At 41.2% G+C, this 476,112-nt stretch overlaps 18 protein-coding genes, 3 long non-coding RNA genes and 3 other non-coding genes across 52 annotated transcripts; 8 read left to right on the top strand and 16 right to left on the bottom strand.

Annotated features, from left to right (window-relative positions):
• The first annotated feature begins 16,971 nt into the window (after window positions 1–16,971).
• Window positions 16,972–17,043, top strand: trnaf-gaa. Its single transcript has one exon. It is a non-coding gene; the product is annotated as a tRNA-Phe (tRNA).
• Window positions 17,044–18,766: 1,723 nt separating this feature from the next.
• Window positions 18,767–149,462, top strand: whrna (whirlin a). Of its 3 annotated transcripts, none has more exons than XM_047570741.1 (12): window positions 18,767–20,758; window positions 82,171–82,389; window positions 88,424–88,549; window positions 109,368–109,576; window positions 114,400–114,436; window positions 128,400–128,612; window positions 130,699–130,920; window positions 135,740–135,814; window positions 136,911–137,499; window positions 138,341–138,507; window positions 142,830–142,952; window positions 148,731–149,462. In XM_047570741.1, exons 1-12 carry the CDS (start codon window positions 20,015–20,017, stop codon window positions 148,911–148,913), a joined length of 2,907 nt encoding a protein of 968 aa, XP_047426697.1. In that variant the 5' UTR covers window positions 18,767–20,014; the 3' UTR covers window positions 148,914–149,462. The 3 variants fall into 3 exon arrangements, with proteins under 3 accessions (XP_047426697.1, XP_047426696.1, XP_047426698.1); XM_047570740.1 differs by having other exon boundaries at window positions 136,911–137,508; XM_047570742.1 differs by lacking the exons at window positions 136,911–137,499; window positions 138,341–138,507.
• An 8,558-nt stretch (window positions 149,463–158,020) lies between these two features.
• akna (AT-hook transcription factor) lies at window positions 158,021–178,832 on the top strand. Of its 9 annotated transcripts, none has more exons than XM_047569216.1 (26): window positions 158,021–158,329; window positions 158,680–158,775; window positions 158,906–158,979; window positions 164,745–165,334; window positions 165,774–166,551; window positions 166,657–166,954; window positions 167,979–168,053; window positions 168,584–168,646; window positions 169,541–169,697; window positions 170,088–170,188; window positions 170,299–170,358; window positions 170,444–170,562; window positions 170,669–170,840; window positions 170,987–171,150; window positions 171,304–171,468; window positions 171,665–171,905; window positions 172,166–172,272; window positions 172,479–172,738; window positions 172,849–172,999; window positions 173,664–173,816; window positions 174,606–174,748; window positions 175,021–175,149; window positions 175,704–175,811; window positions 175,895–175,984; window positions 176,246–176,390; window positions 177,043–178,832. In XM_047569216.1, the coding sequence occupies exons 4-26, from the start codon at window positions 164,944–164,946 to the stop codon at window positions 177,293–177,295; spliced, it is 4,323 nt and encodes a 1,440-aa protein (XP_047425172.1). In that variant the 5' UTR covers window positions 158,021–158,329; window positions 158,680–158,775; window positions 158,906–158,979; window positions 164,745–164,943; the 3' UTR covers window positions 177,296–178,832. The 9 variants fall into 9 exon arrangements, with proteins under 9 accessions (XP_047425172.1, XP_047425176.1, XP_047425168.1 ...); XM_047569220.1 differs by having other exon boundaries at window positions 158,906–158,984; window positions 164,748–165,334; window positions 172,479–172,711; XM_047569212.1 differs by having other exon boundaries at window positions 158,906–158,984; window positions 164,748–165,334.
• stxbp1a (syntaxin binding protein 1a) lies at window positions 178,303–209,970 on the bottom strand. 2 transcript variants are annotated; one of them, XM_047569222.1, is made up of 20 exons: window positions 209,814–209,970; window positions 198,469–198,518; window positions 197,355–197,436; window positions 197,173–197,249; window positions 195,709–195,787; window positions 194,947–195,050; window positions 192,720–192,868; window positions 191,923–192,007; window positions 191,578–191,708; window positions 191,354–191,461; window positions 191,188–191,248; window positions 190,093–190,158; window positions 189,929–190,009; window positions 189,504–189,642; window positions 189,177–189,286; window positions 188,521–188,622; window positions 187,683–187,768; window positions 185,667–185,821; window positions 184,094–184,251; window positions 178,303–180,472 (listed from the first exon to the last, which is right to left on the bottom strand). In XM_047569222.1, the coding sequence occupies exons 1-19, from the start codon at window positions 209,848–209,850 to the stop codon at window positions 184,142–184,144; spliced, it is 1,812 nt and encodes a 603-aa protein (XP_047425178.1). In that variant the 5' UTR covers window positions 209,851–209,970; the 3' UTR covers window positions 178,303–180,472; window positions 184,094–184,141. The 2 variants fall into 2 exon arrangements, with proteins under 2 accessions (XP_047425178.1, XP_047425179.1); XM_047569223.1 differs by lacking the exon at window positions 184,094–184,251 and having other exon boundaries at window positions 209,814–209,969.
• A 782-nt stretch (window positions 209,971–210,752) lies between these two features.
• niban2a (niban apoptosis regulator 2a) lies at window positions 210,753–236,303 on the top strand. The gene is made up of 14 exons (XM_047569574.1): window positions 210,753–211,390; window positions 216,089–216,219; window positions 218,019–218,147; window positions 218,222–218,327; window positions 219,002–219,169; window positions 227,516–227,631; window positions 229,349–229,453; window positions 229,562–229,724; window positions 231,598–231,785; window positions 231,973–232,128; window positions 232,409–232,522; window positions 233,161–233,268; window positions 233,641–233,752; window positions 233,858–236,303. The coding sequence occupies exons 1-14, from the start codon at window positions 211,336–211,338 to the stop codon at window positions 234,775–234,777; spliced, it is 2,571 nt and encodes an 856-aa protein (XP_047425530.1). The 5' UTR covers window positions 210,753–211,335; the 3' UTR covers window positions 234,778–236,303.
• On the bottom strand, window positions 235,970–244,356 carry slc31a2 (solute carrier family 31 member 2). 2 transcript variants are annotated; one of them, XM_047569576.1, is made up of 4 exons: window positions 243,898–244,356; window positions 241,545–241,611; window positions 237,682–237,904; window positions 235,970–237,513 (listed from the first exon to the last, which is right to left on the bottom strand). In XM_047569576.1, exons 1-4 carry the CDS (start codon window positions 243,904–243,906, stop codon window positions 237,348–237,350), a joined length of 465 nt encoding a protein of 154 aa, XP_047425532.1. In that variant the 5' UTR covers window positions 243,907–244,356; the 3' UTR covers window positions 235,970–237,347. The 2 variants fall into 2 exon arrangements, with proteins under 2 accessions (XP_047425532.1, XP_047425531.1); XM_047569575.1 differs by lacking the exon at window positions 243,898–244,356 and adding an exon at window positions 241,959–242,127.
• Window positions 244,357–245,960: 1,604 nt separating this feature from the next.
• Window positions 245,961–283,124, bottom strand: arrdc1b (arrestin domain containing 1b). The gene is made up of 8 exons (XM_047570104.1): window positions 282,943–283,124; window positions 264,914–265,024; window positions 258,458–258,508; window positions 252,943–253,097; window positions 252,405–252,587; window positions 251,547–251,723; window positions 249,042–249,504; window positions 245,961–248,634 (listed from the first exon to the last, which is right to left on the bottom strand). Exons 1-8 carry the CDS (start codon window positions 283,058–283,060, stop codon window positions 248,570–248,572), a joined length of 1,323 nt encoding a protein of 440 aa, XP_047426060.1. The 5' UTR covers window positions 283,061–283,124; the 3' UTR covers window positions 245,961–248,569.
• On the top strand, window positions 250,039–250,120 carry trnas-uga. The gene has a single exon. It is a non-coding gene; the product is annotated as a tRNA-Ser (tRNA).
• trnag-ucc lies at window positions 250,396–250,467 on the top strand. Its single transcript has one exon. It is a non-coding gene; the product is annotated as a tRNA-Gly (tRNA).
• Window positions 283,125–285,963: 2,839 nt separating the features above from the next.
• Window positions 285,964–291,355, bottom strand: LOC124996215 (glutamine synthetase-like). 2 transcript variants are annotated; one of them, XM_047569013.1, is made up of 7 exons: window positions 291,267–291,355; window positions 289,628–289,805; window positions 288,633–288,794; window positions 288,380–288,526; window positions 288,127–288,254; window positions 287,838–288,037; window positions 285,964–286,561 (listed from the first exon to the last, which is right to left on the bottom strand). In XM_047569013.1, exons 2-7 carry the CDS (start codon window positions 289,797–289,799, stop codon window positions 286,246–286,248), a joined length of 1,125 nt encoding a protein of 374 aa, XP_047424969.1. In that variant the 5' UTR covers window positions 289,800–289,805; window positions 291,267–291,355; the 3' UTR covers window positions 285,964–286,245. The 2 variants fall into 2 exon arrangements, with proteins under 2 accessions (XP_047424969.1, XP_047424968.1); XM_047569012.1 differs by lacking the exon at window positions 291,267–291,355 and adding an exon at window positions 291,026–291,044.
• A 3,356-nt stretch (window positions 291,356–294,711) lies between these two features.
• On the bottom strand, window positions 294,712–296,548 carry LOC124997062. The gene is made up of 2 exons (XR_007110915.1): window positions 295,661–296,548; window positions 294,712–295,003 (listed from the first exon to the last, which is right to left on the bottom strand). It is a non-coding gene; the product is annotated as an uncharacterized LOC124997062 (long non-coding RNA).
• A 1,314-nt stretch (window positions 296,549–297,862) lies between these two features.
• Window positions 297,863–312,200, bottom strand: mamdc4 (MAM domain containing 4). The gene is made up of 29 exons (XM_047570598.1): window positions 312,037–312,200; window positions 310,235–310,321; window positions 309,817–309,972; window positions 309,022–309,147; window positions 308,630–308,863; window positions 308,353–308,478; window positions 307,352–307,507; window positions 307,138–307,241; window positions 306,452–306,607; window positions 305,897–305,987; window positions 305,641–305,754; window positions 305,264–305,356; window positions 304,968–305,105; window positions 304,731–304,870; window positions 303,882–303,990; window positions 303,691–303,795; window positions 303,195–303,329; window positions 302,961–303,088; window positions 302,494–302,707; window positions 302,267–302,404; window positions 302,053–302,180; window positions 301,783–301,873; window positions 301,067–301,216; window positions 300,833–300,958; window positions 300,611–300,735; window positions 300,338–300,443; window positions 299,375–299,553; window positions 299,183–299,248; window positions 297,863–298,877 (listed from the first exon to the last, which is right to left on the bottom strand). The coding sequence occupies exons 1-29, from the start codon at window positions 312,086–312,088 to the stop codon at window positions 298,845–298,847; spliced, it is 3,606 nt and encodes a 1,201-aa protein (XP_047426554.1). The 5' UTR covers window positions 312,089–312,200; the 3' UTR covers window positions 297,863–298,844.
• Window positions 312,201–314,108: 1,908 nt separating this feature from the next.
• phpt1 (phosphohistidine phosphatase 1) lies at window positions 314,109–316,855 on the bottom strand. The gene is made up of 3 exons (XM_047569794.1): window positions 316,471–316,855; window positions 314,704–314,831; window positions 314,109–314,591 (listed from the first exon to the last, which is right to left on the bottom strand). The coding sequence occupies exons 1-3, from the start codon at window positions 316,634–316,636 to the stop codon at window positions 314,499–314,501; spliced, it is 387 nt and encodes a 128-aa protein (XP_047425750.1). The 5' UTR covers window positions 316,637–316,855; the 3' UTR covers window positions 314,109–314,498.
• Window positions 316,856–317,492: 637 nt separating this feature from the next.
• On the bottom strand, window positions 317,493–330,628 carry entpd2b (ectonucleoside triphosphate diphosphohydrolase 2b). The gene is made up of 9 exons (XM_047570734.1): window positions 330,127–330,628; window positions 325,823–325,940; window positions 323,944–324,094; window positions 321,671–321,830; window positions 321,346–321,573; window positions 320,140–320,409; window positions 319,018–319,137; window positions 318,752–318,886; window positions 317,493–318,650 (listed from the first exon to the last, which is right to left on the bottom strand). Exons 1-9 carry the CDS (start codon window positions 330,241–330,243, stop codon window positions 318,435–318,437), a joined length of 1,515 nt encoding a protein of 504 aa, XP_047426690.1. The 5' UTR covers window positions 330,244–330,628; the 3' UTR covers window positions 317,493–318,434.
• Window positions 330,629–334,645: 4,017 nt separating this feature from the next.
• Window positions 334,646–367,543, bottom strand: grin1a (glutamate receptor, ionotropic, N-methyl D-aspartate 1a). Of its 12 annotated transcripts, none has more exons than XM_047569386.1 (22): window positions 366,284–367,542; window positions 363,791–363,925; window positions 362,716–362,892; window positions 357,079–357,141; window positions 356,202–356,299; window positions 355,126–355,247; window positions 353,967–354,141; window positions 353,388–353,532; window positions 351,940–352,026; window positions 351,386–351,533; window positions 350,957–351,084; window positions 349,117–349,281; window positions 348,218–348,336; window positions 347,715–347,827; window positions 347,304–347,452; window positions 347,046–347,203; window positions 346,341–346,502; window positions 345,917–346,026; window positions 345,403–345,548; window positions 340,954–340,980; window positions 340,034–340,144; window positions 334,646–336,728 (listed from the first exon to the last, which is right to left on the bottom strand). In XM_047569386.1, the coding sequence occupies exons 1-22, from the start codon at window positions 366,530–366,532 to the stop codon at window positions 336,660–336,662; spliced, it is 2,856 nt and encodes a 951-aa protein (XP_047425342.1). In that variant the 5' UTR covers window positions 366,533–367,542; the 3' UTR covers window positions 334,646–336,659. The 12 variants fall into 12 exon arrangements, with proteins under 12 accessions (XP_047425342.1, XP_047425343.1, XP_047425344.1 ...); XM_047569387.1 differs by having other exon boundaries at window positions 351,398–351,533; window positions 366,284–367,540; XM_047569395.1 differs by lacking the exon at window positions 334,646–336,728 and adding an exon at window positions 340,261–340,300 and having other exon boundaries at window positions 340,048–340,144.
• Window positions 367,544–371,808: 4,265 nt separating this feature from the next.
• On the bottom strand, window positions 371,809–388,785 carry zgc:92275 (cholesterol 7-desaturase nvd). 3 transcript variants are annotated; one of them, XM_047569144.1, is made up of 8 exons: window positions 387,906–388,785; window positions 381,527–381,715; window positions 380,947–381,125; window positions 380,560–380,685; window positions 379,399–379,518; window positions 377,172–377,348; window positions 375,993–376,198; window positions 371,809–375,823 (listed from the first exon to the last, which is right to left on the bottom strand). In XM_047569144.1, exons 1-7 carry the CDS (start codon window positions 388,309–388,311, stop codon window positions 376,037–376,039), a joined length of 1,359 nt encoding a protein of 452 aa, XP_047425100.1. In that variant the 5' UTR covers window positions 388,312–388,785; the 3' UTR covers window positions 371,809–375,823; window positions 375,993–376,036. The 3 variants fall into 3 exon arrangements, with proteins under 3 accessions (XP_047425100.1, XP_047425099.1, XP_047425101.1); XM_047569143.1 differs by having other exon boundaries at window positions 371,809–376,198; XM_047569145.1 differs by lacking the exon at window positions 379,399–379,518 and having other exon boundaries at window positions 371,809–376,198.
• A 5,399-nt stretch (window positions 388,786–394,184) lies between these two features.
• Window positions 394,185–397,581, bottom strand: LOC124996884 (bile salt-activated lipase-like). Its single transcript, XM_047570268.1, has 11 exons — window positions 397,468–397,581; window positions 397,102–397,249; window positions 396,784–396,903; window positions 396,513–396,710; window positions 396,305–396,435; window positions 396,099–396,206; window positions 395,884–395,998; window positions 395,527–395,713; window positions 395,209–395,412; window positions 394,553–394,762; window positions 394,185–394,436 (listed from the first exon to the last, which is right to left on the bottom strand). The coding sequence occupies exons 1-11, from the start codon at window positions 397,531–397,533 to the stop codon at window positions 394,253–394,255; spliced, it is 1,671 nt and encodes a 556-aa protein (XP_047426224.1). The 5' UTR covers window positions 397,534–397,581; the 3' UTR covers window positions 394,185–394,252.
• A 2,583-nt stretch (window positions 397,582–400,164) lies between these two features.
• Window positions 400,165–403,797, bottom strand: LOC124996883 (bile salt-activated lipase-like). The gene is made up of 11 exons (XM_047570267.1): window positions 403,650–403,797; window positions 403,284–403,431; window positions 403,057–403,176; window positions 402,786–402,983; window positions 402,578–402,708; window positions 402,376–402,483; window positions 402,162–402,276; window positions 401,582–401,768; window positions 401,269–401,472; window positions 400,550–400,759; window positions 400,165–400,435 (listed from the first exon to the last, which is right to left on the bottom strand). The coding sequence occupies exons 1-11, from the start codon at window positions 403,782–403,784 to the stop codon at window positions 400,252–400,254; spliced, it is 1,740 nt and encodes a 579-aa protein (XP_047426223.1). The 5' UTR covers window positions 403,785–403,797; the 3' UTR covers window positions 400,165–400,251.
• Window positions 403,798–407,611: 3,814 nt separating this feature from the next.
• On the bottom strand, window positions 407,612–411,278 carry LOC124996885 (bile salt-activated lipase-like). The gene is made up of 11 exons (XM_047570269.1): window positions 411,208–411,278; window positions 410,872–411,019; window positions 410,554–410,673; window positions 410,283–410,480; window positions 410,075–410,205; window positions 409,873–409,980; window positions 409,656–409,770; window positions 409,073–409,259; window positions 408,760–408,963; window positions 407,992–408,201; window positions 407,612–407,875 (listed from the first exon to the last, which is right to left on the bottom strand). Exons 1-11 carry the CDS (start codon window positions 411,271–411,273, stop codon window positions 407,692–407,694), a joined length of 1,671 nt encoding a protein of 556 aa, XP_047426225.1. The 5' UTR covers window positions 411,274–411,278; the 3' UTR covers window positions 407,612–407,691.
• An 895-nt stretch (window positions 411,279–412,173) lies between these two features.
• On the bottom strand, window positions 412,174–419,481 carry gtf3c5 (general transcription factor IIIC, polypeptide 5). The gene is made up of 11 exons (XM_047568978.1): window positions 419,068–419,481; window positions 418,374–418,572; window positions 418,013–418,223; window positions 417,735–417,918; window positions 417,354–417,458; window positions 415,007–415,121; window positions 414,776–414,856; window positions 413,720–413,808; window positions 413,325–413,407; window positions 412,896–413,038; window positions 412,174–412,490 (listed from the first exon to the last, which is right to left on the bottom strand). Exons 1-11 carry the CDS (start codon window positions 419,287–419,289, stop codon window positions 412,297–412,299), a joined length of 1,626 nt encoding a protein of 541 aa, XP_047424934.1. The 5' UTR covers window positions 419,290–419,481; the 3' UTR covers window positions 412,174–412,296.
• An 8,799-nt stretch (window positions 419,482–428,280) lies between these two features.
• Window positions 428,281–431,696, bottom strand: gfi1b (growth factor independent 1B transcription repressor). The gene is made up of 7 exons (XM_047570007.1): window positions 431,528–431,696; window positions 431,056–431,156; window positions 430,493–430,678; window positions 430,181–430,398; window positions 429,938–430,075; window positions 429,209–429,374; window positions 428,281–428,761 (listed from the first exon to the last, which is right to left on the bottom strand). The coding sequence occupies exons 2-7, from the start codon at window positions 431,147–431,149 to the stop codon at window positions 428,583–428,585; spliced, it is 981 nt and encodes a 326-aa protein (XP_047425963.1). The 5' UTR covers window positions 431,150–431,156; window positions 431,528–431,696; the 3' UTR covers window positions 428,281–428,582.
• Window positions 431,697–435,296: 3,600 nt separating this feature from the next.
• LOC124997077 lies at window positions 435,297–436,328 on the bottom strand. Its single transcript, XR_007110918.1, has 3 exons — window positions 436,309–436,328; window positions 435,942–436,199; window positions 435,297–435,825 (listed from the first exon to the last, which is right to left on the bottom strand). It is a non-coding gene; the product is annotated as an uncharacterized LOC124997077 (long non-coding RNA).
• A 649-nt stretch (window positions 436,329–436,977) lies between these two features.
• tsc1b (TSC complex subunit 1b) lies at window positions 436,978–463,885 on the top strand. 3 transcript variants are annotated; one of them, XM_047569799.1, is made up of 23 exons: window positions 436,978–437,166; window positions 442,180–442,395; window positions 442,596–442,699; window positions 443,587–443,739; window positions 444,871–445,015; window positions 445,426–445,580; window positions 445,678–445,751; window positions 445,837–446,015; window positions 446,695–446,813; window positions 448,206–448,371; window positions 448,475–448,596; window positions 448,895–448,988; window positions 449,517–449,624; window positions 450,208–450,853; window positions 453,481–453,524; window positions 455,138–455,304; window positions 455,815–455,997; window positions 457,005–457,115; window positions 459,257–459,379; window positions 460,371–460,558; window positions 460,929–461,102; window positions 461,513–461,675; window positions 462,103–463,885. In XM_047569799.1, the coding sequence occupies exons 2-23, from the start codon at window positions 442,287–442,289 to the stop codon at window positions 462,151–462,153; spliced, it is 3,378 nt and encodes a 1,125-aa protein (XP_047425755.1). In that variant the 5' UTR covers window positions 436,978–437,166; window positions 442,180–442,286; the 3' UTR covers window positions 462,154–463,885. The 3 variants fall into 3 exon arrangements, with proteins under 3 accessions (XP_047425755.1, XP_047425754.1, XP_047425753.1); XM_047569798.1 differs by having other exon boundaries at window positions 436,980–437,166; window positions 450,211–450,853; window positions 461,513–463,885; XM_047569797.1 differs by having other exon boundaries at window positions 436,981–437,166; window positions 461,513–463,885.
• Window positions 463,886–464,775: 890 nt separating this feature from the next.
• On the top strand, window positions 464,776–466,059 carry LOC124996280. Its single transcript, XR_007110824.1, has 3 exons — window positions 464,776–464,913; window positions 465,544–465,622; window positions 465,998–466,059. It is a non-coding gene; the product is annotated as an uncharacterized LOC124996280 (long non-coding RNA).
• The last annotated feature ends 10,053 nt before the right edge of the window (window positions 466,060–476,112 follow it).

Here is a 476,112-nt window from a genome sequence, read left to right as displayed (position 1 = left end):
CCAAGAGATGGTTCAGGGCCATGTGAGTCAGCACCAGCTGTAGGCCTCAATATAAAGGACACGTTTTAAAACCTTAGGAGCCGCAGATTGGATAAACCTTGGCCTTTAAGGGCCCTGTTTGTATGGAGGAGGATTTTAAATCCAGCTCTTTGGACGCAGATTCATTCATTATTTACAAGAATGCAGAGAAACTTATCTTTCTGGTAGAAAGCTAAATATTCCACAGCTGTTCTGGGAAAGTTCTATTCTGGTTGATGCTTAGGTATGTGTCAAATTCAGATAATTATGTGTAGTGTCAGTCTAAACAGTTTGAACCTTGAATCGGTGTGATTTCAGTCACAGGAAACATTGTCCAGAAGGAGCAGCTAAAAGGCATGCAACAGGGCCCTCTAAGAAGCCACTGTACTTTTGATGTTGTTCAACTCATGAAATTCCAATTTATTTTTTTTTTTTTTTTTTTTGCAGCTCTTGCGGGAGGATTACTGCCTTTTGGAGTGGCTGTTTTAAGCTTGCAGCCCTCTCCTAATATCTCTGCTTGCTCAGCCTGAGGTTACAGTAGTCACAACTAGCATCGCACACCAGTGTCAAATCAAATGGCTGGTAGGTCAGTGCATTGTGGGTAATATCCAGTAGCTGCCATATTTAGACAACAAAGATAGTGCATGGAATACAAAACAACATGTCTCTCACTGCACTGCATTGACTTTTTACACACTTCTCCAGTTGCTAGTGGAGAAATATCGAATGCTACCAAATTAGCTCTGTGTCCTCAGTGGTTCCAGCCCTCAATTAAAATATTTTAATCAATATAATTGATTTTGCCTTTGTGAGTGTCTTGTCTCGTCACGAGAAGTAGGGAAATACACTGGTGCATTTAAAAGTAACACGAGCCGACGGAGCAACTCAAAGAAAGAAAAAATCACCCTGCACTGATCCTTTCAGAGGTTCACAGCAACCAGGGAGGGGTGTACTGCTACAGACAGGAGACCCCAAGTTTAATCCAACACCTTTTAATTCTTCCGTGCATAATTAGATTTGGGTGTTTCCCAGGTGTTGTTGACTTGAAGGAGACTGGGTGTGAATTGGAAGTAGCCTGTGTTTTGGCTCAGACACTTAGCCCGAGGTTTAAAGCCGCGTCTCCTTCCCAAAAGAAAATGAAGAAGAATTATTTTTTTTAAACTAACTGCTGCCTGAGGAGGAATTTGGAAGGATTTTCATTCCGGCATTAAGCTTTTTGCCAACAAACCAGGTTGAAAAACTCTTATAATTGCTTCACTTTCACCGCAGTCTATTCAAACTGCCGTAGTGAGTGCTTCCTCGAGAATTTGCACATTATCCATGGTGTATACAAACAGAATCAAGCTGCCTTTAGGGCAGTGCTTCTCATTCTGGCAGCCCCTCCCTCTTTAGAATGCAACACACAGAGATCCACAGACACACAATCGTTACAATGCAAGGGGAAAATAATTGAAAAAAAAAAAAGAAAAAAAAGGATCTGGACTGAACTGAACTGAAATGCAGGCCAGACTGATAGCAGCAGCAAAATCTTGTGTGTTTCTTCTTTACCCTTCTGTTTCACTTCATGTCTTTTTCTGGTCGTCTAGGGCCCACCTTGATGTGACTCTTTTTGAGATGTTTTGGTAAGTTTCTGCTGAATTATCGATCCATTTAGTTCGGTCCTTTTTTTCTTTAAACTCCCTTCCCCTTTTATTTTGAAAAGATCTTCTGGTGGTTTGACTTCAACTGTGGTTCTCTCACTCTTCCTTTTGTTTGGCTCCTGCGTCACGATCATCCCCTGCATCATGTCAACGCTCCACCTTGTCTGTTCTCCACTTTTCTTCCCAATTGGTGTCACTTCTCATTACCCTGTGTGTATGTATAGACGTGGATTTTCCCTTGTCCCTTGTTAGTCAGTCACTTCCCTTAGCCTCAATATACCTGCTGTGCTTTCCAAATGTTCCCTGTGTTTCTTTGCTTCTTGTGTTTTATTGTTTTTTGTTTTTTTGACTCCTTATTGTTTTTGGATTACTTCGCCTCTGTTGGATTATCTTTTACGGATTTCACCATTTGTTGGGCTTCCTGCCATGTCACCGTGGCGCTGCACTGTTCTCCATCAGAGTACGTTTCTTTTTCAGGTTCTTTTCTTTCCTCCTTGTGATCTTCACTCGGTCCACCGTTACCTTCATGCTACATTTGATGGAAATATGGGTCATTTCAGGCACGATGAGATTCGCGGAATGTGCGAGGATTACAGCAATCAAAAACTATCATCATTGCCATGCTGTGACTTTACTGCCCTGACCGTATGTGGTCACTTAACTGGTGGATGGGGAGGCATTGTGCTGGCCGTAGTCATCACTCCTCTGTCACATTCTTGGAAATCTGTGTGAAATATAATAAAAGAGGTGTTCTCTGATTATACAGTGTTATGTGCCAAGGGATTAACTGAAAGAAAAAGACCTGCGAGGACTGTAATCCTTATCCTGGGGCAATAAGGGCTGAAATCAAAGAGTCAGGGTCCCTGTTTGAGAGGATGAAGGCACTGTGACTCAGTTGTCACATACGTTACTTTGTATCTCCCCAAAAAAGAGGAACCGGTCACAAACTTGTCAGCTTGGGGCACTGACGTATTAGTTGTGTGTCCAGGGTGGGTCACTCCACCATGACTTCACTGTTACACCGAACTGACTTTGTGTTGAGCACTGACATGGAACACAGACATCGGGTTGTTCATATCACTGTACACATGATAAATACTAGTGTTCCAGTTACTGAATGGAGAGAGTACTGAGGATACACTGGATATGTGGTAACCTTAGCTTAGCTACTTTACTGGATTTGATATGGAGGCTCAACAAAAAGTATTTTTCTATTCGATGTATAGTTGCACGAAGGAAGCTGATGTCAACACCTGTTGCACTGTTTCTGGGTTACTTTTTTCATGATCAGTTCTTCACTGACACAACGGAGAAAATACAACAACAACCACCCACCATTGGTGACAACCACCAGCACCCTCTCTGGAGAGTCTAAGTAACATCCACATGAATGCCAGGTCCAAACATTTCTCATCAAAACATGGAATTGTCACAAGACTCTTGTGGAATTGTCTTTACTTCTCCTCTCAGTGGCCATAATGTTGTGACTAGCTTCCTTTACTGCATTTACACTCCAGTTTCACTCTTCCTTTAACCAGTCTATGAACTACCTCCCATGGCCGGAAAGTTTTAAAGCTGTCTCTTTGCATTCAGGCAATGGAACACTCCATCACAACTGTGGTGTCAGGGATTGTGGTGGTTGCCGCCTCAGAGCCAACACTCTTAGTTGTAGCAAGACCATCCCATAGAAGATGTCACTGTTGCAAAAACAGATCTAGAGGAGAATCATCATTAAGTAAAAGCGATGGGGTAGAGATTGGGACCACAATTCCAAGTATGTCACTTATATAGTAAGACGCTACTATTCGGCCATGTCTGGCCATTCCCAGTACATATGCATGAAGAACCCCAGGTCACCTAATCAACATTACTGCAAATGCCTCAAACAAAGAAGCCTTTAAACTATGAAGTATTGCAAAATTAAGAATATTAAAACTCTTTATGAACATCTTTTGAAGGGGGAACTTTTGATAGATCTAAGAAACACTGTGTTTCATGATAACATTTGTTTTATAATTAGAAAACTCCAGGAGTCCACCTGCAATCTCCGTCAGAACTGTGCAGTATGTTTTCCTCCTGATAAAGTGAGAGTTGGTGTTAGGTTCTCTGCAGGTCTCCCTCCTCTTCCACCTCAGAGTAGGGTGATCCATGGTCGGTGCAGAGCCATACAGCTCTGTGACTCATTATCACTCAGAGCTGAACCCGTCTGATCTGCCAGAGACCTCAGCATCTAGGATGTGCTGTGAGCCGTCATCTATCAGCAAAAATGTCAGCCACAACTCTGTGGTCTCTCACATGAAAAATTAAAGGAAAGGACGACAGGATAAAGGAAGAGGAGAGAAAGAGACGAGAGCAACTCTGGTGACCTGAATAAATTCAGGTTCACAAAGATTGGCGAAGGAACTTGTGAGCTGTGGGAACTAGACCTAGACCAAAGTGCTGCATACACTATGCAGTCTGGTATCATATGTTTTGTGATGATCACAAAATGTTTAATTTTCCCTGTTGGTGGAAAAACTGGCTGCTGCTTTGTTCCAACTTATTCTAGGAATGGTTTTATTGTGAAATGTGGAATCTACAGTGGAGTCTTTTACAAAGGACATATATTTACTTTTACGTCTTTCCAACAGCTCGTCATCTGTATTTCAGTCTCATACAATATTTACATATTCAAAGCTACATTTCACACTCACAGCCCAAGCTGCTGTGGATCCAAATTCGATTCCCAGTCAGCACAAAGGTGTTAAACGAATTTCTCACTCGATAAACCAAGCAGCAGGGATGTCCAAACTACGGCCCGCGGGCCAACTGCGTCCCGCCATCCATTTTTAATTGGCCCGTATCAAAGTCTAAAAATATAATGCATTACAGGCCATATACATTATGTTTAACTGTGTTGTACTTCTTAGTTTAAACACTTGGTGGCGCCACTGTCTTGAACAAGGCAGCATCTCTACAAAGCAATTAAGCATTCGAAGAAAAAAAAATGGCGCAACCTAAGAAACGCATGATTAAGTGCAATGTAGGAAGGCATTTCGAAGCATGCCTGCATGAGCATCAGGCTTCACCTCCTACACTGGCGCCGAGCGAGAAGAGAAGGTGAAGCAAATGACAGCTAGCCTGCGGGAATAGTTTTACCTGGGAACCTCCGGTAATTCCTAATAATCATGGAGGTCGTCTGTGATCTTAATCCCGTGCGAATGTCCATGTCCGTGATTTGTGAAGTAAAAAATATACTACACATTACCTACCATAATTCGCGTTACACAGAGGTTCAGCACGAATCGATCACATTTTCGTGACGTTTTTATTGATTTGCAGCTTTTTCCCGTCTCTTAAATTGTCACTTAAAAATAATGAAAGATGTGCTGTAATTCAGAGTTTGGACAGATGTTGGAGTGCAAAGTGGAGATGTCCTTGATCTATTCGCCCGTTTAGACGAATTAAATCATTGATGTGTTCATCGGCAAAAGTGGAGCCGCGTTAAATACTGAGATAGCTTTGGTAATTTCTTCCCTGGGATAAACAGGATCAAAAATATACCTGTATCATCCATTGAATTTTGCAAAGATGTCAAGAACTGTCTCTGACGCAGTGGGGTGAGGCGGAGAGTAGTAGAGCCATAACAACAGAACGTGAATTTTGAGTAAAACTCAGAGTTTGTTTGTCCCACGTGAAACAGACGTAGGGGGTAATATTTGAATCACAGGACGTCCTCAGGTAGAACTAATCCTGTGCAAATAGGGCTTTAAAGGCTTTGAGAACCAGAATGGCCGACAGCCATCTCCGTGGCATCCTTTGCATCTCAACCACTAAACATCCCCCTGACCTACCAGCTGTCCTTCAGACCAAGGCTCAGCAACATTCTGCCCATCACAGGTGAGTTAATATATACCCACAGTTTGGACACCACTGATCTATAGAATATATATTTATATATAGATGGACTACCAATTCAATATTGGTGGAATGTATAATGAGTCTGATCCAAATCTTACCCAGGCACAGTGGTTATTTTTAGGATGAATTAAGGTATCCCCAGGCTGGCATCTTAAAAATGAATAAGTATCAAAATGAGCATGTCTTGTGAATAGCTGTTTGAAAGGAATGGATCCATAAGATCTCTCTCCCTTCGAAGAGCCATTAATCTCATCTCTACCACCTGCTAACCACTGTGACGTAGGTCATAAAAAGGGTGTTTGCATGATGTGCCTTAGACGCAACTATTTTTCCCTAGCTGCTGCTGGAGCATTTAATCATCAATCTGCCTTGTGTTTTCCATCCCCTGATTATTTTCTCTATTAGTTTCACCCGTTTCCCCCAATCAGACCCTCGTTTCTCCCTTCTTCTTTTGTCTGTTCTTCCCTGGAGGTTTTGCTTGTCTTCTTTCCTCCTCCCCATTTCCTGGCAGTTTCTAATTATGTGCTTGTGTTTCATGGTTCCGTATTTTGACTCCTGGATTACTTTAGTTGGGTTACCTTTTGTTGAACTCTGTTTATATTACCTGCCTTGACTGCAGCTCCTTTCAGTGGATGGGTTATTTCCACTGTGCTAGCTCTAAGGTAGCTGTGGCATCACTTCAACAGACACAGGGTCCAACTACTGCCAATGGTGTGAGCCACATGGGGAAAACTGCCTTTCTGTGTGCTGGACAGTGATTGGAGGAGAACTAATTGGTATCCATTATAAAAATGTCTTTGTGGAGAAGCCAGTCGCTCTCTGTTTTTTTTCCTGTCCATCAAGGCTGCTGACCATCATGTGTTCCTCCATCTTGGTTTTTTGCACAGTCAAGTGCTTTTAAGTTGTTATGCTTGTTCTGGCAAATGTCCGACCGGTGCTTGGTGTGTCGCTGGCCTTGGAGGTGAACAAGTTACTGTTATCTTGCACATGGCATTTACTGTCCATGCACTGTATATAGACACACCTTCGTAATGCATTCCTTGATTTCTTTTCTGCCCAATGTTTATGCACATCTTTTAATATTTGTCCAATCCATGTCCTGATCTGATCTTAAACTAACTGTCCTCTCCCTGAATATTCATCAAGGCTTTAATTATCTTACTTGTATTCTCCTTAATCACATGTCCACCAGGTTATCAGAGCTAATATAGTGAGGAGACGGTAGCTCTCATGTTGACTCCAGAGAACCTGTGTTGAGCCTTATACAGAAATCATTTGTTTTCAACACAGTGTTCATTGTTTACTGTTGTAGTTTTGATGCAGCCGTTGCCTGAGTTTTTTTTCTCTGTTATTTTTAGGTTGGTAATATTGGATGATGGCCTCCTACTACCACCTCACCTCACATTTCATAATTTGCATAATCTGCTCTCTGACAGATTTAATTTTCCAGAGTAGAGTACACAGCAGACATGTTTAGTCATGTGATTTTGGTTCCTCTTCTTCTACTTCTACTGAATAGAGACGCTTTCAAGATCAGGTCCCGATACTGATCGAGACATCCCTAAACATTCATGATAAAAACAGATCTCCTGAGATGCATAATCAAGCTGCTTGTTAAATCCCACAACAAATTGTCCTGTTGTACATGAGTTCAATAGAAAAATGCAGTATGAAGAATTGATTGCAGGAATCTTTGATGCACCGAAACCATTGTTGAAATTAATATACAGAGATGAAATTTAGGTTATTTTGGGTAAAAAACAAAACAAAAAAAACAAAGCAAAAATATTTGTGCAATCCTTTTTCTGGTACAATTAATTACACTACACCTACCTTCACAAGACTCCTTCACAAGACTGCACCACATATTTCTGTGGAATAAGTTTTACTTTTTCTTTATTGTACTCCTCCATTAATAAAGAAAGAACGGTGAATTGTCAAACTTGAACTAGAATCCGTGATCAAAACGGAGACTCCAGCTTTGAAATGCAGACTGCAGGTTATTTCTGGTCATGCGTAGTGGTGCAGAGCTCTCCCTGCCAGGTTTCTGTTTGGAGGGCCAGCTCAGGCAGCAGCAACGTGCAGGGAGACCAAGATTTCGCAGATTTTGCAGCTCGCTCTGACGGATGACCAGTCACTTGCAGTGGGCTAAGTGACAGGCATGCACTCTGCGTCCGCGTGCTTCGGCACGTTTGCGTAAATCGCCCGGAACTGTGTCATCCGTCCATCCGGAGCTGCCTTTTCTGCAGCAGCGGTCCGATGTCACATCAAACAATCAATCTAGAACAAACACAGCGGGGTTATTTTTAGACGGGGATCGATGCGTTTCCGTAGCGTCAGATGGATAAGGAAGGGGTTGCCAAGTAAGGAGGGCACTAGCGCACTCTTGACATTTTAACATCATGACAGAAATGAGTAGCTTTAGACCACCCTTATGTCCGATTTTCATAAACATTGTGTATTGTCCATACCTAACCCTTTTTTAATTCTTACAAAATTAAATAATACAAAGTTATTAGGCATATAGAATGGAAATAGCTTCCTAACACCAAACTGATACCCATATTCTCTTTATTCTTTACAAAAGCCCTAAGCCTTTGTTTTCTCGAGATCTCCTGAAACTATCTAACATTAAAGCACAAAACAAAAGGCTCACCTTACAGTAGACCTATTATATTAAGAGTTATTATTATTGTTATTACTACATATCGAGAAGACAAAACATTGGCCGCTTAGGACTTCCGTAATTCTCCTCTCTGGTTAGCATGTCTAAAAAGTTTTCCTTTGTAGGTGGATTACAGATCAATTTCATGCTGAAACCCACCTTGTTAAAAAAAAAAGATGGAAAGGCCTGAATAAGAGACTGTCTTTGTTCTTTTCACACCTTTTGAAGGTTACTCTTTTAGCGCCATGAATGCTTCCCCACAGGGAGTTACTCACACAGAACACAGGAACTAGAAAGCAAATGAGTCATTTCTTTCCTGATCCTTCAGATCCGTTTGTACAAATTTAAGAACTGAGAAATTGAATCAACACCCGTCAACATGGCTTGTTGTAGATGTATCAGCGAGGGGCCGTTGTATTGATGGCCTTTTTTCGAATGCCGCGGTTAAATTGAGTGGGCACGATAAAAAAGAAGTAACACCTGCACACGCTGACATCCATTTTACAATCGCACTGCAGCAGTCACAGCTTCCTACCGCAGCTTCACAGGCTTCCACTGAGTTGGGTTTCGGTTGAGACGGTCAGGTCACTGAATTCTTTGTTTGGGTAAAGCAGTATTTTGATCTTCTTTGTAACATAATAAGTTCAATTGTCTTATCTTCTCTGGTGATTGATTGGTCCTTTTGAATTAACATGGTTTAGTATTAGTCAAAGAAAGGTATTTTAGAAAAGTATGATTTTTATAGCAGTACTAAAACTCATGAACACTATCTGCATTGAAGGAAATGAGTTTTTAGCCCAGTAGTCGAGTCGTTTAACTACCGATCCGTAATGAAACATCCAACAACTATTCAGTAGATGGCCAGTCCATTTTGTCCAGACATACATTCTCGCTCTGAACTGTAATGATATGGATACCCTGTCATTTTATGGAGTGCCATCATTTTTCTTTATGACCAAATAAATGTAAATCTAATATTGATCAGCCTCAGTTACGCTTTGCCTCTTGCGCTGGGTAGCAATGCAATCAACTGAACATGCTAAGATGGTAAACGCTCTACTGGCTAAACATCAGTATCGTTCTTTGTCACTTTGAGTATGTTATTGTTGTCGCTCATAGAAACCAATGAAGATGGATGGACGCTGACGTCACACAAAGGAAGTCACATGATTGAAATGCCACGTGGCTGGGGCTGGTTTGTGATTGTGCCTGATTCCCGGCCAATTCAGGAGTGGGCGAAGAGGTGGAGATGAGTGGGATATATGAGGGCAGCACACCTCGAAGAGTTGAGTGGAAAAAAGTGCCATGTGGACTAAGGCATTTCTTTTCATCGAGCTGGAAACCTTTAGAGTGAAATAGCGAGACTCAGTTGTTGCCAGAATATGGGTCTTGTAACACACCATTGGGATTTCATTACGGGCATGCAACTTGATAGTCCTACAGACAATTCTTTATTTTAAACAAATTCAGCTCAACAGCTTTCAGACCCTGATGTGTAACTTAGTTTCTTTTGGGTATCTAAACATGGAAGTCTAAGACGATCTTGATGCCAGCCTCAAGTGACCAGCAGTTTTTGGCACTTCCTTACTGAAATCACAGATGCTGCTTGGCCACAGATCGGCTGGTAAGTCTTTAGATTTGGTGTCTTTGTTTGTTAATGGGAACATATCACTATTTCTGCATAACTTCAACTCATCATATTTTAAAATTTAATCTCAAAGGGTCCTTTTAAAATTAAAGGTACTTTAACCTTGTCTGAATCTCCTTTGTGCTTGCAAACTGTCACGTGCTTCACTCATAGAATGCAAATGTATTAGTCAAATATAACAATGCAGCTGTGCGTCTCCGGCGTAAAACCAAATTAAGCCTCCTCTCAGGCGAGCAGTCGCAGCCGTGTTTTAAAGTTAATAGGAGGCAAAGGCTCAATGTGGCACGACTCATTATGGTGCAGCTCTGAAAGTGCTTTCAAACTCCGCTTCCCTGCAGTGTGTCTGCTATGCGTTGCCTTGCACACAGAGACGAACGCTGCCGGTTTCTTATATGTAATTTGAATAATGTAATTAGATTAAAGAAGATGTATAGTGCTGATTGAATTTGTGATAATCTATTTTTTATTTACTGTCAACTGACTTGGCTGCTGCAAGGGTCTGAGTCCCTCTGGGAAACACGTTTACATTTCTGAACAGTTTCTCCTGTTAACTCTTACCCGCAATTTATGTTTCTACATTAAGTGATGCAGAGGCTCCCGCATTAACGCAGGCACCACCTACGCAGGTCTCAGCTCGTAGCTGACGTGAATGGTTATTTTTGTGCCACTATTCCGAGCATTTAATGGCAAGTTTTAGCGGACAAATTAATTGCACAAAATTAATTGCTCAGTATTGTGGCACAAAAACGCCATAGACGTGCACCTAAGGCAACAACGTGCTGCAGAGCGACGCAGGGCTCGAGCTGTGATTGGTCCACATGGGAGCATAGCTTGTTTCCACTTCAGTTTTTCCAGCTGCTTCTCCATCTCCACGATTTCTGAATTGATTGTTTTTAGATCAATAAAGAATCTGTGAGGTTAACTGAGGAGGTTTGGAGATACGGACATTCGTGTGAGTCAGTCGGAATTTTGTCGAAAGTTTCAGTCACCATTGTTGAAAGTGCAGCAGGATGTAGAAACAAAAATGAACCTGACTGGCAAAAAAGACACAGCGCCGACTAGTGTGTGGATGGCGTTACAGAGCAAGCCAGACTGAATCGTGCACGTGTATAAATGTCTCACATTTATACATTGTGTAGGTCAGTGCAGTAGCATAAATTAGGCTAGTTGTTTCCTAGAAACACAAATTGGATGGATGATTCAAACGTCAAGCAGAGATACTGGTAAATATGTAGCTCTGGTTTCAGACAGGTGCGAGGCGCAGCTCTTTAAAACATTTTAATAATGAAAAAGAAAAACTTTAAAAATAGGCCTGCTAGCAGCTGTTATATTTCCAGCTGGCTAATCTGTTGATGATACTCTGAATTAGTTTATTCATTTTCTGATCACTTCTTTTAAGCAGTAGACTTATGCATTGGTTAACTCAACCCCAGCATGTTTTCTCTTCAGATGCCTGTGCTGCTCTGTCCAATTTCCCCAGAGCATCCATTTAGATGTATTAAAATTTGTTATTAACATATATTTTCTCTCCTTTTAGCCGTTTTTTGTCTCCACCATCGTATGAGATTTAGCTGCTAAATGCTAGAATGAGCAGAAAGACGCTAACATTTGTTGATAGATCCTTTTGAAATGTCTCACAATTAAAGATTACTGCTTATTTAAGCATGTCAAACCTTTGTTTAAAATGCTACCATGCATTCATTTTTGGTGAAAACCAGTGACTCTGTTGAGCATTTAATCATGAGCAGATAAGCCTATTAAATATTGAAGCCTTGTTAAGCTTACAAAATGAGTACACTTAACCGTGAAATTTAATTGTGAGTAGGTAGCTGACTTTTATTTTGGGAAATAACTTTCGCAGGCAAAGTGCTCCGATCCTGTGGCTAAGTTAAAGGCAGCAAACAGCTGCATTTCATTCTGTGTGACGTACACACACACTGTCCCGCGCACACATCAGATGCAATGCAGTGGGTCGGTTCACAGCGGTCATCTCTTCATTAGCACAATAATAGTACTGCCACCATGAGAGAATCCGTCTTCGTCTGTGCTTGGGGATTGCAGCGCTGGGCGTTCAGCTTGAAGTGAGCGCAGGAAATTGAAAGTGCAATAAAACCCAAAATTATTAACTCTGTGGGCCTTGGAGCAGAACTGATTGCGTTCATTGACTGTCCTTACGTCTGTTAGTCCGTCTGTCCAGCTCTCTACGTCTTCCCCGTTCTCTTTCTGTCTCACACAGCGAGATCTGTGTATTCTTACACAGTCCTTCTTGTTGTGCAACGGGCGTCTCCGTCCAAGTCTGGCTTAACTTAAATTACCGCCATCAATCAACTTTAACCACACGCGCGTTGACCTCCTGCTTGGCCACACGGGCAAGAATTTATTGAGCTATTGAAACCTCCAATATCTGTACTCTTTTCGCCACTAGGTGGCAGCAGAAACAAGCTCTAAATAGAACATTAACGTGTAACCACCTTTTAATAGAAAATTTATCAAAAGAGGAGCCTATTTACTTATCCAGCAATAACACGGCGACACTCACTCATGGCCTCTCAGATATTAGCTCTCTTTTAGCTGTGTACTAAATCAAGCTGAGGAAAATGTTCTTCCTCAGTGTCGCTAGTCTTGTCTTGAGTCCGTTGTAAATCTATCACTTTGCTTTCAGACGTCTACTGTGCAACACTCCTGAGCCACATCTGCACGTTATCCTGCTCTGCAACAAAGGTCTCCATCAGCCATCTGCTGACAGATCTCCGAGGGCTCCTTTTTCTGTCCTCGATAGCTTTCTTCCTATGGACTCCGCTTCATGATGCCAAAAAATACTTTTTTTGCTGTTCTGGACTGAGCGGATAGTTACAGTTTGGGTTTTATAGCTTTTTAACTGTTGCTTACAGTTGCCAAAAGCTAGACCGTGAGAGTGAAGCAAAACTGAAAATTTAAAGGGAATTGACTGGACAACTCCACAAAAGTTTGCACATCATCATTCCCAGACAACAGATTTATAGCATTTATTCACTGCTGCTCCTAAACATTTGTCAGTGACCTAATTTACAGAGCTAAATAATCAGCTTTCCACATGTGCCGGCTGCTTTTCTGTGTTCACACTAATCCGATGATTAATCTGATTCATCTTTAATGAAGATAACTGTATTATACAGTAAAGTATATCAAACAATGTTACCCTAAACTGAGATGATTGATCACCGTCTTTAATTTGCTGAAGATAATCCATTCATTTAATCACGGCAGTTTAATAATCCATACTAGCTAAAAATAGCCTTTAAAATGACCTCTGTACTTTGCGCTGTTTGCGTTCAATAAATCCAGGTATTTGATTGACACTGCGCTATTGCAGGAAAGCGAGAAAATATTTAACTGGGTCTAGTGACGCTTTATGTACTGAATATACTGCGGTCATCTGGTGTAAAAGTGGTAGGTGGGTTTTAACCACACCAAAGGCTGTAGAAGTCGAACTACATAGACTGTCACTACTGATGCAGTTTTGTTTTTTTTGTCAATCCCTGAAATTGCTGTTTTACAACCTCACACAGTGAACCCCTACACAGTGAAAACCAGCTTCGTACTCTCTCTGCAGTATTTTATTGAGTGCCATCTCAAAAACTGTACATCAAAACATTTTAATTAATGTATTGACCAAAGACATTTTGCATCCACCCGTGTGATTTAGGCCTGACTTGGCTGGCGTTCATAGCCAACTCCTGTCACACTCAAATTATTTAGTTAATTGTTGTTGTTCAGATTTGCTCTTTGGACTCATCTGGACACGAGTTATGGTCAGGATGAGTTATTCAATTAGGCTAATACAAGCACCTGCAGTCATTACACTGAATAGAACACACTCTTTGGTGGTGTTCCTGTAAGTATGAGTCACTCTCAACCAGTCAGATAACAACACTTTGTCCTTTTACATTTTCCAGTCCTGTTTTTCTTCTTTACAAGGAACCTTTCGTAGTTTCAGTGTTAAAACACACATGCCTTCAAACAATGAATCACATCAATCCAGGCCAAGTCCATGCTATTAACGTGTTGCTGTAAAAGCGTTTACTCTTCTGGGACGACTTTTTACATATTTTTTATAAATTTAGAAAAACATTTTCTTATGTACCTGGTGTTTGAGGATGCAAAATGTTACTGTACATCTGATGCCGAAACTTTTGTCAGATGTAACTGTGATATTAAATGTGGGTGTATATATATATATGTGTGTATGTATGATACTAAGTTATTATAAGTAGAATTGCCGGCACTTCTTAAGTGTCAAATGCTTTTATTGTCACTTAAATTTAAATTTATGCAAAGAGTCAGTATTTGCATTGTTGACCCTTCTTTTTGAAGACCTCTGCAGTCTGCCTCGGCATGCTGTTAGTCAAATTCTGGGCCACGTTCTAACTGATGGAAGCCAGTTCTTGCATAATGAAGGCTTGGATTTTGTCAGAATTTGTCCGCCTGCCTGTTGAGAATTGATCAAAAGTTATCAATGGGATTAAGGCCTGGGGAGTATCCTGGCCATGGACCAAACATTTGGATGTTTTGTTCATTGAGTCCGTTTGTTCGCCTTTGTCTTATGGGAAGGTGTTGCCTTGTGTTGGAAAAGGCAACTCGGAGGATGTTTTGGCACCATTTTTTATCATTGGCTGTGTTTTTAGGCAAAATTGTGAGTGAGCCCACTCCCTCGTTTGAAAAGCTAGCCCGCATGTGAATGGTCTCAGGATGCTTAACTGTTGGCATGCACAGGACTCATGGTGGGACTCATCGTTTCTTTCTCCAGACAAGCTTCTTTTCTGGATGCCACCTGGAAAGTGGATTTTTACAGAAGATGACTACCACACTCTTCAGCAGCCCAGTCCCTGTACCTTTTGCAGAATGGTCCCTGATGTTTTTCCTGGAGAGGTCTTTGTCTCACTGCAGATCCCACACGTGAATAAAACGTTAAGAGTCAGTCCTGGCGCTTGCTGGATTTTCTTGGGCACCCCGAAGCTTTCTCACTGAACCTGTTTTCTTGGAAGTTCTTGATGATCCAATAAATGATAGATATAGGGGCAATTGTACTAGTAGCTGCAGCCTTGACTGTGAAGTCAATTTTGTGCAAATGATAACGGTACAAGTAACGCAAAATTAATATTTCAGTTAATCCTCTTGGATAGAAGCGGTAATTAGTGTTTACTTGAGATTCATCACTGTTAGACTCATCTTCAGACAAATCTCAGGAGCATTTATTCATTGGTGCTTCAAAAATATGTTGATGACCTAATTTGCTGAACTAATAATTAGCTTCGCGCATGTGTGGGCTGCTTTTCTATGCTTTCTATCAGTGATTTTATTTTAGATTATTTCTATTAAACAAGCGGCCATGTTTAATCCTTTAATCTGAAAAATAATTTTCTGTTTTATCTGAGATGAGAATAATTGCAGTCCTTTTATTTAGCAATTTCACCCTAAACTGAGATGAGCCATCATCATCGTCCCTAAGAGCTTATTTTAGGAGGGAGAATGACTCAGTGGAGGAAGTCATTAACTGATAACCTCCTCTTCTGAAACCATGCATGAGCTATCAGATGCTCTTGTTTTTTTTATCTCAGTTGCCGCTTGATGACAGTTCTGCTGTGTCACTTTGAGAAAGCAGAGCGCTGACTTCATCTGTGATTTCAGTCAGCTCTGCTATAACCTCATTTGCTCCTCTGCTGTTCAGTGCATTCTCTTCTCTTATCGATTCATTTTCCAAAGCCCATTTTCATTTTCTACATCAGTTTTCATTTTTTTTCCATGTCCGTTGGTCCATTTTCAACCTCGCTAACCGATTTAATGTTGGTGAGTTTCATCACCCGCGCTCTTGTGTCATAATATTCTAAATCAAAATGACACGACAGGGCATTTCCTGGCAACAGACAGTGTTCAGTTCGGCCTGGTCGAACTCGCAACCGCTTCAGCCACCGGTTAAAAAAAGCAGAAAGAATATTTGCGTCAGCTTTGGATTTTAAAGGAGGCTCGCGGGCTCCGAAATGCTGCCAAAACCTGCACAGCTTCATTTGTCAACACAGTGGCCTCACAGCACAGGGCTTCATTTGCAGCGGGTATCGTCACAGTTTTGTGCTTATGATTGAGAGCTCTGGGAGCCGAGTTCAAGTCCATTTGGCTCCTTTTAGCTACAGCTCGAAGATTCATGGATCGGGGATTCCATCAGCTAGTTAAACTCCGCCAAGAGACATGTGGACAAAGATCAGTGTCTGGAAATATTTGGGGAAAAACTCTGTGACACATTGTGTGGTATTGTAATCAAAGGAGGGACTGTGAAAATTGGTTGAAAGGGCCCCTAAACACTGGACTCACTCATCTCATTAGGCTTTTTGTTCCATGTAAACACTAGAACGGCATACACTAAAATGACTGTTAAGCCCAAAACTAATTTAATCTGGTGCTTGGAGAATGTCAGCCCACATCCTTATAATAGTAATAAAGTCATAGTGGTAGTGCTCTGTAGTTATTCAGACCCATTGTTCCATTGTTACTGTCAAACTTTTTAAACCGTTGTTTTAAATGGATCAACTCCTAACGCACAAACACCTCCACTGTTTAGTTTTAGTGTTTTGACCTTTCAATTTCGGTTTTACTTGTACGGCTGCCGGGCAGTTTTGAAGTGCACCCCACATACACCGATCAGGCATAACATTATGACATTCCTAATATTGTGTTGGTTCCCTGCCTGTTAGCAGCAGGTCCTTTAACTCCTGTAAATGACAAGGTGGGGTGACCACAGATCGAACTTGTTTGTCCAGCACATCGACACAGTTGCTCGATGGGATTCAGATCTGGAGAATTTGGAGTCAACACCTCCGACCTCTTAGTTGTGCCCCTTGAACCATTTAGCTGAGCCGTTTTTGCTTTGTGGCAAGGCACATTGTCCTGCTGAAAGAGGCCACAGTCATCGGGGAGTACAGTTTCTGTGAAAGGGAATCAAGTTTGAGGACAAACTGTTCACTTACTGCCTATTATATTTGGCTTACTAACATGTGATGTGCTGTGATGAAGAGATAAGCATTGTTATTCACGACATCTGTTAGATACACGGTTCTCCCTTGAACGAAGCCGAAATAGCTCAGTGGGAGAGCGTTAGACTGAAGATCTAAAGGTCCCTGGTTCGATCCTGGGTTTTGGCAAGGGTACTAGCAGCTACCTTCTCGTTGTACAGTGTATGATGACAATAAAGGGCATTCTATTCTACTCTAGTGGTCATAATGTTATGCCTGACTGGTGTATTGTCGCACTGTAAGTCATAGTATGAAACATACTCAAGAGGATGTTGTTATATTTCTGTTGGAGGCGACTGTGCTTGCATGTGTAAAGTATTAATCATTTAACACAATTTCTGCAGGAAAGAATCTTATGTATTTGAGCATGTATCCACATACAGGCTAAAGGTTATATTTGTCATGCTTAATGTGTAAGAAAAGCAGTATTGAAACGCAATGACAACATCTCCTGACTGCACATACAGCAGGCACTTTAAAGTTAGATCCAGTAAGATAAGAAAGACCTTCTATGGTTGTATAAACCAGACCAAGAGACTGAGACAGGTTTCCTTTACTATAGAGTTGCAATGGTTAAATGAGCGGGAACAGACTGAAAAAACTTTGAATAATTGTGCATATAAAAAACAAGTAAAAACAGTTATACCAGAGCACATCACGAATATCTAAACATTCTCCTTTTTTTCATGTGACACATTTTCCTTTAAGTTAAAAGTAGAGTTCTGTATCTTTTATTGTTCAGTCTGGTTTCCTTTTATTTCCTGCTTTTGGTGGAGCCTGTGTCTTGTTTCTCAATTAACTTTGGTACGTATATATAACCCTGCCTTTCGCTGTTTCTCTCATCATTTTGTCTGTGTTTGTTTGCTATTCCCTTTCTCATCATCTCTAGTTGCAGCTCATGGCTTTTGTGTGCCTTGGCCCTTTTGTTCTTTTTGTATCCTGCCCTCTCTTAATTTCTCCTTTGGGTTACTTTGTTTGTTGGACTCTTTATTTTGATATCCCTCGCTCCTTTTGTTAGACTGTAATTGTTAGTCTTGCCATAGCAACTTTTAGTGGTGTGCATATTTGAACACAGGGATCCAGGAACCAGCGAACCCTTCAGTAATTAGGTTCAGGAAAGGTGAAATGGGAGTAGTATATAAGTAAACTTCTGTATAATGCATTGACTGAAGTTTAGACTTCACTGATACAATGCTTTGTCTGGATCCTATTTAAAGAAACAAATACATAAAAGGCAAGCAGGCAATTGACAAAGGGAACGCGGTCCATTAATCCACAAATGAATTCATTTATTATTCTGCTAACATAGGCCCATCATTTTGCAGAAATTTCCTGGACTGTGTTAAATTATTAAGTTAATACAAAAGCAGTGTTGACACCATCGAGGTGAAATGGTTTAGCCCTGACTCCTGACTGATGGGTAATGCAGTGATTGTTCACTAACATATTAACACCATAGAGAAGAAGAGGTCAAAGCCATCAGGGGCCCAGAGAAAAGATGAGGAAAAACGTGCCAGAGGCAAAGGTATGTTGCTGTTAGCTATTTGTGTATGATGATATTATGTATGTAACAATGGAATATTATTGCTTCTTTACATAGAGGGATATTCACCCATGACACTAAACATGCTGGAACCGCATCTGCTTTAACAAGTTTCATTACAGCTCCTCTGTTTCCCGTCACAAGTCTTTCATTTGAGTCCTTCCCTTCCCTTGCTGCACATTGTAACAAATAAAGGTAAAAGCACATTGGAAGTCGTTGTCTTCTGGCATAGCAAGAAATGCACAGGTAACAAAGTTAGTTTAGTTGCTTCAACATCCGGGTACTTTATTGATACTGCGCTTCTAAGCCGATCTAAGCTAATAGTCACGAGGATGGGGTAGTTTTTAATTTTCTTAGCATTAATATTATATTACAATTTCACGTCTTTTTTGTTTGTATTTTTTTTATTTTTTTATTTATTGCGTCGTCTGTTTACTTCGTAACTTCGGAATGGGCCTTGGAATGGCGAGGAAATTGAAAACAAAGTTGCAGCCCATTATTATCGGAGAGAGCCGGCAGAAGAACGAGACGGGTCACTTGTTGTTGAGCCAGTTTTTTGAATTTTATTGTGTTATGTGTTTTTCCTCCGTGTTTGCGTTGGCAGAACATGGCTCTTGTTTACTCGCTCGCTGGTAGCGGTTTTGGCACGAGCGCGAGTCGTTGATTACAAACAAGGCACCGGCCGCGCGAGGCTGCGTCATTTCCTGCCTGAGGACGGCCAGAGTGGAGAGAGAGACGCCGCTCTTCACCCACTAGTCGCTGTAGGAACGTCAGGAGGGAGGACGCACCGAGCTTCAGGATAATAAGCCCAGCGGATAATAAACCCACGACGTCGCTCTTTGGGTGTCAGGTGGATATATATAAATTTGTATATTTCTGACGTCGCTTGGAGCTAAAAACCAGCACCGAAGCGGAATATTACGAATTCCTCTGGGCAACAGCGCTAAAATAACTTTTTTCTTTCTTTCTTTTTTCGGCTTCTTGGAAATAGTTGCGCTTATTTTTTCCTGAACTGGTTGTGCAAACGCAGCAAATGCGTGCAGCCTAATTTTCCTTTGTGGTGTTGTTTGTTCAACGCTGCTGGCGGACACCAGAGAAGCGGCAGCTCGGTGGCCACCTGACCTCCTGGAAAAAAAAAAAATAAATAAGACGGCAGCTGACGACACGCAGGCTGAGAGCCTTACGTGGCCCGTTACTAAGCCCTGTGACGGAGCGGGACGAGTTTTCCACGAGGCTGCTGCGTGCCCTGACCTGACGCACCGTGGAGTTTGTAGAAAGCCGTTCGTGTAAACTAACTGATAGTAAATGCTAAGAAGTTAATCACACCTGTATTGAATTAGTTGGACTTAATTACCTATAGAACTTCTTTCGTCACTCTATCACCGAAACAAGTGAAACAGGTTCTCCTGTCAGAGCGGGACACCATGCGCAAGTCCGCCGTGCAAGTCTTACAGTTTTCGTGATGCCACGGGCCGGTCCAATCCGTCGCCACATGCCCGTAATGCGCGCTCTTTAACCCGCAGCAGTGTGGCGCCGTGTCCCGGTCACGCCGCCAGCATGAGCAGCACCGACCTGGAGCGCATGTCGCTCAGCTCCTCGGCAAACTCCGTGGCCTCCAGCGCGCGGACCCTCTCCGCCAACGTGAGGAAGCTGCACAACGCGCTCAACCTCCTGCTCAACGACTTCGAGCGGGAGCAGTTCATCCACTGCCTCAACGTGTACCACTCCAAACGCAATGTGTACGACCTGGTCCAGACTCTCAACGTGATCCTCAACGCGCCCAGCAAGCGGCAACTTCTTCCCATGCTGCGCCTGGTTATTCCCCGTTCCGACCAGCTCCTTTTCGAGCAGTACACCTCGGAGGGTCTTTACTTAAAATCGGATTTGGTGGCGAGCAACGGCAACGCCGAACCGGCCCCGGGCGATCTTCCCAGCGCCAGCCCGACTCCCCCGGGGCATTACTCGCCAAACAACCCACCGGAGTTTCAGGTGGCGTTGCGGGGCTCGCCAGACAGCTTCAGCACCAGCAGCGATGGGACAGCTCCTCTGGTGCCTCTGTTGGGGAGGAACTTTATCCACGAGCCTCCGGGAGAGCTGCGGCAGGTCACCATGAAGCGGCACAAGAGCAACGAGGGCCTGGGCTTCAGCATCCGCGGCGGCTCGGAGCACGGCGTCGGCATCTACGTGTCACTGGTGGAGCCGGGGAGCCTGGCGGAGAAAGAAGGTCTCCGGATCGGTGACCAGATCATGAAAGTCAACGACAAAGTCTTCGACAAAGTCACCCATGCTGAAGCAGTGAAGGTAAGTTTTTAATTTTTTTTTTTTTTTTTCTGCAGCTCAAACTTGCACACGCAGCCTTTGCGGACGATACATTTATCCATTAAATTGCAACTACAAATCAGCAGCTCCCAGTAACACTCCAGGACTATTACTCAGGGGAACTATTTGCAGTGGCCTTGTCCTCTAAACCTCATGCTCAGGGCTCGTGTTAATCATGTGTTTGGCCCCAGTGTCTATATTTGACTTCTTGCAACTAAGAAGCATCGATTTATTCCTTTCGTTGACTGGACACAGAATTGGTCATTTGCAGTGTGCATGTGTTACAGCAGTACTGGAGTGTAAACAGCACTATTTTTTGGAAGCTTGTATGTAACTAGACACCTTCACAGCAGCTGGTAACCAGAGCGTGGTGTGTAGTGTTTGTGTGAATGTTGCCGTCTTTGTGAAGCTATAAACTGAGAATAAAAAAAAACAACAACTCACATCTCTTAGCACTACGTTCACAGCCACTGAATATAAAGAAAACCTATTAGTAAATGAGGTGATAAAAGACCATGTCTGATATGTGTACACTAAAGATTGATTTAGGAGGAAACCTTGTGAGGACCTTGGTTTTATGTGCACTGTCCATGGTGCTGGAAATTCATCTCCTCTTCAACCTAACTGCTTTTACCTTCTCTCACATCTCTCCTCCATATCTTAGTTATCGATTGCACTCCTTCACATCCATGTGGCCGTGTTATGTAGCGCATTACCACTGCTTAAGTCAGTTTTAGCAGATCTTTAAAGTAGCACCATCAAGGATTTTTTTTTTAAATGTCAACGTGACTCTGATCTGGGCAAACAAAAGAAAAAGTCAATGCTTTATCTTGCGCTTCAAGTGTAGTATGTTAAAAGCAGCTGTATTGACTGGTCACAGTAGTAATACTCATAAATGTTTAGATTTCTGTAAGCTTCTTATTAAAGTACTTATTTTTTGTTTGTAGTTGAAAGATCACGGCTATGTTCCCTCTTACAACCATGGATTATAGCTCAAATTGAGTCCTTTGTAACCTTCCCTGATCTTGAAAAAAAAATCATCTGCTGTCTGTCTCTTCTCATGTGGATTTTTCTATTTCACTTTATGCAACGCTCAGCCATAAAGCAATCTCCTGTCTGCTTTTAATCCAAAATACTGCACATATAGGCTTTACTCCAGGTATAAGGTTCAAAGGGTCAAAGTCCCTGATGCATTATATACTGCCCACTATCATTTATAAGTTTATAAGTTCTTTGGTTGATTCTGCCTTTTTGGAGTCAGAAAGATAGTAATTCAACAGGATTTGTGTTGCTGTTTACTGAATTAAACACAAAAGTGTTTCTGTTAATTAGCTAAGCCAGCAGACTTAAATTTGTGAAAGTAATAGAGGCATGTGTTGGTACAACACAATACAATTCAATAGTACAGTCTTGAAAATGTAAACACAGTTGAATCAACAGCTCTCTCACACTGACCCTGTTATTCCTATCCATTTTCTACACATTTTAGGTTGTCTCAGCAAATAAAGAAAGTGAAAGATACTTGTGGGTTCTTAGCTTAGTTAATGTATTTGTTTTTTTTTTGACAAAGATGGAGTTAAACGCCAACATGATGTCTATTTGTTTTTCCCAATTGTGATTTGAGCTCTCAGTGTATCTTTATTTTCTTTTTTCTTGCGCACCACTCTGGGCATCTTAGCAAATTTTCTTTTCTGTTTCTCCTTCCATCCATAATGACTATTATGTCTTCAACTCTGACTGCTACTAGTTACACTGCTTCCATTGCTGCTTGGCCTATTACTGTTATTAGCCTGGGAGATCAGGCACCCAGCCAGCAGGCGGGAAGTCTGCCTCAGATAAAATCCCACTGGAGGTCATTAATGCTTGAGTTCGGTTATTTTTATGCCTTCTCAGTTTAGCCTAAATGTTATTACAGGCTTTTAGAATTGTAATCATTTTAACCTTTTAAACTTTGCCAGACCCACATGTGATTCCATAGGTACAAACGCTGCATACTGTGACTGTGTTTATCTGACTGTGGGGATTGTATACCTTCAGTGATTTGTCAGAACAAGCAGAATATGTGGTGCTCCGTCAGCAAAAAAGCTGTGCTAAATTTTAAGTTTGGAGTTGAATAACTGTTCCACTTCTTACATGTTATACAGACTTTTCAGTTAAGGGACTTGTAGTTGAACTACTGAGCTGTTGATTCTAAAAGCTCTTACTCCTTGTTTGAACACACATCGAATCAAAACATAACAAATCATAACATTTTGAATGAACATATACTTGTTTTATGATTAAATTACTGAATACGTACAATTTAATACTGTTCTTAAACTGGTTTCATCATTATGTGTTCTTTGTTCTTAAAATTTACTTCAAAGTCAGATTAAAAATTGTACCAGTCGAGTCTGTGAAGAGCTTGGCCAGCATAAGCTTCATGGCATGTTTGACAGATGAAATGTCATCCCTGAATACGCTGCTGTCCAAATGCTCCTGATGAATCCACTTGTGACAGAAATTCATCTCATCCAGTCTCTTCACCCCAAACTGAACTCTGCTTCTGCAGCGTATCAAACTTCAAAGCACCACAATCACTGTTTTTCTGTTTGAATAGCCAATGCAAATGACTGAAAAAAGTGGTTATAGTGACAAACCCAGTTCAGAGATCACACATTTTTCTTTCTGCTTCTTTTAGCCACTTGGTACATTATAGTTAAATCTGGATCAAATGCACTCATTAACTCTGTTTTTAGTAGCCACTCAAAATAGTTATCAGCGAAATGTAGCATTGACTGACCTCACCCACAGAAATAACGGCAACCCCAAGCAACGGCTGGCTTTACAAATAATTACCCTGTGAAGCACATCATAAGTCATGCTGCCACGTATCAGCCACATAATGCCAAAATAGTTTTTAGGGGGGAACTGGTGGTGGATTGTTGGGAGCACTGACCAGGCTAAAGCTTGAAGTAGAGTTTGGATAGATTTACTCCTAACCAACAGAAGACAGTCAGGTCTGACCCTTACCCAGATTGTCTGGTTTGGTTAGGCATTTACACATCTGCCCTTTAACCTTCCAAATTGCTCATAGATGCATCAGAGCCACTCAGATTAATATGAAACATATTTGATGTTCAGGATTTAAAATCTGGATGTCATTAACAATAACTACTGAGAGAAATGATGTTATGAAGCAGCTGATGTTGGTGTCAAGCTCCCCTAGCTGTACGCCCCCTAGTTCTCGTGGCTAATATTAGCACACTACTGTTGATAAATATTGATACTGACAGTTAACATCTCACCTTCAGTTTTTGCTGATGAATAGACAGCCTGTCGTGACCACATCAGCCATTTTCCACATTACTTTGGCTTTCAGTTTTAGCCTCTTTTGTTTAACTATTTTGATGTCACAGCAGGTTTTGTGTATGTCGGCTTCCCCATGAGAGCACATCAGGTGGTGTATTCAGTGATCTGACCTTGTGATCTAAATAACATCATGCTTGTTCTTTTATTTTCAGATCTTGTAGTGTGTGGATGTTTAATAATGGAGAAGACAATATCTGTGAGTTCTCTAGAAGTGTTCAAGAGTAACCTCCTCCTCTGTTCCCTTCCCAGTAAAATCGGTATATGTACTGATATTAACTTTGCTTGCAGTTTGGAATAACTTGTTTTCGAGTTTTCTCCTGCCCCAACATTCTGAATAAAACGACTTCACATCAGACAAACTGCTTAAAAGAGGTAAAGATGCAACTGCATGTGGTCCTTTCATTAAAGTTTATCATTGCATAATAACATGCAAAAGCAGGTTAAGCAACTGCAAACTGAAGGCCCACATTTGACAACGTCGAGCAAGATGAACCTCTGTCAGAACCATGGAATCATGCAGCTCCAAGCCATGAATCACTTAATAGTGTAATGAGATTTCTATCTGCCTCCCACCACCTAATCAACGCTGACCATTAGCAGTCTGCAGAGCGGCTTCAGGCCACTCAGCTCCCATTACTCTAACGTGTGGCCAAGACTTTGCATGTCAGTGTCCCTGGCAGGTGCCTCAGCTTCATGTTTTATTTTAATGCCCTTACCGTCTGATCTTTTAACAGGTTAGTGATAGAACCAACCTATTTATTATAGACGGGGTATAAACTAATTAAGACCAAAGGAAGATAGGAAAACTTGTAACTTGTTTCTCTAGAATAGAATAGAAAAATGCTTTATTCATCCCCTGGACGAAACTCTAGTAACCTCAATTCCTCACAAAGTAAAAAGTCAGAAAAACAAACATACCTGTCTGTCTTAATGTTGTTGTGGCTCTGAATCCACCATAATACAATTTATGCTCCTTTCTGGTCACATCTCCTGACTGTCCACCATACCACAGGAACGATGATAATGTAAAGGTAGTGCTGGCTAAATGCTGACTTGGTAGATAACCCTGGCAGTGACTCCAGGAACCACGGCCAAGCTGGGCTCTTATAAAGTAGAGAGAGTCAGAGGAAGTCCTTGACACGTCATCTGACTGACACGATAATTCACTGCTTCCGGGGGACTATTCCTCAACTCATCAGGCAACACAAATTTGCTAAAGTGTTGTGGATTAAGCCCGAGAAGCAGCGTACACTGTGGAGATAACTCTGTGAATGAGTAATGTGCTGAAGACAAAATGGAATGCAAAAGCCTATTTAAAGCCAGTCTGCTTTTGTTGTTTGTGTGGGATTATTGGTTCTATTTGTGAGTTTGAGATAAAGGAGAGGACATAACACTCTCTGGCTGAGCAAATGGGCAATAGTATAACCGTTATATAAGCTAAACTTTTTAAAAGGGTTTTGCATGTTTGTTAAGAAAATGTCTGTTTATACAACAAGAGGTGGATCAAGATCATCATTAGCAGCCATGTTCATGTTTGCATGTTCAGTCAATCATTTACCATTATTATTATTATTATTATTATTATTATTATTATTATTATTATTATTATTATTATTGTATGTATTGTGGGACATGTTGGTTTCACATTTGCCACTAGCACGTACACAAGAAAGACCTACTGTCTTTGCATTGACCTCTGTGGGTGTCTTGTGGTGTCTGGCTCTGGCAGCACATCCTTAGGGCCCTGGGGACTCCACAGTGGTGCCTTTGCAGACTTTTCTTGCTCTGACTGTTATCTGGGGATTTTAGAGGCCAGGTTAACACTCCTTGTCTCTGCACTGACAAATTGCTCTGCTAGAAGAACCTGCTACTGCCGCTGTATGTGTATAAGTAACATCCACTAGATGATTGATGTTATTCATGTGATCTGACAAGAGTTTTCATGTTGGGACTGATGGGTGCAATTTACTCTCCATTAAATATTTTTCCAACCATCAGTGTTTGAAAAAAGTAGGAGTAGATTTTACAGTTGGTGTTTCTAACTCTTTCTGTAACTTATTTAAGGAGGAAATACTAGCTGAAAGAGCCTGCAAATGTCTGTACTGCAGAGACGGACTGAATTGTCTGCTGAGCTGCCAAGAGTGACTGCTTTCCCAGAATGTCATGATGATGAGGAAAATAAATACAGAAAAATGATAACAGAGTAAATTGTTTTGACCGCTGCAAGAGCCTGTGGAAAAAGTGGAAGTATATGACACGCAGACTGGAAATGCGGGAAACTTTCTCAGTGGGACCAGTCTGGAAGAGTTTTATATCTTCAGAAAGGCTCAGGCTGATATCGGTTATGAAGCCTGGGATCAATGAGTCTGAGTGAGTGCCTTAAGGCCTGGCCTCTGGCTTTGTGTTTATATGTGTTTCTGTCTCTCTAAACTGAGCAGCAGATTTCATGTCTGAGTCATTGAAGTTTGGAGTGCATCTTGTTGCCTAAAGGCGCCCTCAAGATATTTGTGCTGTTGAATAATGTGAAGCAAAGATGAACATTTCTCCTCCCTCAACAACTACAGCTGACATATCCTGCTTGGAGCAAGACACTTAACCCTTAACAGATCCAGTGGCATACAGCAGAGGATGTACTGCTGTGATCTATGTTAATGAATACAAATGAGGGTGCTGCTAAATCCATGCATGCTCAACAGGCCTTCCAGGATTCACACATTAACACTTTACTGTTTTTTGGCCTCTTTTTGCCATGATTCTATTTATTAGCCTTTGAAGGTCTGTTATTGTATATTCACATGCACTTCACTTATTAGTGTATATGTGCACTCCTACAAATAATTTATGTCTGCAGTATACAGATAATATTGCACTTGCTATGATTTGTATGAAAGGGGACAATGAAGTATGTGGTAGATATCACTTCTGTCTTTTAATGAACTCATTCCATTTTTTGTGTGAGCCACAAAAACAGAATGTGATGGGTCATAGCCATATTGAAGGAACCATTTAATTTGCTGTCAGATGTTTGAAAAGATTTGCGAGGTTATGCAAGTAACCTTTTGTTTTGTTACATGATCATTTTTTAACACCTCAAACTTAACGCCTTTGCCGAGGATAAGTAAATTTTGTTTCTTTCTGCACTGGCAGAATTGGGTGAGAACAGCAAAAAGTCAAGGCTTATTGCTTTCAGGACGAGTTAGTCAAGGGGATTTGACGTCAGAGTCTGGGAACTTTTGCATTTAATTATTCTGTCAAATTGAATTTAATAAGAGTTCATTCAGTTTTATTGCAGCGCATAATCACAGTTTAGTGGTATCTCAAGACCGTCTCTTTCATTTGGATATTAGTTCCTGTATCATGTTTATTTATTTATTTTGGCTAATTGGTTTTTCTAGTTTTCTCCATGAATTTTTCATCAGAATACAGATGTGCTTAGAATAAAACCACCCTGTGAGCTTGAATAAAGTCTGAGCTTACAGTTTTCCTATTTCAAAAACAAGAGTAAATTGTGTTGTCACTGCAAATTCTTTCCTGTTGGATTTGAAAGGCAGTCAACAAAGTCACAGGGACAAATATTGGCACATCGTTTTATAGCTCTCAGCTGTGTTTGAAGCTCTCAGGTGCAGAGCTCCACTTACAGTAAATAATAATGTTTGACTGAAGCTAGTGATTACTTTATTTTACCTGTAACATTTAGGGCAACATTTATTTCAAAGATTAAAGAATACATCCCATCTTTATAGTTTATTGCAGTACTTGTGATCAGAGTTGATTTGCAGATGCTGTAACAAAAATCAAAGACTTTAATATATGGACTGCTTAGGCTTGTTTTCTATTTGTAACAGCTGCCTAAAATGAAGAAGAGCAGGCTGAAATGTTGGGACACGCTTAGTGCTACTTCACAAACTAACCTTGCGGTATCCTTGAGCAAGACTAAGCACCTAAATGCTCCACTAGTCAGCAGTTATTTGGCTACTAGGTTGAACTGGCCACTTTCCAGTTGTGATTGTGTGTGAGCATATGAGTGTGAAGACAAGGCTTACGTTTGGAGAATCAGCGCTTCTCTTTCTTATTATTCTTATATTTGACAGCTTCAACACCCTGCCTCAAGGGCAGAGGTAAATCTCCATCAACTGCACAGATCTAGCCCGGTTCCATCATCTTATGAAGTGACCTAAACTGTGCCTCTTGTTTGCGTTGTGTTTTCTACATTTTAAAATAACATATTGGGCCGTCTCTGAACTATGTCCTTCATGCTGGAAGCCTTTCTCCAATCCTACAAACCACTCAGTCAGAGTGTTGTAAGTATTCCTGACCAACAAATGTTCACTTTGTTAATCAAAAGCTGGACTGTGCCTTTCTTCTCCTTTCTTCCTGTCCACTACAGCACTTCAACATTTGAGAACACTTTTTTCTCACAGACAAGAACAGAGGACGCTTTGTACTGTTTGAGTTAGTAGTGAGCAGTTGGATAAAGAAGTACAACTCTATCAAACTTTTAATCAGGAGGGAGTATAGAAGAGATCGAGTGTTGCTTAGGCTGCAGTGGTTAAGGAGCTGGCAGAGAGAAACAAAAAGGGAGGGGGAGGAAGCAGAAGCAGAATGGATGGATGGCGCAATGAATAATGAAGTTCTGGATACAATGCATAACACTGGAGCACACTTCACTGCCCATAAAACAACTGAGTGATCGCTTCACATGTGCTTTTTGCCTACATTGGCTATAGTGTGATGAATATCAATAATGCAAAAATATTGTTATGATATGTTACGATTGATTTTAAATGTATTGTCCATCCCCTCCAGCAAGTGCCGTACTTCCAGGCCTATTGTAGCTCCTCATATCTATTTGTCTCTGTAATTATAATGTGAAATATTTATAAATTGATTTAATTAAGTGGGCGGAGGCCAATCCTCACTGGCTTTGTGTTGTGGCATGCTGTCCTGATGGATATTGAAATGTTTACTGGCTTTGGAGGCTGGATGGTGAAGACTGAGTGGGAGGTGATGGAAACACGCTGAGAGGAGTTTGTATTGTATTTTATAGATATTTAGAAGAAAACATGGCATCATTTGGAAAACGCTAATTCTTTCGGTTATTTTATACAGCTCGCCTCTATTTGTCTCTATTTATTTGTCACATTTATCTTTAGTTAAAAATGAATAAATCAATCAAAAAGTTAAAACCGTTCAGTGACAGTCCTAAAGTGCCCATGTTCCTTATTAATATGTGTATGGTGATTTTATGTAATAAAAAAACTTTATTGGGAGTTCGACTGTATAGTGACAGAATTTTAGTTCTGGGTTCTGGACAAAGGAATAAAAATGAAAATTTTATTTATATATATATATATATATATATATATATATATATATATATTATATATATAATTATATATATATATATATATATATATATATATACACTATTATATTACATAATTATATACATATAATATATAATATATATATACTATATATATATATATACATATATATACATATATATACATATATATATATATATTACATATATATACTATATATATACATATATATATATATATATATATAATATATACATATATACATTATATATATATATATATATATACTATATATACTTATTATATAATATATATAATATATATACATATATACATATATATACAATATATATATATATATATATACATATATATATGTTATATATATATATATATATATGTATATATATATATATATATATATATATGTATATTATATATATATGTATATATATGATATTATACATATATGTATTTATTATACATATATATATATTACATAGATATATAGATATATATAGATATACACACACACACACACACACTGTACACACACATTACTATTACAAATCACCTAGGCACCTAGACTTCATAATTGAAAACTACATGGTGATCTCACTGTCTACAATGTATGGGACCTTTAAGATATTTTAGTTTTTCATATAAAACTACATGATCATCTTCAGTTGTTTCTGCATATTGCTTCACTTTTAACCATGGCTACCTGCTGAAGTTTTGCAGAAGAGGTTCTGGGGAGGTGCATGTCAGGCCTTTGGGGTCTGTGTAGAGTCTGGGCAGTTACCGTAGGTACAGCCTCAAATTGATGCAGAAGCTTAAACTGCCTACTTAGTCTGAGTTTTGTCTGTAGCACTAAATCTGGGAGATCTCCTTTGTTTCTCCTCCTTTGGGGTCAAATATCTCATCATTTACTCCATTGTAATTTTTTTCCTCTTCTGGTTGGCCCACCTGGGGTCCATTCTGCAGACTCCCTGCCAAAGTGACTCAATAGTAACAGTCTAATTGCTTTACAATGGAGCCACCAAATGCTTCAGTTCACAGCTAAGGTGTCCCCAATCCATCACATAGAATCCACAGTGCTAAATCACCGGAAGCAGCCATTAATATCCGGTCAATGAGCTGAATCTTTCCATTTCTGGTCACTTCTGTCTGCAGGCGGAAAATGACTGCTTCTATTAGTCCACAGGGTTCTCCAAGTTTAAGAGGAACGTGATTGCATTAAGGCCTGAGTGGGGCCAACAGAGTCCAATCTCAAGTGAAAATGAAGTTTGTAGTAGTTGGGACACAGACTCTACATACAAATGCCTGTAGTTATTATTATTATTATAACCTTTATTTAACCAGATAAAAAACACATTGAAATCAAGACCTCTTTCACAAGGGACCTGGCCAAGAAAGGCAGCAGCACCCGTCATAACAATCAAGACAGAAGAACAACGGCAACAAACATTGCTGCAAAAAATCCTACACAAAAACATTAAAATATAAAAATATTAAAGTGTTGGTAAATAGGCAGTATAAAGTGCAGCAGTAATAGATACAGTAACAAATTAAGAACATAGGCACTGTTCAAAAGATTTACCTTGATTTACCTTGTTTCTTAAAATAGAGTGGAATACACTGATCTGCCACAACACGTCACTTCACTGACAGGAGAAGTAAATTGACTCTCTTGATCAGATGGTGGATGTTCCTTAGACATGTACCACCCACCCAGACCAGACCAGGCACTCACACCCCCTTAGCAGTGACTCCTTGATGACAGCAGGCATCCCCAGCAGGATGCAGACACACACACAAAAAGTGTTTAAAAACACCTAAAAGAAAAAGAAAAGCATGAAGAACAGCACAAGGTTTTGACCCGATCTCCAAATGCACTAGATACGAAACTGATCAAGTATGTGTGGGATGATCCACAGAGGCCCCACACCTCAACCCATAGGACCCAAAGACACCCACTAACAAAATGTTGTTACCAGACACCACAGGACACCCTCAGAAGACCCAGGCACAAGGGAGACCTAGACAATGTGGTTTTGGAAGGTGGTCATGATGATGCGTGGTCTCTGTAAGATAATTATAGGTTTATTCAATATTCATTGCTACAAATGAACCTCAAGAGTCCTGTAGTAAATTCTAGCTTTTTGAGAATATAATGCTCAACCTTTGTTAAGATTGTTGTAGAGAGGTATTGATTCAGCTCTACGGTAATTACTCATGTTGACATACTCTATGGGACTGTTGTTTGAGACTGATTCAACCTGCAGCTGCAATCTAGGAAAAAAATCATTGCTGTCCACATTTTTATATATTTTAATGATATTCTGAGCTTTGTTACATTTCAACAGCATCTGTAAGTCTGTATTTGAATACTGACTTCTGGGTTTGTATTTTACAGCAATTACAATGAATAAAATGAATATGAAGATGGAGGAACTGTTCATTCGCATGCAAATGACTGTATAGGCTGCTAACATTGATTGAAAGTTGTATAACTTGTGTGTAGTTGCCTTAACCCCAGGAGGGATATACTGTATGAATTGAGCCTGTTGAGTATTTTTCTCTGAGGCTCAGTGTCAGCCATCATAGGAGTCATGAGATTGCAGGAGGTCTGCTTTGAATATCAATGAGGATTTGCAAGGTTCCATTGTTACTTCGGGTTTGTCTGTTGCTCTTTGACGGGTATAATTATGAGCTGGGGACAAAGAGAGGAGTGTATGGAGCTAACATACACACATTTCCTCAGGTGATGATTATCTTGCTCAGATACTGTTATATTATTGGAGAGATAGTAAGACCTCTCTGAAGTGACAGATACATGATTAAGGGAAGTTTTTATTAATTTCCTTTTAGCTGTCTTAAACAGAGGTACAGTATTTTAAAGTAGTCCAGTTGTCTAAATTGATTCCTCGGTTTTAACCAAGTAGACCATTTAGGGTGGAATGCAATTTATTTAAATGCTTATGTGGGGTGGCATGGTGGTCTAGTGGTTAGCACTGTTGCTAGTGTGGCTTCAAGCATAAACTTTGCAACAGCAAAGACAAGATACAAGACACAATGGACCTCATCAACCTATGTAGCATTTTATATTTAGAATTTAGGCTGATGTATCTAAATAGGCATTTTGGTTACTAATGCTACCGGGAAGACAAAATGTGCAGGTTATTTTTCCCTGTAACTAGTTCAGGTCAACCAAGATTTTCTTTGGATTCTCATTTCTGACTTGGCTGCATCCTGAACATGTGATGAATCAACCTCTGTTCTCTCCTTATGTTCTGATGAGGTGATTCCAACCAATACAACCTTCATACTGTTTCTTTTACAGGCAAGGTTGCAAGAATTAATCATAACATGGTGTAGATGATCCTAAATGATCACGATTCAAACTGTTTTCCCCTTGAATGAATTCAGAAATTCCGACTTTGTATGTAGAGGTATAGTACTGGCAAATGTAACTTATTCATTGCACGGTTGGTGTCATTGAATGTTTTTCCCTTAGTATGATTGATGATCTGTGGTTTCCTGTTTTGCCGCACTATAGTAAAGACATAGTGTACACACACTCACAATCATTCGCTCAGTGGTGAATCTTTCCTTCGCAAGCAGCCATTCAGTGATTGCTCTACTGGAGGAGGAAGAAGAGGAATTTAATAGAGTTATGTAAGTACAAGAGAGGATGATTTAAATAATCTCCTGAGAGAAGGACTTCCTCGGTGGTTGTGAAGTCCTCTGATGTGAGTTATGAGAACAGGGTTGGAGTAAAACTCTGAAAGCCTTCAGATGAGAGTGACTGGGTTGGATATTGACATTGGTGTAGTGAAGATATATTTTTTTATTTTTTTACCTCGTTTTAATCACCAGCATATTGAGACAGAGACCACCAGCGAAAACCTTAATCCTCTTTTGCGTGCCTGTCAGATTACATTATTTCCTTCCCAACACACACAGGGAGGACCAACAGTGATCTGTGAGCTGGTCCAGATGTCTCTTTTATGTTTGGGAAAACCGGAGAGGAGCCCCGCTGGTCATCTGATACCGCAGAGCTCTCTTATCTATCTTTTGCCTACTCACACACACACACACACACACCTCCTGCATCCTCCACACCATCTGTCGTCTGCCACTCGTTCAACACCTTAAAACGAGGAGGAATAAAAAACAGAGGTTGGTGGGAGGGAGGAGGTGTGAAGAAAACGGTGAGAATCGGCTCAAGCTGTGTTGGGTTAGGTTGCACATTTTAAGTGAACCGTGTAATTATTTCATAATGTGTTGAGCCAAAGCAAAAGTGGTGCTCATAGTATTAGGTTTAACTTGTCCTCTTCTCTGCTGGAGGCACGTGACTGGCAGCCGAGCCCGACGAGGGTTCCTGAGTGTGAATAATTTAAGAGGGTGTTGTCTTGTTAGTATAGTTGATTGATGTCTGTTTTATTGGTGTAGTTTTCAGTCTCTGTACTCACATTGTTGCACATCATTAAGTGCAGCACTTCAGAATTTATACTGGAAGAAAACAAATACATCTGACAAAACGCTGTCAAGAGATCTTGAGGAAAATATCCTGCTTATCATTTTTAGAGAGTGGTAAGTGACTGATGGCACACTCCAAGGTTCAAAAGATGAGCAGCTGTGTAAAAAAAAGTCCATCTTTCTTTTCCTAGGGATCAGAGCCTGTGTACATAAAGTGTAGAGAGAAGTTCACTGTAGCTGCATTTCCATTACCAGATTTTCGCAAAATAAAAGTTACATTTCTGAAATTTCAACAAAGTACAATTTCACTTTTTTCAATTCAAAGGTGTTTTGCGAATGAGCTGAAACTCTTGTAAAGTCTCATTTTGCGATATCCCATAATTCTCTTAAGTTCACATTGAGGAAGATGGACTTCAAATGAACTGAACATCTCCAGTGATGTTGGTGATGGGGAATTGCAAAAAAAAGTGTTTCCTTTGCACTTTTGCACTAAACTGTTATATTGATATGTCTGAAAAACCACCTCATGAAAGAATAAAAATGTTTTAGCGATATTTGACAGATTTTTCGAAATGTAGGTTTTTCCATTACCATTTTTTTTTTTTTATTGTGATATTTGGGCTTTGCCCATTTCTAGGGGTAATGGAAATGCAGCATGTGACTGATCTAAGGTAAGAATCACAGCTTAAAATTCAGTTTGTGGCACAAATGTCAAGTTAAAGTTAAATGTTTTGCTTTACAAAAACAAATTGGAAATCGGTTCACTTTTGGATTCTTGGGTGATATGTGTTTTGCTTTCAGGTGAAAGTGCAGCCACACAGGGCTTTATCTTTGCTACACCTCTAATTTGCTTGTGACTGTCTTCCTATAGCTTGTTATAGTAATGTGACTGTCAGTGTGGAGTCTTATGTCCTGAGGGACAAACAACCTCCTCAAACTGTCCATGGAGCAGGACAGAGAGAGCCTGTCACTGAAAAAGCTTCTCTGTCTGATTGTGACATGGTGTAGAGAGTGGTGGACATTCTTCAATTGGACTGGAGTTTGTTCAAGGTCCTGCCTCTACCACAGAGTCCACCTCATGTATCTGTACGTCCAGCTGTCAGGTGTCCTTCTTCATAGTGCTGCCTCCCCAGCACACCACAGAGTAGAACACAGAGATCTGGTAGATCATGTCCAGCAGCTTCAGGCAGATATTAAGCGCCTTTAGCTCCCTGAGGCTCTGACCTTTCTAAATACTGATGCTATGTTAGCTGATCAGTCCAGTATGCGATCCAAATCTAGACCCAGACCCAGACCCACTTAAAGGTCTGAACCACTTCAACACACTCCCTGTTGATGGTACAGGCTGTAGGTGGGGTCTGGACCTTCAGACATCCACTACCATCTCCTTGGTTTTGGCTGTATTGATCAGAAGATGGTTCACTCTGCACCATGAGACGAAGTTGTTCATCAGATTGTTGTACTCCTGTGTTATCTGAGAACCACATGCATGCTGCTGCTACTCCTTGATTCTTGCTACTGCTTACTACTTGGATTCTAGTAGTGTGTGATTGTGTGCGTCTATATGCTTGTCACATGCTGGGACTGTTTCTGTCGGACTAGCTGGCAAATTTAGCTGCTGCTTGAACTACGTCTGCTGCACTCATTATAGACTTTATCTCAAGACGTAAAGGCAAAGGCTGAAATGCTGGTAATCAAAGCAGGCGTATTGTGATATTGGCTATAGAGACAATTGAAAAGAGTGTTGAGAAACTTCATTATACCCTATTATTCAAATCCTTAAAACTTGGAGATCAAACCTTAAAACCATTGTCTTCTCTTATAGGACAGAAATGTGGACGTTGTGTAAAATGTCAATCGAAAATAGGCGACAGAGGAAGCCAAGTCTTTTGTGCAGTGACTGTATTTTTTTTCACCATTTCTCTGTGGCCGATTTCAGCAAATTGCTCTTGCTCTCCCGCTTTGGGTCTTTAGCTCTGCTTGCCGGCTTTCCCTCTCTCTTTCTCTCTGTCACACTCCATTGGTCAGTGCTCATGTGAGCATGAAAACATGCACAGTGACATATGATATACAAGCAGGTGGATGCTACATGTTTGGTCGTCTCACATGCAGAATACACCAGGAGAAGAAGATTGAAACAAGCCACAATGCAATCAGACAGGCTAGGGTGTACACACTTGAAATGTATATGAGATACTGGCCAGCGTCTAGTTTTGGATCCATATAGTGCAGTGTCCTTTACTGTACAGCACAGAGGTCGCTGGGAGGAGATTGTGCTGTATAGTTGATTATGCTGTCACTTAAGAGTTAGATTCGTGTTCTGCATTCATAACTGTAAAGACAGGCACAGATACCACACTGAGTGATACTGGATGTTTTACGAATATACCAATAATAATTTATCAAGTGATATTACAGAATACAGTTCTAGTTGCTTTGGTGACACACTGGTGGTAACACTGGGGGGCAGCGAAACGAGCTATTGTTGATTTAATGAAGACGTCACACACAGCTCATCGTGGCTGTTGTTTCTTTTCCTTTCACTTCCTGGTATATTTCAAGTGCTAAAAATGACTCGTCTTGTTTTAAAAACTCATTTTTGATGAGCAATAGCAGTAACCGCTAAACTCACTGACAAACACACTGCATCTCCTGTGACTGCTTCATAATAAAAGGCAGCTTGTGTTATTCCACTTAAATGCTTGAGATATGAACCTGCAGTCGAGGGAGATGTTCAGTTTGCTTTAGCAGCAGTCTCTGATTTAATCTGCAATTGTTTGATGATTTATCTGTTTGCACAGATGACTTTAGCAGTGACTTAATACAGGATGTCTCCATAGACACACTGTTCACAGCTATGCAAATATATGAATATTACGAGACTTTTATCAGTGGGTCATTGGCTTAGTCACCATTGTGTTACCTACAGTAATTCAGTGAGAAATAGTGACTTAACAGGCACTATTTAAATTAAAATGCTTTATTTAGATGTTTTTTTAAGTGTTGTTAATCGATATCACCTAAATTTGTGGGATGCATGAATTGGTTTGAGTTAAATTGTAATTAAGTATAGAATGTTTTCTGTGGATGAACGATTATGATGAAGACAATCCTATAGTCCAGTAAACCATAGAGAATTATGTGAAAGCCTTGGATCAAGAATGGAGTACCACACACAAGTGAGTGACCTCCGTTCACCTGTGCATAAAAAACGCTAAAACTGTCAACATAATATTTTCCATGCTTGCTTGAAATTAGATTCTTTATACGCTGATAATAATAATAAAAAAAAAAGGGAGATTAACATAAACTGAACTACTAGGTAAATACCCGTGTCCTAACTCCACCTTAACCTGACCTTGACCCAGCCTTACGTTAGTAGATTTCATGCAAATTAAAACATTACATTTCAGGTAGTTATTCATACAAATTCCACATCTTTTTCTCCCTTTAAACTATAATTGCTAGAGGCTGATCTCTTCCTGCTCTGCGATACAGAGACAATTACCCTGAGAGAAGAGGATGACTGCAGGGTTTAGGAAGATTGGAGACTGAAGGACAGTATGGGTGGCTACACATGATACACATTAATTCCATTCCCAGGGTCAAACTAAGCAGCTGTGGTTATGATACATGCTGATTCAGCTCAGATTATGACTGCTGACAAGACTTAAAGCCAGGCGGATAATTGACTTCATGTTGAGGGCAAATGATTTTTTCATCTTTGGATTATTTCTGGCTGACATGCGTTTGTATTAGCGGGTTTTAGTGATGGAGCGAGCAGACAAGTGGAAAAAGTGAAATGAGAAGTGGGGGAGAAAACTGAGGAGAGGGGAGAGACAACGGGAGATTGAATGGGACTTTTTCATCTGTCTACAGCTGGAGTGTTTTGTCAGAATCCAATACACAATTATCACCAGTGTCCTGGTCAGTCCTCTGTGTGTCCTCTGCTGATGAGATCCATGTGATCGCTAAAGAGGAGAGAATTAAGTGCAAGAGAACCGGGGAGAGACGGCAACATGTGTTACTGAGCATGTGACACAGACAGATCAATACACCATTTAAGTCAACATTTAACTGTTTTGTCCTAATTTCCCTAAAGTTTTACTTTAATTTATTTTTGAATTAAGACTTAGTTTGAATCTCCTAATCTAGTAAATTGAAAATCCACAGCCAAGCAAAATAGGACGCTTGGTCCTCTTAAAGATTACTTATGGTATGGTAGTTATCAATCTATTTTTCTTTTATCATTATTTACTTATATGAGTCTTCTAATGAAATACCAAGGGAAACCAATACACTTGCATACAAACATAACAGAAGCTGTGTTAAATTATGCCTGAATCAGCCCAAATAGTGCCTTAAATGTGTTTGGGACAATTGCAAATGTATTGGAGTTAAATTAATATTTTAATGCTTAACTTTCCATTAGTAGAGTAAACAAACTACTTTTAGGACATAGTCTTTTTGCCATTACTGTATCAAATGGGCCAGAAAATAGGAAAAAAAGCCTATGAAATACATGTAAAAGTCACAATGTGGAGTGTGTGAGTAATGCTGTGATAATAGTTCCTTTTAATCTGTAATGCCTCATCTGAAAGTTCGCCAGTTAAATTCACCAGTTCACCAGATTCATAGAACCCGAGTTACTTTAGTAACTAATCTCTGTACTAAAAGCTCCACTGTAGCTGTGGGCTTCATTAACCACTCTTTACTGGTTAAAATGAAATGTTTAGCTACTGGTTCACAGTTCGCTGTAACTGTGCCACATTTAAAACAGTGCACCAGACCCTAATCAGTTTAATTAGCATTGTGTTAATAATGATTATCCAAATATAAATGTTAAAGACCATATCTTAGATAATGTGTATGTATTGTGTTTACAAAATAAGAGTCAAGACCAAAATCTGGAGGTCTTTCTTGCTGGAACCACAAAGTGTCTTACCTCCGTCTTTAGTCATTTCACACAGAATAACAAGGTGTGTGTGTGCCAGGCTAACGTGGCAAGGTGCCAAAGTTGTAATGCAGGCCTTGCCCTCAAATTGTCACCCCATTAACCACGACTGAGTGTGTATGTGTGTCTACTGTCAAGCTTAGTCAGCAAGCTAGAGTGTGACTGTAGTTCTGTGTGTTTGTGCCGATTTTGTATGTTTAAGTGTGTGTCTATGTGGAGGGGAGGAAGTCAAGTCCAGGTTCAGGACAGGTCAAATGTTGGGGAGATGTAACAGCCTCTATGCTGCCTCTGTCCAAGCAGGGTGAGTACTCTTATGCTTTATTACCTTCGCTCCCCAAACCCAAGGCCATATGCGCCCACAGAGCTGTTATTATTACCTTATCTTGGCAAGCTCACACACACATACCATACACTCTCACTTCACAGGCAATACACAGCACTGTTAAACACTGCTCTTCACCGGAAAGTCTTAAAGTCTTAAAATCTTAAATTGTCATTCTTTTTGTAACTTTGTAGGATTTCTTTTCTCATTTGCATCTCATGAATGCAGTGGGGATGTTTTAAAATAGCTGGGTATCTGCTCTACTTCTGGTTTTAATACATAAATACTTGATATTCAGCTTTGACCTCCAGCGTCAGCCATTATGGCTGACTTGTCTGAAGAGCCCATCACACTGTGAGAGGCCAGGCCCTTCTGTCAGCTCTCGTTCTCTGTATGAGCAGAAGAGGAGGTTTCATGGGAGCAATTGCTCTGATGGAGGCTCTGACAATAGCACGGTGGACCTCTGATTATTGGCTCCCTCAGTGGAGCAATTACACCATTCACCACCCATTACACCATTTCTGGCCTGGCCTTGTGTAAACTGTGGTCATACACACATGTGTGCACGCACACACATGTTTGTATGGCCATCTTTGTGAGGACAGTCATTGGCATAATGCATTCCCTAGCCCCTAACCCTAACCATCTCCACTAAATGCCTAACCCTAACATAATTGTAACCTTTACCCTAAAACTGAGTTTTAATCTTTAAAACAGCCAAAAAGTGAGGACCGGCCGAAATGTATATTATATTGTTCAAGAACATGTGTTAACAGCCTTTACAACTGATCCTCCCCACCCAGCAACATGCATGATGAGTTAAACAAAGAAATTTCATTAGCAACATCACTGGTATGGTTCTGCTACTCTGGGTTGTCTTCCATAAAGGAAGAACATCACTGTAAGATATATAATGTTACAGTGTCAGAGGTTTGTGAGTAACATTGCCAACGTGTCATATAATAAAGGGTTCAGACTCTGACGCTTTGGTAAAAGGTGATGAGACCTACAGTCTATTGCCACTGTCTTTTCCTCAAAAACAGGTTACTTGAGTTGTATTATAAACATTTATTGTACTCCAGCATACAAATAATCACCTTTATATCACACTGTATGTAGGTCATGGCCATAATATTTACCAAACAGAGATGTCCTCATGTGGATGTTCATGCTGTCCACATTTCATATACAGGGTTCAGATTGTGTTGAACATGTGTGGATGGTTTTGTGAAGTTGCCGTTTCCAGTAAAGAATGAGAAATCATTAGCAGTCAGTGTAGTCACAGAATCTTTAAAGCAGTGAGTGGGTGAGATAAAATCAAAAGCTTCTGTTAAGCTGCCAATCACAAGTTGGCAGTCAGCATGAGATAAACAATTACATTTTCCTACTGTGAATCCTGTTAACCGGCTTTAATGGTGTCTTAGAATACAAATATTGTGCTAGAAACCAACATAATAGGTGCCCTTTAAGATCTGTTACTTCTTTGGGACGAGTGCCTGTCAGGGTAAAATTTGTACCAATATTTTCAGTATAAATTAAATATGACATTATAATGCAGATTAACACATGAATACAGGTACTCATCACTGACACTGAATTTGACTTGTCAAGTAAGTAATCACGGAATAGTTTTATGTCTCAAATGTTGCAGAAGGTGTGGTTCTTTTCGGCAGGATGCATCTGTCATAGTGAGAGAGCAAAGGCAGCTGTGAAACAGGAGGCAGGAGGACCTGGCGGCTCTGTTTGTATGAGTGCATGTGATGGTTGAGGAAAGGCAGGAGACACACACATATACCGTAGACGCCTGAAACACCTGCCGGGAGGCATTAGTAAACGACACCTCTGAGAGAGAAACATTTTAGTCTGTTTCTCTGTGACTGGGTTCTTAACACATACCTGATGGCTGAATCTGATTAATATCTCTCTCTTGCTCACCATCTCTCTGTCGCTCACACTTACTCATTCAGACCCTCTTTCACACGTACACACACCTCACATTATAAGACCGACAGCAAACTGCTTGATGGATAAATGCTTCAAAGAGGGCGGACGGATCAAGACTGTAGAATAGACGGGAAAACCAAAAGATGAAATGAAAGAGGTAGATAAACAAAAGGAGGAGGCAGTTTGGCTTGTACAACTGACAGCATTTCGTACTCTTCATCATTACTCTGTGTTCAGATCTATCTGTTTTGAAATAGACATTTTGATGTCAGCGAGATTTCCAAGTTGAGGTTGCAGATTTTTGTTTGAGTGTGTGTTTAAAAAGTAACACCATGACTTGTAGTAAACAGAACAACTTCACTAGACTGTCTTTCAGTTTGTGTCTTTGATCAGGGTCATCCCATCTGTTGTAGGACTCTTTGCTCTTCATTTTGCTGGGGGTAGTTCTTTATAACTATATGTTTGGGCTTGTTATCTCAATCGACCTAGTTCTGCACTGTTGCCTCTAGTTGATTCAGCATGTTGAAAAGGCAGAGCGTCTCCATAGCAGAGATCACTTCGATTGCCTGACGAACAGTTTGGCATCTAGTCAAGTCAAGTGGGCAAATGCAGATGATGATTCTTGTTTTTTATCTATATTTCATCAGCATTCAGATACTCAATGATTTTCACGATTTGTCAGCATTCTGGTGGAGGCAGTTGTTGCAGATATACATCCCCCTTTCCACCACTCCACATCTTTTTCCACATAGGTTTATACATACAAGAGTTTGGTTTGCATAAGGTGGAATTTGTCTTGGTCTGTGTACAAGAAGAATATATGAATATATATATATATAAAATAGAAACAATGACTGATACCAGGACACCCCCAAAATGCTTAATGTTCCATAAGATAGAAAACCTGTGTATAATGTGTAGATCTTCTAAGTTGGCTTAAGGAAGTCAGGACCTAATCACCAGCATTAAAAACATACGCAGTGGTGCTATATCATCAGTTAAAAAATAAATCCTGTGCTGGGTTGTAACAGTATTGCCATTATAAAACACCGTGGAATAATATTGTGTTCTGCATCCAGTTTTCCACTAGAATGAATGGATACGTTTCGTGCTTCTTTTACGGTGTTTCATTTCCCCTGCTCTCCCAACTCCAGTGGAGTGACCTAAAATCAAACTGACCTCTGTCCACATCTGCTACTATGTCTGTGACTGAGATTTTCTAGTCATGAAGCAGAAGGCTGACTACTCATTAGAAAGTTGTGCCTACTTCAGCCCAAGAGAAATCACATCAAACTGATGAGACGTGACATGCGATACACATGCGATAGAACGCAGATCACAAAAATGTTACAGTTTTTTTTTCTTTTTCCTGATTGACCGTCCCTGACAACATGCTGCCACAGGCGACTGCCCTCGTTGCCCATACCTAAATTCTAGCTAGCCATCTTGTTAGCTAGGCCCAGCTCATGGGGTTTCCATTTTAAATGACAAATACACAGACTGACTGACAGACATAGACTACGGGAGGCTTCTGGTATGAAGAGTTATTTTCTGTCACACAGGAACAAAATGTACTGTTTGCGGTAGCTGTTTTTCGTCTCTATTATTTCTCTTCTAGGCACAAGTGTGAGACGGCCTTTTTGATGTCTGGGCTTCAAGATTCTTAATATTGTACGTACCTAAGCCTTTTTTCAGTAAGAAGCTGACTAAGAGAACAGGGAAAGTGATGGAGCTGATTTAGGTTATTTGCAAATCAAAAGTATATTTCTACTCATATGGGTTCGGTTTGGACTGGACCCAGTTTAGTTATTTTTTGTCCTACCAGAGCAGTACTTGCAGGAAAGAAGCAAAACCAATTTAGACCTCCATCCTACTTCAGTGGCACACTGACTTGTGAAGAGCTACATTTGAAGCAAGAATGGCCAGAATATTGCAGGAAAAAAATAGTATTATTTGGTTCTTGAAGATCTGTCACATCTTATCTTAGAGGCTTACTCTGCTCAGACTGGCTGATGGAGAATTCCAGGTTTTATTTAGGACCATCTGTGGGTACTATGAAGGCACCAATGGTGCTACCGAACGGTCGATGAGCAGCAGGTGCCATAAGCAACCCCATTTGTTTAGAGAGAAGATCATTAGCCTTCCAATGAAGTGCACTGGATTACCATGACCTGAGAATCTACACATACATACATATACAAATAGATAGAAATACAACATGGAATACTAGAGGTCTTGGCGTTTATTATGGGGGCTGTTGAATCTGTTACTGCAGAGTGCTTGTTATGGCAGCTTGAATTCAGACATTACTGCTAAATCATAAAAAACAACACATCTCTGCCGCACTATGGAGAAACTGTTGCTATCTGAGGGATGTAATGAATGCAAAGTGATGCATTTGTCAGATTCATTATATCATAAAAGCTTCTTGTTGGCACTCAGCGCCGTCATCATCCACTTTCATCGTTTACATCATGGTGTCAGTCTATGTCCCTGCTATCCTGTAGCAGTGTCACCGTTTTAAGCTCTCACTGAGCGCTTTACGTGTGAGTCATAAGACAGGAAGTTGTGGGTGTATTTTTTTTTTTTTTTTTTTTTTTTTCCAGGTAAGAAAGCGTTGAAATTCAAGGTAGAAACATGAAACTGTCGGACTGTCTGAGTATATGTTCGAGTATATGAGGACAATGACTGTATGTAACACAGTCTGAGTGTGCTGTTCAGTGTGTAGAGTATAATTGTGGATGGTGCTTGCGGATGACAGTAAAGCCTGTAGATTATATAATGAGATGATTATGGTTTCAGGATGACAAGGTGTTTCAAGGTATAGCTTTTGAGACCAGTGCAACATAATGCATAATGTCCAGTTCATATTGACTTGAAGATGTTTCACCATCATGCAAGGGGCCATTAATGGGTAATTAGAAAACCTCTAAATAACATGAAAATGTAAATAAGATACCACCCAGGATAATCTGAGGACGTTTCTGTCAGTGCAGGTTAGTACCTGGTCGTGTGAGTTTCAAGTAGACACCACCCACAGATGGTCCTATTAAAACCTCAACTGGACATTTAGAACTGAAAAAAATTAGGATGAGGGATAAAATATCTTCAAGAAACTTGAAAAAAGTGTTTTACCACCCTGACATACAGTTAATCCATAATACAACATGTCAGTATCGACCTAAGACAAAACCTCTTTCAGTACAAAGTACAAGTATTTTACCAGAATAAGTGTGTAATGAAACACGACCTAAGACAAACCTATTTACAGCCTTCTACAAAAACAAAAAACACAAAACGTTTTGTACTCTAGAGCTAATTTCCCCAGTCTTATTGATACAAGTCAACATCCCTGTCAGTTTCTTGTTTATTGTATTATTGACGTACTACACAAAGGACAGATCTGACTACATGCTTGTTGTAGTTAGGTATTGATTGACAGGATGTCATGGAGCAACTGTTGCTGTGGCAAAATGCAATCTAGAAAACATTTCCATACGTCTCAATGAATTTCACTTTGGAACAGGAGTCCTCTGACACTGGAGAAAGTAGACTGAGAGAGATGTCTGAATGACAACAGTGTTGCCCAGACTTTTTATACAGTCCAGCTGAGTAAGGCATACCCAGTCTGATCTCACTATGTGTGTGCTTTTAGGGCTTTTGGTTTAAGGGCCACTCAAAGTTAAGTGGTGCAGCATGAAGGACCTGTGTTGTGACAAAGCCTTCCTTTCTCTGGCTTCCTGTCTTGCTTACTCTTGTTTGTTCATGCAAACATCATGCAGCTGGGCCTCGTTTGGCCAGCTGCATCCGAGAAAGACGTGCAAAGTGAATAGGGATGTGTAGGAGGTTTGTTGGAAGAGGACGAGGGTGGTATTGGAAATAGCAGTCTTCACATCTGTGTGATTTTGCCTCTCCTTAATGCCTGATTTGATAAAGTCCCTGAGGACCAGGGGCTTTATCAAATTATTATTATTATAAAATTGGATTAAAAACAAACCAGGAAACTAGCTACAGTATACATGCTTTATTTCTTTATTAGCTAGCTTTCCCCTTAGTCTCACATCCGTCTGACTTTCCTCGCGTTCTTCTACTAGACTTTATATCTAGCATTGCAATGCTCCTTCTCTGGATTTCTCTTTTTTTTCCCTCTGATTTGTAAGCTGTCATTGTATCACATCATATGAGAGAGTCCTAACATTAATGTTAATAAGGGCTGCATTCCCTGGCCCCTTCCAATCTAAATCGTCTCCATCTGAATTGAAACCCCCACTCTTACCTTAAATATTATCGTACCCTCAAACCAAATCTTAACTCTCTAACAACTCTTTAAAGATCTCTTCCAAAGTGAGGAAACTGTCAAAAATATCCTTGCTCCCAAGGTTTAAGGCTCAGTCCCCATATAGGTAGATATACAAGTCCATCCAGAAACACACATCAGTACCAGCCGGCACCTAATCAGCTTAACTCTTGAAAAACTGGCTGGAAGCAGCTTTGTCTGGAACGGATTTTAATGTTTGTTCATGCAATGATATTCAGTGGTTAAGCAATGCTGTTCCTTTAGGTGATGTCTTTTATGAATCATAAATCCGATATTGATCAATTTACAGGAGTTTTCATTTTCCTTAAGGCTAGTACGATGTTGTCGTCTTCTTGAGTGTGTGAGCATATGGAGAATGGGATTAATGAGATCAGTTTTAAACCCCCAACAAACACATTCATATGTTCATGCATTTAATGACTTCATCGAATGAAGTATTCTCAGAAGACTGTAATTTCTGGGAAAACGGTGAATCTTTAATGCTGACCTCATCCTGAACAAGAAATAAATCTCGGACACCATAAACCCATGGAGTTCTGTTGAGCTATCTGGGCCTTTCGGTGTCTTCAATCTCATCAGACAACCTGACTTTTGTTGGCACTTTGGAATGGCTCCTCACGGTTTTCACAGTGTCAGCAATAAATATTGTATGTCACATTGTAAATTACTATTTCATTGCTTGACCTTACATGTACATTATAAAAATCGTCATAACTTGTATTTGTATTTTACAACAGATGAGATTTGGTCCTATGATAAACATGTATTCGACTCTCTACCCCAACATCATATAAACATATATATAAAGAGGCAAATCATAAGATTGCTAATAAAATATTAGCAAACTTAATGAAGAATATGCAGTGACACTATATCAAAGATCTAGTGGAGGAAAATCTAGTGAAGTATTAAAGTTAGCGTGTTAACTAGCTAGCATCTAATCGGCTTTAGGAAGAGGTAGCACTGCCATTTTTTTTTTTTTTTATATAGTTTATGATTCTCACTGTAGGGCAAGAACTCAATGAATGTAATGTAATTGGTTGGCAATCTTCACAAGTGACCTTTGAAGAGCTTGATGGACAGGAGAGCCTTTAGGCAGCTCCTCCACTATCTTCCTCCTTCACTTTTTTCAGGAAGCCAAGCTTGCATAGCTTATCCAGCTGATGATCATGCAGGCTGATTATTGAGTCATTTCAGTGCTGTAGCTATGCCACCAGTTGCTATGATGTCCATGTGGCACAGAAATAAAGGAAACTTGGGCTACAAAACAAAACTAGCTCCATTTATGATCTGAACGCCTGCTGTCTACTGTTGTAGTGCTGCTAATTTAACATATTTTTGCTCTGCCCCTGCCATTAGTTATTTGCTAAAGTAGCTTTATACATGGTTGTTTCTCCTCTACTAGGATAAAACAACGCTGTGCACATCAGAGCGCTGCACATAATCATGAAAGTGGAAGCAGACATTTTTTTTACAGTCATTTGACAAATCACTCCTTTAAATTTTCCACTGAGCTATTCTGCCAATTTTGTGTTTCCCTCAGTTGTGAATTGTGATGCATTTTGAGACTGTTGGCATATACAGCAGTGTGTCTTGAGGAGTAGAAGTGAGTAGAACAGTGTCCTGACACCCTTCAACAACTGAACAGAGAAAGTTGGCGACTGTACTGTGACTGCAATTATGTTGCATCTGTCCTCTTTGTGTGGCTGCACTTCCCCTATTGACTTTCATCAGGGTCCCACTTTACTCACACAGACTGCAACCTGTGCACTCACAGTCCTGTGCTGTACAATTTCAGTCTCGGTCTGCCAAAAATGGAACATGATATTGTCTAAAAATTGCGTTTCATCAGTCAGTGTGACTGTGTTCAGCTTCACTGACATGGTCTCTGTTCTTGTGAGTAACATCCTGTCAGGGATTGAGGAGGAACATATGGTGTCAGACAGCAGTGGGAGTATTTAGAGCAGCTCAGTCAAAAAAAAAAAAAACACTCCATCACTATAGTTTAATCAAGAGGAAAGGTGCTGTAGCCAAAATATTCAATAAAGATTCTAGGGTTTGTTTCTTCTTCTTTTTTTTTCTTCTATTTCTTGACCTTGGAGTACAAAGAATACAATTTATAAACTGGAGGTGAATACAGCGATAGGGATAAACTGTTCTTTTGATTTTAAAGGGCCTCTTTTCTTCATGAAAGTGGGCAGAAAACTCTTGAATGATATTATAGATGATTGATTTCACAACAAAATCTGTGCACACACGTCCTTGTATGCAAAACCAGGTACACGTGTGGCTATTGATACGTCAAGGGCCTGTTTGTTTGGCAGAGTCAGTCACATGCTCTGTTAGGTTTTTTTATCGACTCGTGCCCCATGCTGTGGGGTGTTTCTCTAAATGCACCCAGGAGAAATAGGTCATGCTCGGAGGCCACTGTTGGTCGATGCAGTCGATATCTGTGCCGGGGCATAACATAGCCTCCTCACCTACCACCCTGTGTCAGGCCATTAGGATCCACCAGCAAGTGAGAAATGGATTAGGCTATGGCAATGTGGGCCATAAAATCATCATCACCTCACCGCAGCGCTCGCCAATTGTCAATACAGAAAAACGTCACAGGCACACAGAGGCTCACACCTCGTGAACAGACACTTCTATTTCTTTAAACACACATGCACAATGCACTCTCACGGCTCATAAATTATTCTGTGTGAAGATTTTTATTTTTTTTTTTTCATTCATGAGGGTAACAAGGTTATATGATAGAATTTTAACATTGGAATTAGCCCGAGGTCAGGGGTGCTAAACATACGACCCGCTCCCATCAGGGTCTAAACTGGCTGTTGGTATGAATTTGCAAATTGTGAATATGACACAGAGGACTTCTAGTATTCTTAGGCAATTGGTGATGTTCAATGTAACCTACTGGATTTCAAGGTTGGTGGAACCGAAATGAGGGAGACAGAGCGAAACGAAAACCACTGCTAACACTCAAGTTACTGTGATTTAGTTACATGCCTGCCAGCACAGTTAAGTGTGTTTGTTAGCTAGAGAGATGGTACAGTCAGAGCAGTCTGTTTACATCGGGGAATTCTACTTAATTGACGCTAAACCGTGACCACCATCTCCCCTGTGCTAGCAGCATGAGAGACCGTGTAGGAAACACTATTTTTTCCAAGCTACTGAGAACCTACTGGATACTTACGGGACAGTGCTGAGGGACGCTTTACCAAACTGTCTAACAGCATTTTGCACCCCAGGAGCTGTGAGTACTCTCAGAAGACTGGGAACTGGATTCAAATAGGTGTTTGAATATGGTCACAAATGCATGTCAGCCTGTAACTGTTAATTTGTGCACTGTTTTAGTAAGAGTAGTGAACCCAACACAACACCGACAACTACTATCTGAAGACATTTTGTGTCTTTTAGTTATTCTTTTTCCCTGCCTCGTCTCTCTTTATGATTTTGATTACCTGACAAAGGTGATCCTAGAATACAGTCTGGTGTCGTTTGTGTTGTTGTTCTGTTGTTATTTTACACATTTTGTTTTGTTTTTACAGTCTCCTCAACTAGTTCTGATGTCCCGTGCTTGATTCCATTCCACTTTTTCCTGCCTTGCAGACAAAAAGCCAGGCTCAAGGGTCAGGGCATATGCCTCCATCTTAACAGAAAAAATCAATGTGTCATCACAAACACTGAGCTCAAATGAAAAATGGTCTCCAAAATCCTTGACTTGGCAAAGTGATTTAACATCTGCTCTGCTGCTATTTCGATCTTTCACTGCAGATGTAGCCATTTAAGTGGCAGCCATGAAGTTAAGTATTATGTTTTTTTTTTTTCAACATGGACAATACAAGAAATGTACATATATGTAAAATAACTTTGACTCATCAGTGTTGTACCTTGTGGAACAGTGGCCTTAGATTACTGCTGGTAATATGAAAAACATGTCCTACTTTCCACTGAACTTCCACACAAACTGAGAGAATAGCTTTGTGTGTTCTGAGTTTGACCTGAGGGTTGTGTAGAGTTCTTACGTCTCTGTTAGACTCACTGAGGACTTTGGATGACACACATCTTGCAACACCCTCTTTAGAAGGCTCAGGGTTATAGACCTTGTCCTCTGGCTTTGGTCGGCTTGGTTTATGTGGGCCATTGAGGATTTATTTAATTGGTGAAAGGGTGCATGGCAAAGTTCCGCACTGATGCACAGTTCAGCGCAACAAATCATTCCCCTCACGCTCAACCTTCATCCCAGTTTCCTGTTTTCTGCACCCAGTGTACAATGACTATTTACAGACATATGTCCCTTTATTGTTAACATGAAATTTCAGGAATGTGTTGATAGAATTTGTTTTAAATGTGTTGAAAATGTTGACTAGAAGGTGAGGCTCTGTTTTGTTTTTGTTTTTTGTACGATAGGCTTTGACTGTATTTAAAGGACATCAGTCATAGGATTCATGTAATTAGTATTAGGTTTAAGAGCTCAGTTTAATGTCTACAAACTTCACAGTCCTAGCAGTGCATGACTCCCAGCTAATTCTAAAATGGTAAAAGAGGTGGAGCATGAGTTGAGGAGACAGTTATTGGCCTGTAACGACATCCATCTGCCACTTCATGAGAACATTCTCACATTTTGGAGCCAGTCTCAAGTGATTATTCAGAGAAATGCTGCTTTTTTTTGGCACTTTCGCTTTGGTTATATTTGTTTCCCTTTGAGGTGGCAGCTTAGCCATAACTCAATAATTCATGAGCAAATTATGATAACATTTCACACACATGTCTAATAGGATAACACACAGAGAAGTGAGGACAGTGTATGAATCTAGACAGGCAGTAATGCAAGCTGCAACTTCACTGATTTGAATCAGCAAGGGTTTTAACATGAGGCGATAATTCTAGTTTCTGTTGTTACATAAATACAACTCATTGTACTTGAAATGAGTTTACATCTGAACAGATTGTTGCAAATAACAGAAATGTGTTGTTGTTGACTGATTTACATTTAAGATCATAGGTCCGACTTCTACTCTTAAATTTCCTCTATAACTTGTTGTCCACCAACACCAGATGGATCGATATAGACCAGATATTCAGCAGCCTTGTGAGGGTAATGATGTGTGTTTTCCCATTAATATTAAACATTATTGATCATTTCAACTTCATTGGTTTTCACACATTGATGAGTTTTCAGTGAAGTTTTGTCTTGACTTTGGCATTCTTCACTAGACCTGCCTCCAGATGAATGTGAAGCCTGACACTGAGCTCCATGCTCCACCTCAGCTTAGAGAGAATCTAGCCACAGGGCAGCATGCTGATGTGACAGTTGTTTTCCTTTGAACACAACAGAATTCCCAAGAGACAGCAGCCATCTTTTTTCACGTCACATACCCCTCACCAAGACCTGTGTGATGAAAAGCCAGTCTGAGTTGGAAGCACATTATTTCCAAATGTTCCAGATGCCGTAAAGAATAATATATATTCTTCAGGACACTCTCTACAGCGTTGTGATTCGTGATAAAACAGAAAGTAGCGTCTTTTGGGCTCAGCACTTGGCACATTGATCATTTACTTATTTCACAGATGACAGCAGTATAAAACCCAAAATAAATGTGCTGGAAAGATCAGAATAAAACATTTCCTCAAGGATGAGACTAAATCATACTTTTATATTGTTCTCCATCCTGTCTACTGGTGGGAGTTTATCTTGCGCTGTCTTCTGCTTTGTTACGATACAAGATTCAACAGCCTGGAAGAGCAAGATATAAAAAGTCTTTGAGGGTGAAGGTCGCTTCTAGTTTGTCTCATATTTCTATTAAAAACATCACCATCAATCATATTCAACATATTCATCGTATTCTTTATCATCAGAATCAAATTATTAAAGCTGAGCTTTATTAATTTAGTGCAACAATCATAAAGCAATCATTTCAGTTTGCAGTGTCGATTACAGTGGAGCTTATATTGGAAACATAAATAAATGTAAAGCTCTGAGGTCAAGGTAGAGATGCTGCAGCCAATAGACTGACAAAATGACTCGTTTTATTTCCTCTTCACACTATCAGTAGGTACTCTTGCTCCCTTGTCAACTTGGAAATGAAACACTGAATGTATTGTTTTATTTATATTTTCTTTTATGTTTAAATACACAGTTAACAGATTACACAGATCAGCACACACCCACAGAATTCACCAACAACAACAGTGTATTTAATGACAGCGTTAAAGGCATCAGTGGAGCTCCGCATCAGTTTCCTGGTGGGACAAATTATCCACAGCATTCATGCTACTTGCCTGAGTGTCAGGGAGTAGAGCAGATAGAGTGTCTTTTGGTCTTTGGGCTGATATCGTCAGATGCACAGGAGCTTTGGCTATGATGAGGTTTTTGGAGTATCACTGTTCGTTTCTGTGTGTTCTTGAAACTTGCATACCTTTAATCTGTTGCAGAAGATTCTGAATATATCATGTAGGCTTGTCATCAGTCACGGATTGATAAAAAAAAATATATGGTGCCAGGTAATAAAGTTGGTTTACATGGAGAACGTCCCTAAAGGTGAAGCAATTTAAGTCTCTTCTGTTTTTTGTCTGACTCCCATGTGGACAAATGAAAGCAGAATTTGTTGGTAAAACTTGGTAAAACCTGACTCTATACTAGGCAGAACCACTTGTTGTTCACATCTTAAGTTATATTCTACTTGATGTTTTTTGGCAATTCAATGCACTTATGCATTGAATTGAGGTTATTTTATTTCTCGTCTGTTTAAATGGGAAGAAATTTTCTCTCTGCATTGAACTCATCCATTTGTCCGCACACAGAGTAGAGTAGCAGACACAGATGTAGCAGTGGGTGGGCAGGGCACTCAGGGTTTTGCCTTGCTCAAGGTCACATTAGCCATGGATGTTGTGGGGATTTGAATGTAGAGAGGATTCAAATGAGTGACCGTACGTTCCCTAGTCCAGCTTGTCTAACCATGCACAGCTCCCTGACCTTTCCAATCCTATAAAGAATCAGAAAAATGGGCCACAGCGTAGAGTAATTTCTCATTCTTCCAGCTATGTTACGAGTCCCCCATTTGCAAAATATCACTAAAACCACTCGACCAATCGGCTACAACAGTAATGAAATTTTGCACGAAGTTGCAGCTTTATTAACAGCCTGGCAATGAGATTAAAGTATCCGCTGCCAGTCTCTGTATACCATTGTGCTTTTAGTTTAGTTTTTAGTTGTGTTACAGCATCATTTTGTGAAGCATTTATTTTAAAAATCTTAGTTAATATTCAGGACAGTGTTATTTTACATGACTATTTTCACAAGGTTTCATTAAATAGGGAACTCCAGATTTTTTATTTTATGTTCTCTGAAGCATGATTTAGTTGGTGCATTTTCACTTGCAGGAAATTTGTTTTATAAATAATATCTCTTCTCTGCATTAAAGCTTACTGTTTGCTAACCTGCAGTAAAAGAGACTCTGATAACAGCGTAACTCATTTGATGTCAACCGATTCACAGGCTACTAAATTTGCTGGTGTTCTCATTGGCCAAGTGGTATGTAAGGCTTGTAAACTGTAAGGGGTCCACTCCAATATACACTCACTGGCACTAAATCCTCCCTCATGACGGTTCTCATGTTCAGCTGAAGTATCATCACGAAGGTTGTAATTCAACTATGTGATCATTGTGGAGTACGTAGTTTGTGATACTGTTAAAATGGATTGAATTAAACATTAAAGTGTTGATGTTATTTAGCACGCTGACTAAATTGTGTTTGTCAGAATAATAGGAACATGTTACAACACATTTCAGTGGGATGACAAACTACAACAGCTGGCTCAGTTGATTTAAACAAATGCTCAAAACCATAATCTTTGATTAAGCAAAGATTTCGTGCTTCACTGTTACATTAGAATGTATTCATTTTCACTAATATGCCTATTGAACTGGCAAGTGAGTGTACATTGGTACACCTGGATACCATAGTATAGGATTTAACCCTGCTGCTCACAGGCATTTAGAAATGATCCACATAAACTTATACCTTTTCATTTGTTCATAAATAGTATGTTCTATGTTGCAGCAGAATCTAAATCTTTCCACAGGCTAGAATATATTCTCTATGGATCCAAAGGCCACTAATGAAATAATAAAACATTAAGACAGTTTTAGGCATTTTAAATAAAAAGGTTTACCTGATTGATTGTAAAGGGAATCTGTACTTCTCTAATTTCCCTTCAAGGGAAAACCTGTACAAGTCTCTTTGGGCCAATTATTTCAAATGTTCACAGTACATGGCCTAATATTCACAGAAATGGAAATCAAACTGTCATGTTCACGCATCAATTCTCCACAACATCACGGTGCTTTTCAGGCGAGGATGCTCATTTTTATCCCTGCAGTGATGTTACGGCGGAATAAACATTTCTTGAGATGTCATGAAATAAATTGAAATGTCTAAAAGCGACATTCAGGGCTTCAGCTGGGCATAAAGAGCAGCTTTATGGTCTGTGTTTCAGCTTCACCTTTATTAGCCTATCATTGGGACATATGGGTTCAAATAAATGTGTTTGTTTAAAGTACAAGCATTATGGTTTACTTAAATGTTCTTTAGTTCTCTCTGAAATAAGTTTTTTAAACATGTCTGTCAGCCTTTTTTTGTTTAGCCTTTATTGTGTCAAACGCAGTGAGCAACATCTTTCTTTATTGTGCTTTGTAGCAGAAACAATTCTTATGAGAATGTCAGTCTGGTAACACTTTCCATTTTGTAACGGGGTGTGTTTTAACCCTGTACTGAAACCCTGAAAAAAAATACCTCTGCCTGCACTTAGATAGTCCTACAACCAGAGAAATGACATACACTGACTGGCCACTTTATTCAATGCATTTAGGCATGTAGAGGTGATCAAGACAACTTGCTGAAGTTCAAACCAAGCATCAGAATGGGGGAAGAAAAGGGATTTAAGTGACTTTGAACGTGGTATGGTTGTTGGTGCCAGACAGGCTGGTCTGAGTATTTGAGAAACTACTGGGATTATCATGTACAACCATCTCTAGGGTTTACAGAGAATGGTCTGAAAAAGAGAAAATATCCAGTGAGTAGCAGTTGTCTGAACGAAAACGCCTTGTTGATGTGAGAAGTCAGAGGGGAATGGATAGACTGGTTGGAGATGATAGAAAGGCAACAGTAACTCAATGACCACTCGTTACAACCAAGGAATGTGGAATACCATCTCTGAACACACAACACGTCCAATCTTGAAAAAGATGGGCTACAGTAGCAGAAGACCACTCATGTCAGCTAAGAACAGGAAACTGAGACTACAGTTCAGAGTCTTGATTTCAGCTGCAACATTCAGATGTAAGGGTCAGAATTTGGCGTAAACAACATGAAAGCATGGATCCATCCTGCCTTGTATCAACGGTTCAGGCTGGTGGTGGTGTGATGGTGTGGGAGATATTTTCTTGCAACACTTTGGGCCCCTAAGTACAAACTGAGCATGGTTTAAATGCCACAGTCTACCTGAGTATTGTTGCTGACCATATCCATCCCTTTATGACCACAGTGTACCATCTTCTGACGGCTACTTCCAGCAGGATAATGCACCATGTCACAAAGCTCATATCATCTCAAACTGGTTTCTGGAACATGTCAATGAGTTCACTGTACTCCACTAGCCTCCACAGTCACCAGATCTCAATCCAACAGAGCACCTTTGGGATGTGGTTTAACGGTAGATTTGACATCATAGATGTGCAGCCGACAAATCTGCAGCAACTGTGTGATGCTATCATGTCAATATGGACCAAAATCTCTCAGGAATGTTTCCAACACCTTGTTGAAAGTATGCCATGAATAATTAAGGCAGTTCTGAAGGCAAAAGGGGGTCCAACCTTTTATTAGCAAGGTGTACCTAATAAAGTGGCTAGTGAGTGTATTTAGCCTTCAGCAATTAAGACATTCACAACAAATATCTTAATCGCTGTTAACAGTTCTTTAAAGTTATTATGCTGTCAACATCTTTTACACCAGATGCAACAGCAGACTCTAAGCAGCTCGCCTCTCAGAACTCCACGGTGCTCAGATGACGCTCCTGACCACACTGTTCTTCTGTCAGTCACTGTATAAAGCCCGTCCAAACATTAGATTGGGCCGACAGAACATAATCAGTTCCAGTACAGCCCACTTTATCAGGATGAGAGCCAAAAATACCTGACCTTATACCAGCAGTAAGGTTGATTTCTTTTAACCGTAGCCACAACAGTAGCCAGGTAATAATCACAATCAGGTCTGGACTGCCCTTTCCAGTATGTAACAGACAGCAGGTAATGTTCAGTGTTGGATGTTTGAGGTGAGAGTTAATGTCTGAGCACAATGGTAGTTGCTGCCACATCTCTGAGAGGGGACTGTTCAACTAGCACCATTACTACTGTCACGAAACCATCCATAACAATTATTATTTATATATTTTTTTTGCATTTATGTCAATCCCTTGTATTTTGACCTATCTTCAATACCAAGCAAAGACTGGAGAGCAATATGGAAGCAAAAAGGAAAGGGCACGAAGCAGCAACACTCTGCACATCGTCAACATCATCACGGTGCCCACTTGCTCGCTGTGAATTCTCCAGACAATTACCTGTTCTACTCAGACAGTCGGACAGACAGACTTTGTGCTAGGGAGCTGGCTCTGCAAAGTCCATTTAATGTCTGGTCTGACTGATTCAGACATTTGCGTTCTCACGTACAGCTCCTTCTTGGTAATGTCTGGAAAATGTCAGGACTGCGGTGCATGTGTGAAGCGTTAATGATTCAGTTGGCAGATCAGAAAATGTTCATGAATCATCCTTGTGTCATACCTGGAAAGAAACGACAAAAGACCTGTGCTGCCATTTAGCTCGTTTGGAGGGGTTTGGAGATTTTTGCGTTGTCTTTTGTTTTCTTTGTTAGAGTGGGGTGTTCTATACTAATGAGAACGTGTGTTAGTGACACAGTGTCTGTTTGGGAGTCCTCAGATTTATATTTAGCACATTACCTCACTGAGTAATCGGGTTTCGCATCAGTAGCTGTGTATTATTTGACTGGCTGTGATTATCCTGTGGTGAGTCACACCAGATGACATGTGTCCTGCTGAGTCACATTGCTGGAATCAGACTCTAACCTTATTTCAAAAGGCCACCACTGACGACTGAACAGTTATGATGATTAAGTCACAGCTTTTACTTTCTTTCTTCTTCTCTTTCTCCAGATATCAGTCATCAAGAAGCGATGTTTTTATACATATCAGACATGAAGTTTCTTATAGTAACACAGAAACTTAAAAATGAACTCATTTAAAACACTGACATATTCCTTTGGTCTTCTTCACGGCTTAATTATCACTCCACAAGGTACGACCCCTTCTCACTTTGCTTTCTTTGCTTTTTCTTTTTTCCTAGCCTCTGTATTCGGTAGTAGGATAAATAAAAGCACACAATTTAAGAGGGCATGTTATACTAATTTCCCGCTCTATATTTGTATCCGGGCACTCCACCAGAGTAGTTTTATGTGATTATCGGTTAAAAAAACAAAAACAAAGCTTATTTATGTTGTACTGCTGTTATGCAGTCCCTCAGGTCAGCCTCTCACACGCAACATGCAAACTGTAATCCTACTAAGTACATAATTTCTGGTCTTGATTGGAAAATAGCCACTTCCACTTGTGCATGTTCTCGTCCAAAGCAGACTGGAATCATGAGAGTGGACAGCACAAACATCCACAGAAACAAAGATCACAGCAGGACATCTCTGTTTGCTAAGTATTATATTTATAATCTGCTCATCACAGTTGTTATTTGTATTCTGGGGTACCTTAATGCCTTCAATACTTATCAAGTACAGTGCTTTTTGAGCACTTTCCAAGAATAACTTTGTAGTCTCACTCAGTCAGGAGCACATTGCTACAGAGAGAACTCTGGGACAACCGGACAAAATCCTACAGTAATCCAACAGGAACTAAATAATTTAACAACATTTTGGCATAGTGCACAGGGTTTAGTGTTATTACCTGGCTTCTACTACGTCTCTAAGAATCTCACACTAAATGTTATTTAGCTGTGGTTTTAATTAGTGTTAACAGAAAGCCTACGGTTAAAGGCCTGACCTGCTTGTCTCAGTAAGCTGTGAAAGTGAACCAGTCGTGTCTGTGCAGTGTCAGGACCTGAATTAGATAACGCTAAATGGAATTCACACATCATCATTTTCTTATTTGCATGTGTAACAAGGTAAAATAACCGCAGCGAAAAAGCCCTGCAAAGAGCTACACCACTGTTTAATGGTTCACAGTATTAGTCTGTAATTAGATTAGTGGAAAGTAAGCTGCTAAGTGGCAATTGGCCTGCATCCAGTTTCTAAACAATCGATACTCTACTTTTTTAATTTTCACTTTTTATCATGTTGAAAATGGTATTAAGGTTTTACTACTTGAAAAAAGATTTTAATATATGTTCTTCAGTTTTGGCACACAGATGTTTAAATGATGAAATGACCTGACATAGAGGAAGACATCGTTTATGACCACTCTCTCATCACTGGCCTCGTCTGATCTCCTTCATCACTGACACACAGATTCAGAAGGAACTGAATTATTCATTCCAAAGTGTCCTACTTATGAGCCACAATCAGAGTTATCATGATCGAACCATAATAATTTGGACAATGCAGTGTTCATATTATCCTTTTTAATCAAAGTAAACCCTGGAGAGAGGCAACTTTTATTGGTTAATGAGAACATTTATCATGACATTGTATCAACTTTCATGTATAATTCCTGTCAGCATTTAGTTTATTATCCAGTTGTTCTCCTGCTTCTTCCTCCCTGTGTCTGTCTGTATGTGTCTCTCAGTCACGCACATTGGAAAATAGCTGTTGGCAAAGCAATCTGAGCAATAATGTGCTTCAGCAGTCCTTTTAATTATGTGTTGGTTAATTAAGTTTCTTCACTGCATTGGATCCTTTCATCTAATGAATCGATTGCAGTTTGTTGGCACGTTACAGCATACCGTATACATGAGAATATTTTCCTTTCTGAATACATTTGGAAAGCCTTTGTCTTTGGAACCTTCACAGGTCTTTAGTTGGTACTTGTTTTGTTTGGCTGATTTATTTGCCATGGAGGATGTGACTGGAAGTCCTACCGATCACGATAATACACTGATTAATAGAAGGTTCTTCTTCATGAGTTTCTTCACGGTGGCTCCATAGGGTTCCTTTAATGAGCCCAGAGAGAGACTACAACAAACAATATTTTTATCTAGAATAGTCACATCTCTCTCTGTCTCACTATCTGTTTCTCTCGCTCATTAACGTCTCATTTCATGCCATTCTTAAGCCTTTGAAATGACTACTGGTTTTAAAGCCCATGAAATAATGCTGAAAGCTTATGTTGTTATTATGTTATGTTAAATTGTTGTGGACATACAGGAGACATTTAGTGTATGACATGTTTTACCACTCTCAGAAAGTTTGTGCAGTCTGGAAGACTTGAAAAACAGAAAATACCCCAAAATACATGTTACAGGCTAAAATTTGTAAAACATAAAACTATGTGCGATTGTGCGTCTGTGTACCTGCATTTAAGGTGGAAGCCTAAACAGGACAACCTCCAGATTTCTGAATGCACACAACTGCATACATGTGAAGTTACACTCGAGGCCATGATGACGCAGCCTTGGGCAGCAACCTGACCATGTTTAGGCGACAGGGCATTTTACTGCCTAAATCCGTTTTTTGCTGCTGGGTGGCGAGGGTAGCAGGCCCAGATGGGGCCGTCCCCTTCCGTCGCTCTTCGGGCCCATTACTGTCACACTCTGGGTTTTCGGCTGGTGCCAGAACCCATCTGTTTCTCCATCCTCTGTCCTCCTACGTCTCTTTAGACCTGCCTCTGCCATGAGTGTGTGTTTGCGTGTGGAGGAGGAGGAGGGGGAGGAGGAGGAGGAAGCTTGCAGAGACAGCTGACAGCTGACAGCTGAATGAAATACCATGTGTGTTTGTGTGTGTTTGTGTGTGTCTGCGTGTGTTTTCCCAGTCTTTCAGTGAAGACAAGCCTGGCATCAGTTAGAGAAAATTTAACATTTTTCATAGCTTAACTACAGTCCATTTCAGAGGTGACAAGACATAAAGGAAATCATTAACATGATAGGCCGTTTAGGCCCAGAGACCACCATCACTCCCTGTGGTTTTTATCATTCTAATGATCACTACTATCTCAGCAGCCAACCCATCATATATATAAGTCATATAAGTCATATAATCTCCTCGTCAAGAGGTTTTTCTTCAGCTTTATATCATGCTATGTTACTGCCTTGTGTTGCATGTGCACAGTGATGCAGCAAAAGAAAAAAGAAAGAATATTATTGTCGCCTTACTGCCTGTCAGGTCTGTCCAGACTATAAATATGTCTATGCAAAACATTCTGATGTCACACTGATTTTGCCAGTGAAACTCACCTTTTGCGTATAATATGTAATCACTCACCCTCATTTCATCCTAATCCACATTTGTGGGAACATTTCTTTTCAGTATGTCAAAATAAGTGATGGCCATGAAAAATGTATCATCAGTGCGTTGCCTTTAAAATCTTTGTAGAGACTTAGACATTAGATCAATTAGCACCTCATGGACTGATAATACAAATACAAATCAATAATGTGTAGGGAGCCGACCACGTGAATATTGAGCTGTCACAGAGTGTGAGAAACTTGATATACGAGGCATGCATGGTACAGAGGTGACTGGCTTCTGCTGATTAGAAAGTGTAGATGGTTGAGGGCGTACAGGAGGCATCATCTTACAGGAGAGACAGAAGGAGGAAAAGAGAAGTAGAGACTGTGTTTAGATTGGCTTGCGTGGATGTGTTGTAGCCGCTGGAGTTAATTTTCTGCATAGCTGAGCACTGAAAGCATGAAAAACAGCTGTGCATTTCAGGGAGATAGCCGCACGTAAGACAGAGCGCCACTGCAGGATGCTGGAGGGCTTGTTTGAAGGGTTGTGGCTGTCCTCTGGAGGTTACTGCAGTGCTGCCTGTCTCACAACCCTCTGAATTCACAGGACAGCGTCATGGACTGTGACAAAGGTACACGTCAAACACTTCAGAGAGGGAATTTCACACATTTTTTATCAGTGGAGATTAATACACTGGAATATATAACACACCCTGATTAAATTTAGTTTAGAGTTGAGTTTGTTGTTACTTTGCACTCAAACAACGGATTAAATTACACTGATGTTTAAAAGCGAATTTAGGTTAAACTGTCAGGATATTGGACAAATAAGACTAGAATTATTGTTTGTGTTTGTTTTAACTTGCTTATCTCATAAGTAGTTTGAGTTTCATTGAAAAGAAAATTCAATTGTGCTTCAACTCCCTGCTGACGACACATAATGATAACTATATAAGCTTTCAGGGTACTGCCGTAGTACGGTTGTAGTCTTTGTAAACAAGTATAAATACTGTGTCAAGGGCATTGCAGGCAGCCAGCAGCTTGTTATGCGAATGCAGAATATGTATGCCGTTGATATTTGGCATCTAGGCTTTGACCTCGTCACCTTCTCGCAAGAACACAACAAGCTCAGCAAAGCAGAGACTGTGCTTTGAGAATAACAACCCTCCAAGAGCGAGTCGATGTGAAAGCCTACAGGTGGATGCTGAAGTGCTAATGAAATGCTAAGTGAACAGCAGTAGAGGCAGCAGCCAGTTCTCTGGAGTGCAGTGCAGTATGTTACAGAGCAACGTAGAGAGCAAAGCACAGACGGCCTCGATTACGATGCCTACGCACCGATTAGAAACTGTCTGTATGGACAGCTGCGTAGTTGAGGTAACTATTTGCTAGTTACCGTAAATGTCAAAATTAGCTTGCACGCTTCACTAATGAATACCCCCGTTCCTTATGGTTTTTGTAATCTAGACTAATTATCAACTTTTGCTCTTTGTCATTTACATCTGCTGCAGATGTCACAGCTTTCTGAAAAGGTTATAGAACACATTTATTTGGGCATATTCTTCTTTGGATTGTGTTCCTGAATATATGACATGTGGGGAGAGAGAAGGAGTGGGGGAATGACATGCAGTAAAGAGTCTGCCACTTGTATCCTGTGACTTCTAAGCCGTGATGCACTGAGCTGACTGTTGACTGGTCTCTGGTGTCCGTCTGTCAGTGAGCGCCTATGGCTCTGGTTTTTCTCAGGTCCCGCACTGTTGGCACTGGTTGGAGCACTATTAGACTTAGACTTACAATTAGACAGATTTTACACAAGTAAAAACAAAGATAACATAAGATTGGATTAAAATAAAATAAAATAAAATAAGTATTATCTAGTAAAGTGAAATGGAAAATAGTATAATCAAAATATGTATATGCATTATGAGCAAATGTAGAAAAGTAGTTGGCAAAACAGCTTTTCTTGTTTTACATTCGACACTCTTTCAGTTTCTGTGGAATATACGATCAGGCCATGTAATGTTGTACCTGATCAGTATGTGCAATGTGGTTGTAGACCATGTTCAAGTGCAACTTTGTGTTTCAGACACAGGTGACATAAGGTAATGTCACAAGTGGCCCATGTTGGTGGTAGTTCTTTGACGTTACTTTGGTGTGTCCCTACCTTAAGGACACATGAGCCCATGTGATAGTCGCATTACACAATTGACCATCAGATTGCACTTAATGTAATTGTTACTGCTTATATTTCTTTTCTTTTTTCTTTTTTTAAATAAAATAATAAATAATAAAATAAATGCTGTGTTGACCTTGTTTTAGTGGTGTATTGCATGAATATGGATTTTAGTAGGGCAATTATACAAAAAATAAGAATCTTTCCAAGATCGACACTGCTTGATTTAGATGGAAATTACTCCTATTCTTCTATAATTACTTGTGCTCCTCACTCCTGACAACATTTCAAACGGACAATCTGCAGGTATTATAATAGTTTTTTTATCCAGTTCAGTTCAGTCCTGGTATTGTGTACACTACATGCTGTCATGGTTTACTGGGCCACTTTGGTAGCCATTGGTAATGTTCTTAGTGAGCCCTGTGACTGTGAAGACATCAGAATATATAGATTGAAAAGGTTCGAACTGTACGCATCCCTAATGGATGGAATGTTTTTTTCCCCCCACATTACATAAATGAGCAAACAAAATGATACACTGGAAGTGTGTTTAAAAACGAGATGATATAAATTAGAATAGGAAAGAGCCAGGAAATGAGACAGAGGTAATAATGTAACTTCTCAGACTTAAGAAGCTGCTCTGGTGACAGAGAGCATCTTTCTCAATGCATTGCCTGATTGGATGAAAGATACAGTCTAGATGGAGCAGTTCAGATGAGTATTTGAAATCACTGAAGGCTTAAACGGCTTCTAATGGGAGGGCAGAGAAGCTAATTACATTGCAGTGACAAATGAGTTTGAAGAACACAAAGAAAAATCTCAAGCACTCTGAAATACATTGAACTGCTTCCTACAAAGATATGTGTGGCACAGACTGAGAGACATTTCCCAGGTAATTACCGCAATATCTTGTTGTTGTTGTTGTTGTTGATGATGTCATCGAAATCATTCCAACTAAATCCTGAACATTGAGGCAACAGAACCTCATCTCATCTTCTACTATCACTTATCCTCACAAGGGTCGCTGGAGCCTATCCCAGCTGTCATCGGGCAAGAGGGCAACAGAGCCTCTACTTGAAAAATATTATTACAAGGAAAAAAAATCAGCATCATTTGACATTGTTACAGAGACACAAAATATATTGCCTATAGAGATGAGGTTGTGGTGGATGGATAGTTCATCAAACATGCGACTTTGCAACCAACACTCAGGGTTTCATTTTTTCACTGAGTAGCAATTACTGTAACAGTAAGGTCTCGGAAACAGCACTTTTATCTCGAACCACAAGGCTTCTCTAACTAGACCCTCGTCAGAAAATGCCTGTGTGTTGTTGTGGAGGGCAATATTACAGAAAATGATTGATTGTAAATCAGATCTCTGATTCACCACACAAAACATCTTTGGTTTGTGCGTTTTTTCTGAGAGAACAGAGCGAGAACATTAACTACTACTATTTTATCAGTATGAGTATTAATAGATTAAGAATGTGGATGTGGCCTTCATGGCTACACCACTAAAGAATGGTAATAAAATAGCAAAAAGAAAGCAAAATAAGTGTTGGTACATTTTACGTCTGCACGTATAACACACATATGCCATGGCTAATAGTGACAAGCTGGTGTTTTTGTGTTGCTGCTATGAATAGAACAACTCCAGTATGTTTATTAATTAGTGTTACATCCCGGCTCTGCCAAGGGTAGAGGGAAGCTACATGAAAGCAGATGGTATCAGTTTAAGCAAGATCAATAATTGCTTAAATGTAGATATTTACCATAAAAGACAAATCTTCAAATTAAACTGGGCTAGTTAGTGCTGCCAAATCAAATAAGCTATAAAACCAAAGGTTCTCTTACAGTTAAACCCTAGTCAACTTCAACTAAAAAATAACAACAGTAAAACCTAATCTCCCTAGCCAAACTGAAATACGATGTCAGATTCCTACAGTGTATCTAACAGAACAAATTCAACTGGTCTTTGTGTGTGGGAATTACACTAATCCTGGCCTAGCTCCAGGCAGCTCAACAGTATCAGATAGTAGAAAGTAAAATGCATCATCCACTTCCCATTTACTCCACTAATAAGTAGAGTACAGAAGTGCCAGAATACATTTCTCACAGAAGTACAACCCGCACAGAAAGGCATAGTGGCGAGCTGCTCTCCTTAAATCACAGCCTCCACAAAAGATGTTAACGCTCCCTGTAAATAGTGCAACAGTAGCACAGCAAGTTTACTAACTATAAAAGCAAGCGGTGTGGTGCTCCAGTTAGAATTAAGCCAGCCAGGAAGCAGAGGAAGCAGTACTAGAGACACAGTGCCAATTATAGATGAGGTACTCCACAGGTTGAGCACATGGTCCGGGGGCTGTAACATTAGACATTTGAACTGCCAGCAATACAGTCTCCTAGCATACATAAACAAAACGGAGCGGAAAATGACATGATAATGGGAAAATGCTGTATATTTTACACTGATTACCATTTACAGTGTATGCTGGCATAGGTGCCCTGTTGTGAGTCTGCCTCTCCATGGAGTCAAGGGTAGGTGAAGTTGCCCAAGTTTACAAGTAGGAACTCTAACGTTGAGTGGGATTTAAGCAGGAAAATCTTCAACTTCTGAGGTGTCTGGAAGCACAAATTCCCCACCAGCAAGAAAAATGTTAAAATGCAATGATCATTGCCTCCATAATGTATATAAACCACAAAATTTAAGGATTGAAATTAGAGTTTGGTTTACTCAGTTGACTCATTGAAGTTATCAGTGTTTCTTCAGAAGACGAGTAGACAAGATGAAGGTCTTGGTTACGGCATGTTGCGTATTTCTCATGCAGTTTATTTTACACTAAAACTGCAGATTTAGGTGTGCAATTAAATGCAGGTGGGAAACCTGTTTAAAGTGCTAAGAAAAGCTGCAGTTTGCGCAGCCTTATTCATGACCACCTGTCTCAGCTGTATATTTTGATTGGCGTCCGTTCTTACTTGGACCTGAGCAGTGCTTATTTATTAGTGCTGACTGCAGTATTCTGACTGCTCACCCAGCTTTTAACTGGCCTCATAAAAGAGCGTCAGTGTGCTCATAAACTCACATTAAATAAATTCACTAAATGACTTTTAACTTTCCAGGTAGCCACGCAGGGAGGGAGCAGGGAGCTCATAAATTTCTATGTTTTTAAAGGTTCTCTTTGAACAGGCACTTGCATGCTCATTCTCAGCTCTGTGATTTGATGTTGCAGATTTCCCTCGTCAAAGCCCTTTGTGTTTTAGAAAGGCTTCCCCGTTGAGATTGCTCAGCAGAAAGTAGAGGCTCAGATGTCATATTTGTCGGGTGGTGATCAGACTTACGTAATACTACCTAAATGCTATGTTTAGCTGCAGCTGCTTGTATTTATGTTGAGTTTTGAGATGAGTCGAGAGCCCCACCGTTATTCCACCGCAGCTACTTCAAAACTGTCTCCACATGTCTTTGCTGTGGCTGTCAGGAGGGGAGACCAGGGGGGAAACGACGAGAGGCAAAACAGCTGGTGCTGAATTTGGGTTTAGCAAAAGCTGTCAGCTTCCTGTCACTCACTCTATGTTGATCCATTTTATGGCATTACATATTCTGGACAAGTGTCTGCCAGACATTGATTTTATTTGTTATTTAACATTAAATCAATGTTGTGATTATATAATTGACTGAAATCACTGAAGAGTTTCTGCGACTCATACTTGCAAGAACACTCTGCTCCTGCACAGTGAACCTCACATTCCCTGCTCACATTTGAATTTCTTGGATTTTCTGCAGGATAATGCTGAAGCCTCGTCATTGTCTCTGTAACCAAAGACATATAAGACTTAAAAGAAGTTCAGAAAAAATTGTTTCCCCTCTTTCTAACTTGTGCTGAATTTCATCCCTTTCCATCTTTTCTGTCTCCTTGCACTTCTGCTGTATGAACATAAATCAAAGATACCAGGAAGCAGAATAGTAAATCAAATAGCGCTGAAGCCACAGAGCTTCATGGGTTATAGTATTCTTTCTGTAGTGGCTTCACACAGCTTTTTCCATGTATCTCATATGTTCTTCTTTCTTCTGTTCTTTCTGTAACCCAAGTCCCCTTTACACAAACTCACAGTTTTCACTATTCAACTCCACTTTATGTATATTGTCATGTCATGTTTTTCTTTTCTATTTAGTTTACTTTGTATTTCCTTTTTAAGATTCAACATTTTACGTTAACATTGTTTGTATAGCTGCTGCACCACAGGCCTTTGAGGAATGTCATTTCAGTCTGGTATATGTGTTGCACATATTTACAGAATTGACAATAAAGTTGCCTTTGACTCTTTGGCTTTAAGTTTTTGTTAGTGTAATTATAATAATGGTATTCTTATTTTGGCAACATGAGCCTGGCTGCTTCAATCTGTCTTTGGTCCTGTTTAAAATGTATTATCCTTCAGGATTCCAATTGGATAAATCAGCTCCCCTAACCTTTCCTCTAGATGCACCACAATGTTGACACGTGTGGTTTGAAATGAAATGTCTATATTGCCATGACATTTGGGGCAGATATTCATGCTGCCCTCAAGGTGAGCAGTAATAACTTGGTTGATCCTCTAACTTTTGATCTAGTGCTTCACATCAAAGTTTTCATTTTGCTTTTTTTTTTTCAAATACAGCCTCAGCTGTGTCTTGTAGCAATCCACCAATACCTTTTTTCTCCAGACTACGTACGAGTACTTACATTTGTGTAGTTGCGCATACAGAGTCCGCAATAATAACTTTACTGTTCTGCTGCTTTAAATTCCAATGAAGTGGTGTTGATTTTTGAGGAAAACTGACTTAACATCTAGACAGAAAATGTATATTTAATGTAGTAATAGAAAATGTAGTCAGAAATAGTCAGAATGTCTTCTGCAGCACTTCTCTGAGCCAGACTGCCAACCTTTTTTTTTTTTTTTTTTGGTGTTATGTATTATAACCCCAGGCTCTAAAAATATAGCCCTGCTATGCTGCTATCAGTTGTTATCAAATGAAGTTGGATCAGATATAATAATAAAATATAAGTCCCCAAATGTTGCATTCTAAACATCCATTGATATCGTGACAACAACATTGTGATGATGCAAATAATATACTCCAAATGCACCTTTGGTTATTTCATCGTTCACTAGCCTTATTGTGTTAGTAATTATTTGCTGTGACTTCAGTTTTTACCGTCACGTGGCAACACAGCTGTGCACATCAAAGGTGACTCAGGACAAAGGCTGCATATGGCACGCTTATGCATATGAGCTGTGTATCTGCTGCATAAAAGAATACTGCAAAGCAGACCTTTTATGTTTGTGTGCGGTTTCGTACCTGAAGTGTGTGCTCACGTGTGTGTGTCTGTGTGTCATTTCACCCAGTGATGTCAGACCCCGGGGACCTCCTGTGGGCTATGCTTGCTCTTTGACAGGCATGTTGATGAGAAGCCTGCAGCTGCTTATTTCCTCTCTGCTCTGTGGGATAAAGGCTGCTGACAGTACTGGTGGCAATTTGCAAAATTAGAAATTACATTTCTTATAGGGAATATGCTGTAAGGTCAGTGGACGTTGCAAAAGCGATGCATTTATGGCCTCAAAAATCATGTAAACTCTTTTAAGTTAAGGCTGTAAAGGGCCCTCTGTGTGGGATTGACAGCTGAGATGGCAGAGGCACAGAGACAATGCAAACACGGTGTCGCCGACTGTAGCCTGGAAGCCAACAACAGTGTGCTGTTACAAGTAGTGCTGAACAACAAGGAGCACAGCATTTAGCAACTTAAGTGCTGACATTTTCAGATACTGTATGTCCCTGACAGGGACTTGGACTGAAAAAAAAAAAAAAAAAGAAATGTATTTTTCTTTTTGGTTTATTTCCTGGTTTATGCAGTGGTGGGTTATTTTGAAGCGTAGATTTATATTCATGGGTAGTAACCAGAAAGGTTTTTTAACTGCCATACTGAGAATACTTTTTCCACATTACCTCATTTTATTACCTTGGGTTACATGGTGTGTCAGTCTCAAAGATTTCAACCCTGGCCAATTAGGCTGCACCTGCAGTTTAATACTCCAGCTCACAGAATTGTGGAAGCAGAACTGTTGTTGTTGTTGTTGTTTTAATAATGATTAATTCTTTCTGTGAGCAACCAAGATCTGATTTTATCTCCACACAGCATGAGTCTGTGAACAGCAGAGCACAGTGAAAGGAGCTGGTTGCCTCCTAAGAAGTTAGAGGTGTCATTGTATCTGCTCCTCCTTCTTGTTCCATTGCTCCTTCCAGTATTTCTGTTCTTTAATAAATCATAGGAATCATAGCAACAGGATGGTGGTTAATAAAATCAAAAATAATAAAAGCTAACTTGGATTTTAGCAGTTAATTCTTTTAGAGTGGTAATGCACAAGTGACTTTCCATTATCTGCAATTTCTGAACTGGCTGTAATCTGATGATGATTAAACATTATACATTCATATCAGGACATCTCTTTTAATAGATTACACTAGCAGCAACTCAGTGCAATATTTTTCCAGGACTGCGGCCATTGATACCCAGTAAACCATGATGCAAATGCAAGTATATAAATATTACATCACTTAATTATTGGGCCATTAGCTCAGTTACCATTGTGTTACTTAAATGAAAGATAGTGACTTAACAGACATTGATTTAAACTAATATCTTTAAGATTAGAGCTTTAAATTCATGTACTGCTTCACTAACTGCTTCAGTATTATCGAGCTAAACCATGCGTGGCGCCATTAGCATCAGCTACTCGTATGCAGTTATGTAGAACACAAAGGTTCTTAATTGAAGCATTTAAATCCTGTTAGGAGACAGAGAACTTGACTTGAGTCTCAAATTTGTGACATACATACTTTGTGTTCTGTATGTTGTACATGAATGGCATCAGCTGTGGCTAAATTCAGGCACACCTTTGATTTCTTGGTCAACCACCTGCATCTGTTTTGTTGTGTGGCTACAAAACGATTGAATGTTTCCCTAGAGAAGATTTATGGTTGTATCTGCCCTCCCTCCATGAGCAACGGAAGAGTCTAGACAGTCATTTTCTTCTTTAGTTGGTAGCCTAGACACAATTACTCCTTCAGATCAAGGGCTAATGCTATATGGTGGGATTGATAGGGTGGTGGTGAGTATTTTATTTATATTCTAAGAATAATACAACTCAATGTCAGTGAGAAAAATGCTCTGCAAAGAGAAATTCAAAAGAAAGTCTGCATATTCTGCGAGTGTGATGCTGATGATATCGTGATGTTGTTAATCATGCGGTTGCTCATCAGGCATGAATAAAGTTTGTGTCCAGGTAACACGGTAGAAACTTTACTTCCTCCACAGTCTTTTGATCTTCCCACACACAAAGTCGATGAAAACAGAGGTAAACCTAAACAAATACACATAGGCACTCCTCAGTCGCACTAGCAGACACTCACAGTTTTAGTGGTGCGTAATGAGCTCTTAGACGCTATTCAGACGTGCATATCCGCTTCCTGGGTGCTGTAGCTGCTGTTTTCCATAATTCATGCCTCTCATCTGCAGAAGTGTATTTTCAGGGAAATAAGAGCAGATGAATAAAACCTGTGGATAGACACATTGTTGGTACAATTGTGGGCAGCAATGTGACCTGCTGGTTAAAAACACCACCCACGGACGGAGATGTCACTTGTTTGGCCTCTTCTGAAGGCAATGATAGAATATGTCATTCAGCAATGCTTTTTCAGCTGTTGTCTGTTGATACACTGATAGCATCAGTTAAATGCTTAAACCCATCAGCTTTGAGTATTTTTCTCTGTATGGTAAATAAAATCATTTACATCATTGCAACAATGTCTATTGTTACGACCTGCTCGTTAAGGCCACAACAAAGAAGGGAGAAAGATCGATTTCAAACAATAATTTTACTTACAAACATAACAAATGATTACAAAGCCAATAAAGAAGTATGAGGTGTGAAGTCAGTAATCAGTGTGAGATTAACATGTTGGATGTGGTGAAAGCCATGTGTGTAGGTGTGTGGTACAAAACAAAGCAACAAAACCAAACAGAACCAGATAGGCTCTTGGCCAACCAGGTGGGGGTGAGCAAATAAACTGAGGAAGTCTGGCTTTTATAGGCTCCTGCACAGTTGTAGCCTATCAAAGGTAGAGGTGGAGCCTCCCAAAAGCAGACGCAGAGCTTCACTGCAACCATGAAGTCAGAAGTGCAGAAAATGAACATGGCCAAAGGGCCTTGCAAAGCAGCTGTGAAATCAGCCAAGCCAAACAGACAGGGAAGCACATGGCCATGGCCATCACACTATGTTCCTGTTTGCCTCTGTTTCTGCTTTAAGCTTCCACAAATAGCTTCCACAAATTAGGGCTGCCCCAACAATTACTACAAGCTTACGTCTTTTTAAACAATAGACGTTTTCAAAGATGTGTACATCACACTGATAATTACAATCATGCTGACTGGTTTCCAGTTAGCACAGAAGTGATACAACACGTGCTATCATGAATTTCAAAGTGTTAATGTTGAGATACTTCATAGTAAAAAGCTACATCTACACTGCCAGTCAAAAGTTTGGACAGGTTTTCTTGTATAAAAAGTGCCAATATAAGTATATTTAAAAGTATGAAAGACCATATCAAAGTGACCCTTTTAAATTGGCTCACACAAACACGTATGAATCAAGTTACCCCTTTGTAGGGTGAGGGACCATATTTGGTAACTTCTAGACACATTTTAAATTGTGCCTCTCAGTGAGGTTTAGAGTCATCTGGTTTTCATCAGGGCAATCACCAGAATCAATGCCACATTCTCAGGTCAAATGTGATCTGCAAGGTCCATCTGTGCATGAACACTAAGCAAAACTGCTTTATTAGGTACCATGAAGAAGTGTTGTTTAATGTGATAATATTAAGTTGACAATGCCTGAATCAGCCTTTATGTTCTAATGGTTCAGATACATGTTCACATGTTTTTACCACTAGGGTAAGGAACCATACATGTTAACTTAATTGATCTTTGTTTTCTATATGAAAATGAAAACGTTTGAAAAATGTCATAAAAGTAAAATAAAGTCTTTTAAGTCAATAACACTCTAAGGTTGAAATTTAGATTGTCCAATCATTTCGTGAGTGTCCTATAAAGGGTTAAGGGAGTAGTGGTTAAGAAATGAGTATTATAATTTTGGACAGTCTTGGCCGCTTTATAAATAGCTCAAAGATAACCGCATTCACATCAAAAACTATTTTCTTCATGGGCCATAGTCTACTTTAACCCAGATTTACAAAAGTCTACAAACATGGAGAACGGAATAAGATAGAGGCAATGATATGAACATTCAGATACTTTGTGTGCTGTCGTTGGAGAGTTTGTTTACTGTTAAAATCAGATTTTTGAGACAAAATCTGAAAACACAATGAGGAATGTAGTCTGGCACCATGCCCCTGGTAATACTTTTCCTCCTATTTACATTTTCACTGAGTATTAGACACTCTCACTTTTTAGCACCTTCTAATTTTACCATTATAACTGCTGTAACTCAGAATGTATTGGCATATCTTTTAGTAAAGGCGCCTAGCCCAAGAAGTGATAATTACTCAAAACTATCCCATTTGATATCTAGGACACTTTTCCGATAGCTTCAGGCAGAGGCCTAGTCTAAACGTGGGTTACATCAATGCGACTGTGAGCGCTTTAATTGATTGAGTGCGAGAGGCGAAAATGCAGTAACCCGCAGGCCCAGTAAAAAGCTCAACAAGAGAAGTTCCATTAACATAACTTAACTAGGTTCAGATAGAGACTACCACTGAGGTATCAAAGCAAAAATAAACACATAGCAAACAGGCTACACTTGGACTCTTAAAATTCTTATAATTTAACTTATAATTTATAATTATAATAATTTTTCTGATCGACTATGTGGAAATGTGAAAATGAATCCATGTCTGCTGCTTCCCAAAGTTCAGTGCAAGTTCATTCTTTTAGTAATGTGAAGCCTGGCTGCACATATTTAGGAATGCAGCTGTTCTTAGTTGTACACTGTGCATATTATAGCCTATGGCCTCAGAGCCGTCTCCACAAATGTGGAGAATGTCAGCAACAGAAAGGTGGCAGTATTGAGAGCCTCCCTCTTCCAGTGCAAACTGTGGATACTTCTTGTCCTGCTGGGGACAACACATGACCGAAAGCATTCCAAAAGCTCTTCACGGTCAACATGTGAAAGGGCTGTAGATCAGCATACGTTTATTCAACTCCCGAGATCGAGAATAGGCCATCCAAGAAAAGTCATGTGTAAACTGCTGGCTTCCTCCGTAGCCAAGAGTACAGAGTGAAAGGAAAGGGCAGATTCACCTTTACACTCCTGTAATGCAATGTCACACCAAGCCTACTCCAGTCTCCCTCTGGGGAGACCTATTGTGTGCAGTGACAACAGTGGAAGAAAGATCGGCCTTTATGTAAAAATTGGAGCACCGCTCAACTCCTCTGATGCTGCCTGAAGCCGATTGATTATACGGTGGAAATCAGGGCCAAGGAGTAACTTAATTTAAGGAGTGCCCACCATTCCTGCTCCTTTAGGGTTGACAGGCCCGGCCAGAGGTGCCTGTGACTCACCTGCACTGCACACATTCATCACCTGCTCTTGATGCCATGGACATACATAGGAAAGCCACAGTGACCTCAACAATCTTCTCCACTGATGGCTTTGTGTGTCAGTGAACTAGGCCTGTGGCGAAGTTGGAGTCTGCGGGGGCTGCAGCCTTGAAGAGACCTGAGAGGTAGAGGATAGGGTGGTGGTGCGTGGAAGGCTTTAAACGGTGTCACCAGGTCATCCTCATTGTACTATTACCTTGTAACTAATGACGTTTCTTCACGATGGCTCAGTGCAAAAGGGAGCGTGCGCCGTAGGTTTTCTAGGACTGCACTGTGTGTTTGCTTCTCCTTGGACAGGTGAGGAGCACATGCCAGTGTGACACTAATTGACTGAGGGGAAGTAGAGCGTGGTTGACTGGGCTGGACACTCATAGGCGTGAGTCCAATGTTACTAACTGTATTTCCCTTGGTGAGAGACAAATAGACTACACTTTTTGTGGTTAAACTTTACTTATACTCTTAAAATATTTTCCTTGCACACAGATATTGACGTTTGTGTGTTACATTTTTAAATACATTTGAAAATATATTGGGTTGTATTTTGTACTTCATTAAAAATAATTTCAGTGATGGTTTTCAAGATAAATTTAATGAGGATTCTAACTTAATCCCAGGGAATAAATTATACAAACTCAGAGCACTATCATATAGTACTAGTTTGGTAGAGGGTAACAGATGCTACACCACACAGTAAAAGGATGGTGACTAAGTTAAACATGGGCTGAGTAATTCTCATTATCTCTCCTCTCTCTTTTCCTGTTCTCTCTCAGTGTGAGTAAATATCACTGAAAGATGTCAGGCATCTGTGTCCTGGAGGAGGCCTCGTAAATAACTGAAAGATATGGCGTTCAATACAGGAGAGATGGGAATGAGGAGAGGAGCTTTGGGAGGTGAATATGATTAATGAGGTGGTGTGAAGCCACGAGTGGGGGTAGATTGATCCAGAGCCAGTTTAGTAGTCTTGACATTTTTTTCTCTATAGGAACAATTTCAAGCACATAAGTTCATCACTGCATAATTAGGACTTATTAGCTGTCTGTTTTACAGCTGTGGGGGTCCAGAACTCTTTTTTTCTTTCATTTCTTTGAGTTTGCATGTGTTTTATGAACTTTACTTACAACCATCGGATAATGAGTGTCTCTTAGACCAACGGGACTTTCTCCCAAGTATAAGAAAAACTCATAATATTCAGAAATAAGTCAAGTGTATTTGGAAAACGAATAATGCACAAAAAGGCTTTATAGACCCATAACTGCATATTCTCCTCCAAAACCCTGAAGAAATGTTACTCAAGAAACCTCTGCAAAGGCTATTTAGGGTGCATTTGTACATTGCTTCTTCAAAAAAAGAAAAGTTAGAAAACAGAAGGTAGGTGGCTAAGGTCACATCATGAGTGGACAGCTTTTATGACTTGTTCCTGATACAATGATGCAACCTCCAAAACAATGCTGTTGCCTGGCTTGGGCTGAACAGCTCAGTACTCTTGTCACATTACTGTTATAAAATGAACAAGATCTCCACCATCAGTCGCCACACAAAGATGGAAGTGTTTACGCAGAGCATGGAGAGATACCGTGCCACAGTTTGTCTTAATCGAACCAAACCTGCTGAGGCTGCACATACCCTCGCAGAGAGAGCTCCCGCCTGTGAAGGTCTGATGTGCGGTTGCTATGCTGAGACCGTGGCTGAGAAAAAATGTTTTGTATATTAAACAAATTTTGCTTTGTGGTCTTCTTTCTAGTGCAGTCATGGTCATAACAGCTATTTCTGTTTCATTCACCCTGTCCTATATATACAGCCACTATCAATCTTTCTCTTAAAAATGATAAGAAATGGGCAGATGCACAACAAGGTAGATATGTAGATATGTTTGAACTCATCTGTCTATCACTTTCTTCCACATTTACTGGCAGACTTGTATACTGTACGTGTATTGCAGAGATAGATGTGTACACGTGTGCTTGAGCAGGTGGCTGAGGCCATTTATTCAAATTAAGGACAGAAAGCGAGAGTACTTGATGGTTTGGTGAGTGGGAGGATTAGCGGAAATGACTTGGGCAGAGCATTGTGGATGTGTTCCGCTGGCTAATGCCTGTGATTGATGACTTGGCTCAATTAAGTCTCTGTGTTTGCGGCCTTGTCTATTACTCATTAATCCTTCTAAGTGTTTTCTTCATTTGGGGCATAAAATGATTCTCTATGTCCAGTAGAGCATGTGTACACACACAAGGAGAAGCAGGGTTTTCAAAGACAAACGAATGTGTACACCAAGTTGAACTAGAATTAAGACATTAAATGATTTAACTAGGGATTTACATACACTCATCATCTTAGTACTGCAGCTCATTTACTGTACTCTGATTTCAAGTTTTGGGAAACAGAGTGTTGCAAGAACAAAACTGAACATTGCAAGGAACAGAAACTCTTTCAAAAAAGGTACAGTTGAGTCTAACTGAAAGTGAACTCGTAAACCAGTCCTTGGAGTTGCTGGTAACTGTTGTAGCAAACCGTTTAGCCCGCGTGCTGCAGAAGAACAGACAAAGAGTGCATGTCTATGTTTTGTGCTAAAATAAAATGACCAGTAACCCATTCTTTCATTGACTGCCACTTGATATATTTTGATAGGGGAAGACTCTCAGTGCAACCCCAGCTGGAACTTAACGTCTTGAATTCAGTGAAATAAAATGATAATAACAGCACAAAGATCACGATTTCATTAAAGATCCAATTCACTGGAGCCCAGTACAATAAAAGCTTTGTAATGTAACGGCTGTAATGGATACTGACTTTACTGTAGGCTGTGAAACTGGCTCATCGTGTGTGTGTGTGACACACGCATGGTTTTTTTCTTTGCTCTGGCCTAGTGTCAGGGAAACAGTTCATCATCAGTTTCACAGGCAGCCTTGCTGCCGGTTCACACACTTCACGTTTCTTCCCAAAGGCACAAACTCATGCAGCCGATAGATGGATCGGATTTTGAAAATTGTGCCAGCGCCGCACAGCTTCTATGGCTATGATCCATTTATACAGCTGACAGATCCGCTTCTCTCCCAGCTGCACTCGGCTTCCCAACAAGCCATCAAACCAAAACATTCAAGTTTTGTGTCAGTTTGCTTGTTCTGAATGTTGTGACTCACTATGAACCCACAATTTTGCAGTGACAGCATAGAACAGCCCATCAATTCAGTCTCATAATCCTTTCTAAGCTAATGTGTGTACATAATTACTTTCCTAATTACGGCATTGTCTTTCTGTTTTTGTACTCTTGTTTTTGAATGGGTAAGATTATGTTTAGTGGCACTTGTCATTACAGGTTCTCCATTAGAACATACTCCTGTGTGACTTGTGGATTTTGACTATAGACGTATATATGGATATGTAAATATGGACGTACTACTCCTCTAAAAGTGAAGCCAAAGCAAGTAGAGCTCCCCCTGGTGTCTGGCTGCAGTATAGGTCATTTTGAGTAGTTAACATAATGTTGATGCATGTTCAGATAAGTTCAGTTTTAGTTACTTATTTTATGCTGGTGACCACCAGTTGCCATGCCAACTGCTCTGTAAAGCGGTCCTGTGTGACCCTGAGAGTTGTAAAAACATTTTTAAAAATAGGTACAGTGTGTTTTTTAAAAATAAGTACAGGAATCCAACAATTCCTTGTAACTGATGGAGGTAGAGCAGAGTGCAGTGTTAATTAATTGAAATGTGAGGCAGTCTAAAGGCAGTGTGGTCAGGTCATCGATATCTGCGTGGCTCCACTCAGCCTGTACTGATCAGACTCCAGCTCCAAAGTATTAAGATAGTGCTGAGCATATCCCTGGGAAAATAGCGAAGTGGGGACACTTGTCCATATTTTTACAGTCTATAAGTGTAGTTTTTAACTAAACATGGCACAGTGTGCACTCACTAGAACTGATTTGATCAGCTTATTTAAGTTTACACTACCTGTTCCATTTTAAGGACAGTAAAATTACCTAATAAATTTACCCAATGGTTCCTGGCCAACAACGCTGTTGTATGGTGCAGCTTTTATCACTCCAAAGGGCAGAGGCTGCAGCTTCAGCTGTCGTCATTTTCACAAATTGGTTGGTAGTCCCTCCCCTTCAAGAAGGCAGCTACTGAGGAGGAAAAGTGTGCCATTTTTCACAGTCACTGTTTTGTACATCTATTGTAGTCATAATGCACAGTATTCCCATACAAGCATCCACACATACATCGGCGTGGATGCTTTTAAAATAGTAATTGTAAGTTTTGAAGAAGGCGGTTTGGTCTTGTGTGATTTTATTCCTTGTTAAAAATCAGATGTAAAAACATGTTTGTGCTCCTGAATAATGCAGTTTTATAGAACAGCTGCCAACTATCATATTGATCAATTAGATTCTGACCACGACGCTGTCTTTTCCTTGAGCTCTTTAATTTCAAGTTGAAAAACATTTTTCTTTCATTTCGCTAAGTTGTCACAACTTTCTGAGACGTCCCCAACTTTGTTTCTTGTGCATTAGAGGACATTCGCAGTGCATCAAAGTGAATCTTTCTCTTGCTGAGCTGCAGGTTACCTCTTCTGAGTCTCTGAGTCGTGCTGCGCGACAAAAGCCTGCCCTCAAGCTAGAATTCACAGTGAATTGCATACTTTGGCCCCTCCAGTGTTTGCGTCTGTATGAAGAGAAAATTGAAGAAGATGCATCATACAACAACTCTGAAGTGTTCAGCCATGACAGATGCTGCAGGGGCTTTCAGTGCGTGCGTTTATTTTGTGTTTGATGACACAGAAATAAATAAAATCAGTAATTGGGTCACATTTTCAGTTTTAAAATGTGCCTCCAAGTTAACTGTTAGTTTGACTGTAATGAGATCATGCTTTATATTTGTGAAATTCCTTCGGGTCCATGCTTAATTGATCCACTGAGTACGACGCTAGAATAGAATTATTATATATTATATCATTTTCACTTTATTTAATTTACGTTTTTATTAATTTTTTCATTCTAAGATTTTAAGTGTTTCCATGTTGAGTCATGCAGAATAAATAAAAAAAAATAATAATCACACATGGGCATATTTTTAAATCTAGAATTTGGGTAATGATTTGTGCATGGAGGTGGATTCATGACAGTGGAGTTTCTTCCAAATAACCTCACCTCACCGCACTGCAGTGCAAATGTGTGTGCGCTTGTGTGAAACATATCTCCTGTGGCTGACAGATCTTTTCTGACAGCAGTAAATAAACAGTGAAAGGCAATTTACCTGTCTGCTGCTTTGGCTTATTGTTCTTGTACTGTCTGTATCACTTTCATACATCTGATCTCTGCTTGTTGTTTTTTTTTTTTTTTTTTTTTTGTTTTTTGTTTTTTGACTTTGTGCTGAGATTGCACACTTTGCTTTGCTTGAGTCCGCTGCTATGTGACATCTAATCAAGTGAGTGAAATTAGCAGAAACAATTAGCACTGAGTGGTTTCAACTCTGTAGCCAAATCATCTGCCAGCGCAAGACGAGGAATGCTTTTAACAGAAGACCAGTGGAGCCTTTTCTTCTGCTCTCATAAATCCACCTGTCCGAAACAACGACCTTATCTCAACCCTCATGGAAGCAGAGTCTTTGTTTTCTTGGAAGGCACTTCGTGAGCAGTGGGAGTTCAATTCGATTAGGAGCTCAAATTTTCCATTTTACCTAAGGGTGTTTTTCACAACTTATGTGTGTATTTATTCAGTGATTTCATCAGTCACATGTTTCTCCCCTCACACAATGATGTTATTGCACTGCCTATTGGTCATTTACACATTTTTCTATCACTATATATTGTAGACGATATATATATGTTACAATCTTCATATCTATATTTACTACATTTCTACAGATGTACACTGTATTCTAATATATTGTATGTCATTGTATATTTTATATATACTTTGTTATACTTTGTATATTATACAAAGTAAATAATACCATATAATATAATACCATACCATACTTCTTTTTTACTCCTGTTACTGACGTTAATTCTTCCCGTCTCTGTGTCACGATGCTACTACAACCTACCACATTTATCATGGTATAAATAAAGTATCTATCCATCTGTTCATCTTACCCACGCGCTGGCTGGTTATGTGAGCAAAAAAAGCAAAGGCAATTGAAATAATGTTCTTAATGTTTCCAACTAGAACACAGAAACAATGCCATCCTTCTGGGTAATGAGAAGCCATGCAAATTGGGCATTGTATCACACTCGAGCTCTTTTAGGACTGTCGGGAGCAACACAAATTCATAGTGGCAGAATGATTAGCTTTCTGTGAGCATCATAGAACAATTTAACTGAATGCAACAACAATCATGGCTTCCTCTCGGCAACCCAGGTTTTGGGTGGTCTGTATCCTCTTCCAAGGCTAATGCAGCTGCAGCTGCTGCCTCTCTCAGCTGAGTTGCTTGTTCCTCTCTCTGCTGTATAAAATAAATAATCCAGTAGACTGTTAAAAGTGTTCTCATCCATACCTTCCTGCACTATATAACAAAAAAACACTGTATTTTGTCAAGTTTTACGAAAACTTTTTCACAAACTTTTAATCTCATCAAACCGCTTCTTGCCTCAAGTTAATTGACTGACTGTACATTTGCAGTTTCATTTTCATCATCTATGGATCGGTGTCATTTCTGGTGTGATGGTGTTATGAGGTTTTGCATAACTGCCATGGATTATTTCTTAAAAACCACACTTTCATATTCAAATAGTTGTGAAGTCATTCCACACAAATGCATACGACCATCTTCATGCTTTAATACCCCATGGCTCATAAGTAATTTCTTACTGTGTAATGTTCTTGACATCAGGTACCTTTAAGAGCCACTGCGTTATGTGACCGTGCATTTCTAAGTGATGGAATTGGATGGGCTGTACAGCCGGGCTTTGTGCATTCAGCTTTTACGTATGAAATGGATTTCCTGGACTCTCATGAGAGTGTGTTTTTTTTTTGTTTTGTTTTTTTCTGCGGCATTGTCTGAAAGCAGTTTACCTGCGTTGCCATTTCCCATTATGCCCTGCTCTATATTCCATTACTTTCTAAGCACTGTTTGTGCTGTTTGCAGAGCAGTGGTGAGCTTCATCAGTGTCAGTGTCACAATTGGCACTTTCCTCCAGAGAGGAGGCATTAGAACCACTGTACCACAGCTGCTTCGTTCATTACTGCTGTTTCTTATTCACAGAACGGGGCGGCCTGTGAAACCACTGCCCTCATTGTTCTGCCTCCATTACCCTCCATCTTTCCAGTTCTCCTTGTGTGTCATGTTGCCCTAACTCCGTACACTCCTGCTTCTCATTTCATCTAGAAACACTGCTCACTTTGCCTTCTTCCTTCATTTCATTTCATTTCTGAAATGCAGTTAAGCTTCTGAGACCGGCACACGCCATGATGGAGCCTGTTTGGAACTATAAATCACAGCGATGCCCTGTGCACGCCAATTGCCCGAGTGTCTAACAGAGACGCCAGTGTGCTTGGACCAAACAATCGCCACATAAAAAGCCATGCCCAGTAATTTGAGATAAATATCTGTTTCAGATTGACGATGCTGTGGTGAATTTAGATCATTTTGAATTTAAAGGCAGTGATTCCATCAACATGGAATAGAAATTTCCATTCTCTTCCAAAAGCAGATTATCTCAACATAATTATAGCTGTGTCCCAGTTCCATAATAATAGTGAACGGTATGTCCTACATATTCCATGTCACACCACTATTTATACCACAACTTAATACTACTCAATTTTAAGTTCCTCTCTGAACTTTGTGACATTTTATTTATATATTCTTTGTTTCCTGTTTTCAACTTGAATATAAAGAACCTGCTGCAAGCTGCGCCATCCTAATTGCTTTTGGGCTCCCGGGGAGTCCTGTTGATGTCTTCTGGCTCAGAGTGATGTGACACATGTCATGCGCTCGTGATGCAATGTTCAAATCAAGGGGATTGTCTTTGTCATCAGCGCAGTCAACATTTTTGACATAGCAATAAATTCAAGGAGACAGACATTTCTTGGTTTTGACGTCACGCTGCTTTGTTTTCGTCCGCTTTTTGTTTATAAGTACTCCTCTGCACATTGATTTTTAGCCTTTTCATCTTTGTTGTGGCAGGGCAGCGGCTCATGTGTTGCTGAACGTATCTGTCGTGCACATTCATCTACAGTTCTGCATTGACGTTGCCCAGAAAGAGGAGGAGGAGGCAGGGAGTGATGACAGGCATTCTGGTGCACTTGGATCTACAGTGCTGACAGGGTTTTGTCGCCTCAGAATTGAAGTTATTATCTCTCAGCACAAATCAAGATTGGGAAATTGATTCAGCTGGATCGTTGTGCTCAATGGGTTGGGCCTCCTTTCTGCAATCCTGAGCTCTCTGAAAAGTAATAATTTGAGTTGTTGCTTGGAGCATATTAACATATGCTCCTCAATAGAAGTAGTTTGCAGCTCCGCATGAACACAGAAGACAGATGAAGGCAGATGAGGAGGTTAGCTTTATTTGTGGCACATTGAATACGGAGGGACACTGTGTGCTTTTTAGAGCAACTTTGTGAAGTCTTCTCACTACATCATTATTTTTTTGGCACTGCGGTTAAAAAAAAAAAAAAATGGTTAAAATTCATGACAGATCAGCATTATTATCAGCATAGCCAGCACTCTCACCATCACCAATCTATTAAACTATGCCCATCTCATCCTGTGAGGGTTGGCTCGGGACATATCCAGACCTCAAATTGAGATTTCTGCTGAGGCTAACCTCGGTTTAATGTGACAGAGCCAGAGATTCTACCTCTGCATCAGGCCAGTAGATGAGCTTCACGCTGTTGCAGTATCGGTTTTAAAATCAGCACCGTTAACGATTGTTGTGTAAAATGAAAGCAGAGAGTCGTGCTGGCGTTGGTGGTGCACAAAGATAGTTTGATCATTAAGAGCTTCGGCGCTATTCAGTTGGATTTCTCCAGACCACCGGGCACACGGGAATACATTGATCTGCAGAGGGATTGTACGTACAGCGAGCTATCAGGAGGCAATGAGGCACAGCCAACAGTAATTTTCAGTAGAAATGTGTTAGAAATGTTGTGGGTGTACATGGCTGTTGGGTCATTTGGGAACAGTTTTTTTTTATGTGGATGTTGGACTTTCTGTAATTTTTAATTTGTCACAAGTATCATTTAAGTATCATGTCTATTTTAATGTTCACTGCAGAAACTTCACATTGTTTTTATGTTGATGAGTGTGTGTGGGAGTGTGGTCTTATCAAATCTAATTAAACTGATGAAGATCGTTTGAAAGAACACTTTGCTCTTTCAACTTGTTCTCATGTATATTCTAAAAAAATATTGTTTTTTTTTTATTTGGTTGTTATAATAAGACCTGAATTCACTTTCATCTCCTCTCCTCTCTTTTCAGGTGCTGAAGGGCAGTAAAAAGCTTTGTCTCTCGGTGCGCTCAGTTGGGCGAATTCCAGGCGGCTACGTCACCAACCATGTTTATACCTGGGTTGACCCGCATGGTCGGAGTGTGTCCCCTCCTCCCGACCTGCCTGAGCATCGGAGTGCCACCATGAGAAGAAATGACAGCCAGCGACGCAGCAACATGCAGCTACTGCAGGAAGGAGATGAAAAAAAGGTATTACCGGACAAGCAAAACTACTCAAGTGCCATGAATCTGTTTAATAAATTAAAGACATCCATACATACATTTAAGTACATACATTTAATAAAACTTTTATTTTTTGGAGAAAGTTAATACCAACACTACTCATATGGATCTAAACTTTCCATAAAACTTTCCTTATAACGGTTTTTGATGTATAAATCATAAACGCAAATATCAAATACTCAAGGTATGTCACATTACAATGATCCCATAATTACATTCAACTCTTCCATCAACCAACTGACCTCGAGTATCCTGTATTGAGAATCAAAAGAGGATATTTTTTTGGTGATGAAGATCAACATGTGTCTTGAGGCTCCACAATCTCCACAGTTTATATACTTGATGTGGCTTTGAATGAAATTAAAACATAACCATTCGATTACATCAGGCACTGGGGTGATCTTCAATCTTTCTCTTTCATCCACGAAAGCTGCTTTCTTTTAAACAACATATTTCAAATATGGCCTCAACATCCACTTTTAATAGGTGTTAAGTTTTTACAAGTTTTTATTGTCAACAATCGATGTTCCCACATAGCACCAGGCTAACTTAACCCAAGGTAGAACTAATGTTTAATAGAAAGACTTCCATAAAGCTCAATTCTGTCATAACTTCATGACCTACAGAGAAGGAGTTGTCAGAGCTGTGTGAAAGATTTATTACACTAGAACTTACAATTTTTCATCAGCTTAGAGCTGCGCATTAATCTTAATGCCGTCACCTTTATTAATACAGGCTGCAGTTAGTTACTATGCGGAAAGCGTGTTCATCATTAGTAGTAGTGGTAATGATTTATGATATTTAAATAAACGTAATAGTGTTTTATTTGGAAACTTTTTCTTTGGTGTGTATCTGTAAGTGAAGCATTTTATGAAGGTGATTTTGAATCTTTTTGATTATTTTAAGTCACCTCTACCACCTCCATCAGCTTGGAATTAAACAACACTTGATGTTCTGATGATGACAGAACAGCTCCCCTTTTGGAATATCTGCTGCATGATTTTTGTTCAACTGTGATTACTGGTGGCAAAGTAAATTTATCCAGTTTGATTATTCAAATTATTCAAATTTGTGCGGTAAGACAAATTTTTACTCAACAAAGAAATGTCAGGGATTTTTTTTAAAAACAGAAACCCTACTTTGTATTCTGCTAAATTTGAAGTGATTTGGAATAAATAGATTTGTGGCTGAGTTTTGACCCAGTCCCATGAAGTGCTAAACATCAGTACCAAAACTATTCAAAGTCACTCAGTAACATTTCAACAATAAATGTGTCCATTCGGTCGTCCAATAACTGAAAGGTTGACGGTTTGATTCCGCCCTATCCCTAGTCTGTCCGTTGTGTCCCTGGGCAAGACACTTAACCCACCTTGCCCCCAGATGTGTGCTCCCTGGTGTATGATTGCGAGTGAGTGATGTTGGTGGTGGTCAGAAAGGCCGTAGGCGCACATGGGCAGCCACGTTTCCGTCAGCCTGCCCCAGGGCAGCTGTGACTACTGAGTTAGTTTACCATCCCCAGGGTGTGAGTGTGTGAGCAAATGAATAATGCATTCAATTGTAAGCGCATTGAGCATCTAAAAATGGAAAAGTGCAATATAAAACCAATGCATTATCATTATTATTATCATTATTGTTATTATAGAACATCAAACCTATTTAAATGTTAGTCAGATACCACAAGTAAACACAAAATGTAGTTTTAAAATGAAGGTTAGCATTATTAAAGAAAAATAAAATCCAAACCTACATGGCCCCTAAACCTAACGACTGGTTGGACCACTGCAAGCGTTTGTGATAACTTGCAGTGAGTCTTTTATAGCATTCATGCTTTACAGTGTTGGGGAGGAATTTTGGCCAACTTATCTTTGCAAAATTATTTTAATTCAGCCACATTGGAGGGGTTTCCAGCATCCACCACCTTTTTAAGGTCATGCCACTGCATCTCAATAGGATTCAGGTCAGGACGTTGACTATGTCACTCCAAAGTCTTCATGTTGTTTTTCTTCAGCCATTCAGATGTGGACCTGCTGATGTGTTTTGGATCATAATTGCTGCAGAACCCAAGTTGGCTTCAGGTTAAGGTCACCAGCAGATGGCTTTCCCTCAGGATTTTTTGGTAGACAGGGAATTCTTGGTTCTATTTTTCACAGAAAGTCTTCCAGGTCCTGAAGCTGCAAAACAGCTCCAGACCATCACACTAACACCACCAAATTTTATTGTTGCTATGATGTTCTTTTTCTGAGATGTGGTTTTACATCAGATGTAAAGGGACATACACCTTCCAAAACGTTCAACTTTTATCTCGTCAGTCCACGTACGTCAGTGTTTTCCCAAAAGTCTTGGGGATCATCAAGATGTTTTCTGGCAAAACTGAGACAAACCTTTATGTTGTTTTTGTTCAGCAGTGGTTTTGATCTTAAACTTTGCCCAGTCTCTTTCTGATTTAGTTTTCCCTTAATAATTTATAACCTTAATTTAAAAACTGCATTTTGTGTTTACTTGTGTTATCTTTGTCTTATATTTAAATTAGATTGATGATTTGAAACATTTAGATGTGACAAACATACAGAAAAATACGAAATCAGGAAGGGGGCCAACACTTTTTCACACCACTGTATAATATATACACCGCAGTTCATATCCCACCTTTGATTATCTGCCCTTGTCTTTCCCAAACAAAGGCTTTGTAAATGCCACCTCCAATTCCTTGGCCTACAAAACAGACGCTAGACCTGTGGGATTCCTTTTAGAGAGAAGGAGCATATTGAATTGATTCCATGATGACAGATGATGGCAGGGAACACAGTGAGCCTTAAAAGCTGCTATGTGGTGCCAATAAAAGTAGGATGAGTCTGGTAATTAATAAATATTTTCTCTGTCCTGCTTAAATGTCACAGAGAACATGAATGCTTCCATTTTCCCAAAGGTGAGCAAAGGTGTCTGGCTCACCTCCAACAAGCAGGCAGCTGTTATTAAAAAGAAGGACCGCAGTGCGATATGCAGTGAGTGAAAGTAAGAGTTGTGTGCCAGATGCCAGCGGGTACATAAGAGGGATGAAACTGACATTGTTTAATAGAGATATTTGCATATGCGCCATCTTGTAGCCGCCAGGGTGCCACTGATTCCCCCTTTCGATATTGGCAAGAGACAGCTGCATTAGGATCAACCCAAGCAATCAAGGGCCTCATTGTGATGGAGGAAAAGTACAATTTAAAGTTTGGCACAGTGAAGCCATACAGAACATCTCCCAGTGGAGAGAGTAAAATTTAATGTTGTTGCTTTGCTTTCCAAATGTGTATATTTTGGAAATGCTGAGCTGGGTTCATCCAAATAGCTAAGACAGTGGAAGAAAAGCATCTTTATGTAGATTGGGTAATACTGTACATGATACTTTTGATACTTCTTAGTAAGAAGCAAAAAAAAAAAACCCATCAGGTTATGGGGAGGGGCGGGGCTTATTTTTTAGTAAAAATGGTCTGAAATCATCAGCATGTGTTGTGTGCCATGAAAAAGATGGCAATGACATTACAAGATTACTTAATTAAGTGAGCTGAAGGCCCAAGGGCCAAACAAATAGCTGTAGAGTTAAGGGACACTCTTGATGAGATGACACAGAGGCACCAAACGGTGAAATCTGATTACACCTCCTGGAATTCCTGCCAGTGGGTTGGAATAAAGCAGATTTATCAGACAAATGAAGCCTTCATTAAACCCTTTAGCCTCTAGCGAAGACAGCAAATAAGACCAACAAAATCTTTCAAAATCTTTATAGGTCAAGGCATAACGTAGCAGCTGCATGGCCAATATCTACTGTACAGATGGAGCAGTTATCCTACCTTATGCGGTAAATTATGCAAATTTAATATGATCTATAAAAGTAAGGACAATATATATTTAGAGAGCCAGAAATTAGCTGCAGGATACACTTACATAGATGCTGAGGCTGAATTTTAGTAATGGTCACAGACGTTTGGAGGAAAGCAGTCTGAGCGTGTGTTGAAGGGTAATGGACAGAGAGGATTCCAGTAGAATTCAAAGGTGATTTATTTATTTTATTTATTTAGCCCAGGTCATTTCCACTTGCATGTCCAGTGCTGCTCCAGTTCCTTGTCGAGTTATTCTGGTTGAATTGTGTCAGGACACCTCTACTGCTTCATATTTCACTTTGTGAAGTTACATCTGATTTCTGCGGGAAGAAGAGTAATAGGATACATAGTGATAGGAGTGGATAATGTCATTAATCTGCTTGAGATGTGTCCACTCCTTAATCTAATAAATGGATTATCCACAAATTACTTCATCTTCATTGCAGAGCTTTTGTGGAGGTGACTAGCATGGCCTCAGATATATTAAAAAATGGTGTAAAAGAGCATTAAGTGCCTCCTGCCATCCTTGGCAGCAAAGCCATTTAACATTCAGCCCAAAGCTGTGTCTGTTGAAAAGGAACCATGCTAGGTGGGCTAGTTAAATACCACAGGGTTCACTCAGGCCCTGCAACTTTTGGAGTGTAGGTTGTTTTAGCTACAGTTACTGGGTGTTTTTACCATTACATTTGAGAGCAATAGATAAGATGTGCAATAATCCTTAATTTATCCCACAGTGTTGTGGCAGCATATAGTTTTATGGACAGTGCACAGAGATAGAGACAGTAAATAAAATACAACAGTAGTTTTACGTATGTGATCTCCTTTAATCAGGCTTGTCATACAGCCAGACAGCAGCAGGGAGGAGGGACCTGGGAAAACGCTCCTTCACGCAGCGCGGGTGAAGCAGTCGGCTGCTGAAGGCGCTGCACACTGCAGTTATAGCGCCATGAAGGGGGTGGGATTGGTTTTCCATCAGGGATGACAACTTTTCTTTCATCCTCCCATCACCCACCACCTCCACAGGCTCAAGAGTGGAGCTCAGATTTCAGCTGCAGAAACAAATGTTAACTTTTTGGATTGGTTCTGACATCATCCTAAAAAATACATACTTAACTATGAAAATTAATACTTGAAATTCCTAAATGAGATTTGCAACCGGATTAGTCACGCATATCCATCACTAGCTCCCGGCAGAATCATGTTTCATTCACAATGATGAGGTACCCGTCTGTGATGTCTCTCCTGAAGAGGGCTTTTGAGTAGTGTAGTGTCTTCAGACATTGTCTTCTATCTATCTTGGCACCTTCTGCTCACAGAAAAAAGTGAGCAAAGAGGTGGCACTGAGGTGGGTAGCAGGCACCTATACTGACTACTAGTGACCTGTTATAACACCTACCTGTCTCTCAAGGTGGCCATACTCTTTATTATGCATACATTTAAGCCTCAATACAATTTAAACAAGTTAGTTATATAGATTTGTAACCCATGCAGTTGTCATGAATTAGGAAATTGGCTATCAAAACTAAAACATGTTTTTCTCTTTCTTTCTATTGTAAAGGTTCTAACTTGGAGGTCTGTGTGTGGACCAACTCACTTTTTGAACCAGTGTCAAGTTCCTTGTGCTTCCACGTTGGCTTCATTTTTGAGCTCTGGTTGCCATTTGGTGTAATTAGTTGCTGTAGCAGAGATATCACGTTGCCAGTACTGCTTGGAGGTTTATTTGAGCTGTGCCAGATATTCCTCATGCTGCTTTTCAGAGAAACGGACACAGATGAACCTTGTGAACAAACTGATGACCAATTCAAACGGTCTCTTTCCTGTAATCAAAACAGATTCTGCCTGCCTATTTACGACCCATGACTCAGCACATCTAAATAGCTCCTGTAAGTCTTTATTTCCTTGCCAGCAAATCCATCCGGACTCAGGATAGAATAGGACTGTCATCTCCTCCATGCGTTGTGTTTCACATCTCCATTTTCTCACCACAGGCAAATCTGGCAGCCTGACAAACAAACCAACCGCAACTAGAAAATGTCATTTAAAATGTTGGTATTTAGAAGTACTACTTCGCACTGTTTCAAATATGTATCCCTGATTCAGCTTCGCTTCCCTGCTTCTCTGTCTGTCTCAAATAGGTCAACTTGGTTTTGGATGACGGCCGTTCTCTGGGTCTCATGATCCGAGGGGGAGCTGAATATGCTTTGGGTATTTACATCACAGGAGTGGACCAAGGATCAGCAGCAGAGTGTGGAGGACTCAAGGTATCACTTTATGTCATATTCGCAATTTCTCAATTTGATTTAGCAGACTGTGTGACTGGGACATCTTCAGTAGTAATTCAGATTGTTGCTAGGTCATCTGCAGCAACATTAGACACCACAAGACTGTAGCCAATGTTTTTCTTCTTATGTGTGATCGTTCCTAACGTTTAACCAAGCAACAAATAAAAATTAAATTAAAAACTTACAGGCTCCTTACTTATGCCTCCATCATCTCTCCAACGTCCCTGTACTGTCTATGTTGGAGTGCTAATGTTGCCACGGGTGGGTTGGTAGCATCAGAATCCGTTGTGGACCAGGTGCATCACAGCACCAGTGCCAAAGGACACCTGGTGCGTCAACCTCAGCATGTGTGTGTTTGATGGACAGTAGCTAGCAGGCAGGGTGCGAGAGTGCCAGGTTTATGCTGTAGGTAATCAAACCTGCAGGGTAACCTGCATGTCATGACCAGAGCCTGTGTTGACAGTGGTATTGAAGTCTAAGGAAAATAGCAGCCTCTAATTAAAGTGACATTTTTAAAGTTGTTTACTGCTTTCCAGCTGAGTAAGTCATCTGAAATCTACCAGAGGGAGCTTCTATGAAACCAGAGATATAGAGTGCTTTGTTTGTTTCCCCATGCAGTTTATTTTTCTCAAAAGATAGCACAGACAATATATGGACAAGTATGTATGGTAACGTCGAAAAAAAAGATTTGGTTGTGTTTAAATCTAAGTGGTAAATTTACAAATCTAATCCGCAACTACCCACTATAGAGAGTCCCTCTCCAACTTGTAATACACTTAAAAGCACTAAAGACCCCTGAACTTTCTAGCAACCAACCCAAACTCATTGCCACCTGTTATTAATATCCTTGTAAGTACTTCCAAATACCCAGTAATAACTCAGAGCCAATCCTAAGTGACCCACACGTACTCAGCCAAGCAGCAAGTAATGACTTTTGCTAATTTAGCAGAAATAGTTTCCTTTCATCCGCTGTCATTAACAAGAGGTCAGGTGCAGAACAGACGGCAGGAATTTAATGCCATATCTTAGAAGTTTCAAGCAGCCGGGGTCAGGACTGAGACTCTCAGCGATTCAATCTCCTAAAATTATGGGTCAGCACATATTCTTGGAAGAGTCCTATTTTCTTCTACTGTTTCTGCCGTTTAAAGGCATCCCTTCAGTTTTTTAATGATTGTGTAACAGTAACATGACAACAGATGGAGAGTTTTTGCAACACACCACTTACTACACAGGCTCATTTACTGCACAGTTCTCACTCCTTTGGTGGCTATTTCTCTTCTTCTTCACCATATGGGCATTCAAAAATGAGGAAGATGTTGTGCTGCTATAAACCAGCCCTAACGTTAAGTTTAAAAGTAAACAGCGCTGCAGAGAAATAAACAAAATAATCAGTAATGTGCTGGATATGAGGTGATTCAGTGCTCTTTATCCTTTCACTAACACGTGCGGCATCTGCCATATAGACACTTATTCATCATTTTTACCTGCCATGAGATATAAACAGGGTGCACAGTGACCTTTTCATTTTCTGAGTCCACGGCTTTGGTTGGTTAGCGTACAGATTTGTGTTTGTCATGGTGACATGGCAACAGAGGGAGAGTGAGCGTGGACACCCTCCCTTGAGCCCTTCCTCTCATGCCTGTCAGTGATCAGCCCGTCAACCATCCAATTACACAGACGCTTATTACAGGGCCCATAAAAAGCGTACATGCTCAGCATAGCATCTTGATGTGGAGTGGCACCCAAAAAAAGACTCTTATAGAAATGAAAATAATAAAAAAGTAGAAAAAAATGTGTGTGTGTGTGTGTGTGTGTGTGTGTGTGTGTGTGTGTGTGTTATATATGCAAGAAGCACCCTAATGTGGCATGAATTCACACAAGGTTTTGTTGGTTTAGAGAGATGCTTCACCGGGTGCATGGCTTTACCTAAAAAAGGCCAGACACAGTCTCGACTTAAGGATAGAGATAACAAAGCCCAAACACATTCAGATGCACAGTTTGGATTGTATGTACACTCAAATTCATACTGCAGAAATAATACACGTATCTCAGGTGACAGGATCTAGCCATTAACATAAATGAGCAAGTTACCTGTAGCATATGCATCATATCTCCAAGGAGCTAATTACTTGATGTGCCATTTCCTGTTGAAATCAGCAGCACACCCACTGGTGCTTCTGACATTGTCATTGTCATTAAAATATGTTCCCTGTAAACAAGGCCTGGCAGGAAATAGGAGATACACTGGAATTAATATTCACTGGATATAAAAGCCAAGAAAATCAACTGTAGAGCTAAATACCCACTCCTGTTATAGGACCTGAACACCTGTGGTAAACTAACTGAATTTCAGAAAACTTCAACTATAAAATCAGACAGTGGAAAATATAAAGTGACCTTGATATTGGTATTCATGCGTTGTTGACAGTCTTTCCATATTTGCCCTTGTAAATAGCAGCACTCGAAGCATTTGGATGACGAGCTTCCTGCTGTATCCTGAGCCTGAGGTTCAGCTCTCAGCAGGGAGGAAGACTGTACTTTTCTAACGCATTATCTCCTGAAAGGACATCAGATTGTGTGGAACTCAACGATTTAAAGTGTGTGCTCATCCCGTACACTTCTGAATGTCCACCTAGTGCTGCCAAGGGACTACTGATGGAAACTAGCCTCTGGCTGCTGTCTGGCATATTAAATGTTTATGTTCATTAATATTTCCTGTTCCAGTAAATAAATAAATAAGACTAAGGGTAGTTTGAAATGTAAATGCAAATATAAGTAGGTACCACAAGGCCTGAATTTGCCAATTAAGACTGCTTGGACTTCCCCAATAAGGTACACTACATGGATGTCTCGCTGTATATGCTACAAAATCCTGTCCTTTAAAAAATCTGACATCAAGTTGCATTCATGTCTCCTCATTTAGAATATCATTCTGTTTTCAGTTTTCTTTTTTTTTTGTTGGAGCGACCATGAAAACAACCGACTGTAAAATGCCACCTGGGACGACTTCTTGTTAACCCTCTTAAAGGGTTAATTGTTTCAAAGGATGGACAAATAAAAAACAATGAAGGTTGGCAACAAATATCTACATCTGATTCTGCAGACAGTGTCTGTATATGGATACACGTTGTCTCCACTTAACGTTGTAGTCCTTGAGCCAGTTTGTAACGGTATAAACAGTTCTAAGTAAGTTACTGAAAGCAAAACATCCTTTAACCTTACCAGAAATAATGTGATTTCGGATGAAGGGCTTTTTGACATCTAACATAAATGTAAAACCCTATGTCAGTCTGTAAAAGAATGACTGAGGTATGAGGTAGCTTTATTGTTGTGTTCCAGTCGTCGTGGTTATATCTTTGGGAGTTTCTTCTTCCCCATTTTTCTTTGTTATCTTGTCTGCAGTGTTTCCTGTTGTCACCATTGCTTTGTGTCCCGTTTGAGACTCAGCCCAACACTTTTGGGGATCATTTATTACTGGATATAAAAGTCTTAGAGGACAATATTAGAGGATAAATAATGATAATAAAAAAAGTTAAGAGGAGCAAAGAGTTCTTGCTCTGTCACACATGGTCAGATACAAATCAGCAAAAAGTCTTTAAACTGGATGTTACTTGTCACTTGGAATCATTTATTGTTTCCATAAATGTAAAGAACAGGATCAAAGGGCGGCTGCATTTTAATATAAAGATGAGAGTCAAACTATTCAGTATAAACCCTTCTTTTTGGAGTTGTGAGTTGATTTTTTTTTCTTGTCGCTAAAAATCTCTAGATGAGTTTAGTGTAACATATCAGACCAATCCATTGGGCATGCTCAGCAGTGTTGCGTCAATCCCCGGGCACAGACTCAAACTAACTAAAGATGCATTTGATACTCAGTCCTCAGCAGGAGAGGATTGTTCCTCATAAGTGTCCAGAATGCTGGCGCTTATGCTTCAGCTCCTTCCCCTGCAGCCAGCTGCTTCACGCTCTTTATGCTGGTTCTTATCTAGCTACTATGACTATGATGGATGAGTTATATCACGCCCAGGCTTATACAATCATCATGCCACAGAGATGTCACTTCCTTGGCCTTCAATCTCAGAGAAAATGAAAGCCAAGAAAGCTTGGCTGAGTAAATGTTACGACTCCTTTGCTCCCTTGCATTTCAGCTGCAAGTCTTTGTTGATACAGTACGTACTGGTCAGTGTGTGGCATTAACGTGGAGATTAAAATGACTGCAAGAGTGGACCAGGGTGGGGTCCACATTTGAGTATATGGTTATACAGTGCATATGTGTGTAGATTAAAATGAATGCATGCATTCTTGTCGAGTAACTATAATCTCCCATGTTGCACCTCTGCCCACTCACTGCTCTCTGAAGGAAAAGAAAGGTCAGTCTTGCCCAGTGCCCTTTTGTTGACATCTGCCTGGATCGGTTTAATTTAATTAAAACCGAGTAGAAAAAGGTCACCCTGCATATTGTGATGTCAACACCTGACATTATCCAGAGAGGCAACTGGACACAAATTCGGAAACTATTTAAACGTTTATTTTTCCTGTTGTTCTTGGTTCATCAAACATTTAATCAACTCATTCTGAATCTTTGAATAAATGCACTCAGCCTTACTCTTTACCTTTACTCGCTTTTACTGAAATCCAAACACAAACATACAGATACGTGCTGTGTGGACAGCTGGATCATGTCTAACTGGATAAAGAGGGTACGAGACACGTAGATGGATTAAAGCCAAGTATTTTCAATTTGCACAGTGCTGATTTTCCATCCTGTCTGATGATAAAGCAGCTCTGCTGAAGGAGCACAAAACAAATCACAACAAAACAGGCACTTGGCGAGGAACAAGGTTCAGGTGTCTGTGTGTGTATGTGTGTTATCACATAACACAAATAATAGATCGAAAGATATCGCCTTTGCCCTCTACACACTGACTAATGATTATTACGGCGTAATGAATTTTAACCGTGTTATTTACCAGCTGACAAAAGGTGCATGCTTGTGTGGCTTAAAGCTCTCACTGATTGCTTGAATATTCACCATGTTGAATTCCTCAGGGTTTAATTTAAGGATCATCTTTTTTTTAAAATATAATTTGTGTTGGAGACATGTTACAAAAATTCAGAAATACAATACTAGTTGATGATTGTTTGGCGTTGTAGCAGACTTAAAAAGAGAAGATGTCAGACACTAAAGAATAATGTTTAAATGTTCCTTTAGTAAGTCTGCCCTTCATGTTAGAGATAGTTCTTCACTTTACTTTTACTTACTCATGTTGTATTTCCAATAACAAGCACTTTAACTTAATGAGTGGGAGCAGTGGGAGCACTGACCTCTTGTCAGGAGCAAATTCAGCTCAATTCACTTTACTTCAGGTTCATACAAGAAGATGAAATGCTATATAACAGAGCCTGAACTAGCAGCTCATACGCCGTCTTGGTGGTTTCCTATATATAATAGGTTTGAAATTGATCCAAATCCTTTTGTTGCTTTGTTACATTTTTTTCTTGCACATCTTTTCCGCCCCTTTTCACTGCGAGTGGTCTAATAAAGCAAAGATGCCATCAATGTAATCTTGGAGAGAACATTTATCTGTAAATGGTATTGAGTGTCTGGGATGTGATCATTTCTGGAGAAGTGGAAACTGTGGCGTCATGCTTCTCTTATTGATGGGAAACTGTACCAGGTCTCTATTCAAGAGTTCCAGACAAAAGTATCCAGAATCTAAAACTGAGTCGCTAAAAAACTAGGATTAAATTCATGTCTCCTAAAGTCTTTTTTCCACCCTGCTCTCTAACTTATTTCTGTATTCATAACAAGAACTACGTTTAGCCTTGATTTGTACTTTATATTCATCTTGTCTCGACCATAACAAGAAGTGCCTCAGGCCTTTACTCTGGAAGGAATACGTTTTTGTTTTTGTATGAATGTTGATCTGTGACCTTTAATTGTAACCATATACTGTAGTACATGGTGTAATTGGTTCGCATGGCACTTTAAGAACGTTTTGCGGCCATGGCAACACATTTTCAGCTTATATTTTAGCTCTGAAGGATGGGGTTGGTCTTAAGTCAGAGATATGTTGGCCACTCTCACCATACTGCTTTAAATTAAAAAAAAAAAAAAAAAAAAAAAATGGCATAGTGATCGCACATGCATTGGCACACATGGAGTGTAACTCCTACACCATGAGATGATACCCGGCTGTCACCTCAGATCAATGAGCATGCTTAGCTGAAGTATGAAATGAGAAACGACAGTGTGTGAAACCAGATTTTATTTCAGCTCAGACAGATATATTAACAGAGCAGATGCTGCTTGTTGTTAAATAGCATAACCCACATGGTCTAAAATGCAAATGTAAATGTTTTTGTTATATGTCAAAGAATCTCCATCTCACCACATTTAACTCAGTAGGTTTTACTTTGTGCAGAGATGCCTGATTACATGAAGAGGCTGAAGATGGTGTATAAAGAGAAGGAAGACACTGTAGTGTGTATCTGACTTGTTTGAAGAAAAAAAAATATGTCACAGAATTGAATAGGGGAATGAGTTCCACTGTATAAATGAATTGTAATGAAATGTAATTTAAGTGTTAATTATTGGTTTAATGCAGTGATGCTGTATTACTCTGAAGGACTGACCTTTACAGATTCAACGTCTTGGTCACAGGGTAGTTGAAACAGGGGTCATTAAAACATTTTTACCGTAAAGTAACAGAATATGAGACCAAAATAAAAATAATTTACAGCCTTAGACTGAAAATCTTCTAACAGGATTTGTTAGAATTTACATAAAAAGGACCTGATGACGAGGACAACTTAGATGAAGACAAGATGAATGTAATGCTTGCACAGAAAGGGAAAACAAAGTTCTGCAGTATTACCTGGGGCTTTTCTTTAAAAAACGAAATAAAATAAAAAAAATAAAAAAAGAGAGAGAGTTGAAATTTGTATGGCTTGAACAACAAACTGTATAAGCTTTTAACATATAATAGCAGCAGAACCTGAACAGCTCCCATGGTTCTTTTAACAGTTCCTTCAAAACAAGTCATTTACTATTTGCTGCTCATAGACATTATCCAGATTGAATGAAAAGTATGGAAATCATTTGCAAAAGAAACCTATTGGTAACTGTGAGTTTTAAACTGTCCACAAATTAACATGTGCTTTATTTGTCAGTTGTGTTATTACTGGAATATCTGAGCTATAGTTTCTAATCATTATATTTCTAATGTAGCTTTCAGAGCAGACAGTATGATGATACAGTATCTGCAAATGTATTGTGGCAATGATTTTTATTTTCACTGTTTACATGTAATAAGATACAGCACACAACTCATGAACTGTGTATGCAAAAGAGCTCATCCAATTAGAGTGTGTTTTGCACTTGGCGTTATCATGCAGCAGCATGAAGCAAAGCACATAAAAGCATATAATATGTTATATGTATTTGTGCATAAACAAGGCACTAACCTGCACCTTGGCAAAGAGGCATTTGAACCCATTGTTATGAGAATAGAATAGTCTGCTGAGTACCTACCTTTTGATTGCACCTGCAAGCTCCAAGGACAGACATTAGCAACCAGCTGACAACAGCTAAAATTATTTAAATTAACAAAACAGGCCTTTGCTTGCACTGCCCTCGCATTTCTGTCCTTCCTTATAATGTAGACTAACCATTAACTAATATTCGTACCATGAAAACACGTTGGTCCCTACAGTGTCTATATAAAATACCAAGGGCTTGTGCTTTCATTGTACAGTCAGGTTTCAGGAACATATATACACTAGAAACTGTGCTTCCTGCTGTGCAAAGTGGAAATAGTGCTCCACATTAGACTATTTCTGGCTGCACAGCTTGAAAGCACTTTAAAGGCAAAGCAAGCCATTTATTTCCACTTATTATAGATATGTGACTCTGTGTGCCTACACCGATAGAACAGACCTGCTGTGCAGAAGGAGAAGAGAAGGCTGTTCCTTGTTTGCCACTTTAATAAACATGAGATCTTTATTAAAATTCACCAACAGCAAACTATACAGACAACAGAAAATTGTCTGTATGACAAATGTGATTGCTACCCAAAGGCCCATTGATCAAAATCTGGCCCATTGACAGGCACCTGGGCCTCCTCATTTTCCCCAACCGCCAGGGACCATTGAAGAGTAAATAACAACTGCTGCTCTTCACATAAAAATGCTGCTTCGCCTACACTCAGCATGGTTGTTCAAACTTCTTTCACTGTTTTGTTTCCACCTATTTCTATGCACCTTTAAGCACAACTTTTTTTTTTGACGTTTAACCTACAGCTTCTTTTGCAGTAGAATTCTCAGTTAACCCAGTGTCACTGCCCTACTACTACTTTCAAGCCTCATCAATAAATGCTGCTTAGTTAAATGTAGCCTTAATAGTCAGTGTCATATAGCGGTGGAAGAATACTCAGACGGTTTTGTTAAGATAGAAATACCAGAAAGTGATAAAAAGAATACTCAGATGCTTTAACAAGCAATTAGCATTTAAAAGTTGGGGCTGACAGTGGTGCACTTGATCTGAGTTATTTCAGCAGTCACGTAGTTTAAGTTATTGCTGTGTTTAACAGTTCAGTGGATTTTATATAATTCATTATGTTATTATAGGTTTTTAAATCCCTAATCTTCTATAAAGTGCTTACTACAGCTTCCACATGAATGCATTTGAATAAAGAAATATAATGAAGTAAAATGTAGCAAAACATAAAAATACTGAAGAGTACTGGAGACAAGAACAATACTTTTTATGAGTTATTGTTTTCTTCCTTTATTTGTTTCTTTATCTCTTCAAATATATATACACACTACATCATCAGGTTGGCTGTCAAACATGCAGCATTCGTAGAGAAATTATTTCTGGCTGGATTATAATCAATGAAAGTTTTAGGCTCAATGCTTTCAACAATGCCTTTCTAATACCCAAAAAGAAGTAATAGGGAAGAGGGTTAGGCACATCTAATGGACAAATGACATAATGGGGCGATTACATTATTGGGCTACTATTATTCAAACTTTAACGCATTTAATTGTGGGCAATTTCACCACTAGAGCAACTGGGTGACAGTCTGACAAAAAGGGGGAAAGAAAGGGACTTTATTTCTATCATAGTCAGCCACAGTGTTTGGCTAGCTGTCAGTGGCAGTTTGTCTCTGAATATAGTCCAGTCTGGGTGAAGCTGTGCTCCGTGAAGCACTGCTGACCCATCCCTTTGGGCAAATTCAAAGTGGCTGAAAAACATAGCTCAGTCTGGTGGTTAGTGTGGTACAAAAAAATAAAAACAATTGTTCAGTGTAATGTGATAATGTCTAGTTAGCCTGATGGTAATTTGCCCACCTTAGACATCATAGAAACAACTGCCCTCACTTATATTGTTAAGAGTTTTCTACCAAAAAAAAAAAAAATGAAATAAAATAAGGAAAACAGGGATTGTTCTTTAAAATTCTCTTCCCACGCACACACCTGCTTTAAAAATCTGAATACACACTCACATGTTCTTTCACATTAAGAGTCTGACTAAGGGAGCAGGCATGAATACAGACCATCTGTTTCTCTGTGATGTGGCTCCTGCAGAGCTCCCTCTAAATTATCAGCCGGCCCACTGAGCCAAATACTGCTAATTGTATCATATCTGTTGGCACGGACTACAAAGTTACAGCAACTGCTCTGTCATCCAAATGGCACAAAGGATAAATGGAAAAGACTCTGCTCTGCATGGCAGCATGCAAACACGTCTCACACTGGAATAATCAATAGCACAGAAGACACTGATGCGCACTGAATTACAGGTCTCATCTCTGTTACAGTTTCCAGTTTCATCTTGGAAGAATCGTAGGTTTAAAACATGTTTATGTGCCACTCAAGTGTGTGTGGTGCATTCGTAGTTCCCAAAATCTATACACACAGTACGTGCTATGAATACATAATCATACAAAATGTTCACTTTTACATTTGCTATAGTGGTTACTATAATATAGAACAAGCTTCTCAGATGCATTAAAGTAAAATCTAATTTGATTTTGATTTTTTTTATGGTGTGTTTTGCAGTATGTCAGTGTCTAGCGCAACATTGACAAAAACTATTGTTTTGTAAGTAATATTAATGTGAGTTAATGGCAGAGTTTGTCATTTACTGGAAAACTATTAAAAAAAAAATCGGTGCTTTTGTTTTTAACAGCAAACACATTAAGTATATGAAAAGGAATAGTACAACGCTAGCCTGAGCTTTAAAAATGCATGACTAAATAGCTAGCCAAAGAAAAGCAGTGAAGTTATAAAGCAATAAGCACTCATTACTAAAACTCAAGGCACATTTCATTTCCATTTCGGCAGGAAACTACAGAAATAGCTTTTTGTTAAAATCACGATGTGAAAGGACTAGTAAACAGTGTAAAGTTATGTAAATTAGCAGTAGTTTATGTCAGAAATTGCAGTTGATGCAACGTCAACATAATTTTATTTTATTACAACTTAATATATTACACTGGTTCTATGTTGTTGATATTTGGTTCCTGTCACAATTGTGCAAATGTTTTCGTTCAATTAACAGTATGAGAACAACCCACAGGAGTTCCTTTGCTACAGTTTTAAATGAACCCCTTAAAATGTTAAACAGGATTACAAGTGAAAGTTGGGGATTAGCGTACTCGTCTGTGAAGTCTAAATAGCTAAACGCCTCATTTAGAGTTTGGTTGAGGGTCTTGTAAGTCTTTAGTCATGCTCGGAAGATCTAAATTCAGCTGAAATTAGAAGTTGCACCTGAAGGCCAAAACCTCTCACTGCCTCTTTCCTCTCTGTCTAACTGTTGGCTGACCTCCCTCTTCTCTGAAATCGTTTGCAGTGTGGAAATTTGGTTTTCTAAGGTTTTGTGCTGATTTATTTCAGAAAACTTTTGATGTAACAGACATGCAGACACTTTGATTTCACTTACTTGCTGTCTGTGAAACTATTATTTGTATGATATATAATCCACAAGAGTCACTTGTTTGTCGAGTATTTTTATAATTGTAGGATTAAAGAGGAGTAAGTTATGAATGGTTAGTCACTGAGCATAAATAAATAATCAGAGACACTAGCTGGACGTGGATGGTTCAGATAAAAAGTCTTTAATAATTATGAGCTTGACTAATACATTATAAGAAGACTGAGTCAGCAGCTTGATGTTTGTAAAGGCATTTTAACCTGATCGTTATTCAAGCTGAAGTGACTTGGGTTCATCCTCTTGGAGAACATAAATACTTTTACAAACTTCTTACTAATCCATCCAAAGATCTGTGAACATAGTTTATATTTTTGAACCCCCAGAAAAAGCCCCTCAGACTGTGGCTCGTGTAATAGTTGAGTTTTGGTGAGGAAGCAGCATGAACTTTTTGTTAAATATCCTTTGGCCATTAGTTTAACCCTGCACTTTGTGATGGAGGGATTCTTCAGTGCTGTTAGGCTGGGAGGATTGTTAGTATTCTCAGATAGGATCAGTCAATCAGGTTTATACACTCCAGTTTCACTCTGAGAGTATCACTGCTCTGCCCTTTACTGCTGTCAGAGTTGCATCATGTTTCTCCTCCTCTGCTGATCATTTTGTTTCGAAAGTGAAGCAGTGGTGCAATGTGTCCAAAAGACTTTTATTTATAAATAAATGTAGGGATGAGCTAAGATAAAATCATGGACTGTATATCGAGATGGACAGTGGAGCATGGTGTTACTGCAGAGCTGCTTTGAAGCTCAGTGTGCTGTATCCAGCCATACCAGTGGACTATACCTTTACTGCCGTTAAGCGTGAGTGGATCTGTGGATGTAGCAAGTTAAAGCCCAGAGTTTCACCTTATGACTGGCACCATCCTTTTCTCTGACCTTCTAAATAAGGAGTGTGGGTTGTCACATTTTGTACACCAAAACTAAAAATACCTTATTGGAAGCAATGGTCAGTCTTTACATGTGCAAATGTTTGCTACCTCAGGTACAGGTAGTGGAACCATATACAGCCCTCAAATCTTATTAATGGAGCAAAATTACCAACTAGTTAAAGTTAAAGAGGCCGTATTTTGGCCGAGGTGATTTCTATTACAAATATTTCTGCATTTTTTTTACAATGCCAGGCATTTTTTTGTTTGTTTGTTTGGTCATCATTAACAGAGGGGTTTGGATTCTGTGTGCAAACATTTGAAATGATGCAAATCAGCGATTATATCAAAATTTAAGTAACAATTGATGTTAAAAATTTGGTTAAAATTATCATAAAATTTATATCTATATATTGTTTGCATAAAACCATATTGTGTGTATCTATGTGTGTGTATATACATATTTAGTTGAACCTGCAGAAAAGAGCTCTTTTAAATACTTAACCTTTAAAACCTTTAATGCTGACACAAATAGACGGTTCCATTAATTAATTCCTACAGATTATACGTCATTAATGGCTCATAAAAATTAAAGCAATGAGGCGCAACTGAACGCAATGACTCCAGAGGGCTAAAGTGGGGGGAAATTATCTGCTTTCCAGATTATGTCTGTCAGTTTGAAAAATGTGTTGACCTTTTTAATAAAGCCTCGTAGCCTGAAGAACATGGCCGTGAATCAACATACCAGTAAACGGACAATACAGACAATACAGTGCGCTTAGCATTAGCAGTGTCTGCTTAGCTCAGATATCATGTAGTACCTTTTTAACCCTCTTGAGTGATTGTTGCCATCAGGAGACTAACATACAATTACTTTTCAAAAAAATCCAACCTCCATAACAGAAATGTCCTGTTAGGAAGGATAATGTATTCTCGTTCTTGGCCATCACAGGCTTTAAGACTTACTTTAAGCAATCAGATCAACAAACCCGTAGGAGATAAATAAATTTGTCCATAAACATGCTAGCTCTACTTAGTACATCTTATGGAGTTTTTATTATACCATATCGTATGTTAAATGTCACAATGTGACAAATGGTGGTGGTTGGGGGCTGTGTCTACTCCCAAAAAGAAGATGCTTTAGGACTACGAGGCTACTAGTCTGTCCATGTCCATGGCTGAGGTACTTAAACCCCCCTATAGTTCTCCCTAGGTGCCTTGCTTGGCTGCCCACTGCTCCAAATGTGCTCACTTAAATGCATGCGAAGAACAAATTCCTTATATACACTAACCGGCCAATGTATTAGGTACACCTTGCTAGTAAAAGGTTGGACCCCCTTTTCAGAGTTGCTGCAGATTTGTTGGCTCCAAATCTATGATGCGAATCTCCCATTCCACCACATCCCAAAGGTGCTCTATTGGATTGAGATGTGGTGACTGTGGAGGCTATTGGAGTACAGTGAACTGATTGTCATGTTCAAGAAACCAGTTTGAGATGATATGAGCTTTGTGACATGGTGCATTATCCTGCTGGAAGTAGCCGTCAGAAGATGGTCCACTGTGGTCATAAAGGGATTGACATGGTCAGCAACAATACTCAGGTAGGCTGTGGCATTTAAACCATGCGTGTGCCAAGAAAATAGCCCTCACACCATTACACCACCACCACCAGCCTGAACCACTGATGCAAGACAGGATGGATCCATGCTTTCATGTTGTTGACACCAAATTCTGACCCTGCTATCCGAATGTCACAGCTGCAATGAAGACTCGTCAGACCAGGCAAAGTTTCTCCAATCTTCTACTGTCCAATTTTTGTGAGCCTGTTTGAACTGTAATCTCAGTTTCCTGTTCTTAGCTGACAGGAGTCAGCCCATCTTCTTCAAGGTTGGACGTATTGTGCATTCAGAGATGGTATTCTGCATTCCTTAGTTGTAACCAGTGGTTATTTGAGTTATTGTTGCCTTTCTATCACCTCCAACCAGTCTGCCCGTTCTCCTCTGACCTCTCACACCAAAGGCATTTTCGTCCACGCAACTGCCGTTCACTGGATATTTTCTCTTTTTCGGACCATTCTCTGTAAACCCTAGAGATGGTTGTGTGTGAAAATCCCAGTAGATCGCTTAAGCTTTCCCCTGGGAAGACAAACATGGCTCCTCCACATGTTTTACATCTCCCTTTAACAATATATCATCAAAATATAGTACAACATTAATAATTTCAATTGATGCCCTGATGCTGAAAACCACTCTACTCACTTAGCAACAAGCCATCAGGCTTTAAGTAACTGTTAAGTGTTTCATAAATGCATTTTTTTAACTCTGCGGATCACTTTAATGCTTCTGTAGTTTAACTGATCTCTGGGGTCAGAATGACTGATCTTTGGATTATTGATCTATTCCTTTGCAGAGGCCATAATGGCGCTCTGAAAGCACGTTTGACACACAGTGGACGTAAAATATTTAATGGTTTTAGGGACCTCATTGGTCCCCTGCAGCCAGAGCTTTATTTATTTTAGCTTCATCAAACACAAAATGCAACAGGATCTCTGTTGAGCTGTAGATGTTGATAGCTGAGAGGAATCCTTCATGATGGATGACTGCGATGGATGTTGGCAGTACAGCAAAAAAGAGAACAAAGGAGACAACATATAATCAAGGGGAAGAACAAAGAGTGTGATGTGAAGAAGGTTATTATTAGGGAAGGACAAAGGAAGGAAAAGGTTGAAAAGAAAAAAGAAAATATGAAGATATGGTAGCAGGAGCACAGAAGCAGAAAGTGCTGGGGGAAAGGTATAATAAAAGTTATAACAAGTCAAGAAGTGACTTGTTAAAAGCTGCACAGATAATAATGAGCAATTCAAAGAAAGTTATGGAATCCAGGGGGTCTAATTAAGTGGACGTCTCAGACATAACATAAATGTGATGTCTAAGTTTTGATGCACTCTCTCCCCACTTTAATTTTTGAAGAAGTCAATATCAAAACTCTCCACTGTTCTCCTTCATCTACTGAGCTAACGGAAGCAAAGAGAACTGGCTGGAGAGTTGAAATATGACAGGCAGGGACCATCACTTCACTTCCTCTACAGCAAGCGCTCAACTCAGCTGTGATTGAGATATGTTCTCTGATTCAGTGATCACAGAGCACAAATGATGTGACATGATGTGAAGGAGGTTTCAGCTCTGAAATATTGACTATGTTGTGTTTTAGGTAGGCTACATGGATGTGATTTACCTTGACAGTTGTGTGTATGTAGCTTTAATCCCCTGCGTCAACAGAAACGATGCTGACTTTAACTTGAGCAACGCTCATATCCAAGCGCATCATCACAAGTTACACATGATGATACACTCAGCTATTTAATGATATTTCACTGTAAACACATACTAAACCGTGAGAAGTTGAATTTATATCAACATGATCTAGAGATGATCTCTAAATACCTCAAAAAGATTTTAGAGCTGAGCTACAGAAAAGGAAGCATTTCAGTGGAAAAAAGCACCAAAAGACCAGATAAAACGGCATCAATGTTCTTAAAGTAGCTTTAGGGATCAGTGGTCTGGTGTCGTCACTTTATCACTACATCTCCTGTGTGTGTCCGGCACCATTCATCCCTGAGCCGTCTGATCCAGACTCTTCATCACAGAACTCTGATAACGTCAGACAAATCTTTGACAATTGTCCTGATCGAACGTCTCAAGTAGGACAATTCAGAGAGACAGTAAAAACCTGTCTATGTGCGCTGTCTTCTGCCACTGCTCTACAGCAGGTCTACATTTGAAACTACTCAGGAAACAGTTGAGTTAGTTAAATACTGTCGCCAATTCTATACAAAGGTTTGGGCAAATACTAGAAACCATCAGCCAACAGTACCTATTGGCGAGTCTAAAACATGCTTGATTTGGTAAAGCATGGTATCACAGAATCTCCTTAGAAAAGCAGGGTGAATAGAGCACAGAGGAGCCAGTATAGATTTTTTTTTTCGCGAGCAATTAGTGTGTGCAGAAAAAGACCGGGGATATGATTCATCATGTAGCAAGTAATTACTTTAATTTGCATTTAAATATGTCTACAAATGGAGAGAATGCTCTTCTGTGAAGGACCATTTGTAAGACTTCACAGTGGAGATTTAAGCTTTCTTCAGTTTTTTGAGGTTCTGGATATTTTTTTCTCACTGCCCATTTGTTTGTCACTTCAAGTATATCTACTTATTTTACATGTGTTCATTTATTTTTTATTGTATTTTATTTTATTTTACTTTGTAGAACTAGCCAAGTCTGCCAGCTGATGAATGTGTTGCACTCTTGCTGACATTGGCATAGTACAAAATGTCATGATGCATTCTCACCGTCTTCATTAGGTTGATGGCTGAATTGATTTTGGTCTGCAGTCAGGGAATGGAAGTAATGTGTGTGTTCATGGTAATAAAAGAACACATAAGCCAGAGTAACGCCGTGGTTCACTGATACCTCTTTAAAAAGCATTCGGCTAATGAAGCTTTGTGGAACAGTGAAATGAGATATGAATCTTGGCACAGATAGTATGTTTTGTTGGTCTTTTGCGTGTGCTTTTTTGCTGTATTACAACATGCATCATAGTTGAGACATATTTGTGCTCTAAAAATTAAAAAGCTGTTGAAATCATTTCATATACGCCGATCAGCCACAACATTAAAACCACCAACAAGAGAAGTAAATGTCATTGTACATCTTGTGACTTATGGACCTGGAATTCATGTGGAAGTGGATACGTAGACATGTACTACCCACCTACACCAGACCAGGCACCCCCACCCCACACAATGACACTCCTTGACGGCAACAGCCACCCCCAGCAGGATACACACAAAATTGGTTTAGAAAACACGTCAAGGTGTTGACCTGGCCTCCAGATTCTTTTGTGTCAAGTATCTGTGGGATGATACACAGAGGCCCCTCCCCTCAACCTATAGGACCCAAAGAGCCCAACTAACAACATCCTATTACCAGACACCACAGGACCCCCTCAGAAGACCCATGTCCATTGTCTGATGAGTCACAACTGTTTTAGAGGCACAAGGGAGATGTAGATAATATAAGCAGGTCCACTGACAGATTGTTGACTTTCACTTACCTCCATTGATTAGTCTATAGGGCTACGATAATACTCATTCCTTCTGCCTGTTACTTAGTCACGTACAGCTGTGTTCACGCACAGGGAGAATCAAATTGGAAATCACACAGAGGTTTCATAATTGGGAATGTTTAAGTGTGTGGGGGTTCACCATGTTCAACAGTGGTCGCTCTGCCACCTGAGTTGTTTAACTCTGAACGTGTTATTATTACACAGCTGCCCTGATCAGAACTTCAATCCTAAACATCATTGCCACTGCTTGAAGCTTAATTGACCAGAATGCAACGTCGCGACAGCTCCTCTGGTGTGACGGTGAGATTGATCACAAAAAAATGAAGTGTAACTCAGGACAGGGCCCATCTACTCTCAAATAGAAGTATAATGAGGGAGAGGAGGAGAGCATGGGGTGGCAGAATAATGAGAAGAGAGAGTGTGTGTGTGTGTTTATGTGTGTGTGAGGAAGGGAAAAATGTCAGCAGCAACTTTAATGACGACAGCAGCTTCAACTTTAACTGACGCTGTGTGTGTGTGGAGGTCATTTCCTTGTTGGTCTCTAAAATGACCAAAGAGAGAGTATTCATGTTCTGAAATATTGATTGATTCGTCCTGAACCATTACAATAAAAGACAAGAGAGGAAGATTAATGACTGTGTATTTGCGTTCTCTTATTCATTGCTCCGTGATTAACAGTGCTGTTTGGGATGAAACCTTCAGTGCTGTTAACTTAATCAGTGCGTAATCAGAGTCATAATCAAAGTTGTGTTCATTTGTCAGATAGATCAGATGCAATAATCCCACTGGATTAATTAACGCATCCCCATGCTGTAAATACAGGATAGCTGTAGACTAGCTATGTTTCATTCCATTCATTCATTTTCCCACACCAGGACATGTTTGGGAAATGTAAACGCAAAACTTTTTCAAATTTTTTCAAATGCACTTTGATGAGCAGTTCCTGCTTCTTCCAAAGTCACACCTCCACTGTACATCCAAGTTTGAAAAAAAAAAATAAATAAATAAAAATCTGTGTCTGTGAAGGTTCCCAGTCATCCTGGTCATGGTAGTCAAAAAGGTGATTAACTTCCTTCTTTAATCACCTTTTGGACTGTAGGACTAAAACCTGCAGAACCACAGCAAGTCATAGGCCTTTTCCACCACAGACATCTTGACTTGTCACAGTAGCACAAGCTCAGGAGCTACTCATAACATCCAGTACATTTAAATGCACACAATTATTCCGAATATGTCCCTGCCAAATCTAAATCCATTAGCTGATTAGACACGTGGGATATACTGATGTCAGTTTTTAGGAGTGCTCTTTGGTCATGTTTACTCTGCTATCAGAATGCATAATGGGTTTTCACTCACCATCAATTTTCAACGCTGGTGTAGAGGTAAACCTTTCTCATCATAAAGAGTAACAACCCAACCTCACAAAAGATATTATGAAAAGCTTGGGTATCAACCATAGACTGTATATAAATATGGACAGTGCATCCCCACTTTCTTGTATTGGCCCAACTGAGGCAATTCTACCAGAGATAAGCCATCTTGTGATTTGAGAGACAGAATCTGCTCAGTATGGTCTGAGTGGAGCCACGTGGAGCTGAGATTGATGACCCAGCCACACTTCTCTAGACTCATTTGCATTTTTGTTGAATTAGTACTGCGCTTTGCTCCACCTCCTCCAGTTACAAGGAAATGTTGGTTTATACATATTTATTTTTTCCTACTCTCACAGTCCTATGGGGTGGTTTTATGAAGTGGTTAGCAGGCCAACCTTTGTGATCACGATGTCACATCCTGTGTCTATATTTGACAAAGGGTGGAGTTTAAAACCTATTCTCCAGCCAGTCAATATCACTTTTGAGGAGCTGTTCGTTATACAGACTATAGTATCAACAGAATTAAGATATATTGTCTGTATGCACAGACAAACTGCTTACAGCTTGCAAATGCAGTGGAAAGCAGCCATACTAGCCAGAAGCATCTGCTCCATGAGCATTTGCGAGAATTTGTGTCTTAAATCAGGGGTCGTCAACATTTTTCAGGCCAAGGACCTCCAAACTGATGGAGAGATTAAGTAGGGACCCCCTACCTACTATATGTGTTCTATTATATTGAGACTGAGGTTTTTTTATGAACTCAGCATGGTGATAGAAGTGTCAACAAAGGGAAAAACAGATTTGTGCCTGCTCCTTTTGTGTGGTCCAAAACCATGTCAAATCCCAGAGAAATTTAAGTGAACCAAACTGAGTGCTCAGTAAACTGAGCTCTAAGGTCGTCAGATACCATGAGGAGTCGCATGGTGATGCCATTTAGTGCTGTTTTGTAATTCAAACATCTGGAATAAACAGCTTGTAATCTGTGTTAAAATCTGTCTCTGGGGCTTCAGAAAGCCTAAAAGCTTTAATGTGTGTTTGCTGTGGTAGCAGTGTGTGTTTGTTGGTATTGTTGATTGATTGCTTTTGTAAATACAATTTGGATTATGGCCTTTGCATTTGCAGTCAGTGGACCCACTAAAAATCAGTTCAAAAGGCAACATAGTAGGTGATGAAGGAGGACGTTTCTGTGGGAAATGTCCTCAGCTGCCTCAGCTGTGCTGTAGAAATGCTTCTGCACATTAGTAGTCACTGTGTTCGGTGACCTCAGATTTTTGGAAAATACCCAAGAAAGCTGAAATGTATGAGATTCTGAATGTCTTTAATCTCTTGTTTGCGCTTGTAGCTGCTCCTAGAGAACATTGAAATTATCATGAGGGTTGACTGGCCACACTAGAATGGAAATAAAACAAGGAGACAGAAAGTGATAAGGGACATTTTTTGAAATGCTAAACACTAAATCAAGTCTAAATGCCAGATAAGAGAATTTACTAGCACCTCTGTGTCGTTTTGTAAAGGAGAAGTGATACAACCGTCCTCTGTGACTAATTTATTACAGACTTACTGGCAGGCAAAGTTAACGGAGGCAGTTTAAGGCTCAGAGATGGCACAGACCACCTGACAGTCCTTTCTTTACTATGAGTTAAATTTAGTGGAAAATGGTGCCTCAGTGCCTGCCCCACTCTGCTGATCACCTGTGACATAAAAGTTGGAAATGATCACTTCTCCTGTGTGCAGCCAGTGTGGTCTGTTTATGTTAGGATTCATATTATGAGGGATGATAAGCTCTTTTTAAATTCTCCATGATTCCCTGTATGCATGAAGATGGGCACTGCTCTCCTCTAACAGACAGTCAACAGTATGTACACAGTTGTCAGAGTTATGATACCATCGAGATGATGCTCATCAAAGCAGTGGTGATCAGTGAGAAGATGGTGCTCCAGCTCTGTTCGGTGCAGATAAAGGTCCTTGCCACATATTTAGAGTGTTGAAGCTACAATACATAAGTTCATTATAGGAGACAGAAGAAACAGTCCAAGGTGGTGTTTAATGTGGACATCATTATTCTCCTTCTGCCGCTGCCTCCGGGCAGATCCCCTTGATAGAAAGTGAAATCACTTATGAAAGCCTTTCCAATTACATATTAAGCAGTTCTGATCTTGAACCTGTCCGTAAGCAGAGAGCACTTTAATCTTTGTGTAATTACTTCTGTTCACAGCCCAACCTGAGAGAGACATAACTTTTAACATGAAACCTACAACCTAATTATCTAACTCTGATCCATTTAACATTGTATATACACCTCTACCACCTCTATCCATTACATTACCTGTCTCTGACCTTTGACCTCTGTACTTGTGATTGTGACAGCCTCCGTTTGATCCAACCTCACCGCCTTGCTCAGTCCCTCCGACCACACCTCTCTGTTCCCTTCCTTCCACACAGGTGGGCGATCAGATCTTGGAGGTGAACGGCCGCAGCTTTCTGAGCATCCCGCACGACGAAGCCGTCAGAGTCCTGAAGTCCTCTCGGCACCTGATGATGACGGTGAAAGACGTAGGCCGTCTGCCGCACGCCAGGACGGTGGTGGGGGAGACCAAGTGGATTGCCAGCTCACAGATTGCAGAGAGCTCAGCCAACAGTAGCATGGCAAGGTGAGTTTGTCTTATATCACAGGGCTTGCTTATGGAAACTAGAGTCGGGATTTCTGAGGCAACTTCACCATGGAGGTAAGAAAGAAGCATGATAGGTGAAAAGCATTATTTTTATATACAAATATAGTGTTTCAGCTTGTGGTCTTGGTTGGATGACTCAGAAGGGCATAAATAGACACACTGGTACAATAAAATGACACTTTTCACAAGTTACTGGCTGTGGGACTATTAATTCCAACTTCCAAAAGTCTTTGCTGGTTATCTGGCAGCAACCCTCCCTCTATTCCTTTAATGGTAATGGTTCAGGGTGGACCAGTTGATATTTCAGAACATGAACACCTTCAAGCTTTTTTTGCCATTTTCTTTGGTCATTTTATGGACCAGCGAAACAATCTTCACTTACACACAGCTTCAGTGAAAATGGAGCTATTGCTATCATTAAGTTGCTGCTGACGCTTTTCCTTTCCTCCCGCTCCTCTTCATATTATTCTGCTCCCTCATGCCCCCTATTTGGGAGTAGATGGACCCTGTCCCGGGCTGCACTTTATTTTTGTGATCAATCTCCCTGTCACACCAGAGAAGACATCCAAATGTTACATTCTGCTTCTCTTTGTGGTAGGCTTAGTAATGTGTCAAGATTGATGTATGCCCCCACAATGAATCTAGGCAGAGCCTGCACCACTGGGGGCTACGCCAGTGAAAGCATTGTTGGCACTGTTATGTAATTACACTGCTAAAATGCTCGTATGCATGTGGTTAGCTGTGTTGAGTTTCACACAGTCGCTGAAATCCCTGCAACGTTTGTAGTTGTAGTCTGTTAGCGTGATGTATAGTTACATTTATTGAAGGGTCCACATCAAGCTACAAGGCTACTAGGCTAAAGTGTAGGTTAGGGCATGTTGATTTTATTAAACATTCAGATATGAGAGTGATATGAATATTTTCTTCTCATAAAATACATATACCGATCAGGCATAACATTATGACATTATTGTGTAGGTCTCCCTTCTGCCTCCAAACAGTTGTGACTCATCAGAGAATGGACATGGAACTTTCTGAGAGGTCCTATGAGTTTAGACGAGGGGCCTATGTGGATCATCCCACAGATACTTGATCAGTTTGGGATCTAGTGAATTTGGAGGCCAGATCAACACCTTGTGCTGTTGTTCATGTTATTTGAGTTGTTCCTAAAGCGTTTTTGTGTGTGACTGTGTCAGGCTGCATCCTGCTGGAGATGGCTGTTGCTATGCTGTGGGGTGGGGGTGTCTGGTCTTACATTCATCACTATGAATGCCAAGTCCAAAAGCAGAACATTGAATTGTGACAAGATGGTGAATGTCATTTACCTTTCCTGTCAGTGGTTCCCGTGCTGAAGTCTGAGACACCTACACTTAATCACATATGAAGTGATTTATCACTTTGTAGCTGACTGTTGGTTACTAGGATGTTCAAGCACAGGTTGTCAGGTTGTATAGATTGTCTCCTTGATATATTCCAAAACCAAATGTTTCTGAGCGAACCAAGAAAAACACAAGAATGTGTCTAAGTATGTACAGAATTAACTTTCTGTGACATTAGTATTCTCCATTTGAAAAGTAGGAAAAGTTATAAATGGTGTTTCCTTGCTATGAATGTTTGGTCTTATGTCAGCCAACTGTATCAATCGTCCCCTCAATTGTGTTGCCTTAAAGTTGAGATTAGGTCAACATAGAACCTGCCCACTTTACATGACTTAGACTTAGACAGACTTTAATGATCCACAAGGGAAATGACTTTGTCACTGTAGCTTTGTTGCATATAAAAGTCAACTCATAAAAACCACAAAAAAGATAAAATAAAATGAGATTAAAGTAAAATAAAAACAAGTATTATCTAGTAAAATAAAATAAACCGTGTAGACTAATAAAAAAAAAAATTACAATGAGCATTATGAACAAATACAAAAAGTCTTTGCCAAAACAGTGTCCAAGGTGATGTGGTTATTTGGGCAGTTGCATAGCAACAGCGGCATGGATGGTATCGCATGGTGTTTCCTTGTCACTGAGGGCAGGATGTAAACGCCAACAGAGCCAACAGAGCGTGTCAATACCAACGGAGCATGTCAACTCATAGAGTCCCGAAGCAGGGACTAGAACTTACTGTATTTTATTAACGTAATATTTCTACCAGTCCCTTGTAGTGTGTATGCCCCCTCTAGTGAAGTTACTACTGTGAGTAGTACTAAGAAACATTTCTGTGACCGAGAATAGTATAACCAATGTAGTATACATCAGGCACATTTACAGTAGATACTTGATTCATTTAAGTCACAGTAAGATTAGGATATGACACTCACTTAATATAAGATTCACTAAATCTTCTTAGGTGCAGGTAACACAGAGAGATTCAAATGCAATTACCAATTTCAAAATGCATATATTTGTGCTACAATAATATTTGCTTTACCCTTAAAATCACATCTGATTCCCCTTTAAACCATAAAATTAAACCAATTGTGCTAGTTTCATTGATGGAAACTGACATAAACATTGGGCTAATTCTTGAGGACATTCAAAGTTAATGAAGAGAACTAAGAAAAGCACCTTGTTCTTCTTTGATAGACACTAATAATTTGCTGTGATCAGCCGGCTGTCCTTCAAAAAGATGTCTTGTAGGGGCGGTGTTTAGCTCACTGAGTAGAGACCTGCCCCACCCTTTCCTGCGTGGCCCCTATCTTAGCTGTGCTGTCCATTGAAGGCTAAAAGCCCAAAAATATGTTTGAAAAAAAAAGTAATTTGGCAGGTGCTTTAAAGCTGGAACAGCTCATTTGCCACTAGCAGCCTGGAGTAACTGTTCTCTACAGCAGCCAAAATGAAGCTTGATGTAAATGCCAAACTAATTAACCTTGCTCAACTTAATAGCACACAACACATCAACTAAACAACTGAGAAGTTGCAACTCCTTTGTGAGTCCTCAAAACAAACGGTATTTAATATTTACATCTGTACTGAGTTTCTGGTTGACTCCCTCTGAGAAGGCTTGTCATGATTATTACAGTGTTTCTTGCAGAAGCAACTCAGCTGAGAGATAAAGACAAATTGCTGTTTTTCATGTCTTTATTTGTTTCCCTCCGGTACCCACTTGTAAGAGGAGTTACACTCCTACACCTAATTTTACATGACTCTAATCATTAAAAAAAGAACATGCTAGCTTCTTCAGAGTTTCCCTCCTCTTTAACTTGCTGGATACACTGTTTATGAAAATGTAATAGGCTCTACAAGGCAGCTTAAGAGTTTAATCTTCCACTGCACTAAAAATGTAGTCAATTTCTACATTAATACATAATTCATTTATAAACATGCCTAACTGCCTGTTTCATTTTTCCCCCCCTAATAAAAATAATTAGGAGCAGGGATTTAAGTTAACATTTGTTATGCCGGGTTGAAGTTTTACCTAAAGTGTCACTCCATATTTTGCATATTTGCAGTCAATGCACATTCATGCATTTCATTTAAAATCTCACCAATAGAGCCTGACAATTAATTTGTACTACAAAAAGAGAAACAAGGGAGTAGACATTAAAAGAAAAGGAAAAAAGGAGAATAAAGGTCTGAGATTTTCTCAAAAGTGAGAGTTAATTTAATTCTGAAACAAAAAACGGTTACTACACGCTGGGTTTTATATGTCTTTGCATGTGGGAGTGCTGAATGTTTCTGGCTAGGGTTTAATCCTTCTTCCTTTGTTATTTCTGGCCACAAAGGAGTCACATTGAGATTTAGATCCTTTAACTGAGCACTATAGAGGATGTGAAGACATTTACTTGAGTCATTTCATTCAAACGGGAATATGGGGCTACCATGTGTAAGGGATACAAAAGACAGGAAAAAACAGTGTGCATTCATCAGGCTGTGATTAATAAGAAATGGTATATATTAAAAATATGAAAAGCTGTCCAAGATGTTTCAAATCCTGTTTTAATCCAAGCTCCAAACTATACGTGTGTCAGAAAGAAGGATATACCAACGGGAAGTGAGACATGGGTGAAAAATATATTAACTATTCAGTCACTCCCATTCATATACATAAGCTCATTACATGTGTGCAGTCACTCATCATGCATATCAACTAGACATGTTACTATGGTTTTAACATTGTATGAGTGCCTGTAAGTCTAAAGGTCAGAAAGAAAAAGAAAAGCTGTTCGCAGCATTGCATTCTGTCTGTCTGTCTGTCTGTCTGTCTGTCTGTCTGTCTGTCTGTCTGTCTGTCTGTCTATCTATCTATCTATCTATCTATCTATCTATCTATCTATCTATCTATCTATCTATCTATCTATCTATCTATCTATCTATCTATCTATCTATCTGTCTGTCTGTCTGTCTGTCTGTCTGTCTGTCTGTCTGTCTGTCTGTCTGTCTGTCTGTCTGTCTGTCTGTCTGTCTGTCTGTCTGTCTGTCTGTCTGTCTGTCTGTCTGTCTGTCTGTCTGTCTGTCTGTCTATCTATCTATCTTTGACGTTACTATTTTAATGGTATTTAATGGAAAATTCTGAGGGCACACAAAAACATTCGTACATTTTGATGCCAGGTGTAAACAGGGCTTTTAATGGAGGGACTGTGGTTTTCTACTATCTGGCCTCCTATAATGGTGTTACATGGTAATCAACACACCTACACACGATATTAGATTAAAGATAAGCAGTCCATAAATGTAATCCATGTGAATGCACATGTGTGTGTGTGCATATGAGAGCTAGGGAGCTTGTCTATGTGTGTCCAGAGCAGTGTGTGACAATTCAAATGTCCTTCAGTGATTCATTTTTCCTCTCTGTGTGTTTCTCTGCAGCTTCTCTGTGGACCAAGGAGCGTCTGCAGCAGGAAAGGTAGGATTGGTTGCGGATTCACAAGTAACTTCCTCTTGCGTGTGTGTGTGTGTGGACTAAAGATGAGGCTGCACACTGTATGTTTTCAATAAGGGGCTTATGATACTGGATAATGGTCTGAAAGGGAAGAGATGTTGATATCACTGGTCACTCATATCCCTTTATCACATGAATGATGTGATGACATACACGTGATGAGGTATTTTAATGTGCGTTTATTAGTCCAAAATGCTTAAATAGTGTTATTACGGTGGTTAAACTAGCAAAACGGTCCATTGTACCATTGAACAAGATGAAAATAACTGCAAGACAGAGTCAGAGAATGCCCCCTGATATTCAATCATATTGGAGGACTTCAGATTGTATTGCATGCGGGTTCTCATGATAAGTGCCTAAGGAGACTTGACAATTTTTTTCAGTTTTTGTATCATCTGTACTAACCAGGAGCTACCAGTTCTTCACTGGTATACTAAAATAATATTTTATAATATGGCTGCTGACTGGGGGTGAGGCAATTGGGAGAAATGCTGAATCCTCTCTATCATTAAATGTGAAACTTAGAAGTGAACAGTACATCCCCAACCATGTCCAGACCCCTGTGAAAACTGAACCTCTGCACAACATGTTCTGACTGTGGGAATGTTGAAAAATGTATAATCAACATTATCAGTGGCTCACCTCCCACTGTGAATTTGTGGAATCACGCTTTGAAAAAACCTTTACAGCCACAGTCTTGTCACGTTCCTCTTTGACACATTTGAGCATTGTCCCTGTCTCCAGGATTCTCACAAACTTGTGGTCCTATGGGATCAGGAAGCAGTACGTGTTGAATGCTCTCCCTTGAGGGAACGTCTTGGTGAAGGACTGGAGTGGCACAGTTTTCTTTTCTCAGACAACTTGACCTGAGACAGATTGTGAACAAATTGAAGAAATTTAAGTCGACCATTGTCCTCCATACTGATGCATACACTCCTTAAAGATAATGTCAGGACTCTGTAGGATAATAACCAATCCATGAGCTGAATCTCAAGAGAATCTGGATCATGCTGTGATGCAAGTTATCGACTCCAGAGACACAAGTTGTTCCATCAAAGAAGTTCTATGAAGAACAAAATGATTGTTTAGGAACAGCCAAGTCATAGCTAAGACCTTAATCCAATAGAAATGTTGGATTAGAAGGACCTGAAGCAAACAGTTCATGTGAGGAACCCCGCAACATCTTAGAAATGAAGTGGCTCTGTACTGAGGAATGGATTAAAGTTTCTCTAAGCTGCTGTAGACGACTTAATCAAAAGTTACTTGCCTCACAGGTCACACTGAATTGCGGAAACAAGGGTTCACTTTCTTATGTAGCTCACAGATAAGAACAGATAATTACTTTTAAGCAGCACCATATAGGCCTATAGGCTTAACTTATACAGGGAGCCTGTGTCAGAGTACACTTTGTATGAATTATCAACTGAGTCAAAGCTTTAACTGTCGTAAACTCAGTGAAATCAGTGAAGTCAAGGCTGAAAGGTTTACTCAGAATTTTGTATTTAAACATCATGACATTCATACTGATCCTACAGATTAAAGTACAAAAGCTAAAGGTGTTTGTTTTGCACATTCAAGCTACAACAGTTTTTGTAAAGCCCTTGCATGGTGCCTCCAGTAAACAGCGCTGTGCTACAGGAGCATTGGTTGTTGGTTAAAGTTATAGAGCCAGGATCAAACTTGGGCACCGTAATAACCTTCTACATGGTTGTCAGTTTCCAAAAATATACAGTATGTAACCTTCACTTTAACAAATTATGAGAGACACCAAGACAGCAGCAAAAGTTATAGGGCAATACACATTGTGTCAGAATGATTTTTACCCTCTAAATTCATAAATTCTATCCCCTCTTTTCAGTCTCTGTCCCACTGTCAAGTGTAGTTTTGTTGTACTTCTGTGAATGTCTAATAACTATGAACATTATGGAGGATCTTCTTCAATCAATACGCATTAAAGAGGTTGAATATTTTATCATTTATGAATATAGTCCTTTGGTTTTTGGCACGCTTAGCATTGCAAATTATATGTTTAATGAATAAAGATGGTATTTTCCACACCAGCCTACACTACAAAACATTGATGACAAAATGAAAATGTGTTTTTAGGCACTTTTGCAAATTTATTAAAAATCAAGAAAGGAATTTAAGAAGGGCAGTGGAATGCATCAACATTCAAAACATGAGTTAAAAAAAAAAGTAGTTTAACATGTTTAACAGAACTCACTGGGTAGGAGGGATAAAAGAGGGAAAAGAATAGAATTGACATATTTGATTTAAAATAACAATTGAAATGACAAAATAAGACACATGTCATTTTTTTGTTTTTTTCTAAAATACAACCCTTTATTTAAAGATGCACACTTCTTAAAGGCTCTCTGTCAGACATGTTTAAATAGCAGCTCACTGTGACAACTGACGCTAAATATTCTTGAAGTGATATCGAGCTGCACCTTCCATGTTGATTTGACTCAGTTTTTTACTGCATATAAGTGGTTATACAACTACACTCTCTCATTAACCTGATTCTTATCTACACTTTTCCTTACATGGACCTCTGAATTTTATTTTAATACAACTGGCCTGTACCACATATAGCCATCGTTAACTGACCATAAAGTGTGTAGTTCTGCTGCCTGGTGACTTTGAATGTGACTTTGCAAAGCAAGAGAGCGTGTGCTGGAGGAAAGTTGGAAGAGACAGTAGCTGATGACAGGGATAGAGGGAGGGGAGGCAGACGAGATGGAGAGCTCTCTTTTCATTACGCAAGCTCTGATGGACAGTCTTCTCCTGACACAAAAATGCAGCGACTCTGTAGAAGGGAACACGGTGAGGTTAGGTGAGATGTACTTTAAGAAGCAGAGGTTCACATTTCCAGAGCTAGGCCCAAAGAGAGTTAAAAAACTATTTAGTTGAGTTTGTATTGAGCCTTATAACTACACACCACTGGTGTGCACAGCAGTGGCTGTGATTATTTCCTTTTTGCAAGCTGGTGCAACCTGGCCATGAACTTTGAGATGAAAATTCTGAAAAAATATTTATCCATTAATAAGCTTTACTAAATATAATATATCCACTGTTTCAAATTAACAGAACCTACATAAATACTTACAGTGAACTTCTCCATTACTTTACTACTATCGAGTTTGTATAGTTTTTTATTTATTTATGAATAAATTTTTATTCTAATACAAATCCGCTGACATCCACCTGCACCTTTCCATTGAAAGTGTCACGACACCACGGAAGTTATTATTTTTTAGAGCATTTAAACCTTAATTAAGAATTTCTGCCCGCATGAATCACTCTATTAACACTCATACACTGGCACGTCATTCATTACACCTGTCAAATCATTGCAGCTCCAGCTCCATGTACAAGTCATCTGTGGATTTCATGCCTGCAGAGATTATAGTTCTGTGCCTTTTTCATGTGAGTAAAAACATCTCCGCTCTTCAGCAGCCTCCACCCTGGAAGATTTATGATCACTTAGTTTATTTCATCTTCTCCAAGAATTTACTGGACACTTGGCATCCTGTCCAGTCTCTCCTCCAGTGTGTGCAGAGAAATAACACCGCAAATGAAAAACTGCTATAACCGGAGCCATAGGTGTCACAGTGGAACTGTTAGGGTGGGACTGTGAATGGACTTCATGACACTGTTAAAATGACTAAACACTGTATCGTAGGGCCAGTAGTGCTGGTTACCGTATTTTCCTCTTTTCAAAGGTTTTCCAATAATAATTTCTATGAATTCTGAAAAGGCTCATGTGTCGGACCTCTACCATTGCTGAGGAAATGTATCTTGGATAGTTTTTTTGGCAGATTTATTCCACAGCTCAGTGAAATTGAAGTGACATGACATATGTAGCAGGTGGTATTTGAGGCTTTGATGTGTGCAGTTGCATGGCTGGTGTCTTTGCATATTCAACTTGCAGATAACATGCTTTCACAAGTTTCCACATCTCCTCTCCTCCTTCACTGCCAAGCAAAAATAACACGAGCATTTCCCTTTAGCATCTTCAAAATTTCCCCACATTTCTGTTTTGTGATAAAGCAGCAGGTGCTATCCACCATTATCATGAGGTTCAAAGCTTGGTGATACCTTCTCTGTTTTCAATTGTTTCTTTTAAAGAAGCATCCATTAGTGGTTTTTATCTATCTAATTAATTTCACTTGACAATCTAGCACATGTTTTCTATGTGCAGCAGTAGCGGGGCGGTAGGCACGGGTAATGAAGGTGGTGTTCACAAGGGTGTTAAATGGACGCACAGTAGGGTTCAAACAGCAAAATACAACACTTGTAATATCATACTGTTAGTTCAGCAGGGTGGTGTTCATCCTGCTGAACTATGACCAGTAGCTGCTGTGCCCCTGGACTTGTGACAATTCAACATTTTTCCGTTTAAGGAAATAATGATACCCAGATGCCCCACAGCAGATATTCACTATAGTGTTTTCAGGACAGCTCTGTTTACATTAGCTGGTTTCCTGTTAGCTGAATGCTAACATCCCCATGTGGACGTGGATGAGGTGACAGTGCTATTGTATGGATTCTACACAGACTTTATCATGCTCATCGTCTTAGTTCAGAATTTTAACCAACAGCACATGTGAAATAATTTACTGTAGACACTAAAAATAACAGAAAACAGAGATAAAACATGATGACAACAGGCTTAACAACAAATATGTGAGAAAATACGACAGAGCAGAATAACCAGGTTTTAGTGGATGCAGTGTGTCTCTCATGTTGGTGCTTGATATGTGGGTTTTAGGTTAGTCTATAAACGTGCAGCTTTTACCTTCTCCAGGGTCATGGTCATTGAAGCAGTTTCACCAGCACTGTCATTGAACGGTCAACAGTATGATATTATCAGTGCTGTATTGTGCTGTTTGAACCCCACTGTGTGTCCATTTAACACCCTTGTTCTGTTGACTGACCTTGATGAAATACATGCTGTTTGATGAAAGTGGTGCTTTGGATCTTAGAGATCAAAGAATCTTACAGAGAGGAAATCATTATGTGCATGAATCTCCATTGGTTTGCAGCTGAGTTTCAGCTGAGTTTCTTTTGTCTGGTTGTATTGCTAGGAAGGCTCAACTGTTCAATGAGTTATATAATTCGCATTTTGTGACAATGATTCATTTGTGTTTTTAACAGCAGCTTTAGAAATCCTTAAGAAGATTGTAAGAAAACCAAATGCTCTGTGTAGGCACATAGGGGTAGGAAATAAAGATAGCCACCACTCTGATGAGCAGACTCAAACGGTCAAATCAAACTCATCTGCACTTACACTTGCTGTGACTGCATTAGTACACCCAGACTGACTAGTGTGGAAACACGCAGTGCACTATGAGTATCCAGATGGTATGCACATAATGGCCAGTAAGTAAAGTGTAAAAGGCTTCACTCTTCTCACTTTCAGTGGTCAATATAAACTTGTGAAAACGATAAACAGAGAAAGCTACAGCTGTTGCAGTTGGAATGCAAATATTAGATGTAAACATGTAATGTACATCAATATTGTTATTAGCTTCATTTTATAGGCTATAATGATTCTGTACTGCAAAATGCTGCATCTAATGTTGGCTCAGTCAGATGTTGCTGTTGTCATTTCCAGTAAGGAGTTGTTGTCTGCTATAGCTGCTATGTTGTATGCACATAGTGTACACCATGTACAACATACAACTGCACTTCCAGAAGTATCTAGCATTAGACTTTTAATTCTGACATTCTCAAAGTGTACTAAGTCTCCATAAGCCAAAACAGCTTAAGCACATGCAGATAAAGTGACTCCAGATACAAGCCTGGGAGTGTCGGGGCTGGGGGCTGGTGTATTAAGAGGGTAAAGATATATAGCAGCAGGGCTTTGGGGCTCAGCAGAAAAGAGGAAGGTAATAATTCACAGCTCTGAAGCTCTTCGGTGTGAGCCAGGCAGCCTCTGTTAGAGTCAGCCCCCGCTGCTAACCTCACAGTGTGTCAACATATCCTCAGTATAAATATTTATCTCTCTCACAATGATCTGTGCTGGTGACTGTGCCGCCTAAACAAGCAAGGAGGCTTGTGATTAGCTCATAATTTTCTGTGTCCTCTTGTCATCTCTTCTCCAGGCTGGTGCCTGTAGAGTCAGTTTATCCCAGCGGTCACATCATCTGTCCTTCCAAGCTCCCCTCTTCTCTCCCTCCATCTTGTAATTGCAGCCCAAAGGCCAAACCAGACCGATAAGCTAATTAATTACGGGTAGGTCACACAGCAATTCACAATCATTTATTCTGCTCTGACCCAATTTGGGTGCTATCTAGAGCAAATAAATGTTGTTTTGTAAACAACAAAATATAAAACAACACTTAACAAGAGTAAATGTTGCTTATGTCAGTCAGACACAGTTTACTAGTTGAAGTTTGAGATATTTTCAGTTTACATGATGCAACAGTTTAAGAGTCAAAATCAGTATGAATTGATAAACACATGACGACAACTTAAAAGCTTGAGACAGTCACAGTGGAACTAGAACACATTTAGTGAAGGACACTGCTGGTCATCAAAACTGAAAGCTATTAAGACTTTTCCCTAACCACAAATCTAATATTTGACCTTTTAGGTTCTGTCTCCAAACGCCCACTCTAAATAAGGGGACTTTCACATTGCAGCAACTGGTACGTCAAAATTGTAGTGCCAAAAATTGAAGTGCCCAATATTGTAGTCCCAGAAGTACAATTTCAACTCAGAGTTCATAGTGCCTTTGACTTTTTGGTGTGGTATGTTGGGGCAGGTGTGAACACAAAACAGTAATCAGAACACATAGACTTGATCTGGCCTTGATCCAGCCCAACTTTCCTTTATTCTGCTCAGTCAGAAGGGGCACATTTTTTGTGAAGTCTTAAGCAGTACAATATTTTCAAGACGTTTCCTTGACTTTGATTCAGTTTTCAGTATAGGTTTGCTTGATGATGAATTCCACCGTTATAAGCAAATGCCCACTCAGCCCACTCCCAATTTAAATTGCACAGAACACTAAATGTTCCTCCTGTATTTACTTTCTGGCTGCTACCCCAGACACATCTGATTAATAAGCATCAGTCACATCGCATCTGTGATGCATTTTAGTATGCTTGGATTTTTCTCTGTGTGAGAAAACACCAAACCAAGGGGAGATGTCAAAGTTTACAGAGTCCATTTATTTGGACGAGAAAGCAAACTATAGAACTGAAAATGCCCTGAAATCCACCAAGCCTCCCAAATTTACTAAGCGGAGTCTTTGCATTAGGGGCTGGTGGGACGGCCCCACCAGATGGCGCTGCTGTGCAGATGAGGATTATCAGCTTTTATACGTTTTCCTTTTTCAAAATTGTTGTTGCGCATAAGTTAAAAAGTAATAAACTTTGTCCCCAATGACGTGTCTGCATTTGATAAATGCAATTTCCTCCGTAGACAGTCCTTGTAGTGTGGTTGTGTGTGAATAGTCAGTTTTGCCTGCTGCTGCATCTTTTGTTTCCACTCAGTGGATCACAGTTGAGATGGCCCTGGTCTGCAGTGTTGTGAACTGGTGAACTGCTGTGCATGCACGTGTCCAGCGCACACTTCAGTGTGAGCAGTGGGGCTTGACCTTCAGGGCTCCAGAGCGTTTCTCATCAGCTGATTTGAAGCAAGGGGCAGGGACTGCAGAAGCCTCAGTAGCTCGACTAACGTAGTAAAGGAACATACCAGTAGCTAATTCAGGTTTCATTCATTCATTGCATGATGAATCAAGTTGACTACCTGGCTAGTGTGCAATTTAGGACTAGGTTGATTAAAGATTAAGTAGATTAAAGGTTTGGGACCACATCATCCGAAAGATTTAATCATTTTTCAAGAGGGAAAAGACAAAAGTAGGTCATTCAACCAGGAGTGGTTTAAGAGGAAACTTGGTTAACTGGAAACTCGTAAAAAGACACTGGATGAGTCTAATTTATTTTTAATCTAAATGGAATTGATGATGTAGTTTTACATATTGTTTGAATTATAGTGGAATTTGTGTAATGCGTAACTGGCGATATGTATGTAGGTGTGTGTGGGGGATGTGAAATGTCTGTTTGGCTGTGGTATATTATGTGTGGTGACTGTGTATATTGATTGCTGTGTATTGGTTGTACTCATTCATGCCATGAGTGGAGATTTGTGTTTTTATTGTTCTCACATTATTGTTTTTATCTTGAGTATTTGATATAGTGAGATCTTGAACATTGCCATTTGGTGGCACTATTGACATAATAATATCAGAGTGGCTTTGGATAATATATGTCGTCAGATTGGTATTGTTTGTGTGATGGCGTTATTCAGCTGCAATTTTGTCGTCATCTGTTTGTTGTCAGGTGCTGTGGTCCCCTCTCTCACTTGCTACTGTGTTTTTTTTTTGTTGTTGTTGTTGTTTTTTTGTGAGGGTATTGATTATGTTATTTCTGGATGACCTGTCAGAATTTCCAAACCAAAATCACCTGCAAGAAAAGATCACATGACTGATAGAAATGACTACAGATTTGCACCATTTTTTAGTCACCCGGAAGACACACACTGTGAAACGCTAGTCATCGAACACACAACCCACAAAAACTACGTTTTCACATCAGTTCTTATGTTATTAATAAAAATAATAAGTAATCTATTGTGTGTAGTTTTCTGTCTCACTGTATTTTAGAGTAGGATTAATGACGAATCAGTTTACTTTTTCAGTCAGATAAGGTAGAAACAATGATTGCAAAGAAGAACACCAAAATAGATATCATAATAAAAGTCCCTCCAAGGGTGGATATGGTAAAATAAGCATCATAGCAACACAACATTGATACATTCAACCTTTTAATGCAGGTTTGAATGACTAAAAGAAACGGTCTCATAAGGTACAGTAACTGTACTTGCTCAGAAAAGATCAGCTAGTTAGGATGCATTTCATTACATTAGAAAGTCAATCATTAGTCGGTACAACGATAAAGTCAGGATAGACACAGAAACGAAACACAAAGGCCTCATATCTCACTCCCTTGAGCTGGAAAGAAACCATGACTGGTGGTTGACTGGTGAGGCAACTGTCCCAATATTTATTGCACACTTTTGATGTTTATTGTTTTACATAAATAATATCAGTACATGCAATCTAGTTTTCAACAGTACCAGCCAATAGCTAGCACTATCATAGTGATTGTGGGGTCACGGTACTTGAAAGAGTAATTTCAGAAGCAATAGATCATGCCTGTCAGCCAATTTCTCCTCTGCACTGATTGACTCAAGACAACTGCAGCAACAATCTAAAGATTGAAGCTGCAATCTGTCTGCACAAACCTATCATGGTCTCAACCAAAGAGAAATGGCAAGCACATCAACTGTAGGATAGATCTTAGGAATACTTTGACAGAGAGTCTGATGAAAATTTATAGTTTGAAAAAGTAAAGAGAGGTCCACTGAGTCAATGTCTCCAAGCAGTAGGTTTGTGACTATAACAAGACACTGTCTTGTCTTTTTCAGAGAAATATGTCTGACTGAAGATATGACACAGATGCCATTATTTCATTTCAGCTCTTGGAACACTGTTTGTTCCTACAATGCTGTCACACACAAAAATGCATTTTTCCCTTTCTGTGTATTGCTGTGTGTTTAATTGCCCCAGTGGGATTACAATGTTCAGTGTAACTATAGCAGTCCTGTACAAATACTTGACACATCCATGTTTATTGCCTGTAAAATATCATGTTATGAATACAATCCAATTTTCTCATGCTAGTGGTATGACCCTAGGGATAGCACTGTCAGTTTGATGGCTGGTTGGGTCATTACTTTAGTTCAAACTGAAATCAATTTTAACTATAAAATGGACTGGAGTAAAAGATCTCACAGAAATTTATGACTCTCAGATGGTGACATGCCATAGTGTATCCTTGCTTACTTTGTGCTGTCTTTTTGGTTTTATATATTTGCTCAGCATTTCCGGGCCTCATAAGTTTAAAACTTCATTAAATGTCATCAAGCACTAGCAGCAGAGTGATTGTGATTCAAAGAGATGAAAATGTTGTGCATTTTCTTGCCACATTCTGTAAATGATCCGGTCTTCTGAGACTGTCAAACTGTTCTGATCCAGTCACAGATATTGATTCGGTACCTAATATTTTATTTTCTGATGCATAGAAGAATTTAGCTGATGTGGCAGCTCTCTGAGAACTGCAACACACACACACACACACACACAATGAGCAACCACTTTCTATCCCATTAATGAAGTTGATTAGCAGCCCTAAAGTGAGATCAGAGAACAGTCAATTTCACTCTCGACAATGTTTTCAGAATGTAAAAGAGGCTGCTTTGAGCCTTGACTTCAGACAGTGGACCCAACTCAGACGTACTTCTTTTATGGCCAGGATTTAGTTTTTGTCATCATGGAAATGTACTGTATGTTGTTATCTGTCAGCGTCACTATAGTGTCAACTTTTGTAGTAAGTGTGAACTACCTGACTTAGCTCATAAAGTTCACATTTAGACCACAAAGTTCTGTCACCAGCGATAGCCTTGAGGATTTGATATGTTGGGTGATTTTGTAATATTTCAGCCTTGCTGCAGCACCCATCCAGGCCAAAGGTTTTAACACTGACAATCTATCCTGCGACATCAGGCCAAGTCTGTGCCAGCAACATGTGCAATCGATTTTTAGAGCTTTGACAGATTTCATTTCTTTCCATCTCATTCAATTTAACCTTAACTCCATGTGAGTAATGTTATAACTGTGTTCACGAGCACAGACAGAGTACAGGGATGTGAAAAATCAGGAAAACCTTTACTTAAGCAAGAATCCAGTTGTCTGTCTCTATTCATGTTGAAACTTGAAAACTCACACAAACTACACAGCATACACTATTTGACACGTCACTGGTGTAGTCATTAACAATTAGTTTTATTAAAGTAGCTAAAACGTTTCTGTTAACATGACTGAAGACTGATGAATACCAAAAGTTTTTGCTGTTCTTGGTAATACTCTCAAAATATGACACTGTAGTAATTGGCCTGATATTGTTGATTATTAATGTTTTAACCAATGGATTTGATTTAGAAAAACATTTCAACTTCAACTGAAAGTATATCTGCGTCCCATTGGATGGACTGAATTAAATTTCCCTAGCCACTCATTTCAGCTGAAACTAACTTGTCAACCTCATTTTGCACGGCCACTGTATGGCAGCACAGTTTAGTGCTGCTGTGCAAACCATGTCTTGGGATGAATAACTGATATACAAGCAGTCCACTCGCACAACTCTGTTATAACTTGATTGTAGCTTGAAGCCTCACAATATGTATTGTGATCCTGTGTCTCATAAATCTTACTGGAATCCAGTGTGACAGCCTCACAGTGTAACATTATCTTAGTACGAAAATTAAGAATAGTTGGAATCTTAATGGTGGCTATGGCCACGCGGCCTCATAACAGCAAATTAACACTCAAGTCATATGTGTCTTGTTACACTATCCAGTTACTAAAAGATAATCAACACCTTCTAACCAATCAGAATCAATCATTTTCTCATCTTCTGAGAAACGGTGGTGAAACACAGCTAATCTGAAATGTGAGATTTTCACTTGTGGAAATATATTGCCGGATGGATTACACTTCCTATTAACATTGTAAGGAATGTTGTTTAATTGATCACTGTAAACACTGTACATTTGGAACAGTATAGCACATCTTAATTTCCAAAAGACAGGTTCTGATAAAAAAAACAACATTCATTTTCATGTTTCATTCATCTGTTTGTGTCTCTGAATTGTTACAGCTCCTTTTATCCATCCAGCAGGTGCATGCCTACCACCATGTGGGCCTGGTAACCTCTCAGCTCATATTGTTTTTCACTTGCATACAAGTCACTAGATGAGCTATTCTGAGTTATGTCTGCAGAAGAGTAGCGTGCTGTACAGTACACCACTGAGACCCTGGTGCAGACTGAGAGATATTTATAGTTACAGACATTCATTGAGCCTACAGTGTGATTCAACAAAACCTATAGGAGAATAGTCCCATATCTTAAATAGAATTTTTTTTTTACCTTATCTCCAGTATTTTCTGCTCTGTATTGTTAAATAGAGTCGAGCTATAGCAAAGATGAGGCTTGTGACATTTAACTGGGCTGGTTTTTGACTTTATCTGATTTGCTCTTTATCGATTGAATGTCAGTGTTGGTCATCAGCATTGTTGTCTGTCTCTGCGATATAAAGGACCAATCAGCTTATCTGGCATTTAACATAGCCAGCCAATGAATGACCTCATAGATGGACCGGGTCCAGAAAACGGGCCTGCGTTACCGGATGTGCATTAACTGTAAACCCACAGTCTGACAGTGAACACCTCTTCTGTAGGTCCTCGTTCCACACCCCCAGCAGCAGCCCTAATTAGCAGGAGACCGCAGGTGTTCCACTCCAGTTGAGTGAGGACCGATTTCATCAGCTTTCTCGAGTGCCGATCTGCCCTCTAATACGATAGTGAGAGACAAACTGACTGCTCACATGTCTTGAGTGGTCACGTCGCTTCACTCCCCATCCGCCCTTGAGTTAAGTAACCGGGACACAGACGCTTTAGAGACATTTTAGTGCTAAGCATAGTCGTGATTAAGATTCGGGCAGGGTAGCGCCGCAGTTCACCTTGAACATTAAACAGTTGTTGGCTCGGTTCGTACTGGGACACATGTACAGCTACAGCTGATAATACAGACGCTGTAGCTTGAGGAAGAGTTGAGAAGGAGGGAAAGACAAAGATGAGTAGATGAAGAGGGGAGACAGCATCGGGCCCGTTTGTTTCTCCCGTTTCCGTCTGCGTCGACACAGACCCTGAAGGTGTGACTTTGAAGTGGTGTCTTTGATTAAGGAGTTAATTAAAGGATAGCTGCATGGAGGCGGGCAGATAACTGCGAGAAGAAAGGGAACAAGCAGTGAGGAAATAAAGGTGTAGATATACAGTAGAGAAGTGATATTGGCAGCTCATAAGTTCTGAAGTGGCAGAGAACTGTCTTTCTGATTGGCAGAGAAGTCAACGGACAGAACAAACAGATTTGAAAGCTGTAAAAGAAAAAAAAAATCAGAAAAACCAGCCACCTACATGTGTGAACAGCACAGGTTCCTTGCTGCTGCAAGCTGTGGTGTTAGTGCCACAAAGCATTAATGATAATGGATGATGGTAGTGCAGCAGGAAGAAGGAAGTCAGATGATAATTTATACATCTGGGATAGGAGAGACTGATGGTTAGCTCGCTGTATGTGGGTGTAATTTATGTTCTTGTGCGATTTCTGTCCGCCCCAATCTGTTTCCTGCCTTTGTTTCCACTGCTGCCTGCTCCTCTGTCACCTCTAGATCTTCACATCTATCTCCCTTTAACCCCCCTTTCCCTGTCTCTCCATTACTTCTTTCTTATTCTTTTCCTCCTCCTCCATCAACCACCACCTTCTTTACAGCATTTACCACATGTCATGCCAAACATCTACCTCTCCTCTTCCTCCATCTTCCCTCTCCATCTCTTCCATCCAGATAATTTCCATCTTCCTGCTTCCTCTCTTCCAATGCCTCTCTATTCTCAACAATCACCTCTTCTCCCCTTCTACTCCAAAAATCCATTTTCTTTCTTTCCTTTTCTTTTACCCAACTCATTTTATTTTCATTTTCATTCTTCCTCTCAACCCTGATTGTCTTTTTGTTTCATCCTTTCCTCAAACCTGTCTAAAACATCCTTAAATCCCACTTTACTGCCTCCACCTTCGCTCTCCTCCTTGACCTGTTCTTTATCCCTTCGGCTCAACTTTCTACCTCACTCTATAAGTCCAATAAAAAAATGGAAATGAAGGTCTGTTTTATACATGAAATGAATTAAATTATAAGTATCCTGTCCTTTTTGTCTTTGTTCCTTTCTTTCTTCCATGTACTCCAGCCTGGGTTTTATAAAGGTGTGGCAGGCTCCCAGGTGACCCTGTCCAGTCTGGTAAACCAGTCCCGGGCCATGCTGGAGGAGCAGGCACGCCACCTGTTGACAGAGACGGAGCGTCAGACCATGGGCTACTACGTAGAGGAGTATCGGGACGGGCACATCGGGGTGGAGCAGCTGGTCATGGCGCTGTTCGAGCTGCTAAACACACATGCTAAGGTGAGGTATTAGGAGGCTTGTTTCAGTCGGAGAAAGCAAAGAACAAGTTCAAAGGAGAATCAGTTTCCCTTCGGTAGGGATCTGTCCTCCTGTACAGTCTCTGTGTGTGATTGTAGTTCTGAATAACGTGTCTCTCGCCTCATCTGAGATTTATGCCAAGACTTTTTACAGATGCTCACAGTTCTGGTTTGTTTTTCTTTCCTCCACAGCTCTTGAAATTCTCTTGGTTTTCTCATAGTCGGCAGTAGTTCACCTTAAGAGATGCCATAAATCAAATATGCTTTATTTCCAGTTTTTCAAGTAGACTGTACTTGAAAAACTGCCAAGAGCCCTCCTGTATACAATCCAGCTGCCTTGTCTTTAGATATGCTTACAACTTATTGGTTGTAGGTTGCTTTTGGTTCTGTTCTTTATTTTTATTCTTATAAAAGTGTGACAGCAGATCTTCTAAGTTAGTTTAAGACTGACAAAGTAGAAGTTAGAATAAGTGTCCTTCTCTTTAGTGACAAAGGTGACAACTAGGATAATCACTGGTGAATGACTCAACATAAAAAACATGTTTTTGCGTTCAGTTCAGTTGTATTGAAATTATTTAGTACCAAATCATACCTTATGTAATCCCAGGGAACTTTTTTTAGTAAAAAAAAAAAAAAGAATGATCTTCAACTAAGTATGGTTCTCCTGAGAAAACATACTTTGCATCACCTAACAAAAATCAACACATTTGTTGGAAAAATACCTCGGTAGAAAAGTTTCTGTCCAGCCTATGAAATCGGTATAGAGGGGAATGGTGAGGGGAGGGGTGTGTTACTGAAGCCAACAGATGAAGAGTAAATGGCCCCACCTCCAAGACTGAGGTAGTGCTGGCTGATTCAGATTTTCAAACCAGAACAATGCTCAAAAATTGCATATTTGAGTGCAAATATACAACCTTCAGATGTTACTCACCCTCTTTTCAAGTTTTTTGGACAAATTTGCAAATATATGAGCAGCAGGTTTTTAGATCATCTCTGACAAACTTGAAAAAAAAAACACAAATACTGCCTAAAGGTGGGTATTTAATGCAGATGAGTCACATCGAACTCAATGTGAAAGGGTTTATGACCTGGCAATCGACCCAGGATTTTATCGGCTCTGCTTCGATGTGAACAGGAATGCCGCTGATTCCCCGCTACCTGCAAATTTACACCATGACACTGATGTGCCTGTCACATTCTGATTTTGTCACTGGACAGCCTATCACACTGTGTCATTGTAGAAGCTCCAGGGCTGCGAGCAGCTCAAAAACAGAGCAAAGTTTTGATCTACTCTCATAAGAGACCAATCTCTGAAGGGCAGAAATTTTTTTTCTTTTTGTCAGTCACACAAATCAAACGTGTTGTTACAAGATCATTAATGGAAGTACATAGGTGGATTAAAACGGCCTACGTCATGTTCAGGAAATCACACCGGGGTATCTTGATGTGAATTGTGCATGCATGGTTGTGTTTATATACAGCTTGTATAGTGATATGGCACACTTTGTTATTGATCATCGTCACAATGACAGTGAGGAAAAAACAAGCACGCAGTTCTCACAGCAGGAGGTCAGACTTGGGACTGCTGGTAATGTGAAAGCACACCGAAGGCGGGTGGACCCGCGTCTGAAAATACAGTGTCAACCCAGTATTTTCGATGTGAAAAGGGTACAACACTGGAGTGAAGAATCAATGGAGCTGGTAAATTTGGATCCATCAGACAGAAAAGCATTTTCACTGTTTCATGCTGCAGTATTCATCTATCCCAGATTGCAAAGGCAAATAATTTGAAAAGATAAAAGATAACCTTTTTCTTCCTGGTTGAGAGGTATGGTAGAGAGGTGGTCTGCTAATACACTTGTAACTCCTATATTACCAACAGTAAAAGGCTCCAACTAGCAGCCTAGGACTGGTGCAAAGACCTTTCTTGACGTGAATATAAACATGATTAAATCAAAGTTCAAAGTCTCTGTGTTTGCATCCCTCCCACGTCTGTTAATATCATACCTTCTTCGTCTCTCCCCTTGTTTCTCTCCCTCTGTATCTGCTACCCTGTCTTGTATCTACAGTTCTCTCTGCTGTCAGAGGTACGAGGACTGGTCACCCCACAGGACCTGGAACGTTTTGACGGGCTGGTGCTCCGACGTGAAATTCAGGCTCTTAAAGCTCGACAGGGGACGGCTGGAGCCACAGCCATGCAGCCAGATTCCATGTCCATGGTGTCATATCCAGACACTCTGACCTCCTCCTCAGCTAGCTTCATGACCAACACCACCCTCAGCTCTGCACGGGTAGGCTGGGCTCACCAGTGGGATAGTTGTCTGGCTCTTCTTGAGTTAGTGTGTGCCCTTGAAGTAGTTCAGATAAGCTGTGAAAACTGCATGTTCAAATCAGTTTGAACAAAATTTCATATGATTGAAAGCAAATCAGCAGTTCATTGAATTCAAACAGTGTAATGGATGGAAGCCAGTGTTGCCTTTTAATTTCTGTGGTCTCATTCCTCCTTCCTTTTCTGTTTCTGTCTGCTCTGTCTTCTCCTTTTGTTGGCTGTGTGTGAGAGAGACAGTAGAGTGATATATTCATATATTTCCATGAATTACAACTCCATCTGTAGAAAATATCCTGTTCTGTTGTGGACTTTTTTCTGAGCTGAACAATGACACGTTTCACTGCCTTCCTGTTGAGATTGAAACGTTTTTTTTGGCTGATATTTGAAAGGCTGTGTTTTTCTTCCACCCCAATAAACGCTCACTTCACCTCACCCTGAAAAAAAACCCTTGTCCCCCTCTGTAGGAGAGGCTGCTCTGGCTGATAGATATGATGGAGGTAGGAATTACTGCTGTAAGTGATGAATGCTTTCCATCACAAAGCCACACATGCAGAATACACACTAGAGCAGAGAGATGCAGTGGTCCCTGTAGGTAGATGTGTACCAAGCGCACACACACAGTACATACATTCTAACTCTCATCTTGGCTTGGGGTTTTGCGGTGATTTTGTTTGCAGTGTTTTTCCTCTTTCTTGGCTTGCTTGCCTTTATTTGGGGGAGAAAAAAACCCTCTAATGCTTTTCAAGAAAGTAATGTGTCCACAATAGTAACCAGTACTAAAACAGTTGATTGTTGCACTATGTCGTCACTTACAGCAAGAGTCACCTCTGTCTGGACCAAAAAGTTGCACTTTTTTTTTTTACACAGCAAGGGCTACAGCCAGTGGCCAGCTGGCACATACATTCTGCGGTTTCTTGAAAGGACATAGCTCTTCATTTCAGCAGGTGCCAGTAGTCTTATTTGACATTCAAAAGGGAAACCAGAAGAGTTACGACAGGGGTGTAGTGGTTAGTACTGGCACCTCAAAGCAAAGAGGTTCTCCATATGTCGTTAGTAATAAGGACATATTTTGTACCAGGTTGTAGACATTATTACATTACATTATTTCTAGTCTAAAGCTGATAATATTAATAGTACAATAGTGCACAGTAAATATATTTTCACATGGTGAAATATCTCTAGGTGGAATGACTTTTTTTTAGCTAGCCCCAAGTGGCCATTTGAGAAACTGCAGTTTTTATTCTCCTCTGTAGTACAGTAGATTAATTTTTCACTCATGTGTTGGTTATGAGGAGGAGTGTTCTGGCTCTCGTCCTTATCCTACTTTAAGGATTTAGCTTTTGTTCCACTGAGTAAATTATTGTTGTTTGTCATATTTTTCTTTTCATAATCCTCCAAATGGGTCACATGTCGGGACTGCAACTGGGAAACAGAGCTCTTTACGACAGTGCACAGAATAAATTCTTGGCATTGAATTGCTAAAAATAGCAAGACCTTCCCTTAAAAGGGATTTCATCTGGATGGCAGCATATGTTGCTCCAAAATCTAAATACAGTATATTGTTCTCCATTCATGTTGCTTCCAGAGATATGGAAGCTACTCATACTGACATACTGTCACTGATACTGTATTTGAGCTGTGCACTAGCAGTAATTATTGGCCAGTTTTTCTCTTTTTTTCAGTCCATCTTAAATGAGCTTGGCCCTAGAGAAAGCAACTGTGTTTCTGTTTCATCTTGTTAAGATGCGATTCTTCTTAATATGTGTTTCTGAGCCCATGCAGTGATTTCTACTACAGAATAATTTAATTTTTTATGTTGCAATGCTGCCTGAGGGCTCAGCAATCATGACCTTCAATAATGCTCTTCTGCCTTATATCCGTCAGAGAGATTTCTCTGAATCGTTTTTATTAAATCATATTTTGTAGTTCGAGGCCAATCTCAAAATAAAGTGACTGCAGTAGTTAGCATTATCGATGCTGAGTTCAGTCCTGCTTGTGTGTGGACTCTGCATGCTCTCACTGTGGTTGTGTGGCTTTTCCTTGGGTGCTTCTTCCACGGACCAAAGACATGTATGCCAGCTTACGTGATGATTCTAAAATGGCTGCAGGTGTGCATGTGAGTGTGAATGATTGTTTGTCTCTCTGTGTTAGCCCTAGGATGGACCGGCGACTTGTCCAGCCACTCTTACAGGGCCCTGGGACAACCTCCAGGTCCTCTGTGACCCTCTACAGCAGGGTCCCCCAATTAATTATACCCAAGAGCTCAATATTGTGAAGCATGCCGAGCCAAGGGTCAAAACACTGTTTCCCCCCCATTGCTTCACTAACAGTTGTTATTCTGTGGAGATGCTGTTTTTCCTGCTACTGCAGTCATTATTATTAGTCATACACAGTAGTTATAACAATTAAGGCCTGCCCCACAGAGCCTACTTTGAGCATCAAACCAGGAGAAAAAAATGCACTTTTGAAACAAAGTAAGTTCAAAACCAGTGTCTCATCATTTAAATGGTGATTGGTGCAGTGTATCCATCCATCAGCAGAATGTCCTAAGAGACAGCTTTTGGCAGCATCTGTGCAAACACATTCCCCTCTAGAAGAGCCAAGTAACTGCAAAGTCAGAGACAGGAAGACAAACAGAGATGGATAGAAAGAGGGAGTTTGTCACTTTTTGAAATAACACAGCAACACGTTATTAGACATTTATGCGGCAAACAGTATCATTTGCTTTTATTTTTCGGTTGTTTTAATGTATTTGTTTATTGTTTTAAGTATAGTGCTTTCTGTTCCTCTGATTCTCTTCTGACTTTGTGTCTGTTTGTTCTTTTAAATTAAGCTCTATAGCATTTGATGTATTAAATGTGGAAGATCCAAATTAAGTTATCGGTAGTGCTGTTGTTGTAATTATCATTATACTACAATAACGCTTCAGACAAATGCTCCAAAATGATTAGACTTTCACTCAAGTGACAAGGATGGCCTGAGGCAGTCCTTCTGAAGTAGCTGGTGTTAACACTGGTAGCATCATAGTGTTGAAATGCCACTTTCAACACACTGTTATAGTCTGCAGCATATCCAACAAGTCTGGTAATATAAAACTAAACTAATCAGTCCAGTCAGATTTGTGTTCTTTCATGTAGGCTATGGTGGCAACCTATGGATCTTGATCAGTTAAGGACCATGTACAGCTGCAGCACATCATGTTTTATAACAAGGCCAGTATTTATATCGAGGCCATACCACAGCAAAGCAATGCACTATTTACTATACACGTTGCCCATAATCATTTCACACACTATGATAATACATGGACTACATATTTGGGCCAGTGCAAGCTGTAATATTTTCAATATTTGACATTCAGTCTTTCTACTACTATTTCCATTTAAATATGAGGTTTAGATGAGTTGCAACTTATTGCATTCTGCTTTTATTCACATTTTTAAATGAATGTCAGCGTTTTTGGAAGCAAGGTTGTAGTTTATGTTGTTGGTTCTCCTTTTAATCTCCGCTGTAGTTTGCTGTGAAGCTTTATTTATTTAGTTTCATTTTAGTCTACCTTCGTGCCAGCAACTTAAACGCGAACACGCTAGCACACAAACACAAAGTCTATAAGCTGACACCAGAGATAAGCTCCAGATTTACCCACCAAACAGTCCTTCTTATTCACATAACTCAGATGGGTTGCCTGCCTTTCTAATTTCCCCTCTGAGAAGCGACATTTACATGTGGGAGAGACTGTGTGTGTGTTTGTGCGTGCGTGTGTTTGTTTGTGCTATTTTGGACCCACGGGTGACTGCTACCGCTGCTGCGAAAAGCAGATTAGAGAGCTGGGTGGGTTTGGGAGGATAAAAACACTGGATTTCTGATACACACTCATACCCAGGTATAGTGTAGTGCACACCCATGTTTGCATGACTAGTTTTCAAGGACATTCGTTGATTTTCTAGCCCCTTCCCTTAACTTAACCACTCCAAATTTAACTTGTTCTGGTCTTAACTGTCTAACACGCTGGTGTTATACAACAAACCACCACATAAACATTCCAGTAATTCCTCTATATGCACAGATCGTTTGCGTTATGGATTATAGCTGTGGAGGGACAAAATCACACATACTGTGCATGCAAACACATCGAATTCTGACAGTTTAAAGTGCAGAACAGCATCTCTGCTTGTAGAAAATCGATTGGCTCTTGTGATAAATAAGTTGACTGTAAGTGCTCCACATGCAGCAATGAGGGGTAATTAAGCTGAATTGACGGGCCTGTTGTTTTTGTTTAGTGGTGGAGTTAAATGAAGGGCAATGTTTCCCTGAACCCAGGTCCTCTGTTCTGAATTTGCTCACAGATCTGCCACAAATTGCATCCTCTCCACCGTGCCGGTGGGAGTGAGCTCGCAAATCCTGCCTTGTACCAAGCTGATGGTTCCTTATCGATTTCACAGCATGTGTGTTTTGCTTGCGAAAGAAGACATACATAGCTGCGAGTGAGCGTGTATGTGTGGATGTCTTATTTCGCTGCCATGAGAGTCTCTCATTGTGGCAAGCAAGCAAATGCAGGACTGACGTCCTTTCCTTCTTTTTCCAGGCATCGTGAAAATCCAATTTGGCATTTGTTTAGGGATAAGCACACATCTGTGTTTAACATCTGCTCACAAGCTTTCTCTCTTTCACTTTGATCCCCCGCCCCCTTCTTCTCCTTTTGTCTCATCATCCTCTTGTTTCCGTCTTTTACGTCTCTACCTTGTGTCCCTCTTCCTCCACCTCTTTCCTGCATCTCTCAGAATGACAGCGTGGTGGAGAGTAATGAGGAAGGTCCTCCGGAGAGTCTGAACACACTGCTGACCGACATCTCTCTGGTGAGTGTGACAGATAGCAGGCACAGCCTTGCTACTGATAAAGAGTGAGGGCTGATAAAGATGGATACGGTACAAGGGAGCAGTGAGGTGGGGTGGGAGGAAAATACAGAGAAAAAGGTGAAGGGTGTTGATAGAGGTGCTTGAGACGTGCTGATCTACAGGCTTTGTATTGTATACTAAGGTGGAGTGGAACAAGTGCACAAACAGAAAGAGCTTTATAAAAGAGGCCGTCAGTGTAGCTTTTCTCCATCTCTTATTTGTTATGAGAATAACAAATAAGAGATGTTGCATCAATTCTTTTCTTATGTCTGAAACTTACAAACACAGGGTTAAGAGGAAAAGATTTCTTCCAAAATCAAGTTTCTAAAGCAAGACACATCCAGGGGTCTGTTTTTGTGTATTGTGAACAGCAGGAGAGGAAAGGGAGGTCAAGGAGAAGGCTTTTAGTCTCCTGTCATCCAAGCGTATTTGCCATTTTCCCTTTTTATTTTATTTTTTTTGTTTTGTTTTTTTAAAAAAACTTCTTTTACGCTCATTTTATGTCTCACTTCATAAAATGGCAACACGCTCATGTCTCAGTGTTGTCCATTCCACTGTTCAGTTTGAACCAGCGGGATACCAGCAGCATCAAACCAGCAAGCAGCGACGTTTCAACCTGGTTTGGATGCATTAAACATCCTCAAGACGACTATTATTGGTACTGAAGCCCATGTACCATCTCCAATACATGTTACATATTAGGGGTGTAACAATACATCTAGAATTAATTAAATTAAATTAAATTAAATTAAATTATCACAGCATTGAAAATGGCGTAAAAACAAAACAGTTCTATGTACTGGGATGGATCTTTTAAACCGTGACTGAATTCGATCTGACACCAGATCTCTATTGGTGTAGTTTTAATGCTTCAACATCCTCTCTCAACACCATCAAGTGAATAACTTTGATGGTGTTGCCTAAAGAAAAACCTTTCCAGAGACAAAGCTGATCAGATGTCCAACATGATACATGGAGTTTCGTATTGCAGTATATTACGCTACAGTATTTTGTTACACCCCTAATCAGTGATGATGACTATATCCTCTCACTTCAGGATGATGTTCAGTCCAGCACAGCTGAGTCTCCCCCCTCCTTCAAGCCTCCGCCCCCACCAGGGGTGCAGAGTCGCCCAAGTAGACGAGATCTGCTCAACAAGTGCCCCTCATCCGAATCCTCCCACTCAGGCTTGTACTTCACGGCCCCATCCTCTCACAGTCACAGCAGCAAAGAGCCCGGACACGCCCCTGCCTCACCCTCATTGCACCACAAACGAGAACGCTCGAGGGATCCGTCTCGGGAATACGCAGTCGTCAGAAAAAGAGAACCCTCTGCACCGACCAAGAAAGAGAAACTAGCATCCGCTCAGTTGTCCTCAGTCACCCAGCACAATATTGGCCCTTTCCCCAGGGTGCAGTCCCCCAACAGAGTCACCAAACCTGCTGCCCCATCCCCTTCACCCCCACCTCCACCGCCACTTCCTGCTCCTCCTCCGCCTCCTTCTTTTCCCCTTAAGCCAGTGTCCATGTCCAAAGTCTCCCCCGCGTCCTCTCCTGGCTCTAAACAGCAGTTTGTTACAGTGGAGGTTCACAGGCCGAACGCGGAACCTGATGTCAATGAGGTGCGGCCGCTGCCCCAAGCTCGAGGTAAGAAAGGTAGGGCTCTGGACCTAAAGCACACACAACCAGAAATATATCAAGAATATACGTTTCTGTGACAGCTACTTTATTTTTATTTACATATTAAACCATAAATGATTCAATTAAATTAATAGGTAGAAAATTAAAACATATTTCCAATGGAATAAAACAATAAAAGCTATTCATAATTGTTACTTAAAACATCAGTTATCAAAATAGATACGTTCAACACACTAATGAAACACAAATTAGAAAGCCACATCCCACACTTGGGTGAAGAAGTTATTTACAGATCTTTAATGAATGTTTTTTCACTTGATTAAGTTTGGGGTTTTTTCGTAATGCTGGCAATATTGATAACACAGGAATGAGAGCTAAGAGAGGAGTTAAAAGTAAAACATTAAATGAAACATTCACACAGCACAGGATTCATCCAGTGGTGCTTGGGACATTTTGAAGCTTGCTAACTGTCATTTATTACGCAGTGCCAGTTATGAAGAAGGGTATGGATACTGTGTGTTTAATCTCTCCAAATGTGGATTTACTTGAACTTAATATGCTGAGATGAGCAATTACCCAGAACACTGTATGATATGCTACACTAAGCAACAAAATCACTAATCTTAATAAGCTTATCATTTTGGATGAAATCACACCTTTTTCAGAACAAATCTTAAAAATCTGGATAGTGGCTTTGATTTCCATTCAAGGAAATCCTTTCATTTCAACTACATTAAGCTGGTAAAGCTGATATAAAATATGAGGATGATAAGATTCTCCTGCAAAGGCCAAACACTGTATGGTATGTTCACATTCACTGACATTATGTCCTCCTGCTTCCCTTCAGGTGGCGCCCTGTCTCAGCTGTCAGACAGTGGCCAAACCCTCAGTGAGGACAGCGGGGTGGACATAGCTGAGTCAGGACACGTCAGCAAAGACAGTAGCCCCCATTCCTCACGCACACGCCTCCCCCGAGACACCCAGGGAGGCGGGGCAGACAACCCCTCCAAACCGGTGAGGGGGTGACTCAGGGCAGCTGGGAGCTAAACATGCGTGAATGAGTGAATTTAGTCAGAAACTGCGAAGGATTTAATTAATGGATGCAGAAGTGAGTGTGAGTTCTATCTTTGTGAGGACCACTTTAAAATGTTATGTATATAGAGAGTGACAACCTTTCAAGACAAAACACGTTTAGAAAGTGAGTCAAAGTTTTTCAAGATGTAGACATTTTGCAAAATGAAACAGTTTGAATTGTATGGTTTTATTTATTTTTTTGAAATATAAGAGATCTTCAAATTGAGGGCCTTTTAGAAAGTTACAGCTTTTCAATAAGGTAGGTGTGTTTTCAGAAATTGAAAAACTTTTTTGAGGGTTAGGACACTCTTAGAAACTGAATACAATTTCTAATATGAAAAGTGTGGAAAATGAGAGGACACAGAGAGAAAAAGGAACCGAAGGAATAAATATATAAACTAGTTTGCAGTGAGAGACAAATAATGTTTTGATCCTAGGATTGTTCCAGTAATAACACGATGCCTCTGAACTTAGAAGAAGAAATTGGCAATTTAAAGTTAGTAACGTACTATACGCGAAACTACGGTTACATCTCTTCTCTCAGACATTTCTTTGAGGACAAGGTGAAATAAAGCACAGAAAGAAAGGAAGATCCCTCCTATCTATTCACATATCTATCTATCTAGGGCACCGATATTCGCAAGCTTGATCCATGATTTACCAGGGATGTTCACAAATTATCCATTTCTTTGTATTTCTTGAGTCACCTTCGCTAGCTTGGATAAGAATGGCCCAAAATTCATATCTGCTAATCTGCACTTGCCTTCACCAAATTTATAGATGGTCTGTTTACAGATACTTATTGGTTAACATGAAGGCATTTGATATTCTTCTGAAAATTGAGCAGGTTGTGGAGGTCACAGGTAACAAAGTTTTACTGTTTTTGTTGTCCCCCACTCCCCCGTGTCTTAGTGACGGGGGAAACAAGATATCGTGCTGTCTACCAGAATTAACAAATTTGCTTCTTCAAAAGCTACTCTGGGGTTCAAGATGTGGTTTTAGACCTGCTGTCTGAATTAGATTTAGGTTCAATATAATATCATTGTAGGTCCTCACAAATATAGAAGAGAAATCGTGTGTGTGGGTCGGCTAAAGAAACAAGCCTAGAGATTTATAAATCACTGTGCTTTATTGCTAATCCTCCTCCAGAGCCTGTTCTTAATCCTAACCATGATCTCTTCTCTCCTCCCTCTGTTTGCTCACACAGTCTGTTGTCTTTGTTTCACTTTGTTTACTTCTCACTCATGTCATTCATTCAGTCACATTCTCCATCATTTATTTAATCATTCACTGCACTGTGGCGTAATGAAACTCTCTGGCTCGTATTGATTGATGGAAGGAATAACAAGTAAGGATGGGAGTTGTCTGATTGTTTATGATCAGGGGGCTGTTACATTCAGTGTCTTTTATCAATAAGAATTAGTATGCAGGAGAATTGAAGGTGGAACGACTGTTATAAAAAGTTGCTTGTGATCATGGTAAACACAACCAAAATTGAAGAGTGCAGCAGAGGAACATCAGTAACACCACTGGGAAGTAAACTTTTAGCAACGCCATGTCTGTAACCTTCAAAAGCTACTGTCCACATGGCTTTAGCAGAATGTCACATCAGTTGAATTTGTCCAGAATGACACTTCACTTAACGTGAATGTAATGTTACAATAATTATATGGCTCTGTGACATGAAAAGGTTCACTCATAGTGATATATAAGCAAAGGATTTATTGTAAGAGACTATAGCTCATCAATTTGTGTTTTTTAGCAGTAGCAGAGAGCTGCAAATGTACTGATAAAAACCCTGTTCTCTGCTTCTCAACGCCAAACCACAGACAGATAGAAGTGAGAACTCTATGTACCTGGCAAAGAGACACATATACTGTATTGCCAAAAAGTATTCAAATAACAGAATTCAGGTGTTCCAATCACTTCCCTGGCCACAGGTGTATAAAATCAAGCACATAGACATGCAGACTGGTTCTACAAACATTTGTGAAAGAATGGGTCACTCTCAGGAGCTCAGTGAACTCCAGCGTGGTACTGTGACAGGATGCTACTTGTGCAACAAGTCCAGTCATGAAATTTCCTTGCTACTAAATATTCCACAGTCAACTGTTGTTGTATTTTATTGTAAGTGGTATTATAACAAAGTGCAATCGATTGGGAACGACAGCAATGACAGTGCAGGGTCAGCAGATGCAGAGGTGCTGTAGGTCACCAACTTCCTGCAGAGTCAATGGCTACAAACCTCCAAACTTCTGTTTAGCTCAAGAAAGAACAGTGCTTAGAGAGTGTCATTGAATGTGTTTCCATGGCCAAGCAGCTCCATCCGAGTCATACATCGCCAAGTGCAACGCAATGTGTCGAGTGCAGTGATGTAAAGCACGCTTCCACTGGACTCTAGAGCAGTGGAGACGTTCACTGGTGTGATGAAACACTCTTCACACTCACTGGTAACTTTATTAGGTACACCTAGCTAATAAAAAGTTGGACCCTCTTTTGCCTTCAGAACTGCCTTAATTCTTCGTGGCATACTTTCAATAAGGTGTTGGAAACATTCCTCAGAGATTTTGGTTCATATTGACATGACAGTATCACACAGTTGCTGCAGATTTGTCGGCTGCACATCTATGATGAGAATCTACTGTTCCACCACATCCCAAAGGTGCTCTATTGGATTGAGACCTGGTGACTGTGGAGGCCAATGACTTCATTGACATGTTCAAGAAACCAGTTTGAGATGATATGAGCTTTGTGACATGAGTCATTATCCTGCTTGGAAGAAGATGGTGCACTGTGGTCATAAAGGGATGGACATGGTCAGCCACAATACTCAGGTAGGCTGTGGCATTTAAACCATGCTCAGTTTGTACTAAGGGGCCCAAAGTGTGCCAAGAAAATATCCCCCACGTCATTACAACACCACCACCACCATTTGTTTATGCCAATTTCTGACCCTGCCATCCGACTGTCACAGCTGAAGTCTTATCAGACCAGGCAACATTTTTCCAATTTTCTATTGTCCAATTTTGGTGAGCCTGTGTTAACTGTAGTCTCAGTTTCCTGTTCTTAGCTGACAGGAGTGACACCCGGTGTCTTCTGCTGCTGTAGCCCATCTTCTTCAGGGTTTGACGTGTTGTGCGTTCAGAGATGGTATTATGCTATTCTTGGTTGTAACGAGTGGCTGATTAGCTATTTGTGTTAACAAGTAATTGAACAGGTGTACCTAATGAAGTGGCATGTGAGTATATATCTGGCCATCTGATAGACCAATCTAGGTTTGGAGGCTCCTAGGAGAATGGTACTTGTCTGACTGCATTCTGCCAAGTGTGAAGTTTGGTGGAGGGATCATGGTGTGGGGTTGTTTTTCAGGAGCCTTTCGTTCCAGTGATAGGAACTCTGAATGATTCAGCATACCAAGAGATTTTCCTTCTAATTTTGTGGGAACAGTTTGGGGATGGTCCTTCCTATTCAAACATTACTGTGCACCACTGCAAATTCCTGGGAACATACTCCTAAACCTTGTCTTCCCAGAACGGTTGAAGGGTTTACAGCTGCAAAGGGTGGGTCGACATCATATTAAACCGTATGGATTAAGAATGGGATGTCACTTCATGTGCATGCAAAGGCAGATGAGCGAATACGTTTGGCAATGCAGTGTATTTTTCTCTGGAACTCACTGAGCCCTATCTTTGTGACCATGGAAGGGAGCAAATATATAAATCGGCACATTGCAAATTAATGTTAACATTACTCTGTCTTGTGTGATGTGTAAATAGGCAACTTTACTTTGCATCTTAGAACCCTGACATAAAACTTCTGGAACATCTTTCCAATTAATTTGTGCAGTAAAGAAAATCATTGAGGCTTTATAAATGCTGAAATAAAGACAACTAAATAATGGAAATGGAGTGGAAATAAACAATTGGTGATTTTTTTTCTTTCTTTTTTTGTCCTTTGACTTGTGCTGCTAGCTTGATTGCTTGTTCATGAATATATCAACAGGATTGAATGTGTAAATGTAACTCATTCATGAAGTCGTGGCCTTCATGAATGTGTAAATTAACTGAGGAGGCTTTGAGGATTTATACTTAAGAGAAAATAAACAAATGCTGAAGAATATATGGATACAAAGTGCCACAAAACACGAGGCAGATAAATATGAGAGGCTGTGTACCGCTGTGAATATAATTAGGTCAATAAATATGCATGAATAATGTTCTCCTTATAGTATAATTTGTGCTCGTCTTTGTCCCTTATGTCAGCCCGGGCTGCTGGAGCCCACCTCTACATTAGTGAGGGTGGCAAAGAGTGCCAGCACCCTGGGTATTGCCATTGAAGGCGGAGCCAACACTCGCCAGCCGCTGCCACGAATCGTCACAATACAGGTGAGTCAGAAGAAATACTAAATCATACTTAAATGAACCCATTGCAAGCCTCATCCTTACTTACCCAATGTGTGGGATTTAAATGCACCTCATTCTTCAAGCACATGGGGCAGCACCACAGGATGATCTGTCTGCAAGTATTAGTATTCTGGTAAAGGAGAACAAGTGCTACAGGCTGTTTCTTTTGACCAGTCACAAATGTTGAAAGATGAGGGTACACTGACATTGTCTCTTCAAAATAGTGTACGGATGAACATTTGAACATGTGTCTGCAGGTTTCACCATGTAGGTTCGGATGTTGAACACAGTTTTCTTCTAAATGCATGTTCATATTTAAAAAAAAAAATCAACTAACTAACTATCCAGGTGGGAACTGATGTTCATTTAAGGCATTATATGGATCTGCACTGCACTGCAGCTGAACTCACACTGAAATTCATGCTTTGTCCTCATTGGGGCTCTATAATAGCTTATATGAATAAGCCTTGAATGCCTGGAGATTTGGGCATTTACTTGTTCAGAATGAGGTAGTGGGTGTGATGTTTAAAGGCAAAAGGCAGAAACAGCATATTATGTTAATGTTCAGTTTGATTATGAGGCTAAATAGAGTTGATGTTCCATTCCAAGCAGATGTTTTGTGCAGCATGTAATGAAGAATACGGAATATTGGAATTGATACTGCCTAGCTATGCAGAGTGAAATCCAACTACCGAAATCTTAGCTGGAAAGAACAGGTTATTCACCTCTGGAAAGTCATTACTGTAATCGGGTGTGCATATATCTCTCTGCCATGGTAATTTGCAAGTCAACAAAGGCTGCATTAGCTCAGGACTATCTGCAGCTCTAATAATTTTCTAAACAGAGAGACGCACGGCGTTACAAATTTGAGATCAGAGCAGCGGCCCGCTACAGACTACAGACTAGAGTCCATGCCCCATTCAAAGCAGTCTCTCAGCCTCCCACTCCACAGAGGTGGTGATTGAAATAAAAAAGGTTGGCTGATTGCGAGGGGAGGGGAAAAAAGCATTGGAAATCAGCACATTCAAAATCAAATAGCACACTGGAAGGAAGGACAGCAAGTGAGAGTAAAGGATGTGTAAAAAAAAAAAGTGAGAGCAGGGATGAGGTGCAGATGAGATGTGGTTGTTGTGGGTGGATGTCGTGTCTGAGTATTCGGTGGCTGTGTAGGTGGTGGGAAGGTCATTGTAGGAAGGGCTGCAAAACTTTTGTTCCCCTCAGTGCTTTGTGATATAAATCCCCCAATGAATTCAGAGAAAGATGGGGTGTTCTCTTTCTTTGAAATTGTTTTATCTGATGTTTTTTATTTTTTTCTTCTCAACAGAGAATGCTGCTGGGCTCCCTTTTAAGTCAAACTGTGTTTTTGACAAATAACAATCAGAAATTTAAATATACAATGTAAAGCTTTCAGTGAATGTGTCTGTGGGTTTTATCAGATAGCGGTTGTTTTGCTTTAGTGGATTGTTTTCCATCATGTGGTGCACAGTGTTTTCTGATAAAGACAAAAGAGTAGCATCTTTCCATCAGAGCATGTTGAAAACTTTCAGGAGAACACATGGATTAAAGAGATAACCATAAGATAAATGACAAACAGTGTCTCATCTCTTGTCTAGAATGCCAATGTTGTCACTGTGCACATTCATTCAGTGTCTGTTTTCTTATTTTTTTCCATGTTTGTCACACTTAAATGTTTTGGATCATCAAACAAATTTAAATATCAGATAAAGATAAAACAAGTAAACACAAAATGCAGTTTTTAAATTAAAGTTTTTCTTGTTAAGGGAAAAATCCAAACCTAGATTTCCCCGTGTGAAAAAAAATGATTACCCCTTTACCAGCAATAACTGCAATCAAGCGTTTGTGATGACTTGCAGTGACTCTTGTAGAAAGTTGTGGAGGAATTTTGGCCCACTCATCTTCAGCCACATTGGAGGGTTTTCCAGCATGAACCCCTTTTTTGAGGTCACGTCACAGCTTCTCAATAGGGTTAAGGCCAGGACTTTGACTTTCTGGTGTGTTTTGGATCATAGTTACTGCAGAAATGGCTTCAGCTTGAGGTCACGAACAGATGGCCGGACATTCTCCTTCAGGATTTTGTTTGTAGACAAGAGAATTCATGGTTCCATTTATCACAGAAAGTCTTCCCGGTCCTGAAGCTGCAAAACGGCCCCAGACCATCACACTACCATCACCAGATTTTACTGTTGCTATGTTGCTTTTTCTGAGATGTGGTGTTACTTTTACACCAGACGTAATGAGACACACACCTTCCAAAAAGTTCATGTTTTGTCTCATTAGTCTCAGAGTGTTTTCCTAGAAGTCTTGGGGATCATCAAGAAGATTTCTGGCCAAACTGAGATGAGCCTTTATGTTTTTTTAGCTCAGCAGTGATTAACTGAGCGACCTTAACTGAGACAAGCAAGGCCTGCAGTTCTTCGGATGTTGTTGTGGGGTCTTTTGTGACCTCTTGGATGAGTCGTTGCTGCACTCTTGAGGTAATCTTGGTCAGCCGGCCACTCCTGGGAAGGTTCACCACTGTTTCATGTTTTCACCATTTGAGATGATGACTCTCACTGTGGTTCACTGGAGTTCCAAAGCTTTAGACTTTTTCTCACCACTGTACAAGAACATCACTTCAGGCTATGGCAGGAATGGCTTTGATATTTAAGGTTTCATGAACACAGAGAGCAAGGACATTACACTTAAGAAATGAAGAAGCTTCTGATCCTTGATCAGTCCCTCTCACCCTCACAGACTCTTCATTAAGAGACTAATAAAAATAAAAATGTGCACCGGTCCAATGGATGATAGTGGAGGAAGCGGGTGCTTTACTCACTGTAGCATGGCTTTAATGGACAAGGACACAAAGCAAATACTTGAGACAAGGTTAAAGCTCACTTTTCACATTTCCCCATTGCATAGTCTTCACCAAAACCTTGCTTTACTGAGGTGCAAACTCTGTTGAATACAGGCAATACACAGCCACAAAGTATGTGACACTACTGTTCCATCCCTGAACAATAAAACTGTACGACTGCTGCTATTTACAGATATTAATAACATGGCAACCTTGAGGTCACTTGTTACAGAAAAGGAAGGACACTTTCTACACATCCATGTTTTGAGGTAGAAAAGAAAGATGGTGGAAAAGAATCTCTGAAAAGTTTCCTGTGTCATCTGGGCACGCAGCATCAGTACTTCTTCCAGTCAGAGGCTGAGCATCAGAATGGCAAACTTCCTTTGGGGAGAAAAAAAGGAGAAACGGTCAGTTTTGCTTTTGGCTTTCTGCTGGTCATTGTTTCCATGTGTGGGACAGATGATGGCATCACATTAGAGCATGTACCCGATACAATACTGTCTCTCTGCAGGTTTAGTAAGCACAGTAAAGACAAGTGGACAAGAACTATTCTGGTCAGCCCTCCAAACGCAACAGCTCTCTGTCCCCTCCGTTTACCTTTTAGGACATCCCCCTGCCCCTCTTTCTTTGTAATAATGATGTTGGATGTAGTGTAATGAGGACATCTGTCATGAGGATTTTTCTTTTTTGTTCTGTGTGTTACTACTACGATTTTTAGCAAATATCAATGACATTTAATGACATGAAACGTGCCCTCACAGCTAGCTCATAGTTGTTTTTCTGGGCAGCACAATGGTGTGGTGGTTAGCAGTGATGTCTCACTGCGAGAAGGTACTGTATTTCAATCCATCAGCTGACTGGGACCTTTCTGTGTGGAGATTGCATGTTCTCCCCTCCTGCCTGCTCTCCGGGTAGTCCGGTTTCCTCCCAACATCCAAAGATGATTTGAGTGTCTTTCTGCGTTAGCCCTGTGATAGACTGGCAACCTGTCCAGGCTGTACTCGCCTCTCACACAACGTCAGCTTGGACAGGAAAATATCTTGGTAGATGGTGTGTCTGAACAAAGAAGAAATTTCTGTGTTCGCCCAGCCGCTGATTTACGTGAATACGGAAGTGCATTTCAGACCAATATCAGTGGTTACAGTCTGAATTACCGCAACACATCATTATGTTTCTGGTAAGGTGAATGTCAGGCCACACTGTAGACTTCCAGCGACGTCTTAGCAACGGCATCAAATTATGTGGTACTATTAAATGCGCATTAGGCTGACAGAAAGGGGTAGCAGGTGGTAGCAAAGCAAAATATTCACAAGTAGCAGATTTAAATTTTCAACCATGTCAAATCTCAAAAGCCCTGTTCACACCTGGTTCTCAAATGTGTCTTCTGGGTGAAATCTGATTTCAAGTCATTTGAGACATGTGGAGATACATACTGATGTCATGTATGAAGAGACATACTTAGAGCTGTCCACTTGTAAACAGGTCACTTAAGAGGCATGATACTGCGAGGTCTGAACATGTTCTTTAATGGCATCCTGAGGACATGACATTTTCTTCTCACAAGTAAAACTTGCACGGTATGTTTGCAGTTGACATGAATTGTGGATTGAAGGGATATCTAACAGACTATACGATGATGGTGTAGCAGCTGCAGGTGGAGAACTCCATGACTTGACCATCGGTGATTTGTGCAGATATAACATGGAACCATTTTATTCAGGTTTCTTGAAGAGGAAAAATAATTATAGATGCTGAGCCTCCAGAACAGTGGCCCTGATAGTACATACAGTAATTACCAGCCTCTTTTCAGCTGTTCAGACTCTAAGTAAGGATGCTGAAATTAATGTTGCCTCTACTTCCATCCAGTCTCATGTATCCCTCAGGCAGTCAGCAACAAGCAACATGTTTCTAATCACAGATAAAATATGTGAAGAGGAGTGTTGCTGGCGTGGAGAAAGCACTTCAATTTGTTGACTGTGCATTTTCTAAAGCCATGATGCTGCATACATTGCCTGCAGAGCCAAACTGCAGTGTGTGTGTGTGTGTGTGTGTGTGTGTGTGTGTGTGTGTGTGTGTGTGTGTGTGTGTGTGTGTGTGTGTGTGTGTGTGTGTGTGTGTGTGTGTGTGTGTGTGTGTGTGTGTAGGTCAGTACTGAATGCTGTTGATTTGTCAGGCATACCAGCGATTTCACACACATTTTACAAAAAGCATTTTAAAAAATACAACTGCAATACAATTTTGTTATATTGTTTCATTTTTTTTATGTATATATATATATGTATATATATATCTTTGCTGGCCTTTAGGCTGTGGCTGTGGTGAACACACAGAACAAAAATCTGAAGAGCATGTACTCCCTTTTGAACATTCCTGGTATATCCCAGGTTCTATGAGTTTTTCTATGTTAGGGCATGTATACTTTTCTGTATGATAATGAATTACATATTAACTTTTAGCTTGGGGAATTCTTCTCACCAGACTATCCTTGTGTGTTCCAGGTCTTGAGTGATCCATACAGACCAAACCTTGCTGTTTTTTGATGAAGATACAACCTCTTGCTAGATTCAAATCAAATTCTTAAATTAACGTTTTTATGAGTCAGTTCTGCTCTGTGTGTTGGCAGGCTTCATTCTCAAAAATATCTCTCAAGAATAAAAACAAAATGGAGCACAATTCTGCTTCAAGTCCTGCTGTCCAAAATCAGTAGAGCAAAACACAACTATAAACATAATTACACTTGTGTCTGAGAGAAGCGTTTTTGATGGACCAGATTTGCAGACAATGAATGTCTGTGTGGGTGTTTTCTTTTTTTTTTTCCCAAGGGCACTGTTCCTTGTGAAATTTCCCTCTGCTTGTTTTCAAGGATTTTTTACCTGGTTTCTTCTGTTTCCGTTCTCTTTCAGAGGGGTGGTTCAGCTCATAATTGCGGCCAGCTGAAGGTGGGTCAGATCATCCTGGAGGTGAACGGGGTTTCGCTGAGAGGCCGCGAGCACAGGGACGCCGCGCGCCTCATCGCTGAGGCCTTCAAGACCAAAGAGAGAGACCACGTGGATTTCCTGGTGACTGACTTCAATGTGGCACTATAGCCGGCAGGACAAGGAGAAAGTACAATGATGATGAAGGTATCGCCAACAAATCAGGAGTTTAAGGAGATGATGAGGGAAAGATATTCGAGCGTCTTTTGATTTAAATGGCACAACTCTTCAAACAAACCATCACCTGATCTCTGAGCCCTTCATCCTACTAAGATTTACAAGGCATTACTTTTCTCTGTGGACGTCCTCCTGGATTCTCCTCAACGTGTTACCTCCCCACTGTGACACCTTATGCACTGCAGCAGAAAATTGTGAAACCTATTCCTTTTGTTTGTCCTCTCAGTGTTAAAACTTGTGCATTTACAACTGTGGGATAATCACTAGAACTTCTCAGAGCACTCCCGTGTCCCAAGCTCAGTTTATTTTACTGATTTTCTCCCACCTGAGAGGCAACTGCACATCTAAGACTGAATGACGCTTGACTTTACAAGTTTGGATTTGTATTATGTAAAAATGGACAAATGTAGATACAGATGCATATATATATACTGTACACATAAAGATGCTCCTATATGAATTAAAAAATAATCTGTAACCTTGGTTGCATCGTCAGCATATAGTAATATATTTGAAAGTCAATTATAATTCATACATTCTTGTGAAATTTACATAAACATTACATGCCCTTATTTGTTTGACTCGACGTTAAAAAAAGATTCGACCACATTATTACTTACTTCCTTTTCACTTATTCCGTTCCCACTAAACCAGCTAAATTGGAAAATGGTCTTCATGTGTGAAAACATCCACATTATAAATCATTATTTCCTCTAGCATAACACATTTTTGTAGTGTGTGCTATCTGGTTACTCTGCTCTCTCGCCTATTTTAATTTCTGTCCGCTTTTTCTTTTTTCTTTTTTTTTTTAACTTATTCCATGTTTATGTGTCTGCTAGCAGATAACTGAATGAACATAGCAATTTGAGTGCAGGTTATTAATGCTGCCTGTTAAATAGAAGAATGGTGTTTACTGCTCAGGCATCAATGGGATTGATTCAAGAAAGTGGCCTGTGTGTTTACAGTGAAACCCGTATTACACTCGTGATACACTGCATTGTTGCGGGAGTCGCAAACAGATCTTTAGTTAACAGCTCACTGTGACTGAGTGCTTGATTATTTCCAACATTTAAAGATCCGCTTTCAAAGAAATGCCAAGAATGACAGTTTTATTTTTGTTTGACCTCACGTTTGATTAGACTAACCACTGTGACAATTGCATTGTTTTTCTCATTCATCATGTTTCACCTTTAAGTTTGAAGCGTCTGCAGAGGGATGTTCACTTTGCACTAGCAGTAATTCACAGCTCTGACGTGACTGGAAACAATGAAGCTGACATCAGTGACTTAAAAATACAAACAGTAACGCTGGGTTACCTGTGCACCATGTAAAGTCCTTGTAAACCTGAGGCTAAGTAGCTCATTTCACTTTTACGTGAAATTGACTGACTCTGAAAAATGGGAAGTACCATAAGAATACCATAAAGCCATGATACAAATATGAAAACATGATATCAAAAATGCAGTACATTAGTTTGAAGGATTCAGATTTTCTATCATCCATTAAACTACTACACTCAGACAGCATACCATCCAGTTCCAGTTCATTCTGTAGAGCACTTGTGAGTTTTTGTCACAGATATATTTTTATATTTGGCCTGCTTCTAGTTGCGGTACTCTTATAAGGAGATAAAATCCCTCAGTTCAGCTGAAGCCATGCTCGGTGCAACAGCTACGCCAAGGAGGAGGAGTGACGAGACATTCAGAGGACGACGCAGGCAGAGATTTTTTTAAACGCTCCCGTACACGTGAAATGTGTGTGCATGTGTCCGGTCACATTTCATCCCTTTATAGAAAAGCAATCAGCAGATAAGCAACGAGGTAGAGTGAGAGATGGCGCAAAGGAGAGAAAAAGGAAGAGAGGGAATGATGATGATGAGAGTGTGATTAAAGCAACAAATGAGACGTGATGGTTGTTGTGGAGATGCTCTGCTTCCTCTCAGGAAGAGTGCGCTCGTGGAGAGGACATGCAGCAAACACCCATGTGTCACTCCGGAGACTGGCATCAGCAGGCTGCAGGTGGAAATGCGGAGTAATTAGAGAGATTAATCTACAGTGCGAGTGTGCTTGTGTGTGGCGGGGGGAAGGTGTGTATGTGTGTGTGCGGGTGGAAGGTGGGGAGGGTGCCAAGATGCGTTCTGTCTTATCTTTTATTTATCTTTTATGCAAGTGGTGTTTGTCTGTCCTCAGTAAATGGATGAGAAGGGGAAAGATATGATCAAAACAGAGACGGAGAATAAAGACAAATGTAAATGTCACCAAGGGAGCTGTCCTATGAGACACAAACAAGGAAGCGGTAGTCTGCTAGCCTGGGCTTTTTGAAGAATGCCAGCGGTGCGGCTTGGTGAGAAATTACTATCAGACACTCCTGAATCATCCTGGTGACATCTGAGGGAAGAGAGCCCCACATTCATGCTTTGTTTTTACAACATCTCCCCGCTGCTGTCAGTTACCAAAATGTCAGCCTTTAACGAATTGAAGACAAATGTTAGGGATGCAGTGGTAGATTTTTTTTGTAAAGGTCATATCCTTATCCGGTGAGTTTGAACCTGTAATTCCTAACTATGAGTTTTGCTATAATCCACCCACGTTGCTCACGCTACATGTATCCAAACACTAGAGCAAAGACGAACTTCACAGAAAGCCAACACATTATTGCCTGGCGGAGCTGCTCGTCTTTTCTTTGTTTCTTATTGAGTCACATTTCTGTCCATCTGATTTTCCAATTTACTCTCCTCGTAGCATCACCTGCTCTTTCTTTCCTTACGTCTGCTTGTGTAGCTGCTATAATTTCACTTCATTTAATCAGCTAATTGCTAACAGTCCCTGTCTGGTCTTTGGTGCTGAACAGGTAGGGCACACCAGCTTTATCTGAGGGCTTTTACTGGAAACGGCCCTCGCTCATCCCAGAAATGGGGCTGAGTCATCGTTGCTGGATGTAAAACTGTGATACATTTGCACTGATAATTCTAAAAAAAAAAAAAAAAAAAAAAAAGTGAGCTACTTGTCATTTTGTTTTATGTTTTTTCCACATGCAGGTTTGAACCAGCCTGATTAGACTTCATATTCTAACCACACCACTAATGTATTCTGGAAGACTGACCTTGGATCTTTGATCTCTAATGATGAAAACATTTCCCAGATAAGATGAAACGGGGGCGAGACTGGGGGGGAATCACAAAGATAACTAGAGTTTTTATTGAGTTGTTAGATCAGTCAGAGGCTGAACTCGACACAAACACAGGGCCACAATGCCACTGTGCATTGATCAATTCACTGAGCCACTGTTATCTAGCTTACACCTAATGCACATTTGATACCTTGGATGTTTGGGCTGAATAAACCCAACGATCCAGTAAGTGCCGCTCACAAACTGGCTGGCTTCACTGTCTGCCTGAACTCATCTGAACCTTTCAGCAAATGTGCTGTGAAACTAAAACAATGCACCGACAGAAGGTCCAAAGTTAGCACAATTCTCAGTGGGTTTAATTTGACCTGCCCTGTCCTTTCTAATAAACCTAATGGTTTTCCTGTTTAGGTTCATAATCTGATCTGAAGCTTGATTGTTCCGGTATGTACACCAAAGCAGTTTATTAACTGCACTGGAATTCATGGTTGGTGATTAGTGTGTGGAAGTTGAGCAGGATGTAGGGCGTGCAAAGCGCTGAGGTCTCACACAAGAGACCAGTGTTCAAATCAGACTTTAAATCCGAGTCTTCAACGTTTTTCAGGCCAAGGACCCTCAAACTGATGGAGAGATGAAGTAGGGACCCTCTACCTATATGTTCTATATTAAACTCAGCATAGTGCTTATAAATATATATCATCATCATTTTGAATTGAATATTAAGCTATTCAGATAATACACAGGTTCAAATATTCTTTTTTTGTTCATTTCAAACATGTGCAACAGTAGGATGGCCATGCAACTGCCGTAAACATAAACTGAAGCGACATAAACATACCTATATAGACCACGTACTGTTATATGAGTGCAAATGTGGCCTCGCTATTGAGACAGCTCTTGTATCGCTGAATGAGTGAAGTGCCGACTGAAAGATAACATCTTCTGCCTCAATTCGTCCCCTTACTGAAATATGTTGGTTTCATGGTAATGTGTATTTGAAGACATTTAAAATTGAAAAGGAAAATGTCTAACCAATCAAAGATTTTGCGACCCCCATGCAGTACCTCCACAGACCTCCTAGGGGTCGCGGACCCCCTGTTGAAGACCTATTGTTTAAAGCATAGATCTTCCAAAAGAAAATCCCCACAAATTAAAATTTCTTTAAATGCACATTAACAGGGATCCATCATATTTTAGTAAAGGGATACATGGAGTAAGAAGACCTTACCGCCACACTACTGAATATTTGAACCTGTGTATTATTTGAATCACTTAATATTGTATGCAAGATGATAATAATACTGTATATTTATAAATAGCACTGGACTGAGTTTAACATAGAACACATATAGTAGGTAGTTGGTCCCTATTGTAGTTACATCTCCTGTAACATACACTTGCTGCAGCAATTTAATTTTATAGGACCATAATTTCTAGAAGACAAGGTTTTCTCTATGCACAGTGATTTGACTCAGTGCTAAAATGAAAATACTGCGGATGAAATCGAAGGGCATGCCAGCAGTCAGTTTAAGTGCAACTCTAACAAATATCCAAAGCATTAATCCCATTGTGTGAGTTTATTAATATCCATTTATCTAAATTTGGTTCCACTACCGGAACTTTCCACAGGGTCTAGTACATTTTGGAGGTGCTCGGAGCATTTCCACCCCCAAGTACCTCGATTGAGTTCCGTGAAATTGTTCATCCAGCTCAAAAAGTCCTTGCTTAAGGGGTTGTAGCTTTCAAAAATACAGGAACTTTGCTGCACTGAACATTTGTTGGATTGGCTGAGCACTCGCACCGTTTTGTGTGAACAGTCCGTCTCAGTCAATAGTGTAGTCTCCACGACAGCTTGTTTCATTTGCTTGTTCACTTTAAGCAGTGCAGGCGTTTAGAATCTGCCTACTCACAGACTGTTGTTTCCAGTGTCACCGCTTTACATGGGCGCATCATTGTTGTGTGGTGTTGTGCATTACTGCCACTTACTGACCAGCTGTTCCAACATTTCTATGGCAAATCATACAAATGAGAGAGAGACACACACACTTTATCTCTAAATTTGATCCAGATTACCTTCATAAGGTCTTTTAAATAAAGTTCAGGATGAAGTTTCTCTCCATGGATTGAGGAAATTCTCCTGTTTCTAAGCTTAATGTAGTAGAAAATATTGCTGATACTCCAATAATTAATGAATATATAATATTTTTGTATAAATACCAAAAGGATACATTGGAGAGATGTTGGAGTTTTGTCCACAGCAACCCTTTATTCCCATTTAGAAGGTACTGATGATGTTACTCTGTCCTCCTTACTGTCAGCAAATCCAATAAAAAGACCAGTCAACTATTTCTCTTAGTCCATCTCTCAGTTGTTGTGGCACTTACCCACAAGCTTTATTGTTCCTACTGCAGACATAACTCTTTAAAAAAAATAGTTACTAAGATTGATTGGTCATTTCACCATACTACTGGCCGTTATACTTTGTTCCAAATGTTACCTAAAACCCAGGAGTGAATAGTTCATCTGCTGGAACTATTTATATTTGATTTTGTTTTAATATTTACAAATGAATTGATCATAGTTGGATCATTTCATCATTTGGTTTTGGTCTTTTCATTCGATGGCATAATGTTAATGAAATCCAATATCCCAGTTATAAACATGTATCTGCATGCAATACGTCTATAGATGCCACCAAATGTCACTCAGCTCCATGTAAAGTGTCTGCGATCAGCAAATTAAAGTTTTCTATATAGATCACATGGTTGACTAGGCCCCCCAGGAACTGAGGCTACAGTCCTTTTGGACAGGGGTCTTCAACATTTTTCAGGTCAAGGACCCCCAAACTGATGGAGAGATTAAGTAGGAAACCCCTACCTACTAAATGTGTTCAATATTAAACTTGACCTAATGCTATTCATAAATATACATTATTATTGTTACCATTTTGCATTCAATATTAAGCTATTTAAATAAAATAAATTAAAATAATATCAAACAGCATGGTAGCCATGCTGGAAAATTGTGGGGGAAAATTAAAAAAAATAAAAATAAAAATGTATAAAAAAAAAACTAAAATCAAATCAAATCAACTAAAGATTTTGCAACCCCCACCTGCAGTACCTCCACGGACCCATAGGGGTCGCGGAGATTTGCTGCTGGACTGCAGCAACATTTTCTCATTTAATAATTTTACCGAAACCGTTTCAGTGACCTGACAGTTACTAGTTTAGTGAGAGCTCCCCCTCAACAACCCTTCACTGCTGCTGGCCGTAACCTGCTCAGGCGAAACGACAAGTGCAAAAAATAAAAGTCAAACCTGATGAATGAAACAGACAATGTTATGTTAACCGACATTCATTCGTCCGGACGTATATAAACTGCGTTTTAATGTCAGAATAATTCCTCCTATTCGCGCAAACCTCTCATGTCTAAACTCCATAATGACCCCATCTGGCAGACACGTGTCGATAGCGGCTCGGCCTTCTCTTTGACCTGATATTAAAAGGCCATCCAGGGGAGAGGGATGATGGAGAGAAACGATGGCGGCAGCTGACACTCTCATTAATCAGCCTCCAAGACAGAGAGGTGCTGGCCTTGGCTCCGACATGAGGCGCCGCCGCTCACACCTTCGCTTGTTGCTTGTTCTGTTGCAACGCGTGTGCCCCTCCGCATTGAACCACTGCCTCCCAGACGAGCACCACCTGTTGTCCTCGCTCATAAAGTTCGCTTGTTTCACTGAGTGTGCCTCCCGCTTTAACTGATTTCAGTCGGTGTACGTATTCCCTCCCCGAGTGGCTCTTCATCTGCATCCTTTTTATTTTCCCGTCACTCGGCCCATCTGTCTTTCCTTCGCCTGCTCATGTCCATGAGGAGAGGTGACATGTTATTTATACAGAAAGTGTGTTTAATTTTTCAATAAAGATAACCGCACAAAAGCTAGCAGTCTGTGTTTATTTTAAATCAGGAAGGGTTTTTTTTTCCAAAATCCACTCTGTGGCAATGCAACCCGTGCACAAAGTCATTCCCCCTAAGACATACGGCTGAGTTTAATGTAACGGACCTTGTCTGGCCTGCAACTAAACCCCGACCTCCACCCGATCAAGCACCTGCGGGATGAGCGTGGACTGTGAGCCAGGCATGATCTGTCAACATCAGCTCTGGACCTCACTGTTGCTCTTGTGGCTGAATGGGAGCAAATCCCTGCAGGCGTGATCCAAGCCCTGACGGTAAGTCCTGTCTGAGTGCAGCCTGTTATTGCTGCGTGCTCTCAAAAAATACTACATGGTGGTAGGGAGAACACAATGATGTAATGTTCAAGTGTCTCCATGCTTTTTTGGGGATAGTGCATTTGTACACATCTGTAATTGCTGGTAGTATTTCGTTTCACGTATGGACGTTTCATTTTCATTTCAAAGGCTGGCTTTAGTTAAGATGGTTAAAGAAAGGTTAAAGGGAAAAATAGCGCTCATGGCTGCTTTTGTCCTCACAAAGATAGTCATAGCAGCGTGTGTGTGGTGTTCTAAGCCACCAGCGATGGGAAAGATAAAAATTATTTTTATTTTCGCAGCCTTCCTTCCTTCTTTCTATTGATTTGCAAATGTGTCACCTGTTCGTTTAGTTCAAAATCCTCTTTTAGCCTACAACAGGAAACACAACAGAACAAACTGTCTGTTGCCAGCTATACATTATTCAGCTGAGAAGCTCACTCTGTTATTTGAAATCAATTGTACTTGTAAACTGCTTATCTAGTCGAGGGTTGCATGGAGCTGAGGGAGCCCATTTTAACATGCTATGAGTAAAGGACAGGGTGCATCTTGTAGAAGCCACAAATCCAATCCTGTCCTGTTGAGACTCATGAGCCTTGACAACTCTGTGCATAACAGGCAATAAAAAAAAAAAAAAGGCCATGGACAACAAGATTGAACAAGGTGTGTCCTCCGTAAGTTGAGGACTGGTCCTAAAAGAAATCTGATGATTGAATGTTGCTGTCTCACCAGCGTATATCTAGATACATTATTAAAGGTTACTGACATTCTGTAGTTTGTCATAAGATTCAGTTTTATCGGCTCAGAAAGAGACTCTGACCTCCCTGAACGCAGAACATAATCCCTCCTGGCAAAAAGCTGGTTTGGTGCCCACGACCATATGTAACCATATGTGTACTCTACAGTAGATTGTGTTGCTGGTAATTACCAGAATGGAAAGTTGTTTTTCATTTGTGAAAGTTTCCCCCTGATTGTTGTGGTATTGCCCTGAGATATGAGGTGACATATGGATGCCAACTTCATGCTCCCATGTCCGTCTGCTTGTTTTTCTCAGTTCGGTCTCTAGCCCCGAGGGCACTGTGTAAACATGGTAAACAAAAGCATCATGGCCTCAGACACGAACCCATTAACATTGCGCTCATGTTGCTGCTTTAGATCTTATCAGTCTGCTGCACTGAGCCACTCCAAGCCTGTGCACGGCAGTAAGCATGAGATTTGATTTGACCACGTAGTCGAAGTTTAAGATATTGCATTGCAATGTAGCAATACTGTGAGAACGGATTTGCCTACAGGGGTAGACCTCACTAGAAGTAAAGAAGATCATTTTATAATAATAAAAACGAAACTCCATGAAACATTGCACCATAATCCCTCATCACAAGGGCTTTAAAATTGTATTTTTTTATTATTTTCTATATAGCGTCATATGTAACTCTTTTTTTTGGATCAAATTAAATTAAATGGTATTTTCCTCTGTAAATGCAGGAATGAGAAGATGAAAATGTGCCGTCCAGAAACGTTGTGAAAGGGTGCCCTCTTGTGGCTCCATCTCTCAACCGCATCGCCAAGGTTTGTATTATAATATCAGTCGAAGTTAAGCTCCGCCCCTGTCGAGTAAAACCGTAATCCTCAGTTTTGTCTGCCAGGTATCGTTACCCGTAGCAAGCTCTAAATTCAACTTCTGCTTTTAAGTGAACGTTAGAAAAGAAACAGTTAGTCTTAATTGCACTCTTTAAAACAACAATAAAGACGTGTGTGCGTCGGTCAGAAGGTAAACAAAAGCCTGAAATTCTAAACTCAGGACCACAGTTTCCCTGCAGAGTCTTATGCTTCGGTGGGGTAACTGGACTTGCAGCTAAATCAGTGCCACGCTCCACAAGAGCGAGAATTAGCCTCATAAATATCACAAACACCAACTTTTTCTTTGGCGAAGTCACCCGCGAAGCACCTTAAAAAGTAAGCTACCGATGTTGTGTGTCAGAACGGCGTCTGAATGTGACCTGTCGGTTTTTTAATGTTAGGATGAGTTGGTGATGGTAACTAACTTTTGAAACTGGCACTGGCTGCGGGGGAGCTAGCCCTTCAGTTACTAACCGTTTACTCCTAACGTTACTCCGCAGTTATTAAAAGACAGAAAAAAAGGCGATAAGTTGCATAATTGTGGTGTTTTTTTTTTTTCCCCCACTAACAACTTTAAAAGCCCGACGGTGCTTTGTGAGCCCCCGGGAACCCGTTTGCCGTCAGCGGTTTGTTGTGGTGTGTGTGCCATGGTGACACAGGGGTGGGTCTTTCTTTTCTCGCTTTAGTTTTGCGGTTTTCAAGGCAACCGGCCCGTGTTTGAAGTCTCATCCCCGCAGCCCTGTGGCCTCCGTGTCTGCGCTATCATGAGTGTTCCTCTTTAGGTAAGCAGTAACGTTATACTGTACGCTTTTTCACCTCCACAGCTTTGATTTCTCTGTAGCATTCTCCAAAGAAAAGCAAAAGTTTTGCTATGTTTCTGTTTCTTTTCCCCCTTTGCTCTGTGCTCCTCAGCCCACCCAGCCTGACTGGTAGGACTGGATGTGATTGCTGTTGTCGAGCGAGTTTTTACAAGAGCTCATAGTTGGGTAAGGTAAGGGAGTTGTTTGGATTTTGAAGATTTAAAAGTGTATCGTTGGTCTAGTCCACGCATTGCTTCAAACTGTAGATCAGTGCAGCCTAAAAGTATTTATACCCCTCAGAAGTTCTTATAATCTGCGTAAAAAAGACTTGAAATTAGTCCCGAAAGCAGACAAAGAGAACCCAGTCAGACAAGAAACAGGAATATTACACTTGTGCATTTGTGTATCATCGAATGTGCCATTGTTACATATCTGCGGGGTGCAAAACTAAGTGCACTTCTATTACAAGTTAATTTCAAAGTTAAATTAGAGCCAGTTTGTTCAGAAGTGTTTCCAATCAATGCAGTGAGACGTAGGTGTTGTTCAGTACGTGTTTTGTTTAAAAGTTAAGGATTTTTTACTGTCTGACCCTCTGATCAACACGTTTGTGGAAGTGTGTGATGGTGCAGACAAGACCAGTGTTAAGACGAGCTCAGATGAATGTTTTTTTGGCAGACGAGGCCGCCAACATTTACATGATGCTTTATGTTTTTATCAGATATACATGTTAGATTAGCTGATGATTCTAACTTGGCCATAGGTTTGCATGTGGGTGTGAATGTCTTCTCTGTGTTAGTCCCGTTATAGACTGGCAACTTTTCCAGGGTTTGTCCCGCCTCTTAAGCAGGATGCAACGTTTTGTTAGTTGCCAAAATGTAACTGCATTAAGTGAGAAATCTGGCTGGCGTTCCCCTCATGCCTGAGTAATCCATCTGTGATCATGTTTGGTTCCTAAAAGAATGGAAATGTAAGAATTTTTTAGATTTTTGATCGTTTAATCTGTGATATATTAGACACAGTGAAAACCAACTCTCCCAACTAGAGTGATTAAATTAACAGTGCAGGTAAAAGCTAGAGAATATTTGTTATTTTTGCTCAGTAAATGTTATCGTCATTTGTTCATTTTGCCACTGTTGACTTGTTGTTGGCTGTCTTTTCTGCTGATTAAGGATTGATTACTAATCATTTTCAAAATATAACCATAAAGCTTAATTTAATCAGTCCCTGGCCTCTCCCTAATGCATCCCATGTCCTCAGCTCTCCTTGTGCGTCTTAAGGAGATTAGCTGCCATATCTTAGTGACTAGGCCACCCTAAACGGATCGTTGTAGCTCTCTGGGGCAGGTCCCTCTACCGATCGTTCAGTCTGCTCAAAATTCAGCCTGTGCCACCCTGTGAAAATTCATGTGGCGTCCCTGTTGACCCGGCTCGCTCGTGTTTTGACAGCTTTGGTGGGACGTGGGAAAGTAGAGCCTTTCAAAATATTCCGCTTCTTCTCCTCTGTCTCTCCTGCTCTTTTCATGCTGCCATTCATTTTTCCTCTCCTGCCTTCTCTCTCCATATTGTTGCCAGTCCCCCATCCACCTGTTTCATCCTAAATGCAGTCTTATCTTGCCTGTCAGGTTATTAGAGTCCTCCTCTCTGTCTGTGTGTCTGTCTGTCTGTCTATCCGTTGTCTGTCTGCCTGTCTGGCTTCCTGTCTCTGAGGGAGCTCAGCTCACCTCTTGTTCTAGACGTAGCCTGATGATATTTGTGTGTTTGCAACTGGTGAAGCCCCCTGTAAGGGATTGGAAGTGCCTTAATTCCCCCCATCTGGTATCTGAGATAAATCCTTAGTTGTCCAGGGAATGAACAGGCAGCATGTGACGAGCAACAGGTGAGTTGTTTCTTTGCTTCATTCCTGCTAAGAGAAGAAGAAGGTTCCAGCTTTACATACATTTAGTAAGTTGTTGAATTTAGACTTGGTTTTTATTTCAAGAGGCGTTTGCTCTTCACCTAGTTTCTGTTGGCCATATATACTGAATCCCCAAAATGTCTATGTGTGAGGTAACGGGGCAGCTACAATCATCTTAGCAGCGTTACTGGTAAAGCTATAAATATCCTAATAATTTAAGCAGTCAGGTCAGGAAAGTATTGGTTTCAATAACGAAATCATTTAACAGTTTTTCCATCACTGTAAGAGCAGCCATGATCTGATTTAATGCAGCACATCTCATTATTCCGCGTACAGCAGGGCACAGGGAAAGTTGCTGGTAATTTCTTTGCTTGGAGTTCCTTCTCGTTCCATTACAATATTTAAAATGGCCTCGCTCCGCAAATGATTGCATTTCCTGTGAACACTTCACAGCTGAAGTCAGTGTGTGTTTTGATAAGTAAATGCTTTTAATGTGAAGCTGCCGCAGCAGGGAAAAATGCTTTAGCGGCAATCTCTGAGCCTATCACCTGTCACCTGATGATGATTCATCATTCCCCATTCCTGTCCAGATATGGATTTATAGAGGTTACCTTACAGTAAATTCACGCGGCATTCTTTATGTGGATGTCACCGCAGACACTCGATTAATAAAAGTATAGAAATATTACAGGTCTTTCATCAGCGGGGCTTTGGCTCAGTTACCTGGTGTTACCTCATTCAGCCGTAGTCACTCAGCAGACATTTATTGAAATGAAAGTCTTGAGGCTTGCTGCTTTAAAGTGTCAGTAAGTGTTCCATTTATGTGCCTCAGTGTAACGGCCCTTAAACTGAATGAGATAGCACTCCATCTTTCTCTGCCGTGGCTTACTGGGACATTTGGATGGAACAGTTATTAATGTTAAAAGTAACAACTGTACTTAGTCTTGACACAATGCTCAACGGTAGAGTACCGCAAACACTCTTAAACGACTTATTTGTAATCCTTTATCTTACGGTTTCCCAGGAGTGGATATGGCATGAGTAAAGAACCTTAGTAAACAAGAGTACAAATCCATCCAGGCATCTATTCACACTTTTTATGTGCTTGATAGTTTTGGTGCACATTTTAAATAGCTCCTAAAAGAAACCGCAGGAGAAAAGAACACAGATATGACACTGTTCTTTATGCCTCAAAGCCACATATCTTCACCTCCATGCTAAATGGTTAACAATGTGATCTTTTCATCAAATGCTCTTCCTTTTTCCTCCAAAACTCACTATAGTGATTGCTTTCAAAAAATTCACAGCTTACACTACATCTGTCCAGAGCACGTTTTTCATCTAACATACTTACGAACATACAAACCATCTTGTACGTATTTAAGCTGCTGACGTTTATGATTAGGGGGCAGGTGAACCATTTAGACCCAGCTTCTTTTTGTTTTTTTCCCTAATCAGTGCTGTACGGTAGAATCGATCATGACCGCTCCTGTGCCAGCTTAACCTTCCAGCAGCTCTTTAGCAGTAATTTATGGATTCTGCTCCGTCGTGCAGCTTTATCTGAAGGTTTTCCCCAATAGTTCTTGACCTACCATGCTGGTCCTAAGTACTCCTCTAAAGCCTCACCAGCTAATGAAGCTCTGACACTCCCCTGTTTGCTGCAAGGCTCTTATTTACTTCTGTTCACTTTAAATGAAAGTGCTTAAGTATTTTATACAATTGTCCTGGTCAGTAATTGAAACGTTAGGGCTTAATATGTTTTTCACTAATGTCATAGTGTGCATGTAAACTGTGAGCAAAGTAACTCACACTAAATGCAGCAAAATAAAAATAACAACAATCCCATTAAATACGTGGTGGCTGAAACATTTTAGAATTGTACTTTTTACTAGTGGTTTTACTCTAGCAGGATATTTTCATTCCTCCTGGCAGGGGGTTTAGCTTTTGTGTGTCAGTGGAGGAAGAAGAAAATACAGAAATAGTGTCATAATTACACTGTAGCCTCTACATCTCCTATTTTTCTTTTTCTTTTTTTCTGAAACTTACTGACACAATAGATGAACATGAGCGTGTCTGCGTTTCTGAGAAAAAAAAGAAAAAAAGGTCGAAGGTTTGTGTGTTACATAGGACGAGTAGAAAGCAGCCGGCGAACAATCTCCTTGCTGTAATCTGGGATGCTGATGAAAGAAGAGCCATGGTGACCACTTTTCTTAATGAGAATCTAAGTGCTGCTTTACAGGCTCAGATCACTTTCTGCTCTATTTAAAATGCTAATTTCATTGCACTGAGCCTCTGACGCTGACGCTTGTTTTAGGATCTGTGACTTGGTACAGTATGTGGTAAATTTATGACCTTCAATAAACTAATGCAGTCTATTATACTGAATGCATGCTTTGTTAAATAAATGTCCTCACATGATGTAACACTAGTGCTGCAATATAAGTCCTCAACCGAGGTTTAATACAGAAAGTCTTTTGATGCTGTTTGAGAATTTGCTTTTAGGATAAATTCATAAATGATGGTCTTCTTTGTAGCATTGTAAGAGATTTTTGGGGTGAATCAATGACACAGTGTAGCTGTAACACAATACGTTAGGTCTTGTCACGTGTTTTATTGCAGGCACAGAAAGCACAGCTTGAGTTCATGTTGTGGAGTTGCCATAGTGAGCATTGCAGCTCCGGGCAAATGTGTAGAGGACACTGTAAACCAACAGTCTGATCCAAGCTCTGTAGAAGTACATACTGTGCTTGTTTTTAATAACCAATCATTCTGGATGTGTGACTTAAAAGTGGGAAATGAATTACATTTGGATTAGTAAATGCAGAAAGGTGTGATGTTTGAGAACCAGATCTGAGCATGGGCCAGTGGAATTGGTGCTTATCGGCGGTGTAGACCAACGCGTTCATGTCACCTTGGAAACGAGTCCTCAAGTGCTGTAACTTAACACAAAACATGGCAACGGCAGCTCCATGGCCATGTGCACGGTGAATAAAAGAACCCAAAGAAGCATGCGCCTCTCAAAACAGATGAATTCAGATGAATGCTGACAAGTTTAAATGTCCTGAGGATGTTTTGTGCTGATTTCTCCACGAGGTAACTATGGTTACCCATAGTCTGTCGGATCTGACTGTGCTCTGTCAAATTATGTACTTGTTTTATTAATTTGTGAAAATGCCATGGGGATTTTTTTTTAAGACATCCCAGTAGTTACGGTTGAAGTGCGCTGCTGGAAATATTACACGTCTGTCAGAGACGTCAGTTCGTTGAGAGCTCTTTGTGCCCGGGTTCTTGTAATGGAAGCGAAGCAAATGGCAAAAGGGTGCAACTGACGCAAGAGCTTCTAAAATTAAAATGACCTGTATTTTTTTTAATAGGACAGGCCGTTTTGGAAAAAAAAGTATTTCTGGTTATTATAGCTGCATTAGGACGAAGCTGACATTTTGGGCTTTGATTGCTTTGCAAAGTAGTTTTTGTTTGAAATGACTGCCTTTGCTTAAAACCGCATTTAATCTTGTTTATTTCCCCCATCGGACTTCGCGCGGCAGCTGTTCCTCCCCAGCAAATGATATTTACGAGGAGTTCGGTGTGTGCAGTGGGACACATCTAGTTAAGAACTGATATATGAACTAAAGATGTTTGTTTACAAAGGAGGGCAGGTGCTGACAGATGGCCGAGGGGGGCCCTTAAATCTTACTGCTTTTGTAGATGTGACGATCAGTCTTAAAGTCTTTGACATATCTTATGTCTTTTCAAAATATATGGTGAGAAAGTAACCAGTGTATTCAGTGCAGTTCTAATGCGGCGCTCCAGCTAAGATTTATTTTAATTATTTAATGGCCAGAGCCCAAGGTGACTTTTTCAAATTACTTTTTAACACACACAAACATTAAGCTGGCTGATTGCTTTCGCTTTGTCATGTGTTTAATTGTGTTATTGTCTAATCGTGCTAGCTTTAATCTGTTTTTCTGCTTTAACTTGTGAGGTTAGAGGCAGTGCTACCTCTAAACATTCAGTTCATTATGCTGTTTTCTTCTTACATATTTGTTTTTCTTGTTCAGCAGAAGAGTGGCAGATGGATGTGTAGCTGTACGCCCGGACTGTCACCAGTTTAATGACGTGCCCTGCAGTCTGTGAACTTCCTCTGCCATGGATTTAAAAGCGGGCCTTACGGCAGAGCCAGAGAAGCTAGAGAAGATGCAAAAGATTCTTGTGCCCGGTTAAGACTTGAAGTAGGAAGGCTTGGGCCAAAAAACGGAAATGGAAACAAGAAGGAACACCACAGCAGGGGTTGTGTTCTGGACCCCTGCCCCAGTCCGCACCCCGTCCGCCAGCGCTGTGGCATCAGAGGACGACTGGGAGGATGAGGATGCAGAACAGGCTGAGGGAGTGGATGACTTTGACAGCCTGATGGATGAGAATGGCATTATCGGACTGTCAGAGCCTCTGGATGATGTGGAATTAAGGGAAGCTCGTGGCGATATAGCAGCAGAATGGAATCCAGGCGGGCGTCCCGGAGCGCTTACCCCCGAGGAGGTCGGGCCTAGTGGGTGTGAGAGGGATACGCCCCCTGAGGAGCTGAGCTACAACCTGAGTGAACAAATGTCCCACAATGAATCATCAGGAGAGGATGTACAAATCCAGTCATCCTGTGAGTTTTAATCATTTTTTCTTAACAACTTTTAGTCTTGTAGTTCAACTTCTAATGTGCCAGATTCCTGAAACCCACTTTTAATCATCTGATCCAGGGTTGCTATTTGTAACCTTTGTTTATCAGGTGTTCCACCCAGTATTTTCTCAGGTAATTGTGGTCAAGCAGATCTTGACCACTTTGAATCTTAATCAGTTTTGTGTTTTGGGATTATCAAAATACAATCAACGAAGAAAAGAAAAGCATAGTTGCTTCTTTGGTTTTAATTTACAGACTAATTGGCATTTAAATGTCATGCTTGACTTGATCATGCCAAAGTACTGCAACAGAATTTTTCCCGTTTTCAAGAAATTTGAAATAGGGCTAAAACACTCTCTGTACAGTTTTGTTTTATTGTTACTTGTCTTCCCAGGCTTTTACACCTTCTTGTCTTTGCCAGGTTATGACATGACTGGTAACCTAGAAGCATGGACACAACATGAGGAGCAGAAAGAGCAGGAGGCAGAGCCCCCTCCTGAGTGGGATGAATACCTGGGCATGACAGAGGAGGAGAGGGATGGAGAGGAGGAGGGACAGGGACATGGCAGGAATGGAAAGATACATGATCACTTTAGCCAATCAGGACCTCTGCATTCTTTGTGTGAGGGCTCTATTAGCGAAAGAGAAAATCTGCAAACTGGCCTGACACGGTCTTATAGTGTCCCCCTGCCAAGTGACGACCTGGCTGAGGTTTCCGCCCATTACTGCCCAGAATCCCACGCTTTCCCTCACCTGCTGCATTTCACTGCTGAGGAATTAGCTTCTGCCCCAGGAATCGAAGCGGAGACCTTTCCAGAAATGGGCTTCACAGAAAGCCTTCCAGAGTCTCACTGCAGCCACATGAGTCTCAAGTCCAGCCCTAGATCCCCAGACACGAAACTCAGCGCTTCTCCTCAGCCAGCAGCAGCGTTTCCTGAACGAGTCATGACAAATAATTTCAGCAGAGTAAATAATGGCCCCGTTGAAGGATCGGGGAAATTAGATGAGCGTCACAAGCAGCCTATTCCCGCACCAAGAAAGACAAGGCAGCACTCTTCTGAAGTATCGTGTTCAGGAGCTGGCAGCAGAGTCAGGACAGACTCAGTAAAATCCAAACAGTACAACACAAAGCTTATCAGAGACAAAGGACAAATGATGTCCAGATCCAGGAATACTGCTGTTGAAGAGGACGAATCCAGGTGATCCACATTCTGTTTACCCTTTAATTTAACTCTCCACATTTTGTCATTCCTGTCCAGCCTGGCTTGTTTCTGCTTTTATACATCATAATTTTCCATTTTCAGAAAAGGGCCTCTGAGTTACCAAACACCAGACTTCTCCAAGGTGGAACCCAGGGTGTGTTTCCCCAAAGGTGGTTACAAGCCCCCAAGAAGCAGGCGCTCCTTCATGAGGGATTCCTTGTCGCCTGCGCCGCCTTTAGTGTTTAAATCTCCAGCTGAAATCGTTGAAGAAGTCCTGCTGAACACCACAGACGGATCTCATGCCCCGTCAGACTTTAACAGACCACCAGCTGCCAACTCTATAGTGCCTCAGGAGTTCCGATGCCCGGAGCAGGCCACCACGCTGCTCGTTCAGTTTCAGGTACCAGTACAGGCTAAATGAATGAGGCCTTCACGAGAATGAGCTGAAAGCACTAGTGTGGATGTATTTTGTTTCACACGAAAACCTTCTTGGTGTTGATCTGTTCTGAAAAAAAAAATCTTCCTGGGTTTTAATTTCCAAAGCTGACAGTGTCTCTCAGGAGCAAGCTCCCAGAATTTAATGATGCTGTCCGTGCATTTGAAAAACACACTCGTAATACACTGCGAGGGTATTATTATGAGCATCATGAGACATTTTTCATGTGTCACCAAAAGCATATTATAATAGTTATTAGGGTGCAGTCTGTGTAATTTAGCATGCATCCTAAAACCCCTCCTTCTTGTCGTTTTCAAAGAACATGTCACGTCACTTGCAGCTTGCAACCACTTCACCGCCGTCCTCTTTCATTCCCAGAAGCTACATTTACACTAGCTGCCCCAGTTCAAACAACAAAAACATCACATGCTGAGCATCGACGTGCACACTATTTAATTTGAAAGTTAAGTTTGCTCGATATTAAATTGACTGAATATGTTGGAATTGTCATGCGATGCAACAAGGAAGAAAGAGGCTTTTATTTTGGTGCATATTTTTATTCAGTTTTACCATGAACAGTAATTTTTCTGAATCTTTTTTTTTCCTTTTCAGTAATACAAAACCTTACCGTGGCAAGGGTTCATTACAATCCTGCCAATATACAGTTTATTTTAGCCCAAGTATTTATTTCATCCTTCGTGATTTATTAATTCATCTTCTGCACTAAAGCAAATCTTGTGGACTTGCTTTAATACTTGAGGGTTTTTGCAATACTGAAGGCAGTGTACACATAAAAACAGTAATGGCAACATCAGTCAACAATTCATGTGTAGAGTCTGAATCACAGAAACATTCTATGCAGCTTTCTTTATTTGTTGCTGCTTTTACCCGCAGCGTTATAGAAATATTCACAGGTTGCAACGACTCGTCACATTTTTGTTTCGCTTCTCTTTACTCGCTCTTACTTTCTTATTTCGTTCCGCTGCAGGAAGACTACAAGAGACTGCTGACTAAGTACGCAGAGGCAGAAAACACCATTGATCGTCTGCGCCTGGAAGCCAAGGTAGTCAATCTAGAGATCTGCCCATAATTTATCACATTTTAATGACGTGCACTGGTGCAGGGTTTTAAAAAAAAAAAAAACAGTACATATTAGTTCCATACAGATTTATTATTGGTCTCCCTTTTAAAATCACTATAATATATCCGAGTTAATAGAAAGCTTCAAAATGATGGACAGTTTATTTTCTTCAAATGTGAGCATTTCGGTTGAATTATTATTTGTTTAAACTGAGGTGCCTGAGTTATCTCAATAATCATGTGGCTTTCATTACATAAGTAAGCAGCTGTGAAAGCACTTAAAATATCGAGCTTAATATAGAGTCATGTGAACCACACATAGAACTCTACCCTTGTATGTGTTTTTATGTGTAAGATTAAAGTCATTCATCATTAGAATAATTAAATGATTTTTGCAGTTTGTTAAAGAAAAATAAATTTTTCGAGGCAGACTGGTTAAACATAAGTACATGTATTGTATATATTACATATGCTAGCTCACTGTGTTTTTAATCCTAGACTTTGTTTTCACAGAACAGAGATATAGAGAACCAGCAGCCCAGGTCCAGACAGTGTCAGCGCTACACAGTCAGAGCAGTATGTCAGAACAAATGATTAGAAGTCTTAGCAAGGTGGGATAAGAAATAAGTGGAGGAGTGCTGGAGTGTTGTGTAGTAGCTCCTTTAAAGAATTGCCGCCCGTTTCCGATCAAGCAGCAGTGCTCCACAATCAGCACCAATTAAAATCAGCTTACTGCGCTCCCCCCCTCTCCTCTGTCTCCTTCACCACGAGCACTGACCCGCCATCTGTCACCCCCGCCTGCACAGTTAACATCGCACACACGGGGTGGGAGGAGTGGCTTCACTCTGACATTTACTGACAGAAATTTATTACTCAAGATAATTAAAATATATAAAAGTAGATTTTTTTTTTGGTCTTTTTTGTAGCTCAGCTTACATGTAGTTTATTCAGATACTTAATGAGTTCCTAATGACCTTTTCTGTAGAATCTACTGTTTGTGTGTGTGTGTGTGTGTGTTTATGTAAGATGCCTGTTGAGGTCAGTTAAAGGTCATTATGATTTTCCTGCTTAGTGGCTTGTCAGATGGGGCCATTTATTCATTCTCATTTTCATTCAGACGGTCTGTGTGTTAACAGAAAGGGTGGGGGTGGGTGTGACTCTGTGTATGTGTTTGACCTTTTTCAGACCGTCCATTGCAGATTCCTCACTGAAATGACCTCAATAGTTTCCTCTAGAGTTACTCAGATCAGCTTCATAAGGACAAACAATGAACACACACACAGCTTTAGGACGTTAAATTGCCATGTCAGCCTGGTTTGTGCCTCTAGAACAGGAAATGGGAGAAAATCCATGACCCCAAGATATGAGTTACTGATATCACAATAGTATATTAGACATTAGGGTTACGCTAATGATCATTGATGTCATACAGTAGACCCCGCCTGTTCTTACTTTCCATGTTTCCACCAGGTAAACCTGTACTCTGACCCTCCGAAGGCCGGCCACTCTGTGCAGTCAGGACTGAGACTCGATGCTTCCAAGTTCATAACGCTAGATTTTCCTCAAGCTCAGAGAGCACAAGTCAATTCAGCTTCTCTTTGTCCGGATGAGCACAGTGCTCCTCAGGGTATATTCATTTTATTCATTCTTTACTTATACTAAATGTATCTTTTTTTACCATTCATTCAAGTCAGTAGCTTGGCTTCCCTTGAGCCATCTGAGTCACATTGATTTAGTAACTGGAAAATCTAATCAGTTTTATTTGCCATGTATAAATGTACACACGTACAAGGAATATGTTCTCTGCATTTAAATCATCCAAGTGAGCACATTTGGAGCAGTAATGTGGGTAGCTCCAGAGAGTAAACCTCACATTCCCAAAACACCTTTCCTACTCACTAGTTTACAGCCCACAAATGCAAAGAAAATCCAACTACTCTCAGCTGCTCCCTAAGTTGCAACAGTTTGCATCATATAAATCTTTTTTTCCCCCCAAACCTGTCTGTCCGTTGAACAGGAAATTTAGTTTCCTCTCCTTCTACCAGAAGTCCAGACCCTCAGCTGGGACAGCAGCTAGCCGATATTCTCTTCAGTCAGACTGACAAGTTCTTCCAGCAGGTAACTGACCCGCTGCAGTTCAGCGAGAGAAAAAGCTTCATAGATCGACTTTTTTCATCACGTCGATTCGAGAAAGCTGTCCAACGTAACGCTTTTGATCTTTCACACAGCTGCAGACTTTTGAAGATCTCCTCAAGAGTAAAAAGCTCCAACCCTCAGAACAAATAAAGGTATGAATAACGAACAGCTTGATTCTGAGAATTGCGTCCAAAGGCTGAATCACATTCAACATAATGAACCAATGCTCTTTTTCAGGGTCTCACTCAACTTGCTGAGGGGCTTGATTCTTTAGAAAGAGGTTACCTGTTAGCAAGAGATGAGCACAAACTCCTTCAGCAGCGAGGAGTGGATGTCAGCCACTTTGACCCTGACAGGTAATAGTGATGTGTGTTAATCATATACCGCTGCAGATCTTAATGTTAATCCAGTCACTTATATTCGGTTTATCTTATATTCGGACATTTGTGAATTATTTATCAGGGAGCTGGAGGGATTGATCTTTCAGTGTGGGCTGGCTATGGAGGAGCTGAAGGAGCAGGTGGAACAGATGAGACAGGAGCAGCCTACCTGTGAGGCTCCTCCTTCTCCACCTCCTCAACCCACCCCTTCACCTCCGCCCTCTGAGGAAGAAGAAACCTTAACTCTTACACAGGTACCAACACAACCCAGCTTTGTCCCTGAACTAAACACAAAGTCTATATGTGGACAAGTCAAAGGCAGTCATGCAGCCTTTATTTATTGTATTTTTTCAAAAAATAGTCTAATTCACTTCATTAATTGAACTTCATTTCCTTCCAGAGCCCGCCCGTGCCTTTACTGGTTGGTCCTGGTGACGTAGCAGAGGTGGAGGTGAGCTCAGTCAGTAAAGAGAGTGAGGAAGAAGCTGCGGACGAAGAAGCCTTCTACCTCAAACATCTGAATGACAATGGTGTCGAACAAGACTTCACCGTGCCTGTGGTTCAGTGAGTGGTGATGTTTGTGTTGAACATGACAAGTGTGAAAAAGCGTTGTTACTGTGGATCTTTATTCTTTTTAGGAGATTATTTTAGAAACAGAGTAATTCAGCCTAGACTTTAAATCAGTTCAAACAGAATGTTTATCCTTCTTCTCTTTAGCCATGAAAGCTTCAAGGGGCTTCCCATTCTTCTAGACTGTAAACTGATGGGAACGCTGCCCAGTTCTGCTGCTTTAAAAATGGATATGCAGCCTGTGGACAAGGAGGAAGAGAGACGGGGTCAAAGAACAGGAAACAGTGAAGTCCGGAAACCTCTCCCACAGAGGTTAGTCTAATCGTCTTAGTAGTAGAGGAGACGGGATTCAGTTCCAGCAGCAGCACGGCGATGTTTGCTCCTCCTCTCAGCAGCTCTGAGGTGCTGGAAGAACTATCTAAAAACTATCTGAATGGTAAAGTGTTAGTGAAAGAAAGCTGATTTGGCTGACCTCTGGACTAAATCTTTTTTTCTTCTCTGTTGACAGGAAAGGCGACGCAGACTTCCAGGACTTTCCTAGCACCAGCAAACAGCACAGCAGCAGGTCTAGTCCTCCTTCACACAGGGCCTCCAGTCAGAGCACTAAGCCTGTCCTCCCTTCCTCCAGCCGAAAGAGTTTATCTGTAGTTAGGTCCCACAGCAGCAGCCTGAGCAGCCTTGGAGATATCACTGCATCGGAAATGAAGAGCTCCAAGCTTCAAACTGGGTGCAGGAGAGTTCCTTCTCAGGTCAGTTACTTCGCAAACTGCCACAGTCTGCTATCGATCCTCAATCCATTCTGAAAATATTACGTAGTTGTGTCATGCAGAGTCTGGGAGTGAGAGTAATATACTTTGGGTGTTCAACAGTGTTTAATTGAACCTTTTGTTTCAATACAAAGATGTTATATCTCAGTTACACAGAGACCGCTTTGGAGTATGACAAATGTTAAATCTGTATATGGCACATGTACAAATAAATGTTGCACAATCTGTTTTCTGTTGCCCAGGATGGGGTCATCTCCCCAGAGACAGACAGTGGGTTTGTTGGTTCTGAGAGCAGCCGCCTGACTCCTGCTGCAGCTCCAAGACCTCTCCACCAGAGGCCGCCAGAGAGGTGAGAAACCCAACACCAACATACACCTCCACACATATTTACAGCTCCATAAATTCTACCTCCTGTGCCACTGCCCACTCCTGTCACACACACACACGTGATTTTCCTTTTTATTACTGTTTTCAGTCAAGCAAACAGTGTCTGTATTAAAGCGTAGCTGTGTTGTCTGTCTCTGTGTGTTTGTATATTCTTCTGCGGTGAAATAGTGTTTCAGTGGATCAGGAAGTAAACACAGGGAGGCAGACAGGCCCAGTCTCTGCCTCATCTCCTTCTTCCTCACGGTCACACTGTCGCACAGCCAAGGAGCCCAGAGTGGGCTTAAAGCTCAATCCCGACCTGTCAAGGAGAACCAGGCAGGGGCAGAGGAGACGCACCTTCTCCTGCTCCCCACAGCGCCGTGTCAGTCAGAGTGAACAAACCAGGCTCGACGGTGGAACCAGTGAGTTTGGGCAGCAGAGCGACAGCAGTGGGTGTCCAATTTGTGTTCATCAACTAAGAATGTTGATTTTTCTAAAGACATTTGAAATACTTAGTGTCATCTTTATTTAAGCTTCTGTTTTCCTCTTGCCTCTACAGCTCGCCCCGGGTCTGAAGGTGAACAGAGTGACCAGTACACCGAGTCCTTCAGTTCCATCCACAGCTCTCATTTAAGCTCCTCCTCACCTGCACGTTATCACCATGGCGATCCTCTGAGGGCACTGAGCTCCAGCGAGAGGGCGAACTGCAAGTGAGTGCATGTAGCAGCAGCTGCCATGGCAATAACTGTGCAAACAAGGCCAAGTTTACGTCTCCCTGCAGAGAGTGCGGGATGGGACTTGAAATGAACAAGCCGTATTACCCCTTCGTACAAGCCCAGAATCCTGCAGAGAATCCACAGTCAGAGTTACAACAGTGTTGCTATATAAAGATCGGACGCGGAATCATTTCTCATGGATCACTTATTAAAATGAGTTGGCCTGGTAACTAGAAGTTTACTGTCATAGATGATAATTTGTGCAACCATGCTGAACGTTTCTATTATTCTATGTCATGTTATCATGTATTCTATTACAGAATCGACTGCTATTGAATGCGGTTGCTTATTAGGAGGTACCCTCGATTGTTTCCTGCATGGTGTGGTGTTGCATGAATCTTTTCAGAGAGTGTGTGTGTATATTCATTTCAACTGACACCTTTAAGACTTAAGATCACCTGGGAAGTCATTCAGTTGCATATTTCCACACCGCAGCCCTGCAGTCACATCCCCTGAACTTTACTAGTGTCAGACTTGGAATTTGGTGTGGTATGAAATAAACTGAAGTTTCTGTGCTAATGCAAACACGGTCTACAGTTCGATTGCTTTTTGCAATTTTGCTCAGCTGTTTTGTGTGCTTTTTGTATTTTTTTTTCAGAGAGGCAATCCAGACACTGCAGACTGAGGTGACCCGACTGAAAGACAAACTAGACAGTTGTCTGAAAAATAAGAAGTCTCTCAGCTCCGTGAGAACAACTCTTTCAGCTCAGAGGAACGGCTCCCACACCAGGACCTCTACACCTCTCATCAGGTTGGTTTATATCTTCTAGCAACCACGCAGTCCTACTGCTGTTCCAGGCTTGTCTTTGTCCGTTTGGAAATCACACATCAGAAGGACTTGTCTGAGTGAAGCAAGAGGACAAACCATATAGCTTTACCAAGAAAGCTGAACATAAACACAGTGTTATATAAAAGCTGTCTTTAACCTTAAAATGTGGTTTAGTGATGTAAAAAGATCAGAGATAAATCATAGCAGACCTTTTGTACCTTCATTTTTTAAAAGGTAGCACATGCAATGTAAGTGAAAACCAGTGTGACTAAGTATTGAGAATTAATCATAATTGAACATGTTCAAAATCCAGTTTTCATCAAGCTCATGTGGCGTAGTACACACCGGATGAAAAACACATTCAAGCACAGCACAGCTATATTACAAATAATGAAAAATAAAATACACACAAAATATACAGTCTCCCAAAACCATGTGGACAAATATGTATTGTGTAATAGACCGTTTTCCCCCAAAAAAATTTTCAAGATTGTTTGTTTCAAAAACAATATAAGAGATTACATCCTATCATAAAACACAATACCCATGGTGAAGGATGGTGCTCACAGCATCATGGTTTGGGACAGTGGTTTGGTCCATCTTCAGTTTTAGTGATGGGAATCTTGAATAGCTCCAAGTACTCTCTGCTTGACAGCTTTACCTGCTATTTTAACAGAGATGTATAATATTTTCCTATCCACTGTGTATACTTTATTAGTCAGCATTTTTTCTGTGGCCTTGTTCTTATTTTGCTCTTCTCCCTCTGCTCAGGTCTGGGGAGCAACAGAGGGATTTCAGTGTGGGAAGAAGAGAAACACAGACAGTTGATGAGGTAGAGGAGGAGTCTACACTGAGACCAACAACCAGGAAGACGTCTGCTTCTGCACACAGACAGAGACCACAACTACACACATGTAAGATTATCTGAACTGACAATTGTCTAATTGAATAAACTCAGACCTTGACAGATTTCATATAATCCAAATGTTTTTATGTCTGTTTCTAACATACACACATGAGATCAACAGGTTTTTTAGATGTAGGATCTGGTCCAAAGAGAAAACCACGTAAAGTCAAAACTTTATTGAACACAGTTTAATGTACAGTAACAAAGCTGCATATCAAACACACTGTCTATCCGCTATGACTTGATGTCAGTTAATATGTCTGATGATTTTGTTTTCAGTGACAAGATCCGAGCTGATCGGATCATCCACACCATCGCCTCAGGTGTCCAGACACACTCAGACACCTGCAGCACCAGATAGCCACTGTTCACACACAACTACTGTTGGCAGCAGAAGAATTCAGCCTCGTAAGAACCTCTGTCACTGCACTGTTAAACATTATAAAGAATGAAGAATTTAGACAGGAAGCTTTCTGACTTCTCTAACTTCCCATACTTCCCTTGTTGTGTGAATGTGCAGGTATGTGTGTTTTCTTTCTCAAAAACAACTTAGAGCCATTGTGAGATAAACTCTACTGTCCAGATGTTACATCTCAACTCATTATTAAATCCCAAGTTCCCATTCTGACTGAATAATGACCTCTCTCTGAAGCCAGTGTTTGCTTTGCCTGTTCTTGCCCACCATAAACACGTGGCACCGCAACATTTTGTATTAATAGTAACAATACGTACTTGTGAATGCTGCATTCTGTTCTATTCTCCTAAATCCTACACACTGAAGCAGAGAACACTCGTAACTTTTCCTGAACTTACAACACGCTGTATGAACAGTTTCTGATCGCTTCCTCCAGTCCTCTCTTAACTGATCTGTATTAAAATCATATAAAGGTGTGTCTACCCTACTGTTATTTTCCCCAAGTGTTTTTATCGTCTGTGTGCATGTGTGTGCATGTGTGTTGCAGGGCAGCATCCTGTTGTGTCTGTACACGTGTCTGAACCATCAGATGAACCTGACAGCAGAAGAAGTGGAGCTCCTGTTTGTCTGTTGTGTCACGGAGGACGATCTGAGCGTAAGAGCAGTGAATTCAGCTGTGAACTACTAAGATCCGCTGATCAGCCTCCGTTAACTCTCCTTTTGTGTCTGTACTGTCAGGGCCGGTTGGTGGCAACAAAGAGCCGCTCCGTTCCTCCGCTCATTGTCCTCACTGTGGACGCCTGCACCCATCCAGATGCACTGAGCCAGGTCAGAGCCCATGTGATGCTGTTCAGATGCACCGTTACAGAGCACTGGGTTTCGGGAGACGTACTGTTCTCTCTTTATAACTTCGGGCTTTTGCTCTTTGTGTGGTGGATGATGTAATCCATCACTTCACAAAACCTGAGTTTGTTCTTAATTGTCGGCAGGACGGATTTCTGTACCTTCCCTGTGAACGGCACAAAAATGGGTTCAGTCTGCAGTAAATGAAATGAGTTTAATTATCCTGACCTGCTCTGTGATTCACAGACTGCTGCAGACACTCGCGCTCCCCATCACACATAAGCTGGCAGCCAGCAGAGTCCCCTGACAGAACAGCCAGCGGCAGATACTTTGCAGCTGCAGCTTCACCTGCGCTGCTGCACTACATGCCTGTGTGCCCGCCACAGCTCCTGTAAGTAACCAGCACACACACGCTTCCAAGACATGAAGATGAAGAGCCATTTAATGACATTCTCACTTTATCTGACTGACTGACATCCCGTAGCATACTGTGCATGTATGTTTAATTGTTGTTAATACAAACAGAAGAATTCATTTCTATGTTGTACATGTAAACATAGTGTGTAAAGGATGTGGTTGTAACCTCTGGGTCAGAAAAAGTGCCATCAACTTGCATTCTGTCTAATGGCCTGCAGGGGGCCACTCCACTGTGCTAGGATCATGTGCAATACTGTTCATCTTCTGTCACATAAACGATTTGATTGGCCCTGAAGATTTCTGCTGGAGTATAATTAGTCTCCCAGCCACCTTTCCTCTGCAAAAAAAAGTTAGTTTAGGCGTTTAGATTTTTTACCTCACTAACTTATGTAAGTTTCAGGTCGTTTTTTATGTCAGCATGGTTGTTTTGTAATTTTTGTTCACAATTAGAGCAAAATGTATTGTTACTGTGGCTACTTTGTGGTTGGGAAGTCGCTGTCATATACTCACACAGACTGATCTTCTCAGGTTGAGAAGGTGACATCACAGTGGCTAAATCCACTTCTTATACAGGCAAAAAGTGTTGAATAATATTCTGTCATACTTATCGTGTTTTGTTTCTTTAGGCTGTACTCCTCCCCCCTCTACGTGCCTCCTACCAACGGCGCCGGCCCATCCTCAGGCGTCAGGAGTTCCAAGGAGGTGAGGGGACGGACTAGACGCTCCCAGTCCGTTGACAAGCAGCGCTCCGTGGACAGCTCTCTGGACAGAGCCATCAGCGCTGCCCGACACATGAAACACACCTCCAGACACATGGCTCGCTCCTTGGCTACTGGACTGCAGTACCAGGAGCTGCTGACTCAGTCTTGCAGCTACTGAAGTGTGAACTCTTTTCGCAGAACCACCAACTCGACAGAGCCGCCGGTTCAGCTGTGGGACGAGGCCCCGGACATCGGCGGGAGACAACAGAACAGAGCGCAGGGGCAAAGAGAATAAACAGATAAAAGTCTCCTCTTTGTAAATGTTACTCACGGTTGTCGATGTTTTTAAAGGTACATTCAAATTTCTATTGAATATCTCAGGTGACCAAATATGAATTTATTTTAGTAGGCATCATATTTATATCCAACGACATGCTGGCATAAACGAAAATGACTCCCCTGTAAACAGTGAAGTGCTATGGATCATATTGATTTTTAAACCTACAGTTATTTACTTCACCTGACATGAGAACTTACTCTTCTGTGTCTTGATATTGTCATGTGATAGTGCTCTATTTTGAGCTATTTATTGATCATGTGACTTGTTTCTAGTTTGTAGAAATAGGATTCAGTGTTACGTTAGCTGCTGCATGAACGTTTTTCTTGTTGATCCTCTAAAATGTGATTCTGTAAATTTGCTTTTATAAAAACACAATGCATAGAGTCACGTGGCCACGAGGAACCTGAGATGCTGGATACTTCTAACATTAGTTCCCCTTATGCTGTTGATAGATAATTCCTTTATTGTAGGACTATGAATTTTCTAATTCTCATAATCTTGTGCATGAGTCGAGTCCTGCTGTAACTCGCCGTCTTTAGAGGACGCAAACGTGACTATGTTCATTTTCTCGGATAAAACGATCATATTTGTTGAAACGTCCCACAGATCAGGTAGATCAGGTGGGTAGTTGAAAAGAATCCCATTTTTGTTCATTTCTAATCGTTTTTTTTTTTTTTTTTTTACTTTTGTATCTTTTTATATTTCGCAGGGAACCTTCATTTTGTTGTCAGTGAGACAAATAAATGTGAAAAAGAACATTTGTCTGTGTACAATTCATGTTTCTTGGAAGACCTTACAGCTGCCATTACAAAAAATAATAAGTAAAAATGGAGATGAGTCGTTGATATAATGGAAGCCAATTTATTAGACAGCCTTAGTACATACTAGGTACACATGGAAGTATTGTTTGTGCTTCAACACTCGCAAACATACAATCCCAATAAGTTAAAGAGTTTCAGGACAGACTAATGTTTCAATATTATTTTTCTCTGATAAATAAATTTGATATAAATCAATTGATTTGACAGAGTAAAACCTATGCAACAGCAAATAATGATTTAAAAAAAAACACACACACACAAAGTCAAGCGTTTGCATCACAGAAAACGCATTATAGTGCAATATGCAACGTCGTTTGGCCAGGAAAGAGGGAAGAGAGGGAGGAAATAAAAGTGGCTTGGGTTTAAGTTCGTTTTTTTTTTCTTGCAAAGCCATTCACCATTGGAGGGTTTTACATTGCACCAGAGGAGGAAACAGACAAAGAAAATATAGATATTAGTTCTTTTTCCCAGTTGACCACTAACAGCTACAGCTAAAACTTCACAAACACAGAGGCTTCACATTGGCATTTTTTTTTTTTTTAAAGGAAAAGTTTCACTACTTCACAGTCAGAAATATCACCAGTCAACAGTGAGACGCTAAAAACAGCAACGTATGGCATATACACAACACTACTCAGTGCATGGCCCAATTGAACATCATTACTAACCAATGATAAGACTTAATCTGACAGGATACAATACTGAAATACAACTGGCCCTTTTAAAGATTATTCATTAAATATCAGCAAGCAACGGCCTTTTTCGACATTAAACGTGAAGTCTTTCCGGGAGGGAAAGGAAAAATGTTGTGGCAAGTAAATACTTTACAGTCTCGGCGGCCGGAGGAGGGATGATTCTGGCGTCTTAGCAGAGCTCTGTCTTCTTCACGCCTGCTCAACCAAGCGCTTTGAGGGAATACTTAAACCGAAAACTTGTTTTGAGTATCAACTGCTCGCCAGCTGTGAAGGCATTTCGAGGTGAGGAGGTTGGATCCACCGTTCCGCCAAAAGAACGGTGAAAACATCTTCTAATATCCACTTCTGTTGTGTCCAACATGACTCAGCATTTCCCAGACGCTAACATTTCCTTAGCCGTTTGGTCAAAATAGAACTTTTATTTGTCTTCTGTGTTTTTACGCCTCTGCATCCGTGGGTACAAAGGAATGGGAATGCTTCAAATTTGGCACAAATGTTCACTCTGATTCAGTTTTGGTGGTTGATGTGGTCACACGTGTGTCCTATTCTTGAAAAAAAAAAAAAAAAAAAGCCACATCTCAGGAACGCCTTGATGGAATTTCCTTTAATTTGGCACAAAGACTCTGGCAGTCACAGGTCACTGCGACCTAACGGAACTTGTTTTTGGCCCTCATAGAATATGCTAATTACGTCTAGGAACAGTTCAGTTTTTAGTAAGCCACGGTGCTTTCAATTAAGCTGGAGGTTTCGGGTCACATTATCGTGCAATTTGATACTCAAAAAAAAAAAAAAAAAAAGGTTTTCGGGTGAGTATTCGACCACAACGTCTCAGAAAAGAGCTAAATGCTAACTCTGCGGCTCTCGGGATACGAACACAGTAACAGTCCACACAAGTCCAAGCATGCTACTGAATACAAACATTTCAAATGGGGGGGGGGGTCAGGGCAGGGTCTACACATATATTGCATGGTGACAGATATATTTTACAGCATGAACCTCTCCGACTGCACATCCCTCCTCCACCCGCTTCCAATAAAACTCACAGCAAGAAGGGCAGCCCAAAGGAAAAAAACGAGAGAAATGTCTACCTTCACACATTCTAGCAGGTTCCAGAGCATACATTATTACATTTTGGTACTTTCCGTTTTAAATGGCCTTCAGTTCTGATATTTAAACCGTGTGAAATCAGTTTATTTAGTTGCATCCATTGTAAAACAAGAGAATACTTGCAACAATTTTCTTCTTCAATATAACATATATATATATTTTTATCATCATCTAAGATGTCTTTTTTTTTCTTCTCAAGCAAGATGCATACACAATTAATGGATAGGGTTTGGCGGGGGGAAGGGGGGTAAGATGTGTGGGGGTTGGAGGGGGGCGGGGTTAGAAGGAGACGGACGTGACTGGAGGATTTTAGCTCGTCACTTCCTCGTCTGGTTTGTTCATGGCCTTGAGCTGCTCCAGGAGGCTGGTGGGAGTGAAGATGTGGGTCGATCCTGGGGGACAGACGAATGACACACAAACACACACACACACACACAACGCACACAGAGCGTTAGATCCGCACGTTTGGAGAGGCACAGGCAAAAAAAAAATGTGTTTTCAGCTCTTGCTATGGATGCCTACAGCAGATGAGGACGGCTTGGCGTGATGTTCAACGTAAAGTTGTAGATACAGTGAGCAACCCAAAGACGTGAAATCATAACGAGTTAGTCGGCAGGTTAAAATGGATCATGAAGTATCTGAAAAAACTAGAGGTGAGAATGTTTTTGTTGTTGTTGTTGTTGTTGTTTTTTTAATAAATTGTGCTTTAGTGGAGGTTTAAGCTTTCAATTCTTTGCCCTCACCATAGATAACTATGTTAGAGCAGTTTTATCATAAACCACAACAACAATTAAATCATATTATCCACTGCTATAGCCATTAGTTATGTTACATATTTTCAATGGAATTTTTAATTATTAATGTAGTTTTAGACATTCATTTGGAGGTATAACAGTGGAAAATCACGTATTTCCAAATGTGGAGATATTTATTCTGTCTCAAATCTCCAGTTATCTGTCTTCGTTTTCATATTTTTTTTTAAAAAACAACTGTCTTCATGGTGGTATACATGTGTGAAGTACCATTCCTCTACCTCAGATTAATACTCCTTCAATCCACACACATACAGCCTCGTACCGCTAAGCTACGTCGGGCCACATGCAGCTGAACACCACAAAAGCGCAAAGATCGAACCAGGCTGTTAAGATGTGAGACGTTGCGCCAAGTGGAGCCGAAAGCGGTAAGGTGGGCACACCTGCGACACCAAACCTGTACACACAGCGCAGCCAATCAAACCTTTTTTCTTTTATCTAAAACAGGCATGCAGGTGAAAAATGCTGCTCAGAAGGCTAATAACACTACAAAATAAAATACAAAAAAATAACGACAAAGCAGATCATCTCTACATGTCATGAAGTCTAGATCCAGACTCTATTGTCTACTGTCTAAGTATGAATGAAAATGTGAACGTCAGTCAACCTAATGGCGCAGGGATGAGCTCTACTGACAGCTGAAGACACATTTCAGACATGGTAAAACTTGAAAGGTGCTGGATTGGAGTAAAGCAAACACTTCGGCCGTATTAGTATGTCTGAACCAGACCGACCAATGGAGCACTTCCATCTTAATTCCCGATCACAAAGGAGGCACGTTTTGATTTACTCCTCACACCTGTTCAACATTCAGTATTTGACCTACATTGGTTTCTGTGGCAAAGCTGCATGTTTCTTCCAGTTTGGCTTCATGGGATTAGACTGAAAATCGATGCTAAACCTGAACGTACGACGTAGCCATGACAGGAAGTGGAATTAGTTCAGAACAGAAGAGAAAGAGGCAAGCCCAAGTCGAGCTGGGTCGTTACGGTGATGGGGGGGGGGGGGGTGGGGGGGTGGAGGGGGTCTTGGTGTCGGGGATTGTGAGTAAGGGGTCTTAGTGCGGGTCGCTGTGTTTAACGGTGGACTGGCCTCGCCTGCTTCTCTGCTGTTCCCCAAACACACAGCTTCGTGGGCATGTTCAGCCCCAGAAACACAACAGCATGATGTACGATCTCCAACACCACAGACTCATTGTGTGTGACTAGGTTTAGACCAAAATAGCATAGCAAAAACAAAAGACTTGTTTTAGTAAGTGATGGCCATTTTGCTCGGGAAGTGTTGGATGTGGCAGTATGTAGGGGAGCAGCTTATGGTGAGAGCTGCTTACTGAGGAAAACCATAAAAAAGAGGTTGATATCGCTTTAGCAGATTAGTCATGAATGACATGGATGCCCAGGACCACAGGATTCTGTCTTTAGAGGGGAGGGGGGTTCCAACTTTGAATGGTAGTTAATAATACACTTCACCTGCTAATATATTACAGAGATGATCAGGAAGCAATAAACACATATGATATGAGTCTATTTGCGAGCCGGATTTTTCAAAAACTGATCAAATCCAATATAATGCAGCTGAAATCTGAGTCAGCTGAAGAAGCACGGTTCCCTTTTCGTTCAAAACGAATCTTTCTTCGTCATTCTTGACCTACAAACAGACATTTTGGGTCGTCTTCCAGCAGTTTACAGTGATACATTTTACTAAATCAAATCATTTTCCTAATATATTTGGATAGCAAAATAAAAAAACACGTACTTGCAGGTGGCCTTTTAACCTTAGCATGCACAATTTAGTCGGTTGCCCACACATTTAGATAACACACATGCACATGATGTTTGAGCAATCATGCACATTTTGACGGCATCTCACCATTAAGTGGCACAACAGCAAATACTTTCACTAACCTAAACTAGACTTAACAGTTTGAGTCACCGGTTAATTACGGTATTTTGAAGCAGAATTAACTATTAAGCTCTGGCGCTCAAGTCCAACACATGATATTTAGAAAGAATCAAATATACATAATATATAATTCTTTTAGTGCATCAATTCACTGTAAACGTATAGTTTGACCTGGATAAAGGAATTAATTAGGGGAGGGGAGATACAGTGTGGCATCATCATTTTTTGTTAGGTTGCTAAAGCATATCAGGTGGACCAATGCTACAGTCTCAGACTGTGTCAGCAAAGAGGCGTCATACAGTATATATATAAATATACATAGGCAGTGATACAGAGGGCACATTTTTGGGAGTTTGAACTGAATGCTTGTGAATTTTCTCATTAAAAAACTGCCCTGTGTGTCAGCACCCTGACAGCAGTATCATCGCGGGGATATCTGATTAAAATCCAGCACCCTCTGCAGACGAGCCATGAGGCATGTGAGCATGTGATGGTGGGCTGAGTGGATAAGGTCAAAGGGCCAGGAGTCAAACGAAAAAAAAAAAAGAAAAAAAAAACAAGGAGAAAGTGAGAAAATGCTTCTTTGAGATCCAGCATTAACTCAAGGAGACCTGTCCTGAAAGAAACCGCTAACAAATCAAGGTGACTGTCTTAGCAAAGGGCAAACTAGTAAAAAAAAATAAATAAATAACCAAAGGGCAAAAAGTGATAAAGATGTTGGGGTAGATTAAATCTGGAGAGTTAAACCGGCTCAAAGGGCCTTTTGGGTGGCCATCGAAGGGGCGATTTAATCCACCCAGCTGGGATGATGGGAGGAGGCAGCAGGGATGGGGACACGACCTCCTCAAGCATGGCCGCAGGTCAGCACTTCAGACCACGATGGGAACTAAGACCAGACCTGCACTTGATGTTTCTTAACAGTACATTATATACATTTTAAATAGTATATTGTTAAAGAATGTTTCTATAGGTGAATAATAACTAAAAAAACAGCACTGCAGTGAATTGTGGTCTTTCCAGGAACATTTCTGTTCAGTCTGCAAGTTTGCTTCCAGCCTGGATACACCTGAGAGAATAAAAGGGTCCCTGTTCTGATCGGGTAACTGTCACTTAGGAAGTGCAGCCTGATGGAGCGGTCCATGCAGTGAGGGAAGGTCGGGGGTGTCCATCCCTGAGGGACACGAGGTAGAGGAGGGTGGAGTTACATAAAACTGAGTGTTCAAAGAAGAAGAAGGAACAAGGAGGAAGCCCTTGTGCTGTGGAGGTTCAGAAAGGGCTTCTTTGTGTGGCTGCCTTTACTTTTTTCTGTGTGATTTCTCTCTCCCTCCCTCCCAATCTGTCTCTGCCTCACTCGGCTGTGGGCTCAGCGTCCTCAAAGGACACCCTAGTGGACTCTCGGAAGTCGGGGTGCTGCAGGTCCGATAAGAATTTGGTGGGGGTGAGCATGTGGGTGGAACCTGTGGAGGAACAGAAGTGGCTTCACCACTCGTCTCACAGCACATGCCACACCCCCCTCCTCCCCCACGCTCTCCAAAAAACAAAAAGGGTCAGAGACAAGCAACCGGTCGCACGCTCACACACAGACGCACACCCGTCCACTGACGGTTCGCACCACATACGTACACACACACGCTCGCACATATGCACACTTGCCATGTTGCACAGACAACAGAACAGAACAGAGACGCAGAGACACAGAAAAAGACATGGCGTGGCTGCAATTTAAAGACAACAGTTGTTTTTAAAGACAACAGCTGAAGCAGAGCACAACAAAAACTAACAAGACATTTTTTTTTTTTTTTCTCCATTTAGAACACAGACTGACTGGCCAAGCTTTAAGACATCAAATAAACAGTACAGAGGAGCATAACATAAAGGGTTATTGTTAACGGAACACATTACACACAGTAGGCAGGCTGGAACAACTGTCTGCAGTTAGACTTCCTACGAGACTGCGGGATAGTTGTGAAACTGCTGTGGCTGTGATGTGTAATGTGGGATTTAAAAAGTCCTAAATGAGTTGTGGTATTCGCAAAACCTGCACCAAAATTTCTGAGCTGCCGTTAAGGCTTCAGAGTTTTTAGTTTTAGTTGCATTCAGTGTCAAAATAATGAAAAACTGAGTTATCAAACCGTTTTAATTTAATTGTGTGTTGTTTCTTAGAGCAGTTTAATATTTTTCCGGTTTTCTGTTGGTGACATGTCAGTTTGAGACGGTGTTGTCAATATCTGTGCACTGCTGGACATAAGCAAAAATAACAAACTCTTTTACACAGTCAGAACATATTTTTTACGCACTGACTTAGTACTTCTGCCTCAGGGTTCGACCATCCTTTACACCAACGCCCCAGTCTTGACTCCTCCCTTCTTTCTCTTTCCCTCCTTCTCTTTGATTTTAGCTGTGTCCTGGTTCAGAAGCGGTGTCCTTCTGTGACCCCCAGAGGACCTTAAAGGTAGACGGAACCTGCTGGTCCAGAGTCACACAGACCTCACCTCTGAATTAGGACGCAGCTTTCCCACTTTTCCAAACCATGTCCACTCAGAGACACACCCATCTTTAAGTTTGCTGTGGCTTTGTCTTTGAGTATCCATATCCAAAAAAAAAGCATTTTAAAAAGGCAACTGGACTTGTAGAGTCTTAAGAAGATGTTTCCCCACTCATTCTGAAGTTAGGCTTAGTTACGTGGATGAGCAGCAAAATGTCTCCTCAAAACTCTACAAGTTTTAAAAGACTTTTTTTGGATATGCCATGACCTGGATGACTGAGAACCTTCACAGACTTTTTAAGCATCCATATCAACGTCATTCAAACCATCACCTTGTCTTCTCCTTGTAGCCTGCGCTCTGCAGCGCCCCCCTGTGGCTCTACTCACCAATGATGGCTTCCCACTTCCCATTGGCCTGTGTGACTTCATAGGCGCAGCGCATCTCGCTGAAGGACACGCCGCCGATGATGAAGACCATAACGCGTGGTCCAGTGCGGTACTCTCCGGGTGTCTTATTCTTGTGCCAGTGTCCGTACCGAGCACTACCGGAAGGAAAACAGACTCACGCTCAAGTTTTACACTTTTTCACTATTTTGTCCCATTAGCTTGAACAATATTTGGTGGACATAAAAAAGAATTTTCCAAAAGATGGAGAATGATGATCTGGCATTCCTTCTTCCCACTTCCCAGTTGATGTTTAACCTCTAGACCATAGGTCTTCAACAGGGGGTTCGCAACCCCTAGGAGAGCCATAGAGATACTGCAGGGGGGTCGCAAAATCTTTGGCTGATTACACATTTTTATATATTTTTTAATGTTTCCATACAACTTTTAATTTCTTTAAATACTCATTAACATGAATTGAACATATTTTAGTAAATGGAGGCAGATGATGTTATCTTTCAGTCAGCACTTAACTCATTCAGTAATACAGGAACTGTCTCAACAGACACCATTTCACTGTTTCAGCGCCACACTACTCGAGACCTGTCAATCTCAGCCTCCTGTACACAGTAGGCCCTGCCCCTAGCGCTGTTGAGCCCAGACGCACGCTGCAGTATTAGCAGAAGAGAAGCTAACAGCGCAGCTTGCTCCATCAGCCAAAATGGGTTTTATTTATTTTTTAATTTCTTTAATTTCATAAACAGGTGAATGTTTTTCATCAGTACAGAGCTCTTGATAAAAGCCAACTAATCAAAGTTGGTGAAGAAGAGCCAATTAACAGATTTTATATTCATGTATAAGTTACAGCTACAGCTAGCTAGATGTTAACTGACATTAGTGTAATACAAATAACGTGTGGCCACCAAGATGAAGATGTTGAAGCAAAGTTTGATAATTAATAAGTTAAACTGACAAAAATGTGCAACAGAAGAATGCACTCAATTCAGATTTTTTTATTTTGCTGGATGCATATCACTTGATTAGTGTGTTGTGTTTATCTATGATAAAAGGATAATAAAATGATTACTAGACAGGTCCGGTGTAACATTTTTTTTTTAACAATCAATTAACAATCAACTTTATTAACAATTTTTAACACATCAGAGATTCAGGTTAACTGCCCAGCTATTTAATGACACATCCAGCAGACTAAGAGCCACATTAGCCACATTTACTACATAAGTACATTATTACATTACTATTCATTCTTCTTTGGTCTCCACCTCTCTACTCTATACTCAGCTTAGGTTGCTACTTTAATATCATAATATTGTGTTTTGGTACCTTTCGTTATCCAGTTGGTTTCCTTGACTTTTCGTTTTATTTTGTAATTTGTTTACGTTACATCTTCCTCCCATCTCTTTGACTCCACTCACTCGTCTTTGTGTTTTCAGTCAGACTCCTCCCCTCCACATTATCCCATCAGCCCATGTGTTTATACAGTCCTGCCCATCCCTTTGTTTTTCTTCACCGTTCATCTGTTCAGTTATCCTGGACGCCCATGTTGTGTTTACTTGCTGTTCTCGGTTTGCTCCTTGTGTTTCTGAACAAATAAGCAGAGCTGAAGCCAAAGTCAGACTTCAGGCTCCACTTACACACTTGGATCCTAACGAGATACTGGGTGTATCCATATCTGGGGGGGTGGGGTTGTTTGTAGCTGGAGAGGGTGTGGTGCTAAATCGATAAGCATCAGCAGCCTTCACACACACTGGAGGGAAGGCCTAGTAGTGTTTACATATAGACATACATAGTACATATTCAGACCAGTCATTCACGTCCCCAATCCTTGCAGCACAAACCTGCCAGTCATCAGAATCTCCTCCCTACTCCTGCTTCCTGACTATTGATCCACCAGACTCATCCCCTTTCCCAAATTACTATTGATCCAATACCCCTCCACTTCTGTCTTTGCGAAAATAAAATGCACAGCTCTGTGCTGAAATGTATTTGTGTGCGTACCTGACTGCAGTGGTGCTGAAGGAGGCAGAGGAGCGGGTGGAGATGTAGGGGTAGTGTTTGGTGTCCAGCTTATCATCAATTGCATCCTGCAGGAGAACAAACGCCCCAAACAGATGTTTGTCAGCAGCATTGTCTGGCTTGAATACTGGCTTCACGGTCGTGTCACATCTCTTAACGACCATGTGTGACTCCGTCATGGTTCATTGGAGAATTAGCGTTGCACAAATAAGAGGCTAAATATAGCTGCTGACGACCAGGCTGGGAAAAAAAAGCTGATGTTTGACGAAGGCTGTGGGTTTACTGCGTGTCAGGGCAAAAAGTAAATAACAGCTCAGATACATTTGTTGTTAGAACTGTAGTGAATTGCTAGACAGGAAAATACACTGATCAGGCATAATATTATGACCACCTTCCAGACTTGTCCTGCAGTGTCTGGTAACGGGACGTTGTTAGAGGGGGTTTGATCAAGCATCCCACAGATAGTTGATCAATTTGCGATCTAGTAAATTTGGAGGCCAGGTCAACACTTTGTGCTGTTCTTCGTGTTTTTTCAGATGTGGTGGGTGGGAGTACCTGGTCTGGTCTAGGTGGGTGTTACATGTCTAAGTAACATCCAAGTGAAGGCCAGGTCCAAAACTTTCCCAGGTAAACACTGAATTTTCACAAGGCGGTCAGTGGTACTCACTTCTCCTATCAGCGGTCATAATGTAATTCCTGATCAGTGTATAATCACATCTGTAGTGATGTGAAATCAAAAAGCAAAATATGGTTGAGAAGCCGCAGGTTGAACAAAGGCTGTTTAGAAACAGCACTTTAACAGATGCTCCTGCTAACATACCTCCATGATGTCCTTGACCAGTGGTGTCCAGCGGGACAGCTGGTAGGTCTGCTCACTCACACGCTCCTTCCTATCCAGCTTCTTCCCTCTGCGCAGGGTGGACTGATAAAGGAAACAAGAGAAAATGTAGAAATGGATAATCTGTGTGTTTCCCAATAATCACGATCGCAGTCTCTATCATGTTAATATTGGGTCAGGTAATAAAAAAGATCTGAGTGATTTGTTTTCATTAAAGGCAGCTGCTGTGTCATGTTAACAAAGAATAAAATACTTTAAAGATTAAATCATCAAGGATTAAATTAATTTGTTCACTCCATGGAGTGTAAACAATCCATCTGAAAACTTCAGACTTCTTTAGCCTCAGAGTCTGGATTTCTGCACCAGTGCATAAACCCACCATTGTCACAGAGTCTGCTTTCAACTAATTTCTAGGTTTTACTCTTATGGGAAGTGATTCCCATAAGAGGAAATTTTCCTAAAGTGCCTTTAAAGGTAAGAAAAACGCACTCGTTTATGAGAAAGTATTAAATACATCTGAAAATGGACTGTCACATATGCGCAATTTGAGGGAACATGGAGCAGGAAGGAGGTGAGATGTAGGGGAGCAAAGAGCGAAAGAGCAGCAGGAGGCGAACAAAAAGAGGAGAGGATTTTACATCTGTGACGATGGGGACGCCCAGGTGAGCCATGTTGGTGATGATCTCACTGTCCTCGGGAGGAATCTGAGCGTGCTGGATCAGCTTGTTCAGGTTCTCCTCCGTAATACCTGAACACACACAGACAGTCACATCTTATATCTGTGAACATTTCCAGCCAGGTTCAGGGATGAACAGAAAACCACATTCAGTTATTTGAGTGCAAAAGCGTAATCAGTTCAACTCAACACTTGTTTGATTTTCGCACTTCCCGTATACTACATAAACAGCTGTGGAAAGTTGACGGTTGAGATGTTTGCGTAGCATAACCTGCACTCTCCTCCTTACCGTTCTTGAGGAAAATGTAAAGCAGGATAATGCGGATCTTGTCGTATGTGCTGACGTTGGCGTCCAGCAGGATGGGAACGATAGCCCTCATGGGGTCTTTGATCTTTTCTCCCTCTGCGTCCGTGCCCATAGCCAGATCCTGAAACACATAACAACAAAATAATATTTGCACGGGATCATGATTCTTCATTAACGTCCTGAAATGCATTTTGCAGTGATGATAAAAATAAAGGTTTTCAGAAATGCATTCTGTAACATATCTGTGTGTATTAGATTTTTATGTGCATTTATATTAGATTGTCATTAAGCTTTTCCTCTTAAATTGTTGTCTTTCCTGTTGCCTCCTTGCATCCTAACTTTCTTCACTATTCCCTATTTCTTCCCTGTTCTCTGTCCTCTCCTTCTTTCCTCTCCTGCCTCCTCACCTGTTCAACGCGACACAGCTTGTCCACTGTTCCCTGGTAGTGCTTCATACAGTCCTCAGCCAGCTGCAGGTGAGTGGAGTACTGAGAACGACAAAACGCACGAGGTCAGCGAGCGCACTAACACTGACGCACACGGAAAGACACACCCTCACACAGACACACACCTTGCTGAGCTCCTTCTGGTACTGAGGCATCTTCTTCAGCATCTGGGACAGATCCCTCATTGTGGTCTGTGGACAGAAAAGCACATAAAGAATGGCGCAACAGCATCAGTATCAGTGAACACAACAACAAGCTAGCCTTGGCATCTTTGGTGTTACCTTCAACTCTGCACAATCTACACACACATATTAACTTTTAGATTCATTTAGGTTGATTTCCACCACTGGCGTCGTTAGGCCTGTTATAGGGGTGCTGGAGCCTCCCTGAAATTGTGAGTGATAGTCATGACATTAGCTGCATTAGCTAATCAATTATTGTTACTGTTGGAACCTGTGTTGCAATGTGAAACAATTTTAATAATAATATTAAATCCCTAGTCTTTCTTGGCTGTTTGTGAAATTTTGTGCTCATGTGCTACGCTCACTTACATCCTGTGCATCTCCTGGGGGCTAAGCCTCCCCCACCCTTAAAACCTAGTGACGCCCCTGATTTCCACAAAAGAAAGTGACAATGGTTAGTAGCACTGGGAAGCTGTTTCCTGTTGATATTGTAACCAACGTTAATAACCTTCATATTCAACTGACATGATAATCTTATCTAAAGCTTCATTTATACTTGTAATATAATATACTGTAATATAATTTACATAGTGTTTACATTACAGCTTTTTCAAGTGGCCTGTGGTGTTATTGTTTATACTTATACTTTGGCACTGGTGTGTCGTCAGCAATGTGATTTCCACACCATTGTGTTGAGTTTGTTGTGTAGATCAGACAACATCAACTGGAACTAATAAGCTTATAATGTTGGAGCTAATACATGTTGAACTTGAAATCACTGCAATTTAACAAGTTGGAGGGATGAGGACAAGGAAATGCGTTTCAAATATCTTTGGATGTCAAGTTTTTGTCTCTGCATCACATCGACATTTACCACTGACCCAAGAAGACTGAAAACATACTGTAGCTCCTGCTGCATGGTTTGAGACTGGCTGACCTTTTATGACTTTATGACTCTAATTTACCATGTGCAAGAAATGTTGCTAAACGTTTTGCTAAAAGTCCACATATCAACTCTTTTCTCAGCTCCATCTTTACCTTCTCTCCTGTGTTCATCCTCTTGCTGGCAGAAAAGTCCTTCAGCTGGCGCGTCACTTCCCTGATGCCAAGAAACAAGTAGAACATGAGCAGTAGCAACACACGGAAGAAAATATATGATATTGTTTATGTGGGTATCACAAGAATGATGAAGAAAGGTACTCACTGGGACACCTCAGCTATGTGTTTGTGTCTCAGGCTCACCCACAGGTCATCGTCTTCATGCAGAAGAACTTCTTTCTCACGGGAGTCACCAATGCCGCTTGTCTCGTACCTGGACAAGAATAAACCAAGTAGAAATACCACCTTCAGAGAGGAGATTCATTTTGACTCGTGAAGCTTAAGTTTCCTTAAAATTCTGCTTTTTGAGCTTTTTGTGACGTTTCGTACTTGTAGACGTCGTTTTCGATGGGCAGCAGGTCATAGCCCATGGCCTGGAAGGTGAGCTCGTGGAGGACAGGTGACACGGGGTCAAACGCCCTGTCCAGGATGATCAGCTGTGAGCGAGCCTTATCTGGACCCTGCAGAGAGAAAAAAATAGGATATTATTTGTATCGGTAATGAATATTTTTTAATTTTTTTTGAAAACTAAAAATAAATCCTTAAGAAATGTCGACACAGACATAAATATTTCCTCAACAAATAGGCAAAATAGCATGATAGGAATATCAAGTGATGAATAAAACAAAATAAAGAAGGAATACATGAGTACAACGAATGTATTCCGAGGCTCACCTCTCCCATGGTGGGGTCATCAGCCTTGTAGGCATCCAGCTTGTCCTGAACCAGCTGGGCCAGGGTGGCATTGTCCTTGTACTCCCTGACAGACAGACACATGGATGATCATCATGACAAATGATCACGTATGGAGACAGACGTGGAGATAAAGAAAGGCAGATAAGACGAGAAGGGAAGCAAGACGAATATAAAGACGGACATTCAAGGAGATGGATGTCACAAAATTGAAAAAATGTCTTGAAGCATAAACCAAATGTGCCTTAGTGTACCTTCGATTTGATAAAATATTTAAATTATTTTATCACTTTGTCATTGTCAACTGCTTAGGTGCTGATGTCTAAAGAAATCACCTGACTAGAATGACCTGAGCATTCTTCACGTCAGATACAGACACTGGTCACACTAGATACATGTAGTTGTTCAGTGTGTAACATAAAACATAAGTTGTATTATTTTTAATCATTAACATAACTCAATGATATGTTGCGCACATCTCTTTATATGTAAAAGATGTTAAAAGATACTAAGGTTATATATATTTCTGTTTGGGCAGGCTTTAGAAAGCACAACTTTAACCATGGAAACAAACATTTTGAGGTGAAATGCCAAATAAACTGTCAACTGCTGATGATACTTATAAAAAGCAGAAAAGGAGCTAACAGTTGGTAATATGATTAGAAAAGATACAGTCATTACCACCTTGGAGATAAACTGGCCTGCTGAGATATGTCTTTCTTTTTTTTCGTTCTGTTTGCTGTAACAGCTGCCTCTAAGCAGCGCCTCCTGTTGCTCACCCTCGGTATCTGACAGCAGGGTACTCTTTCAGGGTTGCGCAGAGCGTGGCCAGCTGCTCAGCGAGCCTCTCCATCACTGGGTTCTTCAGCTGGGTCTTATGAGGGCTGTAGAAACTGTGGAAGGCATCTGGGTTGTCCAGAGAGTACACCTGCACACACACAGACATTTGAACTGATTTTAACTTTTATTCCTTCCTGCTAGGGCTGCACGATTCTGGAAAAAATGTGAATCACAATTTTTTTGCTTAGAATTGAGATCACGATTCTTTGGCACGATTTCTTCTTACAAAATGACTATTGCACTGATGAACTTTATTAAAACAAAACAAAACTAAAAAACATTCAAATGGTCATTCAAGTAGAGTATCAAGCATTGAGGTTTCCTTAGAATGTAGAGCATACGTTTTTGGGCACGAGTTCGGTTCAGGTCTGTGGATGACTCTCGGAACTACCACCTGGGGTTTCTTCACCATCCATTTAACTCTCTTTACCGCTGACTTCTCTCTGCTTCTCTCCCTCACTGTTTCCACACACTCAACTGCAGGCGGGCTTCACGGAATCACGTGTTATAAAGACATTTTACCATAGGTCAAGGGAGGAGACAGCGGCAGTGCTGCCTTTAGGGACGCTTGTAAAAATCCAGGAAGAAATGGGAGCATTTCTTTGTGATGTCACTCGTGAAATAAAATGCTTAGGAATCGTTGTGTTTCGAAATGAGATCACGTGTTTGTGTGAATCGCGATCGCGATTCTTTAACCATTTATCGTGCAGCCCTACTTCCTTTTCTTTCTTTTCCATTGTCCGTCTCTTTTCCTCACAGATATAGTCTGACAGAGCCTTAAACATCTGCATCATGTATCAGGTGAACTAACTGAAGATCATCGAGTCACAAAATGATCTTTTTCATCTCCTTTTTTGTTTTCCTGTCTTCTTTCTTGTCTCCTTTCTCATTCCCGTTTCCTTTTTCTTGTTATTTTCTTTATTCCTACTTCCTCCCTCCCCTCTTCTCTCCTTTTACTTGACTCCTTTCCTCTGTTCTTGTTATTCCATCCTTCATTATCTCATTTCCTCATCTGTTTTCCATCCTCGTCCTGTTCCATCCTCTAGTTTCCTCTCCTCGGTTTACTTTATTCACCCTCTTTCTGCCCTTTCTTATTTCCTCCTCTCCTCCTCTCCTCTCCTCTCTTGCATCACTACCACTACCTCCTCCTCCTCCCACCCCATCTGTCCACAGTCACGTGCCCACATTATGCAGAAGGGTCCCTGGCTAAGCCCAGCTACCATTGGCTATAACCTGCTCTGTGGATCCCGGCTCATCCAATGGGGCGAGAGCACTGGCATGTGGGCGGGCCTATGAGGGAGCATTTTGCCTGGAGCAGACAACCACTGACTCCGAATTAACCATAGTAGACAGGAGGCCAGCAAAGCATTGTGAGCCAAGCAGCATCTTTAGATGGTGAGAGAGCAAACGATGGACAGAAGGAGAGATGTGAGAAACAGGGGAATAAGGCACGTCGAAAATATTAAGAAAACACATAAAAAGCTTCATAGAGCAGTGAGGAGGAGAAGTGAAAGCGATGAGTAAGGGCAGGGATGAAAAATATAGAAAACAGAAAGGACATTTAGCAAGGTGTGAGGAGACAGATGGGTGGGGGAGAAGTCAATGTGACAAATGTCTTTCTGGAGCAGTCTGGCAGTAAACAGTGAGTGACTGGTGAGTCAGCAGCATTGTGCCAAGCCACCACCTGAGCGCATTTGTGTTTCTCTCTCCTCGCTGCCTCTTTTTATCCAGCCCTGCCTCTAACAACCTCCATCTTACTATTCCTGTCCGTGTCCTTTGCAGCATCTCTCTCCTCCCATCGGCCCTAATCGATCTGAGGATGCTCTTATTCAAGCTTTCTATCTCTGGATCTTCCTGTCTGCCTCTGGCTCTTACTCACAGCCACTAACACAGAATGACACTGTTTTCTGAAACAGGGAGAATGGCTTCAAGGGGGCAGCTCGGGCATCAGATTCACAGCATGTTTGTGCGGATTAAAAGAGGCCAAAATTTCCATATGCGCCGCCCTTTGTGCGCGTGGATCTCAATCGCTGTGGAACTTGGTGGATGTAGACACGACCTGAATCACAGGTTTGCATCAGCACTCCACCCTGACGACATGTGCTGTACGTTCTAGCTAACAGCTTCCGTCGGTATGCAAACGACTGCACATATGTCCATGTTTACCTGAGACTCATAGGGCAAGAAGGCGATGTTGATCTCCGTCAGAGTCTTGGTGGATTTGGAAGCGCGACTCTTCACCAGCTCATTGAAGAGAGGATCAGGGCAGGCTGAGGAGGACAGAAGAAGAAAATAATACCAGCCGTTGATGATGATCAAGTTCCATCCATTTTGTTCTTTTTTTGAACTTGTAAATGCAATTATACCTACATAAACGCTTACGCATGCCAACCAACTGCACTGGTACAGTTTATTAAGCACAAATGTTAGCCTCACTTGTGCAGCGATGAAGAAAAACTGTTTTGTCTCTTGATAAGGAAAGACTTTAATATACTTTGAGGCTAAAATAGGAAAAGGAATCGCAATATTCTGGCGTCAGGCTACAGGATGCCGGTTTCCGAACACGCACAGTGGTGAAAGTCAAGCGGGAAAACAAACATAACAACGTGACATCAAAGCTCTGAGCAAGTACAAAAAGAGTTCAGTGATGTTGACATTGGCTTCCCTTGAGCCGTGGATGCAGAACTTCAACAGGGAGACGCATCAAATCTAGCTAAGTTCTAATGTTGGCACATGTACAGTAAGCCGCATTTTTCAATAAGTTGTTACCGGTTTGTGTTGTAAAAACCACAGGCACATACACAAACAGTGGGATACTAGTATTTACGAATCAATAAGTATCGAACACAGCGCATTAAAAAGAAAATAACATTTTTTATGAACAGAAAGGGGAAGTAGGAAGACAAACAGGTCTCTGTGTGTACTCACAGTCAGTGAAGAAAACGTGGGCTGCCTTGTATTTGGCTGAATGAGGGTCTTTGAAGTCTCCGATGAGGGTGTGGACAGACTGAAGTGACACAAAGAGAGGAAATCAGGATGTCACATTGTAGTCTTCAGGTTAGTGGGTTTAAGTTTATCTGTGGATGCACCCTATTAAAATACATTCAATGAAGCTTTATAGACCTTATATTTAAAACACAGTAACAGTTTAGGTTAAATTATTAAATGGCTGCATAACAGTTGAACCACTGTTAAACACACCTGTCCTGAACACATCATTTGTTTGAAAGTTCTGTTGTACCTGCGTCTCTTCCTAAATTCTACAGTCCCTTCTCTTCTCTCAGCGCTGTCCAACAAGGACAAGTCACATCAATGGTTTGTCCTTGCTGTTGATCACCTGTCTAGACTCTCTCACTCTCTCTCTCTCTCTCAACCAAACAATCAAGAGAGATTAGTAAAGCACTTTTCATACAAAAACTGCTGTATACAATAATCTCACCTGGACCCTCCAACCTCCTCCCACCCCCCTTCTTCAACAGACACACGACTTGAAAATTCATTATGTTGGACAAATAAAACAGTATACATCACAACAGGAGCACCAACTGCGGAGATGCTATCGTAGGCGAGGAAACACCAGAGGCTGGATAAAAACGACACCCTAAAAGGTGGTATATAGACCTCAGAGCATAAAATGAGGTAAATAAATAAAACTCAAACTACAAAGCAGTATAAAATGCTAACTACCGAGACAGCAACAGACATAAAAAATAATTATATAGTAAGTGAGTAAATAAACAGATAGTTAAGATTCAATCAAAAGCCAAACTAAACAGGTATGTCTTGAGCTTTCCTTTAAAAATATCACCACTCTCTGCAGCCCTCAGGTCTTCAGACTGTTCCATAGACTTGGACCGTGATGGTAAAGGCTGCCTCTGTGTATAATTAAAAGGACCTGAGGTTCAAGCAAACCTGATAAATAGTTTGGACTAAAACCATTAAGAGTCTTATAAACCAATAAAAGGATCTTAAAATCAATTCTGAAGCAAACTGCCAAAGACACACTTTTTGTTTCCAGAGCATCAGAAACTATTCTCAGACACGCTATGTCCCTCTTCCTGAGGCTACTCCATCCATCTCCGTCCCTACTGCATGAACATCTGCACAGACAAAGACTGCGAACTACAACCAAGCCAAATGCAACATTTTCCTGATTTACCTGATTGCTTGATAAGCTTTATCAGCACTGACTGAACCTCTTTGAGCACGAGAGCTCAGAAGTGAGGTCTGAGTCATCAGCTCTGTGTTTGGACACAGCAACTTCTCCGTGCCGTCTGTGACACCTGCTGTCACAGACACACCCCTATAACAACATACACTACGAGACAGAGAAAGGGAGTGATAGAAAGAGAGAGGGAGTGTGTGAGAGACAGAGACAGAGAGCATGCTGACCTTCTCTGTGGGTGTAATCAGGTAAATAGCCTCCAGGCTGGGCAGAGGCTCTCGCCGTTTGTTGATGTCCTCCACAACTAGAGAAGAAGAAACATAGACATATAAATGGATACAGTCACGTACGCATGCAAGCAAACACAGTGTCACTGTAAACAGACACGGTAGATGTGATTGTCTCTTACTGGTGATGCCCTCTGTCATGATGTCTGTCATCTTGCAGCAGGAGGAGAGCATCCTCATGCTCAGCTGGTCCACAATCAGCGCCTAGCAACAGAGGAGAGGACGGTGAGTATCATACAAGCACTCACAATGCTAAACTTTATACAAACAAATAGAAGGACATGGACAAGGCAAGGGCAGGGGAAAGAGAACACAGAGAACATCTGAATGCTAAAGACAGGGGGTTGTAGGTGGTGCTGGGTCATGGGTGCGGGGTCTGCAGGTAAGTGTATGTACACAACTGTGAAATTAATGAATGATTAAGAGAGACGAAGTAAGAAAAAAGAAAAGACGGTGATCCAAGTAATGGATGAGGTTGTGACGGTATAATATTCATGTGTAATGTATAAGACTTGGATTTTACCTGTTCAGTATGAAAGTGGTTAGTATTATAGTTCCAGTGCAATATTTCAAAGATGGATCACTAGATTGCGATCAAATATGCATATGTCACAATACACTTACACCGATGTGTTTATTCATCTTTTAGAAAGACGTAAATTTTGCGATAAATTTTGATTTTAGAAACCAGTGCTCCACCGCTCGTCCCACGCGTCACCATTCAAGACTGATTCCAGAGCTAATTGATTACTTGGCTGCGCGTTCTTCCATCTCAACTCATGCACTCATAATCACTTAGAGAAACGAGGAGTGTTTGAAGTGGTTAGGTTTCTGTCCAACTGCGTTTCATTGCTTAATGTCTTAATATAAACCTTTCCCAACTTAAAGAACGTCCCTTAAAGAAAAATAAGCCAGTGTCTCAAACAATCTGCACAAATGAAAAAATGTGAAGTTGCAGGGGAAAAACATGCATTTTAGATCATTCATTTGTATCATTAGTTCATATTTTAGCAGATTGTCTTACTTCTGATATTAATATATGTTAAATGTAGCAAACCAACACGGCAAACCTCAAATGTCTACTGTAAACAAACAAGAGAAAACCAAAAACCCCTATAACACGTCACTTCATTGATCAGTCTGTATAAACAAAGAGATGTGAATGAAACGACAAATGAGACATCATCATGTTTGTGGTTGGACTGAGTTGTTTTTCCATAATGATGAACGTCTCACCTTCCATTCTCCCTTCTTCTTCACCTTCTTGATTACATCATTCATAATCTCTGCAAAAGAAAAAAAGTAAATGTCATCAGCAATGTGAGGCAATCGAGATTAAGGCATTTTGCAAACGGGGAATTAAAAGGAAGGACACACACGCAGGTGCTACATCTCTTCACAGCTTCCACCTTCAGAACTGAAAGCAGCTGCCTCATAGTCTCTCAGGTAAATTCATAAACAGGTGACTGTATGTAAGAATGATTGTTGCTCAGTTGTTCTCCCACGTGTGAACGCTGTACATCTGAATCTGTTCTTTTTGACAGAATGATTTTGTGTCAAGTCTGTATGTCATATACTGTAATGTGCCTCCATTTATTTATCCTGGTTGCCATAGTAACAGATGTTGTGCCAAAAAAACTATTTTATATTTTTCCACTTCAATGACCAGCAGTACTGTGCGTATTATTGTTTTCCTATAAATTTAACCTCCTGAGACGCTGCGTCCTCGTATGGGGACATTAAGTTTTAGGTTTAATTAAAGCATATTCAGCTTCATTGAAACCTGTTGTCCTCATTAGTGGACGCTTTAGTCTGCCATCTAGTGGTAGCAAAGGGTCAATACACTAGTCAGTCAGTCATTCTACAGTCGATCACAGGACAAAAGTGGCCAAGGAACAAAACACCATCACATTCTACAGTTAAAACGTATTTATTTATACTTATTAACGTTTCTTGTTTGCAGTGAGCTACAACCTCGCTAATTAGCAAGTACTCCTTTGAGGACGTCGGGACTTCATTGTTCGCAATTCTGCCTTTGCACAGCCATGTTCAGGTATTAAAATAAACAGTTTTATATATTGTCACAGATTGGTGACTTATAATGATTATAATATGAATAACGAAATAATCCCGGTGTGCACATATGAGGACATTGCTTGTTTGTTTTTTTACTACTTCCTGTTAAAAGATGATGCGTAGTTTATATACTTCTTAGGCCCTACTGAATCCCAAATACCCTGGAAAAATTAAAAAAGCAGACCAAACAAAAGCTCGGGTCTCAGGAATATACTAACATACAGTACATGATTAATCGAATCCATAAAATAGTACCTGTACCACATCAATTTAAATACTAAGACACTTCATTAGTTGACTTTATGTCAATTCAATCCCATCATGCAAAAGAGGATAATAACGTGCAAAAGGCAGATATGGACTGCAACAAGGTCACTGACCAACGATCCACACCAGCAGAATGAATCCTTCAGTGTCTACAAACAGAGGCTTTGCTTCTGTGTCTCTCTGTGATCTCAAATACCAACAAAGGAAAAATCATCCTCCCCACTGTGAGGTTACGACACGATGGCCATGTTTACGCCACAACACTGATATTGGCCTGATCGCCAATCCAACCATCTGCCAGCCGTATTAGGATAAATCCATTTAGGATGAATTACTGTTTAACATCACACTGGATCACTGTGAATATAAATCGCTAAGCCCTTCGGACACGGCTAAAAACCTGAGACCACATAGATGCTGGTGGATTACAAGAGATTAAAAAGGGCTTGTACAAAAAAAAAAAAAAAAAAAAAGATTACAAAACATACTGAAATGAAAATCAGGGATGTGTTCATGCTTGCTTCAATAAATTCTACATTCTTACATTTGACTGTCTTTTTTCGCAATGAAATTGAGAAAAAAGACTAAATTTCGCAACATGTCCAAAACTAGATGTTGCAAAATTTAGGAGAGCAAAACGATGTCTGAGCGCAAATGAATACAGGAAGAAAAGATAGAAGAGATTCCTAGGTTCTACCCCTATCAAGAAGGAAGAGAGGCCAGATGTACAACCTTCTGAAGACTCGACAAAGTGACTATGAAACCATTTGAGGGGGTGGCAAGCAAATTCAATTATCATAGCCTAAGTAACTCAGTTCAATTTCATTTACATATTATCAATAACAATTGATGACATTTGACGTTTAAGCACAAGATTGAGGTTGCCACCTCGTAAATATTTATCTGGATCCCACCAAGCGGATATATAGATAGATACAATCATCAACATGATCACGACAGATCGAAAAAAAAAAATGTAAAAACTAAGAAGTGAATATAGGTTGAATTTATATTGAGCCTCTAGAGCAGCACAGAGTGAATCCATGCAGAAGCGCAGACAGACCTCAGCCTGCACCCCTTGCAAGTCAGACAAACTGTATCTGACCTCCTGTGGGACAGATGATCTTAGAATAGTGTGAATATTATTCTCACTAAATGGCAGAGAGATTCGCCGACTCAGCTTCACTCTATTTCCAGCATCCTCTTTGTCGTGTCCTGTTAGAGCCAACAGGCCAAGAAAACTACTAAAACTAAAAGTGACTGATTTTAACAGTCAAGTACAGTCACCGCTGAGCTGCAGACAATGCTCAGCAGTTTCAGAATTAAAGCGGGCTCCCTTTCATTCCTGAAAAGCGTTTCATCCAGGAGAGGCTCCCGGCCACAGGATGAGGCTCTTACAGGCAGGAGTAAGGATATCCGCCGCTCGTTTTCGCATTTCCTCTGGCTCTGGTTTCCTCTGGCTTTGTGCAGCGACCTCAGATAAACGAGGCTCATGACACTGAACATCATTTAAGTATTTCGTAGGCCTGAAGTCTTGGAGTTGACACAAAAGCTCTTAAAACGTAATCGAACCGATCAAAAATAAACCCACTGTACATGACCTATGAGCTCTAAAGCAGACAGACATTTAGTAGCTAAGGAGACGGACACTGTCCTCATGAGTTGAATACTGAACATCCCCCACAGTGACACTCCAAATAAATGATAATGAGGCACGCACAGGTGTTTCCATCTAACTAATCCTCTCTTATGGTGCAGTTAGACTCCGTCCACAGATATGTTAATTGAACTGCATATTATCAATCACTTGACCCTCATTAACCCCTGCTGTCATCCCTGCAGCCAGACTGCATCCCTTGTAGTCAAAGTGAAGATGAGTCCTCAGCCTTTTCCCCCTTTTGCAAGTGTATTTATAATCCATTATGTTTGGAAACCTGTGGCAAGGATGAACCTAATTCCTGTTCAGTAAAAAAATAAAAACAGATTTGCTCTGGTTGATTGTGTTGTGTGATACAGTGCTGTCTACTCTCATACATGTAGTCAGCTACTATGCTTCATCTCCCTGAATTATTAATACTATAAAGAGTGACACAAAAGAAAACGCTTTTTGGGTCAAATAAAAATGATGCCACAATATCCCAAAGCTAGAGTTTAGCCTCACAAAATCAAGTGAAATTGAGGTGATAAAATAGAGAAGCAGACGCTGCTCACTCTCCTGACTGCCGCCTGAGAATGAAAATCTAAACAACGTCAGGAGGCAGCGCTGTAGATTTTTCCTTTCTGACCTCATGACAGAGGTACAACAATACAAGAACGCGCCAGCCACACAGAAGGGAAGGGACCTGAACAAACACGACGCAACAGCTGTGTCAACCAAACACACACAGACACACACGCACCATAAGCCCTCACTTCCAGTTTAACAGGATACAATATCCTCATGGTAGAGCAGTAAGGACAGTTAAGATGGATTCTGTAATTAAACCTTGAGCTCACTTTACACCATACAAGGCTCTACGGCATTTAATTATATTTGAAAATATATATATGTTTTTCTCTCTGTGTCACTACTGGACGTCATACAACCCTCCACACTCATCCACTCCACACAGCATCCAGATTTGTTGCATCCTGCTGTTTGACGACGTCCTCCATGCGCCTTTGAGTAAGCACCGACGTCATTTCAGAGGACAGAGGACGTTCAGGGTCGGACTACACCTCCGCTAAAAATAATCATGTGATGTAAATGAATTGCTAATGTAGGCAAATTAGTATAACAACTTAAAAACATGTAGACTATAGAGATATATAAAAAAGCTTTTTTGTTTTTGACGAAACAAACAAACAAAAAACATCAATATAAACTGACCACACTCGGTTGACCCTTTCTCTGACATGACAGCAGTGTACATGATATTGCTGATGAGGTTACACACTGCAGTCGTGAGGAGACGACAGTTCCTCCCTTTGCCTCGTGGTTCTCCCCCCTTCAGGGACTTTCACCTATGAGTACATGACCCATTTTTTTTCTCGGATCTCAAGCTTCACAGCAGCATCACTCCCGAGAGAATCGGACACTCCTGATCTTAAAGAGGCAGGCAGACATGACAGGAGCGAAATGAAAGGGAGGCCTTCACCACCCTTCAGTTTGAGGGTGGAATAAAGCTCCCGGAGTTTCACCTTAAAAGTCGCTACTGTGGTAAATAAAAATCACACATAATAATTCAAAATAATAATTCAACTCTAAATTAAATCAACAAATCACTAATTTGGAAATATAACTGTTGAACCAGCTTTTAGCTATCAATTCAGTTTTGGAAACTTTTCTTTTGGCATTTCCAAAGCAGATTTCTACTTCTTTCTTTAAAAGATATAGTTTAATTTGTAGTCTCATAATGATATTAATGTCACCACTGATAGTTAAATGGTAACACAGCGTGGTAAGGTCCCTCCCAGCGGTTACTATGGTTACCTGATGTTCAGTATGCTTTGGGGGCTGATTTTAACCTCATTCAAAAATACAAGCGAAACGTTAACGACCGCACAATTGGTCGTATGAAACCCAGTAAAGTCTAAGGAGAAAGGCTCATGAGTTTGTTGCTTCTCTGCCCTCCCACGTATATCCAGTCACACAGCAGAGATTAAAAGTCGTGCAGGCCTGTAAGGGGCGTAGGTCGCCCATTTAAAACAGAAGATCGGTGCTGTGGATGACCTTTTTCCATGACCTGCACTGATGGGTTATGAGAGGCGATCTACGGGAGCAGAGCAAACCCTGAGTCATGAGACCTGAGTGCAGAGAGGCTCTAATAGAAAGAGCTCCAATAGAAAGAGCTTCTCTGCACTGATAAATCTTCCTGCTGCAAATGCAGTGCCGGTGGAGTGATCTCTGGTGACTGTGAGGGTCGTATGTTGATTCACTCTGATGAAGTCTACAAGATCCTCATGGAGCCGTGTGTCACCTCTGTGATGCTCAGCAAGGAGCCTCTCTAAAAGCTTGGCGTTCCAAAATCAAAAGACACAAATGCGGCAACAAGAACGTTACTAATAAATTATCAAGTAAAATGCAACTAAAAATACATTGTGTTTAAAACTAGTACGGAATACCTCTTTGTATTTCATAGCTTCGTTGAAACCCGTTGACTAAGTAACTAGAAAAAACTCACGTTTAGAGGAATTTTCGCCAAGTACAGCATGAAGCAAATGTAAAATGAATGATTTCTGACAGAAATCCAGACAAAAAGTATTCAAAGTGTGTATTCACAATAGTATAAGAGTAAAATAAGTGAAGATACTGTATATAAAGCGAGTCAAATTAACAGACGTCTGTTGATGTGCACTGTGCATTTAAATAAATCTTGGTGCAACTAATCCAGCCCAGTAAACCACTTTATTTAGACACCGATTCTAGTCAACAATGTGTGCTTGAATTTTCTTTTTCCATATCTCTGTGGTTATTCATTTAAAAACACAGTGAAAAAGGTGTGAGTGGTGCAGTGACTCCCCAGAATTTTTGCGCTCACAAAGTCTCCCTTTATGAGTGCCAAGTAAAATGCCTGAATGATTCTAACCAATCCCGTTGTTATTACAACGCGGTTATTTCATTTTTCATTGCTAACATTTAGAAGATAAATATGCTCTACCTGTTCCAACAGTGTCTCACTTGTCACTGATTTCATTTTTTTACCTCAATGTTGCCAAACATTAAAATGTGATTTGTTGGGTTCTCTTCCATACTGAGAGGAGTAAATGTAATGATATCTAAATAAAACTAAATTGAAATGTGTCTATTTTCTAAGTGACTAAGCAACAAAGTGCAGTGTTTTTCAAGAAAACAGGAGAAAACAGGAAGCTTATACTACTGTGCCTCACTTATTAGAAACTAGAAGGTTTAAAATGAATGACAGAATCCCAAAGCACTGAAAATGACAGTACAGAATATAACAGAAACAAGAAAGCAAGTGATCCATCATGATGTATACGTGATCTGCAAAGATCTGTGTGGAACTCCATCTGAAGCTCTGCAGTTGCTCTCAGGTGAGTGCTGGTTACTGCACAGCATCAAAGCCTAACCAACAGCGTGTATGACAGTTAATATAACAACATGACACATGTCCATTATGTCATCCTTTTTTTCCCTTCCCATTCCTTAACATTTAACGTTTCTTCTCCGTGTTTATGACAGTGGAGAATGAAAGCATGTCGGCCCACGCACCTTGGCTCTGCAGTGATATACTATAAGAAGATATTTCTGTAATGCCGTGTTAAATATGTCTCCGTGTGTACGTGTGTGTGTGCATGCGAGCGGAGGATGGCGCGAGCGGTCACGTGGCACTGAGAAGAGTGGGAGGAAGAGGATGCCTGCCAGCTCTGACACAGCACTCTCCCTCAGTCGGAGAGAAGGAGAATTCGTTACGATTATGAGCCACTGTAGCCTCGAATTAGGGAGCTCTATTTCAACTAGCCCTTCATGCTCTGTAACCACGGCGACGTGACATTTCAGCATGGATTTTAGTTGCGAGTCAGTGTGTGTGTGTTGCGTGCGCGTTCGCGGAGGCCCCGGGGGCTGCAGGCACTGCGTCAGACGCTGAACCCAGACTAGTGTTGATGCTCCGGTTCAGTGATGCTTCCAAGGTCAGTGGAAGACTAAATGGATGCATGTCCTTATCTGTTTCACCTTCCTCCTCCCTTCTCAAATCACAATGCACACCAAGCAGCAAATACACACTGCCGCTTCCAGAAACTTCCAAAGAATGAGAACTAACTCAGTTCAATATTTTGGGAAGTACTTTTATTTACTTTGACCGGAAAGATGACAATCTCTCACGTCTGTGGCGTTGAGCTGGAGACAGTGCATTGTTTGCCTAGCTAGCTTTGCATGAAGACTGTATAAAGGGGGGAAAACTGTGCAACTGCATCCAGTTAACTCCAGCTAACATAACGCAGGTTAAAGCCATTAATATAATTGCCTAATTTGTTCATATGTTCTGACAAATTACTGTTTTAGAGACACTATTTTCTTCCTCTGTAGGATTTAAGTTACACTGACGGAACAATCAGTCATACCACACAGACTAATGTTAGCAGAATAAAGTAAATTCAAGTACTCCAGCTTATTTCCATAGCCCTCAAACATGCTGAAGGCTGCTTAATGCTTTCAGCTTTTCTTTTTCAGAGCACTGTGGATTTCAGAGAATATTTTAGCACACAAGACACTATCATAATGCATGTTAGTACGACTTGTAGTGGTATTTTATGAAAATGGCAAGCTAGCGTCTTTGCCACAAGTGAAGAATGTCTTAGTCATTGATCCACCACTTTGTTAAAGTACTCATGAAACAGCACCAATTTAGCATCATGCTACGTCTATACACATAGATTCTTGTTTTATAATGTGTAACCAGTGTTGGCTGCAGAGGTAGGCATAGGCAATAGCTGGTGATGATGCCAATAAACAAAACAAAAGAAGGCGGTGGCAAAGCGGGCTAGCTCGATGTTAACAGTGATCTTTGGGTTCAAAGGATTGCTGCAGTTGAAAACAGTTTGACATTTTTAACATTCATCTCAGCCTACAGCTGCAGCACAAACCGCCTAGAAAGAGACGTGCAGCAGGACGTGCCAGCCTCTTGGAACAGACAGTCTCAAAACATACAGCATGACGATATAGTCTGTCATCTAGCAAAAGTGGACTCTGGGATTATTTGTGTGTGACTATGAGCCATCCACTGCTCACCAGCGGACTCTTCTGGAAAAGATGATGTCTTTGTGTGCGTAATTTGTGTGGGGACTTATGTGATCCAAAAAAAACAGACAAGGAACAATGGAAAGACGTTGCTTTAGGTGTGGAAAGACGCTTCACTGGTGGTTCCCTGGCATGAAAGAAGAAGAAACATGCAACTTCACTGCAGCTGTTCTTGAGCCCAGGTAAAGCTAATTCACAGAGTAGGACTCTGACATAAGGTAAAGGACACCCCATACTCCTGAAAGCTAAAACATGAACATGCAAAATCCCTTCAACAACTCAACTACCACTTTTCAGCATCAGTTCAGTTGTTGTCAAAGCCCTTCAGAGTAACCTAACTTTTACAACATATTACACTATGAAGATTAGCCTGCAGTATACTGCATATTAACAGCACATATTATGCAATAAGGACAACTTCCAAGTTCATCCCACAACTACTGACAGACATCCAGATGGCCAATAAATCTGTGACCATGAGACTGCAAAGTCAACCTGCTGTTATATGTAACACCTCCACTATCCACCTTCCCTAAAAGCAAGCGCTGTATTGCGCACATAAATGCAGAAATTCACACCACCTATATAACACCAACAAAAAGCTAAGAATTACAGCAGTGAAATGTAATTTGAACAGCAAGGACTTGCTGTGTACAACTTGTACCTGTACCTGCAGTGATTAATACGTGCAATGAATGCTGGGTGTTGATTTAACAAGGCTGTGCACAGAGTATGAACCTCATGACCCTGAGCTGGAATAGTCAGGTAAGGGCAACAAATGACAAATCAAGTAAAAATACTTCATGATGTTACTGAATTTACATTATTGCGACAGAAGTGTAATCTTGATTTCTGCAGTGTTTATTTTGATTGTTTTTTTCAAGTATATCAATATAATTTGATAAAAACATTTAAGATAACCTGATTATAAATGAATGAAAGAACCAAAGTGCGCATTATTTCTTGTCTATGTCAGCTAATAGTAAGCCACAACTGACATTTGTCTCTTGAGAAATACAAGGAGCGCAGAGAATAACCTGGAAAACATGATGATATCCACCAAAACTGATGTGTATGCAACACACAGCAACGGGTCCACCTCCTGAATGTCAAATAAAGAGTACTGTTTCTTTTTAATCGCTATGCTCCCTCGGTGTGCGCACCACATCTATCGGTGAATATCCAGCAGCTCAGGTTCCGGCCTTATTTTCCTTCTGATGCTCTTTGGGATTGATACTCACACACGGGCATGAAAGGGAGAGGGTGATGCTCGGCTCGCTGCCCATCCCCCCTCATTCATCCCGGCTGCTACATCCACTGCTGCATAGAGAGCCCACGATGGTGTCACCCTCCCTCTCTTTGCCTCCACAACCTCCACCAATCCCATCCTAGCTTCACCTCAGCCCAACGGAGTGCAGGTGCTGCCTGCAGCATCTCGGTCTTTTCCTACTGGGAAACGTGCGCACGTAGTGTTTACATTGCTCTGGAAAAGGCGACTCAGTCAGGGCCGAGAGGCCGCAAGCCCTCCTTTAGTTTTACAAACTGGGTTATGTAATCGCCAGACAGGAGGCCTAAATGATTATATCAGAGGATAATTGGCATGTGAAGCTGCATTGTGTAATGTAGTAGATGTGCAGATGATATTATTGCTATTAAAACTCATCCTTTTGACTGTAAATTAAAGAATGACCGCCGGTGATGCAAGTCGCACACAAATGCAAATCTGACAGATCTATGGCCACAATAATACTGATTCACACATTAACCAATCAGCTCCACAGCACTGTACTATTTTACAAATCTGAAATGTTCAATCAATGATCATGAGCCAATTCAATTGAACGTAATTAAAATTGTGGGGAGACGTACACACTGGTACCTAATATTTGACTACCACTGGTCGATGTGTAAATGTGTCTAAATTTTAAATATTGTGATGTATTTTTTTTGCAGGCTTTGGAAAAATCTTTAATCTATATCCTTCAGTCCTGCTAAACTATTTTGTGGGTAGCAAGTAGTGTTTCATATATACATCATAATATTAGACACATATTTGGCTTGTAATCACTGGTGCTGGAGTGGAGGGTCAAGTGTGTGTGTGTAGAGTATAGCTCTCTTTGTGAGATGTAAAAGGGTGGGGGCAAATTTTGCAGCAGAACCTTCCAAACAAGAGACTGGTGCAATTTAAGACATGTACGGATTTTACTGAGGAGGCAGCCTACTACAGAGGGAGCATGCTTAATTGTGTCAGTGAAATCTGAAACCAAATCAATAACTCGGACAGCAGCCACCAGATGAAGCAAATCCTGCACCACTGACCGGGCAAATGACACGGGATTATTTAGGTGCTTGGTTTATGAAATCACTTCCACAGATATATATATATATATATATATATATATATATATATATATATATATATATATATATAATATATAATATATATATACAGGCCTGACTGGCGTTATCACGACCACCAACACTTGCACCCAGTTGACCCTGCTGGGGAGGATGGAGCTTCGCCTCCATGTTCGGGCCTGTTTCCGCCTCACACACCGAATGAGAAATAAACCGAAGTAAAAGACTAATCTGAGAGTGACAGCCGAGACATCAGTGCCCTAATGATGCGGGATCACATGGAAAGGGTTTGATCCGTCCCGCACCGCCACTAAAGGGCAAGGTGAGGATGGAAAGGCCACTGACTACTCCTTGTCCGTGGACAGATAATGCGGAATTTATTTTAAGGCAATTTCCTGGACTTGGATACAACCCGCCATTAACGTGAAACACGGCAAGCGGCAGATTGCCTCGGCTCTGAAGCGCTCCGGTTTAGAAGGGGTGTTTTACGCAACCGATTTCTGCTCCATCAGAGGGGTGAGGCACTGCTGAAACCAGGGAATCCCACGGATGAGTGTTAATCTCTAGTCATTTAATAATCAATAGCTCTATGGTACACTGCTGGCTGTTTTTTTTTTTTTTTTTTTTTTTTATCTCGCCAAGGCGTGACGGCAAACTGTGCACCTTGTATCACAATATTCAGGCAGAAGCAGCTCGTGGTGCAGCTCCGATGCAGCGCAGATTATTCCTGAAATAAACACTGACTGAGGCTAAAAGGGCGGATATGGACTGCATCTGCCTGCAGGCTTTCCTCGTCCTTCTGGAGGAGGATGCCTACCTACCTACATTTTCTATTAGTGGGCTAATCAGTGTTTGTTAAAGCCATTTTCGGGCTTTCCCTGTCTTTTTAAATGAGCCCAGTGAGACAAGCCAGCCTCTGCAGGACATCCAGAGCTGCCTCACCGCACAGTTTACAACAGGATACAATGGAACACCACCACCTTCACCATCATCACCCACACGCACTAGCAGCCATCCGCATCCTAGGGAGAGGGGAAAAAACTCTCCCTGCCACACGCACGCACGTACAGGGGCTGATTTGGGCGCACAGCGCAGCGCGCACCTCACTAATTCTAAGCAAAACAAATAAAGACGCTCTTACTTTCTCCGACCACCGCCTTTAATCCGATAGGTGCCATGATGCTGCTGAATGTTGGACCGAGTGATCACCCTCTGCTTCCTACCTCCTCTCTGTTCATCTCACAGCGCTGCGGAGGAGCCTCAAGTTGAAAACGTCACTGCGTATCCTTCCGCATCATCCTCGCTGGTGCTGTAAGAGCTTTGGAGACTGCGTCTTATTAGCTCAAACTAGCCCATTTCTCACCACGGCCCCTGTGCTTATTAAGTCCTCAATTAACCCGCATTTATCCAAATATAAATGTGTTGTTTGTAGTCTTAACACTGAACATAATAAGAGGCAACAGGGTCGTCTTAACCGTCATTTGCTCGGTTATTATGTATTTTATTCTCTCAGTGAGGCACAGGACTGCACGTAAAGACTGCTGCAATGACTCTTCTTAATATACACTTTAAAAGTAAAAGTTTCACAAGCCCACGTAGATATTTTTGTCAGAACAACATCCAAACACGTTAATTTCATTTACAAACACCCAATGACAGCAAATATGAACAAATATGAAGCTGAGATCAGTCATATTATGCTTCTTTTTCTCTCTCCTTCTTTCTTTCTTTTTTTTGATCGACTGGCAAATTCATCATTTAGATCACTGCTGTTACATCTACCACAGTGAGTGTCAAATGCAGCATTTTCATACACACTGGCTGTTGCAGAGGGAGACCAAATGGAGGTTACACTTTTTACAGTGTTGCGTGAATGAGTCAAAATGTTATATTATTATTGCTATTTTCCAGTGCTTGATGTCCAGATTCCGGAATGGGTTTTCTATTTCTGTATTTATATTTATATCCCTGTTATTTATGTTCCCTATGATGGAGGCGTGTCTGCAGTGGATGCGGCTTTCTTCTCTCTTACAGTCTACAAACACAAGGGGGCGGCATTTCTCTTTGGGTAGGAACATGCCATATGCGTAAAAGGAGAACGGTTTCTCTTTTCAGTGCCAAACTTCCCCCAGATTTCAGCGGGTGTGATCGCCAACAGCAAAATTGAATGACCGTTTCAGAACGTGTTGTTTTCTAAACACGTGGGGGCTTACTTAAACGCGTCTTATTCATAAGATATTGAATAAGACAATAATGAAGAGCAACGCTCACGCGTGCAGTAATTGTTAAATAATGTCGGTCTATTAAGCTCCTGGCTCTGGCCACACCCTTGGCATGGCCGACTGAACACGTTGGACCAGTAATGACTCTCAGAGGGTGTGTCCTGCCTGTGTGAAACAGAGCAGTGTTCACCTCCTCCAGGGAGTTGTTCCCAGCTCGCCTCAGTTCTCCTCCTCCTCCTCCTCCTCCTCCTGCGGGCTTCAGAGAAAGCGGGAGAGAAGACACGCAGCCTTTCCAGAGCCGTGCGCCTCTCTGGAGGGCAGTGAAGTATATTCTCAGCGGGTTTGTCAAGAGGCTGCTGGAAATATCACCAAAACCAGCTTTCACCTGGACTACACCTGGAGCTAGGATACTTGCAGGATCTCTAAGGCTCTCCTGTAACCATGGGGGACGTGGTTTCCTCTCACCTGGATGAGGGCAAGCGGGAGATGATTACAGGTAAGAGGGGAGTGCCGTGGCAAACTGAAACTACTTTACAGTATTTTATTCACAGCCAAAGCAGAAGTAGAACTTTCGGAAAAGTTTGTTGCAACTTTATCAGTTGTTTTATTTCCTCCAGCGTCTGTGCTGTTACACGACTATTACAGGTCGTGATCCTATAAAGTGTGTTTCCTCTTATTCATAATTCTGAAACTGAAATAAAAATCATCTCATCCGTATCACTGTATGTTGCTTTGCTGGAAGTGATCCTCCGATTCCTTAACCCGCTGCAGGTCTATTTCTCAGAGATAATAAGTAGGTTTCCCCAAGGGGAGCATGTTTGTATGAGTTTGGCACCGACTGCTATTTAAGGCTCAGATTGCTCCAGCATCACTCCGTGAGCTGTGCCGGCAGGTCTGTTATTTCTACAAAATATGGGAGCAAAAGGAGGACTCAGCCGTGGATGTCCAGATGATTCCTGTTTTTTTTGCTTGAAGTGGTTTCGTGATGCCTTCAAGGATGAAACTATTCAGGAAACAGGAGAGGACATGTTCCTGTGTTTGAATTTGTGGTTAGATCCTTCAGACAGTTTTTTTTGTTTCTGAGTCATTTTATCCTTTAAGTTGGCATGTTCCTTCAGGATTGTTATTGTGTTTGTAGCGTGCGTGCTGGCATGGGAAAACCAAAGATCGCGTTCTTACAGCCAGGACACTCATTATGTTTTTGTTTTTTTTGTTGCTGCTTTTTTTGTGAATCAGACGGGACAGAGAAATTCTCTCATAAGTAGTTCAAAGTGAAAAGATCGGGCCTATTAGAAGATGTCATTCACTATGTCGAAACAATTGTACATTGAACTCTTTTGAAAAGCACAAACATGAAACCTGTATTCTACGCTGCGAAGATTTCTAGTTTCTGGCTTTTGGACTGCTGCTCGGACAAAACTAGCAATTTGAAGACATCAAGGGAGTTTTGACTAAGTGTAATGGTAATTCTCACAACTTTTATCTACATGGTACAGACTAAACATGCTGAAATATATGGGGCATCTCAATTCTTTCATTATGACAATATGCAGGACAGTGGTATCCCCAGAAAAAGATAATCAACAAAAACAAGAGTAACATTTATTCTTCACCTTGGGAACAAATTTGTGAGAAAATAATGGTTTTTTGGAGCGACTTCTCAGGATCTCTATTCCTGAATGCTGTTGTATAGTGTCCTGTCAGAAAACTTGGACCAAATTGGTCTTAAAACCATTTTGGGTGTTTTTTCCACATTTGATACACTGCAAGGTGGATATTATTAGTGCTGAAAGCTATTGTTTGATTAAAAACATGCAGCAAATATGCGTTCAAAGACCTATAGTAGTTCAATATTTGCAGCATATAAGTCTACTCAGAAAAAGATTTGCATGGAGAGAAGAGCCAGGAGGAGAGAGGGAGAAAACGGGTGTCGCTGTTGTAGTAAAGCAGGTAGGAACATGTCACGGTTAATTGCTGAAACTGCTGTCTGGTCTCACACACACCCTCCCTCTGTGTAAAGATCCACAGCTGCAGATAGAGCAGCTTTAGGTGGCGCATTGTGTAAGAACAAACTTACATCTTAACAAATCTTAATAAAGTCGTTCTTTAAAGCACAAGCGGAAAATTGATTCATAAAATGAGGCTTATTTGTCAATACCGGCTTAGTGGGGAGTGTGCACTTTGCACGTGTGTGGGTGTGTGAAAGGGAGTGAGGACTAGTCAGCGTTTCTACATGAGGAGTCTTTCATTGGCGTGAGTAACTCCCAACAAAGTGATTTCTACATCCACGCTGCCTAAGCACATTCTGGTAAAACGGTATCCTCCCTCATGAGCCACACCAGCAGGGATGCAACGTGCAGCACAGTCTCCGATGTTGATGTGAATGAAATTCATATTCAGAACTGTGCCCTTTCCTTCCAGCTTTGTGTTTTCAAGAGGGATGAGGTAGAGATTAGATGACTTAAATAAAATATGCCTGAATGTTTGCTCCAGTCTTCCTGAAACATAGTCCTAATGTTTTCTTAATACATTCTAGGTAGGTAAATAGATAAATTTCCACCTAAATAATGAATGGATTGATCCTGCCATCAGCTTTGATATTTCCTCTTGTGCCACAGCTTCACATCTTCGGGTTGGCTAAACATCAGCATGCTAGCATTTAGCTCAAAGCACCACTGTGCCAAGCTGCAGCCTTGACTCTTGTCTTGTTCAAACACAACAGTATTTGAGTTTCAGATCATCCTGTCACAGAGGCCTATAGCAGGCAAATGTGACACTTCAGCGAAGTAATGGGACACTTATTACAGTACCTAGCTGACCGCCGCTTCATCAGCTGGACAAGGACATAACGTCAGCACCCAGTCAGTGATTAAACCAGACGTGTCAGTGTGCAACAGTGCAGGACTATTTCAAAAATGGCCTCATGTCGACCGATTCACTGTATCCTGTAAATACACATCTTGACTAGTAATGAGTACATTTAGATTCAAGGTGTCCGTTATTCTAAACTGCCGTTGCGATATTTAAGCCATACCCCTGCCCAAATACTTCTTTAAGTCTAGACATGACAATATTTCATCATACAAACAAGGAGAAAAACTAAGATAACAGTCTTGCGGATGTTTGCCGAGTTTCAGCTTACATTCAGGTTTATCCAGACTTTTTGCAGAATACTTTGATGTCAAGTGAAGTAGACCTTAGGCCTTCTGGATACAAAATGACATCCCTCCATCAGTTTGTCCTATGATATGCTTGTGTTAAATGTTGATTACGGTCAAAATGTGTCATTGAGGTCAGTTTATGTCCAAATGATGGATAGTAATACATGATGCCTGATAAAGTGCACAGGTTTTACTTATATCCACAGTGATCTATCATGATACTGAATGAAGCGGAATAATGAGTTGACAATGGAGGCATAAATCACGAGTAATAGCAGCGTTACAGGCTTATAATTTCAGGTATTTGTGAGCCTAAGTTGCACCATCTCATTGACTGAGTGCCTTGATGTCTTGTGCGACAAGAAAGCAAAAGAAAATATCAAAACCAGTGATGGTGTAGATGGAGGGACATGACAGAAGGATTTGGCATGCCTATACAGGTTGAAAAAGGACTGAGTGTGTGTTTTATGGTGTGGTCTTCGTTTCCATATTCCAGTTTCCAGTGGCCCAAAAGTCTACATCCATTTACGTTTCCCTGTCTGCTGACTTTGGCACGGCACGGCGACTAGTGGAAAGAACCAGCTGTCTGAATATTTTGGAGAGGAGATGAGGCCACATTAACCGCCGTTTATCTCGTGGAAATTTACACAGAATGGAGAGTTTCTATCCAAAGTCATGCTGTATATCCGCATTGTTTTTAAACTGATATGAAGTCAGAAAGCCGACAAAGGATTTCCACACTGTTGTGGATGTTTTGATCTCAACACTGCACCAACAGATCAGTATCATTAGAGGTCAGCTTTCTCAGTGAGTGAATAAATTACTGATCTGAAAAGACACAGTGAAAAGGCAACGTGTGACACTGACAGTTTACAGTACTTGGTGTCTCCGCTGCCACACAATCTTGCAGACCTCTAACCTGTCCTCCCATCCCGTCCTGGAATGACATGGGTGTTTTCAGTAAGTATGTGTGCGCCCCCGTCCTCTACCTCCTCCACATTCCCTCCGTGTCTATCCTGTCCTGTCGGCCCTTTCCTTCCTGGTCCCCTCCACTGCAGGCCGTCTCCCTCCTTCCTGTGTTGTTCCCTCCACAAACAGATCATAGTCAACACTGTCTGCTGCTGATTGAGCCAAACTCGGTGATCGGTCCGCACAATGACTCGTTCCAAGAACTAGAACGTGGGAAAAGCTTGAGTCGCTTCCAGCAAGTTGTTGGACTATTTATTAGGATGCTGATTGCAGACGGAAAAGAAATACAAAGGATCAGTGGAACACACAGGAATACAATGATTCGACAGAACTCTGTTAGCAGGGATTTTCATCATTAACCGTTTTGTTTTGAGTGTAAAGTGTCTGAACATTGTAAGCAAAGAACCGAAGAGGACGTCTTCATTTGGCGCTGGAAACCTTCATGTAAATCAAGTCTTGCACCAACGTTTAATCATAGTCTTTTCCAAGCGTAACATTCAAGTGTGTTTTGGCTGCAGTTACACTTCAACTACTTACATGTCAGAGCTGTAACAGAGTCATGATATAGCGAGGCTTGCACTGATAACACATGAGAGGAACCTTTTTTGTTGAGTTGTGCAGGAGGACGCCTATCTTAAATGTCCATTTTAAATTTTATTATATGCTAGTTTCCATACAGAGCTGATAGCGACAGTGAAAGGTCGTGGCCCTCGATTTAGCATGTGGAAGAGACAGTATGTCTACGTACGAGAACTGCAGCTCTCCATATCAATTCAGTTAATATTTGACAGAGGGATTTAAATATTAATGCTGATGGGTTCTAAGAAGCGAGAAATAACTAAACAGGTCAATCCAGCTGGGGAATTAATAAAATTGTTTGTTTCTCCTCTTTTTGTGTTTTTGGAACTGAAATGACATATTCAACTTTTAAATTAAAACTTTAATTGCCTCATTTCCACAAAGGTACTCCCCTAATAAAGATATTACACACAAAAATGATAAAATGGGACAGAAACAAACGTTTGTGTGAATGGTGTAAGAACTCGATCTTGTGTGTCTTGCAGCTCGGACCAGAGATGTGATAAAAGAGTTCAGCGATGTCTACGAGCAGCAGTACGCCGTCGCTCTCTTCAACAGCGTCCGCTTTGAGATCGAGGGTGGAGGAGGTACGCAGTCGCAGCTGCTTCACAGACAGGCAAGTGTCATTCTAGAGAAAGACTTCGACAAACTATGCGGACAAAGTATGTGGGCACCTCCTAAGAATGGATTTCAGTTTCTCTCTCTTTTTTTTGGAATTTGTACACAGTGTGATGTTTTCAAATGACGAGTGCAATCGAATGTTAAGTGGAGTTAATCACAACTAGGCTACTATTTTTGCATTATTATGTTCTGTTGACGTGATTATTAAAAACGTAATTGCTGAGAGTTAGTGACATTGTTTCAGCAAATTTAAATTGTCAAATTATCAGATAGGCCCTTAAAGGACCAGTGTCTCAGAATTAGTGTCATCTAGTGGTGAGGGTGCAGAATGCAACCAGCTGAAGATTTCTCTCACCCATGTCCCTTTTCAGTTAGGTAGGAAAACATACGCTGGTGGCTAAAAATGTACATCCAGTGTTTGGTTTGTTCATTCTCACCTAAAGTAAAACACATATATATGCAACATGGCCCACTCTGTTCTAAGGTAGCACAGACTTGAAGATTCTCGTTTTCATATGATCATCCTCTAATGAAAATATGAATACCGTTGTATTTGTTCGAGTTTTTCCTAAGACATTTATCTTTGTTCTAGTTTTGTTTTTTGTTTTTTTTGATAAACTGGTCTAATTATCGTACTTCTGAAGATTTTATCACTGGTAAAGGTGGGAGTGAAAGTGTGAAAACAAAACTCAGGATGTAATACACAGAAATTATCTTCAAAATAGTAATTTTGCTGTTATCAGTAACGCTGCTTGAATTGCATTTTTCCTCTTCCAGTATATAAATTACAAATCTAAGATGCATAAATTCATGGCTATGCGATGGTTGAAAACACACAAACGTGCATCAATGTGGGTTTTGTTAGGCCACCAGAGCTTGATGTTACATTCACAATGCATGAATGAGGTCACCCCTGGACTCTGTGTACATCATTACCTAATTAGCAGCCCCTTTACCTTACCTCTCTGTGTTGTTGTTGTTTTTTTGTCCCTCTCATTTATTTGGTCACCGAATGCACTGCAGGCTCACTTTTGTCCATGTTTTCAATCACTGGAGGGAAAGTGGAACACATTTCACACATGAACAGAGATGCCGCCTCTGTTATAGCGGTTCATCTGCTCTGGTCATCACGTGGACGACAACTGCTTGTGACACGAATTAAAAATTGCTCATATGTGACACACACATGAAATTCTCTGTTTCCAATTTGCTTATTTACTGTTGGGCTAAATGTCACATCAGAAAACCAAACTTCCAGATGTATTTAATCCAAGTGATAAACCAAATACATCCCTGTAAACAATGTACGTGATTTAGGGAGACTCTGCAAAACCGGATAAAAAAAAATGACCTCACATCACACTGGGAAGGATAAGGATTTTGTTTCTGATCCACTGTGAGCTTCCACTGACCCCCTTCACTCATTAGCCTACAGCAGCAAGTCCATTTTATAACATCAACTCCCATTTCTACTCCCGTCTGCTGCACTTGCTTTTTCTTCCTCTCTGGCAGTGATTATTTGATCCAAGACAGGAAATCTGAAAACAAAGTGGGTGGTGTGTATCCTTCTGTAAACACTTTGGGGTAAAAACCTCCACCCTTGAATCTTTGGAAAGACCAGTTAAGTCTCTTGCATAGTTGAGACAGATCTCACAGTGAAAATGTTTAGATTGCGAGAGGAATACTAATTTCTTTTTAATACCAAAATGTACTCACCGATTATCCCATGTATTACATCAAATCCAACAAAGAAGCTTTAGTTCTGAGCATGTGTGTGTGTGTGATTGTTTGCAGGACCCTCTGGCAGGCAGGTCCATCTTCTCGGGGAGTCTGTTTCAGTACCTGGAAGAGAATCGGAAGTGGAGGAATCGCTTTGTGGCCGTGCCGAACAGCTACAACATCAGCCTCTACGAGAACAAAACAGTGAGTAGACCGGACTAAACCGCTGTCTGATGTGATATATTTGGGAGCTTGTGCTGAAACTTTCTCTCATACAGGCACACGAACGTGGACTACACCCAAAGGTAACCATCAACTGTGCCGGGTACAAGGCCCTGACCTCGATGGAGGAGTACATGGAGCTGATTAACAACAGCCTGCCAGGTGAGAAAACCATACATTTATACAGTAAAAATAACAATATATGACACCTTTTTTTTGTTTGTTTTTGTCTTAATTCAACTCAATTCAGCCATTTACGGACTAAATTTTCAAAATATTTTTTTCTGAAAGAGGATTAAATCGTTTATTCTTTTATCCATGTGTCATCTAAGTAAATGCATATCAATGGAGCACATTCATACACTTTAAATGTCAGTTCACTAACATAGACCACATCTTAATAGATGGAAGGAAGTTACTTGCTAGATAAGACCTGAACGAAATAGGGGGAGGGATGATAGGGGTGGAGCGGATGTTGAAGGGATCAGAGAGATGAGACCATCATCATTCATGTCTACATGGACGAGAAGTTACACAGGGAGTGAGAGTCAGGATGGGGGCACATCTCCTCTTTGGTCCTCTAATGTGAGAGGGAAGAAAAGAGTGGGACAGAGATGGTGGGGTTGGGGACTGAGACCAACAGAGAGAAAAAGGTTAAAACACATATTTTTAGGTAAGTGCAGGAAAAAGAATGACCCGGGGCGTGTTCTTATTCCAGAATTTAAATTATAATAACCTTAATTCCACATAAAAAAAAGTATTTTTCCATAGTTTTATTTTTTTTTGTGTGTAATATCTTCCACTTTTTCATTGTGCATTCTGGTTCTGTCTTGTAGGCATCAAGGCCAAAGTGGCCAGTAGTCCGTTTATCAAGTGTGCGTCGGAGTTCCCCCTCATCCTGTGGCACCCATACGCCCGCCACCATTACTTCTGTGTGATGACCGAGAAGGAGCAGAAGAAGTGGCACGCCGTGCTGCAGGACTGCGTCCGCCACAGTAACAATGGTAACAGTAAACACACACAGTGAAGTACACACAAACCCTCTAGCAGTGGCGGGGCTGAGTTGTCACATCTCTGTCTCGCTGCTCCACCCTGGACAATTATTTTTGACAATTTTTTTTTTTTGTACCTTCATTTAGACGAGGGCGTGTGTGTCACAGTGTGAGGTCTTTACATGCCATCTGAGTGAGGTGGTTGATCTGTGAATATGAGAGGCTACAGGAAAGAGGAGAATTTTGCTGTTGAGGTTGGGTGAGGGCTATACATGTTTTACAGTTCAGATATCACTCAGATATTATACTCCGCCTAACTCCCGGATGACCTGGAAGTGGCCAGAGAGGTGGCGCGTTAGGCTGGCAATTTGTGCGGCCATGTCCTTAATTGTACATAATTTAATTTTACAAGTATTAAAGAACACCTTTCCTCAAATATTTTGTGTGGTGGGGGAAAATAAAGCTGGATTCAAGGGTAAAATGTTTTCCTATTACCAGGCTGCAAACATGTTTCTGCTGTAAAGTACGGCATCGTTACATTCAGCTGATACACTTTTGGAGCCAGCATCTAGTGGCCATTCGAGGAACTGCAGCTTCCACGTCGGCTTCATTTTTAGGACTTGACAGAGATTACCGCTTGTTGTTTCTGGTGTTTGTAGTGTTCAGTGTCATATTGTGTGGTCCTCACTGGCACCTAAACTATGAAGTGTTTGCAAAAACAATAGAGTTTGCAGGGTGAACATCAACGTTTGGACAGTAGGATTGATAAAACAAGGATTTTAAACGCCCAAATCACTTTGGTTTCTAATCAAACCCTCGGACTGATCAGTGTTGACATCACTCATTTATGAGAGCACAAGGCCCCTCCCACCAGCTGCTGTTTTTCATTTTTTAGACGATCTTTTCACAGCTTTTGTTTGTTTAGAGTTTATATTCCACTATTGTTGGTATTTTGTAAGATTCTTTGTAAGATTTTAATTTGGCCCCACATAAGAGACATTTGTTTAATCAGGGTGGAGAGCTGCTCTTGTTCGGCTCTTTGTGTTTCCTCATGTGTTTGCGTGACTCATGTTTTATTTTGAGACACAGGAGGCAGAGACATTGATGAGGATGTGCATACACAAATCTAATCCATTTTTTTTGATGTGTTGTCACACTGCACCTCTTGGCGTGGCAAGGCAGCTTTGAGCAACATCTTTGGGCTGTAGAAAAATTACAATAGTGCAAATGACTGAGCAGCTTCAAGTCGTTGTTGGCGCACTGAATGGAAATAATAATAATAATAAAATAATTATTTAATTGCCACGTATGCCATTGTGTGGCCAGAGTCAGGTGGCATGTTTGTAGTGAGACAGCACTGTTAGCGTGCTTTATTTAAACTCGGGGGCGAGAGGGAGCGAGAACCGTTGGGAAGTTGATGTAAAAATACAAGACTTCAAAGATTCAGAGATTAAAAAATAAGATAGTTGCTGGTGTGAATATGATAGGGCTTGTTTGGATTCTGCAGCCTTGCAAGGGAGATTGTAGATTAGATCATAGATTACACACTTTGTGACAGTAAGCAAGATATTTTCATTTTTATGCAGTTCACGACTGTACGTCCTCTGAGAAAAACAGGACTCAGATTGGTAGTGGCCCTTCAGAGTGGCTCTACAAGTGCGATGGGTTGAAATGTTTAATGAAATAACACTGGTGTTACGCTATGAAAATTTGATATTTATACATTGGCAAGCAAGTCAGGTCACTTAGTCACACAGCTGTTTATCAGCCTGTTTATTCTTTGCAAGCTGCTCCTTGTTCCTTGCTCTCAATTATATTAGTGATCTTGTTTGCTGAGAAATTCGTGGAATGTTACAACATGACGATAACATATATATACGACCTTACATTTCACATTACTGCTGGCTATCATTGCTGATTATCGCTGCAGTATGCCCAACCAAGTTCCGACAGAGCGAGTCGTGCTCTTCGGTTGTCATCTCACATCTCAGCTATTCAGCGTGGTCCTGCTCGTAGGAATTTCTACCCTCCACTGATATCAGATGAGATGGGAAGTGAATTCAGAAATGGTGCTGGTTAGTTATTTATTTACAGAAAATGGGAATAACTGCGCTGTTAACCACAAATCATTGTTTAAACTCATTTACCACCATTTATGGGTTAATCCCCCTGCACCTGTAGTCATGCCAGTTTGCAAGACATTCTGGAGATTTCCTTGTACTACTCTGTCTGGAGTCTGCATCTAAAAACGCTTTGTTTGGAGGGCCATTTAGGGGGCAGGATGACCTTCCATCTGCAAAAGATTTGGGAGACCCTAAGTGCCTGCATGCATAACCGACAGTTGGAGCCAATTGGGATTGAGCCTTTGAATCTAATATACTTATATTACATTTATTTTAAATGGATCGTTGCAGTATTCTAACCACCTGCCAGCATCCTGACATTACGGCACCTACACATATTGTGCACGTGAATGAATTTATTCACTAAAACAGCAAATAAGCCCATATTAAAACTAAAACATTCTTTGGTACGTGGAAGATTTCAACAGCAGTGATAAGGCTTCACCTCGGCTGAACCTTATTTTCGTGCCCGCGGACGTGTACGCGCACATAATTATAACGCTCTTTGTGGTCTTTTGAACTTTTCGGCTGTTGTCACATGGGATCTAATGTGTAGCTAAGTGATTCATGTTTATGTGTTAAGATGGATCATCGTGCACAAGGAGTCACTGTAATCATCCCGTCAGCCGCATCACGTCACTCAGCACATACGGAAAGCTGCAAATCATGCGTGCACTACACTTTGCAAAAGATGCTTTCAGTCCAAGTTAAAACCTAAAGTGTGTGATGAACAGCACAACTGTACGTAGAAATTGAAATACTCTTGACTGTATAAGGTCATTACCAGTCTAATAAAGTTGCTCAACCTGATTCAGCCTTGCTTTGAACAGAGCCTGCTGTTGTGCCCGCCCTAAGTGTTGCATGAATTTGAGCGTTTGACCAAAACATGATAATCCCAGCAGCTGTCTGTTATCAGGATTTGTCTGAAAACGTCGAGTGCGTTCTCATTTTGGCCACATTTGGTTCAAAAAAACTAGCAGAGGTTAAAATGAGAAGTAACACAAAACTGGCCTCTCTCTGTATATAGCTTGCTGATTACTCCCAAACACTACGAGTTTGGGCATGCTCAGTAGAGGCCAGAGTCGCTGTTGTACATTCCAGCTGTGAGGTTGGGCTCCAAGAATAAGTTGTAAGGAACGGAGGCTATGCTGCTGTTTTAATGTCACAGTGGCTGATGGAAGTAACCTGTGTTGCTCTCTTTGTGGACTGGCATTCGTGCTTTTGGCCAGTGCGCACACGCCCTTGTCTCACCTCAGTCACGTCAGTGTTCTGAGGAAAACCAGAACCAGCAAAAGACTTTTTCCTTGGGGTGATAAACGTTTTTTTTTTTTTTATGACCTGACCCCTGCCCTCTCTACTGTTCTCTGTAAGCTCAAACACATGTACATTCACACATACATACAATACAAAGAACTTTACAAGAACTGAGGAAGTAGCTGAGCCTCGTGTGCTCGTGTGCATTCATTACGATGGAATTCTGCACTTCTGAATTACACAGAGTGCATTAGTCATGGTGCAGAATGTGATGTGGTGCCCATTAAGGGTGAGGTGGCGACCAGCAGAGGAGCTACATGCAAAGCAGCGTTTCAGCGGACATACAGAAACCATTCAGCTGGCTTTGATAAGTAAAAACCACAAGTTAAATGTCCACACCGACACATGGAAGGCTGATTTGAATCCGCTAGAGCTTTTGCTGTTTGATTGGTGAAAACTCCGATAAAACAATTGACTGCTGCTTTGCATCACCTTAGCAGGATGATATGCAAAGTGCCCTGTTAATCATCTCGGTGACGTGGTAACACATCTGCCCTGTCAGTCCTAAAGTTCCCAAAAATGAGTCCAAATCTGTACAGTATGCTCCTAAAATACAGACCTAACATGTTACGTCGGCACTTTAAACGACCAAATCCCAATCTCTGTGGCTTCACCGTCCAATTGAAAAATACTGCAGGGGACAACTGAGCGTGTACCATTTTACACACCTGTGACAAATTCACAGTAGAGCAGGAGAGATAATTGGTCATAATGAGACATGTTTTGCCTGGATGCAGTAATCGTTTGGTCATGCGCTGGACGTAAACGTTTCTCACATGGTCACAGAGTTAAGACGTTAGGTGATGGGTTCACTTGCCTCGTTTTGTCCGACCACATGCATTCAATTTATTTTCCCTTTCAGTGAAATGCCACGTTGTTGCGCTCTGTACAAGGGAGTATGCATATACTGACTGTACTGATGTAATTAACCTGATGAGTAAACGAGATGTTGAAATGAGCTTAAACTGAGAATGAAAACCCGAAGCAATGAACAGCGTGGAAAAAAATGTGACACAATGACCTAGGGTTGCCTTGCTCATATTGTTTTGGATATTTTAGCCATCCATCACTTAATTGTCAGCACATATCAAGAGATCAGCTGTTAATTCAAATTAGTTGCAGCCATGATCTGCTCAGTTTTTTGTTTTTTTTTGCTGTTTGACCTGCAGCAGCCAGTCTGATGCAGTTTGCAGGGTATCACAGCTGTGTAGTCAAAGACCGCTATAAGCTGTCGCTGGCCGACTAGAGACCCATCAATCATCTCCACGCCCACAGCCTCTAAAACCAGTCACCAACCCTCTGCTCTGATCCACGAGACCTTGGCCTAATTTCACACAGCAAGAAGAGACCTGCGATGGGTAAAGTCAAAGGACAATAACTCAGGTTTATAGCTCCAGCAGAGCGATGATTCAGAATTTATACAGAATTCATTTGCATGTAATATGCACTGATAATATACAATAAGACAGAGGCTCTCCTGCATTTGCCCATTCTCCTGGACACTAAAATTACATGTTAGGGCTCATTCAGTCGTGTTTGTGATCTCTGCAGCAGATGGTACGTTTCAGTGAGTGCTTTTTGTACTGTGGGTTGGGCTGCGTCCATAGGGCTGCACCGTATAGAGAGATCCTACTCATGCATGTCGGTGGTAGCAGCAAGAGCGGCGGTGTGAGTTTGAACGAGGTTCAAGAAGTGTCTGAAGCCTGCCTCAGTGTGAATGCAGGTGACCTGAAGCTGAGGTCTCCACGGGTCAGATGACATTTGACATGTCAAAATGGGAAAAGTCAGAGAATGGTTTGTCGATGTGAAGGCCTGGGAACTCATCCCTGGCTGCTGCTAAAATCCCATCAACCAGAACGTGGGGAGAAAGGCAGGGAGGGAAATGCCTTAAATAAAAAGGCCGTGGTAAGTGCTGCCACATGTGCTATTTATACACAGCACACATACACACACACACACACACAGCGCAGAGAAACTGTAATCTGCTCCTTGATCTATCTGGGTTCAGACGCATGGAGAATGTGGAGTCACTTAAAGGCCAGACAGATTGTCAAAATATGCTGTCCCTCTTGTGTTGGAACCAAGATATACACCGATCAGCCACAACATTAAAACCACTGACAGGGGAGTAAATAATGTTGACAATTCATCTTGTGACAATTCAATGTTCTCCCGTGAAACTTCTGTACCTTGCAATCATGTGGATGTTACTTAGACATGTACCACCGATCTAGACTAGACCACTCTTTGATGGCAGAAGCCATAACCAGAAGGATGCACACAAAAACAGTGTTGACCGAGCCTCCAAATTCACTAGATCCCAGAGGCCCCTCCCCTCAACCCATAAGACCCAAAGGCCCCCATTAACAACATCCTGTTACCAGACACCACAGGACACCCTCAGAAGACCCATGTCCATTCTCTGATGAGTCGCAACTGTTATGGAGGTCATGATGCTTTTGGGTGTCTACAGGTTATTCTGATTATATCAGTTCAAACAGTCTAACTTTGTTTCAGCTTCCCAAAACAGGAAGCTTAAACTAAACCAAGTCAGCAGTCCATTATCACCCATTTAGCTACTCAATTCCCATGTGCTGTGTTCCTATTATTGTTGCAAATAGTCATCTTAACATGAGTAACAGACAAAAATATCAAGCTGTAATATTTCTTCAGAGCAGATAAAAATATGTGTAGCGTTAAACTGAAGTGTCCAGTTGTCCATGGTGCAGTTAAAGGTGTGGACTGAGCCCAAAAGTGCGTTAAGACGGAGCTCCTCCTGTGGCCATTGGAGGTCCCAAAATGAGAGTCTTTCCCTGAAAGGGATTGGATTTTGCCTTTTCCAACACCTGATTTTGTCATTCAGTGTGCTTACGGCAAGCAGTTTTTGTTCATTGCATATTTAGAAATCACAGATACTTGTAGCTAGCTTTTGCATAACTATGTTATTTGTGCGCATTCTGATGTGCTGTCATCGATTACACAATGGAAGTGCGTTGCGTGTTTCTGCATGTAGTAGGAGGGGCGGGAAGCTTGCTTAGAACTACATAATGTGACAGGAATGATGTCAACTAATTATCAAGCAACGGCGTTTGCTTTATGACTGATGCTTCTGTTGTTGTTGGATGTGTTATTCAAAGGTGAACTATGAAAAAGCACAGCAAATACCACATACAGCCTAATACACATCTGTGCCTGGTTACTGAACCATCATCCAAGCCAAAATGTTGTTTTATCTTTGGACGGCATGCTAGTTTTGGCAAAGAAAGCGCACACTTTCAAAAGTGTTGACATTGTTAAATGTGGGTCTTGAAATGTCTGGCGCAAAGATAGCAAATCACAAACCAGACTCGGTCCGCATCACTCTTTCACTCTTGCTGCATGGCTGGTCACCTGTCAACATGACAGGTGTCTGTGTCATCGTTTTTAGATGGCGCTTCTTCTAATTCTCATCAAAACTGTGCCAAAACAAACTTGCGCCCAGACCCTCCTCCGCCTTTCAGCGGAGTCAGAGAGCTGGGGGCTGAGACGGCTTCCTGTCTGGCTCTGCCTCCAACCCCCTCCTCACTCCTTGGTAGCTTCCTGTCTTTGTCAGCCTCTTCTGAGTCACGGACTTAACAGTCACAGACAAAACAACCAGACAGACACTAGCATGCACACTGCAGACTCCACATACAACAAACAAATCACCGCTCAGGCATGCTGTGGGTTACCAACCATTCATCCATTTGCAGGGCAGGAAACCTCTCCATTTATGTCAGCTCATTTTTTTGGCAGACTCACAAAAGAGCAAGAATGGACATTGCAAAGTCCAGAACGGCCTCGCCAATTCTGGTTTTGTTAGGCCTACGGGCTAAGATACAAAGACATGTTGACAATGTAGAAAAAGAGCAAAATTACAGGAGTAAAATAAACAGAAAAGGGATTTCCTCTCACTGTTTTGACACTTGTGACGCTATGTTTTGTTGTTTTCCAAAATGTGTTTCCTGTTATTACTGTAATGTTTTGTTAGAAAGCCTATCTTATTTTATTTGTCTGATTTTATCAATACCACAGCTGTAAGGTTTGTATATTTCTTCCACCACTCATTGATAGACTCCAGTAGGAATCAGAAGTACAGTTATTTATTGCTTTGACGCAGTGAAAAGCTGTGTTTATCATAATACAATATGGTAAGCAACATTCTAACAAGGGATGAATTACAAAACTACAAACCCATCCTTTAATTACAGATGTGCAGGCTACATCAGAAGGCCTGAATCCTTCTTTTTACCACAGCATAAAACACAACTGTAACATCAGTCACTTTTATTTAAAGGAAGAACCTCTGTGAAGGACAAACTGCTAATTATAGAGAGGTTTTGTTCCATGCACCTGTTTATACTCTTTTGTGAGGCTTATCCATCAGTGCTATGGCCTTGGTAAAAGGAGACAGGCGGCTCCTGACTCCAGCTACTGATGTATTTTCATCGCTTGAACGCGACCACATCATAAGAACAAACTTCCTAAAAAGGCACGCATGACGCCAAACGCTCTCTGAGGCCGTTTGTATTGTCCCGTCGAGTGGGAGGGGCAGCGACAGCAGCACCAGCGTGCAATCTATCCGCCATCTTCCTGTTTTGAGGGATGACACAGCTGTGTGTGATTGGGGCCCGGTGTGCATGTGTTGTCGCACACTGCAGGAACTCCGACTGAACGTACCGCTGGCCAAAATTATACTCTCACGCTGTCCCACAGAACTGACTCAGATGTTATGGAAACTGTTGGTAGTGCGGGATTCTGCATTAGAGAGTGCAACGAAAAGACCACACACTTTGATCATTAAGTTGTTCCTGTGTATAGAATTCTGAAAACTTAAATTGTGCGTCGATCAAAGTTAAATGCATGTTTGCTTGTGTGTTTTTTTTTCCCCCGTCCTCAACAGGTCTGTCGGAGGACTGCACTGTCGAGACTCCAGCCTTCACCGACTCTGTGAGACTTCACAGGCAAGCCAAAGGACATTACGGGACCTGGGACCTAATGTGCGGAAAGCCATCGCAGGTTAGGATTAATCACAGTAACAGTGAAATTTAAAGGTTGGATGCCCAAACTTTTCCACACACACCTTAACACACTTAACTTACTGTATGTAAACTTATAATATTCAAAACTGGATGAGTTGGACATCATCCGTTGATTAGCACCACTATTTTTTACTGCCTGGTTCATGCCCAGGTTCTGTCTTCAGGATATCGTATTCTGTAGGCGGCGTGTTTGCTGCAGGTTAGCAGTTAAAAGAGATTTTCAGGAACAATTTCCTAACTGTCTTTGCGAGTACCTCAAAGTTCAGGTCAGAGTTCAGCCTCTCGAGAGGACACAATGATGAATGACGTGCATTGGTATAGGCGTTTTTGGAGGCAGTGCTGCTTGTTCACGGCGGACATATAGCTCAGGAAAACACTCCAAGCCCATCGTGAGCACACACCCTCTCCTTCACACTAGAGAACAAGAATGTACCTATACACAACCTTCAAAGAGACCATCAGCAACAAGAACCCAACCCACATACCACCATTAACAAGGATACTGTTGACTGGCATATCCCCTCTGAATAAGCTCTATGTGTATATGTCAGATGCATTTTCATCATTAAACTCAGTGTTTACTTTCTGTGTGCCGGGATCTTTCTGTTTCCTGAGCATTACAGTATTTACTCAGCCACATGGACAATGATCAGTATGTTTGTACTGTTACGTTGCAACGCATTCAGACTGTTGCCAGGTTGGCTTGACGATGAAATGATACATTAGCAATGTATTTTACTAAAGGCCCTGCACTTGAAGGTTATGTGTGTCTGAGCCATAGACTGTATATAAATATGGAGAACGTGTCGCCACTTCTTTGCACTGGCCAACCTGACAGTTTTTCTTATATACACATATATGTATACATACATATATATATATATATATATATATATATATAATCATAATGTGAAAATTAGACTAAATTATGATAATGTGAAACATCAGCAAACACGCTACAGACAATTCGGATGTTACAGAAAGTTACAAGGTTGTGAATACCACAAGAGGACAATTGATTGCAAAAATATAAACTAAATGTTGAATAATTAACAACTCTGTCAAGTGCAAAGCTATTTTTTTCTCTACGTACAGTATATACATGCAATATTTGCACATTCTGTATTAAAATAATAAACATTTGAGGGTTGGACAACTTTTTATGGCCTTATAATTTTATGTGACACAAAATACAGCAATTTCTCCTCAAGCTAACAGAAGTCACAAAAACGCTATCTCAAATCATCTTTTAAATTAAACAATGGATCTGTTGTTCATCGGGTCCTCATTGTGTAAAAACTGGTTTGTATTTGTGGTAACCATTCATTACCCGGCAACACGTTTCACCAAATATTTAGTTTAGACCAGTTGAAACCTTGTGGAGGTGCAGCGCTTTTTTGTGTTTGTCAGATGTGTGGGCTGCGCCGCCAAAGAGGCTGTGCCTCTCTGTATCCAGCTGTGCGTCAGCTACATTGCCCCACTGTGTCCATGCAACCACACAGGAAAGAGGAGCACTTCATAAAATTTATTTCAGGTTTAAGTTGGAAAATAAGGTGGTTATTTTTAAGTATAATAAAAAATGTTGGTATGCTGCTGTAGTAAATATAACATGCAGTAATCCTACAGTATGAAGAAAAAAAAACATATGTTAGTATATGTAACACTAATACATTTTGCATGTTGTGTGAGAACAGATTTTGGCTAATCTGGTGATGGAGACCCTCCACCCTGAGCTAAGGAAAGTGATTGGCCCTCGCCTGAAGGGGAAGATGCAGCAGAGACAGAGGAACTGGATGTTGGTGAGTTCCCATCAGTCTGTACAGTGCACCCCAGACTTGCTGCGCCAACACAGGAGACAGTGAAACAACTTCAGACCGTTCATGTTCCCGCGCAACTTTGTCTTTCAGATCTCTGATGCAGTGTACAAGCAGGTGTTGTGTCAGACGACCAGTCAGTATGATGCACTGGTGGAAGCCTGCAAGGCCCAGAGAGCGCCGCTAGACGCCAGACTTCGGACTGACATGGACCAGATCATCACGTCTAAGGAACATGTCAGCAGCAAGATAAGAGGTGGGATTTCCTTCAGGACTTTCGTAGTGAAACGTACTGAAAAGGCATGCTTGCTAGAGCAAAACTTTTATTAGACATGCTGAACTAATGACATAAAAAATTAGGTCAGGGGAATTGAAGGAGCTGTAGTAGTGAATGTAATAGTCTACTTAATATTCTACTCAATGGGAGACTTTGATTCTCACATTTTCATCATCACTTAACTTGAGTGAGAGCTCCAAAATGGTAGGAGTGGTCTTAAATAAACTGTGAATTGTGTAAATTGAATGATTACAGCAGATGAATACTATATGAAGACTTCAGACAGACAGAAAATGAAAGGGTAAATATAGTATTCCTAAAATGACCTGTCAGGTCTCAGATAATTAAAAGTAGATAGGGGTAGGACCCAGGACCAGAAGATAACATCAGCAGGTGGCTGAAGGAGTGACATCAAAACACAGGGACGAGGGAATGATTGGCTGGGAAAAAGCAGGAAAATAGCTCATGGTGGAGAAGTGGTGACATAGCAATTGAGGGCGGACTGATTTTGCCAGCATGAGACAATGGAAGAGATAAGGAAATAGAGCAACAGCCCCAGGGCCCTACGGAGGAGACGGATCTCCCTTATTCATCTTTCACATAAGCCTTATATGATGAATGTAGCGTTTCATTCTGAATTAAACAGAATGAGGTCGACGGTGAGTCAAGGATGGAATGAGTAATGAAAGAAAAATGAATGCTTCCAAAAGCAATGGCATGCCTGGTTTCAGTCTATTAACTTAATGCAAATTGCAGGAAGATCAATACATTTTTACCTTATTTATTACCTCCACACACACACACACAGCATGCTATGTCAAATGACCTGGTTGACTTGGCGCTCACTGTGCCATGTAACATAATCTTCTTGTGCTTAAATGCACTCCCAATTGTTGGTCTACTGTTTGACTGAGTGCGATGTGGCTGTGGTTGCTCTGGTTCAGGGATTATTGGCACAGCAAGGCGATCAGTCTAGTCAGTGAATAACACCACAGCGATCAGGTTTCTCATGACTTTGTTTGGAGATTTGGCTCTAGCGGGGCCTTTCCTCTGTAACTAAACCTCCCTCCATATCTGACATTTTCCATTTGCCTCCTAACTTTGGCTTTATAATTAAATCTGGCATTTTCTGCAGTGATTCATTTCATTGTGATATTCCGTTTGATTCCCCGTGTTCGGTAGCGCTGTGAGCGGTGACCCCGTCTGCCTTCTAGCCAAAAGTCAACTTGGCACAGGCTGCTCACTTCTTTTGATGTGTATAGTTTCCCATTGAGCTAAAGTGGAGGAACTGCATTCCATCACCAGCTCTGTATGGGCCAATTCTGGCTTTCTCACACAGATACGGCTGAAAAGCACAAGGCTTCTGTACACAACTATGTTTATTGGTGTGTCAGAAGGAGCGAAAATGAAAGCTGCAGGGCTTCCACGGAAACAACACAAATGTGTTTACTTCAAAGTTACATACAGATCATCACAACATGGTATTAAACAATATGCTGGACGTTATGATGACTTACCTGGAACAGTTCATTAGGAGGTGTGCTTTACCAGTCGGGGTAATGAGATTAGAAATGTATTATTTATGTGAGGTGTTTACGTCTGGCATAAACAATAATGCCACAAAATGCACTGTCTACAGTTGTGTTGTTGAGATCAAATAAAGGGCTGGGTACAGGATGGGTGTGGTCCTGCTCACCGAGTAACGTGAGCATGGTGACAGGTGTGATCCCAAAGCAAGATGGGTCTTTGTTTTTCTCTAATTATTTCTGGAGTGTGACGTTTTGCTGCGGCAACTAACCACAAATGCTTTTTTTTACTCCTCCATTCCTATTGTTTCGCTGCTGCCGTGCAGCCCTGGTGTTGCCCAAGGCGGAGAAGCTCCTACGGACCAGCATCCAGCCCTACATCAGCTCCATCCTGGAGGCCCTGATGGACCCCACCAGCCGAGGTTTCTCCGAAGTCAGAGAGGTTTTCTTCAGGGAGCTGGTGGAGATCAGCAAGAACTCGCTTAACGGAGGCACCAAGGAAAAATTAGGAGACGTGAGTCATGTTCCGCATATGGAGAAACTTTTGGTCTTAATGACATTATTAGAGTGCTTTGAATGGCATGCGTTGGCCACGTTAGTTTTGGTAAACTCAAGGATTCTTCACTGCATTCAGTTACCTTTTCAGAAAAAAACACGCTTGGGTCAGATTTCGTCATAGTTTCTGTCTGTTTTTCTGTCAGCACATGGAAAGGCTGTCCATGCTCGCCTTCCACCCGGTGAAGATGCAGAGCTGTTACGAGAAGGTGGAGCAGCTGAACCTGGAGGGGCTGCAGCAGAGGTTCGACCTCTCCAGCCCATCTGTGTTCATCAGCAGGGCTCAGATCCTCATGAGAGAGGTAAGGCGCTACAGCCCTCCTGTCAGATGTGATAGAATTAGTCACAGCTGTGTCAGGATGCATGACACTCCCTAGTTCCTAGTGCGACAAGACACGCCAGCAGCCTGCCCTGCCTGCGGTGGCAGAGGTATAGAAGTCTTTATTTCCACCTGCTGGACAAAAAGAGCATGAGCACATGTAAATAAACCGGGAGCTGGAACTGATCTTGTGTACTGTCACGCACAGCATTCATCCGTCTCTTGTGCTGTTGTTAACTTTTTTGTTTTTTCTTTTTTGGCAGCAAATGGACAATGCAGTGTACACATTTGAACAGCTGCTTCACCAGTCTTTAGAGACCCAGGGGGAAGATGACATGTGTAAGACCATCCAGAAATGCCAGGACAGGGTTCTTAAGGTAAATCGTGAGCCGAGAAGTGATACAAAAACATGAAATCCATGAAATTTGCTTTTTAGCCACACAAAAGAAAAATCTTCTAACTTCTAAAATTGACTTCTCATGTGAATCTGTTGCCTTCACCCTAATAGAGCATAGGTTACAGGGATGTTGTGTTTACAGAATTGTCTGCCGGTGGGATACTATGTTGCCTATTTGGCTGCTGTCCTATAAATGAAACCCACAAAATACTGTGATATGCATTTGAGTTTATGAGTCCCTATAACATCCAACAACATATATTTGTGTAATCTGTGAAAAGCAAACAACTTTGACATGTGTGCAGGATTTGCATGTAAACTGTTGATTAAAAAGTTTGGTGTATATCAATTCAATATCACAATTTAGAAGATTACACTACTCCACAGTATCTTACCATCTCTGTAGGTTAATTAAAATTAAATGATGAACCAGTTCTTGACATGGAGACATTTGGCTCCATGTCAAGAACCTGTTAATGGGCTGATTCAAACTGTGAACGCGGCTACAGCGGTATTAGGCATTAAATGCGAAAAGATATTTGGTGTCTTTGATTTATCCACGGAGTGGAAACTCAGGAGTCATTGAGCTCTATGTATGTTTCTGGTCTGCCCCGTCAGAAATACGATTACGACAGCAGCACCGTGCGCAAGAAGTTCTTCAGAGAGGCCCTGCTGCAGATCATCATTCCCTACATGCTGCAGCAGCTCTCAACATCCTTTTCACCCGTGAGTAACACACACACACACACACCGTGACAGAATTTACAGCGCATCGTATATGTCACAGCATACCAAAGGAAATATGCTATATATAGAAAAATACTCATGAATGATGTACAAATGTGAAACAACACAGCAGTTTCAACAGATTCGCAATCAGTGGTTAGTAGAAATTGTTGTTGTCCATTTGAAACAATACCTCTCCTAACATCAAGTGGGTATTACAATCCTATCATCAAGTGTGTATTTCACCCTCATCTACTGGTCAGGGGATTACGTCAGATATAAGGAAATGGTTGAACTAGGGAATTCCCGTGGCCCTGACGCTTTAAGACATTGATGACATAGCTGGACTTACTTCCTTTCCTCATTCCGCAGGAGCTGCCTCGCTTCAAAGAGCTCATCTTCGAGGACTTCTCCCGCTTTCTGCTCGTGGAAAACATGTTCGAGGAGGTGGTGCTGCAGTCCGTCTCCAAAGACATAATGATGGGTGAGGACCAGACAATACCAGTATTTAGAAACGGTAGCGGAGGATGTGCATTATCTAAGCTACTTGCTGACATCTCTCTCTTTTTTTTGTTTTTTTTTTGTCCAGCTGTGAAGGAGGCAGCTGTACAGAGGAGACACAATCTGTACAGGGACAGCATCGTTCTGACCAACAGCGACCCCAACCTGCACCTGCTTGGGGAAAACCCCCAGGTGGACTGGGCTGCCAAGTTCGGGGTCGATGAGCCAGAGGGCTCAGTTGGTGGAGAAGAGGAAAGGTTGGGGGGAAGTGGAAGAAGACGCAGACAGGTGGTGTCCATGATTCAGTTGGAGGGGGTGCCTCTGCCCTACGAGTCATGCCTGGAGGTCCCCGGGGTGGAGCTCATCCCAGAAGAGGATGCCGAGGGGCTCGAGTGCAAAGATGAGGACAATGATGAGGAAGAGGAGGACCAAGGCCTGCCTTTGGGGCCCAAGTCTCCTGACAGCGTAAATGAAATCAGGGACTTGATTAATCCGATGGTGGAGGTGGAGGTGGAGGTGTCAGACGAGAAACAGAGCGACCTGACAAACGGGACAGAGTCGGTCAGCGGAAAGATCATCGCGGAGGACGGGATGCAGGAGGACGTGACGCACGTCACCACCGTCGTGGACGACGTCCCCAGGAAATCTCCGCGGGAAAAGACGTCACCGCAGACAATCCTGCGGGAGCTGATGGGAAACAAGAACCAGGAAGCCGACAAGGAGCGTCAGGAGGAGGCGGCCATCAAGGACGCCATCGAGGAAATCGAGATAGCGGTACAGGAAGTTGACAGTGATCAAATCGCTGAGGCCTCCGCAGCAGATTCAGATTACGAGTCGTCGCCACTGCCGCCGATGGCGCTGCTGGCTACAGACTCACGCAACGACAGCGGCTTCCAGTCACCCACCGGTGAGGCGCTGGAAGAGGGAGGGCCTCACCAAATCACAAACGGCATGAATGGAGAGGACAAAATCATCGACCCCATCGAAGTAGAAGTGATTTTAGCGTAGGAAGATAGTGCTCCATACACTCACTGGAATTGGAGAAAAACGCTGTGCGTGCACCGCATTTGATGAGAATGAATATGGATTATATTTAAGAGTGTAACCATGCTTGTTACTATTGCACAGTTCCAAAACAGACTCGCATACACCCCTAGAATTTTCTTTTTTTTTTTTTTCTTTTTACGACACATCTTCGGTGTTTAGTTTGCTCTATGCAACTTATTGGATCTCAGTTCAAATTTTCTGCAGATTTTGCATTTGGCCATGAATTCAACGTATCTAGGATCCATCCCGGTGATATAATATTGTAAATAATAAACATCAGGAGAGAAACTAAACAACTGAATCCTAGTTGTAACCGTTATGTTTACAACAGTTGTGTAACAGTTTATCTCCCATATATACATTCAAGTAACGTGCGTATTGCCTTCATTTGTACTGCAGGAGGCGTCCCAGTGATCACAGCCTCCATTTGGGCAGCAGGGGGTGCTGTAGTAAAACTTTAGTTGCTTTTGCTTCTCCATGTATGTTTACCTACTACATTTTCAAACCACCATTTTACTTTTGTAAAATGCAGTTTTAATAGGTTTAATTTGTGAGACTTTCCGTGTGTTTGCAAGTGGCCTTTCAACACATGTCACTTCAAACAGTCAGGGAAAGATTCATACGTCTGCAATGATGTCTTTATTATTTATACCTCTTGGGGTAAATAACCAAACGTTATCATTTCTTGCGACTTTGCCTTTGGGTTTAGAGATGACCAAGATACAGTAATGGCTTGTCAGTGTGGATGATTTAGATGAAGAGCTCTTTATAATGACGAGGATGGTTTTAAATGTTGGCTTCTGGCGTCATTGTATACTGCATTTCTTTCCCTTTTTAATGTTTGATTCATTCAAAACTCAAACCTAGTTTTAGTGGAATCAAGTTTTAAAGGTAGCCCCAGCTTTATACGACATTCATCGATACAACATTTGTTCATGTTAGAGAAGGAAACCTTCAAATATTAGGCTGTAAATGTTTCTTTTTGGGCTTTGAATGCATTTGTAAAGTCTCCACATAAGAAATATTTAATTTTCTACCAAGTATTGCAAAATACTAGACACTCTTTATGATACAGACCAGCAATACAAATTACAAGAGAATTACTAGCATTGATACCAAGATGCAATGTTTAGGGAAATAAAGTACATACATATGGTTTTACATATCAGTTTTTATTAGATTTCCAAAATACAGTGTTTTGTTGTCAGCACTACACAATTTTGTACCAACTGTAGTAAATAGACCAAGCTGCAGTTCAAGAGAGTTGCACATCTTTGTTGCTGCCACTGTATACAAGGCACATTAGTCAGATATATACGTCCGAGAGCCTTTATTTCCAGCGGAGGACCACCTTCTCCATTTTATTTATTATAAAGCCTGTGTGGTTTATAACATCCAGGTGTGAAAAGCTTTCTTTTGTTGTGTAAAACTTTCTGTCTTCTTGAAATACATGTATAAAAATGGATGAATAAAAATGTCTCACCGGATTCTTTGTTCATTTTTGTTAAAGAGGCCTACTAGATTTTCTTTAAATGAGGAAAAAAGTTGGTGCCTACAGAAATAACTAAAAACACACTCTCAAACAAGGTGGGAATATTTCAAAAGCACATCTGAAATTCAGAACTATATAAGCGAGTGCCCTCTGAATTACATTAGTGTCACAGCTTATCAGATATCAAGCCGAGATGACATATCAGGCGTTTACAAGCTAAAATCACATGAGCCACTTCCTCAAAGTGACTCAGTTTTGTCCCATGACTTCTGACCAAACTGCTCTCCCCTAGCGCAGGTAAGCTTTTGCAAATCACAACCAACACAAGAAAAAGATTAATCCATCCGTCAACTATTGAGTTATATATGCGCCATTAGTTCCACTTGCAAAACAATTACTTTTCACGCAGGCAAAAACATAAGCCTTCAAGGAGAGCTTCAAAGTTACAGTAGCAGAGCTTTCAGAACCACTATTCGAACAGGTGGAAAACATCACTGATTCCTCTGTAGTGTCAGAAAACCGTGGATTATTTAGTAACAACAGGCCTCAAACTTCATCAGAAAAACATAAAATTAAAGAAACAATCACACAATGCTACAAGCTTTGACTTTCCATCTCTCTTAAACCTTCTTTTTGAATCTATTGCATATTCTTTTGAGATAATTAAAAGAAAGGAGACGTTTATAGAAGCGCTGCCCTGGACATGAAAGATGTTCGCTTGCTTTTAGACATAAATTAAGAGCATGCCTCAGATTTAAATGTTAGTTTCATTCAAGACAAATCAACTACCCCATTTATCATTGAATCATACACACGGGTATGAAAATGTCCAGTTAGCGTTTTGCGGCACATTCTTCAGCATTTCATTAATTCCCCTTTTCTGACATTCCAACAGAACAACACACGAATTAGTCATTGAAGTGGTTTCCCCATTTCGCACCCGGACCACGTGACCCTTTCAATCACGCGGATTCACAAAATATAATTTTTCAAAAAGCTGTCCTTTGTCTTTATTTCAGTGTCTGACTTGTCCGTACCGTCACATCTGCCCCAGGAGAGGAAATGAGATGAAATAACCAAGGACGGAGCCCATGACGACCCCGAGAAAGATCCAGGTGTTGTAGGACATGACGCACAGCATCAGCATGTAGCCCAGAGACACCTGCAGGATGTGGAGGAGCGTCTGGATGACATGCAGCAACCAGCTGGGGACGAGGGAGGAGGTCAAACCTTTAAAACTCGCACTGATTGTTTATTTGACAAGGATCAACCTCGTAAACTGTTTTGTCTCATTCAGTTTGTCTTACAATCCCTAATTAGGCATATATGAGAAAGAATTAATTGGACCTAATTGAGGTGACAAGGACCCTGACCTGTGCCTGGTACTTGGAGATGGAGGGTGTGGCTCGATGGGGGCCAGCGAGGATTCAGAGGAGCTGCTTTCCAGAATGGAGCTGCTGTAGCCGGGCGAAGGACCGGCGGACGTAGGCCGAGGCCTGGCAAGCTGGGAGCCTTTCCCCAGCCACACTCTCCAAACTTTGAGCAGCTCGTAAAAGACTGTCAGGAGCAAGACCACAAAGACTGACAGAGCCATCCCTGGAGACACAAAAAACACTTCATCAGCTTACGCAGCCAAATCTCTCACTTACTACCTTCCCATAAAAGTTAGACATTTAAAGAAACATATACTTTACTGGCAGTATTTACAAGTTATATGATGGTACTTTGATATCTGTGAGGCTACAGTCCAAATTATGTTGACGAAATGACGGAGAGCAGGTTTAATCATTTCCTCATTCTCAGAGCTGCTGGATTTTAGACTCATTTTTAGGCTCTTTATTTAGACTCATGACAAAGGCAACACTTCAACATTTACTGCAGAGCTGTAAAGAATCTGACGTTGTCACAAGGAGTAAATGAGGACTGAACACAGGAACATTACCTGTACTAAGGCTGCTGCTGGTAAAATGAACCTGAGATGTTTTAACAGGTTTTAGCAGAGTACTATTGACGTACGTTCCCCATATGAGCTATTTTGCCTCATTTGGGGACTGTCTATATGTGCAGCTGCTCCAGGTAACCATGTACTGGGGAAAGTTTTTGGTCTGGTTAAGCAAGATCTTTGACTCTTGTTTCCAGTAGTGAAGTGGCCGTCACTTCACTCTCTAAGATATATTGGAAGCATCAATGTTTCCATCAAACTACTCTGATACTATCCTGTTGTTTTGACTATTGAATAACATTTCTATTGACATGCTGAATATCAAACACACATCTCATCCCCTCAAAGGAGAGCAGGTACAGTCAGCTGGGATTCACAACCGTGACAATGGAGCACTGTCAATTTTAGCTTCTCACCGATATAATTTTGCAGCATTTACCAACTGAAAGTTGCCAGGCAAGTTGGAGTAGAACTGGATATCAGGTATGGTATTGTATCTTGCATCAGTGGTATGAAAAAGTGTACGGCCCCTTCGTGGTTTCTTATTTTTGCATTTTTGTCACACCTAAATGTTTCTGATCATCAATCTAATTTAAATACAAGACAAAGATAACACAAGTAAACACAAAATGCAGTTTTTAATGATGGTTTTGAATATTATATAAATATGCAAATATAAAATCCAAACTCACATGACCTTTTGAGAAAAAGTGTTTGCCCTGAGTTTGACTTCTCTAGCCACACCCAGGCCTGATTACTGCCACACCTGTCCTCAATGAAGAAATCACTTCAATAGCACCTGGCTCACAAAGTGAAGCAGACCAATAGATCAACAAAAGCTAGACATCATGCCCAGATCCAAAGAACTTCAGGAACAAATGAGACAGAAAGTCATTGACATCTATCAGTCTGGAAAAGGTTATAAAGCCATTTCTAAAGCTTTGGGACTCCAGTGAACCACAGTAAGAGACATTATCCACAAATGGAGAAAACACGGAACAGTGGTGAACCTTCCCAGGAGTGGCCTGGTCGACCAAAATTACCTCAAGAGCATAGACACAACTACTCATTCAAGAGGTCACAAAAGACCCCACAACAATATCCAAAGAACTGCAGACCTCAGTTAAGGTCAGTGTTCATGACTCCACCATAAGAAAGAGACTGGGCAAAAATGGCCTCACATAAAGGCTCATCTCAGTTTTGCCAGAAAACATCTTGATGATCCCCAAGACTTTTGGGAAAATACTCTGAACTGAAGAGACAAAAGTTGAACTTTTTCAGAAGGTGTGTGTCCCAATCCCATTACATCTGGTGTAAAAGTAACACCACATTTCAGAAAAAGAACATAATAGCAACAATAAAATCTGGTGGCGGTAGTGTGATGGTCTGGAGCTGTTTTGCTGCTTCAGGACCTGGAAGACTTTCTGTGATAAATGGAACCAAGAATTCTGTGTCCAAAAAAACCCAAAGGAGAATGTCCAGCCATTTGTTTGTGACAGATGTTTATCTGTTCGTTTAACAACCTGTCACTAAGGGATAAAAACTTAACAGTGTCGAAGTCTTAACAGTGTTGTGAACATTTGCTTCAAGACTATTGGACTTAAAAGAGCATTAAGTTCTCTATGGGAAAACAGTTTGTGAGGAAATCACAGTATTTTGAACACGTCTGGGCACATTTTAGCAAATGAAATCTCATTGTTGCCTTCAGGCCGTCGCTATGCCCAGCCTGCTTCTAAGTGCAACCATTTGTTGCACATCTTTAATCCACTCTGCTGTCAAACTGCTGAGCCAAACAGGTAAATTAATATGAATCTGTATAGTAATTATACTGTGTACTGGGTACTTTGTATGCATTTTATCCTCTAGAGATAAAGAGACGCACAAATTTGTACATGTATACTATTATTACAGATAGCAGATTTAATACAGCTGGCAACATTTTCTTTTTCTTCTCTTTTTTGTTATGTGCTTTGTGTTATGAGCATGGGGTGGTGTGTAAGTAGCCAAATGGAATTTAAGGGATTAATAAAGTTAATGAATTGTGACCTCAAGCTGAAACCAACTTAGGTTCTGCAGGACAATGATCCTAAACACACCAGCAAGTCCACATCTGAATGGCTGGAGAAAAACTAAATGAAGATTTTGGAGTGGTGTAGTCAAAGTCCTGACCTGAATCCTATTGAGAAGCTGTGTCATGACCTTAAAAAGGTGGTTAAAGCTGGAAAACCCTCCAATGTGGCTGAATTTCAATAATTCTGCAAAGATGAGTGGGCCAAAATTCCTCCACAGTGCTCATTGCAAGTTATGACAGAAGCCTGACTGCAGTCGTTGCTGCTAAAGGTGGCCAAACATTTATTAGTTTAAGCAGCATTCACTTTTTCACACAGGACCATGTAAGTTTGGATTTAGTTTCCCCTTAATAATAAAAACTGCATCTTGTGTTTACTTATCTTTGACTAATATTTAAATTTGTTGATCTGAAATATTTAAGTGTGAAAAATATACAAAACAAATGTACCAGGAAGCCGGACCAGCACTTTTTCACACCACTGTAGGTGATTTATAAACTCCAAAGTCAAATATTACACAAGAAATGTAAACATTAAGCCTTGTGCGTTATCTCGGTTAATACTGGCTCCTGAGAAATGTCAAGAATAGCTTCTCTCAGTGCAATGTAAAAAACTAATGCACTAAACAGTCGGGTATATTTAATCAAAGAAAATGAGTTTACTAGGATACCATGAGAGACAGCTAAAGTGAAGATAACAACTCATTACCAAAATGCCAAAATATCTGTCTTATCTTATGTGGAAAAGAGGGAAAAAACACTTTCATGTCTAAGGCAGAGGAGGAAAAACCATTAGGCTACTATTAACAAACAATGCAAATTAATATGCATCTGTACAGAACAAAATGGAAGTTGAGAGAAGAGCATATCTGCCCCTAATGTGAACCTAAGGGAAAACAGTGAAATACAATTTCAATACTGGTCAGAGTCATAAAGGGGACAGTGACAAGTGGATGCTGCATGCTTTGAATCCATTCTGCTGTCCTCAAAAGGAACGTGTTCAAATCCACCTCTCCAAAAGCCTACAGTCATGTAATAACACTGCAGGTTCATAAATACACTAGCTTAAGTTTGTACAGTAATGTGAGTAAAATTATACAATTATACAAACTTCTCTATTGACACTACATAATTTTACAACTAGAAGAACGGGTTCTAATAATTGGAACCAGTCAAGCCAATAATTATAGCCAAACTACAGTTTGGCTATAGGTGCTGTTGCTTACCTGCAGGCCCATGCACATCCCAAAAGTCAAACAACAGCGTAATGCTGTTTGACACTCCAAAAGTCATCTAAAAAAATGAGAAAAACAGAAAGGTTCTCGGGTTAATTTGCTGACACTGTCTCCTCACTTTCATTATCTGGTGCAGCAATACTCAGAAGTTTGATTGGAGGTCTTGGCAACCGTTACTCTCATTTCATACACGCCACATGGCCTCAGAGTCAAAACCACTTCTATTCAGTAATTTAAAGTCCGATATAAGAATATTTGACTCCTGTTTCAATTCTTCATGCTGCGTGGAAACACAATTACCTCTATACTCTTACGTCTTGCTTAAAATGTCATTTTCAATCCCTTAAAAACAAAGAATATTACATTTATGCTGTTTCGGGCAAATATCTGTCAAGCTGATCTTACCCCACAATTATTGGACAGACTGTTCCACACAGGAACACTCTGTCCTGCCCTGCTGCTGTGGATGTTCGACTGACAGAGGAATGCTCTGTTTGTGTGCATACATATGTGTGTGTCTGCTACTCCTTCAGGAGCACAACTCCCTCTCTTTGTCTGTCTTCCCTGCGAACTCCTGCAACCTGTCCTGGCATGAAAGTTTCCCAGCTGCACGCTGGTGACCTTCTAAATGAGACCTGCCAGGTAAAAGAGTAACAGCTCTTGTGACTGATATACAACACTGCATGAATTATGTATATTATACTTTCTATTCAAATCAGACACAAAGTATGGAGTCCTTTTGAATCTGGCTATGGCTCTTTTTTGCAAAGCATCCAAAGGCAGATATGTACATTCATGAAGATGTTACTCTAAAGCTTCGGTCAGCTGTACCATGTTAGTTGCTGGTCTAGGAATGCAGAAACCTAACAAGAATAAAGGGCAAGGGCATGAAACAGCAAGAAGAGGGCCAGACAGACAGTACCACCGTAAGTTAACAGATCAGCCAAATGATCTAAAGTACGTAATGTGACGATATAATCGTAAGGGTACAATTATGGCAAGGACATAATTTTGATGTGTGTTTTTTTTCTTTCAAAACACATAATCAGCCATATGGCAGCACAAACTGTGTGTTGCGTCTTTTCGATGATGTCGCCGTGTTAACAAATCTCAGCAATTTTCTTACTGGGGGAATTGCTATTTATAGAAATGACAAAGCAAAAATAATGATTTTAATAAACAGGGCTGCTTTTTAAAAGCGACCGCTAGAAAGAGGAAGAACTAGTTCAGCGGCGCAGTGAGTTATGAACTCTGTGTCACGTTTGATCATATCAGTTCCACTAATATGAAGCTCAATCTAACCGTTTCTTAAGGTCACAGAGTTCATTCTGCAACAATTAAATATAGTTTAACAAAGTTAGTTAACTGACAGAGGAAACTTAAGGGAATAATGATAAAGATGAAGATGCATAAAATAAAGGAAAGTCAAATACAGACACTCGAATCAACGGTCCAACGCAAGGTCAGGCAGAGTGGCCATTGTGAGCTTATCCTTCTCACCGCTTGAGAAAACCAGGTATTTGTTTGCTAGGTGAATGTTGAGACTGCAAACTTGGTGGTGCTTCCACTACCCACACTCATGCTTCAACCCACATATATTAACCTTCCACACCACTTTCTTCTCACTTGAGTGGAGACATAAGTTGACAAATTTGTATTTAAATCGTTGTAGATTCTTCTTTCAAACATAAAATAATACAGCTTCACATTTAAGCAAATGTGGTGGCTTTTGGCTAAATATGTTCTTTTAATAATCTAAGAACAGGTTCTGCAGGTTTGGCTCTGATAGTGAAGGTTTAGCTGCCATATATGACAAAGATTAACTGCTGATCAGTAAATACAGAAACATTACAAGAATGTTGCAGCAAGAGCATTCAAGCAAAGCAGGAGTGGACACGTAGTGCACAAGTAAACTCAATATGTCAAAAATTACTGCAAACGGGTCATTTACAATTTGAAATGTGTAATACATGTGCTGAAGCTCCAATACATGATATATATTCAATCTTTATTTTGCCATGTATGGCATAATGTATGCCATCGTTCCCTGTCAAAAAACAAAAAACAAAAAATCTATTATCTTGATACTACTCCGTCCTAATTTCAGTAAAAGGAATGACTAATGCAAACCAAGGCACTTTAAAAAGGCACTGACAGGTAACCTGACTGAAAGGGAAGGAGCGTCTGTGTAGGTCAGAAACTACATGTTGTAAGTGCATTATCGTGCGTTTTCCACACACGGAAACTCGGCGATGCAGGTTATACTGCAAAACAACTGATCCAAGTAAAGTAGTCGAAGTAGAAACTATATGATAGAATGACAAACTAAAAACACGCAACTTACGGACATCATGGTGAATTTGCTAGATTCACGCCAGTGGAAATTTCAGTGGTCACTAAACGCAGGTTCCATCGTGGATAGAGAGATAGACGACTCTTTGTCTGAGCTACAGCTGCTGTTGTTCGAGTGTCGTCAAGTACAAGGCACAAGTCAAATGCAGGAGCAGCCACCGACCCGCATCCATTCAGCCAGTGCAGCGGAATGAGCGAGGCGGCTAGCAGAGTTACGTAGTGACTTATCAAAACAGCTGAGTCCGGCGGTTAATGTAGTTTTCCTAAACTCAAAACAAAGCGTCGGCAACTCAATAGACGTGAAAGTTAATCAAGTGGCACTCCAGTCGTCAACAACGAAAACAAACACTGTTCGAAGAAATGTTTAACGCGAATATAACCAGTAAGCAGCAAGCTAGACTTTAAAATTGTGTACGTTTGTTAGCTTCCCGAAGACACTACGCACGCGCCAACTCGTCGACTGTTTACGGAAAGCGTTGGGTCACGTGAGTGACGGAGGTTGCCGAGTGCATTGGCATGACTTCTTACATGAACATCCAGCTGAGTCAGCTGAGAAACTGGCATCTGTTCTTGTCCTGAGGCTGATTATTTAGGCAACATATCGGGCGCTAGAATGCGGATAGTGGCAGTGCTAAAGAGTTCAAATTGCCACAGATGAAGATGAGCCATTTTGGCATATGTGCTGTGTTGTCGGTAATACCCCCCTTTGTATTTCCCCGCGTTTGAAAAGGGGTTGTAGGACTTGCAGAACCCCTCTGTACGGTGTTTCATTGTTGTTACCGATAAGGCCAAACAGTTCTGTCATCAGCGAACAATGGAGCTGGCCCGCTTAGCACCACAAGTTTATGACAGAGTGACCCCTCCCTCCATTCAGACTAGATAATTTGGGACAGTTCGAATACTGAACCATATATTACTGACCTTAAGGCATCCACCTAACCCAGGGGTGCAGATTCCGGGGGGAACAGGGGGAAAACATGAATTTGTGAAAATTCCCCCCCAATAAGACAACTGTCTTTTGTTGATGCTAGTTTTACTCTGTATTGTTCCCAAAATGTGGTGATTTCCTCAAACGTGTTGGTGAGTGAGGTAAATAATGTATCACAGAGAAACAGGCATATCTCTGCCATCATGCAAATATAACATGTCACAGTGTCAGTCAAAGAAAGAGCTCTTTGTCCACACATTTAATGAAAGCAGTGATCGGTGTAAGTCTTACATTGGATCTGGACCCCTGACCTAGCTGATGTGCAGCACATTTAAAGATCAAACCCCACAAGCATGCTGGACCATGTATAGCTACTCCTGCAGGTTGGGTGCTGTAGGTGGTGCACCCCTGAAACAGTTTCAGTCAACAGTGTTGAAGAAGTCCTTTAGAGCTGAGGTGATGACTTGATCTGGTGAAGATCTGCTTTGGAACTGGTTTGACCATCCTCACCCTGGTAGGTGGGAATTACTTTAGCATGAGAGAGACGTGGTCCGAGAGGCAGAAGAGGGTTTGGGTGGTGGCCTTGTATGCTAATTTTTTGGTTTGTGTACACCATGTCCAGTGTGTTGTTTCTCTGGTTGCAAAGTCCCCAGCCACAATAAAAAATAAATAAAAATTAAAAAAATCCCATGGGGTGGGCAGTCTGTCGTTCACTGGTGGTGATGCTAAGTTCATGCAGTTTAGCCTCAGTGCTCGGGGGGATGAACACAGCAACAATCACAAATGTGGTATATTCCCTAGGGAAAGGGAACTCCAGCAGCGAACACTGTACTGAGACATGACACCATGTACTATTATATTACTACTGGTACTATACTATTGATTAAAGCCTGCACATTATTTTACAGGCCTACTTATTTCATGTTTATATAGAAGTTAGTGGTGTGCTTTAGCACTGCTGTATATCATTCTGCTTCATCTTCTTTTTTCTTTATTGCTATTTCTTTATTGATTTTGTAAGCAGCAGCTTTTAGAAGAATTGGGAACTTATTTCACAGGGATTTCTGAAGCAGCAGATCAATCACTCTAAATAGCTCATGTTTTGAAGAAAAAGGAGAAAACAAACATTTATAACATCATATAATTTTATTGTTATACTGTACAGTAGACTGTTGATTCTTTGCTGTAAGTTGAAATATTACATGTACTGGATGAGGTGCTACTATTAGTATATGCATACTGCACCTGTAAACAGTTTACAAGTAGAAAAATACAAAACCAGACACCACTCATCAATTATGTGATGGGGAACGAATGAAATAAAAACAGAACAAGTGGGGCTTCATAAAGCTATAGTACCTTTTGGTGAAGAAGAATTCAACACAAGGAGGACTGATAAAGGCAGCATGAAATGACTTCAGGGAGCTGCTGCTGCTGCAGCTTTCTTGAAGATAATAGGAATTGCACATACTTTCTAAAACAAGAATAAAATAGAAAAAAAAAACTAACAGAAAAAAAAAAAAGTTTGACATATCTAAGGTCCAGTTCTCACTGTTTTTAAAAGCTACATCTGTGTACATCAAGTGCACTTTGCAGTCTGGAGGAGCACTTCCTGAAGTCCTCCCAGAGAAGAAGCAAGTCTGTCACTGGCTCATCTTAGTAGTGGCAGGAATCCAGATAAGGCATGCATTCACAACAATGTGGAACCGCAACACTGTTGTCTGACAGTTAACCAGTCTGCCGGTGGACAGCTCACAATAGAAAATCGATTATTGTTTCCTTTTAAATTTTTGTCAATTTGAAATGGACTTTGATTTGGCGCATGTAGGGAAATAAGACAAACCCATGAATAGAGACACAAATGCTTAACAAAGTAGTTGTGCTTAAGATTTTCAGTGGCCTTAGTTTCCCACAGAAAAGAGACAATGAATATGAACTGATGCTTTTTTCTCAACACAGCAGACTTGATGCGATTGGAATCATTAATAGCATATAAAACAAGGATAGTATCTGTCCTCACTAGATGAAAAAATATGACAAACGTTTGCAAAGTAAGATGGAAATAACTGAATTGTATTACTTAATTGTGTTCCACTGTTATGTTTACTGTTACATGAGATTAAAAAAAATGCAACAGTACATAGTGGTATGTGCAAAACAAAAAAAGTCGATAACCAGGTTTCTTCATGAATTACTGCAACCGAAATTTACTACAAGCTAAAATCATATCGTGATACTGATCATCCAGTCATTGTGCACTGGCAATGACAGAAAAACATCATGAAAGTTGTCTCACACAGACAACTTAACACACATATTAAGTCGGGAATTGTTTTGAAATTGAGACTTTGGGTGGACTTTTTCTAGTCTAAATAAGCTACATTTTACACGCACACACAGACACAGTCAGTCATACACAAACACGCAGACACATACACACATTCAGTAGATTTGCACACTCAGAAACCCATGCGCTCATATTGTCAAAAAGTGCTGTGTTGTGCACATGTACGTATACTACCATCTGCACTGACCGAAATGGGATTCTCACCTCACTAAGGTAACACTACAAGAACGTTAAGGCCGCAGAGAGGACAAAAGCAATCACATCCAGACCGAGACTTTTGAAAAGAAGATGCAGATCGCTCGCATCGTCTATTATAACAACACGTATCTCAAACCTCAGTGAGTCCCTTCTGCTCAAAGGAATGCCGCAAGAACATAAGAACCACAAAAGCAGAATCTAGTTTCAAGACCAAGCCGAGATAAAGCTTGTACCAGTATTGACCACAAGAGGGCAGAGGAAGCGTGTCAATCCTGTAGTCTTCATATCCAGCTGCAGGGGGGGAAAAATCAGCTCATCTGCAGATAGACTGTCCTCTGAATACAAAAGTGGTGTCAGCCAAAAACCTCAGTCATACGAGCAAGCAACACAAATATTCTCAAACAGTAATCTATTTTTAACAGTCAATGTAGCAACTGGTTGACTCATGCCAATAAAACTAAGAAATAAAAAAAACTGTTGTTTTAATTCTGACTGCATTCGTAGGTATTTTAGTGGTGATGCAACTGAGAGGTTTTCCCTTAAATCCTTTTTCTCTTTATAGCTCATATACAATCACAGTAGCGTCCTGCAGGCAGAGCTTTTACCCGGTTTTACAAATAAACCAGCAGCTGGACGTTTCCCTCTTGACATCCAGCATAGAGACGGCTCTGCCGGGCTGATAAGGAAGAAAGCTGTGACACAGAGAGACAGCAGTGGATCACACTAACAAGCACATATTCTGAACAATATACAGAGAAAAAAGGCCAGGCTGAAAGGTATTTTCAAGCCAAAATTACCTTCAAGGCATCACAGATGCAACAAGTCATTTAAAATAAAATAAAAACTGATTTTACCCTACTCCAAGAATCACAGATGTCCAATCATTGAATATTCTAAATGCAGTATGACGATCCAAAATATTTCTTAGGCACAGTGATGTTCACCCGTTCTGTCTGACATTATCTGGCACGACATGAGGTGGATTTACTGTTCTTTCTTATAGTCATTATAAGATACAATCCCCCCCCCCTTTTTTTCTTTTTTACTCAGAGTACAAAGACATAATCTTTGGGCCATTTGAAGGGTGGAATTATAGCCCCTCCTCTTTGACCCAGCATGTGTCCATTCAGATGTGCTGACAGGCAGACAGGTGTGGGTGGGCGTGGCCACAATGCTTCACCACCTCCGTCTCTATTGTCTACTGTTGAAACTGGAGCTGGCGCTGCTGCAGCTTTCCTCATAAGTGGGCGGGGGCTCTGTAACACAGAAAAAGCAATACGCATGATTACAGAGAGCTGCAGTCTGTGAGGGTTAAAATTTAGAGTATAAATTCATACATATTAATGAGCCAATGGAATCATTTTGAAAATTAAATTACCGACGTACAACTTGATGGTTTAGTAGAAGCAGTTGCAGCGTCAGGTCATCAATCACTAGCTTTTATTTGAAATCTAACAACGGGCCAAGACAGCATTCAAGACTGTTCACCATACCCAGTTGTTTAAAGCATTACAAAGCATAACATAATAGTACCCTAAGACTCTAAGACTAATGGAAATACTGGGTTAGCCATGACATCCAACTGATGTTGTCTATGTCCATGCATATGTCTGTGTACGTGTTTGTTGGACAGTCAGTGTGTGAGGTGTTTTGGAGGACTAACCGTGAGGGTAGTCGCAACTGCTGTACTCTGGAGGGAGAATGAGAGAACAGGACGTGGGAATTGGATTCACGTTTCCCTCTGTGAAGAAAGGTATGGTGGCTCCTGTGGAGACACAGAACAACGGAGCGGACGCGTCGGCTCGTCTGTGGCCAGGGGGGAGCGCTGCACCCGGCGCATGGCTGAAGGCGCTGGGGGACATGGTGACTGGTTGACATGAGGGATCTTGCTGAGAGTGACTTTTGGTGGGAATCTCCTCGCTGGCGATGCCGCCTGCACACAGCACGTCCTCAAGGTCCTCCTCCACCGGGGGGGCGCTAGGTGTGACCCCCGCTGCACTGGCTGCCATGGTCATGGCACCGTGGTCTGGACTGGAGGGCAGGAGCCTCGATGGAGACAAGTTCACAGCAATGTTGCCGATGTATATGGGCAGAGTGACAACTGCCTCGGGAGACTTTAGTGACACCTGTAACACAAACAGACACAATTCATAACGTGTGCATAGGCCCTAAACCGCAGTATAGATCAGTCTCATTTCATTTACTTTGATTCTCATATTAGTTGAAACCACAAGTGGCCTGGTTGTGAGCCAAGGTTCCTTTCTTTGAAACACCCTTCAGCAGAGAACCGATTGGCTTTTACAGAGAATTTCAATTTCAATCCAACAATGGGCAGGTTTAATTTTGGACCGTTGTCAAGGCATTCATGGGATGGCCTTTATTAATAGTGTTATTTGTTTCATTAGCTGCTGAATGAGTAAGCAAGCACTACTAATACCCGAGGAGGTTGTTACTCTTTGCTTGAAACACTGTTTGGTTAATCTAATCTCTGATCCTAGAGACACTCACGACGCTGCACAAATAACTTTCGAACACTTTGTTTTAATTTTTGCACTGCAAAGCCCTGCATGAGGAAAATATCTACAATTAGAAAAGAATACAATTACTGCCTTGCAGTTGATGATGTCAGTGTTCAATGTTTATCAGGATGCATTTAATATGTTGTTGTGGCCGAGTGGTTAAGGCGATGGACTTGAAATCCATTGGGGTGTCCCCGCGTAGGTTCAAATCCTGCCAACAACGAAGCTTTAAGAGCTTTTCTTGCAATTTCCTACAGACTATAAAGGTCTTTTCAGGACAACGGTGTACACTTTGGCTTGACAGACTGGTGAAAGAAGCCATGACTAGACAGAGGGGACCGTTTGAGACACAATGCAGTTTTAAGATGGCTCCTCAGATAGGTGAAAACACATTCACACATCAGCCCCGGTGAAACTAACCACTCAAGAGATCGTCGAAGGTTAACAACCCAGTTGCTGGAAGGTTGCTGATGTCCTGCAGCCACTGCACAAGATAAGGCGATGGTGGTATAGTGGTGAGCATAGCTGCCTTCCAAGCAGTTGACCCGGGTTCGATTCCTGGCCATCGCATTAGGTTTACTTTCTGTTATATCTGAGAATGGTTTCTCAGTTGTTTATGATAACATACATCAATTACTTTAAAACCATTAACTAAATAACACTGACAATCTAATGTTCTGCTGGCAAACTTTTGGAACTGGCATTCATGTGGATGTTACTTTGACATGTACCACTCACTCAGTCATCCCCAAAAGGATGCAGCCTGACAAAGACACACACACAAATGGTTTAGGTTTAGGAACAACTCAAAAAATCATGGAAAACACCACAAGGTGTTGACCTGGCCTCCAGATTCACTAGATCTCAGACTGATGATGTGAGATGATCCACAGAGGAACCTTCTCTCAGCCCATAGGGACCTCACTAACACCATTCAGTTTCCAGACACCACAGGACACCTTCAGAAGGCCCATGTCCATCATCTGATGAGTCACAACAGTGAGATCTATAAAATATTAGGGGGCTGTCATAATGTTCAGTGTATCTTTCCCTTACAAACAGAGCACAAAACCACTGAAGGATTTTCAGAGTCAACTGCATCTATGTTCACCACTTTACTACCTTTGCCAGTGAAAGGTTAAATCCACAAATTATGAAAGATTGACGCGAGCAAGCAGTATTAAAAACTCAACCTTTATCCATTAGAAAAATGTCAATGCCATTATGGAGTTTAATTTACAGCGTTTGTTCCTCTTTCTCCAACTTGAGTTGCATTTAGAACAGAGGAGAAAAATACCAGTTGTCTGCAGCAGATGGAGCTGGTTTCAATGACTTCTCTTAAAAATCCTATAATCACTTCATTCTTGTGGCCAAGCAAAAGTTGATGAGATTCCCTCAAGCGTTCCAGAGATATTGTGTTCATAAGAATGGGACAGACATAGAGCATGTCTGTAATGCCTCTGCCCAAAGCTGCTGCCAATGTGGAGGCATAAAAATGTAAGTAGGAAGTTACTACTACTAATAGGGTTTGAATTATAGGCTTTTATAGGCTCCATTACTAAAATATACACCAAAAGCTAGAGCTTCCACTATTACATACAGTCTGCAGTAGAGACCGACAAAGCTGTCATAATGACACACACACTGACCTGAATGAAATACTCGATGTCTATGAGGCTGCATCCATCCAAGGCTGACTGAGGAAGAGGAGGGACGATGATCTGCTCCCTCCACTCTGCATGTTTTCCTGCCTTCACTCCAGCTCCCTCCACCTCTGCGATGGTCCGTAGGTCAAACACAGGCCGCTTGGTCTTATAGGTCACTTTCTGGTGTGACGAGCACGCACAGACATAAAAAGAAGAGACAGCAACTTCAGACCACATCACACAACTCTAATATGAATCGACTTCAGCGACCCCCGAGGGGAAATTGTTAAAGTAACAGTGCGAGAATAGTTAGATAAAAAAATACAATACGGTAAAAGAATAAATTACTACACATGAGTAAATATATTTAGACTATAAAATATTTACAGACTGTATCGCAAAATCTTTGATTGATTAAACATTTTTTATATATACACACTGTATATATTTTTTACTTCCCCCCACAAATTTAATTTCTTTACCTTCACATTAACATGAATCCAGCATATTTTATTAAAGGGATAAGGGATAACTTAACATTGAATGGAAAATTATGATAATAGTGTATACTTATAAATAGCACTAGGCTGCATAAAACATAAATAATAGGTAGGGGGTCCCTATTTAATCTCCCCATCAGTTTGGGGTCCTTGAGAAACGTTGAAGACCTCTGATTTAAAGCAACAATTACAAGGTCTTTGCTGTGTTTTATTTTCTTAATGTCTACTCTATTTTCCTGAGCACCACCCAACATCTGGAAATAAAGACAAAAAGAACAAATTCATATTTCCCTAGATGACCCACTTAAGTCCCCTTATTGAGAGAAAACATAATTACTGCCCAACATATTCAATAACGCACCTGTATGAGACTGGCCAGGACGTATCCTGTGTCTTTCCCAGACTTGTTGTGGATCTCAGTGGCTAACTTGATGACTTGACCGGGGATGTAACCCCTCATGTCACTGCGAGTTTTCAGCATCAAAGTCCCCGTCTTCACCAAGTGGTAGCTGAACTTCTTAGTGATCACAGCGTGACTCTGATGCTGCAGACACAAAGAGTCACGGGACAAATGTTGGTTTGCGTGGCAGGTTTCAATAGCAGATGCTGTGCTGATTATTCATTGCTGCCAAGTTCCAGAATATCAGGAAACTGACAGGCAGCATGGGAAGAGAGTGAATTATAACAATTATGAAAAGGAAGGGGTGAAAATGGATGAGATCCTGCTGAGTCATGAAATTAAATAAGCCTTGAGTGAAACGGAAGTTAATCAAATGTAGAGATGCATTACAGTGTTTCACATCCTCCCACTCTTTCAATCTGGTCCCAGATTTACTCCCAAAGAATGAAGGAGGAATAAAAATGAGCATCAAGTGAAGATTTGTAAATCAAACACTTACTTCAATGCCGGGCACCTCATTGAGGTTGAGCAGGTTGAGTATGTAGAAGGGCTTCTGGGCTTTGTAGTCCTTGGAGAAGCGTGGCGTGTCAATGGCTGCTTTCAGACGGTAGATAACTTTTCCAAAAAGTCCCTCAAAGGACGTTGGGACAGCGGCTGAAGAGAAGATTGGCAAAAAGATGGAATAAATTAGAGTAGCTGACATCTGATGTGTGGCCGATGCAATACATAGATGCTTGTGTGAAGTGAGAAAAAATGAAATCCTGGAAATACACGGCTAAACATAAAAAAAAAAGAAGAGATTAAAAAAGACGATAAGAATGTAAAATGTGATTTCAATGGCTTTGCGCCAAAATCCTGGTCAATTAAGCCCAAATTTCCACAAAACAAATGATGCAATTTTAAAATAGATGGTTAATTGCGGCTGCAGTTCATCGGGATTTGTTCTATTAGGGGAGGAAGCAGACTAGAGCAGAAAACTGTCCTTGTCCAAACCATGTCAGAGCTGTCAGTAGATGTAAGAAGCTTTTCACACTGACTCTTCCACATCTTGCCCTGAATTGAATAGGACGGTGTTTTTTGTGTCTCAAAGAAAGGACAAAGAGGAGAAAACAGTGAGGGAAAAGGCTGGGGGGTAGGAAATTTAAGAACAGAGGGATAAAAATAACTATCTGGAGGAGAAAGCGGGGACAGAGAGACAGGAGGAGGGAGACGTTCAGAGCCAGTGGAGAGGAAAGAAAGGTTCAACGCGAGGTTCAAAGCCTCCTCGGAGACTGTCATCCATACAAATAATGTGCATTTAAATGTCCAAGCAGAGTATGCGATAAGGTGATTAATGTGTTGTCAAAAATAAAATCAGAGCCACTGTGTCACCCTCACTATTCTAATGTGTGCCTGGTTTATTTCACCCTCATTCAGATGTTAATGTCAGCGAGGGTGGCGGCTGCTGCAGGGACAATTTGTTGCTCCTGTCAATAAGAATTAACCAGGAGAGACGAGAGGTTGTTGTCTGGCTATAGACAGCTTGGAAACTAAAACAGAGCCGCAGATGGACTGACAGAGAACAGACTATAACACCTCGTTGGATTTTTCAGGAGACACTGGTCTGTTTGTGTCAGCTGAATGTGAGAATCAAAGTTCTCCCAGATCTGTTCTCCTTATATAGTGCTTTATCATTAGATGCTCAAAGGACTTGCATTGAATATATTATTCATTCGCTCTCACAGTCACACCCTGGTGGTGGTAAACTACCTCAGTAGTCACAGCTGCCCTGGGGCGGACTGACAGAAACATGGCTGCCAACCACCACCAAACATCACTCACTCACAAACACCAGTGGGGTTCATACTGGGAGCAGACTCAGTATAGGATCGGTATAGTAGTGATTGAACCGCCAACCTTTCGGTTATTGGACAAGCCTTTTGGTTTCGGATAAAAGTACAGATTCTCGATCCTGGCTTTATGTCATATAAACGTCTAAGCAGCACTCATGATATGCAACTTCCATGTTAGTGCTGTCAAAGGATTTTTAATCAGATTAATCACAGGGTTTCTGTCGATTAACTTCAATTAATCACGATTAAATATCATTTGTTTTTAATCGATATTGATCGTATTTGATTTTGCATGAACCCAGTTACTCCTCTTACAGCAACTACTAAGACAAACTAACTTGCTGACATTGTCCAAGAGGAAAGCTGACCGCAGTCTCTCACATGGGACAGTGGTTGCAGGTGTGGCCAGATATTTGCAAGCCAGCACTGCCAGCTTGTCTTTGTCTTGGTTTGTCTCAAGCTGGGTGACGTGTTAGCCAAAGTGCTAACAGAATCCCAGACTAACATATGCTTTTAAAATGGCATTTTAAGTCAGAAGTGCTTCAGTGAAAAGAAAACTCTTTCCTGCAGAGTGTGCATAATACTTAATGGCGGTCCGCGTGCTGTTTAGTGTCTTCCATCTTTATCATTTGGTTCTGCTGCCTCTCACTATCGAATCAACTGCACATCTGCACATGCTGTACTGGGACAAACTCCCTGAAATGCGTTGCCAGAGACGTTCAGAGTCATTCTGCGCTGCAGATGGATTAATTGCATTTTTAATTAGATTAAATTAATCATGATGATGGATTAATTCGCATTAACATGTTAATTTTACCAGGCCTAGTATATTTCATTACAAATCAGTTGCTAATTACTAGTTAAGGTGCCAGTCTCAAAGGTTTTCATATGTAAGGTCTGTTCTGGGTATTGGAGCATGAGGTAACACGTTGGTGACTGAGGCCCATATTTAGGCATCATCATTAACTGTGTGTCTGTGGTGACTTTCTCAGAAAAACTGCTGTATTATATTACTATTAAGGTAATGTCATAAAAAGATATCATGATATGAATGAAGAATGCTCCATTATTGTTAAAAGGTTCAGTGATTGCAAAATAATGCAAAGTGAATATTTCCTGCAGCTAAAGCTCCACATTAAATGCAGCAAAACTTAGTTATCATGAAGCATTTCCAGAAAAGGCAGTACATTTTGACTCAGTACATCATCTACATCTAACATGAAGTTTTGTAGTGATTTTTTAAGCATTTTTTTTTTTTTTTTTACAGTCAATGAGTTTAAATTATTTCACAGAGTGAAGGAACAAGAAGGAGCAGCTACAGTGAGCTGTTACATGAAGAGCTGCAGGTGACCAACTGCACAATTCCAACTTCTCAGTGATCAGAGAAAGATTAAAATTATATACTGTACTTCTTAATCCCCAGAATTCTGTGACCTGACTTTGCGCTTACCACCAGTAACTACATGAGTCAGCAAATCAATCAATCTCAGAATATATATTATACAAATCACAAGTAACTTCAAACGCTTTTGGGACATTTTTTTTTTTACAATCACCGCAGAGGATTCTTCCTTCATTTCCAAATTGTGCATAAGCTAAAACAACAAGCAAATCTAGATTGTCTAGATTGTTCGAATCAAGTGAAGGAGGTTTTACCTGCTAAACTGGGAGTACATTTGTACTAATTTTTGTGTCCATGTATTGTGTTCTTCTAAATCTATACCTGTTCCTTTTCAGCTTGAATTTCTTTGTTCCCTGTGTGAGACACGATAAGGCCGGAACAACACCTGATGCCTGGACAGATAACTGGGCAGGGCTTGTCGGAAGAAATTCCGTTCCTGTCATCTACAGCTTTGTTAAAAAAAAAAAACATGTGACTGCATACTCGTGAGCTTGAGAAACGTTACCAGGAAGAGCTGCTCCACAAAACCACCACATCACCAAGATTACTCAAACTATTTCAACTGACCGACATTCTCCTCACTACTTTTGGCAGCAAGACACCAAATCTCAAAGTTCATATTAATAAACATTTTTAATAACAGTTTTAATACTTGTACTCTCTGATGCCTGTTTATTAAGGACAGTCACATTGCATCTACATGAAGGAACGCTATGAAACCTTTTTACAAACTAGAGGCGGCAGGGCTAAAATGTTAGTGCTGACAGGCACATCAGGGGCATCCTAGAGTCTAGCTCAAGTACTTTGAATTTGAAGTTAAACACCGCAATATTTCAGGTGCTATGGACTGTTTGATCAAATCACCAATCACAAGTGATCAGATTTAGGTAGTTGTGATCCGACCTGGCATTAACATGCATCTCCATACGTGTCTCCAGATCCAAATGTTTCATGGTTGGCATGAAAATAAACTCTGCCATCAGTTATTGAGACCTGTACAAAAACTTATAACTGCAATCCAGGGAGCTTTTCTACGCACGGTAATTGCCGATAATAAAGGTAACAAAGATAAATGAAGACATCGCTGATTGAGGAAATAAGTAATTTAACCAAACAAGACTCTGCATTCATAATTAAGTGCATGCTGATAAGTTAGGTAATGAATGAATCACACTCGTCTACTCATATTAAATACTTTCATCTGTTCATTTTTGCTTAGATTTATTTAGTATTTAGTAATATTTAGTAACATTTACGAGGACAGGTGATTTTATAAGGCTCTCATTACTAATGTTTTTTTCCTTTTCAGTGAACCCTTTATAATAGGGAGGGTGTTTTTTTAAGAATGAATGAGGCAAAACTCCTATTACACAGGAGGAGGTGCAGTTCAACCACAAAAAACAACTCTTCTAAAACAGAATGTACTATACTGGGAACAACATACATACACACACAGGAAGAAAATGAGCTCATTTGATTCTTTACCGTCAAATGTGGTTCTTACTGTGACTGTGCCAAACAAACAGATGAGCAGCACAGCACCGAAACTTTAAAGGTGATCTCAGCTGCAGCTTTTTTTTTTTTTTAAAAAAAGGTATTTCAAGGTATTTCACTGGGAATGCGAAAACCCACTCTGCTGCAGTGCGACTGAACTTGACCCCGGTGAAGTATACGCAGTATAGTGTGGGCGTCTGTACTTGACTGTATAAACGCATTTGTGTCCATCAGTGTGTGTTTGTTGAGCATGTGAACGGTGAAAACAAAACGTCATCATTATATCCAGACCAGCCCAATGCTATGTACATGCAACAAGAAACAAGATTTCAACGACTGAAAATGGCTTAAACATCCTTTCAAACTACTCCCTCGTCTGTTAGCAGCTTACTTGTTTTTCCGACTCTTAAACCAAAGTTCTGTCCTGTCATTCCAAGACAGCGTAGGGTTTACAAAAAGGAAAAAAATCCTATTTTGCCCTCATTTAATGAGCTACATCTCCAATTAAACAAAAAAAAAGTACATCTATTCCAGATCTATATAACCTTATGTCATACAAATATGTCTTATAAGTTAGGGTTAATCTGCTTCATTTCTATTTTATACATCACCTGCATTCACATAGGAGTGTGTCAGTGTGTTCATTACACCAGCAGGGGGCAGTAAGAGACACTTGTTTCTCCAAAGAGCCACTTATCACTACATGATAGTTGACATGCCCCGTGCTGATGTTCTCAAGTCTAGGGACCTGAGAGGCGGGGAGGACGAAGCATGGAGGCATGAAGACCAATTAAACAGTGACTGCACAACAGGAGAGGGAACTAAAAATAACCCAACCCCCCTGCGCTTCAGCTCATGCCCGAGTGAGTGTAAGATACCACACAGACACTGAACAGTGTGTGCCTTCGCAGGTGGCAAGTATGTTCCGGTGGATCTTTGTGTCGTTTTAGTGGTTTCAGTCATTTATCATCAGCTTACAGGGAAGCCAGCAATAAAAATGTGATTGAGTGGCATGTGGAAATACAGACACATTAACGCAATCAATAGGCTCCACCCAAATCTTTTAAACATTAACCAATGCAACGTTCACACATCTGCAGTATCACCTGTCTGAGTTACGAGAGTTAAAGGTCTTCGAGCTCAAACATTTCCAAGCTGTCACGCATGCATGTGCTTCCTGCTGACGTCATCTGGATCTCTGATAAAACAGGTGCATGAGAAAACATTTACGGGAACAGAGGGCGTGCTCTGAACACGGAGGACTTAGGTTAAATGGTTACACTCACCTGGAATGGGAAACTGAAAAGGGAAGCTGTGTTCACCCGGCGCCAGGACTCCTGTAAAACAAAAGGTTTTATCAGCTATACGGCAGAGCGGACTCACTGAAAACGAGATCCACGGCAAACGTGTTCATATTTTTTTCTACGTCACATGTACACCTTTAGTACACGTTAGAGGTCCCACTGAGGCTCCGTGCCTATGGGGCTCACCTACTTTCCCAGTAGGATGGAGTTTCTCAGACCAACAGGCTTTGTTGTTCAAAGAAAACTGAGCCAATAACTTTTTCTTTTTTCTTTTTTTTTTTGCAACTGAAACCAATCAGCTAGCGTCACAAGAAGTGACAGGTCGTTAGGAGTGTGAAAACAAATTAGAGTTGCTGGCAAACTTGAAGGTTTCCTCAGAAAGGTTAAAAAATGATTTACAAACGCAGTGAGCAAGCTAAGCCTGTTAGCCCACCTCTCTGCTCTCTCACAACATCTACAGTCCAAGTATTGCTGTGCCAAGTTTAGCCTCAGTGTGACATCATCATCTATAAAACAACAACTCTTTATCTCTGTGCTGCCAGTGTCATTCAGGTCAAACCCATTTGTTCCAACTGAAGATGCACTTATCAAAAATATTAAAGGTTTTCTTAAACTCTTAAAAAACTCACTCTCAAACATATGGCCCAGTGTAGTTTAAAGCAAAATCTGTCCAAACAAGCACATCGGAATTTTGTCTGGCACTATTTTCGTCTGCAGATTAATACACATTCAGTACCATCATCATGATCATCATCATCAGCAGCAGCAGGGCAGTGTTCAGTGAGACTGACTCAAGATAAACTGCAGCGAATAATGAAGGCAAATGTCACCCGGTGCAAATGTGTGGCTCACAGATGACTTCTTAATAGTTCTTGGACAACAGCGCGAGTCTATGGCAGAGAAGAAAAAGTGATAAAGAACTTCTTTGCTTCATTGTTGGCTTTGGTCTTTTCATGAGACCTGTTGAGTGTAGAAAAACAGAATATATCTTATCCACTCTTTCAGGGATTCAGAAAAGGCAGACAGATACTGATGTTAAAAAATGGAAAGGAGTGCAGGAAATTACCTCTGATGTAGCATAGCCATACTCGATATTTATTGTAATATGTGTCTGGTATCACGCCATTGGGATTCCATTAAGGGGCAAGACTCAACTGATACAATGAATAAGAAACTATGCACATGAACTGGACAGTCCTACAACCAATCAGAGATATTATCCTGTGAACTGATTCCTCTTTTACTCTTCTTCCCATCAACATATAAAGCCTGGCAGATCTCTGCTGGAGCATGATCAGTCTGAAGCGTAATCGGTTCCCAACCAAGTGATTCCAGATCAATTTTCCCACAAAGGCAGGCTGCTTTTTCAGGCTACCTCTGATGTGCTACAGTATCAGTCTGTTATCAGACAACACAAGGTGAGGTGGAGCAGACCTCGTCCTGCAAAACTCAACAGGAAGCGCTCTGAATTCTGAAGCCATATAAGGACATGTTCTGACTAACCTAATTTACCCACGAAACAAAAAAAAACTTTCATTTCAGTTGTTTGGCTATTACAGTGTTTGCAGTTTTCAGAAAGGACATCAGTCGGCTGCAGTGATTCTCTAGAAAGTGATGCCGAGTTTGGACAATTATGCGAATGTTTACAATTATGTGACGGTTTGCCACGGAGAAAACCAGGAAACTGGATCCCAGTGGCAAACCTTTGTAAACACCAATTTCTGATTTCTCTCTCTGAAGTCCTAAGATATCGCTCAGCCCTAAATGTCTTATCTAACAGTAAAATGGAAATCCTCACATGGCCTGAGAAATCCTCCCACACTAAACTTTTACAATCACAAGACTAAGGATTGAAAGCCAATCCCTCGTTTGATCCCATTTATTCCCTGCAATTAGCAATCATCAACTCATTTTCCAATTGTGCCTTCTCCTGCATCAATTACATACATTGCTTACTCCATAAGCTCAGTCAAATGAATAACAAATTGATAACCAGAGCCTGTGGAGCAATAAAGCCCCCCCCTGTTATACTAAGAGCACCTTTGGCTGACCAGCTTAATCATTTTCTAAAGGAGCTGATGGTCCAATTAAATTCTTCCAGACACCAACACGACTGAGCTCATCAGGGATGGGTGCAACTTTTTCCATTAGCCTGAGCTTCTTGGGGGCAGGGCTCAGGCTGTATGCGTGTTCATTTGCATCATGTTTACTGCTAACGGAAGCAGTCAAGCTCCAGACAAGCGCTGTGCAAACACTGCGTGCCCTCAGCTGACATGGAAACAAGCTACCACACCTACAGAGAGACTCATATTGTACGTTGTAAAAATGTCATCAAGGGAACACATTAGAAGAGATGTAGATATTGTAACAATGAAGCTACTATGACCAATTCATTTCCCTTGTGGATCATTAAAGTTTGTCTAGGTCTAAAAACAGCGTACGCGAAAATTACTTCCATGCAGATGCTCTTCCACAAGGGTGAATCCAAATGTCACAAACTGCTGTGCAGGGAAAACCCCAAGCAGGAGGAAACCCAATGAATTTTTACATAGCAATTTGAACTCTCTATTAGGACGCCAACACATGAATGGTTATAAAGAGACAAACTAGGCCCAGGTCGTGAACTGTAAGTAAGAAAACCTCATACAGATTCATAGCGGCATTCAAAATAACTGAAAATACCACAAAAAATTGTCCATAGGCTAGCTAGTTCAGGAAAGGCCAGCACTTTTTTTACATTTCACAAACGCTGTTCGTCATAAGATCAACTGTCTAAGAACTTCATTTAGATTCCTATTCAAATCTGCAACAACAGATACACAGCTCAACCTTTAAAGAAAAGTGCCTCATAGGTCGTAAAGATGACATCCATTCCAATCACTGAATGTTCATGCTCATATATTTAACTAAAAGACAGCAATACTGCAAGTGTGCAAATTAAATTCATATTCGCTCAGATATACTGTCTGCGCAGAGATTGGAGTATTATCAACAGCAGAAAATGGAAATGTATATGCACGGTAATCTAAACATAAAGCCGCCAGATTGTAAAAACCCATCTCCGGTGGAAAAACAGCAGAGGGAGGGGGCTCCTTATTTCCTGAAGGTCATTAACTGAGAACAGTGACAGGATGGAGAGCGGCCACTGACATCCCTGGGCTGCCCTCCTCTAACCGTCAAACATCTGTGGCATGCCACATTATCAGCCAGCCGCAGCGAGCGTCGGCTGCTTTGTGTAAGAGCGTGTGTCGGTCTCTGTGTGGTGGTCTTCTGTCACCCTTTGCCGTCTCGTTTTTTCCCAGCGCCGCTCGGCCCTTGGGGGCAAAGAAGCCCATTTTTCGGAAGAGAATGGACTGTGGAAAAAAGTGGCAGAGATAAAGGGGAGCAGGGTAGGGGAGGGCAGGTCATGAATTATTTATGTGCTCGGTTTGGTGTGTGCCTGCTGTTTTACGCTACACTATGTAGGCAGTGAGGTGTTCGAGTTTTACTGTTGCCTCATGGATCTTGATATGAACTATTTTTCATTGACTAAAAGGCTAAATACACAGTCTAAAATTAACTATTTAAGATTTAAATCTGCCCGGCCCAACTGTTTCAGTTCATCATATAATTTGAATATTTTAGAATGTTTTTCTGGTGTAAGTTTACACACGTTTCTAATCTTCTTTCTTAATTAGTTACAATGCCTGTATTAATGCACCATTTACGCAGGGCTTCATAAACTAGTGTGCCAACAGGCCTGCAGGTTTCCGGGTGAACTGACTGTGCTCATGTTTGTGTCTGTTGACCCATTTTAAGTGCTCTTCGCCTGCTCCGTGGTCTAATTCTCACTTCTGTGAGAAACCCCGTCTGACAGCGGTTTAAAAAAAAAAAAAAAAGTCCTGATTTCACTCCCACAAGCTGTGTGGAAACCAGCTTGAAAGATAAGGACAAAGCAGACAGGAAGAGCAGATACTTACAAAGCACAGATCAGAGCTTTTAATAAGCGGAATTAACCAATTCTTTGAATGTTTATTCTCCCATCAAATGTGACGGGTTAGTTCATCCAAAACTACCACATCTTCCCACTTCTATCATTTTGTTTCTATGTAAATTTAGCTTGAAGAAATGGAAGGTTTGAGAAAACTGTCGCTATGAGAGGAACGTACCAAACTCATAGGGAACTGGTTCCTACCACCAAATTTAGACTCCTATGTTTGTAGTGTATATTCACCTCTGTCTCAATTTGAACATATGCAAAAATTATACATTTGCATATGCCCCACATTTTATTCGAGATATACACATAAACACAAACTCAACAAACACAGAGGAGATGAACGAAATCTATGTTCCTTTGTACCAGTGGCTTTCTATAGTGTTTTTTATGTGCAACTCAGCTACAGTGACGAAGCAGTTTCCCTTGTGGATGTCTAGGTCTGTGTCTGAGTGTATGCTGATAGTGGTATGGGAGTGAGGTGAAGCCAGATGGAGCGATGGCGTCTTTGACGGTATTCATTTTACTATTAGCAAATATACAAGAGGGTTACCTAAGCAACCAGAGCCTGCAAGGTCCACTAATAAGCAACTGCGCAGAGCGAATCTTTTTATATGTGGACGAGGCTTAACAGGTTCCACTCCTTTGCTTGAGTTTGAGAAAGTATAGAACAGAGTAAAATCTGAATCTACATAAGTAAAAGTTCCACATTCAAAATTGTACTTCAAGTTTCATTTTTAGAATCTACCTCTATAGCTTTTAGCCCATTGACTATATCCCAGTCTCCAAGATCATTATATTATTGTGATATGACGCATCAGCAGTCACTATTTAAATGTTGCAACAGGTCGCACTATTGCAAGCTACTTTACATACATAACAACGCTATATGTGAGTCTGAATCTGAGTTGTAGTGAAACAGAAGTATAAAGTAATCAGCTTATTTGTGTCTGTAATCCACCATCCGTTGTTAAACAAGAAGAAAAAGATAAAGTAGCATATAAATAGAAACAAGTGCAAGCAGTCAGTACACTAACAGTGCTTTCCAACCACACACTGTTAGGATAATGTTTATGCCACACGTTGAAGGATGCAGTCCTGCGAGTTAAACATTGAAACTTTTTATGACGTTTTAACCAGCGAGGATTACACGCTCTAATAACTGTCATTAACTTCCACAGAGCGATTTGCATTTACAACAGATTTCATGCGTGCATGGCACATTTCACATCCCGGCCCTAGGCGGTATTATCAAGACATACAAAAGATGGGAGATCAAAACTCACAACAGATCCTCCGGTGAGCTCTCATTTCCACAGGGGAGAGAACCTCAGTGCAGCTGAGGACGGTGGTACACAGAGACCAGGAGCAAAAAAAAAAAAAAAATGTCCAACCTCCCGGACACTGACGACTATGCCTCGCGTCGGAGAGGAAGCATGCAGAGAGGGAGGTCTGCTGGAGGTGACAGGCTTTAACTCTTCACTACAGGGTGGCATTAAGCCTGCTCCAGCAGATTTCCCATACACCAAATGAGGTGAAAAGCAGGGAGTCTTCAGTCAGATCATACAGTCTCGTTGTGACAGGGATATGGAGGTTCTGCCAATTACATTATCATAAAAGGGAAATAAATCTGTTTGCTTCACATACAGGATGTCATCAGCAAATCTGCCCAGTTACAGGCATGTGAAGGTGATGTGCTGTGATCTTAAAGGACAGTGTTTCCGCATGTGTACATCTTTAAAGTTCACATTAAGAGTGCTATTTATTTACACATATTCAGGTGTTTTGCAGGGGGACTGGAATAAAAATTCAAAAAAGTGTTTATCTGAATGCGAAATTTGTTTGGGCAAACTATAAATGTCTGATGATTCTAGTCATCCAGATCATGGTATATTCAAAAAGGTTTTCTTGAAGACGTTTCACCACTCACGCAAGAGGCCTCTTCAGTTCTTAACGGCTGGTAGAGTTTAGCTTTTTATCAGAAGCTTCTGTGAGTGGTGTACACTTTACACTCATGTGGGGTGTGCTGCAGGTGAGTACCTAGCCGTTAAGAGACTCTAGTAGTGTGAGTTTCAAGTGCGAACCACCCACAGATGTCCTTGATAAAAACCTAAACTCCCTACCAGACATTTAAAGCGTAACTTGAATGAGTCACGAAACGTCTTCAAGAAAACTCAAGCCTTAAAAACGGTTGGTTTTGTTTTAACTTGTTTTGAAGACAAAATCTAAAATACCACTAAGAGTACTACAGAAATCCAACCTTTTTATGTTGGGACAGATAATGATGTATGACTAAGACATATTTACTTAAACACCACACTTAATCTGCTTTAAGATCCTTTCAGCGTAACAGGAGTCACTAGTAACTATTGACCTGACATCAGGTCATGGAAAAGTGAATCCTCTTAATGTTTTTCAAGTGTGATTATGCAAATATTTTGAAACTTTAAGCCGCCCATCACCTTTGTCAGCAACAGACAACATGCTGTTGAAGTACTGCTCCTCCATAGTCCATGAGGGGTCGTTCATTTTGTTGGAGATCCCACATGAGCCCTGGCAGTTCACCTTGATGGCTGTGGACAGAGGAGAGAAAGAAAAATAGAGAGTAAAATAAATATTTTCAGTGGGTCTAATGCATAATTTGTTTTCTGTATTAACTGATTAATCGTTCAGTTACATGAATCTTAAAGCATAAATGGCCATCGCCATTTTTCAAAATCCTGAAAGTCGTTTTGTTTTGTTCAACCAACAATCCAAAACTTTCTAAAAAACCCTTTTCACGTTGCAGAATACATACAGAAACCTGGTTTCTGCAAGTGCTCTGTGTTTACTAAGCTGGTTGTCTTAAGTGGTGTAAAAGGTACAATCAGCATTCAATCCCAGATTAAATGACTCTCTGCAGTAGTCACCAGTACTGTATTTCTAGGGTTAGGGTGAACATGGCAGCCAGGCACATATGCTAATTTGTGATGTCATGATACAAATTGTGGAACATATGAAAGCACACACCTTAAGGTATTTATGGATTCATTTATTTATCTCCACGCTAATGTTAGTTAATAAGGGACCCCCACAAAGCTCAGAATATAAGTAATAGAGAATGAGTCATTGTTGGGGAAACAGTGACTTACGTTCACATGGCTAATTTGCATACATCAGCATAAATCACATGCACATGCTTATACGACAGAACGAAACGTTCTCATATATAATCATTTCACTTGTAAAGTTTTCCCCTGTTCAGATTAAACTCCTTGTTTAGTTTGTAACCAGCTACAAGCATGTTTTAAAAGGTTCTCATTACCGCTGAACTGACATCACTTCCACTTGTTTTGCGAGCTGAGCAGACGACCTGTCGGCGTGACCAGAACTCATCTGTGTTCACACGGGTGCAGGAACGTCGTCACAAACCAACTCCAAATGTGGTTTTAGTGATCAGATCTCGAGATCTCAGTGCGTCACTGGATGTGTGAGCATCTGTACTCTGAGTTCGCCACTTGCGATCTGATCACTCAGTCAGGACGCAGAAGACAGAAAGTAGTTTGAAGCTGAGTCTAAAACTGCATTGATCCTTTTACTCAACTAATAGTTCACAAAGATGCTGAATAAGGAATAAAATATTTTATGTAAAGAACTTTGACAAACTTCCTATGTAAATTGTTAGCCTTCAACCAGACAATGTACAATGAAAAAAATTAAAGTTTGGGCACCACAGCATGCAAAATACAGGCTATCAGCACAATACACACTGATTAGCATGAAAATGACTCACAAACAGGGACACCCCGGTAAATCATTACTGGCCTCAGCCGTTTGTTTATGTGCATTCTGTAGCAGCGATGAATAATCTATCAGACAGGCTGCGAATAAGTGTTTGTGTCAACAGATGGAAAAGAGGAGGAATAACCTTATTGTGGAGATGCTGTGAAACTGAAGAGGTGATTGCAAATAAAAGCCTGGACGCTTCAGGTCTGACTGGTTTAGAGCAGCACTGATTACGCTTCACCAGTAGTGTTGATTTAGATCCACATTCTGCTGCAGGGGCTAGTGACGCTAGTGGCAGGTTTGACAAAACTGAGGTCATATCAAGATGACTGACGTGCCAACACGACGCATGAATGCAACTGAACAAAAAGCATGTACTTTTTATTCTTTTTTAACTGAATCCAGTATCTATCTATGTATCTTTGTACCTTCGTGTGGCAGCTCAGAGAACAGGAAACGGTCTTACTTTCAGCTCAGACTTTGATGGTGTATTATCTTCAATCTGCACAAAAGTCTTCACACTTAGGTTGACGTCAAATATCCACTACCAATGAGAAAAAATGTTCATGAGAGTAGCTGCCTTGCACGTCTGTGGTGTGAACACAACAAGCCTCTCCCTCTCCGGGCCGACCCCTCCCTCTAGCCCCCTCGTCTCTCTGTCGATCTGTCTGCAAGGAAATGAAAACCTCCTGACACGCACACACGCACACGCGCACACACACACACACACACGCACACACACACACACCAAAACTGTGACACAAGCCAGAGGATTAAACAGAGAGAAGTTGCAGCCACGGCCTTATTTCTCGATAAGCAGACAGACAGACAGACAATTCAGGCTAATATTGTTGAAAATATTTTGCTGCCACCTGTCTTTCTATTATTCTTTCCTTTATATACACACTGTATATACACACAGTATATACATACTACAAGTCCAATTGATTTGCATGGAACACGTTGTAATATGTCTTATGAAAAAATATCTGAATAAAAATGATTGAAAAATTGGTGATTTATTGGTAAATCAATCAATGTATTAATCGATCTATCAACAAGATAGAACTGATTGATCAGGGATGTGAGTTACAGCTGTATTCGAGTTCCGGTGTATTCCTTGGTGCCCTAATGTGAAAGCATTCTTTCTGCAGACAAAATGTCTCCCGGTTGCCATCATATTGCCCAAACCAACCTAAACCAGCCCAAACCATTTGGGCACTACACTCAACAAGAATCCCAGTTTGATGAAAACTGTGTCCATAAGAGACATTACCACAGACTAATCTAAAAACTATCACGCCACCAGCTGTGTGTCACCAACTGCAGGCTCACAAACTGCACAGAATTCTGTACTGGCACTAAAAAAAAAAAACACACACACACACACTCATTCACTCTCAAAGTGGCAGATGGCTGAGCTCTCCACACCGGCAGGGCTGCTGGCACAGTTTGGGTAAGTGGAGGGACCTTAGCTGCCGGTACAAAAAAAAAAAAAAATTCTGAAGCTCAGAAAACGAGGCGGCGCCCTTCAGCCATGCAGACAAACGCCCATTTATTTGGCCATTAATTAAACTCTGCAATCTGCTTCTCCAGCCATCTGCCCCATTCGTTGAAAAGAACAATACCTTTATAGTCCACATTATTAACATAAAGTGTGAGTCATCACACTTCACAGGAGACCACAGAGGACAGATAAAGCACAAACGTATGACAGGAAAGAGTGCCATTAATGCAGTGAAATATTATTTACAGCTGTGTGTTGTGGAAAAATGAAGAGTTCAATCCATGAAAGGTCAGCGCAGGGGTAATCTGTAAAAATCCCCAGCAGCAGCAGCAGCAGCAACAGGAAGAGCAGGAAGAGCAGCTGCACCAAAGCTGAATGATTAGTTCTGTCATGAGAGAAGAGCTGCTTGGGTCTGCCTGCAGCCAGGCCTCTCCACAGACACACGGATCCAGATGGATCAAGACGGGTAATGATGAACTTGATGAGACGCACATTCAGATGAAGATGACGTGTCACCACGTTCCACTACACACCAAGTCCAGAAAATTAACTCCAGACTTTTTGCGTGGCTCCAGTATATTCAGGATTATTTCATTTCAAGGTGGACTATAGTGAGAATTACTACTGATTATATTAATTTATGCCGATCCATATCTAATTTCATTATCTACTCTAACTCTTGAGTGAATATTAAAAGAATAAAAAGGATGATTTTCAAAAAATGTGTCTCTAATAACCTAAAGCCTAAACTTAGAAATGGATTTTTTTTTAAAAAACAGCATTTGAGCAAATTTTGGATGCAATACCAAGGAAAGATCTAGCCACTCAAACACCTAGCGAACAGAAAGTGAAAATCAGGCTAACTGAATGTGTATAACCATATAACATTTGCTATCCTTGAAGAATATCCTCCCTAATGTCCAGAGTTGTTCAACAAAATGTTTCATCACATTTTGGTATAAAGTGTATAGACTGTAGTCTTAAAAGTATATAGTATATCGTGTGTTCAATAAGACATCAAATCAAATCAAAATTTAAATCATCTTATTTGTGTGTTTGCCGGTGTTATAAGCACCTAAACCTTTTCTCAATTTGCTTGTGTTCTGTCTATTCGCGTGTGCTTTCTCAAGCTGCAGTGTGCTAGGCTCTCTCAGCCAGGAACCACAGATGCAGAATTTATTCAAAGACAAATTTGCTAACACCACTAGCCAATACTAAATTAATGCCATGTCCTATCACTCGTGACATTTTAGGAAGTCATAAGACCGAGGAACCCAAAGAAAACCTGAACATATCACATTTGTAGTCCGAAGCTTTAGATGAGTTGCAAATACTTGCTCACACCTTCCTCTCTGGACATCACTGCCTGTCACAGTACACCAATCTCTTCATTCACATTTGCAAATAAATTCTTTGTGTCTTTTGCCACTTTCAAATGGCGTTGTGCTTCCTGTGAGGAAAGTCCATTCAAATGGTATTTACGACTTTTAAGTCATGTTTGCTGAGGTTTTCAGGAATGGTAGATGGACATTTTGTTTGTATACTGATATTCCCAATAGCCTCAATCATTCATTATGCTTTTCCAATTCTTCCATTGGTTTACTCAGCCATTAGCTTTCTTAACTGTTAGCCTAGGTGGTTTCTAGATCTCACCAGTCGCCTTGCAGCAGTTGAGTGGGTACATCATAAACGGTGCAGTCCTCACTGGAGTGGTGCAGGTTTCATTCTGGCCTCCACCCTTGACTGCATGTCACATCCTGTCTTACGCTATGACTTCCTGTTTCTCTTCACTGGCAAAATCAAATGAAGGAAGCAACAGGCCAAAACAATCAGCTTAACGGTGTCCTCATGACATTATGACTTGAATGCCAAGCATTTTGTGTACGGACTTCCCATGTCATAACCACAAGCTCAATTTGAAGGCCGCATTTGAGTCAACATGGTTGAACAGTTTGATAGACCTAAACACAACAATAAAACACAAAGATTTGTTCATATAAAAACCAACACTTTTATTGCTTTCCAAAACTATCCAAAAATGGGCTCAACACAACAGTGGCTCACTGATGGATTACAACAACAAAACAAGTCTGGGCAATGTCAGCCGTTAGGACTGTTTTTAAAGAACACCTGTAATCGAAATATTAAGTAACAGGTAAGCTCTTTTGTTATCATAGATGACTGGTAGAATCCAGACAAAGAGAATGAGTTGGTGGAGATAACATCCTAAGCATGACGATCTCGTCCACCCATCTGGAGTGACTGCTTCCATTACGTCAGCTCCACTGTATGCCGGCAAGGAACCCTTTTTCTTCTTAGCGCACTTGAGGATACGTCTATTTGATTCAGACTCAGGCTCCAACATGTGCTCTGCATTCCCCCATGCTTGTTGGGCATGCGGACACACACAGATGGCCACTTAACTGAGTCAAACCACTGACTATGATGCAGACACACCATCACGCAATATACTATACTATACTACATCACGGACTGGAACTTAACATAGCCTTACAGTATGCTTCTTATAAACTTACACACAAGAGGGGCCCACACAGACACAAATGAGATTTCAGTTATTGTGGCGTGGCAGGATTCAAGAGACATTTCCTGGGTCAGGCGTCAATCCAAGTAGGATGTTACCCTAATGATTCAAGACCTGACCACCTAGGTCTGTATAGTCCTACACTGCCAACTCTGCTCCCAAGATGTAGTATGGTTTTGTCACGCTGACAACTACCTTCAAACTGCCATTACAGGAACCCACGCCCCGAGGCCATTTCTCTCCATAGTAAACCACAGCCTGGAGCTGAGGGAAGCTCAGTAAGAGGCAGCGGTAAAAGACAGCGGCAGAGCTTGCTCTGACTCAGCAGCTGTCTGGATTTGTTGCCATAACTGGAGTCTGTCCAGGTCTTCGCCACGGTTCAATGAGAGTGCCCGTAGGCGGAGATGATCTCGGTGCTACTACTCATTAGACTGCACAAATCTAGACACTGAGACAGAGAACGTGGTGTAACAGATAGCCTCGCTAGACTAGCTCCCTAAACATGACGGCTGTGTTTAACTGAATCAAAGTGTTCTCTGATGTAGGTTATAAGAGAATATCTGTGGGTCCTGAAGGGTGTGGGAAGGTGTGGTACAGATGAAAGTAGATAAAGTTTGGAAGGTAAGAACAGATTACTGCTTTATGCCACCGTACATTAGGCAGAAAAAGCCTGAGATAAGGGCTGCAGATTCCACCACGGCAGGAGTGGGAAAAAGATGTAGAGGCCTACATGAGGTGCCAATGAAAAACATATCTTGAGCTGTGTGTTTGCAGATTCCTTACACCTGCACAAATCAGATTTACATTTATCTGTGTGCAAATTTACAACTTTGAGATTGAATTTGACGAGTCACCGTACATTATCTTACTTGTCTGTCAGCTAATCAGAAATGTCAACAACATTAATTTCCTGTGGCTCCTGTCTACACGTTGTTTGTTGATTCCCTGTGACCTCCTTCCTATTCCCATAGGACAGCCTTTTCCTCATAAACGTTTTGCCACTTCTCTTCAATTCCTTCAGGGCACACATTCCCAGGAAAATACCGTACCCACCAGTTACTGTACATGATGTTGTTGTTTCCTCTGCCATATTATTTACATTTAAAACAGAGAGTGAGAGAAAAGATTTTGGCGACAAGCTGTCCACTCCATGGGATAAAACCGTTAACTCAGACCTTGCTGTCTATTGCGTCAGTACGTGGGAAAATGAGTGTGCTTGGCGGTCAGCGAGGAAGCATGAGGGGAAGTTGGCCTGATAATACCAGTTCACTATTTACACTGATTACACCGAGTCCAGTTTCTGCTGACAGCCTGAAACACAAAGAAGCCTCTGTGAGTTTGTTTAAGGTTCGGACTTTACAAGATCAAAGCAGGCCCGGGGAAACCCTTGAGCTCTCAGACAAAATAGACCGACTCCTCACAGCGAGTTGGGTTTCACGTTGAAGTGGGTCAGGAGAGTGAATAATGGCATTAGAAACGTCTGTCTGAATTGATCAACATTCCGCACATGCGCTAAAAGGCTCACCGAACGTCACTTACAAATTCCAGCATAACAAGATATGGAAACTCCCAAAGCAGTGTCTGGGCGATAAGACTGGACAACTACATATTTCTCTAACCTGACTGAAATCATTCTGATTAGAGATCCCATCTCAACTTAGTATGTTCAGAATGATCTGATATCAGCTATGTGAGCTTAAATGGACGAAAACATCACAATGTTGAGGTTTAGTGGTTGCGTCGACTGCAAATTCATTTACTGAAAATACAACAAAAGAAGAAGTTTGTTCTTCCCCAAAGTCTACTGACAAGATGACAAAGATGGACCCACATAGATTCTGGCTTTGTTCACTTCGTCAAACAGTTGTTTGAACAAGTCATTGTTTGGAGCCTTTCAGCAATCATTAACCCTTTTAAGGTCTCCAATGGAAAAGTTGTGTCAGTCACCATTCTTTTTGCCCCAAGTTTCTGTCCCTCCTTGAAAGTCATCAAAAAATGTGACGAAAGAGTGCATTCATACCAAAGAGAATGATCAGGTCTATAATTGACATGGTTATTAAGGTTATTTTGAACCTGACAACTCCACCACTTTCCGTTCTTTGTTTAGGTGGTTTCATATTTATTCTGAGTTTGGTATTGTTCCGATTCTTCAGAAAAAGTGCAAGTGGTGCAATACCAGCAGGGTACGAATACTGTCAGCAAGTCATGGGCTGTTGATGAGGTTGGAATCACATATATGAAAACCAAGAACATATGTGTCATGTGGTTCATTTTGTCAAAGCCCCAACCTGACCGAGTGTGTTTATCGTCAATTAATTAAACTAGCAGAAATCAAAAGAAAACAACACTAGACAACAACTAACCACAGAGACACGTTTTAAGTCTAAAAATAAAAAATTTCAGTAATCTGACCACATGCACATGAAACCTCATACCACTAATGTAACTTCTCTGGTGCTGCAATTTCTTGCGTGCTTGGTTTATGAGTCCAAGGTTAGGTCAAACACGGCACTGACAAAAGTCTGGACGCACCTTCCCACTGAACTGAATGACAAGGTGTGTCCAAACTTTTGACTGGTAGTGTACATTGACAATGCAAATATGAAGTGAACAAACCATCCTGTGTCGGCACTATTAGCAGAAACACATTTATGTACAAAATGGCAACGCACAGGTTTATTTATCAGCGAGCTCAGAGCTCAAACTGACAAGAGTTTTCAGTTTTCTGAGTATTACAACTGTATTTTATAGTAACTTTGACAATAGCTACAAATCCACAATAACAAAACACCCTCACAACATGTCCCCTGTATATTTCTAAAACCTTTTGTTATGTCTAGTTTCTTTAACAAACCACATAGGTCACAACCTCTTACCACAGGAGAGCCCAGTAATCCGACGCCACATTTACTACCTTCATTAAATCTTTAAGCGCTCCAAACAATTAGCCCCTCTCACTTTTCCAACATCTCTCCATCTCTCCTCCCTAATGCCTCTCGGTGAAACATGTCAAACACAGCCACCTGATCTTTTGATCTATTACTGCCAACCGGTATGGGAATCCCCCCCGCAGCAGAACAGGTCCTGGGCTTTCTGTTCAAACACGTCCTAAATTATCTCTGTGTAACACAGAAACATTGTATTGTAAGCTGCTTCAGGGAAACAAAGATAAAAATGAATGCCAAGTTTCACGCCTGTCAGGGCATTTGATAACACTTCACTAAAGCACTTACTGCTTTGTTAATTAAGCCCACCTCTGTAGCTCAAGTGGTGCGATGCTGACTATGTAAAATTTCGTCTCACACAGTTTCCCGCTCCAACTTCACTGTAATCAGGATCAGCCCGAGCTCCGTGCACCTCTAAGCCACTGGCCAGTTTATGTCGTTTGTGTTTGCATGTGTTTGAGCGTAGCTGCATGTAGTACACACGGATCCCTGCGTGTGTTTGCATGCATATGTAAGAGGCTTATCCCTGCAGAAATTACATCATGAATCCAGGAGTGTGTGTATTATGTACTCACATTACCCATTGTGCCATGAAATTTCCACATTACCCTGCATTAGGCTCAAATCCAAACGGCCATTACGACCTGAGAAGGCCGGGATACAAATGCCTCTGTATTCTGCCTTTCAGAACAGGATCCTCACACATTTGGCAGCTAGTTCACGCACATGCGTAGCAAAAAGTGAATTATTACTTCTCTCTTCTGGTATTTGGATGCTTAGAGTCACACTGATGCTATCTGTGTCACTAAAAGACCCACATTTCAGATTGGTTACACCCTTAAGGCAAACAGTATTAGTCTCTGTGCAAAGTGAAATTAGTGAAATTAAAAGTGAAAAAGTAAAAGTGAAATTAAATTATTTTTAACTTTAATTAAAGGTCAAGAAATGGCACCAACTATCCATACATCTGTATTTATATTATTATTTGCTAAAACATCTTGTCTCAAATGAACCAGTAAAAATCTTGTATGCAGAATATTACACTTTGCTGTATTGTATCATTTCAGTGCATATTTCAGAGCAGCGCACATCTGCAAATCTGTTGGTGGGACGGTTTTCAAGAAGCCATCTAGACGGGCTGCTCGTGTTTGAATTTGCACCTCCTTTAATTTGCAGATCAAATCAAACTCAGAGATTTCAGTGTGCCAAGCCTGCAACCAGTCAACAACGCCAAGGCAGACTGCTATGATGTCAGAGAAGAGAGCCTATCTGTGCTGGGAATTAAACAATATCTTACTCTTGAAATCAGAGACGGGAGCTAACGTTACTGCACAGTGTCAAGCTTGTTTACTGTCAAAATCCTCCATGTCCTAAAGAAGCGTCTGCAGGTAAATTAATATGAGCCTAATCAGTGCAATGAAACGCAATGCCTCCTTCCACTCTATGTTCTTTATATGTGTTTTTAGTCATAGGCAACATATTTATCTTTAATCTCCTTTTAATCTTAGTTCAAACGATATTAAAGAAACCTTTAATAATAGTTTGATAGCGCTGAGTGGTGTTGGGAGGTTTATGCTGGTTTAAATGGATGTTTTTGGAATAAACTCTTGCTGGACTTACAGAGGACCATGACTGATCTGGATTATAGAAATGTTGGACAAACACATATATACATTCTGGCAGTGCTTACTGGGTGCTGTGTACCATGGAGCACTGAGGTTTTGCAATTTTTAAAGCTCTTTCTCATCTTATTTTTTATTTTTTACGATACTGTTTTCAGTCTCAGGACCTATTACTGCTACCTGTTCCTTATATTTATACTAGATTGAGTAAAAGGGGCATTTAAGGACTGTTGCTCTGTTTGGTATCGACTGCAAAATGAACTACACCTTAGGGAGCTGGTCTTAGTAAATTAATTTAACCCTTTTACTGGCATTGTAACCACACAGTTGATCTATCTATATCTATATCTATCTATCTATATCTACGGGATTATACCATCTAGTCCTACAAGCTCAACTTTTATGTAGTAGTATTAGTAGACATTTTTTATTAGACAATTTGTAAGATACAAAAAATTGCCTTTGTGTGAACACATCATACATATGCAAATATCTAAGCTGTGGCTTTTCTACTTTTTGAGATATAGCGCTTTTGATCAGATGACCATAGCACGAACATATACATCATCCAGCTTCAGTATTTATGTTGTATGAATCTGTACAATTGTGTGAACATTTTAATAATGATGTGTCAAAATACTCAGTCTGCAGCACACTCTAATAATGTAGATAAAAAATGAATGATATTTAATCGTGATTAATCGTATTCCCTAGTGTGGAAGTCCAAGGGTTACGGTAGATTGAAATCACTTGGAGACACACCTGGCAGTAGATGTTGGCCCGTAAGAAACCACTGATGACTTGGGATGACGTTTCATGGGTGTTTTTCTGATCCTACAACTCATCACATTATAAAGAAAACCCTATCTGCAACACATTTGGTGAGGAGATTAAGTAAGAGAGTAACTATCCTGTAACTTATTAGTGTCCAAACACTGGTTCTGATTGTGTCATTACTGATACTGGATCAGCAGACGGCCAACACTGAACTTCAGACTCTGCTATAACAATTAAATAATCACAGCTGACACTCGTGGGTGCGCTTCAGCTGCTTTGCTACTGTATTTTCAGATGCAACACAGTCCTCTAATGAGTGATCATATCTAAATCATCAGTCCCTTTCTGCCGTTAGTTACAATCTGAAGAAGCAACCCCCTGCCACTGATGTTAGTTACCAAATACGCTCCACGTCATAGATACATGCCTTTTTGCGGGTTTCACAACTGTCATAACTGCCCTTTCCTTTCTAGGTGAAGCAGTTGCTGAAGGCTTCCAGAAAACCACGTCTGGACAGCAGAGCTCTCTAAGACCGGCTGCAGCGAAGTGACAAGAGAGAAGGAAAGTAAAGGAAAGGAAAGGAAACGTGTTTAACCCATTGCAGCTTCCAGCCTACACACAATGTCCCACACGCCAAGAACCCTGTCATTTGAATAGAGGTCAACCAGCAATAACTTGTTTACAACTACGACATACAAAAATGGAAGCGATAACAGAGATGGAAAGCAGGAAATTGAGTCTGTGGAGTCTCAAAGTGAACAAGGCAATGAGTATTTCTTGTATCACTGTCACTGTTAAATGGATAGCTTCTCAGTCTATACAGCGCTCAAGTGGCCAGAGCAGCATGAGTCCAAAGATATTGAAGTTACAATAATCTAAAAAGCAGGGAAAGTGCTTTCACCTTTTCAAGTTCACTGCTAAACCTTCCTCACACAGTACAACAATAAAAGAGGACATATCCAAGCGGGATGATCAAAACAACCCACAATTAGCAAAACAGCACACTTGGAATAGAAATAATCTGGTGCTTTAACAACTATGTATTTTACTTTCTCCTCTTGCTCTTTGTTCCATCTTTATTTATTTATTTTTTATTTTAGCTGGTCGTAGACAAACCAAGACGATGACAAATACAGTAGGGGAAAGCCAGCAATGAAGGCTTCAATTATCTGGGTTTGTCTGCTTTTTCCTTTGGATTGTGATGACTCACACAGACCTCCATGACCACATCCCATTACATTACACTGAATATACACAGCCAAAACCAAATTCTTATCTACCAGCTGACACGTTTTCTATCTGTAGTTTCTCTCTTATCGTGCACTAATCAATATTATATTCCACTTCACAAAAGAGTGACATTGTTTTCTGCAAACCGCCTTTGCTCTTTTCCTCTTTTGCCACACAGGAAGTGGGGCAGCTTTTCAGAGAGAGGAAGAGGGGGAGTGATCATGGGTGGGTCCGGGCTTATCAGGAGGAATGAGAATCCTCTTACAGCAGACCTAAAAACACAGCTGTGACGTTAGACAGTGCGTTGGTTATCAAGGTCAAAGGATACTTATAATTAACATGAGTAAGTCCAAAAGGAGACGGAGCAGCTGGTGCAAAGATGCCCAGCTGACAGCGTCACTTCTAGGGGCACAGTGAACTGACTGATGAAGTACATGTGGATCGATGCCACCCACCCTCAGTGAAGGGCCGCAGAGAGAATGGAGTCGCTCTGAGTCATTGCTATTCTCTCTGAATAATCATGTGTCACATTCTTCCTCCCAAGACAAAAGACGGCAAAGTCAGGAGGTTTTCTTCTTTGTTTCAAGTTCGTGCATGGAGTCCATTGTGACGATGATATTAAGGAGACAAAAAAACTGAAAGTATGCAGAAAAGCCTGAACTGCTCCTCAAGAACCCCTGCGGATTATAACTTTTTTTATATAATACTATTATATATCATATATACTATGGCACCAGTATTAGGAGTAACAGCATTAGCAGTCATAGTACTAGCTGCTGTAGTAACAGCTGCAGTATTAGCACAAGTAATAGCGATTCCATAAGGGGTCGAAATTTTTGCATTAGGGTGAGCAAAAGCAGTAGCAGGAGAATTCCCTAATGGATTTTGAGTAGTAGTGAAATACCAGCCGTGACTGGATTTAAAGGAACAGACTTTTGTTATATTGTTAATTCCGTGTTCTAAAGGTCATGTGAGGTGATGTGGTCATGATGACTGAGCCCGTTGGTTTTCAGACACACCTTTCATCAGACACCCTCGGGGCAAGCTTTAGTCAAACTCCTGAGCGTAGACCAGCTACAAGCCCTGTAACGTCGAGTCATCAAGACAAGGTTCAGATGGTGAGAAGTGCATATAGATTAGAGAGCACGGTGTGGGCAAGTGAAACTGGGTTAGATCCTTTAAGGCGATCAAGAATCTAGAGAAAGGCTGATCTGTGGTCTGAGCAGATGACAGGAAGTGGCATCAGCTGAATAATCGCTGAAATGCAAAATGCCCAGTTGCTTGGATTAAAAATGTTACCTGGCTTTCACTGCAGGCAGGCGTAAACCTGGGCCTTTAAGAGGCATGGGAGGTTTGGTAAAGATATGGTTGAGTGCCATTATGGGGATTATAGGCTCCAGTATATTTGCATTTTGATCCACACCATGAGAGATGTAAGACATGGCTTAGGCTTATCTTAAGTTGTTGTTAATAAATGGTCTTTGACTAAACTGATTGTTGCTGGGTGGACAAGTGAGGACTCGTTCAGGATTGAATAAACGTGGCTGAAACAAGTGAACAGCTGCGGACAGAATCCCAGAATTATGAATCTAAGCGGCGCAGGACAGGTTTGTGATTTTGCTGGCTGTGCACAAAAGCAGCAGAAGTCAAAAGGATTCATCATTAACAAGAACTCACTTATTTTTAACCCTAACCCTTAAATAAACTCTCAGAATGGAGCTAAGCCCCACGTAGGATAACCTGTCCATACAAGCAGAGATACCGTGTCAATACAGCAACATCTCTTGTATCAGGTGACGACACAATACATGCTGCCAGACAAAGAACAGACAAAGACACATGAGGAGTCTAACCCTAACCCTAGTGTAAACCAAACAGACACGCTGAGTCTGCCCATTGCTTCAAACCTATAATACTACACCATGAGGGATCATCTTATCCTCGTTGTCGTTGTGTATTTCAATGCCTAGAATTGACATCAACAAGAAAAAGCCCTGAGTGCTAAAATTAAGGTACCGTGCCACACCAAACTGACATGGAAGAACTACCAGCAATGATGTCAAAATATTTGTGTATTTCGACATTCAGATTCAAGGAAGGTGAAAAATGAGAAGAAGCTGCTATGTGACCTTTGAAATTCGTCATTTTCTTTATTTTCACTTCTCTTTCTTTTCTCATGAATGGTTTGCTAAGTTGAACATCAAACCAGAGAGATCTCTCTATCCGACATTCAACATCCAAAATGTTGAAGTGTCCAGCAGGAACTAGAGAGGTGTCTTGACACTGTAAGAACTAGGCCGCTCACAGAAAGCAAGACATCGACAAAGAGTCGACCTTCGTCTCAGTGTGATATAACTTTTACAGACAATAATAAATGCTTACACTTAGATTATGTCATAATTGCAGCAAATGAAAGGGTGTGGTTTATGCAAAAATGATTAAAGGACAAGTTCAATGTTTTTCCTGAAAAAGTGAAATGTCCACATTCATCAAGAATCCAGGCTCTACTACAATCTACTTTCTGCTTTGTCTTTGAAACAAAGAGCGGCCTGGTGACTGAAGGACATCGCTCTTTTGTGCAACGATTGTTAGATTACAAATTTACACAATACCTAGTCTATTTTTAGGACCAAACTTACTTTCCAGCAGTGACAGACTATCTGAATTTTTCTACCCTGCTAGTGGCTAACCCTAATGTCACTTTTATAGACAAAATACAAAACAAAATGTCCATTAGATGCAATACAGGTGCTGCTTACACTATTTCCAGTGACTCATGAGTCAGTCAGGTTTCAACTCCAGTCCATGTCCACTTTTATGTGTAAATAATGTGTACACTTTCATTCACACGTTCATGACTTTGCTCGGATGACTGTCTTTGTGAGGAGGCTGATCAATAGTGAACGCTGTCTAATGGTCTCCATCATCAATAATAGAGAGGCTGAGAATTTGGCCTCTGCTATGTTCAGCGCCTCAGAAAGCCTGTATTAGTTTATTTATACCCCTTTGTATTTATTTCATCATACTTCTTGGTAACTGTACACACCAGACACGCAGTTTAAATAAAAGACTAAAACAAGGATCCATGCAGATCACATGGTGCCACAGTCTATGTAATGGATAGCACGTGTGGTTTATCGTCCCAGACGCACCACAGAACATATGAATAAAACTCAACTCTCACATCAAAATGTGTACATGACAATAATCCACATGTAACGGAAGCAAGTGCTTCAGTTAGTCAGAATTAACTCAATGAAACAATGAGGAACTCGTGCTGCTGTTAAAAAGCAGGCTGCTCACTGCATGAGCTCAGGTCCACTGCTTTAGTAAAACTCTAAACTGTAGACCAGGGAGAAAGTTTTCAACAATCTGTCTCATTACTGAAAGTCTGTGTACTGGAAGTGCAAATGGTCAGATTGTTAACCACACAACTCATTACCTGATACAATCAGACGCCCTTGATTTAATAAGAAGATCGGATGGATTGAACAAGGAATCTCCTCTGACTGTACAAAAGAAACATTTCCAGATAATAAGCAAGCACCTCTCTTCTCAAGAAAAAGAAAGAAGAAAGAACAGGAAATCATCACGGTCTAACTAAACAGACTTGTACAGGGTTCCCTTCTGCAGAATGATTCAATACTCCCTGACTGATGGAAACATCTCCAGTTCAGGATGAGAGGGGTGATGTCACTGGACACATAATGCAACCTCTGCATTTGCAGTACATTAAGAGAGCAGCTGAAAGCCCCTCAGCTGGAGTACCTTTGCTTTTGCACTGACTAAGGGAATATTTTAAAAGATATTTTTGTAGGCAAGCCTCAGTTTGGAAAGACAAAGGAGGACCACAGATCCTCCAGTGTGATGTGCCAGCAAATACATAGTGATGAATTCAAATGGGCAAAAGCAATATTGTTCGGAGATCATTATCCAACTAGAAATACGGATAGTTGTGATAAGATTTAAGAATGCCCAGTTGATGTTGTTCACACAAACCAGTTGTTATATAACTGCAACCACACAACTAGATAGTATTAAGTACGCCTAGGGTCCCAATACATAATCAACATCAGCTCACAGCTTGGATGCAGCGGCAGCACGGCATCTTATCCACCAGTGAACCCAAAGGAGAAGGTGGGCAGCTGAATGTCTTCCAGCCTGGAAGACATTCAGTTGCAGCTCAACCAGCCCATCACCAGAGTGAAGTACATGCTAGAAACATGTAGCATGATAACACAGTCTCCCACCTCTCATCAGCTGTGTTGGCTGTATGAATATGAGCTCCTGACTGCTCACCAGATGATTCTTCTGGAAACTAAGCTGTTCTGGCTCAAGTTTGAGATGCTGATCAGAAAATTTAGCTCCTGCAATCCAGACAACGATGAAAAACCTCAAGTGCAGATGTGAAAAGACATTTAACTGGAAAAAAACAGCAACAGCACTCGACCCCTGCACCTAGTACTATATTAAGTACTTGTCAAGGTACTCAGTACTGGTATTAGCCAGATGTAAAAGCTTGTACTTCACTGGACAAAAAGTGGTATTTAAACATCACTAAATATATTGAAGCCACTTTTCCCTCAGTGTGGGTGTGGTAAGTTTTAAGAGTACTGGAAAAATAACACCCGGCAGATTGTTATTACTTGTCAAAGAAACCCAACAGTGTTTCTTTTAGCTGTGTTAAATGTCAGTTTGCCAGAATCCTTGCCAGGACTTTGTATTGGCATTGTCAAGCAACTGTGCGATGAGAACAAATAACCGAAAGCACACTGCAGTCTCACATGTTGCTGGAAAATCAAAAGAAAAAAAAATCAAAAAAGCTGCAGAGAAGTGAAACTTGATGGTAAGACCAGATCAGTAAATAATTAGATACTGTATAGGCAGGGCAGACTATTGAACCAAAGCAGTTCTATTTCAGTCTGTGTGCTCAGAGGAGACTCCAACGCACAGTGGCCGCCGGAGAAGGGCTTCACTTGGGGATATCATCTGGTGTCAGGTACAGGTGGGCCACGGCCCTGACACCTTACATTGTAACAGAGCTCAGCGGGGGCTTTGACCTCGGCTGCAATGCAATCTGCTGCAGGTCAGCCGGTACATTATGACAAATTAATTTCACTATGGCAGCCTGAAAGCGCCACGGAAATCTCAATTTAAGTAAGAAATGTGACTTTTGGGTAAAAGCTTGTTTTACATGTAATCTTTATAAAAAACAGAATTTATATATATATATATTTGCAAAATCAGTGAAACTAAATATTTTTCCGTTGTCACATCAGTAATGCTGTACATTCACTGCTTTACAGTGAAGACTCTTTCCAAGTAAAACACCTTGCCATCACAGAGGGGCTCTTTATTTACTGCCTTTGTCAATTAACATACCTAACATACACTGTGCCAGGCTCCCTTCCCTGAAAAAGGTGCTTCAGCTAAAGATGATAGCAGCCCTTTTATTATCAGGGAAGAGTCCCCACAAGGATCACTTACACACAATGGATTCTTTGTGTACTCCCATGGCAACTCCAAGAGCTGCCCTCCACCTTGCTGAACTACTTTACCCCCCATTATAAACCGTTACAACGAGCCGCATTCAGCGTTTACACGGTTTTCTTAACCGATGTCACCTGTTGTTCTGCTTCTCATCGTCCCTAAAACAACGATTTGTAGGTTTCGTGAAAAACAAAACAAGGAAGCAACATGTCACAACAAGCAGCGTGCGCTCCAGGATGTGGGCTACGAGCAGCGCTGTCTGCCAGCAGTAGCCTAACAACTCGCTGAAACGGCACACCAAAAAAATGATGAACACCCGTGGTTCGCGTCATGTGGAGGGTGGAAACGCTGCGTCCACTCCCAGCGCGGCCGGCACAACAAATATCCCTGACCGCACCGTTTTTGTTTTCTGTTACTGCATCCTTTTTATTATTATCAAATGGCAAACAAACACGAAGCATTCACGCTGTCCTCTGGCCTACATCATCGACAAGGAGGAAAAGTTTATTTACATGGTGCCTCTGTGCGCGCTTGGCTGAACCGAGAGACACGCTGGCATGTTTCCCCCCTTCCTCTCCCTCGGTGAAAACCTTGTTGAAGGGAGGCTTACCTTTGTACTGCAGAGAGTTGCCGGTTCGTATCTTCACGGTGCCGCTAATCGACTCCCCCGGCCCGTAAACCACCTTGTTGTTAGTAAAAGTGATATCAAATTCCTGAAGCTTCCCCATTGCTCCGCTCTGCTCCGCTCCGCTCCGCGTCTCCACCGCTCTGCGCCTCCGATGCTGCGCTCTCACCTGCTGCCGCGTACCTCCCCTCCCCTCCCCTCCCCTCCTCCTCCCCCAATTGACCAGTGACGTCACTTCGACCACTGAAAGTGAGATAACAGATGGTCGGCGAGGTTAACAGGTTGAAGGTGAAGACCCTTTACATAATTCAAATGCCACTGTGGGGATGGCGATGAGGGGTTACTCTGGTGCTATTACAGGACTCGGAAATAAATAAAATATTGATTGATTTGAATAATAGAAATAAAAAAATGCAAGAACACTACATCTAGCAGTAAATTAAAAGCTAAAAATTGTTGGACAAGGGTGTTCCAAGAGGTGTGTTTACCATTCATGTTTAGGTTTTTATCTTTTTAAGCAGTTTTGCAGGGATCTCAGGAAATTTATCAACTCACACATTAAAACCACAGACAGGAGATATAAACAACACCGACCATCGTGTGACCCTGCAATGTCTGGGAAACAACTTCAGAACAACTCAGAAAATGTGAAAATGGAGAACTACACAATATTAGGAAGGTAGTCATAACATTTTGCCTGATCGGCGTATATATCACAGCTTTGTCCAGCTGAAATATATACTTAAAGAGAAGTGTCATTTAGACTATAACATTCATTACACCATTAAGTCTTTTATGTTATCCAACACTATGGGGCCCTCATTTAAATGATTTAAATGATTAACCTCGCAGATTATTTCTGATATACACAATTTCACAGTACTTTACAGAAATAGTGTTACTGAAATTTCAGAGAAGTTTTTTTAAGCAGTTCATTCCTTGCCATTGCTTGTCTAAGAGTGCACCATCAGTGAAGCTCTCCGAGGTTAATTAAAACCACAGGCGGTTATTTCGGTACCTATAATCAGATTCATCAGTTGTATAATGCCATTGTGCTGTTGTCATCTGAGAATCAAATTAGTAATATGCAACACACGCTTTATGTAAAACTGATGGTCATGCCTAACCTTTGACACGCCTCAGGTTAGTATGATGGCAGATATAGGTTTTGTGGTAACCTAAGCCCTTGAAATAGAGTTGTTCTCCACTATTCTGTGGAAGATGATAGTTTAAAACTTCACAAACTAAAAGTATAAGGTGTCATTTTCATTTTGCACTGTCCCCGTCAACGCCACACTCTACACTCATTAATACACAGGATAAGATGTTACAATCTCTTATGCAGTGATCCGATGCAAAACTCAATCTAAGCCTAGTCCAGCTGAAAAAAAAAGAGCAGCAGACTAGCAGCCAGCTACCAACTAGCAACGAATAAGAAGATACCAGCTAACTAGCCTAGCCAACAGCAGCAGGTAAGAAGTGATTGGACATGCAACTACACTTCAACCAACACTTCTCCCCTCTGCCAAGATCAGAAGTAAAACACTGGAAGACACCAGCTAACTAGCCTAGTCAACAGCAGTAGGCAGTATGCAGCACATGAGCCACATACTGCCTAACATAGTTTGCACGCTGACGAAAACTTCCTCAGAACAGTTTAAGCACAGAAAACCCCAACACCGATCAGCATGAAAATCACCTTGAAGTCCCTCACATTACTCATGCACTTCCCATTTTCTGCATGCACTTCCTGTCTCTGGCTGTATTTCCTGTCTGAATGTGCAGCTTTGGCGGTTTGAGCTGTACAAGTCACAATTGTTGCGGTGGCTCATGGAATAAGTGATCTGATTGTGCTTTCTCCATATTCACTTCATTTAATGTAGTGTTAATGGCTATATTATTATCAAACAAGGACTACATCAGAGGCAGACTTGAATGCTCTCTCTCCTCTTTCTCTCTGTCCTCATTTCACCAGCTAATATTCCTGGTAAGAAACAGATGTTTCCATGACGACAGACAAACACCGCGGTTGCCAAGTTACAGCCCGTATCCATGGAAATGGGGTATGTGGTGGCATCTGATGTAGTCTAAAGAGTCCTTCTGTTTCTTCTCTTCTTTTTTTTCTTGTTTATTTACTAATGTTAGGAAACGCCTCCCTCACAAAGCTTGAATAATGAGTCATTTTGATTCTGCGAGGCAGCAAGTGGGAAGATGATGCGTGGGAGAGTAACGGGATAAGATGTTAACACCATATGTCAGGTCAGCCGTGCATCAGACTGAGGTGGATCCATGCCAGTGCCATGGGTTGAATGAGAAGACAAGCTCATTCGTTCATTCATTCATTTTCTACCTGTAGACATTGTTCATGTTTACCTTCTCATGGTTTAATGCATCATTATTTCAAACCACATCTCGCACATTCCTGTATAAGGAGGGGTGAAGTCTACTGTGACACTTTGACCTCTATCTTCTGGTGAAATCCATTTCATGTTCTCTGTGTTTTCATGCGACGTTACGTTACAGACGAGAACTAATCCAGCGGCTCCCCCTAGTGGTAAATTTAAAAATTGCAACATTCACAGCACAGAGAAGTTTTAATTGTCTGCACACTTCTTTTATTCCCTACTCTGTCCAGCTCTACAATAGCTCCCCTTTTCATAACAATTAAGCTACTATGGCCAAGCAATTGCTCTTGTGGATCATTAAAGTCTGCCAAGAACAACTAACAAAAAAAAAAAAAAAAAAAAAAAAAAGGCTCAATATTCAAATGTGGATCACAATATGGAGCTTGGTTTCGGTGCTTTCGGGAATCATTTCAAAATAAAATCCTATCCGAACACTGCCTAAGACTTCTGACAAGACAAATTATGGTTTAAAACATAAAATGTAACTATTGACAATGATTTAAATTATTCCAAAATGTCACAAATTACTTTTATTATGCATTTTATTTAGTTTTCTATTTTAAAGACATGTTGTAAACACAGGAACAAAATTAGACATGACCACAGCTCTGTTGTCTCTTTATTTCACTTTTCCCACTAACACTGGACATATGAAATTACTATTATTGCTTTCATGATGAATAATGAATAACATGTGCCCTGAAAAAGAATCTAGTGATCTGATAAATATGCACAAATAGCGTTTCTTGGATAGTCACACAAACAAACATCCAGACTACATGTCCTTTTTACAGACAGTGTTGTCCGGGTCAGGTAAACACAGACAGATGATAGCTCATACATTTGTTAATATATCTAAGCAACAGAAGTCTACACTTCCCTCCTACTTGCTTTTATCTTCATCTTCCTCTTCTGAGTGCAGCAGGCAGGTCCTTGCGATGGCCCCTGTCACTGTATAGGGGTCACAGTTTGCTGCAGGCCGCCGGTCCTCAAAGTAACCTCTCTTGTCGTGGCCCACCTGCCGTGGGATGCGGATGCTGGCGCCACGGTTTGCCACTCCAGCGGAGAAGTCGTTGATGTTGGAGGTTTCGTACTGGCCTGTGAGACGCCTTATGTTGTCTTTGCCTCCATGCGCGTCGTACATGGCGATGTGCTCGGCGTGTTTTTTGCTCAGCTTCTCGATGGCCTCCTCGATGTACCTGTCGTCAGATCAGAGGTGGGTGAGTTCGTGATGCGGAGGTCTTCTGTTTTAACTTTGCACGAACAAAGTCTCTTTAAAAGTCATGAATGTTATAGTCTTCACAAGATTGATTAAATGTGATGGCAGGCTATGACTGAAGATTTATGACCTCATACAGAATGCTTACAGTCAGACGAACAGACCGAAAGCTTCCCTATGTTTACCTGTTATTTGAAGCTAGGAAAGATGGTGGGCCTCATAAAAGTAGTGAGTCAAAATAGTAACGCAATCCTCTGGAACTTTGTTACTACACAGACCTGCCTGTAGCATGCACAATTATTGAGCTTGACTTGTGGTTCTTATCAAAAACATCTATTACATTTAAATAGATAATAGTGATAATCACAATTCAAACCTAATCACTCTTTAGAGAGATTTCTTTCGAGCATACATTTTTCCATTTTCAGCATAATTTATCAACAAAGACACTTCAGTGCCACTTAAAGGTTTGTGCGTCCTTCAGAATTTTCTCCATTTCTGCATAAAAATGACTCAAAACATTAGCGGATTTCCACACAAGCCCTGAGTGTAGACAAAGAGAACCCAGTCAAACACCGCTGCATGCATTTATTCAAGAAAATATGTGATTTGTGCAAAACTATGAGCTGCAAAAGTAAGTGAACATTTGTTTTTAGCATCCGGTGTGACTCAGCAGCGGTAATAGCAACTAAACGTTGCAGTAACTTCTAGTCAGTGGCCTGGAGGATTTCATCTTATTACTCTGCTATCTACTTTCAGGATTTGTGTGAAAACACAGTGATATAAACATTTTTATGTAGAATGTGGAAAATTCTGAAGGGTGCAAAAACAGCACTGTAGGTAAGTATGGTTACTAAAACCTGAGATCAGCAAAATGGAAACATTTATACACAAGAAAATCAAATGGAAACATAGTTAATTAATCAGTCGAAAAATGTGTTTTCAGGAAGTGGAGGAAGATGTGAGTGTAAGGGTTAGCTCAGAAAAAAGACAGAAAAAAAGGAGGTGGACAAAAGAGTGGAGTTGGGCTTGTTAATTGATTTTTCATTAAGCAATTACAGCCCGCTGATTACAAGAAATTAATTTAGCTAATCACACCATCCTGATTTGTGGAAAAAATATTTGTTTAATATTTCATGAGAGCACCGGCACCTAGTGTCCATTAGCGGTATTGTCACTACCTTTAGGCTCTTTGGGAATGCTGTTGTTTAAAAGCATTCATTCTGAAATGAGGTTCACTGGAGAAGTTTACTTACTGCAGGCCTCCTTCTTCCCTCATCACCTTGGTGCTGACATTTGTGTGGCAACCAGCTCCGTTCCAGTTGCCCTTAATCGGTTTGGGATCCAGTGTCGCCACAACCCCAAAATCTTCACACACGCGATGCAACAGGAAGCGCGCGACCCACAGATGGTCACCCATCTCGATGCCCTCGCAGGGACCGACCTGGAACTCCCACTGAAGTCAGAAGTAACGGAAAGAAAGAAACGAGTGTAAAACACGAATCCCGGTTCGATGCCTAATCACCCTCAAGCGCCGACATTTACCTGAGACGGCATGACTTCAGCGTTGGTGCCACAGATTTTAACCCCGGCATAGAGGCAGGCCTTGTAGTGGCACTCCACGATGTCTCTTCCATAAGCATTATCAGCCCCCACTCCACAGTAGTAAGGGCCTTAAAGTGGGACACAGTAATCATTAGTGATCAGTAATCACATCATCTTTGGTTTTACAGTGATACATCAGTGGTACCATTCATTTCAGTACCTCTCACGAGAGAAGAGAGAGGAATGAATTTACCTTGTGGTCCTGGGTATCCGTTTGGGGGCCAGCAAAAAGGATGTCCATCCACTCCTAAAAGTGTGTACTCCTGCTCCATTCCGAACCAAATGCAGTGCTCTTTGACCTTCTCCATCACTTTATTGCAGCTTGTCCGGTGGTTAGTTTCTAATGAGCAAAAACAAAAGCCAGCACGGCCCGTTTGTCCTAACCTGACAGGCTGACGTGAGCTCAGCAGCAAAAAAAACCCAGAGCAGACATGTGAGATGTGTACCTGCAGGTAAGCGGTTGTATTTGAGAACCTCGCAGAGGACCAGCTTGTTGGGGTCGAGGGTGAACGGATCCCTGAACATGCGGACGGGGATGAGGTACATGTCGCTGTTGGAGCCTTCGGCCTGGTAGGTGCTCGAGCCATCAAAGTTCCACTCGGGAACATCTGAGGAGATAAAGATTTCCTGTCTCAGCATCTCTTCCCATCGTAGGAATGTTGCAAACTGGATTTGTGACATTCTGTTTGCTGCGTAACCTGACAAACGCTGTACGTTTACAACTTAACTGAATCACGTACCAAAAGTAAAAATAGTCCAACAATAGTCCAGTGAAATGAACCAAGTTGTACTGTAACAACTGTGGATAATGTAATGTTTTTTGGGTGAAAAACATGTATTGTGTAATGTTAGTTGAGTTCTCAGGCTTTCTGGCCAGTTAAATAGAGAAAGGAAGAAAAAAGGAGGACAGGAAGAAAAAAAACAGAAGCAGGAAACAAATGAAAGAAAGCAACCTGCTTGTAAATTCCTTCATTTCTTCCTCTGTGTGGGTTGTGTGAGGGGCAATGTGTAAGCGGATCTTGTCATTTAACTCTAAGCTCAGTAAGGACTATCTGCTTTGTTTGCAACGTGTGAAGCAGAATTTTACAGAGTGACTCTAAACTGGACCTGTGTTTTGCACAAATATTTGTTCTCCTGTTTTCAAGGCTGAACGCTGTGTTGTGTACAGTGTGTTGTGTACACAGGTTTTCTGTTTATTAGTAATCATGCAAAATTTTTGATGACATTTTCCTCACACGGGACACTGTAAGGAACTGAGTCTTGAACGACCCATAAATTAAGTCCTATACAGTATGTACTGATTGTTCACATGGGAGCAGTCTGAAGAAAACAAAAGGACCATTTTTTCCTCCCGTTAAACAAACACATTCCATACAAAAATGTCCATAGACTCCATTTAACTTAACACATAATAACTCAGAAAAAGAAAAAGGCAATTTACCTTCTATACTGGCTGGCTCTGTGTCCAGAGTCTTTGTCTTATTGCGGAGTCCCTCTCCGGTGCCATCGACCCAAATGTAGGTGACCTGGCACTTCCCTCCCTGAGGCAGGCTCATGTACTGCTGCCGCACGGCCTTGTTTAGGCGAGAGCTGAGCGACATGTGGCACGCCATGGTCACCTACGGTCAGAGAGGCAGAGCATCACCATCTGATGTGCAGTTGTAGTGTCATGCATGCTATTGTGTTCTACACTTTATGCCTTTCTTCATTCCTTCCCTTGCTCGACCTGTATCCTGGGGTGCAGCGTCAGAATGGGAAAACCAAGCAACTGTTTCTTCCCCACGAAAAGAGCAAAATGAGAAAAGGGGGCCCCAAGATGCCTGCTCTTTTTTCACCAAAGAAAGAACTTGTACTCTCAATAAGTCCACACATTCTTTAGCTCTTTAGCTGCAGTTTACCACCTGGGCAGACAGCTGTTGAGTCGTAATGAGTCTCACAACAGCCATGTCCACATATACAAAATTGTGTGGATGCATTCACACACATTTAGACATTCAGCAGCGGGGGTTAAATATCATGCCTTGTAGTAAACGGAGAGTAAATTTAGACTCGGCCTATTAAACAGATTTTAAACACATTAGCATTCATGAAAAGTGAACTGTCAGAAATACAGAGAATTGTTGAGAATTCAGAATATTTAGTCGAGGTTGTCAAATTTTAATGAATTCATTCAGTATTCAACCTGCTGGTCCTGTGAAATGACAAAGAAGGTCTCAGTCAGCCGCCACTTGTGTCCAGAGAGAGTGTATACGTGAACACAAAATACCGCTGTACATTCTTAAGGCAATATTTGTTTCAGATTGCATCAGACAATACTGCCACGCATAAGATCACAACGTAGCATCAGCTGTTACTTTCTGCTGCTGGAGTTGTAGTCTCTCCTGTCTTTGTGTCAGGATTATGAGAAAATTACACGCGCCACAGAGAAGGAGTGCTTCACATTTAAAAGGATGAACTGAAGCAGCCTGAGACACGGCAATGACATTGCACCAGTTAATGCGTGTATTACCAAAGTGATGTTTTGCTCATGATCATTTCGTTTTGTTCAGAGCACCTGTCAAATATAACAAACAGCTGATGTCCCCGGGGAGCTTTTTAAAGACCAAATGCGTGTTTCTGCTTGTTATTGGCATTCCAGTCCTTTTACCAGTTACTCTTGTGTTGGTAAACCAAGATTAATTAGGTCAAGCACATTTTAAACTATTGACATAACTTACTTCTCACAATTACGTTGTTTTACCATTATGATGAAATAAATTCCAGCCCCATCTACTTATTTCATTTTACTTTAGTTTTCTTTCCATACAGGTCATTTTGTCAACACCTGAAATATTCTTACCTTCAGCACCTTGTAAAAATGGCCTTGTAAAAAAATCTCTTTTAGTATCACAGTGATGATAGTGATCTATAAAGGTGCGTCAGTTTCCCCCGAAGCAATATCATCAGATCTTAATGCAGTATTTTATCTATTTCCTGGTTACTTCAGACAGCTTTGGCTATATTTGTGTAATTAAAGTGGCATCTCAACAACTGCACAAAAGCAAATGAAATCTATAATACAGATAAATACATAGACTTACTCTGCTACAGGCGACTTCAGGTGTAGTTGAACGAACAACTCAACAAGTGACGCGGTGAAACCTGTTTGTACTATTTAACAACAATGGGCCGTCCTCTCTGATAACGCAGGCACACGTGTGCCTGACCTAATATGGTGCTTCAAAGGCGGTCTTCAAGAGTAGGTGTCGTTGTTCACCTTTTGTTTGTGATTCCATACCGTGGTGCTGTCATCAGACCAAACCAAGTCCTGCGTCACATTAACCAAGGTCATTTTTATCTGGAAAGATGTTTCAGGTTTTGCTCGACGCTCAATGTGTGTGATTTTTATTTCACTGAACACAGACAACACAGGCACTTACAGGACGGGGACAAAACAACTGAAACGTCTACAAAACATAGGAAGTTATGTATGGTATGTGCGAGGGCATGCTGTGTTGTTTTCACCAATACTGAATCTAAATTGAAAGTACATGTATATAAAAGAGGAAAATATAGATATAAATGGTTAAAAAATGCATGAAAGACAGACAAAAAACATTGCTAATTTGACGTTTTGAGACAAATATATTGGTGGTTATAGTAGTGACAGTATAATTATATGTAACATATATGGCATATAATGAAAGTGGTCAATAAATACAGTATTATTAGAGTAAATTAAACAGTTTGACCAACTCTGCTCCCTCAGCACACACACATCTTTAACCCACCTGGCAAAAAAACTACTCATTATTTTCCCTCTGTATTAAAACAGACGGACAAACAAGAACAATAAGTTGGTCAAATCACTGCACAGGTACAGCTGAGGCAACCACCAAAGCCCCCACGAGAACTAGGAGCGAACACCTGTGCAAGGGAGGCCATCTGCTGATGGAGGCTGGCTGTTGTGTGCTGAGCCGAGAGTCTTGCCGCTCACTGAACGCAATTAGAGACCAGAAGGTGCTGCTGGTGGGATGTTCAGTTTCCGTCAGATTAGCTGCCCCGAGATCAGGCGGGAGGGCGAGAAAATCCAGCAACTCCAGCAGGGAGAGAGGCGGCCACACGGGACACCGTAAGGATGGGTTTAAGTGTGTGATGTGGGCGCAGAAGCAGATGCATAACTAAGATAAATAAGAGGCCTCAGTGTCATCATTTTCAAGTCTGTCTAGTGTGTCCGTCAGTCGACCCTGTAATTGTCTAAACAGCCCAGTTCAACCTGATTCTGACCAGTTAAACGTTTCGTGTCACCTGCAAAACGATGATGTGTCAGCCAGGTATTTTTGCTCTGCTTTATTTTTTGGCTACAGTACACAAGTTCGCCCCAGGGCAATATTTTATCTATTTCCTGGTTACTTCAGACAGCTCAGTGCTATCACTCAAACTCAATTTAAAGAAGACTTTGAACTCAAAGTGCTATTGTTGTAAATTCATATAAACTAATAATTCCTTGGAAATACTTGTGGCACAAACTTGGCAGAAAGTACTGGAATTAACAGGAAGTACAGGTGTGTCCTGTGGAGAACCTCAACCATCCAGGTCATGGTATTTCTAAAAACAAAACACTTTTGTTTTAGCTTCTTTAGAAGAAGTTCGGGATGGCTAAATATAGCACACACACTACAGCGCAGTCAACACCCCGTTTTCCCTCCCTTCAACAGCATTGCGCTATTAAGCTTGTGCTGATGTGGATACTAAACCAAATGACTCACTCGGTGAACAACTCGATCACAACATTCTTTGGAGTGATATACTTTCGTTGCTTTAATTCAGTTGATTCATGACTACGACAACGCACAAAGGAATGTGTCCAGTTTTTCCAAACTCTTACGTTTTAGTGTCATGTGCACACGTTTTCATGTGTCCACCACTCATTCATTACATTCACACTTTTTTCCAGAAGCATTTGATAGTGCAGCCAAATCTGTTTCTGTTTATCTTATTGTATTAAACGTGTGGACTACTCTTGCTGTTAGCTTGGGTCAGTTAGCCGCCTTTTATCATTTACCACACGTTCAAGCTGGCTTTATGTGCGGCATTAACACTTAACAATGGGGATATCTGTGAATATTAACGTCAGTTTGTAGCAACATGGATCATCAACTTGATGTTCCACGTGTGGCGCTGCTCAACGATAATAACAATCACCAGTGACGATCCGACCAGGAACCCCCTTTAATGGCCGCTATCGATTAAAAGTGAATGTTCTCATACAGTTATTTTTTTTGTCACATCTCATTTAAATTTGTCCAGAGATCACAGGACTTTAACATGCAAACACAATGATGTTAACGTTAACAATCTACCATGCACGTTTGGCTCACAGAGCTGCTCCCTGTGCGACTCACAGCACTGTCTCTTAACGGTGGCTGTTTTGAAGGACTCATTAGGTGATATCCTAGACAATAGTAAGAGTGAAATGTCCCGTCCACCACATCACAAGGACACGACATCGAGACATCATAGAGTTTATCTTTTCCAGTTTCCAGTACATAAATTGTGCTATTGTGTTAGCTGTCATTCATCATTATTCACGCTAGAAAAATCTGAAAGTGAATATTTGCATCAATCCCAGATGTGGACTGGATGTTCCATTTAATGACAACCGAGTGACTTTTGAAACAGCCCTGTCATCAGAGCAGTGCTTCAAACTATCCAGTGATTAAACAATGGCAGCATGATAACATGCCAACATATACAGTGAATGTTTGTCCTCACGGAGTGGCGTGTGTGATTGTAGACTGCTGTGTGTTTTAGCATCTGATTGTTCTGAAGGACTCACTGGCTAATATTCTAGTCGAGGTTTGTCGTAAACGGTAGACTCATTGTGTGTATACTGTGGGAATGGCAGCAGGTCCATAATAGGACCCAGTGGACTATGCAGTATGCTCACAATGGGCCATTAATACAGTGCAGGTTAAAGGTAGGAACAAAATGAATTAACTGTTAAAGACTCAAACAGCCACCTGAGGCAGAATGTTTAAAACTACTACACGGTGGGTAGACAATGAGGAAGTAGATTCCAAGATCAAATATTTCTGGCACAGGAGGAAGATACCTTATTGTTGATCCTATTCACAACTCTCTTGTCCCTTCAGAGGGGGAAACAGCCTTTATCGTAATCCATACATTCAGTAACTAAATGGTAAAACTACATTTAACTGAACCAAGTGGCTTTACTTCTGTGCAACTCACCTCATCCAATCTCTGTATTAGTTCAAGTCGTCTTAGCCTTTATTTGGCATTCAACATTACAGAGACACAGAGAATGATAGCACACACAGGCAAGAGTTCCCTGACCTTAAACAAACAGGTAGCTATATTTGCATGGTACATCTTAGACAAATAAAGGGAATGGCTCATCATCCTGGTTTTAAAAGGATGTCCACAAAATGTAACCACAACAATAAAAAGTTATGGTGTCTTGATGCAACTGTAAATGGGTGAAAATATGTACTGTAGATCACAAGAAGGACTTTTAATGCTTTCTGTTATGGACTTTTTTAATCTTATCCTCCCAGCAATTTTCCCATCTGCATATTGATGTCAGACAGTTTCAATGAAAATGCCAAATAACTACAGTCATAAATGGTTGGAATGTGAACTGAATCTTCCAGGCTGCTTCACACTCAGGAGTCGTTCATAAACAAGGCATTTGTCAGGCTTCTTTCTTCATCAGGCTTTCCTCACGATGCGTCCACTCTTCCTTAGGTCCCTCCCTCCTCTGCTGTTCCTGTCTGTCGCACTGCTCGCCCTCCACGCTCCCTGACACACCCGGGCACTGAGGAGGAAGAACAGGCTACTTAAGGGAAACGACCACATGAGGTAGACTCCTCAGAAGAATGATTAATCTTCCATTCACCACTTAACCTCATGCCTCTACATTAGCAAGTCCTATGAACTTCATGCTGTCTGATTCCATAACAGATTTGGATACAGATTATGTTTTAAAATATATCACTGATGAGAAGCTGACAGTGAGAAAATGACTCATGAAAATGTCTCAGAATTTTGAGCCAACTAAGGAAAGGTGTGGTTGTTTTTTGTAATTTGGAGCCCTCGATTCCAGTTGAGAGAAAGCATAACTGATTAACTGACATAACACAGATGCAGCCAAGTGCAGGATGCGGATGTAATGAAGCTTGATCAAAGGTCCTTACACTCAAGTGGGCCTTATCAGCAGGAGAATGTCACACTACTCCACAGTGTATCATGGCTTTTTTTAAAAAAAATAATGATAATAACAAAACGAGTTATTATGATGATTTTTCTTTTCCTTTTTTGTACAAGTTGCGTATAAGGTCACAAAACTGTGTCATTACTATTATTATTCATTGGTAGAGATATTTATTTTATCTTATTTTTTGTTTTAAATCAAGACTTTATTAGACTATTTTGGAGAGTCGTTCGTCCAGAAACGGTCTCACAGACAACACACCTTGAGCGCAGCAGAGGTCCAGCGGCTCGCTTGCGGGGCTTGGCGCTCTGTCTCCGGTATTGCATCCAGCCGCACACCAGGTCGTGCGCGATCATCACATACAGCAGGAAAATGAGCACGGCGGGATCCATTCAGCCGTACGCGCGCACCGCTGGATGAAACCCGGCAGTCACAAAACGGTCCAGATGCGGACGGAGGGCACGGTCGTGTGCAGATGTTAGGTTGACTGATGATGACGAGGATGAAGATGACTGAAGAGCTTCGTGTCCAAGCTGCCCTTTGTCCACTCCAACTTTAACACTTACTGTGCGGAATGACACTACCGGCTGCCGCTGCCGCTGTGGTGGTGGTCGCTCCGGCTTTCGCCCGTGGCAACACACCATCCTCCAAAATCCTCACATCATCCGAGTGGGGTTTTCGATCTCACCGACAGCAGATGGGAGCCACGGTGACAACAGAACAGAGGGGACATCGGAGAGGATGTTGCCGTAGAGACGCGACCGTTGCTAAGGGCATGACGTCGTCCTCCCCTCTTCCTAAGAATTGAAGCAAATCGGAGTCATGCAGGGAGCTCAAGATCAAGACCACCCACGAATGGCTCCTCAACCACAGCCACTGGTCCTCGCATATCATGGATATGCACATTCATTCCCGCACGCCCCCTGTGGCGCCGCACACATTTGTGCAATTTTAGTAGTTTATTGAGTATTTAAGTTATATAGGGAATACGGGTGTGAAGTGAAGAATCTCAGTTTTAATTTGAGGGTATTCATAAGTGAAATGGGGGAAAGGTGTAAGACTTACAGGTCTTCAGGTAGGCCCCTCTATTCAAGGGACCAAGAGCTAAGTATTCAATGACAGTAGGCTTACCTGACACAGCTAACTTTAAACGACAGCATCAGAAGCAGTAAATCAGTTCTGTTAAATGTGGAGTGCATGGCCCTTTAAAATGGTTGAGAAAGGCGGCACCAAATAAAAAACGAGAGGTTATTTCTGAAGAAGTGGAATAAGGAAGAGGAGAAAAGAAAGCAGGACAATGGTAATAAAGCAGATAATGAAAATTTATGATGATACCAAATAAACAACTGAATGCTACTAGTATGAAGACATACTTTATGTGTCTTTTAGTGTCTTTATGTGTTTGCTGTCAGTGCAGCATGTTGGAGAGCAGGCAGGTGGAGTAGTAAAGTGAAATGGAACAAGTCTCTTAAATACTGTAACACTAAACTTGGAGGTTCTCCTAATGCTGCACTGAAGAGACACAGCAATGCAGGATGGGAAAAATCAATCCCAAGAGCACATCAGCATGTTGTGATACACTTTAAATTGTCACCTCTACATTGGCCATATGACACTGAACATGAAAAAAAAGATTCACAGTTGTAAAAGGAAATGAAATGTGAATATGAAAACACAATATCCGCAACTGAAGAAGATGAAAACCCAGATGAAAAAGGAAAACAAAGTCATTTATTCAAAAGAATTCCAGAAATGAATCAAAATGATCTTTAAACTCAAATAAACCTTCCTTACATTTATTGCAGTGCAGTGCTGTATTTTTCAAAGGTCAAGATCTGAATTTGAGCTTTCAATTTCAAATCTGTTTGTCAAGTTAATGAAACTTTTTGGTAATTAAGCAGGTAAAAGGTAAATCTAACTGTGACATTTACATGCAGAAGCTGTTGCTTTGAACTCATTTCTGTGAGAAAAAGAAGAGAAAATGCAGTAGTGAGCTCAGCATCATAAAAACACTTGAAAGAAAACATTGGTGGGTTATTCACAGGACGCTTTCCATAGAGAAAACTCCTTCACAGCATTCAGCTGAGTGGAGAACACTCTCCAAGAGGTAGACGTGTCATTAACCATTGATCATCGAGTCTACGTGAAGAGAAGACTTCCCAATGACAGATACCAATGCACTCCACAAGGTGCAAACCATTTAGACGTGAGGAATACAAAAAGATTAGACTATGCACAGAATCATTTATTATGTTTTATTTCAAGTTTTATTAGGTTCATTTGTTGAATGACTTATGTTCCCCAGAAACCAGGGGTCTGTGTCGTCCATTTTGGACATAAATACCCATGTATCAACCCATGCCAGTCCCACTAAAACTAAAAAAGCATTAGAGAAAGTGTGAATTGTGAAATCAAGTCAATCTGTTTCCCTTTCAGACTAAAATAAAACTACTGACACCAGAGTTCCAGAGCTCAGCTTTATTTCGTTTAATCACCAGAGATCAAATACAGCTGGTATGAAAGCAGAGTAAAGTTAACCTTTCACCATCCAGCAGTATATATCTATTTATCTATCATCTCCTCCTGCCTGTTTACAACCATTCTTCTCTTTCCCTCCTCGTCTTTCAGTGCGGTGTGAGTGCCATTATTCAACTTGATAGTAGACGCTGCCTGAGGACCTACTGGCCTCACATCAGCCTGTGTAATCTGCAGCCTGATGTATGAAAATGAGGTGTAGCACCCTTTTAAGCCATAAAAAAGGAGTCTGAATCGATTTCAGATTTTCATCAGGCACTCCCTCGATGACGTCCTGGAGGGGCAGAGAAGAGGCAACAGTGGGAGGCTTCTCTCACTACGCTGCAGGGCTGCAGGTTCAGGAGGTCCTTCCAGACATACATGTTAATGCAGTCTTATATATATTACAAGTATTCTATTTACTGTTGCTATTAATTATGTTTACTTACGTATGTATGCTACTGGACACTCAAAATTTCCCCCAGGAGATAAATTAAGTATTTTTTTAAGAGAGGGAATAGAATAGAAAAATACTTAATTTACCTGCACTTAAACAGTTGGAACTCCCTTATCGACCTAAAACGTCCTAACGGTCCTAAACCCACCTGCGACTGTTTCTGCCATTGATAGGTTGATTTAAAGACAGTTAATCTAATTTCCAGCCACAACACTTTAGACATTGTCCCTCTGTATTCTGTCCATCCACGCGCAGAGCAGCGACCATCAATGGCTCTCCCAGATCTCACCACAGTCAGCGGCACCAGTCAGACCTTCATCGGTGTGTCGGTATGTGAGTTGTGTGTTGTGTATTTTGTGTGTGTGTATGTGTGTCTGTCTGTCATGTAGGGGTGACACAAGCAGTTCTTCCGCTGTGATATCACCTTAACTTCACAAAGCCACCTTTAGGTGACAGGGCATCTGTCGTTTTGTCTCACACCTCCCTGTCCCTGACGTCAGAAGACACCTGCACACACAGAAAAGATATTAATGACAACGTTTAACTGGTTTGGGAACTGTTTTTCACTAGAGGTCCTTTTAAATATACTTCAAAATCATTCTAGAGATAGAAACATACGGTGATGATGGTTTGAATGAATCATGAATGAATGCTTCAGCTCATGATAAAAATGAAACTGTATAAGTCATGTTATATTTTAGATACTTTCTGCCCTCTTGTGGTCATAGGTGCATTTTCCACTTATCTTTAAACAGAATGAGGAAACATTTATTCATACATTTATTCTACTAAGATCCGAACAGCATACTCACAGAGACCTCATTGAATCCGGCTGCCATTGGATGGTTCTGAATCTGTGGAATCTTCACATGGTCCTCCTGAAATGAGTAAACTCATTAGACACAGTAAAAGCACAATGATTTTATTTAATTTTTTTGTTTTCTTTTTGTATGCCTATATGGCCTCTTATCATCTGCGATCTGCATGTGGTGAAATTAACTCACTGAGACGCCTCCTTCATATACTTCGTTGGTGAAACCACCAGCAGCTGAAGTAGGCGAAGAGACAGTCCCCTGCTTTGTCCGCAGGTAGTAAATCAGCAGGGCGATCAGCGTGGCCATCAGCAGCAGGGCCACAATCACAGATGCTGCGATCCCTCCGACATTGTCTACCGACGATGAGGCTACAGAGCAGATGTAACACATTTAATGTCCACTTCTGACAAAAAAACAGTGCTGGAGACATCGGCAACACCTTGCATTACAGTTACCAGAAATTTAGTCAAAGGGCTGGATTTATGCTGTGTGTCATTCTGTATTTACGCCACTAAAACACTAGTTAGACAGCTGTGTTGACTATCTGTGTGCACTTCAAGCAATGGCGACTGAGTTATTTTTTACTAAAGCCACTGCAACAGAAAAGAGAGACCACTGTGTGGACTGAGGTGGAAGGAAGGTGAGTTTTCTGAGCTTGCTTGGCCACTGAGAGATGTGGACAAGGAAACACCTTTCAAAGCAATCGCAGACATTGCAGTCCGCATCAGCGTGTAGCATGCCATTACATTTCCAAGGAGGTACACATCAGAATACTGTGCAGAACTGTGTTCTCAGTCCTACACAAAAGCACTGCTTTAGCTTTAATCTTTCGCTGGTCAATCCTGACAGCTAGTGTTTTAGATGTATGTATTTAAAAGTCCTTATTAAACTTACTTAACACTACACAGAGAAGTGTCGTTGCTATTGGGTGGGGGTGTCTGGTCTGGTCCAGGTGGGTGCTACATGAATACCAGATCCAAAGGTTTCCCAGCAGAACATTGTAGTTTCACAAGATGGTTAATGTTATTTACTTCTCCTGTAGTGGTTTTAATGTTGTGGCTGATCGGTGTATGTCAAGAATTTTAAAATGTAACAATAGATGCAAAAAACAAAACAAAACATAACCTGTAATATTTAGAATAAATCTCTTACTTGTTAGTGAGTCGGTGTGTTTGTTAGAACAATCGAACCCGATGGTGTACTCGATGTCATCCAGAGCGACAACACCTGAGGTACCTTTGATTCCTTCAAACACGATCTGTGAACAGCCAGCACAAGATAAGAGCAGAGATATAATTCAGTCTTATTTGAGATTCAGGTAAGTTTTTACCTTACCGCACATATACTGTAGCTATACAAATTATGCCTTCATTCGTTGCACAGATTAAACAGTGTATTTAGTGTTCTGTGGTAAATGAGAATGACCTGGTATTCCTCAGCAGATTCGATGTTAACATCAAAGCGTAGCCATGGCCCCCTGATTTTATCCACCACCAGCAGCTGATGGAGATGACCTTCAGACAGCCTCCACACGTTCAGCAGGCAGTCCGCTGAACACGTTCAAATAAAGTGATAAAAGGGAACGCATCACACACAAGCACGCACACAACGAATCAAGCACAAAGGTTCATCAACATTTGTTCTTACATGAGGAGGGGATGTAGGCCCAGAATTTCAGACAGGTGCCCTTAGTTGGAGGGAGGTGAGGGCTAAACAGCTGCGCGTTTTGATTGGCTGCCGTCCGATTGCTGCTTGAAAAGAACAGGAAGTGACCTAGCAGAAAGGGAAGGGAAAGTCACCATCTTAATGTGTTATAAGTAGCTTTAGCCACAATGTTCCCAGTCAAGCGGGTTTGTCCATGTTTGTGTTTCCCTGGTTTACCCCTTTCATTGCCCAGAGTGTGGTCTTCAGGCGGGGTGGAGTAGTGCTGCTCAGCCTCCTGACTCGTCAGCTCCCAGTCCAGTTTATCCACTTTGCTGTTTTGAGTGTTGCTCCAGCTGCACATGCCTGTCTCCAGAGTGCACTTGGAACCTGAGACGTTCAAGAGAACGAAAGTGGACATCAACTACAGCAGGAATATCTGCTGCTCAGTTCTCTACATCCCTTTCCCTTGCTGTCAGAATCATTCCGTCCTCAGTTTCAACGTCACTTCTCTTGCCCCACGATCATTTTGCCTGCGATCTCAAATCTAATCAGTATCAAGGCTCTGTAATTCATTCCAATTCTGTTGCTCTTTTGGCCTGCAGCCCTGCTCCTCTGTATTCTGGATACCCAGTGTCCATCAGAGCATCTGCCAGTGTTTAGACTCTGGTGAGGCCTGTCCCTATATATCTCTCCTCATTAAAATATTTTAAAAAAACTCACAATATATGTTTAGGATACTCAAATATAGCGTAAGTAAAACTCTTAAATGCACAAAATACCAATATATACAATCAAAATGTCCGTCTCATAATAAGCTCAGGATATTCAGACTCAAATAGAGGTCAAGATCACGCAAAACACAAGGAAAACTCTGTATGTTTCTGCATCTGCATCCTAGTCAAAAAAATCTCCTGCGTTCCTGCTGAATTTTGATGTGGCAGAACAACACAAACCTCGATCTTCACATGGGTGAGGTGAAATGAAGATGTCATCGACTGCAACGTGAGTGCTTTCTCCCCCGGCTCCGATCACCTCAAACTCCAGCTGCAGACAGTATTAGCGCAACAACAGTTTGGTTTAAATGATAAACACGAGATCCTTCGTTTTTAAGTTCATCAATGACAGTTCTCTACAGATTTTTTTTTCAAATTATGCCGGAGAGATTTTAATGATATGTTTATTCAGTAACACTAGTTGACAAATGTTTCAGCATCACGCTGTACCTGCCAGTCCAGGAGGCCACTCGAGATGTTGCCGTTACCATGGCGCCAGACGTCTCCTTGATTCAGACTGTCAGAGAAGATCTTCACCCTGTCTCCCTTTGCTGGCTTCATATACACCGTCAGGAAACCTTCAAGGTACAAACAGTTAAATAGAGAAGTGGCTTTAAAGCCCAGTGCTTTTTTTTTTGTTGTGTGTTTTCTTTGTGTGCCTCACCAGGGTTCACTCCTCCCATGTGGTACCAGAAATGGACACACTCGGTCTTGGTGGTTCCGTAGCGAACAGGGGAGGAGAGGACCGTGGTGCCACCAGAGGGGAGGATGGCTGCTGCGGTGTTAACCATCATGTAGAAACCTGGACACAGATCAGATCAGAGCAGAACACAATTCACAGCTGCTCCCTCTCAGCAAGTATTTCTGTTGTTCAGTGGGACTGTCTCTCACCTAGTTCGGTCCCCAGAGTGTGATCTGCTTTGGGTCCGGTCGTGGTCGTGTGTCCGTTGCGGTGGAGCCAGCGAATATCACCTGAGCTGCTGTATCCACACTGCTGGGCTTCAAAGGAACACATCCTTTGTATAGGACATGGGCCGTCCAAGAATACTACATCGTCAATGGCCACCCGCCCATCGAAGCCATAGCGAACTGCTTCAAACATTAGCTGTTGATGGGTCAAAGTTTGGAGAGAGTGAGTCAGCACATGATGTTAAAACCTCTGTTTTCCTGTTGTGTTGCTATCTATCTGTTTTTGCTAACAAGCAACCAAAAAATCCATCCAAAACCTTTGGCTTCAAGTTGCAGTAATGTTTTACTTTACCATCAGGTGGCAGAGTTTCACCAAAACCCTCAAAGCACCAAAATAAGACCTTTTTTGTTCAGTAATGTCATTGATGCTCACTACAGTAATTTAATACCTGAAAGTCAGTCAGCTGGTGTGGTACTGGGCAATGGGCTTCATGCCACATGTTGCCATGAGCTCCACTGCGGGTCCAGAGGACAGTCTCATAACTCGTCTTGTCAAAGAGCTTCACATTCAGAGCACCTGAATCGGATCAGTGAGCGACAGAGGATCAGCCAAACACAAATTTAAAGTGTATCTTGTAAAGGGGCAAAATTTAACCAGTTTAGTTGTGTTCAAATATGATCACCTGTGTTGGGCCCATAGAGCTTGTAGAAAAAGGACAGGCAGTATTCTGTAGGACCAGGTGACTGTGGAAATGAAATTAAGCGCCCAAATGCACCACGGAGAGAAGGACTCCACATGTCCACAACAAGGCTTCTACCTGGACATCAACAGACAAATGGGAAACAGCACTTGAATAACGGTTTATACAGCAGTCTAGTATTTATTCACATGGACAGAATAATCGTACAGTCATGGAAGTGAAAAGCAGTTATCATGAAATAGTTTTGTGTTATTTTTTTTAAATTGTATTAGTATTGTAATTATAGTCAATAACGTCATAAGAAATTACTTAAATCAAATGCAGACACTGCTAAGGCAGCCTAACATTATTATTGCACCAATTCCTTACACATTACATCATATAATGTATCAAAAAATTTTATGTTTTATTGTAGAGAGGTTAAGTAAAGACTGAAAGCACACGAGAGGCTGTTTCTGTGGTTTTGAAATGAACTCACCAATTCCAATGGTGTGGTCCATCCCATCCTGTACTGTCCAGTCAAAGTTGTCACTGTTGTCCTGATACCATCCACACAGTCCATCTTCAAAGTTACATGACAGCGCTGGCCAAGAAATTAGCATCGAGACAATGAAGTATGCATTTCACTGTATAGTAGTTATGTAACTATGAAAAAGTCCTGAAAGTTACCTGTTGGAAGAGATGGAATGGAATCAGCGTGACAGCTGGTGAAGCGAACGTTTTTCACTTTAATCTTGGCGCATGGACAGAGTTTCGCAGCACGGGCTTCAAATACCAGCTGGTGAAGACAAAGCAGGAATATATTTGGTACCAACAGTTTAGATGCCTTAGTCTCTGGATATTTATCAATCAAACATTCAAACTTGAGCCCTCTTCTCTAGCTCAGTGAGTAGAGAGCTCAAGTGACCTAGAGAATGAATGAAGAGAGGGAGCGGCGTTAGCAGAAATAAAACAGTGAATCGGAGAATTGTAATTTCTCTTGTTTTCATTTATTTCAAACTGCAGTGTATTTGAATGGCTGTCGGCTGGGCTTCCTCTCAGGCATAGGTCCCTAGGGCGTCCTTGGCCTGAAAAACGATGAAGCCCCTGCACCAAGATGCCAAATTCAATGGGTAAAAAACACCTAAATGCTTTAGTCATATTTGCTATGGAGACAAAGCTAGCCAGGAACATGAATCTGAATCAGTTTAAAACTGTTGTCCAAGATTGTCATTCCTGAGAGATTTGTTAAGAGCTGGCGGCAGTCAGCTGGGCGATAAACACCCACTGCTCAAATGCTGCAACTAGGAAGCACCCAGAGAACGGCAAAATGAGAAGAAAATGAGAAGGTACAGAAAGAGGACAGGATCTCTGCAGGTTAATGCACTGCTGCAAACGACTACTGGGACACACATGATGACTGAGAGGAAATTCGTGTCCTGTGCCTATATCCTATGCCACTTGTTATAAATTGAAGTAGGAAACACACAGTGAAATCTCATAGATCATATGAAGAGCAACCCTAGAAAATAAGTTGACCTGGAAGCGATATTTCCTGACTCCAATGAATACACTAGCTGATTGCCAAGAATCCTCTTCTTTTCCCGTCTTCCCGCTGAACTCCCACAGTTTAGGCCTCATGCCCAGCAAGCTGTCAATCACCCTGACAGACAGCTCACCTGCAGCAGAAAGACGTGAACAGAGTTACTGTACATGAAAAGAACCGAGCTGTGCGTCCTGGATAAAAGGCAACAGATAAATGAGATAATAAGTTACCAATATGGTTAGGATTTCCAGTAAGTGCAAAGTCAAAGCTAAGGTTACAGGCTGGACCGGTGGGGCCCAGAAGAGGGGTCTGTGTCTGGGCTTCAGTCAGCTGTTGGCCTGGGGTCTTCACCACATACAGGTACTCCTCTAAGAAACATGAAAAGGGACAAATATTAAAACACAAACCCAAAATCTGTAAAATGTGTGAGACATCATACGTTAAATCCTTCCAGTAAAATGTTTTTAAACTGTTTTTCATCTTCTGCCTTCAGAAGTTACTACGCCTGTTCAGACTGCTTTCATACCTTTGGCTGTGGAATTCTTATGTAGCACCCAGCCTTGACTCCCAGTGCTGATGTCAGTCCAGCCTGAGCTGCCCTCGGGGTAAGAGAAATCCCCTACGGAAAGGATTAATGGAGACATCACAGTTTAAATGCAATGTTATTGTATTCTACGTGTTCGGTACATGAGACATGGGTCACAAAAATGAGAGAAGGCCCAAGAATATGTCGAACACAAAACAAAATTTAGATCAAAATCTGTTTATACATACCATTAATATAATACTATATAAAAAAATGGTTGCCTTTGTGATTAAAGTTTCCATGAGTCCATAACACTAGTTTGAAACTTTAAACGGCTGTCACTAAACTAAGTAAGTAAACAGGAAGAACAGACTCACCACATTTGGCCTCATCCGCTGCTCCTTCACAGTCCTCATGAAAATCACACATCTTATCTGGTTCAGTGCATGGATCATTTGGGGGGTTGGGGAATTTTTCCAGAGTATTATTCTCTATTAAAGAGGAGAGACTGAGATGGATATATCGTACCGCAAAACATGTGTAGTCTGCAAAATCTTGCTGCTCACATGCAGTCACATTTTCTGTCCACAAAATGTTCTCTGTTAAAATGGTGGGTTTTAAAATGTCAGTTACCAGATGACAAGCGGCATTCAGGAGACAAACTGATGCTGTCAACACCGATACCTCCATAGCTGAAGTTTCTGATTGCGGCCATTATCAAGATCTGTAGGAGGAGATAATTATTTTATTCATTTTATTTATTTTTTTTTACACCAAGCAGTCATCACTATGAATGGCATTTTAATCTAAATGAATTGTTCATTTCTGAAGAAGATTTGGTATAAAACATGAATTTTGCAATGCATTATACTAAAAATACAGTATGTGAAGGCTCTAAAATGTAAGACCATCATGATGTGAAGACAAAATGCTCCCAACTTTCCGCCTCGACAAAGGGAATATTTTACTCCTATTTTATCTTACATAATCACGGAACAGATTTATAATCCGTTTACACTTTTATTTATATTCTGCACTGTTATCGTTAAATTTTCATCAGCTAAATTTTAAAGGACTATTCAAGCTGTTTTAAAACAAGTTTTGCCACATTCATTTATAAATGTATTAACCTTTAGCATTAATATGTTCACAATGTGTTCAGTCACCTGTGAGACGTGGGCTACTCACCTGGAAAGTCTCGTCGGCTACAATCTCCACCTCCGCCTTCACCCAGAGATCCCCTAGGGATCCACCCCTCTTCCACACGGGGTTTACGGTACGATCTGATACCAGCACCGTCAAACCGCCAGACCTCGGACCAAACTGGTGAGTGTACATCACCATCTACGGCATGCGACAACAGGAAACAAACTCTGCTTAAAAACTGTACAGCTTGTGCCAAGTGTTAACCTCCTGAGACCCTACTTCATCATGAGGAGACGCATGGACGCAAGTTTTAGGTTTTACTGCAGCTTATTCTGCTTCGCAAATGTTAGAACTTTATTTGTAGAAATTTTTAATTACCAAGTACCAAGTTGAGGACGTTGGGACTGAAATGTTTGCAACTCTGTCATTGTACAGTCATGCTCAGGTATTAAAATAAACAGTTTTATATTTAGTCACACGTTGGTGACTTATTTATAATGTACATAATGAAACAATCCCAGTGTCCATGTAATACTTCCTGTCCAAAGATGACTTTTAGTTTTCATACATCTTAGGTTCTACTAATCCGAAATACTTTGGAGAAATTAAAAGTGCATACCAAGTAAAAGCTCGAGTCTCAGGAGGTTAACGTGGACTGTAAGTTATGTGGAATGGCATCGTAAGAGTAAACAAAGACTGACTGAATTAGGATTCAGCTTGAGACTCACCTTGCACGGATGTGAACTGTTGGTGGGTTGAAGAGATGGGCTTTGGAAAGCGGCCCAGTCATTAGTGAGACCAGTCTCAGGGACAGTGACATATAGGAAGTAACCTGCAAAGACAGTTAAAATATTTTCAGGAAAAAACGCAGAAGACAATAAATCACAGCAGCTGCATGATTTCAATTGCGGACATACAAATAATTGAAGAAATAAAAGATACCTGATGCACTGTTGTTGGAGTGATCCCTGCCAGGTCCTTTCAGAGGATCCGTAGTAGAGATGCTCTTCTGATTGGTTCTGACCCATTTCAGTTTGGAAAGTGACCTCAGGTCCCAGTCACACAGGCCATCCTCAAAGTTACAGCGTCGATACCCATCTGGAGACACAACAAGCACACGCAACTCGCTTTAAATGATGAGCTCATACATACAGTAAACGATAGTTCAGACTAGAACTCAGGCCACATGACTGACCATAGGTTTTAAGAGTGTGAAAAAGAGTCCAGTTCAGGAGGAAACTGTTACACTCACATGCTGTTATTTTTGTAATGTCATGAACAGAATATTTATTAATGGTGTAGGCATCCTGGTTTTATGTTTGTGGTTTTCAGAATATCCACTTTAAAACTTCCACTTACATCAAAAACCATAGGAGGTCACTGGAAGAAAAACCTCAAAATATATATGTTAAAAATTAAATGTGCTTTTTCAGCTTTCCTTGATAATTAATGAGTCTACATATTCATTAAAAACCACTTCACTTGACATTTGTAGAGATGTCTTGGATACCGCAAAGAGCGAATAAGATTTGGAGCTTGCGAAGAGTTTTTCAGAAATGGTTCCAAAGTTTGTAGTATATCAACCTCTTATCTCTGGTTTCTAAAGAAATCTTAGTATATGTGTAGAAAAATTAGCACTGTGATTAGATTGTCACCGTGCAATCAGATTCAAGTGTGAGGTTTGTACTGGTAAGTTCAGAGTCACACACAGTGTGGGAACTTTGAGCTTTGAGTTCTAGCCACCTTTGTATCTGTACACTGATGAAAAGCACTCGTTTTGCTTAACAAACCTTTCTCTTACCCAGTCTTTTCTACACACGCACTTGCAAGGTAATTTATAAGTTCTTATAACTGTGAACTGAGTCAGACATCTCTGAACGTATTCATATGTGTCTACATGTGCTGTGGTGTAGGAGGGATTCGAAGCATGTCTGGTTTCTCACCGCAGTTCTCCTCGTCAGTCCCATCGCCGCAGTCATCTGTGCCGTCACAGACCTGGCTCTGTGCCACACAGGCCTCACTTTTACACTCCACCATCCCTGCTGGACACTCTTTCCCAGGAAGTGGTACTGGTCGTGTAACGGAAACAATCATTCTGATTATCATCTGGCATTTAAGTCTTCATTGCAGAATCCCTTTTCAGTTTCATCATGCAATGAAAAAGTAGCTTGTTCGAGCCTCAGCTCTGAAAGAATGCAGGGGATATTTTAAGGTACTCACAGGGAAGAGCACAGTTTAGAAACTCCAGCTGATCTATGGCCACGTCTCCCCTTTGTCCCTTCGAGCGCTGCGAGTGAAGGCGGACTTGAAAGGCCGAGGGAATGCGGCCCAGAAAAATGGAAGCCTCCCTCCAGCCACGGACACTGGAGGCCTCGGGACGCCACACTATGGCCTCTTGAGAACCCTGGTGGATGACGGACGCCCACAAGGGTGAAGAGCCCAGACCAGTTTGATCTGTCATTAATGTAACACATATTTGATCAGCAGGACGGCTGCAGGGGACAATCTAAGCTCACTGTACGATTAACAAAACCATTAACACCGTGTGAGAACATATGAGAGAAGCTGACCAGTGTTTACATGTGTGACCTGCAGTGATTAATGTTCATTACCTGAGTCCCACAGGAAATATCTGAGGCGCAGGCGACACGTTGGTGATGACTGTTTCATCTCTGGAGATATTAAAACAGCTGTATGGAGAAAGTCTTCGTTCACCGCCTTTACTCCCATGAACCAACCTGTGTGAAGTTATTGCAGTATAACTTATTATAGCAAATATATGATTAGAAAATATCATTGAGTCCAATTAAACAAAAGAATTGCAATTATACTCTTATAAATACATAATTCACCGTTCCCCTGTTCTCTTTTTGATATAATTTAATGTGAAGTGTGATAAAAAATTGAACCTGTGTTGAGCACTCTGGCTCTAATGTGAATTTAACTGCAGCTCGGGGATCGCTGTGCTAACAATTGGACTCACAGCTGCAGAGAAATTACCGGCTGCCGAAGCTCGCTGTGCAAATCACTCCCTGGTCTGTTAATTATACACTTCATCGCTGCATCTCATGTTTTCATGGTGATTCCATTAGGAAAACTCTGCAAAAACCTTAGTCACCATCTACCATTTTGTTGCTTGTAGTAAATGTTTGACGGACCAATAGCAACTTTTTTACATTACATGACACGAATATCTATAATGCTTTTCTCATTTTTTTAGTTGTTTCACTCATTCTAAAAACCAGGTTGCAAGTAACATGACACGTGGACCTGTGCAGATTAAAATGCATTTCTGAATCTGCCAACCAATGAAACATGTTTCTTGTTGCAGTGATGTACAACAAAAAAGGTGCCTGTTTGTACCCCATGGAAAAATACAATACGAGGACAAATCGTGTGTTGTGTACCCATAGCGGTGCCGGTGGTGTAGTCAGAGTTGGGCCCGCTGTCAGCCAGCGCGTCCCCCTGAAGTCTCTCCCAGCTGTACGGTGAACTGGACGACTGAGGAGTCCATCCACACATTCCTGCGTCCTCGAAGTCACACTCAAAACCTTTTCCGTACCCTTGACAAGAGTAAAACAAATAAGCACATTTCTTACTGAAACACTACACAAGGAAAACAGGAATTTTACAAAGCAGTTATTTAACATATTCCTTGTTGTCCCGTGTCGTGTGCTGTTGATGGCGAGAAAAAAAGCTATTTGCAAAATAATTTGCCAAGAGATTTTTGTAGCAGTCCCCTAAGAAATCACAGCCAGTGAGTGCTATAGAATAAACTGTCTAGAACTGTGTCTTTGCTATTAAAAATACATTTTTTCCACTTACCACAGTCCAACTCATCGCTGCAGTCAGTGCAGTCGCACACAAAGTCGCACCTCCCCTCTGGAGTCAGACATGCCCAAGAACCAGCAGCTGGGTGATAAGACAATACACCAAGGCAGCACTTTAATGACTTTCTGGATAGATTGTCTCAATGTAAGGTTGAAACATCTTCATTTTAAGGACGACTGTGACTGTGTGATGATCATGTTGTGTAGTCAAAAAGTGCGTTTTCAACTGCAAGGCTAAAAAAGATAATTTACCAAATGTTTTTTGAATTAATTACCCTAATATGTGAGAGGGAATCTGAGCCATCTAATAACTGCAGTAGCACAGTTCAGCTGTATAAATGTATTGCGTGTTTCTTTTGAAGCTTCTGGCTGTCTAAAATCCAACAGATGACTCAGCCTCTCTTATCACCACTCATTAGTGTCAAAGATTTACAAGCCAACTAATGCCAACAGGTTCAAAGGCCAGTAGGGAAGTAATCAGGTTAACGCCAGCAAAATGCCATCCGGCCAAGCAAAGGTCTTTGATTAAGAAACCACGTTTTAATGATGTAACAGCTGGAAATTAGAGATAACAGCCCTAGAGTGCATCATCCTCCAAATTCTCTAAACCAGAACAGACTTGTGTTTTCATCATGCTTTACGTCTTAAGAAAAGTCTACTGCAGATGTAGTCAAATTCACATTTATGTTCTGACTGGTGACTGCGATACGATAACTGATAAATCCTGGGTGGATCTGTAATTGCCGAATGGAAACAGTTCCCAAGCTCAGATTCAAAGAAAGGGTAGAGAGGACATGAACTCAATGACAGCAGTTGCCATGTGTCTGGGTGGAAACAGACCGATAGAAAACTCCTTCAGCTTCCAATGGGGCTTGAACTAGAAAAGGTTTTAGTACACTCTAAATGATTCATGGGGTTAATAAGTTATTAAGTTTTTTTCTGCATAAAAAAAAACTCATCATGATGAGTTTACGACTTTATTTATGTTTACGAATTTAACACGTTGGTCTAAATCAAAATAAAAAAGGTCGCCCCAACTCAATAATACATGAATTTTCAACAGATATTTCCACCTTTATTCAACATAGAGGTGCATTACGTTAGTGCAACTTAAAATTGATTCTCACTCAGATAAATATGTAATTGTAAAAAGAAATAAGGTAATAATTTGCATGAACAATTTTGAGTAGAATTAAAAGCAAACAAATAATAATTTGTTGCTTTCTCTGATAAAGTAGCCTGGCAGTAGCTCAGGAGGTAGATCAGTCGACCAATAACTGAAATAAATACTAGCAGTTTGATTTCGCCCTGTCCCCGGTCTGTCTGTTGTGTCTGGTGGTTGGTGGATTGGTGGCCACATTTCGGGTCAGTCTGCCCCAGAGCAGCTGTGATTACTGACATAGTTTATCTATGATAAAGCGCAATATATTATTATTATTATTGTTAACACAGTTAAAATTGTGTTTCTTTTACTAAAATAATTGGCATAACTAGAAAAGTCTTGTGGCATGTAGTCAATACTAGCTAAGCTGAAATAACTAATAAAAATATCCATGGAAATTGTTACATCAAATGGAGTGCAATAGGTTTAGAAAAAGCAGAAAGCTTTGGAAAACGAATGCAACACATACACTATCCAACGTGGCTCATGTGCAACTATTCACAATATCACCTATTACTATTACTCTCCCTGTGCATGCATTACACCACAAGCTAAGTTTAGAGTTCCCCACACGGTTATTCCTACATAAATGTGCTAAATAGATTAGCTTAGAGTCTGGCTCAAAGGGCTCTTACCCCACTGCAGAGCCAGCAGGAGAACGACAGCTGAGCTCTTCACTAGAACCATCTTCTTCCTCTTTCACCCTTCCACTCGGTCTGAAGTTCTGAACACACACTGGAGAGGCTTTACTGGCTGACTCTGACCTCTTCTCTGTTTCAAACAGATAACAGTCGGACTTTATGATCATGTACGCCACTGCAACGGAGTCTCATAAAACAATTTCCTCCGAAAAAACTGCATTCCACGGCACACATCCGTCCATTACTCAATATTCATTGCGTAGATGCAGTGGTAAAAAATATGCAGAGCAAGTTAAAAAAACTGCAGTACTGTCTACACAAGCAATCCACAAGGGGAGTTTAACACAAGATATTGACAGTTTGTAACAGTAATGTTTGTATGTTTAAAATACTGAGAATGTATTGGTGATAAAAGAAGATGATCAGATATGCTTCATTTAGGTTACTGTACTATATTCTTGACTTCAATACTAGTACCACACTGTAAAAGAGGTGTGCACAAATTCAGTGCGGAAAGAAATGTCCACCGCCACACCTATCAGATAATTATTCATCTTTCTAGTTCTTTTGAACACATGAACTGCAGCTAATGAATATGTTCATTATGGATTCTCCATTAAGAGGAGACTGTTTGTTTTAGAAAAATAATAAGAAAAGCTTTTCTTAAATGATCGACTGAACAATTACCTAAAAACTATTTTAAAAAAAGTAGATTCATTTATAGCAAAACCTCACATACATTTTTTTTTGATGTTTTGACTGATTTAATAGCTACTGGTAATAACAACTGTCAGATAAATGTCGTTACAAGCAGTTAAACATAGTAGAACTGACATGAAAAGATACAAGTACACAAACATCTGTACCGCAATGCATGTGTAAAGGTACTGAGTCAAACTCCACTACTGTGTTACTGTTGCCTCTATAACCAAATTAAATTTGTTGAATTACACTTTTAACAGGCTGGTCTGATGATAAGAAGAGAGTGAACAGTATCGTCTATAAACCTTTTAGCGTAGCTTGGCATATTAACTACCACAGGGAAACTCTGTGCTTAACTGCCAAGTACAAGTACACAAGTACACTCACCAGGTATCTTAATTCACAACTGTGACATTGTGAGATTAGGAGCTTGGAGAAATTGCAGAAAATATCAAAAATGTTGTTTCCTGCTTGGTACATATAATATGGAGACAATATGTTGTATTTTTGAATATATCTACCACTAGCCTAAACAATACATATGTGTACATTTTGAAGTTGCTGAATGTTTAGCTAGGCTAACGGGCTTTGTGCAACACCAAGCGAAAATGTCTTTTTATAGTCAGTAAGTAAGTCAGTATTTTATATAGTTTTTTTTTTTTTTTTTTTTTTTCAATGAGGAGTTTGTGGCTTTACTGTTTTAATTCAGTTAATAATGTTCAGTTGTGTCCTTTCCTGTAACCGTAGGCAACTCTTACTATAAAACATGTCATTTTATGTACGTAGCAAGAAATGGCAACAAGATAGCGATTAGCTGGTGAACTGGAACATTTAGCGACAGGTGTCATGTACTGATCAAAAGACTACAAGGAGTGGGAGTTAGATCTGGTTAAATCTCACCCAGTTATGGCAAATACATAACATAAATGGATTCACTTATATCCAGCAGTCTAATATCATCAATCCAGACAAATGGATAGTTCTACAACCAATCAGAGCAATTCTGTTGTAAACTGAATCAACTCCATGGCACAGAGTGATTTGATTGGCCTGAATGATCCATCATCAGTGCCCAACTCAACTTTCCACCATAAAAGCTGTGTTGGTTCAAGGTGTCTTCCAGGCTACAAGTACATTCTCCCAAGTGTATCACATATACTGTATAACACTTCAGCACACTGGTTGTCTATAAGGTCACCATGTTCATTTGCTTTTATCAACCCACATTTAACAAATGCCACCTTATCTGAGGTTCACAGTTTAGTGGTTTATTGTAACACAGATACTATAAACTATGATAAGAAATGGCATGGGGTGTTTTCATCTTTCTGCTCTGCAACAAGGGAACACACACAACGTAAAAACAGATTTCAAGAAGCATTTATGAAATATAGATCGCGACAAAGCAAGTACAGCTCACTTTCCAACATACAGCGCGCTCTTAATACAAAATTTGCCATCATTTGTTTGATTGGTCTCTGTCGATCTCCACGTGCCACTACCCATTGATGTTTTGAGTCATTTTTACGCACACATGCAGTGTGAAGGAACTTTTAAGTTGCATATTGGTGATTTTCAGGTCAAAATGTATGAGGCTGTGTGACTTTAAAACAAGTCAGCGAAAACTTCTGCAAAACTGACAATATGTATAAATGATTTAAATTCCAAAATACACAATAGGCTTGATTTGTGTTTTAATGGCAGTAAAAATAATAAAGAAAAAGGCTTCCAGCAGAGGATGGTCTTGTTTAATTTCAGTATCCTTCATTGTCCCAGGTCACCTCGTAGTCTGGGTACCGAGCCTTCAGTTTCTCAGTCGTCACTGCATGGTTTGCTCTTCCAAATCCCTGTAGTAAAAGATGAAGCATCACTGTTAGAGGATTTGGCGAACACCACAAGAATAAGTATTTTTCACACATTCTGTTTGACCTCAGACTTTAATCATCAGGATCCTCTTACCATGGAGTATCCGTAGACGTGAATCTTCTTAGCCTGGGCATCATGTCTGATTCTTCCTCCTCCGACACACTCACAGTCCAGGTGGCCGCCCTTTTCCAGCTCCTCAGAAACTTTATCATAGATATCAGCTACAAATACAGACATGTAACATGTTAATTAGGCATTAAACATTGTTGATTTGTGGTTTGGATGTCATGAAAAATTTGAGAGGTCGAAACCAGGGCCAAACAACCCCGATCTATTTGTGTTTGTTTTATGTTTGTCATAAAGCAACGACACACAATAAAAAATGACAATTATAAAAAACATATCTACTGATTCCTGTTGTATAGTTTTATAATGCTGGTCTAAGCATAACTGTGCTTTAGTATTTATTGTGTCAGTGTGAATGTTCAACTTAAGCTATGCACTGCCTGCATTACAAAGATACTGAAAGCTGATATTTATCTTGTTAGAACCATTTATCTTGCACACATAGAAGACGCTACTGTTTCTACTGTGAAAACGTTTCAGAAATTGCTTGGACATTGATATACGTTTGAACGTTTGCACAGTACTGTATGAAAATGAAAAAGTGCTAAACTAATATAAACTAATAATGGTCAGCCAAGGAAACTTTGTGCAGCAGATAAGAAGCACATCAAGTTTATTTTCCTTCGAAATCAAGAAGATGTGCAGCAGTGCCATCAGCTCAGAATTGGCAGAAACCAATGAGACCTAGGTACACCCATCTGGAGAACCTGGCCACCAGGGGTCTTCATGGAAGCCAAAAATCCATTCCTCTGACATGGAAACAAGGCTAAGAGATTCTGCTATGCATGAAAACATAGGAACTGTTGGTGCAGAAAAATGGCAGCAGGTGCTCTGGACCGAGTCACAATTTGAAACATTTGTCTGTAGCAGAAGGCAGTTTGTTCACCGAAGGGCTGGAGAGAGCTACAATAATGAGTGTCTGCAGGCAACAGTGAAGCATGGAGGAGGTCCCTTGCAAGTTTGAGGCTGCATTTCTGCAAATGGAGTTGGGGATTTGGGGATTAATGGTGTCCTCAATGCTGAGAAATACAGGTAGATACTTATCCATCATGCATTGTCTTCAAAGTTATTCTGCAGCGTGACAAAGACCCCAAACATACAGCCAAGTTCATGACTTGCATGGCCTGATCTCAACATCACTGAGTGTGCAGTGAAGGGGCAAAAGAATCTGAGGAAGCCTACATCCACAGAAGATCTGTGGTTTGTTCTCCAAGATGTTTGGAAACTTTAGGTCTTATGGGTTTAGGGGAGGGGCCTCTGTGGATGATCCCACAGATACTTGATCCGTTTGGGATTTAGTGAATTTGGAGGCCAGGTCAACACCTTGTGCTGTTTTTCCATGTTTATTGAGTTGTTCCTAAACCGCTTTTGCGTGCGTGTCTGTGTCAGGCTGCATCCTACTAAGGATGGCTGCTGCCATCAAGGAGTGTCATAGCTATGGCACACAAATGTCAAGTCCAAAAGTTTCCCAGCAGAACATTGAATCCTCATAAGATGGTCAATATTATTTACGTCTCCTGTCAGTGGTTTTAATGTTGTGGCTGATCCGTGTATAATAACACACTGCACAGACTTGAACAAGAAAACGTCAAAATAAGCCGAAGTGCAGGATCTATTTCTTAAAGCGGAGCTTCTGTTGTGAGTAATCACACAGTACGTACAGTATGAGCTGGTGCAGGGGTTTTGTATTGAACTGTATTAGTTGTAGCTAGCTACAGCTAGCTCCAAACTCACCGTGGTACTCAGCCCAGCCGTATCCTCGGACTATATCCACCTCCGAGTCGTCTCCCTCCTCTCGGCTGTGGACTCTGATCAGGACGTACTTGAACACGCCGGACGGGTCGATGTCAGCCTGCGGTATGTTGGCCATGAGAGCCGCAGCCTTCGTCTGTGTGCACATCTCCAAGCCCCTCTTCAGCCACACTAGCACAGCAACCAACAAAGCAAACGCTCGGATTTTCTCCACAAGCTCCGTGTCTGTCAACGTAGGAACCCCAGGACGTCGGTGGGGCGTTTGAAATGTAATGCGGAGGAAAATGAAAGAGTTTTAAGTCATTCCAACTGAAAGATGCAGCCCTACTTCACGCCTGTACCGCCATGATGGCACCAGCGACAACAAAATCACTTCCAGGACGAACCTTCAAAATAAATTACGATTAAAGATATTATCGCCATACTACAACAGCTTTAGTTGGGAAATGTGTAGAAATCCAAAGACGATAACAGCAATAATAAAAATAATCACTATAATAATGTGATGTATGTTTAGTGTATTTTCATAGTTTACTTATCCCACTTTATTTAAATAAAGAAACCTATGTATGTTTATACTGAAGGCCAAGATATTATACCGGATGTTATCGGAGAAAAGCCTTCTGGTTGTTGTAGTCCTACTGAGAGGCTTCAGAAAGAAGCATAATTAGCTGAAAAAAGAAGAAAGGAAAGCCACTATATACACTAGGTTCCCTGTAAAAATATTTATTCAGTTATCAGGGGTATATATATACGAAGACGAACTCCCAACCAGCATGGAAATGATGGTGATGGGAAGGAGAAATGCCAATCAAATAACTTTTTTTCTGATAGATGCTACTTAATGACCCAAAACGTAAGTATGTGTAGATCTTGGTAATATTTCACACGTTTTCACACGTTTAACATTAATAAATGAATGCACATTAAACCCTGTGAAAAGAGAGAGGTAAGTATTTTGACAAACCTGATGTAAGTTTTGTTAGGAACTCAATGCACAAGTCTTTAAGTAATCATTGTGTATTTTTATTTATTTATTTTTTTTGTTATTGTTGTTGCTCCTAAGAACAGTTGTGTGGCACTTTTGAAAAGTGTAATCCAAGCTACTTCAATATACCCAGAGACCAGACACAAATATTAACAAAAAAAAAAAAAAAAAAACACAAAAAAAAACACACAAAAAAAATCACATCTGTACATCTCTATCTGTTAAAGTTAGTCAGTCCACACTAAAATACAAATACAAATAAAAACATTAATTCTTTACATGTAAAAAGGCTGGTTACGCCCTGGTAGACAGGTTTACAGTCTATCACAGGACAGAGAGAGACAACCATTCACACTCACATCTCTGGACAATTTAGAATCACCAGTGAACCTAACAACCTTTGGACGGTGGGAGGAAACTGGAGTACGGGGAGAGAACCCACACAGACACAGGGAGAACAAGGCCCCAGTCAGTCTGGACTCGGGCCCTGGAATCTTCTTGCTGTAAGACATCAGTGCTAACCACCACAACACTGTGCTGCCCCCATTTTACATTCTGTTCTTCCAAAACTTGGTTTGAATTTCTAAGAAAAGAAAACTTACATTCAGACTTTCCCTGCACTGCCAGTTCTACATCTGGACAGCATTCGTCATAATCACATTGTTTATATTGTTGGCTCTGTTGGCCAGCACTTTGGATTCAACATTTTAAAAAAAGAAAACCATGTTTAAATTATCCATTTTAATTTTATGTCATTTTATGTATTGATTGAAAGGTGGAAGAGGTACAGCCATTTTTGTACACGTGTAAACTCTTTGCAGTCAGTGGACATATAGTGCAGTTTCTATGTTAAGGATGGCTGGTCTGCTGCATTGCCCTAACACTGAGGAAATATATATATGAAAAACATCCTCAGTGTGAGGCTGATTCCTCCCTGCGCTGTGCATTGTTGCTGCATCTAGATGGGGCTTTCACCGCCTTCTTTCCTCTTCCTATGACGAGCTCGAAGTAAGATGAAGATCAGGACGCAAGCGAGGAGCAGGACAAAGAGAAAGATGAGTGTCCCCCAGGCCCCCGTGGTCAGGGCCTTCCTGAGCGACACGTCCTCTGCAGGCAGCAAGTTGCTCAAACTCAGCATGTAGCCCAGAGCCCAACCCACTGACGTGTCCCCAGCCTGCAGTACGAGCAACAAACATATTTATGTAACAATAAATATTTGTGCAAATTTTGAATATTTATGGATTTTTAAAATTTTATTAAGTAAAGACAAATTACCTTCTTCTGGAAAGACACTTGAGGGAAAGTTGTGTCATCAAACCCGTACCCTCTCAACATGAGGATCTTGACAAACACAGAAGAGGCGCAGTAGTCCTGCAAACGAGACACTTGCTCTGGAGCGAGAAGCTTCATCTGGAACAGAAATACGACGAAGTGACTCGAATTCAGACGATACCCGCTCACCCAGATGTACAGTATTTCTAATTCAGACTGCGCCACTGGATGTCATGGACAAATAAAGCACAAAAATGTAACCGCGTTACCTCATCGAAGCTCTTGCCGCACACCGTTATGGCCGCCGACTCCAACTGCGACGGGGAGCTCACAGAGATCCCAGTGATCTGCTGCAGGAAGGAGTGAATGTAGAAGAATGCAGAGAAGGCCTGGAGACATGGAAACACAAAATTTAGTCAAGGGCAATTCATAGCATACAGAGGAGAGTGACCTGGCCGAGAGAGCAGCAAACTTTGCTGATGCAATAACAAAAACGATGCCGACAGCCAAATGTGTGGTGGTGCAGGGGTGTAACACTGCCACCGCACAGCAAGAAGGTTGTGGACTTGAATCCACCAGCCTACGTGGGCTTATCTGTGTGCCCGGTATAGTTTAAGAAGCAGCCTTATCTGCACATCTCGCCTTGATTTTCATTGTTGAGTGGCGCTTTCCTTTCCTTTCCTTTATTTGTTATACTTGTGTTCACAGTATATAATGGACTTCACAACTTTTCACCAGTTGCCTGGCAACTGATCCCAGTCAAGAAATTGGACTGATAATCCTCTTAAAACAATACTGCGTTTTAAGAGGATGCAATTTTAGATTAAATAGATGAATTTGAATCTAAGCACCTCTTGTAACAGTGAGCCAGAATCTTTTGTGTAGAGACTGACCTTTAATGTAACAGGGACGTCAAACATATGCTCTGGAGAGGGTTAAATCTGGTCCACAAGATGAATATAAAAAGTGTGAAAATTACGTAGGTGACTTTCACTGCAATTTTTCAATAAAAGTATAATTGCTATTTTCCCAATTTGTCCACTAAGACCTGCACTATTTTAGTAAGAGTTGTGAACGTAACACAACACTGAGACCTAAAAGTAAACAGCAGATGGCAGTAATGTGCTGAAATTTCATGTTGTTCGCAAAATGTTTTATAAAAAGTGAATTTAATGTACACATGTTAACATTTTCATAATGTATTTCTTTACACAAAGGGAAAACGTTGAGTTGTCGTTTTTATTGGATCATTATGCTGCTGGTGCTATGTTACTGATCCAGCCCACTTGAGATCAAATTGGGCTGTGTGTAGCGCCTGAACTTAAATGACTTTTACATCACAGATCTAAAATGTCACTGATGTCAGGTGCATTTCATCCAGCCTTTCTTACCATGTAGCTACCGGTGACATTTGGTTGGTAGACGCTGTCAAAGGAGCACTTCGAGAAGGGACAGCTGTCGAAAGAGAAGATCTTGGACACGTTACCCACACAGTGCTCATAATGTCCGGTGCCTTGAACTGTCAAAGAAGCCTGAGGGTTGTAGGAGTCGGGTTTGTTCTTTGATGTACATGGCGAGTTGAATATGCTGTTCAGCTTTAAAGTCCTATTGTAGTCTGCAGGATAGCAGGGGTGCGAGACTGAACCCGAGTAGCCCTGAGTCTGAGAGACAGAGAGACACAGTTGATAATAATTACAATTATAACTTTGCCTTACATAATACAATAATTAGTACTCCACTAATATCCAATGTCTTATCAGTTTTAGTTATTTTGGATGATTGAATATTTTGTAAAATGCCATAAATATTAAAATTGCAATTACATGCTGTGTCCACCAGAGGACAGTGTCATACTGATGCTTTACTTGTAATATATATATATATGTATACATATACATATGTATAGCTTGCTTTGTACTCACTTCAATACTTAAAATAGAAAACTGAAGTCCTTTCTAAAAAAATATATATATATATTCCTAAATATTGATTTTTAATACATGCATCATTCATGCATTAATACAAATTCTCAACATTAGAGTAAGTTTCAATTCTGTAGTGTAACATACTTAATATGCAACATGCAAATGACAATGCGATAATGCAATAATAATGCAAATAACTTCTGCATAACTTGGGAACATTGTGTTGTTGTTATACCACCATGATATTGTAAAAGAGTTCAAACAGAAGACTTAAATTTCGAAATTGAAAACTACTGCTTGGTTTATTATATTCTTTATTACTTTATTAGTTATTTCGGAATATGTTAAAACTTTTACTTTCACATGAAATGTAATTACAACATTTATATTTGTACTATATTTATATTGTTTTCAACATATTGTTTTCCTTGTGAAGATCATTAAAATCTATCTTAACTAGTTAGTCTGGTTTTGTTAAACTGGATCATGTTGGAGGTGTCTACATTTGTGCCTGACAGTTAATGTGCCGCATGGGGAAAACTGATCAGAGAAAACTGATCACTTTGTACTAAATGCAGCATATACACAACAGTTAAGTCCACTTTGGCAAAATATTGTTAGGAAGAGGATGTTTCATTTTGCTTTCAGTTGTAAGACTGCATGTCACTCTACCTTCACGATATGAGCCAGCAGTCTCTTGAGGAACTGGTCCCGGCCGTAGCACAGAAAGCTGTGTGTGTACAGAGAATACTCCTGGCCATAGAGACGCAGCTTCATCAGGTTTCGTTTGTCCTCCACTTTCTCCTGAGTGACAAATGTTATCTGCGTGGACGCCCCACCAAAATCAAGGGCTCCCACTGTCGGCCTACCAGGGCGTAACCATCGTCCCACAAAACCATACTGCAAACAAACAAGTTGAGAAAACAAAGTGAGAAAATTTCCCTCACTATTTGTCTCAGGGGTTATGCAGCTTTTTTAGTCTCCTCCTACTGGGTACCTTAATGAAGTTCTCCAGGAGATAGTTGACAGTGACCCAACCGTACGCTCCCTCCTCTTGACCGCTCAGTATGGCTGCTCCGCGGTAGTCGAAAGGGTAGGACTGGATTTTATGGCCCACTTCCTCCAGAATCTGATTTGACTGCTCCTGGCTGGAAATACTGCAACAAGAATGTAATTTCACCAAAATGTTTTAATTTACAAGTCTCACCAGGAGGTATTCTGCACAAATATTTGATTGCCCCAAGCTTCATGTTTTATCCCTGGCTTGTTAAGCTATAAAATTCAACAAACCAAAGTTTTCCTGTAGACATGATCTTGAAATGTGTTTCACATGTTTGCCCGCAGGACCTGAGGCCACAAGCTCATCATTTAAAGTAGCCCAGAAGACTCCACGAGAGTCGTAAATTTGACTCGTCCCAGACAGACAGCTTAAAACAGAATCCTTCACTTACTTCTTTATATTTCAATCAGAGTTGCTGTTCTTAGCTCTCTACACCCGCACCACTTGGGGGATTCTAGCAGCTGTTAGTATCAGCTAAATCATCCATGTTAAACTTGCCCAAATCCCACCAATATGTTCTAAAGATGAATCAGCAAACGATTCTCTGGCCAGTAGTGCTGCCGGTGCTGAGGAATAGAGTGAGGGTGTTATCGGTGTTCAGTTTGTTCAGTTTTTAGCAGATCATCGGATTTATCCTGTCATCAAACATTCATGTTCGTATTTATTAACGGTGAAGAACACGAATTGGAAAACTACATAAAGCTTAAAATAAGATAAATTTCTGTACATTGTATGGAGTCACATTTGTGCCAACATTTTACGGACACCAAGAGACTGACGAAATTACTTACAAATGCTCCTAAGACGGAGTCTGCGTGAGACTGGGCAGCTAAGCTAAGCCACAAATACTTACATTTGCATAAATTTAAACCATTCTCAACTGTCACTGATTGGGGCCTGTCCCTGTTTTGCAGTTTTGCATTTCCAACACCAGTGCCACCTTGTAATTTTAGCCACACGCCTGAACGCAGTGTCACACTTCCTCCTTTGTGCTGTCAGGACATTCTTAGTTTTTCGTAGAATTGCGTGGCTTGTTAGAAACAAAAGGATGGTGAATTAACAGTGGAGTGGTGATGAGTCATCAGCATGTTGGCACAATTGCTGTGAATCCAGGTGTCTGCACATACAGTTTCTTTTACGGTAACATGACAAACAAAATCTTGACCTAAAAAAAACGGATGTATTGCCTTAGCTAATTTAACAATTTTTCGTAAGGAACATTAGCTGTCTTTAGCTGTGGCTCAAACATAAAGTAACAAAAGAACTTTGAGTAGGTTTCCAGGTGAATGCTGAGCATCTGTTGAGAGATTTTTATTCACTCTGTTGTCCAACTCATCCCAAATCATCTCAGCCGGCTTTAGATAGTTGATTGTAGAGGCCAGGTCGTCTGACGCATAAGTTCCTCTAGCTCGCTGAACCTGTGAATGTGTATTTTGGATCACTGTCGTGCTAAACATATTGCACAATGTTGGTCCGTCTTTGAGTAAATGAGATGTTGCTCCAGACTGTCGTTTACGGCTTAACTGTGCCTTGAATTTGAGCCCGACGCCATCAAGCATTCTCCTCCGCATCTCATATAGTCCGAAATTCACTAATCTAATAGCCATTATATATCCATTAGATAGTTTTATTATAGTAGTGGTTTCTTGGCAGCGATGTGACGATAAAGGCCCGATCCAAACCCAACCATTGACGTTGAGACTCAGGGTAAAACTGATCTGGGTTCTAATCCAATGAGTCTTTAGAGACCTTTTTTGACATTTGATATTTTGAACTTCCTTTAAGTTTTCCAGACTCACTGTACTTCATGTCTTCAAGTAATGGTGAACTTTCATGTTCTTCACTCACGTTGTGCTATAATATGGATAGAATGAGGCCACAATGAGGCTGTATGCCAACACTATCTGTCATTTATTATTTGAAATCCTGTCCAGGGAACAGCCTCATAAAGCTGATTAACATACTGCCACTAGTGTGCAAAGCTGTCACCAAGGCAAAACTGGACTAATATAAGGTGTGTGTGATTTAATCACTGCATAATCCCATATGTTGCATGAACTGCAATGAAAGAGCTTGTGTGTGGAAGCTTTGAATGAGCGGCAAGAGTGTGAGTGTGCCAAAATGTATGACGCTACATTCTCACAGACACAACGCAAAATAAACACAGACAGGCTTGTCACACAGGCAGACAGATACACGCACTGACTCACTGCAGAAGCCTCATGCCAGCTGTGGCTCCCAGGTACACAGGTGTGAGCTGGTGCCTGTCTTTGGGGATGTCCTTCACGGCCTGGTCCAGACAAGCCTCCAAACTCTGCCCCGCTGCTCCCTGTTGGTCCACGTAGCTAGAGATCCCTCCGCCTGAGTGAGTGATGAACAACAAAAATCTAAAATAACACATAGGACTGCATAATCAGCTTGTAGAATCATGTTGTCGGTTAGTTGCCATGGGCAGCATGCGTATCATGATGCCAATCAGGCACACTCTCACACGCATGAGAACATCTTGAGCTGGCGGTAAACTCAGGCCTTGGCGTGGCAATAAATAAGAATAAATACGAATTAAGTCACTACTTTTCTTGATCAGACTGTAAAATAGTATTCCTTACTGTTACCAGCATCCATACTTCATGTTACTTATGAGGACAACAAAACCATGGGTGGACTCATCTAGTTCAAAACATCATGTTCAGGAAAATTGGGAAAGAAGTGTCCTGAGACAAAGATAAGATAAGTCTTTGTTCATCCCACAATGGGGAAATTCAGAAATCGCACACAGTGCGTTTACATGCACAGATTAATTGAACTATGGATAACAATTCAGCTTTTTTAATCTTGCACGTAATGTGCGCACTGACTGTGGTGCAGATAAGACTACCTATGTTTTTGTCCTGGGCTGCGTCATACGCCAGCGTCATGGAAAATCGATTTGCAATCACATTATCTGGGTGTCTTAGTCGGATAATTATGATTTTAGTCACAATAATGTGTTTACATGCGCTTAAGTTGTCCAGTTAAAGTCGGATTGAGGCAATAATTTTATTTTTTTTCATGTGCATGGAAACGTACTGACTGACATTGCACGTGATTGCTGAATGTCTCTGCTGCTGTTAACAATGAGAGATGTGATGACGTTTACAGGAAACAGCTTTCACAGACTGCGTTTGATAAAGCACAGTATGTTTTTAATTGCTCACTTACAAAATAACCAATCCATAGTGGTGGTGAGGTTATACTGTGAGTGAACTAAAGGCATACTCTTCTGAAAACCTCTGCAACATAAATATAAATACGCTACATACACACTATATACATTAGTTCAGTCAAGAAATGTCCTCGCTACTAAATATTCAACAGACAATTCTGACTGGGGGCAGCATGGTTATTAACTGGTCAGCACTGTGGCCTCACAGCAAAGGAGGTTTTGGTTTCCAACTCTTGTTGGCCGGGGCCTTTCTGTGCTGAGTTTGGATGTTGTCCTTATGACTGTGTGCCTTTTATCTTGCTATTCCAGCTTCCTCCCACAGATTTGAGTCTGAAGTACAAGCTCTGGAGGATGGGAGGATGGGAGGACCGCAGCACAGGAGGATAGCCATTTGTCATCCATAGAAACAGAATTAGCAGGTAGAGCATGTTGTCCATGAACCAGAGGGTTAGCGGTGCGACCCACGCGATGAAGTGTGCATGAGCAAGACACTGAACCACCAGTTGCTCGATGGGCATGGCGCCAGTGTGTGGTTATACACACGACATGTCCGTGTAACAGCCACACGAATGCCGTTTCCTAGCACAAAACTGAATTGTCACAAGATGGTCAATGTGATTGACTTCTCCTTTCAGTGGTTTTAAAGTTGTGTCTGATCAGCGTATGTTTCTCTGTATTGTTGGTTCACAAGTTCCTCATTTTACTAAATTTCAATTTCAGCTATGTCGACGTCAAACGCAAAACTAGCAAAATATGCGTGGAACATACGGGCAAAAGAAAAAAGGAAATATTTTACCAAGAATCTTGGCTGCAGTTGGTATTGTCTAGTATAGTATTTAAAATGCAAAACATTTTATTGTGGTAGAGACGAGGCTGACACTTACCTTTAACGTGGCATTCACTGTGCTGGGTGACCACACCTGTGCCATTTTGCTTGTCTGCTGGCCACTTGTATATATACAAAGCTGTGTGTGAAGATCCAGCGTCCAGGACAATCCCATACTGCATTGAGTTAAAAAATGCAAAGAAAAAACAAAGAGCAGTAAATACAGTGAAATGAGATTGAGTGCGCAGCAAAGCTTACACAAAGTATAATTTCAGCAAGAGCTTTGGAAACATGAATGCGGTTAATGACAAAAAGGAACATGACGGAGGTTTACAATCCTGGTAGAGGACATCTGTATTGCAGCAAACTGGACGACGTCAGTCTTCAAACTCAGTCTTTTGGGTTTCATATTACACAAGTGTCCAAGCACATTTTGGACAATTTTTAAGGGAGTTTACTGGCTAACTTTCTAACTTACAATTCATATTAATCTTTCTGGTGTCAGTGCTGGAACAAGGTCTTCCCCCATGACACTTTTGAAAGCCGTTTATCTATTGACTAGGTTTCCACTTTCACTGAATGTCGACCAGATGACTGGCTCGCCAAACTATGTGACTGCTGGGAGAAAGAGTTTTCAAACTCCTTCCTTTAAATGACTAAAGTTATGTGAGAGAGGTCTCAAAGGAATTCCTTAAATGCCCCTGAGATGAGACGTTCAGCGCAATTGAGATGCAGATCTCTGAAGATTTTTTTTATCAGCTACAAGGCCACAAACACAAGTAAGGGAGTCTTCATTTCTAGAATTACTTCAATATTTTATTTATTTTTTTACTTATATAGTTTAGTTTAGTTTTGGATCCTTTTTTTTTTTAGCAAATGCCGTGTGAGTCTGTAGTTCTTCCGTTTTCAGAGCCTGTGATTGAAGACACGTTGCCATGGCGGCGTTTCCACCTTCCCCACAATGCAGAGTCACAAACCACTGCAGCTCTAAATGAAAGTGTCGAAATGCTGAAATCCAGCCATGCAAAAAGGCTTTTGACCGGCCACCCAAAGGAAAGAAACACACACACGCACACAAATCCACTTGCAGAGATAAATAAATATGCACATTCATCCACAGGCAATTTCAAAGTCGCAGCCACTCAAATCAGTTCAAGAGCTGAACATCATGTGGACACGCTACCCGTTATTACTCATAACACTGTACTTCCTCATTACTGCTGTGCAGCCAGTTGTAAAGACTTGTTCCAACACTTGCCAAAATCATGAGGAGCTCTAATGGTCTGCTTTGTCCTGGTTTCATCCACTACTGGGACTGTTGGGACTTTATCTCTGCAAAATAAGTCAGAAAGCAATTTTGTGCCTTTCTGTGTCTGGTCTCACAGGTCGTTAGTGAGCGGCAGGGAGGCTACAGTATGTTATACTTAGGAGAGGAAACATGAGATATTAATCTGGTAACACAAAAATGAGGAAACGGGTAACAAAGGCTGACACTGTCCTGTGCAGCAATAAACAATGCCGCAGTAGGCTTTCTAGGCTTTTATGTTTTTCAGTTGAGTTTTTGTTGTGGTTCTTTTTGCAATTATTAGACACAAAGTGAATGAATCACCGTAATACAAAGTTTCACATCTTATAATATAGCTATGTTTTGGGTTGTATAAATATTTTTCAATGTGAATATATGTCAATGCTTTAAATCCAGCGGCATCTCCATGCATGGTTAATTCTTGAATAATATTGGTCTTCTAAATAAAAAAAGTCTGTTGGCCCTTCAGCCACCAGTCACATGAGTGGAAAAGTGTCTATATTTCAAAAAGTTACGGCTTAAATGGCGCCATATGTTACGAATTCAATTTGAATGATGGTTTGTATACAAAAAGGCCATTTTGCATCTCATTTTCCTACATGCACCATTTCTATTGAGTACACACTTCTTTTTAAGTTTGCATTTCAGTTTTCATTTTGGCACCCCTGTAATAATAATTAGGTGATTTGAATATACAAATGTATATTCTCTTAGGCAGACCAGAATTTGCACATACCGTTGCTTCAAGTCATTATTTAATAAAAAAAAAGAAAAAAATGATACGATGAAACAAATGATGTTGTAACGGCAGCATATCTAATGGTGTGTATCCACAAACAGAACAACTTTAACATCTTTACAAAACAAAGCAGGTGGTTAAATATACCACATAATTCATGTATGTTGCCTACTTGTTGAGTAGAGAAATAAACCACGTTGTGAACCATTAAGTTGGGAAATTTCCTCGCTACTAAATATTCCACAGACAATTCTCAGAGGTATTATAACTGAGGGAAAGTGACTGGGAACAACAGCAACACAGCCACAAAGTGTCAGGCCACGTAAAATGACAGAGGATGCTGAGGTGCATAGTGCACAGAGGTCTCCAACTTTCTGCAGAGTTAGTGGCTACAGGCCTCCAAACGTCATGTGGCCTTCAGATTAAGCTGCAGCTGAATCCTAGCCAAACATCAGCAGATGCACTGCAAAGTCAGATGCAGAGGTGTAAAGGTCGCTGCATCTGGAGACGCATTCTCTGGAGTGACAAATCAAGCTTCTCCATCTGGCAATCTGATGGACCAATCTGGGTTTGGCGGTTGCCAGGAACTGTGAATGCTTCAGCAGCGGGAACAGTTTGGGGATGGCCCCTTCCTGTTCCAACATGACTGTGCACCAGTGCACAAAGCAAGGTCCTTAAAGGCATAGATGAGCCAGTTTGGCATGGAAGAACGTGACTGGCCTCATAAATGTGCTTGCAAATGGTCAAAAATTCCCATAAATAAAAGTCCTCCCAGAAGAATTGAAACTGTTACAGCTGCACCGGATGTGCCGACATCATATTAAACTCTATGAATCAAGAATGGGATGTCACTTCAAATACATGTGCAAAGTGAATGCTTCTGACAATATGGTAGCTTTAACCCTGTGATGCCATTTGTATTATATTTGATGCATGAGGTTTTGAGACCTCTACATTTTTATGTTATTATTTCCTCCGGTGTAATCTGATGAATACAATCAGATACATGCAGTGCACGGATAATCCACCAGATTCATTAACTCACGCACCAGAGGGCCTCCACTCGAGTCATCCAACATGGCAGCTATATTTTTGGCAATTTTGAAGAAGTTAAAGTAAGAAAAACTTTCAAATTGTTACCGAAACTTCAATAGGAATAGTTACTGCATTGATACTATGTCTTGTTGAATGTTGGACCAGCATTATATAAATATAAAGATACAATATGTATTTTAAAGGGTTTGTGACTGATGAAATGCTACAGGAAATTGCGGAACAAACATACCAATACAGTGTGCAGAAGGAAGGAGAGTCAGTGAACACAACTGCTAAAGAAATTGGGCAAATTTTGGGTATGTTCTTGCACATGGGGTTGTACAAGCATATTGGGACATGTACAATAGCACACTGTCGCAGTGGCAGTCATCAACGCATAGAACCTCTACAGAAGAGACCAGAAAATACTGATGACCAGGCAGAAACTCATGCCCCTGCAAAGGTTTCAAGCTGCTGTTGGCACCGCTCTCACAAGTGCATCAAAGGGCAAAATCAAGTGTGGCAGACCACCATCCTCTCCAGAAACAGGAAAAACTCCTCCCTGCAAAAGGCAAACCTCATGTGCCCCTTGATGTGAGAAAGGATCGCATTGATCATCTCCCAACATGGGAAACCCGACAGAGATGCAAGCACTTCTCCCATGTGTACTGTGACAAATGTAAGGCCCACCTGTGCCTGAACAAGCAAAGGCCATGCCTACCACAACACTAAATAAAAAATGAAGCAAACAACTAAAAAGTAACTCTTCAACCCCACCAGTTCCATCTGTGAGTTTTTCATTGCTGCGTGATAAAAAGAAGTTATTTTGTATGTTTCTTTTTTATGTTACTAAGTTTAGAGGGTTACAAAATGCTGGTTATATATGTTTTTGTTTATTGAAACAAGAAAAAATGGAGCAATAAATTGCACAAAACGTCCAGATGCATCAAAAGTGATACAAATTATAAGTCATGTGTGAAAATTGATCTTTTTTTATTATTATTATTTATCAGAAGGTCCAATAAAGACTACTTTCAAAGAATTAGAATTTTCTGTCAACTCACGCTTTACATGGTTAAGCATTTAAGGTTTGTTTAGCGACTGAGCCGAGTAAAAAGGTGTGTGAAGGTAATTATGTCAAAAGATTCTCTAGAGCCGGCATGTTCTGACACCTTCTCGTTCGCTGCATGTCGCCCGCGTTTAAGACACTTGGCTAAAGGCCATCCCCACAATTTACGACGCAGGCGAACTCTGATCCAAAAATACCCAGCACCGACCTTACCCTGAACCCCGGCGCCTCCCGGACGTCTTCGGTGCGGATGGTGAGGAGCAGGATTGCAACAAGTCCGAGCAGCAGCAGCGCGATGGGGACGCCGGGATGAGCGGAGCGCTGAGCCATGGAGTGAAAGTGAGACGCTCGGCTCGTCTCTGCGCCCCGTGGAAACTTGAAGCGTCAACCTCACAGCGGCCAAGTGGCTGATGGATTCCCACCGGCCGGGTGTTATCACGGCGCCCGCTTTCGGTTCACGCTTCAACTGCTGCCAGCCTCCTGTTTTACATTTCACTTGAGATAGCACGGTCTGACCTGAACTTTGGTTTAGAGAGGGACAGAGAGGGAGAGAACGGGAGCTCCCAGGCTACTCCTTTCATGGAGGGAAAAATGTTTTTATCGAGGCTCTGAGTTAGTGACAGGAGGAACCTGCTGCTTGTTGACATTCAAGTAGTAGCAAGGGTGGAGCCACGATCACAACCTTTGTTCCCTTAAGGGTGAGGGATAACCACATGATTCCTGATTATTCAATCATGGGCCTGAACTGAACTGGCGCAGGTCTGCGTTTCTGGACTGCAGAGCTACAGAGCTGCTCGTTGTTTCCCTCCGGGATTTGCATGTGAATAGATGCAGCTTAAAATCCGACTTGCAAATTGTCCTCATTTGAATTGACAGGATAAAGCATGGGAATAAAGTTTTCACTAGAGGCCTCACTTCTTTGTGCAAATGATTGTTTAGAGTCTATTTTTAACGAAATCCTATTTTAACAGTGTCTAAATTTAGCAGAATATAATGAGTTATTTTAAAGGATTCTGAAATTCCTCTCGAGCACATGGGCCGACTGTTCTGATCCGAGTGTCCACGAGAAGTAAATGACGTGAAGAATTTATATAACAGGGTGTTTTGGTACATGTAAGGGACAAATGATAAATGTTTTTCTGTTGCTGACTTTCCTAGCAATGCCAAATAGAGTGAACAAGCAGCTGGCGAGAATGATAATAAACAGGAGAGATAGCGTGTTATAGCTGCATCAAACGGATTTCAGCTATCCAACACGTACATCTGACTAAAGCAAACACATAGAATCAAAAGGCAATGATAATACGGTAGCATGGGACTGGATAGATGTTGCACAATAGAAGAGCTGGGGAGGAGGTGGGTTCCTGAAAGGCTAGCAGAGGACGCAGAAATAGAGGCCGGGGTAGGGTGTATTTAAACAGGGCCTACTGAAAGCAATTGTCCAATAGGAGGCTGTGAGGAGGTCAGCTGATTGATGCAGCTTGCTTGCTGTTAACCATTAATTTAGGCTTGAGCATGTGACCTGCCAGAACTGAGGCTATGCTCAATTTTAACACATATATCTCGGTAAAGACACTGCACATGGGTGTTTTGCATTTGGGTGTCTCTGTGGTCTACTGGTCGAGAGTTTGACAACAGCAGGAAGGAAGGACCTCCTGCATTATCTCTCCCTCAGACATGGACGTTGACGCAGTCTGTCAGTGTTGCCGTGCATTGAGTGTGAAGTGTTCTCTATCAGGGATAATAGCTTCGCCGTCGTCCCTTTGTCCTCGACCCCCACCACCTCAATGACTCAAGGGTCACTCCAGTGCAGAAAGGGCCTTCATGACCAGTTTGTTGGGTCGCATCCTTGCTCCAGCGATGACTGATGCCACTACTGGACTCAATGCCTCCAGGCTGAGTTTTTGAAGCAATGTCAGTGTGCAAGAGCGTATAGTTTTGGAGCGAGCGCTGTGGCAGCCAAGGGGCGTTGATGGCCATGTTTAAAAGGGTATATACAGGGTGTGTCATTGTAGTGCAGCAACACAGTGTCGCCAGCAAGCCTGAACTGGCCTCGCGACCTTATAAAATACTAAGTGAGCTGAAAGGCCTTGTTGCCTTTTGCTGAAGCTCATAATACCAGGTTCCAGAGGGAGAACGTCTTCAGAGCAGACTTTTAACAGTTTATGGTACAAAAAGGTGTCATTGAAGACATTACTGTGTGGTTTTCTCTATACAAAACGGCAGTAACATGGTGTCTGGCAGGAGTAGATACTGTTGGGCAATAAAGCAGCTGAACTGGAGAGCAGAGTCCAAACACACTAAACCTCATTCTTTAAGTGCATTTATTTAGGATCACATCAGTGCTAACTTAAAGAGGGAGCCTTAGCGTGCAAACGTTCTTCTTTTTTGCCACCCAGGCGCTGGCGATGCAGGAACATGAAGTGAAACAGATGTTGTGAACCCAGGAAGTCCACTGATGGAATACCTGGAATACCTCAAGGCCTGTGTTCATGAACTTCGTACTGTTTCTGCTCACATCTTCAACCTGTCATTTGAACATGCCAGCCTCCCATCATGCTTTAAATCCACCATCAGTCCCCAAGAAGTGTGCTGTGATCAGTTTAATGTCTCCAGCACGCTACAGTACTGTTGTAGAAGACATTTTGAAATAGAAACAGCTCCAAATGGGCCTCACCCCTCATCGATAGGAAAATAGTGAATATTAAATATAAAATCTAAATTTATAAGGAGAGACGGCAAAATTGGTACAGAAAATGTAATAATTAAAAAACAGCTTGCTCTGCTATAAATCACAATGTTTCATTAGAGTGGGGGGTTCAGACCAGGACTAAATATCTGGCTGTCATCCGCAGGACCAATAACCAGTTAAAACCACATTAATCTTTCTGACATACTGTCTGCTGGGATCAGAACAGGGGGTCAGAAGACCAGAACAAATGTCTCACCTGACAGTACCCTGCTCCTGCGAGGTATGTCGCTAATTAACAGCGACAGCCATGATTTAATTAACAATGACTCTTGTGATTTAATCAAAGATTTCCCGTGACAGTGTGGTGGTGCTTTGGCTTGCTCAGGGTAACGCTGTTCACTATAGCTAGTGAAAAGTCACGTTGTTAGCTCTGACAACAGAGTTTTAATGGAACAATCTATTTTTTCACTTTATTTGAGTGACATTAAGAAAATTATACAGTATATACGAAAAGTCAACAATGGTTCTAGCTAAATGCTAATATCCGGATGCTAACATGGCCATGTATTATTATTCTTATCAGATCATGTTTTCCATGGCTGTTATCAGGCTAAGCACACATTCAGGTGTAGTATACCTGAAGGTATTTTCTCATACAAAATCATACTAAATTCAAAATGGTGAAATGAATTTGTCCTCTTGATATCATCAATATTTAATTTCAACAACATAATTTCGTGGCAATTTTTATGTCAGTTCTCAATGTTTCAGTCAGATATAAAACCGATGCTCTGGTCTATACGTCTGCAATGGATCCAACAGATTTGTAATCTGTGCGGTTGCGGTTAGCCTGTGCCTTTTTAAGTATTTACACTCATGTGCACTCATGGGTCAGTCTCATTTATGTCACTAAAAACCACTCAGATATATAATTTGGCCACTGTGCTGAGTTCATTCATATACTGTATGTTTTTATGCATAAGTTCTGAAATCACTGCAACACTGGAAAAGGGAAAAGGCAAATGGGTAGATAACCACTGAGCTGATCAACACAGACCAATTAATCAATCATTTAGGACCAGTCACAGTTGTTGAAGTCCGGGACGTCACAGCCTGTAGTTACATTTCAGGGGAGGTACACAACAGGCAGCACAGAGTACTTATGGCATATTATACATCTGACACAGGCATAAATGTAGCTTAAGTCATTCCAAAAGACCACAAACAGATGTAAGAATATATTCCTCTGGTGCTCCTCGGTTTTAGGGATCTCATAGTTGAAGTCATTTTGTAACTTGCCCTGAGGACAGCCATCTTGGTTCAAACATGCCGGCCACGTTTAAATAAAGGCCTTTTAATTGCACTAGTCCCCTTGAGCGCCTAAGCTGCTGGTTTACACAATTACAAAGGTTACTGAATTCTACTGTGATAAGAGAGGGTGAACGACCTTTCTATTTTATTAAAATAATAATAAAATAAAAAAATAGGGCACTGGGTTTGATGCACTTTGGTTTCTCTTAGTACCACAGGGAATGTACCGACTGCTGCATGTTCCCACAGGCTCCCTGCTTTGGCTATGCTTCACCTGTCTTGCTTTTTCTTGTTTGGGTATTTCTGCTTACACTTTTATGAGAAGAGCAGGGCTGAAGGGTACACGCAACAGAAACCTGGACCAGAGAACCGAAACTTTAAACCAGTGTGTAGGATTTAGTGATCTTTCGACGTAAAGTTGCGGTCTCTTTGTATCTTTTTAAAAAATCTTCATGTTCCTTTAGCAAAGGTACTGAATCCCCCTTCCTTATTCTTAGCCCTTTTCCTCTTGAGTCATATACCTATGCAAATGTATTAATTAATTTTTTTATAATATCTGTTGTTACTTTTCTTTAATACGCGCTTTGCTTTTCTCACATGTTTGAATCTAAACATTTGGACTTTCTGCAGAGTTTTAGCATTCAGTACCTGACATTTTATAGACATGATCATTTATTAATTCAAATGTAATGTAACCCTAAAATAATTAAAGCACAAGGACTGGTTAGATGTGGCAATGTAAGTATATTTTATTTACAGTTGTATAAACAAGATGATTCAATGCAAGGTCTTTACTGGAAAAGGTAAGAAAAACAAGTGAATTCTCCCTTAATGGGTTTTGTGTACACGTGTGTTGATGTGTTTGTGTTTGTGTGTGTGTGTGTGTGTGTGTGTGTGTGTGTGTGTGTGTGTGTGTGTGTGTGTGTGTGATGCATGCCTGTTGTGTTTGTAACTATAGGTTAAAACATTCTCAGCTGCAGTCCAAATGCACGCAGTACAACCTCCTCAGCCACATCTACATGTAACCAGACTCTATTTACATTTCATTCAATTTAAATGCTTCTTGCAGCCTAACTTACTGTATACAGGAACAACACTCATCAAAACAAACAAACAAACAAAAACAAAAAAACTAAAGCATTAATAATAACACATACGCATGCACAGGATGCCTGAATGAGAACAAGATCAGAAGTTGCCTCTTGATTTAAAATAAGAAATTTAGACTTTGTAGATGTCTCGCCAACAGAGAAAAGTAAAACAAAAAGGGGAATTGCGAAACTGAAGCAGCTTACAGTGAAGAAGTTAATTTGTTTGACAGTTGTTTCTTGGCAAATCAGGATTCTTCTTTACGGTTTGGGAGACCCCTCAGCATAAAGTGCTGTATGCAGTGCCGAAAGGACATGATGGTCTTCTTAGCAGCAGTGGTTTCTTATCTCCAGAAACCGGGAAACGGCCTGTTTTTGCACCTAACCAAGACCTGCACACAAGCTCGCAAGTGGAGCGAAGCTTTCAATTCACTCGGGTTCCTTCGCGCAAAAGTTCTCCGGCGCTGGCGCGGGGAGGCGGGTTTTGCGCGAAAGACTGAGTGCTGGTTGGGTGAAGAACTTGGCCCCTTGATGCAACCCCTTTGAGACTGGAAATGAGAAAGACTGCTGCGGCAGGAGAGAGGATGGAGAGGGGGCTTCCCAAAACGGCTAAAAGCCGAGTGTTTGCAACATTTAAGAGAAGAAAACAAAAAGAGAGCGAGAAAAACCCCAATGATTCTTAACTGACTCATCAAACTGCTAATTAGTCTGTAATCTCTTATATCGCCTGCTTATATCTAGCTATAAATAGTAAAGCTAAGTAACAATTCAAACTTCTTATTAAAAATACATACACGTGCATTAGTGCAGAATTAAAGGGGAGAAAGACACAAGTTGAACATCTACAAAATCTGATCCATAGCCTTCGGAGAAACAATAATCATCATCACCATTCAGATACATAAAGCTCTTAATTCATATACAAACACACACATGCTTTCGTCATCGTCACTGGTAGACAAGATTATGCTCGTCTTTTAGTGTCATTATTAATGCTTCCCAATGAAAGAAATGTCGTCTAAAAACCTTAAAAGTGTAGATAAAAACACATAGTTTCTATTAAAAATACTTGATCTCCACTGAAGCTTACAGTACGTCATGTATTGCAGTATGTGGTTTTAAGAAATACTAGATATCACTGTGATAACTAGGCCCTAAACGGTAGTGATATGTCGAATAGATGCACCAGATCTGGTTTATTCGTAAACTTAACCAAACTAAACCTGGCTCGCTAAAAGTTACACAGCTGCTCAGGGTATTGGAACACATCAAACATTAAGTAAATGTATGTGCGTAAAAGGACAAAACAAGGTTAAATAAGTTAGCTGATAATATAGAGAAGGAAAAGATTGTATATGTGAGTCAGATGGGTTCTTGTGTGCATGCTCAGGGACCCTACAAACATCTAAGAGCAGGTAATCCTGTCTTTAAAAAAAGGTGCAAGTTCAGTGTCTTTTCAGGACACTTCGTCAGCAAGCGGGTTTCTCAAAAGCTCCGTCGTCGGCAGGCGGTGAAATGAAAGCTTCGGCTTTGGCGAGGAAGGGAACGAGGAGCCTTTCCCCGGCCGCTTCCTCTCCTCCTCCCTCGTCACGTTTCCTCTCTCCTCTGGGCGAGCGAACCTCGACGTCGCCCCCTCTCTCTTTCTCTGTCTCTTCCTACACCACGGTGCTGACAGACGGGTCAGACAAGTTGAGTTGGCCCGTGATGTCAGTGGGTGGGTACTGCTGCAGGGGCGAGGAAAAGTTGGGGGGGCACAGGAGGAACAGAAACACATAGCAGGGTGTCATTGCTCGGCAAAAGCACGAATGTGAAGACTTCTGTTGTTGTCACGACTGACGCTTCGCTGAACATTCAGTTTAATTAACGGACAATTGTGCTTCATGTCTGCAGAAGCAGGAGGATGCTCTAACCCCTCTCAGGCAGAATTCGATTTTTTCTTATTTCCTGTCCATTTTTGTGAAGTAGCTGGTTGTGCCTGAGGTGGGCTAAGATCCTGAGAGCCTCAACAACAGCACGTTTGAATCAGGCGTCATTTCATTTTTGGCCTCAACAACATGACTGGGTGATAATTTCCTGCTGTGGACAAAACAGACAGACAGCTCGTTTATCTCCCCACGGTCATTTTGTATGCATGCAGGCAGGCACTAATTTTAGCAGCTCGGGAGCAGGACATGAATGCCGGGCTGATTTCAAAGTGCTGTTGTGTGGAACTCTTACATCCAGCCCCTGCTTCACTGTGCTTCTTAAAGAGAAGGGTGCATTGAATCATAGGCGTCTAGGGTGCTGAGAGGGGGAAACAGGATCCCTATTCCGTGCATGTGCTCAGTTTCTATGGCAACGCTGATTTTGCTTCTCAGCGTTTGTCTGGCAGCCGTGCCTTCTTTACAGTGACGAGGCTGCCGTTTCTGCGCATGAGAGAAGATGCAGAAACCTGGTTGGAAACATCACCCGTGAAAAACATTCCCGTGCTGCTTTTGTGGCGTTGCGTCATGTCTGAGAGAGACGCGGGTGGAGTAACTCTCGTTATGCTTTTTTTTTTTTTTTTTCGGAATCTGATTTCCAACGTGCCAATCGTAATCTTGACTCACAACGCTGTGTCGGGACAACCTGCTTCATATCATCGAGCGTGCAGGACGCCGTATTCAGTCTGCACAGTAAATACATCACATGTTGGTACTGTGCACTGATGAACTGCAGATCCAAAACAGGGACGGTGTACCCATCTCATTTGTCACTTTTCTCAACTACGCAAGTCTAATTGCCTCTCGTTTGAAGCTGATAGAGCCAATACATTCAAGCATACAAGCTTCAGAAGCTGTTATGATGCAACAGACATGCTGGCAGATGGGGCAACATCCAGACTGAAGAGATAAATGCGTGTTGTTGTTGTTTTTTTTTTTTTAAATTAGGGGTCAGGGTGGATGTGCCTCATCCCCTTGACCCGCAAGTTGCATCATCAGATAGCTTACAGCCCCCATTTGGGTCTCCTCATGTCTTGTACCTTGAGGGCCTGCTAACAGCGCACCCTACTGGGGTCAAGTGGACCAGCAAAAGAGAGACACTTCACTGACATCACAACCACACTTAATGCTTACAAAGCTACTTATTCGACACAGCTACGGTGATTGTCTTCATACGGCACAGTTTACAAAGAGTACTTCTTCTACTGTTGCTACATCTACGACAGTTAAAGTAGTTGGCATGCTTGCAGAGGGAGAGAGGAGCAGTGTGGCATGTGGGTGAGGGACACTGACACTCAAGTCCATTGATATCCATTAATATAAAAGAAGAACATTTATATAAAATAAAAATAATGGTCAAAGACTGGAGATGGTAGGTCTTTCAATCGGAGCATGTTTTTTTCCTTCCCTCAATCGGACATTTTTTTTTCCTTCCCTCTACTAGGACTCCCAAACCAGCATCCGAACCCTCATACAAACACATTAACGGTGGCGATCCCACTCTCTTCTTCTCTCCAAAACGAAACCAATTCTATTGAGAAAATCGCCAGGGGCGGGGGGAGCAAAGGTGGTTTGCTTCGGCGCAGAGACATCCATAAAAAAAATATAAGAGGACAGTTAACACAAGAAAAATTGTAAAAGACAGGAAATCAAATAGAAACATGTGGCTTGTCTTTGTGCCGCCATAGGCCGCACCCGTGTTAGAGCAAAAGCCAGCCCGCGAAAGCTTCTGTGTCCTAGAGCTTATTGTCGTTTCTACTGCTTCTACAGAGAGGTCAGATACGGTCAACGACCACCTATGTCTGGTGGAACAGCTGGGTACAAATGTGTGCAGATCACTGGTTTGTCAGAGCAGTCCGAGGTTGTGTGGAACTCGGGACTCCGCACGAGCCAAACCGTAACAAGCTTTTCAACTGAACTGTGAAGGAACAGAGAAAACCTGACACTCTCATTGTGCTGCAACAATAAAAAATAAAAAAAAACAAGCAGAGATATAGAGATAGCATAAAACAGCATTTAGAAATGCATGCCTTCCTTGTAACACAGTGAGAGTCTAAGGCTTCACAAAGTTTAGAGCCCCGAGAAAAACAGTGGTTCAAACGTAAAAGAGGAGCCTCTTCATCACCTGAAAACATACCCTGGAAGAGGCATGCACAGTTCAGACCACATGGACACTGGAAATTAAACAAGAATTATGACAAACAAAGTATGACAAAGCAAATAAAAAAACAACAAAATAAAAACCCAAATCAAATTGGTTAATTGAAATCCATGAGTGTAATCCTGAAATAGACATGTTATAAATAAATAAGACAGAAGATTAGTGTTCTTCTCTGGAGGACCGGCCGTCACCACTACCTTGAAAATGGATTTTGGAAAAAAAATAATGACAGAACACAGGCGCATGCTTTTCAAAACAGAGGCAAACCGATACCGACTGGAGACCAAAACGGAGGAGGTGCAGGATCGGTGCAATGAAAAAACGATGGATATACGAAGGTTCAAGCAGTCACAACGACAGGACACGAGTATAATAAACAAACGCTCACGTACAGCGCACACATACACCACAAGGTCACCACCAAAAAGGATCACAATTGCCAGAATCCACGTCCAAACCAGAGGCAGGGAGGAACAGCAGCCCAAGACAAAACACTACTGGCAGACTGCTTGCTTTGGTCGCCCCACCCACCCACTCATCCAGGATCCACTAATCCCATCAGCCCCCCCCCATCCAAAGAAAAAAAAAAAAAACAGGGACGCCCCCTTGCCAAATGCAGAGCCCAGCTCCTGGCCTGGCCTGACCTGAGATCCTGCACTGATGCCCTCCACGCTGCAAAGGAACTATAAACGCTAAATGGTGATGGCTGATCGATGGTGAGCGGACAGACACGTGGCGGAGGCCGCGGAGCCGTGTGGAAATGAGTGAGTGGAAAAATGGGACTCTTTCGTGGTCGGATATGGGGATGTCGGCAGAGAGGACAGCGAGAGAAAAAAGGAGAGAGATGAAAGAAGAGACAGAGGAAGAGAGGGGAGAGAGGGAAGATGTTGCTTCTTCGTCTCCTTACCGTGTCTTTGGAGGACCTACGTCTCTTGATGCTGGAGGCCAGGGTGGTACTGATGGACCTAAAAGAGGCTTTCTTTTTGGGGTCGGGCTCTGCTCTACCACTTTTCCTATCCTAAAATAAATATATGTAGAAGCATTATTCATGGTCTCTGGCTGGGGTGACAACGTTGGCTTCACTTTCACCCGTCCTCTCTACCCACCACCCACCACCCCGATAAATGACCTTACTTTTTAGTGTCTAAATACTGGGAGGGTTGTTTAGAAAAGACTATATTATTTGGAAAATGTAAAATGCAAAAAGAGGGAGAAAGAAAAGGGAATAAAGCCTGTTAGATGCGAGAGTGGAAATAGACTGTCCAGTCTGATATGAGGGCATTTGCTCAGACTTTATGCGACCTTATCACACTTATCACTGCACAAGATGACACAGTAGTCCTCTAGAAATGTGCTGACGCATTCACTCGGTCCCTAGAAATGCACTGGAATGAGTGATGACTAATAAAGATGTCAGTGGGTGTGATACCTACGTTATACCACTTCAAGCGTCTAGAATATTCTGCCTGCTTATGCCTGAACACACACACTTTACAGCTGCAGCTTAGTCATCTCAAAACACAAGCAATCTGAGTTTTAAATGCATGGATCAACTACACATGCTGAATATGGCTTTACAGAGTAAATAAGATCTACTCGGACCTGACACGTGTCAGAGCTCTGGAAATCATTTTCAATGCAATCCTGTCAAAATTGAAAAGTAAAGGAGAAGAAGAAGTTTTAACCATACTCTTACAAGACGGTGAGCCAATTTGGTGCCCTCCCTCCCTCATACCATCAGAGTGCCCCACAGCTACTCTCAGCACAATAACTGGGTGTTTGTGTGCAAACAAACAAAAGGTAAAACTCATATTAAGGTATTCTTACATCCTGAGTCTCTAGAGAGGAAGAGGGCTGCATAGGGGGAGAAAAGAAAAATAAAATAAATTTCCATCCACTGGGTTATAGTTGTTACTTTAAAGAATATCCTTATGCAAAAGCCAAGGGAACCAAAAAGGGCATATAGATATATATATATAGGTATATAAATGAAAGAAAAAAGTAGCAAAACAAACATCCACATCCAAAGCCAGGCAGATATAAAAAAGTTTAGAAGCTGCAATATTGGATGCCACTAAAATGCATATCAAAGAGGGAAAACAACAGCGACAAAAGTCAGTAATTAAAGCCCATTTAGAGTCATTATACCTTAAATTGGTATAATGGAAATTCACCCCACACACAAGGGAATGGGATGGAGTATGAGACGGAGTGCATAAGAAAAAAAAACAAAGATCTGAGAAGGAATCTATTGTAGCAACAAAACAAAATTCTAAAATAAAAATGCAAATAAAAAAAAGTGCTGATTTCATGATCATCTAGCAAATAAAGCCTAAAAGGTGCTACTTCTACAAGAAGGGTGAGTAAATCAGAAGTGAAGGATGGCTGAGTAGTAGCAGGAGGGGAGGCCCCTGGGGGGGGCGGGGCAGTGTGGTGTGAATTTCAACATGCCAAAAACACCTTATGGATGGAAGGAAGGAGTAAAAAGGGAAAACATAGAATAAGTAAACACAAAACAAATAGCATGACAAATCAATCCTGGCCAGCACTGGCCCCACAGTACATCTCTTTTCATCAGGTCACATGACTAGGCTCTTTTCAGGACACATTCGTGCCACCATCACCCCACCAGCCAACACTTTTTCTCTCAACCACCCGACGGCGTGATATTAGGTGTCGAGCAGGTACTGGTGAGAGCCGGCAGAAGAGTGATTGACGGGCGGCAATGCGTGTTTTTCTAAATAAATAAAATCTTTTTTCCTGTTGGAAGATGATATCTCATGTTAGTAACTCAAACTGTGCATTTGTCTCAAGGGGGGGAAAAAAAATCAATGCCCAAGTGACTTCAGCTCCCTTCTTTTCTTCTTTACTTCCCCCCGTTTCTTACACGTCTGAGACTGCGGGAGTCGCAGCCCCGGCCACTCTGAGCCCTGATGAGGCGCTGCGTGTGCACAGTCCTGGCCATGCAGGGCATGCTGGACCGTCAGATGAAGCGTGGGCGAGGGAGTGCACAGTGTTTCACGCTGGTAACGGAAGCCATCGTCCAGCGTCTTTAAACACCATCATTGCTGTGGCCGTCCAGCAGAGTTTCTGACTCTTTGTTTTCGTCCCAAACTGAAACTATCACTTCTGGACTTGTTCAGACAGTGCACTTCTGAGTAACTTCTGTTTGAAAAGGGAAAGCTAAAAGCCAGATGTGTAGCCTCTCAGTGATGTAGTGCACAGCAAACCTACTATAATAGCATGATAGCATCGGGGACGTTAACAAATCAGGCATGTTGAACATGTAGTGATGTAAATCTCTATAATTTGAATTTGCACATTGCAGCTGTATAGTGACGAAGCTCGAAGCGTAGTTATTGAAGTGTGTCATTTAATCAGACAGGGCACAACGATTAAAGCTAAAAGGCTCCTGCAGCGTTTTTAATCACAGTCCTGGAAAGTTGTTTTGGTTTCTGGTCCCTCAGCACAGAGAGATCGCAGCAGTTCTCTCATTTCATTTTTTAGACCGATTTCCACACGTTAATTAAAGGTGATATGAAACTGAAAAGGTTGTTTGTTTTGTCTGTAATAAAATGCGCAGCTTTTTAATGCAGTCAATTACTCCATTAAATTCCGACCACGTTGGATTTGCCGAAGAAATACTTGTCAGCCCACGACAGCTGCAGCGGCATTAAAATGACATCTGTAACAGCTGTTTTTTGGAAACCTGAAGAGACGAGCTGTGAACACAAGATTGACACATGATCACTATTTAAATTCACAGGCTGAAGTCGTAACAGTTAACAACAGCAGATATAAGGATTTGTGCTTATTCTGTCTTCTTTTAGCTCAGGTTTGGTCTCCACCAGCTCCTAAAGAAAAATGCCTGGCTTTTTAATGTCTACACGTATCCACTATTTTCACTTGTTTCTTCTTGCTTCTAACTTTGTCTGTGTAAAGCAGGCGGTTACTCTGTCTCTCCATTAAGCACTAAACTTGAATGAATACAAATTATAATAATTTTAGATTATAAAGACTTAAATCACTTCAGTAAAGAGACAAATCTTCTTACTCAAATGGAGGTATCTATGTGCTACCTGAGATCAAGTAGCTTTACCGCGACTACATCTCTGTGGCTACAGCTTCTTAAAGCTTAACTATCTTAGGCATGCAATTCAAACAAAGCGTGCATGTTTAACTATTTGTCAAAGTTTGTAAAGACGATGTCAGATGGTGTGACAGTTAATAAGCGTGTGATATAAAGGCTTTTGAGCATTAACAGCATGTAGACATATAGTATGCCATCCCTCACAGAGTGAAGGGTGTGCCTCGCGAACAGACTTAGTCAGATGTGCACATTCTCTGAAGCTGCATCTCTGTTTGAAGGTATGTGGGAGCACAGTGCTTTGCGTAATACACCATCCCGAGGCAGTGTAAGCACATAATAACATAAAACACAGGTACAAGCCAACAATGGGACTCCAGGTTTTAGTGCTTGCTGCACTAAGGAAGGAGGAGGCCACATAAACTGTGATCTTCTAATCTCCACTGTCGTGACCCTGCGTCCTACATAGCCAAGTTGTCATTTAAAGTTTGATCAGGGTGAGCAATCAGATCAGTGCACCCAAACAGTGCAAATTAGATCCGGAATAATATTCACGTGGAACAGATTGGATTAGCGTGGCTTCATGGGCACTCTGTCTGGATTATGAAGATTGTGTCCATCGTTTTTAGCTCCAGGGTCCGCAGTGACGATCACTGAGCAAGAAGAGCATGCACAAGCCATCTTTGTTCAGCGGGGCAGAGAGATCAGTGTGATCATCGCTGCCATGAATCTACATTACGTTGGTCTAAGGGCAGTTTATCGTTTCCCTCTCCTTTCTCAGTGAAGCTCCCCTGCATGCATTCGCCTGCTGCGTGAGCCTAGAGAATGTACATCCATATGAGGACACTGGTGACAGATACATACAGTTGTCAGTTCGATGGTAGACACTCTCAGGAGGACATTGATTTGCTGACAGGCACTTGGTGATTTTCATACTGTACCTTCCACCAGCCCTGCTGTCTCAGTGCAGCAGGGCCAGACTCTTTCAAGGTTCAAGGTTTACAGAGACAGAGCGGTTAGATTGCCAGGGTCACATCATGGACTCACAGGCTGATTGGCCATCAATGTGAACCACCAAGATATCCAATCAGGGAGTGAGTAAAGGTGCTTGGGAACAGAAAAGGGGAGCTCCAGTGCTTTAAAGCTGTGTTGATTGCACTGGGGTACAGGGGCAAATCATGTTCTCCACTGGGCAAAGGAACTTGTTGCTTGATTTTAGTTCAAATGGTCAGTTCATTTAAACAAATCAAACGGTTAAAAAAAAAAAAAAAAAAGACTGAACCACAAGCGAGATTTCTTCGATTCTGATGTTCATGAAGAGAGCATAAACCAAACTATCTGCAAGGTCTGATGCCGCAAGAGGAGGAAATTACCTCTGTCTTTAACTTTCATGAACTGACCCTTTACATTGATGCCTTGTTAGGCGGGCGGTGTCGCTCGAAGCTTTTGGCATGCACGTTTTACACTCTGTCTGCATTATGCACACTGCAGTGGATAAGGAGACATACTGTGCACAGTAGCTTTGCACCTTAAAGTTACTCTGACGTTACCGGGAGGGTCACTACTGTGTGATTGTGCCAGGGCATTGATTTTACTCTTCATGCTCTATTTGTAGTTAACGCTTCTGGCTACTGTTAGTATGACTGACAGAATGAAGGAAATCAATGTTTCAGTAATGTTTCCTGCATTTCTTTTTTTTTTTTTTGTTAGTTTTCCATGTATCATATGACCTTATGAACCATATAGCACCACAGCAGTAGCTTAGAGCTAATAATTCATGCCATGGACATGGTTTGGTGAAGTTTTAACTTGGAAATCCATCATGTTAGAGGGTCACAAGGCTAATTATCTTATTGTTGCTCTAACAGCCAGTGGTGACATGGGGTGGAAATTGATGCTACATACTAATGAGGGAGTCCCAGCCACTGCTTGACTTCCAGAGGCCTCCTTACTCTCCTGCAGGCACACACAAGAGACATGGGTGCAGTTGGCCTCTTTTAAGATCTACACGGTGGCCACTCAGGATGCCCTACATTACTGTACGTGTAGGCATCGGAGATCACACTTTCTTGTGCAGTGATCTGGTGGTCTAACCACTATTGGAAATAAATTGTTCCTTGAGAGACAGAAATCAACCCAACGTCAAGACGGCTTTGTCGGTGTGAGCAGGCGCAAGAAATCATTCCTACCTGCAAGTTCTTCCTCCAAACATTGACGGCCGCAAAGGCGAGCTGCATCTGCTTCCTGCGGGCGTCTTTATGGCGCTTATAGGCAATTTCAATGAATATGAGGAAGATCCCTGCTGCTATGCCTCCAGCCACCAGCATGAAGACACCTGTTGGAGAGCGACGGACGAACACAGACAAAGCAGAGACAAATACGTAAGCTGCCGGTCCACAATCCCGTCGCTCCCACTGAGCATGAATGCATGGTCTGGCCGTCATGCTCAGTGGTCGCCCAGCGTTTCATAACCAGCTCTCCTACTGAAGGCGACGGCTGCAAACCACTCAAAATGAATAAAAGACCACAACCGCACAAGTTCACAGCACAAGATACTTTACGGAACACTTCCACAGAGCACCCACGCTGACACTAAAACAACCATTTGGCAAAGGTATTGGACAAAAAAGGGCTACAGTACCTTACCACTGCAGTTTTTGTCCAATCACTTTTAACGCTTTCTCTACGCCATAAGGACCATACCTGCCATATTTTCAAAGGTGAGTGTGGCTGGGGCATTGCTCCTTGAGTCACACTCCTGGTATCTCACCCAGGTTTTATCTAGGTCTTCCATGAAGCCGTTCTCATGAGAACTGCAGGGGGTTGGGGGTAGTGGGGAGAGAAGTAACAAAGTTAATAAATGCCACAAAAAAACGACGGAATATTCGAGCCGCGCACTCCCAGAAACCAACATGAATGAAACAAAGACAACTGGACAGATGCACTGACAGACATAAACTAGACAGAGACAAACTGACAAAAAGGGCAGGAAAGGGAAGATACAAAAAGATGCAACATAAGGCAATGTTTTGGATGGCTGTAAGTGGTCAATACGAGACCTTGAAATCATACTGATAAGAAACTAAAAGAAAGTCATACGAGTAATGCAGCTTCGGCTGGGACAGACCTGAGAATGGCCAGGGACACATTCTGTTTCCAGGGGCTGTCCTTGCGCATGCCTATGCCAAAGCCCGAACGGAAAAACAGCTCTCCCGTGGTCACCAGGTCGCACTTCTGCGAGGCTTCAAACTCCAGCACCGCAGAGTCCCAGATGAATGCATGCAGCTTGCTGTGGGGGGAGGGGGAGGGAGGAGGAGGAGGAGGGAGGAGGAGGAGGAGGGGAAGGAGGGGGTTACGGTGCAACAATACAATGATTTACATACACATTTACGGCTCCCACCCCTCTCTCTCTCTCGCACACCAAATCGTGTGTGTCATTCAGCGTTTACCAGCAATCTCTACCGCTGCTTATGGCCCAAATGAAATCCAATGCCCGATGGGTGAGGGCGCGTCCCCCATTGGATTCCCCCAATCTCAAAGTCGTCTGGGTACAACCTGAAAAAGGGTGCTCCTGGACTCATTGTTAGCTCAACCTCACACTGGTGTCAGTGCTGTTGACACGTCCTCACCTGCAGCTGGCCCTGGACAACTGTCTCATCTGGGCGATGGGCCTGGATCAGATGAATCGTCGCTGTAAGTCCTGCCACTTTCATCTGGTCCGGAGGTCCATGTCCCTCCCCCTGAGCTAACTGGACTAGCCCTGATCTATGTGCCTGGTAGGTTGAGCTGCCGGCCGACGTGCTCTGGTCGGCCCGGCCTGGCCGAGACTCACTTGTCACGCACTGCTTGGATAGCTTCGGCGGCACTCTCATAGTTGTGCTTCTCCATGTGGCGGTACATGGTGCTAAGCTCCACCTGCCGCCGGAAGTAGATGTCCACAGAGCTTTGTTTCACCGTGGCGTAGATGAACTTGTCCGATGGGTTTCTCAGCTGCACAAGACACAAGGACAAGGCACCGGGCATTAAGCAACACAGCTACTATACGAATATAGCAGCTCTCATGTAGCGATATGATTCAAGGATCACCAACCCTTGGGTCATTGATGCCGGTGATGCGCTCCTCAGGCCGGTCCAACACCAGGAAGGCAGCCAGGTTGGCAGTATAAGAAGCCACAATGATCATAGCAAAACCAGCCCACACCATGCCCAGGATTCTCGCTGAGAAGCTACGCGGCGCGCCTGTGTGATGAGACGTCAGTTCAGTTACAACAACCACTAACAATGCCACTTCTTTCGTTACTAAGACTGCATTCTGCTACAATCAGATGTGAAAAGGAAATACTTAAAGTCACAGCCAAGTAGATGGCTAAAAGAAAACAAATCCTCCAGAGCCTGTCGTGTCATCAGTATCTCAGTCCTTGATATATTTTCTTTCACGACAAATAGAACACAGTGTCCCTGTGTTGTGTTGTCGAGACAACGTTCACTGGCTCTGACTGACCTTCTCCTATTCCAGAATTCAGCAACACTCCCCAGGAGAACCACATGGCAGATGATAAGGTGAGGGCATCTTCTTCTTCTTCTTCACTGTTTACTTTAAATCTTCCAAACGGGCTACAGGGAAGAAATTGGGAGATTTGCAGAAAATTAAACGAGAGAATACCAAGAACCTGACGAAGGTGGAAACCCTGAGCACCCCAAGCAGAGAGGGGCAACTGAATATGAGTGAGCAAAGCAAGACAGAGACAAAGTCTGCAGAAAGGAAACGGGCTAAAGACGGCGGCAAAGGGACAGAGCGGTGGGATGACTGGAGCCAATCTTCACCTCTGTCTGCCTTGCTGTCCACACCGAGGGAAGATCTGCTGTGCTAAGGAGTGCATAGACACACACACACACACCAACACATATAGAGTATATACGCACACCAGTTCAGTTGTGAATATATACACACACATGGACACACGCATACACACACACACACACACACACAGGTCCCCCTTGTACCTGAACCGGTCTAGTAGGTAAAGCATCACCGCCACCACATGCACCGAAAGACCCACCAACAGCCACAGTGTGCTTTGGAACGGCTGCATAAACGAGTCCAGTGTACTGCGAGGGATTTCCTAAAAACACAAACACCACAATGAGTTATCGACTGATAATTAACAGAAACTTTTTCACTAATATAAAGAAATGAAAACACCAGTCTGTGTCCAGGTCATTGTCTGTATTTTACGACAAATTTTTGGAGTTGTACATATCTGTACCTGTCTCGCATCTCTATTCGCAGCTCTTTTAATAAATACATTGCAATTAATAAAAACTAATGGATACCTTATTCGCTATTCGCTAAAATGGTCGTTGTAAAGCAGGGGTAAGCTGCATTAAAAGGGGAAAATATGGAAACATTGTTATGATCCTTTGAAGAAAGGTTGTGATACAGCACAAACTAATGTTAACAGCATAAAAATATCAGGCCATTCTATGACCATAATATGCTGAGATGAATGTTTAACCAAATGTGTTTATTTATTATCTCTTCTTGAGGTCCAGTGAAAGCTTACAAGATCGAAAAGCTTTGAGCGAGGCAAAGGATTTTCACTTGATTGTAATCTGTAACCTCACATCTAGGTGTCACTAACTCCTATATTCAGGACCTTTAACCCTGGAAATCTGTCTTGTCCACATAAGTTAAAATGATACATATTTTTATTGTCATGTATTTTTGTAATATTGATATCTCTGAATTTCTCATTGCGTATAACATTGTGTTCTTTGTGCTGTAGTAATCACAGCACAAAATGGCTCAATTTGGAAATTAGTTGATGCACAAATAAATAGCCATAGAAGTTACAGGATAATGTGCGACTCTCCTGTGAATGTTTGGCAAATACACTACTTACTTTTTTAACCAGAATAGTGAGGCCTTGATATTTAAAGGGCTTGGAGAACTCTATATACTGGGCTCGTTCATTGTTTATAGTCAGCGGGGCCACAATCATGTCAGCCAGGCCTCCCAGGAGCTCTCCCATCATCCCATTCCACTCTTTCTTGTTACTGTTGTTCACCTGAAAGTCCCAAAAGGGAGATGTTAAACAGGACCCTGCTGTTGTCTAGACCGCAGAATGTCTGAATGCTTTAAGGATATGGGTTAGGCCAAGCGGGGATGCAAGTGTGAGGCATGCTCTACCAACAGTGTCTATGTTAGTCTATATATGTACATATATATAGCTATTTTCTGTAGTTTATGAGCTCATGCACTGTTTAACACCCAAAGGTGTAGAATGTGCTGTTGCGTATACAGAGCAGGGTTATGTTCTGTTCCATCCATGCAGGTTTCCAGGCCATCTTGTCCTGTTCCTCTTTTTCGCTCGTCTTACTTTGGTTAATGATGGTTCTGTACTGGCTTGTGTGACACAGTCATGCTGTCGTTTTGTGAAGAGCTCAGGAGAAATCAACCTGCTTTAATACACATCGAAATAATATCCTACATTTAAAAAAAGGGCACATGTCACTGACATTGCACATGATGGATAATGGTATTAAAGGATGGTTTGGAATACTGGTATGTCCATGTTGATGATTTGTGTAAATGGATTTCAGCACGGAGCTGTTATACTGGGACTTACAGCAATGATTCATCTGATCTAGTTAACAAGTATATATAAAACATAAAATTAGCGCCAATGTTAGCTAAGCAAGTGTTAGCTTAAAAAAACACGCGCTAAGTAAATGTTTGCTAGAAGTTAAATTGTGAGGGATAAGCTTGTGAAAGTGAAAAGTAAAAACCTGAATTTACAGCAGAGACCATGTATGTGTGTATAAGAGGGACACTCTAGTTTCTAAAAATCCATAAAGGTGTCCCACTTGAGCAATAAGGTTAAGTTATATATAGCACCTCGGTTCTAATAGGGCATGTGTCCTATTTATCTGCACAAGGACAACTCTTTTCCCAGGGGCCTGTGTTTACGCAAGAAATCTTCAGTATGTAAAAAATGATTCTCCAGTTTTCATGCATCACAGAACAGATGGGGCAGTGATGCAGTGAACATATAATCTGGGAATGGGACAGTTAATTTGTGTCAGACAATAAAACCCGAAGTTAAATCAGGAAGCACTGTACAGCGCTTTCTGCGGTATTTCATTTCTGACAGCAGCAGTACACCAAAAGTATAGTTTATTAACTTCCAGTGGTGACTATGCAGCAATCGGTTCCTGTCCAGTCCTGTAGATGGCGGTAATGCAGAGGACTGCACAACATTACAAAAAGCAGTGACTGCAACAACAGTAAGCATGGACATTATCCAAAGTTGTTGCAGTTGATTGTGAATTACTGCATTGCAACAGGGGGCATTGAGGCAACGCTGGAAACGAGATGAGCGATAACAAAGCCAAAATGCACACAATTCTGAACTTATAGTAAGCAAACTGACTTTTTCTTAACTACTACAGGGATTGTTAAGTGAGAACAGGCATGAATCACTACATCCCCAAGGTTCTTGTACTTTTTTAAAGTTCTACCCCATCAGCAGGGACTTTACTTCCGCAGAACATTCTCAGTTTTCTCAGTTTTCACCTACTGACTGACTCAGCTGTGAATACTTTGTGAAATCAGCAGCGTTAGTGGGACTACAAGGGAAGCTAAAACACAAAAGTTACATGTTTAAAGGCATTCATTGTGAGATATTACATGCAACGTGTGCCTCATGCAATGGCAAACACAGCTTTTAAAGTAAAACTAACCCGCTCCTGAGTTCCAAATTTCCCATCAGCCACCAGATGCACTTCATAGGTAAAGTTCATGGTCATAGCCAATTTGATCAGGAGATCAATACAGAATCCGTAACAACATTGCGGTACAATTGGGCGTCCTGTAACAAAACCAGAAATGATTGCAAGTTACAAACAGTCCGTAGGAAATATGCTAGATTTTTTTGTTAAATCCAAAGGCGGCGCACGCGGACTGGACAGAATGCGTCATGCAGCGGCGCACTGCAGACAGCCACACACAACCACACTGCGCACAGACGAAGCAGCTCCCAGCATCCCAACAATCACTCATTCTGAATGGCTGCATGCATACATATATAGATACCTACTGCATATATATGTATGCATCTCCGGTGGGTGTTTGGTGCGTGCACTAAAAGCACATTGATAATATAAACGTCCCTGATGTGTTACCTGGGATGGTCTCATTGGGCCCAGTGCAGATAACCTTTTTAATTAAGACTCCATTTAATGTCATTTCCTCCTTGCATGTTCCGTCCGGCATCGTGGGTTTCACATACACAAATGGCTCCTGGTGTATCGTCACTATCTACAACAGATGGGACAGAAAACTGTTTATCACGTAGTCAGCTCCGGATCTGTTTCGATCCCGAGAGACTTCGGAGTGGTGGAACAAGGGGAATAAAAGGCTTGAAAAAATTCCAGCAATACCCATGTACAGACTGTCAGATACACATGGACAGAGAAAGAAAGACAGACAGATGAATGTAAAAAAAAAAAAAATAACTGACAAGGATCCAGAGGAGAGGTTCTTTGCAGACAAATGTGAAGAGATTAAAGTCATAGGAAGTATTTCAGAGCTGCCTTTATGAGCACACATCAGCCTCACTCCCCTCTGTGTGCACACTGGCCAATGTGAGCACATCAACCTGGGTCCGTGCTCTATCTGTGTGGACATGAATGTCACATTGCGGCGGCGACGTGAACCGCCCTACCTTTAATCGAGTGGACATCTGGAAGCCCTGTGGTTTTTCAGTCTCTCCTCCGGGCCAGATGATCTTCCGCTGATTGTTCATTACCACCTGCAGGAGTGCCACACACATATTAGGATTACAGGTGAGTGCTGACAGAAGGCATGCTGCTGATGAGGCTCCAACACTGCGGGTGAGCTTCATTAATGAGTCAGCTTTACATAACCACAGCTCAGCGGTTCCTTCATTTATTGCATCCACCTCTGACTTACGAGCCGTACCTGGGGGTTTCTGGAACTTATTATTATTACACCTATCACCGGGGAAACAGAAGTGCTGATGCTTGCAGTCCTCACTATCTGCCTGACCCATTTAGACAGCCACAATTAACCGCAATAGAGTGAAATGGAATAACAAAATGAAATGACTGTAGCGCAGTGTCAAGTAATGAGGATCATCTGGAGCTCTGCAGAGCTCATGGAGCTGTCTTTGTTGTAATGGAGAGCAAGTAATGTAATTAAAGGCATTCCATTTGCTGAGGAAGGCTGAGGAATTTTCAAACCAAACACACTTTAGAATATGCATATATAATTTCCAAAGCATGCACTAAGGCCAAATGAACGAATGCCCATGACAGGACTGTAGTTGTTTAGGCATTCAGTCACTGCTGTTTAAAAAGAGGCACTTAGCTCTTCATTGTGTGGTCAAGTAATCGGCAGCTACAGTTACAAAAAAATAAAAAACAAAATCCATCCGAAAGCTTATTTTGTGTTTTATAAAATGGGAAATGTTGAGTAAATCAATTTTGGGGTTCACGAGGAAGGCAGTTTGGTTTCATTTTGGTTTCATTTTATCCAACTCTAGTTTGCCATCTAGAGCCATTAACAGTGAGCTAATATGTAATCATTTGGTAGAGAAAGGAAAGTGCACTGTATAGGGCAAAGATTAGTTGATGCTATATGGCAATCTGCTGTGGAAAAATCTGTCATTTTTTGAATTACTAAATTTAACACCCATTGCAAAACATGGCATTGCAGATCTGTAATGTTCAAACATCTCATCAGACATGCTGGACGCAGAGAAACAGACTTGAAACTTTCAACCGGAGAAATTTTATGAAATACTGCCTGTCAGCCTAAATTACACTTTAGTTATCCACTTTCTATTCTTGCTGCATGTTCCCATTAATAGCAATTTAAACTCATCAATATGTATTTGAAATCCTCTCTAATTGACTGCGACAGGCAGCTGTTGCGTCATGTTAGCTTTGAACTGTGCAGTTTTTTTTTTTTTTTTAATCGCATGGACACAAGGATGTGGCCTACATTAACTGCACAGTACTATAGATAGAAAATTGGGTCTGCATGCTCACGACGAATAAAAAATACATGACTCTGTATGTGGACTAGATAGAACCTGCCTATCCCAATATTAAACACAGAGAATGGACTAATCCCACACAGGCTGCTCACCTGCGTTCCGTTGTATATGCCGACTTGAACGAGCCGACTCTTCTGATAGTTGAATATACTGTAGTGGGCGTACTTCCTGTCTCCATCGTCGTTGAACTCCACGCGTCCTGTGAGGCCTTCTGGGTACTTAGATGACATGAGCACCCTGCGGCAAACGACACGAAAACCTTCATCTGTGTGAACGGGTGCACACGGGTTCAGGCGTGGTCATCTGTGAGGTGTGTAATCGCATGTTCTGTTGTGAAACGTTCGCTTCAAGGCTCTCAATTCAGCGCATGTGCCGAAATGAATGATTCACTGCAAATATCAGGCAGAGCTGCGGTTGCTGAGCCGAGCTGATGTTGCATCTCTTTTGTTGTGCGGCTGAGAATCCAACCTAAGTGGGTCAGCTGGAACTCAGCGGCTTCATTTGCAAGTGACAAATAAAATGATTTATTATTTTCAGGTAGATTTCCATTTTGTTTAAAAAAAAAAAGTCTGACTGCAAATGCAGAGTTAGGTTATGTGAATTACTGACGTCAATATGCAAAGAGGTAGAACTTTTTTTTTTCTGAAGTTCATGAGTTTTAAGAGGTTTACCGTTTAAAAAGAGGCCCTGTTTTCCAGATGTTGGTGTTGCCTACGCATCCTCTCGGGGGTTCTGTGATGTTCTCCTTCTCAAACAGTTCCTGGATGGACTGAGCGACCACGGCCACCGCGTCATTGATGTGTGCCGACTCGTTCTTCCCATTGATGAGCTGGAGGCCGATCAGACCTGAGGACCACGCCGACAATAAATCACAACCCGAGTCGACTAGAGGTTACCAGGATCCTTTTGCAATGCGTAACATGGAAAAAAAAAACTTATAGGGCCTCCAGTTTACACATCCTGAATAAAGGTCAGACATCAGTCTTTGTTGCCTGTTAATCTCTTGGAGAATAACTTCAGTAACATAAATCGCCATTTAAGAGACAAGGCAGCAGAAAATAAATGGATTGTTTTCTGATGTTGCCACTCGTGACCTTTTCACCGCATGTGTAAGGAGCCCCTTGAAGTTGGATTTGTGTTTTTCTTCCAGTCCTGACAGCAAAGGTTTGAGGAATGAGCACAGGCAGAGTACTTATCAGTGTTCTTATTAAACAAAACACCACTGGGACTAAATTCAATCCAAGCAACAATCCAACTTCAGCTAAGTTTTCTGATTGCAACCAGGTCCATAAGTGTTGCAGACTCCTGGTAGAAGCTGCAGTGCAGGTGGAAGAGACCGGACAAAGACAGGACAACAAACGCTCTGCAGGGGTTGTTTGTGTTAGAGTGCCTGGGGGAAAGACGGTCGACATTTGTGACGACAAAGTGATAAAATACTGTGAGAGACATGTGTGGAAATCCATGAACAGAGACAAGAAAGGCCGTTGTAGCTTACCATTCTATCAGTTATCTGTTGCAAAACTCTCCCTTTATGATTCATTAGAAATCAGGGTATTAAAACGGCAGATTAGGACAATGATTTTAGCTTGGGTTAATCCAGGACATTCAACCAAAAGCTGAGTGTACGTACACGGCACATTTAAACCTTTAAACACTGAGTGCTTAAACATTTAAACGCTCAACACACAACAAGCAGTCATACAGTTGATCATGTAACGACACCTTCGGTAACTGGTCGACCTCTCTAAACATGTGCGCGCTGTGATCGGCCTCGGAGCAAGACTGGGGTTAACTTGTGTATTCCGGCTGATCTCTGCCGGATGGACGTACCGTCTGGCGCCTCATTCAGGGCTTTACCCGACATCTCCCGCTCTCCAACCAGCCACACGTAGCCTGAGCCCGTCATGTTGAGGTAGCGGGCGGCCTTGTACACCGCGGCAGCGTCTTCCTCACTGGGAGACGTTGAGAAAAGACAAATCACATGAGACTTCTTCAGAAAGGGAGTGCAAGGATGAAACTTGGGGATCATTTTTATTTTTTTCCCCCATTCATTTTAGTCGTATTCTGTTACAAGTAAGTAACTATATCCTCTGTGAGCAATACAGTGTCATTGGGTTTGGCAAGGTTTACAATCCAACATTTCAAGCTTTTTCTTTGTCTCTTGAATTTTTGGGATAACTTAGCCTTAAATATATTTATTTAATGGATGAGAAAGCTATATGAAGCTTATATTAAGAAAAATATTCAGTCGACACAACATCAAACTGAACTAAACAGAACTAAAGCTGATAATAGCAGAACACCACGTCCCCGAAACGGACTTGGGTTTTCACTTTCATTTAAATAAGTATCTGTATCTCCAAATTGGGTGTAGCCGCGTTGATTGCGACCCAGTGATGATTGCTTCCACAGCATCACAAACTGGGTGTCTGCAGTGGCATTTCTGCTAAGAATTGCAAGGCGTACAAGCGTGACCCACATGCTCATCTACGTTGTTTTGTCATGGTCGGCGTAATAAAACAAGAATCTGAAACACATATGACTGGCTGACACTTCACCGTGTCATTGTCAGGCTGAAAAACGTGCTGAGCATCAAACTGTACTCTTGCATCGTTTGCTTCCACTGGAATGATGCGTTAACCTGCTGTCTTTCTGTAGTGTGAATACAGCACTGAGAAGAAGGTCCAGATACCTACTTGGGATCTCTAGGATGGAATGTTTTTAAAAAAACACACCTGCAGTTACCTGTTACTGACATTTTTTGCACTAAAAGTTACCATTTTTGATTTTTTGATCACAATTTTGTGAAGAAATTCTTCCCGAACAATGCAACTGGAACCTTTCAGAGAGCTTTTCAGCAGCCCATTTTAAATAAACGCGAGTGTTATTTGGGGTACAAATCTCACCTGGCGGACAGGATGATGACTCGGGCCTCCAGCTCTTTCGCCTCCAGCAGCAGGGCAGTTAAGTTAGTCTCCTGGCTGAACTGGAGGACTTTCTCTGCCTGTGATTGGGGCATAAGAAAGGTCAAGCCAGCTACTTTTCCCTACCTCAGACACCATGATTCCTCTTTACCTGCTTCGCTCGAGCTTGGTCGATTTTGTTTGAAACGAGAGACAGAGATAAAAAAGGAAAGCGATCCAGGGGAACCGGCTGAACTAAAAAAAAAAAAAAAAAAAAAAAAAAAGCTTGAAGGGAAAAAAACTTTTGCATTTGTCGCATGCAAACTGAGGGTTATCAAGGCTCCAAAGAAGGACGTGCATGTGTTAGGTAAGGGGGGAAGAAGAAGGTCAATGCAACCAGTAACTAAAAACAGGTGAAGGGGGGTGAGGGAGACGTTTTCCCCCAACAAAAAAACTGCTGAAAACTGGGGAAGTGCTACAGGACAGGAGGAAGTAGCATCTGGGAAACGGATTTGTCCCACACTACCGGTTCTCCACAAAGGAATGGACTTGCATACTCTTTTTTTTGTGTGTGTGTGTGAGTGTGTGTTCTGAGTACATGCATTCCTTTATTGAAGGAGAAAATGAAAATGATAAAAGCCGGGCGCTGTTCACTGTTCACTCTTTTTTTTTTTTCCGTGATGACCAAAAATTATAGATCTTTCATAACAAAACCATTCTTCATTAAAATCATAGGGAAATGTCTCAAAGTAAAAATTAAAGAAAACACGTGCTACCAAGAGAGGGACATTTCTGGGTCGGCTGGTGACTGGTTTGGACTGGTTCTAGTTGCTACGTTTGGAAAGTTGGTGGGCGGCGTGCATTGACCATGCAAATATACCTTAGGTCCTCGCTTGTTGTCATAGGACAGTTGGTCGAGGTTTTCATAGTTCCTTTTTTTATTCTGATGAGTAATGTGCACAGAGAAAATATGCAGACACAGAAAAATATTATAAACAGTTGAAAATGGAGGGCAGTAAAGCATTCCAACAAATCTCCACTTTTCTGCTTCAAATTGGGAGCTTTAACAGTGGGGCTTGCAAAGAACATCAACGATGACAGCTTAGAAATCACACTAAAATGATGCATACTTATTGCAGGTATTAAGCACTATACAGGGGGTTTAATAATTGTGTTCAATGAGTCGGTTATCAGTGATAATTCAGCACCTCAGCATGGCTGCCAATGAACCGTCGGATTTTCAGACCCAAAACATGACAACTTCAAGTCCAACAGCATGAAGAGCTCATGCACATAAACCATCTGTTCATGAAACATCATTTTCATTGGCTCCGAAGTGCCAATAGCCTCAGAGGCTGGAGCGAGTTACACATAACATCATTAACTTGTCTGACCAATTCACATCATACAAAACCTGGCAAATATCGCAGCTTGTTAGTGAGCGGCAAAGTCCAACAGAAATGAAACTAAAGGCAGGAAGCAGGGGCGAATGTGCTGCGACAGCCTATCGTACAAAAACCAACAAATCCTCCAAAGTGTGTGTGAGAATTTCATGCTGTTTCTGAAGGCTGGGTGTCTACATTGGAAATATTACATTAAATATACCATAGCTTCTGTGCTATTTGGTGCACAGATCAAAAAAGAAACAATGAAGGCCCACGCACAGCTGCTAGAAAGTCAATGAACAAATTATGACTGCTAGAGAGACAAGTCCAGAAGTTCTTATCAGATTAAATTAGGTAGCACATCCTTCATTGTGGCATTCCAGGTATTCAGTCTGATTCATGTAAAAAGCTGTAGCGAATAAAACATCTAGTACATACATACACAATGGTACTGTATCCAGTATCCAGTATCCAGCATGCAAGTAGGACACAGCACTAGCTAGCGGTACTCAACATCCATTTTTATGACGGGACAGCTGAGATGTCACCATTTTGGATTCCAGTCCGACTTTGTGCGCGGTGACTCTCATGAGTCCAGAGACAGGGAGCCATTTTGCAGGAGAATACTTTATCTTTCTGCTTCAAAGGGTTTTGTTGCACAGCTGCCTGCATTTCACAGCTCACAGCTCAGTGCACTCGTGGTCTGACTCGCTCAGTTCGCAATGTCGCGGCTGACCACGCATCCATACAACATTCAGATGACACGCTTTATTCACGAAAAAAGAAGAAAAAAAAAACGCTGTCCAGCAGCTGACTGTTCTGTCACATCAATAGCTTTTAAAATCTGCTATGCATACAGATGCTACCACATCCGTATGTTGTGTATCGATCAGTAAATCCAACATCATAATCACCTTTACACACAGTAAACAGAATGGTACCCATTAACATTTGGTAATGATCACATCTATAATTACACTTACTGCAGAAGAGGTAATGGAAACACATTTTCATTATGCTCTGATTACATTTTTTGATGACGAAAGACCCTCAAAACCTCTTTAAGAGCAATGCCACTCAGGCGAAACATATACTTAAGGCATCTGTAGTTCAGCTCCAACACCACCGAACATAATTCTGTCTGCGTCCCATCAACTACGGATAGAAATCTCAAATAACTGAGAATCTGACAAAAAAATAAGAGTAAATTAAAATTAAATCATGGACAATGTTTTAATGGATTATTTAATCTGTGAATGCTGATTAAATAGTCAGTGTCACCATATAGTGAGCAGTCTTAGTCTCTAAATCAGGTAAAAATCTCTATAAGTGTCGCAAAGCAAAGCTGACAACAGAAAATTTGTCTTTGTCTTTCTCCACCAGGAGTTTAGAGAGAGCGTTCTATTTATACACTGATCTGCAGTCGAGCATTAATATTTCACGTTGTGTTGGTCACGTTTGCTCTTTGACAAAGTCCACTGCCCCAAGCCGTTCTCCTGGTGTTGGCAGATATCCCCCCGTGAGTGTGTGACCTCGCTAAACCTTTGCCGGTGAGCAAAAAATACCTCGTGCATTTATGAGTCTACGCAGCGCAACATGGTGATTAGCAACGACACCCCTCCTTCTTAACCGGAGCGTAACACGCCTGTGAAAAGCAAACTCACATCCTCGGAAATTGCCTGCAACTATTAAAGCTGTTACTGCATACGCAGTTTAGGTGCTTAGATGACAGCATCACCCTGGCAAACCCACAATGAAAGCTGTGTTTATTATTGAGATGAGTTTTTAGTTTTCTGCTGGTGTTGAGATGGGAGGAAGTGAGCTTAGCAGCTGCTCCGTGACGCCAGGAGACAGTTTCCTCTGCTCGTTTTCTTTTTATCTCTCATCATTCAAGATGTTCCATGCGAATAAATTACCTGTTAAGTCTCTATAGATGAATGAGGGAACACAGTGGGGACTGAGCCCATGACTCTGATAAAATAATTAAAATGTTTATATATTTGATTTATTACAGACTGTCTGTTGAGACATCGCTGTGTGAAACGCAGTATTATTTGAATGAGTAAAGCGGCCACAGCCACAGTGAGCTGTTAGATGAGGAGCTGCATCCCTCCAATTGGCTTCACTGTGTCCTGCTGTTTGCAGGATTACCCCTTAAAGGTACGAGCTCTGTGCCAAAAACAAATCAACAAATGTCCTATCAGCAGACTTGTTGGTGATGTTAGATGTTTGGTGCTGTGTAATCAGAATTAGGTGGCGCAGTAAAAGAATAGGGCAGGCAGTCATCAGTTTCTTCTCACTGTGGACTAATGACTTAATGAAACATTAACAAATTAACACTCCGTGTCTGAAATGAACTACAACTACAAACTGAAACTGAGGTTAATTCACTTTTCCAAATGAGGGGGTATCCTAGTACAAAGTCAATGGAGGTGTGTTGTACAAAGTTACGAAAAGTCATAGTTTAGTACAGGGTTCTTCAACGTTTTTCAGGCCAAGGACCCCCAAACTGATGTGGAGATTAAGTAGGAACCCCCTACCTACTATTATGCATCATGTTCTATGTTAAACTCAGCCCACTGCTATTTATAAATATACATTGTTATTAACATTTTGCATTCAGTTTTAAGTTAAGAACATGTGCAACAGTAGGGTGGCAGAAATGCCTTCTGACTCATCAGTTCACTAAAATATGTTGGATTTAGGTTAATGTGTACTTTAAGACATTTAAAGTAAGAAAATAAAAAAAAATATATGTTGTTAAAATTAGGTCCATAGAGAAATTGTGGAAATACAAATGCAAATCATTATCATATTTTATGGGACTGCCATGTTATTAAAACTTATTGGAAGGCAATTCATGAAGACATTTTGGAGGTCAGCTGCCTCTGGAAAGTAAAGTTTTATTTTTTGGACTTACGCCAGAAGGATGGACAAATAAAGATAAATATTTGCTTAGTATTTTGTTGGTGGCAAGCAAAAAGGCCCTCACCAAACAATGGCTTTCATGTGAGAGCCCGTGTTTGAACATGTGGATAGAAGTCACAATGGACATTTAAAGGATGGAGAAATTGACAGCGGATGTGAATTATAAGAGGGACCTGTTTGTCTCACGTTGGAAGAAATGGATGGACTATATAATACCACGCAGACCAGACTTTGATTCAGTTAACCCCAGCTACATCAGGTGTATTACCAGTGACTAAATCTCACTCTCTAAGTGTTCGTGTTCTTGTTAAGTTTGTTTGTTTTTCTTCTATATTTATTTTCTTTCTGTCTTAAAAGAAAAAGGAAATGGCATTCGAGATGATACCCTGTAATTAATAGCTGAAGTTGATGCTCATAATACATTGATTGCTGAATGTCAATAAAAAGTAAATTTAAAAAAAAAAAAAAAATAGGTCCATATAATTATCAGAATAACTGATTGCTTGCCACATGTCAATGTTTGTGGACCTTTTGTTATTTGGTATTTCGTATAAATCATTGTCGAGTCTAATTGTCTTTAATCCACATTTCATCAGGAGTTGTGGCCCCGGGTAAAATAGCTGTGAATCGAAGTGCTGAAGAGATATGATCAAGATTGTGAATCTGTTGTGTGTTGAGGCCAGTTTTCGGCAAGAGATTAATAAGCTTTAGCACATTAATACACGCTAGTGTTCAGTGTTGACATAAGCAGGACATCGCATGTGGCATTGATCGAAACATTGATCAAAATACATTATGGTGGAAAGAGTGCGGCTCATTGATTTAATAGTTTTAATTAACTTCAATGTCAGCTTTGCACACACAGACAACATTTTAGGCAGGATCGATTTACCGATGGGTTTCTTGTGGGATATGATGGCAGTTAGAATAATACAGAACACTGGCAGGCATTTTGAGTTGCTCTGGGTCATCAGCGTAATTATCACTCCAGGCATTTGGACAGATTCCCATATGAACCGCTTTCAGGGCCCAAAAATTGCTCAAGTGGCAGTGCAGTCGTGACTAAATATATTCATAATTAGGACCCCGCAGCACAGAGAGATGCAGAAACTTCTCTGAGTATTATGGAACCGAGCGGGATACACAGATGGGTTCATCTTGGGATTTGAACTCAAATGATGCAAACATAAAAGGAACTTCCTGGAGTCTCATCAAAGGCTTTTTATATACAAATTTCCCATTTCTATTGCAGGATGTGAGTCACAAGTAGATTATGTGAGTGCCGCTGTTTGAAATGAGAGATGAAATTGCACAATCCACAGAGATCTTCCTTTCAGATGATTGTTTCTTATTGGTGGCTGATACTGATCCCCGTCACTCATTTTAAGCAGCTTTCGCTTTAACTGGAGCCGCTTTCTGCAAATTACCTCGGGTGTGTGTGTCACACTCTGTGTCTCTTCAGCTTCTGATTTAATTAAATCTCCGAATCAGGACTCATTTCACTCTGCCACACAATTACCGCAAAGAGCCCCAGAGAAGGACAAGCATCACGGGGCAGAAAGAAAAGAACATATCCCAGGGTGCTTTCATTAAACAGATGAAATAGATGGTAGCTGTTGTTTCCTGCCTCAGATTCTTAGTTTACCTAAAGGGCACACATCATCGCGGTCTCAATTCTGTTTTGGCTCAAGGATCAGCTTTTTCACTGACCCACATACACAGCGCTACACTTAAAACGGATGCATCAGCGGTTTGCGTAGAACATGTTCCATGTCGTATGAACATGAAGTGGCAGCTTGCAGTAAAAACAAGGCCTCTGTGCACAGTAATGAAGGCTGGGAATAACACCTGACTACCACCACGGCCCGAATAAAACACTTGAGTCTGTGATGGTTTGCAAGGCCCCATGTTAAAGTCCACTATTTGGCTCCCAATGTGGATAGACACAGGATAATTTGGACTATGGCGAAAAGCAACGTGAAGATGAGCAAATAAACATACAAACTTTTGTCATATTAGACCACATTAGACGCTGTTGATGTCTCTAGGAATGTTAGCCAGTGTTTACACAATGGAAAGATGTGTCCACACAACAGAAAGGAAAACAGTTACATACATAGAAGACCTCTGAGGTTTAAAAGCCTTAAGCACTCGCACGCTCATGCTCACGCACGGAGGGGTGACTGGGAGCCAAAGCGTCTCACCTTGGTTTCCCTCTCCTCCAAGAGGGTCTCAAGTCTCTTTTGGGCGGCCCGGCCCTCGTGGTCGTCGCTCACGATCAGGATTATGTGGTTCCAGTTGAACTCGCGCATCAGGTCAAACCACACGTGTGCCTGGTGGGAGTAGGGAGGGACTGTCCGCAGAAAGGACAGGTGGATACTCTGTGGAGCGCGAAGCAGGAAGTGAAGTGACTAACACTGACATTTTCTCAATAACTTCATTTCTATTAATCTGATGTCACTATTTGGGTCTTTTAGAAACTCTACCGAAATATATATACTTTTGTGCAAAAGTATGCAGACACCGTGGGTTGCAAAGTAACGGTATGTAGAATTTAGTGACATCTAGCAGTGAGGTTGAGAACTGCAGTCAAAATACCTCTCCCCACTTTGCTAGAACATAGGAGAACTTAAGGTCACTATCAGGCTACGATAGCTAAGCTGCCTCGATGTGCCTTGATGCTGGTTTTACTCTTCAGATCTGGAGATTGTCGCTTGTCGTTTAAATATCCAAATATGTTTGGCACTGTAGTGTACTGTCTGTGTCCATGCGTTCTGCTTAATTTGTTCCCGAGAAAAGTTACAGCTAGTATTAAAGCAACAAACTATTTTTGACAGTGACAAAATGCCAAACCCGGTGCATAAAAATATTAATGCAGGCGTAAAATGCATCATTCCTTGATCTACACACAGACAGCTCTCAGACTTCCCTAAATGTCTGAATTGAAGTTTATGGGCTGTCACTTTGATAACTCATTGTAACATTTGTTTAAGATTTGTATTTATGCAATCGCTTTACTTGAAGTTTCATTTCAGTGGCTTGCGCTTCACAGAAACATAATTCAGGTGAGCCGCATTATTAATGATGTTCTTTCAAGTTTCCGGTGGAAACCCATTTAATCACAGCTGCCCTAATGGACAGTGATGGGACGTTTAATCTCAGAAGCTTTTGAAGGCGCCCCGGGGGAGCGCTTACTTATCTGTGCTGCATTCACTCTCTTCCTGTTTTCCTCTCTCTTTCTCTCTATCTGTTCTTACATCTCCCTCCTCCATCACTCACCTTGTCTGAGTAGATGGACATGCGGGTGGTGAGCCCCACAACGGGAATGCGGTAGAAGCCTGCAGTGTAGGAGACGGGCGTTGGAGTGAGGTGGTCATTGGACTGAGGAGGGTGACTCACCAGGATTGCATAGACCTGCAGAGAACACAGAAGAAGAACACTTTGTCATTCTGACACTGGCACTGAGTCAAAACGGCAGCACCCTGCTGACTAGGATATTTGCAGATTTTATTTCTTTCCTTCATATTAACATATAAACAGAAATTTGCATCACACATTTACTGCAGCTTACATCTATTGCTGATGTCTATAGATGACATTTACATAAATTATTTGTATTTCTTGAGCAGAAATAAGTAGAGGGATGTACAGCAATCGGGCCTTATTAGTACTGCATAGGTCTCATTGGCCATTTATCCAATCAGCATAAATGGTGGTAAATATCTTCAGGCTGTCTTTGGAAATTAGTCTACAAAACCCAGTGGACAGAATGTACAGTAATACGGTCACAAGACCAGTCTTGATATTTAATTTGTAAAAGGTTTTTTTCTGGAAAAAAAGGAGAAAAAAAAGTAATTGGTTGTTTTTTTTTGGGTTTGTGGCCCCCTAAATTAGACCCTCAACATTAGCTTCAAATGCAGGAGTTACTTTAAAGCCTTTTCATTTCCACATACAGTACATTTGCAATTAATAAAGGGATCACAAACAGATTGCTCTACAGAATCTAGGGCATGGGATGCCTTTGAGCATATGTGACCATGGGGCAGCTGCCCACTTTACCCAGTCAGTAATTCAGTCTGGTCTGAAACATCTGTTTTTCTTCTTCAAGACTCATATGTGCATTAAATGCTGTAAAATGCCATTCCATATTGTTGTGTAATAGGTGTAAACATAACATCCATGAAACCCAAATGACTACAGTCAGGGTCATTTGTTAAAAAGAAAGAAAAGCAAACACATCTTCTCCTTTATCCAGCTGAGGCTAGCTGGGTGGGCCAGTGCCATCCATGCATTAAGTGAGCAAAAGCTGACGAAATACTTTTTAATTAAAAAAATAATTTCTGTGAGCCCGGACTTGAGAATTGCCTGGGAGATTTGGAGAGAGGGGAGTTTCATTGGCAAGGCTGAGCGGGGATGGATTATTGGATAGGAGCAGTCCGTATGGTTGGGTCAGAAATGAGGTCTGTCTTCCAAGGGGGCTCGCGGGCATCTACTCCTCCATCTGCCACAGACTTTCCTCCTCAGTGACTGTTATCACCTACAGACTAATCTCATCTCATCTCTTTAAACCTTCCATAGACTCTCTCCCTAATTCAGGTGTGACTTGGTTTCATTTTCAGTGTGTGTGTGTGTAGCTCTGAGCCACTGCTTGAATTGTATGTGCAATCTGCAGGGTGGATTGCATGCTTGTGCCTTGGATGATCATGGATGAAGGGACATGTGACAGTATTATTCTACAAGCCTGTATTAATTAGAGTCATTACAGCAAGAAGAGGACCAGGGAGATGAAAGCAGCTCTGAAGCTCTGGGTGTATTTTTTTCTCTCGGAGCTTAATTATGTGTGTAGGAGAAACAGTAGTGAGAGCGATAGGGACACCCTGCTGGTGCCTTTTAAAAGCCATGTTGAACATCATGTGAGAAGATGGTTGGTGCATTTTATTGTGCCTCAACTCTCAAGGCCACACACTCACGCATCATACATTACTTATGAAATGTGTTTTGTTTGTTAGAGCTGCAGCACATTCTGCGTGAATATTTAAGATCGATGCAGCCAAAACAAATGTAGTGGGAAAATCTAGTTTAGGCCAATATACTTTGCAAAAGCAGCATCAGAACAAGGACCCTGCAACCCGGTGAGCAATCTACACCTGCTTCCACAAACTGTCCACAACCAAATCGGGCTCTGCGTGCCAAATTGTCAAGACTAATCGACGCACATTTTCACCCCTGACTAGTTATTTTGCAGTTCAGTAGGCTTGCAGCTGTGTGTCCTGAAATGTACAGTTGCCCTCTCATCCGAGATATGCCCCAAACCAAGGGCTATTTTTGGATGTGTGTAAAAAAGATGTATATTTGGGGAGTTCACATTTCAGACCCAAATAATCTGGTGTAATATGTGGAGAGGTGTGGGGAGGATGTAAAATGGGACAAATGCTGGGGCTGTAATGTGTGGACTGACTGGGACATGGACGTGTTTGTGGACAATTTGAAGTTGACGCTCTGGAAAAATAGTGTGTTTGCACTGGATTCGGGACTTATCCAATCACAGAAACAGATCGCACCCACTTCAATGAACACACTTGAGCACAAAACACATCTGAATATGACATTAAGGATTTTTTTCTGAAAGCACCAAATGTTCTTTGGCGCAGAACAGGGATTTGTTGGTTGCTATTTCTCCAAACCTCCCTGATGCAAACTCATTACACTGTTTTCACAATTAGACATATGAATGAGGCAGTTGTGTGATGTGTCGTTCATGCAGAGAACTACCTGACTGGAGATGAGGTCCTCGCAGACGGAGAGAGCCATCTGGATGGCGTTGGGCTTGTGCGTTACCGAGATGGCTGTCAGCTTGAATTTGTCCCTGCCGTGGACCTGGTTGGCCTGGGTCACGGCATCTTTGAAGACCTGCTCGTATCTCTTGTGGCTGAGGACGGCTCCGATGTTCACAATCTTCGGCTCACAGCCGGCCCGCGCGCAGGAGCACGAGAAGAGCACCGCCAGCAGAAACAGACGCATCGTGTGGACCACCAAACAGCACAGTGCGGACCGGTCGCTTTTCTCTCCGGTGGCGGGTCGGCTCGACCAGCTTCTTCTGGACAGCAGCGCGACTCAGCCTCGGTTGAACGCAAGACTGCAGACGCGATCCAGGTGGGCGGCGTGAGCGAGGGAGGGTGGCCAGAAAAGGAAGAGGGAGACTGAAGAAAAAAATGGGTGGTTATATACAATGCGGAGGAATGTGCATGTTCATAGTCTATTAGAAACAGACCAGGAACATCCAACCCGCATTCTATACACCTTCTGTGTTTTTTTCCCCTCTCCTCAAACCTCCTTGCGGTTTTGAAGAGTTAAATCATCGCCTAAGCTTAGAGTCGGCTTCCTCTCCAGGGCGTGTATCGCTCTCTCCAGCCGCCGCTCCGTGCGCTCTGTCCGGACTGATCGCGTCGCTGGCTGGTCGCTCGGGGGGCTGAGCGGCTGCTGTCCTTGGTGCTGACAGCTGTGCATGCGCGCCGCGGCGTTACTGCGCGCTCACGTCGTATCGGCTCCCTACTCTGGGTTTTTGCGCGTTGGCGTGCTGTGCTGCTTCTCCCGCTGATGCTGATGTTGATGAAGCTGAAGAAGAAGCTGATCGCATGAAAAATAAATGTAGAGTACCTGTAAAACTACACTCTATCATCGTATTATTCATAAGGGGACACGAAAGGCCGGATCATAATGCAGGCTGATGTTGAGCTGCATAGCTGCAGGGTAGCAATAGGTCTGTGACCACACTGAAAAACGATTAGGAGCTTTGATAGTGTGTGTGATCTGAAATGAGTAACCTGCTAAAAAAACAAACTGAGCGGAGGCGTTTTTCTCAATCTAACTGGCTTCGGGTCAGAGTTAAGACATGGACACGGGACTGGATGTGAGTTATCTCCCCCTAAAATGGAAGGGGAGACTTATTTGTGACGCCGCTCTTCGTGTAAAGTGGACCGACCTTCGTGGGCAGCTCATTAATCACTCAGGGCCATCCGTCTTCCCGTTTAGCCGTCACACTTGAGCCGGAGCGGACCAGCTTGTGTCCTGTGTCGTTAATCTTGCGTGTGTTGCGGACACGGAGCGAAGGAAGACAGAGCGCAGATATTGTGGGTGTTGTATAATACCTGACCCCTCTGGTTGGGAAAGTGTTGGGAGCATCCCTGCAGCGGAGCAGAGTCAACCTCCCAGTTGCCAAGGAAACAAGGTTCTTTTTTATCATTATTTTATTCTTTTACAACGCACACACACACAAAGGATCGTTGCAGGGAGGAAACATTCTCAGGCAAGCTGACAGTGAGTTTATTCATCACAGCAGGGAAGCTGGAAATAACGTGCACATAAATTTGAAAAGATAAAAAGTGGGAGAGACTCAACTAGTCAAACAGTCGTTTATCATTTTTGATTTCATTATTAATAGTCACTTAAATATTATTAAATATAATAACATCTGGGTCTGGATTTTCCGCATAGACTGATAAATAAACAAGTTCCATGATTGAAAAGGGTTCTTTGAAACGAGGCCAGTGTTTGAACAGTGTTCTGAATTCTTAATCACACAACACCGTGGTGTCTCTCTGAGTTGCAGTGAGCTGATAAATTAATCAGGAGGCAAAAGAAATCAACATTCATCAGCCCCCGACTGTGCTTTCAAAAATGAACCTGTCTCAAATAGGATTTAAAGGACAAGGCAAAATCCTCAGAGAACCTGTGCCTTGTGTGTAGTGAAGACATAAAAAGGGTATTAAGAACTTGTATTTCTGTCTTTCACACAAGGCATTATCATAGAGTTATTTCAGCTATATGACACAATATTTTCACTCGCAGATCAGCTCACCGTTCATGAAAAGATTCAAGGAAATGAACCATGTGAATACGTATCACAAGGATGTGGTATATATTTGTATTTTATACATCAGTACTGAAATCTATACATCTTCACATATGGAATCAATTCTGTCTCTGAGATTTTCAAAAAGAGGAATATTTTCAAAAACCAAATAAAAAAAACTGGAAGTTAAAGAAACAAGCAATCCAAGAGCAAATAAAAAGAGTTTTAGTACTGTCTGTGATATTTACCATTTCAAGAATAGGGCATAACAGTTGGTAGCATGAATTACTGAGGCTCTGAGGCTGTTTTGCGGGGTGTGGTTGAGTCCATTGTTTGGTGTCCCTCTACAGCAATTTCAAGAGGAGATTTAGTAGAAAAGGAGAAAACGAAAAAGCTGGGAGCTTCCAAACACACTACTTCCAAAATGTCAGCCACATAGACATCAGTCACCATCAACTGAACATAACAATTGAAAATAACAGAAAAAAAAAAATGAAAAGATTGGACAGAGCTCCTCGTGATTGCCCTCCCAGCCTGGGTATTACTGCCAAAACACGGCTGTATTAAACTCATCACTTACTGGATGGCCCTCTCCTGTGCCTCTTCTCCGTCCCACTCATCCACCACTCACACATCAATAAAGCTGGACCAATCGACTCCATTATGTAATAAGTTCACTTGTTTGCTGCTGGAGCAACTCAACACAGAGACTTTTAAAGGCTCTCCAGCTCACTGAGACAAACGCACAATAATAAACACAGGCAGCTGAGCACACAAAGATCATTGTGGGCTTTTGAGCGTAAGTATACACAGATATACGCCAAGCCACACCGAGAGACACACAGACGCACTCTTGAGCAGTTGAACACTTCGAGCAGTCCACCCACACAGCAATAATACAGACTCTTACACCACCCACACAAGCCTCTGCAAGGCTGGGAGAGCGTGGTTTGCGTGCGTGTTCTGCTGTGATTTAAAACCGGGGCTGTTAAGATTAATACCAAACCACTTGTCATTGCAGGGATATTGCATGTCATGTTGTTAATGTTACTTTTAAGTCAGTGAATGGAGCGAAATTGGTTAAAACTGCACAAATATAGCAAGTTCTTTACAAGCATGCTTCAAAAATAAATATATACTAAATACAGGAATAAAGGAAAATATGAACATGCATCTTCAATTGTATCACACAGCTGAACACACAAATAGCTTTACTGGATAAATAACTAAAATTTAATTTAAAATGGAAGGAACTCCTTTAATCTTATCATGTAAAAGCCAGCCTATAGCTAGCTTAGCTTAGCTTAGCTAACGTTATATCTTGCAAACAATCATAGGTCATAACCCTCAAATGGAATTTGTGAACTTACAGCTACCTTCAAATGAGGTTCACAACCTTGTAATATAAATATTAAAATATTTCCAACAGCCTCATTCTTTCATTCAGCCTTTGCATTTCCTGCATTAAGTTACGCAGGCATCAGTTGCTAACTGTTAGCTTCTAGATGCCACTAGTTGTCTAGTAACGGAGGTCTCGCGACGTACGGTCGATTGTTAGCGTTTGAATGCCGAGCATCCAACCCGCATCATGACAGCAAGTTCACAAGTTCCATTTGAAGGCAGCATAGCTTACTCTAGATTTAAACACTGCCTCCACCATTTCTCATTTGGAAAAATGTCTACTTTGAGGTCATAAATACCACAATGGAAGACTCTACTCCACTGGAATTACAAGATAGTGGCGGTGGGGTTTGCTCACTAGCAAGGTTAGCTATTTTTAGCTAAACTTGTTTGCTATTTTTAGAAAAACCAGTTGGTAACAACACATTAAGTGGTGGTATTTTGCATATATAAACATGTTGCAACATGTCCCCAGATAGAAGACCGTACATTATTGTATAATGCCTGTTTTAAAGGCAGAAGTGCTAATAAATAGTAGCCTTACCGATTAGCAATGTGCACAGCAGCCATCTTGGATTTTAAAGTTGAGGCAAATGATTTGTCCAATTTTCAGATTTGAAAATCCGAGTTATCTCACTTGAAACGATGTACACGGTTTGATGCGTTCCATTTTGAATTTCTTAGTTCCCATATAGAGGTTATACATGAGAAACTGTCTCAAGGCAAAACTAACAGCAACACAAAAAGTAAAACAAACTATAACCACAAAATAAACTCCAAAGTAAAGCGGTGACAAACGACATTAGTTCATAACAAGTCCAGAACCACAGGAGAACCACTGAATGTATGAGTGCTACTTGAATGTTTTTTTTTTCATCTAATTTAAAATTCAAATTGATTCGTTTTTGTTTTTTTTATTTATGTTAAGTGCTGCCATTTGGTTTTGGCAAGACATCTTACTTTATGTCTTTACAATTTAAAACGTTCAAAAGTATCTTTTAATGAATTAATGACATATAAAGTGGGAGCAAAAAGGACAGACAGCGCGTGTTCCACATGATTTATTACATGCCTCAGCATTTAGCACTACAGCCTTCAATGTCTTTAGCTCCTTGTGTTACTCTGTGTGCCAGATGAGAGCATTCTTCAGAACACATCTGCTCTGGTTCCTGGAATGGTGTGGTGGTATGAAGTGTACTATAAATGATACTGTACGTGAAGGTCACTTTAATGGATGGCGCAGCATTTTGCAGGGAGGAGTTGTCCATATTTGTTGGACGGCTGTGACATGCAACCTACATTATCCAAAAGAAGACCAAAGTAAAAGAGGTCGTCCTCTCTCAGTGCTCTGATGTAAACGGAGCAGATGAGGCCCTGGAAATGGACTGCCTCCATGAGTCATCTGCAGATGGATGTCTGCCTATCTGATGTGTTTCTCATGTAGTGTGAAGTCCTTGCATAAATTATAGATGCGTGAGCCCCCACAGTACTTGCTTGCCCCGAAGCCGAGCTGAAGTATTCATGCTGCAGAGAACACAAGGACTCCTTAGATTTTAGATTCCGGCTTTACTCCTATGACACTGTGCTTGATCAATGCAGATCAATTTGTTTTCATCCATTAGAGGGACCTCCAGGCTCCTAATTTATGATTCTGTGACTGAGACCACCAAGTCAGGAGAGAATTAGAACTGGATCTCAGGAAGACAAGGGGACATAATAACACAGAAGATTTAAACACACCACAATGAACAAAAGTTTTTTTTTTCAGAGATAAAATAATTTAATTATTGTGGAATACACATGAAACTACACTACAATCTAGCATTTTCACTTGATTGCATGATGCCAATTATAGTATAGCAACGTACATAAAATAAAATAAATAAAATAATTATATCTAATATTCCAATGTTAACCACGAGACCCAAGCTTTTATTTCTTATGCATTTTTGATTTCTCCAAGGTACTTGGGCTCAGTAGGACCTAAGAAGTATAAAAACTTCAAGTAGTAGTTTTTTATTATTATTATTATTTTTTTTTAAAAAAATCAATAATAATAAAAAAAACAATGTCCTCATATGTGGACACTGGGGATATTTCATTGCTTATGTCACCAAAGTGTGACAAAATATAAAATTATTTATTTTAACACCCCTACATGGCTGAGTCAGAATTACCAATGAAGATCCCAGGGTCCTCAAATGAGTACTTGCTAATTAGCGTGGTTGTAGCTCATTGCTATTGATAAAACATGTTAAATTAGCGTGTCATATCATACTAGAAACGTTAATAACCATGAATAAATAAGGTTTAACCGTAGATGGAGTTTTGTTCCTCCTCCACCTTTTGTCGTCACGTTTTTACTCTATTATGTTCTTTAGTGTATTGACCCTTTGCTATCACTAGATGGCAGACTAAAGCGACCACTAAAGAGGACAACGGGTTTAAATAAAGCAGAATAAGTCGCAATAAAACCTAAAACCTAAAACTTAATGTCCTCATATTAGGATGCAGGGTCTCAGGATCGTTATTTTAATTAATTTATTTATTTTAGGTTAGGTTCCTTTATAAGTTCTTTCTGTACACACTACCCAAATGAGAAATGTGGTCTATCGCGTTGCATGCAGTAGTCCCATCAGCACTTATTAGGTTTGAAATTAATGGTTAAGGCTCATAAAGCGGCCTCTTCAGATTGCATCAACCTCTGACTCGTCTTGGCTACCGACCAAGCGTCTGAAAATAGAGTTAATGATGCCTACATAGCAGGAGAAGTCTATGAAAAGACTGTCTTCAATGTAATTAAGACGACTATAAGAGTGGCAATAAGATGAAGAAAACCATCATATAGAAGAGCAAAGCAAATACTTGCGTTGTGGGGTGCCCGAACTTTTGTACTGCGAAAGAAGATAAAACTGGGCTGTGATGCTGCTAAGAATATTCAGCAGCATCAAAGCGTGTGACTTGTTCTGATGAGAAATGGGTCAAAATAAGGCAGGGAAAGATATGAGGAGTTCTGACCCAAATGCAGCGCTCCATTATCCTAAAAGCTGACTCACACTTCAAAGACGACAAAAGTCAGAGGTTGCACTGAACTCACAGAATTGAAAACATTGTTCATATTCAAGCCGTCCTGTTTGGGAGTTCATTTGAATGTTGCTAAGTCAAAAGTGGCCTATTCCTGCATTCCTGCAGCCTGTAGTCAGAGTCCAAGGGTGAGTTATGAATAACCAGGTTAAATAAACAACAGTCAAGGACATTTGACATTGTTATTGGAGAAAAACATGACTCATATTCTTCTGTATGTGTGTTGACTCCGAAATGTTCCAAAATGAAGGAGCTGACTGACAGTTCGTCCACAGCAATAGCTTCCTCATAAGATCCCTCTGATAAGATAAGCTAGCCATTACTGAAGAGTACGGAACGTATTATAAGAGGAAACACGAAGAAGAGCAGCAGGAGGGCGAAGATGTAGAAACAGAGGGAGTTTAGTCGTAGTATTACCCTCAGTCCTCCAACTAGGCAGAAAGGGTGCATGCAGCATCCAGGAATGTTTCCGTGTGTGTGAGCCTCCAGCTGCCTCTCCAGAGTGAAGCAACACAACGGTGGTGTCTCGACTTCAGGGCCTGGACTGATGACAAGGGCCGGTCTGGGCTCATAGAGAGTGTCAGGGTATGACTCCCCCTGAAGCCTGCAGATCTCCCACTGCGGGAACGGGGTGGTCTGTCGACACAGGGGGCACTCGAGTCGGCTGGTGTTCTTGGCCCGACTCATGATGCCAGCTGTGCAGCGATGGCACAGCGCATGGTCGCAGTTGAGCAAGGTAACGCGGTGATCGCCCTGTGACTGGAAGGGCTCGCTGCAGATGGGGCACTCGTGCCGACTGCTGTCACTGCACAAACTCCTGACACTTCCACTGCAGCCAGGCTGATCCCTGCCAGGCAATTCCAGCTCTTGTGGAACAGATGTCTTCTGGTCAGGCCCATCTGTTGCTATTTGTCTGCCTGCTTTGTGACTCTCACCGCTGCTGTCCTGATGTTTGTGCTGAATCAGAGACTGTATGACAGAGTCGCTCTCCTCTTCCAGGGTTTCTGCTCCCTCTGTTTTGTACACCACCGTAAGGTAAACCTCCTGTGTAGCAGGAAGGTGATTTTCACCCAGTGCAGTGACGCCTTTCTCCTCAGCCTCAAAAACGTTTGCTTCAGCCATCTTTCAAAAATTTGTTCTCTTTGATACATGCGACAAAGCTCTTACCCGGAGTTAGTACGCCTCCTTATTACTGCAAGCCCACTTCTTCCTGGACAAAACACAAGCAGGCTAATTGTTGATGTAACACGTCAGATTAAAAAGGCAGCACAGGTCTCCCACACCACAAACTAAGATAAGAAAAGTACATTCACAGATAAGGAGTGTCAAGCAATAATGTGAGTCTTAGAAAAGTGCCACTGGCAAAGTATAACGTTGAACACTTCACTGTGACGCTCAATTTAACACGCTAACATATTCAGAGCAACGGAACGCATTTCCCAGTTCACAAACGCATGAGCAAGCACATTAGAGCCGAGTAGACAAATTTATTCTGCGTATTTAAATAAACATTCCATGCACATTAGCCAGTAGGAAAGACACACGTTAATATTGCGAAGGAATATGGGAGTTAATTTGATATTCATCATTAGTTCTGTGCTCTTCATCGAGGCTGGTGGTTTGTTTTGAAATGTATCTCCTGTCTTCTAAGGCCAGCTGACTGAAGCGGAAATTAAAATGTGACCAACCTCATCAGCTCAGACAGCTGAACACTGTCACCTTTATACATTTGACATATTTCCAGACAGGCACGGTAGCATTTAATAAAGCCTCACAGCATCACGGTCACCAGGGACACGTAGACTCTCTGTACCCAGACAAAACGGAACATACATTTATGAGCATATGAGAAGCAAGACTAAACAAGAGTGAAAATAATCCTACAGATACACAATGTGCACTGATTTTCACATACAAAAAATGCTATCTTTATTTCAGCCTCAGTGGATTATGAGGTTAAAATTAAATAAATGTTTTCTTTATCCGATCCACTGATCCACTTAAGATCAGCACATTATAATTTCAGGATCAGGATCTAACCACATTCATACTGTCATTTTTTGCAACATTATTTAACATATGACATATGCTCGGTAATTGTTTTTAAAACATTATCATTTCCCTTAGAGCCTTAAATGTATGCAAGGCACTGCAGCTTTTTCTCCAGCCTAGCATGCCAAAAGTGATGTCAGCCAGTCAGATTTTGATTCAGAGAGATAAGGCTAAAAAAGTCGGAGTATTCTTTTAAGTTTCCATGAAACACTTCGGTAACTACAGATTGCAGCCGCGTAATCTGATATGAATCAAAACACAAACGCACTTGCTGTAACACCTGCAGCCTAGTCGGTGCCCGATGTGATAACTCATTAAAGATTTACACTTACTGGTCGGAAGGACAGATTAATGTTTTCTAACACATGAGAAATTGCATGTTGAGGCATGTTACACAGGAGGAAGGTGTTCCACACGGTGTCAGACACTCACACACTGCCTAAAAGAATCATGTCTCAATTTAAAGACCTAGACAAGGTAAGTCTGGTATTCTTAGAACTACTTATTTTATTCACAAAATTCTTAATTCATGGGTTATATTCACTCTGTTACACTTTAGGCACTTGTCTCATGAGAACGTTGTCAACCTTTTTACAATGAACAGACCGAATGCTGGCTTAATCTTACATGTGCCATCTATAAGTACCATATGCTTGCATCATGTTTATGTGCTGCACGTATTCTTCTTCCAGAGACATGCTCGAGTTTATTTGCTTCCTTCCAATTCCCTCTTCCCTTCTCCTCTGACCCCCCCTCACTCTTCTTTTCTTTCTCTTACCCAGCCAACCTCAAGCAGATGGGAGCCCCCATATGAGCTGGGCTCTGTTCAAGGTTTCTTCCTCACCTCCGTCTCCTTAGTGCTTGCACTGTGGGTTTCTCTCAAGCATCTTTTTGTGGTTTGGTGCTACATAAATTAACCGGAACTGAGGTGAATATAAGAAAAACATATAGGTTTCAGGCTTTTTTTCAAAAAAAAGACAAAAATGCATAGTTCTATCACACCAACAAGTCAGTGCCTCCTTTCCTCTTATAATTTTTAATATGGGACAGATAAGAATTGATCGCGGACGTCTGATCAATGTCAACCCTGACCTGACATATTTGCTGTTGAGCTCTCCTCCTGTAGTTCAGGGAGGTCAGAAGTCTAAAGTGTCACGCCGGGACTGGAGCCGCGGGCTGTTCCCGCTGTAGAATTGACTGAACCAGCGCCTGTGCTTCTGGATGGCTGAGTCCTCCTTCACGAGGAGAGGCTTGGAGACATACTTCTTATTGTTCCAGATCATCACGTCTCGCTCAAACTGAAGAAAAACAATAAGAGGAGGACGTCACGGGACGGGACTGGAGATGATTTCTAAAAGTATTGATTTTATATCAACACATCATGTGTTTGTTTCACCGTTAAGAGTATACTGGGGACATATGATCATGCACAGCTCAAAACAAATTCAACACATTTTCACATAACTGAGAATTAAATAATAAACTGTGCTGCCATCTCATCGCATTAAATTATTATGATTTACCAGCGGGGGTTTTTCTGTGAAGCTAGTTAGAAGCTAGAAGTTAATAAATGTCACTCTGTGGTGACTCCATAAACTGCTGAGATTTGGCATTTCAATAAAAACGCCCACTCTATCTTCTAAAATGAGCCGTCGCCTTTGCCAATGCTGCATGGAGAAACAAAATTATTAAATTATTTAATAAAATATAATCCTTTAGGGTTAAAAGCAGCCACCACCTTCATCTGTTATTATGTGTTTATCTTTATAATTCCATCCACCAAACCTATTATGACAGAATTTGGAAAGGTGGGTTCAGTGGGAAACCCCACTGTGAGCACCAATCTGCTGTCCATCAATCAGACGGCAACTTTTTGTCTTTTGTGCTAACTGATAGGTTTTTCCTTTCTGTTAAATTGACTGTGACAGTGTGTCTTCACCACACAACTAATTATCAAGTTTAATGAGGGCTATTCACACCTTTTCTGTGACTGTGTGGTGTTAGTGGTAGCAATGTGGAGGCAGAGTGGGAATTCACACAATGACCTCTCTAAATTCAAACGTCGTCAACATACTCTCAAAAGAAAATTATCATAAAGCAGCCTGCACTTACAGCCACCAGGAGTCAGTTTGATTGCATTTCAATTAAAAGAGGCAAATATATAGCCTATTATAGCCTATTTAGATAGCATGTGATACAGAGCAGTGGCAGCTCAAACAATATGAGAACAGGTATGTCAGCGTGATCGAAGGCAACGAGCGTGCACGTCACCTGAATGCACTCTGCTTTGAGGATGAATTTGGGCACCAGAGGTAGGATGTTAGACTGATAGAAGATGGTGTGAGAGACACACTGCAGCAGAGGCTCCACCGGAGTCACACAATGCATGATCACACCCCGGCCCAAGAAACTGTGGTCAAACAGCAGAAACACCAGTCCTGGTCCCACCTGAAACATATGTGAAAACAAGATAACTGTAACCTGCTTGCTGAAATACTGAAGGCAAATGTACACCCATTTGCCAGTTCATTAGGTACACGAGTGAAAACAAATCTGTTCTAATATGACAGTACTGCACCAAACCCCAATGAATGACTATTCTAATGTTGAGTTTATGTTTAAACTGCACAAGAAAGGTGGTTATTCAACTGTAAGATCATTATGAAGGATGTAGTTTATGGAGGTGTTAAATTCTATTGAATTAGAGACAATGGAGGTTCCGTTATTTAGCCTCTCCCACTCCCGCAAAATAATAGTAACGTATCCGTATGTAACTGGTAGGGGTGTAACGATTCATACACTACATCGATGAATCGATTTATTTTCCTACGATCCAACTACATCGATCTGTGCTCGGCAAGTTCGGACGACATACATCGATCTAATATCGATTTAAAAGGTAATCAATCGATTGTATCGATACAAGTAAATAACGCATTGGATTAAGCACATTACAGGATCCGCTTACAGTAATTACTTGAGAAACACTGTAAAACTGCATAAACAAAATGTACAACTTAGTTGTACAAATATGCGTTAGCTTCCGGCTACTATCAATGGCAAAATTAATGTATATGCTAATGCTAACATTCGCCTTAACTCCTTGTCTCTCCGCCTCGTCCCACCAGTGAGACACAGTGACCTGAGCAAAAAGAAAACAACTCGATGAAACGTCGGATAATTTAACGTGCAGCCTCGGTCACCACCATCGTGTGATATTGTCAACAGACCAGGATGTAGTGAGCGTTAGCACTCAAAAGAGGAGATAATAAACAGAAACGGGCATGTGGTGTTAAACTTCTGGGCCAAAATAACCTCGTTCTTTGATAAACCGAGCGCCGTCCAGCGGATCGAGACACTTGAGGAAGTTCAAAAAGTGACTGTAACCGGTAGATTAAGAACCCCAAAGAGTAGATACTGAGCAACATAGATATTTTTTGGCGGCCACTCCTAAATGAATGTAGAGGAAACACTGAGTAGGTATTTATTTCAGTCACAGTGGTTTAATTTTTGGCTAAAACGTTACTGAATCGATTTCAAGGCACTGAATAGTTTCGGATCGTATCGTTCTAAATAAACTACAATCTTGCTTGACTCTGACGAAGCACGAATCGTGAATCGAATCTAAAACAAATCGTCACACCCATAGTAGCCAATTTGTTATGTACTATATATATATATATATATATATATATATATATATATATATATATATATATATATATATATATATTATGTCACTATGTGTTCATTTCCCCTGTGTGTACAGTTCCCAGGTAGTTATGAGTACAGGGGACTTTAATTAGTGAAACTAGAACATACATGTGCTGTAAATTAGCTGCAAATTAGGCATTGATTCGTTTATATATTTATCATCTTATATTTGCCTAAAAAACAAACGAGTGTTGATCAGAAGTGAATCACACTTCTTGACAATTTACAACAACATATGCAGACCGTACCCTTTAGGATCAAAACTGTTTTTGTAGACTATTGTTGCACTATAAGAAATCTTTTGTGTCCTCAAAATGGACAGAAGCCATTGGTCACAGCCACTTACTTTTGAGCCTTCTTAAAGTGGCTGGAAACCCCTTTAATAGATTAAATCAATCATCGGAAATCATTATGTGCAGCCTGCCTCGCTCCTTTGACATTTTGTAGGTTGTGTAGGACCCAAGTGCAGGACTTCAGGAGATGAGGCAGGGTTTGAAACAAAAGGTATTTAATGACATGGCAGGTAAATCAAAAACACAAAGCGAAAAACCACAATGCATGAACAGAGAAGGATGACAAAATGGCAGGATTACAAACAACACGGCAGAGAACAAAGGGAAAGGCACGGCTATAAACAAGAGGGCAGAGGGGTGACGAGACACAGATGAAACTAAGCACACCAGGAGAAACCAATAAGCAATCAAGAGGAACAACACTGGGCGTAACATAAAACAGGAAACCAAAAAGAACTACACTAAATACAGAACCATGGAGTTTTCTTTACCTGTCTAGCCACAACATGAACATCCAACAAAGGCCAGCGATAGCCAAACACAGTCAGTGCATGTTTCACCAACATCTGGGAGCAATGCTCATTGGGCTCTGCCTCTGGTTCCCACTGAACCTTAAATAAAAACACATACAGATACAGTGTTTTGCTGTTTTGGTTTGTTTTGAGTTTTTTTTTTATTTGTTAATTGTTTTCACTGAACATTTGACCTCGAGCCTTGTGAATATTGTAGAGTCAGCTTGAAGGCAGCCCGGGGATGATTTCAGTCTGAGGGAAAATTACCTAAATCGATCTCATTAATTTTAAACTGTTTAGACTACTACAACTACTACTACAGACACTACTTACGCATTCTGCACGGGTTCCCTCTGGCTTGCACAAATGTAACCAATATTATTCTAGTTTGCAGCTGCAACCACATTCACCATGAATAAGTGCAACTCAGAACAACTCAATTGTGATATTAGGAGAAATACCATTCAATCTGTGTAGTAACCAGGATAAATAAGCAACTAAAGAATTAGGACCACCAAGACCAAAAGTAAACATCAAGCAAGTATCCACAAAGGCTGGGAGGTTGTATAATTGGGGGGTTTCACAGAACTGGTATGATTAGAAAAAGGGGCTAGCGGGCTACCCAGTAGCTAATGCTCTATTTTGCTACGCCTGTATTCTGATTCATTCTGGGGCACCATGGAGATGCCGTGGACATACAGTGGTGTCACAGACATGCGCCGTCTCTCTGAGAAAGTGAAGAAGCATTAAACGTCAAAGGTGCACAGGGAGTGTTGCCTCAAACTTTCAACTTTTGGCCAGTCAAACATTTCATCGCAGTTTGATGAGAGCTACAGGATGTCTGTGAGCCATCATAATGACGACCTGAGCTGGGCTATTTCCATGCTAGTCGTTTATGCACATTTCATCACTGTATTTTACACATTTTTATGAGGTTTAGGAATGGCACCTCTGTTTTTTCCCTTGTCAGGTTTGTTTTCAATGAGAGTGTGATGATCATTTTACAGCTATGAAAGAGACAAGTGAGATGACCAACGTAAAGGGTGACTTATGTGATGTACTGGATGAGGTATCCTTAAAACTTTTTTTGCGAAATGAGTATGATATTTGGTATTCTTCTTTAGATCAGAAAAACGTTACCTTCCAGTCATGTCGTAGAAATTTCCACATTTTGGCGTTGGTGTGACGCAGATCCACTCCGCTGACAATGCCTGGGTTGTGTAGGTGAGCCAGGTGAGCTATGTCTCCTGCATTTTCTGGAATCTCCTAATATGGCAGAGAAAACATTATGGCAGTCCACTGCTGGCTATGACACAACTATTCCAACCGAACAAACCACTTAAATCATAAGATGAAATGAGTAAATTTTTAATAACCTGTTATATTAAGACTATTAAACTCATGCAGGGAGAAACGTGGATGTGTCTCTGTCTGTTTTAATCATCGTTTTCTACAATACTTGGACTAAATCCTTTCTGTTAGATTTTCACCGTCAAACTACGCACCTCCACACTCATATGCACCCACCTGTATGTGAGCATTGATAAAATGCTCAGTTCTCCCCCGATAGGCCCACTCGCCCTTTGTGATCTCCTGCTGCTCTGGGACAGTCCACTGAGGTTCCTCTCCATCGCAGTGAAACCAAACCAGAATTTGTCTGTTGATCTCACAGCTGGGCCAGGAGCGCACCTTGGCAAACTCTGGCACTGAAGGACAAATGAGACCCAAATACGAATCATCACTTCTTTACTCTAGATTTTACTATGTACAAGGAAATGAGAAACATTTGTTTTTAATAGTTCAATGTTCACTCTCTACTGTCTTATTATCTACAAAGAAACCCTATTACCGATTTGCCATAATTTATCAGTGATACTAAGAAAATGTATGCTTCACAGACAATGAAAAAGCTTTCTCTTTAGTGCCACCTTCTGGTCAAACCTAAAACCAGAAGATATCCCAACCAAACTGAAATTTGCCGTAAATATTTATCTACGTACCACCTAGGTCCCACTCAAAGTTCTGCAGCTCTAGGGCATAGTAAGAATAAGTGATAAGTCTATCACATCCATGTAATAATAAAACTACCATTCACTTTCAGGTATACCTTTTTCAGCATAGGGGATCCTCACACACTTGCCATCCGTCCCTTGAAACTGCCATCCATGAAACGGACACTCGATGCAACTTTCCAACACCCGTCCTCCCACCGCCAGGTTGGCTCCCAGGTGAGGGCAGTAGGCATCCAGCACGTAGGCAGCCCCGTCCTGGCCACGGAACACCGCCACCTGCTCACCTAGCACCATCAATTACAGCAGTCCTGGTATTAAATGAAACATTCTTGGATAACGGTACTGAACATTAAGACTAGAGGACTGAAATAGAGAATTGTATAAACAGGCCCACAGACAGTAGATATTAATACACTTTGAACGACTGTCTACTGACTGTACATTTACTCTACAGTGCAAAATCTTCTTTGGGGCACACAGAGTGCACTTGCTATTTGTAACTACACTGTGTCCATCTTGAAAATGTACAAACACATTCTCATACAAATAAACCAAATAAACAATTCCATATTCATCATCAGCCACAATATTAAAGCAGACGTAAATAACATTGACCATCTTGTGTGACAATACAATGTTCTACTGAGAACATTTTGGACCGGGCATTGTGGCTGTTACTTCAACCTGTACCACCCACCTATACCAGACCAGGCACCCCCACACCCCATAGCAATGACACTCCTTGGTGGCAGCAGCCATCCCCAGCAGGATGCAGCCTGACACAGAAACACACACAAAAACAGTTTAGGAACAACTCAAAAAAACATGAGGAACCTGACCTGACCAAATCCACTAGATCCCACACAGTGGGACGATCCACAGAGGACCCTCCCCACAACCTATAGGTCCCAAAGGCCCCCCACTAATAACATTCTGTTTCCAGACACCACAGCACACCCTCAGAAGACCCATGTCCATTCTCTGATGAGTCACAACTGTTTTAGAGGCACAAGGGAAACCTACACAAAATTCGGAACGTGGTCATAATGTTATGCCTGATCAGTTTATCAGTGTTAATGCAGTACCAAATTTTGCTCCTTCTCAAGCATGTCTTGGTGACTGTGTTTTACTGATTTAAACATCTTTAGATACATTCTGATGAACAACAGTTTGTTTGCGGAAAATGTGCGTAGGACAGGGAGCTCGATTTGCATTGCTGCCCATCTTTTACTGTGCCGTGAGGGTTGTGGACGTGTTTGTGTGCTGTTTTCTGTTCACTCCTGTGTTTCTACACTTATGGCCCTCATGCTCTCTGAAGAGTGTGGTTGAGCACACCTGCCTCCACTTGCTCATCACATTTGGCAGTACAAAGGCTGGGGGGGGCACGAGCTGCAGAGTGGGTCGGTTTGCGGGCACAGTGTGTTTGCTTGGTCTTCCTTTTAAGCTTCTAATGACCTTGTATTCTAGTCACTCTGTAATCACTTTCTTCTATTATCCACTCATAAATTCTATAGCTTTCCTTCTCTCCTGTATAGACTTACTCAATGATGATAAACACTACCGTAATGTTTGTGTAATAGGTTTTGGCTTTAATTAGCATTTTACATGCTCATCTTGCCTTTGTTATTTTTATCCCAATGCTTCTCTTTCGTGCTAGAAGGGCAGACTATACATACAGATTGCTATAGATAGTCCTTTTGGAAAGCACTGTGTGGTTCACCTACACCTGCTTTACCTACTGTACAATGGTGTGAAAAAGTGTTTTTAAGGTCAATAGGATTCAGGTCAGGACTGTGACTAGGCCACTCCAAAGTCTTTATTTAATTTTACCTCAGCCATTTAGAGGTGGACTTGTTGGTGTATTTTGTATCATTGTCCTGCTGCAGAACCCAAGTTTGCTTCAGTTTGAGGTCATGAGCAGATGGCTGGACATTCTCCTTCAAATGCTGTGTTAATTTCACACCAGATGTAATGGGACATACACCTTCCAAAAAGTTCAACTTTTGTCTTGTCAGTTCACAGTGTTTTCCTCAAAGTCTTGATGATCATCAAGATGTTTCCTGGCAAAACTGAGACAAGGCTTTATGTTCTTTTTGCTCAGCAGTGGTTTTGGTCTTGAACTCTTACGGTGGAATCCGACCTTAACTGAGACAAGTGAGGCCTGCAGTTCTTTGGATGTTGTTGTGGGGTCTTTTGTGACCTCTTGGATGAGTCATCTCTGAGCTGTTGGGGTAATCCTGATCAGCCGGCCATCCTGGGAACGATCATCACTGTTCCATATTTTTACCATTTGGATAATAGCTATCATTATCTTTTGATCCTACTGAAGGTCCTATTGAAGTGATTTCTTGATTGAGAACAGGTGTGGCAGTAATCAGGCCTGAGTGTGGCTAGAGAAATTGAACTCATAAACCACAGTTTATGTTTTAACAAGGAGGGGCTAACACTTTTTCACCCAGGGCCACGTAGGTTTGTTTTTTCCTTAATAAAAAAAAAGCATTTTGTGTTCACTTGTGTTATCTTTGTTTTATATTTAAATATGTTTGATGATTTGAAACATTTAGGTGTGCCTGGATTGGCAAGGGTGCAAACACTTTTTCACACTACTGTATCTGGCTGACCTTTGGACTTTTACCAGTGCTCAGATTGCGCTCAGATTAGCGACTCTGGTTTAGAGTAACCGCTGAGCCAGCTCTACCGATGCTCAGCCAGGATACTCTAAAATTCTGAGAAATCCAAACTCAGGCTCCTCCAAATGAGGGGTGACACAGCACTGGACCACTGCCTTGACAGGCTGTTGTAGGGCAGAATTCAACCACAGCAGAATGTGTGAGAAAAGGACGCTCCAAGCAGAATTTAATACATGATGCAAATGGATGACAGAGGAAAGATAGGGGGTTTCACTGCAGTATTTTTCAGCAGGTTGCAGATGCTGCGCAGGAAGCAAGTTTTGATTTGGGTCAACAACCTTTGGGGCAGCAAAATGTTAGGGGGCTGCAGGGTGAACCTGGCCTGAAAGGGATTATGTGGGAGGGGGGGAAGGAAACCAGAGAAATGTGTATCAGAAATGAAAAAAAAGTATGCTTGGACATAATGCCAGGACACCCTGCTGGTTTCTTGGCAATCCGTCTTCCCCAGATTGGCAGCCACTCCTCTGCTATAAACTTACAGTGTATAAGAGCTCTAATAACCTGCCACAAAGCTGCTCATGGTAGGTGTAGAAAATATACAGAGGAACAGCCAAACATGAACTACAGCTAACTCCAAAAGAATAATTTAAAAGGTTCCTCATTTCGAAATGTATCTAGAATTCTTGACTTCCAATAATAGTTAGAAATTACTACACAGGCTTCATTAGCAGAATGACTATCCAGGTCATGGTGTATATAGAAACTAAAACAGTGGCAAATTGTTTAAATTTTCTTGAAGACTTTTCACCATTTATCCAAGTGGCTTCTTCAGTTCCAAATAAGCAGTAGCAGTTTTGATTTTTATTTGGAACTTGCATGGATGGTGCAATGACTAGGGTCTGTTAATGACGGCGACACCTGAAGTTACAGGATATTGTTCAGATTAACCCCTTTTTTTCATGTTCGGTGCTTCTCTGGCTTCCCAGTTATGACCAGAAGCTCGTCTGAAGGTGCAAATGTGGGGGAAACCTTTTGGGAAAAAGACGTTAAGATCGTGCTGTAAGAGGCTAAAAAGTGGTGTCTCACCTCAGGTTTCCAATCCTCCTCTTCCAAACCATCAATCTGATTTCTCTGGCTAAAATGTGAACATTGTCTAAACAAATACCTGAAGTCCCCAGCACTTGCTTAGAACTTAGAAGACCAACTTGGATGAGTAGTGATGCACCTTCAAAGAAACTCAAACAAGTCCAATTGCCTTTGTTTTAGTTATGCTGAGTTTGATTCGTTTGTCATGGAGATTGTTGACATGTGAGCTCACTAGTGGCTGACGTATCACTCTAAGTGACTTCTACCATTTAACTCCCAACAACAGATTAATTTCCATGACGATTGCACAAACGCACACCCAACTGAAAAGTTAGGAAATGGATCATTAGTTGGAACCTGACCTAGTCTTGTTTGTGTTCCATCCATAAAGAAAACAGGTGTTTAACCTCCCACCTAATTTCACATCCTATATTCCTCCTGGCATGAGTGACTTGTCACAATGGTTCTGGCTCTGAATGCCATTTCTCCTGATCAGTAAACCAAATTTTGAATGAAATAGTTAACAGAAAAATAACCATGGTTATGATTGTTAATCATTTGTATGAAAATCTACAGTATAATGTTTATTTCTTGGGTTTCTTTTTTCATCTCCAAGAAGAAGTAAGTAGTCAGGTGATCTGTGATAAAGCATAACCATCAGATACAGCTACATACTGGATCACTCTCCAAGAGCTGGTGTCCCTTTTTACTGGTGGATGTCTTTTCAGGGAGCACGTCTTTCATATACCGTTTGTAACAGAAACATCAAAGGCTCTTCTTTGAAACCTTTTTCAGCTCAAACTCTCTGAAGAGATCAAACAGCCCTGCCGCACATCTACACAAGAATAACGGATTTGAAATGTGAAACATACAGTCAGGCCCAGAAATGTTTGGACAGTGACACAATCTTCATGGTTTGGGCTCTACATGCCACCACGTTGGATTCGAAGTGACTGGATGAGATCCACTGGAAAAGCAGACGTTCAGGTTTAATTCAAGTGGTTAAAAAACAATATCCTATGAAACGTAGTATAAGTATTGTTGAGAATCCTTCGCAGGCAATGACTCCCTGATTCTGGACCCCATGGACATCACCAGACTCAGGGTTTCCTCCTTTGTGATGCTTAGCCAGGCCTTTACTGCAGCAGTGGGTCTTTCTGCCTTAGGTTTTGTCTTAAGTAAGTGAAATGCTTGTTTGATTGACTTGAGATCTGGTGATTGACTAAGACACTGCAGAATATTTCACTTCTTAGCCTTAAAAAACAAAAACTGAGTTGCTTTTGCAGTATGTTTTGGGTCATTGTCCATCTGTATTGTGTTTGTCTATCACAAACAGCAACAGTGACACATGCATTCGACTTAACGAACGCTTTTGAGCTAATTGCGAGCCTCTCAGGTTACTGATCAGAGACCAACCCAGTGCAGGATAGATGTCAGATCGACATCAACACAAAATCAAGGAGGACATCTAGTGCTGACACATCAAAAGTGATCACATGAAACGCATCTACGTAGTGTTCCACCTGAACAAGTGATGAACAAAGGAAGGTTAAATGTTTTGTTTTTAGCTGAGGATTTCTCTGCACAGAAGAATGCACTGTTAATAGTACAATACTATAAAACAACAAGAAGTCAACTCTAGGTATTGATGTGCTTTTCAACATCTTGTTTTTTTCCTTTTATCACCAAACCCAACAACTGTGTCATGGATTACTGAAAAAATAATAGAAATATTGCCGTCTTAACTGTCAAAGCAAACACGCTCATTTTCAGCTATGCTGCCAGCCTGACAATTCTATGACTATTAGTAACTACAACATCTGCTTCCACGACAACTGCTGAAGCCTTTGCTTCAAAGGATGTTACTAGGCACCATAGCCTACAACTTACCCTAACAAAGTCTTAACCATTGTGTTTGAAATGTACAAACGTATTTTAAAAACAAAACTCTGTAATATGAGCTCGTCCTTCTTATCCTGGCAACAGTCGCACCTGTGAGAGAGCAGCAAAGACTGGATGAGCTGGAAGACGTCAAGGTTCCGGAAAGGTCACAAACATTAAACTGTGTTAACTGAGTTAGGTGTTAAAAAAAATCTCCACCAAACTCTGTTATGTTTCTTTACTGAACCTATGGCTCACTGATGAAAGTTTTGCAGTATTTATGAATTTATATTACTTTGGACTGAGTCTCTGTATTAAGTCACTGCTAATAGAATCTCTGTGAACAGATATCTGGATATCACAGATACAGTTATACATAAACATGTAGCCAAGGACTCAGACTCAGACCCTATTACTACCCATCTCCAGGACCACATTTTGCCATTCTGAAATAAACAAGGTGAGGACAAAACCAGTTTATTATTCATATGGGGAGTAACAAATATGAGAATATGGGGTGAGTGTTTACAGTGGGGAGCTATGAGTGAATAGGACCTTCAGTCTACAGTACAGTTCTGTCAACTGTACTGTTCACTGGTCCCCTAACCTCACCTGTCTTCATCACACATATAGTTTTAAAAGATTTTATACTGATGCCTACTAGAGCTTTGGTTCACTTGTTGAGCTCATCTATTTGTCCGAAAATATATTTTTTTTTCTTCAGAAAAAGCAACTCCAGAAATCCCCTTTTTATGGTGGTTATTATATTCCATCTGTTCATTTATACGTAAAACATTGTAATCATAACAAATAAAGAAGACATTTATATTCAAAGTAGTGAAAGTCTAATCCAGCCACTATATGTTATTTATCATACCTAGAACTGTGACATTTTTGACCTCGCCTCTCTGCAGCATGTGTGAGTCCAACACTCGGTACCAGCCGTTGGGGTAGACTGGAGGCAGCTCTCCGATTTTCCTCCTGCGCCTGACCTCGTTCGCCGCCTGCGCTCTGGTGCGACCATCCTCCACGACGTACCCCACGTCATCGGGCGACCTGAAGATCTCCAAAGGACAGAAAAGGAGCCGGTACAGCCGGGCCAAAGCGAGGATGGAAACGCCGGCGATGATGCAGAGGACGGCCCGCGCTGGTGCGCCGTGCCTCTCCGTTTCGCTCCATATCGGGTTGCCGCTGCTTGCTGAGTCCAGCAGGTCTCCGACTTGTATCATAAGTATTGCCCCTATTCCTAGCCCAGTGACTGCAGCCGCCTTCACGCTTGGCATGTTTTGACCGTCCGTCACCTGCAGCTCTCTGGTGTCTCTGTTTCTGCGCACCGCAATGACTCGTAGTGTCAGGGTTATTAATGACAATCAGGCAGAGTTGCGCGCATTGGTGCTTTGGAGAGCAGGCACCTTCACACCCGAGGCACACCCGCACACACACCCGCCTCCCATTCATCCACTTAGCCTAAGAGACTAATCTAGGGATTTAACTCCTAGATGGCAACATTTCCTCAGGCCTAATTATACCATTCTACTATTTTATTTGAAACAGAACCAAGTCTGCATCGTATAACTTGTTAAATTTCATTTCAAGACCGTATTAATTACTTTTAAGCCTCTCTTCTAAAAAGACTTATGACCTCATGGCAACACGCAGGCCTATCCGTTCCAGTCTGATATGACAGACTTAGACTCAGACTCTGTGATGGGGTTTTCATACTCAGTCTGTTAGAAACCTGTTGCACTTAATCCAATCAGCAGTCAGATGTCCATCAAGTGGAACTGAGCAATAAAGAACTATAAAGTACACAAGACTGTTCTATTACTTTGTGGTAAAAGCCCTAAGATCTACATGTGCCTTATATTAGCTATATATTTATTTATTTATTCATTTATTTCCATCAACTCAATTCAATATGATGTGGTCTAAGTCCAAGAATGAGGCCATATTAACAAGCCTGTACTGCAGTCAGGCTAAAATGATGTGCTCCAAACGCCCTCTTGTGGCCTGTTGTCGACCATGCCCTTGAAGAGTGACGAATATAATCAAGCTACCGAACTAAAAGCTGTGCTAAATTTGTCACTAAAGGTTGAGCTTTTCATTTTGAAATGGATAGAAAGTATTTTTCTCTATTTTCACAAAATTTATTAAAAATAATCTTGGTCTGCCTCTTCCAGACTGATTTCTCATTTGTTCCTGAATTTCTTTGGATCTTGGCATGATGTCTAGCTTTTGACGATCTTTTGGCCTACTTCACTTTGTCAGGTGGCAGGTCCTATTTAAGCTCTCGATTGAGAGCTCTTGATTGTGGCAGTAATCAGGCCTGGGTGTGGCTAGAGAATTTAACTCAGGTGTTATAAATCACAGTTATGTTTTAACAGGAGGAGCAAACAATTTTTCACACGGGGCCGTGTAGGTTTGGATTTTTTTCCCTTAATAATAAAAACCTTAATTTAAAAACTGCATTTTGTGTTTACTTGTGTTATCTTTGTCCTATATTTATATTTATTTGATGATCTGAAACATTTACGTGTGACAAACATGCAAAAAATATAAGAAATCAATAAGGAGCCACACACTTTTTAACACCACTGTATATGTAATCTATAATTTTCGGTTTTCTGATTCTTTCTTCAAACATCTTGTAGGTGGTTACATTCAATCCCACAGGTTGTATAAATATGGACAACGTGTCCCCACTTCCTTGCATTGGCCGAAGTGACGCTTTTCCAGGCACTTACACCACTCGCATTTCCGTTTAATTTATACTCTGCTCTACCTCCACTAATTACAAGGAAATGATGTATTACACACTGTACTTATTTTTAAAAATAGTTTTAACAGTTTTCACCAAAGCTTTAGGCAACTTATTGGTACGGCAACTGGTGGTCTCCAGTATGTCACATCCTGTTTCTATAGCTTCACATGACTAAAACCAAACTGTGTATTTTACTGTTGTAGTTGCAGTCACCAGAGGGAGCTCTACTTACTTTGGCTTCACTTTTGAGGAGCAGTTACACCATCATCTTTATATAGTCAATGGTGTTTTTTTGTATGCACGCTTTTATTTGAATATCTGGGTCTTCAACACGTCACTGAGAATTTGTTAAACGATACAATGGGAGGCTAGGAAGGATACTCCTCCAAAAGTGAACAAAACGTAGCCTCAGTCCCTGTCCAATGGAGCTTTCATTCATTTTAGCATTTATATCCAGGAACAGGTGTCCATCACTGGTAAATTCAGGCCAGTTCACAGGAACTTTGAAGTGTCCATTGTTGGGGTCTCTGTGGAAATAAAAGGAAGAACAAGCTCTTTGGAATCTACCCATTTGTTTTGTACTATTATCTGGTGAAATCAAGTTATTTTACCCAGTTCTTGCAAAGTTGGTCCAGTAGGCAATCATATATCCAGACAGATCTCTGTGTCTATCCCCATAAGCCTTTGGTGTGGTGAGGGGTTTCCTGAACAAATACTGAAGGTCATCAGCATGGTCTGCTCCAACCCAGTCGTAGTAGGTTTCTCTGGTCTGGCCAATAAACTGGGCTCAGACAGCAGGGTAGGAGTAAGTGTGGCCAGATCTGTTAACAACCATCACACAGAGTTTAGTCTGCCCTGCATTACGGTCAGGCAGATTACACTAAAGAAAAGAAGTTACACTAAGTATGAAGTAGAAATATAGCATACCTTTGCGTCTAATGTGGCACTTTGACAATGGCTGCCTGGAACTACTATTACACAATGTTTTTAGGGATGGGAGAGTGAAGGCATAAGTCTCACCCGGCATTGGCAGCATGCAGTCTGTGTGGTAATCAGGAAAATATAGTCCATCCCAACATCTACAGCAGTTCTCTTGATGGTCTCCTGGCTAGGTGTTGATATATATAAGCACCAAGCAGCCTCTTTACATCTTCTCTGTAATAATAATAAGGCAGAGAGCATTTTTCACAAATCCAAATACCTTCCCTTCAAAATGAGCCTTACATTGGAGTATTATCTTATCTTATCTTATCTTACCTGGAACATGTTGCTAGGGTGATCGGAGAGGAAATCTCCATCAATAACAGGAGTTAGAAGGATGTTGTTCACACCAGGATAGGCATATCATGAGCATGTTCATTTTGTTGTTAGAAGTTCACAGGAAATTATACTCACTGTCTGGGGAGCCCTGTACGGCACCTGGAGAAGCCATGGTGAGAGTCTCAGCATCCGTTGATTTCAGACTGGTCGCCATGCGGTTATCAGTGGGGCAGCCAACCTTACGGGAGGCAACCAAATCTATTCAATACAGTGCTCTTTAAGTGGAGAACTAAACAAGAAAATGGTGAGACTGAGGTGTTTCTTAAGCCAGACGGTTTTGTCACTTTGTACATGAACATTCTTGAAGACTTTCTTTCATGCTGGTCTGTTTAAAACAACAACAAAAAATGCTTGTGTATCTTCAAAACCCTAGATTTTTTTCTCAGGTGAGTCATGTAGAGCCAAGGGGCCCACATACACAAATAGAATCTGGGGTTGCAGTGCGTAACCCACATTTCACACACCACAGGCCAGAGGGTGAACAAGCGAAATGCAAGGTGATGCATCCCATAAATAAGCTCTGACATTTGTGCCAATAGGCAGTTTGGTACCATAGACAGATTAACCTAGAGCAGGGGTCGGCAACCCGCGTCTCCGGAGCCGCATGCGACTCATTCGTTCCTCTGCTGCGGCTCTCTGTGGCGAGCGGTGCGGAGCAAGGGTGCTGATCAAAGCCGTTCACTTTTTCACGCTAACTAACTGCCTCAGAATAGCGACAACTAGTCACTCATCAATGCACGAGCGAGAGCTACACAACAACTGAATGACACTGAATGCCACACCACACTCATGGTTGTTACAACCAAAAAAACACTGAACTCCCACAGTGCATTGCAGCTCATTTACTACGTGCTGTCGAGTATTTAATTCAAATGTATTTTTACTTAAGTGCGTTAGTTTTTTTAATATAATTCTAAATTTGAATTGATGATGATCTTGTAACATTAAAATAAAATGTATTTAATTTTTTGTCGCTCAAAATATACGTCACAACTGCCGACGTGCAACACCCGCCGGCAGGTCCAGTCCGCTATTTATTGAACTTTTCAAACTCAGGTAAGACAACCGTGGATAAATCCCTGTTGTGTATGCATAATGCAATTTCGTTTTCTCTGTAGCAGTTATTTCATTTCATAAATGCAACACACTATAGGCCTAGCATAGAGGTGAAAACGATATATGCAGCGTGATCTTCATTTTAGATGTCAAAGGGGTCTTTTGCTTCTCAGTGTTTTCTTTTCTGTGGGAAACGGGTCCAATTGGCTCTTTGATTGTTGAGGGTTGCCGACCCCTGACCTAGAGGCCACCCGCTGGTTAAAACTGGCAATATTAAAAAAACGCACAAAAGTGGTCAGACACAGCCAGATCCACGACAGAGGAAACACCCACATGGACAGGTCATAGGATATGACCAGGTCCAGGGTGAGACCCCTGCCATGGCTCAGGTGCAGGACGTGTTGGGTAAAATCAAGGCAAGGTAAAAAGTTTAAAAAATCTCTGGACATAGAGTCTGAGGAGACATCAACATGCAACAGGGGAATGATTAAAAAAGACTTCAGTAACTCCATGGCTGCCCAGAGACCAGTGTGGTCCTATAAGGGCACTCTGCAAGAGAATACCTTTACATAAGTTTACACCCTTGCTGGGTTGTGGCTGTGGTCTGTCCATGATGTGACTTCTAAACCTCTGACCTCTGCTGGGAAGCAGCCTGGTGTGACTATACCAGTAAACTATTTCTGTGTTTGTCTTTCTACATAAATGAACATTTTGTTTCCACGACGGTCCACAATCTTTATGTTGCGAAACCTGACTTGGGGTGATTTATTCGAGCAGTGGAACAACACCCAAATATCAAATGTTGCAGCGCAGCACATACAAAGTCAGTAAACATTTGGCCACACTAATGCAATAAGATTTTTTTTTTTTTCATTGTATAGAACATGTGGAAGAGAGGTGTAGTGCCGACTCAAAGAAACAGGTGGACTAATTCTCAGCTTAGCAAATAAGTTGAACAAGTTCAAAAAGATAAAAATCCTCTAAAATGTGGCCACACCTCTCTTTGTTGAAAGAGATAATTTATGTGTTGTTTCCGAAATGCGGGATATGCCACTCCTATTGTTGTATTGTTTTTGGTATTTAGGGACTTGTACACTGCATTCACCAATATTGAAAAAAATTAACAACGCTATAACGAATGTTAGCTGTAAAGATCTTTTATCTCAAATTAAAATATATATGACAATACAAATGTTGGTCATCAAAACTATAAAAGTTAGAGTGTATTAGTATACTGTTTCTGTAGCTTCATATGGGTTTCTTATGTGGTTATTTGAATATAGAGGCCAGAAGCTGAAAAGAAAAAATGCATTTCTTGCGCTGAATTGGCTTTTGCAGATTATTGTTTAGTGAATCAAAATTAGCCTAGTTCTCTCAAACTGCCAAGTGCAGCTGCTATCACTGTCAGTGTAGGAGGTTATTGTCTGTTTAAAAATTAACCAGTGAACAAATGCATATTGTTGAATGATGCGTCAGTTGATTGCTTGAGCACTGATAAAACTTAGGCCTGATCAACATGTGACAAATCATAGCCATCACATGGCAACAAATGTCAAACGTCAGTTTGTTGCTGTAAATCGTTGGCTTTTATTGAAAAAGATCTGCAGTTTCTTTTTTTTTTGATGTCACAATGCAGCATAATTCTGTAAAGCTAATGGAGAGGATGGTGGTCACTAATAGTTGCACATTTCTATCCATTTTAAACTAAATACCCCAGGACAGTATAAGTATTGTAGTTACTGTTGTTAGCAAACTGGTTGAATAGCTTTACCCATAAATTCAAACATAAAACTGCCATTACGGTAAAGATGACGTAACACTGCTGTTGGCTGCAGGTTGGGGAGCGACGCAAGACCAGGGAGACCCAGGAAGAGAGAGTTGTGTGGTGGAATTTGTTGGTAAAAACAAACTTGGGTCAATTTAACACAACACTTACTTCTTACTATATTACTATTATTATTACTATTACTCAACAGCTCATTTAAAAGTACGGTTAAATAAAACCAACAAGACTGCATGTTTGTATGCACCATCCATTTATTTATTACTTTAGACATATCCACAAAGCAGGTCATTGCTTAAGGTCTTTATTCTGAGTAGAGTGTAGGGAGGCTGGGCAGGATGCTGGTCCAGAAATGCACGTAACGCATCCTCATCTTCTGATGCACATAGTTCTTGTTCATATCAGAATGGATCTCTAGGAACTGATGACCAGTGCTGGTGAATTTGGGCCAGGTAGTAGGCACTCTCAGGTCTCCTTTGTTGGGGTCTCTGTGGACAGAACCAGAGAAAAAGGGAAATGAAATGAAGCAGTTTTGGTTGTGTGCTTCATTGCCTGACTCAAGTGTGTTTCTGTGATTCTCCTGTTTTGTGTCTCAGAATCATACCCAGTTTTGGCAAAGTTGGTCCAGTAGGCAATCATGTAACGGGAGACGTCACGGTGGCGAGGCCAGTATCCCAGGGGAGTGGTGAATGGCTTTCCGAACACATACTGTAGATCATCTGCATGGTCAGCTCCCATCCAGCTGGGGTAGGGCCTGGCAATTCCACCCATACGGTTTGGCTCAGAGAAGAGGTAGGAGTAGGTTCGTCCAGTTCTTTGTTGGAAAGGGAGTAAAGATGTGAAATCTTTGAAAAATCAGCCCCTATTAAAGTTCTCAGAGTCTGATAAAAACTTAAACTGTAGCCAGTTTATCACATTACTCTGTAGGTTGGCAAAGAATTTAAAGTTATTCATGAATCCTATTGTGCAACTGTCACATTTGTCTGCCTTTCTATTAATTGCATACTCAATATACATTTAAAGATAAGTAAATCTGTACCCTGCAGCCCTAAAGGTTAAATTAGTCAAAACAAAGACAAAAAGAGGAACTTCTCTCTTTGTAAATACAATACCTCTGCAAAAAGGTTTTCCTTGCATACTATGATGGCAACTATACAGCTAAAGTAAAGTTCTGCCTTCATTCCTCGCCTTCTAAAGAAACATGTAACATAAATAATTTCAAATAAATGTGGCATCTGTATGTCAAGGTCTTCTACTCACGTGGCATTGCCAGCATGAAGGTAAAGGGCCACCTGTGTAGGAACCAGGAAGATGTAGTCTGTTCCAATTGCCACAATTGTCTTCTTGATGGTTTCCCAGCTGGGACTTGACCCCCAGGAGGAGGTGTATGTTTGGTAGGCGTTGTCTGCACCAGCCTTGCCTTTCTCTCTTGTGTAGGCGGCCAGGAGCCTCCTCACATCCTCGCTGCAATCAGGGAGAATGGTTCACAATGAAGTCTGAAAACATCTTCCAACCACCAGTACTACTAATGGTTACATAGTTCTGACTCATCGGTCTGATCAAATGTTTTGGACTCACACAGGGGTGTTCACCATTGGAGAGTTAATTGTTGGAACATCTACAGCAGTGAAGATATGTCCATCCATGTCGTTGACTCCAGCTATGTAGTCAATGTCTGCCGCATTGTGGAACAAATTCTGAGGCTCATCTGGGAGGAAGTCTCCATCAACCACAGCAGACAGGAGCAGGTTGAAAACAACGGGGTCTGACAAATGCAGGAGCTTAGTCAGAAAATGTACTATGAAATTCAGTTTCAATTTTGCAATGATGAATGAGTCAAATGCAAGAACTGACAGATGTAATACACTGCCAGTAGAATGATCACTTCACTGAAATGAAAATGTAATCTATGGTTTTGTGGAGGACAGTCCTTACGATCAGGAGAGCTGGAAAGACTGAGAGAGCCTGCCATTGTTAGAAGTACAGGATCAGTCATCTTCAAACAGGCAGCCATTCTTTCATCAGTGGGACAGTTGACCTTTATAGCAACCTGGGGAGTGTGAGATAATCTTAAGTTATTTCTCTCCATTAAGTTTTACATACATAGTTGAGTTCTTGTTAATTATTAAAAAAAAGGGTCTTGCATGTACCTCCTCAGCAAACCTGCGAGGGTTTTTGTTGACAGCCCACGGACAAAGGGAAACTCCACTCTGGGAAATGGCTCTTCTGATCATCCCTTTGTTGTGGGGGGTAATAGTCTATAGGCAGGATAACAGATGTTAAACTGAACTACAGTCATATTTACACACAAAATACAAAATACATAATCTACATTCACACAAAGGCATCTTCTCACCTGGAAGCTAACACTGGCTCCACCAGCAGATTCACCAAAGATAGTGATGTTGTTAGGGTCACCACCAAATGAGCGAATGTTTCTATACACCCATGCGATGGCAGCCTGCTGATCCCAGAGACCATAGTTTCCTGACAAATTTAATGGAATTACAGAGTTAAAGTTAGCAGAATAACACCTTATGAAGCTTTGCATTTATGTCACATACCAGGCAAACTGGAGTCTCCAGTGCTCAGGAATCCCAGAGCACCCACACGGTAGCCCAGTGTCACTACAATAACATTTCCTCTGTCTGCGATCTCTTGCCCATCGTATAGGTAATTATCCAGGAAGTTTGCACCCATTGAGCCTCCAACCAAGAATCCACCACCATAGATCCAGACCATAACAGGTAGGTCCCTGGACACTAGAGTACAAAGAAAGAGTTGAAGCACTGATATTATTTTGATGGCACTATCTGGGATTCTGTGAGTCTTTACCTGAGCTGCCATGAGGAACCCAGACGTTGAGGTAAAGACAGTCCTCACTGCCCATAGTGTCAGTCATGAGAATGTTCAGCTGAAGACATCTCTTTCTGTACTCAGTGGTCTTCAAAATACCTGACAAGAGACACATATAGTGTAAGGTTGGGAATGTGTTTTCATAGCATGTAACATTATATAGTTTAGTCCTGTAGATCAGGGTAGAAGATTAAACCTTCTTATTTGATTATGTTAAATGTTGTTACAGAATTATTGTTGAGAGGTATAACTATCATTGCTAAAGGAGTAGGCAAGAAGTTCACTCAGTCCACCAACCATCCCATCCAGGGTGACGCTTTGGTTTCTCAAACCTTCCTGGGAGGTCAGCAAAGGGAATCCCCCTGAAAATGTCCATGTGACGGCGGAATCCAAGCCGAATGTTTTTACCCTGCACCATCCCTCCCTCTGTGTACACAGCCCCAAGCTATGAAAATTAAGCACAAAAAATGCAAGGCATGAAATTCACATATTTTCCACCTAATATTATGTATTGATGTCATTTTTCTAACCATGCAATGAATACAGTTTTGCATGCTGAATTTGAACTCTCTTTTCCAACTTGCCACTTTTTTGATTAATGGCATGGAAATGAACAAATAATCAGACCTAATTCAGAGTCACAGATGAGTTGTAGGCACTTACAGAGGTCGCAGAGACCGTCTCCAGAAAGACAGCAATGGCAATCAAAATCCCCAGCTTCGCCATCATGACTAAAGTGTGAGCACCAGCTTGCTTGTCAGTAAGTTTTATAAAGGAGCCCCCTCCCCTGAACAACATCTAACCAATCTTCAGTCTGTGGGACTGTTACGTAATACATATTTAACCAACTCATGTCTGCAACACTGTCCTCAATACTCATCCATGGATGGCTTCCAACACTTAGATTAAGGTATTTGTGTAACTTCTGAACATGAAGAATGGGCACTTTTATACAAGTGACAGGCTGCGTATTTATGTCTTTAATTTTGAGTCAAATTCAACCAAGAATATCACGTCATGCTCATTTGAGTTTGAAGAAGGAAAGGCAGTTGTGATTAATTGCTATTTTCATTATGTTGTACCTTTAAATATGTACCTTTTTGTGGAAAAAAGCAGCCAAAATCTAAACAATGTCGACAAATTAAAAGCAAGAAATGGTTCAATCTGCATCTCTTTGGCTGTAGGATACTCTTGTAATAGTGTAATTGAAAAATTTCTAAGTGAAAGCCAGACATGATACCGCATAGATTAACCATGTTTATCATAAAGACAACCTTTGCTGAGTTTACACAGCTGTTCAGCTGGACTCCAAGTCACACTGCTGTAACATGTCTCAAAAGATTAATCCTAAAGTTGAACTGAAAACAACTTGATCTTGTCCTACAGCTCATTATCTGTTTGGTTAATTAAAGAAATCCCCTAACTTGCTATCAACACTGACTATATATCTACCCAATAACCTGCACAATATAGCTGATATGTTAGATTAAGTACACTGCCTGGCCAAAATAAAAGTCACTACCAAAAAAAAAAAAAAAAAATGGTCACACACTCTAATAATTCATTGGACCATACTTTGATTACAGCACCATTCTCCATGGCATTGTTTCAATAAGAAGTTTCTGCTATGCCACAAGGTTTATTTCCATCTAGTGTTGCATTGATTTTTCACCAAGATCTTGTATTGATGATGGGAGAGTCTGACCCCTGCACAAAGCCTCCCAGAGATTCTCAGTGGGGTTCAGGTCTGGACTTTGTGGTGGCCAGTCCATGTGTGAAAATGATGTCTCATGCTCCCTGAACCACTCTTCCACAACTTGAGCCCAATGATTCCTGGCATCATCATCTTGGAATATGCCCGTGCCATCAGTGAATAAAAAATCCATTGATGGAATAACTTGGTCATTCAGTATGTTCAGGTTGTCAGCTGACCTCATTCTTTGGGCATAATGTTGCTGAACCTAGACTTGAGCAACTGCAACAGCCCAAGGTCATAGCACTGACCCCACAGGCTTGTACAGTAGGCACTAGACATGATGGGTGTATCACTTCATCTGCCTCTCTTCTCACCCTGATGCCCCTTCATTCTGGAACACGGTAAATCTGGACTTATCAAACCACATGACCCCGTCCCCACCTTCTTCCATTGCTCCAGAGTCCAATCTTTATGCTCCTTAGCAAATTGAAGCCTTTTTTCCCAGTTAGCCTCACTATTTAGTGGTTTTCTTTAGACTACATAGTTGTTCAGGCTCAATCCCTTGTGTTTGCTTTGTATTGTACGTGTAGAAACATACTTACTGGGGTGGTGTTTAACTCACTGAGTAGAGCACCTGCCCCACGCGTTGAGGCTGCAGTCCTCGCTGCAGGTGGCCCTGGTTTGAGTCCTGCACTCTTCTGCATGTCGTTCCCCCCTCTCTGCCTCCTGTTTCTTGTCCGTCTTTACTGTTCTTTCCATTAAAGGCGAAAAGCCCCAGAAATATATTTTTAAAAAGAAATGCCCTTTCAGTATTACACATAGCCCCGAGTTCTACTGTTGTTTTTCTTTGATTTTATTTCACCAAGGATTTTTTTCTGACCATATTTCTTCCCCACTACCCTTCCAGTTTTTAATAATGCGTTGGACAGTTCTTAACCCAATTTTAGTAGTTTCTCCTTCAATCTCCTTAGATGTTTTCTTGGCTTAGTGCATGCCCTTCTTCTGACCCTTCTCAAACAGACTGACATCTTTTCCACGAGCATGGGATGTATCTTTCCACTAGGTTGTTTAAGAAATGAGAAGCTACTCATTTCATCAATTGGGGTTAAATTACGTATTGCCCGCTGAAAGAAAATCGCCCATGCAGTAATCCAATAGAAGGCTCCTACATATTTGTTTAGTTAAATCCAAGTGGTGACATTTTTTTTTTTTGGTCAGGCAGTGTATTAGTGAGTGTCAATTTAAGAAAATAAATTTTCCTTTTCTCATGCATGTTTTTATGTTAAGTACAGCATACATAATATGTATGTTATATAAATACAACCCATCGTTTATTTTCTGGATTGATTGGTATTAAAATAACAGCAGAGTTTGAATAGGAAATAAAAATAAAAACATTAATACACATCTTTTATTGTCTGCACTATTTTTATATTGGATTCAAAAGTTAACACACGTACTTCTGCAGTGTCAGAAATATATTGTACATTAAATTAACAAAATAGGACTGTAGCAAAAGTTTAGACCAGTGTTACTACAGCACTGTATGACTGCTAAGCCTAAGAGCTCAGTAACTCCGACAGTCAAGTTGCATTTTTTATTGCACTATATGGATTTATTGTAAATATAAACACATGGGTAAATAAAACCAACAAGACTTCATGTTTGTATGCGCCATCCATTTATTTTTCATGAACCAATGCTTCAGACAGGTCCACAAAGCAGGTGCGCAAAGTGACTGCATAAAGTCTTTATTCTGAGTAGAGTGTAGGGAGGCTGGGCAGGATGCTGGTCCAGAAATGCACGTAACGCATCCTCATCTTCTGATGCACATAGTTCTTGTTCATATCAGAATGGATCTCTAGGAACTGATGACCAGTGCTGGTGAATTTGGGCCAGGTAGCAGGCACACTCAGGTCTCCTTTGTTGGGGTCTCTGTGGACAGAACCAGAGAAAAGGGGAAATGAAATGAAGGAATTTTGGTTGTGTGCTTCATTGCCTGACTCAAGTGTGTTTCTAGGATTCTCCTGTTTTGTCTCAGAATCATACCCAGTTTTGGCAAAGTTGGTCCAGTAGGCAATCATGTAACCAGAGACGTCACGGTGGCGAGGCCAGTATCCCAGGGGAGTGGTGAATGGCTTTCCGAACACATACTGTAGATCATCAGCATGGTCAGCTCCCATCCAGCTGGGGTAGGGCTTGGCAATGCCACCCATACGGTTTGGCTCAGAGAAGAGGTAGGAGTAGGTTCGTCCAGTTCTTTGTTGGAAAAGGGAATGAGGATATGATTGTGACTACACCAATCAGTGAAATTAATAAAAAAAGAAAAAAATTTAATCTTAAATCAGTCCCCATTACAGTTCTCAGAGTCTGATTAACAGTTAACAACAGACAACTTAATTTGTAGTCAATTTATCACATAACTCTGTTGGTTAACCAACTGTCACATTTATGGCGTTGTTTAATTTGTCTGCCCTGTTGTTAATTTCATCCAGAATCAGTATACATTTAAAGATAAGTAAGCCCTTGCCTTAAAGATTAAATTATCTACAAAGAAATAAACAGGAACTTCTCTCTAAATACAGTAAATAAAGGCTTCCATTTAATGGATTATAGACACGCAAGTCTAATGCCTATGTAAAAAGGTTTTCCTTGTGAACTACTATGGCAACTGCACAGCTGGTGGAAATGTATGTCTCCATTTCTACCTAGAAATATGCAGAACATGAATAATTTTAAATAAATGCATGTCAAGGTCTTATACTCACGCGCTGTTGCCAGCATGAAGGTAAAGGGCCGCCTGTGTAGGAACCAGGAAGATGTAATCCGTTCCGATGTCCACAATCGTCTTCTTGATGGTCTCTCTGCTGGGACTTGACCCCCAGGTTGACGTGTATGTTTGGTAGGCATTGTCTGCACCAGCCTTGCCTTTCTCTCTTGTGTAGGCAGCCAGGAGCCTCTTCACATCCCCACTGCAATCAGGGAGAATGGTTCACAATGAAGTCTGAAAACATCTTCTGGTCACCAGTACTACTAATGGCTACACAGTTCTGACTCATCGGTCAAACACTTTGGACTCACATAGGGGTGTCCTCCAATGGAGAGTTAATTGATGGAACATCTACAGCAGTGAAGATATGTCCATCCATGTCGTTGACTCCAGCTATGTAGTCAATGTCTGCCGCATTGTGGAACAAATTCTGAGGCTCATCTGGGAGGAAGTCTCCATCAACCACAGCAGACAGGAGCAGGTTGAAAACAACAGGGTCTGACAAATGCAGGAGCTTAGTCAGAAAATGTGTCATGTCCAAAAAGCTAAAGAAAGGCGACTGGACTTGTAGATTTTCTTGAAGATGTTTTAACCCTCAGCCAAGATGCCTCTTCAGTTGTAAAGTTCTGGTAGGGAGTTGAGGTTTAAATAGGCACATCTTTGGGTCTATACAATGTCAGCTAAGATGTACTGCTCTTGAAAAGAATGTGCTATGACAAATCCGTCAATAGTGGCAATTCATCACTGCAAGTGTCATTTTTGACCTGGCTCCCAATCAAGAAACAAACGCTTACTTCACTGCCCTGATCACTAATTGCCCTGATGGGAGGTGGAAATGTCATGAAAATGAAATGAAATGTCATTTATGGTTTTATGAAGCACAGTCCTTACGATCAGCAGAGCTGGACAGACTGAGAGTGCCTGCCATTGTTAGAAGTACAGGATCAGTCATCTTCAAACAGGCAGCCATTCTTTCATCAGTGGGACAGTTGACCTTCAGAGCAACCTGGGGAGTTTGAGATAATCTTAAGTTATTTCTCTCCATTAAGTTTTACATTCATATTTGAGTTCTTGTTAATTATTAAAAAAAGGGTCTTGCATGTACCTCCTCAGCAAACCTGCGAGGGTTTTTGTTGACAGCCCAAGGACAAAGGGAAACTCCACTTTGGGAAATGGCTCTTCTGATCATCCCTTTGTTGTGGGGGGTAATGGTCTATAGGCAGGAAAATAGATGTTAAACTGAACTACAGTCATATTTACACACATAATCACACATAATCTATGTGCCCACAAAGACGCCTTCTCACCTGGAAGCTAACACTGGCTCCACCAGCAGATTCACCAAAGATAGTGATGTTGTTAGGGTCACCACCAAATGAGCGAATGTTTCTATACACCCATGCGATGGCAGCCTGCTGATCCCAGAGACCATAGTTTCCTGACAAATTTAATGGAATTACAGAGTTAAAGTTGGCAGAATAACACCTTATGAAGCTTTGCATTTATGTCACATACCAGGCAAACTGGAGTCTCCAGTGCTCAGGAATCCCAGAGTGCCCACACGGTAGCCCAGTGTCACTACAATAACATTTCCTCTGTCTGCGATCTCTTGCCCATCGTATAGATAATTATCCAGGAAGTTCGCACCCATTGAGCCTCCAACCAAGAATCCACCACCATACATCCAGACCATGACAGGTAGATCCCTGGACACTAAAGTACAAAGAAACAGTTGAAGCACTGATATTATTTTGATGGCACTATCTGGGATTCTGTGAGTCTTTACCTGAGCTGCCATGAGGAACCCAGACGTTGAGATAAAGACAGTCCTCACTGCCTCTGGTGTCAGTCATGAGAATGTTAACCTGAAGGCATCTCTTTCTGTACTCAGTGGTCTCCAAAATACCTGACAAGAGACACACATAGTGTAACGTTGGGAATATGTTTTCATGGCATTAGGAGTTATATCATTGCTAATGGGGCAAAATGGATTAGGCAACTCAGTCCACCAACCATCCCATCCAGGGTGACGCTTTGGTTTCTCAAACCTTCCTGGCATATCAGCAAAGGGAATCCCCTTGAAAATGTCCATGTGACGGCGGAATCCAAGCCGAATGTTTTTACCCTGCACCATCCCTCCCTCTGTGTACACAGCCCCAAGCTATGAAAATTAAGCACAAAAAATGCAAGGCATGAAATTCACATATTTTCCACCTAATATTATGTATTGATGTCATTTTTCTAACCATGCAATGAATACAGTTTTGCATGCTGAATTTGAACTCTCTTTTCCAACTTGCCACTTTTTTGATTAATGGCATGGAAATGAACAAATAATCAGACCTAATTCAGAGTCACAGATGAGTTGTAGGCACTTACAGAGGTCGCAGAGACCGTCTCCAGAAAGACAGCAATGGCAATCAAAATCCCCAGCTTCGCCATCATGACCAAAGTGTGAGCACCAGCTTGCTTGTCAGTAAGTTTTATAAAGGAGCCCCCTCCCCTGAACAACATCTAACCAATCTTCAGTCTGTGGGAGTGTTACGTAATGCATATTTAACCAACTCATGTCTGCAACACTGTCCTCAGTACTCATCCATGGATTTCTTCCAACACAGATCAAGGTACTTTTGTAACTTCTCAGCATGAAGAATGGGCTGATGATGTAAGATGCAGTCAGAAGTGACTGAACACCACTTTTATACAAGTGGCAGGCTGCAGTATTTACTAGTTTAATTTTGAATCACATTCAGCCAAGAATGTCACATTATGTAACATGCTCATTTGAGTTTGAAGAAAGAAAGACAGTTGTGATTAACTGCTATTTTCATTATATTGTACCTTTTAAATCTTTTTTGTGGAAACAAGCAGCCAAAATCTAAACAATGTCGACAAGTTAAAAGCAAGAAATGGTTCAATCTGCATCTCTTTGGCTCTAGGATACTCTCGTGATAGTGAGTTAGTGTAATTGAAACATTTCTAAGTTAAAGGCAGATATGATACCTCACAGATTAACCATGTTTATCATAAAGACGACCTCTACTGAGTTTACACAGCTGTTCAGCTGGACTCAAAGTCACACTGCTGCAACCTATCTGAAAAAATAATCCTAAAGTTGAACTGAAAACAACTTGATCTTGTCCTACAGCTTGTCATCTATTTGGTTAATTAAGAAATCATCTAAAGCCTTATTGGTACCGAAGTAGTCTACTTTTTCAAGAGTTTTGTTTGATTCGCAGCAGAAGACTATTGTCACTTGAGAATTATTAATTTATTATTTAGGATGTGCTATAAATCAAAGTTTGGACAGATGTTATGGTGCAAAGTCAAGGTGCTGCAAATGTTTTCACCCATTCACCAACTTAAATGGATGAAATCATTAACTCAAATGAATGTGTTCATTGGCAAAGGTGGGACTGATTTAGCGTAGTGAAGCGGAAAGTTGCAGAGGCATAACTATGGATAGTAAAGTTGAGTAAAACACAGAGTTTGCTTCTCCCAATGCGCTACATGAAACACAGGCTTAAGGAGATCATTTCTGAATCCGATGACATCCCCAGGTAAAACTTATCTCGTGCAAATAGGGCTTAACTTGCCATCACCATCTACCCAATAACAAGTGTTGGGAATAATGGCAATGTTTCCTCTCTTTTATGGTCTCTGTAATCGTCATAAAATAAAAACACTGCTTATAACAGTTTTGGCAGTTCTTCTCTGTTGTGTCACTGCCATGTCTTCCTTATTGAGCATTTAACAATGTGTATAACAGCTCAAAACCAAGCAGAGCAGCGCCCCACAGCGCTTGTACTAGTAACAATAAAGATTCATTCATTCATTCATTCATCAAGAATGATGAACCAATCAGAGGAGGCTGCTGTCATGACACTGCTGATTAGCCAGGACTGTGTCAAGGGAAGCCAGCCACTCTTTGGCTTCATGCTAATCAAAACATCGTATCTTCATCATGAAGCCAGTGAATGAAATAATGCGAGACTAGCAAATTTGAGTTAACATGTTTTCTGACTTTTAATCTGTAGAATTACGTGTGCACTGAGTAGTTGGCTGGTGGCTCTAAACTTCTGCTGGCCAATGGCTGCTGAAGTTACATGAAATAGCAACATACAAGGTGCAACATACTCTTTTCTGTCCCCCAACTCCTAAAAAAATAACTATCTATGCGTGTCTCTAGTCAGGTATAAAAAGTCTCATTTGGCTTCCTCCAACAACAACAACAAAAACTCCCCAAGCCACTTAAAGTGTGAAGTGAAGCAACTTATTGAAGCTGTCATCCAACTTGGCTCAAAGACAGGAGTTGCAAAGGAGGTTTTTTTTTTTTTTTTAATTTAAATTTATAACCATAAAACTTCCAGCTACCATCCAGTCACATTGACAGCTGTCAAAACTGACAGGATGATCACGTATGGTGGCCTGAAAGTCAAAACACAACATCATTTCAGAAAACCCAACAACATTTCAGAAAACACAACAACATTTTATAGAAACAAGTATTTATGTCAAGTGAATTCAAGAAAGATCTTTTTATTTTATTTTATTATAAAAACTTGCATTTTTCAGGAAATAGTTTTTAAGTTAAAACTGTTAAAATGCACTTGTAATCTAACTTAGTTACTTATAAAATTAAGTAATCAGTAAGGATATTCCTCTATTAATGCCACATCGTCCTCCATTCTTTCCAATGCAGAAATGATTTCCTTGACTGGCAGCGAAACGACCAGTCACATTAGCTTATATTTTAGCATAGGTTCTGTCCAATCAGAAACAAAAGTATTGTCCCTTCTTTTTTCCGTAATGTGAAATGTTGTTGTATTTTGTGAAATGTCTTTGTATTTTCTGTAATGGCGTTGTATTTTCTGCAATTTGTGTTTTGTGTAATGTCATTGTGTTTTGTGAAATGTGTTCTGTGAAATGTTGTGTTTTCTGTAATGTCGTTGTGTTTTCTGTAATGTTGTTGTGTTTTCTGAAATGCCGTTGTGTTTTCTGTAATGCTGTTGTATTTTCTGAAATGCCGTTGTGTTTTGACCTCCAGGACCACCGCAGTCACATCTTGTAATATCAGCTGATAAGACCACGTTACCTTACCATCAGTGACACTTCTGAGGAAGGTGGAAGTTTCCTGCTGAAACAGGCCAAGTTAGAACTAATATCTTCCTGTTATCTATGAAATCTGTGTCTGAAAAAAGGAAAATGGCAACCTGTTAATGAAATCTACAGCATATTCTTGACCTGAATGCATGTTGTAATGTTTCACACAAAAGAAGCTAAGGAAGCTTTTCTGCATTGGCTGCTGTCAGCCGTAGCCGACATCAGTGGCATGAACTCCATCAGTCTCAAACTTTGTTATATGTGGTTCTTGCATAAATAAATAAATATATGCTCTACAACCACAGCAACATTGTCAACCAATAGAATACAACAGAGCTGGACATAATCACATGCGTCAATACTGCAGATATGTATAACCTATATTTAAGAGTACTTCACAGCATGTTAGGAGAAGATAGGATGTAGTTAATAGTATGTCGTTATGTATGTAACTATGTATTATGTAGTTAGGTAGCTAGCTGACATTAGCCTATGATTAGGATACATAGCTGTCACTTTGCTCAGCTTTCTAAAGACTGAATTCTGGAGCCATGGAAGAAGGTCATGTGGTCTGATGAGTCCAGATTGACCCTGTACATTGTTTCTTCCCTGAAGGCACAGGCATATTCCAAGATGACAATTCCAGGATCCATAGGGCTCAAACTGTGAGAGTGGTTCAGGGAGCATGAGACATAATTTTCACACATGGATTTCCCACCACAGAGTTCAGACCTTAACCCCACTGAGAATCCTTGGGATGTGCTGTAGAAGGCTTTGTGCAGTGGCCAGACTCCCATTATCAATGCAAGATCTAAGTGAAAATTAGCAAAAATGGATGGAACTAAATCTTCTGTCATTGCAGAAGCCTATTGAAACAATGCCATAGTGGATGCTGCTGTAGTCAAAGCTAAAAGTGGTCCAATGAAATATTAGAGTGTGTGACCTTTCTTTTGGTGGCAACTTTTTTGGCCAGGCAGTGTGTATCTTTTTTTGCCTGCACTAATTTTATTTTTCATTACAAAGTTAACACACACATTTCTGCAATGTGGTAACTATTTTGTACATTAAATTAACAAAATATGACTGCAGCAGAAGATCAGACCAGTACTACTACAGGACTGTAATTAGTGCTAAGCCTAAAAACACAGTAACTCTAACAGTCGGGTAGCATTTGTATTGCACTATATGGGTTTATTGTAAATTTAAATGCGTGATTAAATAAGACCAATAAGACTGTGTGTTTGTATGCGCCATCCATTTATTTTTCATGAACCAATGCTTCAGACAGGTCCACAAAGCAGGTGATTGCTTAAGGTCTTCATTCTGCGTAGAGTGTAGGGAGGCTGGGGAGGATGCTGGTCCAGAAATGCACGTAACGCATCCTCATCTTCTGATGCACATAGTTCGTGTTCATATTGGAATGAATCTCCAGGAACTGATGACCAGTGCTGGTGAATTTGGGCCAGGTAGCAGGCACACTCAGGCCTCCACTATTGGGGTCTCTGTGGACAGAACCAGAGAAAAGGGGAAATGAAATGAAGCAGTTTTGGTTGTGTGCTTCATTGCCTGACTCAAGTGTGTTTCTGTGATTCTCCTGTTTTGTGTCTCAGAATCATACCCAGTTTTGGCAAAGTTGGTCCAGTAGGCAATCATGTAACCAGAGACGTCACGGTGGCGAGGCCAGTATCCCAGGGGAGTGGCATACGGCTTTCCGAACACGTACTGCAGATCGTCAGCATGGTCAGCTCCCATCCAGCTGGGGTAGGGCCTGGCAATTCCACCCATACGGTTGGGCTCAGAGAAGAGATAAGAGTAGGTTCGTCCAGTTCTTTGTTGGGAAAAGGAATAAGAATGTGATCCTGACTACACCAATCAGTGAAATTATTAAAAAAATGAAATCTTTGAAAATCCAAAATCAGTCCCCATTAAAGTTCTCGGGGGTCTGATTAAAAACAACAGAAGACTTTGTTAACCAATAATTTAAAATATTGAACAAATACTTCTCTGTAACTGTCACATTTGTGGCACTGTTTAAATTGTCTGCCCTGTTGTCAATTTCATCCAAAATCAATATAATATTTTGGATGATTTTGGATATAAGATAAGTAAACCCTTATCCTAAAGAATAAATTAGCCACAAAGACATAAAGAGGAACTTCTCTTCTAAAAGAAGTAGAAGTTTTCATTTAGTGGATCATGCACACACAAGTCTAAAGCTTATGAAATAGGTTTTATTGCAGACTTCTATGGCAACTGTACAGGTAAAGGAAATAAATGTCTTCATTCCTACCTTAGGTATAACTAATACCTACATACCTAAGAAATATGTAGGACAAAATTTTTTTTAAATAAATGTTGCACCTGTATGTCAAGGTCTTACACTCACCCGCCCGCTAAAGCGTGAAGGTAAAGGGCCGCCTGTGTAGGAACCAGGAAGATGTAGTCTGTTCCAATTGCCACAATTGTCTTCTTGATGGTTTCCCAGCTGGGACTTGACCCCCAGGAGGAGGTGTATGTTTGGTAGGCGTTGTCTGCACCAGCCTTGCCTTTCTCTCTTGTGTAGGCTGTCAGGAGCCTGCTCACATCCTCGCTGCAATCAGGGAGAACGGCTCACAATGAAGTCTGAAAACATCTTCCGGTCACCAGTGCTACTAATGGTTACACAGTTCTGACTCATCAGTCAAGCGTTTTGGACTCACATAGGGGTGTCCACCATTGGAGAGTTAACTGTTGGAACATCTACAGCAGTGAAGATATGTCCATCCATGTCGTTGACTCCAGCTATGTAGTCAATGTCTGCCGCATTGTGGAACAAATTCTGAGGCTCATCTGGGAGGAAGTCTCCGTCAAGCGTAGCAGCCAGGAGCAGGTTGAAAACAACAGGGTCTGACAAATGCAGGAGCTTAGTCAGAAAATGTACTATCTGCAGAGTCATATCCAAAAAGCTATAGAAAGGCGACTGGACTTGTAGAGTTTCTTGAAGATATTTCAACCCTCAGCCAAATTGTCTCTTCGGTTATAAAGTACTGGCGGGGAATTGGGGTTTAAATAGACACATCTTTAAGTCTATACAATGTCAGCTAAAATGTACTGCTCTTGAAAAGAATGTGCTATGACGAATCCATCAATAGTGGCAATTCATCACATCACCAGTATCATTTTTGACCTGTCCCCAATCAGGAAACAAACGCTTACTTCACTGGTAATTGCCCTGATGGAAAGTGGCAACATAATGTCTAAATTAAAAATGTGATTTATGTTTTTGTGGAGGACAGTCCTTACGATCAGGAGAGCTGGACAGACTGATGGTGCCTGCCATTGTTAGAAGTACAGGATCAGTCATCTTCAAACAGGCAGCCATTCTTTCATCAGTGGGACAGTTGACCTTCAGAGCAACCTGGGGAGTGTGTTCAGATTATCTTTAGTTATTTCTCTCCATTAAGTTTTACATACATATTTGAGTTCTTGTTAATTATTAAAAAAAGGGTCTTGCATGTACCTCCTCAGCAAACCTGCGAGGGTTTCTGTTGACAGCCCACGGACAAAGGGAAACTCCACTCTGGGAAATGGCTCTTCTGATCATCCCTTTGTTGTGGGGGGTAATGGTCTATAGGCAGGAAAATAGATGTTAAACTAAGCTACAGTCATATTTACACACATAATCAAATATAATCTACATTCCCACAAAGACATCTTTTCACCTGGAAGCTAACACTGGCTCCACCAGCAGATTCACCAAAGACAGTGATGTTGTTAGGGTCACCACCAAATGAGCGAATGTTTCTATACACCCATGCGATGGCAGCCTGCTGATCCCAGAGACCATAGTTTCCTGACAAATTTAATGGAATTACAGAGTTAAAGTTGGCAGAATAACACCTTATGAAGCTTTGCATTTATGTCACATACCAGGCAAACTGGGGTCTCCAGCGCTCAGGAATCCCAGAGTGCCCACACGGTAGCCCAGTGTCACTACAATAACATTTCCTCTGTCTGCGATCTCTTGCCCATCATATAGATAGTTATCCAGGAAGTTTGCACCCGTTGCGCTCCCAACCAAGAATCCACCACCATAGATCCAGACCATGACAGGTAGATCCCTGGACACTAGAGTACAAAGAAACGGTTGAAGCACTGATATTATTTTGATGGCACTAGCTGGGATTCTGTGAGTCTTTACCTGAGCTGCCATGAGGAACCCAGACGTTGAGGTAAAGACAGTCCTCACTGCCCATAGTGTCAGTCATGAGAATGTTAACCTGAAGACATCTCGGTTTGTACTCAGTGGCCAGCAGAGTACCTGACAAGAGACACACATAGTCTAAAGTTGGGGATATGTTTTCATAGCACATTACATCATAAAGTCTCATCCTGTAGATCGGGGTAGAAGACTAAACCTTCTCATTTGATTATGTTAAATGTTGTTACAGAATTATTGTTGAGAGGTATGACTATCATTGCTAAAGGAGTAGGCAAGAAGTTCACTCAGTCCACCAACCATCCCATCCAGGGTGACGCTTTGGTTTCTCAAACCTTCCTGGGAGGTCAGCAAAGGGAATCCCCTTGAAAACGTCCATGTGACGATAAAACCCAAGCCGAATGTTTTTACCCTGCACCAGCCCTCCCTCTGTGCTCACGAGTCCAAGCTACAAAAATTAGGCACAAAAAAATGCAAGAGATGAACACACACGATGAATACAGTTTTGTTTGTTGCATCTGAGCTCTCTTTTTCAACTTGCCACTTTTCAGAAGAAACATGTCAGTGATTAATGGCATGAAAATGAACAAATAATCAGACTTAATTCAGAGTCACAGATGAGTTGTAGGCACTTACAGAGGTCGCAGAGACCGTCTCCAGAAACACAGCAATGGCAATCAAAATCCCCAGCTTCGCCATCATGACCGAAGTGCGAGCACCAGCTTGCTTGTCAGTAAGTTTTATAAAGGAGCCCCCTCCCCTGAACAACATCTAACCAATCTTGAATCTGTGGGACTGTTACGTAATGCATATTTAACCAACTTGTGTGGGTAGCGCTGTCCTCAGTATTGATTCATGGATTGCTTCCAACCCTTCAAAACATCAAGGGGTAAACCAAAAAGACCTGCTGTGTGTTGTAGTCATCAATACATTAAAGTATTTTTGTAGCAGCCAGTGGTGTCATGTCAAATGACATGCTTATGCCAAATGATGTAGTTTCTCTGGGAAAGGTAATTGTGATTAACTGCTGTTTTCATCATGTTGTGCCTAAATCTTTCGTCATGGAGCCAAACAGCCAAATTCTAAACAAATTAAAAATAAGAAATGTGTTGCGGGTTTAATCTGCACCTGTTTGGCTATAGGATACTCTTTGTGATGGTGAGTTAGTGTAATTGAAACACTTTTAAGTGAAAGCCAGAAATGATACCGCACAGATTATCATACTGTTGATCTCTGCTGAGTTTACACAGCTATTCAGCTGGACTCAAAGTCACACTGCTGTAACATGTCTGAAAAAATAATCCTAAAGTTGAACTTGAAACAACTTGGTCTTACCCTACAGCTCGTCATCTAAAGAAATCATCTAACTTGCCATCACTGCTGACTGTGTATCTACCTGCACAATATAGCTGATAGGTTAGATCAGTTTAAGCAAATATTTTGCCTTTTTCTCATGCATGTTTTCATGTTTAGTACAACAGACACAATATGAACTCAAAAACTGGCTTGCTGGCAATTTTGAGGAATGCTTTTGAATATTTTGATGAACGATAGTAATAATGTATGAACCAAAAACACAAAGTTAGCACAGCTCTTACACTGGTCTTTGGAAATACGTCATTTCTTTATTTACTTTTTACAAAATAGGACACTTAACTCACTTTACAGAAATAGATCATGCAAAAATATTAAACAATGTCATCAAAGTGGCTGCTTTTTTTATTTTTACATATAATCTAGAATTTCTGTCTCCATCTCATTTTCACTTCCTTCAGATGGCTGAAATTCATCTTCCTCGTCCTCCTCTTCATCCTCCTTGTCATCGTACTCCTCCTCTTCCACCTCTGCATTCACATCCCTCCCTGGAGAGGTTAAACTTAGGGCCTTGCGTCTTCGTCTTTGGGGCACTTCTGGCAACACTGCAAACAGAGGAATGAGACACACCGTCATTCTTTTCTCGATACAGCATCATGCCCTGAATGGCGTAACACACTTGTGAAGGCTAAAACACGGCCTCTGTGTAGGTTAATTGTGGAGCACTCATAGTGGGAGTGTGGCTAATATTCTTGGTTGTGCTGTTCAAAAAAAATTAAGCATGGTAAAGTGTCAAAGGTTGGGTCATAAGGAAAACGCTTTGTAGCTAATAAAAAAATCAAAAGAGCTGCTTGAGGGGACACAAAGGGGACGCAAAGTTTCTTTGTGAGTTACACTCACAAAGAAACTTTATTAACTTACACCCTGAGTGTAACTCACAAAGAGGATGCAGTAGCAGCAAATTGACCCTGAATGAGAGTGTGCTCGCCAGTTCCCTGTGACTTCCTTACCTGGCTTCTGCGCCCGGACAACCTTTTTGATCATGGCCGAGATTATGTCCCTTAACTTGTCCGTGGTGCCGACAACGCACCAGCCGTCACGCTCGTCACATTGCTGCTCGTTCCCGGTGTTCTGCTCAATCACCTGCTTGATACTGGAGACGCAACACAACAACAAACAGGAAATATCACTTCTGTGATATTTTCTTTATTTTGCCATTGATACTTCCCTATAACTTGCTAAAATGTTACACTGGTTGTTTTTTACATCTTATGGAAATCGAGAAACTATGACGTGGACATAGAATTTGCTTCAAAACCAGTTCAATATCTTCTTTTTTCATAAGGGACCTGGTTGAATCAAGTCAAAGATACATTTTAAGATGCCAAGAGTTAATTCTAAGGCTTTTGGGTGCCCGTTATGACATCACTGGTTTGTACCTCTCCACATCCAAGTCACAGAGCTGGTAAAACATTTGTCTGTGTGGAGGCAGCATCCCATCCTTGAAGATGTAGGATGACTCCTGTGGAGTGGAAACAGAGGAGAACATTTAACACAGCGGGTATCATTCTTTTATCGTTCATTCCGTGCAGTAACTCCATGATTACTCCATAAGGTGATGTGACGACCAGTGATACCAACTTCAATGTCAGAAGAGATGAGACAACCTCTATCCCTTATAAAATGGTTTAATTCTGTCTTAATGCCAGCCTTTCTTCTGTTATATAGCACACTTTTCTAAAAGTCCCAATATGTACCATGAATTAAGGAGCACTTGAAACTATTTAATGCGTTAACTCCAATAATGCTGCCACACGGCTTGTCCTTCTCTGACCTTCAGCTGGTATGTGACTGGAACTGGATCGCGACAGCTGCTCGTTCCCTCCTGGGCGGGAAGATCCAACACACTGGCTGGCTGGGGACCTGGAAAAAATAACAAATGTTGTTAGTTTACCTTGGCATAGCAGGCGTGGCAGCAAACAGAGTTGGACTTGGCTGAAGTATTTATTATGTATTATGATTACATGAAACCAAGCTAGCCAGGGACAGTCGGTAACATAATCATAAAAAATGTGCAACTATTTTCGTTTTTCATCATGGCAGCATGATTTCCTGTCAGTCACATCTCCACCTGGTGACAAAAAAACTGCATTTTGACTTCTGTAGGAAATGTGGATGCTTTGCTATGCAATAATATTTGTTTCACCTAACTGCTCTGCAGTCACGCCTAATTCTTCTCTGTCTGAAGTCGTGCACGTACGCAGGCACGTAAGTTAAAATGCACTTGGAACCCTGGTGGTTTGTATAGGTCTCCAGGAAAAATCTTCCATTAAAAACTGTGGGTGGAAATTAACATTTTTATCAGTCATGTTGATTTAGTTTAATCTGTGATCTGGTTGGCTATGGGCCTCATGTCAGAGCTTCCTTAAATCTTTATTTTCTATTCATTATATGCAAAGAAAAAAACTTTGGCGGATACCAAGCTAAACGTATCTCCACTTTAAGTCGACGACCTATGGTAGCAACTGACAACAGTATATTGACCAAAACATAGTGCTGCAAATGTTTACCACAAGCAAACACCATCTGTAACTGGTCCCTAACTCCAAAATTCATCATGCTAATAGCATATTGGAGCATCGAGTGAACCCAGATGGAGAGGCAACATTGTTGACAGTATTTCCTTCTAAAATGGAGAGCAGTCCATACCTCAGTCTATACAATAACCACATTTTTAAGAAACATCTGGGGTGCGAAATACACACTGGCCAAATGTAGCTCCTTACGTTTCAGGATCCTGGTGTTGTGCATGCTTTCTGTTCATTCTCTTCTAAAACAAGTCAAAACATCTACACTGTAAAAGACTGCATTCATCTAAATAAATACTTGCCTGCTTTGTTGAATGTGATCGGCAGACTGTAGTTAAGGGAGCTCCTCTTTGCTTTCACTGGCATGTCGGACAGGGAGAAGCCTTGAAGCGGGGAAAGAAAAAAAGAGCAAAAATAGGCTGATTATCTCTGTGCTGAAGAAGATTTTATGTAAAATGTCACATTTTCAACACAACGTTTTGTCAGAAATGGACACCATATGGTGAACAAACCCTTGTGCAGTTAGCTCTTACCGTGCTTGGTGCTACAGCGGATCCTGAAATCCAGCATCTGGTATTTCTTGGAGTCCGAGTTCTTTCGGGGGTCATAGCCCAGCCTCACCCACAGGCTTCTCCATGGTCCTGTCACCTGCAGAAATAAAATAAATGTTACCTTACATTTAGGATACTGTTCTAAAAGTAAAACAATAAATCTACAGGAATAAGCCGAATTAAGATGCAAAAAGCCCTTCATCTGGAGACTATGGGCGTGTTCCTTCAGCTTTAAACTAACTGTTCTAAGATGCTGTGCGGTCACAGAAACCAGGGATTTTTTGATACACCTCAAGCCTCTGTCCTCTCGTTCTTCTTCTTGAATCCTGATTTCAGCTGTAAATGTGATGTTGACTACATACGAAAAAGCTGCAAGCACACACAAAATGATAAAACATTGTATTTCTTTCCCTTAAAAACAGAGTGACAAGCTAAGTTGAGTCATAGCACAAAATCACTAAAGTATTTGCGATGCCCTCAGTCTGTGCTTTCACTGCCACCACAGAAAGGTCAAATTGTGATAAATGCGAGAAACAGAACCACCTCAACTGACCCCCTTTGACATGAAGAGGAAGCAGCTGCCTGGGCTCATTATTCTCTAATGAATAATGAGTCACTTGTCCAAAAGAACAGATCTGAACTGTGTTCTTTTAATAAATAATAAGGTTACTGATACTTTAAGCAATGTTATTTCATTTCTTTTTCTTCATTGTCATGTACCCCCACTTCTACTCTGCTCTGTTTTACGATAGACGGAGCTCCGCACCAATGTACACACACACACACACACACACACACACACAAACGCATTGACACACACCTACAGCCAGAATAAAGGGAGGCTATTGGGGCTAACGTGGTGGTTACTATACTGTGGAGAGAGGAGCTAACCTTAGTAGTCAATGAGCTGACCACGGGGCTAAGTTAGCATGCTGAGGCCGTGTTAAACATGCTGCTGTTATTTGGCTGACTCTTTCATTCATTGCGTTTACATGCAGAGCTTAATCGAGCTATGCTCAAAATTCGACTTTCTCACTACAGTCCTTGTCCCAGTTTACATGCAGCGCAAGAAAATGGAATAACTGTTCTCCTCTTCTTCTTCCATCTTTTCAGTGGGAAAATACCTCGTTAATACGGCCCGATTTCCGGGTGATCTATCACGTGATATAATAAACAAGAGTCGTTCATGCGGCAGACTGGCATTTCAAACAACAACCAGACAGATGATAGTACGTTTTTTAATCTTGTACGTAATGTTCGCGCTACTTCTGATGCAGGTAAGATCCGCGCTATCCCTCAGACAGCTCCGTTTCTCTTCTTCTTCTGCGATCGGCTTTGTTCCGGGGTCACACGCCAGCGCAGTGGTGGTGGAGCATGCGCAGACGCATTATCCATGAAAACTCGGATTCCAATCACATTATCTGGGCGTCTCAATCGGATAATGAGAACTCTGATTTTAATTGGAGTAACGTTAAGTTCTCCTGTTATAGTCCGATTAAGGCAATAATTCATTTTTTCCACGTGCATGTAAACGCACTGATTGTGTCTGCATGTTATGTGTTAACCAACTGGTGTTTAGCTGTAATGGTGCTGTCATTTAAATTTAAGTTTAGTTTTCTGTTTGCCATGTGTGCTACCGTGGAACAGCAGGTTAACTGATTAGCCTGTTGTCTGCTAACTGGTATAAAGCTAACTGTTGTAAGAATCTCCGTTAACATAGTTCCATATTTAGTGCTCTAATGCTCGTTGCTTGAGCTTTAATCAGTAATGTTTTATGTTTTTATTTGTGCAAAGTAATTTGGGTTGCATTTTTTGTATGAAAAGTGCTATATAAGTTTTTTTTGATTTCATTTAACTTTATGCACTGATGGAGCTTCAAAAGCTGCTCTTCTCTACCGATTTGATGAATACCATACCATTAGACTGATATAGTAATAAAGTTGGCTGATGTACCTGCGTCATGCTTGTTTAGCTACTGCAAAAAAAAAACTACTCACACAGCCCATCTCCCTTTCCCATCATTCTCCCATTTGCCATCATTAGAGCAGCTAATGAAACTACAGCTGTCACTAGCTATTTTATATTCATTATCAACGAATATATGTATCTATCCATTAATGTATCTATGACAGATGGATGCATATTGTAACCACTCTTATCTCTAGGGCTACTCAGGAACCTCATTTCAACTAGTCCCCCCGGCAAAGTACGTGACCACAGGTGAGGGCTGAACTCATCTGAAGCTTGACCACATTCATAATTAGCTTAGCATTTTACAAACATGACAAATAGAACTTATTTTTCCCTAAAATGCAACCTCTTATCTCACCATGTAATAGGCATAAACGGGCAGCAGCAGTTTCAGTTTATCAGGATGGAGGTTGATGTTGGCCTTGACTGCGTTCCGTGACCAGATGGGCCGGCTCTCAAACATCTAGGCACAAAACATTTGGTTTGAGATAAGATACAGGCGCGGACAAACATGGCAAGTTATACCTGGTTAACTTTATATAACACATATATAACACAATGGCACTTTGCCATTTCTAAAGGTAAAACACAGTGGTTTGTGGTGATGTCATGTTGAACAGAATGATGGTGGAAAATGGAACTAAAGTCCCAGTGTGAATACAGAGTTTCCAGAGTGTGAGGAGGGATTCGGTTACAGGCATCGAGCCAGCGACCATTATTGCAGCAGCAGCACACATACCGTTTTCAATTGTTCTTCAGCCTGCCTTTCATACTCCTTCACGCAGACTCGTACCCAGTTAACCTTGGCTGCCTCAAGGCACTCAGTGGGCACAGTGGGATCAGTGAAGCTGACAAAAATAGCATTGTGGGGCCGGCGAGCACGATTCAAACCAATGAAGTTCTTCTTGTTGACAGGCATCTGGCTACAAACAGAATGGAAGAGAGATATTAGCGATATAACACTGAAATGAATCACACATAGAGTGTAACTAGCAAAATGCGGTAAGGTTGACTCACGCAGCATTTTCTATCTTTTGACAGACGTCAGGCCGGTAGAAATAATCCACAGGACTGTCCAGGCGTGAGAAGATGGCAGGTGGGAGAAAGTAAGGCATGGGCTTCTCGAAAAACTCCTGATTCTCAGACTTACGGAGGATGATTTTGTCATACAAAGACACGTCTTTTCCAGCTTCTGAATGAACAGCGAGGTACTGAAAATCCGCCAGCCCTGCAGATGACAAGCCATCAGAACAGAAAACATCCATATATGTATATATATATATATATATATATATAAGTATTTATGACAAAGACAAACAATATCACTACCAATAATACTATAACAAAATACAACTACTTCATACACTGGGAGACTAACCTTGGAATCTGTATGTCGTTCCTATGACTCCGAGCATATCCATGTGGATCTCAGCATCCTTGGGGTCTTTTTTTCGCACCCGCCGTCGCACTCTGAGGAGGAAGTTGCTCGAAGGGAAGCGGTTTCCACACACGGAGTGACAGAAGGGGTCTTGGGGTCGGAAACGCAGCTCAAGGCGCCTGTTTGGGTGAGCGAAGGTCTGCGGGGTTAACAGGAAATACAGAGTTATCAGGTCAGTGCAGGTTAACCGCAGCAGTAAGGAAGAAAAGTGTCATAAAACACACATAGAAAAATTATCATATAGAAACTATAGAGAAAATATAACATTGGCATCCATTTCCAAAGTGGCTAGTGTTATGGACTTTCTAATTTTATGCAGGGTCATCTTGCAGTTTAAATTTTAAAAGGTTACGGTAAAATATATTTTTTTATTTTTACTGATCTTCACCCCTAGTTACGACATACTCTATGTGTTATGTATGAGTAATTATTAAAAGATTATGCATTAACGCATTCATATTAGCAGCACTGTAGGATATTTATGTGTTTTTATGCAAACTTTTTTTTGGAGGGGAGGGGTTCTCTATTGTATCATATGTGCAGCTGCATAGTATGCATGTAAAACTACATATTAAAGACATTAAAACCCCGGCCTGCTCGCTGCAACTGTCTGTCCCAGCTGTGGTCTGCTTACTTTAGACACTGTTTGTTCACCCCCCAGAGTCTCCAGCATCTTGTCCACGCTGCTGACCACCGCCGGATACTCCACACACACCAGTTTGTTGTCCCGCAGCTCCACGGTGGACGAGCTGCCGGGGACATCTTCAGCCTGACAGCAGATACTCAGCTCTTTCAGAGTAAAATCTAGATTCGCCTCCTTGGAATCCGCCATATTGCTTTCTTTACTTGCAGCCATTTAACAGAACTATTCATAATGAAATCATGAAGCGCATGTAAACGGCCATGTTCCAAAACGGTCCTGACTCCCGTAGTAACCGCGGAACGAGCCGAGTGAGTGCGCGTTCAAGTGCAAAATACCACCGGGCGGAAACACATGCGCACACATATAGTTCCGCGGGTATTAATTAACCAATCGTCCCCTCTTTGATATCAAACCAGGCGAATTAAAAAGATATAACACACTGTTAATTTTTCCCACGTATGTAGAATACAAAAAACAGTATCAAACTTGAAAGAAGAAAGAATATACAAAAATATCAGCACTCTGAATGGTAACTGGATTTCAAATTGTTAAAAAATGGCTAATATAATGTCATTGCTATGATTATAAAATGTAGACGGTGAGGTAGTAGTTTGCAGTAACCTTCATCATGCCATGTAGTGTGTTTATTTGTACTTGCTTTAATGCTTTACATTATTTTTAGATTATGGAAATAACATCTGAGCATTTGCACTTGTCAGACGTCTCCCACATCGATTGTTGTAGTGCACTTTTTGACCACACGATGGCAGTGTATAACCAAACAAAGCCAAAGTTAATACAAGCGACAAGCACTGTAAATGTTCCTGGATGTCCTGACTCTCTGTCAACAACTGATAATTGAGCTAACTTATATTAAACAATCACAAATAAGTGGCTGCAATTATTTTAATTGTCTAAGAGTTGTTTTCTTTTTGACTTTCTTCCCTCCCAGAAACTGTCAACAGACTTGTGCCCTCAGGGAGGAAAGAAGGAAACTGTTGTCTGCGTGTTTACCAAGTTAAACGAAGACGAAAATTGTCTGATGTGGCTCCGTGTTTACTTTGATTCTAGTTTGTCTTCTTTTCACATGCCTGTAAGGGAGTACAATGATCCACACAAGATTTTAACTGTGATGTACCCAACTTTTTCATTTTCTTTCTTTAACAATTTGACATTTTAGGCAAATATATATTTAGCTTTAAGGAACGCAGCAGAAGTCAGTGTTTGTAATGAGTAAAGGAGAGGTTATTACGTGTGTGAGATGTTTTGCACCTGATTCTCAGGGGCTCGACGCTGTGCTGTAACATGTGACTGATCAACCTGTTGGATACGCTGTGTTCTTCCGGTGCAACTTAGTTTATCAAGGCTTACTCCCGGTTCCAGCCTGCTCGTCTTCCTGTTTCAGTTTCAGATTTTGTCTTTTGACTCTGTGTAATACAATAGATCCCTTCCACAGCAGACATGTTCCTTGTCAAATCCCATGAAGCTGTAAATAATAGTCTTAGTAATAACTCATATATACTGGGACTCAGAAATGGAGTAGACTCTCAATCGTTTTTATTAATAACACCTATGCATTTCCTGCTGTGAAATTTAATTTTAACCGTGTGCTGTGAAAAACAACAAATGCTATGAAGTCGTTTTGTGGGAGTGATATAGGAGGAGGGGAAAGAAGACAACCGAGGCCGTGACTAACACTCTGTTGTGTGCTTTGCTGAAGTGAAGATTTTCAGTCGGTCTCGTCTTTTTCTCTCGTTGTCATTACACACTGGTCCAACTCTCTACTATCTCAGACGAGGGCCTGTCCACTCCTCCCTGTCTCACTGCTGGCCTGTTCCAGCCGTTACAGTGTGGGGCGGCCATGATAACGTTATCAGGCTGCCTCCAGCGCTCAGCTCACTCTAGAAGAGGCTGTTGCCCACAGATTTCACCCCTCCTCACCCCTGCACATTCTGACCTCTCACTCAGCGTATCCCCTCTCCTGTCAACCCTTCGTGGCAGCTGGCTGTTTATCAGCAGGAAAGGAAATCTGTATGCGTGGTCATATTTGGATGCGTGATGTGGATGTCAGGCCACACCTACAGAGTGTAGTCATATTCTGTAGGCAAAACGCAAGATTGCGATCAGTGATTTCTCTCGCTGCTCTCTAGGAGCGGTTCAACAGCTGTCTTTAGATGTGAGCATTTGCCATGCTTAACACACAACGTATGCTAAAAAAAAGAAATTTCAAGATACTATTAAGTGCATGCCATTAGCATGCTAACATGCTAACAGTGATAACGCTAATATTTTAAGCAGGTGCAATGTTGTAGTGTCAGTGTAGCATCTTTGTTTGTCTGCTAACATCAGGTAGCCACAATAGGCTCCTAGTTGTAAACCAATATGACCAGTTGTGTTCACCCAAGCAGCAAAAAAGCAACAAGCTAAGTTTGAAGTGACAAACTGAAGCCAAACACCTGTCGCTACATGACAATCATAACGCAGATTAAAATTGAGCTAGCTTTTTTCAATGCTGCAATTGACGTGTCAACCAATTACTTGTGCTTGTTTGACCAGTTAATGTCATAGACTGTATATTAAAGATGGACAATGGGACACCACCTGTAAAGTGAATCCAAAGAAAGTACAGCTCCCCCTGGTGAATAGCTGCACTATAGGTCATAAGCTCCACCTCCTCCTCCCTGTTCATGAATGGGACTTGAGCCAAAACTATAGACTATAGTCAAATTGCAATTTGACTACAGTCAAATAGTTTTTTGTGGTAAGTTTCATTTTAGACATTTAACAATATAGAAAGAGTATATAGCATCATGATTACTACCAGCTGCCATGCCAGGCACTCTGTTAAGTGCCAAACCAATAAAGAGCCGTTCAACAGCTGTCTTTGGATGTGAGCATTTGCCATGCATAACACACAACGTATGCTAAAAAAAAGGGAATTACAAATTTCAAGATACTATTAAGTGCATTCCATTAGCATGCTAACATGCTAACAGTGATAATGCTAACATTTTAAGCAGGTGCAATGTTGTAGTGTCAGTGTAGCATCTTTGTTTGTCTGCTAACATCAGGTAGCCACAATAGGCTCCTAGTTGTAAACCAATATGATCAGTTGTGTTCACCCAAGCAGCAAAAAAGCAACAAGCTAAGTTTGAAGTGACAAACTGAAGCCAAACACCTGTCGCTACATGACAATCATAACGCAGATTAAAATTGAGCTAGCTTTTTTCAATGCTGCAATTGACGTGTCAACCAATTACTTGTGCTTGTTTGACCAGTTAATGTCATAGACTGTATATTAAAGATGGACAATGGGACACCACCTGTAAAGTGAATCCAAAGAAAGTACAGCTCCCCCTGGTGAATAGCTGCACTATAGGTCATAAGCTCCACCTCCTCCTCCCTGTTCATGAATGGGACTTGAGCCAAAACTATAGACTATAGTCAAATTGCAATTTGACTACAGTCAAATAGTTTTTTGTGGTAAGTTTCATTTTAGACATTTAACAATATAGAAAGAGTATATAGCATCATGATTACTACCAGCTGCCATGCCAGGCACTCTGTTAAGTGCCAAACCAATAAAGAGCCGTTCAACAGCTGTCTTTGGATGTGAGCATTTGCCATGCATAACACACAACGTATGCTAAAAAAAAGGGAATTACAAATTTCAAGATACTATTAAGTGCATTCTATTAGCATGCTAACATGCTAACAGTGATAATGCTAACATTTTAAGCAGGTGCAATGTTGTAGTGTCAGTGTAGCATCTTTGTTTGTCTGCTAACATCAGGTAGCCACAATAGGCTCCTAGTTGTAAACCAATATGATCAGTTGTGTTCACCCAAGCAGCAAAAAAGCAACAAGCTAAGCTTGAAGTGACAAACTGAAGCCAAACACCTGTCGCTACATGACAATCATAACGCAGATTAAAGTTGAGCTAGCTGTTTTCAATGCTGCAATGACGTGTCAACCAATTACTTGTGCTTGTTTGACCAGTTAATGTCATAGACTGTATATTAAAGATGGACAATGGGACACCACCTGTAAAGTGAAGCCAAAGAAAGTACAGCTCCCCCTGGTGAATAGCTGCACTATAGGTCATAAGCTCCACCTCCTCCTCCCTGTTCATGAATGGGACTTGAGCCAAAACTATAGACTATAGTCAAATTGCAATTTGACTGCAGTTAAATAGTTTTTTGTGGTAAGTTTAATTTTAGACATTTAACAATATAGAAAGAGTATGTAGCATCATGATGACTACCAGCTGCCATGCCAGTCACTCTGTTAAGTGCCAAACCAATAAAACGTGCGGCTCCACTCTCGGACAGTAGGCCTACTGTGCGGACTCTGGCCACAAACTTGCACATCGCCCATATGCCAGGAGTGACCAATACAAGGAAGTGTAGGAGGCATTGTCCATATTTTATACAGTCTATAGTTAATAATAAAAGAAAAGAAAAGAAATAAACTAGAGAGTGGCTGTACAATACTTCAGTGGCATCTCACAGGCAGTATAGCTGGCAACATTGTTTTGTCTGACCTCCCTTTTGTCATTCTTAGTGTGGACACAGCAAATCCACCTGGTTTACTGAACTGCATGCAATTTTACACTATCTTAGTTTTGGCATGCTAACATTAGCTTAATGACACCAGGATTGTGGCTGAGGCATTATTAGGCGTTATTAGCTTTGAATGTGTTGGGGATCACTACAGTTTTTTGAATTTATTCCTTATGTATTATATCTATTTTATTTGATCACCTAGTTCAACACAGCAGGGGCCATTCTCTGGAGAACAATCAATGTATTTAAATGTCTGATATTTGACTTTGCCACCACAGGCAGTGCTAATAGCAAAACACTGGACATACTCAAATCTTATTTTGTGCAAGTGAACTGTTAGGAAATGATGCTGCCCTCCTAGAAAATTTTGAAACTACTGTATTTCCTTTTGGATGTTGTTAAGCCACCAGAATAAGTAAATGCTCTCAACTACTATTACTTCTGAAATAGTGTAGTTGTAGGGTTGTGTGTTTGCTGACGTCGCTGTTTTGTGCACTATTATAGTCTACATTTTTTATGGGATGACAAACATAAAAGTGATGTACAGGGCAGTTAAAACAGGGACAGGGAAAACACCAGAGACTCTTCAGCAACTAGCTACCAGCTCTGACACAAGCTATTGACATTTTTAGACAGATCTTTTGAAATAGAATATAAACATTTTTTTGTGAGCAGCGTTTTATAGGTAGCGGCACTTAATGTCTGCCATATTTACATATATTCAACTCTCTTTAGAATTATGACTAATGCAAAAGCAGCATGTTGTAAATGTAAATCAGCTTCACTGGCCGCATATACTGTGTTCATATTCCTATAAGGAATTTGTTCTGTTTGTTCCATATAACACATCCGTTTGCACACATAGGCGGTGGTTTACTAAGTTAGGTGCCTCACTCAAGGGCAATTTAGGATGTATAGAGGAAAGGGCCCTCAAGTCTAACCAACTGTCCACAACTCCCCAAAATAGATGAGCAGAAAATGCAGCCACAGAAGATTTCCGTTTTTTTTTTTTTCATCAACACTCTTCTGGGTTTTGCAGGCGTGACCATTTGAGCACGTCATCACCGCACTTATCTACACGACGGCAGTACTGGCAATCAAATAGTACCCCCCCCCACCCCTCACACGCACACATATGTACACTGTGTGACAGCCATGCATTTGATCATACAGCTTCTTCCTGTGTCCAGTCATACAGAGGAAATCTGCTGACAGTTTATTTCTCTATTTGGACGGCCAGTGACAGATTGTTGGGATGTCATTCAACACTCTACGAAGACACTGTAGTTTTATGGCACTGTTTTAACCTTGGAAATAAAACTGAATGTTAAGCTTGAGTCTACCTGACAACTGAAACTTCCAACATTTTGTCTGTTGATGCCTTCTTAACCTTGAACCCTTTGGATTCTTCCCTCAATGATCCCATGGGAATTAGGGAATTAAAAGATATATTATTTCATTGTGTTTTCATATCTTTGAATATTTCGGAAAGGAAAGGAAAGTTGTACTAAAAACTATTAATGCTTAATTATTTCAGTCCTGAATCTCTAAATCAGATGAGCTGGGAGCATATCAACTGTAGAAACAGGAAGAATAGAGAAATAATCTGGCTCCCCCAACTGAAAACTACATTCTCTTTCATCCATGTCCAACGTAGAGCCCGTTAGAGATGCGACTTGTGACAAGTGTCTGTTTGGTGACAGGTATTTTACAACTGTAAATAGAGACCCAGATTATCACGCCATTTCTTTGATCTTAGAGGGAGAGAGCTGCCATTCTCGGGGATTTCCCACTCTATCTTCCATGAATGTGTCATTGATTTGATGCCTCGGGCATGTTCAGCCCTACTTCCACCCTGCAGTGTTTCCAAAGTACTGGCCAGCACTCATTTGCATAGAGCCAATTTGCAAGACAAATTCAACTCTGTGCTCCATCTCTTTTCCTGATATGTGCGTCTGTGAGCTCTAGAGATGCATAGTTGCAGTGGGAATGGTGTGTGTTGCTGCCGACACAAAGGGCTGACGTTTTAGTCTTTATTTTATTTTATTTTATTTTATTTTATTTGCTGTTAATTTGAATTGAGCAAATTCGGCACATAGTATAGTGAGACTCCTGGATGAAACTGCTGTTCAGGCTGAAACTTACAGCAACGTTACAACAACACTGTAAAATGTGTTTTAAATGTTTCATGGCATTTTCAGAGTGCTGAGTCTAATGGGATACGGGGGTTAATAAGGGGGCTTCTTCACACATTTACGTGCAGTTTCTTACATGTAAAAAACAACTTTGTTAACAGTATGTCTGCCAGTCACTTGGTGAAGCTCAGAAAGAGAGGAGTATTTAAATATAAAATCCAGTAAAACTGCAACTTATAGGATGCCATAACACTTCAGGCAACAGAGATATTCAAATGAAGCAGGGCTGGATAACCACATAAACACAGCCACCTGTGTCACAAAATCAAAATGTTTCCACTGAGTGACGCTTTTCATGGCCGTACATCCGCGAAGGCATGATTCGGGTGCATGCAAACCTTTCTCCCGTTTGTCCCCGGGCCACCCCCCACAGCAGCACCCCTCCTCTTCCAGGACCCATGTCCTGTTTGCTCAGTCCCACCCAACATGATCCTCTCTTTCCGTCAGTTACCTGTGCAGGATTTTGATTTGCTCTGTCACCTCTCACCAGGGTGCAGCAGCAGGTGTAACTGTTGTGGAGGATCACAACAGACCCTTTTTGCCTCGCTAATAGCAACACATTTTGCATAAAGCCCTCAGATTTGTTTACCTGACAGTAAGCCCTCATGTCTCCTCTCTTCCCTTTACATACACTGATTTCTGCAGCAGTGACATAACATGGGCAACAGCACTTCTGCACTTGACATGATGATTATTTTTTTCACTTTTTACGCAGTTTAAGTTGGTGTGCATCAAACAGAAGGTCGGCCCAATGCAAAAGTATGCACAGTGACAAAAATATGAATTGTAAAAATAGGCTGCTGTGCACTTCACGACCCAATAAATGGCCGAACTAATCTCAACACTAATATTCTGGTGTACATTTAGGTAACTGATGGATGCAGTTTTGATGCATTTAGGTTGCTAACTTGGCCTCAAAAGTGTGAGTAAAATCCAGTGTACATTATATTTCAGCAGTCTGACCTCATTTCTATTATTTTAGATGTTTACCAGAAGATAGTGAAGCTACAGTTATATCATAAATGTGGCCTTAAAGTTCGGATTACTTAATTTGAAGGCATTCATATCCAAACGCATGGAGGCACATTTTTTGCGCATTTTCCCTGTTGGAGAAATTCTGGAATGGAAATAAGTCTCTTAATTATCCAACATTGTTCATTTCTATGGACACCAGGTCATTTAATGTCACTGAGCTTATCAGTGCCTTATTTATTTATTTATTTATTTTTGCTCTCAGAATGCACCAAACTGTTGACTCACACTATCTCTGTGATAGATTTGTTTTCTTTTTAACCCTAGGAATGGCTCCATTTTATTTGCATTGACGTCCTTGAACACATGTCATGGGTTTTCACATGCAAATGCCATACTTGGAATCCACTTCAAACCTGCTTAACTGTTCATGTGAATAATAAATGATTATCCCACATCTGTCCTTCAAACAGGTTTTGAGTAAACCGCCCAATCACATTCGAGTGCGAATAAAAACCGTTTCCCGTTCAAAGCTGAGAATTTGTACTTTAAGCCCCTATTCATCATGTGACTGTTACATGAATATGTTTTAAACAACTAAAATGACTGAACAAATGGGGACCTAACTGTTGTCAGTCGTGGTCTGAAGATGTGTTTGTTGGGGATACTTAAGTAGCTTAAGGGCAGAAACAAAGACTATCACCATGTTGAATCAGCAGTTGGCTTTCTAAATTCTGAGCTTCTTCTAGCGCCTGTCAGATTTAAAACGTGGAGGTGATGATCTGATTTGCCTTGAGCAGCTTAATTGACCCAACAGGTTTGGTGTTTGAGAAAGGTGGTGAGCCTTCGTTAAAGTCGCCAGTTGTTTGCTGAAGTAAATCCAACACGCAGGCTGGGTGTGGTGACAGTTGACTATCAATCCACAGCCTCGTTTTAATCCCTGTATCCCATTAGACTCAGTGCTCCGCAAATGCCAAGCGGCTACATGGGGCGTACGCAGAGGGAGTGTGGCCAAAATTCAGCAAGGTCGAGGCCTCAGTTTGTGCTATACTGATTTTTTACTGAGATTATGCCGCTGTTTTTTTTGCCGCCCCTCTAGCAGAGGACGAGCGGCATCTCACGGCGAACTTTTTCCTTTTGGACGACTTCCAGTAGCGAGCAGCTCTCCGGCTTCGGATTTGCATGGTGCTCCAGGTGTGTCATTTGAATGCCGGATTAATACATTACGCGCTATCTCTGCTCCCGCAAGAGATTTCCACCTTAGGCCACAGTCGCAGAATTATTCTACGTCCTGCTCGTACAGGAAAGTGACTCAGGAAAACACACGGAAAGAGTCGAACGGGGAGAAAAAGTGTGTTTACAGTGCTCATCTTAGGCAAACACACGTGCGTGTGTTTTGCCTTGTAGCTACAGGAGGACCACATATCAAATTTCACTGTGCTCCAAAAAGAACAACCAACAATTTCCCCCCACTTAGTTCACTCCTTTATTTCAGCATTTAAATTCACACACAGACCAATTTACACCTCTCCAGAACACTTTAAATATATTATACAACACTAAAAGCGATGTTCTCACCATTTATGAGACACAAGAGCGACATGACAGCACTCCTCATGTAAACACGTCTTTGAAAGATTTCTTCCAATATATTAGCGGATACTTTTCAATCGGCTACCTTGAAATGGTCTTCCACCTGAGAAGGTTTTTCACAGCTTCCTTATTCCTGTCTCTTATTTGCACCGAGCGTCCTGAACGCGCCAGGCGTCGGCCCTCACTTCATGCCGTGCTGGCTCTCGTGGTGCCTGCGGAGATCCACCTTGCGCTGGAAGCCCTTGGAGCAAATGTCGCACCCGAATGGCTTGAAGCCTGTGTGCTTCCGGCTGTGGGTGATCAGGTTGGAGCTCTGGCTGAACGCCTTGCCACACACCTGGCACTTGTGAGGCTTTTCGCCTGGGAAACAAAACACACACGCAACACAAGCCCGTGAAACCAAATTTCTCTTCTGCCATTTTCAAGTGATTTGTATACAAGAGTCACGCCCTTTCGCTGCTTCTGCGAAAATCAAGCTTTCCGAAAATAGTTGCAAGTTGTTGTTTTGACACGAAGCTAAAGTTTGCATTAAAAGCCCCAAAGCAAAGAAACGTGGCATTGTTCAGATTTGTCACACATGTGTTGGCAGCAAATATTAACTGGTTAGAGTTCCTTTTTACAGAGCTCTGCGCAAAGCAGGAAAACCAGATATGCAAATCAACTGGATATTTGTTTAAGCTTCTTTTTTTCTGATTTATCAGCAGTTATATTACTCCTGGAAACAATTCCTGCATGCTGCACCTGGAAAGTAGAGGAAGAGCAGCTACAGACAAGCATTTGTTACTCTGAAATAGTCGAGATGCTCACCGGTGTGAATGTATGTGTGCTTCTTCATGTCAGACTTCTGGTGGAACCTCTTCCCGCAGTACTGGCAGGGGTACGGCCTCGTGTCGGAGTGGATGAGCAGGTGCGTGGAGAGGGTGGAGGAGCGCTTGAAGGATTTCCCGCACATCTTGCACTCGAAGCTTTTTTCCTGTTCGAGTACAAAAGTGTCGCACGGTCGTCAGTGAATGCGTAGGATGGCAGAAAGCTTGAGCTACAAAGTTAAGTTCAGGTCCCAAATAATGCTTAGTTTGACTGTCCTGTTACTGCACATGTGCCGCGCCACTTAGCAGCTTCTGATCTAGAACTTGTCCTCGGCAGATCTTTCCCTTTCCCGCTTTCTGTAACCTCTTTTTTAAATGATCCTAATTTTAAACTGCTGCGTGAACCGAGCTGCTTCTTCTGATCAGTTAAGTAAATTCAGCAACTGCTGAAGACACTTTTATCCAAACACAGAACCAGGAAGTCGTTTTAAGGATCCGTTTAGTCACCGTGAGAGGTATAGCTCAGGGCTGCGTTACAAAACCACAAGATAGAAAGCTGCACACCAGCCAGGGAAAAATGTAAAATGAAGTGAGGTGCACCGTGGGAAAAGCAGGATTGAGCCACACCACTAGGATCTAAATTACACTACATTTATATGTTGTTTCAAATCATTGAAATGCCCTTCTACAGTGTAAGAACGTTTGCTCTCCTTTAGAGTGAGGGCCATACCTGAGAGTGGACATTCATGTGCTGCTCCAGACTGACGGCGTGGCCGAAGGTTTTTCTGCATATGCTGCAGCCGAAAGGCCTCATGCCGCTGTGCGACCTCCTGACGTGAACCTCCAGCCCGTGGGGCGTTGAGAACACCTGAAACGCAGCGGAGGCCTCTGATGAGGAGACACTCACTCATTTTTGCCATTTTGAAGAGGCACGTTCCCCTCACCCACATGCTGGACGTGAAGATGCGCCTACCTTGTCGCAGGTGATGCAGTGGTAGGTGTTAGAGGTGGGGGAGTAGTGAGTGCTGCAGTCCAGAGGCTGCTGGGGTGGGGGGCTGTGGCTGATGTGGGTGCCGTACAGGCTGCTGGTGTGCTGCAGCACAGTGGGGCTGAAACTCATCTGCCGGAGAGACAACGGCTCCCAGGCGTACGTCGACTTGTAATAAGGAGGGAATTCAGCCATGTGAGGCTCTAAAGAGTGCACACATACAAATTACTTCTGTTATAACATTTATTCAACTTTGAAAGGAGACTTTCAACGTGCTGCCATGCTTTAAGAGCTCACCGGCGGGTAAATAGTACGGCTGTGCAGGGGCCAAAGGAGCTCTGGTCGGCTCCGGGTGGACAGGTAAGGGGCATTCGGGCTCTGCCTCCTCCTTTTTAAGCGAGCAGAGGTCAACGGGGGATGAAGGCCCCTCCGACTGAGGCCTGTCTGAGGAGTCTGTGCTCTGCACCTCAGCCACCGGGACTTCTGCAAATCCACAAGACACATTGTGCTGTGTGATTGGAGAGCAAGTAAACACCCTACAACAACAAACCGCTGCTGTCACTGCACTGTTTAAATACCAAACTGTATGTTCAACTGTAACAGCTTAAAAGCAGTAGAGCATATTCGTTAGGCGACTTAAAAATAAAATAATAATAATAATAATAATCGAATAAAACTGGAGAAATACATTAAAAAAAACAACAAGCAGCTTTAAAATCCCGACATAAAGCATTTAAAGCAGGACTTTGTCTTTACCTCACCTCCCTCTGTAACGCACTGAGAATTAAAACACAACTTAAAGCCTGTATATGAGCATATAGCCTATATCGTGAAATAAATTAAATTTATAGAAGTCTTACCAGTGCATATGGGTTCCTTCGGCTCGTCTTCATATGATCGGTGGACGTTATAGGACGCGCACTTTTTATGTTTCACCAAAAAAGACCGGGGCATGTTGATCCTAGACCAAAAAAAAAAAAAATATAGCGACAAAGTAAATATCTTACAGTATCTGTTAACTATTGCATTTATCGTTCCAGTGAGGCGCGATTAAAGCCACCTTAAAAGTTTCTACTGAATTAATTTGAGATGCTCTCGCTGAATAACTTTAATGTACTGTATATCAACACTTTCCATCTTCTCTCTCTCAAGTGCGTCACTTTATAATTTAATTTACAATCGAAACATGCTTCAGCGTAAATGATTATACGAGTCAACTTGTTAAATATTACTGATTAAGATATTGCTACAAAATAAAACGGAATAAGAGGCGCACTTCGTTTGACATTAAAAAAATCATCGGTAAAAGTTCCGCTGTCGGCTGTTACTCACCGTTAACTGAACAAGCTCCCGTCCGGAAATCGAAATAAAGATGATGATAATAATATTAATTATTATAAGTTACTTGTTCGGTTGGGCGGCGGCGGAGGGACGTGAAATCCTTTCCTAAAACTAAAAGCAAAGCAGTGTAAAACCATGACACTTGTTGCTCTTTCTCGCTCTCCCCTCCCTGATTTTCAATCAGATAATTTCGCAGGGGAATCTGACTGTGGTTTCAGCCAATGAAAAGGCCAACCTGCAGGTGGAAATTTGCTTAGAAAAACACCGGGCCCTCGAAACAGTTATACAAAACACCCAGTGCTCAGAGAAGAAGAAAAGTAAGTTAGGATACGGACACAAATGTGTCTAATGGAAATACTTTCGAAGACCATCGTAACAGAGCCTACGAGGATTAGTTGATTTCTAGGGGGGGGAAAGAAATTTAAAAAAATATGAATAAATAAATAAATGACAATCGCATATCAGTTGAAATCAAAATATCACAAGAGCACATATAAAATTGATCATTTCAAAATAAAAACCCGTCTAAATTATTCCATCTTTCGGTGTTTGATCTACAGGATTTACTTGAAGTTGTGTTGTATGACTGCGTGTTGTGTGCAGGATTTAAATGGCCGAAAGATCATAAAAGACTGTAGCACCTCCAAAGATACACACACCAAACCAGTCCGGGAGATTAAGTGTGTTTGCTCCTTCGGTGTGCTTTTATCAAAGCGTATCGATATTCGAGCCCGACAGATTTCTGCACACACTGCACCGCAGTGTCACACACGTAGGAGGACAAACATGGCGTGATGTAGTCGGTCATCAAAGTTAAACTTTAAATGTATATACAAACAAAAACAAACAAAAAAAAACAAAGAACGAAAAAAAAAAGGAAAGCACTACTTGTATGTAACAGGCCGAGCATCATTTAAAACCTCGAGCGAAAAGGGAAAAGGTGAGAAACACTTGAAGGAGATTTCAATAAGGGAAGAGTGCAAGTACGCCACCTTGTGGACAGTGTGCGCATTACAACTCATAACTTTAGTCGTGGGGGGCATTAAAATGTACTTAATTACTTAATTATCATTAATAAACCGTAGTACTTTAACTATAATGTTCACTTCAACTTCTTACTTTAACTTATCTCTACCTTTTCTCCTCAAATTTAACATGATTAATAATCTTTTCAAAACATGTATGTTACAGAATGCATGTTTATGTTGTTAATAGAAACCAGTTAAGACTAAGTGTTGTTTAAATTTCTCAAACATGAAAGAGTTGTTCATAGGACAACTTTTGTGCTGCTTGAAGTGTACGGGTCTGAAAGTGCTTTGACTCTTACTGCCCATAGGTGGAGCATGGGACCACTGCAGGACAGAAGCTCCAGGTCTGGATGTGAAGTACGTACAAGTGTGCCTGTGCCCTCAGAATTTGACCATCTGAGTAATGAGGTTGGTGTGGTCGAAGGTGTTTAAGGAAGTCTATGAGCTCTGAAAATTTAACCAGACTGATGTTGCATAAATAAACCTCTTACATAAATATGATAATAAAAACCACGTTCCAATTTCTTGTAGTTGACTTTTATGAGATTGTGTCAGGACATTGAAATCAACTGGAAATCATTCCTACCACAACCACAGCCACAACATTGCAAACCACTGACAGGAGAAGTACATAGCATTAACCATGTGGACCTGCAGTGTTGTTGTCGCTTAGGCATGTACCTCCCACCTAGACCAGACCAGCTACCCCCGCCCCATAGCGATGACATTCCTTGATGGCAGCAGCCATCCCCAGTAGGATGCAGCCTGACACACACACACACACAACTCAAGAAAACATGAAGACACAGCACAAGGTGTTGACCTGGCCTCCAAATTTACTCGATCCTGACTGATCAAATATCTGTGGGATGATCCACAGAGGCCCCTCCCTTCAACCCACAGGACCCAAAGACCCCCACTAACAACACCTTGTTTCCAGACACCCTCAGAAGACCCATGTCCATTCTCTGATGAGTCACAACTGAATTGGAGGCACAAGGGAGAGCTACGCAACATTAGGAAGGTGTTTTTTTTTTTTTTTTCGATGCATGCACAAAGAAATGTAATGCATATGAGGGTGCTGTGCATTCTGGCTGAACTTTTAAATGTAAATACCAAAGCATTAGTTTTGCCTGATGATTTTGAATTACTAAGGGCCAAATACCTCAAAAGTGTAATAGCTGCACAGAAAATGTTTATAAAGGTTTATGTGAAGAAACTTACTATATGTGTAATATACTTGCTAGAAGTTGTTCTATGGTACTTGAGTCATCAGTCATATCCGATACCTTCGTCTTGGCTTTGTGAGTTTATTATGCAACTTGTTTTATTCTCAGATTCCTGATTATTTCCTGGTTGAAGATTTTCACATTGGTGTTCAATTTGTGGATATGCAGTTAGACCTCAGAGTTCTTTTGAGACTTTTAAGTCAACCTTCACGGCAGATAAATTTGTTCTTTAGGTGTCACTACGTCACAAAAAGACTACTTGGCTCCACATACTTGCCAGTATGCATACGCTGAATACAAGTTCTGTTTGCTGTTACTTGTAGGTCACAAATTTGCTGAGGAATGGAGCTGGCTGGCTGTGTACAAGGAAGAAGGGTAACACATACTTGTGCACATACACGTATGTGACAATGCCTATCTACTCAGACATGTAATTCATGTCTTTTCACTTGGCTATAGATAATTAGTCTTTTTTTTTAATTCTCTCCTATTCATGGTTTCATAATGACTGAGTCACCATTAATACAAATGAATTCCAGCTCTAATGCTGCTACTTTCTGTAACATGTTTCTATTTAGATCAGGATATTTTGTCATTATTGTCGCTGTCCTTAACCCCATGTCTCTTTGTCTCTCTTGCTCCCTCTCACCCCTCCACCCAGCCGGTATAGATAGCGCCCATCCGGTTTTACCTAAGGGTTCTTTCCGTTAGTGTCATCCCACCCCTAGTCATCAATGACTACCTTAGTCATCTGTTATGATTTGATGCTATAATGAATAAAGATTGCTTGACTGATTGCTGTAGCTGTCAGTTTAAGTCATCAGTTCATAGCTACATGCTTTATTTGTTAACCGCTACCAGGAAATATGACTCTCCTTTGTAGTATGCATGAAAGAAGATGCTGAGAGATTTCTGGACTACTACGTGGTGTCCATTCATAATGTAGTGAGCTGCTCTAGACAGAAAATGCCAGAGCTGAATTTTTGTCCCAGTCCACCCCTGATCGTTAGCCTGATAGCATAATAGCCCAAATAATTTTTTGACTAACTGTTACAGTATCAATAAATAGAGATACCAATGTGCCTGCTTAAAATTGTGTTCTTGTTTTCTGAAAACGTTCGAATATGAGCGATAGTCATTCAAGCTGGTAGGATGTGACTTATTAGGGATAGGAATGATGATGGCCTATCTGAAGCAGATTAAAAATCACTGCAAAGACATGTTTTAACATCTCCACGGTTCTTTATTACACGGGTTCAGTTCAATCAAAATGACAAATAATGCAGCAGAAACATTTTTCTCATGATCTTTTACTGATTGGGGCTGTTCCTAATCACAATCACATGGCAATTCAGAATCATCAGCATGAAACAATTTATTGAAACAAAAACAAGAAAACAATAACAATGAAATAAAACCAAGAAATGAAAATGGTGGAGTGAAAGTTGAGCTGAGGCTACAGCAGAGGCTCAGTTCAGACCCACCAGATCTGGTCTGGTTCTGGAGAACCTGAAGTCAGCATTCACAACAACATACAGTGCACAAAAACATCAAACTAAACAACAAAAAATGAAAATGAAATGAATAATGAAAACAAAAATGTAAGTGAAATGGTAAACAATGAAAATGAAATAATATGGAATAAAACCTAATTGAAACTAAAATAAACAAAAAAATAAATAAATTAACATAAACAAAGATGCCATGCATGGAAATGATGTAACATGCAGCAGAGAAAAGGAACTACGTAAATGAACCATGAAATAAAAATGAAAACAAATCAAACTGAAATAAAGCAATGAAAATGTAAATGGAACCTGAACATTAGCTGGAGCTTCATCTATAGCGTTAACAGGTGAGGGTGGATGAGCCACAGAAGACCCGGCCTCTGGGCTGGATGTAGTCAGCAGTTGAGGTCTAGTCTGGGTTTGGTGGACTGTAGGGATGGAAGGACATCCATTAGTAGAGGGTGCGGGAGCTGCATCCAGGATACTGTACAACAGTGGTGGTTCAGCAGTGGTGACAAGAAAACCTGGAGGAAACAATGAACAGGTCTCTTTCATTGCAACATCAACAATGGTGTTCAGCAACTCTGCTGCAAAACAGTTGAGACTCATCTTCAAGACGTCTTGAGGTAGGCCTGTCTACCTTTCTCCTGGATAGACCGGATCATATCGCATGGCACGAGTGTACGTGAACCGCATGAATATGGAGGACAGAGCAGCTTAGACCTGGTCCCTTTGTGACTCCAACAGCGGAGGATAGTCCCAGAAGCCCTGCAGGACTTTGTGGACCACCTCCGCCACCACCTCCCATGGTTCAGGCTGTTTGGAGCTGGGGGCCTCAAACTGATGCTCTGTCAGCCTCCTGGCATACTCCTTGGCCTGGCTGATGATCATGGGATGTCTATGGAATACAGATATTCAGAATTAGTTTTAAAATGCTTCAGGGAATACCACAAACATCACATTCAGAGAACTTAACTGTGAAGAAATGAATGGCAGGTATAACTTACTGAAAGTTAGGAGGCATGGGCTCTGAGGAGTGGAGGAGTCTTCTGGCTGCAAACTCCACATCCCTATTCTTCATGCTGTTGCTCATCTCCCATACCTGAAACAAGAAAGGAAAAGAGGTGCTAAGCAGATTGAACACATCTACTGCTTATATTTATTTTATATTTATGGCATTAATATTTAGGTATAAAGTGATTTATTTAAGACATATTTAGATAATGAGTGATTTATTTATTCATTTATTTATTTATGGTATATATCTGTAGGTATTTTTTTTTTATTTATTCAGTTATTTTTAATTATGGCAGAGTTGTTCCCCCATACATATTAGCCTTGTGCCTCATACTTTTTATTTAATTGTTTCCATTAATTCTGAGAGCAAAAGTGTGCTGGTGTATGACGTTTTGCATTGCTATATCATTGTTGACATCACCATATAATAATTTTTACTTATGTAATTCATAACTTTTTACGAATATACAGTACTTCCACGTTGATATCCTCACTACATGGTGAAAGAAGGGAATCTCATTTGCGCGTGCGCCGTGCGCATGTGGGTCACGCGAAACCGCATTACAACCCTCCACCAATAGCAAGATGGGAAAAACAGTATTAGCTTTGCAACAACGCTAAGAATCTCCGAGGACATGCATGAAAATGTATTTTTCGCTGGTTAAGGTTGCATAAACTTTCATCTGACTCTTGCGTGAACGAGTTGTAAAAGTTCCGCCTTAGACGTGCAGGGTTCTAACTTGCGGGATTAGTTTGTATGCAGCCTGACAGCGGAGGCTGACTGCGGTGGGATGGGCTGTGAGGTGTTCAAGATGGCGGCGCCCTGTGGAGTGCAGCTACTCTAACAGGTAAACAGGTCCAATTATTTCAGTCGAATGTGTTTTTCTTACTCTTAATCTGAACGCATGTGACATGTTTCGGTGAACTCAGACTGTTTCGCTTGCTTCTCCGCCGATTTAATCCGGCTGACAGGCAGAATGAATTCCTCGCCGAGTGTGGGTCGCTGCTCCCAGCTAACGTTAGCTCTCGGCGGTGGGACTGACTTGTTTTTGGGAAGACCCGGCGATGGGTTTAGTTGGCGTTGATGATTTAAACATTTCGTCGTGGTGCTATCTGGTTAACGGGGAATTTGGAGCGGTGTTTGCGCTGCCACTGAAAATATGGTTGCATATTTTTATAATCGGATAGATTAAACCCAACCCTGCCCATTGTTCTCTGCGAGTTGTTTACGACAGGCAGCTGCCAGTGGTCACTCCACATACAGCAGCAGCTCTGCTGCTTTTCAGCCTCAGACCTCAGCCTGTCACGGCTCGTCAGTCCTCTCGTTGTGCATGCCACATTGATAGATTATCGTTAAGGCCGTGGTGCATTTTATTTGCTTATTTGATGCAGTATTCTGCCTCTCAGTTAAAGGGCTCCTGTAGCTTTCTGCAGCGTTCTTGCATTTGCCTCAAAGCTTCAAATAACTCTAATTTAGTCCAACAGCCTTTTGTCACATTAATATAATCATGTCGTGTTGCTAGCACGCGCCTGACATCCAATACTTTCTGCTGCCATCATGTAGATGGAATAAGCCACCGGTTTCACACTAGTTCGACCTCATCTACCTCTGTCACATTGTCACCGTGTCTCATGGCTGTTTGTCACATTGCCTTCTCTGTGAAAGTGCCCGTGTCCAGGAGCAGAGGTGGGGTGGAGGGGAGGACCCTAATGCCTTGTCTTACCAGACACCAAAAAACTAAAAATAAAGCGTGATGCATTTAATTTAATGTATTCCTATATGAAGATGAGATGCACCTTTATTTGTTAGAGAAATTCAAAGACTCACAGTAAACATAATGGAGACAGTAAGAATGTACATGAATCGTGTATATTTACACATGACAAGAGTATGCCTGTCTTCCCACATTGTATAGTTGTACTATAAGTGTACAGCTGGTGTCATTTATGCATACACTCACGAGCTAGTTTGCGAGGCGCACTAGTGAAAACAGATGTATTCTAATATAGCAGCCCTGCACTAAATCCCTCTTCATTATTTGTCCACACACTTTGGAATGATAATAGAAAACGTTTGTTCCACTGTGAAGTTTATGTTGAAACACCAACAGAAAGGGGATGATTAAACCAAATCATGTAGTTTATGGTGCCGTTAAAGTGAATTTATCTTAGCCGACTGACTACAACGAGGCTGTCTGAATATTAAAAAATGTGTCTTTACAGCACAGTATGGCTCAGTCGTACTACAAACCACGGCCCCTAAAATGAAAACACAGTTGAATCAACAGCTCTCTCAGTTATTTTAAACAAATGCTGGATTCTGGGTAGGAATGGACGTTAGTTGTTGTTGTTAGTGGTTATTTTTATTCCATTCCTCTTGCATATTTCTGTCAGTTGTATTGGCCTAGCATAGCAAGACTCAGTTCTCATCCGAGTGTGATTCTGTTAACGGACCATTTGAATTTAATTATAGGGCATGTTTCAACTGATACAGAAAAAAAAAGCTCTGCACACAACTGGTTAGTTTACAACCAATCAGTCATTTTGTGGGAAACAAATTCAACCTTGCAGCGCTCAGATGATGTGTGTGACTCTTGTATCATAAAGCCCAGAATGATTTGATATTCCGTACAGAGTTTTGCCAGAGCATGATCAGTTGCCGTCGGAGCAGCTCCGCGCTAACTTTCCCTCACAAAAATGATCATATTGTCGAGCTGCCTTCTAGGCACCAGTTACGCAGTTCTAATGAAAACAGAACAGACAAATAATTGGCCGCATTTAAGTTGTATTGCTTGTTCTGAACTTGCTGTTAGTCTAACAAAAGAAATATTATGAGATTGTGACTGAGCTCTGGGAAAACAATTTTCTTTTTTCGTCATTTAGAGTAATCGATAATGGAAATCATGTTAGTTGCAGCCCTGCGTACTCCAGTAAACCTCTGCAACAAGCATCTGGGCAGTTAGCCTGACTAAAATCTATTTATTGACATGGACTAAACGGGCTGTTTGTCTTCTTTCATGACGGTGCGTTTAAATATTCACGCAGGCGAATAGAAGGTTGCTGGTTACCGCTCACACACACAATCAAATGTAATTTCCAGTGGGTACATTGATGCTCTCAGGCTGCATAAAGGTTCTTTGTGTGCTCCCAAAGCAGCCTGAGATCTCACTGAGGCTAGCTGCTGTTTGTGCCGCTGACCTGTCCCTGCAAGACGTTGTGTTTGTATCCACCTCCGTAGCCCAGCTCCCAATCTCGTGACTCAGCAGGGAGCTGAACAGGAAGACGATTTTGCTGTGACTTCTTCCGAGGCTCAACAAACAGGAATGTGTGCGAAGATTTATCATCTTGTTTTGATTAGCTATGAAGGGCTTAAAGAGGCTAATATTCATGTTTCTTCCCAGAGGCCAGTGTTTTATGTAACATATGACTGGAAATGCTCTAGATGATAATTCATTTCCTCTTCTCACTCCCGATAAGATCTTGCTATCTTGGTTTTTGTAGCTTGTGAGTACACATTGAGAGGTTCGGTATTCTGTGCTGACGTAGCTTACACCCTATAAACTAATTTAAAAAAAAACAACAACTAATTTTACTGACATTCTCGTCATCTTGGAGTGTGTTAGATGTTGCTGTTTAAGTGTTGAAATTAGATCTTAAGAGCTGATGAGATCCCTGGTGCTGATTCATTACTCCTGTTAGGGGATAAGCTGCTGGGTGCAGGCGCTCTGACGATAATGACCTGCCCATCAGGATTATTTATGCCTCTTTTTCAGATGGAGATTTGCAAGGCTCCCCTGGCCTTTTTTTGCTTTGAGTGACTGACTCAGCATCTTGCCTAAATGGATCATAAACAGGCTTATTACCTGAAATGGTAAACTCATTTGGCTCGGTTGTGTTTCTAAGGCACATTTTGTTAATGTATGTTAAATCTACTTTTGGAATCAAACCTTTCATCCAAAGCCCCGATACGAAAATTGATTCTTGTTGGCAAGGTCAGATAGGGTGCATGTATTTGGATCTATTGCACAATCTCCTTGTCTTGATTTGTCCCACGTGTGTAACGAGTGCAGTAGTGTTCATTCAGTGCGTTTACATGCATGTGAAAAAAACGAATTATTGCCTTAATCGGACTTTAACAGGAGAACTTAAGTGCATGTAAACACGTTACTCCGATTAAAATCAGAGTTCTCATTGTCCGATTGAGACGCCCAGATAATGTGATTGGAATCCGAGTTTTCATCAGATAATGCGTGTGCGCATGCTTCACCACCGCTGCGCTGGCGTGTGACCCCAGAACAAAAACGTCCAAGAAAGCCGGTCGCAGAAGAAGAAGAGAAATGGAGCTGTCTGAGGGATAGCGCGGATATTACCTGCATCAGAAGTAGCGCCAACATTACGTACAAGATTAAAAAATTTACTATTATCCGTCTGGTTGTTGTTTGAATGCCGGTCTGCCGCATGAACAACTCTTGTTTATTATATCACATAATAGATCACCCAGAAATCGGGCCATATTAAGGTGGTATTAACCCCCTGAAAAGGCACATATCGCCACCTAGTGTGGAAGAGGAGAACAGTTATTCGATTTTCTTGTGCTGCATGTAAACTGGGACAAGGACTGTAGTGAGAAAGTCGAATTTTGAGCATAGCTTTATTAAGCTCTGCATGTAAACGCACTGACTGTGCACAACTCTTTATATTATCCTGAGCTCGTGCGAACTGAGGTCGAGGATTGTAAAGTGGCTATGCCCATCATCCTAGCCTGGCATCTACATTGTTATTGTGTTTTCAGAGGGGAAAGTGGAGCCTGCCGAGTTTGTGTTTTTTTGACAGGTCAAAAACGGAAAAGCGCAGGTGTAAGTAATGAGATGAATCAGCTCAATGTCAGTCTGTCATGGCTTCACTGAACACTTGATTTATGGCATTAGTAACACCTGCAGTTTCCTGCTATTACAAGTCGTAATGCATGCTGTGGAAAATGAGGCCTGTTCTCATTAAAGATTGAATTCATTCATCAAGTTTTAACTTCACCGTAGCACACAATTTGACATTGACATTATAAACCCTAAAATAACCGGCGCTCGGTGCAGGCTTCTTCTGCTATACCGGGTATTCTAGCAGATATGTAGGAAATGGACATAAGAACAAGGCTATCAAGTGAGGCATATCAACTTGACATGCCAATAATTAAACCTACGTTAATATACTTTCAGCAGAATGATTTGGAGATCTTTTATAAGTCTCTTGCCAGAAACTTCCACTATAAGACAAGAGCAACAGAGTCTAAATGTCAGAGGATTAAACGAGACAGATTATCACCAACGTTGAGTGTGTCCTTTAGGGCCAATTTATGCTGTTCAATTCCGCAAGGGTCCGTAATCTTCGGTACAAGTTTCCAAAGATCTGCCCACCTAGACACCCCAGCAGATTTGGGTATATGTTGATATACTGTATACAGCTATGTGAAGTCGAAAATTTGTGACCATGCACGGTATAAAAGCGCCGATGTGTGCATGCATCTGGCTGACAACTTGTATTAAAGATAGGCTGTGTGAGGGAAGTAGCAGTTACTCGTGGCTTTTGTACAATCATTTGTCATTGGACGAGTACAATGACACAGATGTCATTAAACTCAATTCTCCACAAACATTTTACCTGCAGCTTAGTCCTTAGCTGTAGGTGCACCACATCATTGGCACACTTTATTTCAACATTTCCATTTATTCTATTTGGAGGAAAGGCCTTAAGCGCAAACTCTCCTTCACGTTACAGTGTTGCTGATGTCACGTGAACACTAATCCTAGATTGGAGCTCCAACTAATTCTGGCAAATGTTTTTGAATTGGTCTCGGTGCGATGTAGAGGTGCCTGGAGACTGTTTTGGTGGGTGGGCCCCAGGAGTCCTCCAGGCAAGCAGGGGCGGACACTGCTAGAAAGACGCTGCCTCCACCTCCAGCACTGCCACCACCATGGCCAGGGAGCAGCCCAACGTGGGGGATCTTCTCCCGCTCCTGGAGACCTCCGACCTCCACCAGCTAGAAGAGATCAGAGGCCTTATCAACGAGCAGCTCAGCACTGGTAAGGCCGCTTGTTTACCGTCAGTGTAGTGGTTTATCTACCTGTGCTCGGCTTTTTCTTTCTTTCTTTGCCACATTGAGTAGGTTTGCTGATAAGTGCGGTCAGTGCGTCGATTGTTTTATTTTAGTCAGTTATCTGGGTGAACCTTCCTGACCCCACTTAAAAGCTAATTCAAAATCTACTTCCTGTTTTCCTTGAAGAGCGAGGGTCCATGCTGCTCAACGCCCTGGTGGACTACTTTTTGGAAACCAACTCCGCCCAGGCCATGCATATCCTCTCGTCTGTCAGAGAGCCACATGATAAGGTAAAAAATGTTTGCGGTCAGGAAAAAAACGACCAAAGCCAATGACACACCAAGACAATGTGTAGTGTATTATTATCGTCCCTCTCCTCTTGGGTTCAAAAAGGAAGTTTAACACACTCTTCCACTCATGTATTAAATTAAAAGACAAAACTATGCATACAAAACATCCATGCTGCTTGCAGACTCTCCTCATTTACTTGCAGTCTGTTGATTCAGGTTAATTGGGTTAATTTTTATCAGATTTTTAGACTTCTAACATCGACATTCGTCCACCTTTGGTTTTAGATGAGTTAACACTCCTTGGGATGCTCAGTGTTACCAGTTTTGGTCAACTTGACGAACGTTATCTTCCCCTGTATCTCCTTTGTTCCCGCTGACCAATCTCTTGAAGACAACAGTTGGGGAAAACAAGGAGTGCTATTTGCATAATTGCCCATCAGCCTCTGGCATTGTCTTGCTGAGCTGTGCCACCACTCTGCCAATCCACTCAGTTGTAAGATGTTTTTAGGTTATTCTTATATGCACACTTTGACGTGGGTTTTGAGATATTCCTTCGTGGATTTGTTAACCTGCTTGAATCAGTGGAAGCGACATTTCCACCACCATGCTTTGTGCTTCGGTCCGTAGCATATTGTACATGTCTACAAATCTATCTTTGCTTCATCTGTACAGAGCACAGTATTCAGGAAGGCCAGGCCATGTTCTTTGTGGTCAGCAAATGTTCCAAATATTTGAGTGTACGATATTTATTAATAGAACCAGTTTCAAAGAATGTCAGATGTCTGCTTGTCATGTGAATTATTTGTTCACATGAAAAACTGAGCTGCCTTTCCCTCGCCACTGATTGTACTTGATACCAACCTAACCATGATGTCTCTCCCTCCCAGCACCTTCTAGACAAGATGAACGACTGTATGACCAAACAGGCCTGCCGGCTGCCCACCCTTACTCTTCTTGGCCATGTAATCCGCAAGCAGCCGTCCTGGATCCACAAGATCGCTCGGTACCCCCTGCTGCTCTCGCTGCTCAAATGCCTAAAGGTGACGACCCAGATATGACTCAGTGAACAAAGAAATGTGGTTGAGAGGAGACTGAGAGGCGTGCGGATGGTTGAGGTTTAGAGATTTGTCATCCAGCTTCTCTTAGATTTTTTGTGATAGTCAGTGACTCTTCACAAAAGAATCTCTATCAGTTATAATATATTGCAAGGTTTTATTGGCACATCAAGGAGTGGGTGAGTCAGTTTTGTTCATTGATGTGCTGTGAAGCGTTTTAGTGAAACTAGATTTGTTCTCTCAGTCTTTACCAGTCCATGAATTCAAGCACTAACTGAGTCGGTTAGTGCTCAGTTTGTCTACTCAGACTGGCCAGAGGTGAGGTTTACAATGTTGTTCCTCAAACGTGATGATTAAATCAAGCTTTTCAGCCAGCCCACTCCTCTGCTCTTGGCTGAAATATCCCAACATCTGTTTAACAGATTTCTATCTTCTTGAGATAAATTGTCATGGTTATTTTATTTCTCACCATCATCAGTTCAGATTTTGACCAAATATACACAGTCTCACATACCTCTGGTGTGACTAATCTGATGTTCACAAATCACAGAGTTGCAAACGAAAGACATTCTTCCATCAGGAGATGACACGCACAGAGAAAGAGAAAACGACAAACAGTGATACGTTTACCATAATGTTTAATCTTATGCTGATGTAGTTTATATAATATGAGTCTGGTAATATGCCCACAGGGTTTGATTAAGATGTTTCAGATGTTTTTTAAAAGCAAATTCAACCCCATGGCACTAAGAAGAGGTCCTATGTCACTGTTACTCAGTCCATCACGCCATAACTGCTATTTGATCGGCCTGGCAAATCTTTACGGGGGCATAATCAGTTCCCAACGGATTGGTTCCAGACTAAATTGCGCCACAAAAAATGTTTGTGTGGAAGTTCGTCTGGCTTCCAGGTAGTTTTATCTTGGTGCTCTTGCTCACATTCCAATAGAAGCTCTAAAATGTGATTACCACTACATTGCGAATTAGATTAAATATTGTATTACATGAAAAATAGCTATGGTACAAAGTTCTTCACCATCTGCCTAAGTCCAGTCATGACTTAAAGGGTCTTAATTACAACTTTCTAATTAACTCTTTTGTCTTGGTTTCCTGGCAGACGGATACAGACGTAGTGGTGCTCATAACTGGAGTCCTGGTTCTGATCACTCTGCTGCCCATGATCCCCCAAGCCGGGAAACAACACCTGTGGGAGTACTTTGACATCTTTGGCCGCCTGGCGTCCTGGAACCTTAAGAATCCAGGTAGGAACTTCTCTGTCGTGTCTCAAAAGTACGTAAGTGCAACATGTGTGTGCTTCTTGACGATTTCAAGCTTTTGAATTCTTTCTGAATGGTTAACCCCGGCAGCTTGCTTACATAATGCTCAAGACTTAACGCCAGCCACAGACTGCACCGGAACATGGGCATGGGTAGTGAGTGGATGGATGTTTTTGGCAACTTACCCCTGTATATTGCTAAGATATAATCCTCTATCAAAGGTTCAAATCGTCCGCCATAATATTATAACTTGGGCTTGGTGAATAACTGGTCTGTGAAAATTTGTTTTAATGATTTCTGCAATTTGTTCTTTGTTTTTTTGTGTGCGTGGGTTTGCTTTGTAAGCCTGGCATTCATGTTGGTGTGTTTTATCTTTCACATTTTTTTAAACTCAGGGCATGTTTCAGAGGTTTACCTTATCCACCTACATGCCAGCGTCTATTCACTCTTCCACCGCCTCTACGGCATGTACCCGTGCAACTTCGTGTCCTACCTGCGCTCCCATTACAGCATGAAGGAGAACATGGAAACCTTTGAAGAAGTAGTGAAGGTTAGGATGTGTTTGTTGCTCCAGTGCTTTCCTGCCGTTTGAGTAGAGTTTTGCACCCTCAGTTGTTGCTAATATTCACTTTGCGTCCAACCTCCAGCCAATGCTTGAACACGTTCGTATACACCCAGAATTGGTGACCGGAACCAAGGACCACGAGCTTGACCCCACCAGGTGAGCCTCACGCTTTGACCTGAGAAACAGACATCCCTATGCTACTATAGCTCTTTTAACCAATTGGTGTCTTTTTTTTCTGTAGGTGGAAAAAGTATGAAATACACGATATCGTTATTGAATGCGCCAAAGTGTCCCTAGACCCCAAGGAGGCCTCCTGTGAGGAGGGCTACGCCACCATGCCAGAGAACTTTTACCCCCAAATCCATCTGCGAGCACAAGACTGCACTTCCAGCCCCTACACAGACCTCCACAGCAGCTACGGTCAGAAAACACATCATGTAGATGAAAGTCCTTAGAGCGCCAACGATTCTAGATACTGATATTTGAGAGAAAACCGCGATCACATACCTTTTCTGCCAAGGTGCACCCATCAGTGCGCATGCAATGTTCATAAGCCACAATTCACCCCAAATATTGAGCACAGCTATGTACGAGCCAAAATTCACTCTGTGTTACAACCCAGGCACAAGAGGACAAGGCTATCTGTATGTTATTTTCATTTTGTCTGCTCTTTCTTTACCACGACGCATGACGCACAACAGGAAAACAACAACTTTTATTGCACATGCAGCAGGAGCAGGAAGTTGCGATCTGCAAAAATATCAGTTTGCAATCATGATCACTAGATAGGATGGGCTTGGGCTTCTCGTGTTTGTTGTGACATGCTGTCAAGCACAAATGTATGCTTTTAATTTTTAATCAACGCCAGGCGTCAAGTCTTCTGGGCTGTGAATAAGGCCTCAGTGAACTATTAAGCATTTAAAGAATAATAATGACACAAGCTACATGGATATTGTCAATTTTTTCATTGAATATTCAATATCAAACACTGAGCTTCTGCCTGCTTTTGAAGGACAAATACCAAACAGTGTTGTCCAAAAGAGCAGACAAAGACCCCAACACTGTAGACTGATCAGGCTGTTTGTCTTCTTGACAACAGGAAGCTCTTCTTCGACCCCGTTCTCGACTCCACGGCAGCCGCTTCCCCCTCCCCTGTCCTTGCCCCCCTTCTCAGGGACACAGTCCTCATACCGCAGCCCACAGACCTCCAGACGGCAGGTAAGATCAGCCATAATACGATGAAACGCTGTCAGAGTTGTGGTTGAGTCGAGATTGGTCGGTAATTGATGATCGGAGGTAATGCCTGAACACAATGTCGTTAAACTTCTATTTGCTGCCGCTGTCACTGAGGCTCATGTTATACTCCATATGTCATATGTCAGACATAGCAAGTTGATTAGTTGTCTCCAAGAACCCCACAAATAGCATTTAATATCAGTAATACAGTTACTAACAGGTTAGGGTTAGGGTTAGTGAAAGCCGCACAAAGAAAGGTGTTTCTTTACAACTCATGCTCTTTGTCATCATCTGGCCACATTACCATTGGTTGCCTTGGCGATGCTTGGTGGTCCAGCCACACCAGGGAGTGGGTTAGTGTATTATTCTGCCTGCTGGGTTCCATCAGAGGATCCATATTTGCCCCAACATTTTAGGAGGCGCTGTATTTTACTTCGACTGATGGTTGAATGAATACACAATTTCACATTTTACTGAATTCAATTTAGATACATTCTGAACCTCAGTACAAAGAATACGCAATAACATTCACTTGATAAATCGTAATTTTTGATACTAAAGGCATCATCTTTTGGCCTCCGTTAAGAGAGATTGGAGATTAGGTCAGACAATCTGCCAAAGAGGGAAATATCTTCATGTATGGTTAAAAGAAAACAATGTTTCTGCATAAAACTGTTTGGCTAATCTAGCAATTTCCTTCTCATTTATATTTATTTCCAAATATAGCACCTTATAGTCATTTATTTTAGACACTGTACCTCTGAGAGCTTTGTCTATCAGCAGCATTTGTGGATTTGGGATCATCATGAAAGACCAGGGAGTGTGTCCTCAACTTGCAATATTTGCAGTATACCACATTTTCAGACCATTCTCTGTCTTCAAGGACCAGTCCACCATAATCGATCAATAGAGTAAAGGTACTAGTATAGTAGATAGTAGTGTTGTTCTATGCAGCATTAACCTTTAATTCCCCAGCATTGTGTTGGAATAAAGAGTCCAATTATCTCAATATATTGCATAAATCCCAAACCATTTATGTGGCAGACGTCACTTGGAGGGATAAAATATCGATATAATAGGAGGTGCACAAATGAATAAGTGTAGCTACATAACTAAATAGTATAACATTTTCAGAAATGTGTCCTCTCACTATGAAATTATAACCAGCAGCCAGGTAGCATAACTTAGCTGAAAATAAAGACTGGAAGCAGTGGGAAACAACCTTGCTGTGCTGGTTGCTGATATACTATATAACACACATAGAGAAGAGATCTCGTTTTAAAAAAAAAAAAATCCCTAGAAGAATATAAACAATTAGGTTTCCTTTCAGTACAGTGGTAATGTAGCTATCTCTGAAATTGATCCTTTTCACAGAACTCCACCTGTGAACTCAACTCTTCCTGTGGGGGGAAGGACCCTCTGTGGAGCCCCTCCTCGTTGTGTGGCATGGCCACGCCCCCTTCCTCAAGGGGCATGTCGCCCAACCTGGAGCTCTCCCACAGTGCCTCGCACCTTCCTAGCCGCTTCCAATGCACATCAGGTATAAGTCACGACATTGCAAAATGTGTTGAGGTCCTATACTGTTTTTTTTTTTTATGTTGCACTTAACTGAAAAACTTTTGGTCTCCCTTTGATCTGAGCAGGAGGGAAAGGAACGCCGGCTTCTAGCACTCCAGCCACTTCTTCCCCGCCTCCCACCCTATCAGATGACTTCCCCATAATCTCCTTACCAGCCAACACAGTCCAATCCAGTCCACCGAGAAAAGTATGCTCTCTCTCCATACCCATGTGAAAATGTGTCCTTCAAACACAAACATAAAATGTTCAGTGTCAGTGATTTTTCTCTAGGATTTATCATCATTTTTGATGCTTTTAATCACAAACTGATTTTTAGACAGGGTTTAACATTGAAATAGTGGAAAAAGTGGACAATAAGAGCTGCATGTGTTTATATTGCACAAGGAATTCCACAGGAAACAGAGAGAGCTGGAGCAAACCGCTCGTTTGTTTCCTGAAATTGATTCATAGCCCATGTCACGACCGTGAACTGTGTGACTTTTCAGGATCGTCGTCAAGGAGAAAGCAGTAAGCCCACACTGGTGAGACAGGAACCAGTAAAAGATACAGAGAAGAATGCAGAAGTAGCCACAAACAGAGGTAAGACATGATGAAACTCATTTTTTTGAAAGCTGGAATCTTCAAAAGTCCTTAACCTCTAAATATCTCTAAAAGGCGTCTTTGATAATTGAACCCCAAACTGAAATAAATTTGTTTTCATCTATCTTCATCAGTTTAAATCAACTTCCAGTCAGGTTGGCACTGATACTTGAAGTTGGATCTGAAATGTGGTCACCCATGCAATTCCAGACAGAGCCCTGATGACTCAATTAAGTCACAGTGGTTAAAAATAAGTGTCATTTTCCCTTTCAGTTTTAATTATGACAGATTAAGTAATCAGTGTTGGTCGAGACTCCGCTTTGAACCACTCAGGCATACATGAACTCCACTTGGACTCAAGTCGACTGAATAGAATTTTGATTCACCTTTTCTATTTGGGATGTTGAATAAAATAAGTTTTAATAGAAATCTTGTGCATATCTTGACTATCGTCAAGGTGTGATTGTAGTAGACTTCGTTATTCTGACACCTTATGCACAGTCGTAACATTTAATTTGTCCTCGTCAGATGCAGCAGCTGCAGAGAACATCTCCATGACTCTGAATGAGCTGTCGGTTTTCATGAAGAGACAGGAGCTGGAGCTTCAGCTGAGACCTGAAAAAGAGAGAGAAGAAGGTGAGTGTGTACTGTAGTCACATTGTCAGTATTTACTGCAAGGAAATAATCCACCCAATCCAAATCAGTCCTGCACGTTGTGGCTTGTGTATTCTGTTGAATCAGTCCCTCAGTGAACATATCAGAGAGACCTAGAATAATAGAAACCACATTAATATCAAAAGAAGAAATAAGGGAAAGAAATTTGTACTTGGTAACCCCTCTAATTTATTCTAGACCTGACTTTTGATGCAAATGGTTTTGATGAAATTTAATTTGTTGTTCCACTACAAAAAGCATGCTATTTTACTAAACATCCAGGATTTTAACACATCCCCATTTATGCGCCAGTCTGTTCAGCTTGCTCTGCACAGTTATTGGTTTAAATCCCACTTGAGCCACTTAAACTAAAAATGAATGCACCAACAGTGTTGTGCACCACTTACAATAAAAGCATTCTCCAAATGACAGAAGCCCTGAATCCTCGGCTTAGCAGTTATTTGGCACCCGTTTGTGATTCTGAAAATATTTAAGCAGACACCGACATTCAGAATATGCATGTAGGTTTAACTCCATCCCAATCCTCCATGTGTTGTCTCTGCAGCAGCTGCCATCACCGAGGAGCTGCTGAAGATCACTGAAGATAAGCAAGAGCGGTTGGGCCTGAGGGGCTTTGACTCGCCCTTCTACCACACCACTGAGACTCTAACTGGCTGTCAGACACAAGACAAGACCCCTTCCAACACCCAGCCTGGAGGCCACATCCGGGACACACATCACACTGTGTCAACACCAGACAAAGCTGAGAACACTGCAAGTAGCAGCGGTGTGGGCAGTGAAAGAGGGGGTGGAGCGGGGGGAGACAGCAGGAGCTCAGCCCTCGGCCTCGAGCAGTCCTGGTCCTTCCAGTCAGGCTTCACCCCCATCGATCACCACCTGCACCGAAGCCCCTCCGCCCCAGATGACGAGGTGGGAAAGTTCGGGATGTTCTCGCCAAGCCCGTGCAGCAAGACCCCAGCACCAGTACCCTACGAGCCGTTCTTCGACCTTGCCCTGCCGAGGGCGGCCTCGCTCTTTGTTGGACAAAAAACCTCAGAGGCGGTGTACAAGGCAACGATGGACAGGCTGATGCAGCGGGAGGAAGGGTTGGAGGATGGGGAAGAAGAAGGGGTTGTGTCCGCTTCACCACTGGAAGTGCTGGATCGCCTTGTTCAGCAGGGGAGTGATACCCACGATAAAGTTCTCAAGAGGTGAGGTTTGACTTTTAAGGTTGTTCTCTGGCGTGCATAAGCACAACCCAAGCACACTTTTACACTTCATAACCTCAGTGATTTAACTGTTAGAACTGCCAAAAAGCGGGTGACCTACACTCCATACTGTGCCTGAACACATGCTGAGAGACACACATGGAAGAGTGAAACTGCTCTGCTGCTCGCACTACGCCTCGAAAGCTTTGTGCACAAATACTTTAAGGTGTATTTATCAACTCTGAGTGATCCTGCAAAATTTGCCGGGATTTGATCTATAGGCTTTGCCACTGAAACTTAATGAAATGTAAAATATCTAACACTCTGGTTATGAGGTGACTCACTCATAATGCTGGAAGTGTGTCAGGAATTTGGATGGAGGTGAACAACTTCAACTGTTGTGTGTGCATGTAAAGTAACACATGTGGAGGGCTGTGTTCCTGTGACAGAAGCATTTGCTCTCCCAGTGCTTTGTTGTCAACATGAAGCTCATGTCGAACACACTGAAGAGTGTGTTTTGTTCACTGTGCTGAGCCTGTCTGGGTTGTTTCCAGTATATTACTGCAGTCCAAAGGAAACACCCATTTCAGAACAAGTATGACATTGTTCACAAAGCCACCACCCCTTTCTTTTCTCACACAAACACACACACACCAGGCCTCTGAGTCAGTAATACAACAGCAGAGATGGTCTCAGCAAAGTCATTACCCAGCACACAACAGTGTGGTGTCACTCATTTCACTCGCTCACCTCCTCCTCCTCCTTAATGTGACAGTATCTAGAAGAGTTCAAAACTAAATTTGAATTATTTAAAGGTTTGATGAAATGAATTGGGAAGTTTAGGGAAAATTAATCTGCCTAATTTAAGCTCTCATCAGAAGAGTTTAAATGAGGCTCGGACATTCTTGTACCCTCCAATTCCATATGACCGTGTGGTCGCTGTACTACATTGACAGCAAATGCCCATGGGTTCTGTTAAAACAAGTACAACTATGTGTATGGTTACCACTGTCTGAGTGTCTTCAGAAGTGTTAACATTATTTGCCAGCTTAAAGCAGTGTGAAAATATTAGCCTGCCTTTGCCCTTGTCTAAAAAAAGCTTTCGGGTGTATCCACTGGTTTCCTGTCAAATATCTGTAACAAGTCTCCAGGACGTTACTAACTTGCTTCAGGCAATATTACACTGGAGAAAGAAAGCTAACAACCATATTTTCTAAAATGTCCAAATTGGTGATTTAAGGTCTAATTCTGTGACAGGTTCTATGAAATACAACTCAGCATTCATTTAGACATGAATAAAAACATATATATTCATCTTCTGATGGTGGTCAGAATACTAGTCATGCTAGTTTTCATACTAGTTGACTTTACTGCTGTGCCATGTTGCTTTAATCAGGAAGTCGATTAGTCACCAATATTGAGAAGCTCACGTGTTTATGTTCAGTTCTGTTGTGTTCTATAAGATGACATTGCTGTGGTTGTAGAGTATGTTTTTTTTGTCCTTGATGTCAGTGAATGCACCATGGGAGACATGTAAGTTAGGGTACAGCTAAGACTTTGTCGAGCAAGAGTTGCGTATTGGAAGTGTCAGACTGACGGTGTTTACAGTAGCTGGGTTTACATAGAGCCAAATATTCCGATTTCAACCAGTGTAGAAGCCCAAACCGAAAATCATGTAAAAGTGCATCGAAATGAAGTCAGGCTCCGTTCTGTCTGCGCATGCTCTGTCTTGACGTATATGCGCACATTCGAGTGACGTTTCCTCAACTTGTCTAGGGCACTGAGGAGAGCTTGTTTTTAATAACTCTGAAAGAACTAGACATTATCGCACACTTGGACAGCAGAATATAATAGAAATATTGAACTGTTTAAAAAGGTCCATCTAAAATTAATTGCAGCCGAGATTAGATTGTGGAACAAATTCAGAACCGCTGGAAAACCTTGAAGACCGGCAACTATAAGGCTAACACACAAGGCAACGCAAAAGTGGATATGAACCCACAAACTTTTCAAATCAAGCTGTTGATTTAAGAATAAAAGATTTAAGAATAAAACAATAACAACTACTGCTGATTAGACGAGAGATCAGTCACGGGATTATTTTATAGGATTTAGATTATCCAGATCCACACTCCATTGCTGAAAGTTTTTGCCAACCGCCATTCAAAAGAAGAAGAGCGGGATGTTTTTATCAGTCTGCGTTCGTCACACGTCTGTAAAACGACCGTTCCAATTAAAAGGTAGTGGTGCATGTAAACATCAGACCGGAATAGATCGTCTCACATGTAAACAGCTGCTCAACGTTCAATCAGAATGAGAAAAAAGTCTCCATGTAAACCCAGCTTGTGTTGACGTGGGCTGTGGCCGACGGCAGCTCATGTTCAAGCTTCAATTACCTTGCAGAAAAGCTTCCATAGATTCCTTTGTGTGAGAGGCTACAGTATGTGTGTGGGTGAAGAATATAGATTTCATTCTTGTTAGTTAAGCAACTTACCTGGATTTGCTGTGTCACCCTGTGGTAGGTCAGCGTCCATTGTGCAAGGGAAGCCGATGTAAACACTGTCTTCTCCAGTGGTTGAAAAATCTGCCATGGAAATAATTGTAATTTTTTCCATTCTCTCCTTTTACAGATTACCTTTGCCAAGTAAGTCAGCTGATTGGACTCACTTTGGAGGTAAAGCACTCACACCACAACACTGTTGTTCCTCTATAAAAAGGAGCTATTATAAAGACTGCAGATGGAACGTTATTTAGGCATGACTAGTGATTTGTCACGAGTGTCTGAGACATGAGCAGGAATTTATTCTGACGAGGTTTATCAAAACACAGAGTTCACCCGGAGCCCGTTCAACTCAGAAACTGAAAAGTTGGCCATGTGGAGATTTCTCGTCTCCTTTTACTCGTGGATCAAGCCTCAAGAATCTAATTTTCTTCAAATGATGTTGACAGCAACATAGAAAAATAGAATCAAACGTTCTGCCAGTATGTAATTACAACCCCAGAATTTAATAATATCCACCATTGACTGATAGAAGTCATGTCATTTCAATTGCAACTCCCACTTTTCTCTTAAGAGAATTATCTCTAAATGTTTCTTTTCAAACATTTAACGAGTGACGCCTGGTATCCAGAGTTATGCTCGACAGTTGTGGAATTTCAGTTTCATATTTTACCTCATTGTTTACATGTTAAATAGCTGCATAATATGACTTACAGGTCAAATAGCACCCACTGAGTTCAGGGATTTGGAGGCTCCGGCTCACTCCCTTCAAATTAAATAGACTAGCAGATTAAATCTTGTCAGGTTAATGTGGATCATTAATATTCTCCACTGAGATATGGAGCAAGCTGGCAGCAGGCAGTACTTCCTGCTATTGTCCAAGAGGCTTTATGTTCCATCTGATTTACCTGTTGAATTACCACAATATCTATAAGGCAAAGCGGATTTAAAATGGATTAGTTGGAGGTTTAAGACACATGACACCATTACAGTTGATTACCATTACATTTAAACACACTGAAACTCAATTGCGCCCAAATTCTTTCTTTCTTTTCTTTTCTTTTTTACTTTTTTACTACAAAAAAAAATCCAACACTAATGTTTGTTTTTTATTTTGTCATATTGTAGTAAATTAGATTCTGATAACACACATTCTTATTAAAAAACACAGAGTTTTATTCTCTATGCTCTGTATTGTCCATAGTTTCTGTCAGTGTGATTAAAAGCCACTTTTAATATACTTGTGAGATGTTTGTCTTACCAACTGATTATGATATATATATTTTTTAATATAAATTTATGTTACCTATGCTGTTGTGGTGTTACACTATTTTTTTTTAAAAAGGTTTTTATTTAAACATTTTACAAAACATTTCCTGAGATTTGACTTTATATAATAAATGAATGGTAGTGGAATATAATTAATAAAAAAAGAAATAAATAAAAAGAGAGAAAAATAGGTTTTATTAAAATTATGAATTTATTACAAAGAGTAAAAATAAATGTATAAAACTAAAGTTAAATAAAATGAGTAAAGAAAAAAAGAAAAGTAGGTAATAAAACCCACACACATCCATACAGAAACATACACCTTCATACATGTCTACACACATACATGCATATAAATTAAGGCATAAAGATAAAGTATAAAAACACAACAGGTAAATATACAGCAAACTAGAGATAAATAGGTAAAAGGTAATGGTGTTCCGCTCTTAAATAACAAATCATCCAATTTCTCTTTTGTGACTGTGTTAATTACATTATTATTACCACGGCCTCCCCAGGTTCGGCTCCACTGGACGAGCTTCACACGCTGCGCAGCCAGCTGCTCCTGCTGCACAACCAGCTGCTGTACGAGCGCTACAAGAGGGAGCAACACGCCGTCCGCAACCGACGCCTCCTCCGACGCATCATCAACGCCACTGCGCTGGAGGAGCAGAACAATGCTATGGCAAGTTTACGCGTGGTCTTTGGCGGAGCCTGAAGATTCTTGAGTGCGATGGTTGCATTTATGGAAGCACAAAAAACACATATTTAAAGAGTCGCTTATTGTTCGTTTACACCACATGCTCATCGGTAAAAGTGTGTTTTCAATTTGAGGATCAGCAAGACGAGAAACGACGTCTAAATTCTTCAGCGATGCCCAGTAATCACCGTTATGTGCTGTATTACTACTTAATCATCTATGGCACATAACAGTAAAAATGTAATCGAGGTTTCTTTATCTGCAGCTGACAACAACACAAAGTATTAGTTTTCATCAATGTATTCCTGGATCAGACGGCCTACATTACTTCTTTGTTTCCAAGTAATAATTAAACAAAGCAGAGCCCCTTCCGTGCAGCAGTCGGCTGAAGTAAATGATCTTCTGCTGGTTTTTAAAGGACGCTGCACTTCTTGGTGTCGACGTCTTCCGTACGTTTTGTACTCACCTCGTGCATCTGTGGGTGTGTCTGTGCAGAAGGACCAGCTGAACCTGCAGAGCGTGGACATCACGTCTCTGAGGGAGAGTCTGCAGGTGGAGCAGCAGCGGTATAGGCAGCTGTGGGACGACCGGGAGACGGTGGTGACCAGGCTGCACAGTCAGATCAGACAACTGCAGCAGGGCAGAGACGACTACTACACCAAGAACCAGGAGCTCCAGGTACGCACACACACACACTTACAACAATGTAAGGACGCTCAAGGAGACATCTTCAGTCGCACACACAGGTACACCGATCGTGCGTAACATTATGACCATCCACCAGACCCCTGAAGGTGTACTGTGGTATCTGACACCAAGGTGTTAGCAGCAGATCCTTAATTTGGCTTTTTTGTCCAGCACATCAACACAGATGCTTGATGGGACTGAGATCTGGGAAATTTGGAAACCAGTTGACACCCCAGAGTCGTTTTGCTCCTAGAACAATTCCCGAACCATTTTTGCTTTGTGGCAAGGCACCAGGGAATGGTGGCAGGACCCAAGGTTTCCTAGCAGAACATTACCCAAAGCATCACACTGCCAGCTTCTTCCCAGTGCATCCTGCTACCATGTGTTCCCCACATAAGTGACGCACACACCACTGTCTTCCCAGGACAGGGGTCAGCAGTGACACCCTGACTGGTCTGTGGTCATGCAGCCCCGTACGCACAAACTGTGATGAACTGTGTATCCTGACACCTTTTGTATTAGAACCAGCGGTATGAGTTACAGTGGCTCGTCTGTTGGATAGGACCCCACGGCCAGCCTTCAGTCCCCACGTGCTTCACTGAGCCTTGGGAACATGACCCTGTGGGCCTTCCTGTTCCTTCTGTTCCTTCATTGACCCACTTTAGATAAATACTGACCACTGCAGACTGGGAACACGCCACAAGAGCTGCAGTTTTAGAGATGCTCTGACTCAGTCGTCTGGCCGTCACAATTTGTCCCTTGTCATGCTTGCTCAAGCCCTTACGCTTAGTCAGTTTGCTTCCAACCCATCAACTTTGAGGACAGAATGTTCTTTCACTTATTATGTTCAGACCACTAACGGGTGCCGTGATACAGGAATAATCAGTGTTATTCACTTCACCTGTCGGTGGTCATAATGTTATGCCTATTCTGTGTGTATTTCCTTGTCTTATATTTCAATGTTTTTGTTTTAATCTGAGTCTGTTTTGTGTTTCCAGAGCAAGCTGCAGGAGTGTCAGAAAAGGATGGATGAGCTGGAGGCAGAGCTTCAGAGGGCCAACAACAAAGTGTGCCACACCGGTCACCTCCTCAATCAGATGACCATCAAGGTGGGGTCATTTGCACCAGGTGGTTGGTTTCACTGTCGAACCTATATATATACAGATATAAATATAAGGAGGGCACAACGTAGAAAGAAACAACAAGAGAGCTTTGGATTTTAATGAAATTCAGCAAGCTAAAGGCAGAACACTTTGCCATGAAGTTGGTGGAATGGAATTAATGAATCTCAATACCCGAGAGGTGACGACCAATTACAATTCGCTGACACGTGACGCAAAGTTCCCCAACGTTCCCCAACATCTACCACAATGAGCTAGAAGAACGGTCCATACACAAGCAACACCCGCTCGTTACTGGCATTCAAAGTCGACTAAATGATCTATTTTTAGGTTCTGCTTGTTTCACTCAGAAACGTTTGGGGTGGAAAATATACAAGAGGGATACTTAGGCAACCAGAGCATGAAATGTCCACTAGGGACCAACTGTCAGCTGCAGGATGATGAGTGACAAGCAAATCACTTCATACGTGGATGCGTCTTATATCTTACTTTTCATCATCTGCGCAGGTGTTAGATTTCAGACAGTCTCCCTGCTAACTAACCCATGTGCCATCATCAGCATTTAGACACTAATTTTAACTGAAAGGTTCTATTTTTAATCCTAATTTTTTTTTTTTATCACAAATTCCTTTGTGCCTACTTGGCACTAAGACAGCCTGGTCAGACTTAGGGAGTTCCAACAAAGTATAAACCCCGTCCCCTTCATCTCGCTACTTCTGTAGACTGCAGACTGTCCCAGGGCTTGGTTGCCTTGGAGATGTTGTTTCACCCTCTTTATTTTTGGGTCAGCCACACAGGGGGTCTGGGTGTTTTTCTGCCTCCTGGGGTCTGTCTAAAGTCCCTTTCCCTTCTCTTACCCAGACTGAATCCAAATACTGACAAACAAGGAGCCGTTGTGCTGGAAGCAGGCCTTTCATATCGATCCTTATTCATGATTTTCAAACCGAATGAATGGCCTGTGCGGTACAGAATTTCAGAGGTGTTGGAGAACTGTGACGTCACAGGTTCACTAATTCCTTATGTATTTTAACATATTAAAATTATTTTTACACTATGTCAACTAGGCAACATTAGTATTTATTTTACCAGAACAAGCTGTTATATGGTTGTAAAGCTCTAATAATTTTCTAGTTAATTTTTGTTTTCATTGGGCAAATTCTTTGTGTAGCACTGGGATCCAGGTAAACGTAGCCAATGTCAAACAGGCAGGAGTGAGACTGAAAACCACACCCGCAGCTACCCCTTATTGCCATGACGTGCCACAAAAGTAGCACATTTCCACTTTAGCACACTGTTAGGTCAGTTAAACGCTATTCAATTTCACGCCCCTGAAAGAGTGCAGGCGTTTTAATATGGCCCGAGCTGGCTGAGCGCCCAGTGTCATCACTCATGCTCTCTGACCTCCTCCCTCCTGCTTTCCAACTGTGAAGAGACTCGCTGCTGGTGGACAGCAGGAGGAGCCGCTTGATTTTAACCTTAAAATCTACTTTTAAACTAATGTCCACATAGCTAATTAGACCAAACCATTTAGTGTAATTATCTGTAGCTCATTTGCTATTAATCCTGTCCGTGTTGCTGTGTGAAGTGTTTAACGTGGTGGTTTTGCGGGTGGAGAGGGGACAGTGAGTTGACTATAGAGAGAGTAATTCAAGATTTCATGCACTGTTTGTTCAACCGCATTCCTCGCACCAACTCCATTACCGGCAGATTTTTCTTGCATGTCTGCTTAACAACCGTAGTTGTCTACAACTTGAATGCCGTCCTCTGTGTCCTCTGCCCTTTGACGAGCTCAGCAACCTCTACAAACATGTGGAGACACAGAGGATGGTTTAACACCTGGAAATTTCTTACGGTAATTTGATGTAAAGCTGCAAGAATGCCTGTGAAGTTGGACATATTTTCTTTCAGCAAACGCATCATTTGTTTCAAAGTGCTGTAGCTCCCTAAAGTGGTTTATATTCTGAAAACGTTGCACCTAGTTGAATGTTTGATGAGTGAACCGCTCATTAATGACTATTTCTGCCATGCTTAATGCTGATGTATTCCCAAATCCTTTTGGACAGGCTTTATTTGTAGCATAATTGCTCCTTTGCCCTCCTCCATCATTGTTTGTCTCGTTCGTCCTTCAGCTGAGCAACAGCGAGAGCACCCAGCAGCAGATGAGCTTCCTGAACAAGCAGCTGCTGCTCCTCGGGGAGGCACATAAGCTGTCCATGCAGGAATTACAGCACGCAGGCGCCGATACCACAAAGGTACGCTGGAAGGAAGTGTGTGTCTGTTTGAGCGTGTGCGCCTGATGTGGAAGCACTGCAGAGATGACGTACTGAGGTGAAAAAAGGGACACTAATTGGGTTTGTTGGGTGTCATGTCCAACTCTCCCAGTAAAAGCTGCCTCCGCTAGGATGTACCGTATATGATCAGTGATCTGTGGATGTAGATGTTGTGTGAAATTAAATCCAAAGAGCCTCAAGAAAAGATGGTAGGTACGAGGTTGGATCATCTTAAACATCTCCTTTTACAAATCCTTAGTTTTGATCATGCTTCTATTTTCTGTGACACATGCTCACTGTGTGACTTTTACCAGTCGTCGAGGCACAGTGGCGTTGTACAGACGATTAATTATTGTTCATTTTTTATATTTTTTTGTACTTTTTGGATATTTTATATCCAAACTGTAACGTAACTTTTAAATCTTTTGAGGGAAAATGCATCTTCTCAGCTGACACTAGTTGGGCTGTGCTGTGGCCAAGTGTTCTTGTAACAATCAAATCTCAAAACCAAAGATTTTTTAACATATACTGCTCAAATCTAGGACTAACTTTGACAGTCCGATAATGAACCATCCCTGTAAGTGAAAATTTTCTATAAATTCCGAGTTGACGAGTTGCGGCGTGTTGTTTCAGAAATTAAGTGAATATATTCCAGTTTAATCATGTCAAAGTTTCTTTGTACTTTTATTGTATTTATGAGTAAATACCGATCTCCCAGATCACCTTAACTTCTCATAATCACTTTACATTCACTGCTTTTACTACATCAAGTTAGCCAGTCATTCCTCATTTCATTTGAATGCCAGGCATTTTGTTTACACAACTTCCCTTGTGGCTCCATTTAGAGACAGCCAAAGGCACTACAGTGTTGTCACTGTATTGGTTTAATTCGAGGTCAGCTTAAATTCTGTTCTCTCATTCTGTCCTGCTCTTTTTTTTCTTTTTCTTTTTTCTGCTGTGGACCGCCACCCAGGAGGCCCACATGCTCCAGACGTCCTCCGCGAAGGAGGTGGAGGCGCTGAAGCAGAGTCTGCTGGTTCAGGGTCAGAAACTGGAGGCAGCGCAGCAGAGAGTCGCCGAGCTGGAGACACACCTGTCCAAGAAGGAACACCTCATCGCAGAGCAAAAGAAGTTTCTCGAAGATGTAAAGTGTCAAGCAAAGTAAGGACAGTTTGTCAGTTCACACTCTGAAGCCAAAAGGAGACACGATCTCTCAACAGGTCTCTAAATAGACCTGACCTCTTCCTTCCGTGTCACTTTTTACAAATGTCGACCTCAGGACAGCTTTGACATGTGTGAGATGTGTATTTGGCATCTCTGCATCAGTGCAACAGACTCCGAATCAGGAGGACGTAAACTAGTTGTCTAAGCAGATCAGACTATTGATAGAGGGCGGTGTAAAGTTCCAGCTCCTGCGCCTGTGTGTGCAATTAGAGTATGTCCCTATTTATGTCTGTCACATCACATGTATCTGTGTCTGTTCTCAAGTTCTCTTTCCCTCTTTGTCTTCCTCTCATCCCTTTGTTCGCAGGGCTGAGCTGCAGGCCTCGGACAGCAGGTATCAGGCTCAGAGGAGAATCACTCAGTTGCTGCAGACCGAACTGCTGCAGCTGTACAGCAGGGTGGAGATGGAGGCTCCAACCAGCACCGCTGCCAGCTCACCATCAGGGGGCAGAGCTGACCAACACACTCCTGCTGACTCCAGGTCAGACTATGTAGTCATATATATATATATAACATGATATGTTACATATAATATGAATATATATTAGACTGAACACTAAAGGTGAAAAATGTAATCTACCCATAATTCTTTGCTCTTTTGGTTTTAAATGTTAAATTTATTAGCTGTTTTTTGTCAGCAATCAGCAACTGAGAAATCTCTTGATGTACAGTACACAATGTCCTGTTAAGTACATACATTGTAATAAACATTATTTTTCATTTATTTAGTACAACTTAATTACTCTTAAATGAGCAAATATCTGCACACTGGATGATGTTAAGTAGTAATTAGTAAATGTTAAGTTTTTGTTTTTAATTGTCATATATGTGCACCACCATCACTCTTAGATGAATATTTGTCTTAACCTGTTAATATTTGGGCCTCCACAGCATCATAGTGCCCGATGGACCAAGTAAAGTTCACACCACCGAGGAGACGGACAACAGACCAACACACGACTCCCCTCGCGGCAACGGCAGCACTTTATCGCCAGGTCAACAAAAGGCGACCAATTCTTCCAAGTTAACAGGCAACTCCATCAACGGCAGCCAGGACTTGGCCCCGCCCCTGCTGGTGGAGCCCTCCCTGTCCTGCCCCCACAGCAACCCACTCGGGCTCCTCCCCTCCTCTGATGCGCCGCTCACCGTGGGCTCCTACCCCAGCGCCAAAAGCTTCCTGGGCATGAGGGCGCGGGAGCTGTTCCGCAACAAGAGTGAGAGCCAGTGCGATGAGGAGCCGCCGCCGCCCCGCCTGGCCGGCCTAGCCCACGGCCTGAAGACTGAGCTTTGCGTGGAGCCGCCCTGCCCGGGTTACATCGCACCCGTCGGCCCTCCACCCTCCCCTATTCCGACACCGCCGCCCCCAGCAGCCCCCGTCCCCGCGACTCCCCTCACTGTGCCCACCAAGGAGCACCCCCCTGAGCCCAAGCAGCGGGTCTCCAGCCAGGAAAGTCCCCGCAGAAAAGCAGGGGCGGGGCCAGGTGGGGGCAGGGCTCAGGGGGGCCCTGGTCGCCCCCGGCAGCAGCAGCTAAAGATCATGGACTATAATGAAACACATCACGAGCACAGTTAGGGACACGGAACTGAGTGGAGACGGAGGGCAGACGAGAAGGAGACGAGAAGAAGGAATCGATGGAGAAGAGCTACAAATCAGCAAAAGAGTAACATGTCAGCAACTCTTTGGAATTCAGTGTTATTTGTTCCATTCCCCTTATGTCCTCTAAGTGGACAACAGGATTCGCCACAATGTTTTTGTTTGTTTGTTTTTTTACTTATTTTTTCTTCATTGCCCTGAAGAATAAATGACAGTCTGTCAAATGCAAATATGAAGTCTTACCAGTGAACATGCTAGACTTATGAATTTAAGGAAGAACAATACGCAGACGGGATGCCATCATGTTATCAATAAAATATGTTTGGGTCCCATGTTTAAAGGGTCAATTTGCCCATAAGTGCACATTTCCTTACTTAGGTCCAACCCTGGTTGTATCAGTGCAACTTTGAGACACATCTCTGACACAATTGAGGTGAATAGAAGCGCATTTGTGGTGTCTGTATTTTCGGATAATCTCATTTTCACCGGCACTACTTTCTACTGTAAATCAGTAAAGATTGGGGATTATCCAGGAGTATTAATACATGAATGATGACTGTTGGCTGTTTAAGGTTTTAGATCATGTGAGCACCACATGCTCCCTTTCACTCCCATTGTTGTTGTTAGTTGGATGTCTAATAAGGGCACGAGTGACAACGATTTGCAATTTGGGTGAACTCTCCTGACTAATCGTTTTCCACTTTAAAAGCCTAATATTATTAAATGAGATGCAAGTCTCCAGTTGAACATGATATGTTACATTTTTCAAGATTACCTGATCAACTGACTTTGTTATTGACTTGGGTTCAGAGTGTTAGAGGAGATACTTTGGAGTGTTTTGTCGCCAGCCTGAAATGGAAGATTTCCAAAGACGCCTTCATTGAGTTTTTGTCCAGAATAAGGGAGAGAGGATGTGTTTGGGTCGTGAATGTGGAAGGACGTACGTGATGAGGTCATGTTGATTTGAACGAAGATGCAGTTAAGAAAGTAAATTAATTCAGAAACTGATAAAATTTCAGTCTTTTCTTTTTTCTTTTCTTTCTTTCTTTTTTTAAGATTTGACATTCCCTTTATATTTATTTGAATTTCTTTGTTTCTTCTGTCCTAATTGGCATTTGCTGACACATGATGAATTTGAACCAGACCTGGCACAAGCTGAAGGAATGCTTATTTTCTGCTCAAGATAACCAGCTGATTATTTTGTGCCATACAAACATTTGTGTTCTCACTGAATTCTGTCATCTCTAAACAGCATTGTTGTTTCTGTACATTCGGCTGTTTTGTACAGTGCGGGAAACCAAACACATCTCGTCCAGCGGGTTTTCCTTTCGGCAGGTCTGACAAACACGGAGTTACCACATTTTCTTCCAAGTATTAGAAACAAACTCTGCTCCCGAAAGTCCTCTAAATCCTGTTGTCCACTGGGAACTCCTGCTGTCATTTTCTTCTGCCTCGCTTATCTAAAGCATGTTCAACAATCCACTTTAAATGCCAACCGTAGTAACTACAGCAAACCAAGACAGGAGGTACAATCAGCACAAACTGAAGAAACCAGGACTCTGACCGGAGCTGGAGAATCTGGGACAATATGGCAAAAAAGGAAGTTCTTAAAGCAGTGGCTTGTGTTTAACTGTGAACAATAAAGATCGTCTTCAATGTTTTGCACTACAGCCCATTCTCCCATTTTGTTTAATTTTGAAACATGGCTTGTGATTAACACCTGTCTGGCTTTTTGATTGTTAGTTGGACCAAAGGAGATGCTTGAATAGGTTACTTTCATCTATATTAGTTACTGTTACGCAGAATGATGAAAGAAAGTCTCCCTGTCCTCTTCAGTTAAGTCCTGTAGAGCTATATAAAATAAAGACCTGTTCAAAGTAATATTATCTGGAGCAATAAGCCCTTCAATAACCATATTATGTCAAAGACTAGTAATTGAACCAGGGCATGGAGCAGTGTATGTTGAGTGTTGGCATCTGCTTTACTTTATTTGGACAGCTTTTTACTTAACGCTGTCTCCAAGATTGGCATAGTTTATAAAATTAAATAAAAAAAAACCCAACTAATTCCTCTTGACTGTGGCCGGCCTGAGTAGAACGTGGACAGCTCGGCTCTCAATCTATCACAGGCTTAACGTAAACCTGTGGCTTAACGTAAACCTGTGATGGATTGAGAGCCAAACTGTCTGCAAACCGCTTACGGTAAATGTCCATCCCTAGTTTTTACACAAAAGCAATGTAGCCTCTCATGCTAGTTATAGTGTTAATTTTATTAATAAATTCTAGTAACTCTTATGTTTCAAAATATGATACATATAGAGGTTGAAGAACCTACTGCAAATTCAAAATAGAGGACTGTATTTTGATTAAATATTCCAGTAAAGCCAGAATTACATTTTGTGAAACAAGCTCATACACAGACAGATTTTGCCGAGTCGTGACTGAACGTTAAAGGGGGGCTAGCAATTAGCTTGGCTAAGACGAACTAGGGGAGCAGTAAATAACATACAAAAAATATATATTTAGAAACATGACTGTTTTTTTTTTGTTTTGTTTTTTGTTTTTAGTGTTAATGTGTCACCATTTTATTTTATATTGCCAGGAGGTGGTGGTTATCTGCCCATGTATGCTATGCTAAGATATGCTAAACTAAATATCTCCTGGATTTAGCTTTAGCTAAAACTGGAAGCAAGAGAAAGGTAAGTCTACCAGCACTCCTAAGGCTCAGTTAAGAACATGTTATGCATTAAATACATAAATTGCATATCTGCTGAGTATGTAAAAATGTCCGCTTGTTATTTGTTATGTATCTTTTTATTATTTATTTTACACGGAGGCGGGTACCTGCTTCCTGTATGCTATGCTAACTCTCCGGGCCATTGCTTTGTATTTAATGGACAGATACAAGCAACAAATCTAAAAAAGAAATAATTAAATAAAAGTTGCTAAGTAAAATATTATTAATGGATTGAGATTGAGGCGGAATTTAAATATTTTCATATCCAGTTCTATAGTTTAGGTAAATAAAAGCATTTATGTTTCTTTATTCATTTTCCACATGCATTAAAACCCTTTCATTTTGGGTTTTTGTATCGCAATGACAGTGATTTTCTATATTTTTGCATTTTTGGGGATTCACATAGTGCATGGGGTGCATGGCTTGAAGGACATGGTAAAATAAAATTGTGCCATTTAATAGCTTGGTGAAACAATCCTGTATCTTACGCCAAAAAACATTTTTCAGTTTTCTGCAGCACCAACACCAACAATGCGAAACGGTTTTTCAGACTCACTCTGTCGTTTTTAATTCAATTGTATTCTTCTTTCAGCTGTCCACTTTCCACCAGAGGACACTGTTGCTCCAGAAAATAGTCTGCAGCACAGTCTGCAGCCATGTTGGATCAACAGGTAAAGCAGCCTTGACAAATATAGTGTTAACACTGTAGATGATTGAAGATGATTCAGATACTTATGCTGTTAACGTTGCTGTTGAGGTCACATCAATATTGATGATGTTGACGAGGAGTGCTGTTAATGTAGTCTTTTTTTAACTATAGTTTTTCTTTAATATGACAGTTTATAAACAGCGGCTGAATTATCAGAAACACCTTTTACAAAGACACTAAAGCAGAACAAAAGTTCAACCGCATCTATTTGTAGAATTTTTCATTCATAAAGAAAAATACTAATATGAGGAAAAAGCATTTTGCAGTAATTTGTTATTTTTTTTTGTTTTTCTTAATTTTGTTTTTCTGTGTTATATGTTCTTGTGTGTTTTATCAGCTTCCAATTCCCTGGATCTCGCTGCTTACTCTCATCCTGCTTCCGGGACTGAATCATTTTTTGTAAGTATACCCGACCAAGTATGATTAGTTTATCAAACGCGTGCATATGTATTGCACGAGAGAGAGTCCAAAAAAAAAAAAAAGAAAGGAAGGAGAAAAAAAAAGTGGTATGATTAATTTACCAGCATTCCGCAGGGTCAAGGAAATTGATGCAGGATAATTGGGCACATAGGGAATCCTTGGCAATTTGTGCTTTCAGACTCTACTTGAGAAATTAGATGTCAGTGCAAATGTGAAATTGCTCCTCAATGTTCTCAAAGATTCCATGAAAATTTAAATATAAATCTTAAGTATTTCCAGCAAAGGGATTCTTCCCTTTTTTTTGGTGCCAACTTGAAATGAAGCCCTGTGAAAATGATCTGAATCAAGTGAAAGTGTATGAAGGGGGAAAAAGACATATGAGCTTGTGTAAAGTTCGGGGCTGCACTCTGAGGAGGATGTCGGTGCTGTTGCTCTCAGTAAAATATCCTCATGCAAGAATTCATTAGATTCTTTTTGACAGGAAGTCAAGTTTGAATTCGTCTGAAGACGTGTAATTATAATATTCAAGATATGTACACCTATAATGTAAAATATAAGTCAGACGGTGCGGTATAGCCTACTTTATTCCTTCCCTCGTCAGAGTAGAAGTTAGAACATACCAACGAATGTGTGTTCGTATGAATGAGAATAAATTACATCGGAGTGAATAATTAATGAAAAGGAGCGTACATTTGTCAAGTTCAGGAAATCGGTGATTGATAAAGTTACTATGTGTCTCTTGCTTCGAAAGCATATAGAAAATTGTCACCCTGGAAAACACCCCGATGATCCACCATGTTTGTGCAGTGGTCATCAATTGCACTTCAGCAGTTTAGCTTCAATTACAGGAATTACTGAAAATAAATAAATCATAATCATCGTCATCACAGACTCTGATCAAAACATGAGGGAAATTTGATATTTATGCAAGATCAAGATAAACTGGTTTGCTTAAAAGTCTCGCTCAAACTCCTAGTTATATTTAAATGTTAGTGTTTATTCCTTACGGACACACAGTGCATAAGAAAATGCTAAACAAGAATATTTTTGGTAAGCATACTACATACTGACACTCTGAAAAACGGCTTCATTTGTCCTCATTAAAAGCTTAAAAGTCCATGAATAAATAATCATTAAAGAGGATACTTCTTCTTTTCCCCTCTTTTTTTTTTTTTTTTTTTTTTTTTTTTTTATCTTTGGCCTTATGCAAAATACACTCACTGACTAAATAAATATTCTCCATAAAGGCTGTTTAGAAATGTGCCCTGCCCCCTCCACTTCCACATTTAGATGGCTGACATGCACCTAAAGATCGGATCCTACATTGGCTGTTGGTTTTGGAGGGAAAAATTGGACCTCCGAGAGTCAACTTAATGCAATTAAGCGAGGATGATGAGTCTTTCTCTCTCTGTGCTCCTTGAATCAGTAAGCAAGGCAGAATCAAAACTTAAAGGCGAGAAGAAAAGAAAAGAGCTGGAGATGAGCGTGCACAGACCGGTCCCAGCGGTTTAATTATTTTAATTATCTCTCCTCTTTCAGCTTTCCTAAAAAAGAGGCCATTAAAGGATGCCCGTTTGGGTTAATCTGATTAAAAAAACAAGATGGAGGGAGAGATGAAAGGCTGCAGATGTCAGTGCTAATCAGGGGAGTTAAAACTGCTATTTGTGAACTGGGACGGTTGTTAAAGTGGGTAGAAAGTGCATGCAGTGTGAGTGTTTTTTTAAATGCGTTTTTCCTCACTTCAAAACACCTCCTTCCTGCAGCCTCTGTTGATAAACTCCCTCTCATGCATCTGCTCAAACTAACGCCATGTTTGATTCTGCGCCGCGTTCTGTTAACTGTGCTGGCAGCAGGTCAGGCGGGCACGACGGAAGCGGGAGAGAGATAATAAAAGTTTAAGTTTGGTCCCCTGCGATACGGTTCCGTTTTCATAAAGGGAGACGGTATTTGAGGAAGCGATGAAAGCCGCGTTAGCAATTAGCAACAATGAGGGGTTTTTTTTAGACTTTGCAGAAAGTCGGCCAATAAGGCACAAGATTATCCACCTACTTTTTTTTTTTTTTTTAACATTGAGACCAATTATAATCATAAAATGCTTCTCATTAAGGGACTTTTGCAAATGACATACTTACCAATGGAGTCTTATTTCTTTCTAAAACAAGTAAAGAATGTGGCTCATATTCCGACGCGTATGAACTTGGCTCATGCATCAGATTTCAGTTTCTGTCGTCTTTTTATTTCCGAGCCGCGCGAAGGCAGAGAGAATAAAGAGAGGGCCTTCATGTTGCAGCAATTATAAAATGTTTGTGCACTCACAATTAGTCATAGTGGCCTTTTAATTCTACACTTTCCTTCTAGTTTCTTTGCTGAGCACACGGGAATCTACAGACGCTTTCTTTATGTACGTGTGATCTAGATAAATCATTTTGAGAAAATTCATATCGCGTTGCTTTTAATGGAAACATGTTTAATTATTTTCGTTGCCCCTTTGTCATATCGAATATATTTAAAAAAAAAACAAAAAATCAGATATGATAATTCTATTTGAAATTGGTTTCAGATAGAGCAGATGGAAAAGATTTTTTGACACCATAATAATTTACCACATATACAATGCCAGAAGCCTCGACTCGACATCACTCAGCAGGCCAAATGTAACACTGTCAACTTTCATAATGCAGGGAGTTGTTAAAGTTCCTCTGACTGCAGAGCTTGACATTTGTTCAGGCAGGAATGAGCACAAAACCGGCACAGGTGTTGAGCCACAGCATGGCAAGAGAGGAGGGGAAAAAAAAAAAAAAAAGAAAAACAAAGATCTACTTTCAAACTAAATCAAGCAGAAGGAATGTCCTGAGTGTGTACAGAGATGGACGGGAGCCCATGCAATATTAAAGCGCCATGTCTGGCAATGCCAACCGTGCCACTCCTCTCTTCGGCTCCCGCCCTCCCGGCTTCCCGGCCATCGGCTCTTCCCTCAAGGTGACACTTCAAAGCGGGCACGCAGACGTGGCAGGCCTGGCTGTCGGCATGAAGCCAGCCTCCCCCCCCCCCCACCCCCCACACCCCCACTCCTTTCCTCCTCTTTCTCTCCCGCCCACCACCCATTCTAGCCCACCACCACCACCACCACCACCACCTCAAAGACACAGCTCCTACCCATGCTGGGCCAGGTCAGCGCCAAGATCCACACCGCTCGCCGCCTCGGGAGCCGCTGTCAAAAAACTCCTCTCCACAAGCTTAATTAATAACGGGCCATTCCTAATGCAAACCCTCTGAATCTGCAGCCTGTTTCCCTCCGATCCTATTGGTGTGTTCTGAGGCCTTGACAGAAGGCAGACAAGGAGAGGAGGGCTGGTTGGGGATGCATCCAAATCATTTGAATTTCGATGATTGGGATTCACATGCATTATTCTCCGTGCTTTATAACCTATTTTCTGTGTTGTACAGTGTGCCTGCCCGCCTGCCTGTCTGGGTGTTGTTTTTTTTATTTATTTATTTATTTTTATTTAAACATGTCTTTCTTCTTCAGATGATTGGAGACACCCGAACCAAAGAATATGGGGCCGCTCTGTCTGAGAAGGTGGGGTAGGAACAACCTAAATGTGCGCACGTACACACACCCAGTCTGCATCAGCTTGGTGCAGGGGCCTGTAATCACCTCTCAAACCTGGAGGGAGAATTTTACAGAGCGTGCCGTGATCGATATTTGCCGATCCGTCTGCCCGTATCAACCTCAAATAAAAGCAGAGAACAGGAGACAAGGTAGCGCAGGCAGGTCGCGGGGAGGTCTGCCGCACTCCCGTTTGATGTCTGTGAAAGCGCTCATCAGTGTGTGGAAGCGGCCTCATCTTGGTACGCTGGGTCACCGCCACCTCACCCCGAGCAACACACGGCTGATTGTCTCGCTGTCGGGGCGAGTGGGGTTGTTGTTTTCCGAGGTGAGAGGATGGATCTTTTCCAGCAAGCTGGGCTTCGTTTTTTTTTTTTTTTTTTTTTTTTTTTTTTTAATGGGACCCCAGCCCTGGCACCTCGCAGACCTGCTCAGGCCGACACGCTGATGATGAGGAGGGGAACTCGTCCGCGCTCACTCCTCCTTCCCCTCCTCCTGCCAGTCCTGGGCTCACGTTGTTACTGTATTTTTATTCGCCGCGTGTGCTCTCCTGCCTCGTCCGTTGCATTCTTGAGTGGGAGAGAAAAAAAAAAAAAAGAAAAAAAAAAGTGCAGGCTAAACAACCCTGTGTGCCTTGAGAAGCCGTGGTTAAATGGTACACGGCTCAGAAACATAAGGTCTGCAAGTACGAGCTCAGCCACGAGAGCATTGCGGCATTTAGGGCACGGAGCCGGTTGCGTTAGCTGACACACTGATATAATTAGGTCGTAATAAATAAGAAAGGCAACGGGGAGTGAGGGCGTGTCTCAACAGTGGCCATTAGAGAAACCACATAGGTTGCTTTTTGAGGGAAAAAAAAAAGTCACCTGTCTACCTGGAAATACACACTCTCTTTCCTGCTCCCCCTTACGCACATTTACTCAGTGTCCTACTTGCAGTCCTTATCGGTGTTGTTCTAAACCCCAGAAGCCCTGGCCCTTTAAGTGGGCTAACTGGGATGGTTGCAGGCTCAAACCAACCTTAATTAGTACACTTACTGCACAGCGAGGGCAGGTACCAACTCAAGCCTCGGCACTGCAGTTTCCCTCAGATTAAGCCTATTTTAGACGATGCTCTAACCTCCCACAATGACTCGGTAATTAACTTGATTAGCTTTCGTTTCTCTTTTAGTTTTGGCAAATCGGATGAGGCTTAGTACCGGCCTCTGTTGAGATAATAGTCTTAGAAATCGGTTAATCTTGTCTGTCTGTGTTTTATCTCAGCGTTGCTGCATTTCATGAGTGTTACCTGCTGTTCATCTTGGCGACATACATGTGCATGAGTGGGTTGTAATGAGTCAGACATCGGGTTTTAATAAGCAGAGCTTTACCCGTAGATCCTTCTGTGATTTGCATCCATGTCGGACACAAAGCGTAAAGCGGGGTGATTGATTCGTGGCCGCCCCATACTGGAGCATGAGAGAGAAGAGAGAGATAGAGGAAGGCTGTAGATTTATTATCAAGCTCAGCGACAAAGGGAGGAAGAGAGTGTGCATATGTTAATCCGCTGGCTGAACGATGATCAAAGACTGGAACAAGCTGAGCCCTGCTGATCGCCTCGGGGCAAACGATGCTCTCCAAGCAGCTGGGAAAGTGTGTAGACGAGGAGTAAACAGATAGTTAGAAAAATCAATAGCTGAGGTTTCGGGCCATGGCTCGGTGTGAAGGTCGAAGAAGGCTGGCGTCCGCTGCGTGTGGAGGGATGTCTGGAATCCAGGGGCGCTTTTAGGCCAATTTAAGAGAAGTGATGTGTTTATAGCTGAGTTGTGTCCAGGAATGGAAGAGTTTGAAGTTGAGGTTACAGCCACTCTGGTCTGCTCAGAGTGAGATGCAGTGTACGTACATACACTACCAGTCAAAAGTTTGGACACAGCTTCTCATTCAATTCTCAAAGTGAGAAACTTTTGACTGGTAGTGTATATAATGTATAGGCTATACTGTAATTGTGTTCACAGTATATGTACTATTTAAAACACCATGAGGAGGCATCAGCTTCTGGTTCCTACTCAAACATCCAGGGATTCAGTTCATGAGCAGTGGCATGGGTGTGCGTTTGCAATGAGGACCTTGCGACAGCTCATTTGGGTTTCAAAGGAAGCAGGATTTTCTTTTTAGTGTCAAAACACCCGGCGTGGGTCTCGTTTGTTCGTTATCTCTTATCGCACCTTCTTCTTTAGACTGACCCAAAGTATTCCCCCGAGGCCTTCGCCTCAGATACCCACACCGCCTGGCTGCTTTGGGAATTTGTGCCACCGCTGTGACCCGTCCTCAAAGCTTGGTTTTGGTTTGAATTTAAAAAATTCACAGTAAAAACACCCAGTTCTCATGTTTGCCCGTACACACGTCTGCCGTGTAGAAAATGTCCATAAGGAAGCACTTTCTCCTTCGTCAAAATGGCCGTAAAAGAATAAAAACATTATCTGTCATCAGCTCGTCATGTCTTTGTTTGCCTAGAGCTGAATAATTCAGAAGACTTAGCTTCTACCCCCAAACTTTGCCGTCTTTGACTTCCTTTTCTTCAGAGGAGGATTGTTTTTGTGATTAATCACTTTGTTTTAATCTGTTAATGATGGCATCCCCTCAGGCTAAATGCCTGATTTGTGCTTACCACTTCATTTATTCATTTGTACTTTTGACGTGTTAATCTGCATAAACGGCGCAGAGCTCCACAAGGACCCCCTAATGTCTCTCTGCACCTGTCAATTACAACAAATCTGAGACGCCAGGAAGCAGCCACCCTGGTCTCTGCACCTTGATCAGGTTAGACGTCTGGCTGTCAGTCAGCTCTTATCTACTCTTTCCTGTCAGGGAGATGTTGATATTCAGACCTTCATCTCTACCTCGGGTCCATGGCATTAATCAAGCAGAACTGCTGCTAATTAGGATTGATAAGAGAAAGCGTTGGCACAGAAGAGACAATACTACAGAGTGCATTGGGTTTTTTTTTTTTTTTTTAGGTCACGGCACAAGATCTTCAGGCTTGTGACCATGGGTTGCATGTATTACACGCTGCGCATATACAGTTTTAGGGACAGATGTTTAAACCCACCCTTCATAGATCCACTCATCCATCACATCCAACGCCATGAGGGAGACATCTGATTCACAGAGAACTATTTTCAGCAACAGGAAGAACAAGAAGTCTGCCACTGTATTGTGTCAACGTCACAAATAGGCTACACTGCATTTGGAGAACTCAAACATCTGCATAAGTTTGGAAAATCCCCTAAATGTGACATTTTTATTCAGGGTCTGGATCTGGACTGGGATATGAAAGCAATAACAGGCTGAAAGCTGCAGGAAATTATACAGCATATTTGGATTTTGTCTGGAAATATTAAGACTTTTACCATTTTTTAAGTATTCTTTCAGTAATGAAGGCCGCTGCCTAATGTATTTTATAACTACTGTGCAAATCTTGCTGGGCTGTTTTGAGCGGATGTGTTCATCTGCCGTGCATTAAGTAGCAATTTGTTGCACAATTTTTTTAGGAGTGATGGCAGATTATGTCAGATTAAAAACTCTTTTCTGTACTCTTCAACTTATTTTATGTGGCAAAAGCGATGAAATATAGATAAATTGGTTTTAAGCTGAAGGCAATTTCATATTTTTCATAGTAGATTAATTACAAGGATGGTCAAATGATACTTGAGCAATGCTCTCCACCCGTGTTGCTGAGTGATCTGCCATTATTGATGTGTGACTGAGAATCACATATTAAAGTATTTTGACATAAAATATCAAATCAGAAGTTTCACCTACAACCAAATAATTCTGTTTAAAATGTTTCTTTTTTTTCTAATCTAATCTGTCAATCATTGACCTTAATTTTCACAAACTTTCAAACACCACTAATGTTGAATCTAAAAAACAAGCATACATAAAGTATAGCACCAGTTCAAATTAAGAGAAACTCTGCCACGAGAGTTGGCAACACCGCACGCGTCAAATGGAAGCAGATGACCTCTTGTGCTGCAGCTCAGCCATTAGCAAATCCTCCTGCATGTTTTCGGACAGTCTGAGACCAATAATTTACAGCAGCACAGCTCGGTTAGCCCTAAAGCAGGCCTCTGGTTGTCTGATGCAAATGTTCCCAAATGAAACGAATCGGAAATATCAACAAGCTCTGAGTAATTGCACCTGATAAAAAATGCATGGGGGTTGTGGTGCCGGACTCGCTTCCCGCAGACGCAGGGAAGTTATCTCTCATTACCCGGATCGTGATATAGTGCACCGTCTTCGCCGTCAAGCTAAAGCCATGCATTCAGCTCCGTCTAATAAAGGCTGCTGCCTACCACGCGCTTCCTTGTGAAATCCATTTGCAAGAGTTTGTTATGGAGGAGAATATTGTTAGTGGCTGCAACAATTAATTTTGTCTCTCTCTGCTTTGACGCTCGCCTCCGTAGTTAAAAATTCTTGCACATGAAGTTTGGATGTTTTATTCATTGTGAAACTTAATTTATATACAGCCATAGATGTACACTATGCAGATTTCACACTAACAACCCTGCTCTTAACCCTCAGAAAAGGCAGTCTGTCACTTTTTTTTTTTTATTGGTGTATTGAGAATTACAATATCAGTTAACAGCAACTTGTCTCTTTCTGTGTTTGTGCCATCATTTCAGACCTCAACCCTTCTATCTGTCACCTCAGTGTCAGGAGTCATGACAAGCTGTGATTCAATCTGCCATGCAAAACAGCTGTTTGGCTCCGAGAAACCTGAATAATAAAGAGGATGACACGACGGCTGTCGTTGCTAACACAGCGGGGGATCCAAAGTCCTCAAAACCAAAAACACAAAGCTACATTATGAGGAATGGATGAGGGAGGTTTCATGTCGAAGATGAGCAGGTTTTTTTTTTTTTTCTGTGCTCCCGGGAAAATTCACACCCTTTGGAGATTTGAAAAATATTCCGAGATGAAAAGTAAATGTGCTTTCAAAATGTAGGAATGTTTCTCCAAGGGTTATCCTCATTCCCTTCCTATTAAATGAACCGCTGTTCTCATTGCTCTGCCCAGCCATTCCAGCTAGCACCACCGTCGCCTCAGTTAGCCAATTACTTCGGTTGAGACTTGCAAAGCTAGCCACAACTTCAGCCATACTTTGCATTTGTTGCTAATTACAAAACTAAAGTTCCTTGAAAGGCCCCAGAATGTGTATTTCAAGTTTTAGTGCAAATTAAGTGCAGGTGATTCTTCCAAAAATAGATCCTTTAGAGCAGACAAAATATTAGAGTAGCTTCATTAGGCATTCGATTCATTTAGCTGTGTTAAAATACTGTATATGGTATGTGCGGACTGACAATAGGAGAGAACCAAACAGATGTGAACAGCTCACAAAAAGTCCTGTAGATTTAGATTGCACTGAAACACAAAAGGCAACTTAAAACACAGCAACACACACCCTGTTCTAATGATTTTAAAGTGGGCAGTTCATTCATATATGTGGCTTTCTTCATAATCAGAAGAGATTTAAAAATGTTACTCTCTATAATGTGGGACCTTTAGACAGTAAATGTAACAGGAGTCAAATCCACGTGAAGATTAAAGTCCTTGCGTGTGTGACTACTGCTCTGTGTGAGAGCATGAACTAGTTTGAAAACTATTTTTTGCCACAGAATGAAAACGTGAATTTCTAAAATTAGACACATACAGTAAGTCTTTTTCCATCCAATGTGTATGTGTGTGTGTGTATGTGTGTATGTTTTTACGGAACGTGAAGATACTTGTACCAAATGCCAGAAACATACAGAGACCATGTTACTGGTATTAATATTTATGGATATCTCAACCACTCAAAGTTTTTTTAAAGAAATACTGTCAAGAGGTGATCTCAGGTTGACATATAAAATGTCTGTGAACTTGATGCCCATGCAGATGAAAAAAAAAAAAAAAAAAAAACCCAACTCACATCTCAACAAGGGTTAACGCTTGTGGCAGCGCGCTGACGTCAACAGCTGTTCTCCAACAAGCCCTTTGATGAGTCATTGACAGCGGAAGCTCCGGATTGCCACTTTCACTAACTGGGGAAATGTCAGCGTCTACGCTCAACGGAGGCTGATCACAGTCTCTTACAGCTCCCGCCTGCCAGAACTAGGCGGTGATGAAATAGCTCTGGTGTTAATGGATGTGAGAGCAATCTTGACCCTCTCCAAAGAGCAGGCTCTCTGTCTCCATTAAAAAAGGGCCTTTTCTTTGGTCGGGATCAGAGCCTTGACTCTCTCTGTGCCATGGGGAGTAGCCAGACAAAGGTAATTGTACGCCTCCTTTGCACCTCCACATTAAGGCTCTGGGGAGCGCGTGTGGAGGACACTGATTTTTAAATGGAGAGAAAACACGCACGGACAAGTAATGATTAGGTTATTAGCGCCGAGGTGACTAATT

This window comes from Mugil cephalus, chromosome 19 (genome assembly GCF_022458985.1).
Source record: "Mugil cephalus isolate CIBA_MC_2020 chromosome 19, CIBA_Mcephalus_1.1, whole genome shotgun sequence".
NCBI lineage: Eukaryota > Metazoa > Chordata > Actinopteri > Mugiliformes > Mugilidae > Mugil > Mugil cephalus.
The sequence above is the reverse complement of the archived record's forward strand: the minus strand, read 5'-3'. Positions and strand labels throughout refer to the sequence as shown.

Bases quoted from the DNA above. Each gene is read 5' to 3' on its own strand.
- gfi1b (XM_047570007.1), bottom strand. From the start codon at position 431,149: ATGCCCCGGTCTTTTTTGGTGAAACATAAAAAGTGCGCGTCCTATAAC. The intron at 430,679-431,055 runs GTAAGACTTCTA...GTGGATTTGCAG, and splicing joins GAAGGAACCCATATGCACTG to AAGTCCCGGTGGCTGAGGTG. The intron at 430,399-430,492 runs GTGAGCTCTTAA...TGCACTCTTTAG, and splicing joins GCCGTACTATTTACCCGCCG to AGCCTCACATGGCTGAATTC.
- slc31a2 (XM_047569575.1), bottom strand. From the start codon at position 242,057: ATGCACACAAACAGAGCATTCCTCTGTCAGTCGAACATCCACAGCAGC. The intron at 237,905-241,544 runs GTAAGCAACAGC...TTGTGTCTCCAG, and splicing joins GGATGTGCATGGGCCTGCAG to GGATGGCTCTGTCAGTCTTT. The intron at 237,514-237,681 runs GTCAGGGTCCTT...CCTCGTCCCCAG, and splicing joins TCTCCAAGTACCAGGCACAG to CTGGTTGCTGCATGTCATCC.
- akna (XM_047569218.1), top strand. From the start codon at position 164,944: ATGGAAACAAGAAGGAACACCACAGCAGGGGTTGTGTTCTGGACCCCT. The intron at 166,955-167,978 runs GTACCAGTACAG...GTTCCGCTGCAG, and splicing joins CGCTGCTCGTTCAGTTTCAG to GAAGACTACAAGAGACTGCT. The intron at 176,391-177,042 runs GTAAGTAACCAG...TTGTTTCTTTAG, and splicing joins GTGTGCCCGCCACAGCTCCT to GCTGTACTCCTCCCCCCTCT.
- LOC124996883 (XM_047570267.1), bottom strand. From the start codon at position 403,784: ATGTTGTTCAGGGGAGGGGGCTCCTTTATAAAACTTACTGACAAGCAA. The intron at 403,177-403,283 runs GTTGGTGGACTG...GTCTCTTGTCAG, and splicing joins GCGTCACCCTGGATGGGATG to GTATTTTGGAGACCACTGAG. The intron at 402,709-402,785 runs GTATGTGACATA...TAAATTTGTCAG, and splicing joins TGGAGACTCCAGTTTGCCTG to GAAACTATGGTCTCTGGGAT.
- stxbp1a (XM_047569222.1), bottom strand. From the start codon at position 209,850: ATGGCACCTATCGGATTAAAGGCGGTGGTCGGAGAAA. The intron at 192,869-194,946 runs GTAAACATGGAC...GTGTGTGTGCAG, and splicing joins TCTTGCCCTATGAGTCTCAG to GTGTACTCTCTGGACAACCC. The intron at 189,643-189,928 runs GTGAGGAGGCAG...TATGTGTTTCAG, and splicing joins AGCTGTGTCGCGTTGAACAG to GATCTGGCTATGGGCACGGA.
- LOC124996885 (XM_047570269.1), bottom strand. From the start codon at position 411,273: ATGATGGCGAAGCTGGGGATTTTGATTGCCATTGCTGTGTTTCTGGAG. The intron at 410,481-410,553 runs GTAAAGACTCAC...TTTGTACTCTAG, and splicing joins GGTTCCTCATGGCAGCTCAG to TGTCCAGGGATCTACCTGTC. The intron at 408,964-409,072 runs GTGAGTCCAAAA...CCCTGATTGCAG, and splicing joins CCAATGGTGGACACCCCTAT to CGAGGATGTGAGCAGGCTCC.
- mamdc4 (XM_047570598.1), bottom strand. From the start codon at position 312,088: ATGGTTCTAGTGAAGAGCTCAGCTGTCGTTCTCCTGCTGGCTCTGCAG. The intron at 309,973-310,234 runs GTAAGTGGAAAA...ACTCTTGTCAAG, and splicing joins CAGCGATGAGTTGGACTGTG to GGTACGGAAAAGGTTTTGAG. The intron at 303,991-304,730 runs GTCAACTTATTT...TGTCTTCACCAG, and splicing joins TCAGGAAATATCGCTTCCAG to CTGGTATTTGAAGCCCGTGC.
- arrdc1b (XM_047570104.1), bottom strand. From the start codon at position 283,060: ATGGGGAAGCTTCAGGAATTTGATATCACTTTTACTAACAACAAGGTG. The intron at 258,509-264,913 runs GTGATGGGCGGC...TTTGTTTTACAG, and splicing joins GTTGTCTGTTGCTGACAAAG to GAGTCCTGGCGCCGGGTGAA. The intron at 249,505-251,546 runs GTCAGTGTGTGT...TTTGTGTTACAG, and splicing joins ACATCGAGTATTTCATTCAG to GTGTCACTAAAGTCTCCCGA.
- zgc:92275 (XM_047569143.1), bottom strand. From the start codon at position 388,311: ATGCCAAGCGTGAAGGCGGCTGCAGTCACTGGGCTAGGAATAGGGGCA. The intron at 381,716-387,905 runs GTATGATAAATA...TGATGGTGCTAG, and splicing joins CAAAAATGTCACAGTTCTAG to GTGAGCAGGTGGCGGTGTTC. The intron at 381,126-381,526 runs GTATACCTGAAA...TTTGTCCTTCAG, and splicing joins GATCCCCTATGCTGAAAAAG to TGCCAGAGTTTGCCAAGGTG.
- phpt1 (XM_047569794.1), bottom strand. From the start codon at position 316,636: ATGTGCACACAGACGAAGGCTGCGGCTCTCATGGCCAACATACCGCAG. The intron at 314,832-316,470 runs GTGAGTTTGGAG...CTGTATTTGTAG, and splicing joins CGGCTGGGCTGAGTACCACG to CTGATATCTATGATAAAGTT. The intron at 314,592-314,703 runs GTAAGAGGATCC...CTTTTACTACAG, and splicing joins ACGTCTACGGATACTCCATG to GGATTTGGAAGAGCAAACCA.
- LOC124996215 (XM_047569013.1), bottom strand. From the start codon at position 289,799: ATGGCGTGCCACATGTCGCTCAGCTCTCGCCTAAACAAGGCCGTGCGG. The intron at 288,795-289,627 runs GTAAATTGCCTT...TTATCTCCTCAG, and splicing joins AGAGCCAGCCAGTATAGAAG to ATGTTCCCGAGTGGAACTTT. The intron at 286,562-287,837 runs GTAAGTAAACTT...ATCTGACGACAG, and splicing joins AGGGAAGAAGGAGGCCTGCA to GTACATCGAGGAGGCCATCG.
- niban2a (XM_047569574.1), top strand. From the start codon at position 211,336: ATGGGGGACGTGGTTTCCTCTCACCTGGATGAGGGCAAGCGGGAGATG. The intron at 216,220-218,018 runs GCAAGTGTCATT...GATTGTTTGCAG, and splicing joins CGCAGCTGCTTCACAGACAG to GACCCTCTGGCAGGCAGGTC. The intron at 218,328-219,001 runs GTGAGAAAACCA...TCTGTCTTGTAG, and splicing joins GATTAACAACAGCCTGCCAG to GCATCAAGGCCAAAGTGGCC.
- LOC124996884 (XM_047570268.1), bottom strand. From the start codon at position 397,533: ATGATGGCGAAGCTGGGGATTTTGATTGCCATTGCTGTCTTTCTGGAG. The intron at 396,436-396,512 runs GTATGTGACATA...TAAATTTGTCAG, and splicing joins TGGAGACTCCAGTTTGCCTG to GAAACTATGGTCTCTGGGAT. The intron at 396,207-396,304 runs GTGAGAAGATGC...TCCTGCCTATAG, and splicing joins GAGCCAGTGTTAGCTTCCAG to ACTATTACCCCCCACAACAA.
- entpd2b (XM_047570734.1), bottom strand. From the start codon at position 330,243: ATGGCTCAGCGCTCCGCTCATCCCGGCGTCCCCATCGCGCTGCTGCTG. The intron at 320,410-321,345 runs GTAGAGTGACAT...TCTGTCTCTCAG, and splicing joins TGCTGGCTCATATCGTGAAG to ACTCAGGGCTACTCGGGTTC. The intron at 319,138-320,139 runs GTAAGAAAGGCT...CCATGTCTCCAG, and splicing joins ATGTCACCGGTAGCTACATG to GCCTTCTCTGCATTCTTCTA.
- gtf3c5 (XM_047568978.1), bottom strand. From the start codon at position 419,289: ATGGCTGCAAGTAAAGAAAGCAATATGGCGGATTCCAAGGAGGCGAAT. The intron at 418,573-419,067 runs GTAAGCAGACCA...TTAACCCCGCAG, and splicing joins GTGAACAAACAGTGTCTAAA to ACCTTCGCTCACCCAAACAG. The intron at 414,857-415,006 runs GTAAGAGCTAAC...CCCCGCTTCAAG, and splicing joins CCGCTGTAGCACCAAGCACG to GCTTCTCCCTGTCCGACATG.
- whrna (XM_047570740.1), top strand. From the start codon at position 20,015: ATGAGCAGCACCGACCTGGAGCGCATGTCGCTCAGCTCCTCGGCAAAC. The intron at 130,921-135,739 runs GTAGGCTGGGCT...TGCATCTCTCAG, and splicing joins CCACCCTCAGCTCTGCACGG to AATGACAGCGTGGTGGAGAG. The intron at 142,953-148,730 runs GTGAGTCAGAAG...GTTCTCTTTCAG, and splicing joins CACGAATCGTCACAATACAG to AGGGGTGGTTCAGCTCATAA.
- grin1a (XM_047569386.1), bottom strand. From the start codon at position 366,532: ATGCGTCTGTTTCTGCTGGCGGTGCTCTTCTCGTGCTCCTGCGCGCGG. The intron at 353,533-353,966 runs GTAAACCTCTTA...CGTTTGCCGCAG, and splicing joins ACAGGGCCTCTTTTTAAACG to GGTGCTCATGTCATCTAAGT. The intron at 340,145-340,953 runs GTAAGAATACCT...TATTTATTTTAG, and splicing joins CCTCTCTAGAGACTCAGGAT to GATAGGAAAAGTGGTAGAGC.
- tsc1b (XM_047569797.1), top strand. From the start codon at position 442,287: ATGGCCAGGGAGCAGCCCAACGTGGGGGATCTTCTCCCGCTCCTGGAG. The intron at 448,989-449,516 runs GTAAGACATGAT...TGTCCTCGTCAG, and splicing joins AGAAGTAGCCACAAACAGAG to ATGCAGCAGCTGCAGAGAAC. The intron at 449,625-450,207 runs GTGAGTGTGTAC...TTGTCTCTGCAG, and splicing joins TGAAAAAGAGAGAGAAGAAG to CAGCTGCCATCACCGAGGAG.